The 576716-nt window shown below is 45.8% G+C and overlaps 1 protein-coding gene across 6 annotated transcripts; it reads right to left on the reverse strand.

Moving 5' to 3' along the window:
* Positions 1-86817: 86817 nt before the first annotated feature.
* Positions 86818-92236, reverse strand: LOC123443583 (probable magnesium transporter NIPA1). 6 transcript variants are annotated; one of them, XM_045120013.1, is made up of 4 exons: positions 91818-92195; positions 90056-91112; positions 89072-89192; positions 86818-86966 (listed from the first exon to the last, which is right to left on the reverse strand). In XM_045120013.1, exons 2-4 carry the CDS (start codon positions 90116-90118, stop codon positions 86926-86928), a joined length of 225 nt encoding a protein of 74 aa, XP_044975948.1. In that variant the 5' UTR covers positions 90119-91112; positions 91818-92195; the 3' UTR covers positions 86818-86925. The 6 variants fall into 6 exon arrangements, with proteins under 6 accessions (XP_044975948.1, XP_044975947.1, XP_044975946.1 ...); XM_045120012.1 differs by lacking the exon at positions 91818-92195 and having other exon boundaries at positions 90056-90211; positions 90946-91757; XM_045120011.1 differs by lacking the exon at positions 91818-92195 and having other exon boundaries at positions 90056-90216; positions 90946-91757.
* Between the last annotated feature and the right edge of the window lie 484480 nt (positions 92237-576716).

Raw genomic sequence — 576716 nt, forward strand, 5'->3', positions numbered from 1 at the left:
GTTTATTTTCTTTTTCTCGTTTTCTTTTCATCTATCTGTCTAGTTTGAGAAAACCAAAAATGATTTTCTTTTCTTCTTTTGCTTGTTGGGAGCTTTCCCTTGTAGATAGTTTTCTTTTTCTTTGGGTCAAGGTAGAAGATATTGGTTAAAATGTTTAGTGGCTCTTGCATCCATACCTGTTTAGCTTTCATAGAGCCATATTACTTTGTCTTGTCCTTTGTGTTTGCCTGCAGATTCCAACGTAGTCCAATGCACGAGCACGCTTATTATTGTTCACATCGTTCGGTCGTGCAAGTGAAAGGCAATAATGACGATATACGATGAAGTGACTGAGCCTGGAAAAGCTGGTATGAACTCGATCTATTTTGTTTTTATGAATATGACTAGCTCATCATGCCTTATTCAGCTTTGGTGTGAGAGAAACATGTTTTCGATGACAACTTAGAGATCATAGTTGCTTATGCCATTCTTACTTAGCTAGGAGCTTATAATGGTTTGTCTTGGTTGCCCACATGAATGTTGAGATGACTATGATGTAGTATGATAGGATGGTATCCTCCTTTGAATGTTTCAAGTGGCTTGATTTGGCGCATGTTCATGCATGTAGTTGAAACAAAATCAACCTAGCCTCTATGATGTTCATGTTCATGGTGATTTATATCCTACTCATGCTTGCACTCAATGTTAGGTACTCTCAATGCGTTTTGATGACTATTGTCGCTCTCTAGTTGGTCGCTTCCCAGTCTTTTGCTAGCCTTCACTTGTACTAAGTAGGAATACTGCTTCTGCATCCACTCCCATAAACCCAAAGTTGCGCCATATGAGTCCACCATACCTACCTATGTGCGGTATCTACCTGCCGTTCCAAGTAAATTTGCATGTGCCACTCTCTAAATCTTCAAGAAATATTCTGTTTTGCATGCCCGAACCGCTCATGTGGTGACAGGGGGCTATTGGTATCTTCCATGCTAGGCATGTTATCCTTGATATGTGTTTATTCACTATCATTCACGAGAAAGGGGCCGGTAATTGGAACTCCCAGTTCCATGCTGAAAATGAAAAGATAATAGCAAACAAAACTCCCACAGGATTGTTGTTAGTATGGACGGTACCCAAGGATTCGGCTAGCCGTGGAGTGTGATTGATTGGTGTTGGGGGAGTCAAAACTTTACTTTTCTGTTTGGAAACCGCCTATAGCATGTGTAGCATGGAAGATATTGAGAACTCTTAGTCATTGCATTGACAATGAAAGCATGCCACCCAAAATTATTATCTCTGTTTTCAAAGCTTGAGCTCTGGCACCTCTGCAAATCACTGCTTCCCTCTGCGAAGGGCCTGTCTATTTATGTTCCTGTTGAATCATCCTCCACTTACAAAATCACCAATTAGAGAGCACCTCTGTCATTTTTATGCTTTGCTTTTAACTGTGTTGAGTATGACTATGACTGGATCTTCATTGCCTTGAGTTAAAAAGTTTAGTCAGCCCTTGGTCATTGAAGGTGCCCTGCATTTATGTTTTGCGGTCTCACAAAGAGCTAGCGAGATACCATCTATTTGTACTGCTTCATGTTATTTTGCTTGAAGTGTTGACACTTGAGGCTTATAATTATTTGCTCACTAGTTGATTATGCCATTGATATGAGTTTATTGTGAGACCTAGATGTCATTTGCTTTTGTGGTTTCATTGTGATGTTGCTGAAATTCTGGTTGTGTGTTAGATATAGTTGCAACAACAAGTTCAAACAGAGTTCGTCAAAGTTTTTCTTTTGTCTCTCTTAGTTTATCAACTGAGTTGCTTGAGGACAAGCAAGGCTTTAAGCATGGGGGAGTTGATACGTCTCTGTCGTATCTACTTTTCCGAACTCTTTTGCCCTTGTTTTGGACTCTAATTTGCATGATTTGAATGGAACTAACCCGGACTGACGATGTTTTCAGCAGAATTGCCATGGTGTTGTTTTTGTGCAGAAATAAAAGTTCTAGGAATGTCCTGAAAATTTACGAAGATTTTTTCTAGAATAAAAGAAAAATACCTGCGCAAAGATCCACGTCAGGGGGTGTGCCAGTGGGCCACAAGCCCACACGACGCGACCACCCCCCCTAGGCCGCGCCATGCAGGCTTGTGGGGCCCACGTGGCACCACCGCCCCCAATCTCAGTTCTATATCTTCCGTTTCGCTTGGAAAAAAATCAGGCAGAAGGTTTCATTGCGTTTTGCGATACGGAGGCGCCACCACATCCTGTTCTTCATCTGGAGGGCAGATCTGGAGTCCGTTTCGGGCTCCGGAGAGGGGAAATCGTTGCCATCGTCATCATCAACCTTTCTCCATCGACAATTCCATGATGCTCTTCATCGTTCGTGAGTAATCTCATCGTAGGCTTGCTGGACCGTGATGAGTTGGATGAGATCTATCATGTAATGGAGTTAGTTCATGACGGGGATTGATCCCTAGTATCCACTATGTTCTAGATTGATGTTGCTACTACTTGGATATGCTTAATGCTTGTCACTAGGGCCCGAGTGCCATGATTTCAGATCTGAACCTATTATGTTGTCGCCAATATATGTGTGTTTTAGATCCTATCTTGCAAGTTGTAGTCACCTACTATGTGTTATGACCCGGCAACCCCGGAGTGACAATAGTCGGAACCACTCCCGGAGATGACCATAGTATGAGGAGTTCATGTATTCACCGCGTGTTAATGCGTTGGTCCGGTTCTTTATTAAAAGGAGAACCTTAATATCCCATAGTTTCCATTAGGACCCCGCTGCCACGGGAGGGATGGACAATAGATGTCATGCAAGTTCTTTTCCCTAAGCACGTATGACTACATACGGAATACATGCCTACATTAGATTGATGAACGGGAGAAGCCACATATCTCTCCGTGTTATAGCTGTTACATGATGAATCACATCCATCACACTCATCCATCACTGATCCATTACCTACGATTCTTTTACTACTGGTCCTCGCTACATTACTTTGCCTAGGCTTGTCCCTTGCTACAAGAGGGATTGGGCCACTTTGCTGCTGTCACTACTCATGTCACTTTGCTACTGCTGTTACTTGTTACTTTCCTGCTACTGCTACTAATGTTCCTTGCTACTGTGCTATTACTTGTTGCAAGAGTTTGTTGGCACTAACATCCCGTCAACAAGTCCTTTTCTAGCGCCGTTGTTGGGGACTGCCAAAGTTTTTTCTGGTGTCGTTGCTATCGTACTACCTTGCTACTGATACTTTGCAGGGAGGCACTAATCTTTCAGGTGTGGTTGAATTGACAACTCAGCTGCTAATACCTGAGAATATCCTTTAGCTTCCCCTTGTGAGCAAATCAATAAATTTGTGTTGAATACTCTACCCTTGAAAACTGCTGCGATCCCATAGGCTTGTTGGACATCAAGGCGGCATCTGGAGGCGTCTCCTGCGAGGATGGCTTGAAGATAGACTTTTTGCATTCCGCCTTAGGACGTTCCGGCTCCGGCAAATTAGGCAAGATCAAGTCATCATCTGCACGGTCATAGCCTGAGTCTTCGGCGTCCTGAGCCATCAATCCATCATAGGTAGTATTAAAATACTGGTTCGGGTCATCATCATCATCCTCCATGTCATCATCAACCTTTTCTTGTTCGACAGCAGGGGCGACATGATCTTGCACTAATGGAGGCTCTCCCTCGCGTCGTACGGTACCATCATCCTCCACGATAGGTGCAGGTAATGTGGTAGGTGGGGTGGTGTTCATACCTTCTTGAGAATTTGGCGTTGCAGTGATGATACTGGGCTCCTCGAGACAATGAAGAGACTTCGGCCAAGTCAAGAACCAGTTCTTGCATGCACCAATCGTCTTAGGGGTCTCGTCGTCATCGACTGGTATCGGAGGAGGCAAATCCTCGTAGCCCGCTAAGATACTGGCCACGATAACCTTGAAGACGCCATCGGGCATCTGTTGGTTGTGGAACATGCGGTCCTTCAACTTCACGATGGTTGCCTTTCCCACAGCCACCTCCTGGCCTTCGATGTCGTAGAGTAGGGTGCACGGGGTGTCGTCGGCCTACGAAGGAGACATGTTTGCGACATCAAACATCTGAAAGGCAACTGGAAGGGAAGACTATCGACATGCTGGTGAGAAGGGTATGACACTTAATTACCGTGAGGGTGTTGAGCTCAGCCAGTGAGGAAGGCCCACCGAGCATGCCAGAGACTGAGGTCGGGCTGCTATGAACAGGAACGGGACCTTTTGCCGTTGCTTGGGCAGGTGCTGGTGTTGTGGTGTTCGCCGAGTTGCTCCCGACAAAGCTGGGAACTGGAAAGTCCTCTGACCGTGCATTTGGATTGTTCTTCGTGTAATTGAAAATTTCCAGAATCAAGCAGGCCACTTCGTTAGTGACCAACCCACTGACTACCCCGATCAACTCTTCTTTGGTCTCAGCTTTGGTCTTATTGACCGCAATCGCGACCTTCTCGTCGATGCTCTCCAGAGTGACTACCAACCGTCTCTTCCTTCTCTCCTCTGGCTCCTCTAGGTAGCACGTCTTCCACGAGGCCCCATCTCCGATGCCTGCACACATCCATAGGACGGCGGCTTGTCCACCGGGACCTTTTTTAGTATGTTCAGGGCCCGGTTAAATGGGGTGTCCCACTTGGGCATCGCTGACGACTATGATGACTCATCGCTTTCTGCTTCCTTCCGGTGATGCTATTTCTGCAATTGAACGTGGATGGTTTACTAATGTGACAAAACTTGCAGTCAAATTGATTGGAAGCTAATTAATATGATAATTTCGTAATATAACAATGACTAGAAGTCTCATGAACTCCCTCGTGTTCGGGTCCGTGTAAAAGATCTTTCTCTCTTTGTCCCACTTGTACCGGGCCCTCATCTAGTCATGCTCCAGCGGGTCGCTGAACTCCACCAAGGGGTTTGGGATCCTGAGACTTTCACGTTCGGCGTCCTCCTCGGCCCATATGTGCCTCTTCCCCTCATAACCACGGCTGCCGAGGCGGTGGGGAGGCGTGTTCCTGGCATCGAGCGCCTTCATTTTCTCCGACTTTGCCTTGACTTCTTCTTTTTCGCAATTCTCTAGGAATTTTGCAAAGTCCTCTTCCGTTATTGTCGGATTATCAACATGAATCTTGAACCACGGTTCATTCTTCCCAACCGCTTTTTTCACCCAAACTCTCCAGGACGACAAGTCGTTGGTGAACGTCACCATCGCGTTCTCGTTTATTTTTGTCATGACGGGATCATCCCACGGCTCTTTCTTATTTTTATTTTCTTTTTATTATTTTTCTTTCATTTTCTTTTTTACTTTTCTTTTATTTTTATTAATTGTTTTTCTCCCGACGACGACGACGTCTCCCTGTCCCCCCTATGCGCGAATATTACCGGAACCATGCATCTGGTAACATATCAGTTGACCGATAACGGTTACTTAAGTGTGTACACAAAATATATAGAAATATATAAATGTAAGTTTCTGATCAGCTGCGTCGATGATGTTTCACATTGAGATTCTTCTTCCCTTTCTTGTTTGTTTCCGACTAATTGATCCCCTCCTTGTGACTTTTCCGGAGCCATGGAGTACGATCTTTCCGCTGCCATGTAGTTTTGAATCTTCTTTTCACGTATGCTACATCGTCTTCTTCATCTTCCCTCATCGGGTTGCCGTATTGGTCGTAGTCTTCCTAGTTGGCGACTCCATCCATTCCGACGATGCTCCTTGTGGATGTCCTCACAACAACACGGCTGGGATTGGCCGGGTTGGTTATGAAGAAGCATTGTGTCAAGTGCTTAGCGTGTAGCTTGCGTTGGTTTTTCCCTTGAAGAGGAAAGGGTGATGCAACAAAGTAGCGATAATTATTTCCCTCAGTTTGAGAACCAAGGTGCCAATCCAATAGGAGTATCAAGATGAGGCACCAATGTACTTGCGCAAAAACAAACAAACTTGCACCCAATGCTATAAAGTGGTTGTCAATCCCTTCTCGATTATTTGCAAGGTGAGATCTGAAGGTGAAAAGTGCAACAAAGTAATTTTGTAGATCCAAATATATGATGTGAAGTAGATCCGGGGGCCATAGTGTTCACTAGAGGATTCTCTCACAATAGCAAGTATTACGGTGGGTGAACGAATTACTGTCGAGCAATTGATAGAATCACGCAAAGTCATGACGATATCTAAGCAAATGATCATACATATAGGCATCACCTCCGAGACAAGTAGACCGATACTTTATGCATCTACTACTATTACTCCACACATCGACCGCTATCCAGCATGCATCTAGTGTATTAAGTTCATAACAAATAGAGTAAACCCCATCTAGTGTATTAAGCAAGATGACATGATGTAGAGGGATAAATTCATGCAATATGATATAAACCCCATCTTTTTACCCTTGATGGCAATAACATGATGCGTGCCTCGCTACCCCTTCTGTCACTAGGTGAGGACACCACATGGTATGAACACAAAACCAAGCACTTCTCCCATTGCAAGAATTCTAGATCAAGTTGGCCAAACGAAACCCATAACTGGAAGAGAATTACAAGGATACGAAATCATGCATATAAGAGATCAAAGGAGACTCAAATAATATTCATAGATAATCTCATCATCAATCCACAATTCATCGGATCTCGACGAGCACACCGCAAAAGAAAGTTACATCGGATAGATCTCCATGAAGATCATGGAGAACTTTGTATTGAAGATCCAAGAGAGAGAAGAAGCCATCTAGCTACTAGCTATGGACCCGAAGGTCTGTGGTGAACTACTCACGCATCATCGGAGAGTCAATGGTGTTGATGAAGAAGCCCTCCATGTCTAAATCCCCCTCCGGCAGGGCACCAAAACGTGCCCCAGATGGGATCTTGCGGAGACAGAAGCTAGCGGCGGCGGAAAAGAATTTTCGTGGCTCTCTTCTTTGGTTTCGGGATTTTAGAGAATTTATAGGCGAAAGTGGTAGGGCAAATGAGCCACGTGGGCCCCACAAGCCTGCCATGCGTGACCCATAGGGTGCGGCTAGGGGGCTTGTGATCTCCCCCGAGGTCTCCTGCCTTGGATCTAAAGTCCCCTGCTTATCTTCTGTTATGGAAAAAATCATCCCGTAGGTTTTATTCCGTTTGGACACGAAAAAACTGAAACTGGCACTTGGCACTGAGTTAATAGGTTAGTCCCAAAGATAGCATAATCATGCATATAAAACATCCAAAGTTGACATGATAATAGCTTGGAACCATCAAAAATTATAGATACGTTGGAGACGTATCGAGCATCCCCAAGCTTAACTCCTTCTCGTCCTCGAGTAGGGAAGTGATAAAGACCGAATTTTTGATGTGGAATGCTACCTAACATATTTGTTCTTTGTAACTTCTTTCTTGTGGCATGAATGTTCAAATCCGTAAGATTCAAAACAATAGTTTACTATTGACATGAAAACAATAATACTTCAAGCATACTAGCAAAGTAATCATGACCTTTTGAAATAACAAGGCCAAAGAAAGTTATCCCTACAAAATCATATAGTCTGGCTATGCTCCATCATCCACACACAACGAATTTAAGTCATGCACAACCCCGGTATTGGCCAAGCAACTGTTTTCACAGTCTTACTTTCTCAAACTTGTTCAACTCTCATGCAATACATGAGCGTGAGCCATGGATATAGCACTATAGGTGGAATAGAGTGTGGTGGAGGTTGTGAGGCAAAAAAGGAGGAGATGGTCACATCGACTCGGCGTATCAATGGGCTATGTAGATGCCCATCAATAGATATTAATGTGAATGAGTAGGGATTGCCATGCAACAGATGCACTAGAGCTATAAGTGTGTGAAAGCTCAAAAAGAAAACTAGTGGGTGTGCACCCAACTTGCTTGCTCACGAAGACCTAGGGAAATTTTGAGGAAGCCTATCATTGGAATATACAAGCCAAGTTATATAATGAAAATTCCCACGAGTATATGAAAGTGACAAAACAAGAGACTCACTATCATGAAGAACGTGGTGCTATTTTAAAGCACAAGTGTGGAAAAGGATAGTAGCATTGTCCCTTCTGTCTTTTTCTCTCATTTTTTGTTGTTTGGGATCTTTGGGCTCTTTTTTTTCATTTTTTGGTTGGCATCTTTGGCCTCCTTTTTTTATTTCCTCACATGGGACAATGCTCTAATAATGATGATCATCACACTTTTATTTACTTACAACTCAATACTTAGAACAATGATGACTCTATAGGAAATGCCTCCGGCAGTGTACCGGGATCTGTAATGATCTAGCTTAGCGTATGACATAGAAACATCTCGCTAACTATCTTACTATCATGCAATGGCAATATGGAAGTGACGGCACATGTCATGTGACGAAACGGTGGGAGTTGCATGGCAATATATCTCAGAATGGCTATGAAAATGCCACAATACGTAGGTATGGTCGCTATTTTGAGGAAGGTATATGGTGGGTTTGTGCACCGGTGAAAGTTACACGATACTAGAGAGGCTAGCAATGGTGGAAGGGTGAGAGTGCGTATAATCCATGGACTCACATTAGTCATGAAGAAGTCATATACTTATTGCGAAAGTTTTATTAGTAATCGAACCAAAGCACTAAACGCCTACTCCTAGGGGAAGGGTTGGTAGGTGTTAACCATCGCGCGATCCCGACCGCCACACAAAGGACAATCAATAAATCAATTATGCTCCGACTTCCTAACATAGCGGTTCACCATACGTGCATGCTACGGGAATCACTAACCGCAACACAAGTATTTATAGATTCACAACACCCTACTAACATGACTCTAATATTACCATATCCATATCTCAAAACTAATTGTGAGGAATCAAGCTTCTCTTACTAATCATTGCACTTGAATATGGAAGTTTTTATTATATCCTCTTTGGATGCCTATCATATTTAGGACTAATTTCATAGCACACGCCAATTACCAAGTTACTTAGAGAGAGCACTCTCAAAAAGATATAAGTGAAGATCGAGAGTTTTTATTTCTTCAAATTATGACACCGCCGTGCTCTACATAGATTTAAGTGAAGCACTATAGCAAAATTATCTAGCTCAAAAGATATAACTGAAGCACATGCGAGCTGAATTGCCTAACTCAAAAGATATAAGTGAAGCTCATTGAGTATTCTAGAAAATTCACGATGAGTGCATCTCCCTCTCAAAAAGGTGTGCAGCAAGGATGAGGGTGACAAAATAAAAATCAAAGACTCCTATAATACACGCCGCTCCAAGCAAAACACATATCATGTGGTGAATAAAAATATAGCTCCAAGTAACGTTACCCATGGATTGAAGGCGAAAGAGGGGATGCCTTCCCGAGGCACCCCCAAGCTTAAGCGTTTTGGTGTCCTTGAATTTGGATTGGGATGACATGGGCATCCACAAGCTTAAGATCTTTCCACTCTTTACTCCATTGTCCACAAGAACATCACCCAAAACTTGAAAACTTCACAACACAAAACTTAAACAAAAACTCGTGATATCATTAGCATAAGAAAACAAACTACCAACTCTTTAGGTACTTTAGTAAACTTGATTTATATTTAGATTGATGTTATATTACTGTATTCTCACTTTTCCATGGCTAGTACCCCCCGATACTAACCATAGTTTCATCAAAATAAACAATCAGCACAAGAAAAACAGAATCTGTCAAAAACAGACCAGTCTGTGGCAATCTGTATACTTCGTATAACTCTGGTATCCCAAAACTTCTGAAAACTTATGTCAATTAGGGAAATCTGGATATCAATCAGCAGCGAAAAGAAACAACTCAAAAGCTCTTTCTGTATAGGAATTAAAAATAATTTCGTGAGCACAAAGTTGCTGTCTTTTTCAGCATGATCAAACAACTAACACAAAAACTAATCATAAAGGTTCTACTTGGCACAAACACAAAAAAATACAAAAAAAACACAATCATAACAGAATTATGATGGTTTGGACAGAACAAAACAGAAAGCAAAAAGCAAAATAAATTTATTCATTGGGTTGCCTCCCAACAAGGGCTGTCGTTTAATGCCCTTAGCTAGGCATTGATAATTCATTGATGCTCACACAAAAGACAATAATTGAAGCACAACGAGAGCAACATAAAGCATGTGAAAATCACATCTAAGTCTAACATACTTCCTATGCATAGGCATTTTATAGGAAAACAAACTTTCAAGACAAGCAATAACCACCATATGCAAGGAATAAGAAAGAGACAATATCAATCTCAACATAACGAGAGGTAAGTTAGTAACATGAAAATTTCTACCACAATATTTTCCTATCTCATAACAATTACATGCGGGATCATCTTCAAATTCAACAATATAGCTATCACATAAGATATTCTTTTCATGAGCCACATGCATGCAAAGTTGACGCTCTTAAAAAATAGTGGGATTATCATCAACTAAAGTCATGAATTCTCCAAACCCACTTTCAATATTATTGCAAATATCATATTCATCATGAGTCTTAAACAAATATAAAAGATCATAAGAAAAATCATCACCCCAATCATGATTTGCAACAAGTAGTGGACATAGAAAAACTAGCATCCCCAAGCTTAGGGTTTTGCATATTTTTAGCATGATTGACATTAATAGAATTCATAGTGAAACCATTGCAATAATGCTTTTCATTCAAGGAGCCCTCGTGAATCACTTCATAAATTTCTTCATCACAATTTTTAGATTCACGCATCTCAAGCAAAACTACATAAAGATTAGCTAGTGTACAAAACTCAGTAGCAATTGGTTCAACATAATTGGATCTCTGAAAGAGATTAGCAAGTGGGTGAGGATCCATATCAATAGATTTTTAGCAAGCAAAGATGCAAGCAAATAGAAGGCACATGGCAACACAAGCAAACATAGCAACAAAAGGCGAACGGAAGAAGAGGGAATAAAAAGGAAAATCTTTTTGGTATTTTTGGAAAATCATTTTAAAAGTGGGGGAGAGGAAAACGAGAGGCAAAAGGCTAATAATGTCAATGCAAGAGATGAGTTTGCGATAGTTACTTAGTAGATATGCTTCACTTGAATACTCCCCGGCAATGGCGACAGAAATCCTTCTTGCTACCTCTTGATCTTGCGTTGGTTTTTGCCTTGAAGAGGAAAGGGTGATGCAGCAAAGTAGCGATAAGTATTTCCCTCAGTTTGAGAACCAAGGTATCAATCCAGTAGGAGTATCAAGATGAGGCACCAAAGTACCTACGCAAAAACAAACAAACTTGCACCCAATGCTACAAAGGGGTTATCAATCCCTTCACGATTATTTGGAAGGTGAGATGTGAAGGTGAAAATTGCAGCAAAGTAATTTTTTAGATCCGAATATATGATGTGAAGTAGACCCGGGGGCCATAGTGTTCACTAGAGGCTTCTCTCATAATAGCCAGTATTACGGTGGGTGAACGAATTACTGTCGAGCAATTGATAGAATCGCGCAAAGTCATGACGATATCTAAGGCAATGATCATACATATAGGCATCATGTCCGAGACAAGTAGACCGATACTTTCTGCATCTACTACTATTACTCCACACATCAACCGCTATCCAGCATGCATCTAGTGTATTGAGTTCATAACAAACAGAGTAACGCCTTAAACAAGATGACATGATGTAGAGGGATAAATTCATGCAATATGATATAAACCCCATCTTTTTACCATTGATGGAAACAACACGATGCGTGCCTTGCTACCCCTTCTGTCACTAGGTGAGGACACCGCACGGTATGAGCCGAAAACCAAGCACTTCTCCCATTGCAAGAATTACAGATCAAGTTGGCCAAACGAAACACATAACTCGAAGAGAATTACAAGCGTACGAAATCATGCATATAAGAGATCATAGGAGACTCAAATAATATTCATCGTTAATCTGATCATAAATCCACAATTCATTGGATCTCAACAAACACACCGCAAAAGAAAGTTCCATCGGATAGATCTCCATGAAGATCATGGAGAACTTTGTATTGAAGATCCAAGAGAGAGAAGAAGCCATCTAGCTACTAGCTATGGACCCGAAGGTCTATGGTGAACTACTCACGCATCATCGGAGAGGCAATGGTGTTGATGAAGAAGCCCTCCATGTCCCCCTCCGGCAGGGCACTAGAACGTGGCCCAGATGGGATCTTGCGGAGACAGAAGCTTGCGGCGGCGGAAAAGTATTTTCGGGGCTCTCTTCTTTTGTTTTGGGATTTTAGAGAATTTATAGGAGAAAGAGGTAGGGAAAAGGAGCCACGTGGGGCCCACAAGCCTGCTAGGCGCAGCCTCCCAGGCCGCGGCTAGGGGGCTTGTGATCTCCCCCGAGGTCTCCTGCCTTGGTTCTCAAGTCCCCTGCGTATCTTCTCTTATGGAAAAACCATCCCGCAGGTTTTATTCCGTTTGGACTCTGTTTAATATTCTTATCTGAAAATGGTCCAAAACACGGAAAAACAGAAACTGGCACTTGGCACTGAGTTAATAGGTTAGTCACAAAAATAGCATAATCATGCATATAAAACATCCAACGTTGACATGATAATAGTATGGAACCATCAAAAATTATAGATACGTTGGAGACGTATCAGTACCCATGGCTCATTTTTGGCGATGATGTTAACGTTTGTGGGAGTGCTCTTCGCGTTGGGTATAGACATGGTGGTGAAATACTTGTTTTCTCTTAAGACGTCCTTGGCCCATCTGACATGGAACATAGTCGCATAGTCAAGCTCCCACATCACTTCGACCCTTCCATAGGTTCTTTCAGTTGTGTCGTTGGCATCGGTCACGCATTGAATTGTCACCCCAGAGTTCTGGTAATCACTGTCCATGTCTTTGGCCTCCATGTAGAACGTGTACCCATAGATAGCGTAGGACTGATAGGTCGCAAGCTTGGGCACAGGGCCATGTGCTAAGGCGTGTATGAGCAATCCGTCCGAACTGCCCTCTTCCGGGGGATTTTCAAGAACTTTCTCTTTGAACCAACGCAAGAAAGTAGCATTGTGTTGTACAGTAATTTCGTCGTCCTCTTGAGCATCCCCTTATCATGGTACTTCTTTGCGATGCTTTCTTTGTGTCGTGCCACATAATCATCTACCACATCTAGGTGTTGTAGCACTTCTATGTTAGCCCTGTCAAAGCCGTTCCATCGATCCGAGTAGTCTACGTGCAATTCCCTCCAGCTGTTGCTGTGACCATCTCCTTCAAGATTCCCATCGGGCTTCTTGACGAGCAAACCAACAACAGGGTCACCAACGCTTATATAATTCTTGCCAAAGGAGACACACTCATGCGTCAGATACCCCTGAACGATGCTCCCTTCGGGACATGCATTGTTACGAACGAATCCTTTGATGACCGCATTCATCCTCTCGAACGGCATCATGCTGTGCAGGAATGTCGGCCCGAGGTCGACGATGTCATCCACGATGTGGACACACAGATGCACCATGACTTCAAAGAACGCAGGCGGGAAGTACATCTCAAGCACACATAGTATGACAACGATCTCTTCATGTAGCCTTCGGAGCTGCTTCACACTTATGGAATTTCGAGAGATAATGTCGAAGAAGTTGAAGAGACCAGTAAGTTTCTCAGGGACGTGCTTTTCCATTATCCTGCTAACGGCAACCGGGAGTATCTGTGTCATCATCACGTGACAGTCATGAGACTTCATCCCACTGAACCTTTTCTTGTTGGGGTCTAGAAATCTGCTTATCTTCCCACAGTAACCGGAACTGACTTTGATTCCCATAAGGCACTTGATGAATTGTTCAATGTCCTTCGGACTTAAAGTGAAGAAAGAAGGGGGGCAATAATTCTCCTCCTTCTTGTTGACTTTTATGCCCCTTTCCGCCACCATTGTCTTCGTCTCCGTCTCCTCCAACAACTTTTTACGGTGGAGGTCTTTCATGATCTTCAAAACATCCAAGTCTTTCCTTGCCTTCGGCCCATCCTTGGTCTTCTCCGCCATGTTCATCAGTGTGCCAAGTAAGCTCTCGAGGACATTCTTCGTAATATGCATTTGATCAAGGCAATGAGGCGTGTCGTGATTGGTCCAGTACTCCAAGTCCCAGAAAATAGACCTCATTTTCCATACCTTGAGCAGCGGCTCTGGCACCTTTTTGATCTTTCCCGGCTTGGGGCATTGTTCCCAGTTTCTCAACAGCGTGGAGATTTCGGCATCGCTCCTCTTACGTGGAGGTCCTCGAAGCTCAGCCCACCCATTGAATAGTTCTCCACGCTTTCTCCATGGGTCATCCTTCTTGAGCCATCTACGATGCCCCATGTACACGATTTTCCCAGACCCGCCATCTTTCGTTGACATGTATGTACTTTGTCTTCATGCACTTCCATGGGGGGAGGTTGTACATACATACAAACATGGGCCATGTGTTGTGGTTGGTGTTCTGGTTTCCAAACGGATTCATGCCATCGGTACTCAAACCAAGCACGATGTTCCTTAGATCTTCTTTAGCAAATCCATATACGGCATTGAATGCTCTCCACTGGCTACCATCTACGAGGTGTCTCAGCCTCGGATCATCTCCATTGTCGGGCTTCTTCCTCTCCACGTGCCACCGCATGAGCTTTGCATCCTTAGGATCTACGAAATACCGCTGCAGAAGGGGAGTGATCAGAAAGTACCATACAACTTTATGAAGAGCTTTTTTCCTTCCTTCTTGTATCGAGAAGCATTGCACACTGGACAGTTGGTTTTTTCCGCGTGCCCCCCCTGATAAATGATGCAATCGTTGATGCATGCGTGGTACCTAATGTGCGGAAAATCAAAAGGGAAAACGATTTTCTTGGCCTCCTGGACACTACTAGGACACAGGTTCCCCACTGGAAGAACTTTATTATGTAGATCCTTCAAATGCTCATCGAGGCTTTTCTCTGTCCATTTGTTTTTGGCCTTCGTCTTTAGAAGTCCGAGTGTGAAACTCAAGCGGGTCACCTCGGGATCGCAACCGTCGTACAATGGAGTCTTCGAGTCCACTTCAAGTTGAGCCACCTTGGCCTCCTCTCTAGAAGCAGCTCTCTCGCTAGTCGTACTCTTGCGAAGGAGGTCTTGAACATGAGGGTCTTGCACGACTGCACTTAGTAGCATCGAAGACTGCGTCATGACCACCGCCTCTTCTCCCCCATGTCTGGACCCTTCTTCGCTGTGTCCAGAATCTTCTCCGCCGCCTTCATTTCCAGACTCTTCCACGCCTCAAAGTCCGGCACCATCATCTTCGTGTCGATGGGTCATCTCTTCGTCTAGACCCATGTCGTTATTCCCTGCCATTTGGACGTCCTCATAATCATCATCTTCTTCACTTATCCACCTAGTATAGCCATCCATGAAACTAGTCATCAGCAGGTGCGCCTTCAAAGTGCCACAACCAAAAGGGTCCAAAAGGACTCCTTCCTTGCATCTTGCACACAGACATCTAATCCTAGTCCGATTATTTGCATGCATGTCCATCACTGCGGATTGCATGTACCGCTCCACCTTCCATCCACTCACCTTCATGACCGACTACACGGTATATAACAAGAAAAAGGGTTATAAAATAAATAATGCATGCATGCTTCAAAGTCATATAAAATTTTGGCATGACCTTGCCTAAAAATAGGACATATTGAGTTTGCTCGAAATTAACCGAAACGGAAATAAATCAACATTTTGGCAAAACATAAGCAACTGGAGGGCATGTCACACTCGCACAAATCTCTCCATATATAGATATATCCCAAACACACATATTCTCATTCACAGAAATATTCCCATTCTTCAAATGAACAACATTTTTTACTCACCTATATATCTCCTGACCCGAGAGAGATGATGAGAGAGTGAACGATCGGAAGAGCACGTGTGGATGGCTAAATAGATAGGTAGATCTAGTTGTTGGGGAGGAGAGGTAAATCTAATTATCTAACTAATGAAGAGGGAGTTATGGTGGAGGGGGCATTAATGGGGAGAGGAAGAGAGGTAGCTAGCTAGGACCAAGAGAGATGTGAGAGAGTCCATTTATGAAGGAGTGTTATGGTGGAGAGGGACATTAATGAGGAGAGAATAAAGGTAGGAGGAAGAGAGAAGAAGAGCAACAATGGTGTGGATAGTGGAGAGTGGAGAGGGGAAAGGAGGGGGAGGTAGGTCAAAGTGGGGGAGAGAAGGGGGAGATGGGTAGAAAGGTGGCACCAGCCGCAACTAGCAGTAGCACTGCACACCAGAACGCACTGCTGCTATTATTGTAGTAGTAGCGCTTGTTACACAAGCGCGCTACTACTAATTGTGGCCCACTAGCAGCAGCGGTGGTGCAAAACAAAGCGCTAACTTAGCAGTAGCGCTGGCTTATGGACAACGCTGCTACTAAAGCTACCGTCGATGGCGTCGTCTGGTCCCACATAGTAGTAGCGCTTTCCTAACAAGCAACGCTACCGCTAAGCTCTTAGTAGTAGTGCTCAAATGGATCAGCGCTACTGCTAATTAGCAGTAGCGTGTTATTTTTTTCCAGCGCTACTACTTAGGTACTGTGTATAGGCTTTTCCCTAGTAGTGAGTCATGTGTGGACGTAAGCCTTGGTGAAAGAGATAAGGCCGCTTCTTTGTGGACCCCTTGTGGGTGGAGCCCTCCATGGACTCTCGCAGCTGTTACCCTCCGTGGTTGAAGTCTTCACTAACGTGGACTTACGATAGCACCGTCTTTTGTAACCACGCCAAAAATTGTGCTGTCAACCTTTGCGTTTGATCTCCCTACCTTACCCTCTACTTTAGGTTTGCATGTCTTTACATTTCGCTGCTATACTCTTAGATATTCATGTGTAGGGTGAAGTTGACTAGTCATAATTGCTAAAACTAGCCCACAACTGAAATTGTGGAAAGGACAAGTTTTATTTTGTCAAGTAGATTAATCACCCCGCTCTAGACATACTTCGGATCTTACAGCCACTTGGATTGCTGATTCCATTCAGTTGGGTGATTCTACGGCTGGAGAGGACGTTCGGCAGATCCAGACTATGCTGAAGACCACCCTGCAACAAAACTCTACAGTATCACAATCACGATATCACATCCACAACAGGTTCGTCCAGGGGTACATGGTGCAATCGGCACACAACCCTCATGCATATGGAAGACACTAAAGATCTCCTCCTTTTCCGAGAGGCCTGTATGGGGATCAAAGTCATGATTATTAGGTTTGTAGCAGGACACCTCTCTCGAGGAATGGTTCACTCGGACATCGACCCCACAACCACACGCCAAGCCCCAATCAGCACAGGGGTTATGGAGACGTTGGCTACCGTGCTCCCTAGTTTAATGTGACGTCCATAATCACGCAAAACATGGTTGTCCAGTCGCGGACAGGCCAGGGGGTCTCTGGCCTTGAGTGTTTCGGCACAAACATCCGTGAAGCGGAGATCCCCTCCAAATATTGATTGGCTATGGGATCGGCAAGTTCAATGGTGTGTCCAAACCGGAAACTTGGCTCGAAGATAACCGAGTGGCCATCTAGATAAGCGGCGGTGATGGCTTCGTCGCGATGAAGCACCTACCCCTCATGTTGGAGGGGTCAGCGAGGGCCTGGCTCAATTAGCTACCCTCCAGTAGCATCCAGAGCTGGGGGGGGGGCTCACCCTAGTGTTCATCAAAACATTCAATGGCACTTACAAGCGCCCTGATGGCCTGACGAAGTTGCAACACTGAGTTTAGAAGAGCAACGAGACTCTCCGAGAGTACATCCAACAATGGACCAGGCTGCACAACACCATGGAGAACATCATAGAGCATCAGGCCTTGTGCAACTTCAAGGCAGGCACTCCATACAGGGAGCTCATTCTCAAGTATGGTCGATCGGGGGACCAGTCGTGCCATGGAAATCACTAATCAGTATGCGAACAGCGAAGAAGAAGACCACCTCCATAGCAGCAGAGGTCGAGCTGGTGATGCCCCTCAATTGGGGGGTAACACGGGAAATAAGTAGAAGTGAAAGGCCGATGCATCTAACAAGGCCGAAGTGGCTTCTGTCCTAGGGCAAGGCCAGAAAAAGTACAAGCAGAAGAAGAAATATTGGGCAGGCTAAGAAGAAAATAGAGTCCAAGAGCAACCTCTTGGAACATCCATGCCCGGTTGACACTAGGAAGGATGATGACAGGGTGCCAATCCTCCCCAAGAATACGGCTAGAGACTATCGCCTGCTCGAGCAGGAGATGGGCAGAGAACCCTCTGGTGAAAAGGACGATTAGGACGATCAGGAGGTTATTCCTGGGTATCTTGATATCGAAAAAATCCTCATGATCTTCACTGACGTTGAGAATAAGAGTCGATTGAAGGTCATCAATTGGGAGGTGAACATGGCAGTTCCGACTGTCATGAAGTATCTCGATTGGTTAAAGATGCATTTCACATTCTTACAGTCGGACCACCCAGCCCACATGCCACCCCGTGGGAGGTTGGCCCTGGTGGTCGATCGGACTATCAATGGGGTCCGACTGAGTAGGACCCTCATGGACGGTGGTAGTGGCACGAACATCATCTACACCGACACGCCCAAGTTCATGGACATCCCGTTGTCCCAACTGAGCAAGAGCAACATGCATTTCCAATAGGTCATCCACTGGAAAAAGGCTGAGTCACTCGGCCAGATCGCCCTGAACATCATATTCAGGAGTGATTTTTTTACAGGAAAGAGCGACTGACCTATGAGGTGGTTGACTTCCGAAGGGCTTATCACGCCATCGTGGGTAGGCATGCCTGCGTATGTTTTATGGCCCGATCATGCTATATGTATCTTAAACATAAGATGTCAGGGCTTAATAAACAGGGACTCGCAATCAAAAGATCGCTGAGGAGTGCCTCCAACAGGATCGTCAATGAACAAGTCCTCGTGGAAAAATCCAGGGATACAAGAAGATAGTTGACATTTCTTACTTGCTCATGTTGAAAAGGCCATCTAGTGAGTCCACCTTTTAGTTGGCCAGTGAGACCAAGCAGGTTCACATCCACCCCAACGATCCGAGTGCCTCCGCCACAAGCATCTCTACCTCACTCGGCGGCAAATAGGAACCCGAGCTTATCCAGTTCCTCCATGAGAACTGTGACATCTTTGCATGCAAGCCATCTCACATGCTGGGTGTTCCCAGGGAACTAGCTAAGCACTGCCTCTGAGTGGACTCCGAGGTCAAGCCCGTCAAGGAACACTTGCACCGTTCCTCCATGGAAAAACACAAGGTGGTAGGTGGGGAGATCGCTCGGCTCCTAGCCGTCGAGTTTATTGATGACCCACAAGTATAGGGGATCTATCGTAGTCCTTTCGATAAGTAAGAGTGTCAAACCCAACAAGGAGCAGAAGAAAATGAGAAGTAATTTTCAGCAAGGTGTTCCCTGCAAGCACTGAAATTATCGGTAACAGATAGTTGCGGGTTAAGGTAGTTCTTAACGGGTAACAAGTAACAATAGTAAAAAAGGTGCAGCAAGATGGCCCAATCCCTTTTGTATCAACGGAATCCTGGAAGAACTCTTATATAAGGTAAAGAGCTCCCGAGGACACATTGGAATTTCTCTCAAACTAGTTTTCATCATGTTCATATGATTCGTGTTCGCTACTTTGATATTTTGATATGTGGGTGGACCGGTGCTTGGGTGTTGTCCTTACTTGGAAAAACATCCCACTTATGATTACCCCCTCTCGCAAGCATCCGCAACTACGAAAGAAGAATTATGACAAAGTCTAACCATAGCATTAAACTGGTGGATGCAAATCAGCCCCTTGCGAAGCAACGCACATACTAGGGTTTAAGCTTGTGTCACTCTAGCAACCCATCATCTACTTATTACTTCCCAATGTCTTCCTCTAGGCCCAAATAATGGTGAAGTGTAATGTAGTCGACGTTCACATAAGACCACTATAGGAAAGACAACATACAACGCATCAAAATATCAAACGAATACCAAATTCACATGACTACTTAAAGCAAGACTTATCCCATGTCCTCAGGAACAAACATAACTACTCACAAAGGATAATTATGTTCATGATCAGAGAGGTATTGAATAGCATTAAGGATCTGAACATATGATCTTCCACCAACTAATCCAACTAGCATCAACTACAAGGAGTAATTAACACTACTGGCAACCTTACAAGTACCAATCAGACTCGCGAGATGGAGATTGGGTACAAGAGATGAACTAGGGTTTGGAGATGAGATGGTGATGATGAAGATGTTGATGGATATGAGTCCCCTCCGATAAGAGGAGTGTTGGTGATAACGATGGCGATGATTTCCCCCTCCGGGAGGGAAGTTTCCCCGGCATGACGGCCCTGCCGGAGCTCTAGATTGGTTCTGCTCAAGTTCCGCCTCGTGGCAGCGGCGTTTCTTCCCGAAAGCTCTCTCTTGATTTTTTTTGGGACGAAACCCTCTATATAGCAGAAGATGGGAGCCGGAGGGGTAACAGGGGGCCCACGAGCCCCAGGCGTGCCTGGGGGTGGGGCACGCCTGGCAGGCTTGTGACCTCCTGGTGGCTCCCCTCCAGTATTTCTTCCGCCCAGTATTTTTTATATATTCCAAAATAATTCCTCGCTGATTTTCACGGCTTTTGGAGTTTTGCAGAATAGGTATCTCAAACTTGCTCCTTTTCCAGCCCAGAATTCCTGCTGCCGGCATTCTCCCTCTTCATGTCAACCTTATAAAATAAGAGAGAAAAGGCATAAGTATTGTACCATAATGTGTAATAACAGCCCATAATGCATGATGCAAAATGGACGTATCAACTCCCTCGAGCTTAGACCTCACTTGTCCTCAAGCGGAAGCCGAGATCAATAAATATGCCCACATGTTTAGAGATAGAGTTGTCGATAAAATAAAATACAGACATGCAGGCATCATGATCATATTTAGAACAACAATATCGTCATATAATCTCTTATGCTAAAGTGACAATTCCTTCACAATGTAGAGTATGGATCAAGAACCTTATTGAGAATTAACAACCAATAGTCTTTAGTCATTGAAGCAATTGCAATTTATCATAACATCAGAAAGAGTCAAATAAGAGCTTGTAAAGCAAATCCACATACCCAATCATCTTTTAATCCTCTATAATTGCTAAAACTGACGCGGTACTCATGAGATCAAAGTTTCAGTTGGACACAGAGAAAGATAGGGGCTTATAGTTTTGCCTCCCAACTATTTACCTCAAGGGTAATGTCAATAACAATAATTCATGACTACTTACTTCCAAGTTGACATATGAATATAGATATTTCCCTAGCACATGACGCTTGCTATGATAACAGTGAAATAAGGTATTGGTGTCGATCACCATGACTCTTTTAAAGATAAAAAGTAAAGGTACAAGATAGGCCCTTCGTAGAGGGAAGCAGAGGTTGTCATGCGCTTTTGAGGTTTGGATGTGTGATTTCTTAGTGTGAAGGAACGTCACTTTATATTGGCACCTGTGATAAAGAACTTTATTATGCAGCCTGTCGCTTTTATTTCTTCCTCATCACAGGTTTGCACAAAGCTTATTTTCCACACACTAATAGATCATACATATTTAGGGAGCAATTTTTACTGTCTGCACCGATTACAACTTACTTGAGGGATCTTATTCAATCCATTGGTAGGTATCGTGGACTCTCATGGCAAAACTGGGTTGAGGGTTTATGGATGCACAAGAAGTATCTCTACTTAGTGCGGAAGTTTTGGCTGATATGAGGTGGAAGCAAGCGTCACATGCTAAGGGATCTCTAGTCATATAACATTGTTCGGAACCAAGCAAATATAATTCATTATGTTGTCTTCCTTATCCAACATCTACTTCTTAGCATGTAATAGTTTAATGAGTGTTCACAATCATAGACGGTGTCAAAGATGATATATTTATATGTGAACCTCTCTTTCTTTATTACTTCCTATTAATTGCAACAATGACCGAGGTCTACGTTTTTCCAGCCACAATAAGTTTCAATCAACATTCTTTTGATATGTGAAGCCACCACTTCCCATAGGATCATCACATGATCTCTAATGCTTTTGTTCTATTATTATTCTTATCTTTAGATCATGGCATGAAGCAAAGCCCTTAACTAAAACACTCTTTATTATATAACTCACGAACTCGATTACGTTGGGGGTAACACAAAGAAAAACTCAAGCCTCGATCATACTAAGAACTTTATTCTACTAGGTAAAGATATTACCAAAAAGGATCGAACTAAGATAAAGGTAAAGGCAAAAGATGTGATGGTGATACGATACCGGGGCAAATCCCCCAAGCTTGGCACAAGACAAGGGGAGTGCCCATACCCATGTGTTTAATTGTCTTCCGGTCCTCTTGCCCCCCTCAACATCACGGATGTGCAGCACTCCCTCATGCATCTCGTTAGATTGAGGGTGTTGCAGCACCTCCGCGAGGTAGGCATTGATGACCTTCTCGAAGAACTTGTCCTTCGGAACTTTTGGGGACGCCATAGCGATCTGGATCTGTCTGCATAGCAGCTCGAAATGAAAACAGAGGATATTTGTGTGATACGAGGGTCAGACCTTTCGGGAGATTATATAATGAATTTTTACCGACCATAAGGAGTATTCCACAAGAAAACGGAGTCCGGGAGACACACGAGGTGCTCACGAGACCCCCACGCGCGCTCAGGGGGTGGGGTGTGCCTGGCAGGCTTGTCACCTCCTCGTGCGCTTTCCAGACTACTTTAAATTTTTCTATTTTTCCAAATATTCCAAAACGGAGAAAAATTGCTATTGGAAAAGTTTTGGAGTCGGTTTACTTACTGTATCACATACCTCTTCCTTTTTGGAGTTTGAAACAAGCTGGTAAATATCCATTATGTACTCCTACGGAGTTATGGTATTAATGATATTGGTTTCAACATTTATGGTAAATATCCATTATATACTCCTCCGGAGGTGGTAAATATGCTTGATTCTTTGCCAATTTACAACTCGGAAAATTACCTTCCGCGTTGTTCATTTTTATGGCACCGGAACGATATACTTCCTCAAAATGTAAGGTCCTTCCCATTTAGAGAGAAGTTTGTCTGCAAAAAATCTTAAACGAGAATTGTATAGCAAGACAAAATCACCTATATTGAACTCATGTTTTTGTATCCTTTTATCATGCCACCTCTTAACTTTTTCCTTAAACAACTTGGCATTATCATATGCCTAAGTTCTCCATTCATCAAGTGAGCTAATATCAAATAACCTCTTCTCACCAGCAAGTTTGAAATGAAAGTTGAGCTCTTTGATTGCCCAATAAGCTTTTGCTCTAGCTCAAGAGGTAAATGTCATGCTTTACAGTAAACCATTTTATACGGAGACATTCCAATGGGATTCTTATAAGCAGTTCTATAAGCCCACAGTGCATCATCAAGTTTCTTAGACCAATTCTTTCTAGACCTATTTACAGTCTTTTGCAAAATTAATTTAATTTATCTATTACTTAACTCTACTTGACCACTAGACTGAGGATGATAAGGAGATGCAATTCTATGGTTGACATCATACTTAGCAAGCATTTTACGAAAAGCACCATGAATAAAATGTGAACCACCATCAGTCATTAAATATCAAGGGAGTCCAAATCTAGGAAAAAATAACTTCTTTAAGCATCTTAATAGAGGTGTTATGATCAACACTACTAGTTGGAATAGCTTCTACACACTTAGTAAAGTAATCAACAACAACTAGAATATGAGTATACCCGTTGGACTTTGGAAAAGGTCCCATATAATCAAATCCCCAAACATCAAATGGTTCAATAACGAGTGAATAATTCATAGGCATTTCCTGACGTTTACTGATATTACCTATTATTTGACATTCATCACAAGACAAGACAAACTTATGAGCATCCTTGAAAAGAGTAGGCCAATAAAAACAGTATTGCAATACCTTGTGTGCAGTTCTATCTCACGCATGGTGTCCTCCGTAAGCCTCAGAGTGACACTTCTGTAGGATCTGTCCCTGTTCATGCTCAGGTACACAACGTCTAATAATACCATCTACTCCTTATTTATAAAGTTGAGGATCATCCAAAAAGTAATGTCTCAAAACATAAAAGAACCTTTTCTTTTGTTGGTATATGAAACCAGGTGGTATATATTTAGCAACGATATAATTAGCGTAATCACCATACCATGGTGTACTGCGTGAAGCATTGATGACATTCAATTGTTCATCAGGAAAGCTATCATCAATAGGTTGTGGGTCATCAAGAACATTCTCTAACCTAGACAAGTTATCTGCTACGGGGTTCTCAGCACCCTTCCTATCAACAATATGCAAATCAAATTCTTGTAGAAAGAGAACCCATCTATTAAGTCTAGGTTTAGCATCTTTCTTTTCCATGAGATATTTAATAGCAGCATGATCGGTGTGAATAGTAACTTTGGAATCAACAATATAAGATCTGAACTTATCACATGCAAACACAACTGCTAAAAATTCTTTTTCGGTAGTAGCATAGTTTCTTTGGGCACTGTCTAGAGTTTTACTAGCATAATGAATAACATTTAATTTCTTATCAACTCTTTGTCCTATAACAGCACCAACAACATCAAAAGCTAGGTTCAAAAGCTAGGTTCCAATCAGGTGGTTGAAAAATAGGTGCAGTTATCAAATGCTTCTTCATAATCATTATCAAAAACCAATATAATATCTTTTTGCAAGAGATTGGTGAGAGGCCTAGAAATCTTAGAGAAGTCTTGAATAAACCTTCTATATAAACCAGCATGACCAAGGAAACTTCTTATACCTTTAATGTCTGTAGGGCATGGCATTTTCTCCATCGCATCAACTTTAGCCTTATCGACTTCAATGCCTCTTTCAGAAATTTTATGTCCCAAGACATTGCCTTCATTAACCATAAACGGAGAAATCAAAAGAAGATCCGTAAACGGAGAAATCATCCATGAAAACCTCAACAATCTTTTCACAAAAGTCAGAGAATATTGCCATCATACATCTTTGAAAGGTAGTAGGTGCATTACATAAACCAAAATGCATACATCTATGAGCAAAGGTACCGAAAGGGCAAGTAAAAGTGGTTTTCTCCTGATCAGATTGTGCAACGGGTATTTGGGAGAAATCAGAATAACCATCTCGAAAGCAAAAGTGTGTATGTTTAGACAATCTTTCTAGCATTTGATCAATAAAAGGTAAAGGGTAATGATCTTTCTTAGTAGCTTTATTTAATTTCCTAAAATCAATTACCATCCTATAGCCAGTAAAAATTCTTTGTGGGATCAATTCATCTTTATCATTAGGGACAACAGTAATACCTCCCTTCTTAGGGACACAATACACCGAACTTACCCAATCACTATGAGCAACAGGATAAGTAATACCTGCTTCCAGGACCTTTAGTATTTCTTTTCTTACCACCTCTTTCATCTTAGGATTTAATCTTCATTGGTGATCGCCAACTGGTTTGGAATCAGGATTAGTTTTAATTTTATGCTGGCATAGAGTGGGACTAATGCCCTTAAGATCATCAAGAGTATATCCAAAAGCAGCACGCTGCTTCCTCAGAGTTTCAATAATTTCTTTTCTTAATGCTCTGAAAGGTTTGCACTAGTAATAACAGGATATATCACTTTTTCATCAAGATAAGCATACTTAAGAGTATGAGGTAATTGTTTAAGCTCAAACACAGGATCACCCTTTGGTGGAGGTGGATCTCCAAGTAATTCAATAGGCAAATTATTCTTAAGCATAGGACGTTGTTCAAAGATAACTCTATCTATCTCATTCCTTTCATCCATATCCATATCATTTTCATGTTCAAGCATGTATTGCTCTAAAGGATCAGTAGGACGAAGAGCAATAGAAGCAAGAGCAATAATTTCATCCTTACTAGACAATTCTTTTTCATGAGGTTGTCTACAAAACTTAGAAAAATTAAATTCATGTGACACACCTCCAAAGCCAACAGTAACACTTTGTTTCTCACAGTCAGTTTGGGTGTTAATAGTATTGAGGAAAGGTCTACGAAATATGATGGGACAAAAGCTATCTTATGTGGTAGCAAGAAGGAGAAAATCAGTAGGATACTTAGTTTTACCACACAAGACTTCAACATCTCTAACAATTCCCACAGGGCAGATAGTATCTCTATTAGCAAGTTTAATAGTAACATCAATAAATTCCATCTCGACAGGTGCAATCTCATCTTTAATTTCATTATATAAAGATTAAGGTATTGCACTAACACTAGCACCCATGTCACATAAACCATGATAACAATAATCTCCTATCTTAAAAGAAACAACACGCATGCCAACAATAGGTTTATGTTTGTCTCTAGCATGAGGTTTAGCAATTCTAGCAGCAGCTTTACATAATTGAATAACATGCCCATCAACATTATCGGCCAAGAGATCTTTAAAAATAGCAATATGATACGTCCATTTTGCATCATGCTTTCATGTTGATATTTATTGCTTTTTGGGCTGTTATATTACTTGTGGTACCATATTTATGCCTTTTCTCTCTTATTTTGCAAGGATTATTTGAAGAGGGAGAATTCAGGCAGCTGGAATTCTGGACTAGAAGAGGAGAAAATCCTAGTCCACTATTCTGCACATCTCCAAATGCCCTGAAAAGTTACGTGGATTTTTTCTGGATAATATAAAAATATTGGGCGAAAGAACTACCGGAGAGGGGCCACCAGGGCCCCACAAGCCCCCACTCCGCCACCACCCCCCTGGTGGCGGTGGGCAAGCTTGTGGGCTGCCTGAAGGCCCACTAGCCCCCCTCTTTTGCTATATGAAGAGTCCTGGTCTGGAAAAAATCAAGAGGGAGCTTTTTCGTGGTTTCGCCGCCGCCACGAGGCGGAACTTGAGCAGGTCCAATCTAGAGCTCCGGCAGGACAATCCTGCCGGGGAAACTTCCCTCCCGGAGGGGGAAATCATCGCCATCGTCATCACCAACACTGCTCTCATCGGAGGGGAGTTATCTTCCTCAACATCTTCATCAGCACAATCTCCTCTCCAATCCCTAGTTCGTCTCTTGTATCCAATCTTTGTCTTGCAACTCCGATTGCTACTTGTAAGGTTGCTAGTAGTGTTGATTACTATTTGTAGTTGATGCTAGTTGGATTACTTGGTGGAAGAGTTTATGTTCAGATCCTTGATGCTATTCATTACACCTCTGGTCATGATTATCATTATGTCTTGTGAGTAGTTACTTTTGTTCCTAAGGACATGGGATAAGTCATGCTGATAATAGTCATGTGAATTTGATATTCGTTCGGTATTTTGATATGATGTATGTTGTCTTTTCCTCTAGTGGTGTTATGTGAACGTCGAATACATAACACTTCACCATATTTGGGCCTAGAGGAAGGCATTGGGAAGTAGTAAGTAGATGATGGGTTGCTGGAGCGACAGAAGCTTAAACCCCAGTCTATGCGTTGCTTCGTGAGGGGCTGATTTGGATCCACTAGTTTAATGCTATGGTTAGACTTTGTCTTAATTCTTCTTTTGTAGTTGCGGATGCTTGCGAGAGATGTTAATGATTAGTGGGATGCTTGTCGAAGTAAGGGTTGTACCCAAGCGCCGGTCCACCGACATATCAAACTATCAAAGTAACGAACGTGAATCATATGAACATGACGGAACTAGCATGACAGAAATTCCCGTGTGTCCTCGGGAGCGTTTTTCCTCCCATAAGACTTTGTCCAGGTTTGTACCTTGCTACAAAAGGGATTGGGCCACTTGCTGCACCGTTGCTACTACTTGTTACTTGTTACTCTTTGCTTGCTACGTTTCATCTCGCTACACAATCACTTGTTACCGCTACATTCAGTGCTTGTAGTTATTACCTTGCTGAAATCCGTTTATCAGAGCCTTCTGCTCCTCGTTGGGTTCGACACTCTTACTTATCGGAAGGACTAAGATTGATCCCCTATACTTGTGGGTCATCACAATACTAGGTTCAACTTTAATTTTATCAGGGGGTGTGGGTGTTCTAATGTAGCCCTTACATATCACAGTTGAAGCTTTAGCATGATCCTTTATTCTAACAGGGAAAGGTGGTTTGTCAATGTAAGCACTAGGGACAATAGAATCATTATAAGCAATAACTTTCTCTTCAACTGGATTGGGTTTTACTACATTAACTTCTATGTTGGGATGATATTTAAACCACTTATCCTTAGGGATATTAATATGAGCAGCAAATGATTCACATAAAGAAGCTACTATCTGAGAATCAAGTCCATGATTAGCACTAAAATCACGAAAAGTATTTGTTTCAACGAAGGATATAGCAAAATCGAACTTAAGATTCATACCTGACTCCTTACCTTCATCAAACTCCCAATCTTCAGAGTTGAGTTTAATTCTTTCCATTAAATCCCATTTGAAATCAATATATCTCTTCATAAAAGAACCGGTACAAGAAGTGTCAAGCATGGTGCGATTGTCATGAGAAAGACGAGGATAAAAGTTCATAATAATAATTTCTCTAGGGAGCTCATAGTTGGCGCATGAATATAACATTGACTTAAGCCTCCCCCAAGGTTGAGTAATACTTTCTCTATCACGAGGCAAAAAATTATAGATATAATTCCGATCATGATGTACCAAATGCATACGATAAAACTTTTGATGAAATTCCAATTTCAATCGGTTGTAGTTCCATGATCCAGTATGATCACATAGCCTATACCATGTCAATGCTTTATCCCTCAAATAGAAGGGAAATACCTTCTTCTTGAGCTCATCCTCGGGCAAACCTGCAAGCTTAAATAAACCACAAACTTCATCCACATAGATTAGATGCAAGTCGGGATGTGATGTTCCATCTCCTATAAAAGGATTAGCCAACAGTTTCTCTAGCATACCCGAAGGAATTTCATAATAAGTTTTTTAAGTACGTGCAGTAGGTTGAGGAGCAACTCTTTTTTCTTCTGGTCGAGGTGAAGATAACTCGAACAAGCCCCTCAAAGGATTAGTTTCCATAGTGACAAGTGACAATTAATTTCAGCACACTATATAAATGTTTCCTTACCAAATTCCACTCACCAAAGGCGCTTCACTCCGCGGCAACGGCGCTAGAAAAGAGTCTTCATGACCCACAAGTATAGGTGATCTATCGTAGTACTTTTTATAAGTAAGAGTGTCGAACCCAACGAGGAGCAGAAGGAAATGACAAGTGGTTTTCAGCAATGTATTCTCTGGAAGCATTGAAATTATCGGTAACAGATAGTTGCGGGATAAGATAATTCGTAATGGGTAACAAGTAACAATAGTAACAAATGTGAAGAAAGATGGCCCAATAACTTTTGTTGCAAGGGACAAGCCTGGACGAACTGTTATATAAGGTAAAGCGCTCCCGAGGACACATGGGAATTTCTGTCAAGCTAGTTTTCATCATGTTCATATGATTCGCGTTCGCTACTTTGATAGTTTGATATGTGGGTGGAACGGTGCTTGGGTGCTGTCCTTACTTCTACAAACATCCCACTTATGATTAACCCCTCTCGCAAGAATCCGCAACAACTAAAGAAGAATTAAGACAAAGTCTAACCATAGCATTAAACTGGTGGATCCAAATCAGCCCCTTGCGAAGCAACCCATAAAATAGGGGTTTAAGCTTATGTCACTCTAGCAACCCATCATCTACTTATTACTTCCCAATGCCTTCCTCTAGGCGCAAATAATGGAGAAGTGTCATGTAGTCGACGTTCACATAACAGCACTAGAGGAAAGACAACATACAACACATCAAAATATCGAACGAATACCAAATTCACATGACTACTTATAGCAATACTTATCCCATGTCCTCAGGAACAAATAACTTCTCAAGAATCATAATTATGTTCATGATCAGAGAGGTATTGAATAGCATTAAGGATCTGAACATATGATCTTGCACCAAGTAATCTAACTAGCATCAACTACAAGAAGTAATTAACACTAGTGACAACCTTACAAGTACCAATCGGAGTCGCGAGACGGAGATTGGGTACAAGAGATGAACTAGGGTTTGGAGATGAGATGGCGATGATGAAGATGTTGATGGAGATGAGTCCCCTCTGATGAGAGGATTGTTGGTGATGACGATGACGACGATTTCCCCCATCGGGAGGGAAGTTTCCCCGGCAAGACGGCCCTGCCGGAGCTCTTGATTGGTTCTGCTCAAGTTCTGCCTCGTGGCGGCGGCGTTTCTTCCCGAAAGCTCTCTATTGATTTTTTTTCTGGGACGAAACCCTATATATAGAAGAAGATGGGAGCTGGAGGAGTAACAGGGGGCCCACGAGCCCCGAGGCGCGCCCAGGGGGGTGGGGCGCGCTTGGGAGGCTGGTGACCTCCTGGTCGTTCCCCTGCAGTATTTCTTCCCCCCGGTATTTTTTGTATATTCCAAAATAATTCCTTGCTGATTTTCACGGCTTTTGGAGTTGTGCAGAATAGGTATCTCAAACTTGCTCCTTTTCCAGCCCAGCATTCCAGCTGCCTGCATTCTCCCTCTTCATGTAAACCTTATAAAATAAGAGAGAAAAGGCATAAGTATTGTACCGTAATGTGTAATAACATCCCATAATGCGATAAATATCAATATAAAAGCGTGATGCAAAATGGACGTATCATTTATCCTGACGTTAACCACTCCGAGTTGCTCACGAATGTAGTCATGGTGCCCAAGAAGAGAAATTCATTTCTAATGTGTATTGACTTCAAGCAGCTCAATCGGGCCTGCCCAAAGGTCCATTTCCCCTTACCTCGCGTAGATCTGATTGTAGACTCTACTACTGAACATGAACACGTGTCTTTTAGGTATGCATACTCCGGGTACAAATGTATGGACCCGAGGAAATAAAAACATCCTTCATGACCCCATTCGGGTGTTTTTACTACATCACAAATTTCCTACGTACGATGCAGAAGTGTTTGCAGGAACAGATCAACCAGAATGTGGAGGCTTATGTAGATGACATCGTGGTCATATCCAACAAACGTTTCGACCTCGTGACTCACCTTGCTGAAACCTTTGCAAACCTACAACCTTCGGTGTGCCAGCTGGCAAACTACTTGTATTTCTCGTTTCTGAATGAGGCATCAATGCCAACCCCGATAAAATTTGCGCTATAGTCCAAACGAGATGACTAGAATGCATTCATGATCTGGAGAGGCTTACAGATTCCCTCGCGGATCTGAGTAGCTTTATCCCAACACTCGGTGAAAAGGCTTTTCCTCTTTACCGAGTGAAGAAAAACTTTGACAGATTCGAGTGGACCAATGAAGCACAAATCGCATTCGACCAGCTCAAGGATTTACCTTCCACCTAGCCAGTGTTATATGCTCTAGGCAGCCAGTAGCCCTTGCTGATGTACATCGCTGCCACTAGCCAAGTGGTTAGCATGGCTCTCACCGTGGATCGCGAGGAAGCTGGAAAAGCATTCAAGGTACAAAGGCCCATCTACTACATCTCAGAGGAACTGACTCCCTCCAAGCAAAGTTATCCGCATTACGAGAAGCTAGTTTATGGTATCTATTTGACCATAAATAAGGTAGTCTATTAATTCCAAGATCAGTCGGTCACTCTCATCAATGATGCTCCCTTGGCGAAAATCCTGCACAATAGGGATGCCACTGGCCGACTGGCTAAATGTACGATTGAACTCCTTCCACTGGAGATCAAGTTTGAAGCTAAAAAAGCAATCAACTCCCGCGCCCTGGTGGACATCCTAGGGGTACGAACGAGGGGGCAATGTCTAACTAGGTGCAGGGAAGGCCCTCGGATGTACAACTTCAGGCCCCACTCGGAAGTGGTAACAACCCTATGTCATGATCCCTAAGGCTGATGTTTTTCTTATGGGGTATGAAAGATTACAAAGTGTTGAACCCTTGAGCTGGAGCTCGGGAGTGGCTTAAATAGTTGCTACCACGACCGGTCAAGCTCCATTATAAGGTGATTAATGCTAATAAAAAGGAAAGTTACTAGAAACTGTAGTTATAACTCTCGGCGTTACTGGTAACATGAGTCTCCACTGCACTTCATGTGATGGGTTAAGTCCTTAGCCGTTGCAGCCTGTTCGGTGCCTTCTCCTTGGTGTAGTCTGAGTGCCAAGATGCGTCCGACTGACACATGGTGATCTGAGTGACTCCAAGCAGGCCGAGTGACGGTTGCTGAACCGAGTAAGGTCGATGCTGCATTAGTGCCTTTAAGGACACTGGTGTCCATAAGGGGTCCTACATGGGCCTAGGGAAGCAGGTCAGTAGGCCTACCCCTAATGTACAACCCCATCAGTAGCCCACGAATCGGTTGAGGTTTTCCATACCGAGTGAGTGACTTCCTTCAATGTCTCAAGTGTTTGGAGATTCTTGGGCTGTAGATCGGCTGCGTCATTCAGACTGTCGGCAAACCTCCATGGATTCAAGAGTGACGAATTCCGACTGTCCAGTAATACGAGTATGTCCGCAGTCGGTAGTGATCGACTATCTTTCCGGAAGATAGGTTCCATGAGTTGGGGAAACGAGAGCTCTAAACTCCACGTTCTCAATTGGTAAGTAGGGATGGATCCCCACACGCATTGATGCAAGGACGATTGGGCCATCCTCACTGATTTCCCGAATGATCAGGGTCCCACGGAGGGACAGGCGAAATGAACATTCGGGTCGCCTTGTAACACGCCATGGATACGGAATCCATTCGGGGTATGAGGCAGGACAATTTTCACAACTTTTTGAATTGAGGGAGCATGCGCGGGGGCGTCGGTTTCGGTGGAGACACTGGTACCGGAAGTAGTGTGGTGATGCCCCGATTTCCGTGCCTATGATGTCGCCATCATGCTATAGTGTGCGCGATCCTCATGATACTACAGATCTTCCTCAGGCTGGTGATGTGCTAGTTGGGGAATATTGCCGTTGGGTATTTAAGGCGTGACGCGGAAGAGAGAGGATACCGCGCCCTAGAACTGACTTCTTTCCCTGTCCGCTCCCTCCTCTTACCACCAAAAACAAGAACCGCCGGCTGCCTCCGTCGATTCCCGGCCCCGACCTCTCCGCCCTGCACCATGGTGAAGGGGGCGACGATGAAGGCCGAACGGGCTAAGGAGAGGTCGCGTGGATCTTCCATGAGCGCCATAGTGGTCCCGTGATGATGGATCTAGGGTGACTAGAGTCCATCTCGAGTCTCACAGGGGCGGTTGTTGGAGCTCATGGGAGCTGGCAACGGCCTGGGGATGGCGAGATTGAGTCGGCGTCCGAGAACGACGAGCAATTGCTCATGGTAACCCACATCGAGAGAGGTTTTTCTCTGCTTACACACCCCTTTTTCTGGGCATGTCTTGCTTTCTTCGGGGCGTAGCTCCATCAGCTGCCCCTAATCATGTCCCGTATCTATCCACAATCGTGTGTGTGTGTGTGAGAACTTCCTCGGGTGTCACCCACATTGGGGCTTGTTCAAGCGCCTGTTCGCATGTCGAGTGATGACCGTGAATAATTCTTCCTCCTCGGGGGGGGGGGGGGCAATGTGGTGAAGCTTTATGGTGGCTTAGGCATTCAGCTCAGGGGCAAAAGTAGATTTCTCCAAATGAGTTTCCCTGACTCAATGAAGAACTCGCATCACTCTTGGTTTTATTGCCGAGACGTCTGAGTTAGAGAGGGTCAGTTGGGCCTCCCGCCCTATACTGTTGATAGGATCCACCCGGCCCTACCTTGACCTTGTCAACGGGGGAGAAAACCGATGCAGAGATCTTGATGGTAGAAGTGGTTTCCTGGACCAGAAGGGCGTGAAAGGGTTGGACCTCTTGGAGGTATTCTTCCAGCATCGGATCGAGCTTCTTCAGGCTGGAGTGCATCCAATGTCGAAATACAAGGGTCAGATGATCTGACTCGATTACATCTTGAGGAGCTCTTTGAAGTGACAGCAGAGAATAACATCAAGGAATGGAGAGTGTGTCGCCGTTCAAGGAATGGGGGTACCCATACTTGACTGCCTGCTGCCCAGGGTTGGCCCACTTCATCGAGTAAGACGATGGGCCCAGAACCACCCAAGACAAGGCCCTCACGAGGGGCCAAGCCTCGCAAGGAGGAACAACATCAAGACCCACAGGGGGCCTCCTCAGGACCCTCCGGAGCAGCGGATATTATGAGGCGATGACCGGCCTCAGGAGTCAAGGATGACGCGGAAAAGGACATGCGAGCTGCGGACAGCTGGACGGAGCAGTTTGCCCTTTAGTGCAAAGGGGGAAGGAGGTACGCGGGTTCAAAAGGCATCTCCCAAAGGTTTCCACTCTGGTGCAACAAGGCCATCGCCGCCCGCCGACAGGACGGACGTCACCCCTGGGCCCGTCCACGCTGCGCTGACAGCCACTTTTGCAGGCGAAGACCACCTTTTGATCAGGGGAGCATGTTCCCCTATTCCCCTTCAAAGATTGGCCATTGTGGGATCCCTTCCTGCCCTTGCGATAAGGGAAGAGGACCCAGGCCGCCGCTATATATAGAGGGTAGGTTACTTAGTACAGGGGGATCCGATCCCGATCCGATCTCAACCACCTCGATCCACCCATTCATTCACACACCCATGCCACACAATGGCCACTAGCCTCCGGAGGCCCTCGAACACTGTACTAGTTCATCCACCAACCTTCACGAGAGGCAATCCACCAAAGTAGGAGTAGGGTATTAAGCTTCCAGCGGTCCGAACCTGGGTAAACTGTCGTGTTCTATGTCATCCTCACCATAGAGTGAGTTCTTTGCCATCCCGTGCGAGTAGTGACCTATGAGTGGCGAACCTCGAGACATCTTAGTACAAGCCCCTGTGTTCAAATCTTTATGGGTTTTGCAGATCCCGAAATCCAACATTTGGCGGGCCACGTAGGGCGTGTCAAGGTCTTCTCCGAGCTTTATCTTCCCTAAGCCTCGCTGCTCCGATGGCCGGTGCCCAAAAAGCTTCTTTGAGCCTCGTCGAGCTACTTTCCATCCTTCATACCACAGCGGCCAGAAGTACGTGTACCGATGTTATGGTACCAAGAGGCTCGTACCAGATCGTCAACATCATCTCCACCGCCGCAACCACCAGTGCCGCCCAGGCGCAATGTGGCTGGGAGCCGCTCCCGGCATCCACGACGCGTCTCATCAACCTGGGCACCCCGGTGCGCACAACGCGCTGCAGATGGCGAGCGAGATGCTCCGTCATCGATCGACGCAAGGGGGATTCGACGCATGGGTGGACCACAACATGGAGTTGATCGCCATCTCCCAGAAGTCCATCTGACCCCACTCCTCTCTAGGGCCACAGGAGCCAGACACTGGGGGTTCGCACTCCCTGCAAGCCCTCAGGTCTGCGGGCGACGGGGACCCTCAGTCACTGGACGGGGCCGAGAAACACGCGTGCATGATGCCCTCCTCCTCCTCCAGATTCCGGTGGGCGGCCTGGAGGCACAGAATGCCGACAACCGCCAGAGGCGCGATGAGAATGGCAGGACGTTCGATCTACACACCGTCGTGCATCTTCATAACCAGGTCGGCCCTCGACATCCCGGGGCGGCCAGGCATGAGTGCTCCCGTAGGCTCAGCCAGCAGCGGGCGGCGGAGGCGCCGGTGCGGGCGAACCACGGTGATGGAGATACGCCAGGGTACCAAGGGAGGAGTCTACACCGAGCAATGCCAGGGCCACCCAACGGCGGCAACAGGAACAAGCAACTTTGTGCGGACGCCCATCTTAGGAAGAACTCTAAGCAACGCGACCGGGGGGACCTCCCCCCGCCGCCGAGAGGGACCGCCATGGGTCGCGCTGCTGAACGGCTTTGGAGGTCAATCGAATACCTACGCGGAGCCTTACATACCGTATTATGTAACACTACTTGACCCTCCTAACGAGGAGGAGCCTCACGCATCGACTCCAGATGCCAGTCCTCCTCAGGCGTAAGGGACGCCTTGGGGGTCCCCCTGAGCCGGACCCCAGGGCTCCTGATGGCACAACACTGGGCCCAAGTAGCCCGGGCAGGGAGGCGCCCCCTAGCCGCGGGGCACGACGCCAGCCACTGCCCTGGCGGAGGAACTGCGAAGAACCTGGCCCCCGTCCTTAGGGGGATGAGTCAGAGAAAGCAACGAGACACAAGTGGCGTGGGTCACCCCAGGCAACTACGGTGCTGTTGTGGTCACCAAGGGTCGGGCCCCTCAGGCACCCCTCACGCGCGAAGAAGCTATGCAAGGTAATTTTTTGGTTCACTACTCTAGGGGCGTCTGCCGGCCGTATGAACTTCGAGTGTTTAAGGCACGCCTCTGCCCATCTTATCATTTACGTGGGCTTCCATAACTTTTGCGCCATCCATACGGCGATCTGACATCTTGCCTTGCTTGCATCTTTGGGCGATCGACCCCCCCCCCCACTAGGAGGCGACAGCCGATGCGCGTCGCCCCGTCACGGGACATGGGGAGGACCCGTGACTCCCAGAGCCACAATAAACAGGATGAAATGGGGGCCGCTTGCGCGTCAAACGTGGGCTCCTGAGCATCGAGCCTCAGAGGCCTTATCGGTCATAAGGTCACCTTCCACCCTTCATATCGTCCACGGACATTTGATCATTATCAGGGGTGGCAGGGCTAGACCCAGTAGCTGCGATCGTCCATTCGATCGCAAGAAACGGCGGTTGTGAAATGTGCGGGACCGAGTCTTGGAGACGCAGAGTCACTCGAACATCAAAGGGGGCTCCTGAGCATCGCGCCTCAGGAGCCTTACCGGTCACAAATCCACTCGACCACCCTGGTATCGTCCATGCTCATTCGGTCGGTATCGGGGGTGTCGGGGCCTTGCCCCGTGGGACACCTCATGGCGGAAGGGAAATGTGCGGGACTGGGACCTGCCGACGTAGAGTAGTAGAAAAGCTCTCAACTAGTTTCAGGAGAAGGAGGAAACATCGCGAGTCGGAGCGCCCTCGCGTTTGCCCTATAATCCCGACGGGACCTGCACCAACTCACGGCACCTCTGCATCGTCCTTCAATCCTTCAGAACATAATTCATCACGTGACACTCTCACATAATAACGAGCCGAGGTTGTATATGCCCAGGGCCGTCGAGGACGCGGAAGGGGTCCATCCCATGCCTAATGGAAAATTGATGCTCCGCGCTCGGTATAGACGGAGGCAATAAACACAGTCCACCAATGACTTATGAAATCAGGTGCCTATGCCTCGGGGGTCGGGACACTCGCGAAGCCAAAGCGTTCTCGCGACCTCCCAGATACACCCCCATCGTGACATTCTCACGTAATAACGAGTCGAAGCTATATACGCCCAGCCCCCCCCCCTCGAGGATGCGGAAGGGGTCCGTCCCACGCCCAGTCGAAGCCCCACGCTCCACGCTGGTGATAAGACAGAGACAATCAACTCAGTCCACCAATGACTATGCCAGCCTAGGTGCCGGACGTGGCGTTTTCTTGGTTCTTCCTGAATTTTGAACTATCTTCTGCCGGACTTAAAAGTCGATGTTTGAAAAACTAAAAAGGGGAAGGTGTCTTTCTCTTGCGCTTTCTCATTTCGCCGGTTTTGAAGCTTCTTTTTCTGGATGACATTTTCTGATGAGCCGAACGCTCCGCACCGCGCCTAGGGGCCAAGGAGAGAAAGCAAAGACTTGTTGTTCTAGGGGAAAACATTTTCAGTGATCAACCCCCGCTCGGGGGTCTGGATCGAAGCATGATATCTCCACAAAGAGTCTCGGGAGGCCCCATGGCGTCCTGGGGTGATGACCAAAGGAATAGGAAGAGGAATGATTCGAGCGCCAAAGGGGGCTCCTGAGCATAGAGATTCAGGTGCCTTACCAGTCATAATCGGGGCCTGTCAACATAGAGCGGGTTGAGTGTCAAGGGGCGCTCCTGAGCAGCACGCCTCAAGGGCCTTACTGGTTGCAAAGCCACTCGGCCACCCAGGTGTCGCCCTTGTCGGCACCCAGGTCATCGGGGCCTTGCCCCGTGAGGAACAACCTTGGTAACGGCTTACGCCTCACGGCGGCAGGGAAATGTGCGGAGCCAGGACCTGTAGACACAGAGTGCCAAAAGGTTCTCCACCCCATCTCATCTACAAAGAAGAAGCTACACAAGAGGAGTTATGGAAGGGATCGGCGCAAACCCATGAGCTAAGTACCCCGCTATCTCGGACGGAGACCATCTGGTTTTGTGTCGAACCAAGAACGAATTAAAAGAACGTGTACTACTGAGAAAATGCAGTGCCTAAGGACTCAGTTGCGGCAAAGAACGAGGCCACCGACGAAGCGCCAAGCTTGGGCTTCTTGGCGGCGGGCGCAGTAGAGAGAAGGGAAGGTTGACCACCAGGCAGCGGACGGTACGACAAGTGTAGTGCAAGACATGAACTTACTCGTCTGCCAGCGTCCAACGGCGGCGGACGCGCGATGGCCCTCAGGGTCCTCCGCCCCTGCTCCCGGGGGCGGATGACGGCGCGGATGGAGCCGCGCGTTTTCCCCTGATGAAATCGCCTCCTGGAGACACCATGGAAAACGAAGAAGCGAAGGGGAGAAGAGGTTTTTCTCGACTGAGCAGAGGAAACAAGGAGGAATCTCAAGATCGCAGTGCCTCCCTCATGTTTGCTGTGTATCCCTGGCAAGGTGCCAGGAATGCTTCTCATGTCCGTTATGCTACTGCACCAAAGACCTTCCAGTGGCGCCAGAAATGGGCACGTTGACGGCACCAGGAATCCTTCAGCGTTGGTGTTCCCTCGAAGCGGAGAGGATGATGTAGCACAGCGGAGGTAAGTATTTCCCTCAGTTTTGAGAACCAAGGTATCAATCCGGCGGAGTAGTATCTCAAGATCCTGCACAAACACAAAAACTTGCACCCAACACTATGAAGGGGTTGTCAATCCCTTGTAGATTGTTTGCCAAGTGAGAAATGAAAGCAAGAAAGTAACAAAGCAAAGTAAAAGCGGAGTTGTAAACGATCGATGTGAATAGACCCGGGGGCCGTAGTGTTTACTAGTGGCTTCTCTCATGAAAGCAAGTAGACGGTGGGTGAACAAATTACTGTCGAGCAATTGATAGAACTGTGCAGAGTCGTGACAATATCTATGCAATGATTATTTCTATAGGCATCACGTCCGAAACAAGTAGATCGATACTGTCTGCATCTACTACTATTACTCCACACGTCGACCGCTATCCAGCATGCATCTAGTGTATTAAGTCCATAAGAACAGAGTAACGCCTTAATCAAGATGACATGATGTAGAGGGATAATCTCAAACCAATGATAAAACCCCCATGTTTTTACCCTTGATGGCAACTGCTTGATGTGTGCCTTGCTGCCCCTACTGTCACTGGGAAAGGTCACCACATGGCAGAATCCAAAACCAAGCACTTCTCCCATTGCAAGAGTCATAGATCTAGTTGGCCAAACAAAACCCAAGACTCGGAGAGACTTACAAGGATATCAAATCATGCATATAATAAATCAGCAAAGGCTCAAATATATATCATAGATAATCTGATCACATGTCCACAATTCATCGGATCTCGACAAACACACCGCCAAAGAAGATTACATCGGATAGATTTCCACGAAGATCATGGAGAACTTTTTATTGAAGATCCAAGTGAGAGAAGAAGCCATCTAGATACTAACTACGGACCCGTAGGTCTGAAGTGAACTACTCACGAGTCATTGGAGGGGCGATGATGATGATGAAGAAGCCCTACAACTCCAAAGTCCCCTCCGACAGGGCGCCGGGAAGGGTCTCCAGATGAGATCTCGCGGAAAAGGAAGCTTGCGGCTGCGGAAAAGTATTTTCGACGATCCCCTGATTTTTTGCGGAATATTTGGGAACTTGTAGGCCAAAGATCTAGGTCAAGGGGTGGCCAGGGAGGCCACAAGCCTGACCATCGCCGCCTCCGCGCCTGGTGGCGGAGTGGGGGCTTGTGGGCTCCCTGGAGCCCACCTGGCTTGGCCCAAAAGCCCCCTGGACTTCTTCCGTTCGGGAAAAAATCATTTTGGGGTTTTTCTTCCGTTTGGACTCCGTTCAAAAATCAGATCTGAAAAGAGTCAAAAACACGGAAAAAACAGGAACTGACACTTGGCACTGAATTAATAAGTTAGTCCCAAAAAGATATAAAAAGGTACATAAAACATACAAAGAAGGCAAGATAACAGCGTGAAATCATCAAAAATTATAGATACTTTTGAGACGTATCAAGCATCCCCAAGCTTAACTCCTGCTCGTCCTCGAGTAGGGAAGTGATAAGAATCAATTTTTGATGCTTTCATGCTACCTATCATAGGTGTCCTTTGTAATTCCTCTTATGTGACGTGAATGTTCAGATCCATTAGATTCAAAACAATAGTTTGCTATTGACGTGGAAACAATAATAATTCAAGCAAACTAGCAAAGTAATCATGAACTTTGAAAATAATAATGCCAAAAGAAGTTATCCCTACAAAAGCATATAGTCTGGCTATGCTCTATCGTCATTGCACAACGAATTTAAATCATGCACAACCCCGGTATTGGCCAAGTAATTGTTTCACACCTTTACTTTCTCAAACATTTTCAACTCTCACGCAATACATGAGCGTGAGCCATGGTTATAGCACTATAGATGGTGTGGAATGTGGTGGAGGTTGCAAGACAAAAAAGGAGAAGATAGTCACATTAACTAGGCATATTAATGAGCTGTGGAGATGCTCATCAATAGATATCAATGTGAATGAGTAGGGATTGCCATACTAATGATGCACTAGATCTACAAGTATGTGAAAGTTGTTAAAGAAAACAAGTGGGTGTGCATCCAACTTGCTTGCTCACGAAGACCTAAGGCAATTTTTAGGAAGCCTATCATTGGAATATACAAGACAAGTTATATAATGAAAAATTCCCACTAGCTATATGGTGGTGACAAAACGAGAGACTCTCAATCATGAAGATCATGGTGCTCAATATGCACAAGTGTGGAATAAGTGGTAGCATTGTCCCGTCTCTCTTTTTCTCTTTTTTTATTTTGGTGAGCTCTTTGGCCTCTTTTTTTTAATGGGCTTCTTTGGTATCTTTTATTTCCTTACATGGGACAATGCTCCAATAATGATGATTATCACACTTTCAACCCAAACTTAGAGCAACTATGACTCTATATGGAATGCCTTCGGTAGTGTACCGTGGCAATGATGTAGCATGGCATAGACATCAATGGAAACATCATGCTAGCTATCTTACGATCGTGCAAAGGCAATGTAGACGTGGTGGCACATGTCATGGTGGTAGTTGCATGGCAATATATCTCGGAATGACTTTGCAAAAGCCATAGTAGGTAGGTATGGTGGCTGTTTTGAGGGAGGCTAATGGTGGGTTTTGTGCACCAGCAAAAGTTGCACGGCACTAAGAAGATAGTGATGGTGGAAGGTGAAAGTGCATCTAAACCATGGACCCAACATTAGTCATGAAGAAATCATATACTTGTTGAAAAAGTTTTATTAGTAATCGAAACAAAGCATTCAACGCATACTCCTAGGGGAAGGGTTGGTAGGTATAAACCATCGCGCGGTCCCGACCGCCACGCAAAGGATGACAATCAATATACTAATCATGCTCAGATTTCATCACATAGCGGTTCACCATACGTGCATGCTATGGGAATCACTAACTTCAACACAAGTATTTCTAGATCCACAACACCTTACTAGCATGACTTCAATATTACCATAACCACAACTCAAAACTAATTGAGATGAATCAAACTTCTCTAACTATTCAATGCACATGAAGGTGGAAGTTTTCGTATCCCTTTGGATAACTACCCCTTTTGATACTACTTTCAAATCATAGATCAACTACCAAGCCAAGCACCGTTGCGCTCTAAAAGATATAAGTAAAGCACATGTGAGCTGAATTGTCTACCAAAAGATATAAGTGAAGCTCGACAAAATCACGGTCTGTGCATGTCTCTCTTTCTAGGTGTGCAGAAAGGATGACTGTGACACAAAAAAAAAGACTCCTACGATACAAGACGCTCCAAGCAAAAACACATAACATGTGGTGAATAAAAATATAGCCCCAAGTAACGTTACCGATGGATTTAAGACGAGAGAGGGGATGCCTTCTCGGGGCATCCCCAAGCTTAGGCTTTTACGGCATCCTTGAATCTCTTGGGGTGCCTTGGGCATCCCCAAGCTTGAGCTATTGCCACTCGTGCCTTGGGCGATGATGATGATGAAGAAGCCCTAAAACTCCAAAGTCCCCTCTGGCAGGGCGCCGGGAAGGGTCTCCAGATGAGATCTCGCGGAAACGGAAGCTTGCGGCTGCGGAAAAGGATTTTCGAGGCTCCCCCGAATTTTTGCGGAATATTTGGGAATTTATAGGCCATAGATCTAGGTCAGGGGGCGGCCAGGGAGGCCACAAGCCTGCCCACCGCCGCCTCCCCCTGGTGGCGGAGTGGGGGCTTGTGGGCTCCCTAGAGCCCACCTAGCTTGGCCAAAAAGCCCCGTGGACTTCTTCCGTTCGGGAAAAAATCATTTCGGGGTTTTTCTTCCGTTTGGACTCCGTTCCAAAATCAGATCTGAAAAGAGTCAAAAACATGGAAAAATAGGAACTAGCACTTGGCACTGAATTAATAAGTTAGTCCCAAAAATATATAAAAAGGTACATAAAACATACAAAGAAGGAGAGATAACAGAGTGAGATCATAAAAAATTATGGATACGTTTGAGACGTATCACTCCCCCTTTCCAGGGGCGGGGCAGATTTATAGGCGAACCGTGACCATCAAGCGTCATCAGAATGTGAGCGCCGCGCACCCCTCAAATGTCGCGAGGTGGGTCAGCGGGAGCGTTGCCACCCACATCGTTTCACCTGTCAATCGAGCGATCACGTTCGTGTGGGACCTTGGGTGTGGTCAGGACGCACTGATGCCATTCAATGAGAACAATGATGGCTGATGCGTCTCTTGGAAATCGTGCCATCGTGGTCTGCTGCACCCCAAACACCTTGGGCAACGAGCGCGTCGCCGCATTGCGGATGGACAAGTGTGCCGCCTGGACCGCAGGCAATTAGGGCCCGTGACGCTTCAGGCCGTCCCTGAGGCTTCGCCTAGAAACCGGCCCGAGCGTGTCGTGTGCCCGGGGGCTACTGTCGGTGTTCTGGGAATGTGGGTACCCAGACTTTCTTGACTGCAACCCAAGGTTGGCCCACTTCATCGAGTAAGACGACGGGCCTAGCACCACCCAAGACAAGGCCCTCACGAGGGTCCAAGCCTCTCGAGGAGCAACAACATCAAGTCCCACAAGGGGCCTCCTTAGGACCCCTCCAGAGAGGCGGATATTCCGAGGCGAGGCCCGGCCTCAGGAGTCAAGGATGTCGTGGGAAAGGACAGGCGAGCAGCGGATGACTCGAGTGAGAAAATTCCCTTTTAGTGGCAAGGGGCAAGGACGTACGCGGGTTCCGAAGGCATCTCCCAAAGATTTATACTTTGGTGCAACAAGGCCATCGCCGCCCGCCGGCAGGACGGACAGCACCCGTGGATCCGTCCCTGCTGCGCTAAGAACCACTTTTGCATGCGAAGACTACCTTTTGGGCATGGGTGCATGTTCCCCTATTCCCCTTCAAAGATTGGCCGTTGTGGGATCCCTTCCCGCCCTTGCGATAAGGGAAGAGGACCCGGGCCGCTGCTATATATGGAGGCTAGGTTCCTTCATAGAGGGGGATGTGATCCCGATCTGATCTGAACCACATCGATCCACCCATTCATTCACACACCCGTGCCACACAAAGGCCACTAGCCTCCGGAGGCCCACGAACATTGTACTAGTTCATCCACCAACTTCCACGAGAGGCAATCCACCAAAGCAGGAGCAGGGTATTACGCTTCCCAGCAGCCGGAACTTGGGTAAACTGTCGTGTTTTGTGTCATCCTCACCATCGAGTGCATTCTTTGCCTTCGCCTCCGAGTAACGAGCTAGGAGTGGCGAGCCTCGAGAGATATTAGTACACGTTGACGGCTTTCTGGGTAGCCAGACCTGCCTGCCTGCGGCCTAGGGCTGGCCCACTTCATCAACCTAAAACCAATGGGCCCGGCATCACTCAGGACAAGGCCCTCCCGAGGGGCCAAGCCTCGTGAGGAGGAGCAGCATCAAGATCCGCAGGGGCCTCCTCAGGACCCCTCCTGAGCAGCAGATATTCCGAGGCGAGGGTCAACCTTAGGAGTCAAGGGTGCCGCAAGGGAAGAACAACTGAGCAACACACAACAGAGCAGAGAAGTTTCCCCTTTGGTGCAAAGGGGGCAAGGAGGAACGCACGTTCCCAAGGCATCTTCTAAAGGTTTCCATTCCGGTGCAACGAGACTCTGGCCGCCCACTGGCAGGATGGATGTCATCCCTGAGCCAGCCCCTGCAGTGCTGGCAGCTACTTTGCAGGCGAAGACCACTTTTGGACAAGGGAAGCACGTTCACCTGCCCCCCTCCGAAATTGGCCGTTGTGGGATCCCTCCCCGTGGAAATGATAACGGAAGAGGACCCGAGCCACCACTACAAATAGAGTTTAGGTTGCTTCGTAGAAGAGGATCCGGTCCTCCAACCATTCATTCACCTACTAGCACCACGCAAGGTCACCCAGCCTCCGGAGGCGCCCAAGAACTGTACTAGTTCATCCACTAACCTCCGTGAGAGGTAATCGACCAAAGGAGGAGTAGGGTTTTACGCCTCACGGTGGCCCGAACCTGGGTAAACTGTTGTGTCCTGTGTTTCCCTCACCATGGAGCGACTTTCTTGTCATCCGAAGTGAGTAGCAAGCTAGGTGAGGCGAATCAGTGAGAGATCTTCGTACAAGCCCCTGAGTTCGAATCTTCAGATTTTTGCGGATCCCGAAATCCGACATTTGGTCCATGAGGCGGGGCGTGTGTCGAAATCTCTCCCAGAACTCGGCTCGTTGAAACTGATCACACCCATGGCGGGGAAACGGCAAATCCACACGGAAAGGCGAGTCGCCTGCGTGTCGCGGACAACACGGGCAAGCCAAGACGCCCAACGATGCCCCGGCACACCGACGCCCGTCGTCCATGCTGGACAGGCTTCCAACGGGTGCCGGGGGCTGCTGCCTTCACCGACTACATGGCGTCCCCTCGTTGCCTTTGCCCCTCCACACGTCCAGGCAGCTTTGTCTCCCATGTGAGTCTGTCAGCACCCGACGCACAGGCATGTCGCGCTCCTGGTGGCACACGAGCTCAAGCGCCAACGCACCACTCCCCGCCGTCGCGTCGAAAGCCGCGGGCGCAATCTCGGGCGCAATGCTGCTGGTGAAACCCGAGCGCGCCCCCATCCGAGCCTCGCTCGTCTGCCTTCACCGCCAGGGGTGACAACAGGAGGACTGCGCGGGCGCGCCCCGAACATCCACTCAAGCCCGCCCTTACCGGAGATTCGGCGGGAGCGGATGGAGGCACGGGATTTGACCATGCTGGGAAGGCGTCATCCAGCGTTCCCCAGTGTACTTCACGGAGCGAGTAGGGAGTACTGTAGGTATGACTACATCAACCCCTGGAGGTAAGAACGGTCCAACGACAGCCGCATCGACACCCCTTTGGGCCACGAAGGAAGCAGCATAGGCCGTCACTATCGCAGGAGGCACGCACGCGACCTCGCAGGCAAACCCCACACGTACAGGTAAGAACAACACCATGGGGGTGGCTTCGCGGGGACGCCCAGCCCGGATGTTCTCGCAGGGCACACCTGCTGGTCAGGAGCTGCTTCGGGCGGATGTCTGGGTCTGGGGACCGGGGACCTCTTGCCCTAGACAGAGTGGACGCACCCTCATGTCCAGGTCGATGGGCCCCGGCCTGGGGACTGAGGGTGGAACATAAGCCCATGTTCCCTATCCAGAAGATCCCAACCACGGGGTTGGGGGTGGTGTATCTGCCCCTGCCCCAGGGCGCTCGATGCCCGCCTGGGGACTCAGGGTGGAACATACTCCCATGTCAACCGTGCGGGCTTCGTTCGGTTACCAGCAGGTGTTCGGGTACCCGCCGTTGCCCTGAGGCATGGCCCAGGGTACCAGCGTGGGAACCTGGGGTGCCCCGGCGAGGCACGTTGGGGCAGCGCCCTAGTGACCCAAGATCTACCGTCCGGGCGAGCCTTCCGGCCAATGTGCGTTGGAGGCTCCTCCTATACTTGAGGGCTCGCTTAGGACGGACCACGCCATGCCACTACGAGCGCGGAGACTACGAGCAGGGCACGCACCTTTGAGGCATGGGGCTCCCGAAGCGTCCCCGAGACCTGCATCAACACAGTCCACCATTGCCTCGGGGGTAGGGACACTCGCAAGGCCAAAGTATCCTCGCGACCTCCCAGATACACCCCCACCGTGACACTCTCACGTAATAACGAGACGAGGCTGTACACGCCCAGGGCCCCTCGAGGACGCGGAAGAGGTCCACCCCACGCCTAGTGGAAGCCCTATGCTCAGCACTGGGGGGAGACGGAGGCCGTGAATATCTAGGGTGGCGGACGCGGCCGTTTTCTCGTTCCTTCCCTGCGTTTTAAGTTGTGGCCCACCAAGGCCTCACCTTTCTTGTATTTTGAGCTATCGAAGGCTCGACGGCTTCTTCGCTTAATGTTTTGAAAAGAAAAGAAGGGTGGGAATCTCTTCTTCGTGTTCTCTTGATTTACCGAACTTGCGTTCTCTTTCCCCCTTTGTTCTGATCTGTTTTTTGTGGAAACCTCGGGAGACCCCCTCCTCCCTCGATCCAACCGCAAAAAAGAGGCCGAGTGGGGAATCGCTCGAGTGTCAAAGGAGGCTCCTGGGCATCGAGCCTCAGGAGTCCTACCGGTTGTAAGGCCACCCTCCACCAGTGGTGTCGTCCTAAGGCTCAGGTCGCCGCCAGGAGCGACGGGGCCCCGCCCCGCGAAGTTCGTCGAATCTAGCGGCGGTGGGGAAATGTGCGGGACCGGGACCTGTCAATGCAGAGCGGTTTGAGTGTCAAGGGGGACTCCTGAGCAAAATGCCTCAGGAGCCTAACTAGTCACAAGGCCACTCGGCCACCCAGGTGCCACCCATGTTGGTACCAGGGCGTACGGGCTATGCCCGGCGGAGGACAACCTTGGTAATGGGTTGCGCCTCACGGCGCCAGGTTAATGTGCGGGACCGGGACCTGCACACACATAGTGCCAAAACGGTCCTCAAACCACCGCACAAGCAGGGAGGAGGTGACATTCACGAAGCCACGCTCACGGGCTAGGTCGTCGGCGTTGCGACAATAGGGTTTGGTGATAACCCACAAGTATAGGGGATCAATTGTAGCATTTCTCGATAAGTAAGAGTGTCGAACCAAACGAGCAGCTAAAGGTAGGACAAGTATTCCCTCAAGTTCTATCGACCACGGATACAATTCTACACACACTTTACGTTCGCTTTACCTAGAACAAGTATGAAATTCGAAGTACTTTGGAGGTGTGATAGGATAGGTTTGCAAGATAATAAAGAACACGTAAATAAAAACTAGGGGCTGTTTAGATAAAGAAACAATTACGTTAGTTTAACGAGTGTGGAAAAGTGGTGGTAGCAGTTACGGAATTATCCCTAAACAATTGACTACGTTACTAGACCGATAGCAAGTTTTATGTGGGAGAGGCCACTTCTAGCATGACATCCCTTACATGGAATTCTATGCACTAATGATTGGAACTATTAGCAAGCATCCGCAACTACTAACGTTCATTAAGGTAAAACCCAACCATAGCAATAAGATATATTGGTCCCCCTTCAATCCCGTATGCATCAATTTCTATGCTAGGCTGAAGATTATGTCACCCTTGCCCTCCAATACATAGTCCTATCAACATACTACTAACCCTATGGTGTGATCCACGCGCGCGCTCATATGATGGGCACCAAAGGACAACAACATAACCACAAGCAAATTAAACCAATCATAGCAATTCATCAATCACCGATAGGACAACGAAAATCTACTAAGACATCATAGGATGGCAACACATCATTGGATAATAATATGACGCATAAGGCACCATGTTCAAGTAGAGGGTACAACTAGTTGGGGGGAGTGGACCGCTGAATATAGATGGGGGAAGGTGATGGAGGTGTTGGTCAAGATGACGGAGGTATTGGTGTAGATCGCCGTCACACGATGAAGTCCCGGGCGGCGTACCGGCGCCGCCGGGAGAGAGGGGGAGAGAGCCCCCCTTCTTCTTCTTATTCCTTGACCTCCTCCCTAGATGGGAGAAGGGTTTCCCCTCTGGTCCATGGTCTCCATGGCAGCGGAGGGGCGAGAGCCCCTCCGATATTGGATCTCTCTCTCTGTGTCCTTCTGTTTCTGTGCTCCCAGATTCTGGCCTTTCACCGTTGCTTAAATTCCCAGAGATCCCTAACTCCAACTGAGGTGTCCTTTTAACACGATTTTATTCCGGATATTATCTTTCTTGCGGCGAAAGAAGGGCCCAAAACGCCTTAGGGATTGGTCACAAGCCTGCCACGCGCGCCTGGGGGGTAGGGTGCGCCTCCTGGGCTTGTGACTACCTCGGGCATCGTTTCGTGTTGATTTTGGTACGGATATTTTGCGAAACAAAAAATATGCAACAAACAAGAAGTGGCACTGGGCACTGGATCAATATGTTAGTCCCAAAAATAGTATAAAAAGTTGCCAAAAGTATAGGAAAGTTCTAGAATATTGGCATGAAACAATCAAAAAATATAGATACGACAGAGACGTATCAGCTGGCAGCAGCTACGGCCAGGAGGGAAGCATCATGCGCAGCTCGTCTTCATGAAACGTGTTTAAAGGTACCCACCGAATACATCAAAGTTTTTGTTAAACTTAATACATGACCCAATCAGGGGAACAAAGTGGCGAATCAAGGGGACGCATCATCGCCGCAATCCATGCCGGGGCCTTCAGGACCAAGCCTTGCCACCAGGTATTCCACGTGGACCTCGACCCATTCGCCTAGGGCGGCGCGGACCATCTCCGGCACTGGATCCAGAACTTCAGCGAATTCTAAGTCTGAGTTGAGGTGAAGGAGGTGGCAGAAGACGTCCAAGGCTGCTTGACTCAGGTGGTCAGGACTCTTTTCCTCGGCGAGCGCGAGGGCCTTCGTGGAGCCCACCTCAAGACACTCCACGACGTGGAGGAAGAAGCCCAAGTACCCAGCGTCGTTAGGGACCAGGGGGCCGGAGGCACTCTCTCCACAGGTGACGCTCAAGGCGCATGAGGCTCTCCTCTTGAGGGACTGGAACATCCGGGAGCGTTCAATCTGGAGGCCGCGAGTATGGGCCACGTCCCCGGAAGCCTCTCCCACCAGGAAAGCTGCGTCTTTCACCTATTTGCAAACTTGAGATAGTTTACCCTCGGCAGTGGCCTGTGCGTCCAACGCGACCTTTTAATGCTTCACCTCATGATCCAACCTCCTCCGGAGGCCATTAACCTCGTTTTGCAGGTGACCGCGGTGCTCCAGGAAGTGGGACTCTTAGAGCCTCAACTTCGCACGGTAGTCGAGGAGAAGGGAGTGCTAAGCCTCCACCACCCCTCTGTCTATCACCTCCTGGAGCTTCTCTTCACGATAGGTGAGGGATTCCTCAGCAAGCGACACCTGGCGCTTCCTCATCTCCAGACGCTCCTGCTCCAGGCTCTGCTCCACCTCTACAAGCGCCAGCAAATCGGCGGACGCTCGAGAACCCGCTCCGGTGAGGAAGGACTCCGCCGGCGGACCCCCTAGGGTGCCCCTTCGCGGGGCTTGCTTTTCGAGATCGACATTGAGGACGTAGAACACCCAGTGGCGATCTTCGGAGGCCCTGCGTCGACTATCCGCCTCCCGAGGCTTGAAGAGAGCGCGCTCGCGGGCTTCTAGCACCGCAGCAAGGGACGCCTCTGTCTCTGCGTGGGTTTCTCTGCGTGGGCAAGCTCCCGCTTCAGACGGCCAAGGTTCACAGTGACTTCAAGCTGGCGCCACCCTGACTCCAGGTGCCGGCATTCGATTTCCCAGCGGTCTTCGTTACAGGCAAGCCCCACCCCCAGACGTTGAAGCACACCCGCCGAGGTACTAAGAATGCACCACGGTGCGGCCTACGAATCCATGACATGCTCCAGCAGCCCACAAGAGTCCTCACCTTCCGCATGATGAGAGGGAAAGGCGCGCGGAGAGCCCCTCGACCCTATTCCATGATCGGTGGCTGGGGCCTCACGCGTGGACGCTTTGCCGGGAGTAAGCGCCCCCTAAGGCCCCGCACCGCCGAGTAGAGGGGGTCCAGAGGGGCCACAGGCGAGGAGAGAGTCACCCCATCGGAGAGTCGGAGGCCTCCGGCAAGGAAGACCGCAGAAGGCCCGCACGCGAGAGACTCGGAAGGTTGAATCCCTCGGGATGCAAGGGAAGAGACCGTAGGGAGCTAGGTGATCTCAGGAGCAGGCAGTACAGACCCTCCCCGACCCCACCGTCGCCGGTGGGAAGCCTCCGAAGCAAAGGCTCAGAAGAAAGATGCGGAACGAAAGGATGAAGGAAAATACGAACGCTTACTCATTTATGGCGATCCACCTCTTCTTCAATGGAGCCCACCGAGTTTGGGGGCGGCCGCCCCCGGGCGACATCCTTTTCCGCCAGCGTGGGCAGCCTGGCAAGGGGGCTCGGCGTCCCTCGACCGAAGCCCGAGGGCAGGGGCGACAATCTCCACCATCGACCGGCTATCACCATAGACCCCGGCTCGACCTGGAGCAAGGGACGGGGGTTCAAGCGGCGATGCATTGCCCGTTCCAACTACGGGAGGGGCAACACGACCAGAGTTCGCATGGGCCTAAACCCCAAGGGACGAAACCCCACAGGGGGCCACCTCCTTCCTAGGGAGGAACCCCAATCATGGAAGAGCGGCATCTCCGTGACGAGGGATTCCGGGGCCTTGAAGTTATACAACGGGAGGCCATTACAAGGAAGGTCGTTGGGGTTACCACCAGTCAGCCGACGGAGTATCACACACAAGACATCGGAGGAAAGAGGCATCATCTGGATCCTCATTGGGTCTTGCGGTTCGGTATAGGTCCATATTGGACGGGAGTGGCGCTGGAGAGGAGCAATCCACCGACAGATAAACTCGCGCACCACCATCGCCATCTTCACCCCCGCCCGCTCAAGTCTCTCCAGCCAGGTCAGGACTAGCATGAGTCGGGGATCATCAAGCTCCTCGCGCATCCACCCTCGATTTGGTGTTGCATGGATCGATGGGGGCTAGAACAGGGCCCCAGCCTCGACAGTCTCGACCTGCATCCACTGCCGCAGGAACCCCTCTGCTTTGGGGAGGAGCTCGGCACCAAGGGCCGCCCAGAACGATGTGCCAGCCACTTTCAAGGACACGCATCCAGAGCACTGCTCCGAGGATATTGATTCGAGGGAGAGAAAGTGGCGGAGCAATGCCACAGAAGGGGCGACGCCCACAAAGGCATCGCACAAGAACGTGAAGGCCGAAAGGAGAACCAAAGACCTGGGGTCAATATGGAGCGCATGGATCTGGTAATGTGAATGCATTGCACCAAGGAATCTCGAGAACGGCGACAGTACCCCGGACAGGAGGGTGTGGATATGAAGAGGAACCGTGGGCGAGACCATCTCGCCCCGAGGCCACGAACCAGGCAAGATCCGGGTGGCTCCTCACTCATTGGAGCCGGCCGCGACCACCAGTCGGACCTTCTCCAACCCCTCGAAGTTCACCATTGTTGACCGGCCCAACGCGGGCCGAAGCGCACCTTTCGGAGACATGGCGAGCAAAATGAGGGTAGGGCGATGCGACATGCGGGAGATGAGAGGAAGCACTGGCGGAGGAATCAACAAGAGGAGAAGGCGGCGTGCAGGCACGGATCAGCAGTTCCTGCGCAACGAAGACGGGTCTGCCATTTAAAGGCCTGGCCCGCAGGCGTTTAGGGCCGACGACACTTCAGGCCGCCCTCAAGGCTTCGCCAAGAAGCCAACCATGGCGCGCTTTGGGACCGGGGGCTACTGTTGGCATTCTAGGAATGGGGGTACCCAGACCTGCCTGTCTGCGGCCTAGGGATGGACAACTTCCTCGACCTAAAACCAATGGGCCCAGCATCACTCAGGACAAGGACCTCGCCCGGGGCCAAGCCTCGCAAGGAGGAGCAGCATCAAGACCTGCAGGGGCATCCTCGGGACCCCTCTGGAGCAGCGGAAATTCCGAGGCGAGGCGCAGCCTCAAGAGTCAAGGGTGACGCAAGGGAAGGACATGCGAGCTACAGACAGTAGAGCAGAGCAGTTTCCCCTTTGGTGCAAAGGGGGCAACGAGACCCTGGTCACATGCCGGCAGGACGGACATCATCCCTGAGCCAATCCCTGCACCGCTGGCAGCTACATTGCAGGCGAAGACCACTTTTGAACAGGGGAAGCACATTCCCCTGCCCCCCTTCGAAATTAGCCTTTGTGGGATCCCTCCCCGTGGAAACGATAAGGGAAGAGGACCTGGGCCACCACCACAAATAGAGGATAGGTTGCTTCGTAGAAGGGGATCCGATCCTCAAACCATTCATTCACCCACTAGCAGCACGCAAGGTCACCCAGCCTCCGGAGGCGCCCAAGCATTGTACTAGTTCATCCACTAACGTCCATGAGAGTTAATCCACCAAAGTGGGAGTAGGGTTTTACGCCTCACGGCGGCCCGAACCTAGGTAAACTGTTGTGTCCTGTGTTTCCTTCACCATCGATTGAGTTTCTTACCATCCGAAGTGAGTAGTGAGCTAGGTGAGGCGAATCAGTGCGAGATCTTCGTACACTCCCCTTAGTTCAAATCGTTAAGGGTTTTGCGGGCCCGAAATCCGACACACGCCGCTGTGTTCGAATCTTTAAGGGTTTTGCGGCCCCGAAGTCCGACAGAGTGACATAGAAAATCTAGACGACGAGCACCCGGAGGGCTCGAAGGACGACGAGGACTATGAAGGCGACGATGAGGAGACGAAGGAGAGCGAGGATGAGCATGGATACGAGGCAGAATCTTCTCTATCCGACAAAGTCCACAACTAAACTCATTCCATGGTGCGCGAGGACCCTGGAGTCTGCACACGTGCCCAGAGACTCCGTCGACGGTGAAGCTGAGTGTATCAGCCATGCCGACTCGCAGCTCCAAGCGGGGTCGGAGGGAGCCCGAAGGACTACTGGAGCAGGCGGCCAAGTAACCCAATATCTCAAGCTCCAAGCATCATAAGACCGTCCTGCCGCGCTTCAAGGTGAACATGCTCGTGGCTTCGGCCTAAGTATCTTTACCGAGTGATTTGTCTCAGTTTGAACAATGTGTTCCGAGTGATGATCGGGCTTTGCTATTTCTGTTGTAGGTCGGACACTTCGACTGCTTCACTGGATCCCAAGACTTCAAACAAAGGTAGAGCTGATGTTGAGGTCACTTCATTGAGAGGTAACCCTTGAGCTTTTCCAGCAATCCATTCAAAATTCGGGCTTTGGATGTTCGAGTGGTCTTTGAACTGTCTTGTGGACATGTGTAGAGCCGCAGGACGTGATCGAACTCGACGTTGATGTCCCTTCTATAGCTGGAGAAGTGCTGAAGCACGCTCCGACTCCTAGTCGAGTCAACATCAAGGCCAAGGCTCCTATGGTGCAGGAAGTCGCTTCGTTTGGAGCGTCCTCTGACCCCAAGGATCACAGCATCTTCCAGCTCCACCTTACCCCAGAGGACCAGGAGGGGCGCGCAAGGCGGCCTTGTCTCAGCTGGACATGATGGTTGGGCGATTGAAGGAGGCGTACTACACGAGTGAAGCAGTGGCAAAGACCCTACGGGTAAGTCCTTTACGCACGTGCTTATTTTTGAATCTGGTACCTAGTAGGAATCCCAAGTGGGCATGCCCAGGGGCACACTTGCTGGGTGTTAGTGGGGGCGTGCTGAGCGTACCCGCTGGGTGTAGTCCCCGAGGCTACCATCGAATGTGTCAATCGATGGTAGTATTTTTTATTTGTATGTTTGACAGAGTCCAGTAGGGTGTGGAGGCCTTTCCTTTCTTCCATCCATCCAGTAGGGGCGCGCTGAGTACACTCACTGGGTATAGTCCCAAAGGCTACTATCGACTGAAGCAGTCGGCAGTAGTCTTAGTTTCTTTGTTTTTATTGATAGAGGTCGATCGGGTACGGATCCCTTTTCCTCTATCATTCCAGTAGGGGCACGCTGAGCGCACCCATTGGGTGTAGTCCCCGAGGCTACCGTCGACTGTGGTAGTCAACGGTAGTCTTAGAGCCGCGACATAATTTTATGCCTTTCTTATATTTGTTGATTGGAGACTGCTTGTGGGCCCGTGGGCTATGACAACTTCATGGGAAAAGAGTTGCAAGAAATCCGACTGAGCCTTCAGGAGGAGAAAGCCAAGAGCAAGCGACTGGAGCCGAAAAAGCGAACAGCTGAAGGTATGTACTCGCCATCCGACTGATACTCGATTAGGTTGTCTTTTCTTACCCGACGGAGGCTGTCTTGTGAGATCACCTTGCTGAGAGGATGAAGAATTCCATATCTCTAGTGAGAATGAAGGAAGCTGTCGAGAAGAGGGATGAAGAAATCACATGCGCTTGAAAGGATATCAAGAAAAAAAACCTCGCAGCTGAGGCCAAACTCAAATTGGTTGGCACTTTGGAGGAGGAGAATCGGCTTCTAAATATCGGTGCAAAGAAGACCACGACGGAGCTTGCTAAGTTGAAGAAACATTATGGCAAGTGGGAAGCTAACCTCGAGAAGGACACTACAAAGAAAGCTAAGCTTGAGATGTTCGTCGAGGACTTTGGCGTAGAGCTCTGTGAGAAGCTCAAACATACATTCAGTGTCAGAATACTTCCCCATGATAATTCTAAAATCTGCGACTGACGTTTCACATCCTCCGTTTTCCGTTGAGTGTAGCTTTTGCTGTCCAAGATGAAGAATACACGACGCGAATAGGGAAGGAGCTCGATCCCAAGAGAGGGCTTCCGAAGGACGGTGCTGCCTTGTGTCTCCTTAGGATGGAGGATCGCATCGATTATGTAGTGGCTTTTTCCAAGCTACTTCAGTCGACCGTTGGAGAGATTGACCAAGAGAAAGTGCCTCAAGATGCTCCTGCGAAGGATGCGCAAGGCGTCATGAACCGAGTGAACACCATTCCTAGTGAAATCAAGTTGTGGAAGAAGTTGTAAGCAAGGTCTGGAGTTGACATTGCCCTTTTGCTCGTATGCATACATTGTAAGGGACTAGAACAAGAGAATATGAAGAATCTTTGGGTCATCAACCGCAAAAGTGCCAAGTTGGAAGACTTCAGGATGATGTTCATTGCGACGGCTAGACGAATCGCAGAGGGAATTGATCTTGACACCTTCGTTGAAGCAGTGGAGTTTTCAGCCTCCGAGTGATGCTTGGAGGAAAACCATTAAGCTTTAGTTTTCCTCGAGATGTCGAATGATTTTATGTAACCCCAAACTTCGAGTGGGCTATGGGCCCTCTCTTTTAGTTACCATTAGCTGAACCCGATCCCGTTAATCCGCAATTGATTTTTGGTCTTATTCGTTTGGTTGTCTTTGTTTGGGGTTGTTTATATTCGACCGAATGTTGGTTCGTCTCCGAGTCCCTGAATGTGGAAGTTGTCCTCACTCGGGATCGTTTGTGACTAAGGAGAAAGCTTATTCACAGCTAAGCCCCCCAAGTGTCGAGGTTGTCCTCACTCAAGTTCGTTTCTCCATAGGAAAAAGCGGAATCACCTCTTGGGATGATTGTCATGTGCATGTTGGCGTCCGAATGAAGATGTTGCTTTCATTTGTAACAAGTTTAACTTAGGCGAAGGTTGGTTCGCAGCTAGGCCCCCAATTGTGGATGTTTCCATGATCACTCGGGGAAAGGTCTACCTTAGGCGAAACAGCTCGTGTCGTGGGTATAAGTCTGACAGTAGAAGTACGGGGTACGAAAGTATATGGGCAGAGCCTTAGCTATGGCGAGGATGTATGAGTTCAGGCCCCTCTACGATGGAGGTAAAAGACCTACGTCTTAGTGCTCTTGGGAGCTTTGTGTCGAGTGTATTAAGGGATAATAGCAAGTGCCAACCCCTGTACCAGTGGTGAAGGGCGGCTTATATAAAGTGCACTACCCTTCATAATGGTCCGGTGGACAGGTGTAGAGTAGTCGCGAGTAAATGCTGGCGTTACGGGTAACGTAAGCCTTAAATGCTAGTTATGGTGTATGAAAATGTATGACCGTTACCCTCCTAGGAGGTTACGATGTACAGAGTGGATTCTAGTCGGGACGTTAGATATGCTCCTAGTGGACCGTCGCCGAATGGATGGTGGGGGCGTCCTTAGTTCAGCTGGAACTGTCTAAGGGCCTTGTTCCCTATGAAGGGTAGTCCTTGGGTAGGACCTATAGGGCAGACCTATGACCCTACCCTGGGACTATAACCCCTTCATTACTCCCCGAATGGATCGGGGCTGGAACGATGAAGTGATGTTCGGAGTTTGGAGCCGACTGGTATTGAGGTGATCTTAGCGTTGTCAGCCTCGATCCATTTTATCTTTGCGGTTAGTGATCCGAGTGAATATGCAAGCGAAACGAACTATGAGGGACCGATTGCTTCTGCGGAATCTTTCGACAAGACTGGTCATACTGACAACGCCGGATTTTCCGGGATTCTCAAATTTCGGCTGCCGCGCGCTCAACAGGGATGACGTCATCGCCATCGAGTAGATTTCGCCTCCTCGATTACCGCGCCACGATCTTGTCCACTAATCTTGCAGTAGCCGGTTGGGATGATAAGATCTTGGGCCCACCTATAGGTGACTCAGTCGGAGGCCTTTTAAAGCCTTCCTGGGGGACCTTCCTGTTGCGCTGCTGGTCTTCCTCCCATTGATCTCGCCTCCCCGCAACTCCGTGCACCCCTCTAGCTACCTCCTTCCCCTCCTCCTCTGCGGATCCGTCGCCCTCGCCGTGACGAAGGGGGAGACCAGCAAGCTTGAGGCGAAGAAGAAGAAAAAGGGCGGCCTCCACTCAGCGGCGGAAGCGGGCGTTGCCGGCGGGCTGGATCCAGGGGGACTTCCTCCCCTCCACGATGAGGGAGACCGATGTGCTGGAGCTGGTGGAGCACGGCATGGTCATCGATAAGTCTTGGAGGCTGCCGGAAGGCGAGATGGAGGCGGCGCCGAGGGAGGGGGAGCGCTTCCTGCTGCTCAGCCACGTGGCCAGAGGTTTCTCCCTGCATCCCCATCCTTTCTTCTAAGGTATTATGAACTACTTCGGGGCGCAGCTCCATAACTTTCCGCCGAATGCGATAGCTCATCTTTCCGCATTCATCACCCTCTGCGAGTGTTTCATAGGATGTCCTCCCCACTGGGGGCTCTTCAAATATGTTTTCTCCGCTAGATCTCAAACGGTTAAGAAACTTAGCCAGTCTGATGATAAGACACACATCCTCCAGCTCTGCGGGGGTTTAGGATTTCAGAAGAAAACAAAAAGTAGTTATCCCTCCCTTCAGCTATCCGAGTCGGTTAGGAACTGGCAATCATCCTGGTTCTATTGCCAGGACATTGCCTGCCCGAATGCTGCAAGTGGGTTACCACCCTTTAGTTTAGACCGTCCGGGCCCTCCCAGGAAGCTAGCGCTCTCTAAGGGAGAAAAAACCGAAATCCAGCCTTTGATCGACGCGTTGTTAACCGTCGTCCGGAAGGGAGTCACCGGCATGGACCTGTTGGAGAATTTTCTGGGTCGACGCATCCAGCTGCTCTTGGCCCGAGACCATGCAATGTGGCATTACACGGGTCCTTCGAATACCACTCGGTCCCATTCTGAAGACGTGAGCGAGGAGACTGTGGGTGCGTGGGTCCGCAGCATCACGGGCACATGTGATAACCCCGTGGGAGCTCGGCGGGTGAAGGCCTTCCGCGCCCAAAATCCTCCTCCGAATGAGGTGAGTACATGTTGTGGAGTGCTTTTAACCTTCTCGGTTTTATTGCTTTTCTTGTCTCGACGACTGTGTTTTGTGCAGGAGTGGACGAACTGGCATTCTGCAGTCTCAAATGGGGATCCGGTCGAGGAAGAAGAAGGCAACATGGAGGGTAGCGCGGGTAGTGCCGTGTACGTCTCTGACGGTAGGGAGACGGAGGAGGAAACAGAAGAGGAGCAGGAGGAGGATGAAGAGCAGAGCTCGTCACCCTCACCAGCAGATCACCGAACCAAGCACTGTCATGACCCTGCTGTTCCGCCGGCTCCTCCCGTGCCCCCGAGTGCTCGGAGTGTAAAGAGAACCAGGGGTTCTTCTGCCGAGCCCGTGGATCAGCCGTCCAAGGTGGCTAAACCCAGCGGGTCTAAACCTCAGAAAGCTTTGCCCCAGATGAGGATCGCTGTTCCGGTCGCCTTAGTGTAATTATCTTTGCTCTTCCATCTTCCTTCAGTATCCGATTGGACTCTGCTTTTTGGGAGTTCATGTTTACTCGTCGAATGCATTTCACTCAACAGAGCTGCTACCTCCGCCACCTCTCTGCCGCGTCAGGGTGACGATCCCATGGACACTGATGACGCCGCCACGTCCCAGCAAGGTACGTTGTCACGACTACGAGAGTTGTATTACCGTTTCGCGAGTGCTGTCTTTGATCTTGATCTTTTTCTGTATTTTTATTTGGTTCAGTCGGGCTTCCTTCGGAGGTGATCCATCTGGACGACGACGACCAAAGGATGTCGGAACCAGCTTTGGCGCCTGTCCCTGGGGTTATCCAACCTGCTGCCAGCCCCGCCATGAGCGTGCCGCTGACTGAGACGGTGGCCTTCACGGCGGAACCGACTGGAGCAGAGCTCGGGATGCCCAGGGAGCTTGGGATGCCTAGGGCGCCTTCTGCCACGCCGGGTCCGTCGACTGTTCACTATGATGCCCGACGCCTCCTGGAAGATCAAGTAGGAGCTGCCAAAGACGCCATGGTACAAGTGGAGCTGATGGTGGGAGAAGCCAAGGGAGCATACGACTCCGTTGCGTCCCTGTACAAGAAGAGCTTGGAGCTTCGGGATGATATCCGAGTAAGTGCGCTAGTAAGTGTTTACATTCCTCTTGGTGCCCGCTTGGGGTTTTGGCGAGACACTCGGATACAGTAGGTTTATTTTCCAGTGGGTTCACTCCGAGTGAACCCAGTGGGTGTAGTCCCCGAGACTTCTGCCGGTTGTTTGCAACGGCAGTTGTCTTTATATGTATTTTCCATAATCTCTATAGATCAGAGCTGATCTGCCCGAATGGTACCAGTGGGGGCACGCCGAGTGCACCCACTGGGTGTAGTCCCCGAGAGTAGTTTTACTCGGGTCGAGTAATAGTAGTCTCATAGTGTTGTAGGTTTGCTATGGAGCTCAATGGGACCGACCTGTTCGAGCTTCATACCAGTGGGGTCACTCTCAGTGAACCCACTGGGTGTAGTCCCCGAGACCGTTGTTGATTGCTTGCATCGGCAGGGGTCTGAAGAATCTTAAGTGTTGATTGTTTTATCATATCTGTCGAGACTTTTTCCTTGTTGAATTTGGCTGATCTCCCCTTTTTGTCTCTTTGACAGAAGACTTGTGAAGTGGGATCGGACTATACTGCTCTGATGGCTGGGAAGACTCAACTTGCTGCCGACTTGGTGGTAGCTGCGAATGATATGGCTGCCTTGAAGAAGGCTCTCGCTGAACGAGAAATATCTTTGGAGAAATCTCGGAGACTAACAAGGCACTGCTAGCCGGGTTAGAAAATATGAAGAAGGAGAGATCTGAATGGGTGAGCCAGCTAAAGTCAATGAATGCTCGGTGCAAATCGCAGGAGAAATACGTCGGCGACTGGGCGAAGAAGATGGTCGCACTGCTTGGTGGTAAGCTGCTTGCCGAGCGCTCTTTGACTTTGGAGTTCAGTCCACGCTTATTTTCTCCCTGTCTTTTCTTTGCAGATTTATGTCGGGACATTGAAGCCAAGACCGCCGAAATTGAACTGGCGCTTGGGCAACCGAATGTTCCACTCGGTGATGAAGCTAACCGGGACATGTTCCGACTCAATTCCCGCCTTAACAAGGTGGGTCCTTTCGTTGGTCGCCTGAGAGAAGTTGTCGGCCAAATTGACAAAGAGCTGTGGCCTGAAGATGACTCCCGAAATGAGATAGAGGGGTTGATGACTCGACTGGAGGATGTTCCAAGCAGAGTGCAGGCATGGAAGAAGTCTACCGCTCGGTGTGGCACGGACGTGGCGCTGTCTCTGGTCCGAGTGCATTGTAAGGAAGCCCGTGAAGACCAGCTGAAGATGTTGCAGGTCGCCAACACCAAGAAGCTTCGATTTGAAGACTTCATGGAGACCTTCCTCGACACGGCCACTCGGATTGTAGATGGAATCGACCTCGACACCTTCGTGGAGCCTGCCAGCCCCGGCGATGCTTGATTGACTTTATGCCGAACACGCATTTACCTCGGTATGCCGAGTGGAGTTTGTATTAAACTTTGGCCACTGCTATTGGCCGGTACATTCATGGCTTAGTGTAGATAAACTTGATTCACACCGAGCCGACTGATGGTTGAGTCAATTTGAATTCGAACCGGACCTTTTGCTCTTCTTTCGCTGATTTTTTTTGACACGATTTTGGCTCGTGGTTTTTGTTTAAGCGACTCAGCTAAGCCTCCGAGTGTAACTTGTGTGCCCACTCGGACGAACCTCTTTACTTAGGCAACTCTGGTTCGCTGCTAAGTCCTCGAGAGTGACTTGAAATGCACACTCGGAGCAAGTTGTTTGCTTAGGCGATGCTGGGTCGTAGTTAAGTCCCCGAGTATGACTTTTGGTGCACACTCGGAGCAAGTTGTTTACTTAGGCGACTCTGGGTCACAGCTAAGTCCCCGAGTGTGACTTTTGGTGCACACTCGGAGCCAGTTGTTTACTTAGGCTACTCTGGGTCGCAGCTAAGTCCCCGAGTGTGACTTTTGCTGAACAGTCGGAGCAAGTTGTTTACTTAGGCGACTCTGGGTCGCAACTAAGTCCCCGAGTGTGACTTTCGGTGCACATTGGGAGCGAGTTGTTTACTTAGGCGACTCTGGGTCGCAAATAAGTCCACGAGTGTGACTTTTGGTGCACACTCGGAGCAATTTGTTTACCTAGGCGACTCTGGGTCGCAGCTAAGTCCCTGAGTTTGACTTTGGGTGCACACTCGGAGCTAGTTTTTTACTTAGGCGACTCTGGGTCGCAGCTAAGTCCCCGAGTGTGACTTTTGGAGCACACTCGGAGCAATTTGTTTACTAAGGCGACTCTGGGTCGTAGCTAAGTCCCCGAGTGTAACTTTTGGTGCACACTCAGAGCGAGTTGTTTACTTAGGCGACTCTGGGTCGCAGCTAAGTCCCCGAGTGTGACTTTTGGTGCACACTCGGAGCGAGTTGTTTACTTAGGCGACTCTGGGTCGCAGCTAAGTCCCCGAGTGTGACTTTTGGTGCACACTCGGAGCGAGTTGTTTACTTAGGCGACTCTGGGTCGCTGCTAAGTCCCCGAGTGTGACTTTTGGTGCACACTCGGAGCGACTTGTTTACTTAGGCGACTCTAGATCGCAGCTACGTCCCCGAGTGTGACTTTTCGTGCACACTTGAAGAGAGTTGTTTACTTAGGCGACTCTGGGTCGCAGCTAAGTCCCCGAGTGTGACTTTTGGTGCACACTCGGAGCGAGTTGTTTACTTAGGTGACTCTGGGTCGCAGCAAAGTCCCCGAGTGTGACTTTTGGTGCACACTCGGAGCGAGTAGTCTCCTTAGGCAACTCTGGGTCGCAGCTAAGTCTCCGAGTGTGAGTTTTGGTGCACACTCGGAGTTAGTTTTTTAGTCCGGAGTCTGCGAACGCGGAAGATTTTTGAATCGGCATGAAATTAATCCGCTTTCTATTACTTCGATGACATTTGTTCTTTACATTGTCTCTGTCGGCGGTTATGTGTAGAAGCGCTTCAGTAGATCTCCATTCCATGCTCGCGGCTCGTCCGTCTCTATGTCGAGGTTGTAGAGTCGATACGCTCCGTTGTTCAGCACCTTAGAAATGATGAATGGTCCTTCCCAGGCGGGAGCCAACTTGTGTGGTCTCTGTTGATCCACTCGGAGCACCAGGTTGCCTGCTTGGAACGTGTGGCTCCTGACGTGCCGCACATGAAATCGCTGCAGATCTTGCTGATAAATTGTTGAACGAATCAATGCCATCTCGCTCTCCTCTTCTAAAAGGTCTACTCCATCTTGCCTGGCTTGCTCTGCTTCGGCTTCGGAGAAGAGTTCGACTCGTGGAGAGTTGTGAAGAAAGTCACTCGGAAGGACTGCCTCTGCTCCATAAACGAGGAAAAACGGGGATCGTCCTGTCGATCTATTCAGAGTTCTCCAGAGGCCCGATAGCACCGAAGGCAGCTCGGTGACCCATGCGCCGGCGGCATGTCCAACTTCCCGCAGGAGTCGAGGCTTCAACCCTTGAAGAATGAGTCCATTCGCCCGCTCCGCTTGTCCATTTGTTTGGGGGTGCGCAACGGATGCAAAATCCACTCGGATACCTTGGCCTGCGCAAAAACCTTTGAACTCATCCAAGTCAAAGTTTGTGCCATTGTCGGTGATTATGTTGTGTGGAACCCCGTATCTGGCGATGATATCTCTGATAAATTTGATGGCCGTAAGGGCATCAAGCTTCTTGATTGGCTTGGCTTCAATCCACTTAGTAAACTTGTCGACTCCTACCAGCAGATAGGTGAATCCTCCTTGGCCTGTTCTGAAGGGTCAGACTGTATCTAATCCCCACATGACGAATGGCCAAGAAAGGGGAATTGTCTTCACCGCGGACGTTGGCTTGTGGGACTTGTTTGAATACAACTGACAACCTTCGCAATGGTCGACTATTTCTTTTGCCATTTCATTCGCCTGCAACCATAAGAAACCAGCTCTGAATGCTTTGGCGACGATTACCCTTGAGGAGGCATGATGGCCGCAGGTTCCCGAGTGAATTTCTTCAAAAATTAACCGACCCTCCTCAGGAGAGATACACCGCTGAAGGACGCCTGAAACACTTTCTCTGTATAACTGGTTATCAACGACGGTGAAGGACTTCGACCTGTGAATGATCTGCCTAGCTTGGACCTCGTCTTCCGGTAACTCTTGCCTCAGGATGTACGCAATGAATGGCATAGTCCATTCGGGAATGATAGCTAGAATCTCCATGACCAGGTCAACCACAGCGGGAACCTCGACTTCAGTCTGATCTGTTGAGCTCTTCGGCTGCACAGGTTCCTTTGTAAAAGAATCTTCTTTTACCGAGGGGAGGTTTAGGTGCTCGAGGCAGACATCACTCGGGACAGGTCTCCGTGTGGATCCTAGTTTTGCCAATTCATCTGCTGCTTGGTTTTTCAGTCGGGGAACATGGTGCATTTCCAGACCTTCGAACTTCTTTTTGAGCTTTCTTATTGCGTTGCAGTATGCAGTCATGGTGGGGTTCCTTACATCCCACTCCTTCATTACTTGATTAACCACTAGAGCTGAGTCGCCATAGACCATTAGGCGACAGACGCCGAGTGTGATGGCCATGCGCAACCCGTAAAGGAGAGCTTCATACTCTGCTTCGTTGTTGGAAGAATCAAAATGGATCTGCAACACAAACTTGAGTTTATCACCTTTCGAGGATATGAGCACTACGCCGGCGCCGGAGCCATTCAACATCTTGGACCTATCGAAGAACATGGTCAAATGAGCCGAGTAGATGTGAGTCGGATGCTGTTGTTCTACCCATTCTGCTATGAAGTCAGCAAGAGCTTGAGACTTTATAGCTTTCTTGGCATCGAACTTGATGTCGCAGTATAGCATCTCCATTGCCCACTTTGCCACTCGGCCTAATGCGTCCCAATTGTGGAGAATTTCCGACAACGGAGCATCAGATATGACTGATACCGAGTGGTCTGGGAAATAATGAGCCACCTTCTTTGCAGTCATGTAGATCCCATAAATAAGCTTCTGATGATGGGGATACCTCTACTTGGAAGGAGTCAGGACTTCAGAAACATAATATACTGGCCACTGAACCTTGTACGCTTTGCCTTCTTCTTCGCGTTCGTCTGTCAGAACGGTTCTAACGACTTGATTTGTAGCCGCGATGTATAGAAGAAGGGGTTCTTTACTGAGCGGGGCAGTAAGAACCGGTTGGGTGGAAAGCAGGGCTTTGAGGTCGTCGAATGCGGTTTGGGCTTCGTCTGTCCACTCGAAGGTATCCGACTTCTTCATGAGTCGGTACAGAGGTAACGCCTTCTCGCCGAGTCAAGCGATAAACCTGCTCAAAGCCGCTAGGCAACCTGTGAGCTTTTGTACGTCATGTACTCTTACCGGCCGTTCCATTCGAACAATGGTCCCGATCATTTTTGGGGTTGACATCGATCCCTCGTTCGAAAACGAAGAAACTGAGTAACTTCCCATTGGGAACGCCGAATGAACACTTGGCTCGGTTGAGCTTGATATCGTACCTTTGAGTGACTTGACTACGACATCGTCCATATATGCCTCCATATTTCGACCAATCTGGTCTAGGAGGCATTTTTGGATCATTCGCATAGAAGTTGCTCCTGCATTTTTCAAACCGAGTGGCATAGTGATGTAACAGAAGCACCCGAATGGGGTGATGAAAGATGTTTTTAATTCATCTGGACCATACAGACGGATCTGATGATAGCCCGAATAGGCATCAAGGAAGGATAAGCGCTCGCAACCCGCAGTCGAATCAACGATTTGATCAATGCGGGGGAGCGGGAAGTGATCTTTCGGACAGACCTTATTAAGGTGCTTGAAGTCGATGCACATACGGAGATACTTGTCCTTCTTGGGCACCATGACAACATTAGCGAGCCACTCGGAGTGGTGTACCTCACGAATGAAGTTGGCTGCCAGAAGTTTAGCTACACCCTCTCGGATTGCTTTTCTCTTGTGCGTGGCGGTCCGACGCAGGCGTTCTCGGATGGGCCGAGCGGCAGGATCCACATGCAGTCGGTGCTCAGCCAACTCCCAGGGTACAGCTGGCATGTCAGCAGGTTTCCATGCAAAAATGTCCCAGTTCACACGGAGGAATTGGATGAGCTCGGATTCCTATTTTGGATCAAGGGTGGTGGAGATGTTTGTTGGGGCGGCATTGGCATCCGTCGGGTGGATGCTTACTTTCTTTGTGTCTCCCGCCGACTTGAATGCGGACTCGGAAGCTGGCTTCTTTGAACGCATCAGGTCGGCGGGGTCGGCAATCTTCTTGTACTCATCCAACTCGAGTACAGCCATCTGATGGTCTGCAATTCTCAACCCCTGCTGCAGACACTCCTCGGCCCGCTGCCGATTGCCTGTGACAGTAATCACGCCTTTGGGAGCAGGCATCTTCAGCTTCAAATATACATAACATGGACGGGCCATGAAACGTACTTATGCCTGACGGCCCAGAATGGCATGGTATGCACTCTGGAAGCCTACCACCTCGAATGTTAACTTCTCTTTGCGGAAGTTCTTGTCAGAGCCGAAAAGGACATCCAACGCAATCTGGCCGAGTGATTTGGCCTTTCTTCCTGGGACGACTCCATGGAATTGCATACTACTCTCGCTAAGTCTGGACATCAGGGTCCCATTCCCTTGAGAGTATCGGCGTACATGATATTCAAGCCGCTGCCGCCGTCCATGAGGACTTTGCGCAGCCTAACTCCTTCCACCACCGGGTCGACGACCAGAGCTTGCCTCCCTGGGGTGGGTACGTGTGCTGGGTGGTCTGACTGATCAAAAGTGATTGCAGTCTGTGACCACTTGAGGAACGTGGGAGTGGATGCGGTTGCCATGTTTACCTCCCTTTTGAGCAGCTTCAGTCGACTTTTGCTTTCTACATCAGCAAAAATCATTAACGTTGCATGGACTTGAGGGAACGGTTCCCCCTTGTCCTCATCATCTTGCTTGGTGTCTTTCTCACTCAGCTGTCCTTCACCAAATCCTTGGATTAGGAGGCGACACTGCCGAGTGGTATGTTTCTGCAATATGACATTGCCTTCTTCATCCGTCTTTGTGTGGTTTGGACACGGTTGATCTTGGATGGAATTTCCTGACTGTTTCTTCTTGGGGGTGTACTGTGGTTTCCCCTTGCCTTTGGACTTAGCGATTGTAACGACTGCCGCCTCTGTTTGCGGAGTGGATTGGGCTTTCTGTTTCTGCTTCCGACTGCTGCTCCCATCTCCGTCGGCGACTGACTTATGCTTGCCGCTACGTATGCGGTCCTCCTCTTCGCCATTTGCATAGAGCGCGGCTATCTCCATCATCTTGCTCATGGAGATGTCGCCTGTCCGACCAAATTTCAGGTATAGATCTCTGTATCGAACGCCTGCCTTGAAGGTGCAGACTTCTTGGTGTTCTGTAACATTCTCCACCGTGTGGTAGAGGTTTGTCCAGCGCTGGATGAAATCGCGCAAGGGCTCGTTTTGCTTCTGCACACAGTGCTGAAGCTCTGTGAGACCAGCAGGGCGTTTGCATGTACCCTCCAAGGTCCTGATGAAGACTCGGGACAGATCTGCCCAACTGTAAATGCTTGATGGAGCTAACTGGTTTAGGCAAGCTCGAGCCGAACTGTAGAGCATCAGTGGGAGATGTTTCATGGTGACATGGTCATCTCCGCCACCGATCTGGACCGCCACTCTATAGTCGTCTAACCAAGTTTCTGGTTTCGACTCTCTTGTGAATTTGCTCATTCCCATCGCCAGTCGGAAGTTGGGAGGGATGTCAGCCGAGCGAATGGCCCGACTGAAACACTCGGGACCAGAAACAACGGTCCTGCTTCCACTCGGATGATCTCTATCGTGACCATCACGGTGGGCTCGGCTTCTATCAACCTTCTTCTGAGTGATATACCCTATTGCATCAGGCCTTTGATCATTCGCGTCACCGCCCAAACGATGATCATCGTAATGCCGGCGTCCGTAAGGCCCACTCCATGGAGGAGTACGCAAACGGCGACAATCTTCGGGATGAGATCGAATGGAAAGCGGATTCCAACTCTGGTCCCTGGGACGCTGATGAGAGCCCGGACTGAAAACCGACCGATGTGTGTTCGCTTGAACGTAACTGTTGTGGATCTTGTTGTGCGACTCGGAGACCGCCGAGTTTTGCTGCTGCGCCATATGCAACAAGGCACGGATCTGCTCGATTTCTCTACCAGGCTCCGAATCAGTCGGCTGGAGAGAATCAGCGATCCTGGCAGCTGCAACCAAGTTGAGGATGGGTGTGCGAAACATCTCGACGTTGCTCTGGCGAGCGGGTCGACTGGAAGAACGAGGGTGCTGACGACGAGCACCAGATGATTCTCCGGTATCACGCTTGTTCCGACCAGTCCCAGAGGGACTTTCGTGGGAATCGGCCATGAGTACTTCGGCTGCAGGCCCGTGATCCTGATACTCGGAAGGTAGTTTAGTCGGAACTGACTCCAAGCACTGGGATGACCGCGGGACCACAACTGATTCGAGCATCGCCACTTGAGAGGACATGTTTGTTCGCGCTAGGGCGTGTCGCACCCAACGCTGGAGCCGCGAATGACCGGATCGCTTGTTGCGGCGCGTGACGGGGGCGAAGATCGACACCGGGGTCGATGGCTGGAGAAGAAGAACGCCGCAGGATCTGGCACGGAAGTGCGTAGCCCCGCGACTCGGAAGCGTCTCGATGTCGAGGGGCGCATCCTGAAGCCATGCCGAATCACCGACGATGAAGGAGAGTGCACCGAAAAGGATCTCATGACCCATGCACAGATCTCCGCCAGATGACATGACGAAAAGATGAATTCGCAAACTCGCCGGAAGTCGCTTAGACGCCTGCCCCACGGTGGGCGCCAGCTGTCGTGGGTATAAGTCTGACAGTAGAAGTACGGGGTACGGAAGTATATGGGCAGAGCCTTAGCTAGGGCGAGGATGTATGAGTTCAGGCCCCTCTACGGTGGAGGTAAAAGCCCTACGTCTCCGTGCTCTTGGGAGCTTTGTGTCGAGTGTATTAAAGGATTACAGCAAGTGCCAACCCCTGTACGAGTGGTGAAGGGCGGCTTATATAGAGTGCGCTACCCTTCATAATGGTCCGGTGGACAGGGGTGGAGTAGTGGTGAGTAAATGCTGGCGTTACTGGTAACGTAAGCCTTAAATGCTAGTTATGGTGTATGAAAACGTATGACCGTTGCCCTACTGGGAGGTTACGATGTACAGAGTGGATTCCCGTCGTCACGTTAGATATGCTCCGAGTGGACCGTCGCCGACTGGATGATGGGGGCATCCTTAGTTCAGTCGGAACTATCTAACGGCCTTGTCCCCTATGAAGGGTAGTCCTTGGGTAGGACCTATAGGGCAGACCTATGACCCTACCCTGGGACTATAACCCCATCAGCTCGCTACCAAGAGATGTTTGTTTTGTTCCTCTTGGCGTCCGAATGAAGATCTTGCCTTCATTCAGAACCACTTTAACTTAGGCGAAAGCTGGTTCGCAGCTAAGCCCCCGAGTGTGGAGGTTTCCACGATCACTCGGAGAAGGGTCTACCTTAGGCGAAAGAGTTTCGCTACCAAGAACATAGTTCTTGCAAACTCGTTGATGGTCATGTCCATCAAGGTATCGGAATTACAATCGTGCCCTCATTCTCAACCGTTTTGACTTAGGCAAAATCTAGTCCGTAGCTAAGCCCCCGAGCGTGGACGTTATCTGTACTCAGGGTAGGATTAACCCTAGGTGAAAGCAGGTTCGTTGCTAAGCAATGCTTGTCCTATTGATCTTGGAGTCTGGATGAAGATCTTGCCTTCAGTCGGAACCAATTTAACTTAGGCGAAGGCTGGTTCGCAGCTAAGCTCCCGAGTGTAGAGGTTTCCACGATCACTTGAGGAAAGGTCTGCCTTAGGCGAAATAGGTTTGCTACCAATATGGTTTAGTTCTTGCGAGCATGACTTGGGCGAAAAATGGATCGCAGCTAAACCCTGAAGTGAGGAGATTGTCCACACTCGATGTAGGTTTTGTCGTAAGATAAAATAGGTTCGCAATTAAGGATTTCCACCCACTGGGGATGTATTTCACTCGATTTAAGTGTCTGAAGAGAGTTGAAGAAACTAAGCACTTTATTCTTCTATTCATTCGGATTCAGTACATGTATGAAAAAGGGGAAATTCTATGTGTAGAACTTCTGGAGCTGGTCCGCGTTCCAGGTTCTTGGTTCCTCCTTATTGTTATCGATGTTGTAAAGTCGATAAGCTCCATTCTACAGGACTTTGGAGATGGTGAATGGCCCTTGCCACGTGGGTGCCAACTTTTGGGGTTTGTGTTGATCCAGTCGGAAGACTAGATCCCCCCCTTGAAATACTCGGCCCCTGACTTGCTTGTCATGGTTGCGTCAAAGGTCTTGTTGCTACCCCATGGAACGAATAAGGGCTAGTTCCCTGTCTTTTTCCAGAAGATCCAAATTGTCTCGGCGTGCTGCTTCAGCTTTGGCTTCGTTGTACTGCTCCACTCGGGGAGAATTGTGATGTAAGTCACTCGTCAAGACGGCTTGTGACCAATACACCATGAAGAATGGGGTACGCCTGGTTGAACAATTCAGAGTCGTCCGCATACCCGATAGGATGGATGGCAATTCTTCGACCAAGAAGAAGCGGCATATTTGAGGTCTCTCATCACGCGGAGCTTCAATCCTTGAAGTATCATGCACTCGCCCGTTCCTCTTGCCCATTCGACTATGGGTATGCAACCGAGGCATAGTTAACCCGAGTGCCCTAGGAGTGGCGGAACTTGAGGAACCCATCTGAGTCAAAGTTGGTTCCATTGTCGGTGTTGATGTCATGAGGGACTTCGAATCTGAAGATAATCTGCCGAATGAAGTTGATGGTAGGCGTCGCGTCCATGTTTTTGATGGGTTTAGATTTCACCCACTTGGTGAACATATCCACCATGACCAGTAGGTGGGTGAATCTGCTCGACCCAGTGTGTAGAGAGCCGACCATGTCGAGGCCCCATACGGCGAATGGCCAAGTGAGCGGAATCATCTTCAGTGCGGATGCAGGTTTGTGCCACTTATTGTTGTAGAACTAGCACCCGACACACAGGTCTACCAAGTCCCTTTCTGCCTCATTGGCTCGGGGCCACTAAAACCTGCTCGGAAGGCCTTGGCCAACAAGGTCCGATTGGATCAAGTACAGGATTTGTAGTCCTTGCTTCGAAGAGATGCACTTCTGGCTGACTCCTGTAATGCTCTTCTTGTATAGTTTGTCTCCGAGTACTTTGAAAGCTTTAGACCACCGAACGATCGAGCGGGATTCCTCTTCGTCCTTGGGAAGATCTTGCCAGAGCAAGTAAGCTAGATAAGGTTGTGTCCATTGAGGAGTGATTACCAGCATCTCATGAACGAGGTCAGTCATGGCCGGGACGTCGATCTCAATCGGATTAGACGGACCGAAGTCTTGTGGGGGCTCTTTAGTGAAGAGATCATCCTTGACCGAGGGGTAACATAGGTTCTCGAGGAACACGCCCTTTGGAACAATCTTCAGAGTGGACCCTATCTTTGCCAAGTCGTTAGTCGCTTGGTTATTGGCTCGGGGTACATGAGTTCGAACCCTTCGAAATTCTTCTCCATCTTTCTTACCGCATTGTAGTTGACTATCATTGGTTGGCTTCGGATGTCCCATTCGTTCATGACTTGGTTAACAACGGGATCCGAGTCGCCAAAACCCATCAATCGGTGGATGCCGAGTTAGATGGCCATGCGAGCCCATACAGGAGCACCTCGTACTCGGCCTCATTGTTGGATGAATCAAAGGGAATCTAGAGCACGTAGCTCAATCGATCTCCCCTAGGAGGAATGAGAACCACTCCATCCCCTGAGTTGTGGAGCATCTTGGATCCATCTAAGAACATGGTCTAATTCTCGGGTATGACTGGAGCCGGTGTTCTTGCTCTACCCACTCGGCAAGGAAATCTGCGAGGGCTTGAGACTTGTTTGCTTTCTTGTCTTCAAACTTGATCTCCAGTCGTAGGAGCTCAATCACCCATTTGGTTACTCGGCCAGTTGCATCCCGATTGTGCAGAATTTCCGCAAGGGGAGCGCCGCTCATGATGGTGAAAGAGTGATCTTGAAAATAGTGGACCACCTTCTTCACAGTCAGGCAGATACCATAGACCAGCTTCTGGTAGTGTGGATACCTCACTTTGGAAATGTAGTAGATTGGCGATTGTACAACGGGAGACTAAGCTACGTGCTCCACAACTCGGGGGGTGGGGTGGTTCACGTTTCTCATAGGGAGATCGATTGAGCTGCGTGCTCTAGATTCACTTTCATTCATCCAACAATGAGGCCGAGCACGAGTCCCTCCTGTATGGGCTCGCATGGCCATCTCACTCGGCATCCATCGTTTGATGGTTTATGGCGACTCAGATCTCGTTGTCGACCAAGTCATGAAGGAATGTGACATCTGAAGCCAACCAATGACAGTCTACTGCAATGCGGTCAGAAAGCTGCAGAAGAATTTTGAAGGGTTGGAACTACACCATGTGCCCTGAGCCAAAAACCAAGTGGAAGATGACTTGACAAAGATCGGGTCTACTCAGAAGATCGTTCCAAAGGGCGTGTTCCTCGAGCACCTACGCGCCCTCTCGGTCAAGGAGGATCCCTACACTAAAGATCCCCCACAAGCAATCGGTCCGTCTGATCCGACTGAGATCGACGTCTCGGCCATGGTTGACCTTGTCGACGAGATGATGGTCATCACTCCCAAATGGACACAAAAATATCTAGCTTACTAGCTCTGGCAAGTTCTTGCCAAGGATGAAGAGGAATCCCGCTAGATCATTCGGTGGTCTAAAGCTTTCGAGGTACTCGGAGACAAACTGTACAAGAAGAGCGTTACAGGAGGTAGCCCGTAAGCCTCTGCACATCGTGGATGCACTTTGGCTGTGTCATCTGGACGATGGCTCCGATCTTGTCGGGATTGGCATCGATGCCTTGTTCAAAAAACAAGGAAGCCGAATAGCTTACCAGCCGGTACACCGACAGTGCATTTGGCCATATTGAGCTTAATCCTGGAGCATCGAAGGTTTATGAAGGTTTCGGCAAGGTCGTCTAGGAGGTCGAAACCTTTACCAGACTTCACCACGATGTATTCCATGTACACATCAGCATTCCCACTGATCTGTTCCTGCAAGCATTTTTGAATCATATGCTGGAAGGTAGCTCCATCATTTTTTAGACCGAATGGCATCGTCATGTAACAAAAAAACCCGAATGGGGTTATGAAGGCTGTCTTTATTTCTTCAGGTCCACACATTCGAATCTGGTGGTACCCATAGTACGCATCCGGGAATGAGAGGCATTCACATCCGGAAGTGGACTCTACGATTTGATCTATGCGAGGTAGAGGGAAGTGGTCCTTTGGGCAGACCCGATTGAGGTGCTTGAAGTTATTACACATTTGGAGTGAATTGTTCTTCTTTGGCACGAGGACCACCTTCGTCAACCACTCGGAGTGGTAGACCACATAGATGAACTTAGCAACTAGGAGCCGAGCAATCTCATCGTCGATTGCCCTATGCTCCTCCACGGAGGAGCGGCACAGGTGTTCCTTCGCGGGCTTGATCTTCATGTCCACTTGGAGGCGATGCTCAGCCAGCTCACTCAGAACGCCCGGCATGTCAAATGGCTTCCATGCGAAGATATCCCAGTTCTCATGGAGTAACTGGATGGGCTCGGCTTCCTAGTTCTCTCCGAGTCAGGTGGAGATGTTAGTCGCAGAAGCACTCGGATCAGTGGGGTGGACGTTTACCTTATTCATCTCACCAGCCGACTGAAATGCGGATTCAGTAGCTGGCCGCTTTGACTTGATAAGATCTGTGGCATCCACTACCTTCTTATACCCATGAAGCTCGGTTGCGAGGACCTGCTCGTTGGCGATCCGAAAGCCTTGCCAGAGGCACTCTTTGGCAACCTTCCGATTGCTAGTGACATTGATCACACCATTCGGCCCTTGCATATTTAGATTAAGATATACGTAACATGGGAGGGACATGAAACGTATGTAGGCAGGCCTAACCAGGATGGTGTGGTAGGCCCTACGAAAGTCGACCACTTCGAAGGTCAAACTCTCCTTGGACAAAAACTCTCACTGTCGAATACGACACTTGAAGTGATCTGGCCGAGTGATCCAGCCTTCTTCGCGGGGATGACCCCGTGGAACTGCATGTCGCTCTTGCTCAGCCCGGACAACGGGATGTCCATGGCTTTGAGAGTGTAAATGTATATGATGTTGAGGCCGTTGCCTCCATCCATGAGGACTTTTGGTAGTCGGAATCCATTAGCTGCATGATCGACCACTATCGCCTGCCTCCCGGGGGTGACTATGTTGGCGGGGTGGTGCGACTGGTCAAAAGTGACGGGTGTCTTTGCCTAGTCACGTTACTTTGTGACAGCCGGGGCTGCCGTGTTCATGAGGGTCGCCTGAATGTTCGAGTAACCGGAGGCTCTTGCTCTCACCGTACGCGATGATCATGAGGGTCGCCTGAATGTTCGAGTAACCAGAGGCGTCCGTAGGGTCGTCCTCATATTCCTTGTCCTCGGAGGGCTCCCCGCCCATCTCTGTCCGGAGCAGATGGATAGTCTCCCCATCCTCGTCCTTGTGAGAATGAATCGGACACGACTGTTCCAACAGACTCCTCTTTGACTCTGCTTTCTTCTTGCCAGCCAAGTCCTTTTTCTTTTTGGATTTATTTTAGCTCTGCCATGGGACAACAGCTACTTCGGCTTTTCCCGATGGGTAGCCTTTTCGCTTCTGCTTCTTCCCAGTGTTGCCCGACCGAGGGGCTTCGTTGGCAGGGCCTTTGCCGCTGCGGTGACGGTCTTCTTCTTTGCCATTCGCGTGTGGATTGGTGATCTCCATGACCCGACCCTTGGACAAGTCCCCTGATCGGCCAAACTCGAGAATGAGCTCCCAATACTGAGTTCGTGCTTTGAAAGAACACACAGCCTGGTGCTCGGTGACATTGTCAACGGTGTTGTGAAGTGTGGTCCATCGCTAGATGTACTCCTTAAGAGTCTCGTTGCTCTACTATACACAATGTTGCAACTCCGTCACACTGCCTAGGCGCTTGTATGTGCCCTCGAAGGTCTTGAGGAACACTCGGATGAGAATGCCCCTTCTGTGGATGCTACTAGAGGGTAGCAAGTTGAGCTACGCTCTCATGGACCCATCCAACATGAAGGGCATATTTTTCCTAGTGACTTACTCGTCGTCGCTGCCAATTTAGATGACCAGTTTGTAGTTTTATAGCTAGGTCTCTGGGTTCGACTCGTCGTTGACCTTACCAATTCCTATGGCCAACTGGAAGTTGTAGGGGATTTTGGCATCTCGGATGTGTCGGCCGAAGCACCCGAGGTCGGACACTCCCTGGCCAGCTCACGATCGATCAACCACATGTTGCGTGATTATGGACCAAGCGTTGAACTCGGGGGCCCGATTGTCGTCGCCCTCATTACCACGGACCCGATTGGGGCTTGTCCTGCGAGCATGACAACGGCGATCGAGTGAGCCACTCCCCTGGGGGTTTTACCTGCTTCAGTCTTGATGACCTTGCCTCCAGTCTCCACGTGGGCCTCTCAGAAGAGGAGGAGACCTTTGGCGCTATCTGCGCACATGCGGGCTATGAGCCGACTGCCCGGTGTCCGCCTGGACTTACAGGCTATGAACGTGGTGCCGTGATTGCGACACTGCGAAATCCTATTGCATGGAAGTCTTCACCAGAGCGTGAATCTGTCAAGTGCCTTCCCAGGCCGCGCTATCACTCGGCTGTATTGAATCAGCAATCTCGATGTGCCGCAAGCGGTCGTTTTGAAACAACTGCCTGCGATTGTGGCCTCAGCTCGTCTTGTCTCTCGCAGCCTGAGTGTTGAGCAAACGCTCGAGTCGCTTGAGGAGCTCACGCTCGTCTAGATTGGCCAGGCGCGCGTTCTCCAACACAATATCCACTGTGGTGTTCCCGGTAATGGGGGTGTGAAGAACTTGATCGCGTCTCCGCTGACGTTCCTCAAGCTCCTGCTCAGTGGGCGTCCACGGAACGTCGTGGCTTCCATCGTCGTGGCAACGCTCTCCGCCGTCATGCTCGGGAGAATTCTCCACGACGTAACCTGTGTTTCCTCCCTTGTTGGTGTCGGCCATGAGGATGTCAGCGGCACCCATGCTGCTATCGCACTTGGAGTCGCTGAGTGACTCCTCGCTCGATGAAGGGAAGAGGCTAACGGTGGGCTCATTAGAGCTAAGCATGGCCACCTTCCCGGAAATGGTGAAGTTGGCCATGGCATGCTTGTTCTACCGCTGCATCCATGAGCGCCCAGAGGTCTTGCAGTGAATATCAGCGGGACGCGGGAGTGCCGAATGATACGATACCGATGGCTGCTGGATCAGAACTCAAGGCGCGATTGCGCTGAAATGCGACATACCTCATGCATGCAAGGTGTCGGTGTCCAGTAGCGCATCCTGCAGCAATGCCGAGTCGTCTACGATGAAGCTGAGGGAATCAAAGAGGATCTCTCCGCCGAGTGTCATCATGTTGACAAAAATGAGATAAATCTCCATCTGTGCTGGATTTGCTAGACGCGCAGCCCAACGGTGGGCGCGAACTGTCGCGGGAATGACCATGACAATAATGCCTAGGGGTACGAACAAGGGGGCGAATTATAACTAGGCGCAGCGCATGCACTCGAATGTACGAGTTTAGGCCCCACTCAGAAGTGGTAACAGCCCCACGTCTCGAGCCGTGAGGCTGAGGTTTTTCTTATGGTGTATGAAAGATTACAAAGTGTTAAACCCTTGAGTTGGAGCTCGGGAGTAGTTTATATAGTTGCTGCCACGACCGATCAAGCTTTATTACAAGGTAATTAATGCTAATAAATAGGGAAGTTACTATAAATGGTAGCTATAACTCTCGGCATTACTGGTAACGGGAGTCTTCACTACACTTCATGTGGGGACCCCGACTTACGAGTCGAGATCGCTGAATGAACATGCTCAGTGATCCCAGAGATCAATGCTCACCGAACACACAGAAACTGAATAACAAGAGTCTTACATCCATATGTACCGTTTGATACAATAAATGACCATTGCGGTCAAGTCTTACATATATTGGGCCTTGACACAACTAGAAAAACGGCTATAGCTACTATGGACATTAATGGCGCACCATGTATGTAGTGCGCCACTGCTATATAGCAGTGGCGCACCAGATATAGGTGCGCCATTAATGGCCATATTACTAATGGCGCTCCTCACGTGTGGTGTGCCATTACTAATTTTGTCCTGGCCCCACACCCTTCCCAGACTTAGCAGTGGCGCACTAGGGGAAAGTGCGCCATTACTAGTTTTAACTAGTAATGGAGCACCACACCCATGGTGCGCCACAACTAACAATTTTTTTTCAATTTTTTTGAAACTAGTAATGGCGCACCACACACCAGGTGCGCCATTAGTAACCCTGGTTACCAATGCCGCATTCTTAGGAGGTGCGCCATTGGTAACCTGAGAGCAGCTAGATATTTTTGACAGCCACCTACCACACTCACTTTCCCCAGTTCATTCTCTCCACCTCTACCAAGATTGGTCTCGGCTGCCTCCTCCTCCTCACCTCATTTGCACCATAGATTCACCCAAATTAAGTGGTTAAATTTCCTTTTTTTGATAGGTAAGTAAGGGGAAATCTTGCTTTATGTTCTAGATCTACTTTTTTCTCCCTCCAACGTACACACTTTTTATGGCCTAGATCTACGTATGTTTGTGGTGTTGTATATGTTTGTGTTTGCAGGTACCGGTATTTGAAATGCGATAGCTGCCAATATTTTGCCGAAATGTTGATTCATTTCCGTTTCGGCGAGAATTTGGCACTATGCATTCTTTTTGGTCCTATTTCTAGGCAAAGTCATGCCAAAAAAAAATTGTTCTAAAATATCGTTTTGCTCTACCCCGCAGGCGACCATGGTCCGCACGATGACCTAAGGCATCGTGAATAAGTTTTTTAGCTCCGCAAAGGCCGAGATCGAAAGAACGAGACAGAGATAAGATGTGCGTGTCGATGATGCAAGCGGAAGAGCCTTATGGACCCGGATTCAACAGAGCTGCGGGACCACCTGCTCGTGCGTGGTTTTCATGGGTGGCTATCGATGGGAAGGTGATGAAGATGATTATGAAGTCTTCCATGGGGCCGGACAAGAAATAAGGAAGGGCAGCAAGACAATAGCGGCGAGGGCGGGCGAGAAGACGAAGAATCTCCAGGACATGATCACGATGTAGATGCAGAACACAGTCATCATGTAGAAGATGCCGGACATGATGATGAGGAAGATCAAGACGAAGGGCATGATCATGAAGATGAAGATGCCGGAGCAGACGACGATGGACCATCGATGGGCTGGGTGCAGGAACCTCATATTCAAGAGCTGCTTCTCAAGCAGACTGGTAACGCAAGAGTTGTCGCCCGGGAGAAAGCCAAGATGGATCAACTCGAGATAGACGCGGTTACTCCATTGTATGAAGGATGCAGGCCCGAGGACACCCGCCTGAAAGTAACGCTCATGGATCTGGAGATGAAGGTAAAACACAAAATGACCGGTCATGCTTCGACGAGAACATGTCATTATGGCATGAACGTCTTCCCAAGGGGAACAAGTGTCGGACCAGTTTCGAGGAGGCGAAGAAAATCGTGTGTCCTCTGGATTTACCGCACGTGAAATACCATGTGTGCATGAAAGATTCATCATTTATCGGGATGAGCACGCGGAGTCTACCATATGTCCGGTGTGCGGCGTCACTCGATACAAGAAGAGGAAGAAAGATCCTCGAAAAGTGATGTGGTACTTTCCGATCACTCCTCGTCTGCAGCGGTATTTTGCGGACCCTAAGCAAGTAGAGCTCCTACTATGGCACGTGGAGAGGGAGGAGAAGAAGCGAGAAGATGACGGAAATGATTTGGAGATAAATAAAAAAGACAAGATGCTGAGTCACCCTAAGGATGCGAGACAGTGGCAAGCGTTGAACTTCGAACACCCAGAATTTGGGGACGATCCAAGGAACATCATGCTGGGCGCGAGCACCTATGGAGTCAATCCGTTTGGCAGCCAGAGAAGCACACATAACACCTTGCCTCTGTTTGTGTGGATGTACAACCTTCCCCCCTGGATGTGCATGAAGAGGAAGTACATTCACATGACTATGCTAATTGAAGGGCCGAAACAACCAGGGAACGACATAAATCTATATCTAGGACTGCTGAAAGAGGAGCTAGACACGCTGTGGAAAATGATAGCCAATACGTGGGATGCCGCAGCGAAACAATATTTCCCTATGAGAGCCGCATTGCTCACGATGGTGCACGACTATCTCGGTTACGGATATGTCACGGGGCAGGTGGTCCACGGATTTTGTGCATGCGTCAGGTGCATGGATGACACAACGTATCACCAGCTAGATAGGGATCCCGGGTCTTCGAAAACCGTGTTCATGGGACATCGAAGGTGGCTTCGTGACAATGACGCATGGAGAAAACTCAAGGATCTGTTCGAAGGTGTAACCGAGCCCCGAAGACCCTCACGTATGAGGAGCGGCGAGGAAATAGACGAGTTGTTCAAAAATTGGAAAGAGTGCCCACAGCCGGGAAAGAAGCAAAAGGCGCCAGAGCCGTTGCTGAAGGTATGGAAAACGAGGTCTGTTTTCCGGGACTTTCCGTACTGGAAGATCCTTTGTGTGCCTCACAGCCTTGATGTCATGCATATCACGAAGAACGTGTGCGAGAGTCTGCTTGGTACCCTGCTCAATATGCCAGAGAGGACCAAAGATGGGCCGAAAGCAAGGGCACACTTGCAATCAATGGGCATCAGGTAGTAGCTTCACGCAAAGCGCCCTAACGATGATGATGATGATGATGATGAGGCGAAGGACATGGAAAGTCGTTGCAAAGGCAAAAAGGGTAAGAAGATCGAATATGATTGCCCTCCCGCATGCTTCACTCTAAGTCAGAAGGAGATCGAGCTGTTTTTCACCTACCTCATAGGAGTAAAACTTCCTTACGGTTACATGGGGAAGATAAGCAGATACCTAGACTCAGCGAATCAGAAGTTCACCGGGATGAAGTCTCACGACTGTCACGTGCTGATGACGCCGATACTTCCAGTTGCAATCCGTGGGATCATGGACGTGCACGTCCGTGAAACGCTATTTGGCATATGCAACTTTTTCGACGTCATCTCTCGGAACTCGGTTGGCGTGAGGCAACTCACAAGGCTACAGGAAGAGATCGTGGTGCTACTATGCGAGCTAGAGATGTACTTCCCGCCCGCATTCTTTGACGTTATGGTGCATTTGCTGGTCCATATCATGGAGGATATCATCCAACTCGGGTCGACGTTCCTGCACAACATGATGTCGTTCGAAAGGATGAATGGTGTCATCAAAGGATACGTTCGCAACAGGGAACGTCCAGATGGAAGCATAGCCAAGGGCTTTCTGACCGAAGAGTGCATCTCCTTCTGCATGAATTATCTAGGCATCGAGAACCCCGTTGGTCTGCCCGTCAACAGGCACCTCGGCAGGCTCGCTGGATGGGGTCACCACGAGGGTCACCGCGAAATGCATGTCGACTTCAAGGGTCGACTCGCCGACTTTGAAAGAGCAAACCTAGTCGCGCTAGAACACATAGACGTGATCGATCCTTGGGTGGTAGAGCACAAAACATTTATTGAGAAGACGTACAATGACCGAGGCCAACAGAGGATGGACGGAGATATAATCAAAGAGCACAACTCATGTTTGGTTCAAGGACAAGCTTCTGTCGTACCCTTTACATTAGGATTCTTCTGCGGAAGAAAAACTCAAATTCGCCTTGTCACAGGGCGCCGAGCACAACCTGATGACCTATGAGGCATACGATATCAATGGCTACACATTCTACACCGAGGAAAAGGATATGAAGAGCGATTATCAGAACTCCGGGGTAACAATGGAATCCTACACCGGTAACGAGAAGGACAGATACTGCGGAAGGATCGAGTAGATCTGGGAGCTGAGCTACGCTAGAGAGAAGGTCCCGATGTTCCGTGTCAGATGGGCCAAGAGCGTCCTAAAAGAAGCCAGGTATTTCACCACCATGGTTATACCCGAAGCCAAATCCAAGACCGCGGGTGCAAACGTCACCGCGAAAAATGAGCTATGGGTACTGGCTTGCCAAGTGGACCAATGCTTCTTCATTACCAACCCATCAAAGCCCATTCGTGTTGTCATGAGGAGAGGAAAAAGGAACATCATCAGAATGGATGGAGTCGCCAATGAGCAAGACTTCGACAAGTACGACGACCCGAAGATGGAAGATGACGACCCTACCTAAAGGATGTCCGTTCAAGAGAAGAATTCAAGGGGTTCCGGGGCTAAATTATTCAACCGCGAGTAAGAAGGGCAAGAAGATTATGAAAAGATAGCTAAGATCGAATCACGACGTGTCGGCCGCGTGTGTGTGTCAGTGGCAAGCTCAAACTTTGATGACTGTTATTTCATGTCACTTGATGTCAACCATGTCATCTAATTCTAAATCTTTGCACAATGGTTTTATCACTCCATTTGCATTTTCCTTTTCTTTTATCTAAAATCTTAAATTATTACATGCAACTAAAAATCCAAAAAAATTAAAAAAAATTAGTAATGGCGCACCAGGAGAAGGTGCGCCATCGCTATCACGCTGTTTATGGCGCACCCCTAAAAGGTGCGCCAATGATATACCAATTTTTATGGCGCACCCCTAAAAGGTGCGCCATTGCTAACCCTCCCCCCACTATGGCATTATCCTACTCCTTCCCCTTCTTTCATTCCCTCCCCTCACTTGTCTCTCCTTTGCCGGCCACCGCCGCTAGTCGGCTCGTCCCGCCTCGCCGCCACCCACCTCGCTGCCTGCACCTCGCCGCCACCCAGATCAAACTCCGCCGACGAGCCCAACCACCTCCGCCTCCGTGTCCGCCTCCAGATCGACTCCGTTGTTTGCATCAGCGCCTTCATTGTGCAGCGAGGCTCACCGACGACCCTGTCATCCTCCGCCTCCAGCGCGTCCCGCCACCCCTAATCCTCTGGTGGCGTTGGTGGCGCGCCTGGGATCCTGCATCACCCGAGGTAAACCTGTGCATGGCCTCCCCCCCTCCCGTTCCGCTGGTTGTTAGCTACCATTAGATTGGATCTTGGTGCTCTGACTTTTCGTCTTTTCTCTGTTTCTTCTTCTTGTTGAATTGAGCAAAAATACTGCCAAAAATCTGCCCACAATATAGTTCTTCCGTGCCATCCCACGAATACAATCATGGCCACAATGACCCACTTTTACAGGAAACAAACTAACTGAAAACTATCCTATGACACGGACTAAGACGCAACGTGAACTAGAGCATGTTTCTGAGTATATTACATGAGTTTACCCTGAAACTAAAGAGACATGTTCAGGACTGTCAGGTTTAACATAACAACAGGTTCAGCAGTATGTAGGGACACAAGCAGCACCTGTGGAACGAAGATGATGGACCAACACCTATGGAGCAGCAATAGTATTGCGAAGGGATGTCCTTCCGTATACCTCCCATTCATATCATCTAGCACCAGTCGAACCCATTCTAGTTGTTAGTTTCCTCTTTTTCGCACCGAGTCTTATGCATGCTATGATGTAGGAGACTACGAGAAGTATCTTCCAAACTTCAGAGGCAGGGTGCCTTTTATAAGCACAAATCATGCATATTTAAGAAAAGGTAGGTGGAGCAATTAGCTATATATTATCCCAATATCTAAATTAGTACACTAAGACGTTTTGGTTAATTGGTCACCACCTTTTTAAAGAGGAGAAAATATATGTTCAGAATGATATTGTGAGGCGAGAAAACAGTTGACTGGACTCTATTGCGAAGTTATGGGGAGACCTGCCATAACGAACTGTATCTATCTCTAACGTATTCTCAAATTGATTTCCCTAGCACTACACATTGGATATATGTAGGCCTTTTTTCGTGCATGGACACATAGTTTCCCCATTCTCTTGAAATGTTGATTAATTTCTATTTCGGTTGAGAATGGGGCACTCCTAGGTCAAGAAAATTAGCAAAGGTCATGCCCAATTTTCTTGACCTAGAAGGTGCCCGATTCTCAACCGAAACAAAAATTGATCAACATTTAGAGACAATGTTATTTCTAAAAAGCAAATATTCCTAAGTGTCTTTTATAGTTTTCCCTTAAGTTGAAATGCAAACTATTTTTTCTTCCATACATATTCCACGCTAACGAAAGCTCAACCATAAGGCTCTAGCAATAACTCATTTTTAATTGTTTATTTGTTTGATATATATGTTGTTTTCCTTGGTTATTTATCATGAAAAATGCTTTGTTTGTATGCTTGGTAATCAGAATGCAGGGATAGCAAGTTTTTCTGAGGACTTGTATGAATCACATGCAAAGTAAAATAAACCAAGAAAAGGAGATCTTACGTATGGGTGTGCATCAATTTGGATGTTTTATTCTCAGTTTTCCTCTAACTGTGAGAAGAATAGATACTACCCTGATCTCATCCAATAACTCTAGTAGCCTTTTGTCCTATTTAGAGCGAACATGGCCGACAACGATGAGGCGGGCGGTTCGTTCAAGCCATTCTGGGAGCTGTCCCAGGAGATGGAGGAAGAACCTCACCGCTCTGAGGTCGCCGGGGAAGACACCGATCCCGACTACACAACCCCTAGTGGAGTCGGGGATGCCACCACTAATGGTGCCGTCGGGGATGCCACCACTGATGATGGTAGCAAACGCACATATGGCAGCCAACCGAAGAGGCAACGGAAGGACCGGTGCCCGAACGTGCTCAACACCGTCAAGGAGGAATTTACTGAACTGTCCTCCAGTGGGCATCAAACGGCACCCAAAGAATTAGTCGGTGGGTACGCGGGACAACTCAGGTGCATTCTTCGGAGCACTGTCTCGATCAACACCGAGAACCTAAGGCATCGTGACTGAGGGAATTTGCGCAACCTCCTCTTCACGAAGCTGCATGAACAATACGAGTTCCCCGTTGACATCGCAAACACATACCTCTCAGGGAATAAAGTGAACAGTGCCGCCCTCACGAAGATGAGCACGGCCCTGGCTACTTGGATAGCCGCGGTGAAGAGAAGGATTCTAAGAGGTGATAGTTATGAGAAGATCAATGAGACAAATCCCTCGATCAACGAAGCTGACTGCCTGGAGTTCAAGATCAACTTTGAGAGCAACGCATCCGCGGAATCAAGTCAGTGGGGGAAAGATATGCGGGACTTGAACTTAGAGGTCCACAAACACGGTCCCGGCGGTTACAGAGTGGCGTAACCTAAATGGGACAAGGAGAACGCGGAGCGTGCCGAGCAAGGTCTACCGCCCCTCTTCGATAAATACCATGAAAAGCAGACCAGGAACTATGCCAGGGCCCGGTACAAGGTGGACACGGTAACAAAGGAGATTACCACAGATCCGAAGGTGAAGGAGCTTGAGCGTGTTCTGGTAAGGAATACACCCCCGCGTAATTAGCTCCATATGCTTCCATATTAATGAAGCCAATTTCTAAATGGTTCACGTTCCTTCCACATGAAACTGAAAGTTGTAGCGTGGGGTCTCAGAGCTCCCCGTCTGCCCCTTGGGACACCACTTTAAATAGGGCGTTGAACATAATGAAACACAAGGATAAGTTCAGTAAGCCGTCGTCAGCTGGTCGTGTGGCCAGCGAAGGCTTGTCCATGAAATGGTCGGAATACTATAAGGCTGGGCGAAAGGAGAGAAATACTAGCTCGGAAAGACATGAGCGGGAGGTTAAAGAACTCAAGGCACAAGTTGCGCTGATTCCGGAGATAGTCCAAGAGCAAGTGCAAGACCACCTAGGAGCGACAATCACTGCCATGATGCCTTCCTTGCTTGAGGGGCTGCGGGGGTTGATTGCGGGCGGCCAATAGGGGCCGCCCCCGATTCCCAGCTTCACGGGCAGCAACTCGCACAACGAGCTGGCATTGGTGTCTCCGGCGGAGGCGGCATTGGTGTCTCCAGCGTTAGCGCCAGTATTGGAGCTTAATGCACCTAGGTGCAGGAAGAATACGCTGGCCGACTCCTCGGCAACAAGTGGCCCCTCCGTCACTTGCACGCCCGCCGTTGGCATTGCCTTGACATTAACAGAGCTCGACGCCATCACGGTAACTAAGCCTCGGCCGATGACTTCATCTCCGTGCCTTTGACTGGGCATCCCTGAAGCCCTACATGTTTTCGCAGGGCACTGCCAACGTTCCATGCAGTATCCTGCACTTCATGGACGGTGAGTTCATCGACGCCGCCAAGGCTAAAATCGTGGAACAAGGCAACCGCGTGTTCCACGGTAATCCGATGACACCCACCGCGTATAGGGTTCAATTGATTCGGGTGCTGCAGGGCTGCGAGGACTTGTTACCTCCGTTACGACCCCCTGGGCCGACGAAGGTGATGTGATGACCCTCAGCGCCTTCTTAAACTGTTCCATGCTTTGGCCGAAGAGCCAGATTCGTTTGGGAGCGGTGGACACCACCCCAGAGACAACATCGCCAATCGTGCCGATGCCAAGCCATGGCAAGACAAAGCATGACAACACCGTCAGCTGACGGTGTTGCCGATCGTGTCCATGCTGAGGACGGGCCACCAATATCTAAGGATATCTCGAGGAGGGTGCAAGTGGCGGGTAGGCCGATGCTACCGACTAATCTGCTCAATGTTGTAACCGGTGCTATGCGCAGTCTGCATGACGGTGTTCTTTCTGTGGAGAAGCGGCGTCTCTCTAAGAATTATGTGTCATACCCTCTTTTCGTGGCCAAGGTGCCACAGGGCAAGGGATTTGTCGATAGCACCATCGGGCGTATGATCGTCCTGCGGTTTGATGACATCTTCGCTATGTTTAACCTTTATCCGCTGCACTACACCTTCATTCGGCTATTTTCGCTCAGTATGGAGATGCGGATCATTAGAGACGAGACCCCGGACATCGTGATAGTCGACCTCTTCTACATGCGTGCCATGATCTTGGGCAGCGCTGGGGACCGGCAAGTCGCAAGTTCATACTTACATGCGTGCCATGATAAGCATAACTTCCTCGTGCCTTACTTTTCTGAGTAAGCCATCCCCTCACCGCCCCGTAACATATGATTTCTTAGATTTCGATCGTTCTTTTCTTTCTAACATTGAGTGTTTTGTGCAGTGACACACATTGCACACTCATCCTCTTAAGCCCGAAATATTCCATGGCCACGTATTTCGACTCGGACCGTCAGTCAAAGAAAGACTACACAAATATCCAGAAATTTCTTGATGATGCTCTCGCCGGCTACGCCAAATCTGGAGGCACCTTCAGGATGCCAATTTGTAGGTACGGCAAGCACGTGTTCACCCACGTAATGACGTTCCCCTGCGTCAAGGAGCCGCTTGGCAGTCAGAAGGATGCCTACTATGCCCTCCATCACATGCGAGCGATCGTATGGAACAATCATCACCTTATGCTACCAAATAGTCTCAAAGAATGGGACGCACACTTGTCGGCAATCCAGGACGAGGACATGAGACAAGAATTCTTTCCCATCCAGTCAGAGTTTGCGGAAATCATCTAGCAAGATGTCCTTCGTAGCTCGGGGCAGTTCTACCTCAACTATCAACCATCCAACAGTGAAAGAGAAACAACGCAACAAATGCAGGCTGACAACGACCGCACATTCATGACCATCACGAAAGACGACAGCTTCATCCACGCTCCGGTCCCTGAGTCGAGTCAAAAGTATTGATGCTATGTAGTTCTGAAATATCGATTGGCTCATGTTGTAAGTAAACTTTAATGAACTTGTATGTCCGTTTAGTTTGGACAATCGTTCAAGTTATATGTAATCGATGCTATTTATTAGTAGGACCATGAATCGTGCTATTAATGTGTTGCTTTTCTCTTCCGATCCATTTGTTGCGTACTTATATATTGCTTATACACTACAGGAATCGGACATTTTGCCGTCAGGACTCTACGGACGGCAAAGAGGTTATTACAGACGGCAAATATTTTGCCGTCAGCCCATGAGGGCAAAAAAAGTCGGTGTCCCCCGTGCCCGCAAAGGGTATCTTTGCCGTCAGCGCCCGGCAAAGCGGACGGCAAAATGTTTACCGTCAGTGAAATTATTTTGCCGTCAACTTGTGTGGTAGACGGCAAAAAAATGGTCAGAAGACGGAACGGCCTAACTAACGGTCGACGTTAGCCTTTTTGTCGTCTTCCTCACTCGTGCATGACATTAAAATATGGCATATTTGTTTGCCGTCTGTCTAACCTATACATGACAGCAAAATATGACACATTTTTTGCCGTCTGCGGAACCCGTACATGACAGCAAAATATGCCAAACTTTTGTCGTCTTCTGAAGTTACACAAGACAACAAACCACATGTTGGGGGCGACAAATTTATTTGCCGTCATGAACATGATAGCAAAGAGCATAAATATACAATGTATGTATATATATATATAACGTAATCCATACATCATATATATATAACATAATCCATACAACATAAATATATGTAACATAATCCATACAACATATATATACATATATAACATAACACATCCATAATCCATACAACATATATATAAATATATAACATAATCCATACAACATATATATAAATATAACATAATCCATTGAGCATATATATAACATCCGTAATCCATACATATAACACATCCATAATCCATACATCGTATATATAACATCCTTAATCCATACATCATATATATAACGTCCTTAATCCATACAACATATAACACATCCATAATCCATACAATATATAGCACATCCATGTATATATAGCATAATCCATAGCACATCCATGTATATATAGGATAATCCATAGCACATCCATGTCATAATATTTCGCATTACTACATAAAATTTGGCATTACGATAAATGTCTTCATGTCAATATCGTAGTCCAAAGAACATCTGTACGACAACCTACAAAATGAAGTCATGCACATATATCAGATTTTGGCACACAATAAATAAAGGTTTTCATTTCCATAACAACAAAATAAGGTGCGCTAAATCATTTGTACCTAAATGAAATTTGTCTTCAGTCAATAGTTATAGATTCACACAAAGAGTTATGATTTTTTTCACTAGCTAGATGCCTGATGAAATCCCCATTGGAGCCACTACCAAAGCTACGAGGTAAAGTATAAGGACCTGATTATCATGTCTGAGAGTTATAGCCATAGTATATGGTACGTACAGATCTACAAGCACCAATAAAACACGTGACTCTTTATATCTAGCATGAAAATACTTTAGGACAGGCCCGGCCCCTTGAACGCAAGGGGCCCCCAGCCTGCATGTTCATTTGTATTGGGCTGGAACAAAGTAGCGATTACAATGCTATACCGCTGAGATCGTCCCTCGCTTTTCCAAACCATTGCCCCCAGAGCTGTATATAGCTCCGCCACTGCTGCAAGTAGTCATCCATGTAAGGACGTGATAAACATGCTCCAAAGCTCATGCGTATGAGGCTATTACAAGTTAACAACTCGCGTAGATGGTGGTTGGAAGGTTTCTTCATTTGGGGAAGAGCTCAGGCTGGTTACATGGGTATAACTCGAGTCTCGGATGATATGTGATGGATCTGACTCTGGCATGCAATTATTATGTGTATTTCATAGGATGTCATTGTCCTGCTTCTTTTGTGGTGATGTGACTTGTATGTCTGATAGATTCTGGAGTTGATCCGGCTGCAGCTGGGTTGCAGAAAACTTCTGACGGGAAGGCCAAGATCCTTGATGTTATTGATTAGTACTTAAGACTCTTCTATAATTTCGAAACTGCACTATTTCGAGACTCATCAGATTGGTCCAAGTCTCACAGTCTGGTTATGCCTATAGAAATACTACAGACTTGTAGAACCAAGGGAAAATGATTTCGTCAAAAGACAAGTTTTTGTCTGCTATCTGTCTAACTTAAATATAAAAATGGAAAAGGCATAAGATAGGATACCACCATTCTTCTTTACATCAATTTCAATCACCAGCTAAAATCATATACCTATTATTTGCTACATCTGACGCCTATGTGTGATGTTGCTGGATTAATACATCTATTTTAGTTTAGCAGCATGTGAAGCATATATCATATTATCAAAGCTGTACGGTTCATATTATGGTTCAGATTAAGTAATACAAGTTGGGAAAAAATGAGTTGTACGGTTCAGATTAACTATTATCAAAGTTGTACGGTTCAGAAACGAGCCGTACATCTAATGATGGGACCAAGTTTATACGGTTCAGATTAACTAATACAAGTTGCGAAAAAAATTAAAAGAGATGACTATATATATCTCCAGCATTTCTTTCTTTCCTAGTTAAAAAAACGACCTGAAGCAATCATATTCTCTCCCGCATCTCCCTCCTTCGATCCATGTTTGTCCTCATATTCTATTCAGAAAGAGATCCTTGTCTCTCTCGAATTGGAGCAAGTAATTTCGGCATGTATGCCTCTATGGATCTCTTAGGTTTCTCTCCCTCCCTCTCTCTCTCTCTCTCAAACTCTCATCTTTTTCTCAAACTCTCCATATGAAAACAGATTCGTGTCTCTCCCAATTTTCAACCTGGAAGAGGGGAGTGGGGATAGGGATTTCCAGCGCTCAGTCTATCACATTAATATTATTTTTCGCATCTACATCAGGTTCATGTTCTAGCACTGATGTATTCTAAATTTATTTTTGCAGGTTCGGGACTTCAGATTTAGATTTAGTTGTTCCAATCGTGCCTGCTACCTAAGCATATGATAGCGATGGAAAAGTAAAATCAGTGTTCCCTACCCCGCCAAAAACAATGACATGATATTAACAATTAGAGCATATTAACAATTCTGCTATGTCATTCTATGGGTTCAAATGGGTCAAATACATAGCTTCAAGTGGTCTCTAAATCATGAAGATCTCAAGTGGTCTCTACTTGTAAATGAGATATGGAGGCACTAACCATAGCAGATCTCAAAGATGCGTAGAACCATCAATTCATATGTATGGAAGTATACTTGAGTTGATCGAATATGACGGGAAAGCTTACCTTGTTTAAATAATTCAGTTGCACTAAACAACATATAATCACAAGTTTGGATGTAGATAAATTGGTTCACTCCATTAAATGAGAGCTTTAAGGCAATGTCCACTACCTTAACACTGATAACCTGTTCCAAATATAGTACTTCATCAGGGCATTATAAATCAATTTGAACAACTCATGTCCTGGTATGATGTATTGCAACATATTGCAACATATGCGAGAATTTTCCTTTGTTCGGTATGGTGAACAACCCAGAACATTAAAACAAGTGCAAGAGCTACAGCCAAGCAAGAATAGACTATGAAACCCGCCAGCACAGATTATAGTTGCATGTCAAAAATGGATTTGATAACATCAATATTTTATTGAAAAAGTGGATAGAAAACATAACAACAAATATAAAGAATCTTGCACAAAGGAAACAACTTCCCTCAGATACTTCCTTGGTGGTGTAACACCATATACTTTTTATGGAAGTATCACACAGATATAGTGCATATAAACATAGATGGTATTAACTCTAGTAGAATGATACAACATGTCTTGTCCACAAAACAAGCAAAGAAATTGAACTATTAACTTTGGAACTGATTCCTGTATGTAGCATTTTATGTTTTTAAAGCCAAATCAGTAGCACGGCAGCACTGTCATCCATTAAAAGAATGAACAATAGCAAACACTATAAGGGAACAAGCACAAAAGGAGCGGCCAACAGAAGGATATAATTTTTGTCGAATACTGTAGCCAAGATATTTCTGAGCCCTACTTGGGAAAAATATGAAACTAACTGGAAAACTATGGTGAGAATTAGAAAATATTACTGCATCTATTGTTTACCGAACAATGCGTTTCAAACAACCACTGATGGTAAATTGGTTATAAAGCAAAGTATATTATTAAGGACACATGGTCACAATGAACATTCGTTCAAAGGGAAAAATATGAGAAATGGCAGCAAGAACTATTTAAGGACTTGAAAAGAGATACCTGGTTTAGTTGCGAGTTGCCATATTTCGCTAACTGAATCAATCTTTCTTTCCATTGGGGCATGCAACACTATATCAACTGAACCAACAACACACAATGCACAACCAACCACGCCAAACATATGCAACCTCTCATTCAAAATGAAGTGTGCTAGCACTGCGCTGCATGAACGAAAGAGAATTAAGGAAACATTCTGTTATCAGTTCACTAGAATTATGGCTTAGGAAGGATGGCATGTGGAAAACCTAAATATGATGATCAATGCTCGAAGAGGAGTAACAAGTATTGCTGGAGCAAATGCATATGCTGCAAAGTTGGCCACCTCATCGAAAATCACTTCGAGAAATAATAAAGAGCGATAAACATTACTTCAAGCCTACATCATATCATTGGAAAATGTTGTTCATTCCAAATAAAACTATAGTGAAACTAGGCTCCTGTGTTCTAGTATTGTAAGGAGGTGATCCATCCTTCTTCTCCTCAATGGTACAAGCACGGACACTATACTCACCTGACATCTAATGCCCGATGTAAAAACTACAAAAATATACATCTATTCCAAGATATTTGTGTGGCAAAAAAACTCAGTTTTTTTGTGGGGTGTTGCCCCAAAAAGAAAAGAAAATTGGGTTAGTATCTCTACTAAGTGCCTTTGCTGTAATGCCACCACATAAAGAAACAACTCAGTGTAAGTGATAATTACTAGTTACCATTCCTATCCACTATAACGGTTCATATAAGTATGAGTAGCCTCGAGAACCTATAAATCATGAGGGTAAAAAGCGTAGATTAATCATTAATGGATTAAAGCAGTAGAAATATTAAAAATTTATCTTTAACCTTGTCTGCGATGAAAAAACATTGAAATAGATATAGGAGAGAGGCACAACCTGCTCTTACCACAATGTCCCCAGCTTTCTTCAGGCCAATCTTCTTGATCACAAAGCTAGATGCAATAAAAGCACTCGGTGACGTGGCTACGACGAAGACCCTTAAATTGTCCAGAAACATCACCATGTTTGGCAGTCTATTGGCAATCAACTACAAAATTCAAGTCCTATCCTACATAAGAAATAAGTTTACATTTGGTACACCATTTATAAATGTTCAAATTCAACATATTCAATGGAACACCAGGACCTTGGGTTGCTTTTAATTGGGCTTTTCAGGAACAGGTCCCTATGGGAATGTAGAAGAACATGATGATATATTATGAGAATTAAAATAGTATGCGCCTAAGAAGTCTTAAAATTATAAGTGAAATAATCAGAAACTAGACTATCACAAATATCGCAACACTACGACGGCAATACAACAAAAATACGCAACCTCCTACTCATAGAGAACCTGTCATCCTCATAGTAAGTAGTTTTACTTTTTCACTATTTCAGAAATGTATTGGGATAAATGGCAGCTCAAGGTCACGTATATAGCCTAGAAGAGAAACTCGTACATGCAAATAGAAACTTCCAGACATAAAAAAAAACTCCTACAGATAAAGATAAATGAAATGACTCTTTGTACAATGATGTAAGCTATCCAGAGGAAGCAGACTACCATTCACCCCAAATGTCTTCTGCGAACATTGTAAAAAGAAGTGAAGACTAAAAGACATACACAATGTGGTATAGGCGCGGCAAACCATCCTAATCACTCAAAGGAACAAGGACAAGAAAAGTAAAGGTACTCCACTAATTTGCTGAACCTTAGTTTGTACCATCTGCTCATGTAAGGGAGGTGGGTGGTCAAGTCTGAGCGTTACCAATGGAAGGCGGGCGCTGGTGGCGACCGGAGACAGGCAGAGAGGCCCGACCGGCGGTGGGCGAGAATGGAGCGGTGGGGTGGCCTACCCTCCCGACCGGCGGTGGGGCGAGAATGGAGCGGTGGGGTCGCCATGTCGTGCAGAGGGATGACGGCGGCTTTGCACTAGTTGCGTCAGCCGGGGAGGGCACTGGCGGTAGCGGAGGGAGTCCCGACCGGTTAGAATGGAGCGGCTCTGGGCACCGGTGAGAATGGAGCGGCGGTGAGACGGACGACGGCGGCCGGGGAGGGCACTGGCAGGCAGCGTGTGTGACACCTGTGGCGGCGGCGGCCGGTGAGGGAACCCTAGCTATTGTTTTCACCAGAGGAGCCAGTCGCGAGAGGGAGGGCTTTGTTTTTTGGCCAGTTTGTTTTTTTATCCGGTGCGCCACTTGGGTTTTTTGCCATCTTCTGTACCCATACCTCATGGCAACGTTAAGTTTTGCCGTCTGCCCTTGCTAATTCTAGATGGCAAAACTATCTGCCGTTTAGGCCGGTTAGCCGTAGTCATGGACATCTATTTTGCCGTCATCCGTAGCGTAAGTGGACGGCAGAACTGCCTGCCGTTTAGGCCGGTTAGCCACAGTCATGGACATCTATTTTGCCGTCATCCGTAGCGTAAGTAGACGGCAAAAATCGTCTCTTTGCCGTCATCTGCCCATATAGTTGACGACATAATTATTTTTTGCCGTGTGGTTTTTTTTGCCATCTGCTTTTCGTGATTTTGGGCAATAGTATCGCTTTGCCGTCTGCCCATGACGGCAAACTTCTTGTTTGCCATCTGCCCCGACAATTTGCTGACGACAAAGATTATACCTTTCATCAAAATAGCAGATTCCTCTAGTGATATATTATCTGTGAATTGCTACTAACATTTTGTTTGTCTAGTGCAAAGAGATGCCGTTGTTTGTCGTGTACAAAGGTGAGGTTCCCAGAGTCTAAGACGACTGGGAGTAGTGTCGGAGACAGGTTCACCGTTTCGGCGGTAACAATTACAAAGGGTACACCACTATGGCGGAGGCTGAAGCCAGATACGCGCGCTATCTAGCGGGATAGAGGAGGGAGCGAAGGAGGAACCGGATGAAGATCAGTTTCATCGCGATGATGCTCATCGTGACCGCAACCCACTTCTATGTGATGGTAGTTTAGATATCGACTTGTAATGTGAAGACAAACTCGCTACTCGAGGTCTCGAGACTTGTAATGTTCTAACTTTGTTCGGTATTTTGAATTCGGAGACTAATATGATGAAGTTTGTAACCTATGCAAATATCAAAAAAGGAAAACAAATTCCTAATATTCATACTAGCGACACACCATATTGCACTTTAGTGGCGCACATAAATAAACACCCTAGTGGCGCATTATCTAAAAGTGTGCCATTAGTAACCCAGAGCACAAGGTACACATGGCCCCTTGGAGTAACAGTAGTGACGCACTTCTAGGCCTAGTAATGGCGCACTTTAGCTGCGCCATTAGTGTTATGTAGATTAACAGTGGCGCACCACGCGTGCACCATTACTATTTATTAGTAGTGGCATGATAATAGTGGCGCACCTATAGTGCGCCATTAATAGCCGAAATAGGTGCGCCACTAACAACCTTTTTTCTAGTAGTGTGAAGGCCGGCACACCAAACTTGACCAATAGCGGAGATATTGGTCGAAAGCGTGAACCCATGCCACCAGCCTTAACCTACACGCATTTTGACTAGGAAGTGTCCTAGCTCGCAGGAACGTCCCCAAGTTACTCTTCACCATTTCTTGTTCTCTCATTCCTGCTCAATGAAATAACTAGTGGCAAGCCAATGAGTACTTTGAATGTACTCGAAAGCATCCCATGAAGTGGAACAAGGTAATAAAGGAACATGAACTAGCATAAGAATGCAGCATTTGCGAAAAGCAGGTTTTTCTTTAATTGAAGTAACATGGTTAAGTGATGGTATAATCATGCATCATAATGTAGATGATAATCATAAGAACATGTTACAGATATCAACATGTCTGCTTAGGGCTGAACACCTCAGGGTCACCCTATATGCCAAGTCACCGGAGTTGACAATATCATCTTTCTCAACCACACACACACACACACAATTGGTTTACCCAGAAACGAGTGGACATAGTTTAAGAAGCACCACCCAACTGTCCTTAACCGTGGGCACGGCTATTTGAATTGTTTTACACTCTGCGGAGGATGTACACTGTTGTCGGATTTCGAGCTCCACAAAACCCTGAGGATTCGAACACTGGGCGTGTGTGAAGATCTCTCCCTACTGAACCCTACCTATCCCACTACTCGATGGCAACGTTGAAGGACTCACTCGATGGCCAGGGTAGCATAGAACACAATAGTTTACCCATTTTGGGCCGCTACGAATTGTAAAACCCTACTCCTTCTTTTGTGGATTGCCTCGCATAGTGGTGGTGTATGAACTAGTATAGTGCTCTCTAGCCTCCGGAGGCAAAGAAGCTAGGTGTATCGCTATACAGTCGGAATGAACTCTCTTTGGTACGAATCTCGTCTGAATGCACCTCTCCTCTCAGATATCCTACTCGCTCTATTTATAGCGGAGACCGGCTCCTCTTCCTTCATAGATTCGACGGGAACGGATCCCACAACGGCCTGTTTTGATAGGGGACAAGGGAACATGCTTCCCTTGTCAAAAGTTTTCTTCGCCTCCAAAGTAGCTGCCCCCGCCACAGAGGTGGGCGCAGGGATGACGCTCGTTCTGCCGGAGGGCGGCTGTGGTCTTGTTGTACCGGAAGGGAAGCCTTTAGAAGATGCCTTTGGAGCCTTGGTACGCTCCCACCCCCTTTACACTAAAGGGGAAACTGTCCCGTCCTGCCACCTTCTGCTCGCCCGTCCTTCCGTGACGTCACCCTTGACTCCTCAGGCCCGACATTGCCTCGAAATATCCGTCGCTCCGAAGGAGTCTTGAGGAGGCTCCCTGCGGGTCTTGATGTCGCACTTCCTCGTGAGGCTTGGCCCCTTGCGAGGGCCTTTTCCGAGGAGTTGTCGTTCCAGTCGTCCCTGTGTTGATGAAGTGGGCCCGCCCTGGGCCACACGCAGGTAACCCGTTCCCAGAACACCGATAGTAGCCCCCGCGCCCAAGACCTGCCTGGGTTGGCTTCTTGGCGAAGCGTTGAAGGTGTCCTGAAGTGTCGCGGTCCCATTTACCTGCGGGTCCCGCGAACCACGTGTCTCGTAGTTGCACGGCGAGTCTCTCGCTCTTCGAGGCGCCTGGGTGGAGCCAGCCCATGATGGCGCGATCCCCAAGCGTCGCGCAGGCCATCATGTTGCTCATTGAATGACATGGATGTGGCCTGACCACACCCAACGGCCCTTGCGGATGTGACCGATCGATGGATATGTGAGGCGACGTGTGCGGCAGCGCTTCCGTCGGCCCACCTTGCGGCCCTCGTGGGGCGTGCGACGCCCACGCTCCCGCGATGGTTGGTGGCTAGGGATCACCTATAAATTCACCCAATCCTCTTCACGGGGGGGCACCGCAACTTCGAGCTCCTCCTCGGCTTCATCCATCTGCCATGAGAAAACTTCTTCTCTTCCTTCTCTCTTCGTCTTCATGGCGTCCCCCGGAGATGGCTCAGGTCGGGGAAAGTGTGCGGCGCCTCCTGCGCCTTCGTACGCCCCTGGAGGCAGTGGCGGAGGGCCATCAGGGCCTACACATGTCCGCAAGTGTTGGGTAATGGCTGACGAGTAAGTCCTTCACTGTGTCTCCTTTGCTTGTTGCACCATCTATTTTCCTTGGGTTGATCTTCCTTCTTCTTAAGCGCGCCCTCCTCCAAGAATCCAATGCTCGGCGAGATCCAAGAGGATGTGGTGGGGCTAAGGGCCCAGCTTGAGAGCGCCCATGTCGCCCTCCGTGCCGCCCGCCAAGGCGAGGCAGAGGCCAAGGAGGAGATAGCATTGCTACAGCAGCAGGTCCGGGAGGCGGTAGACATCGTGCAAGCCGCTCAACACGGGGCGTTGTACACCCGGCTGATGGCATCCCAGCGCGCCTTGCAATTTCTGGACATCCCCGACCGGGCGACCACCGTGACGCACCGCTTTGCGGGGAAGGCCCTCGCGCTGCCTAACGTGAGGAGCAACGGGGGCTACCTCGTCTTCTTATAGTAGGTCGTGCAGGCGTTGGAGGCTGGCGGCCACCGCGTGGAGGAGGGAAGTGTGTCCACCACGCGTGAGCTTATGGGCCTTGCCCTGATGCTTGTCTTCTCCCACTTGCGCTGCCTTGCTCCGGAGCTCGACCTCCGGCGCGTCGTCGAACCGGCGCCTGTTGAGTCCCGCCGTCTTCTCTGGGACGAGGTCCGCCCGCATGTTGACGTCTTGGTGGGACGGTATGTCTAGGTGCCCACCTCAAGCGAGGAGGTTGGTCCCAACGACGGTCCAACCGGCACCATGGGTGACGTCAGTAGCCCCTCCCCTTAGTGCCTCTAGCTCCCGTTTGCTTGCCCCTGTAACGGTGAATCAGGAACTCTGCCCTGCCAGGTGATAAGCTTTTGCCATTATTACCTTTGTTGTTCTCCTTTTTCCTTTTTGCTCCTAAGCTGATGGCTTGCATGTTGTTGGTTGTTTGCGGCCGGGCTGCAAAGCTTAGGGCCCGTCGCTGCGCCTGCCGTGGCTCGTGGCGACGTGGGAAGAGCGGCCTTGTGGATGTCCTGCCCTCCCGAGGGACCTCTCATGTCACCACACGCTTGGGCGTTGGACTCGCTCCTTGCTGTCGTTGAGTCCTTAGGCCCTGCATCCCTTCGTTAGTGCGCTTGCTTTTAATTCACCAATATTTTGTCGTAAAGAGAGAGGGTCCAGGTCAGAGCCTGTGAGGCACTTAGCTTGTTGGTTTGTGTCGGTCCCTCCCGTAGTTCCTTGTGTGTCATTCCTGCTTCGTAAGTGGGACGAGGTGAATATCCTTTCGGTACTCTATGTCTGCAGGTCCCAGCCCAAATGGTCGGTAAGGCTCCCGAGGCACACTACTCAGGTGCCCCCATTGACACTGAAGCGGCTCTGCATCGTCAGGCCCCGGCCCCAATGGCCGGTACGGCTCCTGAGGCGCGCCTAGGGACCCCCTTTCTGGCGCCCGAGCGATTCCGCACCTCATTCCTTTGGTCATCGCCCACGGGGCCATAAGGCCTCCCGAGACTCTTTGTGGTAGTATCATGTTTTGGTCAAGACCCCCGAGCGGGGGTTGACCACTGAAAGTCATTGGCCCTGGGGTGGCAAGTCCTTGCAATTATGCTCCTTGACTCCTTTGGTTGGCGCGGAGCAGTTGTCTCCAAACACGTGCTCCGGACGGGATGTTTCAAAGCCAGTGAACTAAGAAACGCCATAAAAAGTTTTCCCCCCTTTTTATTTTTCAAACGTCGGGCATTAAGACTGGAAATAGCTAACTTAAGGAATTAGCCAATTCAAGCTCAGTAGAAGATAGTTAGATTTCAAGAAAAAGCAAGACAGGGCCGCGTCCGGGATTGTTGTCTTGTTGCACTAGAAGGGAAACCCTTAGAAGATGCCTTTGGATCCCTGGTAGGCTCCCACCCCCTTTGCACTAAAGGGAAATTCTCCCGTCCTGCCACCTTCTGCTCACCTATCCTTCCCTGGTGCCACCCTTGATTCCTGAGGCCCGGACTTGCCTCGAAATATTCGCCGCTCAGGAGGGGTCCTGAGGAGGCCCCCTGCGGGTCTTGATGTCGCTCTTCCTCGTGTGGATTGGCCCCTATCAAGGGCCTTGTCTCGGGAGGTGTCGTTCCAGTCGTCCGTGTGTTGATGAAGTGGGACCGCCCTGGGCCAAAGGCAGGCAGGTCTGGGTACCCCCATTCCCAGAACGCCGACAGTTGTACCCATGAGATCCGGGATACTTCCGTGTCAACCGTGACTCTCGGTATATAACATACACGAGGTAAGTACCCGATCAATGCCTTTCCCCTGACAACACTAGACAAAGAATCCACTCGATTTGTTCCCATCCCACATGATGTGCGTCTTACGAGCAGCAACTTTGGACCATATCATCCATGCAGGGACCAATGGTGTGCCCGAAACACGTAAAAACGGCATAGTCGTCCTACCTGGCACGACCCCGTCATGAGAGTGAACATATCACTCCCACCACTTGTAATGGGGACTCTTTTCTAGCACCGACCAAAGTAATCAACAAAGCTCCATCCCATAAAGGGGTATCATCGTCGGACATGCAAGGTTGGGACGGTCGACACATCATAAATCCAATCCCATTTCCCAAACCACTCACATAAATCCTTTCCGTTACACCACTTGTTTCTCAAGTGTTCATCCAGCTCAACACCATCACCCTCGGGCATTAGTGGCACCCGACGAGCTTCTTGAAAAACCATTGATTTCATCTTTGTGTTACCATCACCATGCATGTGCTCATCCTATGCGCAACACTACTACTACTTCTCAACATTTATCAGCGTGACCCTCATAGGTGGTAGGGTCATGCTCAATGCAAGTGCTCCACATGAGCTATCGGAAATACCCTATCGAGGGCTTACAGACTAATTCATGAGCATATCCATTGGAGTGAAGTATTCAACATGGCATGCATAAAAATATTTTCTTAGTCATGGTCAAAGGGTTGCTTGCCTTTGCTCACGTAAGTCCTCGGGGTCTTCGAGGTCTTCCGGTCCAACTCCGAGTACTCTGTCTACTCCTTCAATTATCGTCGGAAACAATCATAGTAAGCCACACAAAAAGCAGAAAAATGCTATATAAATAGGAGTTCTATTTTTCTTGGACCTCTCTCGTCATAAGAAAAATACCTGAAGTTTGCTCTAGGAGATTTGGACCATCAGGGATTTTTGGATGGATGAAAGGAGGAATAGGTGATCCTTTAATAAACCTACAGAAAACATTCTGCTAAAAATGAGTGGAGGCACTCATTTAACAGAGCATGATTTTTGAAACATTTAGGAAGTTGTTTCACAGGATTTGGAGTGGATATCAATATTTTGGGGACTTTCTAAATTTGGATAAATAGAAAATAGGAGCTATTTATTTAATGCAAGATAACATGCGAGATAAAAATTTTGACCAATGCTTCAAAAATAGTGCATGATATTAGAAGACTCTGGAAATTGGAATTACTCCATTTGGAGTTGATTTGAATGCTCTAGGATTTTTGTAAGGTGGTGTGTAAAATATTCTAATGGGCTTTTGAATATTAACCCCACAGAAAAGTCTTTTGGAAAAATGTGCAATGCACATATCTGGATAGATCTTGAATTTAGGAACCTGTAAAAATTTGAATCTTTAGATTTGGAGTCCAAATGGATTTATTGTGCATTCTTGAAGTTCCTATAAATCAAAAAGAACAAAGGGCTATACTGGAGGGGCTATCCTGCGCTCACTAGCACTTGGGAGGAGGTGGGCCACCCCAGTGGCTTGGCCTGGCGGCAGCAGCTGGGGAGGGAGGCGCCTTCCCTAAGGTGTTCCTTATGCATGGGGACGCTTACTGCGTTGATGGCGCCTCCGCTTAACCGAGGGGGCCCAGTCGGTGGGAGGCTGACGCGGTGGCTCCACCTGTTGGTTCCATCCCCTTCCTCCCGCACGTGCAGGAACACAAAGGGAGGCGCCCATCGCCATTGGCCATGCTGTTGGCCACAATCCCCTACGGTCCGGCCGCCGAAGGGGTCAGGGGACTCACCGCGCCCTGCTGGGTGGCCCTTGCCATCGAGGGAGGCCACCGCACCGTCGACTCAGGGGCAATGGAGGAGGCTGCAGCTACCTCTGGTCCCCAGCGCATGGCACCCTAAGAAGCACCAGGGTGAGGGGAAAGGTCTCACGCTAGCTAGGGGCGGTCGGAGGAGAGGCTAGGGGCAAGGGGAAGCTCTGGGGCGCGCTAGCCCGAGCGAAGGACGAGGCACCACCCCGCGGCTATGTGGGAGGGGAGAGAGCTCGAGAGAAGGAGAGGGGAGGTCTTGGAGGTAGCTAGGACGGAGGAGGGAGTGCAGGAGAGCAGGAGTGGGTGCAGGGGTGGGACGTATAGCAGAGGGGCTACGAGGGGAGCATGGATCCGCCTCTTGTGCCAACTGGCACGACTGGCACATGCGGCCTGAGCAGCTTGGAGTGTTGCTGGCGTCGTGGATTGGTCAAAGGACGCTTTGCGGCGCTCTGGGACATGCTCCCCTTGCCGGACCCAGCTGCAACAAGAGGCCAAGGTGTAGAGCACCGTTTCTGCATGCCAGTGGTGTAGTCACCACGGGCACTCATGCCTACAGTGGCCTTACGACCAGTCAAACATGTCCTACACGCAAGGCACACATGCAGGAAGGTGACTCAGGAGTTTGGTTGCATTGGTTTTGACTGTAATTATGTTTGCAGCAGCAACCTTAGGGCTAGCAATGAGGGTCCTTACTAGGAGAATCTGGAAATCAAAACATGTCTTCTAGTACTTGGTACGGAATGACTACAATACTACAAAGTTTCGGATCAAGAGGAGGTGTCTCGCTAGTTGTTGTAGTTCAAACCTACATTTCAACCAGAAATCAAGGTTCAAATGTGCTTATCATTTTTCCTACATGAGCATGCCATACTTGTTTTTAAATGATGCATTAGAATGCTAGGGACTCTCTGGAAATATATGGGGGCTTTAGCTTAAGCAGAAGTATATCAAGAGGGCTAAAATAGTGCTCCCAAGGTGAAAATGAGAGGTAGATACATGGAGTCACCCTCCAATAATTCACCAAAGGCCATGACAAGGTAATTGGAGGTAAAAGGGGACTTGAGAGAGTTGTGGTAATAATTTATGCCCAAGGTAAATAGTGGAAGGTGCTAAAGTAGCAACTTTTGTAAATGGACAGAAGGTGTTTGACGGTTGTTAGGGCTAGCAAATGTACTCCATTTGCTATGAAACTTAACAAGATCACATAATAGATTAATATAAGCTTGGACACCAAATTTGGGATTTGGTGGAAAAAGTTTCCAATGTAGATTTGAAAACCCCATGAAATAGGCAGAAATGCCTTTCTGGTTATGAAACCATGCAAATCAATTCCCACAAATCCACAACTTGGCAATATAGAGTTGCTCAATTCCCATTTAAATGATGCACTATTTGAGCATTAAAGCATGCCCAAAAAGTTTGGGATCAATTGCAGAAACTCTTATATATGAAATATATATATATGTATATATGTATATATATATATATCCATTGAGCTTCCCTAAAATTTATCAAATATTTTGAAAGCAATAAAAATAACTTTCTTCATAAGGGACCATTTCTGGCCTCAGAGAAAGGTATTTAAATAAAATAGTAAAATAACTTTGGAAATAATAATATTGTGGTTTTGGGAAACAATTTTGATAATGGGATTTAAATAAAAAAATTGGTGCACAATAAGTTCCCTAATTTGAGGACTTGTAGTACAAATCCCAACTTAGGGGTTTTTTAAAGCTTAAATCAAGGAATTGATTTTTGGTCAAATAGTTTCTGGTCCTATACACATGGCATAATCACTAGGCAAGGTTTTTTGTATGGGGAGTGAGTCTGGAGAGTAGCAGGAACATTGGGTTTAAACATAAGCAAACAAGCAAGAAAACAACAGTCATATCAAGGATCACAATGAGTCATAAATTTTTTGATTGGTCCTTAGTTTTGAGAAAAGTTAATTAGTCCGGAGAGTTAAAACACAGGGTGTTACAGACCTTACCCCCTTAAGAAAATCTTGTCCTCGAGATTTCTAGGCTAGGTGTTGGAGAGATACTAAATTTTAAGTTGGAGGCAGTCTTCACGTCCCCATGTTGCTGTTGTGGGTCTTGAGGCGCTTGATGATACAACTTCGAATGCTCCGCGCGTCCTTGCCTGACCGTGAGGGGGTTCAGGCAATAAGTTAGGCTTGACTGAGGGTCAAGCACTTGGTGAACTAAGTTCCTCAAGGTTCTGTCTTGCGCGTGTACGCCGAGGTCGGAGTACGTGGCAAGGTTGCGTGTCTGGGTGCTGGTCCTGGGGCAGCTCATGCCGGTTAGTGACATCTTGATGTCTGGTGTTAGAACATAAGGGTCAAGGTCTTCATGTAGCTCCCTGCTCACGGGGAAGTCCTTGACTCCCTTAAGGCAGGCGAGCTATGGTCGCAGGTGGTCTTCATCCTTGAGGGTGTTGCAGTTGGTCTTCGAAGACTTCTCGTGAAAGGGTGTGGGTTGGGTCTCGCCCATGAGTCTAAGCTCGGAGACTGAGTCTTCCGAACAGGTTCCTCCACCTAAGAAGGTTTGAGAGGTGTACTGGGCTCGACAGGCGGGTGAATCGCCTTTAGCAAGTTTTTACCATGATCAACTCAGGACTGTCGTCCTTAATTTCGACCAAGAAAAGGCCTTCTCATTTGTCTCGCTGTCCAAAGGATTCATCGGCTTGAATCATCGAGGATTCTTGTCATTGTTGATGTAGCCGGCGCATGAGCGGTGGTTGACTTCTATAGCTTCTTCTTCTTCTTCGTGGTTTCCCAACCATGGCGGTTCTTCGTCTTGTCTTGGGTAGGATAGACTTCCGCTGCCTTGAGGTTGCTTCGAGAATCCCACCTTCTCGAGGTAACACCTTACTCTCGAGGGGAATAGCGATCGGCGTCCCTCGGGCTCGTCCAAACAGGACTAATGGGCTCTTCCTCCTGTTGGATGAATAAGTATGTCATCCCTGAGGATAACAACATACTTCCCCAAGCATCACATAAGCAACGTGCTCATGAGACCGGTGACTAGAGCAGGAACTTGCTATGTGTGGTCACTGGCTGAGGGGTTCGTGGTCCAACATGATCTAGTACCTCATGCCCATGTTTGTCATAGGCTTGATGGGTGGCGGTCAGGGCGGAGTGCTGGTCGTATTCCAACGACTTAGAGCCATTTCCTATGGTCGTAATCAGACAATCTTATGGCTCGGTGAAGCTTTGTGGTTTCAAGGAACTTAGGATGTGAGTGAACATGTATCATCTTATACTTAAGCACATTCCTTAGATGCCAATAGTTTGACCTCTATCTCCGGGCAATATCGCCCTATATCATGAAAAATACAATCTCACATAGGTTATCTCCACATCACTCATGCTAGTCAAATCCTAGGTCTGAGGGAAGAACTTAACCTAAATCTCATAGGTATATTATAACTATGTTACACAAGCACCCTATGTAAAAATCCTCGGGAGAGCATACAAGCTTCTATGCTTGATTTAAGACACCACAAATCCAAGTTCTCAACTAGATCACTCGATGGACAGGGTACTGCATTCCTATATTAAGGAAACACGTAGTATACCAATCCAAGGTCTTGTTTCCTTCCTACGAATCAAATCAAGTGGTTAATCATTCAACCAATATTCACTTGACCCGTTGTGTCCGCGTCCTAGGAACGGGGGTACCCAGACTTGCCTGTCCGTGGACCAGGGTCGGCCCACTCCATCGATCAAGCACTAGCAGGCTCGGCAAGGAACTCGTGAGGGGCCAAGCCTCACGAGGAGGGATGTAATCAAGAGCCGCAGGGGCCTCCACAGGACCCCTCTGGAGCGGCGGACATTCCGAGGCAAGGCCCATCCTCAGGAGTCGAGGATGACGCATAAGGTGGATAGGCGACCCACAGACGGCAGAGGAGTGTAGTTCCCCCTTTGGTTCAAAGAGGGCAGCAGCGTACATGGTCCCCAAAGGTATCTCTCAAAGGTTTCCCTTCTCGTGCAACAAAGCCGTCGTCGCATGTCAGTAGGGCAGACGTTACCGTGGGCTTTTCCATGCAGTGCAGACAGTTACTTTGGAGGTGAAGACCACTTTTGATCGGGGAAGCATGTTCCCGTGTCTCCCACTGAAACTGGCCGTTGTGGGCTTCCTTCCCGCCAACGATAAGGGAAGAGGACCTAGGCCTCCAATATAAATAGAGAGGGTAGGATACGTGAGAGAGGGATCGGATCATCGTAACCCTAGAGCAACACACCAAGCGACTGGGCCTCCGGAGGCTCAAGAACACTGTACTATCATGGTCATCAACCTCCATGAGTCGCAATCCACCACAAGCAGGAGTTGGGTTTTATGCTTCATAGCGGCCCGAAGCTGGGTAAACTATTGTGTCTGAATTTCTCCTCACTATCGCGTGAGTCCTAGCCTTGCCCGACGTGTAGTGAGTCGGGAAAAACAAATCTGTTGAGTGGTCTCTGTGTGCGTCCCTGGGTTCGAATCCCTAGGGTTTCGCGGAGCCCGAAATCCGACATTTGGTGTGCCACATAGAGGGCGCATGTACGAGCCTCCACGCCAACAACAGGAACCAGATCTCAGCTCGGCAACACCATGGCAAGTGCAACCATCGACAACCGCCGGTAAACGGCGGCGGACGGTGTCCGAGAAGACACGGTCGCCCATGTGGTTGCATGCGTTCTCAATGAACCGCATGTGCCACCCTCCAGCCACCACTTCAAGCATTTCCTGCATCGTGGGAGGACAGCCTGCCTGAGGCCCGAGCCCTCGGAACACCGTGTGTGGCCAGAGGTTGACATCACCTTCGGCCCAAACAACCACCCTAAAGCCACGACGGCTACCGGGGCATTTCCCATGCTGTGCACGCCAACCATCTCCGGCGTGGACATCTCCAAGACCATCATCGATGGTGGCGCAGTCCTGAACGTCATCTCAATGGAAGCCTTCGATGCATTGTGGTTGCCCCGAGAGTAGCTCACGCACTCGAAGCCCTTTTCCGGGGTCGTGGTGGGATCCGTCGTCCCCGTCAGACGGATTCGTCTCCCTGTTACGTTCGGCACCCTCTCCAACTTCTGCACCGAGTGGATCGACTTCAACGTTGCTCACATGCACCTTCCGTACAATGCTATACTTGGCTAACCCGCCCTCGCGCAGTTCATGGCAGCGACGCACCCGACCTACAACGTTGTAAAGATGCAAGGGAGCTGCGGCATGGTTACCGTCATGGACATCAAGGATGCCTCGGGGGTGCTCGGGTTATCCCGTAAGGCTGCGGCCACGGAGCGTGCCAACTCCAGGGGCGAGGCGCGCGTCGTGAGTGACCCAGGAGACGACCTCGACATCACACCCGTGAAGAAGAAGCAGTTGTTTTGACAAGACTGGGCGGAGATGAAGCACGTGCCGGTGGACGAAGGGAGCCTGACTCCCGCCGTCACCATCGACGCGAATATCCCCCAAGACCAGGAGAAGGCATTGGTGGATTTCCTCATGGCGAACAAGAGCGCATTTTCCTGGAGTTCCTCCGACCTTGTTTGGGTCCGCAGGGACGTCATCGAGCACCACCTCATGGTATGTCCGAACGCGCGTCCGGTGAAGTAGAAGGCAAGGAGGTAGGCTCCGGAGAAGCAAGCCTTTATAGCTCAGGAGGTGCGTAAGCTTAAGGAAGCAAGGGTCGTAAGGGAGGTGCGCTACCCGTAGTGGGTGGAAAACGCGGTGGTTGTCCCAAAGAAGTGTAGGAACGAGCGCATGTGCGTAGACTTCACAAACCTCAACAAGGCCTGCCCTCAGGACCCGTTCCCACTACCGTGCATCGACCATATCGTGGACTCCACCACAGAGTGCAACCTTCTGTGCTTCTTGGACGCCTTCTGGGGCTACCACCCCATCAAGATGGTGGTGGAGGACGTTGAGAAGATTGCCTGCCTCTCTCCGTGCGGGGTGTACTGCTACGAGTGTATGCTTTTCGGTCTGCAGAACGCTGGGGGGACCTTCCAGTGGTTGATAGATATTGCCTTGGGGCCCCAGTTTGGAAGGAATGCAGAAGCCTACGTCGACGACATCATGGTCAAGTCAAGGCAAGCCAAAACCCTAGTGGAGGATCTGGAAGAAACCTTCGCCAGCTTGCGGGAGGTGAACCCGAATCTCAATCCCGAGAACTGTGTCTTCGAAGTCCCATCAGGCAAGCTATTTGGTTTCCTGGTGTCGCACCGGTGGATTGAGGCTAACCTAGTAAAGGTAAATGCCATAGACAAGATGAGCGCGTCCACAACCCTCAAGGAAATGCAGAAGCTGGCAGGGTGTGTCACCTCCTTTGGTCGTTTCATCTCCAAGATTGCCGAGAGGGCACTGCCCTTCTTCAAGATCATGAAAAGGTAGGGTCTCTCCAAGTGGACCCGGCCGACACTGCCTTCGATGATCTCAAGCGTTACCTCACGTGCCCGCCGGTCATGGTGGCGCCTCACCCTCGGGAGCCCCTACTTCTATACCTCACTGCCACCCCACACTTTGGTGGCACTAAGGGAGGAGCGAGCCGGCAAGGGTGCTACTTTGGGCAGCCTTAGTGGGTCCTCGCCCGATGCTCTAGAGGGCTCACGCGACCCGCAAGCTCAAAATCCCCTCCGACTAGAGGGACCCGAGGTCCAGACTAACAAAGCACTTCTTGAAGAGCCTTGTCCTCCCGACGCCCCGGACTTCCCTCGGGACGACGAAGCATCCCAGCCTCCTGACCACCAAGGATCACGATGACCAGTGTGGTTGCGTCCTCGTCGAGCACCCCGTGTACTTCGTCAGCACGGTACTGTGGGACGCCCACTCGTGCTACCCCGTGTAGAAGAAACTCCTTCTGGTGCTCCTCGTCCCCTCGCGCAAGCTGCGTCACTACTTCCAAGGACTCCCGATCAAGGTCATCTCCGCTTACCCCTTGGAGAAGATCTTGCACAACCTGAATGCGGAAAGAAGAGTTGATGAATGGAACATCGAGCTTCAGGCCATCAACATCAAATTCAGCACTACGACGGTCATCAAAGGAGCCGCCTTGGCCGACTTCAAGGCGGAATGGATGGACATGCCTGACCAGGGGCAGGAAGGGAACCAATCCCTTGCCCCCGGAGCGGAGGCACCCGATGGATGGACAATGCACTTCGATGGAGCCTTCGCGCGAATGGGAGCAGGGCTGGCTTCCTCCTCACTTCCCCGATGGGAGATAAGCTTCGCTACGCCGTGCAACTCTGATTCCAAAGGGGGGAGAAGGTCTCCATCAACATAGCGGAGTACAAGGGCCTCATCACCGGCCTCAAGGCATCGGCGGCCTTGGGGATCCAGCGCCTCACCGTCATGGACGACTCTCAGCTCCTCGTCAACTTCTCCAAAAAGGAGTACACGCTCAAAGACGAGCATATGGAGGCATACCTGCAAGAGGTGCGTAAGATCGAGCAACATTATCAGGGCGTGGAGTTGCAGCATATCCCGCGATGCGAAAACAACGAGGCGGACAACATCGCCAAAAGAGCTTCGCGTTGCGAGGCTCATGAGATTGGCGTCTTTGAGGAGCTACTCTTCAAGCCTTCTGTGACACTGTCACCCGTGGACCCGGCACCGCATGGAAAGGAGCTCGCTCCAGCACCACTCTCGGGGGCTCCGGACTGTGGTAAAGCCTTGGGGGCTCGACTGCTCCTGGCCCTCAAGTGTCAAGACAACGACTGGATGCATGAACTCGGAGCATATCTGCTCCATGGCACGTTGCCGGAGAAGGAGAAGGATGCGGAACGCGTAGTACGACAAGCCTCGGTTTACTGCATGCGAGACGGCGTCTTGTACCGCAGGCGCCCGGATGATGTTGCGCTACGGTGCATTTCCAGGGAGCAGGGGCAAGACCTACTGGCCGACATTCATGGAGGGGACTGCGGGCATCATTCTTCCTTACGCACGCTCACAGGTAAGGCGTTCAGGTCCGATTTTTATTGGCCCACAGCTCTGGACAACGTTACCGAGTTGGTCAGGTCTTGCAAGGCCTGCCAGTTCCATACCAAGCAGATCCACCAGCCCACGTAGGGCCTCCAAACCATCCCACACACCTGGCCCTTTGCGGTCTGGGGCTGGACATATTGGGGCCTTTTCCGTGGGCCGCATGGGGCTTCCATTACCTCTACGCCGCCATCGACAAATTCACCAAGCGCCCGTGCATACCATCTCGGCCGGGTCCGCCGTCAAGTTCATCAAGGGCCTCATGAGCCGCTTCGGCGTCCCAAACAACATCATCACGGATAACGGTTCGTAGTTCACCAGTTAGCTCTTCAAGATTTACTGTACTAACCTCGGTTCACAGATATCCTACGCATCGGTGGGCCATCCACGGAGAAGTGGCCACCGAGTGCGCGCCAACGCGGAGGTCTTGCGGGGTCTCAAAGTGAGGAGTTTCAAGAAGAAGCTCGAGGCTTGCGGGCGAGGTTGGGTTGATGAGGTCCCGTCGGTACTGTGGTTCATCCGCACCACTGAACGATGCCCAATGGCGAGACCCCGTTCTTCCTCATCTACGGAGCAGAGGCGGTTCATCCCCACAAAATCAAGCACCGCTCCCACGGGTCCGGGCGTTCGATGAGGAGAGTGGGGAGGCTACGCGGGGGACGAACATCGTACTCGGAGAGGAGGTGCGCTGCCGGGCCTCTCTCGGGCCGCGAGGTACCAGCAGGCCTTGCGGCGCTACCCCTGCTGCAACATCCGCTCTAGGACCCTCGAAGTCGGCGACTTCATCCTGAGCCGGGTCCAATCCAGGGAAGGCTTGCATAAGCTTTCGCCCATGTGGGAAGGCCCTTTCAAGGTCGTCCACGTATCCATGCCTGGCTCCGTGCGTCTGGAAACTCAGGATGGAGTCTCCATCCAGAATGCCAGGAACATCCAACACCTCCGCAAGTTCTACCCATGACGACTCTGCACCACCCCTACACTGCCTCCGTGTCGCCTCTGCATCGACCCGTCATCGTCCTTCAATTCTTCCGGAACCTACTTCATCCCATGTGTCGGGAAACCGACACTTATGGGAAACTCGAGGAGTCCCTTGATCGTTCGGCGGGGAGAGAGTGGTATGGCATCGAGACCGGAGCGAGCGATCAACACCGGCAAGGTCTTTTACCCAGGTTCGGTCTGCTTGGTGCTTAAACCCCTACTCCTTCTTAGTTTGTATTATGTGCTTACTGTAGGATGATTTGGTATAGTAACTTAGTAGGTCATTAGGGAGTCTCGATCCCAAAAAGTCCAACCCATAAGAATGAGCCTTGGGCCTCCTTTTATAGGCAAAGGGGTCACCCACAGTGTGATCACGAGGTGCATAGTGAACAATGTTCACCACTCTTTTTCTTCAGTGGTGTCAGGGGCAGTAAATTCCTTGTCAGACCCCTGACCTGCCGCAAGGTGGTCGCGACACGTACCCAGGTGAATCGACACCTAAGTCTAGTGCTGGCACATGAGGGATGTGTTGGAGCGGTCGGATTTTTGTAGAAATGGGAGAGGACACCTGACGAGCGGAAGAGACTTGCCGGCCTGGAGTCTATGTCGGACGACTTGGTCACCTTCCCGGTAAGGAGGGCTTGCCGGGGGCTTGAACACTTTCCCGGAAAGGAGGGCTTTTCAAGGGCCTCGCCAATCTGTGCGGACTTTCCCGGCAAGGGAGGCTTGCCGGGGTCTTGCTAATCTTCGGGAGTCTTCCCGGTGAAGTGTGCTTGCCGGGGCCTTGGGGATCTTCCCGGCAAAGGGGGCTTGCCGGGGCCTTGTGTCTGGAGCCCTTTTACTCCGCGCCCCTAGAGAGAGGGAACGGCGTGTCCTTGGTGGGTCTTGAATTGCCTTCTTGTTGTCCTTCCCTCTGCACTGCTGTCAGGGGCGTCACCGATGCCCGTTCACAAGTCTGGGGCACAAGGGACCCAGTCTCTAGTGCATCGACACCATGACACTCTCACGTAATAAGGAGCTGAGGTTGTATATGCCCAGGCCCCCCCGAGGACGTGGAAGGGGTCCATCCCACGCCTAGTGGGGAAGACGAAGGAAATCAACACAGTCCACCTATTATTTCCAGAATAACATGCCTAATGCCTCGGGGGTAGGGACACTCGCGAGGCCAAAGCATCCTCGCGACCTCCAAGATACATCCCCACTTTGACACTCTCATTTAATAATGAGCCGAGGATGTATATGCCTAGGGCCCCCCCGAGGACGTGGAAGGGGTCCACCCCACACATAGTGGAAGACCTTAGCTCCGCGCTGGGTGGCGGTGGAGGCGGAGAATAGAGTAGGTGCCGGACGCGGCTTGCATTTGATTTTTTTTGTCTTGGATTTACTCGTATTTATAAAGTCAAAACTCGGGGCCTTTCCAAATGAAGCTTTTCGCAAAAACTTATTTTCCCCACATTCTTCGCAGCATGCTCTTTTCCTCTAAGTCGTGCATCCGTCTGCCCTCACCCGCTCGTACCTCACGTGCAGGGGCTAGGGGCACGGTGCCGACACCTTGCCAAGGCCCTAGCGCCCGAATACGCGTGTGGTACTCACTGACGAGTCGACAGACTCATGCCAACTAGCACTCGTTCACGAGGCCTAATCATGGCTCGGCGCACCACCCTGGAGAGGGAAGAACTTTTGGTTTTTCCTCAAAATAGTTGTTTATGTTGGGATAGTTTGAGCGCCTAAGGGCGATTCCTGAACATAACGTCTCAGGAGCCTTACCGGTCACAAAGCCAGTTGGCACCCCGGTGCCAGGGCCGGGCCCCGTGAGGAACCACCTTGGTAATGGGTTGCACCTCACGACGGTTGGGAAATGTGCGGGACTGGGACTTACCGACGCAGAGCTTCCTCAGTGCAGATTAGGGACCACCAAAAACAGAACTCGCGAGGTCGTCTTCAACGTCTAAGGGGGTTCCTAAGCATCGCGCCTAAGGAACCTTACCAGTCGCAAAGCGACCTTGTACCCGGGTGCCAGCGCATTGTTCCACGAGGGGCGACCTTCAAGTCGCGCCTCACGGCAGGGAATTAGGACCTGTAGACGTAGAGCCGCTGGAATGTCTAAGGGAGCTCCTGAGCACAGCGCATCAAGAGCCTTATCGGTCACAAAGCCACTTGGCACCCCAGTGTGAGGGCTTTTCCTCATGAGGAACGACCTTGGTAATGAGTCGTACTCCACGACTGCAGGGAAATGTGCAGGGCTGGGGCCAGCTGACATAGAGCATTGACCCACATCACCTGCATGCATACCAAGCTAAGTATCGAAACTAGTAGAGAAACAACATCACTAACAAAAGGGGCGGCCGCCAAAATCCATTACATGCCCGAAGGGCCTACCCCTGTTCCTGTGGATGCAGGGTCGCGAGAAAGGAGAAGACAGCTAGCAATGGAGATCCTGGATGAGGGTTGCCGCCCGCAACGCCGGACACCTGCACACCGACACTCAGTTCGTGTCCTCCTCCTCCTTCACAGGCGCCGCAGGGGCAGACGGGCGACGCCTCGCTTGGGGGCTTCCCCCCGAGGCTGGGGCACTGCAGCGAGGCAGCTCGTCGTAGCTGATATCGCTGTTGTCACTCACGCTCCTCCGGAAGGGGGTGTCACTGCTGCTGGAGGCGTGGAGCCCATCACCAGAGACGACCTCATCCACGGGACCACCACGACCGGCGTCCTCCAGGAAGCAACCCACACGATATCCCTCGACACCGAAGATCTTGACAAAGAGCGTCGCCTCCCAGTCAAAATTGATGCGGATGTAGCATCACCCCTTCATGCCTCGGGCGCCAGCGATTGCCTGCCACCCACGGTTCAGATTCACCTAACCGCGGGGGGTGACCTCGACCTCGACCTAGGACGCCCCACCATAGCAGCTGTTGGCTAGAAGGCAGAGGCCCGAGAGCCCACCGGCCGGCAGCGCTTGGTAGTTGGAGCCAGGCGATCTCTGACATGTCCACCCACGTCATGAACTCCATCGCCGTATCGGCCGAGTTGAGCCGCGGGCGAGGCGGCTGGGTGGCCATCACCAACCTCCCATTCCGGCCTCCACGGGAACCCGCACCGGTCGACGCCCCACCATGGCTACCGATGGTGATCCCCGGGCAAGCGGAACCACTGCCGCGCGCGCTGGAGGCTGCTGTCGACGCTGCTGCATACTTCTGAGTGCGGCCTCGTCCCCTCTTTGTAGTTGGAGTAGCAAGACCTTGTCCTCGGGCTTTCCCCTTTTCAGCAGCATATAATCACCTCTCTGGCGCCATGCTGTGAGAGTGGAGGGATGAAGGTGGAAGGCGAAGAATACTCAGGCGACGCAAGCCTTATCGCCCTCGTCGGGTTAAATAGGTAGCCTAGAGAAGGCAGGCGTCCCTTCACGTCCCTGAGCTCACACAATTCATGCGGGGATGCGACCACGTGGCATGTGTATAGGCGCCGCCCCCAAGGAGCAATTATGGTGGGCGAAACATCCAGGCGTGACATCAATTTGACCAGGTGCACCTCCGTGTGCTTCGGGAACTGGAGTATTGCCGGTGGGCTGCGCGGCGCATGTGAAGCCTGGCCCGCACATATTTAGGGCCTGCAACACTTCAGGCTGCCTCCAAGGCTTCGCGAGGAAGCCAGCCCTTGCACGTCTTCGGCCCCGGGGAACGGGGGTACCCAGACTTGCCTGTCCGCAGACTATAGGCCAGCCCACTCCATCGATCTAGTACTAGCAGGCTGGACAAGGCCCTCGTGAGGGGCCAAGCCTCACGAGGAGGAATGGAATCTAGACCCGTAGGGGCCTCCTGAGGACCCCTCCTGACCGGCGGATATTCTGAGGCAAGGCCAGCCTCAGGAGTGAAGGATAACACATAAGGTGGACAGGCGACCCGCAGATGGCAGAGCAGTGCAGTTCCCCCATTGGTGCAAATAAGGCGGGAGCGTACATGGGCCCCAAAGGAATCTCCCAAAGGTTTCCCTTTTGGTGCAACGAAGCCGCTGCCGCCCGTCGTAGGGCAAACATCAAAACCGGCTTTTCCCTATAGCGCGGATAGTTACTTTGCATGCGAAGATCAATTTTGACAGGGGAAGCATGTTCCCGTGTCTCCCATTGAAACTGGCCGTTGGGGGTTTCCTTCCTGCCTACGATAAGGGAAGAGGGCCCGGGCCTCCAATATAAATAGAGAGGGTAAGATACCTGAGAGAGGGATCGGATCATCGGAACCCTAGAGCAACACACCAAGCAACGGGGCCTCTGGAGGCTCAAGAACACTGTACTATCCCGTTCATCAACTTTCGTGAGAGACAATCCACCAAAAGCAGGAGTAGGGTTTTACGCTTCGCAGCTGGCCGAATCTGGGTATACTACTATGTCGTGATTTCTCCTCACCATCACGTGAGTTCTAGCCTTGCCCAACGTGTAGTGAGTTCGAAAAACCGAATCTATTGAGTGGTCTGTGTGCGCGCCTCTGGGTTCGAATCCCTAGGGTTTTGCGGATCCCGAAATCCGACACATTGCTCCTACAAATCCAGTATTGATGGGATTCTACATAATCACTCAGAGTCCTCATAATTCACATATTTCTGCAAGGATTACGTCACAGTATATCCACCAACTTCCAATATCATGGCCAACTAATCTCCAAGGCCATGCTTATACACGTGCATAAGTTATTTCTACAACTCCAAACACAAGTCCAATAAGAACTCTTACTTGCTACTCCAAGTCATTATGGTAACATCATCAAACCATGACTACTAATCAATGTTGTGTTACAATATCAGCTTGTTTCACCAAGATAGTCTAGCTATCGATGGGGAATGTAGTAATAATTCAAACAAATCCTACGTGTCACCAGGATCAATCTAGGAGATGCCAGCAACAAGAGACGAAGAGCATCTTCATACTACTGAAGATCGCTAAGCGGAAGCGCTACTATGAACGCGGTCGATGGAATCGTACTCCCGAAGATCCGATCCAAGAACCTAATGATCGTTGCCTCCGCGTTCAACACACCTACAACGCAGGGACGCCTCCTCCATCTTGATCTAGCAAGGGTGAAGGATAAGTTGAGGGAGAACTCCGGCAGCACGATGGCATGGTGGCGGTGGAGCTTGTGGTTCTTCGGTAGGGCTTCGCCAAGCACCATAGAGGAGGAGAAGTGGATAGGTAGGGATGTGCAAAGGGGAGAGGTTCAAGGGTATGCGCAGCCCTCCCAGACCCCCACTATTCATAGGACGGAGGGAGAGGGGCCGGCCACCCTAGGAAACCCTAGGAGGGGCAGCGGCAGCCCTAGGAGGAGGGGGAGGCGACGACCCTACAGTACTAGGGAAAACCCTACTAGTAGCGTTGGAAATATGCGTAGGAGTAGCGCTGGGTCGAGTGCTACTGCTATCGCGCTAAAGCTAAACCCTAGTAGTAGCGTAGGTATGGGCCGCGCTACAAGTAAGTAGTATTAGCAGTAGCGATTGCCTGCCCAGCGCTACTGCTAACTATAGTAGTAGTGTTTTCCCATAGTAAGCGCTGCTACTAAGCAGCACTACTGTTAACTTTTACCAGCGCTACTGCTTCTAGAGATTTGTATTTGTGATGTATTTATTCATATTTACATCATATTAAACATACACCATTCTCACATATCATAGACATACAACAGTCTCGTCATACCATCATCATCATCATCATTAAACACAAATATCATCACATAATCTCGAAAATAGCGATAAATAAGTGCGATCATGGCATGTCTCGAATAAGTGCAACTGCATGGTCATGGCACACCCACAAGTTTCATCATCTTTATCTACAACATGATGTACAACAAAAGAGCGATCAGCATGAGGAAGGGCGCGACTATGTAGTACCGACGGTCCCGCCCCTGCTCATGCTGGAGTGTCCACCTGAAGTAACTATTTTCTGCTTCGGCTCTGGTGTCGAACCCTGTGTGGGTAGCACCCGGGTATGTGTGCACCTCGGCCTAAGCGGTTGGCCAGTGGTCGTAGACTCCTTGAACCCTCCCAACGTACACGACATAGTAGTCCTTCGCCATCTCTGATCTAGGTGTCTGCATCGTGAGTTGTTGATTTGAACGATAATATGCAACATAATGTACTTATGAAAACAAAGAGGCATGATTAGCAAAATAAAAGCAACCCATAGTAAACATAAATGACGAAGTTCCCCATACCCAAACTAATTAACTAGAACAATCTACGCTAGTTCATGACCACGGTTTAGTTAAATAACATAGTTTCGCCGTGCATAATTTCAAAGTTTTGCCATAGAAAGATAGTAGTGATAAGGCACGCTAGTTCTAGACCACGGTTTAGTTACATCACATTGTCATTGACAATCAGTCGTTCAGGTCCTCATCCCAATCATCATAGTCAGCGAGGACTCACCCGAGCTACGTGAAAGGGTTCATGTCCACACGATGAGCGACTAGCAGTGCTCGGACATCAACCCGCGTGATTGCCCCATTGTAGAACATCCCCGTTGGTTCGAGGACTTGCTTCATGACCACTTGGGCTAGTTCACACTGTATGTGATAAAACTCAGCTCGGATTCGATGATCCAGTGTCGTTCCTATGCTTGTGGCCCAGCTGACAATCTCGGCATCTTCGGTAGTAGCAACCGAACTGTTGTTCGGTTGCTGGATGCAGCAAAAGTCGGTCTTATGGGCGAAAGCCGGTGCTTTATGCTTGTTCTTTTTCACCTTGATATATCCACCGGTCAGGCTGAAGGTACACAGGGCAGAGTCGAGAATACTCTTTACGTGCGTGTGATCCTTTTTCTTGAGGTTCTTCCACGAGTCCAAGTAGATAGCATGGGAGTATTCACGTATAGAATGATGAGGACGGTGCCGCCCCCGCTGCGCAAATTAAGTACACCTCAAATTAGCCTCCATGCTTGCAAAGGAATGAAACATGTACGAAAGGATATGCGTGGAGGACTTACGAGGGATGATAAGGCAAGAGAATCGCTTCCTTGTCCTTATTAGCGATCATGAAATCGTTGAGGTACTTTCTCGCATAGTCACGGTGCTCTTTGCAAACTCCCAAGAAGTCCTAGTGCATATACTATGGGTCCACGATGCAGATATATTTGATGCTCTCCATATTGATGATGGAGTTGAGATACAACGCATACATGCGTATGAACTGGAAATCCAGCTTGGTCATGTGGAACATGTTGTAGATGTAGTCAAATCGCGGGAGGAACTGATTCATGGGCCAGGTATCCTGGATGTTTCGCGACGAGAAGGTTTTCTCTCTGGCCACCACATCTTCATGGAGTTTCTTTAGATCATTGTTCAGTATGTGATCTAGCACTTTGGCAGGTAGGATCGGCTCGCTGGCGATGTGGACACACGGCTTACCTTCGACACGTATTCTGTCTACCACCAGGGGTTTCAGAGGCGGCTGGCTGCTTGAAGCACCTATGGCGCCATTAGGTCTCTTGGTCGGTCTCTTCCTTTGCTTCTTGGGGGGTGGCGGTAGTGAGCCCACCATAACTTCCCTAATCACCACCCCAAGTGTCCTCGGGCAAAACAGTGGACGGGCCTCACGGGGTTGCTGGGTAGAGGCGGCATTTGGAGGCGTCTCCTGCGAGGATGGCTTGAAGAGAGACTCATTGCATTCCGTTTAGGACGTTCCCGCTCCAGCAAATCAGGCATCATCAAGTCATCATCTCCACGGTCATAGCCTGATTCTTCGGCGTCTTGAGCCATCAACCCATCATAGGCGGTATTGAAATACCGGTTCGGGTCCTCATCATCATCCTCCGTGTCATCATCAACATTTGCTTATTTGACAGCGGCGCTGACATGATCTGGCACTAATGGAGGCTCTCCCTCGCGCCATACGCTACCATCATCCACCACGACACGTGTAGGTAATTTGGTAGGTGGGGTGGTGTTCATACCTTCTTGACAACTTGGCGTTGGCATGATCCTGGGATCCTCGAGACGAATAAGAGACTTTGGCCAAGTCAAGAACCAGTTCTTGCATCCGCCAATAAGCGTAGGGGTCTCGTCGTGACCGGCTGGTATCGGAGGAGGAAAATTCTCGAAGCCCGCTTAGACATTGGCCACGTTAACCTTGAAGGCGCCATCGGGCATCTGTCGGTTGTGGAACATGCGGTCCTTCGGCTTCATGAAGGTTGCCTTTCCCACAGCCACCTTCTAGCCCTTGATGTCGTAGAGTAGGGTGCATGGGGTGTCGTCTGCGACATCAAACATCTGAAAGGCAACTGAAACGGAAGACTATAGACATGCTGGTGCAAAGGGTATGACGCGTAATTACCATGAGGGCGTCGAGCTCTGCCAGCGAGGAAGGCCCGCCGAGCATGCCAGGGATGGAGGTCGGCCTATTATGAACAGGAACGGGACCTGTTGCTTTTGCTGGGGCAGGTGTTGGTGCTGTGGTGTTGGCCGAGTTGCTCACGCCAAAGCTGGGAATTGGGTAGTCCTACGGCCGTGCATTTGGATTGCTCTTTGACTGATTGAAAATTGCCGGAATCAAGATGCGCACCGCGTCAATGACCAACCCACTTACTACATCGACCAACTCTTCTTTGGTCTCAACTTTAGTCTTATTGACCGCAATCGCGACATTCTCATCGTTGCTCTCCTGACTGATGACCAACCGTCTCTTCCTTCTATCCTTTGGCCCCTCGGGGTAGCACGTCTTCCACGAGGCGCCATCTCCAACGCCGTGCACACGTCCATAGGACTACGATTTGTCAACCGCGACATTTTTCAGTATGATTAGGGCCCAGTTGAATGGGGTGTCCCACTTGAGCCTCGCTGACGACCATGACGACTCGTCGCTTTCGGCTACCTTTCGATGCTGCTCTTTCTGCAAAAGGAATGTGGATGGTTTACTAATGTGACAAAACTTGCAGTCAAATTGATTGGAAGCTAATATAATAATGTGGTAATATAACAATTACCATAAGTCTCATGAACTCCCTCGTTTTCGGGTCCGTGTAAAAGATCTTTTTGACTTTGTCCAACTTGTAACGGGCCCTGATCCAGTCATGCTCCAGCGGGTCGGTGAACTCTGCCAAGGGGTCTGTGATCTCGAGACTTTGGCGTTCGTTGTCCTCCTTGGCCCATATGTGCCTCTTCCCCTCGTAACCACGGCTTCTAAGGCGGTGGTGAGGCATGGAGCACCTTCATTTTCTCCGACTTTGCCTTGACCTCTTCTTTTTTGTAATTCAAAAGGAATTTTGCAAAGTCCTCTTCCGTTATTGTCGGATTATCAGCATGAATCTTGGACCACGGTTCATTCTTCCCAACCGCTTTTTTCACCCGAACTTTCCAGGATGACAAGTCGTTGGTGAACGTCACCATCGCCTTCTCGTTTATCTTTGTCATGACGTGGTTGTCCCACGGTTCTTTATATTCCTTTTCATTCCGTCCGGGAAACATGAACCTGTTGTTCAACTGCTTTAGGAGCATGTGCTCCATATGTGGTATCTGCTTCAACCTCTCGTCGTTGATGTTGGCGGTTTCCCTACGGATGCATCCAAGTTGATTGCCCCAGCAATTGCACGCTTTTTCTGGCGCCGTTGGTTCTAACTTCAAGGGGTGAATCTCCGTGACCACAATTTGTTCGATGCCAAGCTCATTTGGTTTTCGTGTCCTCTTCTTCTTTTGTGCTTTACCGGCTACGACATCATTGTTGCCAGTCTCGGGAGCGGTGTCGTTGCTGGTCCCAGTGTTGGTGCCGGGGTCGCTGTTTGGCCCACTGCCGCCACCATGCAACCCCATATGCTGCTCGTCCAAGTAATCAACATACTGATTTGCTGCCTCCATGGGGTATGCAGAGTGAGCAGAACCACCGACGACTTTGGCGTCGGTAGAAATGTTTCCTATGCAACAATTGTAAATAAAAGATATAATGAAGCGAAAAAAGGGGCCTATATTCAGTCGAAATGTTGATTTATTCCCCTTCCGGAAAATCCCGGGTACTCCATATGTCCTAGATTCTCGCACAAGTCATGCCGAAAATTTTGGAATGACCTTTGCTAAAAAGTGGATATATGGAGCGCCTGAAATTTGCCGGAACGGAAAAGAATCAACATTCTGGCAGAACATAGGCCACTCGGACCAATGAGGATAATAAATGGAATTCTCTTGACACCATCACAAGATTAATTATACAAATATAAACAGAAAATAATAAATGGAATTCTCTCGACACCATCACGAGTACTAGCAAAGGGATGCAATGACCTACGCTGAATCTACAATAGTTCAAAACAATATCTACACTAGTTCAAAACACTATCTACACTAGTGCAAAACACTATCTACACTAGTTAAAAAAATCCATCAAGCACTATCTACACTAGTTAAAAAAATTCACTAGTTAAAACAATTCCATCAAACACTATCTACACATCAGCCATATGCATGCATACCTAGGAAAAACATTTCATGTTCAGCAAGCTTTGGACCTTGCCGGGTGTGGGGGGTGGGGGCGGGTCGGGTACCTGCTACCGAAGAGCACCTTGCCGGGGGGTCGGGTACCTGCCGCCGAAGAGCACTGTCAGAGAGAGAGAGAGAGAGAGAGAGAGAGAGAGAGAGAGAGAGAGAGAGGTGGGGGGTCGGGTACCTGCCGGGGCCTCACCTCAACCCTAGTCGACAGGGAGGGGCGACGCTGGGTGCAGTCAGGCCGGCGGCGTGGGGAGGAGCCAGGGGCGGCGCAGGGAAGAGTCAAGGCGGCGCAGGGAGGAGTCAGGGGCGACCCTGGCGGTGACGACGACGCTGGATGGACACAGGCGGCGGGGGGAGGAATTGGGAAAGAAACAGGGGCGACAGGGAGGAATTGGGGACTTAGCGAGCGCGGCGGTTAACTCAAACTAGCGGTAGCGCTTTTTTAGTTCCACAGCTACTGCTATAGCAGTTAGCAGTTGCGCTGGTTTAGAACCAGCACTACTCCTAAGTAGCAGTAGCGCTTGTACCGACCTAGCGCTACTGCTAACTTTCTTTCCTTTATTTTAATTATTAATTTCTTTTTATTATGTTTCTTTATTACTTTCTTCTTATTAAATTTATTTTCTTTTTATTATTTTTCTTTCCTTTTCTTTTTATTGTTTGTTTTTGTCCCGACGACGACGGCGTCTCCCTCTCCCCCAATGCACGAATATCACCGGAACCATGCGTGTGGTAACATATGAGTTGACCCATAACGGTTACTTAAGTGCGTACACAAAATAGATACAAATATATAAATGTAGGTTTCTGATAAGGTGCATCGATGACGTTTCACATTCAGCTTCTTCCCTTTCTTGTTGGTTGCCGAGTAATTGAGCCCCTCCTTGTGACTTTTCCGGAACCATGGAGTACGATCTTTCCGCCGCCACGTAGTCATGATACTTCTTTTCACGAATGCTTCATCGTCATCGTCATCTTGCCTCACTGGGTTGCCATATTGGTCGTAGTCTTCCTCGTTAGCGACTCCATCCATTCCGACGATGCTCCTTCTGGATCTCCTCACGACAACACGAATGGGATTCGTGGGGTCGGTTTTGAAGAAGCATTGTGTTACGTGCTTAGCGTGCACTTATGGCTCATTTTTGGCGATGATGTTAACGTTCACGGGAGTGCTCTTCGCGTCGGGTATAGACATGGTGGAGAAATACTTGTTTTCTCTTACTACGTCCTTGGCCCGTCTAACACGGAACATGGTCGCATCGTGCATTCGAGCATAGTCAAGCTCCTAGATCTCTTCGACCCTTCTGTAGAATCTTTGAGTTGTGCCATTGGCGTCGATCATGCATTGGATTGTCAACCCGGAGTTCTGGTAATCACTGTCCATGGCTTTGGCCTCCATGTAGAACGTGTACCCATTGATATTGTAGGACTGATAGGTCACAAGCTTGGGCGCAGGGCCATGTGCTATGCCGTGTATGAGCAATCCGTCCGAACTGCCCTCTTCTGGGGGATTTTCAAGAACTTGATCTTTGAACCAATGCAGGAAAGCATCGTTGTGCTCTACAGTAACTTCGTTGTCCGTCTTGAGCTTCCCCTTATCACAGTACTTCTTCGCGATGCTTTATTTGTGTCCTGCCACATAATCATCTACCACATCTAGGTGTTGTAGCACTACTAAGTTAGCCCTGTCAAAGTCGTTCCGTCGATCCGAGTAGTCCACGTGCAATTCCCTCCGGACGTTGTTGTGACCATCTCCTTCGATCTTGCCATCGTGCTTCTTGACCGACAAACCAACAAAAGGGTCTCTGACGCTTATATAATTCTCGCAAAAGGAGACGCACTCATGCGTCAGATACCCCTGGATGATGCTCCCTTCGGGACGGGACTTGTTACGAACGAATCCTTTGATGACCCCATTCATCCTCTCGAATGGCATCATGCTGTGAAGCAATGTCGTCCTGAGGTCGATGATTTCTTCCACGATGTGGACACATAGATGCACCATCACGTCAAAGAACGCGGGCGGGTAGTACATATCAAGCTCATATAGTCTGACAACGATCTCTTCCTATAGCCTTTGGAGCTGCTTCACACGTATGGACTTTCGAGAGATAACGTCGAAGAAGTTGCAGAGACCAATAAGCGTGTCATGGACGAGCTTGTTCATTATCCCTCTAATGGCAACCGGGAGTATCTGCATCATCATCCCGTGACAGTCATGAGACTTCATCCTGCTGAACCTTTTCTTCCTGGGGTCTAGAAATCTGCTTATCTTCCCACAGTAACCGGAACTGACTTTGATTCCCATAAGGCACTTGATGAATTGATCGATCTCCTTCGGACTTAAGGTGAAGCAAGAAGGGGGCAATAATTGTCCTCCTTCTGGTTGACTTTTCTGCCCCTTTCCCACTCCCCTGTCTCGGTCTCCGTCTCCTCCATCAACATGTTACGGTGGATGTCTTTCTTGATCTTCAAGTCTTCCAAGTCTTTCCTTCCCTTCGGCCCATCCTTCGTCTTCTCCGACATGTTCATCAGTGTGCCAAGCAAGCTCTCGAGGACATTCTTCGTGATATGCATTTGATCAAGGCAATGAGGCGTGTCCTGATTGGTCTAGTACTCCAAGTCCTAGAAAACAGACCTCGTTTTCCATACCTTCAGAAGCGGCTCTGGCGCCTTTTGATCTTTCCCGACGCAGGGCATTGTTCCCAGTTTCTCAATAGCTCGTCAATTTGGGCGCCAATCTTACGTGGAGGTCCTCGAAGCTCAGCCAACCCATTGAATAGATCTCCACGCTTTCTCCACGGGTCATCCTTCTCGAGCCATCGACGATGCCCCATGTACACAATTTTCCTATACCCACCATCTCTCGTTGACGTAAGCTGCGGAAACATTGTATCATCCATGCACCTCATGCATCCGCAGTATCCGTGGCACACCTGGCCTGAGGTGTACCCGTAACTGAGATAGTCGTGCACCGTCGTCATCAGCACGACTCTCATATGGAAATACTCTCCTTTATTGGCGTCCCATGTCCATGCCGATTATTTCCATAACATGTCTAACTCCTCTTGCAGAAGCCCCATATACAGGTTAATACTATTTCCCGGTTGTTTCAGCCCTTGATTCAGCATGCACATGTGTATGTACTTTGTCTTCATGCACTTCCATGGGGGGAGGTTGTACATCCATACAAACACGAACCATGTGTTGTGGTTGGTGTTCTGGTTTCCCAATGGATTCATGCCATGGATAGTTGCACCAAGCACGATGTTCCTTGGATCTTATTTAGCAAATCCATATATGGTGTTGAATGCTCTCCACTGGCTACCATCTACGAGGTCTCTGCATCGTTTTGCTTCTTCCTCTCCGCGTGCCAGCGCATGAGCTTTGCTTCCTTAGGATCTACGAAATACCGCTACAGACGGGAAGCGATCGGAAAGTACCATATAACTTTCCGAGGAGCTTTATTTCCTGCCTTCTTGTATCGAGAAGCATTGCGCACTGGACAGTTGGTTTTTTTCTGCGTGCTCCCTCCGATAAATGATGCAATCGTTGATGCATGCATTGTACCTAATGTGCAGAAAATCAAAAGGGCAAACGCTTTTCTTGGCCTCCTCGACACAACTAGGACACACGTTCCCCGCGCTAAGAACTCTATTATGTAGATACTTCAAATGCTCATCGAGGCTTTTGTCTGTCCATTTGTTTTTGGCCTTCGTCTTTAGAAGATTGAGTGTGAAACTCAAGCGGGTCACCTCGGGATCGCAACCGTCATACAATGGAGTCCTTGAGTACACTTCAAGCTGAGTCAGCTTGGCCTCCTCTCTAGAAGCAGCTCTCTCACTAGTCGTACTCTTACGAAGGAGGTCTTGAACATGAAGGTCTTGCACGACTCCACTCAGTAGCGTCAAATACTGCGGCGTGACCACCGCCTCTTCTTCTCCATGTCTGGACTCTTCTTCGCCATGTCCGGAATCTTCTCTGCCGTCGTCATTTCTGGAATCTTCCCCACTGCCATGTCCGGCACCATCGTCTTCGTGTCGATCGATAATCTCTTCATCTAGCCCCATGTCATTATTCCCTGCCATTTGGACATCCTCATGATCATCATCTTCTTCACTTATCCACCGAGTATAGCTATCCATGAAACCATTCATCAGCAGGTGCGCCTTCAAAGTGCCACGATCAAAAGGGTCAAAAAGGACTCCTTCCTTGCATCTTGCACACGGACATCTAATCCTAGTCCGATTATTTGCATGCATGTCCATCACCGCGGATTGCATGTAGCGCTCTACCTTCCATATACTCACCTTCATGACCGAGTGCACTGTATAACAAGAAAAAGTGTTATAAAATAAATAATGCATGCATTCTTCAAAGTCATATAAAATTTTGGCATCACCTTGCCTAAAAATAGGACATATTGAGTTCGCTCGAAATTCACCGAAACAGAAATAAATCAACATTTCGGCAAAACATAAGCAACTCGATCGGAGGGCATGTCACACTCGCACAAATCTCTCCATATATATATATATATATCCCAAACACACATATTCTCATTCACACACATATTCCCATTCTTTAAGTGAACAAGTTTTTACTCACCCATATATCTCCCGAGAGTGAATGATCGAGTGAGATGATGAGAGAGAACGATCGAAAGAGATGTGAATCTAGCTATCTAACTAATGGAGAGGGAGTTATGGTGGAGGGGAGAATTAATATAATGGGGAGATGAAGAGAGGTGGGACAAAGAGAGATGTGAGAGAAGTCATTTATGAAGGAGCACTAGAGGAATTATGGTGGAGGGGGACATTAATGAGGAGAGAAGCGAGGTAGAAGGAAGAGAGAAGAAGAGCAACAATGGTGTGGAGAGTGTGGAGAGGGGAGAGGAGGGGGAGAGAGGTGAAAATGGGGAGGGGAGGGGGGTAAAAATGTGGCAGCCGCAACTAGCAGTAGCGCTGGGTAAAAGGGAGTGCTGCTGCTATTCTGTTAGTAGTAGCGCTACACACCAGCGAGCGCTAGTACTAAGTGGGGACAACTAGCAGCAGCGATGCTGCAAAACAATGCGCTACCGCTAAACACTTAGTTGTAGCGCTGGATTTTGGGCGACGCTCCTACTACAACTACCGTCGGTGGCATCGTGTGGTTCCACATAGTGGTAGCGCCTTTCCAATTAGCAGCGCTACTGCTAAGGTGTTATTAGCAGCGCTTTACTGGATCAGCGTTGCTGCTAATTATCAGTAGCGTTTTTTTATTCTAGCGCTACTACTGAGGTCCTGCCTATAAGGTTTTTCCTAGTAGTGCTAGGGGTGGCTTGCCTCCCAAATTGGAGGGAGGTAGCCCCACGCCCTAGGCTTTTGCCCTAGGGGCTTTGGGCCCCACTTGGTGGCTTGCACCAGCCCACCAGGGGCTAGTCCCTCCCACTTTCGGCCCATGTGGCCCTCCGGGATATGTGGACCCTCCTAGTGGATCCTCGGTACCCTTTCAGTGGTCCCGGTACAATACCGATAAACCCCAAAACATTTCCGGTGACCGAAACTGGACTTCCCATATATAAATCTTCACCTCGCGACTATTACGTAACTTCTCATGACGTCTGGGATCTCATCCGGGACTCCGAACAACCTTAAGTTACCACATATACAATTTCCATTACAACTCTAGCGTCACCTAACCTTAAGTGTGTAGACCCTACGGGTTCGGGAACCATGCACACATGACCGAGACAACACTCCGGGCAATAACAAATAGTGGGATCTGGATACCCATATTGGCTCCCACATATTCCATGATGATATCATCGGATGAACCACAATTTCACGGATTCACTCAATCCCGTACGCAATTCCCTTTATTTACCGGTATGATACTTGACCGAGATTCGATAGTCGGTATCCCTATACCTTGTTCAATCTCGTTACCCGCAAGTCTCTTTACTCGTTCCATAACATATGATCCCATGGCTAACTCCTTAGTCACATTGAGCTCATTATGATGATGTATTACCGAGTGGGCCCAGAGATACCTCTCCATCACACAGAGTGACAAATCCCAGTCTCGATTCGTACCAACCGAACAAACACTTATGGATATACCTGTAGTGCACCTTTACAATCACCCAGTTACGTTGTGACGTTTGATACACCAAAAGAATTCCTACGGTATCCAGGAGTTTCACAATCTCATGGTCTATGGAAATGATACTTGACATTATAAAAGCTCCAGCACACAAACTACACGATCTTGTGCTATGCTTACGATTGGGTCTTGTCCATCACATCGTTCTCCTAATGATGTGATCCTGTTATCAATAACATCCAATGTCCATGGCCAGGAAACCATGAACATCTATTGAACAATGAGCTAGCCAACTAGAGACTCACTAGGGACATATTGTGGTCTATGTATTCACACATGTATTACGGTTTTTGGTTAATACAATTATAGCATGAACAATAGACAATTATCATGAACAAGGAAATATAATAATAACCATTTTATTATTGCCTCTAGGGCATATTTCCAACAGTCTCCGACTTGCACTAGAGTCAATTATCTAGTCACATTGTGATGAATAGAACACCCATAGAGTTCTGGTGCTGATCATGTTTCGCTCGTGGAAGAGGTTTAGTCAATGGATCTACGACATTCAGATCCGTATGTACTTTGGAAATATTTATATCTCCATCCTGAATGTATCCACAAATGGAGTTGAAGCGGCGCTTGATGTGCTTGGTCTTCTTGTGAAACCTGGGCTCCTTCGCAATGGCAATAGCTCAAGTGTTGTCACACAAGAGTGTCATCATGCCCACCGCACCGGGATTACTCCTAGATCGTGGATGAACTCCTTCATCCAGAATCCTTCCTACTCTGCTTTCGAAGCAGCTATGTACTCCGCTTCACATGTAGATGCCGTCATGACGCTTTGCCTGCAACTGCACCAGCTGACTGCCCCACCATTCAAAATATACATGTATCCGGTTTGTGACTTGGAGTCATCAGGATCTATGTCGAAGCTAGCAGCGACGTAACCCTTTACGGCGAGCTCTTCGACACCTCCATAAGCGAGAAACATATCTTTAGTTCTTTTTAGGTACTTAAGGATATTCTTGACCGTTGTCTAGTGATCCACTCCGGGATCACTTTGGTACCTCCCTGCAAAACTTATGGAAAGGTTCACATCAGGTCTGGTACATAGCATGGCATACATAATAGATCCTATGGTTGAAGCATAGGGGACGATACTCCTCTTTTCTCTATCTTCTGCCATGGTTGGGCATTGAGCTCTCCTCAATCTTGCACCTTGCAATACAGGCAAGAACCCCTTCTTGGAATTATTCATATTGAACTTCTTCAATATCATGTCAAGGTGTGTGCTTTGTGAAAGACAAATGAGGCGTCTCGATCTATCTCTATAGATCTTGATGCCTAATATGTAAGCAGGTTCTCCAAGGTCCTTCATTGAAAAACACTTATACAAATAGGCCTTTATGCTTTCCAATAGTTCTATATCATTCCCCATCAATAATATGTCATCCACATATAATATGGGAAACGCTACAGAGCTCCCACTCACTTTCTTGTAAATACAGGCTTCTCCATAAGTCTGTACAAACCCAAATTCTTCGATCACCTGATCAAAGCGAATGTTCCAACTCCGAGATGCTTGCACCAGCCCATAGATGAAGCGCTTGATCTTGCATACTTTGTCAGCATTTTTAGGATCAAGAAAACCCTCCGGATGTATCATATTTAATTCGTCATTAAGAAAGCCGTTAAGGAATGCCGTTTTAATGTCCATTTGCCACATCTCATAATCATAAAATGCGGCAACTACTAACATGATTCAGACGGACTTCAGCATCGCTATAGGTGAGGAAGTCTCATCGTAGTCAACTCCTTGAACTTGTCTTTAACCCTTAGCGACAAGTCGAGCCTTATAGATGGTCACATTACCACCCGCATCAGTCTTTTTCTTAAAGATCCATTTATTTTCTATGGCTCGCGGATCATCGGGAAAGTCCAGGAAAGTCCATACTTTGCTCTCGTACATAGATCATATCTCGTATTTCATTGCTTGAACCTATTTGTTGCAATTTGGGCCCGCCATTGCTTCTTTATAGTTCGAAGGTTCACTTTGTGTAACAACATGATTTTCAGGACAAGGTTGTCATACCATTCTGGAGTGGAACGTGTCCTCGTGGACCTACGATGTTCAGTAGTAACTTGATCTGAAGTTTCATGATCATTATCATTAACTTCCTCTCTAGCCGGTGCAGGCACCCCAGAAATATTTTCCTGTGCTAAGATACTCTCCGGTTCGAGAGGGGGTACACTTACCTAAGCAAGTTCTACTTTTCTCCCACTGACTTCTTTCGAGAAAAACTCTTTCTCTAGAAAGGATCCATTGTTGGCAACAAAGATGTTGCCTCCGGATCTTAGATAGAAGATATACCCAATAGTTTCCTTAGGGTATCCTATGAAAACACACTTTTTAGATTTGGGTACTTGCTTTTCAGGTTGAAGTTTCTTGACATAAGCACCGCATTCCCAAACTTTCAGAAACGACAGCTTAGTTTTCTTCCCAAACCATAATTCATACTGTGTCGTCTCAATGGATTTAGACGGTGCCCTATTTAAAGTGAATGCGACAGTCTCCAATGCATACTCCCAAAATGATAATGGCAAGTCAGTAAGTGACATCCTAGATCACACCATATACAATAGAGTGCGATTACGATGGCATGAGTTGTGAAACAACTCCACATTTCCTTAAGTGCATGCCAAACTCGTGACTCAGATATTATCCTCCACGATCAGATCGTAAGAACTTGATTTCCTAGTCATATTGATACTCTACCTCACTCTAAAATTCGTTAAACCTTTCAAAAGTCTCAGACTTGTGTTTCATTAAGTAGACATACCAATATCTGCGTAAGTCATCAGTGAGGGTGACAACATAACTATAGCCACCGCGAGCCTCAACGCTCATTGGACCGCATACATCGGTATGTATTATTTCCAACAAGTTGGTTGCTTGCTTCATTGTTCCGTAGAACAGAGTCTTAGTGATCTTGCCATGAGGCACGGTTCGCACGTGTCAAATGATTCAAAATCAAGAGACTCCAAAAGTCCATCCGTATGGAGTTTCTTCATGCGTTTGACACCGATATGACCAAGGCGACAGTGCCACAAGTATGTGGGACTATCATTATCAACTTTACATCTTTTGGTACTCTCACTATGAATATGTGTAACATCATGTTTGAGATTTATTAAGAATAAACAATTGACCAGCGGGCATGACCATAAAACATATCTCTCATATAAATAGAACAACCATTATTCTCAGATTTAAATGAGTAGACATCTCGCATCAAATGAGATCCTGATACGATGTTCATGCTGAAAGCTGGTACTAAATAACTATTATTAAGGTTTAAAACTAATACCGAAGGTAGATGTAGAGGTAGCGTGCCCACGGCGATCACATCAACCTTGGAACCATTCCTGAAAGCGCATCGTCACCTCATCCTTCGCCAGTCTCCGCTTATTCTGTAGCTCCTGTTTTGAGTTACAAATGTGAGCAACTGCACCGGTATCAAATACACAGGAGCTACTACGTGCGCTGGTAAGGTACACATCAATAACATGTATATCACATATACCTTTGACGTTGATATCCTTCTTATCCGCTAAGTACTTGGAGTAGCTCTGCTTCCACTGACTGTCTCCCTTGCAATAATAACACTCAGTCTCAGGCTTGGGTACATTCTTGGACTTCTTCCAGATAACTGGTTTATTGGGCGCGGCAACTGCTTTGCCGTCCTTCTTGCAGTTCTTCTTACGTTTGCCTTACTTGAAACTAGTTGTCTTATTCACCATCAACACTTCATGTTCCTTTTTCATTTCCACCTCCGCTGATTTCAGCATTGAATACAACTTGGGAATGGTCTTCTCCATCCCTTGCATGTTGTAGTTCATCACAAAGCTCTTGTACCTGGGTGGAAGTGACTGGAGGATTCTTTCAATAACCGAGTCATCCGGAAGATTGACTCCCAGCTGAGACAAGCGGTTGTGCAACCTTAACATTTTGAGTATGTGCTCACTGACAGAACCATCTTCCTCCATCTTACAACTAAGGAACTTGTTGGAGACTTCATATCTCTCGACCCGGGCATGAGCTTGGAAAACTGGTTTGAGCTCTTGGAACATCTCATATGCACCATGTTTCTCAAAACGCTTTTGGAGCCCCGGTTCTAAACTGTAAAGCAGGCTGCACTGAACCAGGGAGTAATCATCAGTAGGCGATCGTGAGGCGTTCATAACGTCTTGATCCGCTGGTAAAAGTAGTGCGTCACCTAGCAGTGCATCAAGGACAAATATTTTCTTGGAAGCTATGAGGATAAGCCTCAAGTTACGAATCCAGTTTGTATAGTTGCTTCCATAGTATTTTAGCTTGGTTTTCTCTAGGAACGCGTTTAAGTTTAGTACGACATTTGCGTGGGCCATTGGATCTACAATATAGATTGTAAAGACAATTTTAGACTAAGTTTATGATAATTAAGTTCATCTAATCAAATTATTTAATGAACTTCCACTCGGATAGACATCCCTCCAGTCATCTAAGTGATACATGATCCACATCGACTAGGCCGTGTCCGATCATCACGAGAGACGGACTAGTCATCAATGGTGAACATCTCCATGTTGATCGATCTACCATACGACTCATGTTCAACCTTTCGGTCTCTCATGTTCCGAGGCCATGTTTGTACAAGCTAGGCTCGTCAAGTAAACCTAAGTGTTTTGTGTGTGTAAATCTGGCTTACACCCGTTGTATGCGAATGCTAGAATCTATCACACCCGATCATCACTGGTGCTTCGAAACAACGATCCTTCGCAACGGTGCACACTTAGCGGGAACAATTGTCTTGAAATTTTAGTGAGGGATCATCTTATTTACTATCGTCATTCTAAGCAAATAAGATATAGAAACATGATAAACATCACATGCAAATCATAAAGTGACATGATATGCCAATATCATCTTGTGCCTTTGATCTCCATCTTTGGGGCGCGGCATGATCACCATTGTCACCGGCATGACACCATGATCTCCATCATCATGATCTCCATCATTGTGTCTTCATGAAGTCGTCTCACCAACTATTACTTCTACTACTATGGCTAGCGGTTAGCAATAAAGTAAAGTAATCACATGGCTTCATACAATAAATTAAGAAAACTCCTATGGCTCCTGCTGGTTGTCATACTCATCGACATGCAAGTCGTGAATCCTATTACAAGAACATTATCAATCTCATACATCACATATATTTCATCACATCCTTTTGTCCATATCACATCACATAGAATACCCTGCAAAAACAAGTTAGACGTCTTCTAATTGTTGTTGCAAGTTTTACGTGGCTGTTGTGGGTTTCTAGCAAGCACGTTTCTTACCTACGTCACAACCACAGCAATGATATGCCAATTGTTGTTTACCCTTCATAAGGACCCTCTTCATCGAATCCGATCCGACTGAAGTGGGAGAGAGAGACACCCGCTAGACACCTTATGCAACAAGTGCATGTCGGGCGCTGGAACCAGTCTCAAGTAAGAGTACGTGTAAACTCGGTTCGGGCCGCGTCATCCCACAATGCCGATGAATCAAGATAAGACTAGTAACGGTAAGCAAATTGACCAAATCATCGCCCACAACTTACTTGTGTTCTACTCGTGCATAGAATCTACCACTAGTACAAAAGAGTGCTTTGGTCCACTTGACGAAATCCCATTAGTCCCGGGTCACTCACGAACCGGGACCCATGTGGGCATTGGACCCAGTTCGTGAGGCCAGGGCGCCGGCCAGGCTTCGTGGGCCATTTGTTCTCGTTCGTTTGTCACCTTCGGTCCCGGTTCCAGACATGAACTAGGACCAATGTGCCTTGCTCCTAGCCCAGAACCAGTAGTCCCGGTTTGTGGCTGGAACCGGGACCTCAGTTGTCCTTTCGTCTCGGTTCCAGCCACAAACTAGGACCAACGGTTGGCCTACATATACCCCCGCGAGCAGAGTAGTGCACTGCTCTGTTTTTTCGGCCGGATGAGGGAGAGTTTTGTGGTGCTCTAGCTCACTTCCTATGCACATGAGGTTTTCGTTGAAATGCCCTAGCCTAACTTAAGGTTTCTCCTTTAGAAGCTCCTTGTCGAAGCTCAATTCCCATCAAGATTTGTTTAGTTTTTAATACACTTTGTTATATAACGCTCGCAGATGAATAGTAAATGGATGTACGCTGACCGACGCACCTTCGAGTATATTAATGGCCTGCATAATTTTCTTGAAGCGGCTAAGGCAAACAAGCAGAATGGTTTTATGCATTGTCCATGTACTGTCTGTGGGAATATGAAGGAACTCGTCGACTATAAAACCCTTCACTTCCACCTACTTCAGAAGAGTTTTATGCCACACTATAATGTTTGGACCAAGCATGGAGAAAGAGGGGTTATAATGGAATACAACGTAGAAGAAGAGGATGATGACAACTACTCGCCCCTTCAATACGACGATGTTGCAATGGGGGAAGCTGAAGATCAAGAGGAATCAGATGACGTGGCCGATGATGATCTTCGTCTGGTCATTTTTGATGCACATAGAGAACGCGAAAGAGAAACGGAGAAGTTGAAGTTCGATCTCATGTTAAAGGATCCCAAAAAATGGAAGGCAGACAATGGTGTATCTAACAAGGCATTTAGTTCTCTAATGAAATTAATGAAGAAGAAGCTTCCAAAGGATAACACATTTCCCGACAATACGTATGAAGCGAAGAAGGTTCTATGCCCTCTAGGATTGGAGGTGTAGAAGATACATGCATGCCCTAATGACTGCATCCTCTACCACGGTGCGTACGAGGATTTGAACGCATGCCCGGTGTGCGGAGCATTGCGGTATGAGATCAGAAGAGATCACCCTGATGATGTTGAGGGCCAGCGCACCGGGAAGATGGTTCCTGCCAAGGTGATGTGGTATGCTCCTATAATACCACGGTTGAAATGTCTGTTCAAAAACAAAAAGCATGCCGAGTTGATGCAATGGCACATAATAGACCATAAGAAAGACGGGAAGTTGAGAGCACCCACTGACGGGTCACTGTGTAGAAAGATTGAGATAAAGTGGAGCGACTTTACACGTGACCCAAGGAACGTATGGTTTGGTTTAAGTGTAGATGGAGTTAATCCTTTTGGGGAGCAGAGCAGCAAGCATAGCACATGGCCTGTGACTCTATGTATGTATAACCTTCCTCCTTGATTGTGCATGAAGAGGAAGTTCATTATGATGCTAGTGCTCATCCAAGGCCCTAGGCAACCCGTCAATAACATTGATGTGTACCTAAGGCCATTAGTTGATGAACTTTTACAGCTATGGAATGGAAATGGTGTACGTGTGTGGGATGAGAACGAACAGGAGGAATTTGACCTACATGTGTTGTTGTTTCTAACCATCAACGATTGGACTGCTCTTAGTAACCTTTTAGGACAGACAAACAAGGTATACAACACATGTGTACATGGGGCATCGTCGATTACTTCCGACCAACCATCAATGTCGAAAGGAAGGAAAGCATTTCAAAAGTGAGGCATATCACTGGATGAAGCCTTCCCTCCGTACTGGTGATCACATACTTGATATGGTCAATGATTTACAAGTAATCTTTGGGAAGGGTCCTGGTGGACTATCTATTCTGAATGACAATGCGGGACACGCACCCATGTGGAAGAAGAAATCTATATTTTGGGACCTACCCTATTGGAAAGACCTAGAGGTCCGCTCTGCAATCGACATGATGCACGTGACGAAGAAATCTTTGTGTGAACCTGTTAGGCTTCTTGGGAGTGTATGGGAAGACAAAATATAACCACAGGCATGGGAGGAACATCAACGTGTGCATGAAAAAGACGGCATGCATCCAAAGCAGTATGAAGGTCCTGCCAGCTACGCTCTTACCAAAGAAGAGAAGGAAATCTTCTTTGAATTCCTTCTCAGTATGAAGGTCCCGTCTGGCTTCTCGTCAAATATAAAGGGAATAATAAATATGGCAGAGAAAAAGTTCCACAACCTAAAGTCTCATGGCAGCCACGGGATTATGACACAACTGCTTCCGGATGCATTGAGGGTGCTTCTACCGGAAAACTTTCTATTAGCCATTGAGAAGCTATGTGCATTCCTCAATGCGATCTCTCAGAAGGTGATCGATCCAGCAATCCTGCCAAGGTTAAGGAATGATTTGGTGCAATGTCTTGTTAGTTTCGAGCTGGTGTTCCCACCATCCTCCTTCAATATCATGACGCACATCCTAGTTCATCTAGTCAAGAAGATTGTCGATCTGGGCCCTGTAATTCAACACAATATCTTCCCCATTGAGATGTTCATGGGAGTCTTAAAGAAATATGTTCGTAACCGCGCTAAGCCAGAAGGAAGCATCTCCATGGGCCATCAAACAAAGAATATCATTGGATTTTATGTTGACTTCATTCCTGACCTTAAGAAGATTGGTCTCCCTCAATCGCGGTATGAGGGGAGACTCACTCGAAAAGGCACACTAGGGGCGGAGTCAATAATTTGTACGGACGGGCATTCTTGGTCTCAAGCACACTACACAGTTCTATAGAATTCTACCTTGGTGACCCCGTATATCTATGAACACAAGAATATTCTGAGCTCCATACACCCGGAGCAGTGTGACGACTTGATTACATTTGAACATATTAGGACTTTCAGCAGTTCATTGCATAAACGTCTCATGTGTGACAACTTTGTTTCTGATGAGTTGTACTCGTTGGCCAGGGGACCACCTTTGACTGTATTGACTTACCAAGGGTACGAGATAAATGGGAATACATTTTACACAATCACCCAAGATCAAAACAGCACTAACCAAAACTGCAGTGTCCGCTTTGATGCAGCAACCGAGAGGGGAAAGGACACATATTATGGTTACATAGTGGACATACAGGAACTTGACAATGGACATGGTTTGAAGGTCCCTTTGTTTCATTGCAAATGGATCAATCTGTTAGGAGGCGGGTATAGATAGACCCACAGTACGGAATGACAACAGTGGATTTGAACAATCTTGCGCACTCGGAGGAACAATTCATCCTAGCCAATGATGTCGCGCAGGTTTTCTATATGAAGGACATTTCTACCAAACGGAGAAAAATAAAATATGAGGAAGCGAATACAACATACGATGAGCCAAAACGCCACATACTTCTTTCAGGAAAAAGAGACATCATGGGATAGGAGGGCAAGACAGACATGTCTAAAGATTATGAAAAGTTTCATGAAATTCCTCCCTTCAAAGTCAAGGCTGACCCAAGCACCCTGCTAAACGATTAAGATTATCCATGGTTACGGTGCAATAAGCAAGGTACAAAAGAGAAGAAATGAAATGCCCTTTGTAACACATGAGTTTTTGTATGAAATCCTCATACTTCGAAAGAGATTGTCCCTTTCGTACACGAAGTTTATCCATTTTTTGCCGCAACCCTCTCAACTTTTTAGCACATGTTATGTGGATGAAATGATGGTACCATGACAACTTTCAACCTTTTTGGAGTTCATTTGTAGTGCTTTTCAATTAAAGGGTCATTTAGCTCAAAAAATTACTAAATGCATGAAAAATACCAAATGAAGTCATAAATAGTTAAAAATTGATGACGTGTATTTGAATGGTGCATTTTGAACACACAAAAAGTCTGGAGTTCTAATAAGTTCAAAAAATGAAATCCCTTTGTAAGAGTTGAGTTTTCGTATGAAACCCTCATACTTCGAAAGAGATTGTCTGTTTTGTACACGAAGTGCATCCAGTTTTTGCCGCAACCCTCTCAACTGTTTAGCACATGTTATGTGGGTGTAATGATGATACCATGCCAACTTTCAACCTTTTCAGTGTTCATTTGGAGTGCTTTTCAATTTAAGGGTCATTCAGCTCAAATAAATCACTAAATGCCTGAAAAAAATACCAAATGAAGTCAGAAATAGTTAAAAATTGATGATGTCTTTGAATGGTGCATTTTGAACACACAAAAAGTCTCGAGTTCAAATAAGTTCAAAAAACTGAAATCCCTTCGTAACAGATGAGTTTTCGTATGAAACCCTCATACTTCGAAAGAGATTGTCCGTTTTGTACACGAAGTGCATCCAATTTTTGCCGCAACCCTCTCAACTTTTTAGCACATGCTATGTGGGTGAAATGATGATACCATGCCAACTTTCAACATTTTCAGAGTTCATTTGTACTGCTTTTCAATTTAAGGGTCATTTAGCTCAAAAAAATCAGTAAATGCATGAAAAATACCAAATGAAGTCAGAAATAGTTGAAAATTGATGATGTGTCATTGAGTGGTGAATTCTGAACACAGAAAAAGTTTGGTTTTCAAATAAGTTCAAAAAAATGAAATCCCTTTGTAACACATCAGTTTTCGTATGAAACCGTGATACTTCGAAAGAGATTGTCCGTTTTGTACACGAAGTGCATCCAGTTTTTGCCGCAACCCTCTCAACTTTTTAGCACATGGTATGTGGGTGAAATGATGATACCATGGCAACTTTCGACCTTTTCAGAGTTCACTTGGAGTGCTTTTAAATTTAAGGGTCATTTAGGTCAAAAAATCACTAAATGCATGAAACATACCAAATGAAGTTAGAAATAGTTAAAAATTGATGATGTGTTTTTGAATGCTGCATTTTGAACACACAAAAAGTCTCGAGTTCAAATAAGTTCAAAAAAATAAAATCCCTTTGTAACAGATGAGTTTTCGTAAGAAACTCTGATACTTCGAAAGAGATTGTCCGTTTTGTACACGAAGTGGATCCAGTTTTTGCCGCAACCCTCTCAACTTTTTAGCACATGCTATGTGGGTGAAATGATGATACCATGCCAACTTTCAACATTTTTAGAGTTCATTTGTAGTGCTTTTCAATTTAAGGCTCATTTAGCTCAAAAAATATCAGTAAATGCATTTAAAATACCAAATGATGTCTGAAATACTTGAAAATTGATGATGTGTCTTTCAATGGTGCATTTTGAACACACAAAAAGTATGGAGTTCAAATAAGTTCAAACAAATGAAATCCCTTTGTAACAGATGAGTTTTCGTATGAAACTGTGATACTTCGAAAGACATTGTCCGTTTTGTACACGAAATGCATCCAGTTTTTGCCGCAACCCTCTCAACGTTTTAGCACATGCTATGTGGGTGAAAGTATGATACCATGCCAACTTTCAATATTTTCGGAGTTCATTAGTAGTGCTTTTCTATGTAAGGGTCATTTAGCTCAAAATTATCAGTAAATGCATGAAAAATACCAAATGAAGTCAGAAATAATTGAAAATTGATGATGTGTCTTTGAATGGTGTATTTTGAACACACAAAAAGTCTGGAGTTTAAATAAGTTCAAAAATGAAATCCCTTTGTAACACATGAGTTTTCGTATGAAACCCTAATATGTCGAAAGAGATTGTCTGTTTTGTACACGATGTGCATCCAGTTTTTGTTGCAACCCTCTCAACTTTTTAGCACATGTTATATGCGTGAAATGATTATACCATGCCAACTTTCAACATTTTCAGAGTTCATTTGTATTACTTTTCAATTTAAGGGTCATTTAGCTCAAAACAAAAATAAGTAAATGTATGAAAAATATAAAATGGGCCGACGGACCTTTTGTCCCGGTTCTAGCCAGCAACTGGTACGAAAGTACTCTTCTTCCCGCCCTTTTGGGCCAGCGGAAGTGTGGCTTTGGTCCCGGTTCGTGCCACAAACCGAAACCAAAGGTTTCGCATATAGTGCGGGATTTGTCAAAATTGACCTTTAGTCCCGGTTGGTGTAACAACCCGGGACTAAAGGTGTGATTTGGTCCCGGTTTGAGCAACCAACCGGAACAAAGGTGTTCGTATGTTGCTGGAGTTGTCGAAATTTCCACCAACTTCCATTCCCCCCGTTCTCTCTTCGTCGTTGTCGCACCCGAGCCCGTCGCCGCCGGCCCGCGCCTCCTCCATGAGCCCGTCATCACCGTCGCCGTCGCCCATGAGCCCATCGTCGCCCCGAGCCCATCGCCATCGTCGTCGCTCCCGAGCCCGTTGTCGTCGCTGTCACCGTCGCCGTCGCCCCCGAGGCCATCGTTGTCGCCGTCGTCCCCGAGCCCATCATCGTCGCTGGCGTCCCTGAGGTCATCATCGTCGTCGTCGCCCCCGAGCCCATCACCGTCGTCGTCGCCGCCCGTCGTCGCCGTCTCCGTCGTGTCCATAGCCCCTGAGCCCATCGAGGTCGTCTTGTCGCCCGTCGCCCGTCGTCGTTCTGACGCCCGCCGTCGTCGCCCATCGATGCATCGGTAGCATGTCCATCGATCTCTCCATCTCCCTATTTGCTAATCCATGTGTGTGAGAAGACGTAGTCTAATTGCGAATCCATGTGTGTGTATTACAGTCATATTAGAATATGTTGAGTACATTTTTGAACTCCTTAATGTGACACAAGTTATAAAAATTATAAAAATATTTAGACTAGATTCAGTTTCAATAGCAAATAAAGTTCGAAAAATTATAAAAATAATTAGATTAGATTAATTTAGAAAATAAGTTTTCATGTTAATATTTGGGATTATGTATAAAGGGCTTCCTCCACTTTGTAATATTTGCAAAAACAATGGATATTCCAAGAGACATGGAAAAAGATGAAATTTTGGGGGATATAATCCACGACAACGGTAGTAGTGTCGAATTATTGCTCAGCGAACTCGGTGACTACCGAATCCCGGAGGAACAACATTATCATGATGGCTTCGGTGATCGAAGAATGGAGGAGGAAGGATATTATCATGATGGCTTCGGTGACTACCGAATCCCGGATGAAGGACACTGATGACCCACGAGTATAGGGGATCTATCATAGTCCTTTCGATAAGTAAGAGTGTCGAGCCCAATGAGGAGCAGAAGGATCTGACAAATGGTTTTCAGCAAGGTAACAAGTAGTTGTGTGGCAAGATGATTCATAGCAAGTAGCAAGCAAAAAAAGTAACAACGGTGCAGAAAAGTGGCTCAATCCCTTTTGTAGCAAGGGACAAGCCTGGACAAAGTCTTATAGGAGGTAAAACGCTCCCGAGGACACATGGGAATTTTTCTCAAGCTAGTTTTCATCTTGTTCATATGTTTCGCGTTCGTTAATTTCATAGTTTGATATGTAGGTGGACCGGCTCTTGGGTACTGCCCTTACTTGGACAAGCATCCAACTTACGATTAACCCCTCTCGCAAGCATCCGCAACTACGAAAGAAGAATTAAGACAAAGTCTAAACATAGCATTAAAATAGTGGATCCAAATCAGCACCTTACGAAGCAACGCATAAACTAGGGTTTAAGCTTGTGTCACTCTAGCAACCCATCATCTACTTACTACTTCCCTATGCATTCCTCTAGGCCCAAATAATGGTGAAGTGTTATGTAGTCGACGTTCACATAATACCACTAGAGGAAAAACAACATACAACACATCAAATTATCGAACGAATACCAAATTCACATGACTACTTATAGCAAGACTTATCCCATGCCCTCAGGAACAATAGTAACTACTCACAAAGCATAATCATATTCATGAACAAAGAGGTAATGAGTACCATCAAAGATCTAAACATATAATCTTCCACCAAGTAATCCAACTAGCATCAACTACAAAGAGTATTTAACACTACTAGCAACCTTACAAGTACCAATCGGAGTCGCGAGATGGAGATTGGTTACAAGAGATGAACTAGGGTTTGGAGATGAGACGGTGCTGATGAAGATGTTGATGGTGATGAGCTCCATCCGATGAGAGGAGTGTTGGTGATGACGATGGTGACGATTTCTCCCTCCGGGAGGGAAGTTTCCCCGGGAGGATCGTCCTGCCGGAGCTATAGATTGGTTCTTCTCAAGTTCCGCCTCGTAGCGGCCGCGAATCCTCCGAAAAGCCTCCTCCTATTTTTTCTGGAAAGAAACCCTTCTTGTAGCAAAAGAGGGGAGCCAAAGGGCCAAGTGGGATCCCACAAGCCCCCTAGGCGCGGCCAAGGGGGGACGCTGCCCCTAGCAGGCTTGTGGCCTCCTGCTGGCGCCCCTCTGGTACTTCTTCGGGCCAGTATTTTTTATAAATCCCAAAAAAATCCTCGTTGATTTTCACGGCTTTTGGAGTTGCGCAGAATAGGTATCTCAAACTTGCTCCTTTTTCAGGCCAGAATTCCAGCTGTCGGCATTCTCCCTCTTCATGTAAACCTTGCAAAATAAGAGAGAAAAGGCATAAGTATTGTACCTTGAAGTGTAATAACAACCCAAAAAGCGATAAATATCAACATGAAAGCATGATGCAAAATGGATGTACCAACTCCCCCAAGCTTAGACCTCGCTTGTCCTCAAGCGAAAGCCGAGATCAATAAATATGCCTACATGTTTAGAGAGAGAGGTGTCGACAAAACAAGATACGAACATGCAGGCATCATGATCATAATCATAACAACAATACTAACATATGATCTCTTATGCCAAAGTGACAATTCCTTCACAAAGTAAAGCATGGATCAAGAACCTTACCGAGAATTTACAACCGATAGACTTTAGTCATTGAAGCAATTGCAATTTATCACAACATCAGAAAGAGTCAAATAAGAGCTTGTAAAGAAAATACACATACTCAATCATCCTTTCGTCTTCTACAATTGCTACAACTCACATGGTACTCATGAGATCAAAGTTTCAGTCGGACACAGAGAAAGATAGGGGCTTATAGTTTCGCCACCCAACCATTTACCTCAACGATAATGTCAACAATAATAATTCATGAATACTTACTTCCAAGTTGACATATGAATATAGATCTTTCCCAAGCATATGACGTTAGCCAAGATAAAGGTGAAATAAGGAATTGGTGTAGACCACCATGACTCTTTCAAGGGCAAAAAGTAAAGGTACAAGATAGGCCCTTCACCGAGGGAAGCAGAGGTTGTCATGCGCTTTTGAGGTTTGGATGTGTGTCCTCTTAGTGTGGAGGAACGTCACTTTATATTGCCTCCTGTGATAAAGAACTTGATTATGCAGTCTGTCGCTTTTATGTCTTCTGCATCACAAGTTCGTATCAAGCTTATTTTCCACACACTAATAGATCATACATATTAGGGAGAAATTTTTATTGCTTGCACCGATGACTACTTACTTGAGGGATCTTATTCAATCCATAGGTACGTATGGTGGACTCTCACGGCAAAACTCGGTTGAAGCAATCGTCACATGCTAAGGGATCTCTAGTCATATAACCTTGTTCGGAACCAAGCAAACACAATTCATTATGTTGTCGTCCTTGTCCAACATCGACTTCTAAGCATGTAATACTGTAGTGAGTGTTCACAATCATAGATGGTGTCAAAGATGACATATTTATATGTGAACCTCTCCTTCCTTATCACTTCCTATTAGTTGCAACAATGACCAAGGTCTACGTTTGTCTACTGTAAGTCCTTCTAGTGCCCCTTAGTGATTTTGGTGGTTTGAAGACTTATAGGTTAAGTATCTAATCTGTTTATGAGTGTACACAGGATCTATAAGTCATTGAGGAGTTTGAGATATTTGAAGAACATCGACCCCTAAAAATATATATCTTCGGTTGAAGAAATTGGTCTGAAGCTGAAGAAATGAATCGCGAGGAATCTACGATGAAATTGATATTCCTCATGAAGATACTGAAATTGAGGAATTCGGTGTGTCCTGAAGAAAATCATTTTGAAGACTTTGAAGCATGAAGATTTGAAGATACTGTTAAAGGGGGTTGAAGTTACACTTTGGAATGAATTTCCTCATGATGGTCAACCCAAGCTTAATCCGACCAAAAGCCTCAAGTGAGGAATACGAGTGACATGAGGACTCTCACAGTTGAGGGTTCCGAACGTTTCGATAGCCACGCCAAGTCATTGGTCTTATCCACTCCAACGGTCATATTATTTAAGGGCATTAGTGTCAAATCATGTCGGGATGCTCCCAGGCTATAAATATCCACCCCCCACAACCATTAGCTGGTTGGCTGCTCCATTAGAAACTAACACTTGTTATAAGAGCAACCCAATCCCTCAGTGTCTTCAAGAGTAATTCATCGGTGAGGAAATACCCCATACACCGAAACCACAAACCAAACCTAGTGATTGAGCATCACTGAAGAAGTTGTTCCTGCGTGGGACTGAAGCCTTTTACCTTTGAGGACTGTGCATCCTCCAGACGGTTAGGCGTCATGGTCAAGAGCTTTCCAGCAGTCAATTGTGGATCGCCGGGTGAGAAAGTTTGTGAGGGTTTGGAAGTCTGCCCTGAAGACTTACCACGAGTGTTGGGCGAGGACTGTGTGTTCTTAGCCCAAGGAGAACACGGTAGGGACTGTGTGTCCTTTGGTTTCAATACCAAGCCGCTCCAAACCAGATGTACGATTGTCATAGCAGTTAGAACTGGGTCATCAACGACGGTCTTCACTGAGAAACGGGTTCTTATTCCTCAACTCCTTACTTTCCTCGAATTATGTGTTGATGACTTTTACTGCTACTGTTTGAAGAATTTGCTGAAGACTTTCTCTGAATTTCGTCAACCCCAAATTATTCACGTCAGTTAATCCTCATCTATATTATGTTTGCCTGCTCATAGTGCAATCTGCTTTCACATTCCTCACTCTGAAAAACTGCTGTTGTGAATCTTTGCACTCCTGATCCTTTACTGTTTCCGCTGTAAGTTAGTCATCAGTGAGGAATTTCCTGAAAAGGAATTTCCTCAGTGATGAAATTCTAAAAATATCCTATTCACCCCCCTCTAGTCGATATAACGCACTTTCAATTGGTATCAGAGCAAGGTACTCCCTTGTTCTGTGTGATTTTGGTTTAACCACCTGGAGTTTTAGTTATGTCGACTGCAGGCATGTTTAAGGTGACTGCATCATGTCCTACCTTCGAAGGAAAGAACTTTCCCTTCTGGAAGAACAAAATGCAAATGCATCTACAAGCTATTGATAATGATCTCTGGTAAATTGTGGAACATGGCGTCCCCATCATCTCAGCTAGTGTCTGTGCTACTGATGTGAAGAAATTCAAGCAACTCGATTCTCAAGCGAAGAATATCATCTGTGGCCATCTGAGCCCAGGCCAGTTTGGAAGAGTAAGTGCTTTGGGCTCTGCAACACTTATCTGGGAGAGACTGTGCAAAGTAAATGAAGGAGTATCAACCCAGCGTGACTCTCGTGTTGATATTCTTCGCAATCTCTTCAATCGCTTCAAGAAACATGACAATGAGAGCTGCCAAGACACCTTTGATTGCCTCACTGACATATCAAATGAACTGCAAGCACTGGGAGCTCGAGACATCACTGATCACGAACTTGTGAAGAAAGTGCTGAGATCTTTGGATTCTTCATTTGATACTTTAGTTCTAATGATTCAAGAAAGACCAAACTACAAGATGCTTGATCCAGCTGATATACTCGAAAGGCTAAATACTCATGAATTCCAGCTAGACGAAAAGAAAGATCTATATGGACCAAGCTATTCCAGACCACGTGCACTGAAGGCTAGAGAAATTTCCTCATCTGAAGAAGAAGACACAGATGACAGCATTGGTGACCCTGAAGAATTTGCACAGGAGCTTGCAATGCTCGTGAGGAAGTTCCAGAGATTTACACGACATGGCCAGTTCGGTAAATCTTCAAGAAGAGACATGAGGAAATCAGAATCTTCATCTGAGGACTACAAGAAACGAACCTGTCACAAGTGCAAGAAATCAGGTCATTACATTGCTGATTGTCCCCGTTGGGGAAAGGAATCAAAGAAGAAGATATACAAGGATGACAGTTCTGATGACTCGAAGAAAAAGAAGAAATCTTCAAAATCCTCATCTTCAAAGCCCTCATCGCACAAGAAGACTAGTTTCAGAAAGGCTCGGGCACTTATTGGCAAGGAAATGGACTCAGAGGCAGAATCAGAGGAAGGTGATGAAGAAGATGGTTCTGATGAAGACTCAGAATTGGGACAGGCTAGTCTTGCACTTGCAACCACTTTCGTCAGCAAGTCAATCTTCAATCTTGAAGAAAATGATTGCACCATCCACACTGATGACTATGCTGATGACTTCGCTCCAACCTATTGCTTCATGGCAAAAGGTTCAAAGGATGACAAACACAAGAATACTGAGTGGGTTCTTGATAGTGGCTGCACACATCACATGACTGGTGATAAAAGCTTACTGATGAATATGCCACTAACTCCATCACCTCTGAAGCAAATCACATATGCTGACAAAGGTAAAAGCAAGGTATTGGGACTTGGCAAAGTGGCTATTTCCAAGGATAGGCATATGGACAAAGTGAAGCTTGTTGAATCCCTTGGTTTTAACCTCATGTCAGTCTTGATGCTTTTTGATCTTGATATAATTGTTATCTTTGGTAGATATAGATGTGTAGTCATCACGGAATCTGACAGATCCAAAGTCTTCGAAGGTGTAAGAAGAGGGGATTTGTACATTGTTGATTTTTCTACAGGTCCGCAACCAGCCACTTGCTTACTAGCAAAAACCTCAGAAGGATGGTTGTGGCACCGAAGACTAGGTCATGCAGGCATGAGGAATTTGCACACGCTCGCGAAGAAGAAGCATGTCATCGGCATCGAATCAGTCAAATTCCTCAAGGATCATCTCTGCGGTGCTTGTGAATCTGGGAAAATGACCAAATCCAAGCATCCCTCGAAGACTATCATGACCACTACACGTCCATTCGAATTGCTTCGTATGGATCTATTTGGACCTACTCACTATGCCACACTAACCAATGCAGCATATTTATATGGCTTCGTCATAGTTGATGATTATTCCAGATATACATGGGTGCATATCATAGTGTATAAAACTGAAGTGTAGGAAATCTTCAAACGATTTTCTTCAAGGGCCTCGACGAACTTTGGCATCAAGATCAAACATATCAGGAGTGATAATGGAACCGAGTTCAAAAACACTAGTATTGATGATTATCTTGATGAACTTGGTATTACTCATGAATTATCTGCTCCTTATACTCCTCAGCAGAATGGTGTCGTCGAAAGGAAGAACAGGACTCTGGTTGAAATGGCAAGAACTATGCTTGAAGAATATCAGACTCCTCGTCGCTTTTGTCCTGAAGCAATCAACACTGCATGCCATATCATCAATAGGGTATATCTTCACAAATTCCTCAAGAAAACCTCATATGAACTCCTCACTGACAAGAAACCCAATGTAAGTTATTTCAAAGTCTTCGGTGCAAATGTTGGATTAGAGATCCTCACCATAGCTCAAAATTTGCACCTAAGGCACATGAAGGTTTTATGCTAGGTTATGGAAAGGACTCGCACACTTACAGAGTCTTCAACAACTATCACAACAAAGTTGTTGAGACTGTGGGTGTGCGGTTCGATGAAACTAATTGCTCGCAAAGAGAGCAATTGCCTTCTGATCCATATAAGTTGTCTCCTGAGAAAGCAATAAAGCTCAAACCTACTGAAGACATTGTCCCCACAGAGGAAATTGGTGAAGAAACGATCCCCATCACTGATGAAAATCAAGAACATGCTCCTGAGGAAATTGCACCAGAATCACTTCCTCAGCCTCGACGAAATCCTCAACCAGCTCATCCGAGGATTGCAAATGAAGTAGAACTTGACAAAATCCTCAACGACATTAACGCGCCAGGTCCTCTCACTCGCTCAAAAGCTTCACACTTAGTTAACTTTTGTGGGCATTTTTCCTTTGTATCCATCACAGAACCCTCAAAAGTTGCTGAGGCTTTTCTGGAACCGGAGTGGATCCAAGCTATGCAAGACGAACTTCTTCAATTCAAGCTGAATGACGTATGGGAGATCGTCAAATGACCGGATCCTCGCAAGCACAACATCATCGGCACCAAGTGGATTTTCCAAAACAAGCAAGATGAGGACGGTCAAGTGGTGAGGAACAAGGCACGACTTGTAGCCCAAGGCTACACCCAGGTTGAAAGAATAGATTTTGATGAAACTTTTGCACCTGTTGCTAGACTTGAAGATATTCGAATACTAATTGCTTATGCTAATCATCATAACATCATCTTATATCAAATGGATGTGAAAAATGCATTCCTCAATGGTAAGCTTGAGGAAGAAGTATATGTTGCTCAGCCCCCAGGTTTTGAGGATACAAAGAATCCAGACAAAGTCTTCAGACTCAAAAAGGCTCTCTATGGTCTCAAGCAAGCCCCCTCGGGCATGGTATGATACATTGAAGGAATTCCTCATGAAGAAAGGCTTCAAACCTGGTTCACTCGATCCAACTCTTTTCACTAAATCCTATGACAATGAGCTATTTGTGTGTCAAATATGTGTCGATGATATCATATTTGGCTGTACTGACAAACGATACAGTGATGAATTTGCTTACATGATGAGTGAAGAATATCAGATGTCCATGATGGGGGAGCTGAAATTCTTCTTAAGTCTTCAAATTCGTCAACAAAGCAATGAATTCTTCATATCACAGGAGAAATACCTCAAGGATGTTCTGAGGAAATTCGACATGCATGAATGCAAAGGTGCCAAGACTCCAATGCCTACCAACGGCCACCTCGGCACTGATGAAAATGGTAAAGATTTCGATCAGCAGGTATATCGTTCTATGATTGGCTCTTTATTGTATCTATGTGCATCTAGGCCAGATATAATGCTTAGTGTTTGCATGTGTGCACGTTTTCAAGCAAAACCGAAGGAATCACACCATAAGGCTGTGAAGCATATTCTTCGATACTTAGCTCACACACCAAAACTAGGATTATGGTATCCCAAAGGCTCAAATCTTCATCTAGTAGGGTATTCTGATTCTGACTATGCTGGTGACCGTGTGGATCGCAAGTCAACTTCTGGCACATGCCATTTCCTCGGAAGATCACTAGTTTGCTGGTCCTCAAAGAAGGAGAACTGCGTATCACTCTCCACTGCCGAAGCTGAGTACATTGCTGCTGGTTCATGCTGTGCTCAATTACTATGGATGAAGCAAACCCTCAAGGACTACGGCATCAACATGAAGAATGTGCCTCTCTACTGCGACAATGAGAGTGCAATCAAGATTACATACAACCCAGTACAACACTCGAAGACCAAGCACATCCAGATTCGTCATCATTTTCTTCAGGACCATGTCCTCAAGGGCAATATCCTCATTGACCATGTGAAGACTGATGATCAACTGGCAGATATCTTCACTAAGCCCTTGGATGAGAAAAGGTTTTGCAAGTTGCGGTGTGAGCTAAATACCTTAGAATCTTCAAATGTTTTGTAAAAACATGTACACATCCTAACACTTATGCAAAATTGATGACTTAGATGTGCAACACATGATGAATCGATTTTCTTCAACTGATGAAGAATGTCACTCTGATTGTGCAGAAATCAACGAAGAAATTGATTCTCAGGGCCCTACGACAATTGTACGCGGCGTCCCCAATGTGAAATTCCTCAAGTTGATTTTCTTCAAATGTTCCATTTCCTCAAAATGTGTTTTTCTTCAAAACAGCTATTCTTCATTGTGACGATTTATCACAAAATCTTCAAAAACACTTGATGACTTTCATTTGACTAGATAGACTGTGATTTCAAGTCCTCAACAGCATTCACTTGTAGCTATTTCTTCAAGTTGATATTTCTGCTAAGTGAATGTGATGGGACCCTACTTTCCCTCTATGCTATACTCACCCAGTCTATTCAATTCTTCATATGCGTTCTACTTGAAACTTTGTTCAAAATCCTCACTGCGTCCTTGTCAGCTGATGATTTTGTAACGAAAATCCTCAAATCTTCAAAAATTGTTTCTTTAATGCACAGTAACTGAACCCCACTTCCCACGTTCGGATAACCACGATCTCCACTATCTCCACCGCCTTGTTCGGGAACTACACGTGTCCTGCGGAGACATAGAGGCAGGGGCTGTTTGGTCCGAAATCTTCGTGCCAACAGTAACTGTCTGGCTATAAATATGTTCCTATCCCCCTCGGCAAACTCTTCTTCGCCCCATCGCTCTCTTGCTACAGCAAAAAGCACCGAACCCTAGCGCCACCGCTGGAAGTTTCGTCGTCGGTGAGGAAGAGCTTCACTGCCTCGACTTCTCCGTCGCCGGAACCACGCCGGAGTCGGACCATCTTTGTCTGCCGCCGCCGTAGACGTCCTCTGTCGCCGGGTTAGGGCCCATTGGACATGCGACCGAAGAGCCTCTCTACACAACTTCTCTGTGTTCTTCGTGTGCTCCTTCAAGGGTAAATAAAATCCCATTTTTATCGGAAGTTAGATCTACAATTTTACATCTTCTATGTGAAATCTGTTTTTCCTCAAGAATCGATAAGCACTTGATTCCTCAAACACTGTCTATCACCACATCATTGATGAACTATACTAAGCATCTACGATTTTCACGAGATTCCTCAATTGTGAAAATTTTCGGATCTGTAGAACTCTGGAACCCAAGAACAATATGCTTAGGCTAATTCCTCAACCACTGGTTAAATTCCTCAACTGTCAAACTTTTAAATTTTCTTCAAATCTGAGAACACATATGACCTCTCCAAATTCCTCGCAACGATACTCTGTTCACAGGTACACACATGTCAGCTGATGAATCTCTCGGTTCTCAGCACATTAACTTATTTGCAGCGTTTCTTGAATAAAATCTTCAAGTCTCATCAGAATCCTCAAGAGTTCAATCTCATCAGCAAAATCCTCAGCTGAAGAAAATGGAGGATGACAGAAAACAGAAGGGAGGAAAGAAACTTGAGCAAAACACAGCTGCGGATATCCCTAGGATATTTACTTGGACTATTGCACACCTGATGAAAATGAGACAATGGCAAGAGAAAGATCCAGCTACAGAAGATAGAACGCCGATGGGCGAAGGAATGGAAAGAATACAGGTTCGAAACTGCCAAGTATACGAAGAAATTCGCTCTAAAGCCCCCTGGCAAACGGGCCCCACTTGCGGCTCATCAAGTAGCACATCCCTCAAGCCTCAAGACCCTTGATGACTATCCAGATGAGAAAGAAAAGCATCAGGCTAAGCTCAAGAAGCAGACATATGCTGTAGTGAGGAAATTCAATGAATCCTCAGTTGCAGCTACTTCCTGTGCCACTGAGACCTCTGGTTCAGCAATTCCTCAACCGCAGTCTGTGCCATCAAAGTCAAGGGCTCCAAAGCCTCAAGAGAAGTCTGCTCAGGCATCAGTTACAAAACCCTCAGCTCCAAAACCCTCAGCTCCAAAACCGTTAGCAGAACCATCAAAGCCTCAAGAAACACCAGTACCGAAGCCAGTCATGAAGCCAATGACCGCGACCTCCAGCTCCTCACTCCCGGCTGCAACCTGCTCGAAGACAAAGTCCTCACCACCTCCGGTGAAGACTCAGGTGTCTGCTAAAAGAGCAACTCTGCCGAGCCCCAGCAAAATCATCACCGTCCCGTCCGCATCAGAGGGCAGTGATGAGTATGATGATCAAACCCTGCAAGCCATAATCAGAAACAAGCAGGAGAGAGTAGCTCAAGCATCAGGCAGCACCATTCCTCTGGCCATGGACCCCAAGGTCCTCGGAGACTACATCAACATCTGGTATGAGGACCCAAACACTTCGCTTGATGATTTGAAACTTCCCCCTGGAATCAGCCACATGGTGGCCACTTTCATCAATGAAGCCAAGTGGAAAGAACAGCAGGCCAAGCAGGCCAAGGTTGCAATGTCTCAAGCAGAACCTCCTCAGCTTGACGCCTGATGCACTGGTGTCAACACAGGCAGAGCTGAAGAATTTGACTGACATGTACTCCAAGCTGTCAGATCGTAAGAGTCTCAAGAGCAATTTTGTCAAGCTAGCCACTAAAGCTATTGATGACTACAACAAGAAGGTTGCAGCTCCAGCACCAACTTCCCAGCCCTTGATTGAGGAGCCAACAGATGAATCTCCTCATGCTGAGGAAACTCCTCAAGCTGAGGAAATACACCAAGAAAGCTGTGTAGATGTACCGGCTATTGAAGAAATCATCATGGAAGCTCCAGCTGATGAACCTGCTGCAGCTGATAAGACTGCCCCTGACCCAGCTGCTTCATCAAAGCAAGTTGATGACTCTGCTCCAGCTGGTTCCTCAAAGCCAGCTGAAGAATTTGTCGAGAGAACCCCTTCACCAAAAGCTTCAAAGGTGAAGAAGATGACTCCGTCTGCATCAGACGTGAAGAAGACCAGGGCTGCTGAGAAGGAAGCCAAAAAGAGAAAGGCTTCCTCAACAGAAGAAGAAACAGAGGCCAAGCGCCTCAAAGCCCTTGAAGAAACTGCCCCTCTAGACCCTGTGCCCCTAAATGTCGCTCCTTCTTATGAAATGGTCATCCTTGATGATCAAGCAAAAGGGGAAGATGAGGAAATGAAGGATGATGCCGCTGAGGAACACACCGACGAAGAAATTCGTATTGACGACAGTCCTGAGCCCTTCATTCCTCAGAAAGACAATGCTCAAGGATCAGCTTCACCAGCTGAAGAAACTGTCTCTGCCACCAAGCCAGCTAAGGAAGAACAAACTGAAAATCCTCAAGCTGATGAAATTCAAAGCTCTGTGCAAAATCTTCATGATGAGGAACAGGCTGACCCAACTCCTCCACCTGAGCAAGATGAAACTATTCCTCAGCCTGATGCACAGCCAGAGCAAGCCCCTCAGCCTGACGCCCAGCCAGAGCCATCCCCTCAGCCTGAAGTCCCAACTGCTGAAATTCCTCACCCTGAGGAAAATGCTGAGGAAAATGCACCTGACCAAGACAATGCATTCGTCGTGCTTAACCCCGTGACTGCAATTGTTGTCTCCCCTCCAGTTCCTCACCAAAATCTTCAACCAGTTCAGCGTCAACCATTCTCCAAGCGTCCAAAGTTTCAAAAGGAGAATTTCTTTGAAGAACGCATGTACTTCATTGGAGGAAACCCCTATGACAAGCCTCAAATGAGGCATCTGAAGTTTTGGACTAGGACACAGATGAATTACTATGCCTCTGTGCTGTGCGGAAGAAACAAGATATTCCAGCACAGGCATATTCCTCACGTTGAACTTGAAGCTATACCGTGCCTAGAGCCAGTCCTCAATGTACTCCATGATGTTGGTTACTGCCAATGTGCTCCAACATCTCTGACTGGAACATCGATATCATTCTTCAGTTCTATGCCACTCTTCACATCTCTGGCAACCCTAAAGACATTAACACTTGGGTGTTTGACTAGATGACACAAAACACTCACTACAAGGCTCCTGCTACTGAGCTCCTCCGTGAACTGCCTGTACCAATTCCCTCAGAGGAGGCTGAGAAGCTTTATGGTGAGCGTGAGCTGCCCAATGGGATGATGGAAGTCCTCATGAAGCCTTTGGCTGAAGGAAAATCACCGAGAAAAACATTCCTCGTTCACGAGCTCAAGTATACACCCAGGCCTGTCTACAGAATCCTCTGCAGTGTGCTCACGCCGATCAAATGCCATGATGATGAAGAAGATGTGGTAGGCCTCATGAAGAATATCCTCTTCAACATCATTCATGGTATTCCTAACAACATCCATGATTTATTCTTGAGGACTTTGGCCGACAATGCTATGTGTCCTTTTGATCACAAGATATATTCCCCATGGATCATGAGATTCATCAGGACAAGGACAGGCATCAACTTCCACGCTGATTTCCAAAACCATGTTGGTTATATGCCTCCTATCCGAGTCAACAAGAAAAATTTCGAGCCCATTGAAGGAAAAGGCAAGTCAGTGATTGAAGAAGGCAGTAGGCCCCTTGATGGCTAGTTCAGAGAGCCAGAAGCTTATTCTTCATGGGATGATACTGAGACTCGCCCGGCAAGCCCCGTTCCTCCTCAAGTGATGAATAAAAGAGAGCTCCTCCTCAGTCTTCACCAGAAGGTGGATCACAATCACAAGTGGGTCAAATGCCAGTTTGGCGCCATTGTGAAAACCCTCACTGAAACAAAGAACTCTGTGAAGCTCAACCATCACTATTTGCATCAGGTTTTTGATCGCACCTGGGCTACACTTGCACATCTGAAGACTCAGACTAAGCTTGAAGAAATGGAATTTGAGCGAGACTTTGACTGGTCGTGGCCTCCCAAGAAGAAGTTCAGGCCCATTCCAGGTCTAGATCTTGAAGACAGCTCCTTTTCTTCATTCCGCACTACTGAAACTGATGAAGAACAGCTCGACACTGCTACCGGTCCAAGGAAGAAGACTACTCCCAAGAAGTGTCGCGGCTCTTCCTCAACCGCCAAGAAGTGAAGTCTTCACAGGCGTTAGTCCTCAGTTTGTCCCTTTTGTCACTTGATGACAAAGGGGGAGAAACTTGAGAGTTAGTCTTCAAACGGGATATTTTTGGGGCTTATGAACTATATTTAAGTTACAAACTCTTGGCTCTTCTGAAGTTTTTATGTAATGAGTTGTAACTTAAGCCCGATGGTACTCTAACGCTGTTGAACGTTTTTCTTCGCATGCTTATTCCTCAATTTTTAATGCACGCATGCTGGAATTCGTCAGATACCATTTGTCATCATGCATTTTCATTTTCTTCATATGATATGTTACATGTATGCATGATTTACAAGACTCAGGGGGAGATCTCCATGATATAAATCATCAATGTGCATTTGCTGTGAAAAGCAAAATCCTCACGATATGCACATCTTCAGGGGGAGTCTCTCTGAATCTTGATTTCAAATTCCTCAAGTGAGTATTTACACTTCATATTTTTGATCCCTGTTGAAGACCTAACCTAATTGTCATCAACCACCAAAAAGGGGGAGATTGTAAGTGCATCTAGTGCCCCTTAGTGATTTTGGTGGTTTGAAGACTTATAGGTTAAGTATCTAATGTGTTTATGAGTGTACACAGGATCTATAAGTAATTGAGGAGTTTGAGATATTTGAAGAATATCCACCCCTAAAAATATATATCTTCGGTTGAAGAAATTGGTCTGAAGCTGAAGAAATGAATCGCGAGGAATCTGCGATGAAATTGATATTCCTCATGAAGATACTGAAATCGAGGAATTCGGTGTGTCCTGAATAAAATCATTTTGAAGACTTTGAAGCATGAAGATTTACTCTTTCTGTGTTATTTTCTTCGCATTTGAGTAATAGGAACACCGTACTGTTAAAGGGGGTCGAAGTTACACTTTGGAATGAATTTCCTCATGATGCTCAACCCAAGCCGAATCGTACCAAAAGCCTCAACTGAAGAATACGAGTGACACGAGGACTCTCACAGTTGTGGGTTCCGACCATTTCGATATCCACGCCAAGTCATTGGTCTTATCCACTCCAACGGTCATATTATTTAAGGGCATTAGTGTCAAATCACTTAGGGATGCTCCCAGGCTATAAATAGCCACCCCCACAACCATTAGCTGGTTGGCTGCTCCGTTAGAAACTGACACTTGTCATAAGAGCAACCCAATTCCTCAGACTCTTCGAGAGTAATTCATCATTGAGGTAATACCCCATACACCGAAACCACAAACCAAACCTAGTGATTGAGCATCACTGAAGAAGTTGTTACTGTGCGGGACTGAAGCCTTTTACCTTTGAGGACTGTGCATCCTAGAGACGGTTAGGCGTCATGGTCTAGAGCTTTCCAGCAGTCAATTGGGGATCGCCGGGTGACCAAGTTTGTGAGCGTTTGGAAGTATGCCCTGAAGACTTACCACGAGTGTTGGGCGAGGACTGTGTGTTCTTAGCCCAAGGAGAACACGGTAGGGACTGTGTGTCCCGGGACTGTGTGTCCTTTGGTTTCAATACCAAGCCGCTCCAAACCAGATGTACGACTGTCACAGCAGTTGGTACTGGGTCATCAACGAGTGTCTTCATTGAGAAACGGGTTCTTATTCCTCAACACCTTACTTTCCTCAAATTATGTGTTGATGACTTTCACTGCTACTGTTTGAAGAATTTGCTGAAGATTTTCTCTAATTTCGACATCCCCAAATTCTTCACGTCAGTTAATCCTCATCTGTATTCTGCGTGCCTACTCACAGTGCAATCTGCTTTCACATTCCTCACTCTGAAAAACTGCTGTTATGAAACATTGCACTTCTGATCCTTTACTGTTTCCGCTGTAAGTTAGTCATCGGTGAGGAATTTCCTCAAAAGGAATTTCCTCAGTGATGAAATTCTAAAAATCTCCTATTCACACCCCTCTAGTCGATATAACGCACTTTCATCTACCCAAAACAAGTTTCAATCATCATTCTTTTTATATGTGAAGCCATCACTGCCCATAAGATCATTGCATGATCTTTTCATGCTTTTGTTCTTTTCTCATTCTTTTGATCATGGCATGAGGCAAGGCCCTTGACTAAGACACTGTTTAGTATATGGCTCATGAGCTCTAATACATCGAGGGTGACACAATGCAAAAGTCAAGCCTAAAACACTAAGACCTTTATTCTACTAGAGAAAGAGAAAACTGAAGAGGAATAATCTAAAACAAAGGTAAAGTCAAAAGATGTGATGGTGATACGTTACCGGGGCAACTCCCCCAAGCTTGGCACAAGCCAAGGGGATTGCCCATACCCATGCTCAGTGGTCTTCCTTTGGAGGTGATGGTGGTGGAGTTGTTTTGCCTTTCATTCCAAAAGGGCCATCAGTCTTTGATTTATACCTTGGAGATCTGTGATATGTTTCTCCAACAAAAAAACTTCACGAGTTAGATAAGTATTGTGAGCATGAGTTGTTTCAAAAAACCTCAAGAGTTCAATCAAGGATGGAGACAGTAGGTGGAGGTAGGGTTGGAGGAAATCCACTTCTTCAACTTCTTCCTTGTTGAAAACAAATTGTACTTCGTCCCACGCCTCATTCCTCTCCATAGTTCTGCCCTTGGCTTCCGTGACTTCCACTCTTTTCAGATCAGCATCTACTTCTTCATAGACTTGAGGGAAATTGTTGTCCCCGACAGATTCTTGATATGGCATCCTTGCTCTAAATTTGCGGCAGAAAACAGGCTCGAAACGAAAATAGAAGAAATTTGCGTGATACGAGGGTCACACCTTACGAGAGGATATATAATGATTTTTTTCCGAACAGAAGGAGTACCCCGCAAGAAAACGGAGTTCAGGAGGCACACGAGGTGGCCACAAGCCTCCCAGGAGCGGCCAGGGGGTGGCCCGCGCCTGGCAGGCTTGTCGCCTCCTCGTGCGCTTTCCGGACTACATCAATTTTTTCTATTTTTCCAAAATTCCGAAAAGGAGAAAAATTCCTACTGGAAAAGTTTTGGAGTCTGTTTACTTACTAAATCACATACCTCTTCATTTTCGGAGTCTGAAACAGGCTGATAAATATCCCTTAGGTACTCCTCCGGAGTTATGGTATTGATAATATTGCTTTCAACATTTATGGGAGTACATGAGATATAATGCTTGATTCTCTGCCCATTTACCACTCTCGGACAATTACCTTCCGTGTTGTTGATCTTGATCGCACCAGAACGATATACTTCCTCAAGAATGTAAGGACCTTCCCATTTAGAGAGAAGCTTGGCTGCAAAAAGTCTTAAACGAGAATTATATAGCAAGACATAATCACGTACATTGAACTCGCGCTTTTGTATCCTTTTATCATGCCACCTCTTAACCTTTTCTTTGAACAACTTGGCATTCTCATATGCCTGAGTTCTCCATTCATCAAGCGAGCTAATGTCAAATAACCTCTTCTCACCAGCAAGTTTGAAATCAAAGTTGAGCTCTTTGATTGCCGAATAAGCCTTATGCTCTAGTTTAAGAGGTAAATGACATGCTTTGTCGTAAACCATTTCGTACGGGGACATGCCCATGGGATTCTTATAGGCAGTTCTATAAGCCCACAGTGCATCATCGAGCTTCTTAGACCAATTATTTCTAAACCAGTTGTCAGTCTTTTGCAGAATTAGTTAAATCTCTCTATTGCTTAGTTCTACTTGACCATTGGACTCCGGGTGATAGGGAGACGCAATTCTATGGTTGACATCGTACTTAGCAAGCGTTTTACGGACACTACCATGAATGAAATGTGAACCACCGTCGGTCATTAGATATCTAGGGACTCCAAATCTAGGGAAAATGACTTCTTTAAGCATCCTGATAGAGGTGTTGTGATCAACACTACTAGTTTGGATATCTTCTACCCACTTAGTGACATAATCAACCGCAACTAGGATATGAGTATACCCGTTGGATTTTGGAAAAGGTCCCATCTAATCAAAGCCCCAAACATCAAATGGTTCAATGACAAGTGAATAATTCATAGGCATTTCCTGACGTTTACTGATATTGCCTATTCTTTGACATTCGTCACAAGACAAGACAAACTTACGGGAATCCTTGAAGAGAGTGGGCCAATAGATCCTGATTGCAATACCTTGTGTGCAGTTCTATCTCCCGCATGGTGTCCCCCATAGGCATCGGAGTGACACTTCTGTAGGATCTGTCCCTGTTCATATTCAGGTACACAACATTTAATAACACCATCCACTCCTTCCTTATAAAGATGAGGATCATCCCAAAAGTAATGTCTCAAATCAAAGTTGAATTTCTTATTTTGCTGGTACGTGAAACTAGGTGGTATATATTTGGCAACGATATAATTTGCGTAATCAGCATACCACGGTGCACAACGTGAAGTATTGATGACATTCAATTGCTCATCACGAAAGCTATCGTCAATAGGTTGTGCGTCATCAGGAACATTCTCCAACCTAGACAAGTTATCTGCTACGGGGTTATCAGCACCCTTCGAGTCGACAACTTGCAAATCAAATTCTTGTAGCAAGAGAATCCATCTGATAAGTCTTGGTTCAGCGTCTTTCTTCTCCATGAGGTACTTAATAGCAGTGTGATCAGTGTGAATAGTGACTTTGGAATCAACTATGTAAGATCTGAACTTTTCAGATGCAAACACGACGGCTAAAAGTTCCTTTTCCGTAGTAGCATATTTTCTTTGGGAACTGTCTAGAGTTTTACTAGCATAGTGAATAACATTCAACTTCTTATCAACTCTTTGCCCTAGGACAACACCAATAGCATAATCACTAGCATCACACATGATTTCAAAAGGTAAGTTCCAATCAGGTGGTTGAACAATAGGTGTAGTTATCAAGGCCTTCTTAAGTATTTCGAAGGCTTCCTCACAATCATTGTCAAAAACAAAAGGAACATCCTTTCGCAAGAGATTGGTAAGAGGCCTAGAAATCTTAGAGAAGTCTTTAATGAACGTCCTATAAAAACCAACATGACCAAGGAAACTTCTTATACCTTTGATATCTATGGGGTATGGGATTTTCTCGATTGCATCAACCTTAGCCTTATCGACTTAAATACCTATTTCACAAATTTATGTCCTAAGATGATGCCTTCATTAACCATATAGTGGCACTTCTCCCAATTCAAGACAAGATTGGTGTCTTTACATCTCTGCAAGACTCCATCAAGGTTGCCGAGTCAATCATCAAAAGAAGACCCGTAAACAGAGAAATCATCCATGAAAACCTCAACAATCTTTTCACAAAAGTCAGAGAATATAGCCATCATACATCTTTGAAAGGTGGGAGGTGCATTACATAAGCCAAAAGGCATACATTTGTAACCAATTGTAACGAAAGGGCAGGTGAAAGTGGTTTTCTCCTGATCAGCTTGTGCAACTGGTATTTGGTAGAAACCAGAATAACCGTCTACAAAGCAGAAGTGTGTGTGTTTAGACAGTCTTTCGAGCATTTGGTCGATAAAAGACAAAGGGTAATGATCTTTCCTAGTGGCCTCATTCAATTTCCTAAAATCGATCACCATCCTATAGCCAGTAATAATCCTCTGTGGGGTGAATTCATCCTTAGCATTAGGGACAAGGGTACTACCTCCCTTCTTAGGGACGCAATGCACCGTACTTACCCAATCACTATGAGCAACAGGATAGATAATACCTGCTTCCAGGAGCTTTAGTATTTCTTTTCTTACTACCTCTTCAATCTGAGTATTTAATCTCCTTTGATGATCAACAACTGGTTTCGAATCAGGATAGGTTTTAATCTTGTGCTGGCATAGAGTTGGACTAATGCCCTTAAGATCATCAAGAGTATATCCAATAGCAGCAAGGTGCTTCCTCAGAGTTCTTAGTAACTTCTTTTCTTCATGCTCTGAGAGGCTAGCACTAATTATAACATGATATACCTCTTTTTATCAAGATAAGCATACTTAAGAGTATGAGGCAACTGTTTAAGCTCGAACACAGGATCACCGTTTGGTGGGGGTGGATCTCCAAGCAGTTCAACAGGCAAGTTATTCTTAAGGATTGGATATTGTTCTATGACAACTCTATCTATCTCATCCTTTTCATCCATATGCATATCATTTTCATGCTCAAGCAAGTATTGTTCTAAAGGATCAGTAGGAGGCACATCAATAGAAGCTAGGGAAATAGTTTCATCCTTACTAGGCAACTCTTTTTCATGAGGTTGTCTACCAAACATGGAGAAATTGAACTCATGTGACACACCTTCAAAGCCAACAGTAACAGTTTGCTTCTCACAGTCAATATGAGCATTGATGGTATTGAGGAAGGGTCCGCCAAATAAGACTGGACAAAAGCTATCTTGGGTGGTAGCAAGAACGAGGAAATCAGTAGAATAATTCGTTTTACCACACAAGACTTCAACATCCCTAACAATTCCCACAGGGAAGATAGTACTCTATTGGCAAGCTGAATAGTGACATCAATGGGCTCTATCTCAATAGGTGCAATCTCATCTTTAATTTCATAATACAAGGATTGACGTATTGCACTAACATTAGCACCCACATCACATAAACAATGATAACAATGATCTCCTATGTTAACAAAAACAACAGGCGTGCAAACAATAGGCCTATGTTTGTCTCTAGCGTGTGGTTTAGCAATTCTAGCAACATCTTCATGGAAGTGAATATCATGTCCATCAACATTGTCGAACAGGAGATCTTTGATAATAGCAATGCTAGGTTCAACTATAATTTTCTCAGGGGGTGTAGGTGTTCTAATGTAGCCCCTACGTATCACAGTTGAAGCTTTAGGATGATCCTTTATCCTAACTGGGAAAGGTGGTTTCTCAATGTAAGCACTGGGAACAATAGGATCATTATAGGCAATGACTCTCTCTTAAACTGCATTGGCTTTAACTAATTGACTTCTAAGGGAGGATGATATTTAAGCCACTTCTCTTTGAGGATATCAATATGAGCAGCAAAGGATTCACAAAGTGAAGCTACTATCTCAGAGTCAAGTCCGTACATAGCGCTAAAATCACAAAAGGTATTTGTTTCAACAAAGGATTTAACGCAATCAAACTTGAAATTCATACCTGAGTCCTTACCTTCATCAAGCTACCAATCTTAGAGTTGCTTTTGAAGTCAATATCTCTCTTCATAAAAGAACTAGTACAAGAAGTGTCAAGCATGGTGCGATCATCATGAGAAAGCCGAGCATAGAAGTTCTGAATGATAATTTCTCCCGAGAGCTCATGGTTGGGGCATGAATATAACATTTATTTAAGCCTCCCCCAAGCTTGAGCGATGCTTTCTCTGTCACGAGGCCAAAAATTATAAATATAATTCCGATCACGATGTACTAGATGCATAGGATAAAACTTTTGATGAAATTCCAATTTCAACGGATTGTAGTTCCATGATCCAGTATCATCATATAGCCTATACCATGTCAACACCTTATCTCTCAAAGATAAGGGAAATACCTTCTTCTTGACCTCATCCTCGGGCTAACCTGCAAGCTTAGATAAACCACAAACTTCATCTACATTGATTAGATGCAAGTCGGGATGTGATGTTCCATCTCCTGTAAAAGGATTAGCCAGCAGTTTCTCAAGCATACCCTAAGGAAATTCATAGAAAATATTTTCGGTAGGTGCAGCAGGTTGAGGAGCAACTCTTTGTGCTTCCGTTCAAGGTGAAGATACCCCTAACAAGCCCCTCAAAGGATTAGTTTCCATAGTGACAAGTGACAATAAATTTCAGCACACTATATGAATATTTCCTTACCAAGTTCCACTTACCAAAGGCGCTTCACTCCCCAACGAGTCTTGACGACCCACAAGTATAGGGGATCTATTGTAGTCCTTTTAATAAGTAAGAGTGTCGAACCCAACGAGGAGCAGAAGGATCTGACAAGTGGTTTTCAGCAAGGTAATATGTGCAAGCACTGAAATTATCGGTAACAAGTAGTTGTGTGGCAAGATGATTCGTCGCAAGTAGCAAGCAACAAAAGTAACAACGGTGCAACAAAGTGGCTCAATCCCTTTTGTAGCAAGGGACAAGCCTGGACAAAGTCTTATAGGAGGTAAAACGCTACCGAGGAGACATGGGAATTTCTGTCAAGCTAGTTTTCATCATGTTCATATGATTCGCGTTCGTTTCTTTGATAGTTTGATATGTGGGTGGACCGGCGCTTGGGTACTTCCCTTACTTAGACAAGCATCACACTTATGATTAACTCCTCTCGCAAGCATACGCAACTACGAAAGAAGAATTAAGACAAAGTCTAACCATAGCATTAAACTAGTGGATCCAAATTAGCCCCTAACGAAGGAACGCATAAACTAGGGTTTAAGCTTCTGTCACTCTAGAAACCCACATCTACTTACTACTTTCCAATGCCTTCCTCTAGGCCGAAATAATGGTGAAGTGTTATGTAGTCGACATTCACATAACACCACTAGAGGAAAAACAACATACAACACATCAAACTATCGAATGAATACCAAATTCACATGACTACTTATACCAAGACTTATCCCATGTCCCCAGGAACAAAAGTAACTACTCACAAAGCATAATCATTTTCATGACCAGAGAGGTAATGAGTAGTATCAAAGATCTGAACATATTATCTTCCACCAAGTAATCCAACTAGCATCAACTACAAAGAGTAATTAACACTACTAGCAACCTTACAAGTACCAATTGGAGTGGCGAGACGAAGATTGGTTACAAGAGATGCACTAGGGTTTGGAGATGAGATGATGCTGATGAAGATGTTGATGGTGATGAGTCCCCTCCGATGAGAGGAGTCTTGGTGATGACGATGGTGACGATTTCCCCCTTCGGGAGGGAAGTCTCCCCGGGAGGATCGTCCTGCCGGAGCTCTAGATTGGTTCTGCTCAAGTTCCGCCTTGTGGCGGAGGCGAATCCTCCGAAAAGCCTCCTCCTGATTTTTTCTGGAACGAAACCCTTGTTTTAGCAAAAGAGGGGAGCCAGAGGGCCAGGTGGGAGCCCACAAGCCCCCTAGGCGCGGCCAAGGGGGGAGGCCGCGCCTAGCAGGCTTGTGGCCTCCTGCTGGCGCCCCTCTGGTAATTATTCGGCCCAGTATTTTTTATAAATCCCAAAAAAATCCTCGTTGATTTTGACGGCTTTTGGAGTTGCGCAGAATAAGTATCTCAAACTTGCTCCTTTTTCAGGCCAGAATTCTAGCTGTCGACATTCTACCTCTTCATGTAAACCTTGCAAAATAATAGAGAAAAGGCATAAGTATTGTACCTTGAAGTGTAATAACAGCCCAAAAAGCGATAAATATCAACATGAAAGCATGATGCAAAATGGACGTATCAGAGACCATGATGACGGCTCCGGTGACCCTATATATCGCTAAACACAAGAATATTCTGATCTCCATACACCTGGAGCAGTGTGATAACTGGATTACATTTGAACACATCAGGACTTCCAGAAGTTGGTTGCATAAACGTGTCATGTGTGACAACACTGTTTCTGATGAGTTGTACTCGTTGGCCAGGGTACCATCTTTGACTATTGACTTACCAGGGGTACGAGATAAATGGGAATACATTTTACACGATCACCCAAGATCAAAAGAGCACCAACCAAAACAGCGGTGTCCGCTTTGATGCAGCAACCGAGAGGGGAAAGGACACATATTATGGTTACATAGTGGACATATGGGAACTTGAATATGGACATGATTTGAAGTACCCATTGTTTCATTGCAAATGGGTCAATCTGTCAGGAGGTGGGGTACAGATAAACCCACAGTATGGAATGACAATAGTGGATCTTAACAATCTTGTGCACGCGGAGGAACCATTCGTCCTAGCCAATGATGTGGCGCAGCTTTTCTATATGAAGGATATGTAAACCAAACCGAGAAAAAGAAAATATAAGTAAGCGAATACATCATACGATGAGCCAAAGCGCCACATAGTTCTTTCAGGAAAAGGAGACATCATGGGATTGGAGGGCGAGACAGACATGTCTGAAGATTATGAAAAGTTTCATGAAATTAATCCCTTCAAAGTCAAGGCTGACCCAAGCACCTTGTTAAACGATGAAGATTATCCATGGTTATGGTTCAATAAGCAAGGAACACAAGCGAAGAAATAGTGAAGAACTGAAATGCCCTTTGTAGCAGATGAGTTTTCGTACGAAATCCTCATACTTCGAAAGAGATTGTCCGTTTTGTACACGAAGAGCATCCAGTTTTTCCCGAAACCCTCTCAACTTTTAGCACATGTTATGTGGGTGAATTTATGATACCATTCCAACTTTCAACCTTTTCAGAATTCATGTGTAGTCCTTTTCATTTAAAGGGTCATTTAGCTAAAACAAGTCACTAAATACATGAAAAATACCAAATGAAGTCAGAAATAGTTAAAAATTGATGATGTGTCTTTGAATGGTGCATTTTGAACACACAAAAAGTCTAGAGTTCAAATAAGTTCAAAAAATGAAATCCCTTTGTAATAGATGAGTTTTCATATGAAACCTTGATACTTCGAAAGAGATTGTCCGTTTTGTACACGACGTGCATCCAGTTTTTGCCGCAACCCTCTCAACTTTTTAGCACATGCTATGTGGATGCAATGATGATACCATGCCAAATTTCAACCCTTTCAGAGTTCATTTGTAGTGCTTTTCAATTTAAGGGTCATTTAGCTCAATATTTTTACTAAATGCATGCAAAATAGCAAACGAAGTCAGAAATAGTTAAAAATTGATGATGTGTCTTTGAATGGTGCATTTTGAACACTCAAAAAGTCTCGAGTTCAAATAAGTTCAACAAATGAAATCCCTTTGTAACAGATGAGTTTTCGTATGAAACCCTCATACTTCGAAAGAGATTGTTCGTTTTGTACACGAAGTGCATTCAGTTTTTGCCCTAACCCTCTCAACATTTTAGCACATGCTATGTGGGTGAAATGATGATACCTTGCCAACTTTCAAAATTTTCAGAGTTCATTTGTAGTGCTTTTCAATTTAAGGGTCATTTAGCTAAAAAAATCAGTAAATGCATGAAAAATACCAAATGAAGTCAGAGATAGTTGAAAATTGATGATGTGTCTTTGAATGGTGCACTTTGAACACAGAAAAAGTCTGGAGTTCTAATAAGTTCAAAAAAAAGAAATCCCTTTGTAACAGATGAGTTTTCGTATGAAACCGTGATACTTCGAAAGAGATTGTCTGTTTTGAACACGAAGTACATCCAGTTTTTGCTGCAACCCTTTCAACTTTTAGCACATGTTATGTGGGTGAAATTATGATACCATTCCAACTTTCAACCTTTTCAGAATTCATTTGTAGTCCTTTTCATTTAAAGGGTCATTTAGCTAAAACAAATCACTAAATACATGAAAAATACCAAATGAAGTCAGAAATAGTTAAAAATTGATGATGTGTCTTTGAATGGTGCATTTTGAACACTTAAAAAGTCTAGAGTTCAAATAAGTTCAAAAAAATGAGATCCCTTTGTAATAGATGAGTTTTCATATGAAACCTTGATACTTCGAAAGAGATTGTCCGTTTTGTACACGACGTGCATCCAGTTTTTTCCGCAACCCTCTCAACTTTTTAGCACATGCTATGTGGATGCAATGGTGATACCATGCCAAATTTCAACCCTTTCAGAGTTCATTTGTAGTGCTTTTCAATTTAAGGGTCATTTAGCTCAATATTTTTACTAAATGCATGCAAAATAGCAAACGAAGTCAGAAATAGTTAAAAATTGATGATGTGTCTTTCAATGGTGCATTTTGAACACACAAAAAGTCTCGAGTTCAAATAAGTTCAACAAATGAAATCCCTTTGTAACAGATGACTTTTCGTATGAAACCCTCATACTTCGAAAGAAATTGTCCGTTTTGTACACGAAGTGCATTCAGTTTTTGCCCTAACCCTCTCAACATCTTAGCACATGCTATGAGGGTGAAATGATGATACCTTGCCAACTTTCAAAATTTTCAGAGTTCATTTGTAGTGCTTTTCAATTTAAGGGTCATTTAGCTAAAAAAATCAGTAAATGCATGAAAAATACCAAATGAAGTCAGAGATAGTTGAAAATTGATGATGTGTCTTTGAATGGTGCACTTTGAACATAGAAAAAGTCTGGAGTTCTAATAAGTTCAAAAAAAAGAAATCCCTTTGTAACAGATGGGTTTTCGTATGAAACCGTGATACTTCGAAAGAGATTGTCTGTTTTGAACACGAAGTACATCCAGTTTTTGCTGCAACCCTTTCAACTTCTTAGCACATGCTATGTGGGTGAAATGATGACACCATGCCAACTTTCAAAATTTTCAGAGTTCAGTAATAGTGCTTTTCAATTTAAGGCTCATTTAGCTCAAAAGAATCAGTAAATGCATGAAAAATACCAAACGAAGTTAGAATAGTTGAAAATTGATTATGTGTCTTTGAATGGTGCATTTTGATAAGAAAAAAAGTCTGGAGTTCAAATAAGTTCAAAAAAATGAAATCCCTTTGTAACAGATGAGTTTTCGTATGAAACCCTAATACGTCGAAAGAGATTGTGTGTTTTGAACACGAGGTGCATCCAGTTTTTACCTCAACCCTCTCAACTTTTTAGCACATGCTATGTGCGTGAGATGATTATACTATGCCAACTTTCAACATTTTGAGAGTTCATTTGTAGTGCTTTTCGATTTAAGGGTCATTTAGCTGAAACAAACAATTAGTAAATGTATGAAAAATAACAAATGGGCCGACGGACCTTTTATCCCGGTTCTAGCCTCCAACCGGTACGAAAGGACTCTTCTTCCCGCCCTTTTAGGCCAGCGGAAGTGTGGCTTTCGTCCCGGTTGGTGCCACAAACCGAAACCAAAGGTTTCGCACATAGTGTAGGAGTTGTCGAAATAGACCTTTAGTCCCGGTTGGTGTAACAACCCGGGACTAAAGGTGTGCTTTGGTCCTGGTTTGAGCCACCAACCGGAACAAAGGTGTTCGTATGTTGCGGGAGTTGTCGAAATTTCCACCAACTTCCATTCCCCCCATTCTCTCTTCGTCGCCGTCGCACCCGAGCCCATTGCCGCCGGTCCGCGCCTCCTCCACGAGCTCGTCGTCTCCGTCGCCGTCGCCGTCGCTCATGAGCCCGTGCTCGCCCCGAGCCCATCACCGTTGTCGTCGCTCCCGAGCCCGTCGTTGTCATAGTCGCCGTCACCGTTGTCCCCAATCCCATCATTGTTGCTGTCGTCCTCGAGCCCATCGTCGTCGCCGGCGTCCCCGAGCCCATCGCCGTAACTGTCGCCCCCAAGCTCATCACTGTCGTTTGTCATCGCTCGTCGTCGCCGTTGCCGTAGCCCTCAAGCCCATCACCGTTGTTGTGGTCGCCCGTGGCCCGTCGTTGTTCCGAAGCCCGCCGTCGTTTCCCGTCGGGGCACCGGTAGCACGTCCATGTATCTCTCCATCTCCCAATTTGCGAATCCATGTGTTTGAGAAGACGTAGTCTAATTGCGAATCCATGTGTGTGTATTACAGTCATATTAGAATATGTTGGGTACATTTTTTTAACTCCCCAAAGTGACAAGTTATGTAAATTATAAAAATATTTAGATTAGATTCAGTTTCAATAGCAAATAAAGTTATAAAAATTAAGAAAATATTTAGATTATATTAAGTTAAAAATTAAGTTTTTATGTTAATATTTGGGATTATGTATAAAGTGCTTCCCAAACTTTGTAATATTTGCAGAAACAAGGGATATTCCAAGAGACATGGAAATAAAAGAAATTTTGGGGGATATAATTCAGGACGACGGTAGTAATGTCGATTTTTTGCTCAGTGAACTCGGTGACTACCGAATTATGGAGGAAGGACATTATCATGATGGCTTCGGTGATCGAACAATGGAGGAGGAGGGACATTATCATGATGGCTTCGGTTATTACTGAATCCCGGAGGAAGGAGACCATCATGACGGCTCCGGTGACCACGTATGTCGATGAACACAAGAATATTCTGAGCTCCATACACCCGGAGCAGTGTGACGACTGGATCACATTTGAACACATCAGGACGTTCAGCACTTGGTTGCAAAAATGTCTCATGTGTGACAACACTTTTTCTGATGAGTTGTACTCGTTGGCAGGGGACCATCTTTGACTGTATTGACTTACCAAGGGTACGACATAAATGGGAATACATTTTAGAAGATCACCCAAGATCAAATGATATTCCAAGAGACATGGAAAAAAAGAAACTTTGGGGGATATAATCCACGGCGACGGTAGTAATGTCAAATTTTTGCTCAACGAACTCGGTGACTACCGAATCCCGAAGGAAGGAGATTATCACGATGGCTTCGGTGATCGAACAATGGAGGAGGAAGGACATTATCATGATGGCTTTGGTGACTACCGAATCCCGGAGGAAGGAGACCATGATGATGGCTCCGGCGACCGAACAGAGGAGGGAGCTATTGAAAATTCCGGATTGAGCCAAACTTTCGGTAACGAGACGAGGCCCGACGAGAATGTTGGGCAAGGATCAAAAGTTCACGATCACAGAACTATCGAACGATGGCCGACCGATTGAACCGAAGTGGACCAGGGACGCATTTTTTGCTCAGTGCGGAGCTATTGTCAGGGACAACATCCCGATCAGCATCAAGCAATGGAATAAGCCTAAGGGCGACAACGTCCTTGAAGGTGATTATTTCACCGATAGGCTGAAAGATGATTTTTGGACCTCGTTGAAGGAAAATTTCACCCTACCACTAGAGGAGGATTCAAATAAGCTAGTTATAGACCACTGGTCAAGGCGTGCACTCTGAATAAGATGGGAGAACTATTCAGGAGGTGGAATAAAGAGTTGAAATCAAAGTATATCGACCAAGGGAAGACTCTAGAATTCGCCGGCCGATTTGAGAAGATTAGAGATCACTGGCCCACGTTTGTGGCCTACAAGTCATCGGACAAGATTAAGGAAATGTCAGAGAGAAACAAGAACAATGCTGCAAAGAAGCAATATGACCATCACACGGGGTCAGGTGGCTACCTCAAAGACCGTCCGTTGTGGGACAAAGCTGAGAATGACCTAATTGCTAAAGGGGTCCAACCACAAACATTGAACTGGCCCGACCATTCAAGGAATTGGTTCTTCGGAGTTGGGGGAACTATGGACCCTGCAACAGGGGAGTGTCGTTGGACGGAAGAGCAACTTGCAAGCCCCATCATCAAGCTTCAGCGGTGTATCACCCCAGCGCAGGAAGGGGCGTTCTTTCTAGAAAGAGAGCAGGACGAGCTGACTGAGGCCCTAGGAAATGTTGAGCACCCTGGATGAACACGAGGCACATAAGGCTCCGTTCCGTGGAAGGTTGGGTTTCCCGACGCAGCCGGTTACAGAAGCCGAGAGAGAAAGAGGAAAGCTAAGCTGAGCGACATGCAAAAGATCAATGCAAGACTATAAATTCTAGAGGAACTTCAGAGCCAGCGAGCTGTCGACCAACCATCTCAACGACACGAAACTACCCCAGAATTTACCCCGCCATGTGAGCGGAAAAGCAACGTGGCTTCCACGGAGCTCGTTCAGCCTGACTACACGGCTCTTAGCTACCCCGTGGATACTATCACGGAGTCTCAACCTTGCGAGCTTTAGACAAAATGCCAGAACCTCACTTTCAAGGCTGCTATTGGCGTTGTTGCACCTCCTCACTCCAAAGGAACTTTTCACTGTCGTCCGATTCCACGTGGGTATGCTATTGTGATGGTGGACGAAGTCAAGAAGGATTTTGAGCAGCTCGAGCTTGACCACCCTACAGGTGAAAATGAGAATAAGTTGGTTCATGCTTTGAGGAGTACATGTCTATGGCCGAAGGACGACATCAATCTTCCAAACTGGACGCCTCCTCCTCCTCCTCCGGTGAGTGATCAGGGCACTCCTCATCCTCCTCCGACCAATGATCAGGGCACTTCGGCTCCTCTGAGGCGTGAGGGCACTCTGCCTTCTTCTTCGGCTCCTCCTCCGACACGTGAGGGCACTCCGCCTCCTTCTTCGACTCCTCCTCCGGCGCGTCGGAGCAGTCTACCTCCTTCGTTGGCTCCTCCTTCGAAGCATCGGAGTACTCTGCCTCCTCCTTCAGCTCCTCCTCCAGCGCGTCGGAGCAGTCCTCCTCCTTCGGCTCCTCCTCCGGCGCGTCGAAGCAGTCCGCCTCCTTCTTCGGCTCCTCCTCCGGCGCATCGGAGTAGTCCGCCTCATTCTTTAGCTCCACCTGCGACGCGTCGGAGCACTCTACCTACTTCTTCGGCTCCTCCTTTAGCGCATCGGAGCATTCCTCCTCCTTTGGCTCCTCCTCAGGCGCGTCGGAGTAGTCTGCCTCCTCCACAACAGCGGAAGACAGGCGTCGTCGTCGCTCTACCGAAAATTACACAAGTAAGAAAGATGCTGCCTCCTCCTCCTTCTCTCAAGCGGAAGATAGACTCCGCCGCCGCTCTTGCGGCTAGCAGTTATGCAATGTTAGTAAAATGAAGAAGTGGGAAAACAATTGCCCAGCTCGGTCAAAATAAGAAGCAAACGTGCCCCCTGGTCAAGGTGTCTAGCGATATCATCGTCGCTAACAATTCGGGGTTGCTGTCGAGTACCAATCCTGGTGATTACGTGAACGATTCAGTAATTTTTGAGATGGCTGAGGTAACAAAGGAAGAAAAATATAAATAGATTCTCGGGAAGCCTCTCGTCAAACCTGGTCATCCTCCTCTGACATCGAGGATGCATGAATTGCATGAGCGGTACATGAACATCTTTAGGGAGAAAACGTCTGTGTGTATGAGAGTGAAAAAAGATCACAAATTCATTGGAGCTGCAGTGCTACTTGTTGAATTTGAGTAGTTATTTCAGTTATACAATGACCTGGCCCTCGACAAACAACTCCTGACTTCCTACTGTTTGTAAGTATTACTTGTATAGTTAAGTATCTAGCTCGGCTTTTTCATTGCATGTATCTATAATAAACCTCACTATATATATTATGCAGATTGAAGGTCGTCGAATTAAAAAAAAGCAGGAATCTTCGACGTTGGATTCATTAGCCCAGAATCGGTAAACGTATTGTCGGTACGAAATGAAACCAAAGAGGCCGAGGTTAAGTTGCTAAATTCTTTGCTTGTAAATGAAAACAAAAGGGAAATACTCTTTCCTTACAACTTCAAGTGAGTGTTGTTGTCTTCTCTGTATACTCGGTTTCGCGTACTCAAGATTAATTAGTAAATGTAATTGATGAGTTATATATGCGTGCGCAGTTACCACTGGATTCTGCTCTTCGTTAAGCTTGACGCGGCAAAAGTAAGTGTCTTAGACTCGAGACGTAAAGATCCCGAGGATTATGCGGACATGACTGCAATGCTCAAGAAGAAAGTTCACTCAATAATGGGACCATACCGGCATGCAACTTTTATTAATTTGCTGATATCAAGTAATCATTTTCTTTGCCTAGTAGGATTTGGAAGAAGTTCATAAATAAGGTTCGCGGTATACCCAAAGAGTTGCAATTTACGCACCACCTAGTAAGTAGTACTAGCTAGTTCCGCGCATCTCTAATTGATTCAAGTTTTCATCAATATATCATTACCATGCCTGCTTATCAGTTTGATTGGACTCTATAAATTATCATAAAGTGCTTGTACTAGGTAGTTGGGACTGAAAATGTGCATACTACGTATGCGAATTCATTTGCCTCTCGACCTCTAGGCGGGGCATCTCCGACAAACAATTTGAAGTACGTTAATAATATTCACAATTTTATTTTATATATTACCATCAGTTGTGTTGAGTTTTATCCATATATATGCATGTATTGACCCCCTTCTTTAAATTAGATCTGGAAGAAGCGGGATGAACCCCTATCAGATGATGGCATACGAGCAATTAAAGAGGAATTGGCGGGATTTTTTCTTGACCATGTCATACCTAATGACGGAGCTTACCATGTGAGCTATTTGTGATTGGATCTTAGGTAGATGATGTTAGTCATTGTAAAAGATGTTATATTGTAAAAGATGTTAAGTATTGTAAATGGTACGTGGAGACCATTCGGTCCCGGTTCGTAAGAGAACCGGGACTAATGGTTTTGGGCTTTAGTCCCGGTTCAAGAACCGGGTATAATGGGCCTCTGGAACCGGGACAAATCGGCCATTTTCTACTAGTGTACGCATAGACCTAGCTCATGATGCCACTGATGGGGAATGTAGTAATAATTCAAACAAATTCCTACATGTCACCAAGATCGATCCAGGAGATACCAGCAATGAGAGAGGGAGAGCATCTTCATACCGTTGAAGATTGCTAAGTGGAAGCGTTACTATGAAGGCGGTCGATGGAGTCGTACTCGCTGCGATCCGATCCAAGCACCGAACGAACGGCGCCTCCGCGTTCAACATACCTAAATCCCGGGGACGTCTCCTCCTTCTTGATCCAGCAAGGGTGAAGGATAAGTTGTGGGAGAACTCCGGCAACATGACGGCATGGTGGCGGTGGAGCTTGTGGTTCTCCGGCAGGGCTTCGCCAAGCACCGCGGAGGAGGAGAAGTGGAGAGGTAGGGCTTCGCCAAGGGGAGAGGTTCAAGGGCGTGTGCAAACCGCTGAAACCACCACTATTTATGGGAGGGAGGGGAGAGGGGCCCGCCACCCTAGGAAAATCTAGGAGGTGCGGCCGTAGCCCTAGGAGGAGGGGGCGGCGGCAGCCTTAGGGGTGGCTTGCCTCCCAAGTCGGAGGGAGGCAGCCCCACGCCCTTGGGTTTAGCCCTAGGGGCCTTGGGCCCCACTTGGTGGCTCGCACCAGCCCACCAGGGGAAGGTTCCCTTCCACTTTCAGCCCTTGTGGACCTCCGGGACAGGTGGACCCTTCCGTTGGACCCCCGATACCCTTTCGGTGGTACCGGTACAATACCGATAAACACCGAAACCTTTGCAGTGATCGAAACTGGACTTCCCATATATAAATCTTCACCTCGCTACTATTCCGTAACTCCTCGTGACGTCCGGGATCTCATCCGGGACTCCGAACAACCTTCGGTAACCACATATACAATTCCCATTACAACTCTAGCATCACCAAACCTTAAGTGTGTAGACCTTATGGGTTCGTGAACCATGCAGACATGAATGAGACACCTCTCCGACCAATAAACAATAGAGGGATCTGGATACCCGTATTGGCTCCCACATATTCCATGATGATCTGATCGGATGAACCACAATGTCAGGGATTCACTCAATCCCGTACGCAATTCCCTTTTTCTTCCGGTATGATACTTGCCCAAGATTCGATCGTCGGTATCCCTAAACCTTTTTCAATCTCGTTATCGGCAAGTCTCTTTACTCGTTCCATAACACATGATCCCGTGGCTAAATCATTAGTCGCAATGAGCTCATTATGAAGATGTATTACCGAGTGGGCCTAGAGTTAACTCTCCGTCACACGGAGTGACAAATCCCAGTCTCGATTCATACCAACCCAAGAGACACTTTCGGAGATACCTATAGTGCACCTTTATGATCACTCAATTACGTTGTGACATTTGATACACCCAAAGCATTCATACGGTATCTGGGAGTTGCAAAATCTCATCGTCTAAGGAGATGATACTTGACATTATAAAAGCTCTAGCAGACGAACTACACGATCTTGTGCTATGCTTAGGATTGGGTCTTCTCCATCACATCATTCTCCTAATGATGTGATCCCGTTATCAGCAACATCCAATGTCCATGGCCAGGAAACCATGACCATCTATTGATCAACGACATAGCTAAGTAAAGGCTCACTAGGGACATGTTGTGAGCTATATATTCACACAATTATTAAGGTTTTCGGTTAATACAATATAGCATGAACACTAGACATTTATCATGAACAAGGAAATATAATAATAACCAATTTATTATTGCCTCTTGGGCATATTTTCAATAGCTATATCCCTGAGAGACCTATCATCATGACAACAAACCATAGTCTGCAGTTCATATATCCAAGAACGACCCTTCCTGTGGCATCAGGGTTATGGTGCCAGCTTAAGAATGAAGGATACTCGTTCACTGTGATCAATCGTTTCATAAAGAAGCCAGTGCTGAACAGGGTTTATAGGAGCTCAATGGGTGCTGTGGCAAATCCGTGCGTTAGACACGCGACTTGAAGTTTGATGTTGGGAAGCTTGTGAGGGTTAGCTTGGTCTAGGGAGGGCTTTCCAATCTTGAGGGAAAGCATCACTTCTACACATCACATCTGGTGGAGCACGTCATATTTAGCGTCTTCATTGTCAGTTGCTCGTCGAAGTGGATCTTTGGTGCATCTTGTCTTCCTGGTCCCGAGTTGTCGAGAAAGGTGGGGGAGAGGAATTAACATAGAGGGTAGTGCCTAAGGGGGGGGTGCTATGGTGCAAGTGCAATCAAACAAGTGCCGAAAGGCCAACTCAACATCAAGATAGGAGAGATGATATATTCGTGTACTCGATGTCTGAGGAAAAAGTGCAACTTATATCAAGACACAAACAATAAAAACAAGCAACACACAACATGGTTCCATCCGAACCATTTCACGGACTCAACTTCGCATAGGGGATTCATGACTCATCCTACCCTAGGGGAATTAACATGGACTCAATGGTTGTGCTTGCTCCGTGTCCCGAGAGGGTCCACTAAGTCTTCTAGGTCTTCTCATGGTGTTGCCATGTCTCTTGTGGTTGTTTGCCGAAACGACTCGGGTTGAGGTGGAAAGAATTGTTGATGACTTCTCGCCTGGTGAGCTGCCGGCGAATGTCGTTCCACATGGATGTCACTGACAGGGTCTTCTGTTATCTTTGCAATCTTATCATTGTCTTCTTGTCTTCCAAGGTGTCAAGAGTTCCAAGTGGACAACTTTTATGCAATCAGATCAGCAAGCCATGATAGAGTTCTTGTGTGTTTGTCACGTTGATCACAATATCAACACCTAGAGCGGGGGATGAATAGAACCATTTTCCTACTCACTAAGGTGAGGTGGACCAAATGGCGAGGTTCTCATCCACCGGTGGTGGTCGACACAACCTTCATATTGACAGGGTCCCTCTATTAGCGATGCAGATCATGGTCTTGCACATATTACGTCCTGATCATCGTAGGTGAAGGTAGCATCACTCCGGAACAGTTTCGACGGTGTCACCATCTTGTGGGTCTCGATATCCTTGTTCCTCACGGAGGTACTTCTGTTGTTGTCGTCTGGTCGTAGCATTGCCAACCTTGTCCTCCAAGCACATGGCTGGTCACTTGGAAAGGTTGCTTCCTTCCGAGTTACCCACGAGGATTTTAGCAATCCCGTGGTCAGGCATAAGGGTGCTAGCGGCCATTTGAAACTTTCCAAGAATCATACGAGGAGTATTAAGAGAATAAGCGTGGAAGTGCTAAGCCAAAAACCTTGCTCCCATTGAAATTTAGGATAGGTGAGGAAGATACATGTTTTGCAAGTACTTTTGCAAGGTCTGGAAAACAGTTTGTCCTAACTAATGTCCGTGCTAACTAAGGGCTTCCTATAGTTAACCTGGCTCTAATACCAGCTCTATGGGGACCCCGACTTACGAGTCGGGATCACCGAATGAATGTGCTCGATGATCCGAGAGATAAATGCTCACCGAACACACAAAAACTGAATAACAGGAGTCTTACATCCATACATACCGTTTGATACAATAAATGACCTTTGCGGTCAAGTCTTACACATATAGGGCCTTGAAATCTAGCACACCAAACTTGACCAATAGCGGAGATATTGGTTGAAAGCGTGAACCCATGCCATCAGCCTTAACCTACACACATTCTGACTGGGAAGCGTGCTAGTTCACAGGAATGTCACCAAGTTACTCGTCACCATTTCCTGCTCTCTCATTCCTATTCAATGAAATAACCAGTGGCAAGCCAGTGAGTACTTTGAATGTACTGGCAAACAGCCCATGAAGTGGAACAAGGTAATAAAGGAACATGAGCTAGGATAAGAATGCGACCTTTGCAGAAAGCAATTTTTCTTTAATTGCAGTAACATGGTCAAGTGTAGGTATAATCATGCATCATAAGGTAGATGTTAATCATAAGAATAGGTTACAGATATCAACATATCTGCTGAGAGCTGAACACCTCAGGTTCACCCTATATGCCAAGTCACCGGATTTGAAAACATATCTGGTCTGGGCTGAACACCTCAGGTTCACACACAGACAAACACGCTTGGTTTATGCCGAAATGATTGGACGTAGTTTAAGCAGCACAACCCAACTGTCTTTGACCGTGGACACAGCTATTCAAATAGTTTTACACTCTGTAGAGATTGTATGTTGTATCCATGAGATCCGGGGTACTTCAGTGTCAAACACGACTCGCGGTATATAACATACCCGAGGTAAGTACCCGATCAATGCCTTTCCCCTAACGACACTAGGAAAAGAGTCCACTCTATTGGTACCCGACCCACATGATGTATGTCTTATGAGCACAAACTCTGGACCGTATCATCTATGTAGGGACCAACGGTGTGCCCGGAACATGTAAAAACGGCATACTCATCCGACCTGGCACGACCCCCTCAGGAGAGTGAACATATCACTCCCCCCACTAGTAATGCAGGCTCTTTGCTAGCACCGAGCGAAGTAATCAACAAAGCCTCCTACCATAAAGGGGTATCGTGGGTGCACATGTAAGGTTGATACGGTCGACACAACATAAATCTAATCCCATTTCCGAAACAACTCACACAATACCTTTCCGATACACCACTTCTTTATCAAGTGGTCATCTAGCTCAACACCATCACCATCGGGCATTAGTGGCACCCGATGGGGTTTTCAAAAAACCTTTGCTTTCATGTTTGTATTATCATCACCATGCACATGATCATCATATGCGTAGCACTACTACTACTTGTCAACATTTATCATCATGAACCTCATAGGTGGTAGGGTCATGCTTAATGCAAGCGCTCTAGAGGAGCTATCGGAAACACCCTATCGAGGGGTTTCCGACTAATTCATGATCATATGCATCGGAGTAAAGTATTCAACATGGCATGCATAAAAACGTTTTCTCAAACATGGTCAAAGTGCTGCTTGCCTTTGCTCACAAAAGTCCTCGGGGTCTGCGAGGTCTTCCGGTCCAACTCCAGGTACTCTGTCTACTATCGTCGAAAACAACCACACTAAGCCACACAGCAAGCAGAAACAAAACTGCTATATAAATAGGAGTTTTATTTTTCTTGGACCTCTGTGGTCATAAGAAAAATACCTGAAGCTTTCTCCAGGAGATTTGGACTATCAGGGATTTTTGAATGGATGAAAGAAAGAATATATGATCCTTTAAGAAACCTACAGAAAACATTCTGCTAAAAATGAGTGGAAGCACTCATTTAACATAACCTGATTTGAGAAACATTTAGGAAGTTGTTTCACTGGATTTGGAGTGGATATGAATATTCTAGGGAATTTCTAACATTGGATAAATAGGAAAAAGGAGCTATTTATTAAATGCAACATAAACATGCCAGATAATAATGTTGACCTATCCTTCAAAAATAGTGCATGATCTTAGAGGACTCTTGAAATTGGAATCACTCCATTTGGAGTTGATTTGAATCTTCTAGGATTTTTGTAAGGTGGTGTTTAAAATATTGAAATGGGCATTTGGATATTCTCTCGACGGAAAAGTATTTTGGAATAATGTGCAATCCACATATCTGGAATTTAGGAACCTGTAGAAACTGGAATCACAATATTTGGAGTCCAAATGGATTTATTGTGTATTATTGAAGTTTCTAAAACAATAATAAAAACAAAGGGCTATACCGGAGGGCTATCCTGCACCCACTGGTGCTGGGGAGGAGGTGGGTCGACCCAGTGGCTCCGCTTGGCGGCAACAACTAGGGAATGAGACGCCTTCCCTGAAGTGTGCCTTTGGCATGGGGAGGCGTACTGTGGAGATGGCGCCTCCACTTACCGAGGGGGCCCGGTCGGTGGGAGGATGACGCGGGGTCTCCACCTATCTGGTCCATCCCTTTCCCCCTGCTCATGCAGGAAGATAGAGGGAGGCGCCCGTCACCTTTGGCCATGTTGCCGGCCACAATCCTCCGCGGTACGGCCACCGGAGGGCTCAGGGGATTCACTGCGCCCTACTGGGTGGCCCTTGCTGTCGAAGGAGGCCACCATAGTGCCGACTCAGGGATCATGGAGGATGCCGGAGCTACCTTTGGCCTCGAGCACATGGCGCCCTTAGGACGACCAGGGTGAGGGGAAAGGGCTCGCACTGGCCAGGCTTTGGCAAGGGGAAGCTTTGTGGCGCGCTAGCCCGAACGGAGGATGAGGCACCACCCCGCAGCCATGGGGGAGGGGAGAAAGCTCGGCAGAAGGAGAGGGGAGGTCCTGGAGGTTGCTAAGAGGGAGGAGGGAGTGCGGGAGAGCAAGAGCAGGTGCTGGGGTGAGGTATAGCAAAGGGGCTACGAGGGGAGCTTGGATCCGCCTATGGTGCCCACTGGCACGGCCGACACACGTGGCCTGAGCAACTTGGAGTCTTGCTCGCTTCGTGGAGAGGTCAAAGGAGGCTCTGCGGCGCTTTGGGACTTGCTCCCCTTGCTGGATCTGAACTACAACAAGCGGCCAAGGTGCATAGCATGGTTTCTCCGTGCCAGTGGTGTGGTCACCATGGGCACTCATGCCTAGAGTGGCCTTACGACCAGTCAAACATGCCCTACAACAAGGCACACATGCAGGAAGGTGACTCGGGCATTTGGTTGCATATGGGGCCTATTTGAATTGGTTTTGATTGTAGTTTAGTTTGCATCAGCAATGTTAGGGCTAGCAATGAGGGTGCTTACTGGGGGAATCTGGAAATCAAAACACGTCTGGTAGAATTTGGTATGGAAGGATTACACTACTGCAAAGTTTTAGATCAAGAGGAGGTGTCCAGCTAGCAGTTGTAGTTGAAAGCTACATTTCAGCCAGAAATCAAGTTTCAGATGTGTTGCTCATTTTTCCTACATGAGCATGACATATCTCGTTTTGAGATGATACATTAGAATGCTAGGGGATCTCTGGAAATATGTGGGGACTTTAGCTTAAGTAGAAGTATTTCAGGAGGGGTAAAATAGTGTTGCTGTGGTGAAAATTAGAGGTAGTTACATGGACTCACCATCCAATAATTGACTAGAGGCCATGGCAAGGTTACTAGAGGTAAAAGGGGACTAGAGAGAGTTGTGGTAATAATCTAAGCTTAAGGGAAATAGTGGAAGGCGCCAAAGCAACAACTTTTGTAAATGGACAGAAGGTGTTTGACAGATGTTAGGGCTAGCAAATGGACTCCATTTTCTATGAAACTAAATAGGATCACATAATAGGTTAAAATAAGCTTGGACACCAAATTTGGGATTTGGTGGAGGAGATTTCCAATGTAGACTTGAAAAATCCCATGAAATAGGCAGAAATGCCTTTCTGCTTATGAAACCATGCAAATCAATTCCCAGAAATCCACAACTTGGTGTGCGGGCATTATTTGAGCATTGAAGCATGCCCAAAAAGTTTGGGATCAATTGGAGGATCTTTATAATGTATAGTTTCCCAAAGATAGAAATCAACAGAGAAGGTTTTGAGGGGTTTGGGAAAAGTTATTCTATTCTCCTTGATGCACCACTTGGTGTGGATGTATTATTGGAGTATCAGAATATGTCCACCAAATTTTGAGTACAATTGGAGACAGTTGGCAATATAGAGTTGCTCAAATTTGGATCTGGACAGATAGGGTTTTAGAATAATTAAGTGAATCAAATCAACTTGTATTGAAATGAATATATCATATGTGACATGCTAGAATTTTACAGGAATTTATTGTGGATATTTCTTATAGATATTCCAAAAGTTTGAAATAGGCAAGAAGGGTTTTGAAGGGTTTTGCCTAATATTTTGAACATGACCATGTGTTGAAACTCTTACATATGAGATATATATATCCACAAAGTTTCCCTAAATTTTCTCAAATATTTTGAAAGCAATTTCTAGCCTTAGAGAAAGGTATTAAAATAAAATAGTAAAATAACTTTTAAAATAATAATATTGTGGTTTTAGGAAGTAATTTTGATATTGGGTTTTAAATAAAACATTTGGTGCAAAATAACTTCCCTAATTTGAGGACTTGTAGTATAAATCCCTACTCACGGGTTTTGGAAAGCCTAAATCAAGGAAATGTTTTTTGGTGAAAATAATATTTGGTAAAATAGTTTCTGGTCCTATACACATGGCATGATCATTAGTCAAGGTTTTGGGTCTGGGAGTGAGTGTGGAGACTAGCAGGAACATTAGGATTAAACATAAATAAACAAGCAACCAAGCAGCAGTCATATCAAGCATCACAATCATTCATAAAAAATTAATTGGTCCTAATTTTTGAGAAAATTTTATTAGTCAAGAGAGCTAAAACACTAGGTGTTTCACCTCATGTGATGGGTTAAGTCCTTAGCCGTTGCACGCTCTTCGATGCCTTCCCCTTGCTGTATTCCGACTGCCAGGATGCATCTGACTAACACAAGGTGATCCGATTGACTCCAGGGAGGCTAAGTGACGGTTGCTGAACCGAGCGAGGTCAATGTTGCACTGGTGCCCTTCAGGACACTTATGTCCATAAGGCGTCCTAGGTGGGCCTAGGGAAGCAGGTACGTAGGCCTGCCCCTAATGTCAAACCCCATCACAAGGCATACAAGGTTTTAAGGCCCATCTATTACATCTCAGGAGTGTTGACACCATCCAAACAAAAGTACCCGCATTACCAAAAACTTGCCTATGGTATCTACCTGACCATGACGAAGGTGGTCCACTACTTCGACGATCACTCGTTCACAGTTATCAGTGATGCCCCTTGTCATAAATCCAACACAATAGAGACACCATTGGTCGAGTGGCAAAATGGGCAATTGAACTCCTCCAGTTGGAGATCAAGTTTGAAGCCAAAAAAGTGATCAGATCTCACGCCCTGATGGACTTACTGGCGGAATGGATAGAACAAGGGAAGTCGAAGCCTAGTGTCCCCGAGCATTGGGCTATGTTCTTAGACGGATCCAAGATGCTCCATGGCTCAGGGGATGGAGTGGTTCTCCTGTCCCCCACGAGAGACCAATTGAGCTACATGCTCTGTCGGAATCAGGGCTCTGTGGACCCAAGAAAAGGTTCGAACACTAGGGTGCGCTTGTTCTCCTGCCCTGTTCTACCTTATGGCTTCATGGCCGCCTAGTGGTGGGGCGAGCTATGAAGACAAACAGAAAAAACATGGTAGTTACCGAGGTTCGGGCCACCTCGCGGTGTAAAACCCTACTCCTGCTTGTGCTGGCATTGCTTGAGGTGGAAGACAAGTATAAAGGTGGGTTCTTGCCCGAACCCAGGGATGAGTTCGGATCCCCTCTACGGATGTCGGGCCTCTCTTATATATTGGCCTCGGTCCTCTTCCCCTAAAAACATTGGCGGGAACGGTTGCCACAACAACCATTTTCGAAAGGGCATATGACCGCAGTCCACCATGATAAAGGTGGCCTTCGCCTGCGAAAGCTTCTCTTCATGATGTGCTCGTGGGCTCAGGGATGAACTCAATCATGTGGAGCCTCCAGCTTCAGTCTCCTTGCACCAAACGGGAAACCCTTGGGGTTGGTTGGGGATGCGTGCCAGCTGTCTCACCATACTTAGCATGGAAGGGGAAATCCTCCCTGTCTGTGCCTACTAGCACCGCTCTTGCACCCCATGCATAGCCTGACTTGTCCATGTGAAGGAACCAGGTCATGGGACCCTACCAAGGCATCCTCGGTAGGTCCACTCCTTAATAGCATTCGAGGAAGAGATCTCACAACGGACGCCTTCCCGAGGCCCTTGACGTCGATCTTCAAGCGGGACCCCGCCAAGGCATCCTCGGTAGGTCCACTCCTTGATGGCCTTAGAGGAAAGGATCTCGCGACGGACGCCTTCCCGAGGCCCTTGACGTCGATCTTCAAGCGCTCGCCTTGTGAGGTAAAGGCCCTCACACGGACCCACCTCGCCAAACTCGCCGATGGGCCGAACTAGGTACCTCCTGCTGCATTGACCCCAGGCCCGCAGGCCGACGGGCCTAGGTACGCCCGGTTGCATGGGCCCAACATGCTCCAAATCCACTTCGTCTAATCTAACAAGGAGGTTGAGTACAAGGCCCTCCTGTACGGGCTCCGTATGGACATCTCACTCGATATCCTAAGTTTGATGGTATACTGTGACTCATATCTCGTCGTCAGTCAGGTGATGAAGAAATGGGACATTCGGATCCCGGCCATGATAGTTTATCTCAATGCAGTCATGAAGCTAGAGAAGAATTTCAAAGGGTTGGGGTTGCACCATGTGCCCCGAGTCTAGAATCATGCGGGCGACGACTTGGACATAATCGGTTCCACTCGGCGAGCCGTACCAAAAGGCGTGTTCCTTGAACAGTTAATCGCCCCTTGGTTAAAGAAGATCCTTTTACAAAGGAGCCCCCACAGGGAGTCGCTCCTACAAATCCAACTAATGTCAACCTCCCGGCCATGGTCGACGTCGTCCACGATATGTTGGTCATCATGCCCTAATGGACTTGGCCTTATCTGAGTTACTTGCTCCGGCAAGAACTCCCTAAAGAGAAACTGGAAGCCTGCCAAATCATTGTTCAGACTAAAGCTATTGAAGTTCTAGGAGACAAACTATACAAGAAACTTGTTACAGAAGTCACTCATAAATGCATTTCCCCATAGGAAGGACTGCAAATCATTCACTCGGGAACCTATGGTCATCAAGCGTCCTCTCAGACAGTTGTCGCCAAGGCCTTCTAAACGTGTTTTTATTGGCCTCAAGCCAACGAGGCAGGAAGAGACCTAGTTGAGCTATGCATTAGATGCTAGTACTACAAAAATGAGTAACACAAGCTTGCATTCAAACTAAAAGTGATTCTGCTCACCTGGCCAGTCGTCGTGTGGGGTCTTGACATTGTCGGCCCTTTAAAAACTGGGTCATGTGGGTTCCCCCACCTGCTAGTAGCGGTGGATAAGTTGACCAAGTGGGTCAAAGAAAATCCCATCAAAATACTGGATTCATCGACTGCTATCTGCTTCATTCAGCAAATTATCTTCAGATTCAGCGTACCTCATGATATTCTCACCGACAAGGGGTCCAATTTCGATTCTGATGAGTTCCATTAGTTCTTCTACTCCCAAGGCATTCGGGTTAATTACGTTTCCGTGGCTCACTAGTAGTTGAATGGACAGGCAAAGCGCGTGAATGGTATTGATACTACAAGGGTTGAAGCCATGATTGAAGAGGGATCTCAACTATGTTGTAGGCGCATGGGTAGAAGGACTTCCATCCGTCATGTGGGGTATGCTCACGACTCTGAATCGCTCCACTAGGCGTATCCCTTTCTTCATGGTGTATGGATCTGAAGTTGTTCTGTCGAGTGACTTACATCACAACTCCCCCGAGTGTAGAAATACAATGAAAATTGAAGCTGAGGCAGCACGTCAAGAGAGTTTGGATCTCTTGGAAGGATAGAGATAACTAGCCCTCATTCGGTCCATGCTATATCAACAAGATCTGAAGCGCTACCATGATTAACAACTAGAGGGCGAGACTTCCAGGAGGATGACCTGGTCATCCGGTTGGACTAGCAAAAGCGCCATAAGTTGGGGCCTCCATAGCAAGGTCCCTTCGCAATCTCCAAGGTCATGCACAATGGAGCTTATCGGATTTACATCTTCAAAAATGAGATGGAAGAGCCCATAACGTGGAACAGGGACCTGCTTCCCAAGTTCTATACATAGAATATGTATCTTTGTTCGTGTAACGGTTCCGAATGATTTGATGAATAAAGTGTTTTCCTTCTTCACCTTTTTCTCAAGCTTCTCACTCAGGTGAAAGTTGCTTCCCTATATCCCCCAAAACCTGCCCCGAGTGAGGACGATCTCCACACTCGGGGTCTTAGCAGCGAACCTGTTTTGCCTAAGTATAAACACTTCTGAGTACAGGCATGACCCACGTTTGGATACCACGATGGACAGGACCATCGTTTAGTCCGCAAGGACTACCTTCACTTCTTGGTTGCCAATCATAATTCTCCTAAGTTAAAAAGGACCCCGAGTGAGGACAACATCCATTCTTGGGGGCTTACTAGTGAACCTATTTTTTCCTTCACTCGTGTGTGGGCATGACCTTCACTCGGCTACCAAAATGAACAGGACAATTATTCCTTAGCTGTGAAACTGTTTTTTCCTAAGCCAAAACCTTCCCCGAGTGAGGACGATCTCTGCACTTGAGGGCTTAGCAACAAAACTGCTTTCGCCTAAGTACAAACGGTTCCGACTGTGGGCATGACCCACATTCGTATACCAATATGGACATAACCATCGTTTAGTCCGCATGGACTCCTTCACTTCCTCGTTGCTAATCATAATTCACTTAAGATAAAACCGACCCAAAGTGAGATCAACATTCATGCTAGGGGGCTTAGCAGTGAACTTGTTTTCTCCTAAGTTCAAAGAGTTCCAAGTGTGGGAATGACCTTCACTCGGCTAACAAGATCAATAGGACAATCATTCCTTAGCTGCGAACCAATTTTTTCATAAGTCCTAACCCATTCCTAGTGAGGACGACCCCCATGCTCGAGGGCTTTGTTGTGAACCCACTTTTGCCTAAGTAAGAATGGTTCCTTGTGTGAGCACGACCCTCACTTAGATGCCAAGATGAACAGGACAATCATTCCTTGGACGCAAAACTGTTTTCGCCTAAGGCACATCCTGCCCCGGGCAAGGAAAACATCCACGCTCGGGGACGTGCCTACGAACCCGCTTTCGCTCAAGTAGAAACGAATCCAAATGAATGAATAATCCACACTCGGACGTCATGATGGACTGATCCATCTACAGTTCGAAGACCCAAATTCGAATGAAGACATAGAAAATAAGAATGCGTTCTGATTCAAGCGAAATGTTTTTTTGATCATCACATGGATGACAAAGACACCATAGCTTCCACGAAAGTGTCAAGGTCGATATCATTAGTGATCTGAGTGATAGTCGCCCTGAACATCTCCATGAAGTCCTCAAACTTAGTGCTATTCCTCTTAACGACCTTGATATTCTTCACCTTCTCTTTGTCCACTCCTTTGCAATGGATGGGGATGTGTGAGAGGGCAATGTCAGCTCCGGCCCGTGCCGCTAATTTCTTCCAAGATTGTAATCGGGCAGTGACTGCCTTCACTCGGTCCACGATGGGTTGAGCGTCCTTGGGGAGCTGTTCACCAGGAGTAACCTCTTGATGAATCTTCGAGACAGCTGACTAGAGCCAGTTGAAGCAGCCCAAGATGTACTTGATATGATCCTCTAGTCTGAGAAGGGCGTGGGTAGCGATGTCCCTTAAGAGCCCTCACTTTGGATCCAACTCCTTCTCAATCATCCCGGTCTCCTCATTGTTGTCAATATAGAAAGCTGGATGGAGACGAAAAGCAAAGGATGTGGAACATCACTCAGAAATCATAAAGTTACAGCGAGCGATCATTCAGATTCACACCATACCTTTAAGTTCCTTGCTCATCTCTTTGTCGTAGTCTTCTACAAACTGCTCCAACTCAACCCTCTTGGCGGTGATCTGCTCGAACTTGGTCTCCCACTCAGCATAATGCTTCTTTAGGTCGGCAAGTGCTTCAGCGGATTTCTTGGCTACAATCTTCAAGAGCTGGTTTTCGTCTTCAAGATTTTTAACAGTCTTGAGCTTGGCTTTAGCTGCTTAGGTTTTTTGGTTGGCCTCCTTCCAGGACGATTATAGTTCTTCATCCCTCTTCCCGAGGAGCTCCTTCGTAGTAACTAAAGAAATAGAAGTCTTCAGTATCTCAGCAAGGCGATCTCGTAAAATAACCTTCGTCTAATTAGGAGAAAGATCAAACTATAACATAGCCGGACGGGAATTTTTTTAACTTTGGATGCATGTTTCTCCTGTTCCAGGTGTTCACTCTTAGCCTTTTCAGCACCAAGACTGAGACGCACGTCCTGCACCTCCTGCTCCATGGCGTCATAACGACTCCCGAGTCCACGGGGAGTCTGCCATCAACAAAAAAAATATGAAGTACAAAAGTGATAACTCTAAGACCACCGCCGACTGACACAGTCGACAACAGTCCCAGGGACTACACAAGTGGGTGCGCTCAGTGCGCCCCTACTAGAAAGATAAGAAGAGGGACAAGGGGCCTCGTACCCCATCAACCTCTCTCGGGTCAACATAGGAACTAAGAATATTGTTGACTGCTTCAGTCGACGGCAGTCTCGAGGACTACACCTACTGGGTGCGCTCAACGCGCCCCCACTAAAAGTAAACACCCAGTGGGTGTGCCCCAGCGCAAACTCACTCGGGATCAAGGAAAAATGTATACAAAGGAAAAATTCTAATTCTCGATTAGAGGCTATGTCTAAAAACACTTACCCGGATGTTCTTCTCCACAGCCTCGCTCGCATAATATGACACCTTCAGTCGTCCGACCATTAGCTCCAGATTGGCCACGACCTCCTTACGTGCGCCTTCTTGGTCATTTGGTACATGGTGCAGCTAGAAAATACTGGCCATGAGTGTGGCAGTCGGACCAATTCTGATTGATGCCGCAGTTGAGGTAGTCCCCTGAACCGTGGAAGTCACAGCCTTGGCAACCGAGGACTGATCCACTCAGCTAGGATTTGCGTCTTGCTTTCGCGCTTCATCAACGACCGGAGGACTAGCCGGGTCAACTCGATCATGTCTTGCAGCCTACAAATGTCGAAAGGCATTCAGAGGATCATTTCAAGGAAAAATCTCAAGTCCCAAATGAAACACAACTGACTTCAAGAATTTCCTTTGGAGGAAGGGACGGTTATGTTAGCATGTCGTTTATATGAAGTCTTGGTCTCGAGCGAAGCGGTCGATGCATCAGGCCTGCAACAAAATACCCAAGAAATCAACCATCATTCAAAATACCTTTCTCGATAAAAACAAATCACTCAGCAAAAACACTTACGCCGAAGCCAGTGGCATATCAACCTTGATGCTTGGTAGGACGGCCTTCCGAGGCTTGGAGACCATGTTCTTAGGCTGCTTAGTGGACTTCTCCAGCGACACCTCACGCTCAATCCCACACCATTTGGAACTGCAGGTCGGCACGACTGACACAATCAGTTTTGTCACCCTCGGGGTCCTAGCGCGCCTTGGTGCGAGCCTCAATTGGGACTTTATCGGACGGAGAAGATTCCACCTCGTCCCCGAGTTCATCGTCGTAGTCACTCTCCTTGGTCTCTTCCTCGTCGTCGTCATCTTCATCACCGTTTGAGCCCTCTGGGCGTTCGATGTCACTCACCACAACAATCGGCGTGCGATCGACCGCCGACATGAAACTGACCAATGCCATAAAGGCCTGTGTAATGGGGAAAACCGATTCAGAAACAAAGAAAGAATAAAACAACAATGAAGTTCGCTCAGAACAAACATATGAATGTTTACCTTATTCAGCGGATTCTCCTACGAAAAGGGGGAACCAGCTTGGTACCCCTAGGATTGTCATGAACGGGGGTTATGGGTTTAAGCTTGTTCTCCAAATCCTCCTCACTGATCTCCTCTTGGTGAACATGGGTTGGGTCTTTCTGTCTTCCGTACCTCCAAATGGGGCGGGCTCTGGACTAGAGGGGTTGGATCCTCCGCTGAAAGAATACTTCTAGTAGATCCATCCCGTTGACACCATTTCGTAGCAGCACAACCAGCACGATCACCAGGATGTCTACATCCACCTTCTCTTGTTTATAGACGGTTATCAGAGGAGCCGGCTGGACTCGCTGAGCCGAGTAAGGTGGAAGATCCAACTGACACTTACTGACTAGGACGTCTTGGGAGTAAAACTCAGAGTCCTGCCAACCCTTCACAAAATCAAAGGAAGGACATCTGGGGAAACTACTCTTCCCTTTAAGCTATATTCCTAACCCCCGCAGAGTCACACTATGTGGGTCCTCCCCCTTGATTGAGAATACTTCTTCACCGTCATCACTCGGGAGGTGAATAGCTGCTTGAACAATCCCCAGTGTGGAAAGCATCCGAGGAATTTCCCACAATATACACAAAAGCGGCTAAATACGAGACATCATTGGGGGGAGATGATGAAGCTACTCATCAAAGAAATCAAGGAATGCTTGGAATAATGGATGCGGGGGCATAGAAAAACATGTCTCCACATGGGCGACGAGGAGCGCTCGCTCCTCCCCTCTTGGTGTGACCTCCCACTCGACCTCCTCCGGTAGTCGCCAGCTCCCTAGGACCACAAGCACCTCACTCTCCAGCTCGAGCAAATGTTCCTTGGAGACGTAGGACGTCATTTAGTCACTCCGGATCCAGCCCAGCGGGAGCACTCTAGCACTCGACAAAGACCCGTGCTATCTGTAACAACCTGAAATCGAAGCTCTAGAAGATTCCCCTTTTATTTCGTTATCATCGTGTGATTTATCTGGCTTTTGCTATCATCATGCACATCATATGCATAGCATCAGCACTCCGTTGTCGTCATTTTTAAATTTTTTTCATCCTTCATTAGTTGTCGGTTCTTCCTGTTCTTGTCTTCGATTGTTTCGGGACCAACCACACATCATTAAAATATTTGTATTTAAAAGTGTGTATAAGTTTTCGTTGGATTCGGTTGAAATTTAGCATGTGGTCTAATTTTATTGTAGATAAACCGCGTGCGAAATTTAGTCACAATCGGAGTCCGTTAGATACTCAAAGGTTAAATGTATAACGACACTATAGCCCGTCAAAAGTAGATGTTTTCGGTGCTTATAAAACCTATGTCGGTCTGCAAACCTCACTCTCTTCTTAGCCCATACCCTCCTACACAAGCCACTAAGCCATCCTTGCCAAACCCTACGACCGGGGCCGTCCAATTGCGATCGAATGGTCAAAATCGGAGCAAAAACCACATCCCTAGACCACCCCCTTTCGTAAGTAAACAACCGACCTCTGCCATTTTCGACCGAACCCTAGCTCCCTCCTCGATTTTGGCACCCCACCAACCCCCAGCCGTCGCACAATCAACGCCTCCACCTTCCTCTCTCTCCTCCCAGTCGCGCGGGCCCATGAAACCCAGATGTGGCCGGCTAGGCCCAGATTGTCACCGCCTCGCTCGACCGGAGTCTATGACCCTGTCAGACAACTGTCGCCCCAGGGCGGAGCTTCGTTGCCCCCTCTCCTCCATTCTATCTTCTCCTCTCTTCCCATCTCACTTCGTGCTCTCTCCCCGCTCCCTGCAGGAGCCGTCATGGTTAGCGCCCGCCGGAGCTCCCATGTGGCCGCCCTCCACTAGCATTGGATCCCCCTTTGTCGGATCCAGCCACCCTTGTCGGTTCGCCTTCATCCCACACCCCTCGCCATCGCCATGCCAAGTGTCGCCGACTCCAACCCTAGCTCTTGTGTGGGAGGAGGAAGAGGACATTGGGCGCCTCCTGGCGTGCACCAGCGCCTCCCATTCGCCGGCCCATACCGCCTCCAGCCGGCCTTGCCTGGCCTAGCGCAAGCCAAGTTCAAGCCACACCACCGACCCAGTGGCCATGTGGTGAATTTAAACATTATATTGTATTTTTTTTATTATATTGTGAATTTAAACATTATATTGTGCATTACATATTTTCAGAAAAAACGTGATTTAAAAATGCTAATATATACTTGACCATGCATCGAATGAAGACATTTTATGTATTAAAAACTTGTAGAATTTCATATGGATTCGCAAAATCCCTCTTCAGCAAATGTTAAAAGTGTTTACATGCCATTTTGTGTTAACTTGCATTAGTGTCATGTTTTGCATTGCATATAATTATTTAACCGTGTATGGAAATTAAACATAACCATATATGTAAAATTTGTAGATTGATTATATCACATTTTCATGCATGTTAAAAATATTTAACTTCCTATTTGCATTGTTTTGCGTGGTACCATATTAAAAAGATTTATTTCATAGAAAATTAACTGTGCATCGGATTTAAAATATTGGACATGAAAACTGTTTAGAATTTTATGTACTTCACAATATCCAACTTTCAATCATGTTTAAAATGTTTTAATTTGTGGTCTGCATTGATTTGCCTAAATGTCATGTTAGAACGGTTTGTCTCATAACTAATTGACCCTATTTAAAATTTCCACATATGTCACTAGGCTAGAAAAATGCATAGAAGACGACATTTATTTTGCTGTTTCACAACTCTAAAATTGTGTTATAGGTAGAACAGTACTGAAATCTTAATTTGCATGTGAGGACTTTCCGAAATTGTTATTCGTTGTTCCCAACACATTTAAACTTGCTTAGAACCTCATGTAGTTCAATAATATCTTGTTGCATCCATTTTTAACATGCTGGTGGTTATTATTTGTATACATGCCATATCATCTTCTGGTGATCACATCATTTGGACCATAGCTCCATTTTAGATGAACTATATATTCAATTTGATTAGAATGACGTGTAGAATCACAGGGTCCACATTATTTTGCTATTTAATACTTATAAAACATGTTTAGTTCAGATCTGGACCAATCTCAGATTAAACATATGGGGTCATTTTGAAAAATGATATATGTTATATCCGACCTTATTTAAAATGCCTAGATAGGTAGTATATTTATGCTTCACCTCTTGGCATGTTTAGCAACATTTAATATTGTCGTGTACCTAAATGGGAGGGAACTAAGTAATTAAATGTAGAGTCTCATCAATATGCAACTCCTTGCGCATTGAGCTTCACTTAATTTGTAGAAGTTGATTGTTGGGCTTTGTCGGGTCATGCCTTGCATAATTAAACCGGACATGCATCATATGTGTTTGTGTGTCATGTCATTCATATGTTTTGGTGTATATCGTGTGTTGATTATTGTTTTTGGACTGTTCCTTCTCGATAGAGTTTCGAATCGCTTCAGGGTGTGAGGATCCATTCGACTACGTTGGTACGTCTGCTTCATGGATTAGTCCTTCTTCCAAGCAGGGTCACAGGCAAGATGATCATTTCTCTAGATAACATTACTTTCATTACCATGCTAGTTGTCTCGTTTCTATCGCTATGCCTCGCTTCCTATCACCTATTATGTTAAGCCTCCCAACATTGCCATGAAAAAGGCTCTAACCCCTTCATATCCTAGCAAACCACTGTTTTGCTATGTTACCGCTTGCTCAACCTTCTTACAGCGTTGCTAGTTGAAGGTGAAGTTGCTTCCATGTGACAACATGGGTTCCTTGCTATATCACCATATTATTTTTATTTAATTTATTGCGCCTATATGCTTGGTAACATGTGGAAGGCTTGGCCTTGTAGCTCGATGTTTTGTTCCACCTTTGCCACCCTAGTTACATGTGTACCGGTGTTATGTTCCATAACTGAGCGCTAGTAAAATGCTCGGGGTTGTTATGGCGACCCCATTGGTTTTCATTTTGGGATAAAACTGATTTCGCAAGGACAAACGTTGTTACTACATTTTCCTAATAACTAAGAAAAACATAGGGACCCACTAGCACCCGCGGAGAATTAATCAACCCCAGAAATAGTGCTTCTCATGAGTATTGGTCCAAAAAGGGCAGATTGCGTGACCACCGCGGGGAAACTCGTGGTTTGTTTTACTTGTAGGCTTTCCGATCCAGTCGTGTCCTGAGAACCAGATACACAGCTCCTATCGAGTTTGTCGACACGTCGGTCGACCTTGCTGGATTTGTTTTAGAATTCTCAAACGTCTTGTGCGAGGGATTTTGAGGATACTTTGGGCTATCTGGAGGATGAGGTTTTCCAACAGGAATTAAGGGATATCATGGGTTTTCCGTGGTCGAGGTTTTTGACGCAGCATGTGGTTGTTTGTGATTGACTAGTTGGAGCACCCTTGTAGGGTTAAATCTTTCTAAGAGCCATGCCTGCGATTATCTGGCAACTTGGTAACTTTGTTTAACAACCGGTCATAGCAAACCTAAACTAAATTCATTTATAATATGCCAAATGGGTGTGTAACCATGATTGTCTCTTCTCGTGAGTTCTGTATATGAGAGAGAACATGGTGGGGTTATGTTTGACCTAAGTAGGTGTTCAGGATCACTTCATCATCATTAGTAGTACACGTACATTATGCGTAGATCACCCGCCCTCTTATTCTTGTACTCGTAAGTTATCCACTTAAATAAATTCTTAATGCTTGGTGCAGCGTCACCACTTAACCATACCTCACCCATTAAGCTTTGCAAGTCTTCATACCATAGGAAATGAGATTGCCGAGTCCTTGCGTCTCACAGACTACTACAACAACAATTGCAGGTATAGGTAAAGCTATACATTGACGTGAGCACGATGATTATTCTATTTGGAGTTTCTTCTTCTTCTTCTTCGAACTAGGAGGGTTTCGAGGCCCGCAACTTGGGTAGCAAGGATGGACGTCGTTCTTTTATCGTTTGATTTCTTCCGTAGTCGGACCCAACTCTTCTAAATGGCGATTGAGTATATTGTTGTATTATGTTCTCCAAGTTGGAGCTTGTGGCTTGTGTAAGACAATTCCATATACTCATCTTGTCTATACATGTACCTGTAATGATATCCATTCTTGCAAAATGACGAGATGCGCTTTTATCAGTGTCAAGGCCCTCGAGCCAAAATAAGGATAGGATTGCATCTTGGGCGTTACAAGTTGGTATCGGAGTAGTACCGACCTAGGAGCCCCCTTGATTGATCAAACTTTGCTGAGTCGAGTCTAGTGAAAAAACTACTTCTTTATAGTTATATATGGGAGAGTAGGATTCTTTTTACTCTTCTTATATGCTGTGTGGAGAAATCTTGATGTGGGAATTTTCATTCCATCCCTCTTCTCACTCAATTTTTAAGGATAACGCAGGTATTTTGGAGCCTCTATGATGTCGATGTGGTGGAATTTTTACTTGGTGGCTCCTCCCTGATTTGATTTCTTCCAAGGAAATGAGCTCCGAGGGATTCTTGACATATCGCTATCGTTCGGTTTCCTTAGTATCTCGGGACAAAGGATGATTGAAATTGCTTCAATACTCTTTCTGGCAAGAGGAGTTTGGCATCACCTAGTACTAGGGCGAGCGTCCAGATGTATTGCCATAATTGGTATCATTGTGATTACGAGGGTCTAGTACTAGGGAAACCAGTCTCTCGTAAGCGTACGACTAATGCCGGTCCGAGCCGCTTCGATCCAACAATACTGCGGAATCAAGAAAAGACTAAGGAGGGAAGCAGAACGCACATCACCGCCCACAAAAACTTTTGTGTTCTACTCGAGAATACATCTACGCATGAACCTAGCTCATGATGCCACTGTTGGGGAACGTCGCATGGGAAACAAAAGATTTCCTACGCGCACGAAGACCTATCATGGTGGTGTCCATCTATGAGAGGGGATGTGTGATCTACGTACCCTTGTAGACCGTACAGCAGAAGCGTTAGTGAACGCGGTTGATGTAGTGGAAGGTCCTCACGTCCCTCGATCGGCCCCGCGAACCGTCCCGCGATCAGTCCCACGATCTAGTGCCGAACGGACGGCACCTCCTCGTTCAGCACACGTACAGCTCGACGATGATCTCGGCCTTCTTGATCCAGCAAGAGAGATGGAGAGGTAGAAGAGTTCTCCGTCAGCGTCACGGCGCTCCGGAGGTTGGTGATGATCTCGTCTCAGCAGGGCTCCGCCCGAGCTCCACAGAAACGCGATCTAGAGGCAAAACCGTGGAGATATGTGGTCGGGCTGCCGTGGCAAAGTTGTGTCAAATCAGACCTAAGACCTCCGTATATATAGGGGGAAGAGGGGGAGCCTTGCCTTGGGGTCCAAGGACCCCTAAGGGTTTCGGCCGAGCCAAGGGGAGCATCCCTAACCTTCCAAACCGAGTCCAACTAGGTTTGGAAGGAGGAGTCCTTCCCCCTTCTCCCGCCTCCTCTTTTTTTTTCTTTTCTCTTTGATTTTTCTTCCTATGGCGCATAGGGCTCTTTTGGGCTGTCCCACCAGCCCACTATGGGCTGGTGCGCCACCCCAATGCCTATGGGCTTCCCCGGGGTGGGTTGCCCCCCCCCCCCCGGTGAACTCCCGGAACCCATTCGTCATTCCCGGTAACTCCGAAAACCTTCCGGTAATCAAATGAGGTCATCCTATATATCAATCTTCGTTTCCGGACCATTCCGGAAACCCTCGTGACTTCCGTGATCTCATCTGGGACTCCGAACAACATTGGGTAACCAACAATATAACTCAAATACGCATAAAACAACGTCGAACCTTAAGTGTGCAGACCCTGCGGGTTCGAGAACTATGTAGACATGACCCGAGAGAATCCTCGGTCAATATCCAATAGCGGGACCTGGATGCCCATATTGGATCCTACATATTCTACGAAGATCTTATCGTTTGAACCTCAGTGCCAAGGATTCATATAATCCAGTATGTCATTCCCTTTGTCCTTCGGTATGTTACTTGCCCGAGATTCCATCGTCACTATCTGTATACCTATTTCAATCTCGTTTACCGGCAAGTCTCTTTACTCGTTCCGTAATACAAGATCCCGCAACTTACACTAAGTCACATTGCTTGCAAGTCTTGTGTGTGATGTTGTATTACCGAGTGGGCCCCGAGATACCTCTCCTTCACACGGAGTGACAAATCCCAGTCTTGATCCATACTAACTCAACGAACACCTTCGGAGATACCTGTAGAGCATCTTTATAGTCACCCAGTTACATTGCGACGTTTGATACACACAAAGTATTCCTCCGGTGTTAGTGAGTTATATGATCTCATGGTCACACGAACAAATACTTGACACGAAGAAAACAGTAGCAACAAGATGACACGATCAACATGCTACGTCTATTAGTTTGGGTCTAGTCCATCACGTGATTCTCCTAATGACGTGATCCAGTTATCAAGCAACAACACCTTGTTCATAATAAGAAGACACTGACTATCTTTGATCAACTGGCTAGCCAACTAGAGGCTTGCTAGGGACAGTGTTTTGTCTATGTATCCACACATGTAAATGAGTCTTCATTCAATACAATTATAGCATGGATAATAAACGATTATCTTCATACAGGAATTATAATAATAACTATGTTTATTATTGCCTCTAGGGCATAATTCCAACACTTTCGTGGCGTCAGCTTTGACTCCTGAGGCTGGGCCTTGCCTCGGAATGTCCGCCGCTTCGTCGGGGTCATGAGGAGACCTCATGTGGGTCTTGATGTCGTTCCTCCTTGTGAGGTTTGGCCCCTCACAAGGGCCTTGCTAAGCCTGCTGATGCTTGGTCGGTGGAGTGGGCCAGCCCTGGGCCGCAAACAGGAGAGTCTAGGTACCCCTGTTCCCAGAACGCCGACAGTAGCCCCCGGGACTGAGGCGCGCCCAGGCTGGCTTCCTGGCAAAGCCTTGGAGGCAGTCCAAAGTTTCACGGGCCCCAAATGTTTGCGGGTCAGGATCCATGCGGGCCACGCACCCTGGTGGATCCAGACTTGTTCCCGAGGCGCCGGAGGCACGTTTGTCAAATTGATGTGACGCCTGGGTGCAACGCCGGCCATCATTGCTCCTTGGGGCGATGCTTGGGCGCCCGCCATGCGGGCGCGTCCCCTTGTGAATTGTTCGGGCCCGGGGACGTGAGGGGACGCCAGCCCGCTTTGGGCCGCCTATTTAAACCAGCGAGGGTGATAAGGCTTGCGTCGCCCAGCCTTCTCTACTTCCCACCTTGAGCCCTTCGTTCCCTTAGAATGGCGCCGATGAGGAGATTCACTGCCACCGACAAGGGGAATGCCCTTGGCGAAGGTCCTGCTGCTCCACCTGCCAAGAGGGGGCAAGGCCGCCCCCGTAAGTATGCGGCAGGGCCGTCAGTGTCCTCCGACAGGTGCGGTCATGGTTCCGCCCTCCCGGGGATCTCCATCGGCGGCAATGACATGGCGTCGACTGGAGCGGGTGCCCGCAGCGGCAGGAGTGGGAGGTCGATGGTGTCCACCCGACCACCTCGCCCGCGGCTCCACGCAACCGATAGAGCGATGGAGTTCATGACGTGGGTGGAGAGGTTGGAAATCTCTTGGCTCCAGCCTTTGAACTTGTTCGTGAAGGCGCTGCCGGCCGGTGAGCCTCGGTGCCTCTTGTTCCAGGCCGATGGCTGCTGTGGCGTGGCATCCCCGGTGAAGGTTGAGGTCACCCACATGGTTACGTTTATCTGTACGGCGGGTGGCAGGCTTTCGCCCGCGACCGAGGCCTGAATGGGAGGCGCTACCTCCTCTTCAAGTATAACGGGGAGATAAAGCTCTTCATCAAGATCTTCGGAGTCGTGGGCGATCGCCTGGGTTGCTGCCCGGACCACGCGGACTGTTGCGGTCCAGTGGACGAGCCTGCCTCCGATAGCGTCCGCCGATCCCCCAACGACGTAGATACCTCCTCCGGAAGGAGCCCCAGCGACAGCAGCGACAACAGCTACGATGAGCCGCCTTGTCGCCATGCCCGAGCCTCGAGGAGGAGCCCCCAGGCGCTACGCTGCCTGTCTGCTCCTGCAACGTCTGTGAAGGAGGAGGAGGACACGGACTGAGTGTCGTCGTACGGGTGTCAGATGCCGGCGGCAACGACCCTCCTCCGGGATCTCCATCGCTAGTTGTCTCCTCCTTGCTTTTGACCCTGCATGCATAGAAGCTGGGATAGGCCCTTCGGGCGTGTAACGGACTTGGGCGGCTACCTCCTTTTGTTAGTGATGTTTCTTCTCTGTTGGTTTAGATACTTAGCTTGGTACGCTTGCGGGGAATTCCTTGGTTGTGACGCATGATTGGGGTGCTCACGGGGTGGGCCCGTTAGTTGGTTGGTCTTTTCCATGCTGGAGGTGAAGTGGGTCGATGCTCTATGTCTGCCGGACCCGGTACAGCACATGTCCCTGCCGCCGTGAGGTACGACTCGTTACCAAGTTCGTTCCTCACGGGGAAAAGCCCTGGCACCATGGTGCCAGGTGGCTTTGTGACCGGTAAGGATCCTGAGTCGATGTGCTCAGGTGCCCCCTTAGGCATTCAAGCGGCTCTACATCGATAGGTCTCAGCCCCACACATTTCCTTGTCGCGAGGCACGACTTGTCAAGGTCGCCCCTTGCAGAACAAGGTCCTGGCTCCCGGGTACCTAGTGGCTTTGCGACCAGTAAGGTTCCTGAGGCGCGATGCCCAGGTGCCCCCTTAGATGTTGAAGAGGACCTCGCGAGTTCTGTTTTTGGAGGTCCCTAACCTGCATTGAGGAAGCTCTGCGTCGGCAGTTCCCGGTCCCACACATTTCCTCGCCGTTGTGAGGCGCGACCCGTTACCAAGGTGGTTCCTCACGGGGTCAGGCCCTGGCACCGGGGCGCCAGGTGGCTATATGACCGGTAAGGCTCCCCAGGCGTTGTGCTCAGGAGCCCCCTTAAACTATCCTAAGATAAACAATTGTTGTGAGGAAAAACTAAATGATGTTCCCTCTCTAGGGAGGGCCGTGCTTGCTCGAACGCTGTCCACCACCGTGGATCGGCGGTTGTCGATGGTTGCACTTGCCATGGTGCCACCAAGTCGAGATTTGGTTCCAGCTGTTGGCGTGGAGGCTCTGACACACGCCCCCTACCTGACGCGGCAAATTTCGGATTTCGGCTCCCCAAAACCCTAAGGATATGAACTGAGGGGCGCACACAGAGGCCACTCAACAGATTCGGTTTACCAAACTTTCTACACGTTGGGTAAGGCTAAGAACTCACGCGATGGTGAGGAGAGCACAAAATACAACAGTTTACCCAGGTTCGGTGCGCTACGAAGCGTAAAACCCTACTCCTGCTTTTGGTGGATTGCCTCTCACGGAGGTTTGGGATGAACTAGTATAGTGCTCTTGAGCCTCCATAGGCCAAGTGGTTAGGCGTCTTGCTTTGGGGTTTCAATGATCCAATCCCAGTGCCAAATATCCTACCCTCTGTATTTATAGTGGAGGCCAGGGTCCTCTTCCCTTATCGTAGGCGGGAAAGGATCACAGAATGGCAATCGGCGAGAGACAAGGGAACATGCTTCCCATGTCAAAAGTGGTTTTCGCCTACAAAGTAACTTTCCTCGCCATCAGGGATGGGCTCGAGGATGACGTTTGCCCAACTAGCGGGCGACTGCGGCTTCATTGCTCTAGAAGAGAAATCTTTGGAACCCTGTATGCTCTTGTCTACTTTGCACCAATGGGGAAACTGCCCCGCTCTCCCATCTGCTACTCGCTTGTCCTTTCTTGGCGTCACCTTTGACTCCTGAGGTTGGGCCTTGCCTCGGAATGTCCGCCGCTTCGTCGGGGTCATGAGGAGGCCTCGTCTGGGTCTTCATGTCCTTCCTCCTCGTGAGGCTTGGCCCCTCACGAGGGCCTTGCCGAGCCTGCCGATGCTTGGTCGGTGGATTGGGCCATCCCTAGGTTGCAGATAGGCGATCCTGGGTACCCCCGTTCCCAGAACGCCAACATACACAACTAGGACCATCTAGGGTGCGTCCTTGGCGAACTTCGAGATGGAATGGATGGACCTGCACCAGGACAAGCCTGAGGAGGAGTCGCCCTTGCCCAAGGAATCCGACTCCAGAGGCTCGAGCATGCACTTCGATGGGGCATTCGTGTGCAATGGCGCGGGGGCTGGGGTGGTTCTCACTACTCTCACAGGTGACAAGCTTTACTATGAAATAGAACTCTGTTTCAGGGACACTCATAAGTCTCCAACAACATCGCCAAATACGAGGGACTCATCGTTGGGACAAAGGCCGCCATCGTGCTTGGAGTTAGGCGCATCGTAATCAAGGGGGACTCACAACTCCTCGTTAACTACTCCAACAAGAACTACAAGCTGAAGTATGAGCACATGGAGGCCTACATGGAGGAGGTGCACAAGCTTGGGAAACGCTTCATGGGCATGGAGCTCCGACACATCCCTCGTGGGGATAACAGCAAGGAAGATGAGATCGCCTAGTGTTCTTCTTGCCGCGAGCCTGAGAGCCCCGACATCTTCGAGGAGCTACTCGTGAACATGTTGGGAGCGCCTCCGTCCATCAGAGCCACTACACCTCATGATGAACTCCCTCATTCATCACCCCTGGGTGCACCAGGTTGTGCCCAATCTTCAGGAGCCCGCGTGCTGCTGGTGCTCGAGCCACAGGCTGAGAGCTGGACCATAGATATCAAGGCCTACCTAGAGGGTGGCATCCTCCAAGGGATCGACCCAGAACTGGAACTTGTGGTCCATGAATTTGCGCTCTACCACCAGAATGTACGCAATCTCTACCGCCACAGCCGAATGGAGTCTAACTGCGGTGCCTCTCCAAGGAGCAAGGGTGCGAGCTACTTGCCGACATCCATGGAGGATACTGTAGCCACCACTCGTCCTCGTGCACTCTCGTAGGAAACTCGTTTGGCAACGCCTTCTACTCGTCGAAAACGCTCGAGGATGCCATAGAGGTGGCCCAACCATGATAGGCTTTCCAATTCCATGACAATCAGATTAATCAGCCAACACATGGGCTCAAGACCATTCCCCTCTCATGGACCTTCGGGGTCTGGGAGCTGGATATCCTCGGGCCCTTCCCTCACGTGGCTCGCGGCTATTGATTCATCTACGTTTCCATCGACAAGTTTACCAAGTTTGAGGAGGTGGTGCCTTTCAGGGTCATACCGGCAAGGTCCAAAGATAAGTTCATCAAGGTCTTGGTATGTTGCTTCACCATCCCCACCGCATCATCATGAACAACAGCTCACAGTTCACACCGGCCTCTTCCAGACCTACTACGCCTCCATTGGCACGCAGATCTTCTTCGCCTCCATAGCATATCCTTGAAGAAGTGGCTATGACAAGCGAGCCAATGTAGATGTCCTCAAAGGCCTCAAGACAAGGACGTTCAAGAAACAACTCACGATCGGCGGCGAGGGATGCGTGGATGAGCTCCCGTCGGTGCGATGTTCCATCTGCACCACGGCGACCAAGCCCACTAGCGAGATGACTTTCTTCCGTGTCTACGAGGCAAAAGCAGTCCTCCAAGCCGAGGTCAAGCACTGGTTCCTGTGGGTTTTGGCCTTCAATGAATCTAGTCAGGGCGGCCTGCGGGAAGATGACTTGTTGTTCCTCCAAGGAGCCTGTCTCCAGGCCGCCCTCAACGCGAGAAGTTACGAGCATGCATTGTGTTGCTATCAACGCCGCCACATACACTACCACACCCTCAAGGCGAGGGACCTGTTACTGCACTGAATTCTCTCCAGAGAGGGACTCCACAAACTATCACCCATCTGGGAGGGCCCCTTTAGGTTCACAAACATCTCGAGGACCGGTGCGGCATGACTCAAAACAACGGAGGGTTTCTGGAACAAAACACATGGAACATCCAACATCTCCACAAGTTCTATCTATGACCCCACGGATACAAGCGAGATGGATCTATACACGCTTCGGAGCTCACTTTACCAGTGTTGCTTTCGTCATATGGGAGCTCCCTCACAGTCTCGTGGAAGCGCCATGCTCCATGCTGGCACACGCTCCTACCCACTCTCGTGGAAGCCCCATGCTCAGCGCTGGCGGATGCCCCATGCTCAACACCAGCTGCTTACTTTATTGAGGGCCCCTTAGCCATCTAATCCTTAGGCTGACCCGTGCAAACACGACAAGCAATATATTTTTCCTATGTAATCAACCTACTTCATGCATCAGTAAAACTTACCTCCCTCAGAAATTGTGTGTTCTAGCAGCTCACCAAGCCTTAGGAGGGGCGCGCCTTCGTGATCTCCCCCGCTTCTATCAAGCGAGCGAGTGCTATCCATGGCGTGTGTGCTTGGGCTAGTCCTTGCAGAATTCCAAAACCCAATTGGTTGAGCTCTCGCTCGCGAGCCTTCTCCTATGTATGTAACCTAACCCGGTCCTTTGGAGCTCTTGCCTCCTTGTTGAACACCAAGAGGAGACATTGCAATCACGCCCAACAACATTACTTGCAAGAACTCAGATGTTTCCCTGGTGCAGCACATCAAAGGCCTTGGATACCCCCCTCGAAAGGCATCACGAGTGGCACCTCATGACTAGAAGGTCTCACGAGGGACTGCGCCTCGCGAACCACTCGCTACAGAGGACTCGCCCTAGGCGGCACACTTCAAAGGAGTTACATCTAAAAACACCACGCAGGTTTACTTTCCTTTTGTTACCTTCTCAAAGCATCTCTATTTCCCTGGAGCGAGCCGCCTAAGTGTCAAGGGGGAACCCTAAGCCTGGTGCCTTAGGGATCATACCAGCCCCAAGATCCCTAAACCCTGTGGCCTCGCTGAGCACACACTCCAGGCATACTACCGACCGTCGTAGACTGCCTCTGGGGTTGGGACCCACGACACGAAAGCTATGCAAAGGGGGAAGAAGGCCTTAGGAGGAAAACGGATACGTGTAAAGATATCGAGTCCTTCAAGCATAACAGTGTCACACAAGATATTTTTATGCCCCACCGAGATACATCGATAGTGCAAAAGCAAAAGGAAGGGATTGTCCTCCAGCAGGGGGCGCCACCCGCACCTAGTTGGAATCCTCTTCTTTTCTCTTGATGCTCTGGGGACTCCCATCTCTTCCGCTCCTGATGGAAGAGTCGAAGCCGCTTCCTCTCTTGCTCTCCGGGCAGAACTCCATGCATCCAACGCCGACCTCGAGGAACTTCACGAATAGCACCACAACTCTGTCGTACCTGAACTACAAGACTTTCCCGATCTTCAAATCATGGGAGTGGGAGAATGACTTCCACCCCGGTCCAAGAACATGAACCTAGTGGGTGAAAACTTTACTGCGACACGGGAGGGACTGTTGAAGAAACCATCCACCTGCAGCCACGGGGCCAAGGGCATGTCATCCTGAATCGCCCTTGCAATGGAGTCCAAAAGCAAGAGCCAACTGTGAGGCCGATGGTGCATCCTCACGATGAACTTGTGTGTGACTTCGACCTCCGTCCCATGGACGTCTCCCTGTGGAGAGGGCGCATGCTTCGTTGCACCTCCGCGACCACAGACACCGTGTTGCCCGCAACCTCGAGCTGGGGATGTGAAGTGGATGATGGGGATGGACTTCACTGCGGCGGCTGCCGAGTGTGTCCAACCCACAGGGATCAACCCTTGGTGCAACGACCGAGGCGCTGCCATGGCCTCTACCCCTCGGTGATGCCGACATCCGCAGATCTAGCCTCTCCATCACTTCCTTCTGCTTCTCACCTGCGGCAGACTTCCTATTGGGAGCCATGGCTGCGATGGCGGCTGACAAAGGCCAAGGAGTTTTTCACAAGGTGGTGGGGCGGAGAAAGGGGCTAATGTTGTCCCTCCGCCCCGCACGCATCGGCTTTATAGCCGAGGTGGAGGTTATCAATGCATCATGGAGAGTGGAGGTGACGTGCCCGCAAAGATCGTCATGTATCGCCCCTAAGGCCGGTCGCTCGATGGGCCCCGTGTTGCTTTGTCCCAAATAGGCGGGACATATGGGCCATGGGCCCAGGGCTACTTTCGGTCTAGTGGGAACCAGGGTACCATGACTCATCTACCTCTATCCTAGTATGCGCCACTTGGGTTGGCCCGAGGAAGATTACCCTGTTCCGGCCACTCCAAAGGGAGCCACTCACAAGGTACGAGCCTCTTGAGTCGCGTTGCCATCATGCCACGCCTAAATAAGGTCGCCAAGGGCCATGTACGTAGTGTCGCGTTATTCCTCCCCGAGGTGGCCTCGTGAGGACTGGTATATGGCGCCAGCCCCAGGGACCCATGCCCATCACATGGGTGACACAACGCGTAGAAAAGGACTGTAGAGGCTATGCTAGGCAACATGGACAGGGAGGATTTTCCCTTTGTGATTAAGGTGCAATGCCCACTGGCGCGCTGAAAGAAGGTTACCAAAGCTCGCCATTCCGGTGAAAGGAGATTAGGACGTATCGGCGTGCCAGGACGAACTTCATCACCAAGCACGCAAGCGCGTAATGAAGACCACTTCATCAGGCGAAGACCGCCTAGTGTCAGGATTATCCTGTGCGTTTGTCCCCTTTGAACTGCCACCAAGTGGCCACCATTACCCTCTCATATTTTTGGGGAAGAGGACCAAGGCACTACAAGAGGGGATGGGCTGCTTTCATGTAATGGGATCGAGCCATTCTCTGCCCCACACCTCGTGTACTTGAGCTACAAGCTCTCCTTCATAGAGCAATTCAACACATGCAGGAGTTGTGTTTTACACCACCCAGTGGCCCAAACCCGGGTAGCTCGCGTGTCTCCATAGTCCCCGGTGAGAAGGGGTGAGTTCATCACCATTCTTGATGTGTTTTCCACCATGTTGTAGGTTGCCAAGCGAAGTCCCCCAATGTTCGAACCATGGCTCTTGGAGAAGTTCTTGGACGCAGATCACGAAGTCCGACAGAAGACCTTGTCGGAGAGCTCGTCTCCGAGGTTGAGCGCTCGGGAGTTGCCTTTGGGCACTCCATACCCTCATGTAGAGGAATGGAGGTAGTGGCACTAGTGTCCATGCCCATACTTGCCATCGGGTACTGGACGGGACCTCCTGCTACGGGCTGGTCGAAGGGCTGATGTCGATGACTTCCCGCTCCGACAGGGCACTTATCGTGCTCTCCATGGTGGTGACATGTTGCCAATGTATCAATAATTTATGAAATATTCCTGCCATATTTTCCTATGTTTACAATAATTTTATACGGTTTTGATGCACTTTATATGATCTAATTAGAACTAACCCAGACTGATGTTGTTTTCAGCACAATTACCGTGGTGTTGTTTTTTGTGCAAAAAATGGAAGTTCTAAGTTTCGTCAAAAATTTCTTGGTGATCTTTTCTGTAACATATGAACAAAGTTGGAGTGAATAACCACCAAATGAGAGACACACGTGGGCCATGAGGCAACAAGGCGCCGCCACCCCCCTGGTCATGCCGTGTTGTGTGGTGGGGCCCATGTGGCTCCATTTGGCGTGTTTCCAACACTGAAATATTCTATACATTAAAACCCTCAGAAATTAGGAGAGAACTTTCTCTCTTTCGCTGCAACTCTTTGTATCAAAGAAAAACCCATCTGGAGACTTTCAAGTACCATGCCGGAGAGGGTAAAATATCACCGGTGGCCATCTTCATCATCTCTATGGACGCCATGACGAGGGGGGAGTAGTCACCCTCGGAGGTGAGGGTATGTACAACTAGCTTTGTAATTGATCCCTCTCTCTCACTCATCTTCTGGAGATGTCACGATCTTGATGTATCATGGGCTTTGTTAATATAGTTGGATCATATGTTGTTCTTCCCTTGCTATCTTGTTGTGATGAATTGAATCTTTCCCTTTGAGATTTTGGTATGTCGGATTCAATATTGGATTTAATAACACTTGATGTATGTCTTGCATGCGGATTCTCGTAGTGATATTGGGATATTCTATTGATTCACATGATATATGTTATGGCATCAATTTGCGGATTCCGGTGACCTTGGGGATCTATGCATATGGGTTTATTGCATGTTTTCATCCTATGTTCCCCAGATGGAAATACTGGGGATCTCTTTGAAGTTCTTTGTTTTGGATCAAATATTACGAATATGAATTTTTTTGATGCATGTCGAATAATTAACCCACGAATACTTGAGGGGACATTGGAGTATCTAGGTGACATTAGGCTTGATTGATATGTATTATAGGTGTCATTCCAGTTTGAACTTTAAGGATGTTTGTGACAACTATAGAAATATCCCAAAATATTGATCGAAAAGAATAATTTTGAGGTGTTTTGCTACCTACAACAACTTCTTATTATGTTCTCCGCTAGTAGGTACTTTGGAGTGATTCTTTGTTGCATGTTCAGGGATGACCATATGATTCTACTATGTTAGCATAGTTAAGAGATTGCAACGAGAATACTTATATTTCGAATTACACAGAGTCGAGAAAACCAATAGAATATAAAAGGAATACTAATGACAGGGTAAATGTATCCCACTACCCTCCTATTTTCTCCCATAATGAATTAGGTTGCAAGGAGGAGCTTCCCATCGAACCAGTCTCTTCAATAATAAGCTCAAACAATTTACTTAAACCCGCACAAAATGTGGTAAAGAAGAAGAAGAAGAGAAGAAAATGTAAAGGTAAAAAGTTATCCTTCTCAAATAATGTTGATCCTATCATTGTTGAGAATGAATACAAAAGTAGTGTGGACGATGACACACTTGATAACTACTTTGTTATGACTACTACTTGTTGTGATGAGGATGATTGGGAATATCATGGTACTACTTATAATATTGAAAATCCTTCTGGCACCAACTTGGAAAATTATGATGATAACAATTGTTACACTATTGGTGCGACCCTTACTATTGATCATAAGAGTGATTACGCTAATAATTACGAAACCACAAGATTGGGTATTTTATGATTGATGAGCATGACATATTTATGAATATATTTGCTGCAAGTAGTGTGTGTCCCAAGCTGGGGAATGCTATGCATAATGAAGATGAGCTTTTTAGCCCCCTACTTCCAGTTATCAAATTTATTATGATGATTACATGCCTCCTCTTTATGATGATTGCACTTCTTATGAAAGTGGGTTTGGAAGAGTGTTAACTCTAGGAAGTATTGATCCCACATTTTTGAAGTGTTTTGAATCTTTTCATATTTAGTGACGACTCCACTATTTTGGAAGAGGTTTCAATTGACTATGACAACAAAGTTGCTATCTATGATGATTCCTGTGATGACATGTATTCTATAAAGAATAATGATAACCATGAAACTTGTCATCATGATTTTAATTTTCATTGAGATTATATCAATCAAGTATCTCATGATAGTTCTTTGGTTGAGTTTGCTCCCACTACTTTGAATGATTTTTTTACTTGTGTCGGTAGTAAAAAAATCTATGCTTTTGTATCATGAAAATAATGCTTAATGTGATAGTTATTTTGTTGAATGCCTCCATGATGCTAATGAAAATTATTATGAGGGAGGAACATAGGCTTATATGTATTGCAATAATCTCAAGTTTCCTCTCTATGTGTTCAAAGTTTTGAAGTTGCACTCTTTTGCCTTCCTATGCAAGTTTATTGTTGCTACATTAAATTGTTTTCTCGCAAAATACCTATGTATCGGAAGTCGATTAGACTTAAATGTGCTTCCCATGTGATTCATGATGCTCTCTTGCATGTTTCAATTACTACTCTTTATGTGAGCATAATTGAAATTATCAGCGCTAGCTCAAAGGTATTAAAGAAAAGTCGTAAGTGCATCAAGTGCCCCTTTGTGAGTTTGGTGTACTGAAGACATATAGATTAAGAGACTAATGTGTTTGTGAGTGTATACAGGCTCTAAAAGTCGTTGAGGAGTTTGAGTTATTCGAAGAATATCTACCCCTAAAAATGTATGTCTTCGGCTGAAGCATCAATGTTTTTGTTTTCGTATTCATTACATTTATTTTGAGTCATAGGACCACCGTAATATTAAAGGGGGTTGACGTCAAACTAGGGAAAAGTTTCCAAGTGATGCTCATCTCAAAGCCTACACATACCCAATCCTTTGAGTGAAGCCTTTGGAAATCTTCCATAGTCTAGTCAGATTCTTCAATGGAAGAGACGAGGATCTTATGGTGTGTGAGGAATTTTCTCTAACTAATGAGTTAGGTTTTGGCCAGTGTGAATTACCTACAAGTAAGGAACAGGCGATACATGAGGACTTTAAGAGTTGTAACGATTCGATAATTTATGTGCCGCGCGCCAACTGTCCCCAACCTTATCCACATAATGGTCATATCACTAGGGCATTTGTGACAAATCATATCGGGATTGCTCCCAGGCTATAAATAGTTGCCCCCATAAGCACTAGATGGTTGGCTGCTCCGCGAGATAAACTAACACTTGTAATTTGAGAGCGACCCATTCTTTGAAGACTTTGAGAGAAAACCATTTGTCAGGAAAAACCCCAAACACCCAAACCAAAACCCAAAACCCCAAAGTAATTGAGCATCACTTAAGAGATTTTTCCTGTGTGGAACCGACTCTTGTTACCTTTGAGGATTGTGCAACCCCCAAATGGTTAGGTGTCATAGTCTAGAGCATCCAGCAATCCCTAGTGGATCGCATGGTGACCGAGCTTGTGAGAGTTTGGAAGTGTGCCTTGAAGACATAGCACGAGTGTTGGGTGAGGACTATGTGTCCTTAGCTCCAGGAGAATATGGTAAGGACTATGTGTCACGCCCAAGATGTGACCCTATTCTCAATTTGGCACGAGGGCCTCATTGGGGATAGAAGCACATCTCGTCGTGTCGCAAGAATGGATATATTTACAAGTACATGTATTGAAAAGAAGAGATATATAAATAGAATTGGCTTACACTCGCCACAAGCTACATCAGAGTCACGGCAGTACAATACATAATCATCATGAAGAAGAGTAGGGTCCGACTACGGACGAAAACTAACGAGAAAAGAAGAACGACGTCCATCCTTGCTATCCCAGGCTGCCGGCCTGGAACCCATCCTAGATCGATGAAGAAGAAGAAGAAGAAGCAACTCCAAATGAACAATCAACGCGCTCGGGTCAAGTAACCTTTACCTTCACCTACAACTGGTGTTGTAGTAATCTCTGAGCCACAGGGGACTCAGCAATCTCATTTCCAAAGGTATCAAGACTAGCAAAGCTTAATGGGTGAGGCATGGTTAAGTGGTGAGGTTGCAGCAGCGGCTAAGCATATATTTGGTGGCTAACTTATGAGTACAAGAAATAAGAGGGGGGAGATCTACGCATAACGGACGTGAACTACTGATGATCAAATGAATGATCCTGAACACCTACCTACGTCAGACATAACCCCACCGAGTCCTCGATCGCAGAAGGAACTCACGAAAGAGACAGTCACTGTTACACACATAGTTGGCATATTTTAATTAAGTTAACTTCAAGTTATCTAGAACCAGTGTTAAACAAAGTTTCCACGTTGCCACATAACCGCGGGCACGGCTTTCCGAAAGATTTAACCCTTCAGGGGTGCTCGAACTAGTACATCACAAATTACCACAAGACGCATAGAAATCCTCAATCACGATACTCGCGATCTCGTCGGATTCCTTAGTGGAAAACCTCAACTTTGAGATTACCCAAAGCATCACCGGAATCCCCATGCACAAGATATCTCGTCAAAGGTAAAACTAATCCAGCAAGGCCGCCCGACGTGTCGACGATCCCGATAGGAGCCGCGTATCTCGTTCTCAGGACATGACGGAAAACCACAGCGTACGGTGGCCTGATAGAAATCTCCCGAGTTGCCTCGGGTTGGCCCCGCAAACGGCTCTAGTGTTGGACCAGCACCATCAGCACTGGCCCCCCTGTATTATGTGAAATTACTCCTCGGGTTCATGACTCTCTATGCTTTCAGTATTACAGAATTATTATGTTGGGCAAATGTAGTACCAATGTTGGGCCTTGACAGACCAGCTTTAATCTAAAACGAATTATCAAGGGGGTCCCCATAACAACCCCAATCGTGTTAGGAGCGCTCGTTTATGGAACAACTCGGTGAAGCACACGAACCAATGTAGTCGAACGGGTCCTCACAATCCGACACGCTTGCGGAACTCTATCGAGACGAAGGGAACCGGAAACAAGCATCAACAAACATATTCACCACACGACATGCACAACTGGATGCACTACCTAATATGATGCATGGATGCTCAACCCCTATTGATGCACTTAACCCATCCTCCATCGGTAAACAAGTGCCACCTCATCACAAAGTGACACTTCTGCAGAACTTCTCGGAACTAGAAACTAGTGTCTCCATTGGATTCGTTGGGTTCTGCTACCCCAAATCCATATATTACAGTGCTATATATGCATGAAGAAAAACACCACAAACAGCAAAGGGAAAACTACACAAGATCAAACTCCGATATTAATCAGAACAGGGGGCTGTTCTTATATGCCAAATTTTGCATATTCCTCTTCTAGAATATTCCAGATTTGGAAATACCTCATAAATACTACAGAAAACAATATACGTATCATCGCCAGGGGGTCCCACTGGGCATGCACACCAGGGCCCCTAGTTGGTGTATGCAAGTGGGCCTAGAACGCACAACATACACACAAAATAAAAGAAAAAAATGTGCAGGTGGGGGATCGAACCCTGCACCTCTCCTACAGACACGCACACACACAGCCACTGGGCTAGCCCATGCTAGTTGATCTAGTAGAGGCATCAGGCAAGGAAGCTATGACTCGAACCAAGTTAACACACGAGGAAAACAGAAGGGCACATCGGGGACTCGAAACCAGGACCTCACGGTCGCAATACAATAGGCTAACTAGTTGGCTACACAGGAATTATGCTAATAGAAGCAGTATTGCGCTAGCTGGCAAAATAAATATGGCGCTACTGGGATTCGAACCCAGATCTCTGGGATGGAACCGGTTGTCACAAGCCAGTTGACCTATGCATGCTCGAGTGATATATTGCAGGGTTTGTGCCAGATGAACCATACCGTGGGGGGAGTCTGACGAAACTGAATCACGAAACAGAGATATCTCTGTTGCCAGGACGGGATGTAGGCTGGGGCGGCTAGCTGGGCTGCGGTCTGGAGGCGCGGGAACGGCGAGGTTCGAGGCCGATGCTTGGGGATGGGGCGCCAGGTCGCAGATCCGTCTGCAGGGCAACGGATCGAGACGGGGTTGGGGTGGGATCCATGGCAGGGATCTCTATCAACGCCATGAGCGCACCTGTCGCTTCTTCTCTCCCTGGTCTCTTCGGAAAAGAGACATAGCTGCAGATATAAGATGGAGCAGAGGGAAAACGGAGGGAGGAGAAGAGAGGGCAAGGGAGAGGCTAGGACCTACTGCTCCTGGTCCCTGGTAGCGGCGCCGGTCGCCGACAGCACGAGGAGGCGCACGGGAGACTCGGGAAGAGGTTGCGGGCATCAGGCGTTGATTGCATGGATGGATCGGCTGATTTGGGAAGGTGGATCAGGGAAGATCCCAAGGGAGAAGAGATGCCAGGAGTGGGTTGCGGCGGCTGAACACGGGAGGTTTTGATGGATGGGACAGGGTCCTAGGTTCTAGGGCTTTGTCTGCTATATATATATAACTGGGTTAGGGCTAGGTTTATTTGGACCCTCCGATTTAGATCAGATGGTCGAGATAATTAGGTTCGGGAGTGCAATGGACAAACCAATTATGGTTTGCGGTAAAACGGGGTAGATCCAGACACAACGGATACAATCAACCGGTTCAGGTCCGGGGAAAGTTCTGGGACTAGGTTGCGCGTAGGGTCGAAGCACTATGCAGAGGGGCTAGGCGAAGATGAGAGGGAAAAAATGGGCAACCCAACGACACAGTTAAACGATGTCACGGGCGCGTGCGAGTGAGGTCGGGCTCAGAACGGACTATGACGAGAACTCGCAACTAACAACCGATGCAAGTTTTGAAAACTGGCGGCAACAGAGATGCCGATGCAATGCAGATGATGCGCATGATGCGATGATGATGCGACAAAAGAAAATAGACACCCCACGAAAACGGAATAAAGGGGGAATCTTCTAGAACGTCGGTCTCGGGCTGTCACACTATGTGTCCTGGCTCTGTGTGTCCTGGGACTGTGTGTCCTTTGGTTTAAATACCAAGCCGGTCGAAACCACACGTACGACTACCACAATAGTTGGAACTGGGTCATCAAATCAATGTCTTCACCAAGTACCTGGTTATATTTCCTCAATCCTTTCATTTCCTCTGTTGTATGTTGAAGAAATTGATCCTTACTGTTTGAAGAATTCGACTGAAGACTTTCACAATTTCCTGACCCAATATTCTACACTTCACCTGTTCTTCACGTGCATATCCTGAACACGCTACCTTTGCAAACCGTGTATTTCATTTCATCATGAAGACTATGCTACTGTTGTGTTGCATGCTTCACTGAGTACTTAATGTGTTGCTCGTTGTTCGTGACTTAGGAATTTCCTCACAAGGAATTTCTCACTCATGAATTCATAAAAAATCTCCTATTCACCCCCTCTAGTCAATATAATGTACTTTCAATTTGTATCAGAGCAAGGTAATCCCTTGTTCCGTGTGATTTTGGTTTAACCACGTGGATCTTTAGTTATGTCGACCACAAGTATGATCAAGGTCACTGCAGGGTGTCCTACCTTTAAAGGGATGGACTACCCCTACTAGAAGAACAAGATGTGCATGCACCTTGAAGCAGTTGATAATGATCTCTGGTTTATTGTGGAAAATGGTGTTCCCTTTGTCACAACAACTAACACCACTGATAATGTAAGAGATTCAGACAACTCTACTCTCAAGCAAAGAATATCATCTGTGGACATCTGAGCAATGGTTAGTATGGCAGAGTGAGTGCATTGGCCTCTACAAACCTTATCTAGGAAAGGTTGTCCAAGGTCAATGAAGGAGTGTCTTCTCAACATGACTCTCAGGTTGATGTTCTTCGCAATATCTTCAAGCGCTTCAAAAGACTCAATAATGAGAGATGTGAGCAAACCTTCGATCGCCTCACTGATATCTCCAATGAGTTACATGCTCTTGGAGCCAGAGATATCACTGACCATGAGGTGGTTAAGAAACTGCTCAGCTCTCTTGATTTTACATTCGATACACTAGTTCTTATGATTCAAGAATGAAGAGACTACAAGTTACTAGATCATGGTGATATTCTTGAGAGGCTCAATACTAACGAATTCCAACAGGTTGAGAAGAGAGACCTCTATGGACCTAGCTATGGAAGACCTTGTTGTTGGAGCATATATCTCCATATGTCGCTTTGGTACTTGATGACAATTCCTATGGACTAATGGTTTCCTTAAGTTACATTTATAGGATTTGTCCATAGGCACTTCTTGAAGTCCATCTGTTGGGTTCAAGGAGTTAATATGATGACCAAGATGGTATTCAAGGTATTATCCAAAGAATGGTCATAGAGACACATGGTTGATCAAGATCTCAGACAAAGAGTAAATCAAGATGATCAACACACAAAGTGTACAAAATGTACCGAGAGGGATCAAGTGATCCCATGGTATGGTAAGCATTGTCCATTACGTGTTTGTGTACTAACCCATGGTCTTCGTGAGAGCTCTATGTGGGGGTTAGGTGTGTTTCCATGGGCTTGCGTCAAAGGGAAGATCTCATACAACCCATGGAGTATGACGTCAAGTTGTGATCGTCATCAAGATTGCGATGTGCAAGTTCAAGTGGATCAGCATGAAGATAGCATGCTTGAAGCTTGCCGTCCATTGTGGTGGCAATGAACTTGTGAAGATATGCTGAAGAGTGGCTCACCCATAGTGAGTATGGGGAGCAATCAACTAGTCTTCATCAAGCCAACACAATCAAGAAAGGTGGTCCATCTTGAGGAAGCCAAGATCATCATCATCTAGCTCAAGAGGATGAGGTGCAAGGTATAGGTTTGCCCTTGATAGGTTTTCTGGTTAGGATAGATTGCTGTTCTATCAAGGGGGGCTCTCAAGTGAGTAGCTTGATCGTATCGTTCGTTGAGATCTCAAACCATTTGCATCCTTGCATCATACTTCTTGGTTCTTGTTTGGTGTTTCTCTTTGTGAGTTTTAGAGCTTATGTTCATCTTCGTGACAAGCTCGAGTTCATCGAAAACGGAGTCCATATGCATCTACTATGATGTTTTCGATGTTGGAGTTTTTGCCGGTTCTTCATTCATAGAGATCTCACATCTCTATATCTTTGGCATATTCATAACCGCATGGTCTTAAGATTTCCAACAAGCTTGGGTTTGCTCGATTCGGAACTCGTATGCGAAAGTTATGGCTGTTTCAGTGGCGAGCGGTAGTACCGCTGGACCTAGCGGTAGTACCGCTGGAGTTGGCGGTAGTACCGCTGGCCCTAGCGGTAGTACCGCTGAATCGCGGTAGTACCGCCCCTGGTCAGCGGTAGTACCGCTCCAGGAGCTTAGTACCGCCTGCCTAGCGGTTGTTCGTGGACGGACCTTTTTGCGAAGACTTTCTTGGCGGTGGTAGTGCCTTTGCACTACCAGGGGCCCAGCGGTCGTACTGCTGGGGCCAGCAGTAGTACCGCTGGAGTGCCAGCGGTAGTACCGCTGCAGCCAGCAGTAGTACCGCTGGAGTGATAGCGATAGTACCGCTAGAGCTCGGGCAGAGAGTGGGGGTAACGGTCTGATTCTTTCCCCCACTATATAAAGGGGGTCTTCTTCCCCCTTGGCCTCATCTATCCGTTGAGCTCTTGTTCTACCTCCATTGTTGACATTCTTAGAGCTTGATTACTCTCTATCCCTCCAATGATTCTTGCTTGTTCTTGAGGGAAAAGAGAGAGGAGATCTAGATCCACATCTCCACCAATCACTTTCTCCTCTATGTGAGGGGAACCCCTTGGATCTTGATCTTGGAGTTCTTTGTGAGCTCCTTGTTCTTCCTCTCATATTTCTCCATAGCTTTGTTGTTGTGGAGGGATTTGAGTGTGAGGGACTTGACCACTTCGTCTGTTCTTGCCATTGCATTAGTTGCATCGGTTTGAGTTCTCCACGGTGATACGTGGAAGTGAGAAGTTGAGAAGCTTACTACCTTTGGTACTTAGTACCCTTGATATTGTTCTTTGTGGGTGCTTTGGCGTCCTAGAAGCTTGGTGGTGTCTCGGAGCTCAATAATTGTGGTGTGAAGCTCCGGGAAGCGTCGGGTCTCCAATTAGGTTGTGGAGATTGCCCCGAGCAATTTGTACGGGTACCGGTAACCGCCCCAAGGGTTGCCACGTGTACGGGTTCGGTGACCGCCCCCAAGGGTTGCCATTTGTACTGGTTCGGTGACCGCCCTCAAGGGTCCCTTAGTGGAATCACGGCATCCTGCATTGTGCGAGGGCGTGAGGAGATTACGGTGGCCTTAGTGGCATCTTGGGGAGCATTGTGCCTCCACACCGCTCTAACGGAGATTAGCATCCGCAAGGGTGTGAACTTCGGGATACATCATCGTCTCCCCGTGCCTCGGTTATCTCTTACCCGAACCCTTTACTTATGCACTTTACTTTGTGATAGACATATTGTTTATTGTAATATATCTTGCTATCACTTAGTTGTTTATCTTTCTTAGCATAAGTTGTTGGTGCACATAGGTGAGCCTAGTTGTTTGTAGGTTTTGTGCTTGACATATTAAACGTTAGTTTTATTCCGCATTTGTTCAAGCCTAAACCTTAACTATTTTAAAGCGCCTATTCACCCCCCCTCTAGGCGACATCCACGTCCTTTTCACTTGTGCGCTGAAGGCAAAGGATGTTTCCTCATCTGAAGAAGAAGAATCTGATCATAGTCTTGGTGACCATGAAGAACTCGGTAAGGAACTTGCTATGCTCGTGAGGAAATTGCAGAAGTTCTAATGAAGAGGCGAGTCTGGAAATTTCTGAAGAAGAGATATGAGAAAATCAGAATCTTCTTGTGAAGACTACAACAAAATAACCTGCCATTAATGCAAGAAGTCTGGTCATTATATTGCTGATTGTCCTCGCCGGGTGAAGGAAACAAATAAGAATATATACAAGAATGAAAGTTCTGATGACTAAAAGAAAAAGAATAAATCTTCAAAATTCTCATCTTCAAAGGCCTCATCATATGAGACGAATATTTTCAGAAAGGCTCGGGCTCTTATTGGCAAAGAAATGGATTCTGAAGATGAATCTAAAGAAGGTGATGAAGCGGAACAATCTAAAGAGGTGTCAGAGTGTGGTGTGGCAAGCCTAGCTGAAAGAACATATGCCACCTTGGTGATTTTGATAATTCATGACAACTTACATTGTCTCTTGGACTAAAACTTTTACCTAGATATGTCGGGAAAAGTCCATGAAGAGCTATGGCTTAAGGTTTATGTGGAGATGCCCCTGGATACAAGAAAGTAACAATATTGGCTCAAGCTTCAAGCTAGAAGACTCTTCATTTTACATTTGTGAGAAATCACTTTTGAGTCCATAGGAAAGCCAATACTATGAAAAGGGGATCCGGTAGTAAAGTGAACAGATTTCTCAAATGCTAAAAGTTAGCCCCAAAACACTTAGTCATTTCTCCCACATATCCACTCTGTCAAGATCCACATTCACAAATTCGGTGTCACCAATATTTCCATATTGGACCCACCAAGTTTAACCTCACACAGAAACCATAGCCATTCAAAACAAATCGGTGCAACCGAAACCATGTTGGTGCTACCGAGTTCAGTGTGACCTGCTGCCAAGATACACAAAATCGGAATTTCCGAGTTCGAGTATCGGTGCCACCAAGTTTGGCCATCTGACCGTTAGTCACCTTTTCGGTGCCACCGAGTTTCATATATCGGTCTCACCGAGATTAAAAAGTTCATATCTTTAGTGCTAATCGGTACCACCGAGTTGTCAACTTCAGTGTCACCAAGTTTGCCTTTTTGTGTGTAACGCTTGGATTTTGGTTGCTGCCAATATATACCCCTTCACCCACCTCTCATTCGTGGGAGAAGCACTCAGAACATACACTTCACTGCCAGATCCATTTTCTGAGAGAGAACCACCCACTTATGTGTTGAGACCAAGATATTCCAGTCCTATCATTTGAAACTTGATCTCTAGCCTCCCCAAATGGCTTTCCACCAAATCAAGCTCTTCTACCCATGCTTATTCTCTGAGAGAGTGATTTGTGTTGATGATACTATCTTTAGAAGCACAAGAGCAAGGAGTTCATTGATCTACCACATCTATTACGTCTTGGAGGGTGGTGCCTCCTAGATTGATTTGGTGTCGCTCGGGAGCCTCCTAGTTCGTGTTGTGTAGTTGAACCAAGATGTTTGTAGGGGTAAGGAGATCACCTACTTCGTGAAGATCTACCGTGACTAAGGCTAGTCCTCCATGGACGGAAGCCATGGTGGAATAAACAAGGACTCTTCTTTGTGGACCCTCCGTGGGTGCATCCCTCCATGGACTCTCACAGTCGTTACCCTCCGTGGGTTGAAGTCTCCACTAACATGGACGTACGATAGTGCCACCTATCGGAAACATGCCAAAAATCACTTTATCAACCTCATGTGTTTGATCCCCCTACCTTACTCCTCTACATTACACTTGCATGTTATACATACCGCTGGTATACTCTTAGAACTTCATGTGTAGGGTGTACTTCACTTGCTATAACTGCTGGATTTCTGCCCTCCTTGAAATTGGGTTAGGCTAGAAATTTTATCTTGACAAGTAGTCTATTCACCCCCCTCTAGACACATCTTCTATCGATCCCTCAATTGACATCATAGAAATGTCTCCAAAACCTTGGTTTAACCGCCATTGGAGGAAGATGAATGTGACTAGTTCCCAGATTTTTAGTTGTCGAGTGCCTATTCTAGATGGGGAGTACTTTAGACAATGGAAAGATGAAATGCTTGTCATGATGATGATGTTAATATGCTTGGTAAGCTTAACACCGTCAATCTTATCATAAGAGGTTTGCCAAGAAATGTGCTTAATCAGTTGCAAAACTTTGAGTGTGCTCATACCTTGTAGAAAGACTTAGAGAAAAGATATCCAGACTATTCCTTGAGAAATCTTGATATCATTTTCCACAAATGCATTGCTTTTCACAAAATGAAGCCAAACTATCCTAACTTTGATAAATGCCTATTCGAGCTTCGTGACATCATGCATGCAAAAGTAGATGTCATTACTATTAACAATATCATTGTTGAAGCCATTCGACTGCAAAAACATGAACATTGTCATAGTAAAATTTCTGATGAAATTCTTGTTTCTTATGATGAGGGAACATCATCCGACGATGACAATGTGGAGCATGGCTACTACAATGAAGATGAAGAGCTTGAAATCGAATATGAGAAGACCATGAGGAACCTCAGTCTTATCGCTAACCTTAAAGACTACATGGCCGGTGGAAAGGAGTGTGTTTTCGACAGTGGATGCACCAATCACATGACCGGAGAAAAAATACATGTTCCATGAGATTACACCAAACCGTGGACCTCAGAAGTATGTGACTTTTGGACACAAGTCAAAAGGTAAGGTACTTGGTCTTGGTAAGATGGTTGTATGTCATGACAGGTCCATTCAGAATGTCATGCTTGTTGAATCCATTGGCTACAATCTTCATTCCATATCTAGAGTAGCACACTTTGGTTTCGATGTGCTATTTACGAAATTGAACGCCGGGTGTTTCCTAGAGATAATCATAACATCGTCTTTAATAATTTACATAGACATGATCTATACATTGTTGATTTCCCTAAGATATCCAAATCCGATACATGTCTCATCGCAAAATCTTCTAAAGGTTGGTTATAACATAGAAGGCTTGGACATGTTGGTATGGGTAATCCTGACAAACTTATCAAAGGTGATCATATTGTTGGTGTTAAAGATGTTATATTTGACAAAGATTGATTGTTTAGTGCTTGTCAAGTAGGAAAGCAAGTTGTTCGAAGTCATCCCGTGAAGAACATCATAACCACAGAAGACCCCTCGAGTTGCTTCACATAGATCTTTTTGGTCCCAATGCTTACAAGAGTCTCGGCGGAAATTCTTATAGTTTAGTCATTGTAGATGATTTTTCCAGATTCACGTGGGTGTTCTTTCTCAATGAAAAATCGCAAGTACAAATGATTTGCAAGAAATTTGCTCGGAAAGCTCAAAACCAATTTGAAGCAAATATCAAGAAGGTTCGGAACGATAACGGAACAAAGTTCAAGAAAACAAATGTGGATACTATTCTTGACGAAGAAGGTATCTCACATCAGTTCTCAGTAACGTACACACCTCAACAAAATGTAGTTGTTGAGAGGAAGAACCGGACTCTCATAGTAATGGCGAGAATGATGGTTGATGAATACAAGACTCCAAGACACATTTGGGCAGAAGCCATGGAAATAGCTTGCCATGCAATAAACCGACTCTACCTGCACAAACTTCTCCATGAAACGGCATATGAGCTACTCACTGGTAACAAACCCCAAGTTGGATACTTTCGGGTATTCAACTCTAAGTATTATATTCTTGATAAGTATCCTCTGTCTAAATTTGCACCTAAATCTTATGAAGGTTTCCTTCTTGGTTACGGATCAAACTGTTATGCTTACCGTGTGTACAACAACTTCCCCAGAAAATTTCAAGAGAGTGTAGATGTGAAGTTTGATGAGACTAATGGTTCGCAAGTCGAACAATTGCCAATTGATGTAGGAGATAAGGAACGTTGAGAAGCTATCCAAGATTTGTCTATTGGAAAGATTCGTCCCATGGAGATGAATGAAAGTACTTCATCAACTCAAGTGGAAGCTCCCACTTCACGTCAAGGCGAACCGCAAAATGACATGGAAGCATCCACAAGCTATACACGACAAATTGAAGAAGAGGAAGAAGTAAATCGTGATAATCCACCTAAACCTTCCTCACCACCGCCCCAAGGAGATGATGACGTCAAAGACTACACTCAAGAAGATGAAGATGATGAAGAAGAAGGTCCTCCATACAACAAGAAGAAGCTATCAAGAATTAGAGCAAGAGTGGACAGAGATCATCTATTGAAACAAATGTACGGTGACATAAAAAGGGAGAATCAATCGCTCTAAATCTCGTTTAGCTAAGTTTTGTGAGCATTATTCTTCCATCTCTAGTATTGAACCCTTGAAGGTAGAACAAGCTCTTCAAGATCCGGATTGGGTAAACACTATGCACGAAGAGCTACACAACTTCGAGAGGAACCTAATATGGACACTTATTGAAAAAGCTGAAGGCGAGCAGAATATCATTGGTACAAGATGGGTGTTTCGGAACAAGCAAGATGAAGACGGACAAGCTGTATGTAACAAAGCAGGTCATGTAGCCCAAGGGTACACACAAGCCGAAGGTATGGACTATGGTGAGACTTATGCTCCTGTTTCTAGACTTGAATCCATTCATATTCTTCTAGCTTATGCCAATCACCATGATATAACTCTTTACCAAATGGATATTAAAAGTGCCATTCTCAATGGATAAATTGAAGAGGAAGTTTATGTTAAACAACCTCCTGGTTTTGTGAGCCATAAGAAACCTGATCATCTTTACAAACTTCGTAAAGCTTTATATGGTCTAAAACAAGCACCCAGAGCTTCGTACAAATGCCTAACAAAGTTTCTCGTTGAAAAGGGTTTTGACATTGGTAAAATTGATGCAACCTTATTCACTAAAAGAGTTAATGGCGAACTATTTATTTCTCAAATATATGTGGATGATATTATGTTTGGTTCCACTAACCAACATATTAGTGAAAAGTTTGGAAAGAAGATGTGAGAGAAGTATGATATGTCTATGCTGAGTGAACTGAAGTTCTTGCTTGGACCGCGAATCAAACAATCGAGAGAAGGTATGTTTATCTCTCAAACCAAGTACACCAAGGACTTGATGAGGAAGTTCAACATGCAAGATTGCAAAGGTATGAGAACCCCCATGCCTACTAGTGGACATCTTGACCTCACTAAGGAGTACAAACCCGTTGGTCAGAAGGTTTATCGATCAATGATAAGTTCACTGTTATATCTGTGTACGTCCCGCCCTGACATCATACTGAGTGTTTGCATGTGGGCCCACTATCAAGCAGCACCTAAAGAGTGTCATCTATTGGATATGAAAAGGATATTGATATACCTTACACATACACCAAACTTTGGCATATGGTATCCCATGGGATATTGTTTTAATCTTGTTGGCTATTCCGACTCGGACTATGTTGGAGACAAGGTTGAAAGAAAATGCACCTCGGGTACATGTCAATTTCTTGGGAGATCTCTTTTCTCTTGGACATCCAAGAAACAAAACTCGGTATCCTTATCCACTACCGAAGTTGAATACATTGTCGTTGGATCATGATGTGCTCAATTAGTATGGATGACTCAAATGCTTAAGGATTATGGAATTCATGTTAGAAAATTTCCATTGTTGTTTGACAATGAAAGTGCTACTGAGATTGCCTATAATCCACTGCAACATTCTAGAACAAAACATGTTGCTAAAGGAGATATCGATGTCAAGCATGTTCGTACTGACGAACAACTAGCTGATATTTTTACCAAACCACTTGATGAGAAAGTGTTCTGTCATTGGAGGAGTGAGTTAAACATCATTGATGCTTTGAACTTGAGCTACACTCAATCGGAAGCATGCAAGGGCATGAGCTTGATTGACTATCCCTTGATGTCATTGATTTGATTATCTTATATCTTGGAAACTATGTTCCCTTGTATTGCATCTAACTTTTTGTAGGTACTTGTAAGAAATACACACCACGAGATTGCCAGCAACTCCAATCAAAAGCAATCTTGACATGGCCAAGTATCAACAACCCCTCTTCGAGGATGAAGGAAGAAGAGAAAAAAATCATATCCTTGACTATCATTTGATGAAGTTATTCACTCTTGTCATTTGGATATATTATGGTCTTCCTTGCATGACTAACCATTGTATGTGAAAAATGAACCAAAATGACATGGGTTGCAACCAACTCAAGATGATCTTCATCAACTTTGAGCATCCACAACAAGTTCACCTACAAGCCACGTCATGAACATCACTCAAAGGTATGTACTCTTATCCTTGATAAAGCTCCACACCAATTCTTGGAGTAAAGAAACTCAAGAGATGTGAAGACATTGAAAAGCTTAATCCAAAAATGGAAACCCCATTTCACGCTGAACGATGAGTATGACCTATGATCAAGCAACCTTGCTTGACCTCTCAAGTCAAATACTCTAATATAGGCGACCTTGTCACCGCCGCACATCTAGATGGACATCATTGTATGGTTCACATTTGACCTTTCACACTCTTAGAAGCATTCAACTCTAATCTACTTGTATGTATATATCTCATGTTTCCAAAAAAAATTGTTTCTATTTCTCAGTTAGTACCTTCTTTTACAATTGGAATCTTCAAAAAAAAATCTTCCAACCAGCATATTCTTCTGTTAAAGAGTTGACTATCATTGCAACATAGTTTCACCGAATTGGGAAACTCGGTCCAACCGATTCCACCCAAGAGGCCTGAATAGCATTATCGGTTCTACCGAACCATATAGCCTCGGTGACTCTGATTTTTATAACAAACATTATTTCTTAGAAAATTTCTTCTAAACATAAATTTTAGGGGGAGAAAACTTCTCTAGGCTGAGAAACACCCTAGTGATCCCATGTTACATAAGAGGGAGAATCATCTAGGATCCCTAACATAGGAGGAGATAATTCAAGGAACTCTTATTCACTCCCAAGGGGGAGAAAAGACAAATTCAAGGAGCTCTTAAAAAAGTGAGAAATATTCAGGATCCCTTTCTCTCAATGAGCCCATACCCTATGACCTTCGTTTTGATAATTTATGCCAAAGGGGGAGAAATATCAAATATCAAAGCTTCCATTCAATGAACCTATTATAAGGGAGAAATATCACCAAGAAGCTTCTACAAAAGAGTGAGAAAGAACACTAAGCGGAGATATTTGTTCCTAAAGGGAGATGTATCAAACCTTACACATTAAGGGGGAGAGAGATAAATATGGCTTTATTGGTTTGAACTTATTTTCCCTGCCTACTCCCAATATCTACATGCTATGATTCAAGGGGAGAGGAATCCTGACATATCCTTTTATCAAAGCCTTTCTTCAATATGTCTTCATTTTCTTGGTATTTTTTAGGCTCTTTGCATCTTTACAACAAGGTACTCTTGTGTTATCTAACATTTGTTTTCCCAAGTGTACTCCTATGTCAAAATTCTCAAGATCCTCAAGGTAAGTATATACATCATATCCTTGCTCATGATGACCTCTTGTTTCTCGCACAAACTCTTTGCAAGATGGGGTATTGAACATGGAACTTCTTCATTTACATATGTTTGATGCATATAGCGAGGATGTCTATGACTTTTATTATCCTTCTACCTTGTGTGTGCTCATGCATTCCAAAGCAACTATCCTTTAAAAGGGATTGCACACATTTAGGGGGAGCTTGTACTAGTCATATTTTTTTCAAAGCTGTTATATCCCTATGATTATCATTATTTAAAGCTTTGATTGTATGTTATCATCAATTACCAAAAAGGGGGAGATTGAAAGCACATGTGCTCCCTTGGTGATTTTTGTAACTCCTGACAACATACATTGTCTCTTGGACTAACACTTTTACCTAGATATTTCAGGAAATTCTATGCAGAGCTATGGCTTACGGTTTATGTGGAGATGCCCTTGGATGCAAGAAAGGAACAATATTGGCTCAAACTTAAGGCTAGAAGACTCTTCATTTTATATTTGTGAGAAATCACTTTTGAGTCCATAGGAAAGCAAATACTATTAAAAGGGGATGAGGTACTAAAATGAAGCGATTGATCAAATGCTCAAAGTTAACCACCAAAACACTCAGTGATTTTTCCCACATATCCACTTTGTCAAGATCAACATTCACAAATTCGGTGTCACCAACCAAAACACTCAGTGATTTTTCCCACATATCCACTCTGTCAAGATCAACATTCACAAATTCGGTGTCACCAACATTTCCATATCGGACCCTTCGAGTTTAACCTCAGACAGAAACCGTGGCCATTCCCACCAAATCGGTGCAACTGAAACCATGTCGGTGCTATTGAGTTCAGTGTGACCAACATTCTGCCGCCAAGATACACAAAATCGGAATTTCCAAGTTTGAGTATCGATGCCACCGAGTATGGCCATCTGACTTTTAGACACCTTTTCGATGCCACCGAGTTTCATATATCGGTCTCACCGAGATTCAAACCTTCACACCTTTAGTTCTAATTGGTACCACCGAGTTGTCGACTGTAGTGTCACTGATTTTGGCTTCTGCCTATATATACCCCTTCACCCACGTCTCATTCGAGGGAGAAGCAGTCAGAACACACACTGCGCTGCCACATCCATTTTCTAAGAGAGAACCACCTACTCATGTGTTGAGACCAAGATATTCCAATCCTGTCATTTGAAACTTGATCTATAGCCTCCCCAAACTTCTTTCCACCAAATCAACCTCTTATACCCATGCATATTCTGTGAGAGAGTGATTTGTGTTGAGGAGACTATCTTTAGAAGCACAAGAGCAAGGAGTTCATTGATCTAACATATCTATTACCTTTTCAGGGTGGTGCCTCCTAGATCTGTTAGGTGTCGCTTGGGATCCTCATACTTTGTGTGTGTAGTTGAACCAAGATGTTTGTAAGTGCAAGGAGATCGCCTACTTCATGAAGATCTATGGTGAGTAAGGCTAGTCCTCCGTGGACGTAAGCCGTGCTGGAATAGACAAAGCCGCTTCTTTGTGGACCCTTCGTGGGTAGAGCCCTTTGTGGACTCTCGTAGCTGTTACCCTCCGTGGGTTGAAGTCTCTACTAACATGGAGGTACGATAGCTCTATCTATCGGAACCATGCCAAAAATAGCGGTTTCATGATGATCTTCAAAGTGAAAATGATAGTTTGCTTGCTTAACAGACCAGTACCGCTAAGGTAGAATTCATTCCACCATGCTTAAAATGCATCGAACACGAATCTTCTAATTCTTCACCTGAAAGTTCAAATGCTTCTATTGCTAGAAATTCTTCAACTGTATCTATGGTTACAAATTCCTCGCTCGAGGAAACCAGAAATGTCACTGACGAAAATGCAGGGTTGAAGTAATTGTATGTGACAGGCATTTACAAAACCCTCAAAGGACATCAAACCCTGTGCGATGTACTCAAAAAGCAGATTCTAGAGAAAACCGCTAGGAAAGAGGGTATTGCATTTGAGAGAACTTGAATGCTGATGGAAGATACTAGAAACCTCAGAAGTATCCCAAAACCTCATGGGTTGTTGCGAAAGGACCTCATGTTGATCCATTTACTTTATCAGTCTGTGCATGTGAAACTTCATATTAGTCACGCCCAAGATGCGTTCCTATCTTTATTTTGGCACGAGGACCTCTAAAGGGATAGAAGCGCATCTCCTCATTTTTATATCGTTTTTTTTGTCCGTAGTCGGACCCTGCTCTTCTAGATGATGACTATATATTGTTGTATTGATGTGATCTTGATGTAGCTTCTGGCGAGTGTAATCCAACTCCTTATACTCATCTTTTCAGTACATGTACTTGTAACGATATCCATTCTTGTGGAACGACGAGATGCGTTTCTATCCCTGTCGAGGCTCTCGCGCCAAAATAAGGATAGGATCGCATCTTGGGCATTACAATATTCCTATGATGAGTTAGTTGACTCCAACTATAAACTGTTCAAAAATCAAAATGGTGAAGTATTTGCTAGATATGTTGGAACTAACTTGAGGAACGGACCACCCTTCAGTAAATTTGGGTTCCCAAAAGCATCTTGGAAAGTCTTCGAGTGAGTGTCCTCATGACACAAATAGTGAAGAATAGGAACCAAAAATCAAATTTCTCATGTGGACCAAAGTCTTCAAGTGAGTGTCCTCATGACGCCAAGAGTGAAGAATAGGAACCAAGAATCAAATTTCTCTTGTGGACAAGAGTCTTCAAGAGGATCAAATTCCTCATTTGGTCAAAACTCTACTTGTACTCGAACTAATGCTTCTGAGAAAGGACATGCTTCGTGTACCAGTCAGACAAAATACTTCATGTACATGAGATGCCCTATGAGAAGATACATGCCTTGAGAAAGGATGTGCCTTATTAAGGAACGAGTATGCACACTTGGAATATTGTCCCATTTGCAAGTCTTACAGGTACCGTGTGGTAGACAACGATATGGGTGAGAAGAGGCAGACCGAAAACCCAGTTAATGTTCTTCAGTATATGCCAATCACACCAAGACTTCAACATCTTTTCATGGTCTAAGATACATCTAAACAAATGACATGGCACAAATTGGGCAAAAGAACCGAACTAGATGCGGATGGGAATAAGATGGCGGTACACACATTCAATGGGGAAGCGTGGAAATATTTCGATGGATTACATCAGGATAAAGAGGAAGATCCAAGGTATCCTCGAGTCTGCGTCGCTACAGATGGGTTCAATCCCTTCGGTATGACGACAACCCAATACAGTTGGTAGCCTGTATTTGTCATTCCACACAATATCCCCCAGGCAAATTATGCAAAGAAATAACATAATCCTGACACTGATAATCCCAGGGCCAAACTATCCGGGGAAGAATAATAATGTGTATATGCAGCCGCTTAAGGATGAATTGCAAGAAGCTTGGGATAATGGGGTCAAGACATATGATGCTTCTAGAAAAGAAAACTTCAAAATGAATGTGTGGTACATGTATTCGATGCATGACTTGCCGGCGTATGCGCTATTCTCTGGATGGTGTGTGCATGGAAAGTTCCCGTGCCCCACGTGCAAGGCAGCTCTGCAGTTTCATTGGTTGCAGGCGGGTGAGAAGTATTCTTGTTTTGACTTGCATACATTGTTCCTGGATCCTCACCATCAGTTCAGAAAACACAAGAACAACTTTACCAAAGGTAAAGTTGTCAAAACCTTGGCACCACCTGTGTTGATAGGCCAACAGATCCTGGATCAGTTAAACACCCTCGAGCCTGATCGAGAGTGTCCAGGGTATTTTAAGGGGTATAATTCAGAACACGCCTAGACTCACAAGCCATGCTTGTGCGAGCTACCTTACTTCAAAGACCTCCTTCTTCCACACAACATCGACATGATGCACACTGAAAAGAATATTAGAGAGGCCATTTTTGGTACATTGTTTAGCATAGATGGGAAGTCAAACGATAATACTAAGGCTAGAGTCGGTCAAGAGACACTATGTCATAGACCGTTATAAAACATGCGAGAATCGAAAGGAAAGCAGAAGTGGTCGAAGCCAAGGACCTTCTTCAATCTTGGAAGGCCAGCTATGAAGGAAATTATCTTGTGGGTCAAAATGCACTTGATGCAGCAACTACTAACATAATTCTAACTGACTTTTAGCATCGCTACGAGTGAGAAAGTCTCATCATAGTCAACTGTTTGATCTTGTCGGAAACATCTTGCGACAAGTCGAGCTTTTCTTAATAGTGACTTATCACCATCATCGTCTGTGTTCCTTTTAAAGATCCATCGTTACTCAATAGTCCTATGACCATCAAGTAGTTCTTCCAAAGTCTACACTTTGTTTTCATACATGGATCCTCTCTCGGATTTCATGGCCTCCAGCCATTTTTCGGAATTCGGGCCCACCATTGCTTTCTTCATAATTTGTAGGTTCACTGTTGCTCAACAACATGACCTCCAAGATAGGATTACCGTACCACTCTGCAGTAGTACGCGACCTTGTCAACCTACGAGGTTTGTAGTAACTTGATCCGATGCTCGATGATCACGATCATCAGCTTTAACTTCAATTGGTGTAGGCGCCACAGGAACAACTTCCTGCGCCCTGCTACACACTGGTTGAAGTGATGGTTCAATAACCTCATCAAGTTCTACCACCCTCCCACTCAATTCTTTCGAGAGAAACCTTTCCTCGAGAAAGGATCCGTTTCTAGAAACAAACACTTTGCTTTCGGATCTGAGATAGGAGATGTACCCAACTGTTTTGGATATCCTATGAAGATGCATTTATCCGCTTTGGGTTTCAGCTTATCAGACTGAAACTTTTTCACATAAGTGTCTAAGCCCCAAACTTTCAAGAAACGACAGTTTAGATTTCTCTAAACCTCAGTCTATACTGTGTCATCTCAACAGAAATACGCGGTGCCCTATTTAAAGTGAATGCGGTTGTCTCTAATGCATAACCCATAAATGATATTGCTAATTCGATAAGAGACATCATAGCATGCACCATACCAAATAGTGTGTGGCTATGACGTTCAGACACATCATCACACTATGATGTTCCAGGTGGCATGAACTGCAAAAACAATTTCCACATTGTCTTAACTGCGTACCAAAACTCGTAACTCAGATATTCATTTCTATGATCATATCGTAGACAGTTTATCCTCTTGTTACGACGAACTTCACTCCTGAAACAGAATTGAACCTTTCAATATTTCAGACTTGTGATTCATTAAGTAAATACTCTTGTATCTGCTCAAATCGTCGTTGAAGTAAGAACATAATGATATCCACTGCGTGCCTCAGCACCCATTGGATTACATACATCAAAATGTATCACTTCCAACAAGTTACTATCTTGTTTCATCTCAATGAAAACAAGGCCTTGCTCATGTGGTATGATTTGCACGTCACTAGTGATTCAAAATCAAGTGAGTATAAAGATCCATTAGCATGGAGCCTCTTCATGCAATTTATTCCAACATAACTCAAGCGGCAGTTCCACAATTAAGTGGTACTATCATCATTACCTCGTATCTTTTGGCACCAATATCACGAACATGTGTAACACTACGATCGAGATTCAATAAACCATTGAAGGTGATTATTCAAGCAAATAGAGTAACCATTATTCTGTTTAAATGAATAATCATATTGCAATAAACACGATCCAATCATGTTCATGCTTAACGCAAGCACCAAATAACAATTATTGAGGTTTAACACCAATCCCGATGGTAGAGGGAGTGTGCGACGTTTGATCATATCAACCTTGGAAACACTTCCAACACGTATCGTCACCTCGCCTTTAGCTAGTCTCCGTTTATGCCGTAGCTTTCATTTCGTGTTACTAATCACTTAGCAACCGAACCAATATCCAATACCCTAATGCTACTAGGAGTACTAGCAAAGTACACATCAACATCATGTATATCAAATATACTTCTTTCTACTTTTGCCAACCTTCTTATCTACCAAGTATCTAGAGTTGCTCCGCCTCAGTGACCGTTCCCCTCATAACAGAAGCACTTAGTCTCGGGTTTGGATTTAATCTTGGGTCTCTTCATTAGTGCAGGAACTGTTTTGCCGTTTCACGAAGTATCCCTTCTAGCCCTTGCCTTTCTTGAAACTTAGTGGTTTTACTAAGCATCAACTATTGATGCTCCTTCTTGATTTCTACTTTCGCAGTGTCAAACATCGCGAATCGCTCAAGGATCATTGTATCTATACTTGATATGTTATAGTTTATCACGAAGCTCTCACAGCTTGGTGGCAGTGACTTTGGAGAACCATCACTATCTCATCTGGAAGATTAACTCCCACTTGATTCAAGCGATTGTCGTACTCAGACAATCTGAGCACACGCTCAACGATTGAGCTTTTCTCCTTTACTTTGTGGACAAAGAATCTTGTCGGAGGTCTCGTACCTCTTAACAAGGGCACAAACATGAAATCACAATTTCATCTCTATAGAACATCACTTATGTTCCGTGACGTTTCAAAACTTCTATGGCGCCTTGCTTCTAAGCCATTAAGTATTTTGCACTGAACTATCGTGTAGTCATCAGAAACGTGTATGTCGGATGTTCACAGCATCAACAGACGACGCTCGAGGTGCAGAACACCGAGTGGTGCATTAAGGACATAAGCCTTCTACGCAGCAACGATGACAATCCTCTGCAAAGTTTGCTACTATGAACTTTCAACTAAATTTTCTCTAGGAACATATAAAAAACAGTAGAGCTATAGCGCAAGCTACATCGTAATTCGCAAAGACCATTATACTATGTTCATGACAATTAGTTCAATTAATCATATTACTTAAGAACTCCCACTCAAAAAGTACATCTCTCTAGTCATTTGAGTGGTACATGATCCAAATCCACTATCTCAAGTCCGATCATCACGTGAGTCGATTATAGTTTCAGTGGTAAGCATCTCTATGCTAATCATATCAACTATACGATTCATGCTCGACCTTTCGGTCTCATGTGTTCCGAGGCCATGTCTATACATGCTAGGCTCGTCAAGCTTAACCCGAGTGTTCCGCGTGTGCAACTGTTTTGCACCCGTTGTATGTGAACGCTGAGTGTATCACACCCGATCATCACGTGGTGTCTCGAAACGAAGAACTGTCGCAATGGTGTACAGTCGGGGAGAACACAATTTCGTCTTGAAATTTTAGTGAGAGATCACCTCATAATGCTACCGTCGTTCTAAGCAAGATAAGGTGCATAAAGGATTAACATCACATGCAATTCATAAGTGACATGATATGGCCATCATCATGTGCTTCTTGATCTACATCACCAAAGCACCGGCATGATCTTCTTGTCACCGGCGTCACACCATGATCTTCATCATCATGATCTTCATCAACGTGTGGCCATCGGGGTTGTCGTGCTACTCATGCTATTACTACTAAAGCTACATCCTAGCAATATAGTAAACGCATCTGCAAGCACAAACGTTAGTTTAAAGACAACCCTATGGCTCCAGCCGGTTGCCGTACCATCGACGTGCAAGTCGATATTAACTATTACAACATGATCATCTCATACATCCAATATATCACATCACATCGTTGGCCATATCACATCACAAGCATACCCTGCAAAAACAAGTTAGACGTCCTCTAATCGTTGTTGCATGTTTTACGTGGTGACCATGGGTATCTAGTAGGATCGTATCTTACTTACGCAAACACCACAACGTAGATATATGAATTGCTATTTAACCTTATACAAGGACCTCCTCGGTGAAATCCGATTCAACTAAAGTTGGAGAAACAGACACTTGCCAGTCATCTTTGAGCAAAGGGGGTTACTTGTAGCGATGAAACCAGTCTCTCAATCCAACAATCCCGCGGAATCAAGAAAAGACTAAGGAGGGCAGCAAAACGCACATCACCGCCCACAAAAACTTTTGTGTTCTACTCGAGAAGACATCTACGCATGAACCTAGCTCATGATGCCATTGTTGGGGAACGTCGCATGGGAAACAAAAAATTTCCTATGCGCACGAAGACCTATCATGGTGATGTCCATCTACGTGAGGGGATTTCCGATCTACGTACCCTTGTAGATCGCACAGCAGAAGCGTTAAGAAACGCGGTTGATGTAGTGGAACGTCCTCACGTCCCTCGATCCGCCCCGCGAACCGTCCCACGAACCGTCCCGCGATCCGTCCCAAGATCCGCTCCGATCTAGTGCCGAACGGACGGCACCTCCGCGTTCAGCACACATACAGCTCGACGATGATCTCGGCCTTCTTGATCCAGCAAGAGAGACGGAGAGGTAAATGAGTTCTCCGGTAGCGTGACGGCGCTCCAGAGGTTGGTGGTGATCTAATCTAAGCAGGGCTCCGCCCGAGCTCCGCAGAAACGCGATCTAGAGGTAAAACCGTGGAGATATGTGGTCGGGCTGCCGTGGCAAAGTTGTCTCAAATCAGCCCTAAAACCTGTGTATATATAGGGGGAAGAGGGGGAGCCTTGCCTTGGGGTCCAAGGACCCCCAAGGGGGTCGGCCGAGCCAAAGGGAGGAGTCCTCCCCTTCCAAACCGAATCCAACTAGGTTTGGAAGGAGGAGTCCTTCCCCTTTTTCCCACCTCCTTTTTTTTCCTTTTCTCTTTGATTTTCTTCCTATGGCGCATAGGGCCTTCTTGGGCTGTCCCACCAGCCCACTAAGGGTTGGTGCGCCACCCCCAAGGCCTATGGGCTTCCTCGGGGTGGGTTGCCCCCCCGGTAAACACCCGGAACCCATTCGTCATTCCCGGTACATTCCCGGTAACTCCGAAAACCTTCCGGTAATCAAATGAGGTCATCCTATATATCAATCTTTTGTTTTCGGACCATTCCGGAAACCCTCGTGACGTACGTGATCTCATCCGGGACTCGGAACAACATTCGGTAACCACCCATATAACTCAAATACGCATAAAACAACGTTGAACCTTAAGTGTGCAGACCCTGCGGTTCGAGAACTATGTAGACATGACCCGAGTGACTCCTCGGTCAATATCCAATAGCGGGACCTGGATGCCCATATTGGATCCCACATATTCTACGAAGATCTTATCGTTTGAACCTCAGTGCCAAGGATTCATATAATCCCGTATGTCATTCCCTTTGTCCTTCGGTATGTTACTTGCCCGAGATTCGATCGTCAGTATCCGCATACCTATTTCAATCTCGTTTACCGGCAAGTCTCTTTACTCGTTCTGTAATACAGGATCCTGCAACTTACACTAAGTCACATTGCTTGCAAGGCTTGTGTGTGATGTTGTAGTACCAAGTGGGCCCCGAGATACCTCTCCGTCACACGGAGTGACAAATCCGAGTCTCGATCCATACTAACTCAACGAACACCTTCGGAGATACCTATAGAGCATCTTTATAGTCACCCAGTTACATTGTGACGTTTGATACACACAAAGCATTCCTCTGGTGTCAGTGAGTTATATGATCTCATGGTCATAGGAACAAATACTTGACACGCAGAAAACAGTAGCAACAAAATGACACGATCAACATGCTACGTCTATTAGTTTGGGTCTAGTCCATCACATGATTCTCCTAATGATGTGATCCCGTTATCAAGTGACAACACTTGTCTATGGTCAGGAAACCTTGACCATCTTTGATCAACGAGCTAGTCAACTAGAGGCTTACTAGGGACAGTGTTTTGTCTATGTATCCACACATGCACTGTGTTTCCAATCAATACAATTATAGCATGGATAATAAACGATTATCATGAACAAAGAAATATAATAATAACTGATTTATTATTGTCTCTTGGGCATATTTCCAACAGTAAAAATAAACATAAATTGAAGCATCGATGGCAAGGCATTCATTATTGAGGAGGTGGCTAACTTTGTGACAACACACTACTAATTAAAAAATCGTCATTTGCATAATCCTAAACATCGGTACAATGATGCCAACCCTAAAAAAGGTGGATACAACCTCAGCCTATTCAAGTGGAAGCTCGCACTAGCCGGTGCTTCGAAACCAATAACGTTGGATGTCGAAGAATGGCGGAACATTTTGTTGTATATCTTCAACAACCTAACAGAAGTCTGGTCGTACATCGAGTAAGTTCTTTGTATATTTTTCCGCAACTTCTAATTCCTTTGAACTCCTCTCCTGGATATTTGATACAGTCAATACCTCGCCAAATTCTTGGATCGAGCGGTGATCCAAAATGATTCCGTCGAAGAGTATGAGCTTTTGGCAAAGCATGGAGGCGGGTATCCCGGTTTCATCTCTTGGTTCAAAAAAACGGTAATTATGAATAATGGACCATTTCATTTATTGGTCTAACTTGCGGCTAATGCAACAATCGCTTCTTATTAAACTTGTAGGCTAATTCAGAATCTATGGACGCCGTATTGAGACAAGCCGCTAATGGTTTTGACTATAAGGTCCTTTCATTTGAGAAATACAACATCAACTGGTATCACTTTCATACCTTCGGCAAAGAACTATCTATGCCCGACCGTAAATCTACAAATTGTTGTGTCTCTACTATCGTCGAAGGTGGTATCGAGTATTATGGAAGAGTTGAAGCAATTTATGAACTTCAATTCTATGGAGAAAACCCATCGAACGTCGTAGTGTTCAAATGTTATTGGTTCCAGCCGAAGGATACTAGAAGGAATCATGGACATATAGGGCTAGTTTAAATCAATCCAAGCACCCATTTAGATGTTACCTATGTCTATATTATGGCTCAACATGCGACCCAGGTTTTCTATCTACCGTGGGCATGCCAAAGTGATAAGAATCTGAATGCTTGGCACGTTGTTTATGAAGTGTCGCCGCATGTTAGACAACCTCCCCAAGTGAAGAGGATTATGAACCTCACATTAACACAAACAAATATGACGGAGATTTCCTCCAAGAAACACGTCTTTCCAAGAAACGTTTCAAGAACAACAGTACTTCACCCCAGAACAAGGAAGTAGACAGCGACCGTGAATCCGACTTCACCCCTGAGCCAGAACCAGCAGAGCCAGAACTAGAAGAGGTTATTGCTACGGATGGCCTGTTAATGCTTGACAGATTACATAAAGGGCTTCCACAAGTTAATCCCGTTGAACCCGATGAGCACGTCATTCGTGAAGACACGTGTGATAGTGATGATGATGATGGATTTATTGATCTAAACTATTATTAGTTTGTATGCATGCCAACTTAAATTATATATGTACATATTATTATTCATGTTGGGTATTCAACTTTTTTTGTACTAATTAGTTTGTACTAATTTCTTTTACTCTTTATCATGGCAGGTGTTGAAAGATGGTGGGCGCGGGTCCATACCGCTCGGCGGGTTCTTCTTCGTTGGCGGCCCGTGCGAGGGGTGGTACTTCCATTCAACCTCTATCTCTCCGTAGAGCCTTGGCGAATAGTCTGACGACACCACCCGCGGGGTGCTTCTTTGTCGGCGACGTTGCCCGCTAGGAGAGGAGGTCGGGCATGGAAAAGGGGGAAGGGTACAGGACGTGGCCACGAGAGAGGTCGGCAGACTGCTACGCCGTCCTGGCCACAACCACGAGCTGATTCACCCGAGCACAGGACTACTATTGTGGACCCGTTTCCGATGGAGGCTAGAGGGACACTGGTCTAGGAGCCTCGGGTCGATGGGCATTCGTCCCATGAGACTCCGGTCTAGGAACCTTGGGTCAGCGGGCATTCAGCCCATGAGAACAGGGTTCCTGAGGCTACGTCCGAGGAGACTCCCACCACACAGGCTTCAGCCAACGTGGAGACGTCCGAATAGGGTGCCTCGCCGGATCAGACTAAGGGGATGAGTCTATAGATAGTGAGGGAGACGTGGTGGACGGGGTCACCATGTACAAGCGTGTCGGATTTAGGGCTCTGCAAAACCTCTAAGATTCGAACTCAGGGGCGTGCGCGGAGGCCACTCAACAGATTTGATTTACCAGGCTCGTTACTCGGTGGGAAACACTAAGAACTCACGCGATGGTGAGGGAGACGAGGAACATGAGACCAGGAACACAGCAGTCTACCCAGGTTCTGGCCGCTGCGAAGCGTAAAACCCTACTCCGGTTTTCGTTGGATTGCCTCTCGTGGAGGTGGTAGATGAACTAGTACAGTGTGCTCGAGCCTCTGAAGGCCAAGTGGCTAGGTATGTTGCCCTACGGTTCGAATGAACCCCCCTACCGACTATTCTACTCTCTCTATTAGACCAGAGGCCCGGGTCCTCTTCCCTCATAGCTTCGGTGGCAAGGGATCCCACAGCGGCAAATTTTCAAGGGGAATAGGGGAACATGCTCCCCTGCCCAAAGGTGGTCTTCGCCTGCAATGTAGCTGTCCGCTCTTGAGAGGCGGGCCCGAGGATGGAATTTTCCCTACAGGCGGGCAGCGGTGGCTTCATTGCACCAGAAGGGAAACCTTTGGAAGATGCCTTTTGAGCCCGTGTACGCTCCTGCCTCCTTTGAACCAAAGAGGAAACTGCCCCATCCTGCCATCTGCTGCTCGTCTGTCCTTTCTTGGCGTCACCCTTGACTCCTGAGGCTAGGCCTTGCCTTGGAATGTCCGCCACTCCAGATGGGTCCTGAGGAGGCCCCGTGCGGGTCTTGATGCCATTCCTCCTCATGAGACCTGGCCCCTCAGGAGGGCCTTGTCGAGCCTGCCGATGCTTGGTCGATGGAGTGAGCCAGCCCTGGGCCGCAGACAGGCGAGTCTGGGTACCCCCCGTTCCCAGAACGCCGACAAAGCTTGGTAGTACATGTATCCTGGTTGTACCAGCGACCCGCGAGCAGAGGCTGATGATTACGCGTGAAGGGGAGAGGTAAGAGCATTTACTCTTTTTTTACCTTTTGCCTTCAAGTTTCTTCAAATATCTAATGCGTCGACCTTTTCATACTTCATGGGTTGGAAACACCCCGTTGGAGTCCGCAAGCCAAACACCGTCCTTGGTTTGCTTTGCCGGACAAACTTCCCGGGGTTTTTCACGTTGCCCGGTGAGGGCCAGGTTCCTACACTAGGATTTACCTGGGAGCACTACGAGGCTGCGCAGGCCCCGCCGAAGGAGATTATAGATCGTGTCTTGTGCCACACGAGGGCCAAGATTGTGATCAACACCTTTTGGGTAAATTAGCCTTTTACACAATCTATAATTAACAATATAGGTAATTATTGTATTAATTGGTGTTGTCTCGTTTGCTTCCACACCTTCTACTGGTGTGAGGAGGGATATGAGGAAGCGGCGACCAAGGTTCTCGGGGCCGAGTGCAGGCGGCTATTACAGAACTTAGGCCACAAGGCGCGGTTGTAGGCTATTCGAGACTACTACGCCACGCGTGGTCTTAAGAAGTAGAAGAAAGAGTGTCGCGTAAAGTATCTGAAGAAGGAGCAGTACATGAAGGTAATTACCTATTGTTAAGGCCTTGTACGTAGTTTTCTTGATTTGATTTGTAGGCATAGTGCTCAAAATTCTTTTTACTAACTTATAGGTGCCCCCGAGATGGTGTGCGGATAATATGGATTGTTGGGAGGTGTTTGTGGATGAGTGGTGCAAAGGCAACTCGCGATCCGTCCACGACAATGCAAAGGATCGGCGTGCCCAAATGGTTTGTGCGCTACACCATCAAGGCATCGCGAACTTAATTCAGTTTGCACGGAACTGGGTATGTGGTTTTCTTCATGATTCATGCAATTCATTATTCATGATAGCTTGAGCCCTTTTCTAATCCTTTGTTCCTCTCTTTTAGGCGCATCGCAATAAGACGGAGGTGGCAAAGTTGTACAACCTTTATGGCATGGCACGTACTGCCTCCTACAAGAAGGCCAAGGCATTCTCTGAGTCTGACCTCGATCATCCAGAGAAGTTCACCAACATCCCCCCCCAAGCTCGTGAAATACAGGGACGTGGGGAAGGCTACGAAAGGTGTTGGGGATATTATCTGCGGTGTGACCCGCCCTAGTTGTGCAGGGTCACCAAGTGGGCGACTTATACCTTGACGATTTAACCTTAGGCCGAATAGGCCCGGGAGCTGGATGGAGGTTCAAGATCGTCATGGAGAACCAATTCTCAGGGACTACTCCAGTCTTGGGAATCATGGCGATTTAGAAATAGAAGGAATCATGACTTGCGTGATGGCAAGGACTCTTGGAAACCCTAAGGGCTCGACCTATATATAAAGGCGAGTCCCAGGGAAGGAGGGGTTGGTTAGAAATCATTGAGTACTAGGTCTGGCGACTTACGCCCTCCTTGTAATTGAAACACCATCAATACAACACAAAGCAGGACGTAGGCTTTTACCTCCTCACGAGGGGCCGAACCTGGGTAAATCTCTATCTCGCTCCCGTTCAACCCCTTTGAGTCGCCACCAAGGTGCGATGGCTCCAACACTAAGTCCTTTCACGAGGATATCTGCCGTGACAAAACCACGACAGTTGGCGCCCACCGTGGGGCCTACGCACGGTGGAGTTGAGTTCTCAAAGGGAGCCCTACCAAGGTCAAGGAGCTACGCAGCGGGGCTCATGACTCGGAGCCGCCGCGGGAAGTACTACATCAATAACTTGCTGTGGGGGCCCGAGGCCGATTCAATCAAATCCGCCTACAGAATCCCCTTCGGCAAGATCAACATCTTTGTCGGCCTGGTTGGATCGCCTATGCCTGAGTCGGACATCTTCACCGACATCGTCGAGCCGGCCAGGTATGTCCGCCCTGTCGCGACGCCAAATCTAACCCGCCCTGTCTTTGTTGGTCTCACAAAGGGATCCGAGGAACCAGAACGATCGGCGAATCAGGAGACCACGGCGATCAATACTGATGACGAATCATCCATGGGCGACTCAGATTCAATTCATTCTCTACATGGGGGCTGCATTGGAGGCCTATCATTAGCAATGGACGCCGAAGTTCTCGACCAGACCCGCCGTCAGATTGCCGTTTAGATGGCAGGGGCGACTAAGCCCCCGCCAAACCTGGCAGGTAACGACGGGACTGGTGAAATATCTAGAAGCCCAGCTGCAATCTTGGTGGATTTGGCGGCAGAGATAACAAGGCTCATGGCGACCGCTGTAACAGCAGAAAACCAGGACACAATAAATGCCGTGTTGACAAAGCTGAGAGATGGGCTGGCAAAGGCTCAGCGAGACACTGAAATAGAAGCCGGCAGGATCGAGACCCGGCAAGCTCAAATCACTGTTGAGGCAGCCTGCTTGAACACCGAAAACTGGCGGCTCGAGAGGCATCAGCGTGCATCTGACGCTGTCCATCAGCGGAGGCACCAGGGGCGTTTACCACCTGATCTCAACTCGACCAGCCTATTCGACACTCCACGTACTCCCGGGGCACGAGACGCTCTGGGAGGAGGGCCGGGCCGGCCGCCAAACCCGCCGCTTCAGCCAGCTGTTGATCGCCTCCCTCGATTCCAGACACCTCGAGGTCACTTTTCTAACCCGGTGGACAACGTGCTCGCCGTAACTCGCCATCTAGAATCCCTTCCGATTCATGGCCGAAATAGAAGCAAGGAACGCCATTGAGTTGTTGAAGACGGCGGTGATTCAAAACGCCCAGTTCTCACACAGCCTCGATCGGCTGCACTCCACCCCCCAGGCAAGCCGCACCAGGAGCCGGTCAGAGGACCAGCCCGCCATAACTAGCGGACCGCGACCCCCTCCCCAGGTTAACCCGCCTAATCATCAGGACCTGCCGGGTCGGGATCACCCGGACACCCAAACTGGTCCAGCACCGCTTGTTGGAGGCGGTAGGCAGGTAGGGGTGCCATGCTTGGCCCCGCCCTTTGCAATGAGCGAATGCCGAAGGATTTTAAGGGACCAAGAAAGGTGCCTTACTACACCCCGGACCTTGAGGCGGCGACATGGGTTGAGAGTTACGAAATCTCCATGGACATGCTCGATGTAAGTGAAGCAATCTGCGAGAGGTACGTCACAATGATGCTCGAGGGAACGACGCGTACTTGGTTGAAAAACCTGCCCCCCAACTCCATCTAAACTTGGGCTGAATTGAACGAGTGTTTCATCAAAAACATCCGAGGAACTTGCAAGCGCCGAATGACAATAGTTGATTTACAACACTGCGTTTAGCGCCCAGATGAGTCGGCTCACCAGTGGACGCAGCAGGTCGCGGAAATCATTCACTCATCGGACGGTATCACGGCGGCTCAGGCTGTGCTGATCTTGGAGCAAAATTGCCACTATGAGCCCTTGGTACAGAAGTTGGGGCGACTCAAGCGAAAGGTCCGGGATATGGGGGAACTAATGGACACCCTCACTAGGTACGCCGAGGCAGATGATACCAAAGATCCAGTAGAGGATGGCGGCAAGGCCAACTCGCCGAGGAAAGGCGAGTCATCCAAAAATCATACCCGGTTTGACGGACGCTCCCGCCATAATGACGGAGGGAACAACAAGAAAAGGCAGCAGGAAGAATCCACGGAATTCGTCGCCAACACCAATGCCAACAACGGCAACCAGCGCCAGAAGAAGAGGGGTTACAGTGGCAAGAAGCCGCGCAATTATAACGAGATACTCAAGGGCCCCTGCTTGCACCACGCCATGGCGGACAGATCGGCGACTCACTCCTGGGAGGACTGCTACGTGATGCGTGAATTTTGGGCGGAGGCGATCAAAAAAGGGCAAAACGGTGACCCGGACCAACGGTAGGAATAGTTTGGTGCACCTAATCAACGCCATAACCCGTTCGGCGGCTTCCCTGAACAAGGGGCTCAGGGCGGCTCGCAGCCAAGCAGCGGCCAGTATCCAGTGCATAACCAACGGCGGCATACCCCGCCCGGGGTTTTTCAACAGCCACCCCCACAGGGGGCTCCACGGGGGCAAGATGATCATGGCGGGTTCCGCAACAATCCCAAACAATTAAGCAACGGGAAATACCACTCTTCGCCACCAATGCCTGTAGGCGTGATAAAAAGGTGAATCACCGAGCGTACATCGTATCTGAGCCGGCACTCCCTAGGCACCTCCACTAGTCCGAGCAGATTATATCGTGGAGTAGGGAAGATCACCCGCCCAGAGTTGACAACCCCGACGACTTAGCATTGGTCATGGCTCCTCAAGTCAGGGGATATACCTAATCAAAGGTATTGATGGATGGTGGTAGCAGCATCAACATACTATACTTCAACACTTTTCGAAGGATGAACCTGCTGGAGAAAGATTTAATGCCGTCAACCACTGTATTCCACGGAATTGTCCCAGGTAAATCTGCATACCCCATAGGCCGGGTTAAACTCACGATTGTGTTTGGAACAACATCCAATTACAGGAGTGAGTTGCTTATGTTTGAGGTGGTCAAGTTGAAGAGACCCTATCATGCGTTGTTTGGGTGACCGGCTTACGCCTGCTTCATGGCTCGCCCTTGCTAAGTTTACCTTAAACTCAAGATGCCCGGTCCTAAGGGGACCATCACGGTTGATGGTGACAGGAGGATAGCAAGAGAGTATGAGGAAGGGGATGCGGCTTACGCAGAAGTTGCCTGCGCTGCACAAGAGCTCAAATATCGCCAGGCCAATGTTGATCCAGCAGATATGTCACCTCTAAAGAAGCCAGCAACAGACGCTGAGCCGCCCCTCAAGTTCAAACCAACAGATGACACTAAAATAGTGGATTTCGTCCCTCGCGACTCAACAAAGCAGTTCACTATCGGGGCGGGTCTGGACCCCAAATAGGAAAGCGCACTCATCGAATTCATCCGTGAGAATTGGGACATCTTTGCATGGAAACCTTCTGACATGCCTGGTGTACCTAGAGAATTCGCTGAGCACCATCTTAATGTTGACCTGAAAGCGAAGCCGATTTGACAATATCTTCGCAGGTTCAATGAGGAACGACACAAGGCAATCGGGGTAGAAGTCGCCCGTCTTTTGGCCGTCGGATTCATCGTAGAGGTCTTCCACCCCAAATGGTTGGCCAACCCGGTCCTGGTGCTCAAGAAGAACGACACTTTCCGCATGTGTATTGATTACACAGATCTTAATAGAGCTTGTCCAAAGGACCCTTTCGCCCTTCCCCGCATCGACCAAATCATTGATTTAGTGGCGGGTTGCGAGCGTTTATGTTTCATGGACGCTTATTCAGGAGAAGACAGCTTTTATAACCCCCTTCGGGGCTTTTTGCTATGTGTCCATGCCGTTTGGGCTCAAAAGCGCTTGGGCGGCATACCAGCGCTGCATCCAAAATTGTCTCCATGGCCAAATCGGACGCAACGTCCACGCTTACGTTGACGACATTGTGGTCAAAACTCATAGGAAGGAGACGCTCTTGGAAGATATAAGGGAAACTTTTGACAATCTGTGGGTATACCAGATGAAACTTAATCCAACCAAGTGTGTCTTTGGCGTTCCCGCAGGAAAGTTGTTGGGTTTCCTGGTGTCTGAGCACGGCATTGAAGCCAACCCGGACAAAATTGAGGCGATTACTTCGCTTGGGAAACCAGTAAATATCAATGAAGTTCAACGGATGGCGGGTCGTATCGCGGCTTTAAGTCGCTTCATAAGCCGCCTGGGAGAAAAGGCTATTCCCCTTTATCAGTTGCTTTAGAAATCTGACCGTTTTGTTTGGACAGATGAAGCCAATGAAGCTTTTGAAGCCTTGAAGCAGTAGCTGGTCAACCCACCAGTTTTGGCCGCCCGACTGAAAAAGAGCCTATGCTTCTGTACGTTGCGGCAAAATCTAAGGCGGTGAGAATGGCAGTGGTCGCTGAAAGGAAGGAAGAAGGGAAGGAATATCCGGTGCAACGCCCGGTGTACTTCGTCAGTGAGGTGTTAACGCTCTCCAAGCAACGATACCGGCACTGTCAGAAGCTGGTCTATGGGGTCTTTATGGCGAGTCGAAAGCTCAAACACTATTTCCAAGAGCATCCTATCACGGTGGTTAGCTCCGCTCCTCTCGGGGACATCATCCAAAACCGAGAAGCTACAGGGCGAATCGCCAAATGGGCGATCGAACCTGGGCCGCACCACGTACGATACACCCCCTGCACGGCTATCAAGTCTCAGGCCTTGGTTGATTTCGTCAACGATTGGACCGAACTACAGATTCCGGAACACAGGTCCGACCTCACCTACTGGACTATTAACTTTGACGGGTCTAGGCAATTGGAAGGCTCGGGGGCTCATGTGGTGTTGGTTTCGCCCCAGGGGGACAAATTCTGTTATGTTCTCCGACTCATGTTTCCATGCACCAACAATGCCGCAGAGTACGAAGCCTTGCTTCATGGTTTGCGACTCGCCAAGGAGATGAACCTCACGTGGGTCAGATGTCTCGGCGACTCTGATCTGGTGGCTCAGCAAGTTTCAGGTACTTCGGATTCTCGGGACCCCCTGATGGTGGCTTACAGAAGGGATGTGTTTGATGTGGCGGGTCACTTCCATGACTATCAAGTTGATCATATCGACCGACGCCTTAACGAAGCAGCTGATGCCCTTTCACGTCTCGGCTCACAGCGTAAGCCGGTTCCTCCCAATGTCTTTCTGGATATTTTGCATAATCCTTCCGTAAGGTTGCCCTCAGAAGAGGAGTTGGCAATACCAGACCCTGAGTCCCAGTTCGTGGTGGCTCTTCGTGTTACGCCGTATTGCGTTCTTCCGTATCTGGCATATCTCGCCCGAGGCGAGTTACCTTCGGATGAGGTGTTGGCTCGCCAAGTTGTTCGTCAAAGCAAATCCGTGGTCATCATAAATGGCGAATTGTACAAACGAAGCACTTCTAGGGTATTCCAACGATGCGTTTCTTTCGAAGAAGGATGCGTGATTCTGAACGATATCCATGCCGGAGATTGTGGGCATCATGCCGGGTCACGCTCCCTGGTTTCAAAGGCGTTCCGTCACGGTTTCTTTTGGTTGACGGCTCATGCAGATGCAGAAGAGATAGTTCGTCGATGTGATGGTTGCCAGCGTTACGGACGACAAGCTCATGTGCCGGCTCAAGAACTAAGGAAGATACCTATTACTTGGCCTTTCGCGGTCTAGGGGCTAGACATGGTTGGCCCCTTTAAGATGTCGTCCAACAAAAAAACTCATCTGCTGGTGGCGGTTGATAAATTTACCATGTGGGTCGAAGCAGAACCTGTTGGTACTTGTGACGCGGGGACAACAGTCAAGTTCTTGAAAAAACTGATCTTACGGTTCGGATATCCACACAGCATTATTACTGATAATGGTACTAATCTATCACAAGGTGCGATGCAGGAGTTTTGCCATGATGAGCACATCCGGCTGGATGTCTCTGCAGTGGCTCATCCAAAATCTAATGGGCAGGCCGAACGAGCGAATCAAGAAGTATTGCGAGGAATCAAACCCCAACTTATGGTTCCCCTGGAACTCACCCTAGGGTGTTGGGTTGAGGAGTTGCCTTCAGTACTATGGAGCATCCGGACCACCCCAAACCATTCTACGGGTTTTACTCCCTTTTTCCTGGTATACGGAGCAGAAGCTGTTCTTCCCACTGACATTAGGCATGACTCGCCCAGAGTTGCTGCTTATGTGGAACAGTACAACGAGTTGGCGCATCAAGATTCTTTGGATGCTTTGGAGGAAGCACGCGACTTGGCTGCCGCCCGATCGGCTATTTATATGCAGGACTTGCGGCGTTACCACAGGCGCCGGGTCAAGAGCCGAACTTTTCACGAGGGTGACTTAGTGCTTCGATTGATCCAATATCGCACTGGCATGCATAAGTTATCACCACCATGGGAAGGACCATTCGTCGTCAGCAGGAGCCTTCTCAACGGGTCGTACTATCTGGTGGATCTTCGGCCTGATCGGCCAACCACGGAGGCTGAGTCAACTCGCCCCTGGAACATAGCCCACTTGTGGCCTTATTACACTTGAGCTATTAGCTCTGCTTTTTTGTAAGTTTTTCATTTTTACGAAGCAATAAAATTGATGCCCACCAGCTTGGGGGCTTTCCTGTTGTTTCATCTTATTGAAAGTATGGATCTTTTATTTTGCTCCTCAACAAGTCGCCCAAGCATGGACGCTATCCATACCAGAGAGCATAAGTCGCCATGATGCACTTATTACAACACTGGGTATCGATAAGCCAAAGAGGGTCAAGTCGCTACAAGCGCCTGATTCAAAAATAGGCGCCTTATATGATTCTCTGGATTAGGCCGGCTTACTTGGGGGCTATTTGTTCCCAAGTAGTTTTGTGGTAATAGCGTATACGCTTCTACAATCCTATGACCGGTCTTTCCCCTAATCATAGGTCACTTGGGGGCTTCCTCTCACTGAGATCAGCCTTACTACCCATTTGGCCTGCGAAAAATTACCGCATTACAAATGGTTATACTGGACTGTCTGTTGGCCGAATCGCCATATGGACCCATGAACTCTTGGCGAGTTACTCCGCTTTACGGACCCTGAACCCGCCTTGGTTAAAACATGACTAGTACCGGCTAGCGCGCCACATGGAAAATAGAGAAACCATTGGTTCACTAAACCTGCTTCATTGAAGCTTGACTTGTGCCTGGTCCGCCGGTCTAAATACAAGAGTTTTTTTATACAAAAATTCTCCCTCGGGTAGCACTTGAGTTTATATAACTTGTCCTATCCTGTCACGACTTGAATGAGCCGACGAAATTTTTATTTTTGACCTTCACTGGCACTGCCACAAGGTTTTTCAAATTTTTTCTGACTCACCCTAACATCTTGAGTCGGTTATTATTTATTATCATCCATTATTCACTCAGGTGGTTTGATGTATGTTTTTAAGCTTAACAGGTTGATGATCAAAATCATTATTGCCATGGCCGGTCAAGCATCATAAGACGCCCTGAGGGCGACACGAGGGTTTTAAGGAAATCACAGTACAAGGTTATTTTCTATGTATGACCTATTACATGTCTCTAATGGCCAAATCCATGAAGAACTACTCTGCTGATGTCCCCGGGTCAGCCTGCTTTGAGCTCTGACTGACTTCAATTTGCAAGTCGCCCAATACCAATTACACTTGGATAAGGCGACAAATTCATCTTCATCATTCAGAAATGATGAGAGATCCGTCTCCAAATCATAAGGGTTCTTGGCTCGACGCGGAGTCAAGCTGGTTGTCACAAAGGTTCGCCGATTTACTTTCTTATTCTTGTCATCATAAGCAGCTTGATACTTTGATAAATCCAAGCTTGCTGCAAGCTGAGTCGCCGCCAAGCGGGATTCTTTGACAACGTGTTGGTAATCCTCTTGTGTGAATTCTGACCCATCGTCCTTGAGCAGGGGAAAGCCTGCTGCTACTTCTTCGGGTTTTAACTCTGGAGCGTACGCCAAGCACCGACTCAACGTAGTCAGTACCCCATTTCGGGCAGCTGACCGGGTTAGCTCACCGATCTGAGGAGGAAGGGTAGATAAGCAGCCAAGCATCTTTTTGATTGATGTTATGGGTTCCTTGGCACCCATCACTGCCTTCACGGTCAGCACGCTTCCGATATACAATTGCTCTGTTCACGTGTAAATCGCCTTCAGCATCAGGACGCAATCATTCTGAAGGTTGGCGGCTCTCGGACCTATATATGGGATAATGATGGTCAGTAAACTTCATACTAAGTTATTTATTTACAAAGTGCAAGATCCGAGTTTTGTTTCTTACCAAAGATAGCCTCTGCCATGTTGGAGATATGTTGATTTAAGCCGGCCAGCTCTTGTTGCACGGTTTCCAATTTGGCTTCAGCTTTCTCCGCTCGCTTTACCACGACGTATTGATCGGCTTGAGCCTTTTTGAGGGCGGCTTCAACTTCTCCATCTCAGATAAGATTGTTTGATATTTTTCTTCTGATTTTGCCCGTGCATCTTGCTGATCGGCTAAATTTTTCTTTAAGTCTCCAAATGCCGACTCAGCTTGGGCAAGAGATTCCTGTCAAAATATATTATCAAGCGCAAGTCTCAGAATTATTGCAAGCAACATCTCTGACACTTGGGGGATAATGTATAATTTTTTAGACAAAATTATACAGTATCAAGACCCGGCTCATCTTTCAACAAGATGACCTGGCCCTTGGGGGTTACAGGTCGAAAGATTTTTCTACTATCAAGACCCGGTTCATCTTTTAACAGATGACCCGTCCCTTGGGGGTTACAGGTCGAAAGATTTTTCCACTATCAAGACCCAGTTCACCTTTTCACAGATGACCCGGCCCTTGGGGGTTACAGGTTGAAAGATTTTTCAATTATCAAGACCCAGTCATCTTTTAACAGATGACCCGGCCCTTGGGGGTTACAGCTCGAAAGATTTTTCTACTATCAAGACCCGGCTCATCTTTTAACAGATGACCCGGCCCTTGGGGGTTAATGAGGATAATATAGTATGCAGCAAGGCGTACCTCATGTATGTTCTTCATCATAAGGAGCAGACTCTTTTCCATTTCATAACTCACCTCCACGCGACTTACAAAGCCGGAGCAGAGTTCTTTAAATTCAAGATTTTCATATTGGGATATCTTAGCCTTGGAAATTTCATGTTCAATAGAAGGCTGAGATGGTGATGATACGTGCTTCGACAAGACTGCCGAAGCCGGCTTAGAAAAGCGAGTACCAGTGATGATCACAGCATCTGGATCCTTTGTCGTTCCTAACGGACTCGGCGGATTGGGCGTTTCCAACTTTCCTTGGGCGAATTCGGGAGATCCGCTTGATCTTCAGATTTATCCTTGGTCGTGTTATCCGGAGTCGGCGTAGGTTTTTAAATAGGCTCGGGAGATGTAGTCAAAGTTGACCCGCCAGTTTTCGCTTGTGCCCTAAAAGAGAAGGGGGTGCTCTTAAAAACAGATCATCATCATCATCAGGACAATGTAACTATTATAAGATCTTACCCTGGAACGCGGATCATCGGCGGAAGGGCTGACATCACTGAGTCGCCTGACAAAGGAGGAGAATTCTGCAAAAGTAATACCTCAAGATGTGACCGAGTTATGAATATGATCCAAAAGGAAACGAAAGGGGACGCTGGTAAAAGGATACCTCATTCTGCCTCTTCTTGGTAGGAGTTTTTGTCGGTAACCCGGACACCAAGTCTCCAGAATGACTCCGAGTCTTCCGATTGGAAGCATATTGCATTTTCTTCAAAAGGAAATGAGGATCCAAACAAGCATTTGGGTGAGACATGGGAACCTTCCCACAAATCCGCCTGGCCGGCTTAGGCGGAGGAGAAGATGAGTCGGAGGAAACAGAAATTACCTCTACAGAGTCTTCTTGGCTGTCGTTGCCCTCATTCTACGCAAGAGATACGGAAGTGTAAACACAAAACTACAACAATAAACGGCGAGTCAAAGAAGATAGAGTTTTACCTCTGAAAGTACATCACCGACTTGGGATTCGTCTGCGTCAGACGGCTCAGTAACGGCGGCTTTGCCTTTGCCCTTTGATTTCTTCTTTGGGGGCGGCCTGGCTTGCTTCAGGGCCATCTTTTTCGGCCTCTTGGACCATAATTTGTCACCTTTCTGTAGTGGAATTTTTATTATGAGAATCATAATTCTTGTAAGTCAGAAGGAATAAAGTAAAGGCGGTTTAAGTTATTTACCTTTGGCGCCGAGTTGATCTTGCAGAATGGCTTAAGACTTATTTGGCCACACTTGGCCAAGGGCTCGCCGGTTAGCTTCTTGATGATGGATAGGATGTCCTTTCTGTTAGTGCTGTATGGAAGTAGCACTGGGGATGGTCCAAGGTGCCATCGAACTCACACATTAAGCCGTCTCGATGACTTAAGGGGAGGATGCGCCATTCAACCCAGCAGCGGATCAAATTGATCCCAGTAAGACCGTTGTTTGTCAGAGATCTTACCTCGGATAGCACTGGGATAAAATCTGAATCCTCTTCTTCAGTAAGCTTGTCTGGAAGTTTGAAGTTTGTCCGAAGGCGTTCCTCCCTATAGCCAAGGAGCTTCTTTTCACCCACAGGAGAAGTTTCCTGGCAATAAAACCAAGACTCGCCCCAGCCTTTGGGATGGCTTGGCATGGCGATTGATGGGAATGGGTTGTCCCTACGGCGTTGAACGTTGACGCCTCCAAGTTCCAAGCTAGGGCCATTGGAAAATTCTGTGTGGCGATTCAAATGAAAGAAATACCAGAACAAAGGAACTGAAGGTTCCATCCGCAAGTAGGCTTCACAGAACACTTGGAACTGACATAAGTTGCTAATCGAGTTAGGTCCTAAGTCTTGGAGGCGGATGTTCATGAAAGTCATGGCATCTCTGAGGAATTTTGATCCTGGCGTCTTAAACCCCCGTTCGAAGTGCTCGGTGAAGACGACTATTTCCCCTTCCTTCGGGTTGGGAATTTCTTCTCCAAACCCGGATCACCATCCGATAACTTCTTGCAGGTCAAGATTTCCGGTCTTCACACAGTCGTTGAGAAAAGCTTCATCAACTTTGGTCGGGAGCCAATCGGCTTTGAAAACGATACCCATGCTACAAAGGGAGAGATTACGGGTAAATTAACTCGCCGAGCGCTTACTGAGTGGTTAAAAGATCAATTAACTTGCCGAACATTTGTCAGGTGACTAAGGGAGTTTGTTGACTCACCAACAAGGGGCCTGGTCAGAATACCAGGGCGATTTATGAATTTCCTACTGCTTAAGAGAGATGGCTCAGAGCTTGAGAGATGTTCGCTAAAATTGTCAAGTATGAATCTACAAACAGGTTTTATACAACAGGCAGTAACATATAGATCTACAGAGCAGGCAAAAATGAAGAAGAAAGCCTGGATAAAGAAGAACAGCCTATGGCTAGGGTAAGAACAGTGAAACTGCTTTGACGAAAGCCTTTCTAGATCTTCAAACCGAAGCTAGTCAACTAAGGATATGGTCGATGCTACTGTGCCTACTGTTATCATCATGAACTAATCAGCGATTGTGGAGGCATTCAAGGTGTTCTGAGAAACGGCAGGCAATGAACCTCGAGTGCTAAAATCTACCTCTAGTGGTGGAAGACTAACTTGGTGATGGCGACCGGAGGCGACCGAGGAAGATCCGTGGCAAGTGCTACGCGTTCAGCTGGCGTCGGGATGCGTCGTATGCGGCGGCCGGAGACGGAGGTCTTTGGGCGGTGACGGAGCTCTCGGTACAGTCGCAAGGAAGAAGGGGACGACAAGATGGGTAGGTGGAAATGTTCCCTGTCCCTTCCCCCAGCCTATTTATTAGGTCGGGCACTGGAATCAAGGCGCCTCACGCGGGAACTGCCGATGGGATAAAGATTCGCTATAATAGCGACAAAATTTTCGGGATATCTGTGCTGAAGGATCCGTTGGGGATTGCGTCATTATCTCTTCCGAGATTGAAGGAATAAGATGATGCCAACAAGAAGTGGTTTGGTGACTTGGGTATCTCCACAACAAATGGCGGTTTAAGAGTATGATGCATAAAAGGAGCAGAATGAGTCGCCCCTAACTAGGTAAGAGTATTGGCATGATTAGGTTCAAGTCAATCTAGGTCCTAATGTTGGGGATATTATCTGTGGTGTGACCCGCCCTAGCTGGGCCGGGTCACCAAGTGGGCGACTTATCCCTTGATGATTTAAGCTTTCGCCCAATAGGCCCGGGAGCTGGATGGCGGTTCAAGATCCTCGTGGAGAACCAATTATCAGGGAGTACTCCAGTCTTGGGAAGGACGACGATTTAGAAATAGAAGGAATCATGACTTGCGTGATGGCAAGGACTCTTGTAAACCCTAAGGGCTGGACCTATATATAAAGGCGAGTCCCAGGGAAGGAGGGGTAGGTTAGAAATCATCGAGTACTAGGTCTGGCGAGTTACGCCTTCTTTGTAATCGAAACACCATCAATACAACACAAAGCAGGACGTAGGCTTTTACCTCCTCACGAGGGGCCGAACCTGGGTAAATCTCTATCTCGCTCCCGTTCAACCCCTTTGAGTCGCCACCAAGGTGCGATGGCTCCAACACTAAGTCCTTTCACGAGGACATCTGCCGTGACAAAACCACGACAGAAGGGGAGGACTTTAACCCGAGACAAGAACCTTTGGATCCAGAGCTGGTCATGATATTTACTGGTGGGAGGCCCCATGTCTCGACAACCATTGGAGATGGGATAATACGTTCTCCACTCACTCTCTCGGAGATCCAGGCGTGCCATTCGAGCTCCTGTCCTGAGATAATACCTCGTCCACGGCTAGTCGATCTCGCTAACGAGGTTAGTTGTATAGACTTAGAAAACTTCCATCCATTTCATTGTGTGTGTAGCCATTGATCAGTACAATGGTAACGAGGAGTGGTGTTGTAGGCTGCTCTTCATAAAGAGAGAGCGGCAAACCAGACTGCACTTCAGAAAGAGAGAGCGGCAAACTAGCCTACTCTTTAGGTGATTCTGGAGGAGAGGGACCGGACCACGACTCGGTCGTTGGAGGAGGAGAGGGCCCGGAATGAGGCGAGTCATCTGGCCATGTAGGAGCTTTTTGTGGTAAATTTATTTTTCACATTAGCCAAATCATGCGTGTGATGTCTATTTCATAACTAACTAATACGACTAACTCTTCAAACCAAATGTGCAGTCCATGTGCGAGAAGACCAGTCATCCCCCTCCGCCAATGTCGGTCTTTTTTGCGATTGGCATGGTGAGTTTCATTTAAATGGTCATTATAAACTAGAATTAACATCTGAGTGTCATCATGCTAACGATACATTGCAAAATATATTTTCTGCAGAATAACTCCCGAGCCGCATCGCACGACCCTTCTACAGGGCAACCGTCTCCAAATGCACCCGCCCCGAGCAATCCTCGTGCTTCTCCTCCTTGATGACCACGACGGTAAGTTTTCTCTAGTTCATTTTTGACATAATTAACTTATTTAGTTCAATTATGACATAATTAGATCATTTCGTACATTTATGACATAATTAGCTTAGTTAGGTGAAAAACATCACAAGAACCTTGGTTAGCTCATAACTTAGCGTATCTTCCTCCTAAATGACATAATAAGCTCAAAATAAGAAAAATATTGTAATCATCGTCTTCCTCTTCTTCTCCGTTTTATTGTTCTTGTTATTCTTCTCCTCCTCCTCCATATCCTTCTTCTCCTCCTCCTCCTCCTCCTCCTCCTTCTTCTTCTTCTTCTCCTCTTTCTTCTTCTCCTCTTTCTTCTCCTCCTTAGCTTATTTTCCCCAAGAAAGACATACTTAGCTAATTATCCTCCAAAATGACATAATTAGCTAATTTAGTTCATTTATGACATAATTCTCTTAGTTAGCTAAAAACATCACAAGAACCTTGGTTAGCTCATAACTTAGCGTATCTTCCTCCTAAATGACATAATAAGCTCAAAATAACAAAAGTATTGTAATCATCCTCTTCTTCTTCTCTTTCTTCTTCTTCTTCTTCTCCTTCTTCTTCTCCTCCTCCTTCTTCTCCTTCTTCTTCTTCTTCTCCTCCTACTTCTTCTTCTTCTACTTCTTCTCCTTCTGCTTCTCCTCTTTCTTCCCCTCTTTCTTATTCTCCGAGCATATTTTCCCTAAGGAAGACATACTTAGCTAATTATCCTACAAAATGACATAATTAGCTAATTTAGTCCATTTATGACATAATTAACTTAATTAGGTAAAAACATCACAAGAACCTTCGTTATCTCATAACTTAGCTTATCTTCCTCCTAAATGACATAACAAGCTCAAAATAATAAAAGTATTGTAATCATCCTCTTCCTCTTCTTCTCCTTCTTCTCCTCCTCCTCCTCCTCCTCCTTCTCCTTTTTATTCTTCTCCTCCTCCTCCTCCTTCTTCTTCTTCTTCTTCTTATCCTTCTTCTTCTTCTCCGTAGCTTATTTACCCCAAGAAATACAGACTTGGCCAATTATCCTCCAAAAAGACATAATTAGCTAATTTAGTTCATTTCTGACATAATTACCTTATTTTGGTACAAACATCACAAGAACCTTGGTAAGATCATAACTTAGCGTATCTTCCTCCTAAATGACATAATAAGCTCAAAATAAGAAAAGTATTGTAAGCATCCTCTTCCCCTTCTTCTTATTTTCTTCTTCTCCTCCAACTTCTTCTACTTCTTGTTCTTCTTCTCCTCCTCCTTTTTCTTATTCTTATTCTTCTTCTCCGTCTTGTTCACCTCTTTCTTCTCCTCTTTCTTCTTCTCTTATGTTATTTTCCCCAAGAAAGACATACTTAGCTAATTATCCTCCAACATGACATAATTATCTAATTTAGTTCATTTATGACATAATTAGCTTAGTTAGGTAAAAAAACATCAGAAGAACCTTGGTTTTCTCATAACTTAGCGTATCTTCCTCCTAAATGACGTAATAAGCTCAAAATAAGAAAATTATTGTAATCATCCTCTTCCTCTTCCTATCATTCTTCTTCTTCTCCTCCTCCTTGTTCTTCTCCTTCTTCTTCTCCTCCTCCCCCCTCCTGCTTCGTCTTCTTCTTCTTCTTCTTCTTCTCCTTCTCCTCCTTCTTCTCCTCTTTATTCTCCTCTTTCTTCTTCTCCTTAGCTCATTTTCCCCCAAGAAAGTCATACTTAGCTAATTATCCTCCAAAATGAAATAATTAGCTAATTTAGTTCATTTATGACATAATTATCTTAGTTAGGTAAAAAACATCACAAGAACCTTGGTTAGCTCATAAGTTAGTGTATCTTCCTCCTAAATGACATAATAAGCTCAAAATAAGAAAACTATTGTAATCATCCTCTTCCTCTTCTTCTCCTTCTTCTTCTCCTCCTTATTCTCCTTCTTCTACTTCTTCTCCTTCTTCTCCTCCTCCTCCTTCCTCTTCTTCTTCTTCTTCTTCTCCTTCTCCTCCTTCGTCTTCTCCTTCTTCTCATTCTTCTTCTCCTCCTCGTCCTTCTCCTCCTCCTCCTTCTTCTTCTTATCCTTCTCCTTCTCCTCCTCCTTCTTCTTCTTCTTCTTATTCTTCTTCTTCTTCTCCTTATTCTTCTTCTTCTTCTTCTTCTCCTCCTCCTCCTTCTTCTTCTCCTCTTTCTTCTCGATCTTCTAGTCTTCTTCTACTTAGCTAATTATCCTCCAAAATGACCCAAGTTTCTTATATAGTTAATTTATGACATAATTTGCTTAGTTAGGTCAAAAATGTCATAAAAACCTTTGTTAGCTCAAAAATGTTATATACTTAGCTTGTTTTCCTTTAAAATTACATAATTAGCTTAGTTATGTAAAAAATGGCATAATAACCTTGGTTACCTCATAAATGTTAGATACTTAGCTTATTTTCGTCCAAAATGACATAAATAGCTTAGTTAGGTCAAAAATGGCATAATAACCTTGGTTAGCTAAAAAAGGTCATATACTTAGCTTATTTTCCTCCAAAATGGGAAAATAAGCTAAAAAATATCATATATTGTTCTTCTTATTCTAACTTTCTTATTCCCATTTTCCAGATTAGATTTACTACATGGAAGCTGGCATTGATGGAGTGCTTTAGTTTTTATTTTGATTTGTGTTGATGAACAATGTAGAACTATATGTATGTATATATGGATGTGTAAAAATTTATATGTTGGTTCTTTCGATCTATGTGGTGTGATTGATGAACAGCTGGCATTGATGAACTTTATATGTATATCATATATGTGTTGTGAACTATATATATATATATATATATATATATATGTGTGTGTGTTCTGAACTAGATGTACGTGTTGTGAACTATATATCATATATTTGTAAAACTTAAGAGATAAATAACATTAAATAAAAAATAGTGACAATTTGGGCACTTTGTCGTGTGCCAACTAATGACAAAGGCCTTTGCCGTCTGCCAACCAACGACAACGGTGCCACGTGGACGCCAGCTGTGCAACGTCGGGCAACTGGCGGCTAACCCATATTGTCACTTTGCCGTCTACTGCCCCCGCAAGAAGACGACAAAGGGCCTCCGTGGCAAACGACAAAGGCCTTCACGAGGCAGATGGCAAAAAGCCGCCACCTGGCGCCAGCAGGTGGCTGCCCATGTTGACAGCCAGTAGGCGACAAAGTCACACCAAAACAGATGGCAAAGGAACATCACGGAAGGTAGATCACAAGTACTCCGTTAGCCAACTAACGGGGTAGTTGCCTGTCGGCTATCGTCTAAAGGGCTTTTCCATCTGCTTGCCACGGCAGGCTGACTCCAAAGCCCTTTGTCGTCCTCGTTCCACTTGCAAATGGCAAAGAAGGGCCTTTATCGACAAAAGTAGTCATAGAAGTTTTGCCGAGAGGAGGGTGACGACAAAGGCCTTTGTTGTCCGCTATGGCAGATGGCAAAGAAGCTGATTCCTGTAGTGTATACAGGGAAACTGCAAGGGAGATGAATATGTGCACTATTCCTCAAATCAAAATGTTCATAAGTCCTCAAAGAATTTCTCCACATATTCATTTGAGTACTCTAACCCCCTGCCATGAAGCGAAGTGCATTAGCTTCAATGGCAAAATTATATTATGGTGCTCGGAAGATGATGAACTCTTTGCCACCCCTTCAGATGTGGGTGATGAAGAAATTGAACTAATCTCTTCTGCATGTCAGGTCTCCAGATGAATATGATCATCTGAAGAATTTGCTAGAGACCTGACGAATTCCGTGAACAAACGCAACATAATCATGATGAAATGTTTATAATTTCACACATCCTCATATTATCTTAACTCTACTCTATCTGATGAAATTGAAGTCTGATGAATTTGATATCATATTCTTCACTCTGAAGCATATGAGATGGTAAGAAGTACTAAGCCATGTGCAGGATGACAACCCCAAAACCACAGAGTGGGTTCCTGATAGTGGATGTACAAATCACGTGACTGGTGGCAAGATTCAATTGATGATTATCCCACTTACTCCATCACCACTAAAGCATATCACCAACATAGACACAGTAAAAAACCAAGGTATTGGGCCTCAGTAAGGTTTCTATATCTAAGGACCGACACATGGACAAAGGCATGCTTGTCGAATACCTTAGGTTTGACCACATGTGTGTCTCAATGCTTTGTGATCTTTGTATGATTGTCATCTCTGGCAAATATCGATGCGTAGTAATCATGGAATATGACAAATCCATAGTCTTCGAAGGCTTTAGAAGAGGAGACTTGTACATTGTTGGTTTCTCTTCATGTCCACAGCCGGCCACAGGTCTACTTGCAAAAGCCTCAGAGGGATGACTATGGCAACGACGACTTGCTCAAGCAGGCATGAGGAATCTGCACACACTCATCAAGAATAAGCATGTCATTGGCATCGAAGGTGTCAAATTCCTCAAGGATCGTTTGTGTGGGGCTTGTGATTCTGGAAAGATGACTAGAGCCAAGCACCCCTCGAGGACTATCATGACCACTACTTGTCCTTTTGAATTGCTTCACATGGACCTCTTTGGACCTACTCATTCGGATACTCTAACAAAATCAACATCACTATATGGCTTTGTCATCGTTGATGATTATTCTTGTTACACTTGGGTGCATATTATCCTTTACAAAACTGAAGTGCAGGATGTATTCAAACGATTTTCCTCAAGGGAATCGACGAACTTCAGTGTCAAGATCAAGCACATCAGCAGTGACAATGGGATAGAGTTAAAGAACACTGGTCTTGATGACTATCTTGATGAACTTGGTATTACTCATGACTTGTCTACTCCTTATACTCCTCAATAGAATGGTATCGTGGAGCGCAAGAACAAGACTGTTGTTGATATGGCATGCACTATGCTTGAAGTATATCACACTCCTCGTCAGATCTGGCCTGAGGCAAGCAACACTGCTTGCCATATCATCAACACGATATATTTTCATAAATTCCTCAAGAAGACCTCATATGAACTCCTAAGTGACAAGAAACCACATGTATGTTATTTCAAAGTCTTTGGTGTAAGATGCTGGATTAGAGGTCGTCGCCATAGTCCAGAATTTGATCCAAAAGCACATGAGGGTTTTAAGCTTGGTTACGGAAAGGACTCGCACACCTAAAGATTCTTCAACAACTACCACAACAAAGTTGTTGAAACTGTTGATGTGCGGTTCGATTAAACTAACGGCTCGCAAAGAGAGCACCTGCCTCCCATGCTAGATGAATTGCCTCCTGGGGAATAAATTAGGTTCAAGGCTACTGAAGATATAATTCCCACTAAAGAACAACTACTTGTTAAATAAGTCATCCAAACAACGAAGAAATTTGGGCTGGTGCACCTGATGAAATTGCTCCTGATCAAATTCCTCAACCCGATCAAAGTCTTCAACCCGTGTATCCAAGGATTGCAAATGAAGAGAAAATTGACAAAATCATTGATGACATCGATGCACCCACTCAAAAGCTTCACATTTTATTAACTTTTATGGGAACTTTTCCTTTGTGTCTATGACAGAAACCTCAAAAGTTGATGAAGCCTTCATGGAACCCGAGTGGATACAAGCAGTGCAAGAAGAACATCATCAATTCAATCTTAACAATGTGTGGGAACTTGTCAAGCGGCCTGATCCTTGCAAGCAAAATATCATCGGTACCAAGTGGATGTATCAAAACAAGCAAGACGAAGATAGTAAGGTACTGAGCAAAAAGGCATGACTTATATCACAAGGCTACACACAGGTTGAAGGAATTGACTTTGATGAAACATTTGCACCTGTTGCTCGACTTGAATCTATTCGTATATTGCTTGCTTATCCTAACCATCACAATATCAGCTTGTAACAAATGGATGTGAAAAGTGCATTCCTTAATGGTAAGCTTGAGGAAAAGTATATGTTGTTGAGCCCCCACGTTTTGAAGACGCAAAGCAGCCGATCAAAGTCTTCAGACTTAACAAGCCTCTCTATGCCTCAAGCAAGCCCCTCGGGCATGGTATGGCACATTGGCGGAATTCCTCATGAAGAAAGGCTTCAAACCCAGATCACTTGATCCTATTTTTTGCACAAAATTGTATGACAATGAACTATTTGTGTGCGAGATATATGTAGATGATATTATCGTTTGTTGTACTAACAAACGTTAGAGTGACAAATTTGCCTACAAGATGGGTGAACAATATCAAATGTCCATGATGGGCGATCTTAAATTCTTCCAAGGACTACAAATTCATCAACAACGCCATGGCATATTCATCTCTCAAGAGAAATACCTCAAGGATGTCCGGAAGAATTTTGGCATGCATGAATGCAAAGGCGTCAAAATTCCCATGCCTACCAACGGCTACTCTGCACTGACGAAAATGGTAAAGATTTTGATCAATAGGTATATCGCTCTATGATTGACTCTTTATTGTACCTATGATCATCTAGGCCAGATATAATTCTTAGTGTTTCCATCTGTGCCCATTTCCAAGCAACATTGGATGAATCACAACATAAGGTTGTGAAGCATATTCTTTGATATCTAGCTCACACAACAACTCTTGGATTATGGTACCCCAAGGGTTCAAATCTTAATCTCGTTGGATATTCCGACTCTGACTACGTTGGTGACCGTGTGGATCGCAAGTCAACATTAGGCACGTGCCATTTCCTTGGACAATCCTTAGTTTGTTGGTCCTCGGAGAAGCAGAACTGCGTGTCACTTTCTGCTGCTGAAGCTGAGTATATTGCTGCTGGTTCGTGTTATTCTCAACTGGTGTGGATGAAGCAAACCCTCAACGTCTACTAAAGCAAAGTGAAGAATGTGCCACTCTACAGCGACAATGATAGTGCAATCAAGATTGCTAACAACCTAGTGGAGCACTAGAAGACCAAGCACATCCAGATTCATCATCATTTTATTCGTGACCAAGGCTGAAGAACAACTGGCTGATATCTTCACTAAGCCCTTGGATGAAAAGAGATTTTTCAAGTTGCGGTGTGAGATAAATATCTTAGAATCTTCGAATGTTCTATGAAAGACACACATCCTAGCACTTATGCAAAACTGATGACTTGGATGTGCAACACACGAAGTAATGTTTTTCTTCAATAGATGAAGAATAACACTCCAAATATGAAGAAATTAATTAAGAATTTGATTCTCAGGACCCTACGAGAATTGTACGCGGTGTCGGAAATCATCATTCTTATATGGAGGGTTACGCCACCATCCAAATTTGAAATTCTTCAAGTTGAAATCTTCAAAGTTTAGATTTTTGAAAATTCTTCAAATCTTCAAATTCTTCAAATTTTTAGATTCCTCAAGTTTGCAAATTACTCAAAAGTTCAAATTCTTCGAACTTTTCAAAATGTGTTCTTCATTAGCTATATACTTATTTGAGAGCTTTCAAAGTCCTCAATAGCATTCATTTATTGCTAAGTCTTCATATTGGTTTTTCTTCTAAGTGAATGTGATCGGACATGTTCCCCATCTATGCTAAGGTCAACCCAGTCTGTTCTCAAATTCTTCGTATGCGTTCTATTTGGAACTCGTTCAAAGTATTCACCGAGTCCTTGTCAACTGAAAAATATGCGAACAAAGTCCTATTTTTTTCAAAATTTCTAGCCAAATCCGCTCAAACTGCTCCCACAACCCACAATTGGATAAGCATGATCTCCACTAACTCCACCACTTAATGCATGGGTTGCACATGTCGAGCGGAGGGGAAAGGTCAAGGGAAGTTTGGTCCAAAAACTTCGGGCCGAATCATTTTCACCTGGCTATAAATACCCCACTCTCACCCCTTAGTCACTTTCTTCCTCTCGTTTCCACTTCTCACCACCCGAAGCCCAGACCTAGCACCAACACTTGAAATCATCGTTGCCGGTGTGGAAGAGCTTCATTACCTCAACCTCGTTATTGCCGTACTCACGCTGGCCACGAATATCGTCCCTCTGGTGCCAGTTTAGGGTACTGAACATCTGAACCAATGAGCCTCACCTTCACCTTTTCCTGTTCATCATAATTCTTTGTGTTCTTCGGCAAGGGTAATTAAAATCTAATTTTATTGCCCTTCTAGATATTTGTCTTTCCACAAAATCTTCAAAAAGTGTTACTACTCAGCAAATTCATCAGATGAACACTTCAATGTCTAGACACTTGATAAACTTCACTAAGTTACACTATTCTTCAAGTGATTTCTGAATTGTGTGAATTTTCGATTCTTCACAACTCTTGAACCCAAGACAAGAACACTTAGGAAATTCTTCAAAACAATGTTTGTCAATTTCCACAACTTGAGTCACTTTGCAAAATAGTCTGAGAACGCATATGACCTCTTCAATCTTTTTGCACATATACTCTGTTCATAGGTAAAAAATGTGTGTTGACGAATCACGAGGTTCTCATAAAATTAACTCATTTGTAGCATTTCCTGAAGAAAATTTGCAGACCTCATTAGATTCCTCAGAAGTTCAAATTCCTCGAGTAAGGAAAATCGTTGATGAGAAGAAACATCAGAAAGGTGGAAAGAAGCTTGAGACCAACATTGCCTTTGAGATACATGAAGACATCTATGATGAATATTGCACCCGTGATGAAGAAATATATGGGAAGGAGACAAAATAAAAGCTTAAGATGCGCTTCCAGAAAATAGAGAGGAGATGGGCCAGGGAATGGAGGGAGTACATGTATGTGAATATCAAGTACATGAAGAAATTCGCTTCCAAGCCTCGAGGCCAAAGGCCTCTTGACTACCACAAGCCTGGCCACTCATGAAGAGTATCCTGAAGAATGGGCAAAGCAATAGGCAAACTTGCAGAAAGTTGAAAATAGGCAATGAGGAGATTCAATGAGGAATCGGTTACCGCAGATGCTGCTTCCTCCTCCTCTGCTCCTCAGGTCTTTGGTACTGAAACTGTTAGGAAGCGAGTTTTGTTGAACAAATCAGCTATCCAGCCAAAGTCCTCAACTATATATACCTCACCACAAATTCCTCATACAGCTCCAAATGTGGCTGCAAGGTCCTCATCAGCTGCCACAAAATCCTCAATGCCACTGCATCTGGAGACAAGTTAGCGTCCAATAGGAACTTCAATTACCTCGGGACCCTTTGCTTCTTCCTATGAACATACTTCTTTAGGTGTAACCATGAAGAAAAAGATGACCGCTTGCCGAGGAAAAAGGCCTAGCGCAAACAAGGTGGTCCACAATATTCCCTCTGGATCAGAGGAAGAAGAAGAAGATGATGATCAAGCACTTCCTGCAACATTAGAAACAAGCAAGAAAGGGTTGCACATGCCAAAGGTGTTGGGGAACGTTTGCTACATCGACAGAAACCTTCTGTCATCTCTTGAGCTTATGTTGGTTTCCCTTGAAGAGGAAAGGGTGATGCAGCATAGGAGCAGTAAGTACTTTCCTCAGTTTGAGAACCAAGGTATCAATCCAGTAGGAGAATCTCGTCAAGTCTAGAGTACCTGCACAAACACAAAGATCTTGCACCCAACGCTAAAAGGGGTTGTCAATCCGTTCAAGATTGATTGAAAAGTGAGATCTGAAGGAGAAAAGTGAAAAGAAGAAAAAGTGTAAGGCTGAAAATATGGTGTGGAGTAGACCCGGGGGCCATAGTGTTCACTAGAGGCTTCTCTCAAGATAGCAAATATTATGATGGGTGAAAAAATTAATGTCGAGCAATTGATAGAACCGCGCAAAGTCATGTCGATATCTAAGGCAATAATCATACATATAGGCATCACGTCCGAGACAAGTACATCGATACTTTCTGCATCTACAACTATTACTCCACACATCGACCGTTATCCAGCATGCATCTAGTGTACTGAGTTCATGACTAACATAGGAACGCCTTAAGCAAGATGACATGATGTAGAGGGATAAACTCAAACCAATAATGAAAATCCCATCTTTTTACCCTTGATGGCAACAACATGATGCGTGCCTCGCTACACCTTCTGTCACTGGGTGAGGTCACCTCATGGTATGAACCCAAAACCAAGCACTTCTCCCATTGCAAGAATCATAGATCTAGTTGGCCAAACAAAACCCACAACTCGAAGAGAATTACAAGGATATGAAATCATGCATAAGAGAGATCAAAAGATAATCAAATAAGATTCATAGATAATGTGATCATAAATCGACAATTCATCAGATCTCGACAAACACACCGCAAAAGAGGATTACATCGGATAGATCTCCATGAAGATCATGGAGAACTTTGTGTTGAAGATCCAAGAGAGAGAAGAAGCCATATAGCTACTAGCTATGGACCCATAGTTCTACGGTGAACTACTCACGCATCATCGGTGAGGTCATGGTGTTGATGAAGAAGCCCTCCGTATCCGAATCCCCCTCCAGCAAGGCACCAGAACGTGCCCAGATGGGATATTGCGGAGACAGAAGCTTGTTGCGGCAAAAAAAGTACTTTCGATGATCTCTTGATTTTTTCTATGATTTTAGGGAATTTATAGGTGAAATAGCTAGGGCAGAGAAGGCCCACGGAGCCCACAAGCCTGGGAGGCGCGGGCCCCACTGGCCGCGGCTAGGGGGCTTGTGGGGTCCCTAGTGGCCCCGTGCCCTGATTCTCAGGCTTCCCGATTTTTTTCTGTTTCGGAAAAATCTTTTTGGCAGTTTCGTTACATTTGGACTCCGTTTAAAATCGTCCTCTGAAAGGTGTCAAAAACATGGAAAAACAGGAACTGGCACTTGGCACTGAGTTGATAGGTTAGTCCCAAAAATATATAAAAGGCATACAAAACATCCAAAGTTTGACAAGATAATAGCATGAAACCATCAAAAATTATAGATACGTTGGAGACGTATCAAGCATCCCCAAGCTTAACTCCTGCTCCTCCTCGAGTAGGGAAGTGATAAAGAATGAATTTTTTATGTGGAATCCTACCTAGCATAGTTGTCCTTTGCAACTTCTTTCATGTGACATGAATGTTCAGATCCGTAAGATTCAAAACAATAGTTTGCTATTGACATGAAAACAATAATACCTCAAGCAAACTAGCAAGGTAATCATGAACTTTCAAATTAACAAGGCCAAAGAAAGTTATCCCTACAAAATAATATAGTCTAGCTATGCTCCATCGTCCTCACACAACTAATGTAAATCATGCACAACCGCGGTATTGGCCAAGTAATTGTTTTCGCACTCTTACTTTCTCAAACATTTTATAACTATCAACCAATACATGGGCGTGAGCCATGGATATAGCACTATAGGTGGAATAGAGTGTGGTGGTGGTTGTGAGACAAGAAGGAGGAGATGGTCACATTGTCTCGGCATATCAAAGGTATCACATCCCTAACCCTTAAGCAAGATAGCATTGTGCTCATGTCTTCTTTGCATTTGCATCTAAGAAGTTTCAACAAAAGCAACAAAGTGGCAAACGAAAAACTCAAAACCCTAGCCACCATTTCAATTAAAGGAAATCTCAAACTAGTTCAAAATCAATGAACCCAAAATGGCCTCAAGAAATGTTCAAACTTTATGATAAATCATGAAAGTAAATGAACATTGGAGAAAACTATTTTCTTGACACCTTAAGCTTTTTGAATAAATGAAAAAGGCTACTGGTTTCAAATTTTAAATTTGAAATCAGAAACTATAAATTTCCAAAAATGTTGAAAAGCTTGGAAATGGTTGGGGATATTATAACAAATATTTCAGGAGGTCTGAAATAGTTTTTACTTTTTGTTTTGGAGCTAAATTAATTAGCAAAACAATAATTAGCAAAACAGAAAAACAAAAACAGAAAAACAAAAACAGAAAAAAATGGAAAAAACCTTACCTGTCGCCTAAGCCTGGCCCGGCCCATCCCTGGCTCGTCCCCTCCCTCGCGCAAGTAGGCAGCAGGAGGTGGCCGCCGCCCCCTCCGGCGCGGCCACGCACCTGCGTGCCTGCCTGGCCGCCGCCTCGCGCTGGCGATGACGGGGATAAGCACCCCAGAGCCTCCCCTATCCATTCCCCGCCTCGGTTCTCTTCCTCCTTCCGGATCTCCTCCTCCTCCTTGCTGCCGCCATTAGAGCCGAGCTCGAGCTCGAGCTGCCCGTGCCCCTGGCCATAGGATTCCCTCCCAGAGCACACCATTACCTCCGCCTCGTCGCCCTGGTCATCTCTGCAGAAGCCGAAGCTTCCTCGAGCCCTGCAACGCCCACAACACCGTCGTCTTCCACCTCCGACCGTCGGACCTCTCCCGTCGATTCGCTTCCTCGGGCGCATCCCCGAGCCCCTCATCAGCGCCATCGGAACCGCCGTGAGCTCGTCGTCATTTTCCCTCTCGCCCCACGCTCTCCCGTGCATCGTATCCTAGTTCCCCATCAAGGCCGAGAGCTTCTCGCCGCCGGCCATGTCGCTGTCGTCGCTGTGATGACCGATCCACGTGCCCGAGCTAGGATTCGAGCTCCTGGAGCCTCCAGGAGCGTGTCGAGCCCTCCAGTTGCCCTCCCCGTGCCCTAGAAGCGCCCCTCATAGAAGGCCGAGCTTCGGCCACCGCTCCGGCTCGTCGCCGACGCCTCTTCCGGCGACCCTAGCCTCCCCAGATGGTCCTGCCAGATCGGCCACTTCGCGAGCATGCTGTAGCTGCAAACCGCATGAGTTTTGGTGCTGTGCAGCGCCATCTAGGTCGCATCCGGCGAGCCCTCCGCCGTGGGCCTGGTCGCCGGCGACCACCCTCCGGTGGGGGTTGACGTGGCAAGCTAACCCAGCAGCTTAGTGACCTAATCACTCGCTGACAAGTGGGCCCATGGCCAAGTCAAACCTCAGTTAGGGCTGGTCAGCGCGGGATTAGTCCCAGAGAGGCTGACCAGAGGGCCCCCCCTGTCAGGTTTGACCTGAACAGGTCGGCTGACCTGCTGACGTCAGTTTGATGCAATAATTAGAATTTCCAGTATAAAACTAATTCAGGAAATTGCTAAAAAATGTAAAAATCATAGAAATTAATCTGTAACTCCCATGCAAATAATTTATATATGAAAAAGTATCAGAAAAATTCAAGGATTCTGATTATGCTATTTTCAACTATGTTTGAAAAAGTTACAGAACCCTAAATTGTGGAATAAGGAATAATCCAATTCTTATAATTACTTTTAAAATGGAATTTGGAAAATTATTCAAATTTCATTATGATTACAATGATCACACACTGTCCTACTTACAAATCAGTACCATAACATGACATTTCATGCATGCTAACATCAAGTTGATCTGAGCATGAGGTCGAATCAATTAAAACGGTATCCGAGAATACCCCGTTTGAATTGCTATTCGAATGTGATTCAAATCAACTCTAAACCTAATACATGTTGAAAATAATAAATTATCACCTTGCATTCTCATGCCATGCTCATGCATCATTTTGATCGCATATGATTGTCATTGAATGTTGCCATTCATTTCGATAGGCTCCGCAACCCCGGATTCCACCGAATATCCGTCTGACGGATATCATTCCTCCTCTGAGCAACAAGGCAAGCAACCCTTTTGATCATCCCGATAACTCCTATGTTCTTGCTCCTGCACCTATTTATTGCATTTAGGATCAAATGCTTCAACTGCTTTTGCCACGATAGTTGAACCCACTTCCTTTGCATGACTTAACCTTGTCACAGTAAATAGCCGAACCTTGCAACCTAGCATACCTGGTAGTTGCTTGAGCTATGATGTGCCTTATCCTGCTATGCATGCTATGCTTAGGGTTGTGTATGGTCTGTCATCTGGGAGATGAACAGAAATGTGGAATGTGTTCGGTGAGCAAAGGTTGTGTGTTGAACTTGATTTGGTAAAGGTACCGGTAAAAGGCTATGTAGGAGTACATGGCGGGTTGTTTCATTGGAACCGTCCATAGGAACTGAGTTCCGTGTATGTAATCCAAGACTAGATACTACCACACGCTGGGCCCTGAAATATGACCCCGCTCGGCCTATTAATCGCGTAATACTCGGTCCAGGAGTTGCAAGTAGTTTCTGGTGTTTATAGAAATGCTGGAGGCCGTGCATGGTGCTGACCTGAGAGGTGGACCGTGATGCGGTAGGCAGTGCCACGGTGTACCAAGTGGCACCCGGATGGTGGGCTTGGGAACCCTGCGCACATCGTTTGAGGCCGTGGCGGAAACCTCGGGCCGGACTTCCCTACGGGTTACTCTCAGATAGGCGATAAACCTGGACTAGGTACTAGTGTGGTTAACGGTAGTGGCCGACTCCCTCGCTGGGCTTCCGCTTGAAGGTTGCCGAGGTGCATGACGTGCACATGGCGATAAGTGGCGAAAGCGTGTGTGACGAAGTACACCCCTGCAGGGTTATGATCTATTCGAATAGCCGCGTCCGCGGATATGGACTACTTGGAGACATATGTTGTTCATAGATAACTTCAATGGCTACTCATAAAATTGTCAAGATAAGCGTGAGTGTCGTGGACGGCGTTTCCGTATGGAGACGGAATGATTCCACGATAGTCTATTGTTGTGGTGTTAGTGGACTCGTGTGCGAGAAATCAAGTTGTCAAAACTAATTTCAAAATGCAAGTTGTCTAGCCACGAGTCAAATGCTGGCTTTTCCGCATGAAAACCCACAATACCTTTTGATACCTTGCATGAGTAGTTAGTTCTCCTAAAGTCTTGCTGAGTACCTTCGTACTCATGTTTGCTTAATAAATGTTGCAGAGGTTGCTATTGACCCTAATGGAGTGTTCTTCGTAGACATCGACGACGACGAGTAGCTGGTGTCCCAGCTACGATCTGGCCCTACGTCGGCTTTGTAGTATAGTCAGGCCATGTGCCTTCTAGTTGCCCTGTCTGTACCCAGACAGTTTATAACTCTTCCGTTGGCTTGTAATTGAATGACTGCTATCATGGGTCGTGAGACCCTTGATGTGTAATATTATGTGTGTGCTCTTCCGAGCCTCTTAAATAAAGTTTGTATGTTTATGGTTATGTTGTGATGCCATCGATGTATCTATACATATCGGTATGCCATGCGTACGTGTGTCGTACTTGATATGTATGGGGTTCGATTACCTAGTCGTGAACTTTAGTAGCACTCCTTACAAGGAAATGCCCCTTTGTGATCCAACGAGCCTTGGTAGTTCGCTAATGCTCTGGACACATTGGTTGACCGGCGTGTGTCCTTCTTAGCTGCACTGTCTGTCCCCTTTGGGGAAATGTCACGTGATGTAATGGAGTCCTTCTAGCTCGCTACGACTCGTCTACATTCGCAGATGACCGACACCTGCTTTGTTGGGTCATGTATGCCTGTCCTTGTGCGGTATAGCCACTTTGGTTTATGACTAGACATGTCGATCCGGGTTCTTTGACATTGGATTGCTACCGACACTATCGCATACGTGAGTCAAAAGACGCAAACGGTCCCGGCTAAGGTAAGGCTGCAGCCGTGGAGTTAACCGTGCGTGAGACCACAAAGCGATGCGATGTGTTACAGGTTGGATTGCTATGGCTTAGGATCGGGGTCCGGACAGCGTTGTTATCAGAGCCTGACTGACTGTAGGATTACTAAGCCAAACTGGTCGAAGTTGAGTCTAGAATTTTTTAGTTATATATAAGGGAATTGTTTGTGGAAGGGAACGTAACACTCTTGTTCTCTTCTCAAGATATTCTATTCTGGTCATCCTCGTCTTTTCTGCGGGAATTAAGGACTAGGTTACTCATCTTCTCCTAGGCTCGTGTTTCTGGTCGGTAGATTATTTGACTACGGGTCGAGAGATATTGGGTTTCTTTTATTCCTAGGAAGCAGGAAGTAAGTTTGATGATCAGAGAGTTGAACTTGATAGTTGAGTGGTTACGCTATTCCATTTTGGGTTGTCTCAAATTTGTTTTGAGCATTTACAGCCGTTATGCTGCCCAATTTTGCATTCAGAGCCCTAATGCTTTTGCATTACTCTCTATTTATAGATGCCTGGCCGTCCTTCTCGTCAGGTGGTACGTATGACCAGGTGCACTGATGTACCGGGTCATACGGCCATGCTGGTCAGGGTGATGTCGGTGTGCGGTTACCGCTGGTACCCCGAGTACACAGTGGAGGAACAGTACCGAGACTTCAACCAGAGCCAGTACATCTGGACTTTTAGGGTATTTCCAGACTACCCTGGAGCTGAGAAGCCAATCCATTGGTCCTATGGGTTGGGGGTCACCGTTGACATGGCAGTACAGGATGCTGCCTATTCAATGCTGACTATTATGAGAGCGAGACATGCACTGCTGCAGAATTCAGAGTTCTGCTATGTTCCGGCCTCTCAGTCTAGTGAAGAGGGATACCTCAGTGGAGTCTATTTTGATTCTTCTATGGAGGATCCACTTCTGCAGTCCACGGTTGAGATGCTAGTGAACAAGGACAGGGATGCTCATGCTCTCCGTATGGAGCTTTATGCTACCCGTGCCCGTCTATGGACGGCTTTGACGTAGCTGGCACCGGTAGTCCAGACAGGGTATGGAGAGATGGAGATGCTGAACCCTGTTAGGAACCATCTTCCAGCCCACGTTGACTGGCCAGCTATAGGAGGAGTCACACCTCTTCGGTGACCCCTCTTACCACCAGTCAGGGGACCAAGGCCACATCCATGTCCTTATGGATCCCACGGATCTCAGGCTAGAGTGTTTCCTGATCCGCAGGTTGAGCTTCCAGGTCATGGGGGTAATCTCTACGAGATGTTCTATGCGGATGCCTGAGCTGTGAGCGGAAGGATAGTATGGTAGTAGCCGTACGTTCACAGTCCTGTGTGACTTGTGAAGTATGTTGTAATGTGAAATGATTTCCGGAGGCCTAGATAAATAATGTATAGGTAGCTTGTAAGCCTCTCATGAGTAGTTTCACAATTTCAGTAGTTTGCTCTTCGGTTAAGGGTGTACTGAGCTATGCAAGGGTGTGTATGAACCATGGTGTATATATAGCGGTTGCTTGTTACCATGCTGTTCGGATATTCATTTCCGCATTCCGTGTGTTCAGTACATTCTTAATCCATAGCTGTTATTGATATGATATTGGTCTAAGCTATGAGTTTGTTTGTCAGGATGGTGTTCACCAGGTTGAACCGTGCCCCTGCTCCTGAGCAAGGTGAGGGTAGCCAAGCATCGCAGGAAGACCTGCCTCACCCACCTTCTCTGGTAGAAGTGATGCTTGAGGCAGAAAGAAACAAAAGGGAGACGAACCGACTGCTAGAGCGTATTGAGCAAAATACGGCTCGACATCCTAGGAATGCTGCAGTGTCCCTCAATGACTTTGTGAAGTTGAATCCTCCAAAGTTTCATCATTCCGTCGATCCCCTCGACGCTGATGACTGGTTGTGCAGCATCTCACGCAAGATTCGCTCTGCGAATGTGTCTGAGGCCGACAAGGTGACCTTCGTGGTGTAGTTCCTGGAGGGACCCGCCAATCTGTGTTGGGAGAATTTTGAAGCTATGCGTCCCGCTGAACCAGTGGCCACGTGGGTAGACTTCAGTGCAGCTTTTCGTGTGCACCATATTCCAGAGGGCTTGATGGACGGAAAGAGAGAGGAGTTATGTGCCTTCACTCAGGGCAAGTTGTCTGTGGATGCCTATAGCCGCGAGTTCGGTAACCTCGCCCGCTATGCAACAGAGGTGGTGTCTACTGACGCCAAGAAGCAAGCAAGGTTTCGTAAGGGTCTGAGCCCTGAGCTCCGTCATGACCTGCGCCTCCATGAGTGTGCAAGTTTTCAAGCCCTGGTCAACAAAGCGATCAGTGCGGAGACTGGTCATACTGACTTCGAAGCCACAAGGAAGAACTCCCGTGACTTTGGCTCATCTTCTGGTTCCACGTTTCCAAAACGCAGGCTGTGGGTTCCAAACAGTTCTCTGCCGCCAAGATACACTCCGAGGCCATCCTACGTGGCGCCTGAGACGAATCAAGCCAACCCCCCAGCAAAAGCTTATGGTGGACCAGCTAGCAATGCTGCACCACGTGCCAACCAGGTGATATGCTACAAGTGTGGAGAACTAGGGCATTATTCCCGTGAGTGTCCTCAGAATGTGGGTGCCAAGCAACCCGGAAAGTCCGTCGGGCAGGTCATGTCGGGCAAAGCTTATTATGTGAAGCCAAATCCTGCACGTGGCCGTGTGAACTATGTGTCAGCAGAAGAAGCTGCAGAGGATCCCGACGTCTTGCTGGGTACGCTTCTTGTTAATCATCACCCAGCGTCTGTTCTCTTTGACACTGGGTCTTCTCATTCCTTCATTTCAGAAAGTTATGCACAGTTGCATAACATGTCATTTTGTGATATGCCAATCCCATTGGTTGTCCAAACCCCTGGTAGTAAATGGCAAACCTCTAGGATAACCTATGACAATGAAATTCTAGTAGACATGCTAGTTTTTCTAGCCTCATTGATAGCCTTGAAATCTTCGGATATTAATATCATCTTGGGCATGGACTGGATGTCAGCTCACTATGCCAAGATTGATACTCACTCTAGAAATGTCCAGCTTACCCATTCCTCGGGTGAGATAGTAAATGTCTCTACTCGAGTTGCCAAATGCCAGCTCTATTCCCTAAATGCCAACCCTCTTCCGGAACTTGAAGACATTCCGGTAGTCCGTGACTTCCCGGATGTTTTCCCAGAGGAACTGCCAGGAATTCCACCTGACAGAGATGTAGAGTTTGTGATAGATCTTGTTCCGGGAACTGTCCCAATAGCCAGAAGACCTTATAAGATGGCACCCCTAGAGCTAGCCGAACTTAAGAAGCAACTAGATGAGGCTTTGAACAAAGGTTTGATTCGTCCTAGCTCTTCTCCTTGGGCTTGTCCCGTCCTCTTCGTCAAGAAGAAAGAAAGAACGGATCGGATGGTTGTAGATTACCGACCAGTTAACCTGGTCACCATAAAGAACAAGTATCCGCTCCCCAGGATCAACGATCTGTATGATCAGCTCGCTGGATCCTCAGTCTTCTCTAAAATGGATTTGAGGTTGGGATACCATCAAATCAAGATTAAGAACGGGGACATTCCAAAAACGGCTTTTGTTACCGGTTATGGCCAATATGAGTACACCGTTATGTCCTTCGGTTTAACCAATGCCCCAGCCACCTTCTCTCATCTGATGAATTCAATCTTCCTGGAGTATTTGGATAAATTCGTCGTGGTATACCTCGATGATATTCTCATCTACTCGAAGAATGAACAAGAACATGCCGAGCATCTAAGGCTGGTATTGATGAAACTTCGAGAGCATCGCCTTTATGCCAAATTTTCAAAATGTGAATTCTGGTTACCAGAAGTGACCTATCTAGGCCACGTAATCTCTGGTAAGGGTATTGCTGTCAATCCCGAGAGAGTTCAAGCTGTCCTTGATTGGACTCAACCTGAATCGGTTAAGCAAGTTAGGAGTTTTCTTGGTCTAGCGAGCTATTGTCGCCGCTGCGTCGAGAATTTCTCCAAGGTTGCAAAGCCTCTAACTGAACTCCACAGTGTGAGCATAGTTTTCAGGAACTGAAAAGACGCCTGACCTCCGCACCTGTGTTGCTACCACCAGATTTTTCTAAGGACTTTGTTATCTATTGCGACGCCTCGCGACAAGGATTAGGTTGCATTCTCATGCAAGATCGTCATGTGATCGCATACGCATCTCGACAGTTGCGTCCACATGAGGATAATTATCCCACACATGACCTTGAGCTTGCAGCTGTGGTCCATGCACTAAAAACCTGGCGACATTACCTTCTAGGTAATCGTTGCGAAATATTCACTGATCACCAAAGTCTGAAGTATATCTTCACCCAGCCGGATTTGAATCTCAGGCAAAGACGGTGGGTTGAGTTGATCTCGGATTACGACTTAGGGATAACTTACACCCCGGGGAAGGCCAATGTTATGGCCGATGCACTAAGTCGCAAATCTTATTGTAACAATTTGATGCTACATCAAGGTCAACCACATCTCCATGAGGACTTTCGGAAGTTGAATCTTCATATTGTTCCTGAAGGATTCCTTTCTACACTGGTGGCGAAGCCCACTCTTAAGGATCAAATTATAGCTGGCCAAAAGCGTGACAAGGGAATATCACGGATCAAGGAGAATATTTTTAGCGGCGATGCTAAAGAATTTTCCATGAATGATCAAGGTGTTGTGTTCTTCCAGAATAGTTTAGTGGTTCCTAAGAACCCACATCTAAGGCAGTTAATCCTTAAGGAGGCTCATGATTCTCCTCTCACCATTCATCCCGGTAGTACTAAGATGTATCAGGACCTACGCCAGAGGTTCTGGTGGACTAGGATGAAGAGAGAAATTGCTGAGTTCGTTGCTAACTGCGACATTTGTTGTCGAGTTAAGGCAGAACATAAAAGGCCTGCTGGCACCCTTCAACCTCTAGCTATTCCTGAATGGAAATAGGATGAAGTTAGCATGGATTTCGTTACCGGATTTCCCAAGACCAAGAAAGGAAATAATGCTATCTTTGTGGTCATTGACCGTCTTTGCAAAGTGGCTCATTTTCTTCCTGTTCGTGAGAGTATAACAGCTAGCCAGCTAGCAGAGTTATATATCTCTCGAATAGTGTCTCTTCATGGTGTTCCCCTGGAAATTAACTCGGACCGTGGAAGTATCTTTACTTCTCGCTTCTGGGAAAGTTTTCAGAATGCCATGGGGACTCACTTATCTTTTAGCACTGCTTTCCATCCTCAATCAAGTGGTCAAGTAGAAAGAGTGAATCAAATCCTAGAAGATATGCTCCGAGCTTGTGTTATTTCGTTCGGTATGATTTGGGAGAAGTGCCTTCCATTCGCCGAATTCGCTTATAACAATAGTTATCAATCAAGCTTGGGCAAAGCCCCTTTTGAAGTTCTCTATGGACGAAGATGTCGAACCCCTCTTAATTGGTCAGAAACCGGAGAGAGGCAACTCTTTGGCCCGGATATGATCCAGGATGCAGAAGAGCAGGTTCGCATTATTCGTGAAAAGTTGAAAACAGCCCAGTCTCGTCAAAAGAGCCAATATGATCGTCATCATAAGGCTGTGACCTTTGAAGTTGACGAGAAGCCTTACCTTCGGGTTACACCTTTGAAGGGTACCCATCGTTTCGGTATCAAGGGCAAGTTGGCTCCTCGTTACATTGGTCCTTTTCACATTCTTGCCAAACGAGGAGAAGTTGCCTACCAGTTGGAACTTCCTCCGCATCTTTCCAAGGTTCATGATGTTTTCCACGTCTCGCAACTCAGGCGTTGCTTTTCGGATCCTATCCGTGAAGTGGACCACGAAACGCTTGATCTCCAAGATAACCTTTCATACCGAGAATACCCCATGCGTATTCTTGATCAAGCTGAGCGTACCACTCGACGTCGAAACCTCAAGTTTCTTAAAGTTCAATTGTCAAATCATTCTGAAAAGGAGGCAACTTGGGAAAGAGAGGATCGTCTCCGACTTGAGTATCCTGCGTTATTTCCGACGACTTCTAAATCTCTGGACGAGATTCTTTTGAGTGGGGGTGAGTTGTCACATCCCTAACCCTTAAGAAAGATAGCATTGTCCTCATGTCTTCTTTGCATTTGCATCTAAGAAGTTTCAACAAAAGCAACAAAGTGGCAAAGGAAAAACTCAAAACCCTAGCCACCATTTCAATTAAAGGAAATCTCAAACTAGTTCAAAATCAATGAACCCAAAATGGCCTCAAGATATGTTCAAACTTTCTGATAAATCATGAAAGTAAATGAGCACTGGAGAAAACTATTTTCTTGACACCTTAAGCTTTTTGAATAAATGAAAAAGGCTACTGGTTTCAAATTTTAAATTTGAAATCAGAAACTATAAATTTCCAAAAATGTTGAAAAGCTTGGAAATGGTTGGGGATATTATAACAAATATTTCAGGAGGTCTCAAATAGTTTTTACTTTTTGTTTTGGAGCTGAATTAATTAGCAAAACAATAATTAGCAAAACAGAAAAACAAAAACAGAAAAAAATGGAAAAAACCTTACCTGTCGCCTAAGCCTGGCCCGGCCCATCCCTAGCTCGTCCCCTCCCTCGCGCCAGTAGGCAGCAGGAGGTGGCCGCCGCCCCCTCCTGCGCGGCCACGCACCTGCCTGCCTGCCTGGAAGCCGCCTCGCGCTGGCGACAACGGGGATAAGCTCCCTAGAGCCTCCCCTATCTATTCCCCGCCTCGGTTCTCTTCCTCCTTCCGGATCTCCTCCTCCTCCTTGCTGCCGCCATTAGAGCCGAGCTCGAGCTCGAGCTCCCCGTGCCCCTGGCCATAGGATTCCCTCCCAGAGCACGCCATTAGCTCTGCCTCGTCGCCCTGGTCATCTCTGCAGAAGCCGAAGCTTCCTCGAGCCCTGCAACGCCCGCAACGTCGTCGTCTTCCACCTCCGGCCGCCGGACCTCTCCCGTCGATTCGCTTCCTCCGGCGCATCCCCGAGCCCCTCTTCAGCGCCATCGGAACCGCCGTGAGCTCGTCGTCGTTTTCCCTCTCGCCCCACGCTCTCCCGTGCATCGTATTCTAGTTCCCCACCAAGGCCGAGACCTTCTCGCCGCCGGCCATGTCGCTGCCGGTGCTGCGATGACCGATCCACGCGCCCGAGCTAGGATTCGAGCTCCTGGAGCCTCCAGGAGCGTGTCGAGCCCTCTAGCTGCCCTCCCCGTGCCCTAGAACCGCCCCTCATAGAAGGCCGAGCTTCGGCCGCCGCTCCGGCTGGTCGCCGACGCCTCTTCCGGCGACCCTAGCCTTCCTAGATGGTCCTGCCAGATCGGCCACTTCGCGAGCATGCTATGGCTGCAAACCGCGTGCGTTTTGGTGCTGTGCAGCGCCGTCTAGGTCGCCTCCGGCGAGCCCTCCGCCGCGGGCCTGGTCGTCGGCGACCACCCTCTGGTGGGGGTCGACGTGGCAAGCTAACCCAGCAGCTTAGTGACCTAATCACTCGCTGACAAGTGGGCCCAAGGCCAAGTCAAACCTCAGTTAGGGCTGGTCAGTGCGGGATTAGTCCCAGAGTGGCTGACCAGTGGGGCCCCCCTGTCAAGTTTGACCTGAACAGGTCGGCTGACCTGCTGACGTCAGTCTAATTCAATAATTAGAATTTCCAGTATAAAACTAATTCAGGAAATTGCTAAAATTTTTAAAAATCATAGAAATTAATCTGTAACTCCAATGAAAATAATTTATATATGAAAAAGTATCAGAAAAAATCAAGGATTCTGATTATGCTATTTTCAACTATGTTTGAAAAAGTTACAGAACCCTAAATTGTGGAATACGGAATAATTCAATTCTTATAATTACTTTTAAAATGGAATTTGGAAAATTATTCAAATTTCATTATGATTACAATGATCACACACTGTCCTACTTACAAATCATTACCATAACATGACATTTCATGCATGCTAACATCAAGTTGATCTAAGCATCAGGTCGAATCAATTAAAACGGTATCCGAGAATACCCCGTTTGAATTGCTATTCGAATGTGATTCAAATCAACTCTAAACCAAATACATGTTGAAAATAATAACTTATCACCTTGCATTCTCATGCCATGCTCATGCATCATTTTGATTGCATATGATTGTTATTGAATGTTGCCATTCAGTTCGGTAGGCTCCGCAACCCCGGATTCCACCGAATATCCGTCTGACGGATATCGTTCCTCCTGTGAGCAACAAGGCAAGCAACCCTTTTGATCATCCCGATAACTCCTATGTTCTTGCTCCTGCACCTATTTATTGCATTTAGGATCAAATGCTTCAACTGCTTTTGCCATGATAGTTGAACCCACTTCCTTTGCATGACTTAACCTTGTCACAGTAAATAGCCGAACCTTGCAACCTAGCATACCTGGTAGTTGCTTGAGCTATGATGTGCCTTATCCTGCTATGCATGCTATGCTTAGAGTTGTGTATGGTCTGTCATCTAGGAGATGAACAGAAATGTGGAATGTGTTCGGTGAGCAAAGGTTGTGTGTTGAACTTGATTTGGTAAAGGTACCGGTGAAAGGCTGTGTAGGAGTACATGGCGGGTTGTTTCATTGGAACCGTCCATAGGAACTGAGTTCCGTGTATGTAATCCAAGACTAGATACTACCACATGCTGGGCCCTGAAATATGACCCCGCTCGGCCTATTAATCGCGTAGTACTCGGTCCAGGAGTTGCAAGTAGTTTCTGGTGTTTATAGAAATGCTGGAGGCCGTGCATGGTGCTGACCTGAGAGGTGGACCGTGATGCGGTAGGCAGTGCCACGGTGTACCAAGTGGCACCCGGATGGTGGGCTTGGGAACCCTGCGAACATCGATTGAGGCCATGGCGGAAACCTCGGCTGGACTTCCGTACGGGTTACTCTCAGATAAGCAATAAACCTGGACTAGGTACTAGTGTGGTTAACGGTCGTGGCCGACTCCCTCGCTGGGCTTCCGCTTGAAGGTTGCCGATATGCATGACGTGCACATGGCGATAAGTGGCGAAAGCGTGTGTGACGAAGTACACCCCTGCAGGGTTATGATCTATTCGAATAGCCGCGTCCGCGGATATGGACTACTTGGAGACATATGTTGTTCATAGATAACTTCAATGGCTACTCATAAAATTGCCAAGATAAGTGTGAGTGTCGTGGACGGCATTTCCGTATGGAGACGTAATGATTCCACGACAGTGTATTGTTGTGGTGTTAGTGGACTCGTGTGCGAGAAATCAAGTTGTCAAAATTATTTAAAAATGCAAGTTGTCTAGCCACGAGTCAAATGCTGGCTTTCCGCATGAAACCCCACAGTACCTTTTGATACCTTGCATGAGTAGATAGTTATCCTAAAGTCTTGCTGAGTACCTTCGTACTCATGTTTGCTTAATAAATGTTGCAGAGGTTGCTAATGACCCTAATGAAGGGTTCTTCGTAGACATCGACGACGACGAGTAGCTGGTGTCCCAGCTAGGATCTGGCCCTACGTCGGATCTGTAGTATGGTCAGGCCATGTGCCTTCTAGTTGACCTGTCTGTACCCAGATAGTTTATAACTCTTCCGCTGGCTTGTAATTGAATGACTGCTATCATGGGTCGTGAGACCCTTGATGTGTAATATTATGTGTGTGGCTCTTCCGAGCCTCTTAAATAAAGTTTGTATGTTTATGGTTATGTTGTGATGCCATCGATGTATCTGTACATATCCGTATGCCATGCGTACGTGTGTCGTATTTGATATGTATGGGGTTCGATTACCCAGTCGTGAACTTTAGTAGCACTCCTTACAAGGAAATGCCCCTTTGCGATCCAACGAGCCTTGGTAGTTCGCTACTGCTCCGGACACATTGGTTGACCGGCATGTGTCCTTCTTAGCTGCTGTGTCTGTCCCCTTTGGGGAAATGTCACGCGATGTAATGGAGTCCTTGTAGCTTGCTACGAGTCGTCTACATTCGCTGATGACCGACACCTGCTTTGTTGGGTCATGTATGCCTGTCCTTGTGCGGTACTGCCACTTTGGTTTATGACTAGACATGTCGATCCGGGTTCTTTGACATTGGATTGCTAGCGACACTATCGCATACGTGAGTCAAAAGACGCAAACGGTCCCGGCTAAGGTAAGGCTGCAGCCGTGGAGTTAACCATGCGTGAGACCACAAAGCGATGCGATGTGTTACAGGCTGGATTCCTATGGCTTAGGATCGGGGTCCCGACAAAAGGGCTATGCAGATGCCCATTAATAGATATCAATGTGAAAGAGTATGGATTGCCATACAAAGGATGCAGTAGAGCTATAAGTATGTGAAAGCTCAAAAGGAGAACTAGTGGGTGTGCATCCAAATTGCTTGCTCATGAAGACCTAGGGCAATTTTGAGGAAGCCCATCATTGGAATATACAAGCCAAGTTACATAATGAAGATACCCACTAGCATATGGTGATGACGAAATGAGCGGCTCTCAATCATGAAGAACATGGTGCTATCACGAAGCACAAGTGTGGAAAAAGATAGCAGCATCTTTCCTTCTCTCTTTTTTTATTTTTTATTTGGGCTCTTAGGCCTCTTTTTTATCTTTTTTTTATTTGGGCTCTTTGGCATCTTCCCCTTTTTTTATTTCCTCACATGGGACAATGCTCTAATAATGATGATCACCAAACTTTTATTTACTCACAGCTCAAAGCTTAGAAATGACTCTATAGGAAATGCCTCCGGTAGTGTACCGGGATGTGCAACGATCTAGATTGGCTTATGACGTGGAAACATCTCGCTAGCTATCTTACGATCATGCAATGGAAATATGAGAGTGACGGCGCAAGTCATGAGACGGAACGATGGGAGTTGCATGGCAATCTATCTCGGAATGGCTATGAAAATGCCATAGTAGGTAGGTATGGTGGCTGTTTTGAGTAAGGCATATGGTGGGTTTGTGCACCGACGAGAATTGCGCGGCACTAGAGAGGCCCGAAATGGTGGAAGGTGAAAGTGCATCTATACCATGGACTCACATTAGTCATGAAGAAGTCAGATACTTGTTGTGAAAGTTTTTATTAGTAATCGAAAGAAAGTGCTAGACGCATACTCCAAGGGAAAGGGTTGGTAGGTGTTAACCATCGCGCGATTCCGACCTCAACACAAAGGATGACAATCAATAAATACATTATGCTCCGACTTCCTAACATAGCGGTTCACCGTACGTGCATGCTGCGGGAATCACTAATTTCTACACAAGTATTTCTAGATTCACAACACCCTACTAACATAACTCTTAATATTACCAAATCCACATCTCAAAACTAATTGACAGGAATCAAAACTTCTCTTTCTACTCAATGCACATGAAGATGGAGGTTTTTATATCCTCTTTGGGTACCTATCAGCTTTGGGACTACTTTCATAGCATAAGCCAACTACCAAGTCACGCACCGCCGTGCTCTAAAAGATCTAAGTGAAGCACAAATAGCAAAACTATCTAGCTCAAAAGATATAAGTGAAGCACTATGAGCATTCTAGCAATATCACGATGAGTGCATGTCTCTCTCTAAAGGTGTGCAGAAAGGATGATTGTGACACAACAAAAAGATAAGACTCCTAAGATACAAGACGCTCCAAGAAAAACATATATCATGTGGTGAATAAAAATATAGCTCCAAGTAACGTTACCGATGGATTGAAGACGAAAGAGGGGATGCCTTGCCGGGGAATCCCCAAGCTTAGGCTTTTTGGTGTCCTTAATTTGGCTTGGGATGCCTTGGGCATCACAAATATTGAGCTCTTTCCACTCCTCATCTCTTTATCCATGAGAACATCACCCAAAACTTCAAAACTTCACAACACAAAACTTAAACAGAAACACGTGATAACATTAGCACAAGAAAACAAACTACCACCTCTTTAGTTACTGTAGCAATCTTTATTTCTATTTATATTTGTGTTGGGATACTGTATTCTCACTTCTCCATGGCTAGTACCCCCTGATACTAACCATAGTTTCATCAAAACAAGCAACCTACTCAACAAAAACAGACCAGTTTGTAGAAATCTGTATACTTTGTATACTTATGATATCTCAAAAATTCTGAAACATTACGAATGCCTGGGCAAAAGGCATATCAATCAGGAGCAAAAATAATCAACTCAAAAGCTCTTTCTGAATAAAAATGAAAAATCATCTCGTGAGGGAAAAGTTTCTGTCTTTTTCCAGCAGGATCAAACAACCATCACCAAGACTAGTCATAAAGGTTTTACTTGGCTCAAACACAAAAAGAAACACAAAATACACAATCATAATAGAATTATGATGGTGTGGACGCAAAAAAAACAGAAAGAAAAAGAAATAAATTCATTGGGTTGCCTCCCAACAAGCGCTATTGTTTAACGCCCTTAGCTAGGCATAAGGCGATAGAATCACATATCGTCGTCTTTGGTGCTCAAACCATAAGTGGCCCTCATCATTGATTCATAGGGAAATCTTATTTTATTTCTAGGAAAGTGCTCCATGCCCTTCTTTAAAGGAAATTGAAATCTAATATTCCCTTCCTTCGTATCGATGATGGCACCGATAGTCCTTAGGAAAGGTCTACCAAGAATAATAGGGCATGTAGGATTGCAATCAATGTCAAGCACAATGAAATCCACGGGTACATAGTTCCTATTTGCAATAATAAGAACATCATTGATCCTTCCCATGGGTTTCTTGACAGTAGAATCCGCAAGATGCAAATTAAGAGAACACTCTTAAATCTCAGTAAAACCCAGAACATCACATAAAGACTTTGGAATCGCGGAAACACTAGCACCCAAATCACACAAAGAATTGCATTCATAGTTTTTGATTTTGATTTTGATAGTAGGTTCCCACTCATCATGAAGCTTTCTAGGAACAGACACTTCCAATTCAAGGTTCTCTTCAAGAGATTTTATCATAGCTTTGACGATATGATCGGTAAAGGCATTGTTTTGGCTATAAGCGTGTGGATAGTTTAGCATGGATTGCATCAAGGAAATGCATTCAATAAAGGAGCAACTATCATAATTGCATCAAGGAAATCCAAAGTAGTCATTTCATTACTACTCAAAGTTTTAATATCTTCTACTCCACTTTTAATGCTTTTAGCATCAAGATAGATGTACTCTGAATCATTGGGGAGCTTTTCAACCAAAGTGGATTCATATCCAGCCCCATCATCATTGGGTTTGACACAATAAAACAAAGATTCAATGGGAGTCACACCAAGCACTTTAAGATCTTCACGATTCTTATCACGAGAACACGCCTTTTTGAGCCATTCATGTCTAGCATGAATTTGGGCGGTTCTTTCTTTGCTCTCAATCATGGAAACACGCATAGCTTTCAAAGTTTCATCCATATTGATCTTGGGAGGAGCACGTCTAACTTTCAAAGCATAAATATCACTAGACATTCTATCAACGCTCTTAGCCAAATCGTCAATTTTGAGTAGTTTTTCCTCTATGGACGCATTGAAGATTTTTTTAGAGGTTGATAAACTCTTTGATATTACTCTCTAGATTAGAGGGTAATCTATTGTAATTTCCATGAGTATTGTTGTAGGAGTTGCCAAAGTTATTAGAGGAGTTACTAGGAAAAAGCCTAGGAACATAGTTTCTTCTAAAAGCATTGTTGTTGCCAAAATTATTCCTACCAGCAAAATTAACGTCCAAGCTAGCGTTGCTACTCTCAATCAAGGAAGACAAGGGCATATCATTAGGATCTAAAGGAGCACTTCTACTAGCAACCAAATTCATTAACTCATCCATATTAGCACTCAACGAGTTAATTTCTTCTATAGCATGTACCTTCTTACTAGTAGGTGACCTTTCAGTGTGCCACTGAGAGTAGTTCGTCATGATATTGTCTAGGTGTTTCGTGGCTTATCCTAACGTGATTTCCATGAACGTTCCACCTGAGGCGGAGTCCAAAAAATTTCTAGAAGCGAAATTCAAGCCAGCGTAGAAGATTTGTATAATCATCCAAAGACACAAGCCCTGAGCGGGACAATTTCTAATCATCAATTTCATTCTCTCCCAAGATTGTGCAACATGTTCATGATCAAGTTGCTTAAAATTCATGATATCATTACGGAGAGAAATAATCTTAGCCGGCGGAAAATACTTGGATATATAAGCATCTTTGCACTTATCCCAAGAATCGATACTATTTTTGGGCGAAGACAAAAACCAAGTTTTTGCACGATCTCGCAATGAGAAAGGAAAAAGCTTCAATTTAATCACATCATTATCCACATCTTTCTTCTTTTGCATATCGCAAATCTCTATGAAGGTATTAAGATGTGATGCGGCATCTTCACTAGGAAGGCCGGAAAATTGCTCTTTCATAACAAGATTCAGCGAAGCGGCATTGATTTCGTATGACTCCACACTAGTGGCGGGAGCAATCGGAGTACTAATAAAACCATTATTATTAGTATTCGAGAAGTCACAAAGTTTGGTGTTTTCAGTCATGGTGACTTCGGCAAGAAAGCAAGCACACAAGCAAACAAAGAGCAAGCGAGAAAAAGGGCGAACGAAAAGGGCAAACAAAAAAGGCAAAGTGGTGAAGTGGGGGAGAGGAAAACGAGAGGCAACTGCCAAACAAAGTAAATGCAAGATATGAGTTTGCGACACGTACTTGCATGAGTTCTTTGCTTGATCCTCCCCGGCAACGGCGCCAGAAATCCTTCTGCTACGTCGACAGAAACCTTGTGTCGTGTCTTGAGCTTGCGTTGGTTTTCTCTTGAAGAGGAAAGGGTGATGCAACACAGGACTAGTAAGTATTTCCCTGAGTATGAGAACCATGGTATCAATCTAGTAGAAGAATCTCGTCAAGTCCAGAGTACCTGCATAAACACAGAGAGCTTACACCCAACGCTAAAAGGGGTTGTCAATCCCTTCAAGATTGATTGCAAAGTGAGATCTGAAGGCGGAAAGTGAAACGAAGAAAAAGTGTAAGGCTGAAAATATTGTGTGGAGTAGACCCGGGGGACATAGTGTTCACTAGAGGCTTCTATCAAGATAGAAAATATTACGGTGGGTGAACAAATTACTGTCGAGCAATTGATAGAACCGCGCAAAGTCATGACGATATCTAAGGCAATGATCATACATATAGGCATCACGTCCGAGACAAGTAGACAAATACTTTATGCATCTACCGCTATCCACCATGCATCTAGTGTATTGAGTTCATGACGAACAGAGTAATGCCTTAAGCAAGATGACATGATGTAGAGTGATAAACTCAAACCAATGCTGAAAACCCCATCTTTTTACCCTTGATGGCAACAACATGATGCGTGCCTCGCTACCCCTTCTTTCACCGGGTGAGGTCACCGCACGGTATGAACCCAAAACCAAGCACTTCTCCTATTGCAAGAATCATAGATCTAGTTGGCCAAACAAAACCCACAACTCGAAGAGAATTACAAGGATATGAAATCATGCATAAGAGATATCAGAAGAAACTCAAATAAGATTCATAGATAATCTGATCATAAATCCACATTTCATCGGATCTCGACAAACACACTGCAAAAGAAGATTACATCGGATAGATCTCCATGAAGATCATGGAGAACTTTGTATTGAAGATCCAATAGAGAGAAGAAGCCATCTAGCTACTAGATATGGACCCGTAGGTCTATGGTGTACTACTCACGCATCATGAGAGAGGTCATGGTGTTGATGAAGAAGTCCTCCGTATCCGAATCCCCTCAGGCAGGGCAGCAGAACGTGCCCCAGATGGGATCTTGCGGAGACAGAAGCTTGCGGCAGCGGAAAAGTACTTTCGATGGTCTCTTGAATTTTTTTGGGATTTTAGGGAATTTATAGGCCAAAGACCTAGGGCATAGGAGGCCCAGGGAGCCCACAAGAATGGGAGGAACGGCCCCCCCTGGCCGCGGCTGGGGGGCTTGTGGGGTCCCTGGTGCCCCCTGCCCTGATTCTCAGGCTTCCCAATCTTTTTCTGTTTCGGAAAAAATCTTTTTGGCAGTTTCGTTCCGTTTGGACTCCATTTAATATCCTCCTCTGAAAGGGGTCAAAAACATGGAAAAAACAGGAACTCGCACTTGTCACTCAGTTAATAAGTTAGTCCCAACAAATATATAAAAGGCATACAAAACATCCAAAGTTTGACAATATAATAGCATGAAACCATCAAAAATTATAGATACGTTGGAGACGTATCAACGTTGCAAGGGAAACAAAAAAAATCATACGCACGCGCAAGACCTATCCATGGTGATGATCATCTACGAGAGAGGAGAGTGCATCTACATACCCTTGTAGATCGCTAAGCGGAAGCGTATATAATGAGGTTGATGTAGTCGAACCTCTCCACGATCCAAATCGCAGTCCTCCTGCGATCCCATTATGATCCATCCGATATAGTGTTGAACCGATGGCACCTCCGCGTTTAGGACACGTACAGCTCGATGATGATCTACGCCTTCTTCATATGGCAAGAGGGGCGAAGAGGTAGCTGAATTCTCCAGCAGCATGATGACGTGGTGGTGATGGTGGTGGTGGTGGAGACAGTTGTGCCTTGGCTTGAGGTGCCAAAAGCCTCTCTCACCTCCACTATATATAGGAGGGAGGGGAGGGGTGGCGCCCAAGGGAAAGGCCCTAGGGTTCGGCCGAGCCAAGAGGTGGAGGAGGAGTCCTCCTCCAATACAACTTGGAAGGAGTCCTCCTTCCCAATTCAGTTTTGGACCGTCCTCCTTTCCCTTTTCTCCCTTGGCTGAAATAGCCTCATTGGGCTAGCCACCAGCACACTACGGGATGGTGCGCCACCCTTGGGACTCTTTGGTTCTCTCCCGGGAGGGTGTCCCCTCCAGGTAGAACTCCGGAACCAATTCGTCACTCCCAGTATTGTACCGGTAATGCCTGAAAACCTTTTAGAAGACAAATGGATACTTACTATATATAAATATTTGTCTCCGGACCATTCCGAAACTCTCATGACATCCGAGATCTCATCCCGGACTTCAAACATCCTTCGGTTACCAGCATCAGTAATTCAACTATACCGAAACGTCACCGAATCTTAAGTGTGCAGAACATGTGGGTTCGAGAACTATGTAGACATGACCAGAGACACTCTTTGGTCAATAAACAATAACAGGACCTGTATTCCCATATTGGATCCTACATATTCTATGAAGATCTTCATCGGTTGAACCTTTATGTGAAGGATTCAGTTAATCCCATATGCTATTCCCTTTGTCCATCGGTATGTTACTTGCTCGAGATTCGATGGTCGGTATCTCCATACCTAGTTCACTCTCATTACCGGCAAGTATCTTTACTCGTTTTGTAATCCAAGATCATGTGACTAACTTCTTAGTCACATTGCTTGCAAGTCTTATTGTGATGTTTTATTACTGAGTGGGCCCTGAGATACCTCTCCCTCATACGGAGTGACAAATCCCAGTCTTGATTCACGCCAGCCCAACAGACACCTTCGAAGATACCTATAGAGCACCTTTATTGTCACCTAGTGATGTTGCGACGTTTGATACACACAAGGTATTCCTCCGGTGTCCGGGAGTTGCATGATCGTATTGTTATTAGTATAGATACATTGACATGCATAAAACAGTCGCAATCGTATTGTCATTAGTATGGGCAATCCCCTTGGCTTTTGCCAAGCTTGGGGGAGCTGCCCTGGTATCGTATCACCTTTTTATATTTTGCTTTTACCTTTGTTTCTAGTTCTTTCCTTTTCAGTTTTTATTTCTTCTCTTAGTGGAATAAGTCTTTATTGTTTTAGTTTGAATCTTTTGCCTTGTGTCTCCCCCGATTTATTCAAGCTTGCGAGCTATATAATAAAGAGTATCTTAGTCAAGGGCTTTGTTTTGTGCCGTGATCAAAAGTATGAAAAGAACGATAGCATGAAAGATCATGAGATGATCCTATGGAAAGTGATAGCTTCACATATAACAAGTATGATGATTGAAACTTGTTGAGAGTAGACCAACATAGACCTCAGTCATTGTTGCAATTAATAAGAAGTAATAAGGAAAGAGAGGTTCACATATAAATATATCATCTTAGACACTTTCTATAATTGTGAGCACTCACCAAACTATTATATGCTTAGAACTAGATGTTGGACAACGAAGACAACATAATGAATTTTATTTGCTTAGTTCCAAAAAATATTATATGATTCAAGATCCCTTGGCATCTGACGATTGCTTCCACCTCATATTAGCCAAAACTCCCGCACCAAGTAGAGATACTACTTGTGCATCCATAAACCTTCAACCCAGTTTTGCCATGAGTGTCCACCATACCTACCTATGGATTGAATAAGATCCCCCAAGTAAGTTGTCATCGGTGCAAGCAATAAAAATTGCTCTCTAATATGTATGATCTATCAGTGTGTGGAAACTAAGCTTTGTACGAACCAGTGATGAGGAAGACACAAAAGCGACAGACTGCATAATAAAGTTCTTTATCACATGAGGCAATATAAAGTGACGTTCCTCCTCACTAAGAGGACACGCATCCAAACCTCAAAAGTGCATGACAACCTTTGCTTCCCTCTGCGAAGGGCCTATCTTGTACCTTTACTTTTTGCCCTTGTAAGAGTCATGGTGATCTTCACCAATTACTTATTTAGCCTTTTTTCTTGGTGAACGTCATATGCTTGGGAAAGATCTATATTCATATATAAACTTGGATCTGAGTACTTATGCTTTATTATTGTTGACTTTACCCTTGAGGTAAATGGTTGGGAGGCAAACAATAAGCCCCTATCTTTCTCTGTGTCCAACTGAAACTTTGATACCATGAGTACCACGTGAATTGTAACAATTGTGGAAAACAAAAGAGATGATTGAGTATGTGGATTTGCTTTGCAAGCTCTTATTTGACTCTTTCTGATAATATGATAAATTGCAATTCCTTCAATGACTATGGACTGTTGTTGGCCACTTCTCTATAAGGTTTTTGTTTCATACTTTGCTTTGTGAAGGAATTGTTACTTTCCCATAAGAATCTCTATGATGTATTGTTGTTCTATGTGTGATCATGATTCCCTCATGTCCGTGTTATGTTTAATCGACACGTTCATCCCTAAACATGTGGACATGTTTTGGGTCTTGGTGTTCGCTTGAGGACAAGCGAGGTCTAAGCTTGGGGAAGTTGATACGTCCATTTTGCGTCATGCTTTCATGTTGATATTTATCGCTTTATGGACTGTTATTATACTTTGTGGAACCTTACTTATGCCTTTTCTCTCTTATTTTGCAAGGTTTATTTGAAGAGGGAGAATACCGGCAGCTGGAATTCTGGACAGGAAAAGAAGATAGTCTGAGTCCTCTATTCTGCGCAACTCCAAATGCGTTGAAAATCAACGTGTATTTTTTTGGATTTGATAAAAAAATACTAGGCGAAAGAAGTGTCAGAGGGGAGCAACCAGGGGCCCACAAGCCTGGTTGCCGCGGCCTACCCCCTGGCCGCGGCAACAGGGCTTGTGGGCACCCTGGCGGCCCACTGCCCCCCCTCTTCTCCTATATGAAGGGTTTCGTTCGGAAAAAATCAGGGTGGAGCTTTTTCGTGGATTTTCCGTCACCACGAGGCGGAACTTGAGCAGATCCAATCTAGAGCTCCGACAGGACGATCCTGCCGGGGAAACTTCCCTCCCGGAGGTGGAAATCATCGGCTTCATCATCACCAACACTCCTCTCGTCGGAGGGGAGGCATTTCCATCAACAACTTCATCAGCACCATCTCCTCTCCAAACCCTAGTTCATCTCTTGTAACCAATCTCCGTCTCGCGACTCCGATTGGTATTTGTAAGGTTGCTAGTAGTGTTGATTACTGGTCCACCCACATATCAAACTATCAAAGTAACGAACGCGGATCATATGAACATGATGAAACTGGCATGACAGAAATTCCCGTGTGTCCTCGGGAGCGTTTTTCCTCTTATAAGACTTTGTTCAGGCTTGTCCCTTGCTACAAAAGGGATTCGGCCACTTGCTGCACTGTTGCTACTACTTGTTACTTGTTACTTTTCTCTTGCTACGTTTCACCTCACTACACCATCACTTGTTACCACTACTTTCAGTGCTTGCAGTTATTACCTTGCTGAAAACCATTTATCAGAGCCTTCTCCTCCTCGTTGGGTTCGACACTCTTACTTATCAAAGGGACTACGATTGATCCCCTATACTTGTGGGTCATCATGCAACACAATATATGTAAGTATTTCCCTTAGTAGAAAACCATGGTTTATAGAACCAATAGGAGTATCAACGAGCCCCCGTCTTCAGGGACTGCACACAAAAGAAACATATACTTGCACCCAACACGGGTAAGAGGCTGACAATCCCCTTGTCTCATTATTTGCAAGCAAGTTAAGTTTTTAGATATAAGTATTAAAGGGAAAAGTAAATAAACGAAGTGAGGAATTGTAGAGTTTGTAAACTTCTAAGTGAATAAACCCGGGGGGCGTAGTTTTCCCTAATGCCATCTATGATGTAGTAGGCATACGGTGGTAAACAAATTACTGTTGGGCAATTGATAGAAAAGTGCATAGTTATGTGATATTCATGGCAAATCATATGTATCTAGGCTTCACAACCATAAGCAAATAGGTCGACTCTTGCTTGCACCTACTACTATTACTCCACTTCAAGAGCGCTTCTATACTTGCCTCTCTATGTTTTAAGATCATGACAAACATAGTAATGCTTGGAGAGTGATGACACAATGTAGAACAAGGGAACCGAATAAAAATGAATTAACCACCTTGTTTTATCCTTAGCGGAAACAATGCAAAGACGTAAATTGTCCCCTTTTGTCACTCGGATATAGAAATCCGATAGATTGAATCCACTATAACGCACCCCTCTCGCTGAAGAATTATCAATCTAGTTGGCCAAACTATTTCAATAGACCAGATAGATTTACGAAACTATTATAATCACGAAAAAAAGAATCATAATTGGAACTCAAAGAAGACTCAAATCTTTAATATGAATAATATGAATATAAACTCACAGTTGATTGGATCCCACAAAATGCACCGCACAGTAGGATTACATCAGATAGATCAAAGTGAAGATGTGATGTTCATTGTATTGAACATCAAGAGAGAAAGAGAGATAGCCATCTAGGTAATATCTACGGACCCATAGGTCTATAGTAGACTACTCACACATCACCGTGTGAGCATCAAGGTTGATGTAGATGTCCTCCGTGATTGATCGCCCCTCCGACAGGGCATGGGAAAAGGGCTCCAGTTGGCCTAATGGTGGAACAGACACTTGCAGCGGCAGAAAAAGTGTTTTGGGTGGCTCCCAGGTTTTTTGGGGTAATTTATAATTTATAGGATGAAGAGGTATGATAGGAGACGGATAGGGGGGCATCACACATCATGGCACGACCACCCCCTGGGAATGCCCTGTTGTGTACTGCCTCCCTCGTGTGTCGTCTGGTCTCCTCCAAATGCTCGCAAGTCTTATTTTGGTGAAGCAAAAATCATAAAAAAGTTTCGGGGCAATTGGACTTCTTTTGGTACTGTAAACCTGAAAAGCCAAAAACATGCAGAAAACAACAAATGGAACCGGGCACTCGGCCAATTGTTTACTGCTCAAAAATAATATTAATTGGTATATAAACACCAAAAAAACATCCTAGAATGATAAACTACTGGAATCTGCTGTTTTGCCGACAGCCAGAGCTGACGGCAACGGCCTGTTTAACGGACGGCAAAGGCTTTGCCGTCAGTGTGCGGCCGGCAAAGGAGCCGGCCACGATTTTATCGGCAATCACCTTCTTTGCCGTCAGCTGCAAATCGACCGACGACAAATCCTTTGCCATCAGCTTTTTGGCACGGGCTGACGGCACAGAGCAATGGCGGCAACGATGCAAGCCGAGCCCCGTTAGAGGGTAAACGGCAGGCTTTGCCGTCAGCTGGACACTGGCGGACGGCAAAGTTCTGGTGGGCCATACGTTTTAGGGATGCTAGCAGCACTCACATGTGGGTCCCCTCTTTGCCCACAACCAGAGCACAGCTCATGGCAAAGCCGAAAACCTGGGTCCCCTGGGTCCCCTCTTTGCCCACAGCCGAGGCACAGCTGACGGCAAAGCCGAAAATCTGGGAAAATTTGGTGTTCTCACAGTTGCCAGGTTACACAAGCTGTCGCCACGTGTCCTTCTTTGCCATCAGCCCACCGACGGCATAGGCTTTGCCATTAGTAAGCTGTAAGCAAAGACCCTCTCTGCTTTTTTTATATTTGTTTTCTGTTAAATCCATGCATTTGCAAAACATAGTTACAAACAGCAATATATATATATATTTGTCCAAGCCCTGAACATCACCACAAGTGCATCAAAAAGAGCAAACAACACCACAAGTGCATCACAAAGTGCAAACAGCACCAATATATGTAATTAAAGTTCAAACAAGATCACAAAGTATTAGAAAGCATCACAAGTGCATCCGCAAATACAAGTGCATTACAAAGTTCATCTAAGACAACATGAGTAAAGTCCCTAGAGCATCCATCCATATGCCATGCTGCTTTATCAAAATGTGCATAATGAGAAAGAAGTTAGAAGAAGCATACAATAAGAAAGAAGTTAAATTAAGCTAAGCAATTAGAAGAAGAAGTGGAAGAAGAAGAAGAACAAGAAGAAGAAGAAGAAGAAGAAGAAGAAGAAGAAGATGGAGAAAAATACAGTAGAGAAAAAAAGAAGAATAAGAAGATTTGTTCTTCTTATTATATCTTTTTCTCCTCTTTCTTCTTCTCTTATTTCTTCATATCTTATTTGTTCTTCTCTTCTAGTTTCTTTTTAAACTTTCTAAACTAATTATGTCATTTTTGAGCTCTAATATCAACTAATTATGCTATTTTTTGTGTTATCAAGTAATTATGTCATTTTTGAGTAAGTAAGCTAATTATGTAATTTTTTAGGTAAGTAAGCTAATTATCAACTAGAATTTACTAAGCTAACTAAAGCATGGCTAATATGAACTAGAATTTACTAAGCTAACTAAAGCATGGGATAATCTAAGTTGATCTAAACAATAAGAAGAAAAAGAAGGAGAGGAATAACTTACCGAATGCCAAGAACGGAGGAGAAGCACCATCTCGGTTGGTCACTGGGTTCCTAGGGCTCTCACCAGGAGAAGTAAAGGGATCGTGGGATTCAACTCTAGAATGATGCTGCAACAAGGCAAGAGTTAAAATATGTGGTTAGCATGGCGACACACAATGGTATAAGACCGTGCAAGGTTGGTCATTGAAAGGGAATTCACCGTTCCCACCGGAGAAGGCATCGGCGGAGGGGGCGGCAAACTTTGCTTCTCACACATAGCCTGCAAATTAGTTTTTGAGGAGTCAAAGAAATAGCCTTATTGCTTCTCACACATAGCCTTGCTTCTCACACAACTGACTTACCGCAACGAAGTCATGCATGGCCTTCGCATGGGCATTATTGCGTGCCCTCTCCTCCTCAAGCAACCTCTGCGCATTTCGGTCCCTCTCCTCCAACAAGAGCTTGGTGGCCTCCCTCTCCTTCTCAAGTGCCGCCTGCAACCACTCCTCAAAAGTAATTTTCATCATCCATCTAGGGACAAATGAACGAAAGAAATAATGAAGAAAACTAACATCGATGGCAAGATCAACTGGCCTTGCGCATTGCCGTATTACACGAGCGGAGCTCGTTTGATTCGCCTTGTTCTGAGATAGAGTCTCGGTGATAGGGACGAAGCCATCACACAAGGCCAGCGTGACATGACTCTTACCGCCACCAGAGATCATCAAGGCCTCTGGATCGATAGGATTCTGGCTCGGGTCAAAGTCAGGCCCGCGGAGCTGAATGACCACCTCAGAATAAGACGTCATCTTGCTGTAGGCGGACAGGCTTGTGTACGCTGACGTCCCGTCCCCCTTAGAGTATGCCTTCGACGTCTTGTACGAGCCCTTATGGGCCATACTAAACGCAATGTATCCATGAGGCTCGGGCTGGTTATTGTGTTTGGCCTGCACGAAAAGACAAAGAATTAGTACAACAAAAATCATGAATGAATGAATTATTGATGAAACAAAACAAGGCACACATACCCATTCTTTGGCATATTTCTTGATGTTGGCATTGCCTTGGTGGTGTGGCACACCAACCAATTCGGCACGACGGTCCTTGGCCATAGTGTGGGTGCTCAACCAAGCCTTCGTGAACCACCTTTCCACTCTCATCTCCCAAGAATCCATCTTATCGGCCAACCATCTCGGGGGCACCTATGAATGTAACTTAATGAAGAATGAAACTAAGGATTATAACTAAATAGACCTAACTAGCCCTTACAAAACTATTAAAGAATTGATCTTTGGAATGTACATACCTCCATGTACTCGGTCTTATCAAGGTAAATCTTTCGACATTTAGTCTTTGTCTTCGGCTCCCCTTGCTTGGCGTACCAATCTCGAACAGCCTGAACACGCAGCTCGTGCCTCGTGTTATTCAATAAACTCTTGCACTCTTTCACAAGGTTATTCTTGGCCGCCTCCTCTGTACCCTTCGCGACCCTAAAGTAACTCTGCAATTATGCCATATAGATGCACATATGAATAGTGAAATGATTTGTAAGGAAATAACAATATAGAACATTATATACTTTTTATTGGCTAAAATAATAGTTACCCAAAAATCAGCCAACACCTTGTCGGCCACGCTCAGGCAAACAACACCATCCCGGGTCCTGGCTAGGGAACCATACCCTCACTGGGCAACTTCACTATCCCAGGGAAGTGCTCCCTAAGTAAAGCACCAAGGAGGCAGTTTGGACTCCGGGTATTCTTCAGGTAATCCCACCACCTACATAATGATAAGGCAAAGACATTAGTTACTTGGTGAAATATAATGATATAAGGTACACAATATATATCTACTTACTTCTCGCCATCTGGCTCAATGAACGCCCTGTGTTGCAACTCCAATCGGTCTAGAACTAGTGTCATACCACGTTCGTAGACGGACTTGCTGGCAGACGGGCTCCGCCTCTCTCCCTCAGCCTCCACCTCAGCCCCCTCAGACTCCGCCTCAACCTCCTCCTCAACCTCCGCCTCAGCTTCTGCCTCCTCCTCAGCTCCCTCCATCGGTGTCTGCTCCTGGACGGGAGGATCCCGCACCGGTGACACCCTCGTCTGCAAGCGTGAAGTGGCTGAGACCGAAGCCGCCAAGGATGGTGGCGACTAGCTCCTATCAGGCTACCTCCCTCTCCCACGACCACGTCCTCTGCCTCTCTTCTTTCCTCCGCCTCTCCCATGGGGCTCCTCGGCAAAGCTCCGCAACAAAGTTCTCCATAGCTGCCCAGGTGCTATCCTCAACTTATCCCCGCCTGCCATGTCTCAACACCTGGAACGATAAATAGTTAAATAATTAGTACAAATTCAAGGACAATAATTAAATGAACAATAATAAATACATGAATAATTCAACTAATAATTGAATAATTAAACAACAATGTCTGGATTCATACAAAGTACTAATAGTCAGGATCATTTGTCTCTTCTCCATAGTTAGTTGAAGCAAAATCATCATTAGTATCACACGTGTCGTCATGACTGATAACGTCATCGGGTTCAGGGACATCATGAGGAAGGCCTTTTTGTAACCGATCAAGCATTGATAGCTCATCCGCATTGGTAACCTCTTCTACTTCCACATCTTCCTCATCATCACATGGTTCTTGTTCCTCAGTGTTTAGGGTGGACGTAGAGCAGTTTCGGGTACGACGTCTCACACCACGTCATTCTTGGAAGAATTCTCCATCATATGTTATTGGGTCAATTTGAGGTTCATGATCGTCTTCATTTGGGGGAGCTGGTCTAAGATGCGGCGGCACATCGAACACGACATACCAACCTTCCAGGTTCTTAACACTTTGACGATAGTACGGCAGATAGAAAACTTGGGTGGCCTGTTAAGCCACAATATAGACATCGACACTGCTTAACTGCCTGTCTTGTCGAATTTCAAATAGCCCATGCCTCGTGTCTTTTTGAGAAGTTCATACTCAATAATGGATTCTTTTTCTATAGCAACACCTTTCGAGAATTGTTCGACGTATCGACTGTATCAATTAATAATAGTTGTTAGACACAAAACTTGTTAAAAGTTGCGAAACAATGTACAGAGCACTTACTCGATGTATGGCTGAACTTCTGTTAAGTTGTTCAATATATACATCGTTAGTGTGCACCAGTCCTCGACGCACAACCAATTTTGTTTTCTCACAGCAAAAGGTGCGAGCTTCCCTTCGAAGAGGGTGAGAACGTCTCGCCATCGATGCTTCAATTCTACGTTATTTTTTACATTTTCCTCGAAGTGTCTTCTGCAATCTTTCAGTTATGTAGCACCAACGATTTTGCACAGGGCCACCCAATCTTGCCTCGGTTGGGAGATGCAAAATCATGTGTTGCATCGGATTAAAGAAGCCCTGTGGAAAAATCCTCTCTAACTTGCAGAGCAACTTAGGCGCCAACTCTTCCATGTCATTATCACGACACGCGACAACTCTTTAGCACAAAGAACACGGAAGAAATAGCTCAACTCGGCCAATACTAGCCATTCAGCCTCTGGGATATAGCCGCGCTACATCACCGGCATTATCTGCTCAAGCCATATGTTCCAATCATGACTCTTGAGCCCAAAAAAAAAATCATTTTTTCAATGCTCGCGCCCCTCGCTAGATTTGCAGCATACCAATCGGGGAACAACAACTTTTTTTGCACCCACAAGAGGATTTCCCTTATTTCTCCCTTCTCAAGATTGTACCAGGCAGGTTGTTTGGACCAATTTTTTCTTCCTTTCGGTTCTCGCATGTTTAGTGATGGCCTATGACACAGAGTCTCCTGGTCAACTCTAGCCTTTGTATTATCTTTTCCCTTATCAGTGCCGAAAAATGTGCCAAGAAGGGCCTCGGAGATATTCTTTTCAGTGTGCATCATGTCAATGTTGTGTGAAAGTAAGAGGTCTTCGAAGTAGGGGAGATCCCAGATGCATGGCACGTCGGTCCATGCGTGTTCCTCATTAAATCCAAAGAAATACCCTGGACGGTTTGGATCAGGCTCCATAGATTTTAACTGTTCATTAATTTGTGCCCCCGTCAATGGAGGTGGTGCTGAGTGTTTGACAACTACCTTTCATGAAATTCTTCTTGTCTTTTCTGAATAGATGGTCCATAGGCAAGAACTGTCTATGCAAGTCAAAGCAGGAATACGTCCCACCCGCCGTAAACCAAAGAAACTTAAGAGCTGCCTTGCATTGTGGGCATGGGAACCTTCCATGCACACACCAGGCAACGAAAAGCGCAAATGCCGATAGATCATGCAACGAGTATTGGTACCAAACATACATTTGAATGTTCCCGTTCTTAGCTGCATCGTATGTGTTGACCCCATTCACCCAAGCTTCTTTCAAGTCATCCATCAGCGGTTGCATGTACACACTCATATTCTTCCCCGGGTAGTTTGGCCATGGAACTATCAACGTCAGAAATATGTGCTTTCTTTGCATAATGGATGATGGTGGAAGATTGAGGTGAATGACAAATACAGGCCAGCAACTATATTGGGTAGCCCCCATACCAAAAGGATTAAACACATCGAGGCTGATGTCGATTCGATAATTCCTTGGTTCTTTAGCTTTTTCCTTATGTATACTATCAAATGCCTTCCATGCGTCACCATCTGAAGGGTGTACCAACATCGGAACTCTGTGTTCATCTAATTCTTTCCTAATTCCATGTTTGTGCCTTGTCATCTGTTTTTCTGTTTCTTCGAGCATGTAAAGTCGTTGAAGTCTTGGTAGGATCGGCAGATACCGTAGGACACTCACGGGGATTTTGCTCTGCTTCTTCTCACCTTCACCGTTTTCTACCTCAACATATCTGGAGGACTTGCAAAATGGACAATATGTACTCTTTCCTAAATAAGGCACATCCTTTCTCACAAGCATGTATCTGCTCATACGGCATCTTGAGTGCACTAAGGATTTTGTTTTACTCATATAGGTTTGAAGGCAAAATATGACCTTCGGGTAGAAAGCGCCCAAATAGGGTCATCACTGAGTCAAACAGGTCTCTTCCAATGTTGAATAGGGCTTTCAGTGCCATTTCTTGTGCGATGGCATCTAGCTGAGAAATCTTAGTGTGCTCGTGAAGAGGACGTTTTGAAGACTCCAACATGGCATAGAAGGCTTTCGCGGATTCCTCAATCTCTTCGTCCTTGGCCGAGCATCATCAAAGTCATTCACCATGTCTTCAATCCCTGTACCATAATCATCGGTGCGCAGACGCAACACCTCATCTCTGTTACGTTGGGCCGACTCACCATGAAATGTCCACAAGGTATAGCCGGGAGTAAAACCACGCATCTGCAGGAGTTTACCCATTACATCCTTTGTTTGTCGCGAATAATTCTTGCACTTAGCGCAGGGGCACCATGTTTTGGCTGGCCTTTAGAAAATGCCGTTTCCATGAATTCATAGGTTTTGCTCAACCATTCATCGGTCATCTCTCTCTGACTATGGTGACCAGTGTACATCCATTCATGATCAGTCATTCTGGCAAGCTAGCTATATAGTATCCACATATAAACAATATAAATTATCAGTTCATCAAGTATGTTAAATTAATTATGGCCAGTTTTTAATCATGGTTAATACATTGGGATGCACGACATGCAGACCTACCAGCTAGAAGGTAAAGATGGGTCCTAATCCCACCAGAGTATGTGTAGATTGGGTCATTTCCCCATGCTCTGCTCCTGATCCAACGCAAAATTTCGGCAGCACCTCCCCACTATTCTCCTGATACACGTCTCAGCAACTAACCGAGAGGATGTGTACCCTAAAAACAACAAGGAGACGCTGTCGAAACTCTACAGGGGATCCGGAGCAAAGCGTGGGAAACGACCCAATCTACACATACCCGGGCTGTCCATGGATAACGTTGGACAATTCGTAAGAATCACCGTTATAAATATGCAAATGCATGCATATTTATAACAGGAACCCTTTCGAACGGGAGATGCATATTGGTTACGCAACAACTTTGCATTTTAATAGTAAAAATACCTAGGTAGATAGTGTCATCAGAATGAAGGCCGGAATAGAGCAAAATAAAGGGGGTGGAGGAGGAGTTAACAAATGTGCTCTCTTTCGAATGCAGGGGAGGTCGTCGAAAACCAAACACTACTGGAATTTAGAAATTTGTCGTCTGGCTTTCCTTTGCCGTCTGCTGACACATGGCAAAGAGCTTCTTTGCTGTCAGCTAGCACCAAGCTCACGGGAAAGACAAGACCTAAGGCAAAAGTTTTCTTTGCCGTCGGCCTTCCCTTTGCCGTCGACCAGCGGATGGCAAAGGAACCACAGGCGGACGGCAAAGGGAAGGCAGACGGCAAAGGGGGTCACACCGTAGCGGCCGGAGCCCACCCCACCCCACCCACCCCTTTGCCGTCTGCCACCTAGTCTTTGCAGACGGCAAAGGGGGCTCCCTCTCTAATGGCGCATAGCCCCCCACCCCCTCCGCTAACGGCTCTCACACCCACTGCCCGCTCTCTCTCTGTCTTGCCCTACCCTCTCTCTCTCGCCTGGCCACCTCCCGCCACCGCCGTCGTCGGAGCCGCCCGGCCCCCTGCCGCTCGCCCCCTGAAGCCCCGTGCCACGCGCCCCCTGCCCCCCCTGCCGCACGCCCCCTGTCGCCCCCTGCTGCGTGCCCCCGGCCGCGCGCCCCCTGCCCCCTCTGCCGTCGTCGACCGCAGCCGCCGCCGCCGCCGCCCCCGGCCGTCGTCCACCGCCGCCCACACCACTTCTTCCTTTTCTTTTTTAATAAGTTAACTACTTTAGTTAGTTTATTAGGTTAGTTTTTTTTATTATATATAGGGTAATTTAGTTAGTTTATTTGGTTAGATTATTAGATAATTAGGTTAGTTAGTTAGGTTAGAAGAAAAAAAGAGGAAAAGCAGAAGGAAAAAATGAAAAAGAAAAAGGAAAAGAAGAAAATAATTAGAAGAAGAACGAAAAGAAGAAGGAGATGAAGAAGAAGAGGAGGAGGACGAGGAGGAGGAGAAAAAAGAAGAAGAAGAAGAAGAAGAAGAAGAAGAAGAAGAAGAAGAGGAGGAGGAGGAGGAGGAGGAGGAGGACAAGGAGGAGGAGAAAGAAGAAGAAGAAGAAGAAGAAGAAGAAGAAGAAGAGGAGGAAGAGGAAGAGGAGAGAAAAGAAGAAGAAGAAGAAGAAGAAGAAGAAGAAGAAGAGGAGGAGAAAGAAGAAGAAGAAGAAGAAGAAGAAGAAGAAGAAGAAGAAGAAGAAGAAGAAGAAGAAGAAGAAAAAGAAGAAGAAGAAGAAAAAGAGGAGAGAGGAGAAGAAGAAAGAAAAGGACCCCAACCCTCGACCCCCCGCCCATGACCCCCAACGCCCGACGCCACCAACCCCTGAGGCCCAACGCCACCAACCCCGGACCCTCGACCCCCGACCCCCGACGCCACTGATACCCGACTCCCGACCCCCAACACCCGACACCACTGACCCCCGACACCCGACTCCCGACCCCCGACGCCCGACGCCACCAAACCTCGACGCCCGACGGCACCAACCCCCGACCCTGGACCCCCGACCCCGAGGCCACTGATACCCGACTCCCGACCACCGACCCCCGACGCCCGACACCACTGACCCCCGACCCCCAACACCCGACGCCCGACACCACTGACCCCCGACCCCCGACCCCCTACGCCCAACACCACTGACCCCAACTCCCGACGCCCGACACCACTGACCCCCGACCCCCGACCCCCGACCCCCGACTCCCGACCCCCTACGCCCAAGACCACTGACCCCCGTCCCTCGACCCCCGACGCCACTGACCCTCGACCCCCGACCCCCGACCCCCTACCCCAGACCCCCGACGCCCTAACCCCCAACCCCGGCCCCCAACACCTCTTTGGTCTCTTGTTGATCGAAAAGAGCCCAACCCCCGATGCTAGTGACCCTCCACCCCCGACGACACTGACCCCCGACCATCGACGCATTTAACCCGACTCCCGACCACCGACACCCGACACCACCGACCCTCGACGGCACTGACTCCCGACACCACTAAACCCCGACGCTCGACACCTCTTCTGCCTTCTTTTGAACGAGAAGGTGCTTTTCGGCCTTCCAGAGGCCCACGGGGTCATAGTTTTGTAAATTATTAGTTAGGTCACATATTTTCCGATCATGTTAATTAACAAAACATCGTATTTGTGTTGATCGGGTGAATTTCAATGTGCAGTTGTTCGACGACCTCCACGTGCGTTGGACGAGCTGCGCCTTTGCGTTTGTTGGTGAGCACAAATGACTTCTCCTCCTACCCCCTTAATTTGCTCTGTCCCGGTCTTCGTGCCGATGAAACTTGCTAGCTATAGGTTTCTTCAATCATGAGTATGCGTGACCAGTATGCGTCTCCCATTCGAAAGGGCGACATCTATAACTATTCATCTCTTTGCATATTTATAACCGCCATCCTTTCGAATTGTCCAACAATATTCACGGACAGCCGGAGTATGTGTAGATTGGGTTTGTTTTCCTGTATGCTGTGCTCCGGATCCAATGTGGAATTTCGTCAGTGCCTTCCCTGTTGTTCTCCGGGTACACATCCTCTCTGTTATTGCCGAAACGTGTATCAGGAGAACAACGGGGAGGTGCTGCAGAAATTCCGCGTCGCATCTAGAGCAGAGCATGGGAAAACGAACCCAGTCTACACATACTCGGGTGGGATTAGGACCTATCTTTACCTATTAGCATGTAGGTTGCATGGACGTAATAAAACTGACAAACTTGATTAGCGTATGAATATAGATGATGAATTATATATTTATTTCTTGTGCCCCCATAGGTAGCTAGGCAACATGAGTGATCGTGCTTGGATGTACACTGGTCACCCTAGTCAGAAAGACATGACCCATGAATGGTTAACAAAAACTAGGGGGTTTGTGAGAGCCGCATTTGCAAATGGCCAGCAAAAAACATGGTTCCCCTGTCCCAACTGCGACAACTGGAAAAAGCAGACAGAGTTTGAAATGGGTAAACACCTGCAGAAGTGGGGTTTTACGCCTATTTATACGGTGTGGACTTTTCATGGTGAGTCTGACCAACGTGCCAGAGCTGAGGTGATTCGTCGATGCACAGACGAGCATGGTACCGGGATTGAAGACTTGGTGCAAAACTTTGATGATGCTCGGGATTCGGCGATGAGATGGAGGAATCTGCAAAGGCCTTCCATGAAATGTTGGAGTCTTCAAAACGTCCTCTCCACGAGCAGACTGAGCTTTGTCAGCTAGATGCCATCGCGCAAGTAATGGCTTTGAAGGCTCAATTCAACCTAGGCAGAGAATGCTACGACGCGATGATGCGGATATTTGGACGCTTTCTACCCAAAGGCCATGTACTGCTTGCAAACCTGTACCAGTCAGAGAAAATCCTCCGTGTACTTAAGATGCCCTATGAGAAGATACATGCCTGTGAGAATGGATGTGCCTTATTTAGGCTTGAGTATGCGGCCTTGAACTATTGCCCCATTTGCAATTCTTCCAGGTATATTGTGGTAGACAACGGCATGGGTGAGAAGAATCAGACCAAAATCCCAATTAGTGTTCTTCAGTATCTGCCAATCGTGCCAAAACTTCAACGTCTTTTCATGGTCGAAGAGACGGCCAGACAGATGACATGGCACAAATTGAGCAAAAGAGCCGAACTAGATGCGGATGGGAACAAGATGCTGGTACACACTTCAGATGGTTTTGCGTGGAGGCACTTCGATGCATTACATAGGGATAAATCGGAAGATCCAAGGCAACCTAGAGTTGCCATCAGCACGGATGGGTTCAATGTGTATGGTATGACGGCAGCACAATACAGTTGTTGGCTTGTATTTGTCATTCCACTAAATTTGCCACCCGGAGAGATTATGAAAAGAAAGAACATTTTCCTGACGTTGATAATTCCAGGGCCCAACTATCCGGGGAAGAATATGAATGTTTACATGCAGCCGCTTAAGGATGAGTTGCAAGAAGGCTGGGATAATGGGATCAAGACCTACGACGCGGCTCAAAAGAAATTTCAAAATGCGTGTGTGGTACATGTACTCGACGCATGATTATCCGGCGTTTGCGCTATTCGCTGGCTGGTGTGTGCATGGAAGGTTCCCGTGCACCACATGCAAGGCGGCTCCTCAGTTCCGTTGGCTGCAGGCTGGTCGCAAGTATTCTTGCTTCGACATGCATAGACAATTCCTGGATCCTGACCATAAGTTCAGAAAAGACAAGAAGAATTTCATCAAAGGTAGAGTTATCAAAAACACTGCACCAGCTGCGTTGACAGGCCAACACACCCTTGATCAGTTAAACGCTCTCGAGCCTGATCCTTTGCATCCAGGATACTTCAAAGGGTATAATACGGAACACGCCTGGACTCACAAGTCTTGCTTATGGGATCTGCCTTACTTCAAAGACCTCCTTTGCCCACACAACGTTGACGTGATGCACACTGAAAACAATATTGCGGAGGCCATTTTTGGTACATTGTTCGGCATAGAGGGGAAGTCAAAAGATAATCCTAAGGCTAGAATCGACCTGGAGGCTCTATGTGATAGACCTTTCCAAAACTTGCGACAACGGAAAGGAAAGCAAAGCATAGCGAAGCCAAAGGCATGGTTCAATCTTGAAAGGCCAGCTATGAGGGAAATGCTATTGTGGGTGAAAATGCGGTTGATGTTCCCCGATGGGTATTCTGCGAATCTAAAGAGGGGAGCGAGTCTTGAGAAATTGAAAATATTTGGGCTCAAGAGTCATGATTGGCACATATGGATTGAGCGGGTAATGCCGGTGATGTTGCGTGGCTTTATCCCTGAGGATGAATGGCTAGTACTGGCAGAGCGGAGCTATTTCTTCCATTCTCTTTGTGCGAAAGAACTATAGCGTGGCATGCTAGATGAAATGGAAGAGTTGGCGCCGGAGTTGATCTGCAAATTAGGAAAGATCTTTCCACCGGGCTTCTTTAATCCAATGCAACATTTGATTTGGCATCTCCCGACCGATTCAAGAATGTGGAGGGGGGGCGTTCAAAATCGATGGTGCTACTCAACTGGGAGGACGCAGAAGACGCTTCGAGCTAAGTGTAAAAATAAACATAGAATTGAAGCATCAATGGCCGAGGCATTCATTACTGAGGAGGCGGCAAACTTCGTGACAGCACACTACGAAGCCAAAAATCATCATTTGCATAACCCGAAGCCTCGGTACAATGATGGTGCTCGAAAAAAGTTCGATCCAACCTCAGCCTATTCAAAGGAAAGCTCGCACCATCCGGTGCGTCGAAAGGGAAATCGTTGGATGTCAAAGAATGGCGGACCATTTCATTGTATATCTTCACCAACCTAACAGAAGTGCGGCCGTACATCGAGTAAGTTCTCGGTAATTTATTGTTCCGCTACTTCTAATTGCTTTGAACTACTCTCATTCCCAGATATTTGATATAGTCGATACGTCGTGAATTCTCGGATGGAGCGGTCATTGAAAAGGATTTCGTCGAAGAGTATGAGCTTCTCGCAAAGCATGGAGGCGACTGTCCCGGTTTCATCTCTTCGTTCAAACAAAGAGTAATTAATTACCATTAAGGGCCCATTTGATTTCTTGGTCTAAGTTGCGGCTAATGCATCCGTTCTTTTGTATTAAATTTGTAGGCTGATGCAGTGTCTATGGACGCCGAGTTGAGACAAGTCGCTAATGGTTTTGACTATAAGGTCCGTTCATTTGACAAATACAACATCAACGGGTATCACTTTCGTACCTTTGTCAAAGAGCTATCTATGCCCGACCTAATGTCTACAAATTGTTCTGTCTCTGCTATCGGTGAAGGAGACACCGAGTAGTATGGAAGAGTTGAAGCAATTTATGAACTTCTATTCTATGGTGAAAACCCACCGACCGTCATAGTCTTCAAATGTTATTGGTTTGAGCCGAGGGAGACTAGAAGGACTCATGAACATATAGGACTAGTCGAAATCAATCAAAACACCCACTTAGATGTTCCCGATGTCTATATTACAGCTCAACAGGCGACACAAGTTTTCTATCTACCATGGGCCTGCCAAACTGATCCAAATCTCAAAGGTTGGGATGTCGTTTATGAAGGGCCACCACATTTTAGACCACCTACCCTCAATGAAGAGGATTACGAACCTCACATTAACCCAGACACATATGAAGGAGAATTCTTCCAAGAAAGACGTATGTCCAAGAAACGTTTCAAGAACCGCTCCACTTCACCCCAGAACATTGAAGTAGATAGCGACAATGAATCCGTCTTAACCCCTAAGCCCGAACAGGAAGAGCTAGAAGAAGAAGAGGTTACTGCTGCGGATGACCTGTCACTTCTTGACCGATTACATAATGGTGGCGTTCCACATGTTCTTCGTGGTAGTGATGATGATGATGAATTTATTGATGATAGTGATGATCATGATGCATTTATTGACCCCGAAGCATATATAGACGAGCACGATTGTTATTAGTTCATGTCAGGTATTCAACTATTATACTATATATAAATTTTGAGTTCATGTTAGGTGTTCAATTTTTATTAGTCATGTTGGTATTTATGACGATGATACACTTAAATTATGTACATTTTATCAATCCTGTTGGTATTTATGTTGTACTAATTTCGTTTACTCTTTGTCATGACAGGTGTTGAAAGATGGTGGGAAAGGGTCGAAAGCACTCCATGGCTCCTTCTTCGTCGGCGGGTGATGGGATGGGTACTTCCATTCCTGCCTCGCCTCTTCGGAGAGTGTTGCTCTCTACTATACAAGGAGCACCCCCCGTGAGAGGAGGTCGCCCCCCCGCGAAGCCGAGAGGCACTAAAGTTACACGTTGTATTCATGTTGGTATTTATGTTGTACTCATGTTGTATGCATATTGGTATTTATATACATTTTATTACTCATATTGGTATTTATGTTGTACTAAAGGTACACGTGGCCGCGGGAGAGGTAGGGCGGTGGCTGCCACGACTTCTGAGGTGGCGGCTACACGGTCTCCGCCACCACCCCAAGCTGATTCACCTGAGCACATGACTGCTAGGGTGGATTCGTGTGAGGTGGAGGCTACACGGTCTCTGGTTCACGAGCCTCGGGTCGACTAGCCTTCGACCCACGAGACTCGTGTCCCAGAGGCTTCTTTCCAGGCGCCTCCGGAGCAAAGCAGGGATGAGGGTACATCCGAAGAGACCCAGTGGAATACCTGGGCTGAGCCAAGTGGCCATGCTGGTAGCGACGAGGAGCTGGGTGAGGGGGATACCGTCCACCAGCGTGGTAGTTCGGGGCTCCCGCTCGTGGCAGCGACCCCCGAGCAGAGGTGGTCGATTAGGGAAAATGGGGACAAGTAAGTTAATCTACTCTTATTTAACCTTTTGCCTTCGCGTTTTCTCAAATATCTAATGTTTTGGCTTTAATTTGTCATACTGTAGGGGTTGGATTGTTGCCCAGGGTTTGTTACGTTGCCCGGACGGGAGCGAGAGTTAGGAATGCCCTGGGAGCACTACTTGGGTGCCCCGGCCCCGCCGGAGGTGGAGATCGACGGTGTTTTGTGCGACACGAAGGCGGACATGGTGATCCGAAAGTTCTGGGTAATTTCTCCTTCACACAATTATAAATCGTACATAGCTATTTATTGTACTAATCGGTGTTGTCTCGTTTGAAGACCTACTACAGGCGTGAGGAGGGATACGAGGACGACGCGGCAAAGGTTATCGAAACCGAATGTCGCCGACTACTTCAAAACATTCGGCACGAGGCTCGGGTGCAGGCTGTTCGAGACTACTATGCCACGCGGCGTATTAGGCTTCACAAGGCGAAGTGTCGTGATGCTAAGATGGAGAAGGAGCATTACATGAAGGTAATTACATATTATTAAAGCTTTGTAGTTAGTTTCCTTGATTTGGTTCTTACGTGCTCAAATTTCTCTTAATTAACTTAGGTGCCCCCGAGATGGTGTGTGGATAAGATGGATTGTTGGGAGGCCTTGGTGGATCAGTGGTGCTCCGAAACGTGGGAGGCCAGCCACAACAACGCCAAGGAGAGGCGTGGCAAAACGGTTGGCGTACCACACCATCAAGGGAGCGTCAACTTAATCCAATTTGGCGAGAACTGGGTATGTGGTTTGCTTCATCCCTCATGCAATTCATTCTTAATGCTATCTTGAGCCCTTTACTAATACAATTTTCCTCTCTATCTCTTTTAGGCGCGTCACAATAAGACGAAGGCGCCACAGATGTACGACCTGTATGCGATGGCCCATACTGCCTCGTACAAGAAGGTCAAGGCATTCTATGAGTCTGACCTCGAGCATCTAGAAAACTTCACCAACATCTCCTCCCACCACAAGCTCGTGAAGTACAGATATCACGGGAAGGCGAGGAAAGGGGAGGACTTTAACCCGAGCGAGGGGCCTATTGATCCAGAGCTGGTGATGATAGATGGCAACGGGAGGCCCCATGGCTCGATCGCCATTGGAGACGGCCTTATACGTTGTCCTAGCACTCTCCGACAGATAAAGGCACGCCAAACGAGCTCTTGTCCGGAGATAACACGTCGTCCACGACCAGTCGAGCTCGCCATCGAGGTTAGTTTAATGGACTCAACTATCTTTCCGCATTATGTTGTGCGTTGGAACCAATATGATTACATTGCTAACAATGAGTTGTGTTGCAGGCTGCTATTCAGAAAGAGAGAGAGGCAATGCAGGCGGCTATGGTGGAGAAGGATAAGGAAATTAGGGAGCTGGAGGAGAGGACGGCTGCATTGGTGGAGGAGGAGAGGGCACGGTATGATGCATCTAACAGGGCCATATACGAGCTCTTCGTGGTAAGTTTCTTCTTCATGTTATTTCAAATCTTGCATTTGAATGTACGTTTCATTAATAAATAAAAAGTTTGACTTGTCGAAACCAAATGTACAGTCATTGTGCGAGAAGAACGGCCAAGTCCCTCCACCGATATCAGTCACTAACGTGGCGGGGACGGTGAGTTTCATTTCATTGCAGTGATCTTAATAGTGTCCTCATGCTAACTACACATTGCAAACGATGTTTGGTGCAGAATATCTCCCGAAATGCATCGCACGACACTTCTACAGTCGAGCCTTCTCCAGGTGAAACAAGCCAGAGCCACCGTGCTTCACCGCTGTCATGACGATAATGGTATGTTATTTCTAGTGTTTTAATAAAAAATAGCTAGACTTCCATCTAAATGACATAATTAGCTTAGTTAGCTCCAAGAATGGCTAAATTGGCTAATTATCCTACGAAATGACATAATTAGCTTAGTTAGCTCCAAAATGACCTATTTAACTTACGTAGCTGCAAGATGACCTATTCCCCTAACTTAGCTAATTATCCTCGAAATGACATAATTAGCTCCAAAAAGGCATTCTTAGCCAATTTAGCCCGAAGAAGGGGACAAGAGGAGAAGAAAGAGGAAAAATGAAAGGAAGGAAGAAGAAGAAGAAGAAGAGAAGAAGAAGAAGGAGAAGGAGGAGGATAAGGAGAAGGGGAAAAAGGAGGAGAAGAAGGAGAAGGAGCTCCTCCTTCTCCTTCTTCTTCTTACTTCTTCCTCCTTCTCCTTCTCCTTCTTCTTTTCTTCTTCTTCTCCTCTTCCTTCTCCTTCTCCTCCTCCTCCTCCTCCTCCTTCTTTTACTTCTTCTTCTCTTTCTCTTCTTCTATGTAGCTTAGACTCATCCAAGAAAGGCTAAATTGGCTAATTATCCTACGAAATGACATAATTAGCTAAGTTAGCTCCAAAATGACCTATTTAATAAAAAATGACCTACAGTTAGCTAAGTTCTCTCCTAAATGACATAATAAGGCTTACGTAGCTGCAAGATGACCTATTCCCCCTAACTTAGGTATTAAGTGGCCTATAATTAGCCTAGCTAGATCCAAAATGGCTTAATAAGCATAGTTTGCTCCGGAATGACCTATTATACCCAAGTTAGCTCTGAAATGACCTATAGTTAGCAAGGGTTCCACCTAGATGACATAATTAGCTTAGTTAGCTCCTAAATGGTCTATTTAATGAAACACGACCTATACTTTGCTAATTATCCTCGAAATGACATAATTAGCTCCAAAAAGGCATTCTTAGCCAATTTAGCCCGAAGAAGGGGACAAGAGTAGAAGAAAGAGGAAAAATGAAAGGAAGGAAGAAGAAAAAGAAGAGAAGAAGAAGGAGGAGAAGGAGGAGGATAAGGAGAACGAGAAGAAGGAGGAGAAGAAGGAGAAGGAGCTCCTCCTTCTCCTTCGTCTTCCTCCTTCTTCCTCCTTCTCCTTATCCTTCTTCTTTTCTTCTTCTTCTCCTCTTCCTTCTCCTCCTCCTCCTCCTCCTCCTCCTCCTCCTTCTTCTTTTACTTCTTCTTCTATTTCTCTTCTTCTGCGTAGCTTAGACTCATCCAAGAAAGGCTAAATTGGTTAATTATCCTACAAAATGATATAATTAGCTTAGTTAGCTCCAAAATGACCTATTTAATAAAAAATGACCTACAGTTAGCTAAGTTCTCTCCTAAATGACATAATAAGGCTTACGTAGCTGCAAGATGACCTATTCCCCCTAACTTAGGTATTAAATGGCCTATAATTAGCCTAGCTAGATCCAAAATGGTTTAATAAGCATAGTTTGCTCCGGAATGACCTATTTTACCCAAGTTAGCTCCTAAACGACCTATAGTTAGCTAGGGTTCCACCTAGATGACATACTTAGCTTAGTTAGCTCCTAAATGGTCTATTTAATAAAACATGACCTATACTTAGCTAATTATCCTTGAAATGACATAATTAGCTCCAAAAAGGCATTCTTAGACAATTTAGCCCGAAGAAGGGGACAAGAGGAGAAGAAAGAGGAAAAATGAAAGGAAGGAAGAAGAAGAAGAAGACAAGAAGGAGAAGGAGAAGGAGGAGGATAAGGAGAAGAAGGAGAAGGAGAAGGAGCTCCTCCTTCTCCTTCTTCTTCCTCCTTCTTCCTCATTCTCCTTCTCCTTCTCCTTCTTGTTTTCTTCTTGTTCTCCTCTTCCTTCTCCTTCTCCTCCTCCTCCTTCTTTTACTTCTTCTTCTCTTTCTCTTCTTCTACGTAGCTTAGACTCATCCAAGAAAGGCTAAATTTGCTAATTATCCTACGAAATGACATAATTAGCTTAGTTAACTCCAAAATGAGCTATTTAATAAAAAATGACCTACAGTTAGCTAAGTTTTCTCCTAAATGACATAATAAGGCTTACGTAGCTGCAAGATGACCTATTCCCCGAACTTATGTATTAAATGGCCTATAATTAGCCTAGCTAGATCCAAAATGGCTTAATAAGCATAGTTTGCTCCGGAATGACCTGTTTTACCCAAGTTAGCTCCGAAACAACCTATAGTTAGCTAGGTGTTCCACCTAGATGACATAATTAGCTTAGTTAGCTCCTAAATGGTCTATTTGATAAAACAAGACCTATACTTAGCTAATTATCCTCGAAATGACATAATTAGCTCCAAAAAGGCATTCTTAGACAATTTAGCCCGAAGAAGGGGACAAGAGTAGAAGAAAGAGGGAAAATGAAAGGAAGGAAGAAGAAGAAGAAGAGAAGAAGAAGAAGGAGAAGGAGGAGGATAAGGAGAAGGAGAAGAAGGAGAAGGAGCGCCTCCTTCTCCTTTTTCTTCCTCCTTCTTCCTCATTCTCCTTCTCCTTCTTCTTTTCTTCTTCTTCTTCTCCTCTTCCTTCTCCTTCTCCTCCTCCTCCTTCTTTTACTTCTTCTTCTCTTTCTTTTCTTCTACGTAGCTTAGACTCATCCAAGAAAGGCAAAATTTGCTAATTATCCTACGAAATGACATAATTAGCTTAGTTAACTCCAAAATGAGCTATTTAATAAAAAATGACCTACATTTAGCTAAGTTTTCTCCTAAATGACATAATAAGGCTTACGTAGCTGCAAGATAACCTATTCCCCGAACTTATGTATTAAATGGCCTATAATTAGCCTAGCTAGATCCAAAATGGCTTAATAAGCATAGTTTGCTCCGGAATGACCTGGTTTACCCAAGTTAGCTCCGAAACGACCTATAGTTAGCTAGGAGTTCCACCTAGATGACATAATTAGCTTAGTTAGATCCTAAATGGTCTATTTAATAAAACATGACCTATACTTAGCTAATTATCCTCGAAATGACATAATTAGCTTCAAAAAGGCATTTTTAGCCAATTTAGCCCGAAGAAGGGGACAAGAGGAGAAGAAAGAGGAAAAATGAAAGGAAGGAAGAATAAGAAGAAGAAGAGAAGAAGAAGAAGGAGAAGGAGGAGGATAAGGAGAAGGAGAAGAAGGAGGAGAAGATGGAGAAGGAGCTCCTCCTTCTCCTTCTTCTTCCTCCTTCTTCCTCCTTCTCCTTCTCCTTCTTCTTTTCTTCTTCTTCTCCTCTTCCTTCTCCTTCTCCTCCTCCTCCTCCTTCTTTTACTTTTTCTTCTCTTTCTCTTCTTCTACGTAGCTTAGACTCATCCAAGAAAGGCTAAATTGGTTAATTATCCTATGAAATGACATAATTAGCTTAGTTAGCTCCAAAATGACCTACAGTTAGCTAAGTTTTCTCCTAAATGACATAATAAGGCTTACGTAGCTGCAAGATGACCAATTCCTCCTAACTTAGGTATTAAATGGCCTATAATAAGCCTAGCTAGATCCAAAAAGGCTTAATAAGCATAGTTTGCTCCGGAATGACCTATTTTACCCAAGTTAGCTCCGAAACGACCTATAGTTAGCTAGGGTTCCACCTAGATGACATAATTAGCTTAGTTAGCTCCTAAATGGTCTATTTAGTAAAACATGACCTATACTTTGTTAATTATCCTCGAAATGACATAATTAGCTCCAAAAAGGCATTCTTAGACAATTTAGCCCGAAGAAGGGGACAAGAGGAGAAGAAATAGGAAAAATGAAAGGAAGGAATAAGAAGAAGAAGAGAAGAAGAAGAAGGAGAGAAGGAAGAGGATAAGGAGAAGGAGAAGAAGGAGAAGGACCTCCTCCTTCTCCTTCTTCTTCCTCCTTGTTCCTCCTTCTCCTTCTCCTTCTTGTTTTCTTCTTGTTCTCCTCTTCCTTCTCCTTCTCCTCCTCCTCCTTCTTTTACTTCTTCTTCCCTTTCTCTTCTTCTACGTAGCTTAGAATCATCCAAGAAAGGCTAAATTTGCTAATTATCCTACAAAATGACATAATTAGCTTAGTTAGCTCCAAAATGACCAATTTAATAAAAAAATGACCTACAGTTAGCTAAGTTCTCTCCTAAATGACATAATAAGGCTTACGTAGCTGCAAGATGACCTATTCCCCCTAACTTAGGTATTAAATGGCCCATAATTAGCCTAGCTAGATCCAAAATGGCTTAATAAGCATAGTTTGCTCTAGAATGACCTATTTTACCCAAGTTAGCTCCGAAACGACCTATACTTAGCTAGGGTTCCACCTAAATGACATAATTATCTTAGTTAGCTCCTAAATGGTCTATACTTAGCTTATTTATCTCCGAAATAACCTATATATTCACTTCTTAATCTAGTATTATACTTCTAACTTTCTTATTTGTCATTTTGCAGATTACCTTCACTTCAAGGGAAGCTTGGATAATATTGATGGAATGCTTGAAGATGATTTCTTATACCATGGCTTGTATTGAAACTATTGTAGTATATGGATATATATGAAACTTTGTATGCATGTGGACGAAACTGGTGTAATATATGGTTTGGTATGGATGCAACTTGCATAATATGTATGCACTATGGATGAGAGTTATCTTAATATGGTTATGAGTACGGAAAGAAATTTATTTATGTCAAATATATATATATATATACATATATATATATATCATGATTATTGTTAAAAATGCTGGATATAAAAAAAATAAATTAAAATGGGGCAGGTTCCCCTCTTTGCTGTCTACCCCCACATGGCAAAGGGGGGTGGGCAGACGACAAAGGGGGGAATTTGCCCCCTCTGTTCCCCTCTTTGCCGACTACCCCCACATGGAAAAGGGGGGTGGGCAGACAGCAAAGGGGTGAATCACCCCCCTCCTCTCTACCCTCTTTGCCGTCTGCCCCCACATGGCAAAGGGGGGGATGGCAGACGGCAAAGAGAAGACGCCTGCCGTTAACACTTAACGGGGATGTTGCAGTATATGTCGTCCCAGTTAATTTTCCGTCTGCCCCCTCATGGCAAAGAATCTTTGCCGTACGCTTTACAAAAGTAGACGGAAAAGAACCTCTTCACCGGATTTTTTTTACCGTCTAGTTTGCCGTCAGCTGACCGACGACAAAGCCTTTGCCGTCTGTGGTTGCCGCCTTTGCCGTATGCCATGGCTCACGGCAAATTTCTGAAGTTCAGTAGTGAAACCCTCACGGAGAAGCTACCGCACATTTAAATGCACTCAATCAACACAAATACGCACTCGCGGTAATTATAAACTAACTAATACTAACATCTATTATTAATAATTGATTATTCAAGTTTTGTTACTCTTCTCTTCTTCTATTTCTTTTCTTCTTATTATTTTCTTTCTATTGCTAACAGCTAGCTAACTAATACTAACAGCAAGCTAACTAATACTAACATCTACTAACATCTATTGCTAACTAAATCTACCTAAAAATCTACTACCAAGTAATTGCTAACTAAATTTAACTAAAAATCTACTACTAACAGATTTAACTAACATAGAAAAAATAAACTAAAAACAAATAAAAAAAGGAAGGAGGAGCTCACCGGCGAGTCAGGGGAGGGCTGGCGTGGGGCGGCGGCGGGGGGGGGGGGGGCTGCCGTGGTGCAGAGGCGAGTAGGGGCGGCGTGGGGCAGAGGCGAGTAGGGGAGGGCTTGGGACAGCACAGGGGCCGATGCCTCGGGGCGGGGCGATGGCAGAGGCGAGTAGGGGCGGCGAGAGGCAGAGGCGAGTAGGGGCGGCGTCGGGCATAGGCGAGTAGGGGCGGGCGCGGCGCAGAGGCGAGTAGGGGCGTGCGCAGGGTAGAGGCGAATGGGGGCGGCGCCGGCTAGTAGGGGCGGGCGCAGGGCGGCACGGGGGCCGATGCCTCGGGGCGGGGCGATGGCGAGGCTGGCGCGGGGCGGGCGCTGGTCGACGACGGCGGCGGGTCGAGAGAGAAGATGGGTGGGAGAGGTGAGAGACAAGAGGGTCAGTTAGGTCGTGTCCTGCTCGGGGGGATAACCACCGGGCTATGCCGTTAGCCGAATGTCGGCAAAGACAGCCGTTAGGCTTTGCCGTCACCTGGTTGTCGGCATAGACGACTCCCGTTAAGCCCTGGTCGAACGTGGGACCGGGAAGCTCCCTATGCCGTTAGCCGCCCTATGCCGTTAGTATTTTGCTCCTTCGCCGTTAGCTGGCTCAAGTCTTAGATAAAGCGTACGGCATAGTTTTTCTATGTCGTCAGCTGCGCCTATGCCGTCAGCATTATTTTTGGCTGAGGGCAAAGCCTCTATGCCGCCAGCCCTGTGAAATTGCTGACGGAAAAGCTAAAAGCTAATATAGCATGGAACAATAAAAAATCATTGATACACAGGAGATGTATCAGCCGCGTGCTTCCCGATGGTTTTCATTATCCATCACAGGCGACTAACGTTGGCAATGGGGTTCTTCTCCACGTCTTCCTTAGCCTTTGGTGGAGGGGAAGGACGAACAGGATCTACGATGATGGCATGGATAGGGAATTCTTCAAATTTCTGGTCCATGGCGGTGTTGGGCCCATCAGCCCGTGTAGCCTTGGGTTCCTCAACATCGACAGGCTCCTTCAACAAGTCGGGTGCCGGTGATTGATATGTCTCCAATGTATGTATATTGTTTTACTGTTAGATGCTGATATGTTATCATTCTAAAATACTTTTGGGGTTTTATTTACCATTTTTTATTATCTTTTAGCACTAACCTATTGACCCAGTGCAAAGTGCTACTTGGTATTTTTTGTGTGTTTTTCACTTTTCAGGTTTTCCATAAAAAACGAATTCCAATTGATCTGAAAATTTTTGGTGATAATTTTGGACCAAACGAAGACCAACGAGCATCGTAGGACGATTGTAGGGATCACAAGGGGCCCACAAGACAATAGGGTGCGGCCTGGGAGCATCCTCATGTCTTGTGCATCTCTCGTGGCCTTCCAGACTCTGTTCTTTGGCATATAAATTCTCATCTACCCTAAAAACTCCATAGGGTGTCCCGAAACACTTATTACAGCGCCGCAAGTCCTTATTCTGACGGGTGGCCATATGGAGCTCCGTTCCGACACCCTATCGGAGGGGTAATGATGCCGGAAGGCCTCTTCATCAACCTTGCTGCCCTCACGATTATGTGTGAGTAGTTCACAATAGACCTACGGGTCCATAGTAAGTGCCTAGATAGAAATCTCTCTCTCTCTCTCTTTGATCTTTAATATAATGATCATCGCATCTTCGCTTTGATCCATATAATGTAATTGCTTTTGTGTAGTGCGTTTGTTGGGATCAGATGAATTGTGGGTATTCACGATAAATATTTCAGGTTCCTCTGAATACTTATATGATTCTTATGTTCATGATTATGATAGCCCCATAATTCTCTCCGATCTATTGAAATAGTTTGGCCCACTAGATCGATATTTCTTTGATGAGAGAGGTGCGTTGTGGTAGGTTCAAGCTAATGAATTTCTATATCCGAGGGATGGAAGGGGACAAGATGCATCTTTGTGGTGCTGCTATAAGGATAAAACAATGGGTTTTATTCATTTTGCTTGATGTTACTTTGTCTACATCATGTCATTATTCTCCATGCATTACTTTGTCTTACTTAATACTCCAAATCCATGCTCGATAGCGGTCGTTGACTGGAGTAATAGTAATAGGTGCAGGCAGGAGTCGATCTATTTGCTTATGGACGTGATGCTTATATACACATGATCATTGCCATGCAAATCGCATAACTATCTGCTTTTCTATCAATTGCCCAACAGTAAGTTTTTACAAACCGTATGCTATTTTTCACGAGAAATGCCCTTAGGGAAAGCTATGGCCCCCGTGTCTATTCACAACATATTGATAAAACCTTCATTACCTTGCTGCCATTTACTTGTTTTTATTTGATCTTGCTATCTACAATTATGTACACACCTCACCTGCTTGCAAATAACAAGACAAGAGGATTGACAACCCTCTTGCCCGGGTTGGGTGCAAGTTGTTTGTTCTTTTTTGTGAAGCCACTGAAGAAGGTTGTGGTTGATATTCCTATTGGTTTGATAAGAGAGGGCAATACTTACCCATATTGATATGCGATAACCCATTCCTCTTAATGGAAAATGTAACGTAGATCACAAGTATTAGGAAGGATTTTTTGCAACGTTGCTGAGGAATTTCATCACTGGCATTTCAATCACTTGTTCCAGTTTTCAATCGCTTGTTCCACTTTTTATTTGTTAGTATATTTAGTTTATATCATAAAAAATACAAAAATATTTATATTTGCTTCCTTAGCATGTCACTAGATTGCATCTTTGCTCTTTAGATTGCTTGAAAGTTGTTATCATGTGTAAGCTTCAAATTTGTGATGCATCTGCCTCTAGTGCAGAAACCCTTGATTTGCTAACTCCACCTTTCTATGATGAAGTTGCTAATTCAAAACTTCATAATATTGCGAATGACGATCCTCCTAAGTGTTGGAATTATGGCCTAGAGGCAATAATAAATGTATAGTTATTATTATAATTCCTGTATCAAGATAATGGTTTATTATCCATGCGATAATTGTATTGAATGAAGACTCTTTTACATGTGTGAATACATAGACAAAACACCGTCCCTAGCATGCCTCTAGTTGGCTAGCCAGTTGATCGATGATAGTCAGTGTCTTCTGATTATGAACAAAGTGTTGTTGCTTGATAACTGGATCACGTCATTAGGAGAATCACGTGATGGACTAGACCCAAACTAATAGACGTAGCATGTTGATCGTGTCATTTTGTTGCTACTGTTTTCTGCGTGTCAAGTATTTATTCCTATGACCATGAGATCATATAACTCACTGACACCGGAGGAATACTTTGTGTGTATCAAACGTCGCAACGTAACTGGGTGACTATAAAGATGCTCTACAGGTATCTCCGAAGGTGTTAGTTGAGTTAGTATGGATCAAGACTCCGATTTGTCACTCCGTGTGACGGGAGGTATCTCGGGGCCCACTCGGTAATACAACATCACACACAAGCCTTGCAAGCAATGTGACTTAGTGTAAGTTACGGGATCTTGTATTACGGAACGAGTAAAGAGACTTGCCGGTAAACGAGATTGAAATAGGTATGCGGATACCGACGATCGAATCTCGGGCAAGTAACATACCGAAGGACAAAGGGAATGACATACGGGATTATACGAATCCTTGGCACTGAGGTTGAAACGATAAGGATCTTTGTAGAATATGTAGGATCCAATATGGGCATCCAGGTCCCGCTGTTGGATATTGACCGAGGAGTCTCTCGGGTCATGTCTACATAGTTCTCGAACCCGCAGGGTCTGCACACTTAAGGTTTGACGTTGTTTTATGCGTATTTGAGTTATATGGTTGGTTACCGAATGTTGTTCGGAGTCCCGGATGAGATCACGGATGTCACGAGGGTTTCCGGAATGGTCCGGAAACGAAGATTGATATATAGGATGACCTCATTTGATTACCGGAAGGTTTTCGGAGTTACCGGGAATGTACCGGGAATGACGAATGGGTTCCGGGAGTTCACCGGAGGGGGGCAACCCACTCCGGGGAAGCCCATAGGCTTTTGGGGGACACACCAGCCCTTAGTGGGCTGGTGAGACAGCCCCAAGGAGGCCTATGCGCCAAGATAAGAAAATCAAAGGAAAAGAAAAAAAAAGAGGGAAGAAGTGGGAAGGAGGGGGACTCCTCCCACCAAACCAAGTCCAACTCGGTTTGGGGGGGGAGTCCTCCCCCCTAGGCTCGGCCGACCCGTTGGGAGTCCCTTGGACCCCAAGGCAAGGTCCCCCTCCCTCCTCCTATATATATGGGGCTTTTAGGGCAGATTTGAGACGAGTTTCTCACGGTTGCCCGACCACATACCTCCATAGTTTTTCCTCTAGATCGTGTTTCTGCGGAGCTCGGGCGGAGCCCTGCTGAGACAAGATCATCACCAACCTCCGGAGCGCCGTCACGCTGCCGGAGAACTCTTCTACCTCTCCGTCTCTCTTGCTAGATCAAGAAGGCCGAGATCATCGTCGAGCTGTACGTGTGCTGAACGCGGAGGTGCCGTCTGTTCGGTACTAGATCGTGGGACTGATCGCGGGATTGTTCGCGGGGCGGATCGAGGGACGTGAGGACGTTCCACTACATCAACCGCGTTCTCTAACGCTTCTTCTGTACGATCTACAAGGGTATGTAGATCACTCATCCCATCTCGTAGATGGCATCACCATGATAGGTCTTCGTGCGCGTAGGAAATTTTTTGTTTCCCATGCGACGTTCCCCAACAGTGGCATCATGAGCTAGGTTCATGCGTAGATGTCTTTTCGAGTAGAACACAAAAGGTTTTGTGGGCGGTGATGTGCGTTTTGCTGCCCTCCTTAGTCTTTTCTTGATTCCGCGGTATTGTTGGATTGAAGCGGCTTGGACCGACATTACTCGTACGCTTACGAGAGACTGGTTTCATCGTTACGAGTAACCCCCTTTGCTCAAAGATGACTGGCAAGTGACGGTTTCTCCAACTTTAGTTGAATCGGATTTGACCGAGGAGGTCCTTGGATGAGGTTAAATAGCAATTCATATATCTCCGTTGTGGTGTTTGCGTAAGTAAGATGCGATCCTACTAGATACCCTTGGTCACCACGTAAAACTTGCAACAACAAAATTAGAGGACGTCTAACTTGTTTTTGCAGGGTATGATTGTGATGTGATATGGCCAATGATGTGATGTGATATATTGGATGTATGAGATGATCATGTTGTAATAGAAATATCGACTTGCACGTCGATGGTACGGCAACCGGCAGGAGCCATAGGGTTGTCTTTATACTAACATATTTGTGCTTGCAGATGCGTTTACTATTTTGCTAGGATGTAGCTTTAGTAGTAATAGCATAAGTAGCACGACAACCCCGATGGCAACATGTTGATGGATGATCATGGTGTGGCGCCGGTGACAAGAAGATCGTGTCGGTGCTTTGGTGATGGAGATCAAGAAGCACGTGATGATGGCCATATCATGTCACTTATGAATTGCATGTGATGTTAATCCTTTTATGCACCTTATTTTGCTTAGAACGACGGTAGCATTATGAGGTGATCTCTCACTAAAATTTCAAGACTAAATTGTGTTCTCCCCGACTGTGCACCGTTTCTACAGTTCGTCGTTTCGAGACACCACGTGATGATCGGGTGTGGTAGACTCAACGTTCACATACAACGGGTGCAAAACAGTTGCGCACGCGGAACACTCGGGTTAAGCTTGACGAGCCTAGCATGTGCAGACATGGCCTCGGAACACATGAGACCGAAAGGTCGATCATGAATCATATAGTTGATATGATTAGCATAGGGATGCTTACCACTGAAACTACTCTCGACTCACGTGATGATCGGACTTGGGATAGTGTAAGTGGATCATGAACCACTCAACTGACTAGAGAGATGTACTTTTTGAGTGGGAGCTTAGCATATAATCTGATTAAGTTGAACTCTAATTATCTTGAACATAGTCTAAGTCCACTTTGAATATATTTGTGCTGTAGATCATGGCTCACGCAAGTGTCATCCTGAATTTTAATACGTTCCTAGAGAAAGCTAAGTTGAAAGATGATGGAAGCAACTTTGTAGACTGGGCTCGTAATCTTAAGCTAATCTTACAAGCTGGAAAGAAGGATTATGTCCTTAATGCTGCGCTAGGAGATGAACCACCCGCTACGGCTGATCAGGATGTGAAGAACGCTTGGTTAGCACGTACGGAGGACTACTCAATAGTTCAATGTGCAGTCTTGTATGGCTTAGAGCCGAGACTTCAACGTCGCTTTGAGCGTCATGGAGCATTTGAGATGTTCCAGGAGTTGAAGTTTATCTTTCAGAAGAACGCCCGGATCGAGAGGTATGAGACCTCCGATAAATTCTATGCTTGCAAGATGGAGGAAAACTCGTCTGTCAGTGAACATGTGCTCAAAATGTCTGGGTACTCAAACCGTCTAGCTGTACTGGGGATTGAACTCCCGCAAGAAGCTATCACTGACAGAATCCTCCAATCACTGCCGCCAAGCTATAAAGGCTTTGTGTTGAACTACAACATGCAAGGGATGAACAAGTCTCCCGGCAAGTTGTTTGCGATGCTGAAAGTCGCAGAGTCTGAACTCCGTAAAGAGCATCAAGTGTTGATGGTGAGCAAGACCACTAGTTTCAAGAGAAACGGCAAAGGCAAGAAGGGCAATTCGAAGAAGAGCGGCAAGCCTGTTGCCAATCCGCCGAAGAAACCCAAGGCTGGACCTAAGCCTGAAACAGAGTGCTTCTATTGCAAGGGTATGGGTCACTGGAAGCGCAATTGCCCCAAGTATCTGGCAGATAAGAAGGCGGGCAAAGAAAAATCAGGTATATTTGATATACATGTTATTGATGTGTACTTAACCGGCTCTCGTAGTAGTGCCTGGGTATTCGATACCGGTTCTGTTGCTCACATTTGCAACTCGAAGGAGGAACTGCGGAATAGACGAAGGCTGGCGAAAGACGAAGTGACGATGCGCGTAGGAAACGGTTCCAAGGTTGATGCAATCGCCGTCGGCACCGTGTCACTTCAACTACCATCGGGATTAGTGATGAACTTAAATCATTGTTATTTAGTGCCTGTGTTGAGCATGAACATTATATCTGGATCTTGTTTATTGCGAGACGGTTACTCTTTTAAGTCCGAGAATAATGGTCGTTCTATTTCTATGAGTAATATCTTTTATGGTCATGCACCGAATGTGAGAGGATTGTTCATATTGAATCTCGATAGCGATACGCATATACATAACATTGAGACCAAAAGAGTTAGAGTAGACAATGATAGCGCCATGTTTTTGTGGCACTGCCGCTTGGATCATATTGGTGTAAAGCGCATGAAGAAACTCCATGCTGATGGACTTTTGGAGTCACTTGACTTTGATTCACTTGACACGTGCGAACCATGCCTCATGGGCAAGATGACTAAAACTCCGTTCTCCGGAACAATGGAGCGTGCAAGTGACTTGTTGGAAATCATACATACCGATGTGTGTGGTCCGATGAGCGTGGAGGCACGCGGCGGATATCGTTATTTTCTCACCTTCACTGACGATTTAAGTAGATATGGTTATGTCTACTTGATGAAGCACAAGTCTGAAACATTTGAAAAGTTCAAGCAATTTCAGAGTGAAATAGAAAATCATCGTAACAAGATGATCAAGTTCCTACGGTCTGATCGTGGGGGTGAATATCTGAGTTTCGAGTTTGGTGCTCACTTAAGACAATGTGGAATTGTTTCGCAGTTAACACCGCCTGGAACACCACAGCGTAATGGTGTGTCCGAACGTCTTAATCATACTTTGTTAGAGATGGTGCGATCTATGATGTCTCTTACTGATTTGCCGTTATCATTTTGGGGTTATGCATTAGAAACAGCTGCATTCACATTAAGTAGGGCACCATCAAAATCCGTTGAGACGACACCATACGAACTGTGGTATGGCAAAAGACCAAAGTTGTCGTTTCTTAAAGTTTGGGGATGTGATGCTTATGTCAAAAAGCTTCAGCCTGAAAAGCTGGAACCCAAAGCGGAAAAGTGTGTCTTCATAGGTTACCCAAAGGAGACAGTTGGGTACACCTTCTATCTCAAATCCGAGGGCAAAGTGTTTGTGGCTAAAAACGGAACTTTTCTCGAGAAGGAGTTTCTCTCGAGAGAATTGAGTGGGAGGAAGATAGAACTTGACGAGGTTGTCGAACCTCTCATCCCTCTGGATGGTGGCGCAGGGCAAGGGGAAACCTCTGTCGTTGCGACGCCGGTTGAGGAGGAAGTTAATGATGATGATCATGAAACTCCAGTTCAAGTTTCTGTTGAACCACGCAGGTCGACGAGATCACGCGCTGCTCCAGAGTGGTACGGTAATCCCGTCTTGTCAATCATGTTAGACAACAATGAACCTGCAAATTATGAAGAAGCAATGGTGGGCCCAGATTCCAACAAATGGCTAGAAGCCATGAAATCCGAGATAGGATCCATGTATGAGAACAAAGTGTGGACTTTGGAGATACTACCTCAAGGCCGCAAGGCTATTCAGAACAAATGGATCTTTAAGAAGAAGACGGACGCTGACGGTAATGTGACCGTTTATAAAGCTCGACTTGTGGCAAAGGGTTTTTCACAAGTTCCAGGAGTTGACTACGATGAGACCTTCTCACCGTAGCGATGCTTAAGTCCGTCAGAATCATGTTAGCAATAGCTGCATTTTTCGATTATGAAATCTGGCAGATGGATGTCAAAACGGCGTTCCTTAACGGTTTCCTTAAGGAAGAGTTGTATATGATGCAACCCGAAGGTTTTGTCGATCCTAAAAATGCTGACAAGGTGTGCAAGCTCCAGCGATCCATTTATGGACTGGTGCAAGCATCTCGGAGTTGGAACAAGCGCTTTGATGAGGTGATCAAAGCATTTGGGTTTATACAAGTGGTTGGAGAATCTTGTATTTACAAGAAAGTGAGTGGGAGCTCTGTGGCGTTTCTAATATTATATGCGGATGACATATTACTGATTGGAAACAACGTAGAGCTTTTGGAGAGCATAAAAGGTTACTTGAATAAAAGTTTCTCTATGAAGGACCTAGGAGAAGCTGCTTACATTCTAGGCATTAAGATCTATAGGGATAGATCAAAACGCCTGATAGGACTTTCACAAAGCACATACCTTGATAAAGTTTTGAAGAGGTTCAAAATGGAACAGTCCAAGAAAGGGTTCTTGCCAGTGTTACAAGGTACGAGATTGAGTAAGACTCAGTGCCCAGCAACTGATGAAGATAGAGAGCATATGCGCTCCGTCCCCTATGCTTCAGCCATAGGCTCTATCATGTATGCGATTCTGTGCACTAGACCGGATGTTAGCCTGGCCATAAGTATGGCAGGTAGGTTCCAGAGTAATCCAGGAGTGGATCACTGGACGGCGGTCAAGAATATCCTGAAGTACCTGAAAAGGACTAAGGAGATGTTTCTCGTGTATGGAGGTGACGAAGAGCTCGCCGTAAAAGGTTACGTCGATGCAAGCTTTGACACAGATCCGGACGACTCTAAGTCGCAAACCGGATACGTATTTATTCTTAATGGGGGTGCAGTAAGCTGGTGCAGTTCCAAGCAAAGCGTCGTAGCAGATTCTACATGTGAAGCGGAGTACATGGCTGCCTCGGAGGCGGCTAAGGAGGGTGTCTGGATGAAGCAGTTCATGACGGATCTTGGAGTAGTGCCAAGTGCACTGGATCCAATAACCTTGTTCTGTGACAACACTGGTGCCATTGCCTTAGCAAAGGAACCAAGGTTTCACAAGAAGACCAGACACATCAAACGACGCTTCAACCTCATCCGCGACTACGTCGAGGAGGAGGACGTAAATATATGCACAGTGCACACGGATCTGAATGTAGCAGACCCGCTGACTAAACCTCTTCCACGGCCAAAACATGATCGACACCAGAACTGTATGGGTGTTAGATTTATTACAATGTAATTCACATGGTGATGTGAGGGCTAGATTATTGACTCTAGTGCAAGTGGCAGAGTGTTGGAATTATGCCCTAGAGGCAATAATAAATGTATAGTTATTATTATAATTCCTGTATCAAGATAATGGTTTATTATCCATGCTATAATTGTATTGAATGAAGACTCTTTTACATGTGTGGATACATAGACAAAACACCGTCCCTAGCATGACTCTAGTTGGCTAGCCAGTTGATCGATGATAATCAGTGTCTTCTTATTATGAACAAAGTGTTGTTGCTTGATAACTGGATCACGTCATTAGGAGAATCACGTGATGGACTAGACCCAAACTAATAGACGTAGCATGTTGATCGTTTCATTTTGTTGCTACTGTTTTCTGCGTGTCAAGTATTTATTCCTATGACCATGAGATCATATAACTCACTGACACCGGAGGAATACTTTGTGTGTATCAAACGTCGCAACGTAACTGGGTGACTATAAAGATGCTCTACAGGTTTCTCCGAAGGTGTTAGTTGAGTTAGTATGGATCAAGACTGGGATTTGTCACTCCGTGTGACGGAGAGGTATCTCGGGGCCCACTCGGTAATACAACATCACACACAAGCCTTGCAAGCAATGTGACTTAGTGTAAGTTACGGGATCTTGTATTACGGAACGAGTAAAGAGACTTGCCGGTAAACGAGATTGAAATAGGTATGCGGATACCGACGATCGAATCTCGGCCAAGTAACATACCGAAGGACAAAGGGAATGACATACGGGATTATACGAATCCTTGGCACTGAGGTTCAAACGATAAGGATCTTCGTAGAATATGTAGGATCCAATATGGGCATCCAGGTCCCACTGTTGGATATTGACCGAGGAGTCTCTCGGGTCATGTCTACATAGTTCTCGAACCCGCAGGGTCTGCACACTTAAGGTTTGACGTTGTTTTATGCGTATTTGAGTTATATGGTTGGTTACCGAATGTTGTCCGGAGTCCCGGATGAGATCACGGACGTCACGAGGGTTTCCGGAATGGTCCGGAAACGAAGATTGATATATAGGATGACCTCATTTGTTTACCGGAAGGTTTTCGGAGTTACTGGGAATGTACCGGGAATGACGAATGGGTTCCGGGAGTTCACCGGAGGGGGGCAACCCACTCCGGGGAAGCCCATAGGCTTTTGGGGGACACACCAACCCTTAGTGGGCTGGTGAGACAGCCCCAAGGAGGCCTATGCGCCAAGATAAGAAAATCAAAGGAAAAGAAAAAAAAGAGGGAAGAAGTGGGAAGGGAGGGGGACTCCTCCCACCAAACCAAGTCCAACTCAGTTTGGGGGGGGAGTCCTCCCCCCCTTGGCTCGGCCGACCACTTGGGAGTCCCTTGGACCCCAAGGCAAGGTCCCCCTCCCTCCTCCTATATATATGGGGCTTTTAGGGCAGATTTGAGACGACTTTCTCACGGCTGCCCGACCACATACCTCCATAGTTTTTCCTCTAGATCGTGTTTCTGCGAAGCTCGGGCGGAGCCCTGCTGAGACAAGATCATCACCAACCTCCGGAGCGCCGTCACGCTGCCGGAGAACTCTTCTACCTCTCCGTCTCTCTTGCTGGATCAAGAAGGCCGAGATCATCGTCAAGCTGTACGTGTGCTGAACGCGGAGGTGCCGTCCGTTCGGTACTAGATCGTGGGACTGATCGCAGGATTGTTCGCGGGGCGGATCGAGGGACGTGAGGACGTTCCACTACATCAACCGCGTTCTCTAACGCTTCTAATGTACGATCTACAAGGGTACGTAGATCACTCATCCCCTCTCGTAGATGGACATCACCATGATAGGTCTTCGTGCGCGTAGGAAATTTTTTGTTTCCCATGCAACGTTCCCCAACACTAAGTTGGAACCTATTATGCAAACTAAGACACTCCGCATAGGAAGTGGTAATATTATTGGAACGATTGTGATCGAAGATTTTTTCACTTGTGTAGGATCATTAACTTTGATTGGAGGTTCTATTGTTGCTAGAACTACAAGTTATGCGGATGGAATATCTTTGCTTATAACACAATTGAAGAGACAATTTGTGCACATGAATCCTTTTATACAATGGTTGTTCCTAGAATTCCCTAATAGCCATGAAGCTTCCACTAAACATCTAGCTACTATATTCCTTTGTTAAGAATTTTTTAATACCGTACAAGATGCTAGGGATATATTTTCTCATTATAGGGTTAATAGTGAGTGCCCACCCATGGACGGAATTCTTTATGAGTTAGAAGAAATAAGAAAAATAAGATCCATGGAATATATTGCTCATGATGAGAATGTTAGAAAAAAGGTACCGCTTAATGTCCTAGTTGTTAAGATTCTGGAACACAATGATCAATTTTCCAAACCAAAACTTGGATTGGATTATGATCTTCAAAAAAAAGGGAAGTACCTCCATAGGAATTTATAAAATGAAAAACTAAGTATGACTTATGAGAAACCCAAGGAAGAGACCCATGTTCCTCCCAAAGTAGACCTTTTGGATACTAATGTTGTGCTATTTAGTCCCTTCTATTATTTTTGTTTACCTATCCGAAATCTTGATTCTGAAAGAAGAGAATACGATTACAGCATGATGGGTCATTCTTACGAAGATGACCACACTCGAAGCTTTGGAATATGCCTAGATAGGGGCGTAAAACAATGGCGCTTGTTGGGAGGCCACTCAATAATATGTTTATTTTTATTTTGTTATTTTTTGTTAGTTTGTGATAACATAATATTTCATGTGTAATTATTGTGTTTTTACGTTTTAATTAGTGTCTGTGACAAGTAAAGCCTTTAGGATGATTTGAATGATGCGTAGAATTGATACGGTGCAAAAAACAAAAACTATGATGTCCAATACAGAATTTCTCTGATTTTACTAGATAAATTATAATATTTTACATAGTATTTATGTAGAAATTCCTCAGGTCTTCCTAATTGTTCATATTTTTTGGATTTACAGAAGTATAGGTTCATTACAGATTACTACAAACTCTTCTCTTTCATTTAGATTCTGTTTATTTCATGCGTAGTTTTCTTGTTTTGATGATGCCATGGATTTTATCGGGGGGTATAAGCCATGGATGAGTTAATATACTGTACCCTATACTAAAATCTAATAAGTATATACATGTAACAACACATGAAAGTATTTGATATGTTGCTTATACTAACACATCGCACAAAGTATTATTGAGTTTTCATGTTTTGGGTATTGTCCCAGTGGATAAAGGATTGAGAAGAAACAAAAGACTAAGCTTGGGGATTCCAAAGGCATCACAAGGTAATATTCTGGAAGGCATCCCCAGTTTTCATCTCTATCCATTAGTATGTTACTAGGAGCTATATTTTTATTCATCACATGATATGAGCTTCACTTCAAGCGTCATTTTATTTTTTCTTTTACTTTTAGTTTACCACAATCATTGTTTGCTGAACACACCTATTTGAGAGAGATACCACATCATCACAATTTGTTATAGTACTATATGTGCTTCATTTATATCTTTTTAGATTAGAAGTTGTTGTAGTACTTCACTTATATCTTTTTGAGCCACCTGGCATGTAGCTTTTATCAAAATTTTATGCTCTCGTTCTTCACTTATATTTCTTTGAGAGATGAGCAAATAGTGACAGTAATGTGCATGGGTCATTGTCACATCCCTGACACCTTAAGCAAGTTAGTCTTGTGCTCATGTATTCTTTGCATTTGCATCTAAGAATTTTCAACAAGAACAAGAAAGTGGCAAAGGAAAAACTCAAAACCCTAGCCACTACTTTAAATAAAGGAAATCTCAAACTAATTAAAATCAATGAATCCAAAATGGCCTCAAGAAAAGTTCAAACTTTCTGATAAATCATGAAAGTAAATGAGCAATGAAGAAAACATTTTTCTTGACACTTTAAGCATTTTAAATTAATGCAAAAAGCTAGTGGTTTCAAATTTTAAATTTGAAAACAGAAACTTTAAACTTTCAAAAATGTTGCAAACTTTAGGAATGGTTGGAATTATTCCAAAAAATATTATAGGGTGCTCAACTTAGTTTTTAAAATTTATTTGGGAGTTGAAATAAATAGAAAAGCAGTGAAATAGCAAAACAGAAACAAAAACAGAAAGAAAATGGAAAACTCTTACCTGTCGCCTAGCCGGCCCAGCCCATCTTCCTTAGTCGTCTCCTTCCCCACGCTAGTAGGAGCAGGAGGTGGCCGCCGCGTTCTCCGGCGCGGCCACACACCTGTGGGCCTGCTGGGCGGCCGCCTCGTGCTGGCAAGGCCGGGGATAAGCTCCCCGAGGCCGCCCCTATCCATTCCCAGCGCCAGTTCTCCCCCTCCTCTTGGATCTCTCCTCCCCCCTTCTGCCGCCATTGGAGCCCGAGCAGAGCTCGAGCTCGTCGTCGTTCTAGCCGACCTCCCTTCCTTCTGAGCCGCGCATTAGCTCCACCGCAACCCCCTGAAGCTTCCTAGCCACGAGCCCGACGCCCAGATGCAGTGAATCGACGAGCAGCTATCGTCTTCTTCCTCGAGTCACCGAAGATCGCCGCCGACTTTCTCCCTCTCCAAGCCGTCCCCGAGCAGACTAGCGCCACCACTGCACTCCCCGTGAGCATGCGGTCATTTCCCCTAAGCTCTCCCCATCGATCCCCTCCTCAAGGCTTAGTTCCATCGGAGCCCGACGAGGACCGCCGTTGCAGCTCGTCGCCGGCAGCCCTCCGGTGATGGGTTGGTCAGTCTGAGGACACCAACAGCCTCAGGACATCATGTAGATGCGTTCAGTGCCCAGCCCCGCGCGTTTTGCCCCTGTATTTGATGGCTTCGGTGATGGCCGAACTTGGTGGCTGCCAAGCTCGTCGCCGGCATTGATCCCGGCCACCCCAGCCCCTGGGGCTTGTCCCATCGTGCGCGCCATCGAGTGGCCGTTCCTCCCATGGTCTCAGTCGTGCGTTTGGCCCTCTGTGCGTCATTTCCGAGCCCCCCCGACGTTCTGGTGCTCGCCGGAAGCTCCCCGCCGGCGAGGACGACCTCACCACCGGTGGATCTCGGCTGGCCTGAGCCCCTGACTGGTGGGGCCAGCCTCTCGCAAGATTAGAGATAATAAAAATAAATCAGATAAGTTAATAAGTCACTGACATGTGGGGCCAGTAAGATTAATCAGCTAATTAAGTCTAATCTTAATCTAAAACTGACCAGAGACACTGACCAATGGGTCCCACTGGTCAGGTTTAACTTTCAATGGCCAGATGGACCTTCTGATGTCATGCTGATGCAGTAAAAGTATTTTCCAGTATAAAAATAATTCCAGAAATGTTTAAAACTTCAAAAAATCATAGAAATTAATCTGTAACTCCAATGAAAATAATTTATATATGAAAAAGTATCAAAAAAATTCAAGGAATCTGAATATGCTATTTTCAATCATGTTCGAAAAAGTTACAGAACCCAAACATGTCGATTAATGAATAAGCCAATTCTTATAAATACTTTATAAATGGAATTTGGAAAATATTCAAATTTCATTATGAATGACATGATCACACACTGTCCTAATTACAAAATAGTACCTTAACATGACATTTCATGCATGTTAACATCAAGTTGTTCTGAGCATCAGGTCGAATCAATTAAATAGGTATCCGGAAATACCTCGTTTGAATTGATATCCGAATATGATTCCAATCAATTTCAAACCTAATACATGTTGCCTATAATAGTTTTTCACCTTGCATTCTCATGCCATGCTCATGCATCATCTTGTTTGCATATGATTGTTATTGATTGTTGCCATTCATTTCGGTAGGCTCCGCACCCCCGGATTCCACCGAATATCCGTGTGACGGATATTGTCCCTCCTCTGAGCAACAAGGCAAGCAACCCTTTTGATCATCCCGATAATTCCCATGTTCTTGCTCCTGCACTTATTTATTGCATTAGGATCAAATGCTTCAACTGCTTTTGCCACGTTAGTTGAACCCACTTCCTTTGCATGACCTAACCTTGTCACAGTAAATAGTCGAACCTTGCAACCTAGCATACCTGGTAGTTGCTTGAGCCATGATGTGTATTATCCTGCTATGCATGCTATGCTTAGAGTTGTGTATGATCTGTCATCTGGGAGATGAACAGAATTGTGAGAATGTGTTCGGTAAGCAAAGGTTGTGTGTTGAACCTGACTTGGTAAAGGTACCGGTGAAAGGCTGTGTAGGAGTACATGGCGGGTTTTTTCATTGGAACTGTCCATAGGAACTGAGTTCCGTGTATGTAATCCAAGACTAGATACTACCAAATGCTCGGCCCTGAAATATGACCCTGCTCGGCCTATTAATCGCTTAGTACTCGGTCCAGGAGTTGCAAGTAGTTTCTGGTGTTTATAGTCATGCTGGAGGCCGTGCATGGTGCTGACCTGGGAGGTGGGCCGTGATGCGGTAGGCAGTGGCACGATGTACCAAGTGGCACCCGGATGGTGGGATTGGGAACCCTGCGCACATCGTTTGAGGCCGTGGCGGAAACCTCGGCCGGACTTCCGTACGGGTTACTCTCTGATATGCGATAAACCTGGACTATGTACTAGTGTGGTTAACGGTCGTGGCCGACTCCCTCGCTAGGCTTCCGCTTGAAGGTTGCCTAGGTGCATGACATGCACATGGCGATAAGTGGCGAGAGCGTGTGTGACGAAGTACGCCCCTGCAAGGTTATGATCTATTCGAATAGCCACGTCCGCGGATATGGACTACTTGGAGACATATGTTGTTCATAGATAACTTCAATGGCTACTCATAAAATTGCCAAGATAAGTGTGAGTGTCGTGGACGGCATTTCCGTATGGAGACAGAATGATTCCACGATAGTGTATTGTTGTAGTGTTAGTGGACTCGTGTGCGAGAAATCAAGTTGTCAAAATTATTTAAAAATGCAAGTTGTCTAGCCACGAGTCAAATGCTGGCTTTCCGCATGAAACCCCACAATACCTTATTGATACTTTGCATGAGTAGATAGTTATCCTAAAGTATTGCTGAGTACCCCGTACTCATGTTTGCTTAATAAATGTTGCAGAGGTTGCTAATGACCCTAATGGAGGGTTCTTCGTAGACATCAACGACGACGAGTAGCTGGTGTCCCAGCTAGGATCTGGCCCTACATTGGATCTGTAGTATGGTCAGGCCATGTGCCTTCTAGTTGACCTGTCTGTACTCAGACAGTTTAAACTCTTCCGTTGGCTTGTAAATGAATGACTGCTATTATGGGCTGTGAGACCCTTAATGTGTAATATTATGTGTGTGGCTCTTCCGAGCCTCTTAAATAAAGCTTGTATGTTTATGGTTATGTTGTGCTGCCATCGATGTATCTATACATATCGGTACGTCATGCGTACGTCTGTCGTACTTGATATGTATGGGGTTCGATTACCTAATCGTGAACTTTAGTAGCACTCCTTACAAGGAAATGGCCCTTTGTGATCCAACGAGCCTTGGTAGTTCGCTACTGCTCCGGACACATTGGTTGACCGGCATGTGTCCTTCTTAGCTGTTGTGTCTGTCCCCTTTGGGGAAATGTCACGCTATGTAATGGAGTCCTTGTAGCTTGCTACGACTCGTCTAGATTCGCTGATGACCGACACCTGCTTTGTTGGCTCATGTATGCCTGTCCTTGTGTGGTACTGCCACTTTGGTTTATGACTAGACATGTCGATCTGGGTTCTTTGACATTGGATTGCCAGCGACACTATCGCATACATGAGTCAAAAGACGCAAATGGTCCCGGCTAAGGTAAGGCTGCAACCGTGCAATTAACCGTGCATGAGACCGCAAAGGGATGCGATGTGTTACAGGCTGGATTCCTATGGCTTAGGATCGGGGTCCCGACAGTCATAAGACTAGATAAAAAATAATGAGTATTCAAAGAGTGATAATAAAAACCATCACGTAGCACATATAGAGATATTGTGGATTAATGATATTGATGTGGTGATATGAAAAAGGTGTGAGTGCATCATTATTAATTTAGATAGGTGTCGATATTAAGAGATGCTAAACTTCTTGTTCATCTAACAAATAAAAAAGCCGTGGTAGTGATGTGTGAGCATTTCTATTCCTCGTTGAAATCTTAGTGTTGTTCTCGGTCGGAGTCGCGCGATGGTTAATTCCTACCAAACCTCTCCCTCGGGGCATGTGAGTAGTACTTTGATTTGTGATAAAACTCAAAAAAAATTGTAATAAGTATGTGACATCTTTACGAATAATGTGACACCATGTACATATGCAATCTCACCTCCTCATATTTGCTAGCCTCTTGGGTACCGTGCATCACCAGTTCTCACCTTGAGGATTGGTGCAACTCTCATTGGTGCATCCAAACACCGTGCCATAACTTACTCTATTGCAAATAAAACTTTTTATATACTTATCAAAATAGCCACCATACCTACCTATCATGGCATTTGCATAGCCATCCCGAGATATATGGCAATGCAAATGCCAACATCACTTCACACGACTGTTTCGTTCATGATCATAATCAAAGTTGTGAAAATCGAGATTCTGAATCGGATTGGAGCTCCATTGTTAGGATCGTGAATCGTAAAATCATAAATATCCGGATTGTAGAAACTAAGATTCTATAAGAAAACTCAAAGAATGGAATGGCTAGTTTGGAACGTAAGGTCATATGATTCTAAGACTTGAGTCACCATTCTCGCAACTTTGATCATAGTGCTTTGCATGACCATATAGAACTGACATAGAATTTGTGGCAAAGCCTCCGTTCATTATATTTTTTATAAATTTCATGCTAGATCTTTGCACATCCTAGTACACTTTGAGAGGTATTCATTCAGAGTCATATCATCCTATCAGTTTTCATATTGAGTTGCATGTAAAAAAGGGTGAGGATCATCATTATTAGACCATTGTCCCACTTAGAAAATAAAAATGGGGGAGGACAAATGAGCCCACCAAATAAATGAATGAAAGAAAAAGAGAGAAGCCACTTTGCTACTACCGTTTGCCATACTTGTGCCTCAAAGTGGCACCTTATTCTTCATATAGAGAGTCTCATGTTATATCATTCATATGCTATTAGGAATCACTTTTTCATAAATTTGGCTTGTATATTCTGATGAAGGGCTTCCTCAAATTCCCAAGGTCTTCATGAGCAAGCAAGTTGGATGCACACCCCACTTAGCTTGAGCTGAGGTTTCATACACTTATAGCTCTTGTGCCCCATTTCATGGCAATCCCTACTCCTTGCATCGATATCTATTGATGGGCATCTCCATAGCTCGTTGGTATGCCTAGTTGATGTGAGGCTATCTTCTCCACTTTGAAACCTTTGAAACCTTCCACCATATTCTATTGCACCTTTATGCTATGTCCAATGGTTCACGCCCATTCGTTGCATGCACAATAATAAGTTGAAGCATATTGAAAAAGTATGATCCGATTGTCCGACTTGGACACCGTGCTGCTTGACATTTGTATTAATGTGGTGAACATGGAGCCATGCCTTGCTAATACGATAAAGATGGATGGGGGTCAAACAATCTTTGAGGATCGTATACTTTGAAAAATTAATATGTTAATATTTATTTCTTATACCTATAAGTATTAATATGTTAATATTTGTTAATTCATCATTTCTAAGTGAGCACACACGCATAAGGTAACATCATGGATAGCATGTCACATAAAAAAATCTGTTCTTATCTTTTACCTACTCGAGGACAAGCAGGAATTACGCTTGGGGATGCTTGATACGCCTCCAACGCATCTATAATTTTTTATTGTTCCATGTTAACATTTTATCATTCTAGAATACATTTGGGATATTTGTTCACCAATTTATGTTATTTTGAGCACTAACCTATTGACCAAGCGCCCAGTGCCAGTTGTTGTTTTCTACGTGTTCTTCACTTTCCAGGTTTTCCATACCAAACGAAGTCCAATTGCCCTCGGACTTTTGGTTGATTTTTCTGGACCAAAAGAAGACCAACTATCATCGAAAGAAGCCTCGAGGCATCACGAGGGGCCCACAAACCAATACGGCGCATCCTGGGGGTGCGCCTTGATGGCTTGTGCCTCCCTCATGGCCCTCCCGACTCTGTTCTTTGGCTTATAAATTCTCATCTACCCTAAAAACACCACACAGAGTCCTGAAAGACTTTTTACGCCGCCGATGTCTTTGTTCTGACGGGAGACCATCTCGAGCTCCATCCCGGCACCCTGCTGGAGGGGGAATTGATCCCAGAGAGCATCTTCATCAATGTTGCTTCCCTCACTATAATGTGTGAGCAGTTCACCATAGACCTACGGGTCCATAGTCAATAGTTAGATGTCAATCTCTCTCTTTTTGATCTTTAATACAATGGTCATTGCATCTTTGCTTTGATCCACATGATATAATTCCTTTTGTGTGGTGCTTATGTCGGGATTGGATGAATTGTGGTTGTATGTTCCGATTATTCATGATAAATCTTTGAGTCTCCTGTGAAAACTTATATGATTATTATGTGCAACATTATGAAAGCTTCGTAATTCTCTCTAATCTATTAAAATAGTTTGGCCGACTAGATCGATATTCTTGAGTGAGAGAGTTGCGTTGTGGTAGGTTCAAGCTGGTGAATCTCTATATCCCAGTGACAGAAGGGGACAAAATGTGTATCTATGTTTCTGTTATAAGGATTAAATGATGGGGTTTATTCATATTGCTTTAGTTTACTTTGTCTACATCATGGAATCGTTCTCCACGCATAACTCTGTTTTACTTAATGCTCTACATGCATGCTGGATAGCATTCGATGAGTTGCGTAATAGTAATAGGTCCACACAAAAGTTGGCCTATTTCTTTATGGATGTGATGCCTATATACACATGATCATTGTCGTCAATATTTCTTAACTATCTACGTTTCTATCAATTGCCCAACAGTAATTTGTTTACCCACCTTATGTTATTTTTCACGAGAGATGCGATAAGGGAAAGCTATGGCCCCCGGGTTTATTCACAAAATATTAATAAAACCTTCATTACCTTTCTGACATGTACTTGTTTCTATTTGATCTTGCTATCTATGATTATCTACACACCTCACTTGCTTGTAAATAAAAAGACAAGAGGATTGACAACCCTCTTGCCCACGTTGGGTGCAATTTGTTTGTTCTTTTGTGCGGAGCCGCTGAAGATGCTTGTGGTTGATATTCCTATTGGTTTGATAAAACTTGGTTTGATAACTATGGGAAATACTTACCCAAATTACGCTATGATAACTTTTTCCTCTTCACGGAAAACCCAACGCATATGACAAGTATCTGGAAGTATTTCTGGCGTAGTTGCCGGGGAATATCTCCAACTACCAAGTAAGTCCACACAAAATTTCATTCACTTTTTCCTGTTTTTATTTTCTAATATATTTAGTTTGTCTCATAAAAAATAAAAATAAATAATATTTATCTTTGCTTTCTTAGCTTGTCAATTGACTACATATATGCCGTCTAGTTTGCTTGAAAGTTGCTATCATGTCTCAGTTTCAAATTAGTGATGCTTCCGCCTCTAGTGCACAAACCCTTGATTTGGAAAGTCAACCTTGATATGAGAATGCTTTTTTTTTTGATGAAGTTGCTAATGAAAAGCTTGAGAATCTTGACAATACTGACCCTCCTAAGGTGGAACCTATTATGCAAACTGACACACTCCGGATAGGAAGTAATAATATTATTGGAAAGAGTGTGATCCAAGATATTTTCACTTGTGCGAGATCATTACCTTTGATAGGAGGTTCTATAGTTTCTAGAACTACAAGTTATGTGAATGCAATATCTTTACTTATAGCACAATTGGAGAGACAATTTGTGCACATGCATCCTTTTATACAATGGTTGTCCCTTGAATTCTCTAATCTCCATGGAGCTTCCACTAAACATCTAGCTACTATGTTTCTTAGTTAAGAATTTAGTAATATAATACAAGAAACTAGGGATATTTTATCATTACAGGGTTAATAAATAGTTCCCACCAATATAGGGAATTCTTTATGAGTTATAAGAAATAAGAAAATAAAGATCCACGAACTATGTTGCTTATGATGACAATCTTAGAAAGAAGGTACTCCTTAATGTCATAGCTGATAAAATTTCTAAACACAGTAATCAATTTGCTATACCAAAACTTGGATTTGATTATTACCTTCAATCAAAATTAAGGAATTAACTATCACTAATGAAAAACCCAAGGAAGAGCCTCATGTTCTTCCCGAAGTATACCATTTGGATCCAAATGTTGTGCTATTTAGTCCATTCAGTTATTTTTTTCATAGCTGTCAGAAAGCTTGCTGCTGAAAAAATTTGAATATGACTATAGCATGATGGTTAATTCTTACAAAGATGACCACACTTGAAACTATGCAATATGCCTAGCAAAGGGCATAAAACAATACCGCTTGCTGGGAGGCAACCCAATAGTATGTTTATTTTTGCTTTTTACATTCTGTTAGTTTATGATGACTTTATTACTGCATCTGTAATGATTTTGGTTTTATGTTTTAATTAGTGTTTGTGCTACGTAAGACCTTTAGGATAATTTGCATGATGAGTAGAATTCATATGGTGCAAAAACAAAAACTTTGACATCTACTGCAGAATTTCTCTGATTTTACTAGAATGTATTTTCAATATGGATATTTCACAAATATTGCTATACAAATTACTCAGGTCATCCTAGTTTTTCAGAAATTTTCGAGTTAGAGAAGTATAGGTTCATTATGGAATGCTACATGATGTTCTGTTTCAATCAGATTCTGTTTTTGCATGTGTAGTTTGCTTGTTTTGATGATGCTATGGATTGTACTGGGGGGAATAAGCAATGGAGGAGTTAATATATAGTACCCTATGCTAAATTAAAATAATAATCAACTTGTAACAGAACCTGAAAGTATTTGATATGTTGCTTATACTCACGGATCCCATGAAGTTTTGTTGAGTTTTATATGGTTCAAGCTTTCAAGTTTTGGGGTTTGTTCAGATAGATAGTAGATTCAGGAGCAGAAAATACTAAGCTTGGGGATTACCAAGGCACCCCGAGGTAATATTCTAGGAATACTCAAGCATCTAAGCTTAGGGGTTCCCGAGAAGGATTCCCCTCTCTTCGTGTCAATCTATCGATATGTTACTTGGAGCTATATTTTTATTCATCACATGATATGAGTTTTTCTTGGATTGTCGTTTGGTTTTGTTTTCTTTCACTTTAAGTTTACCACAATTATTGTTTGCTGGACACATGTTTGAGAGAGATACAAAATCATCACAATTTGTTAGAATTCTCACTGTGTTGCACTAATATTTTCCGAGGTTAGAAGATGCTCTAGTACTTCACTTATATATTTTTGAGAACGGTGGCATGTAGATTTTATAAAAATATTATGACGGTAATTTGCATGGCTCATAAAACTAGATAATAAATAATGAGTGTTCAATGAGTGATAATAAAAACCATCATGTAGCACACATAGAGAAATTATGGGTTAATGATATTGATGTGGGGATAAGAAAAATGTGTGAGTGCATTATTATTAATTCAGATAGGTGTCAATATTAAGAGATGTTAAACTTCTTGTTCATCTAAAGAAATAAAAAGTCATGCTCACTATGTGTGAGTATTTCTATTCCCCGTTCATATCCTAGTGAGGTTTTGAGTCAGAGTTGTGCGATGGTTAATTCCTAGCAACCCTTTCCCTCAGGGCATGCGAGTGGTACTTTCATTTGTGATTAAAGTAATAAAACTTTGCAATAAGTGTATGAATTTTTCATGACTAATCTGACAACATGGACATACGCAATCTCACCTCCTCATATTTTTTATCCTGTTTGGTACCGTGCATCGCATGTTCTCACCTTGAGAATCAGTGCAACTCTCGCCGGTGCATCCAAACCCCGTGACATGACACGTTCTATTGCACATAAACCTTTTTATATCCTCCTCAAAATAGCCACCATAGCTACCTATATTGGCATTTCCGTAGCCATGCCGAGAAATATTCCCAAGCAAATGCCATAATCACTTCACATGACTAGTTCATTTATCATCATAATGCTTTGCATGATCATATAGAGATGACATAGTATTTGCATTAAAGCCACAGTTCATCATATTTTTTATACTTGTCATGCTAGATCTTTGCATATCCTGGTACACTGACATAGGCATTCAGTCATAGTCATATCGACCTATCCGTTTTCATATTGAGTTGCAAGTAAATAAAAGTGTGATGATGATCATTATTAGAGCATTGTGCTAGTGAGGAAATAAAAACGGGGGAGGACAAATGAGCCCACCATAAAGAAATGAATGAGAGAAAATAGAGAAGGGACTTTGCTACTATCCTTTACCAGACTTGTGCCTCAAAGTGGCACCTTATTCTTCATATAGAGAGTCTCATGGTATATCATTCATATGCTAGTGGGAATCACTAACTTAGCTTGTATATTCTATTGACGGGCTTCCTCAAATGCCCAAGATCTTCATGAACAAGCAAGTTGGATGCACACCCCACTTAGGATCAGCAGAGCTTTCATACACCTATAGCTCTTGTGCGTCATTTGCATGGCAATCCCTACTCCTGCGTCGATATCCACTAACGGACATCTCCATAGCTCCTTGGTAGGCCTAGTTCATATGAGACTATCTTCTCCACTGTTACCCCTTTAAAAACCTACCACCATATACTATTACACCTTTATGCTATGTCCAATGGTTCACGCAAAAATTTGATGCATATTGAAAAAAATACGATACAATTGCCTGACTTGGACACCGTGGTGCTTGACATTTGTATTAATATGGTGAAGATGGAGCCATTCCTTGCTAATATAATAAAGATGGATGGGGGTAAAACAATCTTTGAGGATCTTATACTTCGAAAAATTAATGATTTACTTCTTATACCTGTATGTATTGTCGTGTTAATATTTGTTAATTCGTCGTTTCTCAATGAGCATACAAGCATAATGTTACATCATGGATAACATGTCACATAAAAAATTCTGTTTTTATCATTGACCAACTCGACGACTAGTTGGAATTACGTGTGGGGATGCTTGATACGTGTCCAACATATCCATAATTTTTTATTGTTCCTTGTTGATATATTATCATTGTATAATACTTTTTGGGGTATTTATTTAACAATTTATATTATTTTTTAGCACTATCCTATTGACCTAGTGCCTAGTGCAAGTTGTTGTTTTCCGCATGTTTTTTACTTTTCAGGTTTTCCATAAAAATGAAGTCCAATTCCCCGGAAATTTGTTGGTGATTTTTATGGACGAAAAGAAGACGTACGAGCATCGGAAGAAGGCTGGAGGACTCACGAGGGGCCAACAAGCCAACACGACACGGACTGAGGGGCGACTAGATGGTTTCTGCCTCCCTCGTGGCCCTCCCAACTCCGTTCTTTGTCTTATAAATTCTCATCTATCATAAAAAACCTTAGGAAGTCCCGAAACAGTTTTTACACTGCCACAAGTCTTTGTTTCAATGGGAGGACATCTGGAGCTTTATTCTAGCAGTCTGTCGGAGGGGGATCGATCCCGGAGGGCCTCTTCATCAACCTTGCTTCCCTCACGATGATGTGTGAGTAGTTCACCATGGACCTATGGGTCCATAGCAATACCTAGATGGAAATTTCTCTCTATATCTCTTTGATCTTCAATAGAATGATCATTACATCTTCGCTTTGATCCATATGATGTAATTCATTTTGTGCGGTGCATTTGTTGGGATCCGATGAATTGTGGGTTTATGTTCAGCTTATTCACGATAAATATTTGAGTCTCCTCTGAATGCTTATGATTCCTGTGTGCATTATAATGATAGCTTCGTAATTTATCACTAATCTATTGAAATAGTTTGGCCAACTAGATCAATATTTCATCAGTCAGAGAGCTGCGTTGTGGTAGGTTCAACCTGGCGAGATTCTCTATTCCAGTGATAGAAGGGACAAGGTGCATCTTTGTATTGCTGCTACTGAGGATAAAACGATGGGTTTATTCATATCGCTTCAGTTTACTTTGTCAACGTCATGTCATTGTTCTACATGCATTACTCTGTTTTACTTTATCATCTAGATGCATGCTGGATATAGGTCGGCGAGTGGAGTAATACTAATAGGTGCAGGCAGGAGTCGGCTAATTCTTTTATAGACGTGATGCCTATATACACCTTATCATTGCCATGAATATCACATAACTATCTGATTTTCTATCAATTGCCCAACAGTAATTTGTTTACCCACCGTATGCTATTCTTAATGAGAGTTGTCATTATGGAAAGCTTTCTCCCCCGGGTCTATTCACAACGTATTGATAAAACCTTCATTACCTTGCCGCCATTTTTTTTATATTGCTATCTACGATTATCTACGCACCTCACTTGCTTGCAAATAACAGGACAAGAGGATTCACAGCAATCTTGCCCACGTTGGGTGCAAGTTGTTTGTTCTTTTGTGGGCAGCCACTGAACACGGTTGTGGTTGATATTCCTACTGGTTCGATAAAGCTTGGTTTCATAACTCAGGGAAATACTTACACTACTGGAATCGAGAAATTTGCCGTCAGCCAGTTCTTTACCGTCTGCTGGCTGACGGCAAAGAACCTCTTTGCCATTAGTTGACACAATACAGACGGCAAAGAACTGACACATGGAAAAAATACTATTTGCCATGTGTGGGTCCTTTGCCGTCTGCCAGCAGACGGCAAACAGCGCCAGGGCAGACGGCAAAGGGGACGCGTGGGTCCCATGCCTGCCGTGTCCGAAATCCGGGGGCCTTTGCCGTCCGCGGGCCTTTGCCGTCTGCCATACGGCCCTTTGCCGTCGGGGGGCGGACGGCAAAGGGGCAGCCCTATAATGGACGTTACCCCCCCCTCGCTCACTGTCTCTCTATCTCTCTCACCCCGACCACTCTCTCTCTCCACGGCGGCGACCCCCTCCCCGCGAGATCCCCTCCCGGCGGCGAGCGCACCCCCCCCCCCCCGGCGAGCCCACCCCCCCCCCCCCCGGCGACCCCCTCCCCGTGGGATCCCCTCCCCGCGAGGGCACCTCCCCGCGGCGACCCACCCCCATGTGAGCACCTCCCCTGGGCGCGCCCCCTGCCGCCGCCGCCCCTTGTCGCCGCCCCTGCCGCGCGCCCGCGCCACCTGCATTGCGCCCCCTGCCGTCGCCGCCCCCTGCTGCGCGCCACCTGCATTGCGCCCCCTGCCGTCGCCGCCCCCTGCCGCCGACGCCCCCTGTGGCGAGCCCCCAGCCGCGCGCCCCCTGCCGCCGCCGCCCCCTGCCGCCGCCCCCTGCCGGTGAGTTTTTCCTGTTTTTCTTTTTAAAAAAGTTAATTACTTTAGTTAGTTTATTAGGTTAGTTTTTTATTATATATAGGGTAATTTAGTTAGTTTATTTGGTTAGATTATTAGGCTAATTAGGTTAGTTAGTTAGGTTAGAAGAAAAAAAGCAGAAGGAAAAAAAGCAGGAGAAGAAGAAGAAGAAGAAGAAGAAGAAGAAGAGGAGGAGGAGGAGGAGAAAAAAGAAGAAGAAGAAGAAGAAGAAGAATAAGAAGAACAAGAACAGGAGAGGAGGAGGAGGAGAAAGAGGAGGAGAAAGAAGAAGAAGAAGAAGAAGAAGAAGAAGAAGAATAGAAGGAGAAAAAGAGGTGGGGGAGTAGGAGGAGAAAAAAGAAGAAGAAGAAGAAGAAGAAGAAGAAGAAGAAGAAGAAGAAGAAGAAGAAGAAGAAGAGAGAGGAGAAGAAGAAAGAAGAGGAAAAGGGAACCCCGGCACCCCGAAACTGACCCTCGACCCCCGACCCCTGACCCCCGACCATCGACCTCCGACGCCACTGACCCCCGACCCCCGACCCCCGACGCCACTGACCCCCGACGCCACTAACCCTCGACCCCCGACGCCACTGCCCCCGACCCAGACCCTCGGCCCACGACTCCCGACCCCCGACGCTCGACGCCACCAACCCCCGACCCCCGACGCCACTGACACCCGATGTCACTGACCCTGGACCCCCGACGCAACTGACCGTGGACCCCTGACACCACTGACCACCCACAACCGACGCCACTAACCCCCCGACCCCCGATGCCACCAACCCTCGATGGCACTGACTCCCGACGCCACTAAGCCCCGACCCCCGACACCTCTTCTGCCTTCTTTTGAACGAGAAGGTGCTTTTCGGCCTTCCAGAGGCCCACGGGGTCATAGTTTTGTAAATTATTAGTTAGGTCACATATTTTCCGATCATGTTAATTATAAAAACATCGTATTTGTGTTGATCGGGTGAATTTCAATGTGCAGTTGTTCGACGACCTCCACGTGCGTTGGACGAGCTCCGCCTTTGCGTTTGTTGGTGAGCACAAATGACTTCTCCTCCTACCCCCTTAATTTGCTCTGTCCCGGTCTTCGTGCCGATGAAACTTGCTAGCTATAGGTTTCTTCAATCATGAGTATGCGTGACCAGTATGCGTCTCCCGTTCGAAAGGGCGACATCTATAAATATGCATTTCTTTGCATATTTATAACCGCCATCCTTTCGAATTGTCCAACATTATCCATGGACAGCCCGAGTATGTGTAGATTGGGTTTGTTTTCCCGTATGCTGTGCTCCGGATCCGATGCGGAATTTCGTCAGTGCCTCCCCTGTTGTTCTCCGGGTACACATCCTCTCTGCTTATTGCCGAGACGTGTATCAGGAGAACAGCGGGGAGGTGCTGCCAAAATTCTGCGTCGCATCTGGAGCAGAGCATGGGAAAACGAACCCAGTCTACACATACTCGGGTGGGATTAGGACCTATCTTTACCTATTAGCGTGTAGGTTGCATGGACGTAATAAAACTGACAAACTTGATTAGCGTATGAATATAGATGATGAATTATGTATTTATTTCTTGTGCCCCCATAGGTAGCTAGGCAACATGAGTGATCGTGCTTGGATGTACACTGGTCACCCTAGTCAGAAAGACATGACCCATGAATGGTTAACAAAAACCAGGGGGTTTGTGAGAGCCGCATTTGCAAATGGCCAGCAAAAAACATGGTGCCCCTGTCCCAACTGCAACAACTGGAAAAAGCAGACAGAGTTTGAAATGGGTAAACACTTGCAGAAGTGGCGTTTTACACCTAATTATACGGTGTGGACTTTTCATGGTGAGTCTGACCAACGTGCCAGAGCTGAGGTGATTCGTCGTCGCACCGACGAGCATGGTATCGGGATTGAAGACATGGTGCAAGACTTTGATGATGCTCGGGATTCGGACGATGAGATGGAGGAATCTGCAAAGGCCTTCTATGAAATGCTGGACTCTTCAAAACGTCCTCTTCACGAGCAGACTGAGCTTTGTCAGCTGGATGCCATCGCGCAAGTAATGGCTCTGAAGGCTCAATTCAACCTAGGCAGAGAATGCTACGACGCGATGATGACGATATTTGGACGCTTTCTACCCAAAGGCCATGTACTGCCTGCAAACCTGTACCAGTCAGAGAAAATCCTCCGTGTACTTAAGATGCCCTATGAGAAGATACATGCCTGTGAGAATGGATGTGCCTTATTTAGGCTTGAGTATGCGGCCTTGAACTATTGCCCCATTTGCAATTCTTCCAGATATATTGTGGTAGACAACGGCATGGGTGAGAAGAATCAGACCAAAATCCCCATTAGTGTTCTTCGATATCTGCCAATCGTACCAAGACTTCAACGTCTTTTCATGGTCGAAGAGACGGCCAGACAGATGACATGGCACAAATTGGGAAAAAGAACCGAACTAGATGCGGATGGTACAATGATGGCGATCGAGAAAAAGTTCGATCCAACCTCAGCCTATTAAAAGGTAAGCTCGCACCATCCGGTGCTTCGAAAGGGAAATCGTTGGATGTCGAAGAATGGCGGACCATTTCATTGTACATCTTCACCAACCTAACAGAAGTGCGGTCGTACATCGAGTAAGTTCTCGGTAATTTATTGTTCCGCAACTTCTAATTGCTTTGAACCACTCTTATTCCCGGATATTTGATATAGTCGATACGTCGCCGAATTCTCGGATGGAGCGGTCATCGAAAAGGATTCCGTCGAAGAGTATGAGCTTCTCGCAAAGCATGGAGGCGACTATCCTGGTTTCATCTCTTGGTTCAAACAAAGGGTAATTAATTACCATTAAGGGCCCATTTGACTTATTGGTCTAATTTGCGGCTAATGCATCCATTCTTTCGTATTAAACTTGTAGGCTGATGCAGAGTCTATGGACGCCGAGTTGAGACAAGTCGCTAATGGTTTTGACTATAAGGTCCGTTCATTTGACAAATACAACATCAACGGGTATCACTTTCGTACCTTTGGCAAAGAGCTATCTATGCCCGACCTAAAGACTACAAATTGTTCTGTCTCTGCTATCGGCGAAGGAGACACCGAGTATTATGGAAGGGTTGAAGCAATTTATGAACTTCTATTCTATGGTGAAAACCCACCGACCGTCGTAGTCTTCAAATGTTATTGGTTTGAGCCGAGGGAGACTAGAAGGACTCATGAACATATAGGACTAGTCGAAATCAACCAAAACACCCACTTAGATGTTCCCGATGTCTATAGTACGGCTCAACAGGCGACACAAGTTTTCTATCTACCGTGGGCCTGCCAAACTGATCCAAATCTCAAAGGTTGGGATGTCGTTTATGAAGTGCCACCACATTTTAGACCACCTACCCTCAATGAAGAGGATTACGAACCTCACATTAACCCAGACACATATGAAGGAGAATTCTTCCAAGAAACACGTATGTCCAAGAAACGTTTCAAGAACCGCTCTACTTCACCCCAGAACATTGAAGTAGACAGCGACAGTGAATCCGTCTTAACCCCTGAGCCTGAAGAGGAAGAGCTGGAAGAAGAAGAGGTTACTGCTGCGGATGACCTGTCACTTCTTGACCGATTACATAATGGTGGCCTTCCACATGTTCTTCTAGATAGTGATGATGATGATGCATTTATTGATGATAGTGATGATCATGATGCATTTATTGACCCCGAAGCATATATAGACGAGGACGATTGTTATTAGTTCATGTCAGGTATTCAACTATTATACTATATATAAATTTTGAGTTCATGTTAGGTATTCAATTTTTATTAGTCATGTTGGTATTTATGTTGTACTAATTTCATTTACTCTTTGTCATGACAGGTGTTGAAAGATGGTGGGAAAGGGTCGAAAGCATGCCGCGGCTGCTTCTTCGTCGACGGGTGATGGGATGGGTACTTCCATTCCTGCCTCGCCTCTTCGGAGAGTGTTGCTCTCTACTATGCAAGGAGCGGCCCCCGTGAGAGGAGGTCGACCACCCGCGAAGCCGAGAGGCACTAAAGGTACACGTTGTATTCATGTTGGTATTTATGTTGTACTCATGTTGTACGCATATTGGTATTTATATACATTTTATTACTCATGTTGGTATTTATGTTGTACTAAAGGTACACGTGGCCGCGGGAGAGGTAGGGCTACACGGTCTCCGCCACCACCCCAAGCTGATTCACCTGAGCACAGGAGGACTTCTAGGGTGGATTCGTCTGAGGTGGAGGCTACAAGGTCTCCGGTTCACGAGCCTCGGGTCGACGAGCCTCAGGTCGACGAGCCTTTGACCCACGAGACTCGTTCCCCAGAGGCTTCCTTCCACACGACTGCGGAGCACAGCAGGGATGAGGGTACGTCCCAAGAGAGCCAGCGGGATCCCTCGCCAGAGCCAACTGGCCATGCTGGTAGCGACGAGGAGCTGGGTGAGGGGGATACCATCTACCAGCGTGGTAGTTCGGGGCTCCCGCTCGTGCCAGCGACCCCCGAGCAGAGGTGCTCGATTAGGCCAAATGGGGACAAGTAAGTTAATTTACTCTTATTTAACCTTTTGCCTTCGCGTTTTCTCAAATATCTAATGTTTTGGCTTTAATTTGTCATACTGTAGGGGTTGGATTGTTGCCAAGGGTGTCCGCAAGCCCAACAGCGTCCTCGGTGTTCTTTGCCGTCAAAACTTCCCAGGGTTTGTTACGTTGCCTGGTCGGGAGCGAGAGGTAGGGATGACCTGGGAGCACTACTTGGGTGCCCCGGCCCCGCCGGAGGTGGAGATCGACGGTGTTTTGTGTGACACGAGGGCGGACATGGTGATCCGAAAGTTCTGGGTAATTTCTCTTTCACACAATTATAAATTAACCATAGCTATTTATTGTACTAATCGGTGTTGTCTCGTTTGCAGACCTTCTACAGGTGTGAGGAGGGATACGAGGACGACGCGACAAAGGTTATCGAAACCGAATGTCGCCGCCTACTTAAAAACTTTCGGCACGAGGCTCGGATGCAGGCTGTTCGAGACTACTATGCCACGCGGCGTATTAGGATTGATATGGCGAAGTGCCGTGATGCTAAGATGGAGAAGGAGCATTACATGAAGGTAATTACATATTATTAAGGCTTTGTAGTTAGTTTCCTTGATTTGGTTCTTACGCACTGAAATTTCTCTTTATTAACATAGGTGCCCCCTAGATGGTGTGTGGATAAGATGGATTGTTGGGAGGCCTTGGTGGACCAGTGGTGCTCCGAAACGTGGGAGACCAGCCACAACAACGCCAAGGAGAGGCGTGGCAAAATGGTTGGCGTGCCACAACATCAAGGGAGCGTCAACTTAATCCAATTTGGCGAGAACTGGGTATGTGGTTTGCTTCATGCCTCATGCAATTCATTCTTAATGCTATCTTGAGCCCTTTACCAATACAATTTTCTGCTCTCTCTCTTTTAGGCGCGTCACAATAAGACGGAGGCGCCACAGATGTACGACCTGTATGCGATGGCCCATACTGCCTCGTACAAGAAGGTCAAGGCATTCTGTGAGTCTGACCTCAAGCATCCAGAAAACTTCACCAACATCTCCTCCCACGACAAGCTCGTGAAGTACAGAGATCACGGGAAGGCGAGGAAAGGGGAGGACTTTAACCCGAGCGAGGGGCCTATTGATCCAGAGCTAGTGATGATAGCTGGCAACGGGAGGCCCCATGGCTCGATCGCCATTGGAGACGGCCTTATACGTTGTCCTAGCACTCTCCGGCAGATAAAGGCACGCCAAACGAGCTCTTGTCCGGAGATAACACGTCGTCCACGGCCAGTCGAGCTCGCCATCGAGGTTAGTTTAATGGACTCAACTATCTTTCCGCATTATGTTGTGCGTTGGAACCAATATGATTACATTGCTAACAATGAGTTGTGTTGCAGGCTGCTATTCAGAAAGAGAGAGCGGCAATGCAGGCGGCTATGGCGGAGAAGGATAAGGAAATTAGGGAGCTGGAGGAGAGGACGACTGCATTGGTGGAGGCGGAGAGGGCACGGAATGAAGCGTCTACCAGGGCCATATACGAGCTCTTCGTGGTAAGTTTCTTCTTCATGTTATTTCAAATCTTGCATTTGAATGTCCGTTTCATTAATAAATAAAAAGTTTGACTTGTCGAAACCAAATGTACGTCTATGTGCGAGAAGAACGGCCAAGTCCCTCCGCCGATGCCAGTCATTAACATGGCGGGGACGTTGAGTTTCATTTCAGTGGAGTGATCTTAAGAGTGTCCTCGTGCTAACTACACATTGCAAACGATGTTTGGTGCAGAATATGTCCCGAAACGCATCGCACGACCCTTCTACAGTCGAGCCTTCTCCAGGGCAGCCTTCTCCAGGTAAAACAAGCCAGAGCCACCGTGCTTCACCCTAACTTAGGTATGTTATTTCTAGTGTTTTAATAAAAAATAGCTAGACTTCCATCTAATGACATAATTAGCTTAGTTAGCTCCAAAATAGCTAGACTTCCATCTAATGACATAATTAGCTTAGTTAGCTCCAAAATGGCCTATTTAATAAAAAATGACCTATACTTAGCTAATTATCCTCGAAATGACATAATTAGCTCCAAAAAGGCATTCTTAGCCAATTTAGCCCGAAGAAGGGGACAAGAAGAGAAAAAGAGGAAAAATGAAAGGAGGGAAGAGGAAAAATGAGGAGAAGAAGGAGGAGAGGGAGGAGGAGAAGAAGAAGGAGAAGAAGGAGAAGAAGGAGGAGAAGGAGAAGGAGCTCCTCCTACTCCTTCTTCTTCCTCCTTCTCCTTCTCCTTCTTCTTTTCTTCTTTTTCTCCTCTTCCTTCTTCTTCTCCTCCTCCTCCTCCTCCTTATTTTACTTCTTCTTCTCTATCTCTTCTTCTACGTAGCTTAGACTTATCCAAGAAAGGCTAAATTGGCTAATTATCCTACGAAATGACATAATTAGCTTAGTTAGCTCCAAAATGGCCTATTTAATAAAAAATGACCTATACTTAGCTAATTATCCTCGAAATGACATAATTAGCTCCAAAAAGGCATTCTTAGCCAATTTAGCCCGAAGAAGGGGACAAGAAGAGAAAAAGAGGAAAATGAAAGGAAGGAAGAGGAAAAAGGAGAAGAAGAAGGAGGAGAGGGAGGAGGAGAAGAAGAAGGAGAAGAAGGAGGAGAAGGAGAAGGAGCTCCTCCTTCCCCTTCTTCTTCCTCCTTCTTCCTCCTTCTCCTTCTCCTTCTTTTTCTCCTTCTCCTTCTTCTTTTCTTCTTCTTCTCCTCTTCCTTCTTCTTCTCCTCCTCCTCCTCCTTATTTTACTTCTTCTTCTCTATCTCTTCTTCTACGTAGCTTAGACTTATCCAAGAAAGGCTAAATTGGCTAATTATCCTACGAAATGACATAATTAGCTTAGTTAGCTCCAAAATGGCCTATTTAATAAAAAATGACCTATACTTAGCTAATTATCCTCGAAATGACATAATTAGCTCCAAAAAGGCATTCTTAGCCAATTTAGCCCGAAGAAGGGGACAAGAAGAGAAAAAGAGGAAAATGAAAGGAAGGAAGAGGAAAAAGGAGAAGAAGAAGGAGGAGAGGGAGGAGGAGAAGAAGAAGGAGAAGAAGGAGGAGAAGGAGAAGGAGCTCCTCCTTCCCCTTCTTCTTCCTCCTTCTTCCTCCTTCTCCTTCTCCTTCTTCTTCTCCTTCTCCTTCTTCTTTTCTTCTTCTTCTCCTCTTCCTTCTTCTTCTCCTCCTCCTCCTCCTCCTCCTTATTTTACTTCTTCTTCTCTATCTCTTCTTCTACGTAGCTTAGACTTATCCAAGAAAGGCTAAATTGGCTAATTATCCTATGAAATGACATAATTATCTTAGTTAGCTCAAAAATGGCCAATTTAATAAAAAATGACCTATACTTAGCTAATTATCCTCGAAATGACATAATTAGCTCCAAAAAGGCATTCTTAGCCAATTTAGCCCGAAGAAGGGGACAAGAAGAGAAAAAGAGGAAAATGAAAGGAAGGAAGAGGAAAAAGGAGAAGAAGAAGGAGGAGAGGGAGGAGGAGAAGAAGAAGGAGAAGAAGGAGGAGAAGGAGAAGGAGCTCCTCCTTCCCCTTCTTCTTCCTCCGTCTTCCTCCTTCTCCTTCTCCTTCTTCTTCTCCTTGTCCTTCCTCTTTTCTTCTTCTTCTCCTCTTCCTTCTTCTTCTCCTCCTCCTCCTCCTCCTCCTCCTTATTTTACTTCTTCTTCACTATCTCTTCTTCTACGTAGCTTAGACTTATCCAAGAAAGGCTAAATTGGCTAATTATCCTACGAAATGACATAATTAGCTTAGTTAGCTCCAAAATGGCCTATTTAATAAAAAATGACCTATACTTAGCTAATTATCCTCGAAATGACATAATTAGCACCAAAAAGGCATTCTTAGCCAATTTAGCCCGAAGAAGGGGACAAGAAGAGAAAAAGAGGAAAATGAAAGGAAGGAAGAGGAAAAAGGAGAAGAAGGAGGAGAGGGAGGAGGAGAAGAAGAAGGAGAAGAAGGAGGAGAAGGAGAAGGAGCTCCTCCTTCCCCTTCTTCTTCCTCCTTCTTCCTCCTCCTCCTTCTCCTTCTTCTTCTCCTTCTCCTTCTTCTTTTCTTCTTCTTCTCCTCTTCCTTCTTCTTCTCCTCCTCCTCCTCCTCCTCCTTATTTTACTTCTTCTTCTCTCTCTCTTCTTCTACGTAGCTTAGACTTATCCAAGAAAGGCTAAATTGGCTAATTATCCTACGAAATGACATAATTATCTTAGTTAGCTCCAAAATGGCCTATTTAATAAAAAATGACCTATACTTAGCTAATTATCCTCGAAATGACATAATTAGCTCCAAAAAGGCATTCTTAGCCAATTTAGCCCGAAGAAGGGGACAAGAAGAGAAAAAGAGGAAAATGAAAGGAAGGAAGAGGAAAAAGGAGAAGAAGAAGGAGGAGAGGGAGGAGGAGAAGAAGAAGGAGAAGAAGGAGGAGAAGGAGAAGGAGCTCCTCCTTCCCCTTCTTCTTCCTCCGTCTTCCTCCTTCTCCTTCTCCTTCTTCTTCTCCTTGTCCTTCCTCTTTTCTTCTTCTTCTCCTCTTCCTTCTTCTTCTCCTCCTCCTCCTCCTCCTCCTCCTTATTTTACTTCTTCTTCTCTATCTCTTCTTCTACGTAGCTTAGACTTATCCAAGAAAGGCTAAATTGGCTAATTATCCTACGAAATGACATAATTAGCTTAGTTAGCTCCAAAATGGCCTATTTAATAAAAAATGACCTATACTTAGCTAATTATCCTCGAAATGACATAATTAGCACCAAAAAGGCATTCTTAGCCAATTTAGCCCGAAGAAGGGGACAAGAAGAGAAAAAGAGGAAAATGAAAGGAAGGAAGAGGAAAAAGGAGAAGAAGGAGGAGAGGGAGGAGGAGAAGAAGAAGGAGAAGAAGGAGGAGAAGGAGAAGGAGCTCCTCCTTCCCCTTCTTCTTCCTCCTTCTTCCTCCTCCTCCTTCTCCTTCTTCTTCTCCTTCTCCTTCTTCTTTTCTTCTTCTTCTCCTCTTCCTTCTTCTTCTCCTCCTCCTCCTCCTCCTCCTTATTTTACTTCTTCTTCTCTCTCTCTTCTTCTACGTAGCTTAGACTTATCCAAGAAAGGCTAAATTGGCTAATTATCCTACGAAATGACATAATTATCTTAGTTAGCTCCAAAATGGCCTATTTAATAAAAAATGACCTATACTTAGCTAATTATCCTCGAAATGACATAATTAGCTCCAAAAAGGCATTCTTAGCCAATTTAGCCCGAAGAAGGGGACAAGAAGAGAAAAAGAGGAAAATGAAAGGAAGGAAGAGGAAAAAGGAGAAGAAGAAGGAGGAGAGGGAGGAGGAGAAGAAGAAGGAGAAGAAGGAGGAGAAGGAGAAGGAGCTCCTCCTTCCCCTTCTTCTTCCTCCTTCTTCCTCCTCCTCCTTCTCCTTCTTCTTCTCCTTCTCCTTCTTCTTTTCTTCTTCTTCTCCTCTTCCTTCTTCTCCTCCTCCTCCTCCTCCTCCTTTTACTTCTTCTTCTCTTTCTCTTCTCCTATAGTTAGCTAGGGTTCCACCTAAATGACATAATTATCTTAGTTAGCTCCTAAATAGTCTATACTTGGCTAATTTCTCTCCGAAATAACCTATATATACACTACTTCATCTAGTATTATTTTTCTAACTTTCTTATTTGTCATTTTGAAGATTACCTTCACTTCACGGGAAGCTTGGTTGATGGAATGCTTGAAGATGATTTCTTGTACCATGGGTTGTATTGAAACTATTGTAGTATATGAATATATGAAACTTTGTATGCATGTGGATGAAACTGGTGTAATATATGGTTTGGTACGGATGTAACTTCCATAATATGTATGCACTATGGATGAGAGTTATTTTAATATGGTTATGAGTACGGAAAGAAATTTATTTATGTCAAATATATGTATATATATATATATCCTGATTATTGTTAAAAATGCTGGATATAACAAAAAATAAATAAAAAAGGGGCTGGATCCCCTCTTTGCCGTCTGCCAACACATGGCAAAGGGGTGGAGGCAGACGACAAAGGGGGAATATGCCCCCTCTCTCTCCCCTCTTTGCCGTCTGCCCCCACATGGCAAAGGGGGGGAGGCAGACGGCAAAGAGTGAATCTGCCCCCTCTCTCTCCCCTCTTTGCCGTCTGCCCCCACATGGCAAAGGGGGGGAGGCAGACGGCAAAGAGAGAATCTGCCCCCTCTCTCTCCCCTCTTTGCCGTCTGCCCCCACATGGCAAAGGGGGGAGGCAGACGGCAAAGAGAGAACCTGCCCCCTCTCTCTCCCCTCTTTGCCGTCTGCCCCCACATGGCAAAGGGGGGGAGGCAGACGGCAAAGAGAGGAGGCCTGCCGTTAACACTTAATGGGGACGTTGCAATATATGCCGTCCCACTTATTTTGCCGTCTGCCCCCTCATGGCAAAGATTCTTTGCCGTCCGCTTTGTGAAAGCAGACGGCAAAGAGCCTCTTCACCGGATTTTTTTTACCGTCTACTTTGCCATGAGGGGGCAAACGACAAAGCCTTTGCCGTCCGTGGTTGCCCCCTTTGCCGTCCGCCTTGGCAGACGGCAAATTTCTGAATTTCAGTAGTGTTACCCACATTGTGCTGCGACAACCCATTCATCTTCATGGAAAACACAACGTTGATCACAAGTATTAGTGCTTCTTCGTCGTCCTCCTCCTCACTGCTGGTCTCCTCTTCATCCTCATCAAGCATGGCAGCACCAGAACTGCTGCTGCCCACATCAAAACCTGCTTCCATGACCCACATGTCAATGAATTCAATCTCTTCCTTGATGGTGTCGCGGATCAGTGATCCTGCATCCTTGATACCCACTTCCATCAGCTTGTCGAACCACGCTTGCGCCATCTCTTTTGTCGGTGGCTCCCATGTCGAGTCTACCCCGTGTGAGTTGCACACCGGCATCATCGCCAAGACCGAATCCTTGGCAGAGCTGTTACAGAGTGGGATCTAGGTCACCAGGATCTTGAACTTACCGTCACGACGGAAGGGCTAGGGGATCAAGGTGGAGAGCTTCAGTAATGTCAAATTGCTGTCGAGCCTTGGGAGCAACGGCATCATATCGGTAGTGCCGCAGTACTCCGAGGCAACACTTCCCGATCCTACATAGGGCTGATGTGCCTAGCACGGAGATCTTCAACTTTCATCCAAAGTGTCTAGCTTCTTATCGTCAAGGGCCAGAGCGGTCTAGACCACTGCCTGTTCTGGATGGGCTTGGACTTCAAGACCTTGCAGAAGACCGGAGGGTCCTTGTCGACGATATAACACCATTTGCAGCACCATTCCTCCCACTTCTTGTGCAGATTTCCCAAAGGGTATACCTCCTTGTAGGTGGCACGAGGGATCCACGTGATGCTGCCGGAGCGAGCATCGCCCTCTATGCGTGGATAGTAGAAATGGGGGAAGAGGGATCCACATTCTAACAACTTGAAGCCGTAAGTCAGCATCAGATCTACGAAGAATCCGGAGATAGGGGAACCAACTCGTAGTAGAAGTATGCCTTGAAAAACTGGTAATTCTCTACATTAGGCTGGGAGTTTCCAAGAATCACCACTGACGCTGGATGCACCTTGGTCTACGTTCCCCACGTCAAAGCATACCTCGAGATGAGGTCACTCCCCACTAGCATGGAGGGGAAGAAGATGATGCCTTTCATCCATGCCACCGCCAGCGCCTCCTTCCTCGCTTGTGAATCGGGGTGGGTTGCCTTCTTGGCCCTCTTCTCCATCCAGAGGCAGCAACGGGTTCTTCTCTCTTGGGCACCGTGATTAGCTTGATGGGAGATGGCGATGAAGACGAGGGAGTAGCCCAGGGGCACTACATTGCTGCATGAGGAAACAGTTGGATGGATGATCAACAAATGTGTGAATCGCCCTCATATAAGGGTGGAATGCGTAGAGACTGCCTCTCCCTGTCCAGTGTTGATGCGTATTTTTAGGGGCGCCCCCTAAAAATGCGTTCTGCTCCACCACTCCCACATCCCGCGTCTAATGCTTGTCTGGGAAAATAGTAAAAGCACCATTGCAACCGCAGTGATGTTTGACCAAGTGTTTGTGCACTGCTTTAGGCTGGGACCAACACCTTCATTGACCCTAGTGTGTCCCAGCCCCGGGAGCTCATGTCGGTGTACTAAAGAAAGGGTCCTTTAGCACCCTGACTTGTGCACACATGAGAGCAGCCTTTGGTCTGGCAAGCCTTGTCGGAAGAAACTAAGACCAAAACAACAACGGACGACAAGGCCAAGCTACCAGCAAGCCTCCTTGCCAGTGAATAAGACCCGACAAGATCCGCCCTCAGCAAAAATCCCACTACCTCTCCACCACTCCACCTCATTAAGCTGTGTCGCCATCAATGAGGTGTCCAACGAGCAAGCAGTTAGGTACATCTTGTTGGGGCACGTTGCACCTCGGTAGAATTACATGAGCTTTAATGACACCCCTCCTAATAGGACGGCGGACTAATAAGAGGTAGCTGGGCGAACAACATAGAAAGAGAAGCCATCCTAGCCAGGGAGCAATGCCAGCGCAAGATCTCATGACTCATTTAATGCATGTGTCCTAATCCATCAGGGTTAGGTAGCCTCCACTGTAGCATGTCAGTAGTATGACCACTTCAACATCTATTGTACACTCTTGTGAATTTACAATTTTAGCCACCGTAGTAACCCCTTTGACCTATAAAAGGAGGTCAAAGGCTACCTTTGCAAATGTCTAAACTCTCCTCAATTGCATATATAGTAGCACTCTCGAGCTTCTTGCCGGGCAGCCGCACTCCTTGTATCTTCGGCAATACGATGCACTCCAAAACACAGGAAGTAGGGTTTTATGCCTCTAAGCAGCCCGAACCTGTCTAAACCCTAGGGTGCGCACTGGCTAGTGGTGCTCTTGGCATATGTCGATCTTCATATTCGAACCGCAAAGGGGACTCGCTGGTCCCATTGATTATCGTACTCCAATAGTAAAACATAGGCCATTTGTAGAGGGAAGCAGAGTTTGTTATGCGCTTTTCAGTTTTGAAGGTGCAAACTCTTAATATAAATGAACTTCACTTTATATTGCCCCCTTATGATAGCAACCTTTAATATGCAGTCCGTCGCTTTGATTTCGTTTCCATCACAAGATCATACAAAGTTTATTATCCCTTACAATAAAAGATTATACATATTTGAGGCAACTTTGATTGCTTTTTGCACCGATTAAAACTTACTTGAAGGATCTTATTCAATCCATAGGTAGTTATGGTGGATTCTCATGGCAGGAAACTAGGTTTAAGTGTTATGGATTCACAAGTACTATATCTACTAAGTGCGAATTTTTGTGCTACCAAAGGATCCTAAGCTAGCTCCACATGTTAGAGGATCCATGACAATATATCTTCTATGTGAATGTAAACAAACGTAACAGATTACACCGTCTTCCTTGTGACACATCAACACTTGGATCATTATATAATATTTAGTGAGGGCTCACAATCATAAAAGATCTCCAAGATAGTGTATTTGTATGTGAATCTCCTCTCCTTTATCATAATTTTGCATGGATTTTATCAATGACTAATGCTATGTTTGCATGGATTTTATCTATCATACGTTTTCTATGTGAAGTATTTACTTCCCACGGGATTAGCATATAATTTTCCATTTCTTTTACTTCATTGCTATGATTGATGCGTGAGTATAAAACAAGCAAACTCAAAGTAATCTTTATTATCTAACTCTCAAACTAGATTACAAAGTATAGATAGATCTTAAATCAAACACTCTAACCAATGCAATACTGAAAATTTATTTCTCTAAATCATGATGTAAATAAGGATCGAACTAAGATAGATGATAACGGTATAAGTGATGGTGATAAGTTACAGGGGCACCTAAGGGTGGTGTGCATACCCATGTACTAAAGAATCTTTCTTGGGTGATGGTGGTGATGATGTAATCCTCTTAGCAATGATGCTCCTTGGGACACGAATTTCCTCATGAAGCATGCTGACTTCTCGCTTAAGGTCAAAATTCACCTTGCGAAGCTTGTTGGTGACGATCATGGCTCCTTCGATAAAAGGATGGGTTTTTTCTGGAGGAGGAAATGGTAGTATCTACATGCGTGTGATGATAAGGGGTAAATCGTGTATTGGAAGGTGTAACCTTGTTTGGTAAGCTTAACTTTTTGAACTGCACATGCATATCTCCAGGTTAAGGTAGAGGTACTTCCTCTTCTTCCTCATCACGTGAAGGCTCAATCCTTTTTAGGTTAGCACCCACCTCTTCCTCTGGTGACCACCCATGAGGATCCAAATCCCCGTAAACTTGGGGATTGGCAATAAGATTTGAAATTTAGCTTTCTTTCTCTGAATCTTGTGATGACATACTGCCTCAGAATGTGTTAGGAAAATAGCTCGAAACAAGAACGGAGGAAAAAAATTGCGATGCGGTGTTCAAAACAGACAAGATTATATGTAATGAAATTTTCTAGGTCAGAATATGTGTCCAGGAAGAAAACGGACTCGGGGAGGTACACGAGGTGCTCCCAAGCCATTGGGGTGCGGCCAGGGGGGTGGCCGCACCTTGTTAGCTTGGGACTCATTCATGGGCCCCACTTGCTAGTTTTTATTTTTGTAATTTTCTAAAATACCAAAACCAACACAAAATATATTTATGGAATTTTTGAAGTCCATTTACTTACCGTATCACATACCTAACCCTCTTCAGGTTTAAGGAGTGTTCTAGAAGGTCGTCCTTATGTGTTCTTATAGTGATATCACTCAAATAATATTTGTTTCCAAATTAATTGTCTTACCTAAGATGTAATATTTAATTCTTTTCCCATTTACCACTCTCGGTTTTGTGCCCTCTGAGTTCTTAATCTTGATAGCATCAGAGTGGTAAACTTCTTCGACAATATAAGGTCCATCCCATTTGGAGAGGAGCTTACGTGCAAAAAATTTGAAACAAGAATTGTACAAAAGAACAAGCTCTCCTACATTTAATTCTTGTTTTTGTATTTTCTTGGCATGCCATGTTTTAACATTTTTCTTTAAACAACTTGGCATTTTCATAATCTTATGTCCACCATTCATCTAATGAGCTAATATCAAATAACCTCTTTTCACAAGAAAGTTTGAAATCATATATAATTAAGTTCTTTGATTGCCCAATAAGCTTTATGTTCTAACTTGAGAGCTAAGTGACATGCTTTTCCATAGACCGTCTCTATGGATACATTCCCATACGATTTTTATAAGCAGTTCTATAAGACCATGAAGCACCATCAAGTTTCTTAGACCAATTCTTTGTAGATCTATTAATAGTATTTTGCAAGATCAATTTTATTTCTTGGTTACTCAACCAACTTGACTGCTAGAATGGGGATGATAAGTTGATGTAATTCCATGGTTAAACTCATATTTTGCTAGAACAAATACCGAAAGCATGATGAATAAATGTGAACCACCATCGGTCATTAAATATCTAGAGACTCCAAACCTCGGGAAAATAACATATTTAAGCATTTTAATAGAAGTTTTGTGATGAGCACTAATAGCTAGAGTAGATTCTACCCACTTAGTAACGTAATCAACAACAACAAACATATGAGTATACCCATTAGAGGAACAAAAAGGTCTCATATAATCAATACCCCAAACATCAAATCATTCAATAGAAAGTGAGTAGTTCATATGCATTTCCCGACGTCTACCAATGTTACCAATTCTTTCACATTCATCACAAGAAAGGAAATGCTTACAATCATCTTTGTAAAGAGGAGGCCAATAAAAACCAAACTACAATACCTTGTGTGAAGTTGAGTCACCAGCATGGTGCCCTTCGTACGCCTTACAATGACACTCCGTAGGATCTTTACTTGTTCATGCTTAGGCACAAAACTTCTAATAACACCATCTACTCTTTCTTTTGTTGGTATGTAAGGCAAGGTGGTATATATTTAGCAACAATGTAATTAGCATAATCTGCAAACCAAGGAGTTCTATGGGAAGCATTTATGATAGCTAATTTGTCATCAAGAAAATTATCATCAATAGGTAGTGGGTCGTCAAGAACATTTTCCATCCTAGACAAATTATCTTCAACTGGGTTTTCAGCTCCCTTTCTATGTACAATATGAAAACCAAACTCTTGAAGTCAAAGCACCCACCTAATCAGTCTAGGCTTAACATCTTTATTTTCCATAAGTTATTTAATAGAAGCATGCTCAGTGTGAATAGTAACTTCAAAATCAATAATATAAGGTCTACACATATCACATGCAAGCAGAAGTGCTAAATATTCCTTCTCAGTAGTAACATAATTTATTTGGGCACTGTCTATAGTTTTACTAGCATAATGGATAACATTCAATTTCTTGTCCACTCTTTCTCCTAGAACAACTCCAATATCATAATCACTAGCATCACAAATAATTTCAAATGGTAAATTCCAATCAGGTGGTTGAACAATAGGTGCCGAAATTAAGGCATTCCTAAGTATTTCAAAGACTTCAACACCATCATCATAAAAAAAATATGTAATATCCTTTTGAAGAAGAATAGTTAATGGCCTAGAATTTTTTGAGAAATCTTCACTCAAATGCCCATAGAAACCAACATTACCGAAAATCTTATTATATCATTAACATCTTTAGTACATGCCATTTTCTCTATTGCATCAACTTTAGCTTTGTCTAGCTCAATACCTCATTCAGAAATTTTATGCCCAAGTACTATACCTTCGATCACCAGAAAGTGCCACTTCTCCTAGTTCAAGACAATATTAGTTTCTTGACATCTCTGCAAAACTCGGTCAAGGTTGCTTAAGCAATCGTCATAATATGTACCATAAATGGAAAAATATTCCATGAATACGTCAACTATCTCTTCAGATAAGTGAGAGAATATAGCATTCATACATCTTTCAAATATAGCAGGTGCATTGTGTAAACCAAAAGGCAAACGTCTATAAGCATAAGTTCCAAATAGGCATGTGATAGTAGTTTTCTCTTGGTCTTCCTTAAGCAAAGGTATTTGAGAAAACTATACTATCCATCAAGGAAACTAAAGTCTGGGTGCTTATATAATCTTTCTAACGTTTGATCAATAAATGGCAAGGGGGTAGGGGTAATGAACTTTTCTAGTAGTTTTATTTCATTTCCTGAAGTCAATTACCATGTTATAACAAGTTACAATTATTTGTGGGATAAGTTCATATTTATCATTAGGAACAACAGTTATGCCTCGTTTATTTGGAACACAATGAACATGACTTACCCGTATACTATCAGCAATAGGATAAATTATACTGCCTCGTGAAGCTTGAATATTTCAATTGTTACCACTTCCCTCATCTTAGGAGTCAATCGGCATTGATGTTCAACAACAGGTTTAGCATCCGGTTCCGTATTAATCTTGTATTGATACAAAGTGGTACTAATGCCCTTAAGATCGACAAGAATATATCCAATAGCAGCTTTCTTCTTCTTCAGAGTTCTAGGTAATCTCTTTTCTTGATGCTCTGAAAGGTTAGCACTGATAATAACAACAAATATCCTATGATTATCAAGATAATCATATTTTAAAGTATCAAGCAATTTCTTTAGCTTAAACACGGGATCTCTATAGGTGAAGGAGGATCCCCTAAAATATCAACACACAAGTTGTGTTTAAGGATAGGTGTTTGTCTAAACAAAATCTCATCTATTTCATTTCTCTCATTCATATGCATAACATTCCCATGGTCTAGCAAATAATGTTATAATGGATTAGTGTGAAGCACGGCAATAGAAGTAAGAGAGATAATTTCATATTTAATAGATAAATATTTCTCATGTGTTTGTCTACCAAACATAGAGAAATTAAATTCCTAATACACATCATCAAAGCTTACTTTAACCTTCTCGGTAACACAATTAATTTTAGCATTAGAAGTATTCAACTACCAAATATGATGGGACAAAAACTATCTTGATGTGAACCAAGTACCAAGAAATCAGTAGGGTACTTAACTTTTTCACATATGAATTTGACATCTCTAGCAATCTAAAATGGTAAAATAATATCCCTGTTTGCAAGTTTAATAGTGAAATCGATATCTTCAATTTCAGAGGGTGCTATGTCATTCATAATTTCTTCATATAAGGTAAGAGGTATAGCACTAAGACTAGCACCCATGTCACACAAGCCATGATAATAATGATCTCCAATCTTAACAGAAACAATATGCATGCCAACAACTAGTATATTTTTATCTAACTCATCCTCCTCATTTCTAAACGGTTTTGCAATTCTAGTAGCTTCATCACAGAAAGAAATAACATGTCCATCAACATTATAAACTAGGAGATCTTTAAGCATAGGAATGTTTGTTTCCACTTTTATTTGTTCAAAAGGTCTGGGTGTGCTACTATGACTTTCTTAACCATATTTACAACTTTAGCATGTTCTTTAATCCTAAGAGGAGAAGGTGGTTTCTGAATATAAGCATTAGGCACAACTAGATCAAAATGGTAAACAGTTGTTCGTTCTTTAGCTTGATGGATTCCTCTTATAGTTTTTAAATAGGTGGATGAAATTTAAACCACTTCTCCTTAAGGAGTGGTTTAAATTTAAACAACTAGATCAACATGAGTAGAAAATGATTCATAGAAAGAAGCTACTATCTTAGAGTCAAGTCCATACTTATTTCTAAAGTTATGAAAAGAATGAGTTTCCATAAAAGATTTAACACAACCAAATTTTAGCTTTATACCTCACTCTTTACCTTCGTCGAGTTTCGAATCTTGAGAGTTCAATTTAATTCTTTTGAGAACATGCCATTCGAATTCAATAGTCCTCTTCATGTAGGAGACAATTGAGGAAGAATCGAGTATTAATTAATCATCATGATAAAGCCAAGCATATTTTTTTGTATAATCACTTATCTTGAGAATTCATGGTCGGGGAAAGTGTGCATCATTGATGTAAGCCTCCCCAAGCATAAAATAAATATATAGTTTGGATCATGATGAACTAGATGCATAGGATAAAACTTCTGATGAAATTCCAGCTTCGAGCGATCCCAGTCCCATGATCCAATATCATCTAATAGCTTGTACCACATCAATGGTTTTTGGTCCAAATATAAAGGGAAAACCTTCGTCTTGACATTATCCTCAGATAAACCTATAATCTTAAACAATCCAAAAATATAATCAGGATGAGTTGTATCATCTCCGGCATAAGGATTAGCTAGCAGTTTCTCTAACATAGCCAAAGGAATCTCGTAATAAATATTTTCAGGAAGTTCACTAGGTTGAAGTGCAACTTTTTCCACTTCTGTTCAGAGAGAAGATACCCCAAACATGCCCTTCAAAGGATTACTATCCACAGTAACAGAAATAGTAAATTTTAGGACATACCAAAAATGTTTCCTTACCAAATTCCACTTACCAAAGGAGCTTCACTCCTCCGCAACGACACCGGAAAAGAGGCTTGATGACCCACAAGCATAGTGGATCACTCGTATTACTTCTGATAAGTAAGAGTGTCGAACCCAACGAGGAGCAGAAAGAAATCACAAGCAATTTTCACTAAGCTATTCTTTGTAAGTCCTATAAGTAACAGTGATAGATAGTTTTGCAGTAAGATAATTCATAACAATTGACAATTAAGAATAGTATCAAGTATGCATAAAGATAGACGAATCCTTTTTGTAGCAAAGGACGGGCCTAAAAGTACTCTTATATGAAGAAAAGCGCTTCCGAGGACACATGGGAATTTACGTCTACTCATGTTCATCATGTTGAGTCGATTCGTGTTCGTTACTTTGATAATTTAATATGTGGGTGGACCAGTGCTAATGTTCCTTTCTTAATTCAACTAGAAACCCACTTATGATTTATGCAACTATGAAAGAAGAATTATGACAAATCGAACAATAGCTTGAAACATGTCGATCCAAATCAGCGCCTAATAAAATAACTCATAAACTAGGGTTTAAGCTTCAATCACTCAAGAAATCCGTAATCCTCATATCAATCCAAAATTCCCTCCCTTAGGCCCATTACGTGGTGCAGTAACATGTAGTCAATATTCATGTGGCACCATGACAAGAAGCACCAACATTCATATCATCAAAATATTGAATGAGTACCAACTTTATATTGTTACTTATAACAATACTTATCCCATGTCGCCAAGAATAAAAGTAATTACTAAAAAATCATCACCATGTTCAAGATCATAGGTATAATAATTTTGATTAAGGATCTGAACATATTACCTTCCACCAAAAAACCCAACTAACATCAACTACAAGGTGTAATCAACACTACTAGTAACCCACATACCAATCTTAGGTTTTGAGACAAAGATTGAATACAAGAGACGAACTAGGGTTTGAGATGAGATGGTGCTGGTGAAGATGTTGATGCACATTGGTCCTACAAGGAGGAGAAAGCATTGGTGATGACGGTGGCTTTGGTTTCCCCCAACCGGAGGGAAGTTTCCCCGACAGAAATGCTCTACCAAAGAGCAAAAGGGCCTCTGCCTAGGTTTTCTCCTCCAGACGGTGGCCCTTAATCCCGAAAGTAAATTCTTTTTTTCTATGTAAAAATCCATCTTATAGCAGAAGAGAGAGGCTAGGGCATCTAGGAGGTGGTCCGAAGCCATCATGGCGCGCCTTGTTGTCTTGGAACAAACAGGTGCCCCCCCATTGCTATAGTTGTTCTCCACAAATTCCCATATATATATTCCACATAATTTCTCCGTGAATTTTCAGGTCATTTTGGTCAATTGAATTTTCAACCTTTTTCTTGGTTTTCTGGTCCAGAATTCTAATTTCCATCAATCTCCCTCTTTGTGGTGTACCTTGTAAACTCAAAGTGAAAAGACATAAGAATTGTATTATAATTTCGCATAATGATCAATGATTATATAAATATCATTAGGAAATGATGATGCAAAATCTTTGTATCAGGGTTAGGGACAACATCGGGGTCGGGGCGGCGACAGCAGTTTCAACGCTGAGATTTGAGGTCGGCGGCGGCATAGGAGGCACTCGGTCAAAGAGGGAGCATCGATAGTGAGGTAGAGGAGTGGGGAACGACGCATGAGTGGCTATAGCCAACTTAGATATAGCACGGTTTAGTAATACTGCTATTCTTTTACATTTTTTCTTCTTTCTTTTTTCTCTTTCTTTTATATTTATATTTTTCCTTTTACTCTATCTTTTTATTTTTTTATTTTTCTCCCTCTTCTATTTCTTTTTTCCATTTCCTTGTTATAAGTTCTACCAGGGGTTAGGGCTAGGGTTGTTTAATTATGTAGTAATAACAACCCCGGCCCGCCATATGATCACCTAGCACTACGAGCACCTCGACATAATAATTAGTGCATAATATATAGTACATCATTTGATCGATAATGGTGATAAGTACTAATACAAAATTAGTACTCAAAAATTTTGATAGTTTGCTAGCGTGGGCGACGATGCTAGAGACCGATCCTCCTCTTTCTTTTTTGTTCATTGTCGAATAATTGAGCCCCTCATCGTGACTTTCATTTTCCAAGGAGTATTATCTTTCTTCTGTTAACATATGGTTCATCACCATCATTATCGTCCCTCACTGAGACAACATACTAGTCATAGTCTTCCTCGTTGGTGACTCCAGACATTCTGACGATGCTCCTTTCTCCTATCCTCAAGACAACATGGTTGGGATTGCGTGGGTCAGTTAGAAAGAAGCATTGTATCACGTGCTTAACGTATACCCATGGCTCATTTTTGGTGATGGATTTCATGGTAGCGCTATTGGCGTCGGGTAAACACATTATAGTAAAACGTTGGTTTTCTCTTTGTACATTCTTAGCCCATCTGTCATGAAACATCCTCGCGCTATGCACTCCAGATAGTCAAGATCCGAAATCTCTTTGACCTGTCCGTAGTATATTTTAGTTACATAGCCGGTCATGGCTTCCATCATCACCCCTGAGTTCGGGTCTTCATTTGTTATATCTTTGCACTTCGTGTATAACATGTATCCATTGATATCGTATGCCTGATAAGCCATGATGTTCATCGACGTGTCATGTGCTAAGGCGTATATGAACGTTCCATTTGGACAAGCATTTGATACATCTCCAACGTATCTATTTTTTTATTGTTCCATGCTATAACATTATCATCCACGGATACTTTTTCGGTGTTAATATATCAATTAGTATTATTTTCGAGCACTAACCTATGAACCCATCGTCGAGTGCCAGTTGCTGCTATTAGCATGTTTTTTTCCTTTTTAGTTTAAGAGTACCAAACAAAGCCCAATTGTCGTGAAACTTTTTGTAATTTTTTCTAGACCAAAAGAAGACGTGGAAGATTTTGAAGGAGGCGAAAGAACACACGAAGGGTCCACCATCCATCAGGGCATGCCTAGGAGGTGGTCACACCATGTTGTGTGGTGGGTCCCCCTGGCGCCTCCTGGCGTCCCTCTTCATCCAACAAATTCACAAATATCCCAAACACCCTAAGGAGCAACCCACAACAGTTTTTCCTCCATCGCAAGTCTTTGTTACGTCGTGAGGCCATCTGGAGCCTTGTTCCGATGCCCTGTCTGAGGGGGTCGGTCATGGAGGACCTCTACATCAACGTTGCTGCTCCCATGGTGTTGTGTGGGTAGTTTATCACATACCTACGGGTATGTAGTTAGTACCTAGATGGTTTTCTTGATCTTCAATACAATGATCATCTGTAGCGACCCGACTCAAAATGAGTCAAGCCTTTGTGTATCTATGCCATCCCTGGATCAGTATGCTGACACACAGTACATCAATGTATATATCAAAGTGCAATCACATGTAGATAATGTAAAATAGATATATACCTCAAAATCTCAGCGGAAACTGTCAAAAGTGAGTGGATTCCCAATAAACACCAACGGCAGGTTCAGTGCAGATCGTAACCCTGAATCGTACTCTTACTCGTCGTAGAAAGTATATTCAACATCAGACGTTGCAGCCGTGTAGGTCAGCATATTGAATATGCCGGTAAGTCACAAAATAGAGGGGTGAAAATATCACCTATACTATATGCATATATGGCAGGTGGGGCTGAAGTTAAGTTTACCGTAAAAACAATTTTTTTCTACAACAAGAGAGTGGCTAAAAGAAAAATTTACTACATTGTTGGTTGTTAGTGTGAAGGTTCCACCAACCATTTCTCATACCCAATTTATCAATAACACCCACATCAATAATATTATTTGTGTTGAGAAATTCCTGATAGTTTCAGTTCCTTTGGCTCAAGTTGTCCATTACCTTGGACACGGCTAATTGATTAAGTTTGAGTACTCTGCAGAGTTTTGCACACGCTCCCCATAATATTTGATCGCCTCCGTTCAAGTACTCGCATTTCAGGGTGTTTGAGAACAGGATGATCAAAACATGGTCTTTCAAAGGGTTCCTCTGAGACACTGTCGGTGCCCATCCAATCCTACCGTTCTTCTACATCTCATAGCACCGCCCGTCTAGAATCACCACCGTGTCCAACCAAGCCAGAGCCCATAATGACTTGTGGCTGTGCAGGTAAGCCTTGGGTCTTGAAGTATCCATCCATATTTTCGTGCCTAGGTGAAGCTTTCTGCAAGATGTCATGGCGCTTCCCCATGCATCCCGGGTCATCCACTGGCTACCCTAGGGTGCCCATCTAAATCGTCCTTCACGCATAGGTATATTGCATCATGAGGTCTTGAAAGTATTGAAGTCTTCAGGTCTTGATTATTAAGTTCTCACAAGACTCATGATAAACACTCATCTAAACCCCATCAACTAGAAGCATAGCAAAATAACATCCCGGACAAAGTAACAAGGATTTAGGGGTGTGTCGGTGCACTAAAGACTAGGGTCCCTAGTGCCCTAGACTTGTGCACGCGCGCGAAGAGCCCCTGCCGGCAAGGCATGGCAGGACCCAGTCAAGATGCAACCCCCCAGATTATCAAGGCCTCGGCAAGCCTCCCTTGCCGGGAAGATGACCAAGGCCGCACCCATTTGGTGGGCGTTATGAACTCACCAAGTAGAAGACCCCGGCAAGCTCCCTTGCCGGGATGATGACTAAATCCCCCGACAAGCTCCCTTGCCAGGACGATGACTCAAGGCCCCGGCAAGCTCATTGCTGAGATGACGGGCCTGGCCGCTGGTGGGCAACCGCCCTTGCCATAGTGCCACCGCCCCCAATAGCCAGCGCAATCCGCATGCGCCAGCGCAGCGTCCAAGTGTCGAAACACCTGGATACGTTTCACGTTGATTCCCATAGGTGTTGACCTTGCATAGCCGACATCTTCGGCGCGCCAGGTAGGGGGTGCGGAGTTTTGTGCAAATCTGAGCAAACTCAGCACCAGATTCTTGGAACTTTGGGCGCTGCGCCGCAGTTCCCCAAGAAATGGGGTACCACGGACGATGCTCTGTTCTGCTATGGCTTCCCAAGGCCTTGGCGAGCACGTTGCTGCGCAAGAGCGATGCAGGGAGGCGGAGGCTCCAAGGGCGGTGCCATAAGGCTGATGCGTTGCTCGTGGCCAACGCGTAGCTATCGAGTGCGTACCTGGGAACTTCACACAGGCCTCGGTGCATACTCCAGCGGACTCACATCTACAGAATGATGCATCGTTGTTGAGGATGCGCCAATTGGTCCCGGAGCCCCGGCGCGGACTCCAATGTAAGTGTTCTGCCGCTCAGAGCGTTGTATTGTTTCCCAAGATGCGCTCGGGAGCTCCGCAAGCACAACCTAGCAAGAGAAAAGTAAAGGGGTTGCAGCCTGGCCAACTTTTTCTCCAAACGATGGTCGCGGACTGTTGGCAAGAAGTCTTTGCCAGAGAAAAAGCTCCCGGGAGCGGTAATTTCCTGCTTGCCGGCGATACCGATGCCCCGGCAAAAGATTCAAGTGCCATGCAACCACGGCATGAGCAGATAAGTTTCTAAGTTTAAGATTCAGATCTGAAGTAGATAGATTCTCTATTTTCCCCTTAAAAGTTTCCAATCTTTGTGTGTGGAGTCTTCGCATACTGGGACCTTTCCAAAGACCAGTGCACCTTGTCTTTGTTTCCAACTCGTCCAAACGACCTGAACGTCCACAGAGCGCCTTCCAACTGTTTCGAACCTGATCAACATAGAGAGCGGATACGTAGTGCCTGATTTTGTCTCAAGCCGCGCTTTCCAATTTCTATGGATGCACTGAACGCGGCAAGGAGTGTTCCCGGTAGTTGCCGGTGAGCTCCCAGATAATACAAAGGAAAATCATACATAAAATAGAATCAGAAAAAGGGAAACAGTCTTTTCATTCATTTGTTTGGGATACTCTCAAACATATTACAAGGAATGTATGATCTACTCTAACCTACAACTTTTGTCTTTGGCGAGGAACGACGCTCGCCAAAGTGAAGTTCAAGAAGACAAAAAGGCGGAGCCCGTGGCACGGCCGACGAGAAAGGGATCGTCCCAGCAAGCGCCACCAACAGACAGAAGAAGAATCTGAAGACCAAGGCTGAGAAGTTGGTGGATTCAGAGGGAGTTGGGTGAGCAAAACCCCACGCAAACCCTCCCAATTTATAGTACTGGGCGCGGGGGCTAGCCTCCCTTGCTCCAGAAGCCACCACCCCTCTCGCCCAATCGCTCGTTCTCACGGGCAAACAGGGAACCGCCCTGCTGCACCATTGCATGCACGGGCGGGCCAGCCACTACTACGCCTTTTAAGGCCACGTCGGCCACCTGGCCATACATAACTGCACATGGCAGGCGCGTGGCAGAGGTGTTTCAGGAGGTGGAAAGGCCACTCCGTGCATGACCTGCCACTTCACGTGTCCAAGATTCAACGCGGGGAAAAGCAACTGCCACCGGATCCAACCACGAAAGCTCGTGCACCTCTTTGGTCCTGGCCCAACAAGACTTTGCACGCGTGTGTGGCCCAGGCCCAAGGGCTCCTGTCGGTGCACTAAAGACTGGTACCGACCGTGCCGGCAGGTCAAGGCAGGACCCAGTCAAGATGCAACCCCCATGATTATCAAGGCCTCGGCAAGCATGCCTTGCCGGGAAGATGACCAAGGCCGCGCCATTTGGTGGGCGTGATGAACTCACCAAGTACAAGACCCCGGCAAGCTCCCTTGCCGGGATGACGACTGAAGCCCCCGACAAGCTCACTTGCCAGGATGAAGACTCAAGGCCCCGGCAAGCTCCTTGCCGGGATGACGGGCCTGGCCACTAGTGCGCAACCACCCTTTCCACAATGCCACCGCCCCCAAGTGCCATCGCATTCCGCATGCGCCAGCGCAGCGTCCAGGTGTGGAAACACCTGGATACGTGTCTTCTCCAGCACATCACTAACAAGGACAAGACGTGCATTAAATGCACCTAACAGCGATCGATGGATAAGCACTACACTAGGTTCACTGTAACTCCTCGTGAACCTACCACCGAGTAGTGTAGGCGACCCCTTTGCCTATAAAAGGAGGCCCTTAGCTCATTTCGAAGGGGTTGAACTTTTTGTACATCTACCCATAAGATGGTCCTCAACGGTCACTGTAACAATCAACAACAAAATGCTTAATACAACCAGACAAGCAAGACGTAGGGTTTTACGCGTAAGTGTCCCGAACCTGGGTAAAAAGGCTTGTCGGGTGCTAATTGTTAGCTCTGCTCTTCATGCCACCTCTCCCCGCCCTATGATCACAAGGGTTTCACGTTTATTCCCATAGGTATCAACCTTGCATCGCTGACAGGGTGCCTATCACAGTATACTACTCAATAATCAAAATTTCCAAGTACCTACTTTTCATGCAATGGGTGGAGAAGGTTGATCTAATGCAATAAAACCATAAGTAAATTATGATCAATGTGAACTTGCATGGTAAGGTTTATGAAGATAGATATCGCTCACAAAAAATAGCTTGATAGAACTATTCGTCACTCTCCGATGAAATCTATATAATCAAACATAGTATTAATATATGCAATAATACTAGAAATCATCCTAACAATTCAATAAAAAACAACAATTAAAATTGATACAATGAAATCAATAAGAAAGGTCAAATAAAAATCCAAAAGAAACTTTAAGGAAAACTATGGAGTCTTGTACTACAACAATCACAAAATAGTTTTTGTCCTAATTAAACTTAACAGCAAATAAAACTCTAAAATTTTAAAATAACACAAAATAAAATATAAAATAACTAAGATAACAGAAAGTATTTTTCATAAAGCTTTTATTAGCAAGAATAAGTAATTGAAAAGTTTTTGTTAAACTCTACTTATGATGAAAACAATGTTAACATTGAATTAAATCAAAAAAGTTCAACATCAATACAAATTGTTGCGGATCTGAACAAAATTTAACAAAGAGTAAAACTCATAAAACAATATATGTAAAGAATTTTCAAATTGGAATCAAACTAGCAATGAAATCGATTTGCAAGTTATTATAGGACTAGAATTGATTTCATGCTATCAAATAACAATAAATAAAATAAAATATTGTTGTTGTTGAAAAGATATTGTTAACTAACATAAAAAACACAACTTGTCACAATTACAAAAGAAAACAAATTAAAACAATTAATACAAAACAAAAAGCAAAACCTGAAAAGAACTAAAACATAATATGTTTTTGCTTAAAATCTAAATTTCAAATATTCTAAAAATTTTGAAGTTATACCAAATGATAAATAAGACCACTAGTGATCAGTTGCAAAAAGGATCAACTAAACACCTATTTTTAAACTCAAGATATTGAGAAAACATGATCTGACTCAAATCTGTTTGAATTCAAATTTAAACTATTCAAACATGATCAAATTTTATATCTACAGAAATTACATAAAATTTGGCACATGATGCAGAAAGAATCACTCAAAAACAAGTTAAACATAAAAGTTATAGCCAAACTAATAATAGAATTATTTCTGTTGAAAGAACTAAAATCAAAAACAAAAAAACTACTGTAACCAACACGGGCTACGTGGCATCTACTGATTGGCTAACAGGCGTGCACGTGGTAGCTAAAACAGCGAATGTCCGCATGGTAGGAGAAAACAGTTCGCTGAGTAAGTGATCTAATATCGTACATCGATATAGGATCAGACGACCGAGGGGAGGGAGAGAGCTCACATTGCAGGGAGTCGCCAGTGATAGAGGACTCCGATGAGGCACAAGCGCGGTGGTGTTCGTTGAGGGGGGGTTCCGATGGTCGGGGATAGCAATGGAGGCGACCTGGTGACGGCAGCGGAGGTCCGAAGAAGGTTCGCGTCTTCGATGGGGAAAGGGGAGATCGAGGGCGAGCTCCTCAAGCTCCTGGATGTTCGACTCCTGGCCGATTCCGGCGAAGTGTGGCAGGGCGCTGCGGCGAGGTGAGTGCAGGGCTTGTGGCAAACGGAGAGAGGGTAGGCTCCTCTATTTATAAGCGGCCTCGGGAGGGTCGGGGAAGGAAAGGGGAGGGAGATCCGGCGTGGATCCGGCGAGCTCCGACGAGGTAGGAAAGAGAGAGAGGAAAGGAAGGAGAAGACCGTGGCGGATTTCGGTCGGGCGTGGGGTCCACACGCTAGCGAGAGAGAGAGAAGAAGGAAAAGGATCTGTGGCCGATCTTGATCTCGCGAGGGATCTACGCCCGATTCGTCCAGTGGGCCGCAGGGCAAAAAAATTCCTTTTAAACATTTGTTTTCCTTTTATACGTAAAATAGAAAAGGAACCTAAATAAAATAAAGTATATAATACTTTTATATAGGCATATTATATTTCAAAGTTTGCAGAATTTCTTTTTCCTACGAGAGAAACATATTTTCATAGCCAAACAAAAATCTCACAAATTTTAATAATTCAAACAATGCTACTGTTTTAAATAAAATGCAAATAAAACAATTTGAAAATACGAATATGGATTCAAATTAATTTCTCTTTGTTTTTTTACTGAAGGGAATCATTTTACCCTATTTTCCTTGTATTCTAGTTTTGTAGAAAAATAAATTTGAAAACCACTTCAAAATTTTCTTTTGAAACATAATATGAAATATTTTCAAAATAGTCTTGTGAGTTTCATAAGTTCAAATATAATTCAAAGGGCCCCAGGTTAGGAGTGTGATATTGCTCCTCTCACGATTTTGAATTAGGGCAGGGGGATTTGATTTCATTTAATCTTTTAAATAGAACCAATTACGAAATAGATTGCAGAAAAGATTATTTTCACAAACCACCTTTTTTCCAAGTCCTTTGTTTTGAAGAAGTCATGTTAGCTTCTCTTAGTGGTTTGGATTGGAGCAAATTTGAAAATTCAAAAAGAAAAAGGGAAAGTCATTTTATTACCTCTCTGTTTTAAAGTTTCAAAAGTTTCAAATTTCTCTCTATTTCAAACAAGCATTCACACAATCAGTCATTCTAGTAATTATTAGAACATACCAAAATTTGGGATGTTACAAACCTACCACACTTAAAATGAATCTCGTCCTCAAGATTCGAAGAGGCTAGAAAGAAAAGGTTAGGGTTTGGGGTCTTCTAACAAATCCATTCTCCTCGAAAGTGGGGTGCTACCACAGTTAAAAATGAGAGCTACCCGCCCCTCAAATTTTTAATAATCCTCTCGGGTCTTGGCATCAGACTCCTGACATTCTTCATACTAACTCCTTTGATGATGCTCATTCTGTTATATTTATAACGTTTCCCTCAAAATCCGGTGTTTTTTCGTTGATATAAGCTTCTTTTGTCAGTCGGTCTTCTTAACTGACAATTCTCGTGACCATTCTAAATAACCTATCGATGATTCTCATGGTGGACTACCATTTGTGGTCATCCCACAGTGAGAAGGGTCTTGGCTTCATCCTCACCGTAAAATTTTCTACGTGTGACAACAATTGCCATGTACATGGGCTTTCATCATACCATACTAAGGCTTAAACAAAAGTTTCAAACAACGCCGTCTCTCTCTATGTGTAAGTCTCTCAGATTTACCATTCCGAATAGCAAGAGAATGATAAGAGTAAGTCTTCATGGTGATCAATCCATTCCACACCCAAATCATTACTCGGTATATGGTTTAGCAAATCTCGCATTCTAACACTCGGGCATCCTCACAAACATTGCAGAATTTCTCTTGTTCACCAACGAAGTTTGGATAAATCCATTGTGTGACGCCCTCGGCTTACTCGTACGCTAATCATATACGCAAACGCGTACGATCAAACCCAAGGACTCACGGGGAGATATCACAACACAACTCTAGACACAAATAAAATAACATCAGCTTCGTATTACAAGCCAGGGGCCTCGAGGGCTAGAATACGAAAGCTCGATAAGCACACGAGTCAGCGGAAGCAACAAATATCTGAGTACAGACATAAAACATGGGGTGCCTTAGAGAAGGCTAGCACAAAAGATACAACGATCGAACGAGGCGAGGCCTCCTGCCTGGGAACCTCCTAACTACTCCTGATCAGCAGCGGCCTCCACGTAGTAGTAGGCACCGTCGGGGTAGCAGTCGTCGGCAGCGGGGACCTCCATCTCCTGGGCTTCATCATCTGGTCGCAGCAAACGGATCAAGGGGACAAGGGGGGGGGGAGCAAAGCAGCGGTGAGTACTCATCCAAAGTACTCGCAAGTCTTACATCAGAACTATTCTAATTATGCACCAGTATCAAAGAAGGGGGTTATATGTGGACTGACTGCAGCAATGCGAGAATAGAGAGAGGGTCTTGCAGCAATAGACGAGAGTAGAACATGGGTAACACATTAATAGTCATATTGTTGCAGCAATATTAAAGTGAGGTCACGCCTAAAGATCCTCCCTCGACTCCCTGCGAGGAAGCAATCCCGAGGCAAACTAAATCCAGTTAAGTAACAATTGTAGTTGTATAAGATCGGGGCACAACTCCAAGTCGTCCTGTAACCGTGGACACGGCTATCCGAATAGTTAATTTTCATCCCTGCAGGGGTGCACCACATGTCCCGTCACGCTCGATAACACTCTGGCCGGAAATACTTTTCTGGGTCCTGCCCAGCCTCGGAATATCGACACGTCGCAGCCCCACCTAAGACTAATCAGAGAGGCCAGCCCGCCGGTCTAAATCCTAAGCACAAAGGGTTCATGGGCCCAGTTCCCCTTCACGCTCCTGCACGTGGCGTGGGCGGCCGACGTCAGTCCTAGCATCCCTTAATCACAAGCGCGATGCATCTCGGGACCACTCGGGCGCGCGCCGCTACAATGCTGGCGTCTGAAAAGCTTCGGCTGATGCCGCGACGCCGAGTACCCATAATTCTTCCCGCGTAGCCGGTTAGTGCGAAAAGGTCTCCGACCAACCCAGATCAAATACCCAAATTCATTAGCATTTTAATTAGGCCAACAACACAGTCTCGCGGGAATCCACCCGTCTTACAACTAATCACCAATGATCCCAGTAACATGGTCGAGTAACTGTGTGGTTGTAACATCGGGGGGAATCCGAGGTATCACCCTCGTTGGATCCCGAACGATGTACCCGTCAAGGTGGGCTTAGAGGAATCACCCTCGGGGGTCCCACACTCGCGGGGTTGCGCGACAGAGGCGTCATCGGGAATGGTGAAAGAGGAATCACCCTCGGTAACCACGACCGACTAGCTATACTACAGAGATATCAACAGGAGTACTTAGCGAGGTGTCACCCTCGGTACCCGATAGTATCGATGTAGCGTCGTACAACGAAGGGGGTGAATGTGCTGTGTCGGGTCTGGCTCGTCGATCAGAGATCGAGATTCGAAAACAAGCGGGGCAACTAAACTACGGGGTCAGAGGGGATGACTGCTCCACCTATACTAAGCATATTAGAAGTACAGGACTGAAAGTAGCAGTTCATCGAAAACAGGCTATGCATCAGATATAGGAGCTAACTACAACAGTAGCAAAATACTAATGCAAGCAGTAGGAAGAAAGACATAGGCGATATAGGAATGATCAAGGGGGGTTTGCTTGCCTTGCTGCTCTGCGGCAAAGGACTGATCGGCAGGGTCGTAGATGTACCCGGCAGCAGCGTCAGTGTCGGGGTCTACCGATAAGAAGAGGGGGAAGAAACAATAAATAATAGCACCGATGCAACACAAAGCATGACATGGAAAGATGCAGGCTAGACATGAGCTAACGCAGCAACATCCGTCATAGACGGGTCGGAAGAATATCTGACGATATTTTCCGGGTCTCGGGCTACTACCGGTTACACTGGAAAGATGGAAAAGTTCCATGTTTGCTATGCTAGGGACGCGTGACAGACGAACGGACCGTGTATCCGGGTTCGTCTCGCTTTGCTGATCAACTTTCATGTTGAAATTATTTTGATCTGACTTACGGATTATTTAATATTAATTTTCAAAGTTTTATTAATTATTTAGGAATTAAAAACAGATTAAAATGATTTAATAAAATCCTATTATGACATCATCACGATGTCATGCTGACATCACATTTGACTGGTCATCTGACCATCGGGTCCCGAACGTCATAGGCACAAGTTTTATTTAAGATTAAATATTTATTAATCAGATTAATTCAACGAGGGACCCACGTGTCATACTCTAATTATGTTAATTAATTATTTTAACTAAATATCTATTTATTTATTTATTTTAAGAAAACATTATTTTTATTTATCGCGTGGGGCCTCCCTGTCATAGACAGCGGTTGCATTGGCCCCACCGGTAAGTGGCCTAAGGTTATTTTCTCATTTATTTTTATTAGATACCTAACCGTGCAAATACCGTATTCCTCTAAATATCCATATACGCAAATACATACATCACATCTCATACATACATACATACATACGCATTTAATACATCATTTATTTTTATTTTATTTTCTTTTCTCAACACTCATCTCTCTCTGTTAACAGAGAGAGAACTCTCTCTCCTAACACAACCTAGAGGAACCAAATACTCAAATCCTCCTACAGGAGTCCACCATCGACGGATCGAGGTCCCGTTTGCCGGAACGGAACCGGGACGGCGAGGAGATCGACACGGTGGGAGGAGCCCGAAGAGGGGCTCACCGATGGTGACGTGACGGCCCGGTGAAGCCGGAGTTCGCACGAAGGTGACGGTGGAGACGGCGTGGAGGCGGTGACGGTGACGGTGACGACGGTGGTGACGCGCTGGGGAGGGGGGCCGGTCGGATCCGGTCGGATCCGGTGAGTTGGTGATGCCTCCCTGCCCGGTCCCTCCCGGACCGAGCGGGAGATGGCCGACGGGGGCCGGGGCTCGCCGCGGGGAGGAGGAGGCCGAGGGGCGGCCGGGGCTCGCCGCAGGAGGAGGTGGCCGAGGGGCGGCCGGGGAGGAGGATGAGGGGAGGGTCGCCGCGGGAGGGAGGGGGCCGTGGGGTGGGGCGGCTCGGTGGAGGAGGTGGCCGTGGGGGGGGGGGGGAAGGAGGCCGCCGGCGGGAGGAGGAGTGGCCGCCGGGGCGCTTCCGGCGGGAGGAGGAGTGGTCGCCGGCTGGGGAGGGAGAGGGGCGAGGTGGAGCCGACGTGGGAGGGAGATGGGGGGCTCGGCAGGGAAGGAGGGGTCGTGGGGGAGGGATCTCGGGGGGTGGGGGGGCTCTCGTGAGGTGGGGGGCCGAGAGAGAGAGGGAGTTTGCTGCCGGTGGGTGGGGTGGGGCCCCCCCACGAGGGGGGTGGCTGGCGGCGGCGTGGGAAAGGGAGGGAGTAGCGAGGGGAGGGGGTCTGGTCGCCAGGGGGGGGGTTAGCGTTTGGCCGGTTGGGCCCTTTTTGGCCCAGCTGGGCCGGTTGGGGGGGGGTTGTTCCTCTTTTTTTTTGATTTGTTTTGTTTTGTTTTACCTTTTACCTTTTTATTATTTCTTTCGTTCAGTTTTCTTTCTTTCTTTTATCATTATTATTTCTTTAATACTTTCCTTTTATATATATATCCTTTTAATACTTGTAATGAACCGATAAAGTGCTTCCCTTTGCTTTCAAATCATCGATCCGGACAGACGCGAATCCACGCTGGTCTGTGATGGGAATTCGATGACGTGGCATCATTAGCGGTTGATCACTGTAGCTTAATTACAATCACTACTGTAGCAAAAGTCGAGGATGTCACAATTCTCCCCTACTAACAAGAATTCTCGTCCCGAGAATTAAGAGGTAGAAGGAAAGAGCCCGGGGTATTCATCACGAAGATGATCCTCGCGTTCCCAAGTGGCTTCATCTTCAGAGTGATTTGACCACTGCACCTTAAGGAACTTAGTGACCTTGCGACGAGTCTTACGTTCAGCTTGGTCGAGAATGCGGACCGGATGCTCTTTATAAGAGAGGTCTTGTTGTAGCTCAAGCATATCGTGATCCACTGCTCGAATAGGGTCCTTGAAGCAGCGACGGAGCTGAGAAACATGGAAGACATCGTGAACCTGAGAAAGGTTCGCCGGCAGTTCCAATTGATAAGCCACTCTTCCACGCCTTTCGAGAACAGTGAAAGGACCAATATAACGAGGAGCTAACTTGCCCTTGATTCCGAATCGGTGTGCGCCTCTCATTGGTGTGACACGGAGATAAGCCTTTTCGCCAGGTTGATAGACCATATCTTGATGATGACGGTCATACTGACTCTTCTGACGAGACTGAGCAGCCTTCAGATTCTCATGAATAATGCGGACTTGATCTTCGGCATGTTGAATAATATCCGGACCGAAGAGTGATCGTTCCCCAGTTTCTGACCAATTCAGAGGAGTCCGACACCTTCGCCCATACAATACTTCGAAAGGGGCCATCTTCAGACTAGCTTGATAGCTATTGTTGTAAGAGAACTCGGCATACGGGAGAGATTCCTCTCATTTCTTACCGAAAGAAATGACACAAGCTCGAAGCATGTCCTCGAGAATTTGATTGACTCGTTCAACTTGTCCCTGGGATTGAGGATGAAATGCAGTGCTGAAGGACAGATGAGTCCCCATAGCCTTCTGAAAACTTTCCCAGAATTTTGAAGTGAGCAAGCTGCCACGGTCCGAACTGATTACCAACGGAATACCGTGAAGTGAAACAACTCTTGACATATAAAGATCTGCCAGCTGACTAGCATTAATCGTTTCTTTGACGGCCAGGAAATGTGCAAATTTGGATAGTCGATCAATGACGACAAGAATAGCATCATTACCTTTCTGAGATCTGGGAAAACCAGTGACGAAGTCCATTTCAGCGTGATCCCATTTCCACTCGGGAATAGAGATAGGTTGCAGAGTTCCAGCAGGCTTTTGGTGTTCTGCTTTGATACGCCGGCATATATCACATTCTGCCACATAGCGTGCAATGTCTTGTTTCATATTGGGCCACCAGAATCTTTGCCGGATGTCTTGGTACATCTTGGTACTACCCGGGTGAATAGACAATGGTGTGTCATGAGCTTCTTCCATCACCTTCCCAGTCATCCTGAGATTTTCCTTCTTATTTGGGACGAATAGGCGACCCTTGAAATACAAGGCGCCACCTTCATCAACAGTGAAAAAGGAGGGTTTACCCTTTGCAATATAGCTCTTAATCCTGTCGACATCATCGTCAAAGTTTTGTATATTCTTTATGGAGCTCACAAGATCTGGTTCAACCACTAGGTTACCGAGGGATCCCTGATTAACAACACGAAGGTTCATCTTTTGATACTCTTCAGGAGGCGGAACAAGGTAACCCTAAGGAACAATGTGGAGGTTCAGCTTACGGAATTCCTCTTGCAAACGATCGTGAACCTGATGAACCTGGAGGTGGTTGCAGTATGACTTGCGACTCAAAGCATCAGCCATTACGTTAGCCTTGCCAGGGGTATATGATATACTACAGTCAAAATCTGCTATACGCTCAATCCATCTTTGTTGACGCAGGTTCAGCTCTGGTTGAGTGAACAAGTACTTCAGACTTTGATGGTCGGTGTAGATTTCACAGCGATTACCGACAAGGTATTGTCGCCATTCCTTCAATGCATGAATGACTGCGGCAAGCTCGAGATCATGAACTGGGTAGTTCTCTTCATGAGCACGCAGTTGACGTGAAGCATAAGCGATCACCTTGCGATCCTGCATTAGGACACAACCTATTCCTTGACGAGAAGCATCACAGTATATGACGAAATTCCTTTTCGTATCTGGAGGAGCAAGTACTGGAGCGGACGTCAGTTTGTCCTTGAGCGCCTGGAAACTTTCCTGACATTTATCAGTCCATTCATACTTAACACCTTTGTGAAGTAGGTTGGTTAAGGGCTTCGCAATCTTGGAGAAGTTCTTGACGAATCGACGGCAATAGCTGGCGAGTCCGAGAAAACTTCTGACTTGTTTGACATTCTTCGGGGCAGTCCAGTCAAGAATAGCTTGAATTTGTTCGGGGTTGACCGCAATACCATCCTTGGAAATCACATGACCAAGGTAAGTCACTTCGTCTAGCCAAAACTCACATTTGGAATATTTCGCATAGAGTTTATGCTCCCGAAGCTTATCCAGTACAAGACGAAGATGTTCAACATGCTCTTCTTTGTTCTTCGAAAACACCAGAATATCATCCAGATATACCACTACAAATTTGTCGAGGTAGTCCATGAATATATAATTCATCAATCGAGAGAAAGTTGCCGGTGCATTGGTTAAGCCGAAGGACATGACGGTGTACTCGTATGATCCATATCGAGTAACAAAGGCGGTCTTTGGAATATCCTCCTTGCGAACACGGATCTGGTGGTATCCCAATCTCAAGTCGAGCTTAGAGAAAACGATGGAACCAGCAAGTTGATCATACAAATCATTTATCCGAGGGAGAGTATATTTGTTCTGAATAGTGGCCTGGTTGATAGGACGATAGTCTTGAACCAATCGATTTGTCCCATCCTTCTTCTTAACAAAGAGAGAAGGTGCTCCCCAAGCAGAGGAACTCGGACGGATGAAACCCAGACGGAGCGAGTTGTCAATTTCTTGCTTAAGTTCAAGGAGTTGATGTGGTGGCATTTTATAAGGACGCTTGGCAATAGGAGTGGTACCGGGTACCAAGTCAATGACAAACTCGACAGCTCGAGCAGGGGGAATCCCCGGAAGTTCTTCTGGAAAGACATCTCGGAACTCTCGGACCACTGGAATGTTTTCAATCCCTTCAAGAGGCGACGCATTTAATGCATTCAAAGCATACAGTCGTGCCTCAGCATTACGGACGAGATGAGCATGGTAGCTTACTAGTTCATCTGAAGGGTGTAGGAGGTGGACGGTTTTGGTGGCACAAACGATCGACGCCGTATGAGCTTTCAACCAGTCCATCCCCAATATGAGATCAATGTTGGATGACTTTAGTAGGATGGGGTTGGCAAGGAATTCTAATCCTTCAATTTCAACTGGAACATGGGGGCAAACCACAGAGGTTCGGCATTCGCCCCAGGGGTGTTTACCACTATCGGGATGTTCATCTCTTCGCTCCTAATGTCATGCATGTATGCAAAATTTTCCGACATGAAGGAATGCGATGCTCCTGTATCAAACAATACAGAAGCAGGTACTGAGTTAACGAGAAGTGTACCCATCACGGTAGCAGGCTGGTCTTCAGCTTGACCCATATCGATGTTGTTGGCCTGACCACGAACATAAGCAGGCTTAGCGTTGAAGTTGTGGTTCTGATTGTTGCCACGGCCAGTTGCGGGAAGTGCCAGCTGATTCTGATTCTGCCTGCAGTCTGTAGCACGGTGACCTGGACGGCCACACTTGAAGCACAGCTCGTCCTCAGGACGGGAAGGAGGAACTCGAGGCGGTGGAGCTGGAAGCCTCGGCTGCCTAGGTGGTGGAGGAGGCAGGCGAGGTGCAGCATAGGACGGCCTCGGAGTAGGAGCAGGTGCATGGTACATGTTGTTGGGAATCCAGATCTTCCGCTTCTGTGCAGATGAGCCCGGAGATGAGCCCATGTCACGGTTGCGCTTGCTGCTATCTTTGTATTCCTGCAGACCAGTCTCAACCTGAATAGCCTTGTTCACGAGGGTGGCGATATCAGCATAGTCCTGAACGAGGAGTGTCTGCTTGATATCAGGGTGGAGGCCTTCACGAAACTTCTCCTGCCTACGTGCATCAGTCGCAATGTCTTCTTCAGCATAGCGAGATAATTCCAGAAATTCCCGCTGATAAGCATCCACAGTCTTGTTGCCCTGGACCAAGTTGCGGAACTCACGCTTCTTCCGGTCCATGATTCCCTGGGGAATGTATCGAGCACGGAAAGCAGCCTTGAACTCTGCCCAAGTGATGATAGTCCCATCGGGCTGAGAGCGCCTATGGCTGTCCCACCATTGAGCAGCGGGACCCTTCAGAAAGTAGGCGGCAAAGTTGACATAGCTCGCCAGGGGCACATTAGCAGACTCTAGCTCATAAGAAATGTCACGGAGCCAGTCATCAGCATCTAGAGGCTGAGTTGAGCTGCGGTAGATCGCAAGGTTGAGGCGGCAGAAGTCTTGCAGTGTCACGCCTTGTGGTTGGTTCATGTTCGGCCTTTGGAATTGATCCATGAGCCCTTGCATAAATTGGCGGTTCAGCTCAAACTGTTGGATCATCCCCGCCATATACTCAGGAGGCGGGGGTGGTGCATCGTTGGCAGGGCCACGCGGGCGGCCAGCTGGTCTAACCATCCTGTTAAATATTTAGCGGGGTAGTTCAGCTTAAGGTAATTGAAAGGCATCGCACGCATTCATGAAGTAATCAAGCATAATGAAAGGGAAATGCGATAGATACTCCATAGTAGTTGAGTTCGACATACAGACCCATACATAAGTTCGATTACAGACTAACGATTAAAAACTCGAAATTGGGCGATAGCCCGGACGCATTTGACGATACCCTGGACTCACTAGGCGGCGCGCAGGCACGCGGTGGAAGAGTACCACAACGAGATGTAGCGATAAGGCTACATCAACGTCGGAGAGGACGATCTAATCCTGGTAGCTGGCGGTGATAGAAGGTAGGGACAGGACCCTGTGTCCCTTTGTGACTCTGGTGAGGGTACCGCATCCAGTCGAGCAGCTGAGGTCCAAGTGCAGGGGTTCTACCCCCAACATCAGTCCACTCGAGAGCTGATGGTAGCTCTGTCCTGCTCGGCTCGCAGATGCGCATAGGTGGAACCCTCGGACAGTGTGATGGCTGCAGCTCTGTCAACGCGTCGTAAAGATGAGCGGGCGTAGCATACAACTCCACAGTCAGAGCTCGGAAAGCACGATCCATTGCCTCAGTGTACTGCACCAGAATCCGCGCGTCGTAGCGACGCGTCACGTAGGGGGCGCAGACAGCGACGTAGGAACGATCGCTGCGCTCCCGAACGTCAGAAGCGTAGGCAGTGAGATCAGACCCAGTCTCATCCCCAGCAGGAGCATGCGGGATGTATGTGAAAGGGCTCTCCTCCAGGTGAGGGTACGCTCCACGGAGACGGGTGATGGCGATGTAGGCCGCATCATGGACGGCCATCTCGACCGACACTCCAATACCACAGAACACGTGGCGCTCGAGGGTCTCACCGCCCCTCTGGTCGAAGATGCGAACCTCAGCCTGGTACTGGTGCTGGTTGTACTCGCGGAAATCCTCGAACACAGTGTACTCGGGGTACCAGCGATATCCCAGCCTGGTCAGGAGATCGACCAAAATGGCCGGGAACCCAGTCGTCTCAGTGGCCTGGGTCAGGCGCACGTGCTGCCTTGCGGGACGCATCTGAAAATAAGATTGACGGATGTCAATGACAGTGTGTGTAATACATATTCAGGAGAAAAAGAGTAGATAGTCCAGCGCTCCGGATTGATGTGATTCGAGAACCTAATGTTAGAGTTAGTAAAATCTTTGACCCGAAAGAGAAGAGAAAGTAGAGCCCAGAGTATAGGAAAGGAGTAAAAGATACTAATACCACCCAATTGAGATGTGGGCCCGTAACCCACAACATCAGTGTTAGTAAAGTTTTTCAAAACACTAGACTCAACTTCGGCCAAGGAGTTGGATAGGGGGCTACTTACAGGCAGTTGGCTCTGATACCAACTTGTGACGCCCTCGGCTTAATCGTACGCTAATCATACACGCAAACGTGTACGATCAAACCCAAGGACTCACGGGGAGATATCACAACACAACTCTAGACACAAATAAAATAACATCAGCTTCATATTACAAGCCAGGGGCCTCGAGGGCTAGAATACGAAAGCTCGATAAGCACACGAGTCAGCAGAAGCAACAAATATCTGAGTACAGACATAAAACATGGGGTGCCTTAGAGAAGGCTAGAACAAAAGATACAACGATCGAATGAGGCGAGGCCTCCTGCCTGGGAACCTCCTAACTACTCCTGATCAGCAGCGGCCTCCACGTAGTAGTAGGCACCGTCGGGGTAGCAGTCGTCGGCGGCGGGGACCTCCATCTCCTGGGCTTCATCATCTGGTCGCAGCAAACGGATCAAGGGGACAAGGGGGGGGGGAGCAAAGCAGCGGTGAGTACTCATCCAAAGTACTCGCAAGTCTTACATCAGAACTATTCTAATTATGCACCAGTATCAAAGAAGGGGGTTATATGTGGACTGACTGCAGCAATGCGAGAATAGAGAGAGAAGGCCTAGTCCTATCGAAGACTAGCATCTTCAGGGTCTTGCAGCAATAGACGAGAGTAGAACAGGGGTAACACATTAATAGTCATATTGTTGCAGCAATATTAAAGTGAGGTCACGCCTAAAGATCCTCCCTCGACTCCCTGCGAGGAAGCAATCCCGAGGCAAACTAAATCCAGTTAAGTAACAATTGTAGTTGTATAAGATCGGGGCACAACTCCAAGTCGTCCTGTAACCGTGGACATGGCTATCCGAATAGTTAATTTTCATCCCTGCAGGGGTGCACCACATGTCCCGTCACGCTCGATAACACTCTGGCCGGACATACTTTTCTGGGTCCTGCCCGGCCTCGAAATATCGACACGTCGCAGCCCCACCTAAGACTAATCAGAGAGGCCAGCCCGCCGGTCTAAATCCTAAGCACAAAGTGTTCATGGGCCCAGTTCCCCTTCACGCTCCTGCACGTGGCGTGGGCGGCCGACCTCAGTCCTAGCATCCCTTAATCACAAGCGCGATGCATCTCGGGACCACTCGGGCGCGCGCCGCTACACTGCTGGCATCTGAAAAGCTTCGGCTGATACCGCGACGCCGAGTACCCATAATTCTTCCCGTGTAGCCGGTTAGTGCGAAAAGGTCTCCGACCAACCCAGATCAAATACCCAAATTCATTAGCATTTTAATTAGGCCAACAACACAGTCTTGGGGGAATCCACCCGTCTTACAACTAATCACCAATGATCCCAGTAACATGGTCGAGTAACTGTGTGGTTGTAACATCGGGGGGAATCCGAGGTATCACCCTCGTTGGATCCCGAACGATGTACCCGTCAAGGTGGGCTTAGAGGAATCACCCTCGGGGGTCCCACACTCGCGGGGTTGCGCGACAGAGGCGTCATCGGGAATGGTGAAAGAGGAATCACCCTCGGTAACCACGACCGACTAGCTATACTACAGAGATATCAGCAGGAGTACTTAGCGAGGTGTCACCCTCGGTACCCGATAGTATCGATGTAGCTCGTACAACGAAGGGGGTGAATGTGCTGTGTCGGGTCTGGCTCGTCGATCAGAGATCGAGATTCGAAAACAAGCGGGGCAACTGAACTACGGGGTCAGAGGGGATGACTGCTCCACCTATACTAAGCATATTAGAAGTACAGGACTGAAAGTAGCAGTTCATCAAAAACAGGCTATGCATCAGATATAGGAGCTAACTACAACAGTAGCAAAATACTAATGCAAGCAGTAGGAAGAAAGACATAGGCGATATAGGAATGATCAAGGGGGGTTTGCTTGCCTTGCTGCTCTGCGGCAAAGGACTGATCGGCAGGGTCGTAGATGTACCCGGCAGCAGCGTCAGTCTCGGGGTCTACCGATAAGAAGAGGGGGAAGAAACAATAAATAATAGCACCGATGCAACACAAAGCATGACATGGAAAGATGGAGGCTAGACATGAGCTAACGCAGCAACATCCGTCATAGATGGGTCGGAAGAATATCTGACGATATTTTCCGGGTCTCGGGCTACTACCGGTTACACTGGAAAGATGGAAAAGTTCCATGTTTGCTATGCTAGGGACGCGTGACAGACGAACGGACCGTGTATCCGGGTTCGTCTCGCTTTGCTGATCAACTTTCATGTTGAAATTATTTTGATCTGACTTACGGATTATTTAATATTAATTTTCAAAGTTTTATTAATTATTTAGGAATTAAAAACAGATTTAAATGATTTAATAAAATCCTATTATGACATCATCACGATGTCATGCTGACATCACATTTGACTGGTCATCTGACCAGCGGGTCCCGAACGTCATAGGCACAAGTTTTATTTACGATTAAATATTTATTAATCAGATTAATTCAACGAGGGACCCACGTGTCATACTCTAATTATGTTAATTAATTATTTTAACTAAATATCTATTTATTTATTTATTTTAAGAAAACATTATTTTTATTTATCGCATGGGGCCTCCCTGTCATAGACAGCGGTTGCATTGGCCCCACCGGTAAGTGGCCTAAGGTTATTTTCTCATTTATTTTTATTAGATACCTAACTGTGCAAATACCGTATTCCTCTAAATATCCATATACGCAAATACATACATCACATCTCATACATACATACATACATACGCATTTAATACATCATTTATTTTTATTTTATTTTCTTTTCTCAACACTCATCTCTCTCTGTTAACAGAGAGAGAACTCTCTCTGCTAAGACCACCTAGAGGAACCAAATACTCAAATCCTCCTACCGGAGTCCACCGTCAACGGATCGAGGTCCCGTTTGCCGGAACGGAACCGGGACGGCGAGGAGATCGACACGGTGGGAGGAGCCCGAAGAGGGGCTCACCGACGGTGACGTGACGGCCCGGTGAAGCCGGAGTTCGCACGAAGGTGACGGTGGAGACGGCGTGGAGGCGGTGACGGTGACGGTGACGACGGTGGTGACGCGCCGGCGAGGGGGGGGCCGGTCGGATCCGGTGAGTTGGTGATGCCTCCCTGCCCGGTCCCTCCCGGACCGAGCGGGAGATGGCCGACGGGGGCCGGGGCTCGCCGCGGGGAGGAGGAGGCCGAGAGGTGGCCGGGGCTCGCCGCGGGAGGAGGTGGCCGAGGTGCGGCCGGGGAGGAGGATGAGGGGAGGGTCGCCGCGGGAGGGAGGGGGCCGTGGGGTGGGGCGGCTCGGTGGAGGAGGTGGCCGTGGGGGGGGGCGGAAGGAGGCCGCCGGCGGGAGGAGGAGTGGCCGCCGGGGGGCTGCCGGCGGGAGGAGGAGTGGTCGCCGGCTGGGGAGGGAGAGGGGCGAGGTGGAGGCGACGTGGGAGGGAGATGGGGGGCTCGGCAGGGAAGGAGGGGTCGTGGGGGAGGGATCTCGGGGGGTGGGGGGGCTCGCGTGAGGTGGGGGGTCGAGAGAGAGAGGGAGTGTGCTGCCGGTGGGTGGGGTGGGGCCCCCCCACGAGGGGGGTGGCTGGCGGCGGCGTGGGAAAGGGAGGGAGTAGCGAGGGGAGGGGGTCTGGTTGCCAGGGGGGGGTTAGGGTTTGGCCGGTTGGGCCCTTTTTGGCCCAGCTGGGCGGGTGGGGGGGGGTTGTTCCTTTTTTTTTTGATTTGTTTTGTTTTATTTTAAATTTTTCCTTTTTATTATTTCTTTCTTTCAGTTTTCTTTCTTTCTTTTATCATTATTACTTCTTTAATACTTTCCTTTTATATATATATCCTTTTAATACTTGTAATGAACCGATAAAGTGCTTCCCTTTGCTTTCAAATCATCGATCCGGACAAACGCGAATCCACGCTGGTCTGTGATGGGAATTCGATGACGTGGCATCATTAGCGGTTGATCACTGTAGCTTAATTACAATCACTACTGTAGCAAAAGTCGAGGATGTCACACATTGATTCTGCAAGCTGAACAAACATCTATCGTTTCTTCACAACTCTCGGGTTTTTCGTATCCACCTAACAAAACGTTTGCTGATCCATCATAGCTTATTCCTTCCTATTCTTGAGGCAACCTTCATGGAACTCTTGGGATGAATCCTTGGTACCGGTTGAATTCCTTGAACTCATTTTTCTTGCCATTGGTTTGTTTACCCTTAGGTATTGGTTCCTCATAATCATTCCTTCATTTCATCCTCATTCTTAAAATCCCAACTTCATAAGTACTATGTTACAATGTTGACACCCACATAGTTTGATATGCTCCGACATTCCCTTCAATTGTATTTAGTGGATTTGGCTCCTTGGTATGCATGGTACATTCCTACTCCTTTGATCCTGTGGGTTTTCTCGATTACTACCACACTTCAAATATACTCATGCCTGCATAGACCATATTTTCTCATATCCTCAAAAATGGCCAGAGATCTTTGTTCATAGCGAAACAACTCATACAATTTCAACATAGGAAATCGTGACACAATAAATTCCATTGATTCATGAAGTTATTACAAGCTCTGAGTCTTACATTACAAAACTAAACTCAATAATCTCATGAAAACAAGAGTGCTTCATGTCACACTTATTGCCATTGTCAAAACTTAACTACTCCATTTTAGCTTTCTTCCCCTATGGATATTTAGTAGCATAATGTCCTACTTCGTTGCAATGAAAACAAATTACTTCCGACCTGTCTCGACTCTTCTTGGTGTGCATTTTTTCTCCTTGGGTTTCCTGCTTCCTTGCTAGGCACATATTGGCATAGTGACCTAAGGTCTTGCATTTAAAACATGGGATATGACTCAAGTCCTTATCTGCACAGATTTGGCTCTTCCTGGTGTACTTTTTGTTCTTTCTGGCCTTCTTTGTTTCGGCCAATTCTTCTATTTCAAGTGGATCAAACTCTACTTTTTCTGTCGGGAAGTTCCTAAGACACTCTTGGCTTTCCCTCGTGCAATCTTGTGAAAGGTGTCCTTCTTCTCCACATGAGTAGCAAGCATTGTAGAAAAATCTGGTTAGGCTTTCTCCATCAGGGACACCAATTTCTTCCTTCATCACTGGTACTTGTAGAATCCTCTTCTTGCGTGTTTCCTTCATTGCTTTGTTCTGTTGTTTGACAATTTGTTGCAACTTGGGGTAATTGTGACACTTCCTTCACACAGGAAACAAGTCACCTGATTAGTTGGGCATTCCATGCGTGTGTGACTTTCTTCACAATGAGGGCATCCATCCTTGTGTTCTTACTGGGTGTGTCCTATTTCTCCACAGATCTTGCATGCACAAAGATTCTTCATCGGGTTATCATAGCACTTTTGAATGAGACGGGATCTTAACAGAGTCTTCTTGAATTCGTCCCAAGTTTCTGCTCCACTAAATCCCTGTATGGCATGATGCATTTTCCTCAGTATAGCAACACTTTGGGTAAAGTACTGAAGAGCGTGTGCCACTTCATATTTCCTTGAAATCAAATTGCTCCCGAAGTGGTTCTCCATGTTCTGAATCCATATTTCAGCTTCCAGCTGGGTCATAGGTCTAGAGATTACAAATCCAACTTCATACGCTATCTATTTGGTCCAGGATTTTTGGGGAGGAGATGGGTACGAGAGATAGGGAAAAGATATAAACAAAAGACACAAAATATATAAACTCAAATCCACACATTCATAAAGTTCAATCAATAATATAGTATCGCCACCCACATAAGGTTGATATGGTCGATCACACAATACGCAATAACATTCATCTTTATTTCTCTCATGGTGGGGCTACTACTACTAAGCTAGCTCATATCATGTCTTCATCATCAATGGAGTTCTTCTGGTTACTCTTGATCTTCTCAAGTTCTTCCGCCAGATATTCCCTGTTGATGCGGAGTAATGCATGGAGAACAATGACACGACCTAGACAAAGTAAACAAAGGCTATATTAATAAACCCCATCGTTTTATCAATAGTAGAAGCTACACAAAGAATCATCTTGTCCCCTCCTGTCACTGGGATATAGAAAATGGCCAGGTTGAACCTACTACAACGCACCTCTCCCACCGAAGAATTATAAATCTAGTTGGCCAAACTATTTCAATAAATCAGAGAGACTTACGAAGATATCATAATCATGCACATAAGAATCATATAAGTATTTAGAGGAGACTCAAACATTTATCATTAATAATTCAAACATCAACCCACAATTCATTGAATTCCATAAAACACACCGCACAAAAGGAATTGCATCATGTGGATCAAAGTGAAGATGCGATGATCATTGTATTGAAGATCAAGAGAGAGAGATTGCCATCTAGGTACTGTATATGGACCCGTAGGTCTGTATTGAACTACTCACACATCATCGTGAGGGCAACCAAGTTGATGAAGTGGCCCTCCATGATTGACCCCCCTCCTGCAGGGTGCCGGAATGGAGCTCCAGATGACCTCCCATTGAAATAGAGACTTGCAGCAGCGTAAAAAGTGTTTCCGGACTACTTCTGGTGTTTCTAGGGTATTTGAGAATTTATATTCCACAGAACGGAGTCTGGAGGGCCGCGAGGGGCCCACAAGCCAACGTGGCATGCCTCCCATGCCGCACTGGGATGCCTTGTGGGGCCCTAACGTACCCCAGCATTCCTCTGATGCTTGTTGCTCTTCTGTTAGTCCAGAAGAAATCACCAAAATTTTTGAGGTCAATTGTACTTCATTTGGTATGGAAAACCTAAACATTGAAAAGCACATAGAAAACAACAACTGGCAGTAGGCATTGGTTCAATAGGTTAGTGCTCATAAATAATATAAATTTGTAAATAAATAACCCATAAGTATTCTAGAATGATAATATATCACCATGGAACAATCAAAAAATACAAATACATTGGAGACGTATCAAACTTCCCCAATCTTAATTCCGGCGCGTCCTCGAGTAGGTAAATGAAAAAAACAAAAAACATTATGTGACATGCTATACATGATGTAACCTTATGCACGTATGCTCATTAAGAAATGAGGAATTAACAAATATTAACAAAACAATACTTATAGGTATAAGGAGCCAAATCATTAATCTTTCAAAGTATACGTTCCTCAAAGATTGTTTTAGCCCATTCATCTTATTACATTAGCAAGGCATGTATCCATCTTCACCACATTAATACAATCGTCAAGCACCGTGGTGTCCACGTCACGCAATTGGTTCATACTTTTTCAATATGCATCAACATTTTATTCTTATGCAATACATGAGCGTGAACTACTAGACGTAGCATAAAGGTGCAATAGAATATGGTGATAGGTTTCGAAGGGGTAAAAAGTGGAGAAGGTAATCTCACATCAACTAGGCGTACCAATGGGCTATCGATGTGCAAGGAGTAGGGATGCCATGCAAATGATGTAGTAGAGCTATAGCTGTATGAAAGCTCCCCTGAAGCTAAGTCGGGTGTGCATGTAACTTGCTTGCTCATGAAGATCTCGGTTATTTGAGGAAGCCCGTCATTGAAATATATAGGAATATGAATAATATAACATGAGAATCTCTATATGGAGAACGAGGTGCCACTTTCACGCACAAGTGTGGTAAATGATAGTAGCAAAGTCCCTTCTCTCTTTTTCTCTCACTCATTTTTTATGGTGGGCTCATTTGGCCTCGCCCATTTTTATTTCCTCACAGGGACAATGCTCTAATAATTATGATCATCACACGTTTATGTTCTTACAATTCAATACGAAATCTGATAGGATTATATGACTCTGTATGAATGCCTCTAGCAATGTACGAGGATGTGCAAAGATCTAGTGTGACATGTATCAAAAATATGATGAACGGTGGCTTTGCCACAAATAGTATGTGAGCTCTATATGCTCATGCATAGCATTATGATGAACAAACTAGTCATGTGAAGTGACGATGGCATTTGCATGGAAATATATGTCGGAATGGCTATCAAAATGCGATGACAGGTAGGTATAGTGGCTATTTTGAGGTGGATATAAAAAGGCTTATGTGTAAAAGAGCGTGTCATGTCACGGGGTTTGGATGCACTCGTGAAAGTTGCAAGAATCCTCAAGGTGAGAGAGGGTGTGACATGGTACCGAAGACACTAGCAAATACCGGGAGATGAGATTGTGTATGCCCACTGTGTCACATTGTTAATGAAGAACTCATGTACTTATTGAAAAGTTTTATTAGGTTTATCAATAATCAAAGTACTACTAATTCCGTGAGGGAGAGGGTTGAATTAATCATCGCGCGACTCCGACTCGAAACAATATGAGGATTTCGACAAGGAACATAAATGCTCACACATCATCACCGTGCCTTTCTATTTTTTAGATGAACTAGAAGTTTAACATCTCTTAATATCGACACCTCTGTGAATTAATAGTAATGCACTCACACATTTTTCATATCACCACATCAATTTCATTAACCCATAATTTCTCTAGATGTGCTACATGATGGTTGTAATTACCTTGGGTCCCTTGGGCATCCCCAAGCTTAGGATTTTTCTGCTTCTCATTCCTTTGTCCATCGGGATAATACCCAAAACTTGAAATCTTCAATCATATAAAACTCAACAAAACTTCGTGAGATCCATTAGTATAAGCGACATATCAATATTTTCAGGTGTTTTTATAAGTTGATTCTTATTTTCTTGTATCATACGGTACTGTATTATAACTTCAACATGGCTTATGCCCCCCGATACAATCCATACCATCAGCAAAACCAGCAAACTATGCTAGCAAAAACAGAATCTGATAGAAAATTTGTAGTAATCTATAGTGAACCTATATTTATGTAATTCCGAAGAATATGATCAATTTGTATGACCTGAGAATTTTTTATAGCAATTTTGTGTACAAACATCAGCTTAAAAAGTCGTTCGAGTAATATCACAGAAATTTTTCCCTCGAAGTCAAATTTCAATTTTTGCACCGTATCAGTTCTACTTATCATATAAATCATCCCAAATGCTTTACTTGTAACAAACACTAATGAAAATAATAAAACCCAATCATTATAGAGGAAATAATCATTTTATCACAAACAAAGAGAAAGTGAAATAAAAAAATAAAGATAACTATTGGGGCCTCCCAAGCAACGCTATTATTTTAAGCCCCTAGCTAGGCATCTTGCATAGTTTCAAGTGTTGTCATCCTTGACATTCTCTTGAGAAGAAGGTTTTTAAAATATAATATTGAACACATCATCAAGTAGTATCTTGGCATCTTTAATGGTGCTCGCCTTAAGCCCTTCCCTATTCTCTCTTACTATCCATGAGTATTTTTTGTTAATGGTATTGAAAACTTGTTGGATAATATGGATAGGAGGAACCTCTTTAGATTTGTTTTCATCATAAGTATGTTTATACTTGAACGTGTATCTCATCATATAATATTTTTGGTATGAACTCTCATCTGTCATGGGATGCTCACAACTCATATCATAGTGCTCAAGGATCTCTCACGCTTCATGTACTATATAGTCAAATTCTTGCAGGAGGATAAGCGTGGCTATTTTCTTAACTCTAGGTTCTTTTATGACTGGAAACTCATACAAAAGCCTTTTCAAAGTAGGGTGAGTATGCATAAATCTTATTTCAAGTTTTAAAACAAAACCGGAAATAGCATCGGCATAACCCTTGGTTCTTTTAAGGATTGGAGTATACTTGCAATTTAAAGCACCCATACAATTGAAAAATTATTTGATAACACTTATCCCCATGATATTCCCATTTCCTACAACAAAAAACTTCACGTAGCGATGTCGGGGAGTTTCTTCAATGGGGGACATACTCCGATCATCCTTTCCTGTGATAAAGTCAGGCATGGTAGTAACTTTTAAGGAAACTAGAGAGCCAAGATGAAATTTAGTGACAAGATAAATAAGCAATGGTAAATATTTTTGTATTTTTGTTATGACACGAACAAAATATACCAGAAAATAAGAAGGATAACAAGTGAATGAAAAATTGGGGTGAGTTACTTGGTAGTTCGTGATGATATTCCTCTGCAACGGCGCCAGAAATCCTTCCTCATAGTTGTGATCTACGTTGGGTTTTCTGCGAAGAGGAACGGGTTATCGCAGCACAATGTTGGTAAGTATTTCCCTCAGTTATGAAACCAAGGTTTATCGAACCAATAGAAATACCAACCAAAAATGTCTTCAGAGGGGATGCCATCCAGGAAAAGGAATATCAACCACAATAGAAATATCAGCCAAAACACATATCATGTGACGAATAAAAATATAGCTCCAAGTTCGATATACCGATAATGTGGGGGACGTAAGTGGGGATGCCTTCCGGGGCATCCCCAAGCTTACACACTTGAATCTTCCTTGGATATTACCTTGGGGTACCTTGGCCATCCCCAAGCTTAGGTTCTAACTGCTCCTTATTCTCCTCATATTGGCGTCTCACCCAAAATTTGAAAACTTCAACCACACAAAACTTTACTGATAATCCTAAGATTGGTTAGTATGATAAATATAGATCATTCTATTAGAAACTGTCAAGACAAGATTCATAGTTTTTATCATATTATGCCTTCTATATTGTATCATTTCCATAATTTATATTACTCAATATAAGCTATGGAAACACTAAAACAAGAAAACTATGCATGCAAAGTAGAATTTTTCAAAAACAGAACAGACTGTGAAGATCTGAATGAAACTCTTACTTCCCTCACTCTAAAAATTCCGAACAATTAGGACAATGCAGTGAATTTGCATACAAAAAACTACGCACAAATTTCAGAATTTGTCGATGCACTAGTCAACTCACATATATTCTGCCCTGGACGTAAAAGTTTCTATTTTGGCACATAATCAAACAAGCAAGTATCCACACTATCTCAAAGGATTTACTTGGCACTTTATTTAAATAAAAATTATAAAACATGATTAATACAGTAGATTAATCATGTTAACACTAAAAATATGAAGTATAAATATTGGGTTCTCTCCCAACAAGAGCTTTCCTTCAATGCCATTTAGCTAGACATGATGATTTCAATGATGCACACATAGAAAAAGTAATAATGGAAACATGCAAGCGGGCATCATAAAGCACATGACAAGCACATGTAATTCTAACCCACTTCCTATGCATAAGGATTTTTCAATCAAACAATTTATTATAGAAAGAATGGACTTGCATAGGAAGAGAAAACAAGCATGACTTCAAAACTTTGAACACATAGGGAGGAAACTTGATATTATTGCAATTCCTACAAGCATATGTTCCTGCCTCATAATAATTTTCAATACCATCATTGTCGCTGCACTAGAGAATGGGGTCCCATGTGCCCCAGACTTGTGCATGGGCATCGACAACACCCCTGGAAGCATTGCACAGGGAAGAACAACAAGAAGGCAATCCAAGACCCACCAAGGCCACAATCTTCCCTCTCTCCAAGGGCATGGAGTACAAGGCCACAATCCACCTAGGTGTCGATTCACCTGGGTACATGTCACGACCACCTTGCAGCAGGTTAGTGGTTAGACAAGGAATTTACTGCCCCTGACACCACTGAAGAAGAAGAGCGGTGAACACTGTTCACTATGCACCCCATGAGCACACTGTTGGTGACCCCTTTGCCTATAAAAGGAGGCCTAAGGCTCATTCTTAACGGTTGGACTTTTTGGGATCGGAGACTCCCTAATCACCTACTAAGTTACTGTAGCAGATCACCCTATAGTAAGCACACAATACAAACTAAACATGAGTAGGGTTTTACGCTCCAAGGGGCCCGAACCTCGGTAAAACACCTTGCCAGTGTTGATCTCTAGCTCCGCTCTCGACGCCGTACCTCTCTCTCCCCGCCGAATGATCAAGGGATTCATTGAGTTTCCCATAGGTGTCGGTTTCCCCGACATCTTTGGCACGCCAGGTAGGGGGCAGAAGGTTGCGTTGATCCGACCTAGCCGTCACCACACTAGTTCCCCTTCACCACCATGGCCCCCAAGAGAAGGGGTGCTCCAGCGATAGACACGCCCGCGCCCAATGCTCCTACCTCGACACAGACTGGCGAGGGTGCGGGCGCAGGACAAGGAGGCAGAGGTCACGAACTTCCGCAACACTCTGGAGAGAAGACACGGGCGAGTTGTATCGTCCGCGACCACGACGACCATCCACGCTCCGGGACGTCGCAAGATGCAGTTGTGGAGCCCACGGGTGGTGCCGATAACCCAAAGGATGTGAGGACATCTTCGAGGACAAAGACACGGACGGACCCACCACGGCCTTCCCAGGGTGCACACGGCGGACCACGCCGGAGCGGCGGCGGGTCGTCGCCCCTGTGAAGGACTCCGGGACCTTGCTCCCAAGATTCACAGGGCTGACACGCACGCTCCGCGACCGGCCAGGGCGTCACGCCACCAGGGCACCAAGGGGCTGCTCCTTTTAACATATTCAGAAGTAGGATCCCCGTGTGGTCTATGCACATATCGTCGCTGCCCACGCTAGCGGAAACCCTGAAGCAAGCTCAACTACTCTTGGACTTCTCACCGACAGCGGACAGCCTCGCGGAGTGGAGGGATACCATCCAGGGTCGCGTCGCCCTCCCCAATGTGGACGGGTCCCAGCAGGCGGGGACGTCGAAACGACACTCCAGCAATTGCGCCCACGACCGCAGTGAGAAGAGTGGAGCTGCCACCGCCATGGTCCACTCCCGCCCACGGCGACGGCAAAGGGTTAACGTCTCTGACGATTCGATTGGGTCCTCCGACTTGTGGACCCGCCACGATCAACGTGATGTCCTTCACGAGCAGCGCAAGGAGGCCACGCGTACTCTCATCGAGTGATGACGAGAGACGCGCCGCCACTCAGACAAATGAGCATGGGCTGCTGCGGACGCTCTCGCATCGGGGTATCCTGGCGACCTACCTTACAAGGTGGGCCTCCCGGCATTCACCCGCGAGTTGTGGCAGGTCTTGTGGCCCATCTCACGTACCTTCAAGCAGGAAATCCCGGAGAAGTATGATGGCAAGACCCACCCATCTGAGTTCCTAAGAATCTACACCGTCGTGACGCATGCTGCTGGTGGTCGGTATGACAAGAGACTGGCCAACTACTTCTCGTTGGTGCTCAAGCCCAACGTCAGGTCGCGGTTGATATACCTACCCAAGAACTCCATTTCCTCCTGGAAGGAGTTGTGTCAGGACTGCGTTGGCACCTTCATCGGAAGCCATGGGGATCCCGGCCAGGAGAGAGACTTGCACATCACCCCCCAGAATGAGGGTGAGACTTTATGCAAGTACATCCAGAGATTCATCTGCATACAACACAACATCCTGGACGCTCACCCAGCCGTAGTCATCAGTGCGTTCCATCAGAACGTGCGGAACCAGAAGATGCGCGGGGAGTTTGCGATGAACAAGGTCCGCAATGTTGCCGAGGTTTACTCCCTGGTCGAAAAGTGTGCTTGAGCGAAAGAGGGGACAGGCTTCCCTGTGAAGACGCCGGTGCAGACGCCGACTCCAAAGGTGAAGATACCGACGCCCTCGCGAAGAGGGGGAAGCGGCACAACAAGAAACAGAAGGGGAAAGCCGTGTTCACCGTCGAAACATCCAGCAGCGGCGATGCCTCCAAGAAGGCGATGGCAGAGGCTTCCGGCAAAGATGCTGATGTATGCGGCTCTTGCCAAGCCTTGGCGGTCGCCGACAAGCCGAGGGACTCCGACGCCCAGTACTACAACCTCCACCACACCAAGGGTCACGACCTCCAACACTGCCGTCAAGTCTAGTAACTTGCCGAGAAGCACATGGCAGAGTACCAGAGACATGACAAAGAGAAGGCCCGAGATGGTGGCGAAGGATCAGGCAGGTAGAAGGGCGCCCAAGCCCCCCCCCCCCCCCCCCGCCCCCGACAAGTTCACAAGATGGTGAAGCCTGCGCCGGCGCCGGAAAAAAGGAGGAAGATGAGGATGAAGACTGCCCAGACGACGACTCTAGTGACCACAAGTTCCAGAAGGCCACAAACATGATGTGCCTCGATGGAGGGGCATCCTTTCACTCTTCCCACCGCCAACTGAGAAGTGGGCACGTGAGATGAGTGCAGTGGAGACCTCCATCATCACTCATAGGCCTTTGAAGTGGTCACACACACCGATCATCTTTGATTCGGAGGATCACAAACACCACGTTACGGCGGTCGGATGCTTGTCGTTCTTGGTCTCGCCAAAGATCTGCAACCTCAAGGTGACGAAGATGTTGGTAGATGGCGGGTTAGGCCTAAACCTCATCTCCCCTGACGTGATCCGGAGGTTACAGATCCCCGACGGAAATCGCGAGGAAACGGGAGCATTCCAAGGGATCAACCCAGGGATGATTCAACCAAAGGGGAAGATCACGCTGCTGGTGACTTTCGACAGCGACCAGAACTATCGAATGGAAAAGATTGTCTTCGACGTTGCTGACAATCCGTTCGCATACAACGGGATCCTCGGGCGCCCTACACTGGCTCAGTTCATGGAGCCTTCCCACTACACCTACAACACCCTGAAGATGCCTGGGCCGGTCGGCGTCATCGTCATCAATGCTGACAAGAAGAACGTGCTCGTGTGCACCAACCTCCTCTACCGGGAGGCAGTGGCGGCGCCTGCCACCAAGGAACTGTCCCTCGGAGAGATTAATCCCGACAAGAGGGCTTCCCGTGCTGATCCGGGCAAGCACGTTTATCTGGAGTACCTTGCTGCCGCTGAAGACGCACCGGAAACCTCTATTGCCCGGAAGAAGAAGTCCAAGGCTGCCACACCAGAGACCAAGAAGGTACCTGCGTGAGTGTTACATCCCTAACCCTTAAGCAAGTTAGTCTTGTGCTCATGTCTTCTTTGCATTTGCATCTAAGAAGATTCAACAAAAACAACAAAGTGGCAAAGGAAAAAACTCAAAACCCTAGCCACTATTTCAATTAAAGAAAATCTCAAACTAGTTGAAATCAATGAACCCAAAATGGCCTCAAGAAATGTTCAAACTTTCTGATAAATCATGAAAGTAAGTGAGCATTGGAGAAAAGTATTTTTTGACATTTAAGCATTTTAAATAAATGCAAAAGGCTACTGGTTTCAAGTTTTAAATTTGAAATCAGAATCTATAAATTTCCAAAAATGTTTGAAACTTTGGAAATGGTTGGGAATGTTATAACAATATTTCAGGAGGTCTAAAATAGTTTTTAATTTTTGTTTTGGAGCTGAAATAATTAGCTAAATAATAGTTAGCAAAACAGAAAAACAAAAACAGAAAAAAATGGGAAATCCTTACCTGTCGCCCAAGCCTGGCCCGGCCCATCCCTCGCTCGTCCCCTCCCTCGCGCCAGTAGGCAGCAGGAGGTGGCCGCCGCCTCCTCCGGCGCGGCCACGCACCTGTGCGCCTGCCTGGCCGCCGCTTCGCGCTGGCAAGGCCGGGGATAAGCCCCCTGAGGCCTCCCCTATCCATTCCCCGCATCGGCTCTCTCCCTCCTCCCGGATCTCTCGCTCCTCCTTGCTGCCGCCATTGGAGCCGAGCTCGAGCTCGAGCCACAGCACCTCTAGCCATGGGATCCCGCCTCCGAGTAGTCTGTTAGCTCCGCCTCGTCGCCCTGGTCATCTCTGCAGAAGCTGACGTCTCCCCAAGCTCTGCATCGCCCCCAACGCCGTCGTCTTCCACCTCCGGCCACCGGACCTCTCCCGTCGATTCGTCGCCCCGAGGCCTTCCCCGAGCCGTCTAAGCCCTGCTCTGCACTCCCCGTGAGCATGCGGTCGTTTCCCCTTAGTTTTTCCCGTCGATCCCCTCCTCTAGCTCAAGTTTCACCGGAGCCCGACGAGGCCCGCCGCTGCCGCTCGTCGCCGGTAGCCCTCCGATGATCAGCTAGTCCTTCCGAGGGCACCAGCAGCTTCAGGTCGACGCGTAGATGTTGTAGCAGCTAAGAACCGAGCGTAGTTTCCTCTGGATCAAAGACCCCGATGACGCCCGAGCCTTGGCCGCCGCCAAGCTCTTCGCCGGCGTCATCTCCGGCCAGACCAGCCCCGGCTAAGTGCAGAAATGAAGCTGCGGGAGATGTGCCATTCCTCTGGTGTTCTCCGTGTAGCATTTGGCCCCCTGTGCGCCGTTTCCGAGCCCCTTCGCCGTGCTGGTGGTCGCCGGAGGCTCCCCGCCGGATAGGACGACCTCGCCGCCGGTGGATCTCGGCTGGCCTGAGCCACTGACTGGTGGGGCCAGCCTCTGGCAAGTTTAAAACTAATAAAAATAAATCAAATAAGTTAATCAATCACTGGCATGTGGGTCCAGCAAGGTTAATCAATTAATTAAGTTTAATCTTAATCTAAAGTTGACCAGAGAGACTGACCAGTGGGTCCCACTGGTCAAGCTTGACTTTCAACGGCCAGATGGACCTGCTGATGTCATGCAGATGCAATAAAAGTATTTCCAGTATAGAAATAATTCCAGGAAATTGCTAAAATTGTAAAATTCATAGAAATTAATCTGTAACTCCAATGAAAATAATTTATATATGAAAAAGTATCAGAAAAATTCAAGGATTCTGATTATGCTATTTTTAACGATGTTTGAAAAAGTTACAGAACCCTAAAATGTGGAATAAGGAATAATTCAATTCTTATAATTACTTTTTAAATGGAATTTGGAAAATTATTCAAATTTCATTATGAATACAATGATCACCACTGTCCTAATTACAAATCAGTACCATAACATGACATTTCATGCATGTTAACATTAAGTTGATCTGAGCATCAGGTCGAATCAATTAAAACGGTAACCGTGAATACCCCGTTTGGAATTGATATTCGAATGTGATTCAAATCAACTCTAAACCTAATACATATTGATTATAATAACTTATCACCTTGCATTCTCATGCCATGCTCATGCATCAATTTGAGTGCATATGATTGTTATTGAATGTTCCATTCATTTCGGTAGGCTCCGCACCCCCGGATTCCACCGAATATCCGTCTGACGGATATCGTTCCTCCTCTGAGCAACAAGGCAAGCAACCCTTTTGATCATCCCGATAATTCCCATGTTCTTGCTCCTGCACTTATTTATTGCATTAGGATCAAATGCTTCAACTGCTTTTGCCACGTTAGTTGAACCCACTTCCTTTGCATGACCTAACTTTGTCACAGTAAATAGCCGAACCTTGCAACCTAGCATACCTGATAGTTGCTTGAGCTGTGATGTGCCTTATCCTGCTATGCATGTTATGCTTAGAGTTGTGTATGGTCTGTCATCTGGGAGATGAACAGAATTGTGGAATGTGTTTGGTGAGCAAAGGTTGTGTGTTGAACTTGAGTTGGTAAAGGTACCGGTGAAAGGACGTGTAGGAATACATGGTGGGTTTTTTCATTGGAACCGCCCTTAAGAACTGAGTTCCGTGTATGTATTCCAAGACTAGATACTACCACATGCTAGGCCCTGAAATATGACCCCGCTCGGCCTATTAATCGCGTAGTGCTCGGTCCAGGAGTTGCAAGTAGTTTCTGGTGTTTATAGTAATGCTGGAGGCCGTGCATGGTGCTGACCTGAGAGGTGGGCCGTGATGCGGTAGGCAGTGGCACGGTGTACCAAGTGGCACCCGGATGGTGGGCTTGGGAACCCTGCGCACATCGTTTGAGGTCGTGTCGGAAACAGCGGCCGGACTTTCGTACGGGTTACTCTCAGGTAGGCGATAAACCTGGACTAGGTACTAGTGTGGTTAACGGTCGTGGCCGACTCCCTCGCTGGGCTTCCGCTTGAAGGTTGCCGAGGTGCATGACGTGCACATGGCGATAAGTGGCGAGAGTGTGTGTCAGAAAGTACACCCCTGCAGGGTTATGATCTATTCGAATAGCCGCGTCCGCGGATATGGACTACTTGGGGACATATGTTGTTCATAGATAATTTCAACGGCTACTCATAAAATTGCCAAGATAAGCGTGAGTGTCGTGGACGGCATTTCCGTACGGCGACGGAATGATTCCACGATAGTGTATTGTGGTGGTGTTAGTGGACTCGTGTGCGAGAAATCAAGTTATCAAAATTATTAAAGATGTAAGTGTCTAGCCACGAGTCATATGCTGGCCTTCCGCATGAAACCCCACAATACCTTTTGATACCTTGCATGAGTAGTTAGTTCTCCTAAAGTCTTGCTGAGTACCTTCATACTCATGTTTGCTTAATAAATGTTGCAGAGGTTGCTAATGACCCTAATGGAGGGTTCTTCGTAGACATCGACGACGACGAGTAGCTGGTGTCCCAGCTACGATCTGGCCCTACGTCGGCTCTGTAGTATAGTCAGGCCATGTGCCTTCTAGTTGCCCTGTCTGTACCCAGACAGTTTTTAACTCTTCCGCTGGCTTCTAATTGTATGACTCCTATTATGGGTCGTGAGACCCTTAATGTGTAATATTATGTGTGTGGCTCTTCCGAGCCTCTTAAATAAAGCTTGTATGTTTATGGTTATGTTGTGATGCCATCGATGTATCTATACATATCGGTATGCCATGCGTACGTGTGTATTACTTGATATGTATGGGGTTCGAATACCTAGTCGTGAACTTTAGTAGCACTCCTTACAAGGAAATGCCCCTTTGTGATCCAACGAGCCTTGGTAGTTCGCTACTGGTCCGGACACATTGGTTGACCGGCATGTGTCCTTCTTAGCTACTGTGTCTGTCCCCTTTGTGGAAATGTCACGCGACGTAATGGAGTCCTTGTAGCTTGCTACGACTCATCTACGTTCGCTGATGACCGACACCTGCTTTGTTGGGTCATGTATGTCTGTCCTTGTGAGGTACTGCCACTTTGGTTTATGACTAGACATGTCGATCCGGGTTCTTTGACATTGGATTGCCAGCGACACTATATATAAGGGAATTGTTTGTGGAAGGGAACGTAAGACTCTTGTTCTCTTCTCAAGTTATTCTATTCTGGACATCCTCGTCTTTTCTGCGGGAATTAAGGACTAGGTTACTCATATTCTCCTTGGCTCGTGTTTCTGATCGGTAGATTATAGGACTACGGGTCGAGAGATATTGGGTTTCTTTTATTCCTAGGAAGCAGGAAGTAAGTTTGATGACCAGAGAGTTGAACTTGATAGTTGAGTGGTTACGCTATTCCATTTTTGGGTTGTCTCAAAATTTGTTTTTGAGCATTTACAACCGTTATGCTGCCCAATTTTGCATTCGGGGCTCCAATGCTTTTGCATTACTCTCTATTTACAGATGCCTGGTCGTCCTTCTCGTCAGGTGGTACGTCTGACCAGGTGCATTGATGTACCGGGTCATACGGCCATGCTGGTCAGGGTGATGTCGGTGTGCGGTTACCGCTGGTACCCCGAGTACACAGTGGAGGAACAGTACCGCGACTTCAACCAGAGCCAGTACATCTGCACTGTTAGGGTATTTCCAGACTACCCTGGAGCTGAGAAGCCAATCCATTGGTCCTATGGGTTGGGGGTCACCGTTGACATGGCAGTACAGGATGCTGCCTATTCAATGCTGACCATTATGAGAGCGAGACATGCACTGCTGCAGAATTCAAAGTTCTGCTATGTTCCGGCCTCTCAGTCTGGTGAAGAGGGATCCCTCAGTGGAGTCTATTTTGATTCTTCTATGGAGGATCCACTTCTGCAGTCCACTGTTGAGATGCTAGAGAACAGAGACAGGGATGCTCGTGCTCTCCGCATGGAGCTTTATGCTACCCGTGCCCGTCTGTGGACAGCTTTGACGCAAGTGGCACCGGTAGTCCAGACAGGGTATGGAGAGATGGAGATGCTGAACCCTGTTAGGACCCATCTTCCGGCCCACGTTGATTGGCCAGCTATAGGAGGAGTCACACCTCTTCGGGGACCCCTCTTACCACCAGTCAGGGGACTAAGGCCACATCCGTGTCCTTATGGATCCCAGGGATCTCAGGCTAGAGTGTTTCCTCATCCGCAGGTTGAGCTTCCAGGTCATGGAGGTAATCTCTATGAGATGTTCTATGCGGATGCCTGAGCTGTGAGCGGAAGGATAGTATGGTAGTAGCCGTACATTCACAGTCCTGCATGACTTGTGAAGTGTGGTTGTATTGTGAAATAAATTCCGGAGGCCTAGATAAATAATGTATAGGAAGCTTGTAAGCTTCTGATGAGTAGTTTCACAATTTCAGTAGTTTGCTCGTCGATTAAGGGTGTACTGAACTATGTAAGGCTGTGTATGAACCATGGTGTATATATGGCAGTTGCTTGTTACCATGCTGTTCGGATATTCATTTCCGCATTCCGTGTGTTCAGTACATTCTTAATCCATAGTTAGTATTGATATGATATTGGTCTAAGCTATGAGTTTGTTTGTCAGGATGGTGTTCACCAGGTTGAACCGTTCCCCTGCTCATGAGCAAGGTGAGGGTAGTCAAGCGTCGCAGGAAGACCTGCCTCACCCACCTTCTCTCGTAGAAGTGATGCTTGAGGCAGAAAGAAACAAACGGGAGACCAACCGACTGCTAGAGCGTATTGAGCAGAATACGGCTCGACAGCCTAGGAATGCTGAAGTGTCCCTCAATGAATTTGTGAAGCTGAATCCTCCAAAGTTTCATCATTCCGTGGATCCCCTCGACGCTGATGACTGGCTGTGCAGCATCTCACGCAAGATTCGCTCTGCGAATGTGTCTGAGGCCAACAAGGTGACCTTTGCGGCGTATTTCCTGGAGGGACCCGCCAATCTGTGGTGGGAGAATTTTCAAGCCATGCGTCCCGCTGAACCAGTGGCCACATGGGCAGATTTCAGTGCAGCTTTCCGTCTGCACCATATTCCAGAGGGCCTGATGGACAGAAAGAGAGAGGAGTTCTGTGCCTTAACTCAGGGCAAGTTGTCTGTGGATGCCTATAGCCACGAGTTTGGTAACCTCGCCCGCTATGCAACAGAGGAGGTGTCTACTGACGCCAAGAAGCAAGCAAGATTCCGTAAGGGTGTGAGCCCTGAGCTCCGTCATGACCTGCGCCTCCATGAGTGTGCAAGTTTTCAAGCCCTAGTCAACAAGGCGATCAGTGCGGAGACTGGTCATACTGACTTCGAAGCCACAAGGAAGCACTCCCGTGACTTTGGCTTGTCTTCTGGTTCCGCGTTTCCAAAACGCAGGCTGTGGGTTCCAAACAGTTCTCTGCCGCCAAGATGCACTCCGAGGCCATCCTACGTGGCGCCTCAGACGAATCAGGGCAACCCTCCAGCAAAAGCTTATGGTGGTCCAGCTAGCAATGCCGCACCACGTGCCAACCAGGTGATATGCTACAAGTGTGGAGAACCAGGGCACTATTCCCATGAGTGTCCTCAGAATGTGGGTGTCAAGCAACCCGGAAAGTCCGTCGGGCAGGCCAAGTCGGGCAAAGCTTATTATGTGAAGCCAACTCCTGCACGTGGCTGTGTTAACTATGTGTCAGCAGAAGAAGCTGCAGAGGATTCCGACGTCATGCTGGGTACGCTTCTTGTTAATCATCACCCAGCGTCCGTACTTTTTGACACTGGGTCTTCTCATTCCTTCATTTCAGAAAGTTATGCACAGTTGCATAACATGTCTTTTTGTGATATGACAATTCCATTGGTTGTCCAAACCCCTGGTAGTAAATGGCAAACCTCTAGGATAACCTATGACAATGAAATTCTAGTAGACAGGCTAGTTTTCCTACCCTCATTGATAGCATTGAAATCTTTGGATATTAATATCATCTTGCGCATGGACTGGATGTCGGCTCACTGTGCCAAGATTGATACTCACTCTAGAAATGTCCAGCTTACCCATCCCTCGGGTGAGATAGTAAATGTCTCCACTCGAGTTGCCAAATGCCAACTCTATTCCCTAAATGCCAACCCTCTTCCGGAACTTGAAGACATTCCGGTAGTCTGTGACTTTCCGGATGTTTTTCCAGAGGAACTGCCAGGAATTCCACCTGACAGAGATGTAGAGTTTGTAATAGATCTTGTTTTGAGAACTGTCCCAATAGCCAGAAGACCATATAAGATAGCACCCCTGGAGCTAGCCGAACTTAAGAAGCAATTAGATGAGGCCTTGAACAAAGGTTTCATTCGTCCTAGCTCTTCTCCTTGGGCTTGTCCCGTCCTCTTCGTCAAGAAGAAAGACAGAACGGATCGGATGGTTGTAGATTACCGACCAGTTAATGTGGTCACCATTAAGAACAAGTATCCGCTCCCCAGGATCAACGATCTGTACGATCAGCTCGCTGGATCCTCAGTCTTCTCCAAAATGGATTTGAGGTTGGGATACCATCAAATCAAGATTAAGAACGGGGACATTCCAAAAACGTCTTTTGTTACTCGTTATGGCCAATATGAGTACACCTGTCGGGACCCCGATCATAAGCCATAGGAATCCAGCCTGTAACACATCACATCGCTTTGTGGTCTCACGCACGGTTAACTCCACGGCTGCAGCCTTACCTTAGCCGGGACCGTTTGCGTCTTTTGACTCACGTATGCGATAGTGGCGCTAGCAATCTAATGTCAAAGAACACGGATCGACATGTCTAGTCATAAACCAAAGTGGCAGTACCGCACAAGGACAGGCATACATGAACCAACAAAGCAGGTGTCGGTCATCAGCGAATGTAGACGAGTCGTAGCAAGCTACAAGGACTCCATTACATCGCGTGACATTTCCCCAAAGGGGACAGACACAGCATCTAAGAAGGACACATGCAAGTCAACCAATGTGTCCGGAGCAGTAGCGAACTACCAAGGCTCGTTGGATCACAAAGGGGCATTTCCTTGTAAGGAGTGCTACTAAAGTTCACGACTAGGTAATCGAACCCCATACATATCAAGTACGACACACGTACGCATGGCATACCGATATGTATAGATACATCGATGGCATCACAACATAACCATAAACATACAAACTTTATTTAAGAGGCTCAGAAGAGCCACGCACATAATATTACACATCAAGGGTCTCACGACCCATGATTGCAGTCATTCGATTACAAGCCAGCGGAAGAGTTATAAACTGTCTGGGTACAGACAGGGCAACTAGAAGGCACATGGCCTGACTATACTACAGAGCCGACGTAGGGCCAGATCGTAGCTGGGACACCAGCTACTCGTCGTCGTCGATGTCTACGAAGAACCCTCCATTAGGGTCATTAGCAACCTCTGCAACATTTATTAAGCAAACATGAGTACGAAGGTACTCAGCAAGACTTTAGGAGAACTAACTCCTCATGCAAGGTATCAAAAGGTATTGTGGGGTTTCATGCGGAAAAGCCAGCATTTGACTCGTGGCTAGACAACTTGCATTTTGAAATTAGTTTTGACAACAATACACTGTCGTGGAATCATTCCGTACGGAAATGGCGTCCACGACACTCACGCTTATCTTGACAATTGTATGAGTAGCCATTGAAGTTATCTATGAACAACATATGTCTCCAAGTAGTCCATATCCGCAGACACGGCTATTCGAACAGATCATAACCCTGCAGGGGTGTACTTCGTCACAAACGCTTTCGCCACTTATCGCCATGTGCAAGTCATGCACCTCGGCAACCTTCAAGCGGAAGCCCAGCGAGGGAGTCGGCCACGATCGTTAACCACACTAGTACCTAGTCCAGGTTTATCGCCTATGTGAGAGTAACCCGTACGGATGTCCGGCCGAGGTTTCCGCCACGGCCTCAAATGATGTGCGCAGGGTTCCCAAGCGCACCATCCGGGTGCCACTTGGTACACCGTGGCACTGCCTACCGCATCACGGTCCACCTCTCAGGTCAGCACCATGCACGGCCTCCAGCATTTCTATAAACACCAGAAACTACTTGCAACTCCTGGACCGAGTACTACGCGATTAATAGGCCGAGCGGGGTCATATTTCAGGGCCCAGCATGTGGTAGTATCTAGTCTTGGATTACATACACGGAACTCAGTTCCTATGTACGGTTCCAATGAAACAACCCGCCATGTACTCCTACACAGCCTTTCACCGGTACCTTTACCAAATCAAGTTCAACACACAACCTTTGCTCACCAAACACATTCCACATTTCTGTTCATCTCCCAGATGACAGACCATACACAACTCTAAGCATGGCATGCATAGTAGGATAAGGCACATCATAGCTCAAGCAACTACCAGATATGCTAGGTTGCAAGGTTCGGCTATTTACTGTGACAAGGTTAAGTCATGCAAAGGAAGTGGGTTCAACTATCGTGGCAAAAGCAGTTGAAGCATTTGATCCTAATGCAATAAATAGGTGCAGGAGCAAGAACATAGGAGTTATCGGGATGATCAAAAGGGTTGCTTGCCTTGTTGCTCAGAGGAGGAACGATATCCGTCAGACGGATATTCGGTGGAATCCGGGGTTGCGGAGCCTACCGAAATGAATGGCAACATTCAATAACAATCATATGCTATCAAAATGATGCATGAGCATGGCATGAGAATGCAAGGTGATAAGTTATTATTTTCAACATGTATTAGGTTTAGAGTTGATTTGAATCACATTCGAATAGCAATTCAAACGGGGTATTCTCGGATACTGTTTTAATTGATTCGACCTGATGCTCAGATCAACTTGATGTTAGCATGCATGAAATGTCATGTTATGGTACTGATTTGTAAGTAGGACAGTGTGTGATCATTGTAATCATAATGAAATTTGAATAATTTTCCAAATTCCATTTAAAAGTAATTATAAGAATTGAGTTATTCCTTATTCCACAATTTAGGGTTCTGTAACTTTTTCAAACATAGTTGAAAATAGCATAATCAGAATCCTTGAATTTTTCTGATACTTTTTCATATATAAATTATTTTCATTGGAGTTACAGATTAATTTCTATGATTTTTACAATTTTTAGCAATTTCCTGAATTAGTTTTATACTGGAAATTCTAATTATTGTATCAGACTGACGTCAGCAGGTCAGCCGACCTGTTCAGGTCAAACCTGACAGGGGGCCCCACTAGTCAGCCTCTCTGGGACTACTCCCGCGCTGACCAGCCCTAACTGAGGTTTGACTTGGCCTTGGGCCCACTTGTCAGCGAGTGATTAGGTCACTAAGCTGCTGGGTTAGCTTGCCACGTCGACCCCCACCGGAGGGTGGTCGCCGGCGACCAGGCCCGCGGCGGAGGGCTCGCCGGAGGCGACCTAGACGGCGCTGCACAGCACCAAAACGCACGCGGTTTGCAGCTACAGCATGCTCGCGAAGTGGACGATCTGGCAGGACCATCTGGGGAGGCGTCGGCGACGAGCCGGAGCAGCGTCCGAAGCTCGGCCTTCTATGAGGGGCGGTTCTAGGGCATGGGGAGGGCAGCTGGAGGGCTCGACACGCTCCTGGAGGCTCCAGGAGCTCGAATCCTAGCTTGGGCGCGTGGATCGGTCATCACAGCGACGACAGCGACATGGCCGGCGGCGAGAAGCTCTCGGCCTTGGTGGGGAACTAGGATACGATGCACAGGAGAGCGTGGGGCGAGAGGGAAAACGACGACGAGCTCACGGCGGTTCCGATGGCGCTGAAGAGGGGCTCGGGGATGCGCCGGAGGAAGCGAATCGACTGGAGAGGTCCGGCGGCCGGAGGTGGAAGACGACGGCGTTGCGGGCGTTGCAGGGCTCGAGGAAGCTTCGGCTTCTGCAGAGATGACCAGGGCGACGAGGCGGAGCTAATGGCGTGCTCTGGGAGGGAATCCTATGGCCAGGGGCACTGGCAGCTCGAGCTCGAGCTCGGCTCTAATGGCGGCAGCAAGGAGGAGGAGGAGATCCAGAAGGAGGAAGAGAACCGAGGCGGGGAATGGATAGGGGAGGCTCTGGGGAGCTTATCCCCGGCGTCGCCAGCGCGAGGCGGCGGCCAGGCAGGCACTCAGGTGCGTGGCCGCGCCGGAGGGGGTGGCGGCCACCTCCTGCTGCCTACTGGCGCGAGGGAGGGGACGAGCCAGGGATGGGCCGGGCCAGGCTTAGGCGACAGGTAAGGTTTTTTCCATTTTTTTCTGTTTTTGTTTTCTGTTTTGCTAATTATTGTTTTGCTAATTAAGTCAGCTCCAAAACAAAAAGTAAAAACTATTTTAGACCTCCTGAAATATTTGTTATAATATCCCCAAGCATTTCCAAGCTTTTCAACATTTTTGGAAATTTATAGTTTCAGATTTCAAATTTAAAATTTTAAACCAGTAGCCTTTTTCATTTATTCAAAAAGCTTAAGGTGTCAAGAAAATAGTTTTCTCCAATGCTCATTTACTTTCATGATTTATCAGAAAGTTTGAACATTTCTTGAGGCCATTTTGGGTTCATTGATTTTGAACTAGTTTGAGATTTCCTTTAATTGAAATGGTGGCTAGGGTTTTGAGTTTTTCCTTTGCCACTTTGTTGCTTTTGTTGAAACTTTCTAGATGCAAATGCAAAGAAGACATGAGCACAATGCTATCTTGCTTAAGGGTTAGGGATGTGACAACTCACCCCCACTCTAAAGAATCTTGTCCCGAGATTTAGAAGTCGTCGGAAATAATGCAGGATACTCAAGTCGGAGACGATCCTCTCTTTCCCAAGTTGCCTCCTTTTCAGAATGATTTGACCATTGAACTTTAAGAAACTTGAGGTTTCGACGTCGAGTGGTACGCTCAGCTTGATCAAGAATACGCACGGGGTATTCTCGGTATGAAAGGTTATCTTGGAGATCAAGCGTTTCGTGGTCCACTTCACGGATAGGATCCGAAAAGCAACGCCTGAGTTGCGAGACGTGGAAAACATCATGAACCTTGGAAACATGCGGAGGAAGTTCCAACTGGTAGGCAACTTCTCCTCGTTTGGCAAGAATGCGAAAAGGACCAATGTAACGAGGAGCCAACTTGCCCTTGATACCGAAACGATGGGTACCCTTCAAAGGTGTAACCCGAAGGTAAGCCTTCTCGTCAACTTCAAAGGTCACAGCCTTATGACGACGATCATATTGGCTCTTTTGACGAGACTGGGCTGTTTTCAACTTTTCACGAATAATGCGAACCTGCTCTTCTGCATCATGGATCATATCCGGGCCAAAGATTTGCCTCTCTCCGGTTTCTGACCAATTAAGAGGGGTTCGACATCTTCGTCCATAGAGAACTTCAAAAGGGGCTTTGCCCAAGCTTGATTGATAACTATTGTTATAAGCGAATTCGGCGAATGGAAGGCACTTCTCCCAATTCATACCGAACGAAATAACACAAGCTCGGAGCATATCTTCTAGGATTTGATTCACTCTTTCTACTTGACCACTTGATTAAGGATGGAAAGTAGTGCTAAAAGATAAGTGAGTCCCCATGGCATTCTGAAAACTTTCCCAGAAGTGAGAAGTAAAGATACTTCCACGGTCCGAGTTAATTTCCAGTGGAACACCATGAAGAGACACTATTCGAGAGATATATAACTCTGCTAGCTGGCTAGCTGTTATACTCTCACGAACAGGAAGAAAATGAGCCACTTTGGAAAGACGGTCAATGACCACAAAGATAGCATTATTTCCTTTCTTGGTCTTGGGAAATCCGGTAATGAAATCCATGCTAACTTTATCCCATTTCCATTCAGGAATAGCTAGAGGTTGAAGGGTGCCAGCAGGCCTTTGATGTTCTGCCTTAACTCGACGACAAACGTCGCAGTTAGGAACGAACTCAGCAATTTCTCTCTTCATCCTAGTCCACCAGAACCTCTGGCGTAGGTCCTGATACATCTTAGTACTACCGGGATGAATGGTGAGAGGAGAATCATGAGCCTCCTTAAGGATTAACTGCCTTAGATGTGGGTTCTTAGGAACCACTAAACGATTCTCGGAGAACACAACACCTTGATCATTCATGGAAAATTCTTTAGCGTCACCGCTAAAAATATTCTCCTTGATCCATGATATTCGCTTGTCACGCTTTTGGCCAGCTATAATTTGATCCTTAAGAGTGGGCTTCGCCACCAGGGTAGAAACAAATCCTTGAGGAACAATATGAAGATTCAACTTCCGAAAGTCCTCATGGAGATGTGGTTGACCTTCCTGTAGCATCAAATTGTTACAATAAGATTTGCGACTTAGTGCATCGGCCATAACATTGGCCTTCCCCGGGGTGTAAGTTATCCCTAAGTCGTAATCCGAGATCAACTCAACCCACCGTCTTTGCCTGAGATTCAAATCCGGCTGGGTGAAGATATACTTCAGACTTTGGTGATCAGTGAATATTTCGCAACGATTACCTAGAAGGTAATGTCTCCAGGTCTTTAGTGCATGGACCACAGCTGCAAGCTCAAGGTCATGTGTGGGATAATTATCCTCATGTGGACGCAACTGTCGAGATGCGTATGCGATCACATGACGATCTTGCATAAGAATGCAACCTAATCCTTGTCGCGAGGCGTCGCAATAGATAACAAAGTCCTTAGAAAAATCTGGTGGTAGCAACACAGGTGCGGAGGTCAGGCGTCTTTTCAGTTCCTGAAAACTATGCTCACACTGTGGTGTCCACTCGAACTTTTTATCCTTCTTGAGGAGTTCAGTTAGAGGCTTTGCAACCTTGGAGAAATTCTCAATGAAGCGGCGACAATAGCTCGCTAGACCAAGAAAACTCCTAACTTGCTTAACCGATTCAGGTTGAGTCCAATCAAGGAGAGCTTGAACTCTCTCGGGATTGACAGCAATACCCTTACCAGAGATTACGTGGCCTAGATAGGTCACTTCTGGTAACCAGAATTCACATTTTGAAAATTTGGCATAAAGGCGATGCTCTCGAAGTTTCATCAATACCAGCCTTAGATGCTCGGCATGTTCTTGTTCATTCTTCGAGTAGATGAGAATATCATCGAGGTATACCACGACGAATTTATCCAAATACTCCATGAAGATTGAATTCATCAGACGAGAGAAGGTGGCTGGGGCATTGGTTAAACCGAAGGACATAACGGTGTACTCATATTGGCCATAACGGGTAACAAAAGCCGTTTTTGGAATGTCCCCGTTCTTAATCTTGATTTGATGGTATCCCAACCTCAAATCCATTTTAGACAAGACAGAGGATCCAGCGAGCTGATCATACAGATCGTCGATCCTGGGGAGCAGATACTTGTTCTTTATGGTGACCAGGTTAACTGGTCGGTAATCTACAACCATCCGATCCGTTCCGTCTTTCTTCTTGACGAAGAGGACGGGACAAGCCCAAGGAGAAGAGCTAGGACGAATGAAACCTTTGTTCAAAGCCTCATCTAGTTGCTTCTTAAGTTCGGCTAGCTCTAGGGGTGCCATCTTATAAGGTCTTCTGGCTATTGGGACAGTTCCCGGAACAAGATCTATCACAAACTCTACATCTCTGTCAGGTGGAATTCCTGGCAGTTCCTCTGGGAAAACATCCGGGAAGTCACGGACTACCGGAATGTCTTCAAGTTCCGGAAGAGGGTTGGCATTTAGGGAATAGAGTTGGCATTTGGCAACTTGAGTAGAGACATTTACTATCTCACCCGAGGAATGGGTAAGCTGGACATTTCTAGAGTGAGTATCAATCTTGGCATAGTGAGCTGACATCCAGTCCATGCCCAAGATGATATTAATATCCAAAGATTTCAAGGCTATCAATGAGGCTAGAAAAACTAGCCTGTCTACTAGAATTTCATTGTCATAGGTTATCCTAGAGGTTTGCCATTTACTACCAGGGGTTTGGACAACCAATGGGATTGGCATATCACAAAATGACATGTTATGCAACTGTGCATAACTCTCTGAAATGAAGGAATGAGAAGACCCAGTGTCAAAGAGAACGGACGCTGGGTGATGATTAACAAGAAGCGTACCCAGCATGATGTCGGGATCCTCTACAGCTTCTTCTGCTGACACATAGTTAACACGGCCACGTGCAGGAGTTGGCTTCACATAATAAGCTTTGCCCGACTTGGCCTGCCCGACGGACTTTCCGGGTTGCTTGGCACCCACATTCTGAGGACACTCACGGGAATAATGCCCTGGTTCTCCACACTTGTAGCATATCACCTGGTTGGCACGTGGTGCAGCATTGCTAGCTGGACCACCATAAGCTTTTGCTGGGGGGTTGGCTTGATTCGTCTGAGGCGCCACGTAGGATGGCCTCGGAGTGTATCTTGGCGGCAGAGAACTGTTTTGAACCGACAGCCTGCATTTTGGAAATGCGGAACCACAAGATGAGCCAAAGTCACGGGAGTGCTTCCTTGTGGCTTCGAAGTTAGTATGACCAGTCTCCGCACTAATCGCTTTGTTGACCAGGGCTTGAAAACTTGCACACTCATGGAGGCGCAGGTCACGACGGAGCTCAGGGCTCAGACCCTTACGAAACCTTGCTTGCTTCTTGGCGTTAATAGACACCTCCTCTGTTGCATAGCGGGCGAGGTTACCGAACTCGCGGCTATAGGCATCCACAGACAACTTGCCCTGAGTGAAGGCACAGAACTCCTCTCTGTTTCTGTCCATCAGGCCCTCTGGAATATGGTGCAGACGAAAAGTTGCACTGAAGTCTGCCTACGTGGCCACTGGTTCAGCGGGACGCATAGCTTCAAAATTCTCCCACCACAAATTGGCGGGTCCCTCCAGGAAATACGCCGCGAAGGTCACCTTGTCGGCCTCAGACACATTCGCAGAGCGAATCTTGCGTGAGATGTTGCACAGCCAGTCATCAGCATCGAGGGGATCGACGGAATGATGGAACTTTGGAGGATTCAACTTCACAAAGTCATTGAGGGACACTACAGCATTCCTAGGCTGTCGAGCCGTATTCTGCTCAATACGCTCTAGCAGTCGGTTGGTCTCCCTTTTGTTTCTTTCTGCCTCAAGCATCACTTCTAACAGAGAAGGTGGGTGAGGCAGGTCTTCCTGCGACGCTTGGCTACCCTCACCTTGCTCATGAGCAGGGGCACGGTTCAACCTGGTGAACACCATCCTAACAAACAAACTCATAGCTTAGACCAATATCATATCAATACTAGCTATGGATTAAGAATGTACTGAACACACGGAATGCGGAAATGAATATCCGAACAACATGGTAACAAGCCACCGCTATATATACACCATGGTTCATACACACCCTTGCATAGCTCAGTACACCCTTAACCGAAGAGCAAACTACTGAAATTGTGAAACTACTCATCAGAGGCTTACAAGCTGCCTATACATTATTTATCTAGGCCTCCGGAATTCATTTCACATTACAACCATACTTCACAACTCACACAGGACTTTGAACGTACGGCTACTACCATACTATCCTTCCGCTCACAGCTCAGGCATCCGCATAGAACATCTCGTAGAGATTACCTCCATGACCTGGAAGCTCAACCCGCGGATCAGGAAACACTCTAGCCTGAGATCCCTGGGATCCATAAGGACATGGATGTGGCCTTGGTCCCCTGACTGGTGGTAAGAGGGGTCCCCGAAGAGGTGTGACTCCTCCTATAGCTGGCCAGTCAACGTGGGCCGGAAGATGGTTCCTACCAGGGTTCAGCATCTCCATCTCTCCGTACCATGTCTGGACTACCGGTGCCAGCTGCGTCAAAGCCGTGCACAGACAGGCACGGGTAGCATAAAGCTCCATACGGAGAGCACGAGCATCCCTGTCTCTGCTCACTAGCATCTCAACCGTGGACTGCACAAGTGGATCCTCCATAGAAGAATCAAAATAGACTCCACTGAGGTATCCCTCTTCACCAGACTGAGAGGCCGGAACATAGCAGAACTCTGAATTCTGCAGCAGTGCATGTCTCGCTCTCATAATACTCAGCATTGAATAGGCAGCATCCTGTACTGCCATGTCAACGGTGACCCCCAACCCATAGGACCAATGGAAGTCTGGAAATACCCTAACAGTGCAGATGTACTGGCTCTGGTTGAAGTCTCGGTACTGTTCCTCCACTGTGTACTCGGGGTACCAGCGGTAACCGCACACCGACATCACCCTGACCAGCATGGCCGTATGACCCGGTACATCAATGCACCTGGTCAGACGTACCACCTGACGAGAAGGACGGCCAGGCATCTGTAAATAGAGAGTAATGCAAAAGCATTAGGGCTCTGAATGCAAAATTGGGCAGCATAACGGCTATAAATGCTCAAAACAAATTTGAGACAACCCAAAATGGAATAGCGTAACCACTCAACTATCAAGTTCAACTCTCTGATCATCAAACTTACTTCCTGCTTCCTAGGAATAAAAGAAACCCAATATCTCTCGACCCGTAGTCCTATAATCTACCGATCAGAAACACGAGCCTAGGATAAGATGAGTAACCTAGTCCTTAATTCCCGCAGAAAAGACGAGGATGACCAGAATAGAATATCTTGAGAAGAGAACAAGAGTGTTACGTTCCCTTCCACAAACAATTCCCTTATATATAACTACGAAATTCTAGACTCAACTTCGACCAGTTTGGCTTAGTAATCCTACAGTCAGTCAGGCTCTGATACCAACGCTGTCGGGACCCCGATCCTAAGCCATAGGAATCCAGCCTGTAACACATCGCATCGCTTTGTGGTCTCACGCACGGTTAACTCCACGGCTGCAGCCTTACCTTAGTCGGGACCGTTTGTATCTTTTGACTCACGTATGCGATAGTGTCGCTAGCAATCCAATGTCAAAGAACCCGGATCGACATGTCTAGTCATAAACCAAAGTGGCAATACCGCACAAGGACAGGCATACATGACCCAACAAAGCAGGTGTCGGTCATCAGCGAATGTAGACAAGTCGTAGCAAGCTACAAGGACTCCATTACATCACGTGACATTTCCCCAAAGGGGATAGACACAACAGCTAAGAAGGACACATGCCGGTCAATCAATGTGTCCGGAGCAGTAGCGAACTACCAAGGCTCGTTGGATCACAAAGGGGCATTTCCTTGTAAGGACTGCTACTAAAGTTCACGACTAGGTAATCGAACCCCATACATATCAAGTACGACACACGTATGCATGGCATACCGATATGTATAGATACATCGATGGCATCACAACATAACCATAAACATACAAACTTTATTTAAGAGGCTCGGAAGAGCCACACACATAATATTACACATCAAGGGTCTCACGACCCATGATAGCAGTCATTCAATTACATGCCAGCGGAAGAGTTATAAACTGTTTGGGTACAGACAGGGCAACTAGAAAGCACATGGCCCGACTATACTACAGAGCCGACGTAGGGCCAGATCGTAGCTGGGACACCAGCTACTCGTCGTCGTCGATGTCTACAAAGAACCCTCCATTAGGGTCATTAGCAACCTCTGCAACATTTATTAAGCAAACATGAGTACGAAGGTGCTCAGCAAGACTTTAGGAGAACTAACTACTCATGCAAGGTATCAAAAGGTACTGTGGGGTTTCATGCGGAAAAGCCAGCATTTGACTCGTGGCTAGACAACTTGCATTTTGAAATTAGTTTTGACAACTTGATTTCTCGCACACGAGTCCACTAACACCACAACAATACACTATCATGGAATCATTCCGTCTCCATATGGAAATGCCGTCCACGACACTCACGCTTATCTTGACAATTTTATGAGTAGCCATTGAAGTTATCTATGAACAACATATGTCTCCAAGTAGTCCATATCCGCGGACGCGGCTATTCGAATAGATCATAACCCTGCAGGGGTGTACTTCGTCACACACGCTTTCGCCACTTATCGCCATGTGCACGTCATGCACCTCGGCAACCTTCAAGCGGAAGCCCAGCGAGGGAGTCGGCCACGACCGTTAACCACACTAGTACCTAGTCCAGGTTTATCGCCTATCTGAGAGTAACCCATACGGAAGTCCGGCCGAGGTTTCCGCCACGGCCTCAAACGATGTGCGCAGGGTTCCCAAGCCCACCATCAGGGTGCCACTTGGTACACCGTGCCACTGCCTACCGCATCACGGTCCACCTCTCAGGTCAGCACCATGCACGGCCTCCAGCATTTCTATAAACACCAGAAACTACTTGCAACTCCTAGACCGAGTACTACGTGATTAATAGGCCGAGCGGGGTCATATTTCAGGGCCCAGCATGTGGTAGTATCAAGTCTTGGATTACATACACGGAACTCAGTTCCTATGGACGGTTCCAATGAAACAACCCGCCATGTACTCCTACACAGCCTTTCACCGGTACCTTTACAAAATCAAGTTCAACACACAACCTTTGCTCACCGAACACATTCCACATTTCTGTTCATCTCCCAGATGACAGACCATACACAACTCTAAGCATAGCATGCATAGCAGGATAAGGCACATCATAGCTCAAGGAACTACCAGGTATGCTAGGTTGCAAGGTTCGGCTATTTACTGTGACAAGGTTAAGTCATGCAAAGGAAGTGGGTTCAACTATCGTGGCAAAAGCAGTTGAAGCATTTGATCCTAGTGCAATAAATAGGTGCAGGAGCAAGAACATAGGAATTATCGGGATGATCAAAAGGGTTGCTTGCCTTGTTGCTCAGAGGAGGAATAATATCCGTCAGACGGAGATTCGGTGGAATCCGGGGTTGCGGAGCCTACCAAAATGAATGGCAACATTCAATAACAATCATATGCGATCAAAATGATGCATGAGCATGGCATGAGAATGCAAGGTGATAAGTTATTATTTTCAACATGTATTAGGATTAGAGTTGATTTGAATCACATTCGAATAGCAATTCAAACGGGGTATTCTCGGATACCGTTTTAATTGATTCGACCTGATGCTCAGATCAACTTGATGTTAGCATGCATGAAATGTCATGTTATGGTACTGATTTGTAAGTAGGACAGTGTGTGATCATTATAATCATAATGAAATTTGAATAATTTTCCAAATGCCATTTAAAAGTAATTATAAGAATTGAATTATTCCTTATTCCACAATTTAGGGTTCTGTAACTTTTTCGAACATCGTTGAAAATAGCATAATCAGAATCCTTGAATTTTTCTGATACTTTTTCATATATAAATTATTTTCATTGGAGTTAGATATTAATTTCTATGATTTTTACAATTTTTAGCAATTTCCTGAATTAGTTTTATACTGGAAATTCTAATTATTGCATCTGACTGACGTCAGCAGGTCAGCCGACCTGTTCAGGTCAAACCTGACAGGGGGGCCCCACTGATCAGCCTCTCTGGGACTAATCCCGCGCTGACCAGCCCTAACTGAGGTTTGACTTGGCCTTGGGCCCACTTGTCAGCGAGTGATTAGGTCACTAAGCTGTTGGGTTAGCTTGCCACGTCGACCCCCACCGGAGGGTGGTCACCGGCGACCAGGCCCGCGGCGGAGGGCTCGCCGGAGGCGACCTAGACGGCGCTGCACAGCACCAAAACGCACGCGGTTTGCAGCTACAGCATGCTCGCGAAGTGGCCGATCTGGCAGGACCATCTGGGGAGTCTAGGGTCGCCGGAAGAGGCATCGGCGACGAGCCGTAGCGGCGGCCGAAGCTCGGCCTTCTATGAGGGGCGGTTCTAGGGCACAGGGAGGGCAGCTGGAGGGCTCGACACGCTCCTAGAGGCTCCAGGAGCTCGAATCCTAGATCGGGCGCGTGGATCGGTCATCACAGCGACGGCAGCGACATGGCCGGCGGCGAGAAGCTCTCGGCCTTGGTGGGTAACTAGGATACGATGCACGGGAGAGCGTGGGGCGAGAGGGAAAACGACGACGAGCTCACGGCGGTTCCGATGGCGCTGAAGTGGGGCTCGGGGATGCGCAGGAGGAAGCGAATCGACGGGAGAGGTCCGGCGGCCGGAGGTGGAAGACGACGGCGTTGCGGGCATTGCAGGGCTCGAGGAAGCTTCGACTTCTGCAGAGATGACCAGGGCGACGAGGCGGAGCTAATGGCGTGCTCTGGGAGGGAATCCTATGGCCAGGGTCACGGGCAGCTCGAGCTCGAGCTCGGCTCTAATGGCGGCAGCAAGGAGGAGGAGGAGATCCGGAAGGAGGAAGAGAACCGAGGCGGGGAATGGATAGGATAGGCTCTGGGGAGCTTATCCCCGTCGTCGCCAGCGCGAGGCGGCGGCCAGGCAGGCACGCAGGTGCGTGGCCGCGCCGGAGGGGGCGGCGGCCACCTCCTGCTGCCTACTGGCGCGAGGGAGGGGAAGAGCTAGGGATGGGCCGGGCCAGGCTTAGGCGACAGGTAAGGTTTTTTCCTTTTTTTCTGTTTTTGTTTTTCTGTTTTGCTAATTATTGTTTTGCTAATTAATTCATCTCCAAAACAAAAAGGAAAAACTATTTTAGACCTCCTGAAATATTTGTTATAATATCCCCAACCATTTCCAAGCTTTTCAACATTTTTGGAAATTTTAAGTTTCTGATTTCAAATTTAAAATTTGAAACCAGTAGCCTTTTTCATTTATTGAAAAATCTTAAGGTGTCAAGAAAATAGTTTTCTCCAATGCTCATTTACTTTCGTGATTTATCAGAAAGTTTGAACATTTCTTGAGGCCATTTTGGGTTCATTGATTTTGAACTAGTTTGAGATTTCCTTTAATTGAAATGGTGGCTAGGGTTTTGAGTTTTTCCTTTGCCACTTTGTTGCTTTTGTTGAAACTTCTTAGATGCAAATGCAAAGAAGAGATGAGCACAATGCTATCTTGCTTAAGGGTTAGGGATGTGACAACACCGTTATGTCCTTCGGTTTAACCAATGCCCCAGCCACCTTCTCTCGGCTGATGAACTCAATCTTCATGGAGTATTTGGATAAATTCGTCGTGGTATACCTCGATGATATTCTCATCTACTCGAAGAATGAACAAGAACATGCCGAGCATCTAAGGCTGGTATTGATGAAACTTCGAGAGCATCGCCTTTATGCCAAATTTTCAAAATGTGAATTCTGGTTACCAGAAGTGACCTATCTAGGCCACGTAATCTCTGGTAAGGGTATTGCTCTCAATCCCGAGAGAGTTCAAGCTGTCCTGGATTGGACTCAACCTGAATCGGTTAAGCAAGTTAGGAGTTTTCTTGGTTTACTGAGCTATTGTCGCCGCTTCGACGAGAATTTCTCCAAGGTTGCAAAGCCTCTAACTGAACTCCTCAAGAAAGATAAAAAGTTCGAGTGGACACCACACTGCGAGCATAGTTTTCAGGAACTGAAAAGACGCCTGACTTCCGCACCTATGTTGCTACCACCAGATTTTTCGAAGGACTTTGTTATCTATTGCGACGCCTCGCAACAAGGATTAGGTTGCATTCTCATGCAAGATCGTCATGTGATCGCATACGCATCTGGAAAGTTGCGTCCACATGAGGATAATTATCCCACACATGACCTTGAGCTTGCAGCTGTGGTCCATGCACTAAAAACCTGGCGACATTACCTTCTAGGTAATCGTTGCGAAATATTCACTGATCACCAAAGTCTGAAATATATCTTCACCCAGCCGGATTTGTATCTCAGGCAAAGACGGTGGGTTGAGTTGATCTCGGATTATGACTTAGGGATAACTTACACCCTGGGGAAGGCCAATGTTATGGCCGATGCGCTAAGTCGTAAATCTTATTGTAACAATTTGATGCTACAACAAGGTCAACCACATCTCCATGAGGACTTTCGGAAGTTGAATCTTCATATTGTTCCTCAAGGATTCCTTTCTACCCTGGTGGCGAAGCCTACTCTTAAGGATCAAATTATAGCTAGCCAAAAGCGTGACAAGGGTATATCACGGATCATGGAGAATATTTTTAGCGGATACGCTAAAGAATTTTCCATGAATGATCAAGGTGTTGTGTTCTTCCAGAATCGTTTAGTGGTTCCTAAGAACCCACATCTAAGGCAGTTAATCCTTAAGGAGGCTCATGATTCTCCTCTCACCATTCATCCCGGTAGTACTAAGATGTATCAGGACCTACGCCAGAGGTTCCGGTGGACTAGGATGAAGAGAGAAATTGCTGATTTCGTTGCTAACTGCGACGTTTGTTGTCGAGTTAAGGCAGAACATCAAAGGCCTGCTGGCACCCTTCAACCTCTAGCTATTCCTGAATGGAAATAGGATGAAGTTGACATGGATTTCGTTACCGGATTTCCCAAGACCAAGAAAGGAAATAATGCTATCTTTGTGGTCATTGACCGTCTTTGCAAAGTGGCTCATTTTCTTCCTGTTCGTGAGAGTATAACAGCTAGCCAGCTAGCATAGCTATATATCTCTCGAATAGTGTCTCTTCATGGTGTTCCCCTGGAAATTAATTCGGACCGTGGAAGTATCTTTACTTCTCGCTTCTGGGAAAGTTTTCAGAATGCCATGGGGACTCACTTATCTTTTAGCACTGCTTTCCATCCTCAATCAAGTGGTCAAGTAGAAAGAGTGAATCAAATCCTAGAAGATATGCTCCGAGCTTGTGTTATTTCGTTCGGTATGAATTGGGAGAAGTGCCTTCCATTCGCCGAATTCGCTTATAACAATAGTTATCAATCAAGTTTGGGCAAAGCCCCTTTTGAAGTCCTCTATGGACGAAGATGTCGAACACCTCTTAATTGGTCAGAAACCGGAGAGAGGCAACTCTTTGGTCAGGATATGATCCAGGATGCAGAAGAGCAGGTTCGCATTATTCGTGAAAAGTTGAAAACAGCCCATTCTCGTCAAAAGAGCCAATATGATCGTCCTCATAAGGCTGTGACCTTTGAAGTTGACGAGAAGGCTTACCTTCGGGTTACACCTTTGAAGGGTACCCATCGATTCGGTATCAAGGGCAAATTGGCTCCTCGTTACATTGGTCCTTTTCGCATTCTTGCCAAACGAGGAGAAGTTGCCTACCAGTTGGAACTTCCTCCGCATCTTTCCAAGGTTCATGATGTTTTCCACGTCTCGCAACTCAGGTGTTGCTCTTCGGATCCTATCCGTGAACTGGACCACGAAACGCTTGATCTACAAGATAACCTTTCATACCGAGAATACCCCGTGCGTATTCTTGATCAAGCTGAGCGTACCACTCGACGTCGAAACGTCAAGTTTCTTAATGTTCAATGGTCAAATCATTCTGAAAAGGAGGCAACTTGGGAAAGAGAGGATCGTCTCCGACTTGAATACCCTGCGTTATTCCCGACGACTTCTAAATTTCGGGACGAGATTCTTTTGAGTGGGGGTGAGTTGTCACATCCCTAACCCTTAAGAAAGTTAGTATTGTGCTCATGTCTTCTTTGCATGTGCATCTAAGAAGTTTCAACAAAAACAACAAAGTGGCAAAGGAAAAACTCAAAACCCTAGCCACTATTTCAATTAAAGAAAATCTCAAACTAGTTGAAATCAATGAACCCAAAATGGCCTCAAGAAATGTTCAAACTTTTTGATAAATCATGAAAGTAAGTGAGCATTGGAGAAAACTATTTTTTGACACTTTAAGCATTTTAAATAAATGCAAAAGGCTATTGGTTTCAAGTTTTAAATTTGAAATCAGAATCTATAAATTTCCAAAAATGTTGAAAACTTTGGAAATGGTTGGGAATGCTATAACAATATTTCAGGAGGTCTAAAATAGTTTTTACTTTTTGTTTTGGAGCTGAAATAATTAGCAAAACAATAGTTAGCAAAACAGAAAAACAAAAACAGAAAAAAATGGGAAATCCTTACCTGTCCCCTAAGCCTGGCCCGGCCCATCCCTGGCTCGTCCCCTCCCTCGCGCCAGTAGGCAGCAGGAAGTGGCCGCCGCCTCCTCCGGCGTGGCCACGCACCTGTGCGCCTGCCTGGCCGCCGCTTCGCGCTGGCAAGGCCGGGGATAAGCCCCCTGAGGCCTCCCCTATCCATTCCCCACATCGGCTCTCTCCCTCCTCCCTGATCTCTTCCTCCTCCTTGCTGCCGCCATTGGAGCCGAGCTCGAGCTCGAGCCACAGCACCTCTAGCCATGGGATCCCGCCTCCGAGTAGTCTGTTAGCTCCGCCTCGTCCCCCTGGTCATCTCTGCAGAAGCTGACGTCTCCCCAAGCTCTGCATCGCCCCCAACGCCCTCGTCTTCCACCTCCGGCCGTCGGACCTCTCCCGTCGATTCGTCGCCCCCAGGCCTTCCCCGAGCCGTCTAAGCCCTGCTCTGCACTGCCCGTGAGCATGCGATCGTTTCCCCTAAGTTTTTCCCGTCGATCCCCTCCTCTAGCTCTAGTTTCACCGGAGCCCGACGAGGACCACCGTTGCCGCTCGTCGCCGGTAGCCCTCCGATGATCAGCTCGTCCTTCCGAGGGCACCAGCAGCTTCAGGTCGACGCGTAGATGCTGTAGCAGCTAAGAACCGAGCGTAGTTTCCTCTGGATCAAAGACCCCGATGACGCCGGAGCCTTGGCCGCCGCCAAGCTCGTCGCCGGCGTCATCTCCGGCCAGATCAGCCCCGGCTAAGTGCAGAAATGAAGCTGCGGGAGATGTGTCGTTCCTCTAGTGTTCTCCGCGCAGCATTTGGCCCCCTGTGCGCCGTTTCCGAGCCCCTCCGCCGTGCTGGTGGTCGCCGGAGGCTCCCCACCGGCGAGGACGACCTCGCCGCCGGTGGATCTCGGCTGGTCTGAGCCACTGACTGGTGGGGCCAGCCTCTGGCAAGTTTAAAACTAATAAAAATAAATCAAATAAGATAATCAGTCACTGACATGTGGGTCCAGCAAGGTTAATCAGTTAATTAAGTTTAATCTTAATCTAAAATTGACCAGAGAGACTGACCAGTGGGTCCCACTGGTCAGGTTTGACTTTCAACGGCCAGATGGACCTGCTGATGTCATGCTGATGCAATAAAAGTATTTCCAGTATAGAAATAATTCCAGGAAATTATTAAAACTTGTAAAATTCATAGAAATTAATATATAACTCCAATGAAAATAATTTATATATGAAAAAGTATCAGAAAAATTCAAGGATTCTGATTATGCTATTTTCAACTATGTTTGAAAAAGTTACAGAACCCTAAAATGTGGAATAACGAATAATTCAATTCTTATAATTACTTTTTAAATGGAATTTGGAAAATTATTCAAATTTCATTATGAATACAATGATCACCACTGTCCTAATTAGAAATCAGTATCATAACATGACATTTCATGCATGTTAACATTAAGTTGATCTGAGCATCAGGTCGAATCAATTAAAACGGTAACCGTGAATACCCCGTTTGGAATTGATATTCGAATGTGATTCAAATCAACTCTAAACCTAATACATATTGATTATAATAACTTATCACCTTGCATTTTCATGCCATGCTCATGCATCATTTTGAGTGCATATGATTGTTATTGAATGTTGCCATTCATTTTGGTAGGCTCCGCACCCCCGGATTCCACCGAATATCCGTCTGATGGATATCGTTCCTCCTCTGTCTAACAAGGCAAGCAACCCTTTTGATCATCCCGATAATTCCCATGATCTTGCTCCTGCACTTATTTATTGCATTAGGATCAAATGCTTCAACTGCTTTTGCCACGTTAGATGAACCCACTTCCTTTGCATGACCTAACTTTGTCACAGTAAATAGCCGAACCTTGCAACCTAGCATACCTGATAGTTGCTTGAGTTGTGATGTGCCTTATCCTGCTATGCATGCTATGCTTAGAGTTGTGTATGGTCTGTCATCTGGGAGATGAACAGAATTGTGGAATGTGTTTGGTGAGCAAAGGTTGTGTGTTGAACTTGAGTTGGTAAAGGTACCGGTGAAAGGCCGTGTAGGAGTACATGGTCGGTTGTTTCATTGGAAACGCCCTTAAGAACTGAGTTCCGTGTATGTATTCCAAGACTAGATACTACCACATGCTGGGCCCTGAAATATGACCCCGCTCGGCCTATTAATCGCGTAGTGCTCGGTCCAGGAGTTGCAAGTAGTTTCTGGTGTTTATAGTAATGCTGGAGGCCGTGCATGGTGCTGACCTGAGAGGTGGGCCGTGATGCGGTAGGCAGTGGCACGGTGTACCAAGTGGCACCCGGATGGTGGGCTTGGGAACCCTGCGCACATCGTTTGAGGCCGTGTCGGAAACCGTGGCCGGACTTCCGTACGGGTTACCCTCAGATAGGCGATAAACCTGGACTAGGTACTAGTGTGGTTAACGGTCGTGGCCGACTCCCTCGCTGGGCTTCCGCTTGAAGGTTGCCGAGGTGCATGACGTGCACATGGCGATAAGTGGCGAGAGCATGTGTGACGAAGTACACCCCTGCAGGGTTATGATCTATTCGAATAACCGCGTCCGCAGATATGGACTACTTGGGGACATATGTTGTTCATAGGTAACTTCAACGGCTACTCATAAAATTGCCAAGATAAGCGTGAGTGTCGTGGACGGCATTTCCGTACGGCGACGGAATGATTCCACGATAGTGTATTGTTGTGGTGTTAGTGGACTCGTGTGTGAGAAATCAAGTTATCAAAATTATTAAAAATGTAAGTGTCTAGCCACGAGTCATCTGCTGGCCTTCCGCATGAAACCCCACAATACCTTTTGATACCTTGCATGAGTAGTTAGTTCTCCTAAAGTCTTGCTGAGTACCTTCGTACTCATGTTTGCTTAATAAATGTTGCAGAGGTTGGTAATGACCCTAATGGAGGGTTCTTCGTAGACATCGACAACGACGAGTAGCTGGTGTCCCAGCTACGATCTGGCCCTACGTCGGCTCTGTAGTATAGTCAGGCCAGGTGCCTTCTAGTTGCCCTGTCTGTACCCAGACAGTTTATAACTCTTCCGCTGGCTTGTAATTGTATGACTGCTATTATGGGTCGTGAGACCCTTAATCTGTAATATTATGTGTGTGGCTCTTCCGAGCCTCTTAAATAAAGCTTGTATGTTTATGGTTATGTTGTGATGCCATCGATGTATCTATACATATCGGTATGCCATGCGTACGTGTGTCTTGCTTGATATGTATGCGGTTCGAATACCTAGTCGTGAACTTTAGTAGCACTCCTTACAAGGAAATGCCCCTTTGTGATCCAACGAGCCTTGGTAGTTCGCTACTGCTCCGGACACATGGGTTGACCGGCATGTGTCCTTCTTAGCTGCTGTGTCTGTCCCCTTTGGGGAAATGTCACGCGGCGTAATGGAGTCCTTGTAGCTTGCTACGACTCGTCTACGTTCGCTGATGACCGACACCTGCTTTGTTGGGTCATGTATGCCTGTCCTTGTGCGGTACTGCCACTTTCGTTTATGACTAGACATGTCGATCTGGGTTCTTTGACATTGGATTGCTAGCGACACTATCGCATACGTGAGTCAAAAGACGCAAACGGTCCCGGCTAAGGTAAGGCTGTAGCCATGGAGTTAACCGTGTGTGAGACCACAAAGGGATGCGATGTGTTACAGGCTGGATTCCTATGGCTTAGGATCGGGGTCCCGACAGTGAGAGGACGACACGAGTGGAACTATCACCATAAGTTCCTCCATTGACAGCAAATAGGAAAGCACGCTCATCGCCTTCCTGTGGGTGAATCACAATGCTTTTGCATGGCAACCATCAGATGACCCTCGCCGGCGGTAGAGGCGGTATCAAGCTGCTTCGTCACGCCAAGGAGATTTTGATCCAAGACCTCCTCGTGGGCCTTGCTCTTTTTAAGAGCCCCCTCCAGAGGACCTAGTTTATCCTGCAAGCTGGCAAGGGAGGCGTTGGTGGAGTAGAGTTGAGCACTCTTGTCGGAAACGACAGCTCGTGCCTCTGTCAAGTTAGAGAGAGCATGTTCTCTCTCTATCGTGAGGGAGGAGATGTTCTTGCCGAGGCCTTCAAGATCCTCTTCCAGCTTCTTTAATTTTTCGGCAAGCTGCTCCTTGGAAGCTTCAGCACTGGCAGCCTTGTCGGCAACCTCCTGTAACACGCCGGCGTGCTCCAAGGCCTGGTTGGCAAAGGCGTCCTTATGCTGATCCACGAGCTCTTGGGTACGCCGCGACAGGAGCTTCTCAACTTCTTCGTCCTTGGCACGGAGGCTGCCATCAAGCTCTTTCTCGCGATCGGCGAGTTCCTCCTCATGGGACTCGAGGCTGATCCGATGCGTGTTAAGGCGAGCGTCTTCATTGGAGATACGTTGCCGAGCCTCTTCCTCTTCCTTTCGGATGTCAGAGGACTTCAGGAGGAGCTCAACCCGCTTAGCCCTCAGCTTTTCGTGATCCACCTTTAGCCCCTTGTGAGCCTCAGTGAAGTGGGCATGCATCTCCTCGAAGCCCTTCTTGAAGGCCTCCTCCGCTGCCTCGAGAACGCCACCCACGAGTCCAGTTTCTCCTTTCGGGCCTGGTAAAGGGCCTGGAGCTGGCTCACGTTGTCCCTCATGGACTGGAAGAGCTGCTCTTTGCTGAGCTTCCCGCCGCGTCCCCGATCCGTCCACAATCTCAAGCCCGGCATAGATGGAGACTTCAGCATCAAAGCTCTCCCCCTCTACGGTTATCCTGGTACGGCACACCCTTGGCGGATACATGTACCGACCCTCGCCAGCAGCATTTTCACTGGCTGGCGGAGGCCCTGGCGTGGGAGGTTGGTCGCCACCAACATCCTCGCCGGCAAGAGGGGGACCCTCATCCAGCGCTGCCCCAAACCTTCAGCGACGGGAGGATCACCGGTGTGTGCCCCGAGGCTCTCAGTGAACTCCTCTATTGCTTCCTGGGTGGCTCGATCCTGCACCTTCGCAGCAGACTCGCTCGCGACAACCTCATCGGCCTCAACGGTCGCATCCCGTGCGGTCTCCTTGATGACGAAGTCGACATTCATCTCCTCCGCCAAGGAGAAGCCTGGGTACAAGATAAATAAAAGGACGATTAGAACGAGGCAAACATCCGAGAAAATAGGAGGAGAAACTTTCAGACGTCCTTTGCCAAGACACTCACCGTCGTCAAGCTGGTGAGGGGCAGTTGTCCCCTCTCGGACTAGATCGGTTGCCATGTGCTCATCCTCAGGCGTCGCAGGCCTCGGCGACTCCCGCTAGGGGCTCTGCCGTGGGATGGACACCGGAAAGGTGGAAGCTGCCGGTTGTGGCTCTGAGGCGCTCGTTGAAGGACTGCCGCCTGCCGACACCTTGGCCCCGTTCGCCATCCTCTGGGCCAACGTCTTCGTGTCCGTGAGAAGAACAACCGACACGTGATGAGTAAGAGAACAAGGCGTAGGGTTCGAAGGGGGTAAAAGTCAAACACTTACTCCTCCACCTCCCCGAGCTAAAGGCCGAGAAATCAAAATGCACGTTCTCCTCGTCATCCGCGGGGGGAGAGACGGCTCTGGGATCCTTGGCGGGAGCGGCAGGCGGAGTTTGCCAGACGAGGATGTTGGAGACGGCATGCCGAAGCACTCGCTTGGGCCTTTGATGGGCTAGAGGCTCCTGCTCTTCCTCCTCCTCCTCCTCTGCGTTGGGCGCCCGTCCCACCGAAGGGCCCCCGATCGCCGAGCTTCTGGGCTCTCCGGCGAGCTCCTACTCCTATAGCGCCTGCTCATCGGGCTCTCCCTCATCATAGAAGCCGACGCTCCCTGCCGCCTCGGCAAGGGACCGCTCCTCGGCCCGGCTGGCGATGTACGCCACCTCCTCGTCGGTGGTCTCGCGGACGAGGCCGGTCCCTTCTTTGATGGGCTTCTCCGACAAGCAGTCAAAGAAGGACAAGACATCCTCCTCCTTGGGCTCGATCCAAGTCGCGACCACGCCATGAGCATTACACTCTAGCATCATTGCCACGAGTGAGCTAAAGGCAGAATTGTTGCACAAGGGTACGACGCCATGCGGCAGCTGAGGCCTCGTGTCTGACATGAAGAGCTTCTCGCAAATGAAGGCATGCCCCATCACCGTAAGATAGTTGTTGTAACTAGTCCGTAGTCGCATGATGTCTGCGACACGCACAAAGGCTGAGGTTGGCCTTCCTCCCCTATTCTGGAGGGGGTGATGTGCCTGCGGATAAAGTCGGCATGCACCATCTCTATCGTCAGGCCTGCGGCCATGAGGCGCGGGATCCTGTTGACGGCAACAGTCAGTTCATTATCATGAGGGTCGAGGTCCCTCCAATGCTTGTCGTGAGAGTCGATCTTGGCGGTCCTAGGCTCGCAGAAGGGCAGATACTTCTCCTCGTGGATCCAGCACCACCTCCTATGCCATTCTTCCCACTTCTCCTGAAGAGCCCCATACAGATATATCTCCTTGCATCCGGTCCGCAGAATCCAAGTGATGGAGCCCGAAAGAGCATCCCCTCACTGAATGCAGGGAATAAATTAGTGGCGGAAGAGGGCGGTGTTGGGGGTGATACCAACAAAATTCAGAGAGATGCGCGAATAGACATGCATGTCACCGCATTCAGCGTGAAATCGAGATGGTGGAAGCCGTAGGTGCGCATGATTTTTATGAATAACTCGGACAAGGGAGGACAGAGCCCGCAATAAAAGTAATCGACGAGGAAGGGATACTTGTCTGGAGCACCACTAGCTTCTCCTAGGGTCACTTGGGTCGCCGGATGCACCTTCGTCTTGGCCGTTCACATCTGCTGATAGCGCTCCTTTAGGAAGAATGCGTTGGGCCCAGTGGAAAATAGGCGAGCTCCTTCCGCATCTTCGCCAACTCGTTCTCTGCGAAGACAGGTTTCCCCTTCTTCCCTTTTGCTCCCTTAGGCGCCATGGCAACGGCGGAAGTTGCGGCCATCGGGAGCACGGCCTCGGGAGCAAAGGTAGAGGTGGGGAGGGAACTTCAGCTGGAGGAGGGAGGAGGCGTTGTTTTCGAGATTGGAAAGAACTCGGAAGGGACGAAGGGCTTGTGCGCCCGTGTTTTACATTCTTATGAGAGGAAAGGTGGACCCACCAGCCGACCCTGGCGTACCCAACCAACGGCTCAGCGCACGCGTGGCCACCTTGGCCACTATGCACACGCCTCCCCACTTCGTGCGTCTAATGCACGACGTGGGGAACAGCTATCTACAACGGCTCCAAACCTAGAGAGTCCCCTGCCAAAAAGCAAGTGCACTACTTTGGGCCTGGCCCTGCAACGCCCTGCGCGCGTGCGTGGCCCAGGACCGGGGGCTCCAGTTGGTGCACTAGAGACTGGTGTCCCTTCTGCCCCAGACATGTGCACGGGCATCGGCGACGCCCCTTGACAGCAGTGCACAGGGAAGAACAATAGGAAGGCAATCCAGGACCCACCAAGGCCACGCCCTTCCCTCTCTCCAGGGGTGTGGAGTACAAGGGCTCCAGATGCAATGCCCGGGCAAGCCCTCCTTGTCGGGAAGATTCCCAAGTCCCCGGCAAGCCCATTTCCCCGGGAAGACTCGCAAAGATCAGCAAGCCCCGGCAAGCCTCCCTTGCCAGGAAGGCTCGCACAGACTGGCGAAGCCCTCGGCAAGCCCTCCTTGCCGAGAAAGTGTTCAAGCCCACGGCAAGTCCTCCTTGCCGGGAAGGTGACCAAGTCGTCCGATAAAGACTCCAGGCCAGCAAGCCCCTTCTGCTCGCCAGGTCTCCTCCCCCGTTTCTACCACAATCCGACCGCTCCAACACATCCCTCATGTGCCAGCATAAGACCTAGGTGTTGATTCACCTGGGTACGTGTCGCGACCACCTTGCGGCAGGTCAGGAGTCAGACAAGGCATTTACTGCCCCTGACACCACCAAAGAAGAAGAGCGGTGAACACTGTTCACTATGCACCCTGTGAGCACACTGTTGGTGACCGCTTTGCCTATAAAAGGAGGCCCTAGGCTCATCTTTAAGGTTGGAATTTTTGGGTTTAGAGACTCGCTAATCACCTACTAAGTTACTGTATCAAATCACCCTACAGTAAGCACACAATGCAAACTAAGAAGGAGTAGGGTTTTACGCGCCAAGCGGCCCGAACCTGGGTAAAAGACCTTGTCGGTGTTGATCCCTACCTCCGCTCTCGACGCAGTAGCTCTCTCTCCCTGCCGAACGATCAAGGGACTCCTCGAGTTTCCCATAGGTGTTGGTTTCCCCGACAATCATGAAGGAATTCAACAGTATAACTATCGCATAAAGTATTCTTTTCATGATGCATGATCATAGAATTCTTATTACTACCCACACATGCAAAATTGTTATCATTCATAGTAGTGGGAGAAAACTCAAAAATATAACTATCATGAGATACTTGATTGATAAAGTCCATGTGAAAATTAAAATCATGATGACAAGTTTCATGGTTATCCTTATTCTTTATTGCATAAATGACATCACAATAATCATCATAATAAATTGTCTCATGAAAACTTGGGGGGCTAAAAATAGCGTCTTCATCAAACATAGAATCCCCAAGCTCGTGGCTTTGCCTATCATTAGCGTCATTGATATTCAGAGAATTCATACCAACAATATTGATATCATGCTCATCATTCAAGGATTTCACATTAAGCATTTTCACAAATTATTCCTCTAGCAATTGAGCACAATTTTCCGAACCATCATTTTCACGAAACACGTTATAGAGATGAAGGAAATGAGGCAACCTGAATTCCGTTTTTGCAGTTTTCTTGTACAAATCCAAACTAGTGAAAAAACAAGAAAGTAAAAGATTTAATTGAAAGATCTAAAGATAGACCCTCAAGTACTCACGTCCTCTCCAACGACACCAGAAAAGAGCTTGATATATACTACACAACTTTATTCTTGTAGACTATGTTGGGCCTCCAAGCGCAGAGTTTTGTAGGACAGTAACAATTTTCCCTCAAGTGGATGACCTAGGGTTTATCTATCCATGGGAGGTATTGGAGGAAGATGGTATCTTTGAAACAAACCTGCAATAAAATATAAGAAATCTCTTGTGTTCTCAAGACACCCCATACAATGGCAAATTGTATATATAGCTTTTTGTAATATGAAAATATAAAAACAGCAAGGTAAAAAGTGTAAAACAGCGAGAAAAACATTGTATTATCCTTGGTAATAAGGTCTAGGGTTCATACTTTCACAAGTGCAATCTCTCAACAGTGCTAACATAATAAAATCCTATGATCATCCCTGAACGTGAAATAAAGAATCACTCCAATGTTCGTATCTAGTGGAGAACAACAAAATGAAATTGGTGTATGTAGTAGAATCACCTCAAAGTTATTCTTTATGGTAAATCTTTGAGCTATTCATATAAGTGTCACAAAAAACCATAGAGTTCGTACTAGAATAACACACATGATATATATTCAATGTCACCTCAAGTATCCGTGGGCTAGTTATACGACATGCATCAAATAATTTCAGATTCTTCATATTCCATCCAACAAAAATAAATTCAAGGAGCACCCCAAGATTTCTATGAGAGAACATAGTAATGAAACGTGCAATCAACCCCTATGCGTAGATCTCCTAGGTCACGGGAATCCGCAAGTTGATGCCATAACATATATCAAGTAAATCACATGAATACCCCAATGTCACTACGGGTATCCGCATACAAGACATACATCTAGTGTTCTCAAACCTAAATATTCAATCCAACATTACGAGATCTTAAAGTGAAAGATTCAAGTTTTCACAACAATAGCAAGGGATAGACACCATATGATCCAACTATATTAACACAACCCGTGATACATCAAGATCATGACATCTCAAGAACACGAGAGATAGAGAGATTAAACACATTTCTACTAGGTAAACTAGTCCCTCCTCATCATGGCCTCCACCGGGATGATGAAGATGGTCACGGGAGATGATTTACCCTCTCCATGAGGGTACTAGAACGTCTCCAGATTGGTATTTCTTTGATACACAAAGTTGCGGTGGCAAAGAGGAAGTATATAAAGGTTTTTTCAGCATTGGAATCATGCCAAATGGACGAATGTGGGCCCCACAAGCCATCACACCACGACCTTATGGGGGGTCATGGCATGTTGGATTGTGTCCCACTACTGGCTCCTCTCTAGTGTTTCCTTGCTCCAATATTGCTTATTTCCTCGAGAACAAATATATAAAATTTTTGGACTATTATGAGAACTTCCATTTTCTACACAAAAAACAACACCATGATAGTTCTGCTGAAAACAACAAGAATCTGGGTTAGTTCTAAATAAATCATATGAAGTGCATCAAAACCATATAAAAGTGATGTAAATATAGATAATCTTGGGATGAATACTACATAAATTATCCATACGTTGGAGACGTAGCATGGACCGATTAATACTTTTTGTGTGCGTGTGATGTTCGAATTGATTACTATTTTCTTGAGTGCTTGTGTGTGTTTTAGTTCACAAAAATTGTCCTACTCTCAAAACTCTTCCCCTTGATCCAAGAACTTTGCACAATGACCATACCATGTGCATAGGACTTAAAACTATTTTCATAAATATTATTTTGACCGAAGAGCATTTACTTAATTTATGTTTTTAAAACCCCTTAATAGAGGTTTGTACTGCAAGTCCTCAAATTAGGGAAGATGTTTACCCCAACTATTTTATTTGGATCCTATTATCAAAAAGACTTCCCAAAACCACAAATTTTTATTTTAAAGTTTTTTTTGTATTTTATTTAAATACCTTTTTGTGAGGCCAGAAATGGTCTTTTATAGGGGGGATATTTTTATGCTTCCAAAATATTTGAGAAAATTTAGGGAAACTCACTGGAAAAATATTTCCATATATAAAAGTTTGAACACATGGTCATGTTCAACATATTGGACAAAGCACTCAAATACCCTTTTTGCCTGTTTCAACTGTTCAAAATATTTCTATAAGAAATATTCTCAAGTAAATCCAAGTAAATTCTAACAAGTCACACATGCTATATGTGATGATATTGCCAAGTTTCATCTCGATCCCAATAATTTTAGTTCATCAAAATATCCTAAATCACTCTTTGCCTAGATCAAAATTTGAGTAACATTACATTGCAAAGTTTCTCCAATTGGTCCAAAACATTGTGGGCATGATCTAAGCCCCAAATAATGCCACCACACCAAATAATTCAATAACGGGTTCAGTTACGCATGAATAGATCTAAGAAAATCATTTTCTGCTAATTTATAGGGTTTACCAAGTTTGCATTAGCAACTTCCTTGAAAAGTGCTGAATATAGGTGATCAATATTATTTGTGATCACCATTTGATCCTGCTAAGTTTCATGGTGAGAAGATGACCATAGATAACCCAAACACCTATCTTAAAACCTACCAAAAACCTTAGTTTTTCTACCGCCCGGCTACATGATTGTATGGTTGCATGGTTGCAAACCTCTCTTTCTTTCCCTGGACAACCCATTTCTCATCATTCTCTCTACTCTCTCTCACTCCTGACCATTTCCAAAGCATCATGACCATTTCTAGAGCATCCGAAGCCCATTCCCATTGTTTAATCCCCCACTCGAGAACATGGACCTAAGTGGCCGCACCGGACCATGTTAGGGGCCTACCCATGTCGGCGGAAAATCCGCTTCGGAGCATGCAACCACTCTCTAGAGGATTGACCTCTCGTCTCTACTCTCCTCGAGTCTTCTCCTCCCGCCTGTCGAGGTGGCTTGTGATCCACAAAACACTGGACTGTCGGATCCCTCCTCTCTCTCCCTCTAACAGCTCCTCGCACGTGCATGATGGTCGCCCCACTCGGCCAACTAGCGGCCTCGCACACGCGAGTGCTAGAGCCTCCCCCTATCCATTTCAAACCTCCCCTGGTTGTAGACCACTTTCTCCACAGCCCCTTACTCAAAACCAAGCCCCCCGTGACCTCGAGTGCCTCTCCACTGCACTCCTGCAGACCTCTCCCATGGTGCACTGGCGCGTGGCTATAAACTGCCACCCCGAGACCATCTCTCCACTTTGGTGGTTCTCACTCTTTTACAATCGAACCCCTGCACTACCATCTCCTCCCCTAAACCACCTGATCTCAAGATCGAGCCTGAGCTCCACCACAAAAGCTCACTAGAGATTTTTGGGTACAACCCCTCCCAGACTTTGTTTCCTCCTCCTAGGAGCCTTTATCACCACTCTCACGCGTTCCCCTCCCTCTCCCACATAGATTGCTGCAGGAAACAATTGCCTTTGACCTCACCCAGAGCAGCTCAGGGGGGGGCTCTCGTTGCCGGTGACCCAAGCCACCTCGGCGATCACCTCGACCTCTACCCGAATGGCGACGGTCCCCTGAGTTGTTTCCTGCCCGCAACTACCCTCTTCATGGACGTAGTCGACACTTGTGATCTTGACGCCCCTCTAGTCGGAGGTTCACGATGGCCTACCCTTGGGCCCCTTTCATCAGCATCTGTCTTCTCTCCTGCCTCCTCTCTCTCACTACCGCTGGGCCCTGCGCATCAGGTTTAAACATGGTGGCGCGCAAGCATGGACTCGACTCGGGCTACCTCGCCTCTACCTCGCCTCTATTCCACCACAACTGTTGGTCATGTGGCGTGTGACCAAGAGTAGCTTTTTGTTTTTATTTTCTTTCTAGATTTTGTAAAAATTCCCCTCGATTAAATAATTATCCAAATCTAGTGAATCCGATTCCTAAAATATAATAATATTCTAAGCTATATAATGATGCAACTTGACCGTCATTTGGATTATTTTTCCGTACTATTTGTGTTTAAAACCTTATTTTGGAAATTTTAAATATGTGTTAAAAGGACTTTCACCATTTTTAACAATTAAACACCAAAACATAATAATTTTAGCAATGATAGTTTTCACCCTAGTATTTTACAAAAAATATTTGGTATTTTTAGGAGTGAAATATTTTCTGTGTTTTCTGTCATTGCCTTATTTGTGCCCTTTATTTTGCAATGATAGATTACTTTGTTGAGAAAAAGGTGGTACCTGAAGGATTTGGAGACCCTGAAGAAATTGTTGAGCCAGGCAAGCATCCCTTTGACCTTGTCTCTGGAAACCTTATTGCATGCCATATAGCACTTAATTTGTTGCATCTAATCATGAATGAAATAGTGACCATCGTGGTGGGCTACCTCCGTTACTTTCTTCATTGATACTTTCATTGTGCATGACCCTACCTTCCTATGAGGGTTTGCGGGTGGTAAGTAGATAGGATGCTAGTGGTTTCTATGCAAACGGGTTGGGAATTTGAACGATGCCAGAGACAAAAATGTAACAAAGATTTATCGGAAACCCCATGGGTGCCACTAATTTCCGAGGGAGATGATGATGAGCTAGGTAACCACTTGAAAAAGAAGCGGTCTACCGAGACAAGTGAGTGTGTTGTTTTCGAAAATGGATTGGTTTAAGTTGCGACCATTACTCCAACCTTACATGTACAAGCATGATACCCTTTATGGGACAGGGCTATGTTAATTACTTTGATTGATGCTAGCAGAGATCCCATATTACTAGTGGCGGTAGTGACTGGGTCACTCTCGATAAAGGTTCATGCTAGATAGGGCGACCATGGGCTGCTTTTACAGACATCGATCACACCATTGGTCCCTTCATGGATTGTATGTTCAAGAGCGAACCTCGTATGATGTACATCATGAGAGTTCTGTACCAATCGAGCAGAGTCTTGGATTAGTGTCACCAAGGGAAAGGCATTGGTCGGGTGCTTACCTCGGGTATGTAATATACCGCGAGTCGTGGCTGACACCGAAGTTCCTCGAGTCTTTTGGGAAAAGTGTGCAATTTCTACAAAGTGAAAATTATTCGTATAGTTGTGTCCACGGTCAAGGATAGTTGGATGACTAATTTTGGGCTAGATCCATTGTTAACAAAACTTGGTGTGTGTGTGTGTGTGGGTGCGTGCGTGCGTGTGTGTGTGTGTGTGTGAAAGAAGATACTTGAGCTAAGTCATATGACTTTACATGATGAATGAACATGAGATGTTCAACCCCTAATTATATTCATATATGTAACTTGTTCATCAGGATATCTGGAACCTCATGATCCATGCTTTTGCAGGATGATTGAGCATGTCATTGCACTCAAAATTAGCTTTCTGCAACTTACCTACTTAGTGATATATCATGCAATGTTATACCATGTTCCCAAACATGGTTGCTTGCGAGTACATTCAAAGTACTCATTGTCTTTCCACTGGTTATCAATTCGGCCAGGCATGGAAGAGGAGGATTGTGGTGAATATTACGTTTGTGGCGAACTAGGACGCTTCCCAATCATAATACATGTAGGGTTAAGGCAGTTGTCATGGCTTTACGCCTTCATTTAAGATTTGTGCTACTAGATGTGTTTAGTGTTTGGCCTTCCTGTCCCTATATATGTAATACTTGGCCATAATGGTTATGAATTTGGGTAAGACGGTATGTACGGATGTAAGACTCTTGTTATACAACTTCTGTGTATTCAGTGAGCATTGATCCCTAGGATCACTTTACACGTGCATTTGTTGATCACCACAGATAAACCTCAAGTGTACGGCATCATTTGTAGCCTTTTTGGATAAGTAAGAGTGTCGAACCCAACGATGAGCTAAAGGTAGAATTAATATTCTCTCAAGTTCTATGAACCACCGATACAACTCTACGCAGGCCAACGCTTATTTTACCTAGAACAAGTATGAGACTATTTTGCAGAAAGGAAAGTAGAATTACTTAGTAGGTGTAATAGATACGTTTGCAAGGCAATAAGAACATGGTAATAAAAGTTAGGTGTTTTTAATAAAATAACAATAAAGAAAATATAGCAAGTGTCAAAAATTGGTGATAGGATTTGCGAGATTGTCCAAGGCAATTGATAAGTAGATAGGTAATCTCTATTGTAGTTTTACTAGCAAAAGGGCCCGTGCATTGCAACGGGAGAAAAAATACCACACGCTTTTAATCTTTTTATAATCATTTGGATTTATTAAAATAATGATGGAGCGCGGGTTGAATAAAAAAATTATAGGGGCTTTTTTATAAAAATACCGCGGTGGGTTTTCCGATGGAAGCAATAGCCGCTTTATTATTAGGTATAGATATGAGGGAGAGGCATACACGAATACTTACCGTAATTGGATCATATGCACTTATGATTGCATATCTAGCAAGAATCCGCAACTAGTAAAGATCATTAAGGTAAAACCCAACCATAGCATTAGACATCAATTCCCATTTACTCCGATACGCAAACAACTCCCTTACTCGGGTGTAAGCTTTTGTCACTCTAGCCGCCCACTATAAGAGAATCATGCACATATAGAAAACCCTCCAATGTGATTCTTTCACATGTGCATCTCACAGAAATCACCTTAGGACAGCACTAATATAAACCACGCAACTCAAATCATTGAAGATCATCAATCAACCCATATGACAACAAGGAACTTGTCAAACATCATAGGATAGCCACACATCATAGGATAATAATATATAGCATTAAGAACCATGTTCAAGTAGGGGGTACAGCGGGATGTAGGACAGTGGAGTGTTGTAGATAGATGAGGGAAGGTGATGGTGGTGGTGATGACAGTGGCGAAGTTGTTAGTGTAGACCACCGTCACGATGGTTGGGGGAGAGATCCCCCATCCTTATTATTCCCTGGCCTCCTCGCTAGGTGGGAGGAGGGTTTCTCCTCTGGTCCATCGCCGCCAAGGATCCCAGAGGGAGGCACCCCCTCCAAGATTCGATCTCTCTCTCCTGTTTTCGCGACTATTTTGTGATGACTTCATTGTTTCTTAAATATCCGGAGATCCATAAATCTGATAGGGCTGAAATTTTTTGGGGATTTTTATCACGAAATTTTGTTTTTTCCGACCAAAGGAGAGCTCCAACCGACTTAGGGTTTGGCCAAAAGCCATCAGGGCATGACCCCCAGGTCACGCCATGTTGTCTTGTGGGCCCCTCGGGCAGCGTATTGCGTTTATTCCGACTCCCTAAATTAACTTATATTCCAAGAAAACTCGGTAAATTTTTATCCCATTTGGAGTCCGTTTGATATGGATTTACTGCAAAACAAAAATAGGAACTGGCAGTAGGCACTAGGTAAGTAAGTTAGTCCCAAAAATAATTTAAAATGTTGCCAAAAGCATATTATCATAATCTTGAACAAATGTCTAATCATGGCATGAATATTAAGATACAAGTTATTCAAGGAAATAGTCTATTATTTGACAAAAATACATCCATACATATGTTTATTACCAAACAATTATGTCCTTGCAAAATAACAATGCTTGAAGAATGCCATCCCTACAAAATCATTTCGCCTGTCATTCTTCGTTTTCCTAGCATAAAGTATAAATCATGAGCACCCTTTTGTCAGACCAAGAAAATGGATCATAATTCTTAAAGCGCTACAGTTTTTTGTTGCTCATGCAATACATGATCGTGAACCATGGATATAGCATAAAGGTGGAATAGAATATGGTGGCAGGTATCAAAGGGGTAAAAGTGGAGAAGAAAGTATCGCATCAACTCGGCGTATCAACGGGCTATGGAGATGACCATCAATAAATATCAATGCAAGGAGTAGGGATTGCCATGCGATGGATGCACTGGAGCTATGAGTGTATGAAAGATTGACTGAAGCTAAGTGGGTGTAAATCCAACTTTCTTGCTCATGATGACCTCGAGCATTTGAGGATGCCCGTCATCGGAATATACAAGCCAAGTTCTATATATAATGAAAAATTCCCAGTATCATATGGAAGTGACAAAACAAGAGACTGTCTATGTGAAGAATATGGTGCCACTTTGAGGCACAAGTGTGGTAAAGTATAGTAGCAAAGTCCCTTCTCTCTTTTTCAACCAAATATTAATTTCTTTTTTTATTATTTCTTTCTTGGTGGGCTCTTCTTTTTTTGCCTCCCCCATTTTTGGTGGGCTTATTTGGCATCCCCCATTTTTCATTTTTCGTCCCGAGTCTCATCCCGATTTTTGGTGGAATCATTGTCTCCATCATTCATTCCTCACTAGGACAATGGTCTAATAATGATTATCATCACACTTTTATTTACTTAAAACTTGATATGAAAATCTGATAGGATGATATGACTCTATATGAATGCCTCTAGAAGTGTACCAGGATGTGCAATGATCTAGCGTAGCAAAAGATATCAAAAATATCACAAACCTTGTAAATATCATGTTATTTATCTTACGATCGTGCAAAGAAAGATGACATTGGAAGTACAAGTCATATGAAGTGACGATGGAAGTTGCATGGAAATATATCTCGGAACGGCTATGGAAATGCCATGATAGGTAGGGATGGTGGCTGTTTCGAGGAAGACGTAATGAGGGTTATGTGCAACAAAGTGCATCATGTCACGGGGTTTGGATGCAACGATGAAATTTGCATCGATCCTCGAAGTAAGAATAGGCAATGCACGATACAGAAGAAGCTAGCAAATATGTGGAGGTGAGAGCCCGTATATCCATGGATTCACATTAGTCATAAAGAACTCACATACTTATTGCAAGGTTTTATTATCTCTCTCGAAGAAAAGTACTACTTGCATGCTCTGAGGGAGAAGGTTGGGAGGAGTTAACCATTGCGTGACTCTGATTATAATAGCTCAAAGAATTTCAATCAAGGATAAATTATACTCCAATCTTCAGCACATAACTACAGACTAGATGTGCATGTTTTGGGAATCACAAACACAAACATCAATATTCTTACTAATCCACAGTCATCAACTAGTGCACCCACATATTACTATCTTAATGTCGCAAAACTATTGCAGCAAATCAAACATATCATATTCTGTGATTGACAAGTTTTATGTAGGATTTTATGATTAACCATGTAAATGGCCAATTCCTGTTGACTCTCTAAATAGGTATAAGTGAAGCATGAGAGTTAATTATTTCAAAAAATACATGGACATGCTATAATAAATATAAGTGAAGCAAAATAGCATACAACAAGTAACGGTTTTATTTATGTAGAGAAACAAATATCCAACTTCAAATGATATAAGTGAAGGACATGAAGTATCCTATAAATCAACCATGGACCTGCCCATACCAGCATGGTGTATTGCAAAAAAGAAAATAAAAGGCACACGCTGCTCCAAGAATTTACGCATATCATGTAAACAAAATGAAAACCTAAACATATCCATAATTGTCGAAGAAGAAAGATGGGATGCCCTCCGGGCCATTGATACGTCTCCATGGTATCTACTTTTCCAAACTCTTTTGCCCTTGTTCTGGACTCTAATTTGCATGATTTGAATGGAACTAACCCGGACTGACGCTGTTTTCAGTAGAATTGCCATGGTGTTGTTTTTGTGCAGAACTAAAAGTTCTCGGAACTTCGTGAAAATGTACGGAGAATATTTATGGAAAATATGAAAAATACATGCGCAAAGATCCACCGGAGGGAGTGAGCCAGTGGGCCACAAGCCCTGTGGCCGCGGCCACCCCCCACGCCACGCCGTCAGGGCTTGTGGGGCCCACGTGGCTCCACCGCCTCCAAACTCAGCTCGATATATTCCCTTTCGTCCCGAAAAAAATCAAGAGAGAAGATTTCATCGCGTTTCACGATCCAGAGGCGCCGCCACATCCCATTCTTCATCTGGAGGGCTGATCTGGAGTCCGTTTTGGGCTCCGGATCAAGGAGATCATCACCATCGTCATCATCAACCTTCTTCCCTCTCCAATTGCATGAAGCTCTTCATCGTTCGTGAGTAATCTATTCGTAGGCTCGCTGGGCGGTGATGAGTAGGATGAGATCTATCATGTAATCGAGTTAGTTTTGAAGGGGATTGATCCCTAGTATCCACTATGTTCTGAGATTGATGTTGCTAGTACTTTGCCATGCTTAATGCTTGTCACTAGGGCCGAGTGCCATGATTTCAGATCTGAAATAATTATGTTTTCACCAATATATGTGTATTTTAGATCCGATCTTGCAAGTTGTAGTTACCTACTATGTGTTATGATCCGGCAACCCCGGAGTAAAAATAACCGGAACCACTCCCGGTGATGACCATAGTTTGAGGAGTTCATGTGTTCACCAAGTGCTAATGCGTTGGTCCGGTTCGTTATTAAAAGGAGAACCTTAATATCCCATAGTGTCCATTTGGACCCCGCTGCCACGGGAGGGATGGACAATAGATGTCATGCAAGTTATTTTCCCTAAGCACGTATGACTACACACGGAATGCATGCCTACATCACATCGACGAACGGGAGCTAGCCACATATCTCTCCGTGTTATAACTGTTGCATGATGAATGTCATCCAACCAATCACCGATCCATTGCCTGCGAGTTTGTCCCACTACTGTTGTTACTTGCTTTGTCCTGCTGCTGTTGTTACTACTGTTGCTCCTACTGTTATAATACAATGGATTTGTACAAGGGGGTAATTATTTTTGCTGAAAAGTTTCTATAATAAAGAGTCACAAACTTTCCATGGATTTGTACAAATTTCAAGGCTAGCCCCCACTTCAATGGTGCTCATCTTTCTCACTTTCACCTTTCTTTTTGAAAACATTTTAGTTTCCCCCTTTATTTTTTATTTTTAATTATCTTAAAGTAACACAATAGAAATAAATGACTCTCAAAAAGTTCCGGGTTGTCTTCCTGCAGCACTTCCTTTAAAGGCATTAAGCTAGGCATATAGTGCTCAAATAATTGATCCACCGGATCCTAAGGTATATCAAAGCCAATTCTAATTAACAATGATTTGTAATTAAGTAGTGAACACAAAGTGATATATATCATGTGTCAAGAAAGCCTAACTTTCATCCTATGCATTGGCATGTCATAAAATAATTCATTCACAAAAAGTAAAGGCCAATACCTAGCATAATTATTTATTGTAATTTTATCGCTTTAGAAACATAGAGAGGGGAAGATTGGGTTCCTGTCTCATAATAATTGCAAGTAGGAGCAGCAAGAACATGCATATTATATCCATCAAAATCATCATGTGTAGTGGTAAAACGCAACCCATCAATATAATCCTTAATAAGTGCAAACTCCTCCGATATGGTGTAGTTGGGAGAATTCAAAAAGATAATAGAGCTATCATGTGTGGGTGCAATAGCAATAAATTCATGCTTAACATAAGAAACTATAGCAAGTTCATCTTAATAAGCATAATTCATATTGGCAACATGGCCACAAGCATGGCAATCATCAAGTTCATCAAAAAGGGATATTTCAAATGAATCCAAGGGATCATAGAAATGATCATAGTATTCATCCTTCGGTATGTGCGAAGGGAAATTAAAAAATGTGTAAGATGAAGAGTTACTATCATTCGAAAGAGGGCACAGGCAGAGTATTCGCTCTTCCTCCTTTTGTTGTTTGCTCTCATCCTCATCTTTTTCATCTAATTAGCTCATGGTTTCAGCAATTTCTTCTTCCATAGATTCCTAAAAAATATTAGTATCTTCCAAGGGAACAGACATTCTTTCAATATATTCATAAATACTTGCATTGTATTAACAATTCTCATAGCAATATTTAAGTATGACAAAATTTTAAGATTTGCAAGGAATATCGTCATACTTTTCAATCAAAGAAGCAATTTCATATGCACCGTTAAAAGCAACAAATTCTTATATTTGTTCCACATCATATTAATCATGTATACCATTGGCATAAGCAGCCCAGGTTTTATTATCAATAAATTCACATTGAAAGGGAGGGTGTGAGTCTCCATCTTAGAGCAACAAGTATAATCACATCTCAAGCATAAATTCCAAGCATACAAATGCAACAATTTAATTTGATCCGATAAGTGTTTCCCTTTTTGAGTCAAGCAATAATCCCTAAAATAATCACATTGATCCAATGTGTATCCCATTATAAAGTTCAATGGGGAATTCTCAGGGTTATCAAGGGTTCATCCCAAAGTAGTACGTAATCGCTAAAATACTCACGTTGATCCCAAAGTAGTACGTAATGTTTTCCGTATAGCCAACATCGAGGGTTTTAGAAGGTTGTCCATCTCCATGAGTAACAAGTACAACTAATTTTCTTGGTGTTTCGTGTTCCATATTCATAACTGAAGATATAAAACAACTAAGAACAGAAAAAAACTTACTTAGTGATAAAGCAAACAAGCACGGACGAGAATATCAACCAGTACGCTATTGCTCCCTCGCAACAGCGTAAGAAAAAGGTATTGATAACCCACAAGTGTAGGGGATCATTCGTAGCCTTTTTCGATAAGTAAGAGCCAAAGTTAGAATTAATATTCTCTCCAGTTCTATCGACCACGGATACAACTCTATGCATGCTAACGCTTACTTTACCTAGAAAAAGTATGAAACAATTTTGCGGGAAGGAAATTAGAATTACTTAGTAGGTGTAATAGATAGGTTTGTAAGGTAATAAAGAACATGGAAATAAAATTTAGGTGATTTTCTAATAAAAGAATGGTAAAGTAAATATAGCGAGTGTGTAAAAGTGGTGATATGATTTGCACGATTGTCTTAGGCATTTCATAACTAGAGCGGTGATTGTAATTTTATATGAGGGAGAGGCATACGCTAACACACTTTCCATACTTGGATCATATACACTTATGATTGGAACTCTGGCAAGAATCCGCAACTACTAAAGATCATTAAGGTCAAATCTAACCATAATATTAAACACAGAGTCCCCTTTACTCCGAGACGTAAACAACTCCCTCACTCGGGTGTAAGCTTGTGTAACTCTAACCACCCACTATAAGCGAATCGTGCACATATTGAAACCCTCCAACGTGAATCTTTCACGTGTGTGCCTCATGGAAAGCACCTTAGGACAACACCAATATAAACCACACAACTCAAATCAATCAAGATCATCAATCAACCCATAGGACAAAAAAGAACTACTCAAACATCATAGGATAGCCACACATCATAGGATAATAATATATAGCATTTAGCACCATTTGCATGTATGGGGTATAAAGGGATGCGGGAGAGTGGACAACTTTACATACATGATGGAAGGTGATGGTGGTGGTGATGACAGCCGTGAAGTTGTTGATGTAAATTGTTGTCATGATGGTTGCCGAGGCGGTGGTTCGACACCACCTAGAGAGAGGGGGAGAGAGACCATATCCTTCATTTTCTTCCTTGGCCTCCTCCCGAGGTGGGAGGAGGGTTTCTCCTCTTGTCCAAGGCCACCATGTGTCGGGGCATGTGTGTGCTCTATCACCTATGAGACCATTGGCCCCTTTGTGGTTCGATGGGGAGATCACATTGCACAAAGAGCTGAAACTACAAGGCAGCTCGACGAGGATACTCGAAGCGTTTACCCAGGTTCAAGCCACTGAGACGCGTCAAACCCTGCTCCTGCTTTGGTGGATTGATTGGGGAAGACGAAGCTTGCACGATGTTCTGCCCCGGCAAGGTTTGCCACAGAGAGCTACTACGTGTGTACATATATTCTTGGGTCCTATTACCCTGGCTCCGAATCCTGTGGTAGGTTACCTTGGATCTCCTTTTATACCTCAAGGGACATGCATAGTGGCAAACAAATATGATAAGATAACTAATAGTGCTATCATACCTAACTCTTGCACTCAATACGAAATGCCATAAATGCAGCCTTAGGTGGTGTGCGGGGGTGCATCCTCGACAATCTCCTGCCACCGCTTAGCTGGCTGTTGCATGGTGTCTTGACACGCCTCTGGACGGGTGTAAACTGGACGTAATCTGTCTTCCGTTGTGTCACCACATGTCTAGCGAGAACAACTTAGCCATACGGGAGCTTGACACCTCATGGAGTGGTGGTAGATTGGCTCGCTCTTGCCGGGGATAGCTTGTCGGGTCTTGTTGTGGATGCATGTGCCTTCATCCCCGTTAGGTGCCGGGGGTTCTTGTCGCATCTTGGGCCCGTACTAGGTTGCTCATGAAAGTCTTGCCGGTGTCTGCTTTCGGCTATTTGCTTGGGCTGCTGGTTTCCTTTGAGAGGTTATGCTCTTAATGTTTGTGCAAAAGTCAGGGGCACTGGGTACCCCATTACTAGTGGATTGACAAGAGCTCCCGGGTCTAGCCCATATGCGCTCGCACAGGGTTGCTGGGTCAGGCCCAAAGTTCATGCACGGGCGTGAAATTGCAAAGGGGTAACCGTCAACCCGCTGTTCTGGACTGTCCCACCACCCTTAGGCCGTTTCTGCCACGCACGCTGCATGCACTGCGAGAATCTCACAATGGGTTCACATGGCTTAAACGCATTGTCGTGGTAGAAGCCGCAACATCATGGATTGGGTTGATGGGGGGGTTACCTGTTCGTCTATGGTGGTGGGCAACGACATAGGTGGAGATGGGCAGGGTCCCTTGAAACGTAGGAGAGCCAGCCCCCCGCATCCTCCCTATAAAACCGGGAGGGGTGGGGTAGGAGATGCTCATCCATCCTTCTCCTCTCCCCCAACCTAGGGTTGCCCAGCTTGCTCTCGTCCTCTTGTGCATTCATGCTTCTTCGACTTTCGCTATGACGAGAGGGCGAGGGCATCCTCCATCATCTGGGGGCGGCAAGAGCCTCCCTTCGGGATCATGCAACCACTTTAGTTGTGGCGACGGAGGGCGGCACTAGGACTCGAGGTGGGGGAGCCGGAAGGGCTCCGGGTCTCCAAGGAGCCCATGGTTGAAGGGGATAGTGCGTCGTTCCCGACCCTCCTACGATGACGCCCTCGCTGCCATTGCTGCGGCATACCAAAAGTACGGCATTGGAGTTTGTCGTTAGGCTGCACGGTCCTCCCTGCAGTCGTTCGAGCCTCCCTCGCCCTTTTTATAGGGTGATGGAGGTTGGTAGACCACAGGGAATATGGCCCTTGTGCCCCATTTCCCAGGTGATGGAGGAAAAACGTCGGCAAGGTGCCCGGTTGCGTGCAGGTGAACGCAGCGGCGATTCTCTGGGTATCCCTGTAGAGTCACCAGCCCATGGCGTCATATTTAGCGCATATGGGTGGAAGACTTTCTCCCGCGTGTTCTTCTCAAGGACAAAGTAATTTCACACCTTTGTCCAATACGGGTGACCATGCTCTCTATGAATGGTCCTGAAGAGCATGGCATCTTCCTTGGTTGTGCCGAGGGGCCCGATGGCGGCAGAGGCGCCCGCTCGAGCGATGGTAATGATGGAGGTTGTGAAGGCAGTGACCCTCAATGCTCTTGGGACGGGGGCGGCGACTCCGACACGTCGTGATCACCGTCAGCATCATCGTTAATAGATGGCTTCGGCAGCGCCATCATCTACACCTGCCTTCTGCCCGCTTCTCCTCTGCCATCTTCGTTCTGGCAGGGAGGCGCGATATCCTAGCGAGTCACTCCTTTTTCCCCCTTTTTGCTCCTCCATCTAATCCCTAAGAGCAGAGGGACAAGAAAGGCATTATGAGGCACTTATATTTTTACAAACTAAAAGATTGTAGTGTCTTGCCAAATTTTTACTAGTGAAAATGTAATTTATTTTATCCATTTTTACTAAAGAATGAATAAAATAAGTGCCATTCATCTCTCTTCAGTACTATCCTTCTTCCCCTTCTACTTGTATTGTGTTGTATGTATTTTCTTTCCATACAGGACTCCTTGCCGGCTTGATCCTATGTGTGACCCACATACGCCTCCGTGAATCTATGCCAATAGATCTAGTCCTTCATCCTGGCAGATGCACCTGAATTTCACGCCGTTAGGTCTCTTTCTGCATAGAGTATATCATCAACAAACCGGTACATAATAGATCGACAAGCTACCTTTTCGGCCTCTTCTTGCTCTTCGAGAAGTTCTCCTATTTCAAGGAATCGAACAATATGTTATGCCTAAGATAGACCCTATGGCTCGATAGCAAGGACCAAAGGCATCTGGTCATTCGTGGGAGCTCTTACCTCTACTGCGAGAACCTAGGGTTCTGTGGGAGGGAGCAGCTAAAGAGGCGAAACTGAACCGCCCCCGACAACTTATCTACTGGAGGATTCAGGAAGCTCTGCCGGGAAATGTCTGTCGTAGTTCAGCTTTCCTCATTTTCTGGTCATCGTTGAAGGGGATACAGACTGTTGAGTGAGGTGAAGGACCAAAATTCCTGGTTCCATAGGAAGTTTCTGTCCAGCACACTTTGATAGGTGATTGGCAACGATGTTCTATGCAAGTGGCACATGTTCTGCCTGCAATCTATCAAAGAATCCCTCCAACTTCCTTACTTCCTCTATGTAGGCATCCATCAACAGACTCTGATAATCTTTGCTGATGTGCTTCACAACGAGCTAAGAGTCTCTGCTAATGATTAGCTTCTTGATTCCCAACTCTATCGCGATTCTGAGTCCTGCAAGGTGTCCTTCATATTCGGCGGTGTTGTTGGTAGCCTCCCCCCAGGGAAAGTGCATTTGGACCACGTAGTTTAGGTGCTCTTCGGTGGGGGCGAGGAGGAGCTCACCTGCCCCGGCACCCTGGAGGTAGAAGGCACCGTGAAAATACATGACCCATTCCTTGGGTGCTTCCCGCCGGGGAGAATTGTTTCTTGGACTTCCTCGTCTGGTGTGGGGGTCCGTTCGGAGATGAATTCTGCTAGCGCTCTTCTTTGAATGGTGGAAGTACTTTTGTACTTCAATCCATATTTGATAGATCTAGCGCCCACTCAACTATCCTACCACTGGCTTCGTGGTTTCTCTGCATACGTTGTAATGGAAAATGGATGACAACCCTGATCTCATGGGCTTGGAAGTAGTGGCGCAACTTCCTCGAGGGCATGATGAGGCCGAAGATTATCTTTTTCACTCGAGAGTACCTTGACCTAGCTCCTTGTAATAAGGAGATGACAAATTACACCGGCCACTGTACCACTTTCTTCTTTGCCATCTCTTTGGTATTCCCTCTGCTAGAGTGTTGGGGTTCTTCTGAGTCTGTGTTGGGCATCTCCGCGTATATCTTCACTTCATCCCCGGTAGCATCTGCCGTGGTGGCTGCATCTTCATCTACCAACCGTTGCGGCACCAGGGCTTCGCTAACCACTTGATTTGTTGCCGCCAAGTATAGCAGGAACGACTCTTGTGGCTTAGGAGCGACAAAGGTGGGAGCGGAAGAAAGATATATTTCCAGATCTTGCTGCGGTACATCCGCTTCTGGGGTCTACTTCATCGGGCCAGCCTTCTTCAGTATTTTGAAGAACGGTAGGGCGCACTCAGTGGATTTGGAGTCAAATTTGCTCTACGCGACAACACATCCGATCAGACGTCTCATGTCCTTGACTGTCTTGGATGCTTGTATGTGCTCGATAGCTTTGATCTTCTTGGGGTTGGCTTCTATTCCTCGCTGAAGCACAAAGAACCCAAGTAGGATGCCGAACGGAACACCAAACACACATTTCACAGGGTTGAGCTTTTGGTTGATCTTGCGCTGGTTTGCAAAGGTCTCTTCCAGGTGTTGCACAAGGGTAGCCTCGTCCCTGGTTTTGACCTTTATGTCATCAATGTAAGCTTCCGAATTTGTGTACAACTAGGGTCCAAATCCAATCTACATGGCCCTACCAAAGGTAGAACCAACGCTCTTTAACCAAAAGGGCATTTCTACAAAGCAGTACGTGCCGCATGGATTTATGAATGCGTTCTTTTCCACATCCTATTTGACCATGAATATCTGATGGTATCGAGAATATGTCTCTAGGAAGGAAAGTCGATCGCATCTAGAAGTGGCATCAACTATGTGATCAATGTACATCAAAGGAAATGGGTCCTTCGGGCATGCTTTGTTTAAGTCAGTGAAATCAATGCAAAGCGTCCATTTTCCATTTGCCTTGCACACCAATACCGGGTTAGCTAACCACGTTGGATGCAGTACTCCTCTGACCAAACTAGCTTCTTCTAGCTTCTTGATTTATTCAACAATGAATTGTTGTCCCTCCAAGGGCTATTTCCTAAATTTCTGCTTGATATGTGTGGCGTGGGAGCAGACGACAAGGTGGTGCTCAATTACCTCTCTCAGAACACTAGAGATGTCAGAATGTTGCCACGCAAACACATCGATATTCGCCCGCAGAAGGGCAATGAGCGCGCTTTCCTATTTGTCATTAAGGGTGGCACTGATGGTAAACGTACCGTCAGAGCCATCCTCCCTTGCCAGGACTTTCTTTGTCGTGGGGTAGGAGACCTTGGATTTCCTGCTTGTGGAACTCTTTGGAAGGTCATCGACAGGTGCCGCGCACTCCGTGAACGCGCGCTTCCCAAAGTCCTTGCCGGTGTTGCTGCTAGATTTCTTTTCCTTATTTATGCTTCTAGAAAGAGCGCGTCCTTCTGCAGCCACAGCTGCTACTCCATCTCAATACATCTGGTCTATGCAAGTGACTGCATCTTTCTTGTGAGACAGGGATGGAGATTATTCCCATGGGGCCTAGCATCTTCAAAACGTTGTAAGCATAGTGGGACGCAACCATTAATTTTGCCAAGGCTGGGCGATCAAGAATTCCATTGTACGTCACTCAGAGTTCGATCACGTTAAATATGACTTTCTCGGTCCGGTAGTTGAACTCTCCGCCAAATGTAACAGGCACAATTATCTTCCCCTTGGGCTGGCCTCTGCTGGGGTTAATTACATGGAATGAACCCGTAGCCTCTTAACCACCTCGGGGGAAATCAGGTTCAAGACAGGACCGCCATCAACTAACAAATTACTAACTTTGAGGTTGCCGACTCTCGGAGAAACCAACAGCGACAAACACATTATAAAAATAATGCGATCAAGGTTATCCTCTCCGTCAAAGATGATAGGTGTGCGGGACCATTCGAGCGGCCTTCGAAACTCTATCGCTGGCTCCATGGTGTTAACTTTGCGCACCCACTATTGGAGATGGCCGTGAGAGGAGTGTAGGGACGCACCCCCGTCAACACACATGGCATCGGTTGCCCTCTGGAATTCTTCATCACTAGAATCCTCTACATCGTCTTCATAATTACTCACTTCATCTCCTTGTTTATTCTTACGGCCTCTAGCAGGCTTTTCCTTTTGCTGCGGGCCTTCCCGACGCAACCTCCTCTACCACCGCGGCCCTTCCCGACAACACCATCTTGGCCCTTCTCCTAGCCGCGCTTCTCGTACTTTGCTTTTTGCTTTTTAGCAAGCTACTCAACTTGGCGGCATTCATGGAGATCGTGGTCCTTGGCGCGATGGATCTTGCAATATGTCCCAAAAGTCTTCTCGGTTTCCTATACCTCTGCGGCCTCCCGGCAATCAACGCACGAGGTAGCTCCCTGATATGTCTCAAACGTATCTATAATTTTTGATGGTTTCATGTTGTTATCTTGTCAACTTTGGATGTTTTACATACCTTTTATATCTTTTTTGGGACTAACTTATTAATTCAGTGCCAACTGTCCAAACGGAAGAAAATACCCGAAATATTTTTTTCCAGAACAGAAGAAGATCGGGGGACTTGAGGACCAAGGCAGGAGAGCCACAGGGGGCCCACAAGCCCTGTAGCCGCCACCAGGGGGGCCGGCGGCTACCAAGATTGTGGCCCCCATGGAGCTCCCCTGTCCTAGCTCTTTCACCTATATATTCCCTAAAGTCCCAGAAAAATCAGGGCATCCACGAAAACACTTTTCCGCCGCCGAAAGCTTCCGTTTCTGCGAGATCTCATCTGGAGACCCTTCCAGGTGCCCTGTCGGAGGGGAGTTCGGAGTTGGAGGGCTTCTACATCAACATCATCGCCTCTCCAATGACTCATGAGTAGTCCACTTTAGACCTATGGGTCCGTAGTTAGTAGCTAGATGGCTTCTTCACTCTCTTGGATCTTCAATATAATGTTCTCCATGATCTTCATGGAGATCTATCCGAAGTAATCCTCTTTGGCGGTGTGTTTGTCGAGATCCGATGGATTGTGGATTTGTGATCAGATTATCTATGAATTATATTTGAGTCTTTGCTGATTTCTTATATGCATGATTTGATATCCTTGTAAGTCGCTCCGAGTCTTGTGTTTTGTTTGGCCAACTAGATCTATGATTCTTGCAATGGGAGAAGTGCTTGCTTTTGGGTTCATACCGTGCGGTGACCTTTCCTAGTGACAGAAGGGGCAGCAAGGCATGCATCATGTTGTTGCCATCAAGGGTAACAAGATGGGCCTTTATCATAGATATGAGATTGTCCATCTACATCATGTCATCTTGCTTAAGGCGTTACTCTGTTCTTATGAACTTAATACACTAGATGCATGCTGGATAGCGGTCGACGTGTGGAGTAGTAGTAGTAGATGCAGAAAGTATCACTCTACTTGTTTTGGACGTGATGCCTATAGATATACTCATTGCCATAGATAACTTCACAACTTTGCGTGGTTCTATCAATTGCTCGACAGTAATTCGTTCACCCACCGTCTACTTGCTTTCATGAGAGAAGCCACTAGTGAACATTACGGCCCCCTGGTCTATTCACAACTATTGTCTCCACTTTCACTTTTACTTTGCTTTGTTTACGTTTTGCTTTCATTTCTCACTTTGCAAAGTATCTATAAGGGATAGACAAGCCCTTCATAGCGTTGGGTGCAAGCTCTTTGTGTGTTGTGCAGGTACTTGTGACTTGACGCGATCCTCCGACTGGATCGATACCTTGGTTCTAAAACTGAGGGAAATTATTACCGCCGCTGCCCTACATCACCCTTTCCTATTCAAGGGAACACCAATGCAAGGATCCAAGGCCGCGGGGAAATCCTTTGCATATTTTCCAAGGAAGTCCCTATAGGCGTAGCCCGTAGTAAAAGGATTCCTGGCGACGTTGCCAGGGAGGGTCTGTTGACGCAGTAGCAGAAAGATTTCTGGCTCCGTTGCCGGGGAGGAGGATCGCTTGCCGAGGAAGATCAAGACAAGAATAATCTCCCGTGAACACGCCTATTTTTGGCGCCGTTGCCGGGGACAGATCAAGTCAAGATCTATCCAAGTAATTGTCACAAAGTCATCTCTTGCATTTACCTTTTTTGCCAGTTCTCTCTCGTTTTCCTCTCCCCCACTTCACATTTGTCGTTTTCATTTGCCTTTTTCGTTTGCCTTTTTCGTTCGCCCTTTTCTCTCGCTTGCTTTCTGTTCGCTTGTGTGCCATGTGCGTTCAATATGCTTGCATCTTCGCTTGCTGAAAATCTAGTGATATGGATCCTCATCCACTTGCTAATATCTTTAAGAGATCCGCTTATGTGGAACCAATTGCTAGTGAGTTGAGTTCACTTGACTTTCTCTATGGAGTTTTCCTTGAGATGCGTGAATCTGAAAATCATGATGAAGAAATTCATGAAGTGATTCACGAGGGCTCCTTGAATGAAAATCATGATTGCAATGGTTTCACTATAAATTCTATTAGTGACAATCATGCTAAAATTATGCAAAACCCTAAGCTTGGGGATGCTAGTTTTGCTATGACCACTACTTGTTGCAATAATCATGATTGGGGTGATGATCTTTCTTATGATCTTGAAAAAAAATTTAAACCTCATGATGAATATGATATTTGCAATATTATTGAAAGTGGGTTTGGAGAAGTCATGACTTTAGGTGATGATAATCCCACTATTTTCTAAGAGCGTCAACTTTGCATGCATGTGGATCATGGAAAGAATATCATATGTGATAGTTACATTGTTGAATTCGAATATGATCCCACATGTAGTTATTATGAGAGAGGAAAATATGGTGGTAGAAACTTTCATATCACTAAATCACCTCTTGTTATGTTGAGATTGCTATTATCTCTTTCTTCTTCCTTGCATATGGAAACTATTGGTTGTCTTGACAATCTGTTTTCCTATAAAATGTCTATGCATAGGAAGTATTTTAGACTTAGATGTGATTTTCACATGTTTCATGATGCTCTCTTCGTGTCCGATTGCTATCTTTTATGTGAGCATCATTAAAATCGTCATGCCTAGCTAAGGGCGTTAAATAATAGCGCTTGTTGGGAGGCAACCCAACGAATCTATCCTTTTTCTTTCTGTTTAATGTTTTCCACACTTTCACAATTCAGTTATGATTGTGTTTTTTTGTGTGTTTATTTTTGCAGTTGTGCCAAGTAAAACCATTATGATTAGTATTGGGGATGATCGTTTGGTCATCCTGGAAAAGACAGAAACTTTCTGCTCACGAAACGAATTTTCATTTTTTTCTGTAAGAGATTTTGAGTTGATTCTTCTTTATGCTGATTTCTACGAAAATGCTCCAGATTGTCGTAATTTTTCAGAATTTTTGATGTGCCAGAAGTACACGAAGTATACAGATTGCTACAGACTGGTCTGCTGTTACCAGATTTTGTTTTTGTTGAGTTGGTTGCTTATTTTGATGAAACTATGGATAGTATCGGGGGGTATTAGCCATGGAAGATTAAAAATACAGTAACCCAACATCAACATAAGGAGAATTAAGTTTGCTACAGTACCTAAGGAAGTGGTGGTTTGCTTTCTTATACTAATGTTATCACGAGTTTCTGTTTAAGTTTTGCATTGTGAAGTTCTTATGGACAAAGAGATAAAGAGTGGCAAGAGCTCAAGCTTGGGGATGCCTAAGGCACGCCAAGTTGATTCAAGGATGCTGTAAAAGCCAAAGCTTGGGGATACCCCGGGAAGGCATTGTCACGCCCAAGATGCGACCCTATTCTAAATTTAGCATGAAGGCCTCGTCAGGGATAGAAGCGCATCTCGTCGTGTCGCAAGAATGGATATCGTTACAAGTACATGTACTGAAAAGATGATATATATATATAGAATTGGCTTACACTCGCCACAAGCTACATCACAGTCAGATCAGTACATTACATAATAATCAAGAGTAAGAGCAGAGTCCGACTAGGGACGAAAACAAACGAGAAAGAAGAAAGACGTCCATCCTTGCTATCCCAGGCTGCCGGCCTGGAACCCATCCTAGATCGATGAAGAAGAATGAGAAGAAGCAACTCCAAATGAACAATCAACGCGCTCGTGTCAAGTAACCTTTACCTGTACCTGCAACTGGTGTTGTAGTAATCTGTGAGCCACAGGGGACTTAGCAATCTCATTTCCAAAAGTATCATAACTATCAAAGCTTAATGGGCGAGGCAAGGTTAAGTGGTGAGGTTGCAGCAATGGCTAAGGAAATACATATGGTGGCTAACTTACGAGTACAAGAATATAGAGAGGGACGATCTACGCATAACGGACGTGAAGTACTGATGATCACATGAATGATCCTGAACACCTACCTACGTCAGACATAACCCCACCGTGTCCTCGATCGGAGAAGTCACTCACGAAAGAGACAGTCACGGTTATGCACACAGTTGGCAAGTTTTTTAATTAAGTTAACTTCAAGTTATCTAGAACCAGTGTTAAACAAAGTTTCCAAGTTGTCACATAACCGCTGGCACGGCTTTCCAAAAAGATTTAACCCTGCAGGGGTGCTCCAACCAGTCCGTCACAAATTACCACAAGCCACATAGAAATCCTCAATCACGAAGCTCGCGATATCGTCGGATTCCCTAGTGGAAAACCTCAACTCTGAGATTACCCAAAGCATCACCGAAATCTCGATGCACAAGATATATCGTCAAAGGTAAAACTAATCCAGCAAGGCCTCCCGACGTGTCGACGATCCCGATAGGAGTCGCGTACCTCGTTCTCAGGACACGACGGATAGGCTAGACGCCGGGCTCGCTAAACCTCTGGGTGACCATAGGGGCCCGGGACATCGCTCATGTGGGACCAACACTCATGAGGAGCACTGTCCCGGGGGTTGATTAAAATAGTCCACGGGTGCCGGCGGGTCCCTATGCATTATTACTAGGTTATTAGGAAAATTTAGTACCAAAGTTGGGCCTTGCCAGACTAGTCTTAATCTAAAACGAATTATCAAGGGGGTCCCCATAACAACCCCGAGCGTGTTAGGAGCGCTCATTTATGGAACATAACACCGGTAGTCGGAAACTAAGGGGGCAAAGGTGGAACAAAACACCAGCCTAGAAAGGTCGAGCCTTCCACCTTTTACCAAGTATATAGGTTCATTAAATTAAATAGCATTTAATATGGTGATATAACAAGGAACCCATGCTTTCACATGGAAGCAATGCACCTGCAACTAGCAACACTAACAACAGGGTTATGCAAGCAGTAACATGGCCAATCAGTGGTTTGCTAGGTTGAATAGGTTGAGGGTTTTCATGTCATTGTTGAGAGGCTAATATTTAACATGTGGTAGGCAACGAGACATAATCGATAGAAGCGATAAAACTAGCATGGCAATGATAGTAATGGTATCTGGGGAAATGGTCATCTTGCCTGAGATCCCACATGGAATAAGAATGCCTCCGTGAAGCAGACGAACCGATGTAGTTGAACGGGTCCTCACATCCGACACGCTGCGGAACTCTATCGAGACGAAGCAAACCAGAAACACAAATCAACACAAATTCACCACACGATGCACAACACAAATGATGCATGAGCAGCTAAAAACATGCAAGTCACGGCATGACAATCCACACAATCAAACACTACACATTAAGTGAAGTTCAATATGCAACGAGTTGCATATTGACGAAACTCCACGCTTAATCATTTAGTTCTATCCCGATTAAATACATGGCAATATAAAATGTGGTTAAACATGGCAAGAGGTCAAGCGTAATTAATCTACCTATCTACACTTTTTTTAAATGAGGTCGGAAATGACATATAGCACCTCTGAGACGACCTCACATGTTAATTTTCAATTCTGTCCAGATCTGAACTAATGCATTTAATTAGTTGATAAACAGCAAAAAAAGTAGGTTCACATGATTCTACGCGTCATTTCAAGCAATCTACACATAAAGAACTTCTCCAACGGAGCTACGGTTCAAAAGATACAACCACCGCAAGTTATGATGGCATGAATGCAATATGTGTGCAACGACGGTCACGAGCAATTCAAAACATGCAACCAACAAGGGAAAATGAAACTACACGAGATTCTAAGCAAGTTTCATGTAGGACACGATCCAATCGGAGCTACGGTTCAACAACTACGAGCAAAACAAGAAATCACGACAATCAGCCAAAAACAGTCACATAGCATTTTCTACACCCCACAACTACTTGCTACACAAATCCGATATGCTCAAGCAAGGCATGGAACAAAAGAGGGCAAGAAGCACTACTACAAACAACTAACAACAACTAGCATGGCATCATGGATCAATAGGGAAAGAAGTCACAAAATGCCATCTCACACACTATTTCAGACTTAGTGAAAATTACACCTCATGAAAGTGCAGTTTTCGATCTGAAGCTATATTGACAGCAGAAAAAACTATAGCTACAGGACTCCAAAAGGCATGAAAATTTAAAGCATGCTAGAGAAACACAAGGGGTACAACCAACTCCATTGGACCAACCTCAAAAGAGCTACACATCACAAGATACAAGCAAGACAAGACAACAACAAAATAATAACAGATTCCAGATTTAGAAATATTTCAGCACGTCCAAATCAGCACTATTTCCAGCAACTTGAGAGCAATCAAACCACACCTAAACTTGCATTTTCATTGCAACCAAAAATACCAGGGGCTAGACAAAACATCCAAGATCAACTCTCTAGTTGACAACTCCGTCAAACGAAGCATGGAATAAATCCTACGAATTAAACAAAAGGGCAACATGGCAAAATATCACGCGAACTAACTTACTCAAAAGCTAAAACTAATTGCACAGAAAAATCCAATGGATTTTTCTACCCCGAAAACATATAAAATATGTGGGGTTTCACAAAAATAATAATGCCACACATAAATGCAAGAAAATAACCTATACACGGGAAGATAAACTACCGGCAAACCCTACACGCAAAAATACCAATGACTACTCTAAAATACATGGAAAAGGTGTCCCTAAAACATGGACATTTAAACTACGGTATACGGGCAATCCGGACACGCATGAGAAATAACTACGGAACGGATCCTATGGAAACATCATGCAAAACGATGCATTTGACACGTTAAACTACGTCAAATAGTTATGCAAGTTGTAAATTACGGGTAATCTACGCGAGAAGTTACACAAGATACATATGCTACACGTCGCGATCCGACACACGAGTTGAAAACTACGGACTTTTAAATATCGTCATTTTTATGGAATTTATTAATTCCGAAAAATTAACTAATTATCCTAATGGGCCGAACAGATGGGCATAGCTAACTAACAAGCGCTTAGGGCGGGGGATAGTTCTCACCTTGGGCCCGAGGAGGCAGTGGGCCGGAGGAGGAGGTAGGTCCACGCGGGGGCGAGGAAGGCCATCGGGCCTCTGGTGGCGCTCGATCCTCTGCTCGACCCCATGCAACGGGGAGCCGACGTCTGGCTGCACCGGGCAAGGGGCAAGGGCGGAGGCGGTGCCTAGCAATTCGGCGGCAGGGTCGGGGAGACGAGGGCGGCGCGGTGGTAGCGCATCTGACGACCAGTCCCGGACGGAGGCAGGGCAGGTACCGCACGGGGCGCCGGTGGTCTCGGGAGGTGCTCCCTCGCAAGAAGGATGAAGGATGGCGGCGCGGTTGGGGCTCCAGCAAGGAGGAGCGGTGCTATAGATCGGGGCGGCGTAGGAGGGGGCCCCGACGGCCAAGGCGGTCGGCGGCGGCACGACAACCAGTGGGAGGCGCTCGGGCACACAGGGCGTGCTCTTGCGGGAGGAGCTCGGGGAGAGGGAGAATCCCCTGTGGTCGCCCGGACATTGTCCACTAGAGTGGACATTGTCCGGTAGATTGGATTTTTGGGAAAATCTGGGCCTTTGGATGGATATCCAATGGTGCAGATCTCACCTGAGATTTGATTTCGGGGAGAGAGGAGGTGGAGCTAGCAGGTGGTGTTTTTCTAGGGGGTGGCTGCAAAAATGACTAGGGGGAACCTTAGTGGAGTGAGAGAGGTCTCTCCATGGGGGTGGAGCTTATATAGGGTTGGTCTAAGGTGCGGTGGACCTCATCCGTCCGATCGCGATCCGAAGACCACGAACGGAGGAAGTGGCTAGGTGGCACTACTGACCTGTGTAGAAGGGCTATGTCTGGTTGAGAGGGGAAACGGGCGGCACGGCAACGAGTTTTAAAACACAGGAAATGTCCGACAAATAACCGAAGACGGTGCCGCTACGGTCGACCGTTCGGGTACCAGATGGACTCCGATTGCGACGAAATTTGGCAGGCGGCCTACCTATATCTAAATAAGACCGAACTCCAAGTTTCACCCCAATCAGAGAAATTTTTACACACACTTTTAAAAACAGGGTTTTGACGATGCCGTGGGCGCGTGCATGTGCGGTTGGGCTCAGAACGGAGAACAACGTGAACCGGCAACTAAGAACGGATGCAAGTTTTGAAAACTGACGGCAATGGAGATGCCGATGCAATGCTGATGATGTGCATGATGCGATGATGATGCGACAAAAGAAAATACCCAGACCACGAAAACGGAAAAGAAGGGGAATCTTCTGGAACGTCGGCATCAAGCTGTCACAACTCTCCTACACTACAAGAGCATCTCGCCCCGAGATCCAAGAATGAAAGGGGGAGAGGATGAGAAAGAACAAGAGGTAAAAACTTAGTCGCTTCTATGACAAACGAGTGAAACCAACGATCCTTGAAGGTTGCAAGGCGATGAGGAATGAAATGAGAAAGGAGCAAGAATTCACAGAAAATTTCGGCAGCACTTCGGTAGGAAAATGGGATAATCAATTTGATAAGATGGTAGAAATAGACAATATACATAACAAACAACTAAATAGAACAAGGGAACACCATTATCTTGATAGAACAACATGATAGACCCAAAAGAGCAACATAACAAAGCCTTCGGAACAAGAGAATATGAACTAGCCCATGCAGAAGAAGAGAATAAAGAGAGAATGACAACTACTAACTCTAATGAACTTGGCAAGCATCCTTGCAAGAAGAATTGGACGGAGTTGTTGGGAAAACAACAACGAAAAGAACAAGATAGTCGTGGGCTTATGGAAATCATCACAACATTTATGAGGTGACAACCAACCACTAAAATAAACAAGGGTTGATTGGGAGAAACAAGATATGAACAATTTCTTACACCAGGAGGATACATTGAGAACTTGGATTAATGACAAGCACCATGATAGCACAATCCATAGGAAAAGCTTTAGGTGAAATCCAAACCAAGATAGCTCAATGAAGAAATCATGGGTTGAAAATATTCCATGATCATAGAATTGGTGGGTTTAATTACCTCATACTTGAAAGGAAAACTCTTTGAGTCTCCTACACTAACAAGAATGCTATAATACCACCTCAAAGGATAAAGGAATAACAAATGCACTGAAATGCAAGAGAAAAATACTTGAGGTTCTCCAACTAGAAACTTGAAGAACACTTGAGAATGAATAGATATCATGAGCCGCTCCTGAAGAATAATTCAAATTACTATGAACAAGAATAGGAATTATGTTATGCTTATCCTTCATCAAGTTAAATTGATGTCAAGCAACAGATTTAGCATACAACTTATTTTTCTTGAAATGATCTTGAAGTGACAGAGATATAAGCACCACTTGAGGCAAAATTGAAGGAAGCACCGGTAAGAATCCACAATTGAATGGGAAAACCAAGAATTAATGGAGATACAAGAGAATGAAGAGCTCATGAACCACCTGAGAGAAAACTTGAACAAGGCACCGGATAATCGAGAGACGAACGAAGAGGCAACAATTGAGAAGAATTTGAGAATGAAAGCTGCAAGCTGAGAATGAAGAAGTCTTCTGAAATGATGGCCTTTGGAGGAACGAGAAATGAACACAACACATAAATGCACCGGATAGAAAGAAAGGAATTACTCATGAATGACAACAATTAAGATGATGGCCCCAAGCTGAAATGACGAATCTCCAAGAGAATAGACCAAGATTCGAGTAAAACACTCCTTCGAATAATGGAGAGAATGACGAGAAGAACATCACCAAGAATAACTAATACACTCTGGAATAAAGAAGAATGCAAGGTTGAGCCAAATATGAGAATAAATTCCGACAGATCTTGGAGAAGGGATATGACTGATGAAATTCATACTTACGTCATAGTTGAAAAGAATTGAAGATCTCCGGAAGATTACAAGAGCTATAACAGATCCTCGGAAAACCTGTGGGTTATGGGCTCACTCAAAGAAACCACCATTAGCAAAGATTGCTTAGAAGAGAGATATTGCACCGGTATGAAGAGAACTAGATGAGATTAGCACCTCGAATAATTAAAAGAATTGAAAATAAGAAACTTCTGGGATAACTTGAACGCTCCGGGTAGAATAGAGAGAAATGACAACAAGAAAGGCTGATAAGAATCTCCAACATGGGGAAGAATTTACAAGGATGAAAAGGATATGATGAACACAGACGACTGAATTAAATTCACCGGTGAGGATGACAAGAATGAATAAAGATGAACAGGAATCTCGTGAGAAGCTTCACGATGAATCACCGGGTAAGAGAGAAAAGAACAAACAGCGGAAGCACAATTCAATGAATGCACTTGGATGAAAATTGAATCACTCAAGAAAAGGGTGGGAGGGCGGGGAAAAACAAAGACAACTCGGGACAGATGAGATGAACTCCGGAATAAATGAGAGAAATATCTGCAAGAATTGGAGAGGATTGAATCCACTTGGAGAGAAACACACCGGTTGGAAAAGAATTAACATGACGACTCCGGTTGACAAGAATTGACATGACAATTGAATGAACAAAAGAATTTGCATTCTCATATAAAAATATGAGAACACATCTTAGGAAAGATCTGAAATCACCACTTGACATCGAAGCAACTTGAATTACCATATTGAACAAAACAAAGGATGCGGCTTACAGTTAACCAGAAGAAACTCATGAGAAAGATTTCGTCCGATATTTTCGTGGACAGGAATCCACTAGATGTCGAACCCCAACCTAACATCATGCATTTGTTGGAAGATTGTCCTATAAGCAACTACTTGAATTCCCACCTATGAATTCCCGAAATATCTGGTCATGCAATCCGGTACACGGATACAAGGAGTAATAATCACACAACTCCTATACTAACCCGTCACTTGTATCACATCCGTCAACAAACGACCAGAATCAAGGACCTTCATCTACAACAGACCCTCGCGATCACAACGATACAAAGTATGGCAGTACTCCCGAACAATCTGCACCAGTAATGGGGACATCAGGGTTATCTCGCCACTACTAGTATTGAAGAAATTACGAACATCCGTCGTTCTTAGATACTAAGAAATCTGAATGATAACGATGTGCTCAAGAATCCCGTGGAGCTCAACTCCCCTAAAACTCAAAGCAGATAGAGGCACCAAGACAGAACTCCGTCACATCGGCATCATATAGATTCCAAAAATATCCGCGTGATCCTAAAAAATTTTGAGTGAGAAGAGGAGTTGAATAAATTATTACGTCAAGATTCCTCACCAGAGCATAGAAGAGGAGAAAAAAGAATCCTACTCTCCGATATATAACTAGACTCAAATAATTTTTCACTAGACTCGACTCAGCCATGTTCGATCAATCAAGGGGGCTCCTAGGTCGGTACTGCACTGATACCAACTTGTCACGCCTAAGATGCGACCCTATCCTCAATTTGGCACGAATGCCTCGTCAGGGATAGAAGCGCATCTCGTCGTGTCGCAAGAATGGATATCGTTACAAGTACATGTACTGCAAAGATGAGATATATATATAGAATTGGCTTACACTCGCCACAAGCTACATCAGAGTCATATCAGCACATTACATAATCATCAAGAGTAAGAGCAGGGTTCGATTACGGACGAAAACAAACGAGAAAAGAAGAACGACGTCCATCCTTGCTATCCCTGGCTGCCGGCCTGGAACCCATGCTAGATCGATGAAGAAGAAGGACAAGAAGCAACACCAAATGAACAATCAACGCGCTCGCTCAAGTAACCTTTACCTGTACCTGCAACTGGTGTTGTAGTAATCTGTGAGCTACAGGGGACTCAGCAATCTCATTTCCAAAGGTATCAAGACTATCAAAGCTTAATGGGTGAGGCAAGGTTAAGTGGTGAGGTTGCAGCAGCGGCTAAGCAAATACATATGGTGGCTAACTTACGAGTACATGAATATAGAGAGGGATGATCTACGCATAACGGACATGAACTACTGATGATCACATAAATGATCCTGAACACCTACCTATGTCAGACATAACCCCACCGTGTCCTCGATCGGAGAAGGGACTCACGAAAAAGACAGTCAAGGTTACGCACACAGTTGGCAAGTTTTTTAATTAAGTTAACTTCAAGTTATCTAGAACCAGTGTTAAACAAAGTTTCCACGTTGCCACATAACCACGGGCACGGCTTTCCGAAAAGATTTAACCCTATAGGGGTGCTCCAACTAGTCCTTCACAAATTACCACAAGCCGCATAGAAATCATCAATCACGAAGCTCGCGATCTTGTCGGACTCCCTAGTGGAAAACCTCAACTCTGAGATTATCCAAAGCATCACCGGAATCCCGATGCACAAGATATCTCGTCAAAGGTAAAATTAATCCAGCAAGGCCGCCCGACGTGCCGACGATCCCGATAGGAGTCGCGTACCTCGTTCTCAGGACACGACGGATGAGCTAGACGTCGGGATCGCTAAACCTCCGGGTGACCAGAGGGGCGCCGGACATCGCTCAGGTGGGACCAACACTCATGAGGAGCACTGGCCCAGGGGTTGATTAAAATAGTCCGCGGGTGCCGGCGGTTCCCTATGCATTATTATTAGGTTATTAGGCAAATGTAGTACCAAAATTGGGCCTTCCCAGACCAGTCTTAATCTAAAACGAATTATCAAGGGGGTCCCCATAACAACCCGGATCATGTTAGGAGCGCTCATTTATGGAACGTAACACCGGTAGTCGGAAACTAAGGGGGCAAAGGTGGAACAAAACACGAGGCTAGAAAGGCCGAGCCTTCCACCTTTTACCAAGTATATAGGTGCATTAAATTAAATAGCATTTAATATGGTGATATAACAAGGAACCCATGCTTTCACATGGAAGAAATGCACCTGCAACTAGCAACACTAACAACAGGGTTAAGCAAGCAGTAACATGGCCAATCAGTGGTTTGCTAGGTTGAACAGGTTGAGGGTTTTCATGGCATTGTTGAGAGGCTAATATTTAACATGTGGTAGGCAACGAGACATAATCGATAGGAGCGCTAAAACTAGCATGGCAATGATAGTAATGGTATCTGGGGAAATGGTCATCTTGCCTGAGATCCCGCTTGGAAGAAGAATGCCTCCGTGAAGCAGACGAACCGATGTAGTCGAATGGGTCCTCACATCCGATACGCTGCGGAACTCTATCGAGACGAAGCAAACCAGAATCACAAATCAACACACGGAATTCACCACACGATGCACAACACAAATGATGCATGAGCAGCTGAAAACATGCAAGTCACGGCATGACAATCCACACAATCAAACACTACACATTAAGTGAAGTTCAATATGCAACGAGTTGCATATTGACAAAACTCCACGCTTAATTATTTAGTTCTATCCCGATTAGATACACGGCAATATAAAATGTGGTTAAACATGGCAAGAGGTGAAGCGTAATTAATCTTCCTATCTAGGATTTTTTTAAATGAGGTCGGAAATGACATATAGCACCTCCGAGACGACCTCACATGTTAATTTTCAATTCTGTCCAGATCTGAACTAATACATTGAATTAGTAGTTAAATAGCAAAACAAATAAACTTGCCATGTTATTAAATAAGCGTAATTATTTTCTACACCCCACAACTACGAGCTACACAACTCCGATATGCTCAAGCAAGGCATGACAAGAAATAGGGCAAGAAGCACTACTACAAACAACTAACAACAACTAGCATGGCATCATGGATCACTAGGGAAAGAAGTCACAAAATGGCATCTCACAAACTATTTAGACTTAGTGAAAATTACACCTCATGAAACTGCTGTTTTCAATCTGAAGCTATATTGACCGAAGAAAAACCTATAGCTACAGGACTCCAGAAGTCATGAAAATTTACAGAATGCTAGAGAAACACAAGGGGTACAACTAACTCCATTGGACCAACCTCAAAAAGCTACAAATCACAAGATACAAGCAAGACAAGACTGCAACAAAATAATAACAGATTCCAGACTTAGAAATATTTCAGCACGTCCAAATCAGCACTATTTCTAGCAACTTGAGAGCAATCAAACCACACCTAAACATGCATTTCTAATGCAACCAAAAATACCAGGGGCTAGACAAAACATCCAAGATCAACTCTCTAGTTGACAACTCCGTCAAATGAAGCACGGAATAAATCGTACGAATTAAACAAAAGGGCAACATGGCAAAATATTGCGCGAACTAACTTACTCAAAAGCTAAAACTAATTGCACAGAAAAATCCAATGGATTTTTCTACCCCGAAAACATATAAAATATGTGGGGTTGCACAACAAAAATAATGCCACACATAAATGCGAGAAAATAACCTATACACGGGAAAATAAACTACCGGCAAACCCTACATGCAAAAATACCAATGACTACTCTAAAATACATCGAAAAGGTGTCCCTAAAACATGGACATTTAAACTATGGTATACGGGCAATCCGGACACGCACGAGAAATAACTACGGAACGGATCCTATTGAAACAGCACGCAAAACAATGCATTTGGCACGTTAAACTACGTCAATTAGTTATGCAAGTTGTAAATTCGTAATGTACACGAAAAGTTACACAAGATACATATGCTACACGTCGCGATCCGACACACGAGTTGAAAACTACTGAGTTTTAAATATCGTCATTTTTCTGGAATTTATTAATTCCGAAAAATTAACTAATTACCCTAATGGGCCGAACAGATGGGCGCAGCTAACTAACAGGCGCTTAGGGCGGGGGATAGTTCTCACCTTGGGCCCGAGGAGGCAGTGGGCCGGAGGAGGAGGCAGGCCCACGCGGGGGCGAGGAAGGCCATCGGGCCTCTGGTGGCGTGTTGGGCCGGGACGATGGCCACCTGGCCGCGGTCAACGCGCCCGAGCGGCGCTCGTTCCTCTGCTCGACCCCAAGCAACGGGGAGCTGGCTGGCTGCACCGGGCAAGTGGCGAGGGCGGAGGCGGCGCATAGCAGCTCGGCGGCAGGGTCGGGGCGACGAGGGCGGCGCGGTGGCGGCGCATCCAACGACCAGTCCCGGACGGAGGCAGGGCAGGTAACGCATGGGGCGCCGGTGGTCTCCGGAGCTGCTGTCTGGCAGGAAGGATGAAGGATGGCGGCGCGGTTGGGGCTCTAGCAGGGAGGAGCGGCGCTGTAGATCGGGGCGGCGTAGGAGGGGGCCCCGACGGCAAAGGCGGTCGGCGGCGGCACGGCGACCAGTGGGAGGCGCTCGGGCAGGCAGGGTGTGCTCCTGCGGGAGGAGCTCGGGGAGAGGGAGAATCCCCTGTGGTCGCCGGAACATTGTCCACTAGAGTGGACATTGTCCAGTAGGTGGGATTTTTGGGCAAATCTAGGCCTTTGGATGGATATACAATGGTCCAAATCTGACCTGAGATTGGATTTCGGGGAGAGAAGAGGTGGAGCTAGCAGGTGGGGTTTTTCTAGGGGGTGGCTACCAAAATGACTAGGGGAACCCTAGTGGAGTGAGAGAGGTCTCTCCATGGGTGGAGCTTATATAGGGTTGGTCTAAGGTGGGGTGGACCTCATCCGTCCGATCGCGATCCGACGACAACGAACGGAGGAAGTGGCTAGGTGGCACAACTAACCTGTGTAGAAGGGCTATGTAGGGTTGAGAGTGAAAATGGGCGGCATGGCAACGAGTTTTAAAACACCAGCAAATGTCCGACGAATAACCGAAGACGGTGCCGCTACGGTCGACCGTTCGGGTACCAGACGAACTCCGATTACGACGAAATTTGGCAGGCGGCCTACCTATATCTAAATAAGACCGCAAGCCAAGTTTCACCCCAATCAGAGAAAGTTTTACGCTCACTTTTAAAACCTGGGTTTTGACGATGCCGCGGGCGCGTGCATGTGCGGTCGGGCTCAGAACGGACAACAACGTGAACCGGCAACTAACAACGGATGCAAGTTTTGAAAACTGGCGGCAATGGAGATGTCGGTGCAATGCTGATGATGCACATGATGCAAGGATGATGCGTCAAAACAAAATACCAAGACGTCGAAAACGGAAAAGAAGGGGAATCTTCTGGAACGTCGGCATCGGGCTGTGACAGGCATCCCCTCTTTCGTTTTCAATCCATCGGTAACATTACTTGGGGCTATACTTTTATTCACCACATGTTATGTGTTTTGTTGGGAGCGTCTTGTATCGTAGGAGTCTTTTATTTTTGTTGTGTCACAATCTTCCTTGCTGCACACCTAGAGAGATACATGCACTCACCGTGATGTTGTCGAGCTTCACTTATATCCTTTTGTTAGACAATTCAGCTCACATGTGCTTCACTTATATCTTTTGAGCTAGTTGATTTTGCTCTTTGTGCTTCACTTATATCTTTTAGAGCACGGAAGCGCATGACTTGATAGTTGATCTATGCTATGAAAGTAGTCTCAAAAGGGGTAGTTATCCAAATGGATATGAAAACTTCCATCTCCATGTGCATTGAATAGTTAGAGATATTTGATTCCTCTCAATTAGTTTTGAGATGTGGTTGTGGTAATACTGAAGTCATATTAGTAAGGTGTTGGGGATCTAGAAATACTTGTGTTGAAGTTAGTGATTCCCGTAGCATGCACGTATGGTGAACCGCTATGTGATGAAGTCTGAGCATGATTAGTATATTGATTGTCATCCTTTGTGTGGCGGTCGGGATCGCGCGATGGTTTATACCTACCAACCCTTCCCCTAGGAGTATGCGTTGAATGTTTGTTTCAATTACTACTAAAACTTTTGCAACAAGTATATGAGTTCTTCATGACTAATGTTGAGTCCATGGTTTAGATGCACTTTCACCTTCCACCATCACTATCTTCTTTAGTGTCGTGCAACTTTCTTCGGTGCACAAAACCCACCATTAGCCTCCCTCAAAACAGCCACCATACCTACCTTCTGAGATATATTGCCATGCAAGTACCACCATGACATGTGCCACCACTTCTACATTGCCATTGCATGATCATAAGATAGCTAGCATTATGTTCCCATTGATGTCTACGCCATGCTAGATCATTGTCACGGTACACTATCGAAGGCATTCCATATAGTGTCATCATTGCTCTAAGTTTTGAGTTGAAAGTGTGATGATCATCATTGATGGACCATTGTCCCATGTGAGGAAATAAAAGAGGCCAGCGAAGCCCATTTACAAAAAGAGGCCAAAGATGCCCACCAAAAAAAATTAAAAAAATAGGACAAAGAGCCCAGAAAAAAATGAGAGAAAAAGAGAGAAGGGACAATGCTACTATCTCCTTTCCACACTTGTGCTTCATATTATGCACCATGATCTTCATGATTGAGAGTCTCTCGTTTTTTCAGTACCTTATAGCTAGTGGGAATTTTCATTATATAACTTGGCTTGTATATTCCAATGATATGCTTCCTCAAAATTGCCTTAGGTCTTCGTGAGCAAGCAAGTTGGATGCACACCCACTAGTTTTCCTTAAGAGCTTTCACATACTCTTAGCTGTAGTGCATCATTTGTATGGCAATCCCTACTCATTCAAATTGATATCTATTGATGAGCATCTCCATAGATCATTCATATGCCTAGTTAATGTGACCATCTTCTCCTTGTTTGTCTTGCAACCTCCACCACACTCCAGTCCACTTATAGTGCTAAAACCATGGGTCACCCTCATGTATTGCGTGAGAGTTGAAAAAGTTTGAGAAACTAAAGGTGTGAAAACAATTACTTGGCCAATACCGAGGTTGTGCATGATTTAAATTCATTGTGCAAGGATGATAGAGCATAGCCAAAGAATTATGAATTGTATAATTCGAAATTCACAAGCAGTTGTATATATATATATAGAAGACTACATAGCAGAGGTTTACACAAAGTTGTGTATGACTAGCTTGATGTTCCTATAAGCGCCCTGCTGCACGTCTACGCCTTTACTTGTTGGAGAATATTCTTTGGACAGGAGAGAACTTCGACGAACAACCCTTGTGGTCAACGGTGGTCTTGAGAAGCCGCCGATGTTTACGTGTGCTTGAAGAAGAGATCGGTCCTTAATGGTACATGTATATGTCCAAATACTAAACTGTCCATGGTTTGGTTTATCCGAACAGTAAGCCTTATATTATTTATCTTCATAGCTTCTCATGGTATCTTTAGCACAAAGTTGTGTCTTCTAGGTACATACTTTGCTGGAGGCAAGGTGACTCGATGAAGACAGTATCCCTATTTACCTGCCATGGTATGTGACCGTGGCGGGGCACGAGCCCGTTTATGCTTCTTGACGGATACCTATGGCATGGGAATCATGTCACCGGCCTGTACTTCGGTTGCTAAGCCTGTAGTATGTTCCTCGGTCCAAAAGGATCTCTTAGTGTTTCCATTGATTGTAATAACACCACTAGGTCCTAGCATCTTCAGCTTGAGGTATGCATAATGGGGGACAGAATTAAAGCGACCGAATGACGTACGACCAAGGAGTGCATGGTACCCGTTGCGAAAAGGGATGATGTCAAAGATCAAATTTTAGCTACGAATTTTTGTGGTGAGCCAAACAATACCTCAAGGGTTATCATGCCTGAAGAACGAGCTTCGACGCCAAGAATTACTCCTTGAATGTGGTCTTACTGGGTTTGATTCACGATGGATCAATACCCATTTTTCGCATTGTATCCACATAAATAAGATTAAGGCTGCTACCCCCATCCATGAGGACTAGTGTGAGGTGGTACCCGTTAATAATGGGAAACATTACCAAGGCCCCTGACCCCCCATGCCGAATACTAGTGGGGTGGTCCGTGCGATCATATACATTCAGAAGCGCGCGCTTCCTCTCCTCTTTGGGAAAGTGGGTGATACAGATCATGTTCACAGTTTTTACATTAGGGGAAAATTCCTGTTGGCCCCTGTTGTTCCGGCGATGAGGCTCTTCTTGATTCTTTCTACGCGGGCTTATGGCCTGATCTTTGGCCATGCTCTTACCTGCCGCTTTGAACACCCAACAGTTGTGGTTGGTGTGCGTAGCAGGTTTATTTTGAGTCCCATGAATCAGATAGGGCCTCTTGAGTATTTTGTCCAGGGTGGTCAGCCCGTCCAGATTTCCCTCGAAAGGTGTCTTCTTGGGTCTAGGCGTGAAATTGCTAAAATCGACATTGATCATCGTGTCATCGGCTTCACTGTTGTTGTGCCGACACTTATTCTTTTTGTGCCATGGCTTTCCATTGTTGTCCCAGACTATAGAAGTATCGGGGTTTGAGGGAGGGTGTCGGGTGATGACCCACAAGTATAGGGGATATATCATTGTCCTTTCGATAAGTAAGAGTGTCAAACCCAATGAGGAGCCGAAGGATGTGACAACTTGTTTTCAGCAAGGTAATATCTGCAAGCACTGAAATTATCGGTAACAAGTGGTTGTGTGGTGAGATGATTCGTAGCAAGCAACACGTAACAAAAGTAGCAACGGTGCAGCAAAGTGGACCAATCCCTTTTGTAGCAAGGGACAAGGCTGGACAAAGTCTTAGAGGAGGAAAAACACTCCCGAGGACACATGGGAATTTTTGTCATGCTAGTTTTCATCATGTTCATATGATTCACGTTTGTTTCTTTGATAGTTTGATATGTGGGTGGACCGATGCTTGGGTACTGCCCTTACTTGGACAAGCATCCCACTTATTATTAACCCCTCTCGCAAGCATCCGCAACTACGAAAGAAGAATTGAGACAAAGTCTAACCATAGCATTAAACTAGTGGATCCAAATCAGCCCCTTATGAAGCAACGCATAAACTAGGGTTTAAGCTTATGTCACTCTAGCAACCCATCATCTACTTACTACTTCCCAATGCCTTCCTCTAGGCCCAAGTAATGGTGAAGTGTGATGTAGTGGATGTTCACATAACACCACTAGAGGAAAAATAACATACAACACATCAAAATATCGAACGAATACCAAATTCACATTACTACTATTAGCATGAGTTATCCCATGTCCTTAGGAACAAAAGTACTACTCACAAAGAATAATCATATTCATGACCAAAGAGGTAATGAGTAGCATCAAGGATCTGAACATAAACTCTTCCACCAAATAATCCAACTAGCATCAACTACAAAGAGTAATTAACACTACTAGCAACCTTACAACTAACAATCGGAGTCGCGAGACGGAGATTGGTTACAAGAGATGAACTAGGGTATGGAGATGAGATGGTGCTGATGAAGATGTTGATGGTGATAAGTCCCCTCCGATGAGAGGAGTGTTGGTGATGACGATGGCGAAGATTTCCCCCTCCGGGAGGGAAGTTTCCCCGGCAGGATCGTCCTGCCGGAGCTCTAGATTGGTTCTGCTCAAGTTCCGTCTCGTGGCGGCGGCAAAACTTCGAAAAAACGTCCTCCTAATTTGTTTCGGAACGAAACCCTTCATATAGCAGAAGAGGGGGGCCAGTGGGCCAGTAGGGAGCCCACAAGCCCCCAAGGCGCGGCCAGGGGGGGTGGCCGCGCCTACCAGGCTTGTGGCCCCTCGTAGCGCTCCTCCGGCACATCTTCGGCCGAGTATTTTTTTTATATATTCCCAAAAAATCCACGTTGATTTTATGGCTTTTGGAGTTGCGCAGAATAGGCATCTCAAATGACGAAGAAGACGGGCTGCCTCGCGAGGACTCACGCAAGAAGAAGTAGGGACTCCTCCCCACGGAGCGCCTCGGGGCTTCGGTATCCGTGCTGGGGGACGGGGCCATGCTCCCCATCACATAGGAAGGCGCGCTCTGCGCCCCCCTTGGGTCAGGGCTGCGGGCTCCCACCGGGGAGGTCCCTGGCCTGACCAATGAGACGGGGGTGGCGTTTGAGCACATCCCGAGGGTGCACTCTAGAGCGCGTCCATCCAGCTCCCGTGAGTCTGTCATCAGAGCAATCCAAGAACTTCGAGGGGCCCAATCCGTGCAATGTGTGGACTGCCCCTGCGCCACCTATCTCAGTCGCCGTCGTCAGCATGGTTGACTGGCCCCACATCTGCATCAACACGCTCGCAACCAACATAGCTACGGCTCACGGCCCCTTCTGGCCTATGTTGGCTAACTATCGGCGGGTGCACCCGAACATCGGTGCATTCATGCCCTTCGGGGTGTGGAATGCGGCTGCCACCTACCATAGGCTTCGGCGGGCCATGCTCGCGCCCTGCCTGCTGGGGCGCCGCGAGGAAGAGGAGGAGATCCTCGGGCCAAGCAAGGGCCCCGAGCCTGGGGAGACGGTGGACCCATGAGGGTTGCGACCGTGGAGACAGGAGATCGAGCAACGTTGGCACCTTTGGTACTTAAGTGGCATGGCCACTAGGTGACTTTTTGTCGGCTGCTGCCAGGTAACTTTTTGGCTCACCAATCCGAGGGCCTCCCCGGGGCCACGCGGCCTTCCCGATCTTAGGACACTCCCCCATCTTCTACTTTCATCTACGCATCTTTTAGTTGTTTCGGTCTCACCTATTTTCAGCCCTAACGTCCCACCTTGCTTGCACCGTCGGGCTGTCCCCCCCCCCGGCTTGGGGGCTCCGGCCGAAGTTTATCCTTGTAGGCCTCCCGAGGCAGAAGATACGCAGCCTCACTCCCAAAGCAGAAGAAGTCAGTCGGGTTTGCCAATGATCCGAACAAAATCAACTCAGTCCACCAATGACTCGGGGGTAGGGAGACTTCCAAGGCCAAAGCGTCTTGCGACCTCCAAGATATAGCCCAACCGTGACACTCTCACATAATAACAAGCCGAGGCTTTATACGCCCAGGGCCCCCCGAGGACGCGAAGGGGTCCATCCGACGCATAGTGGGAGCCCTATGCTCCGCGGTGGGGAGAAGATCAGCCCACCAATGACTCGGGGGTAGGGAGACTCGCAAGGCCAAAGCGTCCTCGCGACCTCCTATATACACCCCCACAATGACACTCTCACATAAAAACGAGCCCAGGCTGTATACGCCAAGGGCCCCCCGAGGACGCAGAGGGGTCCATCCCACTCCTAGTGGCAGCCCTATGCTTCGTGTTGGGGAGAAGACGGCGGCAACCAACAAAGTCTGCCAATGACTGCGCCTGCAGCTGCCACCAAATTAGTCCGCCTATGACTATGCCCGCAGTTGACATCAACATAGCCAGCCAATGGGTGAGCCCTCAGCTGACTAGGAAGCCCACTCAGTCCACCTACGACTACACCCACGCCCAGTGCGAGGGGCCCATAAGTGAAGGTATGGAGCCGCTCGCACGTCAAGGGGGACCGTGAGCATCGCAACTCAGGGGCCAAACTGTGCTCGTAGCCCCTTCGTGTAACACCTTGGATTTTGCCCATTTTTTCTTTTGATTTTGGTCTGGTTCTGCTTTTCTGTGGCTTAATAGTTTTGAAAACTAAAGGGATCACCCTTGATTCCTCTTCCTTAGTGGCTTTCCAACCTTCAAAACCATCCCAAGACCTTGCCAACTTCATCTTGAGCCAATCCCAATATTCTTTTCCCTGAGAATATTCCTTCTTCTTTTAAAGGAATAATCCTATTTGTTCTGGGTTGAGAAGCCACCCACATTTCTATCATTCCAAAAATTCCCAAATAATTCTCATAAATCTTTTGGGTCATATCTTCCTCAGATAAGACAAAATCCTTCCTTTCCATATTCAAAAATATTCCTCATTTATTACTTTTCCGATTCTCCCCTCTGTGTCAAGTTGTTAAGGAAGTACCCTTTATATGTGCTTGCTTGCTCTTAAAATTTGCGGGCACTCTTTCCTATCCATATCATTGTCTCATGCCCAAAATTTAACCTCATTTGGCTAGTAAATATTTCTTGACAAATTTCCAAATTTCTGCTCCAGAGGAAGCTTCGTGAAGCAAGTGCTAGCTAGGAGTATTCAAATGAGTTGAAACTTTTCCATGACTTCAATATTCTCAAATCTGGCCTCTCTACCAAATTTGAGCATGACTCCTTCAACCATGTTACCACATCATCAAATCTTTGTCTCTGGTCAATATTTTGGATTGTGGAGCAACTACACTTTATGCTGCTCCCTAATTTCTGAAATTTTACTATCTATAAAATATCTCTCAAACCAAATTTGAGCTCATTTTATCTGGCCATTTTCCCCCTGTAATATTCCTAAGATTCTGTCCAGTGGGATACTGTGTGAAGGAATTACCACTTTGGTTTATCCAGATCGTATGAAATTTATACAGTGTGTTCATAATCCTAAATAAATCATGTCCTCCAAGTTTCAGCTCCATCCAAGTAAGTATGTGAGTGCCACATCAAAATCCTTGTTCTTCAAAATCTTGGTCCTCTCCTTCTCCAACTTCCCAGGATCGTAGTCATTCCTACCCTAAACCTCCCAGACATCTTATTTGGCCCTTATAACTTCACTGCTGATCACAGTAATAGGCCCAAGTCTGTTGTAGGAAACTTCCAGTGAAGTCTCCCATCTCCTCTTTGTTTGTCTTGCCGATCTATCACCTCGGTAGGACCCCTCTTTGGAAGCACTATCTGCTAGACATGGTGTTGCATGCCAGGGTGCACCGCGTGCACCAGTTCACGCGGTAACCACACCTTTGGCATGCCATTCGCGCGCTCTATGCATTGGGGCCCTCAGCCTCGTCGGTTTCTTCCCCCCTCGACCCCTAGGCATCTCCAGCATCTTCCTCGCGTCGTCTTCTTCCTCATGGATCCCTCTCCCCCTCCAGATTCTTCCTCGCCGCACCGCGACGAGCCCCACCCTGTTCTTCTCGGGACCTCCGTTGTCGTCTTCTTCCTCGAGTTCTTCTGACGCCTCCCCAAGCTCCCCCGTCTGCCCTAGACCTATCCCGTCGCTGCAAGAGGCCAACCAGGTCACCTTGAAGCAGAAGTGCGTTGCTAAGGATGCCACAGCGGCCGTGCTGATCTGCACGCCTCGGACGAATGTAAATAGCCATGGACGAGCCCTCCACGAGCACCCACAGCATCTCCATCCTCCTCTCCTCCACCCATGCATCCTCCCAGACCAGTTAAATGAGCTCTCGGAGCTCCAGTGTCCTCTAATTGCCGCCATGGCCGCCGTCGGCCTCCGCCAAAAATTCCAGGAAGCGGGAGCCCCTATCGCCCTCCTTTCTTCACCAGAAGAGGCATCGAAGCCCAGCAAGGTCCCCGTATCCTCGGTTCATCCTTAGTATGCTAGTAAGCTCGAGGCCAGACCTAGCCGATGGCCTCCGTCATAGGTGCCAGTGACGTCGCCGCCTCGGTCCTCCCCGATGTCCACGCTCGGCCGGAACGGATGCGGCGCTCCTCCCCGAGCCCGTTGATACCTGTAGCTCTGTCCGAGTTGGCCCGAGTCGCTGGAACGTACGTCGGCACCGGAGGCCCTCCTCTGCTTTGCGTGCAACGTCGGTAGGAAGAAGAAGAAGGAGCGGAGTAGAGAGAAGAGGGACCCGTCAGGTGGGCCCCGACCCCACCTGTCGGTGAGAGAGGGCCTGCAATCGTGGATAAGTGGAGGCGCCAGCCGACCGGTATGCTTCCACCTCTGGGATAAGATCCTTAGTTGGTTGATCGAGAGTCACCTGTCGGGGCTTATCCATACAACCACATTTTCCAGTATGGGACGGACTTAACTTGGTATGATCGTATGCTCTTTCATCGGTACCTCCAAAGAGGAAGGGTTATGCATGCGCGCTACCCTGATCAGGTAGGCGGTGATAACCGTGTGAGCCAGTTGAGTTGTTTTGGGGTACGCATCGCCGTTTGGGACAGTTTTGTTTGTCCACGACGATGGCAGGTGTCATGAGGACGCAGGGGCCACCCAAGGCAGGACTCAGGGGGAGGATGAATGCCGGTGGTACGTTTCGTTGGAGCAATGCTGGTCCACCCGAATGGGATCACGAGGTCAGTGCTCCATGATGTGGGTAAAGTGTGCAACCTCTGCAGAGTGTCAAACCTATTCGAATACCCGTGTCCACAGTATTGGACAGCCCGTCCAGACCTCGATAGGTGGTCAACCATAACTATGATATTAATGATGGAAGAACTCATCTGAGTATGGTAGTAGTTGGCCAGCATGACGATGACAAGTCTTGGTATCCGTCTTGAGGATATTCGCTAAAGGTTCTCGGTAAGATGACAAGAGTTGGTATCACCGGAGTACGATGAGAGTAGCCTAGTATAGTTATTTTTCAAGTGCCCCTTTAGTGATAACAAATCTTTATCTAATCTTGATTGCTATGATGTTGTCTTGCCTTAATGCCAATGTTTGTTGTGAGCTTGCGAGTACATTCAAAGTACTCACCTGGCGTGTCATGCCAGTTTGCAGGTCATGCCATGATTGCTTGATTGTCGAGAAATCCGAATTGTGAGCTAGGATACGCGTTCCAGCCAGAGTCCCTGCGGAGTGGAGTTCATCACATCCTCGTTGTTCCGCTACTAGCGTAGAAATTACCATAGGCAGGTGTAGTATCGCCATGGCGATGTAATCCAAGTTCCCTTGTAAACTTTTCCATAGTAATAAAAAGCTGATTTGGCCTATGCCAACGGTGTCTTATTCCAGAAGACTTGTCCCTAGGCTGGAATACGGTGTGTTCCGGTTTCCTTTGAGTTGGGGTTCCACAAGAGTTGGTATGAGAGCAGGTCTGGCTGTAGGACGCCCTAGACCGCACAAATGTTAGTAACCGGTACTATACGATCTAGTTGGATTGTTGCACTTGTTTGTTGCATTTGTTTGTGCATAACAAGCATATAGATTAGATATTTTATCACTAACGATGGATCTCGCAAGTGTAGGTGGCATTGGTTCCGATGCACTACATGCGCTCTCTAGCTTGCCTACTTGTTCCTTGGTGAGGTCTTAGCTCCATCCCGGTGGAGTGATGCCAAGGTGCCCGGTGATGTTGATCCCTTGTCGAATTGATGCAGCAGTACCACACCAACTCATTCTCTTCAACCGCCCTATTGTTTCGGTGATAGGCATGCTTTTATCACGGATCTTGCCCATCCCTCTAGCCGCTTTGGTAACCCTTACTAATCTTGCTTATAAGAAAAGGGCAATGTCCACAAGCCCTTCTTTCCGTCGCCATCTTTCTCTGCCATCCATCCTTTGGAAGAGTATTGTTCTCTTCCTACGCTTGATCATAACGTGGTCGACACCCCTGTGTTCCGACCCACGATCACCAAGTTCGTCCTTGCCACCGTGTCCATCCAAACGGAACCGGTGTAAGCCTCTGATTGGTGTAGCTTTGTTTACACCAACTTCCTTCCACACATTGATTCACATTCGTGCACACCGCCACAGCATGTTAGACCGTAGTACCGAAGTCCTTGCGAGATTTGTGTGCTTAACTAGGAATGCATATTATTGTTGTGAATAGCTGTAGAATATAATATTGTCGGTGTGTGATCTTGCTGCTTTGTGTGTTTTTCGTTTGCCTTTTTCGTTTGGGCCCTTGGTGTTACCTTATTTTCCCCTTATGCAAGTTGCTCACTGACATTGGACTCAAAGAATCCATGAAGAGATAGTCATTTGGAAGCTCAGTTCAGCAATATAGAATTTTCAGCAGACTGCATTATATCAGGAATATCAGGCGTGAATATAAATGATATCCTCGGAAGATGGATTATCAGCATCAAGTATACATCAGTGCAACCTTCGCAGCAGCAATCATCGAATCAGCAAGAATGCAAGGATGTGTACATTTTGAGTCAAAGGTGTGATTCACATACGCGGTTGAGTCTGTTATTAATACAATTTGAAACCTGCTATACTACGAAAGGAAGTCGGAATGTGCTATGAACTTAGTGTTCAGCAAGAAGGATAGCCGAACACCCTGTTGCATATATCAAGTAACCGACAGCTGGAACGTTAAGGATATATATATGCACTTAGCTTGCATATGGCAAAAGAAAGCTTCCGCTATAAGCAACCCAGTCATTCCCCGCAAGCTACCAGAAAAGCTTACGACGCAAGGTTTCTGTGACTTCCTCAATACGATACACAGATATTTGCCCATACAAGACACCCATGCTTCTCAAGTGAGTTATCACAACAAGTTTCTGTCATAAGGTACCGAGTCTTACCCAGCAAGTCTATAAGGAAGGAGAATATTTGAGATATGTTACCCCATGCTTCTTCAAGAAGCTACCACGATAAAAGCATCCAGCCCAAGTTACCCAGTCTTCCTTGACACGATACTCTGGATGACTTACAAGACGAATAAAGTAACCATTGTTGGGAAGGCATGGCATTCTCACTAGTACAGGTTATTCCACCGACAGTTGATAGCATATGACCATACATTCCAAGGATCAGATCCGCAACAGTTGGTCGGAAGGGAAAAAGTCAGTAAGAACACAAGCTTGCTTTAGGAATCAAGTGCTCAGCCGCATATACTCGATAGATATGGTGGACATGCTACCAACTCCATATAAGTCAATCGTACAATGATACGAGTCCGTCGAGAATCCGACTATTGCATGAGCTATACAAGAAGGACAAGAACGCGAGTTATACACTTCAGTGAGATGACCAACAACCTATGGATAAGATGTATGGGACACGTATGAACCCTTGCCCGTCTTTGTTTGGTGACGGCACCACGCATGTGTTCTGATCTATTTTCGATCGTCCGGGGTGGATGCCGAGTTTTATTTCTCTTATCAGCAACTGGCCCGTGTTTTGAGCTGCTTTTCGGCCGTCTCGGGCAGCTGTTGAATTTCTTTCCGTAGAAGTGACCCTATGCTCTGAGATGTTTCTCGGCTGTCTTAGGGAACGTCTACTTTCTTCTTATCGACACTGTCTCATGCTCTGAGCTACTTTTCAACCATCTTGAGTCGGGGTTGAGTTACTCTAATAATGTCCCAGATCTGAGTTCTAAAGACCGTTCTGGTGGCTACTTGTTTATTTTCCAGTTTTATCGACGGGTTCAAACGGTTGTTACCCGAAAGCTACAACTTGTTAAGTAATATGCCTACCAGAATATTACACGTGGCAGCAGACATGGTCATCCGAAGGATAAAGAATACATCAGGACAAGCTCTTTCAGCTAAGGATCCAGTCAAGAGAACCATAATGAAGGGGCAAGATTATCCATATAGGTATGATAATGGTTGCAAGATCAACATGGTGCATATACTCAAGACAGTCTGTATGGATACCAATCACCACGGGTACACACCCAATGGGTCTATTCGAATCTGTGAGGATTGCTCAGCTGTTAGATTGCAACAATAATATTACAATGTTACACGGCCTACTGTTCATTTAAAGGATGTCGACTGATGGAACGACCAGAACATTGGACAACAACCTCGCAGCATGTATGGGAATCAGTCAAAGGATAGCCTACCGTAAACAAGATATTTCTGCCAGTACCTCCGTCAAGTCAAGTGAATATACATAAACGGATGGAAGTTAGTGTAACATATGAGGGTCCAGTGAAACAAACCACCTCGAAGCCACATAGTTAGTCAGTTGATATTTACCGGGAGCATCATACCAAGGCAAAAAGGAAACCCGAGTTGGAAACGGTTTCCTCAAGTGGGGATATTTATGTTTAACTCCTGAACAACAAATCTCGAGGACAATATTTCTTTAAGGGGGGTAGGTTTGTATCACCCTGGGTTTTGCCCATTTCTTTTTTTTTTGCTTTTGATTTTGGTCTGGTTCTGCTTTTCTGTGGATACCCTGGATTTTGCCCATTTCTTTTTTTCTTTTGATTTTGGTTTGGTTCTCCTTTTCCGTGGATTAACAGTTTTGAAACCTAAAGGGATCACCCTTGATTCCTCTTCCCTAGTAGCTTGCCAACCTCCAAAACCATCCCAAGACTTTACGAATTTCATCTTGAGCCAATCCGAATATTCTTTTCCTTGGGAATATTCCTTTTTCTTTTAAAGGAGTAATCCTGTTTTCTGTGGGTTGTGAAGCAACGCACATTTCTAACATTCCAAAAATTCCCAAATAAGTCACATAAATCTCTTGGGTCATATATTCCTCATATATGACAAAATCCTTCCTTGCCATATTCAAAAATATTCCTCAGATATTCCTTTGCTGATTCTGCCCAATTTGTCAAGTTGTGAAGCAAGTACCCTTTATATGTGCTTGCTTGATCTCATAATTTGTGGGCACTCTTTCCTATCCATGTCATTGCCTCATGCCAAAAATTCAACCTCATTTGGCTAGTAAATATTTCTTGGCAAATTTCCAAAGTTTCTGATCCGGAGGAAGCTTTGTGAAGCAAGTACTATCTAGGAGTGTTCAAATGAGTTGAAACTTTTCCATGACCTCAATATTCTCAAATCCGGCCTCTCCAACAAATTTGAGCATCACTCCTTCAACCATGCGACCATAGCATCAAATCTTGATCTCCGGTGATTATATTGGATTGTGAAGCAACTATGCTTTATGCTGCTCCATAATTTCTGAAATGTTTCCAGGATATTCTCCTATCTATAATACATCTCTCAACCAAATTTGAGCTCATTTTCTCTAGCCATTTGTCTATAGTAATTTTCTTAAGATTCTGTCCAGTGGGATACTGTGTGACGGAAGTACCACTTTGGTTTGTCCGGATGGTATGAAATTTATACCGTGTCTTCATAATCCTAAATGAATCATTTCCTCCAAGTTTCAGGTCCATACATGTAAGTATGTGAGTGCCACATCAAAATCCTTGTTCTGGACTGGATTTGGTAGTTGCAAAGCAACTATACTAAACCTTGGTCCTTTTCTTCTCCAACTTCCCAGGATCGTAGTCCTTCCTACCCTAAACCTCCGAGACATCTTATTTGGCCCTTATCACTGCCCTGTTGATCACAGTAGTAGGGCCAAGTCTGCTGCAGGAAACTTCTAGTGAAGTCTCCCATCTCCTCTTTGTTTGTTTTGCCGATCTATCAACTCAGTAGGACCCCTCTTTGGAAGGACTATCTGCAACACATGGTGATGTATGCCAGGGTGCACCGCGTGCACCAGTTCACGCGGTGACAATGCCTTTGGCATGCCATTTGCGTGCTCTGAGCATTGGGGCCCTCGGCCTCGTCGGTTTCTTCTCCCCCTCGACCCCTAGGCATGTCCAGCAGCTTCCCTGCGTCGTCTTCTTCCTCATGGACCCCTCTCCACCTCCAGATTCGTCCTTGCCGCGCCGCGCCGAGCCCCGCCCTGTTCTGCTCGGGACCTCCATTGTCGTCTTCTTCCTCGAGCTCTCCCGAAGCATCCCCGAGCTCCCTCGTCTGCCCTAGACGTTTCCCGTTACTGCAAGAGGCCAGTCACGTCGCACTCTTCCGGTGCGTGGCTAAGGATGCCACGGCCGTGCTGATCTGCTCGCCTCGGCCGGCTATAAATAGCCATGACCGAGCCCTCCCCGAGCACCCACAACACCTCCATCCTCCTCTCCTCCACCCCTGCATCCTCCCAGACCAGTTAAATGAGCTCCCAGAGCTCCCCTATCCTCTAATTGCCGCCATGGCCGCCGTCCGCCTCTGCCTAAATTCTAGCATGCCGGAGCTCCTATCGCCCTCCTTTCTTCACCAAAAGAGGCATCGAAGCCCAGCAAAGCTACCAATTGATACGTCCATTTTGCATCATGCTTTTATGTTGATATTTATCGCTTTGTGGGCTGTTATTACACTTGACGGTACAATACTTATGCCTTTTCTCTCTTAGTTTGCAAGGTTTACATGAAGAGAGAGAATGCCGGCAGCTGGAATTCTGGCCTGAAAAAGGAGCAAGTTTGAGATACCTATTCTGCGCAACTCCAAAACCCGTGAAAATCAACGAGGATTTATTTTGGAATTTATAAAAAATACTGGGTGGAAAAAGTACCAGAGGGGAGCCACCAGGAGGCCACAAGCCTGCTAGGCGCGGCCTACCCCCCTGGCCACGCCTAGGGGGCTTGTGGGCTCCCAGTTGGCCCTCTGGCCCCCTCATTTGCTATAAGGTTGGTTTCGTTCCAGAAAAAACAGGAGGAGGCTTTCGGGAGGAATCGCCGTCGCCACGAGGCGGAACTTGAGCAGAACCAATCTAGAGCTCCGGCAGGGTCGTCCTGCCGAGGAAACTTCCCTCCTGGAGGGGGAAATCGTCGCCATCGTCATCACCAACACTCCTCTCACCGAAGGGGACTCATCACCATCAACATCTTCATCAGCACCATCTCATCTCCAAACCCTAGTTCATCTCTTGTAACCAATCTCGATCTCCTGACTCCGATTGGTACTTGTAAGGTTGCTAGTAGTGTTAATTACTCTTTGTAGTTGATGCTAGTTGGATTACTCGGTGGAAGATTATATGTTCATATCCTTGATACTATTCAATAACTCTCTGGTCATGAACATAATTATACTTTGTGAGTAGTTACTTTTGTTCCTGAGGACATGGGATAAGTCATGCTATAAGTAGTCATGTGAATTTGGTATTCGTTCGATATTTTGAGGCGTTGTATGTTGTTTTTCCTCTAGTGGTATTATGTGATCGTCAACTACATAACACTTCACCTTTATTTGGGACTAGAGGAAGGCATTGGGAAGTAGTAAGTAGATGATGGGTTGCTAGAGTGACAGAAGCTTAAACCCTAGTTTATGCGTTGCTTCGAAAGGGGCTAATTTGGATCCACTAGTTTAATGCTACGGTTAGACTTTGTCTTAAATCTTCTTTCGTAGTTGTGGATGCTTGTGAGAGGGGTTAATCATAAGTGGGATGTTTTTCCAAGCAAGGGAAGCACCCAAGCACCGGTCCACCCACATATCAAACTATCAAAGTAGCGAACGCGAATCATATGAACATGATGAAAACTAGCTTCAGAGAAATTCCCATGTGTCCTCGGGAGCGCTTTACCTCCTATAAGAGTTTGTCCAGGCTTGTCCCATGCTATAAAAGGGATTGGGCCACTTTTCCGCACCTTTGTTACCGTTGTTACTTGCTACTTGTTAAGAATCATCTTATCACACAACTATTTGTTACCGATAATTTCAGTGCTTGCAGAGATTACCTTGATGAAAACCACTTGTCAGATCCTTCTGCTCCTCGTTGGGTTCGACACTCTTACTTATCGAAAGTACTATGATAGATCCCCTACACTTGTGGGTCATCAAGACTCTTTTTGGCACCATTGCCGGGGAGTGAAGCGCCTTTGGTAAGTGGAATTTGGTAACGAAACATTTATATATTGTGCTATAATTTATTGTCACTTGTTACTATGAAAACTAATCCTTTGAGGAGCTTGTTCGGGGTATCTTCACCTAGAATGGAACCACAAGGAGTTGGTCCTCAACCTGATGCACCTACTGAAAATATTTGCTATGATTTTCCTTCGTAAATGCTTGAGAAACTGTTGGCTAATCCTTTTACATGAAATGGAACATCACATCCCGACTTGCATCTAATCTATGTAGATGAAGTTTGTTGTTTGTTTAAGCTTGCAGGTTTTCCCGAGGATGAGGTCAATAAGAAGGTCTTTCCCTTATCTTTGAGGGATTGAGCATTGACATGGTATAGGCTATGTGATGATACTGGATCATGGAACTACAACCGATTGCAATTTTAATTTCATCAAAGGTTTTATCCTATGCATTTGGTACATCGTGATCGGAATTATATCTATAATTTTGGCCTCGTGATAGAGAAAACATCGCTCAAGCTTGCGGGAGGCTTAAATCAATGCTATATTAATGCCCCAACCATGAGCTCTCGATAGAAATTATCATTCAGAACTTCTATGCTCGACTTTCTCATGGTAATCTCACCATGCTTGACACTTCTTGTACCGGTTCTTTTATGAAGAGAGATATTGACTTCAAATGGAATTTATTGGAAAGAATTAAATGCAACTCTAAAGATTTGGAGTTTGATGAAGTTAAGGAGTCAGTTATGAATCTCAAGTTTGATTGCGTTAAATCCTCTGTTGAAACAAATACCTTTTGTGATTTTAGCGCTAAATATGGACATTACTCTGAGATAGTAGCTTTATTGTGTGAATCTTTTGCTGCTCATATTGATCTCCCTAAAGGGAAGTCGTTTAAATATCATCCTCCCTTAGAAGTCAATGTAGTTAAACCCAATCCAGTTGAAGAGAAAGTCATCGCTTATAATGATCCTATTGTTCCTAGTGCTTACATTGAGAAACCACCTTTCCCTGTTAGGATAAAGGATCATTCTAAAGTTTCAACTGTGATACATAGGGGCTGCATTAGAATACCTACACCCCCTGAGAAAATTAGATTTGAATCTAGCATTGCTATTATCAAAGGTCTTCTATCCGATAATGTTGATGGCCATGATATTCACTTCTGTGAACATGCTGGTAGAATTGCTAAACCACATGCTATAGACGAACATAGGCCTGTTGTTGGCACGCCTGTTGTTTCTGTTAAGATAGGAGACCATTGTTATCATGGTTTATGTGACGTGGGTGCTAGTGTTAGTGCAATACCTCAATCCTTATATGATCAGATTAAAGACGAGATTGCACCCATTGAGATGGAACCTATTGATGTCACTATCCAACATGCCAATAGAGATACTATCTGCCCTTTGGGAATTGTTAGAGATGTTGAAGTCTTGTGTGGTAAAACGAAGTATCCTGCTGATTTTCTCGTTCCTGCTACCACACAAGATAGCTTTTGTCCCATCATATTTGGCAGACCATTCCTCAATACTATCAATGCTCATATTGACTGTGAGAAGCAAACTGTCACTTTTGGCTTTGAAGGTGTGTCACTTGAGTTCAGTTTCTCCAAGTTTGGTAGACAACCTAATGAAAAAGAGTTGCCTTGTAAGGATGAAATTATTGCCCTAGCTTCTATTTCCGTGCCTCCTGCTGATCCTTTAGAGCAATACTTGCTTGAGCATGAAAATGATATCCATATGGATGAAAGGAATGAGATAGATAGAGTTATCTTCGAACAACATCCTATCCTTAAGAATAATTTTCCTGTTGAACTGCTTGGAGATCCACCTCCACCAAAGGGTGATCTTGTGTTCGAGCTTAAACAGTTGCCTCATACTCTGTAATTATGCTTATCTCGATGAAAAAGAGATATATCCTCTTATTATTAGTGCTAGCCTCTCAGAGCATGAAGAAAAGAAGTTACTAAAAACTCTAAGGAAGCACCGTGCTGCTATTGGATATACTCTTGATGATCTTAAGGGCATTAGTGTCGGGACCCCGATCCTAAGTCATAGGAATCTAGCCTGTAACACAACGCATCTCTTTGCGGTCTCACGCACGGTTAACTCCATGGCTGCAGCCTTACCTTAGCCGGGACCGTTTGCGTCTTTTGACTCACGTATGCAATAGTGTCGCTAGCATTCCAATGTCAAAGAACCCGGATCGGCAAGTCCAGTCACAAACCAAAGTGGCAGTACCGCACAAGGACAGGCATACATGACCCAACGAAGCAGGTGTCGGTCACCAGCGAGTGTAGACGAGTCGTAGCAAGCTACAAGGACTCCATTACATCGCGTGACATTTCCCCAAAGGGGACAGACACAGCAGCTAAGAAGGACACATGCCGGTCAACCAATGTGTTCGGAGCAGTAGCGAACTACCAAGGTTTGAACACCCGAGAATATTTTTTGGAAAGTATCGAATCATTCCTAAAGTTTTCAATATTTTTGAAAACTTAAAGTTTCTGATTTCGAATTTAAAACTTGAGGACACTAGCTTTTTGCATTAATTTAAAATGCTTAAAGTGTCAAGAAAAAGGTTTTCTTCATTGCTTATAAACTTTCATGATTTATTAGAAAGTTTGAACTTTTCTCGAGGCCATTTTGGGTTCATTGATTTTAACTAGTTTGTATTTTCCTTATTTTGAGAAGTGGCTAGGGTTTTAGCATTTTCCTTCACCACTTGCTTTGTTCTTGTTGAAAATTTCTTAAATGCAATTCAAAGAAAACATGAGCACAAAGCTAACTTGCTTAAGGTATCATGGATGTGACAATTAGTCCCACTCTATCCCAGCACAAAATTAAAACCGATCCTGATTCCAAACCAGTTGCCAATCATCAACGGAGATTAAATCCTAAGATGAAAGAGGTAGTAAGAAAAGAAATACTAAAGCTGCTGGAAGCAGGTATTATCTATCATGTTGCTCATAGTGATTGGTTGAGTCCGGTGCATTGCGTCCCTAAGAAGGGAGGTATTACCGTTGTCCCTAATGATAAAGATGAAATGATCCCACCGAGGATTATTACTGGCTATAGGATTGTGATTGATTATAGGAAATTGAATAAGGCCACTAGGAAAGAACATTACCCTTTGCCTTTTATCGACCAAATGCTAGAAATACTGTCTAAACACACACACTTCTTCTTTTTAGATGGTTATTCTGGTTTCTCCCAACTACCTGTTGCACAATCTGATCAGGCGAAAACCACTTTCACCTGCCCTTTCGGTACCTTTGCTTATAGACGTATGCCTTTTGGCTTATGTAATGGACCTACTACCTTTCAAAGATGTATGATGTCTATATTCTTTCTCTTTTGTGAAAAGACTGTTGAGGTTTTCATGGATGACTTCTCCGTTTACGTGTCTTCTTTTGATGATTGCCTTAGCAACCTTGATCGAGTCCTGCAGAGATGTAAAGATACCAAACTTGTCTTGAATTAGGAGAAGTGCCACTTTATGGTTAATGAAGGCATCGTCTTAGGACATAAAATATATGAAAGAGGTATTGAAGTTGATAAGGCTAAGGTTGATGCAATCAAGAAAATGCCATGCCCTACAGATATCAAAGGTATAAGAAGTTTCCTTGGTCATGCTGGTTTCTATAGAAGGTTCATTAAGGACTTTTCTAAGATTTCTAGGCCTCTTACCAATCTCCTGCAAAAGGATACTTCTTTTGTTTTTGACGATGATTGTGAGGAAGCCTTCGAAATACTTAAAAAGGCCTTGATAAGTGCGCCTATTGTTCAACCACCTGATTGGAACTTACCTTTTGAAATCATGTGTGATGCTAGTAATTATGTTGTTGGCGCTGTTCTAGGACAAAGAGTTGATAAGAATTTGAATGTTATTCACTATGCTAGTAAAACTCTAGATAGTGCCCAAAGAAACTATGCTACTACGGAAAAGGAATTTTTAGCAGTCGTGTTTGCATGTGAAAAGTTCAGATCTTACATTGTAGATTCCAAGGTTACTATTCACACTGATCATGCTCCTATTAAGTACCTCATGGAAAAGAATGATGCTAAACCTAGACTTATCATATGGGTTCTCTTGCTACAAGAATTTGATTTACAGGTTGTTGATAGGAAGGGTGCTGAGAACCCCGTAGAAGATAACTTGTCTAGGTTGGAGAATGTTCTTGATGACCCACAACCTATTGATGACAGCTTTCCTGATGAGAAATTGAATGTCATCACTACTTCACGTTGTACACCGTGGTATGCTAATTATGCAAATTATATCGTTGCCAAATATATACCACATAGTTTCACATACCAGCAAAAGAAGAAATTCTTCTTTGATTTGAGACATTAGTTTTGGGATGATCCTCACCTTTATAAGGAAAGGAGTAGATGGTGTTATTAGACGTTGTGTACCTGAACATGAACAGGGACAGATCCTACAGAAGTGTCATTCCTAGGCTTACGGAGGACACCATGCGGGAGATAGAACTGCACACAAGGTATTGCAATCAGGTTTCTATTGGCCCACTCTCTTCAAGGATGCCCGTAAGTTTGTTTTGTCTTGTGAGAATGTCAAAGAATAGGTAATATCGGTAAACGTGAGGAAATGCCTATGAACTATTCACTTGTCATTGAACCATTTGATGTTTGGGGCTTCGATTATATGTGACCTTTTCCAAAATCCAACGGGTATACTCATATCCTAGTTGCTGTTGATTACGTTACTAAGTGGGTAGAAGCTATCCCAACTAGTAGTGCTGATCACAACACTTCTATCAGGAATCTTAAAGAAGTTATTTTCCATTGATTTGGAGTCCCTAGATATCTAATTACTGTTGAGGTTCACATTTTATTCTTGGTGATTTCCATAAAATGCTTGCTAAGTATGATGTCAACCATAGAGTTGCGTCTCCCTATCATCCTCAGTCCAGTGGTGAAGTAGAGCTAAGTAATAGAGAATTTAAACTAATTCTGCAAAAGAATGTCAATAGGTCTAGAAAGAATTGTTCTAAGAAGCTCGATGATGCACTGTGGGCTTATAGAACTCCTTATAAGAATTCCGTGGGTATGTCTCCGTACAAAATGGTTTACGATAAAGCATGTCATTTACCTCTTGAGCTAGAGCATAAGGCTTATTGGGCAATCAAAGAGCTTAACTTTGATTTCAAACTTGCTGATGAGAAGAGGTTATTTGATATTAGCTCGCTTGATGAATATGGAGAGCTCAGGCATATGAAAATGCCAAGTTGTTTAAAGAAAAGGTTAATAGTACAATGTAGGTGATTATGTCTTGCTATATAATTCTCGTTTAAGATTTTTTTGCAGGCAAGCTTCTCTCTAAATGGGAAGGTCCTTACATTGTTGAGGAAGTATATCGTTCCGGTGCCATCAAGATCAACAACACGGAAGTTAATTTTCTGATAGTGGTAAATGGGCAAAGAATCAAGCATTATATCCCAAGTACTCCCATAAATGTTGAAAGCAATATTATCAATACCATAACTCCGGAGGAGTACATAAGTTATATTTATCAGCCTGTTTCACACTCCGAAAACGAAGAGGTATATGATTCGGTAAGTAAACCGACTCCAAAACTGTTCTAGTATGAATTTTTCTCCGTTTTGGAATTTTTAGAAAAATAGAAAAATTTAAAGTAGTCCAAAAAGCGCACGAGGAGGCGACAAGCCTGGCAGGCGCGGACAACCCCCCTGCCGCGCCTGGGGGCTTGTGACCACTTCCTGTGCCTCCCGGACTTTGTTTTCTTGCGGAGTACTCCTTCTGGTCAAAAAAAAATCATTATATATTCTCCCAAAAGGTTTGACCCTCGTATCACAAAAATTTCCTCTGTTTTCGTTTTGAGCTGTTGTGCAGAGAAATCTAGATCACTATGGCGTCCCCTAAAGCTCTGAAGGACAAGTTCTTCCAGAAGGTCATCAATCCCTACCTCACGGGAATGGTGCAACACCCTCAAAATATCGAGATGCGTGAGGGGGTGCTACACATCCATGATGTTGAGGGGCCCAAGAAGACCGGAAGCATGGAGGCGAGGCTCGAAGCAATGGAGCAGCAAGTCTTCAGGTGCCAAGGGATGGTGGAACGCGGACTCAACACCAACCACATGATGATCACGGAGATCACCAACAAGCACAAGATCAATGCCAATGACATCGGGAAGCACCTCTCTAGGCTCTATGACAGAATTGATCACCTCCAAGCCCAGATCTATGACCTGGAGAACCAAAACTGTGAGTATGAGTATAGATTTAAATCAATATGGTTGGCTGCAGATTTGAGGATTCCAGAGACTCGATCATCTTTCCATGATGGAGCACCTATGCCTTGGAAGACGCAGGATCAAACCCAGGTTGCAACAACTCCACCACCATCACCTCCAAAGGAAGACAACTAAGCACGGGTATGGGCAATCCCCTTGGCTTGTGCCAAGCTTGGGGGAGTTGCCCCGGTATCGTATCACCATCACATCTTTTGCCTTTACCTTTTCTTAGTTCGATCCTTTTTGGTTTTATCTTTCTCTAGTAGAATAAAGTTCTTAGTGTTTTAGGATTGAGTTTTGCTTTGTGTCACACCCGATGTATTCGAGTTCGTGAGTCATATAATAAAGAGTGTTTTAGTTAAGGTCCTTGCTTAGTGGCATTATGTAATGATCTTATGGGCAGTGATGGCTTCACATATGAAAAGAATGTTGATTGAAACTTATTGTGGGTGGACAAACGTAGACCTTGGTCATTGTTGCAATTAGTAGGAAGTAATAAAGGAGAGGTTCACATATAAATATATCATGTTGGACACCATCTATGATTATGAACACTCATTAAACTATCACTACAGGAATCACCTTCTTTGCCGTCTGCCATTACAGACGGCAAAGACAAAATCCCGGACGGCAAAAAAAAAAACAGACGGCAAAGAATCTCACGGCCGGCATAATTTCTGCGTCAGCCTACGACGGCATAGGACCTTCTTTGCCGTCTGTCCCCCCAAAGCGGACGGCAAAGCTCTTTGCCGTCAGCTTTCCTTAGGACCAGTCGGCAAAGTGCTCGAGACGGTAGCCGACAAGCGTTGCCTCCTTTAGGGGTTAACGGGGGCTTTGCCGTCTGCCTCCCCCTTAATCTTTGCCATCTGCCTCCCCCTTTTATCTTTTCCGTCTTCCTCCTCCTCCTACCCCCCCTCCACTCTTTGTCGTCTGCCTCCCCCTTTGTCTTTGCCTTCTGCCTCCTCCTCCTCCCCCCTCCACTCTTTGCCGTCTGCCTCCTCCTCCCCCCGTCCTCTGTGCCCTCTTCTTTGCTGTCTGCCCACCCTGGAGGGAAACGACAAATAGCCTAGATAGACACCCTAGGATGCACAGCTGGGTGCCATGTGGCACCTTTGCCATCTGCCAGCTGATGGCACAGGTCTTTGCCATCAGCTGGCAGACGGCAAAGAGCCCATATAGTACCTGTTTTTTTGTTTTATATTATTTCACAGCACATATATATATATATATTTGATATCACATTTATATAATTCACCACACACATATGATATATAGTTCACCACACATATACTTGCCAACACATATATATAATTCACCACACATATATGATATACATATAAATCAATGTACATCCCCATATATCGAAAGAAAGAACATACAAAGTATTGCATTCTTTATCCATATATACATATACATATAGTTCGACATTGTTCATCAACTCAAATTAAAACTAGATGATATACATATAAAGTTCATCCATCGACATTGTTCCAGCTTCCATGCATGTAGTATATCCAATCTACAAAAATGTGAATAAGAAAGTCAGAAGAAGAACAAAATATGATGTTTTTCATCTAATTAAGTCATTTTTAGCGGAAAACAAGCTAAGAATATAATATTAATGAGCTAACCAAGGTTCTTATGCCATTTTTAGCTTATTATGGAATTTTGGAGGTAAATGGGTTAATTAAAGAAAGGATAATATGAAAGAGGAGAAGAAAGAGGAGGAGGAGGAGAAGAAGAAGAAATCAAGAAGAAGGAGGAGAAGGAGGAGAAGGACTAGAAGGTCCTTGGCCTTCTCCTCCTCCTCCTCCTTCTCCTTCTTATCTTCTTCTTCTTCTTCTTCTTTCTTTTCATTTTGCCTATTTCTTCTCCTCTTCTCCTCCTGTTGGAGCTAAATTACCTAATTATGTCTTTTTGGAGCTAGATGGGCTAATTATCCCATTTCAAAGGAAAACAAGCTAAGTATATAATATTCATGAGCTAACCATGGTTCTTATGCCATTTTGAGCTTATTATGCTATTTTGGAGGTAAATGGGCTAATTATGTCATTGTTGGGGAAATTAAAGCAAGGATAATATGAAAGAGGAGAAGAAAGAGGAGGAGGAGGAGAAGAAGAAGAAATCAAGAAGAAGGAGGAGAAGGAGGAGGAGGAGAAGGACCAGATGGTCCTTGGCCTTCTCCTTCTCCTCCTCCTCCTCCTCCTTCTCCTTCTTCTCTTCTTCTTCTTCTTCTTCTTCTATTTCTTTCTTTTCATTTTCCTATTTCTTCTCCTCTTCTCCTCTTGTTGGAGCTAAATTACCTAATTATGTCTTTTTGTAGCTAAATGGGATAATTATCCCATTTTAGAGGAAAACAAGCTAAGTATATAATATTCATGAGCTAACCAAGGTTGTTATGCCATTTTGAGCTTATTATGGTATTCTGAAGCTAAATGGGCTAATTATGTCATCGTTGGGGAAATTAAAGCAAGGATCATACGAAAGAGGAGAAGAAAGAGGAGGAGGAGGAGAAGATGAAGAAATCAAGAAGGAGGAGAAGGAGGAGAAGGAGGAGGAGGAGAAGGACTAGAAGGTCCTTGGCCTTCTCCTTCTCCTCCTCCTCCTCCTCCTTCTCCTTCTTCTCTTCTTCTTCTTCTTCTTCTTCTTTCTTTTCATTTTGCCTATTTCTTCTCCTCTTCTCCTCTTGTTGGAGCTAAATTACCTAATTATGTCTTTTTGGAGCTAAATGGGCTAATTATCCCATTTTAGAGGAAAACAAGTTAAGTATACAATATTCATGAGCTAACCAAGGTTCTTATGCCATTTTGAGCTTATTATGGCATTTTGGAGCTAAATGGGCTAATTATGTCATTGTTGGGGAAATTAAAGCAAGGATAATATGAAAGAGGAGAAGAAAGAGGAGGAGGAGGAGAAGAAGAAGAAATGAAGAAGAAGCAGGAGAAGGAGGAAAAGGAGGAGGAGGAGAAGGACTAGAAGGTCCTTGGCCTTCTCCTCCTTCTCCTCCTCCTCCTCCTCCTCCTCCATCTCCTCCTTCTCCTTCTTCTCTTCCTCTTCTTCTTCTTTCGTTTCATTTTTCCTATTTCTTCTCCTCTTCTTGGAGCTAAATTACCTAATTATGACTTTTTGGAGCTAAATGGGCTAATTATCTCATTTTAGAGGAAAACAAGCTAACTATATAATATTCATGAGCTAACCAAGGTTCTTATGCCATTTTGAGGTTATTATGGCAATTTGGAGCTAAATGGGCTAATTATGTCTTTTTGGGGAAATTAAAGCAAGGATAATATGAAAGAGGAGAAGAGAAACTTACCGTAGTGGTCATCAAGGAGGAGAAACACCACGGTTGCTCGCGGCGGCTTCATTTGGAGACGGTTGTCCTGGAGAAGGGTCGTGCGATGCCGCACGGGAGTTATTCTGCAGAAAAGATATTTTGCAATGTCTCAGTTAGCATGATGACACTCAATTATTAATACTAGTTTATAATGAAACTCACCGTGCCAATCGAAGAGAAGATGGGCATCGGTGGAGGGACTTGACCGCTCTTCTCGCACAGACCCTGAAGAGTGGGTCATATTAGTTAGTAAGGAAACAGACATTACACACATGATTTGGCTAATGTGAAAAAAAACATACCACAAAAAGCTCGTACAGGGCCCGTTGACCCGTCTCATTCCGGGCCCTCTCCTCCTCAATCACTCGTGCCGTGGTATGGTCCCTCTCATCAAGAGCAGCCTGAAGAGCAGCCTGGCTTGCCAATCTCTCTTTCTCAAGAGCAGCCTGGTTTGCCGCTCTCTTTTTCTGAAGAGCAGCCAGAAACACCATTCCTCGTTACCACAGTAATGATGTATGGTGACACACATACTGAAATAGATGAAAATGTTCTTAGTCCGTACAACTAACCTCGATGGCAAGTTCGACTGGCCGTGGACAACGAGTTATCTTAGGATAGCTGCTCGACTGGCGCGCCTTGATCTCCGGAAGAGTGAGTGGACAACATATAATCCCATCTCCAATGGCTATCGAGCCATGGGGCCTCCCGCCACCAGATATCATCACCAGATCTGGATCCAAAGGTTCCTGGCTAGGGTTAAAGTCATCCCCTTTCGTAGCCTTCCCCGCGTCCCTATATGCCACGAGCTTCTGGTGGGATGATATGTTGGTGAAGTTATTGGGATCATCCAGGTCAGACTCAGAGAATGCCTTCGCATTCTTGTACGAGGCAGTATGGGCCATGCCATAAAGGTCGTACAAGTGTGGCATCTCCGTCTTATTGTGATGCGCCTAAAAGAGAGGAACAAAATATTAGCATCAAGAATGAATTGCATGAATCATGAAGCAAATCACATACCTAGTTTCGTCCAAACTGAAGTAAGTTGCGCTGCCTTGATGATGTGGCACGCCAACCATTTGGCTACGCCGATCCTTCGCATTCTTGTGGACGGCTCGCCAACTGCCTGTGCACCACTCATCAACCAACGCCTCCCAACAATCCATCTTATCCGCACACCATCTCGGGGGCACCTATAAGTTATTAGAAAGAATTTTCAGCGCTACGCCTATGAATGAAATCAAGAAAACTACGTCGAAGGACTTAAGAATAGGTAATTACCTTCATGTATTGCTCCTTCTTCAGAAACTTTCTGTGGCAATCCTTCTTCTGCTTCTTAATAACACGCATGGCGTAGTAATCTCGAATAGCCTGCGTCCGAGCCTCGTGGCGCAAGTTCTATAGTAACTGCCTACACTCGGCCTCGAGAACCCTGGCCGCCTCCTCCTCATATCCATCCTCACACCTATAGAAGGTCTGCAATCAAACGTGAAAACACCGATTAGTAGAATAATTAGCTATATTGTTAATTTTAGATTCTGTAAAAGGATAATTTACCCAAAAGCTCTTGATCACCATCTCGGCCCTCGTGTGGCACAAGACACCATCTATAATCTCCTCTGTCGGGGCCTACGCACCCTGGTAGTGCTCCCAGGAAAATCCTAGTGTAGGAACCTGACCCTCACCAGGAAACGTGACAAACCTCGGGAAATTTGTCCGACAAAGCACACCAAGGACGGAGTTCGGCCTGCGGACCCTCACAAGACTCTTTGTCGTCTGCCTCCGGACTCTTTGCCATCTGCTAGCAGACGGCAAAGGTCCGACTCTAGTTTGACCTAGCCACCCCGCGGTCAGGTGGGCCTATCTATTTCTTTGTCGTCTGCCTCTGGACTCTTTGTCGTCCGCTAGCAGACGACAAATATGTGACAGATGGCAAAAAGGCTTTATGCCATCAACCTGTGTTTTGCCGTCTGTTTTGCTGAAGCTGACGGCAAAGACACTCTTTGCCATCAGCTAGCAGACGGCAAAGACTAGGCAGATGGCAAAAAACTGTTTTCAAGTAGTGTATTGCATGCTTAGAAGTAGATGTTGGACAAGGAAGACAACATAATGAATTATGTTTGCTTGGTTCCGAAAAATGTTATATGACTAGAGATCCCTTAGCATGTGACGATTGCTTCCACCTCATATCAGCCAAAACTTTCGCACTAAGTATAGATACCACTTGTGCATCCACAAATCTTCAACCGCAATTTTGCCATGAGAATCAACCATACGTACTTATGGATTGAATAAGATCCCTCAAGTAAGTTGTCATCGGTGCAAGCAATAAAAATTGCTCCCTTAATATGTATGATCTATTAGTGTGTGGAAAATAAGATTTGTACGAACCTGTGATGAGGAAGACATAAAAGCAACAGACTCCATAATAGAGTTCTTTATCACAGGAGGCAATATAAAGTGATGTTCCTTCACACTAAGAGGACACACATCCAAACCTCAAAAGCGCATGACAACTTCTGCTTCCCTCTACGAAGGGCCTATCTTGTACCTTTACTTTTTGCCCTTGAAAGAGTCATGGTGATCTACACCAATTACTTTTTTCGCCTTTATCTTGGCTAACGTCATATGCTAGGGAAAGATCTATATTCATATGTCAACCTAGAAGTAAGTATTCATGAATTATTATTGTTGACATTACCCTTGAGGTAAATAGTTGGGAGGCGAAACTATAAGCCCCTATCTTTCCCTGTGTTCGACTGAAACTTTGATCTCATGAGTACCACGTGAGTTGTAGCAATTGTAGAAGACGAAAGGATGATTGAGTATGTGGATTTGCTTTACAAGCTCTTATTTGACTCTTTCCGATGTTATGATAAATTGCAATTGCTTTAATGACTAAAAGCTATTGGTTGTTAATTCTCAATAAGGTTCTTGATCCATACTTTACTTTGTGAACGAATTATTACTTTAGCATAAGAGATTATATGATGATATTGCTGTTCTAATTATGAACATGATGCGTGCATGTCCGTATTTTGTTTTGTCGACGCCTCTCTCTCTAAACATGTGGGCATATTTATTGATCTCGGTTTCCGCTTGAGGACAAGCGAAGTCTAAGCTTGAGGGAGTTGATACGTCCATTTTGCATCATGCTTTTATGTTGATATTTATTGCTTGATGGGCTGTTATTACACTTCACGGTACAATACTTATGCCTTTTCTCTCTTATTTCGCAAGGTTTACATGAAGAGGGAGAATGCCGGCAGCTAGAATTCTGGCCTGAAAAAGGAGCAAGTTTGAGATACCTATTACGCGAAACTCCAAAAGCCGTGAAAATCAACGAGGATTTATTTTGGAATTTATGAATAATACTGGGCGGAAGAAGTGCCAGAGGGGAGCCACCAGGAGGCCACAACCTGCTAGGAGCGGCCTACCCCCTAGTCTTGCCTAGGGGGCTTGTGGGCTCCCAGTTGGCCCTCTGGGCCCCCTATTTTCTATAAGGAGGGTTTCGTTCCAGAAAAAATCAGGAGGAGGCTTTCGGGAGGTATCGCCGACGCCACGAGACGGAACTTGAGCAGAACCCATCTAGAACTCCGGCAGGGTCGTCCTGCCGGGGAAACTTTCCTCCCAGAGGGGGAAATCATTGCCATCGTCATCACCAACACTCCTCTCATCGGAGGGGACTCATCACCATCAACATCTTCATCGGCACCATCTCATCTCCAAACCCTAGTTTATCTCTTGTAACCAATCTCCGTCTCGCGACTCCGGTTGGTACTTGTAAGGTTGCTAGTAGTGTTAATTACTCTTTGTAGTTAATGCTAGTTGGATTACTCGGTGGAAGATTATTTGTTGAGATCCTTGATGCTATTCAATACCTCTCTGGTCATGAACATAATTATGTTTTGTGAGTAGTTACTGTTGTTCCTGAGGACATGGGATAAGTCACGCTATAAGTAGTCATGTGAATTTGATATTCGTTCGATATTTTGATGCGTTGTATGTTGTTTTTCCTCTAGTGGTGTTATGTGAACATCGACTTCATAACACTTCACCATTATTTGGGCCTAGAGGAAGGCATTGGGAAGTAGTAAGTAGATGATGGGTTGGTAGAGTGACAGAAGCTTAGACCCTAGTTTATGCGTTGCTTCGTAAGGGGCTGATTTGGATCCGCTAGTTTATTGCTATGGTTAGACTTTGTCTTAATTCTTCTTTCATAGTTGCGGATGCTTGCGAGAGGGGTTAATCATAAGTGGGATGTTTCTCCAAGTAAGGGCAGCACCCAAGCACTGGTCCACCCACATATCAAACTATCAATGTAGCGAACGAGAATCATATGAAGATGATGAAAACTAGCTTGACAGAAATTCCCATGTGTCCTCGGGATCTCTTTACGTCCTATAAGAGTTTGTCCAGGCTTGTCCCTTGCTACAAAAGGGATTGGTCCACTTTGCTGCACCTTTTCTACCGTTGTTACTTGCTACTTGCTATGAATCATCTTATCACACGACTATCTGTTACCGATAATTTCAGTGCTTGCAGAGATTACCTTGCTAAAAACCACTTGTCAAATCCTTGTGCTCCTCGTTGGGTTCGACACTCTTACTTATCGAAAGGACTACGATAAATCCCCTAAACTTGTGGGTCATCACCCATCTCCTCGGTTCATCCTTAGTACGCTGGTATGCTCGAGGCCAGGCCTGGCCGATGGCCTCCCCCCCGGGTGCCAGTGTCGTTGCCGCCTGGGCCCTCCCCGGTGTCCGCGCTCGGCCGAAACGGACGCGGCACTCTCCCCGAGCCTGTTGGTACCTGAAGCTTTGTCGGAGGTGGCCCGAGTCTCCGAAATGACCATCGGCACCGGCGGCCCTCCTCTGATGTGCGTGCCGCGTCGGGAGGAAGAAGAAGGAGGAGCAGAGGAGAGAGAAGAGGGACCCAACAGGTAGGCCCCGACCCTAACGATCGGTGAGAGAGGGCCTGCCACCGTGGATAAGTGGTGGCGCCAGCCGACCGGAACGCTTCCCCCTCTGGGAAACGTATTTCTCAGTGGGCGCTAGCGGCTGTGTTCTCAGGGACCCGTTTGCAAATATTTTAATTGCAGACTGGTCCCTAAACTTGATCTAGCCATATCTTTGCATTCGTGACTCTGATTTTGGTAATTCCAAAGCCCACGTATTCATCTCTTCGAGCCCGTCATGTTGGTAGCATTTTAACTATGTTATCACACAATGGAATGACCATGTGGCCCTTGCCCGTAAACAGGTCGTCCAAGAGAGAATTGTTTCCGACAATCAATTCCGCGGACTCTCCGCACCTCTCCCCGATGGTTCCTTCATCCTCACGCAACAGACAACTCTCATTTGCATAATTACAATGCAATATCATAGTTTAACCGATTACTCTAATCACTATTATAATTATTCTAATATGGATTAGGTTATGCAATGTTTGGATAAGTTCTTGAATAGGTGACTACTATGTTGAGTACGGGATTGTTAGTGACTAGTGTCTGACACACGAGTCGATGCCATGATTTTGATATTACTGTCTATGATTACTTTGGGTTTCATACGGAAGTTTGTGGATATGAATCGAAGTAGTGGCTTGAGCTAATGGGTTATTGGATTACTATGATATCAGAGTGTTAGCTATGACCAAAATATTATTCAGGGATAAGATCCTTAGTTGTTTGATCGAGAGTCACCTGTCTGGGCTTATCCGTACAACCACATTTGCCTGTATGGGACGGCCTTAACTTGGTCTGATCGCGTCCTCTGTCATCGGTACCTCCGAAGAGGGAGGGTAATGCACAAGCGCTACCCTGATCAGATAGGCGGTGATAACCCTATGAGCTAGCTGAGTTATTTTGTGGTACTCGTCCCCGTTTGGTATAGTTTTGTTTGTCCACGACAGTGGAAGGTGTCATGAGGACATAGGGGCCACCCATGGCAGGACTCCGGGGGAGGATGAATGTTGGTGGTACGATGAGAGTGTAACGGGTTAGGCAAGTTTCGTTGGAGCAATGCTGGTCCACCCAAATGGGATCAGAAGGTCAGTGCTCCATGATGTGCGTAAAGTATGCAACCTCAGGAGGGTGCCAAACCTATTCGAATAGCCGTGTCCACGGTATTGGACAACCCGTCCAGACCTCAGTAGGTGGTCAACCGTAACTATGATAATAATGATGGAAGGTCTCGTCTCATTATGATAGCAGTTGGGCAGCATGCCAATGACAAGTCTTGGTATCTGTCTTGAGGATATTCGCTGAAGGTTCTGAGTAAGATCACAAGAGTTGGTATCTCTAGAGTACGGTGAGAGTATCCTGGTATAGTTATTTTTCAACTGCCCCTTTAGTGATAACAAATCTTTTTCTAATCTTGATTGCTATGATGTTGTCTTGCCTTAATGCTAATGTTTGTTGTGAGCTTGTGAGTACATTCAAAGTACTCACCTGGCGTGAAATGATAGTTTGCAGGTCATGCCATGATTGCTTGATTGTCGAGGATTCCGAGATGCAATCTAGGATACGCGTTCCAGCTAGTGTCCGTGCGGAGTGGAGTTCATCACATACGTCGTTGTTACGTTGCTAGCGTAGAAATTATCGTACGCGGGTGTAGTATCGCCGTGGCGATGTAATCCAAGTATCCTTGTAATCTTTTTCGTAGTAATAAAAAGCTGGTTTGTTCTATGCCAACGGTGCCGTATTCCAGAAGACTTGTCCCTGGGCTAGAATACGGGGCGTTCCGGTTTCCTCTGAGCCAGGGTGCCACACTTCCGCTTTGGGTCGTCCTTGGTTTCCGGTCTGTTGAATAGCGGGGAGGTCCACGCGGGCCGGCCCTGCCGACGTAGAGCCTGGTTGGCTCGACAAGCAACTTCAAATCCCTTAGGAAGAACACTCGAGTCACTCAGGGGCCTAACTGTGCCCGTAGCCCCTTCCCCCTTTTTGGCCGTCCTTGGTTTCCAGTCGGTTCAATCGCAGGGAGGTACATGCGGGGCGGGCCCTACCAACGCTGAATGCAGAAGGTGTTTTGAAGTTTTGAAATCATCGCCACGTTCTCCTCATGAGGGCAGCTCACGCGTCAAGAGGGACTCCTGAGCATCGCTACTCAGTAGCCTAACTATGCTCGTAGCCCCTTCCACTTTTGGGTCATCCTTGGTTTCCGATCGGCTCAACTGTGGGAAGGTACGCGTGGGGCAGGCCCTGCAGACGAAGAGCAACACAGCAAACATGACAGGAACAAGGCGAAGAAAACATTCAAGCATTCAGTTATGACAAACCTTGACCAAGTTCATGAAGATGCACATGAGTTTAACGCCTCCATGAGGCATGATGTGCATTGCAGGAAAAAGACAAGGATAAGAAATCAGGTGGAGCCGCCGCCGGTCGACCCCTCCGCGGGGGGTTGGTCGCCGACATCAGAAGAATCGTCTTCCCTGTCATCGGCTTCGGTGACACCTAGAGACAAAGGAGATGCGACGCGGTCGAACCTCCTCACAAACGCCTCCACGGGGCCCTTCACTGCCTCCGCGGCGCAGTCGCGGTCCTCTGCAGGGACCGGCAGGATCACATAGCTGAAATCAAGTCCCGGCTCGCTGAAGACGCGAATCGCAACTGCAAAGAAGAGGTCGCGGCACTCGCCGTCGAAGATCTTGTCCACCTGCACGACGACACCCTCGAGCTCTGCGACGAACCCTTCGCGAGCGCAGAAAAGCAGTCCTCCGGAGTGGCCAGAGGCTCGTCGAACCCGTCCCGGCAGAGGGAGCGGAGCGCCATGCAAAGATTGAGCTCGATGTCAGGGAAGAATGCCTGCTCCACGACCTTCTTCTCCTTGCCCGCGGCTAGGGCTTTCTCCTGGGCATCAAGGAGGGCCTTCCTCGAGGCGGCCTCCTTCTCCTGCTCTCCCAAGCGTGCTTGCTTCGTGCCCAGGCGACTCGCCTCCTTGGACAGCTCTTCCTCCTGAGCGGCGAGCTTGACCTTGCGGACCTTAAGTCCCTCCTCCTACATGCGACACTACTCGGCTAGCTTGGCATGTTCCCCTCGAGGGGACTGCAGGCGGGCCTCCACCTCTTCGCTGCGTTCGACAGCCGCCTTGGCTTCCTCCAGGGCCTCCTGACACGCGGTGTGGGCGGCCTCGACCTCCCTCTCGTCCTACCCCATCTCGTCTGCGACACTACCCAGGGCAGTGAAGGCCGCACTCAGGACGCCTTGGGTGGACACCGAGGACTTCTGGACCTAATCTTGAAGAGTCTCCAGTGCAAACACGAGGAGTGCCATCAGGAAGGCAGCGCCATAAGGAACAGGGGCTCCGAGGGCAGCTCGGCGGTCCCTAGCATCGGCTCATCGAAGATAGAGGGCCCTCTAGAGCCTGTCCCTCAGGCAACAGCGTCTCCACGATCGCTTCTGGATGCTTCGGGGGCTCGGGGGGCTCGACAACCAAGGTCTTGGAGATCGCCCCGCGAGCCTCCCCATCCCCATTGACATTTGGCGATGCGATAGAGAGGGCCGACAGTGCGTCATGAGTCGCCTTCGGCTTGATGCACATCTTCTTCTTCTTCTTCGCCCCCGGCAAAACGACGTCCCTGAATACCAGACATAAAGGGAATCAGTCGAGCATGGACGACAGGCGCGTGAGGCGTGCCAAGACGAGTAACTTACTCTACGACATCACGAGACCTCTTCCTCCTTTCCGCCCCCACGACGGCACAGGAGACTGGGCCCCCACGGAGGGCAGAGAGCTTGGTGCCTCGGATTTCCTACCACCAGAGGTGGGATGCGTTGGGGACGGTTCAGCCCCGAGGTTTTGGGAGGCGAGCACGCACGCAGACCGCGTGGCACGCGGAGTCGACGCGGCCCCCCCTGGAAGTCCTAGTTGGGCGTGAGGAGGCCCAGCAGGGGCCGCGCCGGTGGCATCATTATCTTCCAGCTCACGCAGAAGGACGGTTTCAGACGGTAGAGGCGCATTCTTCGGGCAGTCCTCGACGGTCTTCTCTTAGGTCCCTTCACAGGAAGTGTCGCCGAACGACACCTCTACTTGACCGGAGCCCTCAACCGGGAGGAGCTTCCGCTCGTTAAAAACAGGCATTGCGGCGACTAGGTTGGCCCGATCGTCGTGACGGTACAACGGACCTAGGCCCCCAGGAAGGTAACCAAAGTCACCATCCAGCAAGATCAGCATTACCCTGCTCAGATCCTCAACAGGGAAGTCACGGGACCGGAGCCGGAGCTCATCATCACCGACCCAATACTCCCACAAGGGCTTGGAGTGTGCCTGGAGAGGCACTAGGCGCTGCGCAAAGAACTCCTTCACTATCATTCCCCCGGTCAGCCTCTTGGCGCTGATGTCGCGGGAAAAGCGCTCCAGCACGGACGCAACCCGAGGGTCCGCCGAGCTCCACGTAGAAGTCTTCTCCATCAACCCCTTTGGCTCCTCCAACCTAGGTTTGGCGTCCTTGAGGCTCATGAATACCCTGCGGAGGCTAAAGTTCTCCACCTTCTTCCCGACCGTCAAGAGCACATTGTCGCTCTGGGCCGCCACGAAGGAGCACACGCCGATAAATGAGCACCGTCGTGCCGGCGCAGGCTAAAGAAATGGTGGAGGAGGGCAACCGAATTTTGCACGCCAACGAAAGCCTCACAGTAGAAAGCAAAGACGGAGTTGGGCTGCAGATGAAGGGCTTGGATCCCATAGTGGACCAAGATGGCGGTGAAGAACCGGGAGAAAGGCGGCACCAGCCCGACGTAGATAACGTGGAGGAAGAAGGGTTATACCGTCTTCAACGCGGGCCGCTACTCTATAGTGCCAGGCCAGATCAGGGTTCGCCTGTGCTCATTGGACTCGTTCGTGGTCCATAGAAGCATGGGGACGAGATCCACGTCCATAGAAAGGGCACACTCCAGCAGCAGGGAAGCCGGGGGCGGACCTTGCACCTCTGGCTTCTGCTTGCCAGCGGGCGCCATTGCTGGACTGGCAGGGGAGCGATGCGGCGCTGGATCTGGGGACGCCGGTTGGAGTTGAAGACCAAGGAGGAAGAGCAAGTGGGGAAGAAGGAAAGCAATGAGGCACCGACACAACGAGCAGGGAACCTAATAACTTGGCACAGATAGAAGATAAGGAGGACTAGACACCAGCCGTGTGACGCACGCCGGACTGGCCCATAGGCATTTGGGGCTTGCGGTGCAACAGGCTGCCCCCGAGGCTCCGCCCAGAAGCCAACCCGAGCAGGCCGCAGGCCAGGGAGCTATTGTTGGCGTTCTAGGAATGGGGGTACCTAGGCCTTCCTGCCTGTGGCCCAGGGCTGGCCCGCCTCGTGAAGCATACCAATGGGACCGGCACCACTCAAGGCAAGGCCCTCATGAGGGGCCAATCCTCACGAGGAGGAACAACGTCAAGACCCGTAGGGGCCTCCTCAGGACCCTTCCGGAGCGGCGGATATTCCAATTCGAGGTCCGGCCTCAGGAGTCAAGGGTGACGGAAGGGAAGGACAGGAGAACGATACACGGCATGGAGGAGCAGATTCCCCTTTAGTGCAAAGGGGCAAGGACGTACCGGGTCCCAAAGGCACCTTCCAAAGGTTTCCCTTGTGGTGCAACAAAGCCACCGCCACTCGCCAGCAGGGCAGACGTCACCCTCGGGCCTGTCCCTGCAACGCGGGCAAAGACCACCTTTCGGTACGGGAGCATGTTCCGCTGTTCCCCTTCAAAATTGCCCACTGTGGGATCCCTTCCCGCCTAAACAATGATGGAAGAGGACCCGGGCCTCCACTATAAATAGAGAGGGTAGGATATTTTGTAGGGGGATGAGTTCATTATCACCCTTGAACAACACCCAATGCCACCCAGCCTCCGGAGGCTCGAGAGCACTGTACTAGTTCATCCGGCAACCTCCCCGAGAGGGAATACACCAAAGCAGGAGTAGGGTTTTACGCTTCGCACCGTCCCGAACTTGGGTAAACTGTTGTGTTCTGTGTTCCTCTCATCGCCACGTGAGTCCTTCATCGTCCCCATCGAGTTGCGAGCTAGGCGAGGTTAGGCCGAGAGAGATCTTCATACACACCCCTAAGTTCGAACCCTTAGGGTTTCGCGGAGCCCGAAATCCAACAGTATATGTATCTGGTTTGTCCTCCTTTGGACTTAATTTTCAGCTACATATCATATCGGTCTTTGGGTTGAACTAGTTCCTTTTGCTTCTCCCGTCCGCAAGGAGGACATTCCGGTTCATCATCTTGTGCGAATCTGGGTGGTGTGGGATCCAAGGCCTCGTCTTTGAATTCTGGTAACAGGCGTCGTCGTGGGTAACTCATGTTTTGCCCTTGTCATTCTTGACCGTACCCTTCTTTAGCAGCCAAGACTTTAGTCCATCTTTCATTAATAGAGTCTTGTTTGGCTTTGAGTAGTCTCTGATTTAGCTTAAGGCTTCGGGTAGTGGCAATGAGTTGTTTCCTAAACTCTTGCTAATCCAATGACGTCTTCGGGGACAAAAAAATCTTCGGCTCCTAGGCTATCATCTTCCTCGATCGGAGCACATAATTATTGTCTTCGAAGTTGTCGAGATCTTGATGCTGGTCTTTATCCTTGTATCCTGGTAAGTGGGGGTTATAAGCGAGCTCTGAAAGGTTTTGGGTATTCAGCAACATTTTCCGTATACTCGGAATCTAGGTCTTCCCCTGTGCCTGCATTGCGTTCCATGCCCTTACGAGCTTTAGGCTTTTTGCACTGGCAGTGGCGTTTGATGGGTTCGTCACCATTGTTTTTTGGGTGGGGTGTCATCATTGCTTTTCCCCGCATGAGCGTCGTCCCTGGGGGTGTCCACCATGTAGCCATCGTCCGTGGAGTTGGCGGTCCATCGTCGCATTATGGGAGGGTCTGGTGATTGAATAGTCGCATCCATATCTTTGGATTCAACCAAATTGAAGTCTAATAGTCAGCTAGATCTTTTATGGTGCGGATGAAGTGGGTGGTGGGTGGGCAATACGGTTCCTTGCACCTAGCTATAGGGCCGGAAAGGTCCTGGGTCGGAGACCGCTCGTTTGAATAGTCATGTGTTTGGTCTTGGGTCTTTGTCTCATTCGACCATGAGAGATTTGTCGTACTGGCAGTCAGTGTCCTCACGGAACTGTATTCTGAGGTTTCGACGTAGGAGGTGTGTTCGGGAGGGATGACCCTCGTGCCCTCAAATTCCATAGCTGATCTTGGCTCAAGGCAGAATCAAGGTTAAAATCTATTCCAGACACGATGCCTAGAATAGGGCCCAAAGTTAAATCTTTGAATTCTTCGAGGTTTTCGGGCACAACCGTAACCTCGAAGAAGATCAGGTCGCCCCAGGTGTTGGCAACAAATTCCAACATGCCGAACTTAAATTCCTGACCCGGGTGACCCTACTGGTGTGATAATGAGAAACCTTCACGTTTGTGGTACTACTTAAAGCAGAGGATTTACCGAGGACAAAGATATATCCAGACTTAATGCTGTCACTGGTGACCAGTCGAGACCGAGCCTTTTTGTGATCTCACAACGGAGCTCTCAATGAAAGTACCAATGTCAGTGTCAAAACCAGCCTATCTCGAGTAGGGGGTCCGAACTGTGTATCTAAGGTCGATGGGTAACAAGAGATGATGACGACGATGTTTTACCCAGGTACGAGCCCTCTTGATGGAGGTACACCCTACATGATGCTTTTGTTGTTATGGATGGGGTTGTATACTGTACAAAGTTGATCAACTATGAGATTGATGTTGTGGTCTAAACCCTTATCGTGATGAGCTTGATGGGTCCTACGAGATATGACCCCCTTGCTTATATTGTCACGAGGGGTACTAGGGTTTACACAAGGTCGGTTACAACACAGAAGGATTATGCCGATTATTACATCTCCTTTGATTTGACGCTGAGTCTTCGGAAGAGTCCATCTCGAGTCCAATAATTCTAACGATCGTCGAATAGGCGAGAGGGTCCGGCACATGAGGATAGGTAGGAGGCCCAAGGACCCCCTGACCACGGACTCCCTCAAAGTATATAAAAATGTTTATGTGCAATAGAGCATGTCATGTCATGGGGTTCGGATGCACCGGCGAGAGTTCCACAGATCCTCAAGGTGAGAATGGGTGGTGCACGATACCGAAGAGGCTAGCAAAGTTTAGGAGGTCAGATTGCGTATATCCATGGGTTAACGTTATTCATGAAGAACTCATATACTTATTCCAAAGTATATTAGTTATATCCCAAATCAAAGTACTACTCGCATGCCCCCAGGGAGAGGGTTGGTAGGAATTAACCACCTCGCGTCTCCGACTCAAAACAACACTAGGATTTCAATGAGGAAAAGAAATGCTCACACATCATCACCATGCCTTTTAATTTTTTATATGAATAATAACTTTAACATTTCTTAATATTGACACCTATCTGAATTAATAATAATTCACACACACCTTTTTCATATTACCACATCAATATCATTAACCTAGAATTTCTCTATATGTGCTACATGATGGTTTTTATTATCATTCATTGAATACTCATTATTTTTTATCTTGTCTTATGACCCATGCAAATTACCGTCACTATTTGTCCATCTCTCAAACAAATATAAGTGAAGAACGAGAGAATAATATTTCTATAAAATCTACATGCCACCGTGCTCAAACAGATATAAGTGAAGTACTAGAGCAACTGCTAAGCTTAAAAGATATAAGTGAAGCACATAGAGTATTCTAAGAAATTGTGATAACGTGGTATCACTTTGAAATTAATGTCTTTGGCAAACAATTATTGTGGTAAACTTCAAGTAAAATCAAAGAAAAGCAAATGATGCTCCAAGCAAAGCTCGTATCATGTGATGAATAAAAATATAGCTGCAAGTAACATACCGATGGATTGAGACAAAAAGAGGGAATGCCTTCCTAGGCATCCCAAAGCATAGATGCTTGAGTCTTCCTAGAATATTACCTTGGGGTGTCTTGGGCATGCCCAAGCTTAGTATTTTGCTTCTCCTGAATCCTTTGTCCATCGGGACAATCCCCAAACCTTGAAAACTTCAATCACATAAAACTCAACAAAACTTCGTGAGATCCGTTAGTATATGCAACATATCAAATACTTTGAGGTGTTGTTACAAGTTGATTATTATTATATTTTAGCATAGGGTATTGTATGTTAACTCCTCAATGGCTAATACCCCCTGATACAATCCATAGCATCATCAAAAGAAGCAAACTACACATGCAAAAACAGAATTTGACTGAAACTGAACAGTCTGTAGTAATCTGTAATGAACCTATACTTATGTAACTCCAAAAGTTCTAAAAAACGAGGATGACTTGAGGAATTTGTATAGAAATAATGTCTAAAAATCCATCTTAAAAATATGTTCCAGTAAAATCAGAAATATTCTGCACTGGACGTCAAAGTTTCTATTTTTCCAACGTATCAATTCTACTCATGATGCAAATCATCCCAAAGGCTTTACTAGGCACAAAAACTAACTGAAACATAAAAACAAAATCATTAAAAAGTAAATAATAATTTTATCACAAAATAATAGAAAGTAAAAAGAAAAAATAAAGATAACAATTGGGTTGCCTCCCAACAAGCGCAATTGGATAATTTCAAGTGTGGTCATTTTTGTCATCAAGATTCTTAATAATACAACCATGGATAGTCTAAACATGGGGAGGCTTGAGAATGGGATCCTTTATCATGTCTATGAAGTTGGGGTGAACACTAGTCGTTTTGAGATCTTCGTTTCTTTTGGTGGGATCTGTACTAATGCTCTTAGGAACGTATATGAAGTTGGGACTTCTGTCTCGAGAAGTACTAGCATTAGCTTAGATGGTGTAAGGGAGGAACCTACTTTGTCAATCTCCGCCTCCATTTTATCAATTCTCCTCAAACCTTGTTCTACCGTATCATCAAAAATGGTGTCCTTTTCCTTTAAGGTTTTCAAATTCATACCTACATGTGACCAAAGTTGATTGATATGATTATGCGTTTTTTTTAGCGAACTCCTCGATTGGTTCGTAATTAACCATTTTCCTTTCGATAGCACCAAGTCTTGGCATAACATATTACAAATTTAAATTGTGTTCCTTAATGATAATGGGTGGTGTCCCAACAAGATTTATGTCATTATAGGCATTCAAAGTGTAACACATAAGGAAATTCCCACCGTTGATGGTGTCAAGGACAAACCTATACCAAGTTGTCACACCAACATAAAAATTATGGAGCAAGGTAGTAGAGGATAGATTATCAGTTGCTTTATTTTGATATTAGTAAATCCTCTACCAAGCATATTTCAAAGTTTCTCCTACCCTTTGTTTAAAATTAACAACATCATTATTAGGACTAACGAAAACAAAGAAAGAACTAGCCATGACTTCAAACAAAAAGTCTTGTGACAAGCGAAGACAAATATTTTTCTACTTTTATTTTTTATAAGACAAACTAAATACACCGGAAATTAAAAAGAGGAACAAGTGAATGAAATTTCGTGTGGAGTTACTTGGTCGGTGGTGATGATATTCCAACGCAACGACGCCGAAAAGCCTTCCTCATACTTGGGATATGCGACAGGGTTTTCCGTGAAGAGGAACGGGTTATCGCAGCACAATGTGGGTAAGTATTTCCCTCTGTTCTGAAACCAAGGTTTACCGAACCAGTAGTACTATCAACCACAATCGTCTTTAGCGGCTGCAGAAAAAATAACAAACAACTTCCACCCAACGCCGGCAAGTGGGTTGTCAATCCTCTTGTCTTGTTATTTGCAAGCAAATGAGGTGTGTGGAAATTGTAGATATCAATATAAAATAAAAACATGTAAATAATAGCAAGGTAATGCAGGTTTTATCAATATTTTGTGAATAGATAGGGGGGCCGTAGCATTCCCTAATGGCATCTGTCATGAAAAATAACATACGGTGGGTAAACAAATTACTGTTTGGTAATTGACAGAAAAGCGGATAGTTATGCGATATTCACGGCAATCATCATGTGTATATATGCATTGCTTCCATAAACAAATAGGACGACTCCTATGTACACCTATTACTATTACTCTACTCATCAACCACTATCCAACATGCATCTAGAGTATTATGTAAAACAGAGTAATACATGAAAAACAATTACATGATGTAGACAAAGTAAATTCAAGCAATATGAATACACCCATCAGTTTATACTTAGTAGTAGCAACACAAAGACACATCTTTTCCCCTTCTATCACTGGGATATAGTAATTCACCAGGTTGAACCTACCACAACTCACCTCTCTCACTGAAGAAATATGGATCTAGTTGACCAAACTATTTCAATTTATCTGATAGAATTTTGAAGCTATCATAATCATGAACACAAGAATCATATAAGTATTCAAAGGATACTGAAATAATTATCATCAATAATTTGAACATAAGCCAACAATTCATCGTGTCCCAACAAACGCACCGCTCAAAACGAAATACATCATATAGATCAAAGTGAAGATGTGATGATCATTGTACTAAAGATCAAAGAGAGAGAGATTGCCATATAGGTACTGAATATTTAGCTGTAGGTCTATGGTCAACTGCTCACACATAATTGTGAGGGCACAAAGGCTGATGAAGAGGCCCTCCATGATCGATCCCTCTTCGGCAGGGTGCTGGAATGGAGTTCGAAATGGCCTTCCGTCGGAACAGAGACTTGTGGTAGCATAAAAAGTGTTTCGGGACTCCCTTTGGTGTTTTTAGGGTAGATGAGAATTTCTAAGCCAAAGAACGGAGGCGGGAGGGCCATGAGGGAGGCACAAGCCATCAGCCGCCCGCCCCACCCAAGTCGCACCCTCTTGGATTGTGGGCCCCTCTTGAGGCCTCTGGCCTTCTTTCTATGCTTGTTGGTCCTCTTTTGGTCTAGAAAAAATCACCAAAAAGTGTTACGGAAATTGGACTACGTCTGGTATGGAAAACCTGAGAAGTGAAAAACATGCACAAAACAACAAGTGGCACTAGGCACTTGGTGAATAGGTTAGTGCTCGAAATAATATAAATGTGTAAATAAATACCCCAAAAGTATTCTAGAATATTAATATATCAACATGGAACAATAAAAAATTATAGATACATTGGATACGTATCACACACATTGTGCTCGTCTCACGAAATTTGCATGATTTCGTTCGTGGTTGAGGGAGTCCTGGATTAAGGGTATGGGATGGACTGGGAGTCATCAGGGCGAAGAACTCCAGAGGAATTATGATGAAACATGGATACTCTAGATTCTACCAAGTCTTGCCGTGCACTCCAGGGAAAGGATGATTCGTTCAGCATGTAATCCATTGATGGTAAGCAACATTAATGTAACCATAGATACCTTGATGTATATATTAACCATGGGGTTTAGCCTGTAGAACACACATATACACAACATCATAATACATATGGTTTTATCGCACAATCTCATGATCTCGAGGTAGATGAACTCTGTAATTGCTACAACATTAATACAACAAAAGCTAGGCATATGGTTTTACCTCCATCTCGAGAGGGTTTGAACTTGGGTATTAGCCTTGTATTCTTTGTATCCTATTACCCTCTATCCCATCTCACAGCTCGCCCCCCTACCACGGTTCTGGGGGTTTTGACATCAACATTGGTCATTTTATTGAGAGTCCGTTGTGCGATTATTAGGATTGTTGGCTTCCCCACTTGGCGACCTGAATCCCTTTGAGGCTTTCTCCATTGCCAATACCTATTGTCGACGGGTCACCTGAAGAAACGATGAACCCAGAGGCACACTCCCTCGTAGAGATGGCAAGACACGATCTGGAGTCTAGCCTGGAGCTTCTCGCCTCTTAGAATTATCCGACCAATGTTTCCCCCTTAAACGAAACCATGAATATGGACTCCCCTTTAGGGAACAAAGACCGGATTAATCGGTCTAGGAGGATGGATGTTCTAGACGTTGACCCGAACCCCATGCATCTGCCCTAAAAGAAACATGGGAGAGTGATAGAGCCATCCACGATTGGATTGAAAAAATTGATCCCACCAACCCCCACATCGGGTATTTCCCGGATAATTAAAGACCTACCGTTGTGTAGGATCTTATGTACATAAAACAACAAGTTGGGGAGACGGTCCAACAGTTCTGGTCAAGAATTTTGTCTATTAGATATAAAATATCCAAGTGCCAGGATGGTGAACTACTTACTACCTTCTACCATAACTATGGCAACGTAGGTCTATCAACTGCTCTTGCTCGACGTCGATTGCAAATGTTTACAAACTCTATGACCTGCCAGAGACATTATGCATCATGGAAGACACTTGGTTGGTCGAACAACCTACTAGATCTGAGCAGCCCAATACTCAGCCCAACAAAAGACTACTTCCACGTGCTCTGCCCATATCGTACTATCGCCAAAGAGGAACAAAACATGGGCGTGGACACCATGTCATATATATATTCAACACCGCATAACCCAAACCTAGGGGTTACCTTTTAGGGGGTCGACACCCTGTTCAATTGCACGCGTAGTTGCACCTCTCGAGCATCCTTGCCAGGTTGTTGCACTCCTGTACTTGAACCCACATAATCAACGAGACACAAATAGGATGTAGGGTTTTACACTCCCGAGCGGACCGAACCTATATTAATCCCATGCGTAATCTGATCGACTGATGCTCTTTGTGGACTCGGAGGCCCCTGGAGAACCACAATGGGACCCCGTAGATCCCATAGATCTTTGTTCCTTGACATCTTTGGCGCGCCACGTAGGGGTTCTTCCAGTGGACGAATCTCCACTGACATTTCTGCGTGCCCTCATCGAAGCCCATGGTACCCAAGAGAGCAAGGAGAGGCGCAGCGGCCGACCCGTCGACATCCAAGATGCCCATGTCGGCTGCAATGGGCGATGAAGACAGGGGGCGAACGCCATGCGCATCACACTAGCGAGCACAGCCACAACACCTCGCGGAGATCCGTGAGCTACAACCCGGAATCCGCGGTTCTGATAGTGCAAAACACGCTGACAACATCCAGGTGACATCACATCCCCCACCACGGCGGCATCGGCGATGGCTGCAATCGGACCATCACAGGGCCCTTCCCCAGACAACCATGACCCACGCCCGCGAGATGACGAGTCGGGGAGGCACGCGCACAAGACCCTTGCGCAATGAGTGCAAGGCCACGCTCAACCCCCTCCCCCTAGTGAGTGATCACGCCGGTCGATGGCGCGGGAAAGTGCTCCTTCTAACACTGCTAGAAGTAAGAATGCTACCCATGCCTCGCCCCATCTAATCGCTAGAACCACGGGGGAAGCTTTGGCACAGGACGAACAACTGCTGAACTTTTTGCGTCCACTAGAGATGATGGAGGAGCGGAGCGTGACCATAGAAAGCTTGCTAAGCTTCACCAGCAATAACAAGCCGTGGCACGCAGCTCCCGCACGACCTACTGCACGCGCATGGCGTCGAGCTCCCGCAGAACCGACCGCCGGGAGCGATGATGGCGGAACACACACAATGCAGTCGCCCCCACGATAGCAGTAAACTTCCCGCGGGACCAACATACAAGACGAGGTATCTCAAGCCTCGACAGACCCATGGCTCAAGCGAGGCCAGCGCCATGTCTTGAAGGACAGACGCAAGGAGGACGTGTGCACCACAATCCATAGGCGACAGGAAACACGTCGCTAATCCGATGGTCGCATGGATCCAACCATCGATGAGACTGCGCCAGGGGCACCTGGTAGCCTACCTTACGAGGTCGGAGGCCCGGCGTTCACTGATGAGCTGCGACAAGTATACTATCCCTCAAGTAGGGCGTTCAAGCCGGAGTTTCCAGACAAATACAATGGCAATAGAAGTCCATCAGAGTTCTTGGGCATCTACACCATTTTTGGCGAAGGCTGCCGGGGGACGGGACGAGAAGGTCCTCGCTAGCTGCTTCCCGATAGCACTCAAGCCCAAGGTGAGGAGTAGTCTGATGAACTTGGCAGAAGGCTCCATCTCCTCTTGGGCTGATCTGTGCAACAAGTTCATCTGGGCTTACCACGGGGGCCACAAGCTCCCGAGGCAGCCTAGCGATCAACACATGCTCGACCAGCGAGACGGTGAAACCCTCTGCAAGTACATCCAGAGATTCACCTACGTCTAGCACAACATCCCAGACATCCACCCTATCGTGGTGATCACTATGTTCCTCAAGAATGTACGCAATCGCCGCATGCGCGAGGAGATGACCATCAACAAGTTGCGGAACGTCACCAAGCTCTACGCTCTGGCCAACAAGTGCATGCGGAGTGAAGAAGGATGATGGCTCACAAGGGATGACACTATCATGGAGGTCGACTTTGATGATGACGAGAATGCACGTGTCTCCTCGAAGAAGGGACGCAAGTGCAATAGGAAGCGCAAGGGAAAGGCAGTGACAACTATCGAGAGCTGTGGCAAGCCTAATGCAGGTAGGAATGCCAAATCAGAGGAGTCTGACAAGGATGTTGTTGTTTGCTCCAGAGAGGATGAAGCAGCCGAAGGCGAGAAGACCGACATGTCGTACTACAAGATCCACATCACCAAGGGCCATGACATCATCGAATGCCGCCAAGTAGAACAACTTACTAAGAAGCACAAGCAAGAGTACGAAAGGCTTCACAAGGAGAAGGGCCTATAAGGTGCCGGTGGATCCGAAAAGAAGAGCCGCAACGACCAGGGTGGCCGATCTGGCAAGGCAAAATAGTAGAAAGAGAAGCCTGCCAGAGGCCGAGTCGCCAAATCTGAAGGTGATGACGACAATGACAAGGTGTAAGAGGAATTCGACATGCAATAATTCTAGATGGCCAGAGGTGCTATGTGCATTGACGGAGGAGAATATTTCCACTCCTCCCATAGGAACGTCAACCAATGGGCATGTGAAGTCTACACGGCAAAACACTCGGCAGAAGCAAGGAAGCTCCTCAAGTGATCCAACACTACGATCATCTTCGATGTTGAGGACCACCCTGAGCTCATCATCGCACTCGGTTGTGTGATATTGTTGGTCTCACGAACAATTCGCAACCTTAGAGTCACCAAAATGTTGGTTGATAATGGGTTCGGCCTGAACCTAATTTCGCCCGATGTGATCAAGCGGCTGCAAATCCCAGATTCATCCCTTCCACTCACATTTGGTAGCGAGCTCAATTTTACGCCAGAAAGGGTCATCTTCGACGTTGCCAAGATGTCGCTGCTGTATAATGGAATCCTAGGCCGCCCAGCACTGGTAAAGTCATGGGGGCGTCCCATCCCGCCTACAACACACTTAAGATGCTAGGGCCGACGAGCATCATCACCATCCATGCCGATAGGAAGGACGCAGTCCTCTGCGACGACAATATCTACAGGGAGATAGTTGCAGCATTCGCCGATGAGGCACCCACTACTGCTCGCAAAACGCTGGCGGGAAGAGCAAGCTCGATACTTCCGGCAAGACTCGTGACGAATCCGAGAACCATGTTGTTGAGCGCAGCATGCTCGTCGAAGAGTCACCTCAGAGTTCTACCGCTCGATAAAAGAAAAGTGAAGTGACCGTACCCAAGACGAAGACAGTGGTTACACGACAGGACGGCGAGGGCGGTACATTCACCATAATTTCCACCCTTGACAGCAAAGAGGAAAGCACACTCGTCTCCTTACTATGGGTGAATGTCGATGTGTTTGTGTGGCAAGTGTTTGACATCCCAGTGTTCCCAGGGAGGTGATCTAGCACCACCTTGCTTTCTATCCTCATGCATGCCCCGTCAAGAAGAAGGTCCGAAAAGAAGCACAAAAGCGGCAATAATTTACTATCGAAGAGATTAAAAAGTTGTAAGTAGCAGGGCTAGTCAGGGGTGTGCTCAACCCAACATGGGTGGCAAATATGGTGGTGGTGTGCAAGGAATGCGGGAAGTGGAGGCTCTGCATCGACTTCACAGATGTCAAAAAGCTTGTCCAAAAGACCCCTTTCCATTGTCGCGCTCGACCAAGTAGTGGACTAAACTATTGGCTGCGACCTGTTATCGTTCCTGGATTCTTACTCTGGTTATCATCAAATCTTCATGGCCGAGGAGGACGAAGAGAAAACATCATTCATCATGCACTATGACACATAATGCTTTAGGCACATGCCTTTTGGCGTAAAAAGTACGGATCCAATGTTTACGAGGTCCGTCCAGATTGGTCTTGGGCCATAGCTGCACAGAAATATGGAGGCCTACATGGACGAGAGTGTAGTCAAGACTAAGGAAAAACCACACTGGTCCAGGATCCAGAAGAGACCTTTGCAAATTTGCACAAAATCAACTTGAAGCTCAAGCCCAAGAAATGTGTGTTCAGGGTACCATCCGACAAGATCCTCGGTTTCTTCATATCCTAGAGCGGGATAGAAGCCAACCCCGCCAAGATTGAGTCAGTCGAGCAACTCGAAACACCAAGGCGCGTCAAGGATATATGCCGAATGGCGGGCAGTGTCACTACCCTTAGTTGGTTCATCTCCAAATCCGCAAAGCGTGACCTTCCCATATTTAAGATCCTTAAGAAGGCAAGCCCAATGACGTGGACTCGATAAGTAGAGGCTGCGTTGCAAGACCTCAAGAAGTACATGTCCTCGGCCATGGTCCTAGTCAGTCCCAAGCCTGAGGAACCATTACTGCTATATTTGACAGCAACGAACGAGGTGATTAGCGCTACACTAGTGGCATAAAGGGAATCTAAGGACGGTGAAACAATGGCCCATGAACCGATAGCCAACAATCCCAGGCCATCCTCGATGAGCCAAGAAATCAACACAGAAGTAGCTTTGGGAGCGGAACATCGAGCAGTGCACAAGAAGAAGGTGGTCCAACGACCGGTGTACCTTGTCAGCTCTGTCCTGTTGGGTGCTCGGTCAAGGTACTCTAGGGTTAAAAAACTTCTCTTTGGCCTCCTCACGGCCACCCGCAAGCTGCACCACTACTTCCAAGTGCACCACATCATAGTCTTCACCCGCTTCCCACTACAGTAGAATCTAAGGAATCCGGAGGTAACCACACGGATTGTTGATTGGGCCTTGGAACTAGCTAGTTTTGATGTGAACTTTCAAAGCACGGTGACCAGCAAGAGCCAAGCACTAGCAGAGTTCATTGTCGAATGGACGGCAACAACAGATGAAGAAATCCTAGAAACAACCCTTTACGGCAAGGAAACACCTTAGGCAAGGGTCATGTACTTTGATGGAGCTTTCTTGCTTCAAGGCACCGGTGCTGGAGTGCTTCTCATAGAACCCACCAGAGAGCACCTCAAGTAGGTGATCCAAATGCACTTCCCTTGGGAGGTGTTAACCAACAACACAACTGAGTACGAGGGTTTGCTTGTTGAGCTACGGATAGCAGCAGAGTTGGGGACTCATAGTTGGTTGTGTCCGAGGTCAATAATGATTTCCAAAGCCCCCTGATGGAAGCATATGTAGATGAAGTGAGGAAGTTGGAGGAGCATTTTGACGGTGCACAGATGGGACACGTCCCCATGACAGAGAATGATATCGCCGACGACCCGTCGAAACGAGCAGCTCAGAAGTCGCATGTGGGACCAGCCACCTTCGTGCTCCGACTCACTCAGCCTTCAGTTACACAATCACGATGGCAAGCTAAGAAGAGAAAATTCAGCTCCAGCGACTATTTCTCGACAGAGTCACCTGTGGCCACCAAGTAGGTTGCCGGTGGTGATGAAGTGCTTGACGTGAGAACCAAGCTCTGGCAGGATAGGCGGTCCTTGCCGCCAAAGCTAGCGCTCCCGCGGTAGAAGAGACGCCTTTAGTCCCTGTCATCGAGCCATGGGCTACGACATGGGTGCAACGGATTGTCCAATCCTTCCAGAAAGGAGACCTCCTCAATGAGGAAGAAGAAGCCGAAAGAGTAGCCCAATGATCGAGCATGTATTAGTAAATGGACAACACTCCGTACAGGAGGACACACAACGGGGTGAAATTAAGGTGCATCACTGGGGAGGAACGACAACGGCTGCTGGTGGAGATACATGCTAGGGAGGAAATTTGTGTCTCCCATGTAGGGTCACGATCCCTTGTCGGGAAGGTGTTCTCGTAGCGCTTATGCTGGCCCACAACCCTTCAAAACTCCTTGGCAGTGTTGTTGAGATTTGAAGCATGTGAGTACCGTGCCAAGCAGATACACCAAACAGCACATGTCCTTCAAATCATACCGATCTCGTGACCATTTTTGGTCTGGGGGCTCGACATCGTCCATACCCTCCCCCGTACTACCGAGGGCTTCGAGCTCGTCTTCCTCACCATCGAAGAGTTCACGAAGTGGACCGAGGTTGAGCCAGTGAGAAGGGTGATGGCGCACGCAGCAGTTAAGTTCCTCAAAGGGATTGTTTGCCGTTTCACGGTCCCAAGTAGGATCATCACCGATAAAGGCACACAGTTCACCAGCAACACTTTCATGCCATACTGCCAAGATATCGGCACCAAGGTCTACTTCTCCTTAGTTGCTCATGTCAGGAGCAACGCACAAGTAGAGAAGCATAATGTTGAAGTGTTGCGGAGCCTCAAGAGCAGTACTTTCGACAAGCTCTACAAGCATGGAAGGCGTTGGATTGATGAACTACTGGTGGTTATTTGGTCGATCAAAATGACGCCAAAATCGAGCCACCAGTGAGAACCATTCGCCCAAGTTTATGGGGCGGAGGTAGTTCTCCACAAGGAACTCCTGTACGGGTCATCGAGAGTGCAGGCCTTTGACGAAGACCAGCAAGAGCGGCTACGGCATGATGATGCCACGCTCCTCGAGGAAGATTGTCCATAGGCCGCACTGCGTGCTGCTAGGTACCTGCAGTCCTTGTGTCGTTACCATGGCCGCACAGTAAATGCCAAGATTGTTGAGGAAGGCGACCTTGTCCTTCGACGGATTTATTACATGAAGGGATCAAACAAGTTGACGCCGTAGTAGGAAGGCCCTTACCGGGTAGTACGAGTCACCAGGCCTGGCGTAGTTTTCCTCTTAACTTAGGATGGCACCCCGGTGCAAAACTCATGGAATATCAGGAATCTTCGCTAGTTCTACCCGTGAGGCGCGGTTGTCAAGCTTCTCCGCAACCACTTTTGTACAAGTCTCACAACAATGTGTATAATGTTTTGTACAAAGCCAAGTGATGACCCTGTCCGCAGTTAATAAAACTAGATAGCCCGCAACTTTTTCTTCCGCCCAAGTACATATTTAAATTATGTTCATTGTGTGAATTATTGTGGTCGTTCATTGTCGATATAAGGTCATTGCCGAAACACTAAAAGCCCTAGCGGATCCCATTTTTCTCTTCTTTATTTTTCTCAAAAGAAAGGACGATTCTTCCGGAAGGGTGCTCACCGCACACAAGTCATCCAGGGCGAAGGATGAGCAACAAGGTCGGATGTGTTCGAAGGAGCCACCTCGACGCAAGAAGGTCGGGAGAGGAAGGAAAAGATAAGTAAATTCTTTCCCTGCTACATAGTTACCCCCTGTATGAGAGGACCTGTGCAAGGTGGGGCCCTTGTCTGAATCCTTGCGCACTGGGGATGAGAAGCATGCCCAACTCCCAGGGTGGTTGCGGCGAGTATAACAAGCTAACATTGTTGGTCGTAGCACCACCAAAAGTGTGCACGTGAATTATCCCTAGAAGCACCCCGCGGCAAGATAGTGGATACCCGCGAGCATTCTTGTTGAGCGTTGAGGCGAGAAGGGTGCCCTGGCACAACCTTTGCATTCTGAAATAAGTCAACACACATAGATGCAAAGAAGCAAGGAAAATCCATGACTTACTAGTGGTACCCAACGTTTATCTTTGATTTTGTTTCAAAATTACATTGGGTACTATTGAAGTACAAAAGGAGAACTCCAAGGTCAGGGGCGACGGTGATGAGGTCAAGTCGGAGTACGATTTCCTCTAACGTCACCGATGGCGTCTAGGAGGACATCTGCCACTATGATGTGGTGATCGATCTAGAAACCTCCGCATAGGCGAGGACTCGCTTTTCGGATCCCTCCATGATAACGGTCATGCTACTCAGAATCGTCGCCCTCCAGATTGACGCCACAGAAAATATTTTCATTGTAACTATTGCTGGAGGAGTCCAAGTCGCTGTTGCTTGAGCTTTTGGGGCGACACTCCAGGGGGATGCTAGTAGCTCTGAAGAACTTAATGGAGAGGTCGGCGAAGCTGTCGAACCTGAAGTGCAGAAGGTGCTTGGGAGCGAGAGAATGACTTCCACACCCACATCAAGAACATGGCATTTCCCGGGAAGAAGTCAGCCGCCGCCCACACGGGCCCATAGGAGCAGCCGTCCGCGCGAAGCCACAATCTTCGGCGTTGGCTGGCTTCCATGCCCCCCCCCCCCCGCGCAAAATGGTGAGGAAGTCGCTGCCAGCTACGGTGCCGCCGACGGGGCACCAGGATGAACTCCTGCACCCTTGCCCCTGCATGGGTCCCCGCATGGGGCTGTGGGAGAGGAGCACCGCCACGACTGTCGTGATTCAATGGGGCCGTCCCCGCAGGTCCTCTGGACACTATCGTTCCATGAGAGTTGGAGCGGGCACACGCCACCGTCACCACAATGTGCATCAGGCTCTCGGGGCTACCCCACCTGGCAGCCCTTGAACCTCGAGAGCGTCTGTGACAGCTCGCCATCACAAAGGGGGCGCCCTAGGAGAAGTGGTCAAAAAACAAAACGGAAGCACTGGGTAGCGAAGTGGAGCAAGAGACCACGGATGAGCGCGCACATGTATGGCCACGTTTCCCTGCAGTTATGATGACTTTTGCTGACCTTTCCCGTGACAGAGGGGGCGCGCGCATGTATGGCCCAGACCCAGGGGCTAATGTTGGTGCACTAATAAATGGGGTCATTAGCACCCAGACTGAGGCACAAGCAACCGCGGCCCCCAGGCCGGCAAGTCCTTGTCGATCTCTCACCAATCCCCGAAGCAAGCTAAAGACAAGACCAAAATGCGATGGCAAGACTCTCAACGGTCAGTAAAGTCGCCCACAACCAATGTCCAACAAGATTCCAACCCTGCAACCCACCGCTCCACCTCATTAGGGGGCTGATTTTCTAAATGAGCTGAGGTGTCGAGCGAGCAGGTGGGCTTGTAGGGCTGGCAGGGGCACGTGGCCATAGAGGCGGCCCTCTTGAAGCTTTAGTGACACCCGTCCCATAGCTTTGCATAAGAATAGGAGGTAGCTAGGCAGATGACATATAGGGAGAGGCAATCCTTGCCGGGAAACGTTGCCAGCGAGCAACCTCATGGCGCAATCAGTGCGCCTATCCTAGTCCATCAGAGTTAGTTGTTTCATACTATCAATCCCGACAAGCAGTCTCTATAGCTGTAGTACGCACTGTTCACACGAGAAAAGACCATTATATCCATTATGTTGACCCATTGTACTATAAAAGGAGGGTCGAGGCTATCTTTTAGGGGGTCGACACTCTGTTCAATTGCACGGGTAGCCGCACCTCTAGAGTATCCTTGCCGGGTAGTTGTGCTCCTGTACTTAACCCACATAATCAGTCAAACACAAACAGGATGTAGGGTCTTATGCTCTGGAGTGTCCCGAAGTTGTATAAATCCAGTGCGAAGTCTGATCAACTCATGCTCTTTGTGAACTCAAAGCCCCTGTAGAACTGTAAAGGGACCTCGTAGGTCCCATAGATCAATGTTCCCCGACAGTAAGCGTATCTTCTGTTGGAGGGAGAGTGCTTCAAGGAGTCCAACTTCTTCAAGGTAAAACCTCATGCTTCAGAAACTTGGCATTCAGTGTTCCTCCAGCTTATCTAAATAGGTCTAAGGTGTTCTTTACCCTACTTGGATAAATAAGTATTTCATACACGGGAACAACAACATATTTCTCCAAGTATCACATAATCACTTTTTTCATGGGATGTGAGAGAAGCGGGCATTTCTTTTGGATGTTCACTTGTTTAGGGGTTTGTGGTCCATCATAATCTAGTTCTTTGCGTCCACTTTCGTCATGGACATGGCTGGTAGTGGCCAAGGTGGAGTATTTGTCATAGTCTCATGACTTAGAGCCAAGGCGTATGGTCATAATTCGACCATGTTTTGGTTTGGTAAAGCTTTGGGGCTTGAAGGTGCTTAGGATGTAAGTAAACGTCTATCACATTATGCTTGAGCACAGTTCTTAGATGTCAATAGTTCTATCTATTTCTCCAACAAAATTATCCCATATCCTTGAATGTATCATCTCAAATAAGTCAACCCAACTTCACTAATGCTATTCATAACCCCATGGTTTGAGAGAAAGAATAAACCAAAATCTCATATGTACACTATAGCTAGCTCATATGTATCACTAGGTAAAATCCTCGGGTGAGGCATACAAGCTCTTGTGCTTGAATAAGACACTACAAATCCAAGTGCTCAGCTAAGTTATACAAGGTCTAAGGTGATGTACCCATTTCCTAAGGAAACATGTAATATATCAATCCGAGGTCTGGTTTCCTTCTTATGAATCCAAACAAGTGTCCCATCAATCCCATCAATCATTACTTGACCCATTACTCCTATAAATTCAATAGCGATGGGGTTCTACATAGTTTCTAGAGTTTCCATAATCCAGAAATCATCGGAAGGACTATCATCGCACTATATCCATGAACTCCAAGTATCAAGGCCAAGTAAACTCTAGTGCCAAGCTTATATAGATCCTTGAATCATCCATATGATCCTCCAACTTCTTCTACTTATCATCCACCGAGAAACATGGTACCATGATCAAGATCATTAGACTAAATCCAAATTACTCCGAACCATGTAGACTTAATTAACACGAACACTCCATTAGGATTACCTATTTAAATCAAAATCTCATGTCTAAATAGGCAATTCATACTAGTCAGCCCAAGTCGTTATTGCAACATCATCAATCCATGACCATTATTTAGAAGTCAATTATCCTACCGCCAAGAATTTAGACTAGTGATCCCAATTGTCCTACTAAATCCAATTTACCCAACGGATATGTAAGTTATGCTACTTTTTCAACTCGTTCCACTAAGTTCACCTATCATCATGAAAATCGAGTAATCCACAGAAGGGGCTTACTTATATCCTCGAGATATCTATTATGGCTAAATCAAGTCATTACCTACAAACTATATATCCTTAGAACGATCTTCCTATGGAATCTTAGTTCAAGTGATATATCATGGATGTAATGTGTTTGTTCACTGGTTATATAGCAAACCCAATGCTAAGAAAACGTTGTTGAAGCTTAATTGGTGTCCTTGGAAACCCGTATGTTAAGGATGTGGTTATGTTGTGAGGTGGGCTAACTGTTGAGGTCTAGGTCAATATAGGGAAGGGTATCCAATCTTATGAAAAAGAGTTTTACTATGGGGTTGTGCCTGCTTGAGTAGGGTGTCGCAAAAAGTCTTCAGTGATAATTGTTGGTCAAGGTGGATCTTAGGTGCATTTTATCTTGCGGGTCTTCAATTGACGAGAAAGCTGAGAGGGAAAAGTAGCATAGAGGGGAGTGCTTAAGGGGGTGGTATAGGACAAGTGTAATCAAACAAGTGCTTAAAAGGCTAACACATTCATTAAGATAAGATAGGCGTTATTGCGTCGTACATGTTGCCTAGGGCATAAGTGCGACTTATACCAAAACAAAAATAGATAAGAACAAGTATCACAAAACATGGTTTCATATCAACCTTCACAAGGACTCGACTTCGCATAGGCGATACACGACTCATCCTACCCTAGGGGTCGTCATACTCAAGTAGTCGTGCGTTGCTTCATGTCTCGGTAGAAGGGACGCTCAGTCTTCAGGTTCTAGGTCTTCCTGCGGCTGCAGTGTGTATGCCACAGTCGGCTGCTTGTTGTAACACCATTTAACAATATGCCCATATTCTCCACATTTGTGGCATGTGACAGGAGCAAAAACGTTATTATCCATCCTCGGGTTATGGCGTTGGTGTTCCGAATATGTCCCTCCATGTCACACCCCGTGTTTTGCCCTACTTTGCTAATTTAACATAGCTCAAGAATTAGGACCAACTAAAATTTCTGCGTGCTTATGACGAAACTGTGTGTATCGAGCCTACTTGATCTTGACTTGATTGACATGATTGTTGCCTGCTTGCTCTTGCTTGTGTGTTTGTTTGTGATTTTAGAAATTCACAAAAAATCGTTATACTCTCCAGACACACCTACTTGATCCAAATGTATGCCCAAGGACCAAACCGTGTGTATCGAGCCTAAAACTATTTTTTACCAAAAAGCACTTATTTGGTTTAAGCTTTCAAAAACCCTAAATTGAGGTTTGTGCTACAAGTCCTCAAACGAGGAGAATTGTTTTGCCCCAAATATTATATTTGGATCCTATTATCAAGAAGACTTCCCAAAATCCCGAAATTATTTTTTTAAAGGCTATTTTCCTAAATTATATAAATACCTTTTTCTAAGACAAGAAAGGACCTGTTGTGAAGAAAAAATATTTTCTTGCATCCAAAATATTTGAATTTTTTTAGGGAAACTAAGTGGACATATATTTTCCACATATAAGAGTTTCAAGACATATTCATGCTTAGAATATCGGACAAAACCATCCAAAATCCTTTTTGTCTATTCCACGAATTTGAAATATTTCTATAAGAAATATTCACAAATAATTCCAGTAAAATTCTAGCATGTCACACATGATATATTTGATGATATTGCCAAGTTTCCTCTCAATCCAAATTAATTTTACTCACCAAAATATTCCAAAATCCTCTTTGTCGAGAACCAAACTTTAACAACTTTACGTTGGAAAGTTTCTCCTTTTGTTCTCAAGTTGTGGAGATCTTCTAATACTCTAATAATGCATCCACACCAGGTGGTGCATCAAGGAGAAGAGATCAACTTGTCCAAAACCCCTCTAAACCAATTCTACTGATTTCTAGGATTGGGGATATTTGCATTGTCATGTTTCTCCAATTGGACCCAAACTTTTTCAGCAGCTCTAATCCTCAAATAATTCCAGCACACCAAGTGGTGCATTAGGGGGAATTAATTTGCATGGATTTATCTAGAGAAAACCATTTCTAGCAATTTGTAGGGTTTACAAGTTTACATTGTCAACTTTCACCATATAATGTGAAAATTGATGATTAGGACCATTTGGTACTACCATTTACCCCTGGTACGTATCAGGTCCATTGGATACCCCTAGATGCCCTAGGATAGCATCAACCACCTTCATCCACAAGCTAGTGGACAAACAAAGTTGACCCGAAAAGGTTGCCCTTTCCTCCAACTTTTACCAATGTATTGCCTAGCCCTGTTTTACCCTCGGTAACTTTTCTACAACCTCAGCTCAATTATTGGGGGGGGGGGGGTAACTCCCTCACTTTCCCCCTCTTTTAACCATGGCAACACCTCCTTTACCCCTCTACTTCCATTGTGCTCATGCAACTGCCCCAAAGTTTACCACAACACCTATTGTATTCTAATTCATCAAACCAAGCCCAAATATGGTAGGCTTATATGGAAAATATGAGTAGTTCATCCAAGACTAATTTTGGCCGCAGGTATGGCCTTGAACTACAAGTATGTACCCTAATTACTTGTCTCCCCTAAGCTGAAAATTTGTGGGCAAGTGGTCCTTCCATACTCATGACCACTAAAAAGGTTTTATCCCATATGTCCACCATTATAAACCCCTTACAAGAGCCTCCAGTTTTTTTCTGTAAACTTTCCCTCTAAGAACACCCACCGAGACCTACACCACATGGGTCCAAACTCCACCAGTGCCCTCTTGCGTGCATGCCTTGCATGCTAGACATGTTTCGTTGACCAAAAGATCGCCCTGGACACAAGTTGGCATGGTGACCATGCTGCTGACTTGCAGCAACGGTGTGCTGCCGATGAACATTGTCTTGTAGCTTTTGTCCAGCAGCAGCAAAGCGTCCTTCAGGGCATCCCTGCTTGCCTCCCACGCCCCTCCACGATACCAACAAAGTTCCAAGTCACCTCTCGCATGTGTGCCCACAGTGCCGAGAGCATCCGAGGCACGCTTGAGGACATCTCATCACCCCGCTTGCCTTAAGCTTCCCCCTGAGCACCCAGGTGTTGGAAATATGCCCTAGTGTAATAGTGACTTCCGTAATACAACATCACACACAAGCCTTGCAAACAATGTAACTTAGTGTAAGTTGCGGGATCTTGTATTACGGAACGAGTAAAGAGACTTGCCGGTAAACGAGATTGAAATAGGTATGCGGATACTGACGATTGAATCTCGGGTAAGTAACATACCAAAGGACAAAGGGAATGAGATACGGGATTATATGAATCCTTGGCACTGAGGTTCAAACGATAAGATCTTCGTAGAATATGTAGGATCCAATATGGGCATCCAGGTCCCGCTATTGGATATTGACCGAGGAGTCTCTCGGGTCATGTCTACAGAGTTCTCGAACCCGCAGGGTCTGCACACTTAAGGTTCGACGTTGTTTTATGCGTATTTGAGTTATATGGTTGGTTACCGAATGTTGTTCGGTGTCCCGGATGAGATCATGGACGTCACGAGGGTTTCCGGAATGGTTCGAAAACAAAGATTGATATATAGGATGACCTCATTTGATTACCGGATGGTTTTCGGAGTTACCGGGAATATATCGGGAATGACGAATGGGTTCCGGGTGTTCACCGGGGGGGGGGGGGGGACCCACCCCGGGGAAGCCCATAGGCCTTGGGGGTGGCGCACCAGCCCTTAGTAGGCTGGTGGGACAACCCAAGAAGGCCCTATGCGCCATAGGAAGAAAATCAAAGAGAAAAAAAGGAGGAGGTGGGAAAGGGAAGAAGCACTCCACCTTCCAAACCAAGTTGGATTCGGTTTGGAAGGGGAGACCTTCCCCCCTTGGCTCGGCCGACCCCCTTGGGGCCTCTTGAGCCCCAAGGCAAGGCCCCCCCTCTCCCACATATATATACGGAGGTTTTAGGGCTGATTTGACACAACTTTGCCACGGCAGCCCGACAACATATCTCCACGGTTTCACCTCTAGATCGTGTTTCTGCGGAGCTCGGGCGGAGCCCTGCCGAGACGAGATCATCACCAGCCTCCGGAGCACCGTCACACTGCCGGAGAACTCTTCTACCTCTCCGTCTCTCTTGCTGGATCAAGAAGGCCGAGATCATCGTCGAGCCGTACGTGTGCTTAACGCGGAGGGGCCGTCCGTTCGGCACTAGATCGTGGGACTGATCGCGGGACGGTTCGTGGGGCGGATCGAGGGACGTGAGGACGTTCCACTACATCAACCGCGTTCACTAACGTTCTGCTGTACGGTCTACAAGGGTATGTAGATCACACATCCCCTCTCGTAGATGGACATCACCATGATAGGTCTTCGTGCGCGTAGGAAATTTTTTGTTTCCCATGCGACGTTCCCCAGCAGTGGCATCATGAGCTAGGTTCATGCGTAGATGTCTTCTCGAGTAGAACACAAAAGTTTTTGTGGGCGGTGATGTGCGTTTTGCTGCCCTCCTTAGTCTTTTCTTGATTCCGCGGTATTGTTGGATCGAAGCGGCTCAGACCGACATTACTCGTACGCTTACGAGAGACTCGTTTCATCGCTATGTGATGTGATATGGCCAACGATGTGATGTGATATATTGGATGTATGATATGATCATGTTGTAATAGTTAATATCGACTTGCACGTCGATGGTACGGCAACCGGCAGGAGCCATAGGGTTGTCTTTAAACTAACGTTTGTGCTTGCAGATGCGTTTACTATATTGCTAGGACGTAGCTTTAGTAGTAATAGCATGAGTAGCACGACAACCCCGATGGCGACACGTTGATGGAGATCACGATGATGGAGATCATGGTGTGACGCCGGTGACAAGAAGATCGTGCCGGTGCTTTGGTGATGGAGATCAAGAAGCGCATGATGATGGCCATATCATGTCACTTATGAATTGCATGTGATGTTAATCCTTTTTGCACCTTATCTTGCTTAGAACGACGGTAGCATTATGAGGTGATCTCTCACTAAAATTTCAAGACGAAATTGTGTTCTCCCCGATTGTGCACCGTTGCAACAGTTCTTCGTTTCGAGACACCACGTGATGATCGGGTGTGAAAGACTCAACATTCACATACAACGGGTGCAAAAGAGTTGCACACGCAGAACACTCGGGTTAAGCTTGACGAGCCTAGCATGTCCAGACATGGCCTCGGAACACATGAGACCGAAAGGTCGAGCATGAATCGTATAGTTGATATGATTGGCATAGAGATGCTTACCACTAAAACTATTATCGACTCACGTGATGATCGGACTTGAGATAGTGGATTTGCATCATGTACCACTCAAATGACTAGAGAGATGTACTTTTTGAGTGGGAGTTCTTAAGTAATATGATTAATTGAACTAATTGTCAGGAACATAGTCTAACGGTCTTTGCGAATTATGATGTAGCTTGCGCTATAGCTCTACTATTTTTATATGTTCCTAGAGAAAATTTAGTTGAAAGTTGATAGTAGCAAACTTTGAAGAGGATTGTCCTCATTGCTGCGCAGAAGGCTTATGTCCTTAATGCACCACTCGGTGTGCTGCACCTCGAGTGTCGTGTGTGGATGCTGTGAACATCCGACATACACGTTTCTGATGACTACACGATAGTTCAGTGCAAAATACTTAATGGCTTAGAAGCAAGGCGCCGAAGACGTTTTGAAACGTCACGGAACATAAGTGATGTTCTAAAGAGATGAAATTGTGATTTCATGCTCGTGCCCTTGTTGAGAGGTACGAGACCTCCGACAAGATTCTTTGTCCACAAAGTAAAGGAGAAAAGCTCAATCGTTGAGCATGTGCTCAGATTGTCTGAGTACGACAATCACTTGAATCAAGTGGGAGTTAATCTTCCAGATGAGATAGTGATGGTTCTACAAAGTCACTGCCGCCAAGCTGTGAGAGCTTCGTGATGAACTATAACATATCAAGGATAGATACAATGATCCTTGAGCGATTCGCGATGTTTGACACTGCGAAAGTAGAAATCAAGAAGGAGCATCAATAGTTGATGGTTTGTAAAACCACTAAGTTACAAGAAAGGCAAGGGCTAGAAGGCATACTTCATGAAACGACAAAACAGTTGCTGCACTAATGAAGAGACCCAAGACTAAACCCAAACCCGAGACTAAGTGCTTCTGTCATGAGGGGAACAGTCACTGAGGCGGAGCAACTCTAGATACTTGGTAGATAAGAAGGCTGGCAAAAGTCGAAAGAAGTATATTTGATATACATGATGTTGATGTGTACTTTACTAGTACTCCTAGTAGCATGAGGGTATTGGATACCGGTTCGGTTGCGAAGTGATTAGTAACACGAAATGAAAGCTACGGCATAAACGGAGACTAGCTAAAGGCGAGGTGACGATACGTGTTCGAAGTGTTTCCAAGGTTGATATGATCAAACGTCGCACGCTCCCTCTACCATCGGGATTGGTGTTAAACCTAAATAATTTTTATTTGGTGCTTGCATTAAGCATGAACATGATTGGATCATGTTTATTGCAATACGATTATTCATTTAAAGAGAATAATGGTTACTCTATTTTCTTGAATAATCACCTTCAATGGTTTATTGAATCTCGATCGTAGTGTTACACATGTTCATGATATTGGTGCCAAAAGATACGAGGTAATGATGATAGTACCACTTACTTGTGGCACTGCCGCTTGAGTCATGTCGGTATAAATTGCATGAAGAGGCTCCATGCTGATGGATCTTTATACTAACTTGATTTTGAATCACTAGTGACATGCAAATCATACCACATGAGCAAGGCCTTGTTTTCATTGAGATTAAATAAGATAGTAACTTGTTGGAAGTGATACATTTTAATGTATGCAGTCCAATGGGTGCTGAGGCACGCAGTGGATATCATTATGTTCTTACTTCAATGACGATTTGAGTAGATACTAGAGTATTTGCTTAATGAATCACAGGTCTGAAATATTGAAAAGTTCAATTCTGTTTCGGAGTGAAGTTCGTCGTAACAAGAGGATAAACTATCTACGATATGATCATAGAAATGAATATCTGAGTTACGAGTTTTGGTACGCAGTTAAGACAATGTGGAAATTGTTTCGCGGTTCATGCCACCTAGAACATCATAGTGTGATGATGTGTCTGAACGTCATAGCCACACACCATTTGGTATGGTGCATGCTATGATGTCTCTTATCGAATTACCACTATCGTTTATGGGTTAAGCATTAGAGACAACCGCATTCACTTTAAATAGGGCACCACGTATTTACGTTGAGATGACACAGTATAGACTGAGGTTTAGAGAAATCTAAACTATCGTTTCTTGAAAGTTTGGGGTTTCGACACTTATGTGAAAAAGTTTCAGTCTGATAAGCTCGAACCCAAAGCGGATAAATGCATCTTCATAGGATATCCAAAACAGTTGGGTACACCTCCTATCTCAGATCCGAATGCAAAGTGTTTGTTTCTAGAAACGGATCCTTTCTCGAGGAAAGGTTTCTCTCGAAAGAATTGAGTGGGAGGGTGGTAGATCTTGATGAGGTTATTGAACCATCACTTCGACCAGTGTGTAGCAGGGTGCAGGAAGTTGTTCCTGTGGCGCCTACACCAATTGAAGTGAAAGCTGATGATGGCGATCATCGAGCATCGGATCAAGTTACTACAAGCCTTGTACGTTGACAAGGTCGCGTACTACTACAGAGTGGTACGGTAACCCTGTCTTGGAGGTCATGTTGTTGAGCAACAGTGAACCTACGAGTTATGGAGAAAGCAATGGTGGGCCCAGATTCCAACAAATGGCTGGAAGCCATGAAATCCGAGAGAGGATCCATGTATGAAAACAAGGTGTAGACTTTGGAAGAACAACTTGATGGTCATAGGACTATTGAGTAAAGATGGATCTTTAAAAGGAAGACAGACGATGATAGTGATAAGTCACTATTAAGAAAAGCTCGACTTGTCGCAAAGATGTTTCCGACAAGATCAAACAGTTGACTATCTTGAGACTTTCTCACTTGTAGCGATGCTAAAAGTCTATTAGAATTATGTTAGTAGTTGCTGCATTATTTATGAAATATTGCATGTAGGATGTCAAAACATTGTTTCCTCGACGGTTTCCTTGAGCAACCATTGTATGAGATACAACCATGAGGTTTTGTCGATCCTAAAGATACTAGCAAGTATGCAAGCTCCAGCGATCCTTAAATGGACTGGTGCAAGCATCTCGCAGTTGGAATATACACTTTGATGAGATGATCAAGGATTTTGGGTTTGTACAAGGTTTATGAGAAACTTGTATTTCCAAAGAAGTGAGTGGGAGCACTATAGAATTTCTGATAAGTTTACGTGGTTGACATATTGTGGATCAGAAGTAATGTAGAATTTCTGTAAAGCATACAAGGTTATTTGAAAGGAGTTTTCAAAGGAATACCTGGATTGAGCTACTTGAACGTTGAGCATCAAAGATCTATGGAGATAGATCGAAAGCGCTTAATGGAAGTTTCAGCAAGATGCTTTCCTTGATAAGTTTTGAAGGAGTTCAAAATAGATCAGCAAAGAAGGAGTTCTTGTTTCCGTTGCAAGGTGTGAATTTGAGTAAGACTCAAAACCCGACCACGACAGAATAAAGAGAATAGACGAAGGTCGTCTTCTCTGCCTTAGCCGTAGACTCTAAAGTATGCCATGCTGAGTACGGCACCTGATGTGTGCCTTGCAGCAAGTCTGTTGAGAGGTACAAAGAGTGATCCATGATTGAATCACTAGCAGCGGTCAAAATTTATCCTTAGTAATTGATGGACTAAGGAATTTTTCTCGATTATGGAGGTGGTTAAAGAGTTCGTCGTAAAGGGTTACGTCGATGTAAGCTTTGACACTAATCCGAATAACTATGAGTAGTGAAACGGATTCATATAGTAGAGTAGATATTTGGAGTATTTCCGAATAGCACATAGTAGCAGCATCTATAAGATGACATAAAGATTTGTAAAGAACACACGGATCTGAAAATTTCAAAACCGTTGACTAAAACCTCTCTGATGAGCAAGACGTGATCAGACCCCATAACTATATGGGTGTTGGATTCGTTGGAATCACATGGTGATGTGAACTAGATTATTGACTCTAGTGCAAGTGGGAGACTGTTGGAAATATGCCCTAGAGGCAATAATAAATTAGTTATTATTATATTTCTTAGTTCATGATAATCGTTTATCATCCTTGGTATAATTGTATTGAATGAAGACTTATATACATGTGTGGATACATAGACAAAACACTATCCCTAGCAAGCCTCTAGTTGGCTAGCCAGTTAATCAAAGATAGTCAGGGTCTTCTGATTATGAACAAGGTGTTGTTGCTTGATAACTGGATCACGTCATTAGGAGAATCACGTGATGGACTAGACCCAAACTAATAGATGTAGCATGTTGATCGTGTCATTTTGTTGCTACTGTTTTCTGCGTGTCAAGTATTTGTTCCTATGACCATGAGACCATATAACTCACTGACACCAGAGGAATGCTTTATGTGTATCAAACGTCACAACGTAACTGGGTGAATATAAAGATGCTCTACAGGTATCTTCGAAGGTGTTAGTTGAGTTAGTATGGATCGAGACTGGGATTTCTCACTCCGTGTGGCGGAGAGGTATCTCGGGGCCCACTCGGTAATACAACATCACACACAAGCCTTGCAAGCAATGTGACTTAGTGTAAGTTGCGGGATCTTGTATTACGGAACGAGTAAAGAGACTTGCCGGTAAACGAGATTGAAATAGGTATGCGGATACTGACGATCGAATCTTGGGTAAGTAACATACCAAAGGACAAAGGGAATGACATACGGGATTATATGAATCCTTGGCACTGAGGTTCAAACGATAAGATCTTCGTAGAATATGTAGGATCCAATATGGGCATCCAAGTCCGCTATTGGATATTGACCGAGGAGTCTGTCGGGTCATGTCTACATAGTTCTCGAACCCGAAGGGTCTGCACACTTAAGGTTCGACGTTGTTGTATGCGTATTTGAGTTATATGGTTGGTTACCGAATGTTGTTCGGAGCCCCGGATGAGATCACGGACGTCATGAGGGTTTCCGAAATGGTCTGGAAATGAAGATTGATATATAGGATGATCTCATTTGATTACGGAAGGTTTTCGGAATTACCGGGAATGACGAATGGGTTCCGGGTGTTCACCGGGGGGGGGGGGGCAACCCACCCCGAGGAAGCCCATAGGAGTTGGGGGTGGCGCACCAGCCCTTAGTGGGCTGGTGGGACAGCCCAAGGAGGCCCTATGCGCCATAGGAAGAAAATCAAAGAGAAAAGAAAAAAAGGAGGAGGTGGGAAAGGGAAGAAGGACTCCACCTTCCAAACCAAGTTGGCTTCGGTTTGGAAGGGGAGACCTTCCCCCCTTGGCTCGGCCGACCCCCTTGGGGCCTGTTGAGCCCCAAGGCAAGGCCCCCCTGTCCCACCTATATATACGGAGGTTTTAGGGCTGATTTGGCACAACTTTGCCACGGCAGCCGGACCACATATCTCCACGGTTTTACCTCTAGATCGTGTTTCTGCGGAGCTCGGGCGGAGCCGTGCCGAGACGAGATCATCACCAGCCTCTGGAGCGCCGTCACGCTGCCGGAGAACTCTTCTACCTCTCCGTCTATCTTGCTGGATCAAGAAGGCCGAGATCATCGTCGAGCCGTACATATGCTGAACGAGGAGGTGCCGTCCTTTTGGCACTAGATCGTGGGACTGATCGCGGGACGGTTCGCGGGGCAGATCGAGGGACGTGAGGACGTTCCACTACATCAACCGCGTTCACTAACGCTTCTGCTGTACGGTCTACAAGGGTACGTAGATCACACATCCCCTCTTGTAGATGGACATCACCAGGATAGGTCTTCGTGCGCGTAGGAAATTTTTTGTTTCCCATGCGACGTTCCTGCCCAAGCCATTGGAGCCCTAGATCTCAAAAGGTCCTCCCATGGCCGCCAAGGCGCCGCCTCCGCGACCCTCGAATTCGAGCTCCCTAGTCACTTCCTCCCTCTCTAAGTCTCACCAAAGAACCCCACAGCGGTCAAATCTTCCCCCGGTAACCCAATCATCGCCCTTGTCGCAATGTCACGCTCGCCAGCTATGGCCCACACCATCGTCCGCCTCCCCGTCGTCCTCCTTGCTCTCGTCCACCCCTGCGACCAATCGGGACTGCCCTAGGCACGGAGTGCAGTGGGGCCCCCCTTTTCATGGAGCCAAATCCCGGGACCCTCGTTGTTAAGTGTAGGCGCCTCCCCTCTATTCTACCTTCGTCGCTTGGAAGCATATTCCTTTCAATATGCTTCCGCCGTGGCCCCTTCACTGGCTATATCGTATGGCTAGGCCGGCCCAGCAGGCTGTGACGCTAAGCTGCACCCATGCATAGCTTAGGCCCATTGTGGTAATACTATTTTATCTTTTTCTTTTCTAGAAACACTTCCATAAATAATTCATATGGACACCAAATTTGATGATTCAAATTCCTACAGATTCCTAAAATCATGTGCTATCCAAATATGTGGATTGCACGTTTTTCCAGAGATAATTTGTTTAGTATTAATATTCAAATTCAATTTTGAATACCTTATGGAGTGATTCAAATTTCTAGAGACTTCTAAAATCATACCTTATTTTCCTAGCCAAGGTGAACATTTTGCTCATGTATTGTTTTTGCTAGCTCTAATAAATGACCCCAATCTCTATACACCTCATTTTAAGAAATTCATAGGAAAATCGTCCCAACTCCAAATCTAGTGAAACCAATTCTTAAATGTTTCTAAAGTCATGCCCAATTTAATGGGTGCCTCCACACATTTTTAGGAAAATATTCCCTCGAGACATCTTGTGGGGCCAGTGATACCTCCATTTCGACCATTCAGAATTCTCTAGTGATCCAAATCCATTAGAACAAACTTTAGGAATTTTTATTATGACCAGAGATGTCCAAGAAAAATAAAACTCTTCTTTACATAGAACTTTTGTTTCTCTGGTTGTGGTGTTGGTTATTGCGGATGATTCCAACGATAGTTGACGAAGTAGACGAAGTACTCAGAGTTTGACTAGAAGCCCGTGAAGACCTCAAAGACTTTATAGGACGAGGCAAGCAGCCCCTTGACCATGAATTGAAACCATTTTTTCATGGCATATATCACTTACTTTCTTGCATTGAATCATGGTGACTATGGTAACCACATTTATTGCTTCCCTCCGTTAATTCCTCATCGATACGTGCATGAGATGACTCTACTTGTGCTTAGAGTTGTGTGGGTGGGTAGTAGACAGGTTGCTGAGTAGTTGCCACACAATTGGGATGGCAAAATGCATGGTGACGATAAAGGAATAATTTTAAAGACATTTCGAAAACTACATCGTGTGCCAGTAATGACCGATGGAGATGATGTATCGGAGAAAGTTGTGAGTGTGTGTCTTTGAAAATGAAGAAAGTGACCACTTGAGAAAGAAGTGGTGTACCGGAGCTAGTTATGAGTGTGTGTCTTCGAAAACGGATTATATTTAAGACTTTCTGACCGTCCCAACCTTACATGTGCGACCGCGATACCCCTTTATGGGGACGGGGCTTTGTTGATTACCTTGGACGATGCTAGCAGAGAGCCCGCATTATGAGTGGCGGGAGGGCCAAATTTAACCTCTCGATAAGGGGTTATGCCACGTAGGGCGACCATGGACTATTTTAACAAATATCGGGCACACCGTTGGTTCCTTCATGGATGGTATGATCTAGAGCGAGCGTCGTATGGTTTACATTAGGAGGGCTGGGTAACAATCAAGTGGACTATTTGTTTAGTATTGCCAGGAAAGGCATTGTTTGGGGTGCTTACCTGAGGTATGTAATGTACCGCAAGTCGTGGATGACATGGAAGTTCCCCGAGTCTTGTGGGTACAGTGCTCAACCTATGGAGAGGGTAAAACTATTTAAATAGCCGTGTCCACGGTCAAGCACTGTTGGGTGGTGTTCCTTAAACTACATCCATATTTTTTCACATAAACCAAGCGTGTGTGTGTGTGAGAAAGCTGATAGCGTGATAAATATGATACTTGAGCTAAGTCAGACGACATGACATGAGGAATGAACATGATCGGTTCAATCCCTGCTTGTGAGGATATCTATAACTTTTTTGTATGGATATCTGCAACATTGTTGATGCATGCTTTTACATGGTTAATTTATCATGACGTTGCACTAAAAACTAGCTTTCTCCAATTTACCCATTACTGCTATATCATGTATTTTTACTACTTTGTACCAAACATGGTTAGCTTGCGAGTACATTCAAAGTACTCATTGGCTTGCCACTGGCATGAGAGATCAGAATATGTTAAAGAATACCTTGGTGGAGTTCATGCGAGCTAGGACGTCTCCTAGCCATAATGCTTCTAGGGTTAAGGTAGATGCATGGGTTCATGCTATTATTGAAAATTTACACTTCAGTATATATAAAAACTTGGCCATGAAGGCTATATTCGGGTAAATGGGTACGTAATGGATGTAAGACTCTTGTTATTCAGTTTTTGAGTGTTCAGTGAGCATTGATCTCTGGGGTCACTATGCACATACATTCAGTGATCATGACTTATGAGTCGGAGTCCCCACACTCCACGTGGTTGATATGTAAATATGTTCCTATGCCTTTTGCGTGGTGCTCGATTGCATGCTCCATGAAGTTCCTCAAATTGTTGCTTTTTGTTGGTGATGAAGACTTGTAGGGCAGCAATATGTTACTCTCGCTCGACCACGCCTTTTTCTTCTCTAAGCAGTGGAGGTGTAGGAGTGAAGGGATGTCCTGGAGGAACTTCAGGAATTCTTGCATAATATAACGCAAAAGGTGATCTGCCGCATTGGTGAAGCGGATTTAGGTCTTGAGAGTTGGGCCTTCATCTTCTGGGATCACTTCACCACAGGCTCCTAATCCACTCTTCAACGAGGACAGAAGGAAATGACAAGCGGTTTTCACCAAGATATTCTCTATAAGTGTTGTAAGTAACAATAGTAGATAGTTTTGTACCAAGATAATTCATGACAACTAACATGTGGCAATAGTAACAAAGGTGCAGCAAGATAGCCCAATCCTTTTGTAGCAAAATACAAGCCGGAAAGTACTCTTATATTAAGCAAGTGCTCTCGTGGACACTGGGAATACTGTCTAGTCATGTTCATCATGTTGAGTTGATTCGCATTCGTTATTTTGATAATTTGATATGTGGGTGGACCAGTGCTAAGGTGTTGTTATTACTTGCACTAGGAACCTACTTCCGATTACCCCATCTCGCAAGCATCCACAACTATGAAAGAAGAATTAAGATAAATCTAATCATAGCATGAAACATGTGGATCCAAATCAGCCCCTTATGAAGTAACACATAAACTTGGGTTTATGCTTCTGTCACTCTCGCAACCCATGATCTACTTGTTACTCCACCATGACTTCCCTTTGGCCTAGAGCATGGTGAAGTGTCATGTATTCGATGTTCACATAACACCACTAAAGGAAGTAACGCCATACATATCATCAAAATATCGAACAAATACCAACATCACAAGATTACTTATAACAAGATCCCACCCATGTCCTCGAGAATAATATTATGTATTCGAACATGTTCAAGATCATATGTGTAATAACAATGATTAAGGATGTGAACATAATATCTTCCACCAAGTAATCCAACAAGCATCAACTACAAGATTTAATCAACAACTAGTAAACTACGCGTACCAATGTGAGGTTTTGGGACAAAGACTGAATACAAGAGATGCATTAGGGTTGGAGATGAGATGCTACTGGTGAATATGTTGATGAAGATTGGTCCTCTCATGAAGGAGGAAGCGTTGGAGATGACGATGGCTTCAATATCCCCCTCCCGGAGAGGAATTTCCCATCAAAATCTTTGTGCCGAAGTGCAAAAGGGCCTCTGCCCAGGTTTCCGCCTCGAGACAGCGACGCTTCCTCCCAAAAGATTGCTTATGATTTTTTCTACGGCGAAACACACTATATAGGGGAAGAGAGGGGTCAGGAAACCTACAGGGGCCCCACAAGCCATTACGGCGCGACGTGGGGGGCCATGTTGGCTTATGGCTAGAAGGTGGGCCCCTTGTAGTATATTGTTGGCCCAAAAATTCTTCAATATTCCATAAACATTTTGTGTGAAGTTTAAGGTCATTTGAAGTCTCGTGATTATTATACCTTTTTCTCGGTTTTCGGGACCCGAATTCAAGTTTCTTTATATTTCCCTCTTTATGATGTATCTTGCATATTCATAGAGAAAGAGCATAAGAATCATATTATATTGGGGAATAATGGAGAAGCATAACATGGATATTAGTAAGAAATCATGATGCAAAACGGGCGTATGAGTTGTCCAACAAAGAACCAACTGTAGGGTGGGGTCTTGACAAGTACAACCACTTTGGCATAGAACTCGGTTCCGAACTCGCCATTGTTCAGCAGATGTTGGGTGTAATTGGCTCCGAATGATAGTGTCATAGCTGGAGGCAGTATCTTAGGAGAGGTGGGAATCCAGTAACGAGGAGTCTCATGGGAGCGATAGAAATCTACAGGATGGTTAGAGGAGGGTTAATATGACAAGAGAGGATGAGGTGAGTATAAATGGTTATATAGTTGGTAGATTTAGAAAAGGGGATAAGTACAATAGGTTTTGCAAGTTATTTTGGGGGTCTGAGGGCTTGTTCTTGTCCTAACTTACGTCCATACTATCTAAGGGTTCCTATCGTGAGGATTGCTCTGATACCAGCTCACTAGGATCCCAAATCATAAGTCTTGATCACTGAATGTACACGCAGTGATCCCAGAGATCAATGCTCACTTAAGACACAGAAACTGAATAAAAAGAGCTTTACATCCATTACATACCGTTTTACTCAAGTATGGCCTTTATAGCCAAGTCTTCATATAGTCGCAGCAGAAATCTCGGACGATTGCGTGGACCCATGCCATCTGCCTTGACTCTACATGCATTTTGACTGGGAAGCATCCTAGATCGCACGTACATCACTATCGGCATTCTGGGAATGGTGGTACCTATACTTGCCTGCGTGCGGCCCTGGGCTGGCCCACTTCATCAAGTAAACCGACGGGCCCGATACCACCCAAGACAAGGCCCTCGCGACGGGCCAATCCCCGTGAGGAGGAACAACATCAAGACCCGTAGGGGGCCTCCTCAAGACCCCTCCGGAGCAGTGGATATTCCGAGGCAAGGCCCAGTCTCAGGAGTCAAGGATGACGCAGAGGAAGGACAGGCAAGCAGCGAACAGTGGGGAGACGCAGTTTCCCCTTTAGTGCAAAGGGGACAAGGACGTACGAGGGGTTCCCAAGGCATATCCTAAAGGTTTCCATTTTGGTGCAACAAGACCATGGCCGCCCGCTGGCTGGACGGTCATCATCCTTGAGCCCGTCCCTGCAGCGCTGGCAGCCACTTTGCACGCGAACACCACCTTTGGGCAGGGGAGCATGTTCCCATGTTCCCTTTGAAATTGGCCATTGTGAGATCCCTTCCTACCAAAACGATAAGGGAAGAGGACCAGGGCCGCCACTATATATACATGATAGGTTACCTCGTAGAAGGGGATCCCCGATTCGTTCATTCGCCCACCGGTATCGGATCGGACCCCATCCATTCATTCGCCCATTGGCACCACACAAAGTCCATCCAGCCTCCGGAGGGACTGGAACACTATACCAGTTCATCCACCAACCTCCACGATAGGCAATCCAGCAAAGCAGAAGTAGCGTATTATGCTTCCCAGTGGCCTGAACCTGTGTAAACTACCGTGTTCTATGTCTTCCTCACCATCGAGTGAGTTCTTTGCCATCTCCGACGAGTAGCGAGCTAGGTGAGGCGAATCCACGAGAGATGTTCGTATGCGCACCAGAGTTCGAATCTTTAGGGTTTTGCGGAGCCCGAAATCACACAATCACCAAGGTACTCTTTAATATATCCTGGTCTTTCATGCCTGGATAATTAAAATAACCAGTGGAAAGTTAATGAGTAATATGAATGTACTCGCCAGCAACCCATGTTTGGAACAAGGTATAACAATGCATGATATAGCACTACGTAGGTAAGTTGTAGAAAGCTAAGTTTTAAGTGCAATGACATATTTAATCGACTTGTAAAAGCATGCATCATGAGGTTTAGAGATAACCATGTGAACAAGTTACAAATATCAATATAAGCAGGCGTTGAACATCAATCATCATGTCTAGTAATCTGACTTAGGTCAAGTGTCTCTCCCTCCCCTCCCCCCCCCCCCACGCACCAAGCTTGTAAACAATGGGCGTAGCCCAAGAGCAGTCATCCAACTGTCCCACTTTGCAGAGGTTGCACACTTTACCAACAAGACTCGGGAAACTCCATGTCAAACAACTACTCGCGGCATTTTTCATACGTCAGGTAAGTACCCGAACAGTGCCTTTCCCTTTACTATACTACTAAAGAGTCCACCCGTTGGCACACAACCCTCATGATGTGCCCGGTGTGCCCGGTGTGTGTGAAAATAACCCATGGTCATCCTTTTCGGCATCACCCCGTATCAATTGTGACCACGTCACTCCCTCCACTAGTAATGCGGGGATCTCTACTAATACCGTCCAAAGTAATCAACAAGGCCCTGTCCATAAGGGGTGTCGTGGTTGTACATGTAATGTTGGAGTAATAGTCGCAACTTAAACCAATCTGTTTTCGAAAACAACACACTCACTTGCCTCGGTACACCACTTCTTTCTCAGGTGGCTACCTAGCTCAACACCATGTCCCTCGGGCATTAGTGGCACCCAAAGTGTTTTTTGAAAAGTCTTTGAAATCAGTTGTTTCTCAACACCATGCATATTCCCATACCACTTGCGTAGCAATTACATTGCATCCTAACTACTTCACACCTAACCCTCTTAGGAAGGTAGGGTCACGCACAATGCAAGCATCAACAAGGAAAGTAACGTAGGCAACCCACCAAGGTAGTCAGCGGTTCATCATGATTTAGTGCAATGAAATAAAGTGCCACATGCCATGCATAAAATGGTTAATCAGGCATGGTCAAAGGGCTTCTTGCCTAGCTCAAGAAAGTCTTATAGGTCTTCGAATCCTTCTTGTCCAAGTTGTTCGTCAACAACGCAATCTGTCAGCGCTATATAACGGGCAAAAATTAAGGCAAGTGCAAAAACAAGAAAAATAAATCACTCAAAAAATGTCAACCCATTTTTGTAAAATACTAGTGAATACAAGATTTGTATAAATTATTATGTATTGGTTTTGAAGTACCAAAAATATTTTAAAGTATTTTAACAGAAACTTTAAATATTAAAACAAGGTTTTAATTATAAATAGTGCATAATCTTTTTTCGTCATGGATGAAAATCATACCATTAAATAGGAAGCCTCGTTATTAAATATGACGTGTGGGACGCCCATCAATGGAACAGAGGCAAGGGAGGTGATGAGAGGTGGGGACCACCTGTCATCACTAACCATTGGCTAGAGCGGGGGAGGAGCTTGTCGTTGGCGATGTGGGACACGACAGGGATGCTTGAGGGGTGGAGATGGCCGATGGAGTCAGGGGTTCACCGAATGTGAGGGATCCATGCGATCGGTCGAGGAGGTGAAGGTTATATTTCTCAATCATGCTTGCAATGCATAGAATTAGGTGGGGCGTTAGGTTCCTAAGATTCATTGGAAACCAAGGGAGGAAGAATGGAGGTCAATGGGCCTCTGTGTCGTTGGGTTATCAGCCACCCACCATGGCGGAGCTCCTACTGGGAGTCGGGCACAGAGGGGTTGGAGGACGAATGGGTGGTGCAGGCTTCTGATTCAGGGTGGTAGGGAGCGAACAGAGTCAAATGGAGGGCCGGGGAGTGGCTTTTATAGTCGGATGATGGTGCACCCTAAGAAGAGCACAGGGGTGTCCATGGCGATGGCCATAGGGGCTAAGGGAGGGGCAAGGATGGCTCGGGGGTGTTCTTGGGGGCGGTCCATGACCAGGAGAAGAGTGAGGGAGAGGAGAGCGAGCGAGAGGCCGAGCAGAGGTGCGAGCAGTTAGTGGCGCACACGGGCGGCACTCGAGCACGCACGATAGGGGTTGCCAGACAAAGAAGAAGGAGGGGGCCGATCGCCTGGCGTGTCACGGATGCTCAGGCAGCCTCGTGGGACATGAGGGGGAGGCCTAAGGTTGTCGGGGGCGCTGGGATGGGTGCCTCAATAGTGCGGCTAGGCAATATAGCACGCTCTAGTGCATCTAAATGGACGGCATGGACATTGGCGACATGCTCTCGGTCCCTGCATTCTGCAATACACTTGGGGGTATTCCAGATTCTCTAGATGCTAGGGGGGCTAAGTGAAGTAGGGGTAAGAAAGTGGGAGAGGTAGAAATATTGTTTGTCCTGGCTGTCCAAAGAAGTAAAAGTGGGTTTTCATCCCTCCATAATTGATCTGGTACCATGGGATTTTTGCCACGGGTAGAAGGTGCCTAAATGGAGTTGTGGTAAAAAGGATGGGGTGAAGGAGAATAGTGAAAGAGGTCAAAACATTGATTTTACCAATTTACTAGAAGGTGTTCGGTGCTGTTTTGGGTAAGATAAAATTTCACAACTAGTTGTGATATGGAGCAGGGTCAAATGGTGGTTAAAATAAGCTTGATCACAAGATTTGAGCTTATTTGAAGAAGGTTGCCAACGTAGACTTGGTAAACCCTAGAAATCAATAGAAATGGTTTTATTTAGATCTAGTCATGCAAAACTATTCCTCCTAATGAACCACTTGGTTTGGTGGACTTATTTAGTGATTGGAGCATGCCCACAAAGTTTGGGATCAATTGGAAAACTTGGCAATGTAGAATTACTCAAATTTCGTTCTTGATAGAGAGGATTTTGGAATATGTTGGTGAATCCAAACAATTAGGATTGAGATGAAACTTGGAAACATCATCACATATATTCTATGTGACTTGCCAGAATTTTCCTAGAAATATTTCAAATACTTGAAACAGAAAAAAAGGTTTTGAAGGATTTTGTCTAATATTTTGAACATGACCCTATGATAAAATTCTTATACATGAATAATATATGTCAACGAAGCTTCCCTAATTTTTCACAAATATTTTGGAAACATTAAAATAATTTTCAGCTGTAAAAGACCATTTCTAGCCTCAAAAAAGTGTAGTTTAATAAAATACAAACATTACTTTTAAAATATTGTTTTTGTGGTTTTGGGAAGTCTTTTTGGTAATAGGATCCAAATAGTATATTTGGGGCAAAACATCCTCCCTAATTTGAGGACTTGTTGTACAAACCTCAATTCAAGGGTTTTTGAAAAGCTAAATCAATTAAATGCTTTTTGGTAAAAATAATATTTTGTAAAAATATCTTTATGTCCTATACACATGTCTTGGTCATTGGGCAAGGATTTGAATCAAGGAGACGTGTTTTGAGAGAAAGAAGATTTTTATGAATTAAAACAGAGACAAACAAGCAAGCAAACACAACCAAGCAAACCCAACCAAGTCCTAAGCACAAAGAAAAGTTTTTGTTGGTTCTAATTTTTGAGCTATGTTAACTTAATAATCTAAGGCAAAACACAGGGTATGACACCCAACCTGTCTAAACCACCGTGCATGCAACTGTCAATGATGCTCTTTGCACATCCATAATGCCCGTAGAACCGTAGCAAAGCGGCCTTGTCGGTCCCATTGAGGCGCGAAGTACGGGGAATTTGGTGCACGAATGTTCTCCAACACTACGTGTCTTCCCCCAACATCTTCATCAACTCCCATGGCGCCCTAGAAGGCCAAGGGAGCATCAACATCCATCACGTCATCGTCGAGGGTTCTACGCCCACCGCTATGGGCGATGGAGGTGGGGACGGACATTGCGCACTCCGCACCGGAGAGCACATCCACAAGACCACTCAAAGCTCCATGAGGCGTGACCCAGACCCATGCCGTCATGACATCGGAGGATGCACCAGTGAGGTCCATGCGGTGATGGCGAATGCCACAACTAAAAGCATGGTGCATGCGGCAACACCTCCACCACGTGCTAAACAAGACGACCGCAATCAACTCCCTAGGGGAGGAAACCCCTATCGGCGTGCGGATAAGACCCCTGGACACCAATCTTAGGGCGAGAAGGGCCTACTTCTTCAGCAACCCCCTAGTGAGAGTGGACAGTGGGTGACGACACGGGGAGGCGCGCCTTCCAGCATTACTACGAGCCAAAGCGCCACCCATGCCTCACATAGCTCCATGTCCAAAACCATGGGAGAAGCCCTGGCTTAGGCCTAGGTGCTGCTGAATTTCTTGCTCATGCCAAACAACATGCAAGACTGGAGGTCGACCATCCAAAGCGTGTTGAGATTCACAAATCGCGACCGGCCATATGCAGATGAACCTTCACATGTGTGTGAGACGACCACGACGAGGCCCACCCTCGAACGCGGAGTAGGCGGAGCACCTATGATGTAGTCACACCCACAACAACAGCAACCTACCCACGGGACCGGGGCACATGACGAGATGTCCTGCGCCTCGACGGACCCTTGGCGGAAGAAATATCAAGGCTAGGTCTTGAAGGAAAGGCACAAGGAGGACACATGGTCGCATTGATCCAGTCATCGACAAGCCAACACCGGCAGCACCACACATCCTACATTACGAGTTTGGTTGCCTGGCGTTCACCCTCGTGCTACGACAAGTTCGATGGACTTCTAGCAAAGCCTTCAAGCTGTAGATGCTAGACAAATATGGCAGTAAGATTAGCCCGTCACGGTTCCTTGGCATCTACACCATAGTGTTGTAGGTTGCCGGGGGACGTGGCGATAAAGTGCTCACCAACTACACCCCTCATCCACTCAAGCCCAACATGAGGAGTTGGCAGATGAACATGCCGGAGTGGTCTATTTCCTCCTTGGCGGATCTATGCAATCAACTCATTGGTGTGTACCAAAGGGGTTAAAAAGTCCCATGACAACCTAGTGCTTTGCATCCGATTCCTCAGAGAAACAACGAGACCATCCGCAAGTACTATAATGCCCCAGATGCGGCCTATCCTTATTTTGGTTTGAGGGCCCCGCCAAAGATAGAGGTGCATCTCGTCCTTTTATAAGAATGGATCTCATTACAAGTACATATAAATTATAGATGAGTATATGGAATTGTCTTATGCTCTCCATAAGCTAATATTGATCATTTAATACAACACATACATTCTATCACCATTCTAAAGAGCAGGGTTCGACTACGGATGAAATAAAACGATAAAAAAAGTCCATCATTTCTATCCTAGGCCACCATCCTGAGGCCCAACCCAGATTGATGAAGAAGAAAGAAGAAGAACTCCAAAACAAACAAGCATCACTCTGACATCAAAGCATCTTTTACCTATACCTGCAACTGTTGTTGTAATAATATGTCAGCCATATGGGCTCAGTAATGTTATTTCCCAAGGTATCAAGACTAACAAAGCTTAATGGGTGAGGTATGGTTAGATGGTGAGGCTGCAGCAATCAGTAAGCATTTATTTGAGTGGCTAACTTACACGTACAAGAATAAGAAGGGTCATCGACGCATAATAGAATGTGAACTAATTATGATCAAGAAGTGATCCTGAACACCTACTTATGAGTCAAACATAACACAACCAAGTTCTCTCTCGGTTTCGAACTCACGAGTAGAGACAGTCACAGTTACGCACACGGTTGGTGTATTTTAGTTGAGTTTCTTCAAGTTTGCTATGACCGGGAGTTGAACAAATTTCCAAGTTGCTAAATAACCGCGAGAACAACTTTTTGAAAGATTCAAACCTGCAGGGGTGTTCCAACTAATCCATCACAAACTAACCACAAGTTGCATGGAAAACCTCAACCATGGAAAACCTTTATTCTCCTCGGTATCCAAGTGGAAGACCTCAACCTCGAGATAGACCAAAGTATCCTTGGAATCCCGGTGAACAAGGTGTTAAAAAAGGTAAAACAAATCTAGTTGGGCAGCCCGACGTGTCAACGAATCCAATAAGAGCCGCGTATCTCATTCTCAAGACACGACGAATTACAGATGGTTACCATGCCAATCACGGAGTTGCCCCGGGCGGCGTTAATAAGCTGCTCTAGGTTGTACCAGCAGTCATGAGGAGCACCGGTCGATTTGTTGATTATCCCATGGGGTGGTCAATGCCCTATGCAAATTTTATATTAGTTGTTAAGAAAATATAGTAAAAATGTTGGGCCTTGCCAGAATAGATTTATCCCAAAACAAAATTCAAGGTGATCCTCATAACAACCTCAAGCATGCTAGGAGCGCTTAATATGGAACAGAACACCGGTACACAAGTAACTAGGGCGGCAAAGACGAAACAAAACACCGACCCAAAGGACAATCCTTCCACCTTTTACCAAGTATATATGTGCATTAAATTAAATAGCAAGAATATTGTGATATCTCAAAAATATCCACGTTATCACATGGAAACAACCTGCATCTACACTAGCAACGTTATAAGAATGGTTGAGCAAGAGGTAACATAGCCAAACAATGGTTTGCTAGAAAGGTGGAGGGGCTAGAGGCTTTTCATGGCAATGTTGTGAGCCTTGACATTCAAGTGGTAGGTAACAATACAGAACGATAGAAGCGAGACAACTAGCATATCAATGATAAGAATGGTATCCAAGGAAAATGATCATCTTGTGTGTGATCTCGCTTGGAAGAAGAACGAATCCGTGAAGTAGACGAACTAATGTAGTCGAACGAGACCTCACACTCTAAATCGGTTTTGGAACTCTGTCAAGAAGAAACAATCCAGAAACAAACAATCAACATATGGTAAACACGAGAAAATATTCATGACATGATGCGCAATCAAGTATGATTCATGTCTGGTTTAAATATGGATGACATGGCAAAGCACAACAATCAACTTCTACACATTAAGTGAAGCTGAATATGCAACGAGTTGCATATTGATGAAACTCCACATTAGAATTATTTAGTTCACTCCCGTTTAGGTACACGATAATATTAAATGTTATCAAACATTGCAAGAGTTGAAGCATAAATAAACAATCTATCTAGGACTTTTCAATGAAGTCGGAAACAACTTATAGCATTTCCGACACGACCACATACACTAGTAGGAAAAACCTTATAGGTAGGATCCTATTAGTAGCCCTCGATTATAACACGCTCTGCTGCTACTTAGCACTAGCGCTAGCTCAGCTAAGTGCTACTGCTAAAGGCTTAGCAATAGCGCTGGAATTGAAAAAAGTGCTATAGCTAAACGGGACCCGACGAGCCCACCGACGGTAGTAGTAGTGCGCTTTTGTAAAAAGCGCTACTGCTAAGGATAATAGCAGTAGAGCTTGGAGGGATTCAGTGCAACAGCTAAGCATAATAGCAGTGGGCCCACTTAGCAGTAGTGCTTCCCTAGAAAAGTGCTACTACTAAGACCAATAGCAGTAGCGCTTGGTGGAAAGCATCACTACTGCTACGTGTGGCTGGTGGCAGATTTTTACCCACACCCCCTCTCTCCCCTTCCTCCCCTCTTTGCCCTATCCCCTCCTTACTACTCTCCTCTCTCTTATTTACTTCTCCACCATTGTTTCCCTTCTTCTTTCTTCCTTCTACCTCTCTTCTCTCTCCATTAATGCCTCCTCCATCCTAATTCTCCTCCATAAATGACCTCTTCTAACTCTATGTGTCACATTTATTTGGCCTTCCCTCCTTCCTTACATATAGATCTAGCTAGATCATCTCTCTCCCTCTCCACTAGTTAGCTAGAGTCATCTCTCCTCACAAGAACTAGATCTAGCTAGCTATTTGTTTAGTCGTGCACAATCTCTCTCGGGATATAGGTGATTAAAAAGTTGTGCATTTCAATGATGGGAATATGTGTGTTTGCAAGATGAAGGGATTTGTGTTAGTGACATGCCCCATGAGTTGCGTATGTTTTGCCAAAATGTCGATATATTTCCATTTCGGCGAATTTCGAGCAAATTCGATATGTCCTATTTTTAGGCAATGTCATGCCAAATTTTTATATGATCGACTTTGATGCATGCATGCATGCATTTTGTTTATCACATTTTTGCTTGTTATACCATGTAGTCATGAAGGTGAGTGGAGGGAAGGTGGAGCGATGCTTGCAATCTGAGGTGATGGACATGTATGCAATTAAACGGACTCGGATTGGATGTCCGTGTAAAGATGCAAAGAAGGAGTAATTTTGGACTCTTATGGTCGTGGAAGTTTGAAGGCCCACTTGTTGATCAATATTTTCATGGATGGCTATACTCGGTGGATAAGTGAATATGATGATGACGATGTCCACATGGCAGTGAATAAAATCATGGGACTAGACGAAGAGATGACCTATCGACACGAAGACGATGGCGCCGGACACAGCGGTGGGGAAGATTCCGGAGACGACAGCGGGGAAGTGTGTGGATATGGCGGCGGGGAAGAGTCCGAAGATGGCGGCGAGGAAGAGTCCAGACACGACGACGGGGCAGATTCGGACCATGGCGGAGAAGAGGCGACAGACATACCGCAGTCTTCAATGCTACTAAGTTCAGTCGTGCAAGACCCACATGTTCGAGACCTCCTTCGCAAGAGTATGACTAGGGATGGAGTTGCTTCTAGAGAGGAGGCCAAGATGGCGCAACTTGAAGTAGACTCGAAGACTCCATTATATGATGGTTGCGATTCCGAGGTGACCCTCTTGAGTTTCATGCTCGAAATTTTAAAGACGAAGGCCAAAAACAAATGGACTACCAAAAGCGTCGATCAACATTTGAAGTATCTACGTAATAAAGTTCTTCCTGCGGGGAACCTGTGTCCTACTAGTGTCTAGGAGGCCAGGAAAATCATTTGCCCTCTTGATCTGCCACACATTAGATACCACGCATGCATCAATGATTGCATCATTTATCGTGGGGAGCACGCGGAAAAAACCAGGTGTACACAATGCAATGCTTCTCAATACAAGAAGGCAGGAAAGAAAGCTCCTTAGAAAGTTGTATGGTACTTTCCGATCACTCCTCGTGTGCAGCGATATTACGTAGATCCTAAGGAAGCAAAGCTCATGCGCTCGCACGCACAGAGGAAGAAGCCTGATGATCGAGATGATCTGAAGCTGAGACACCTCGCAGATGCTAGCCAGTGGAGAGCACTCAACACAGAATATGAATTTTTCGGAGAAGATGCAAGGAACATCATGGTTGGTCTAAGTACCGATGGAATGAATCAGTTTGGAAACCAGAGAACCAACCACAACACATGTTCCGTCTTTGCATGGATATACGACCACCCCCATGGAAGTGAATAAATACAAAGTACATACACATGAGCATGCCGATTCAAAGTCCGAAACAACCGGGAAATAATATTAACCTGTATATGGGGCTTCTAAAATAGGAGCTAGACACTTTATGGAAATTGTTGGTCAAGACATGGGACGCCAGCACAAGAGAATATTTATATATGAGAGCTGCACTGATGAAGACAGTGCACGACTATATCGGTTATGGGTACACCTCAGGCCAGGTGTGCCACGGATACTACGGATGCCGAAGGTCCATGGATGATAGAATGTCTCAACAGCTTATGTCAACGAAAGATGGCGGGTCTGGGAAAATCGTGTACATGGGGCATCATAGATGGCTCGAAAAGTATGACCCGTGGAGAAAACATGGAGATCTATTCAATGGTTTGGCTGAGCATCGAGGACGTCCACGTAAGAGGAGCGACACCGAAATCAACGAGTTGTTGAATAACTGGGTACACTGCCCCGTGCCGGGAAAGATGGAAAGGCGTCGTCGCTGCTGCTAAAGGTATGAAAAAATAGGTATGTTTTCTAGGACTTGGAGTACTGGCCCAATCACGACACGCCTCATTGCCTTGATCAAATGCATATCACGAAGAATGTTCTCGAGAGCTTGCTTGGCACACTGATGAACATGCCGGAGAAGACCAAGGTTGGGCCGAAGGCAAGGAAAGACTTGCAGGATTTGGAGTTCATGGGGGATATCCACATGCCCCGTAAAAAGTCGACGGAGAAGACAGAGATGGAGACTGCGGCGGGGCCAAGGGAAAGAAAAGTCAACAAGAAGGAGGAGAATTGTTTCCCACTTTTTGCTTCACTTTAAATCTGAAGGAGATCGATCAATTCATCAAGTGACTTACGACAATCAAAGTTAGTTCCGGTTACTGTAGGGAGATTAGCTGATTTCTAGACACCAAGAAGAAAAGGTTCAGGGAAATGAAGTCTCATGACAGTCACGTGATGATGATGCGGATACTCTCGGTTGCCATTAGAAGGATAATGGACAAGCACGTCCGTGAGATGCTTACTGGTCTCTGCAACATCTCTGAGGTTATCTCTCGAAAGTCTATCAATGTGAAGCAGTTCCGAAGGCTACAGGAAGATATCGTTGTCATACTATGTGAGCTTGAGATGTACTTCACGCCCGCATTCTTTGACATCATGGTGCATCTGTGTGTCCACATCGTGGATGACATCATCGACCTCGGGCAGACATTCTTTCAGATCATGATGTCATTCGAGAGGATGAATGGAGTCATCAATGGATTCGTTCGTAGCATGTATCGTCCCGAGGGGAGCATCGTCCAAGGGTATCTGACCCAAGAGTGCATCTCATTTGCGATAATTATATAGGCAAAGAAGACCGTGTTGTTGGTTTGCCCGTCAACAAGCACCATGGGAGGCTCGGAGGAGAAGGTCATAACAAAGGTAGGGGGAATTGCACGTGGACTACTCGGATTGATGGGACAACTTTGACCGGGCTAACTTAGTAGTGCTACAACATCTAGATGTCGTAGATGATTATGTGACACTGCACAAAGAAATCATCGCAAAGAAGTACCTTGATCAGGGGATGCACAAGATGGATGACGAAGTTACTATTGAGCACAACACCACTTTCTTGCGTTGGTTCAAAGAGCAGGTCGTGCTTATCCCCCGGAAGAGGGCAGCATGGACGGGTTTCTCATACACGTCTTGGCACATGGCCCCGTGCCCAAACTCATGTCCTATGAGGAATACGATATCAACGGGTAGACATTCTACACAAAGGCCACGCACATGGACAATGATTGCCAGAACTCAGGTGTGACGATCGAATGCGTGACAGACTCAAATGGCATGACCAACTGCAATGGCACAACTGAAATATTCTACGGAAGGTTCGAAGTGATTTGGGAGCTTAACTATGCTGGAAGGGACGATGCGACGATGTTCCATATCAGGTGGGCTAAGGCTTTCGTAAGAGAAAATAGGTATTTCACTACCATGTTTATACCCGGCGCAAAGAGCTCTACCGTGAACTTTAACGTCATCGCCAGAACTGAGCCATGGTTACACGCTATGCACGTGACATAATGCTTCTTCGTAACCAAACCGACCAAACCTACTCGTGTTGTCATGAGGAGAGGCAAAAGGAACATTGTCAGAATCGATGGAGTCGCAAACGAGGAAGACTACGACCAATACGGCAATCCGATGAGGGAAGATGATGATGACGATGAAGCATACGTGAAAAGAAGAATCAAGACTACATTACCTAAGAAAGATCATACTGCATGGTGCCGCAAGAGAAGAATCAAGACAACGAACAAGAAAGGAAAGAAGCTCAATGTGAAACATCTTCGACGCAGCTCAGAAACAATAATTTATATGTATGTATGTACTTTGGTTACGAAGCAACACATGGTTCCAGTAATATTCGAGCAGTTTGGAAGGGAGACGTTCTCGTTGACGACTGCATGCGTGCGAGGCCGTCGGGAGAAGAACAAAAAAAGGGAGAAAGAAATACAAAAGAAAAGGAGAAGTAAACAAAAAGGAAAGGAAAATAATAAAAAGGAAAGAAAAAAAGTGAAAAGAAAAATAATAAAAAGAAAATAATAAAGAAAATGAAGTTAGCAGTAGCGTTGGATTGGTACATGCGCTACTCCTAAGTTAGTAGTCGTGTTGGTTATAATCCAACGCTACTGCTATATGTCGTAGGCCATTTAGTACTAGCGCTTGATTAGAACCAGCGCTACAACTATGATAGCAGTAGTGCTGGTTCCAATCCACCTCTACTACTATGTTTACTTAACCAGCTCCAAAATTTCCTTAACTCCCCCTCTCCCTCCACAACTGCCTCTCCCCTCTCCCCCCGCTTTTGTGTCGCCGTCGGCGCCCGTCCCTGCACGCCCCACTCTGTCGTCGCCATCATTGTCGTCGCCGGGTGCCTGCTTCTTCTTCCTAGACCTCACGTCGTCGTTGTCACGTGGCCTTTATCCCCCGACGTACACCGTCGCCTCCCCTCCACGCCCCTCTTTCTTGCCATCATCGTTGGCGTCGTCGTCGCGTGTCCGAACCCCTCTCCCTCCACTCCAGCCTCTCCCCCTCTCCCTCCTCTCCTGGATATCCCCCTCTCCCCTGCGTGCCATCGTCGTTCTGCAGGTGGGGTTTAGCTGATTTTCACTGGCAGTTCATAACCTAAAGCATATTGACAGCAACAAAATACTATGCTACAGCCAACCTCATGGCATAAAATTTAACACGGCGATAGGAGACAGCAAATACTACGTAACTATAGCACTGAGCTTGGGCCAAATCCCCACAGTATACTTGCTAGCATCAATTCAAGAGGGCATGAAAATAAACGCAGAATCTCACACTTAGCCAAAATCACAAATTTTCACTAGATGCAATTTTCATCAACATCGCAACTTTGACAGTGAATGATACTACGATGCAAGGTCCTATTGACAAACTTGTGGAACAAAGTTGTAGAGGAGTTCAAACACTACATATCATGCAATTGGAGCAACCACTAAGGATCAACATAGCCATGGGAACTATCAATACAAGAGGGGAAGAAAATAACAATCTCAACACTTAGTAAAATTCTAGCATGCGATTCTGCAACACTTTCTTAACTACTAAACAGCAAGAAACCCACTCATCTATAAGTTAATTATGGCAACCAAAATTACCAGGGCCTAGTACCCACAAAATGCTAGCACTTTCATGTTGTAACAAACTCCAAAGCAGGCCTAGAATAAATACTACAAAATGCAGAAAATGACACATCACCACAAAATAGAAGTTTTGCAAACTTGCTCAAAAGTTAAATCCAATGCCACCATTGGATTCCTTGGGGTTTTATACCCCAAAATCTTATATCACACCTATATGTTCCTATGGAGAAAACTACCACAAAACAGAAAAGAAAAAATACACCAAATTCCTATTGCACTTATCTGTCACATGAGGACCCAATTTGGCAAGTGCCAATTGTGGCATGTCCATATTTGGAAAGATCTAAATATGGTAATTTCTATAATCATAGAGTAACACAAAAAATATACAAGGTGTCCCTCTGGCAGTGAGCCAGGGCCCCGAGTGCATAGGACAATGCATAGAATAGCATGACACTTTTTGTATTAATCAGATCATGGTTGTTTTATTGTATGTAGTATGGCACTTTTATTAATTAAGACCATTACCATTTTTATGAAATACATCATGGTTATTTTATTGTAGGCAGCATGTCACTCTTTTGTGTGTGTTAGACTTATGTGTCATGTGAAAATTTCCGAGTGTCCTATGTTTTTACGAAATGTTGATTCATTTCCGTTCTCGCAAATTTCAGGTGCTCCATATCTCCACTTTTTACGGAATGCCAAAAATTTCCGTGAATTTTGGCATGACTTGTGCTATAAACTAGGACATATCGAGTGCCCGTGTCACGCCCTATTTTCACTACCACATTTTCTGTAATTCAAAAATGTGAGTTTATTAAAACTTTTTCAAAACTAATGTTGTGAGTGCCATGATTGATCATGTGATGATAAAACCACATTTCTCAAGATCAAATTATTTTCAAAACCGTTTTCTTATTTTATGATTAAAGTAAAACCCTGCTTTGAGTTGCACTACATGCCCTTGATGGCAAGGAGTGTTCTCACCCAAAGTTGGTGATCTGATTCTAGCACCATTTTAGTGCACCAAAACCACAAAATAATTATTTTATGAATTATTTGTCTAATTTATTTGCATGTCCATTTCTTAGGCCAGAAATGGTATTCCTATATGAAAATATACTTTTCTGCCTTAGAAAAATCTGATTAAATTTGGAGATGATCAGAAAGACATATATTTTCCATACATAAGATTTTAACCCCTATTTACATTATTATTATTTGAGTAAAACCGTGAAAACCATTTCTGTCTATTTTGACCTTCTGAAATATTTCCAAAGGAAATATTCTCAATAAATTCCTAGAAAATTCCTGTGGTATCCCTAAGCCATATTTGGTGTCCACATAAAGTTTCACCTTGATCCAAGGTGATTAAGAACACCAATTAACTGCAAAACCCCTTCTGTTCAGATTGAAGTTAAAGCAACTGTACATAGGAAAGTTTGTCCAATGGAGTTGAAACTTTGCAGGGGTGCCTAATACCTCAAATAAGGGTTCCACACAAACAAGGGGATTTGTGGGACTTAATTTACCACACTCTCTTTGGAAGGAATATATCTGGTCATCTGGTGAAGTTTTGAAGTTTACAAAGCTAAACTTGTCCAATGGAGCTCAAACTTGGTGAAACCCCATGTTTTAGCACCAAACCCAATCCTGTTAAGCTGTAGAACCAGTGGTGGGGTGTAACCACCCTAAACCACCGTCGAACACCTTTTGATAGATGGGTAAAAGCCCCTCTAACCTTAGCAAAACCCCAACCCTTTGCCCCAAACTCTCAGATTAGGTGGCCTGTATCAATGCCCAACCAAGTCAACGGGCCCCTCTCTGGTTCAAAGTAGAAATGAAAAAATCCCCATTCTAAGCTTCGGCTCAAGGCTGACAACACCTCTTTCTCTTGTCTCCCTTGACCAGCCGAAGCTCCCACAAGTCTTCAATGGCTAGCCACATCCCAGCCAGTGCCCAGGACATGCTAGACATGTTCAAGGCACCCCAGAGCGCGCCAGCATGCCATGGCATGCCAAAACTGTGCTCTAGGCGCCCTACAGAGAACACCAAGGTGGGAGCGACGCTCTCGGCCAGTTCCAGCCTCCCCCGAGATGTCTAACCTCTTCCCCCACAACCCCTCTACATCAGGCAACCATTAGGGCCCCTCCTCTCATGCGCTAAGAGCTTGTGCGATGCGTGCCCGCGCGCACCAGAACCGGCCAGAGATGAGCGGCCACAGATGCTCGTCTCCCCTCTCTCTCCCTTTCTCGCAGTAGGTCTTGGCAGTCCCAAACCACATCCTGAGACCGTGGTTTCGACCCCAGCTCCTCTCTGCACCCCTATGCGCGCCGCGGTGAGTCACCGGCGCTCCTGAATCCGCTCACCGTCGCGGGCCTATATATAGCCCCCCTCGCTCCTGCACCCCTCAAACCGCATCGCAGCAACCTGTAGCACCTCCCTAGCCACCCCAGCAAGCCAGCAGAGCCCCGGTGCTCAAGATCGACCGAGGCCGCTCAGCCTCGGACTTCCGGTCGATCTCTAGCAACACGCTGGCTCCTGCGTCCCTCTAGCCACCAAACCAATCCCCGTGAGACCACATATCTTTTCCACATCTTTCCTAAGATAATCCGTGCCCCTAGCTACCCCCTCCACCTTCGCCCGAAACTCCTCCGCCGCGGCTTCCTCGTCGCCGGTGAACCTGAGCCTCTCCGCCATTGTCTCGACCACCGTCAGGTAGGCGACGGTGATAGCCACGCGGTAGCCACGCTGGCGTGCTCCTCCTCCTCTCTGGCCAGAGGTAGGAGACGACCCCGACAGGTGTGTGATACGTCTCCATCGTATGCCATTGTGTTGTGGACTCTAATTTGCATGATTTGAATGGAACTAACCCGGACTAACGCTCTTTTCAGCAAAATTGCCATGGTGTTGTTTTTGCGCAGAAATAAAAGTTCTCGGAATGACCTGAAAATTTACGGAGAATTTTTCTGGAATTTATGAAAAATACTGGCGCAAGAATCAGCGGAGTATGTGGAGCCGTGAGCCCACAAGCCCACCAGGCGCGGGCCCCGTTGGCCGTGCCTGGCAGGCTTGTGGAGCCCACGACGCTCCAGCGCCTCCAAATCCAGCTCTAGTTAGTCCGTCTCGCCCGGAAAAAAATCAAGGAGAAGAGTTCATCGCGTTTTACGATATGGAGGCGCCACCAACTCCTGTTCTTCATCTGGAGGGCAGATCTGTTTTGGGCTCCGGAGAGGGGAGATCGTCGCCATCGTCATCATCAACCTTCCTTCATCACCAATTCCATGATAATCTTCACCGTTCGTGAGTATCTCATCGTAGGTTGCTGGACGGTGATGGGTTGGATGAGATCTATCATGTAATCGAGTTAGTTTTGACGGGGATTGATCCCTAATATCCACTATGTTCTCAGATTCATGTTGCTACTACTTTTCCATGCTTAATGCTTGTCACTAGGGCCTGAGTGCCATGATTTCAGATCTGAACCTATTATGTTGTCGCCAATATATGTGTGTTTTAGATCCTATCTTGCAAGTTGTAGTCACCTACTATAGCCGGAACCACTCCCGGAGATGACTATAGTATGAGGAGTTCATGTATTCACCAAGTGTTAATGCGTTGGTTCGGTTCTTTATTAAAAAGAGAACCTTAATATCCCGTAGTTTCCATTATTACCACGCTGCCACGGGAGGGATGGAAAATAGATGTCATGCAAGTTCTTTTCCCTAAGTAAGTATGACTACATACGGAATACATGCCTACATTAGATTGACGAAATGGAGCTAGTTACATATCTCTCCGTGTTATAACTGTTGCATGATGAATAACATCCGGCATAATCATCCATCACCAATCCAATGCCTAAGAGTCTTTTACTATAGGTCCTTTCTACGTTACTTTGCTACTGCTGTTGTTACTGTGTTGCTACTGTTGTCACTGCTGCTACTGATGTTGTTACTTTGCTGCAGATACTAAATCTTTCAGGTGTGGTTGAATTGACAACTCAATTGGTAATACTTGAGAATATTATTTGGCTTCCCCTTGAGTCGAATCAATAAATTTGGGTTGAATACTCTACCCTTGAAAACTGTTGCGATCCCCTATACTTGTGGATTATTAGTGTGCCCCACCTGTCGGTTGCCCATCTCTCTCTCACTCGCTGCCCGCAGCCACTGACCGTAGGCGCCCGCGCGTCAGGTTCAAACCTGACGGCACGCACGCCTGGGTAGGCTAGCTGGCTGGCCTTTGGGCCGGCCCAGTTCGAGGCCAAGCTTTTACCAGAGTAAAAATATTTTAAAACTTGATTTTCAATGATTTTTATAAAAAGATTTAACTAGTGTAAAAATTTAATTTTTCCACTGTTATTCTTCCAAAAATGTGTAGTATTTAATAGAACCATTGGTTGAATTTTTGCAGTAACTATTCTATTTTATAATAATAAAAAGGATTAATTTGGAATAGTTTTGCTTCTGTTAAGTTGATTTTAAAAATATTCCTTCATTAGAAACAGAGGCAAATGTTTTTAAAATAACAACCTAGATTTATCGGAAATAACCAACATTTTTAAAATGACTTTGTAATTTGTTTGAGAGTGAGCTACTTATTATTTTATCTTTAAACGACGATAGAAAACCCGTGTACGAAGGAGTCGGAGCAGAAGACTTCGAAGACCCCAGATACCTAGCTGACCAAGGCAAGCAATCCTTTGATTATGCTAGTGTAGAAAATATTTTCGTTGCATACGATCATAAGTGCCGGTAAATCATTGAAGTGATGTTACCGATGGCTCCTCCGGAGCACATGCATTGAGCTTGATCCTACCACCCATGAGGGTCATGCTACTATCATGTTGACAAGTAAAGCTAGAGTAATATTAGCATCCGCATGTTGTTGGTATAAATCAAAGGATTATCAAAATCCCGTCGGGTGCCACTAATGCCCGAGGGTAATGATGAGTTAGGTGGCCACTTTTGGTGAATTGGTGCACCGGGTATATGTGTGAGTATGGTTTTGGAAATGGGATTAGATTTATGATGTGTCGACCGTCCCAACCTTACATGTATGACCACGTTACCCCTTTATGGGGACATGGCTCTGTTGATTACTCTAGTCGGTGCTAGCAAAGAGCCACATTAGTAGTGGCAGGAGTGATGTGTGGTCACTCTCATGATGGGGTCATGCCAGGTAGGGCGACTATGCTGTTTTTACGTGCTCCAGGCACACCGTTGGTCCCTGCATGGTTGATACTATCTAGAATTGTTGCTCGTAAGGCGTACAACATGTGGGTTGCGTACCAATCGAGTTGACCTCTTTGTCTAGTATCGTCGGGGGAAAGGCATTGACCGCGTAATTAACTCGTGTATGTTATATACAGCGAGTCATGGTTGACATGAAAGTTTCCTGGATCTCGTGGGTCTAGCGTACTACCTCTATGGAGTGTAAAACTATTCGAATAGCCGTGTCCATGGTCAAGGACAGTTGGGCCATCCTGCTTAAACTACGTCCAGTCATTTTCCGCATAAACCAAGTGTGTGTGCATATGTGTTAAATGTTGTTATTATGAAAGAATTGATATGACCAAGTTTGGTGACTTGGCATATAGGGTGAACTCGGATGGTTCAGCCCGTGACAGTTATATTGATATTTGTAATCTTTTCTTCAAAAGTAGTTTTACTTATGGTGCATACATATGACCATGTTTATTACCACCAAGAAGATATCCACCAAAGAAGCATGTTATTGTTATCCTTCACTTGCATTGTTCATATCATGGGCGGTTTGCGAGTACATTCAAAAGTACTCATTGGCTTGCCACTCTATATATTATTTACCAGACATGGAAGGACCGGAGTTTGGAGATGAGTAAGTCTGCGGAGACGCCCCAACGAACTAGGCAGCTTCCTAGTCAGAATGCCTATTGGTGAAGGATAATGGCATGGGCACCCGCTTAGCCCTAAGAATTCCGCTACTAGTTTTATCAGTGTGATTTGGCCTTATAGGCCCCTACCTTGTGAACTTGACCATTCGGTCATGTGATGTAATAATTCGGTACTTGGATGTAAGAATCTTATATTAAGTATCTGTATGTTCGGTGAGCATTGATCTCTAGGATCACTGAGCACGTTCATTCGACTATCTCGACTCATAAGTCGGGGTCCGCACAGAGCTGGTATCAGAGCCATCCTGACTATAGGAAGCCTTAGGTAGCATGGACGATAACCATGATGACTAGTGCACTTAGACTTTAACCTAAGATTCTGCACCCACTAAAAATATTCTAACCTTCTCCCCTACATCTTGTAAATGGCCGCCGTACCCGAGATGCTTCTGGAGACGGGCTTTCCACTACTTTTGGGTGATATCCTCCAGAAGTGCCAAGTACACCGCACACCCATCTTCCTCTACCACGAGCATTGGGTCAACGCCGACACCAAGGAATATCACGTGGATGTGATAGTGAAGGCTAATGACTCCCCAAGTAGTTGGTTCTTTGAAGGACCACAGATGGAGGATCTGATGCTGGCAGTGGAGACAGCCGCATGAGAGGCCCTCGTACGTCTTCGTGATATCCTTCCCGGGATAGACGAGACTTGGACACAAAACCCATCTTCCGAGGATGGGATGCCACTATGGTTTCAGACCTACTTCGGCCTCTCCTCCGACACTTTGACGCACCTTTTGATCAAGGAGTCAAGAAAGATTCGCCAAGAACTGCATCAAGTCAAGGATCTACTCTGCATGGAAAAGATGAAGAACCGCAAGGTGAAGAAGGTAGGAGAACCCGAAGGACGATCAGGCGTTGCTTTCTGAGGAGGAGTACCACCGCTTCAGGCCACTCCTATCCAGAGTCGCCGCCTGACCGGGGAAGAGTACACTGAACTCTTCGCTGCCTCACCAACCAAGAGACGCCATGATGGACCGCTTCCTTCTCCCACCCTTCTGAAGGAGGGAAGTACCGATAAAGATGAAGATGAAGACGAAGATTTTGTAGAACCCTCCTATGAGACCGAACAGTCCGCCGCGTAGGATTACGATGTAGGCAATTAGGAGTTTCGTCCCCAAGCGTAGGAGTTCATGTATCGGTTCATGCGAACCATGAGTGTTGTGTAAGCATGTCTGGATGCAAGTCGCATTCTGCCTTAAGCAGCTTGTGAGCGACTACATCACTTATTTTAATCTAATGCATTAGCTTTTCCAAAAAAACTTTGGCTTTAAAATTTCACACTAGCACAACACCAGACCCCCTTTTTACTAGAACATCATCCCTTATGATTTTGGCTAGTTCAGCAAATTGACATATCTACTCCCGTGACAGGATGGTGATTGCAACTCGCACCAACACCTTCGGTAACCCCGGCTCTGCCTCTTCAGTTCAATAGCAGGGAACCAGAGGGGAAGCTGAAGCTGGAGATCACCACGGGCAGCAAGACGATGTTCCACCGCCACCACCTCCTCCTGAAAGCTTGACGATGGCTCAGTTCTTTCAAACCCTCCGAGAGGAACGTCAAGCCAGTAATGCTACTATTCAGCAGCTGGCTCAAGTCTTGGTGAACAACCCACCGTAGAACGGGAATGGCAATGGTCGCTCTACTCTATGTGAGTTCATGCAAACTACGCCACCCATATTCATGGAGACGACTGAACCATTGGACGCCGATGACTAGGATTCGTCCTATCGAAGACCTCCTCGCGCAGGTCAAATGCGCTGATGATCGTGAGAAAGTCCTCTATGCTTCTCACTATCTCTGAGGCACAGCCAGAGCTTGGAGGGATGGATTTCAGATCATGCAAGTCGGGCAAGTCATCACCTGGGCTATTTTCAAAGAGGGATTCTGCGCTGCTCACATTCCTCCCGGAATGATGAGCATTAAGAAGAGGGAATTCTGAGACTTAAGGCAAGGCAATGGATCCGTCAAGGAGTATTTGCAGAAGTTCAGCCTCCTGTCAAGATATGCACCAGAAGATGTCAACACTGAGGCCGCCAAAGTGGAACGCTTTATGGAAGGACTACAACAGTCACTCCAGTATTAGATGGTTGTATGTGAATATCGGACCTTCAGCGATCTGGTTAATAAGGCCCTTATGTTGGAGGATAAGCGTCGTGCAATGGATGACACCCGTAATCGCAAGCTGATGGGTAGTGGAGGACCTAGTAACCCGAAGCCTCGCCCATGGTAGTCAGCTCCAGCAACACCCAATTATCAACAACAGAAGTACAAGTATCCAACATTTTGCGAGAACTACCAGCCTCAGTAGGAAGTAAACACCAAGCAAGCATTCAACCCACCGAACAACAGTGGAGTCAAGACCAACCTTCCAGCACAAGTTACCTATTTTAGATGTGGATAGACTGGGCACTATTCCAGGCAGTGTCCCAACAAGAAGCCCGATGCACCGCGCCCCAATGGACCAAACCAAGGTCAAGGAGGACCAGGCAGGAACTAAGCTCCCCGCAACCAGTAGTATCACAGCAGGAGCGGATCAATCATATCTCCGCTGAAGAGGCACAGGAAGACTGGAACGGCATTCTGGGTATCTTCCTCGTCAACTCCACCCCAGCAACAATATTGTTTGATTGTGGTGCTTCATATTCTTTTGTTACACAAAGATTTGCGGAAAAATGCGGTTTAAAGCCTACTCTACTTAACGGGCAAATGGCAATTCAAACCCCAGGAGTAGTGTTAAGGACCAACCTAGGATGTAGGCAAGTCGGGATTGTTATCTATGGGATAAGCTTTTCAGCAAACCTCATTATCATTAAGTCGCAAGGCCTAGAAGTCATTCTCAGCATGGATTGGTTGGCCAAACATCAGAGCATCTTGGACTTTGACAACAGGATATTACCATGAAAAGCGACCAAGGGGTCAAATTCAAGTATGCCTCTGAGCCAGTAACCACTCGAGTACCGCAGGTTAACAGCCTGTCAAGAGAAGAGCTCGATCAAGTGCCAATAGTCTGTGAGTACCCGGACGTCTTTCTTGATGAGCTACCAGGGATGCCTTCCGATTGAGACATCGAGTTCATCATTGAGCTCATGCCCGGATCAAGGCCTATATATAAGAAGCCTTACAGGATGGGATCCGAAGAGCTAGTAGAGATGAAGAAGTAGCTAGATGAGAAACTCATAAAGGGTTTATTCGTCCGAGTGCGTCACCTTGGGGATCACCTGTTCTGTTCGTGTCCAAGAAGGATGGAACTATCAGACTCTACGACAATTACCGTTCCCTCAATGAAGTCACGATCAAGAACAAGTACCCACTCCTCAAGATTGAAGACTTCTTTGACCATTTAAATGGAGCTAAGGTATTCTCCAAGATCGATCTCCGATCTGGATATTACCAACTAAAGATCCGACTTCAGGACATACCCAAGACTGCGTTCATGACCCGGTACAGTCACTACGAATGCACTGTCATGTCCTTCGTATTGACAATTGCTCCACCTTACTTCATCTACCTCATGAACAAGGTCTTCATGGAATACTTGGATAAGTTTGTCGTCGTATTTATTGATGACATATTAATCTTTTCCAAGTCCGAAGAAGAACATGAGCAACAATTGAGGTTAGTGTTTCAAAAGCATCGAGAGGACCAACTTTATGCCAAATTCAGCAAATGTCAATTCTGGCTGAACGAAGTTCGATTCTTGGGTCAGGACATCAACTGGATTGGCAATTGATCCCTCCAAGGTTACTACAGTAACCAACTGGGAGTCGCCAATCGATGTGAAGGAAGTCAGGAGCTTCCTCAGGCTCGCGGGATACTACCGTAAGTTTGTAGACGGATTCTCCCGCATTGCTCGGCCCATGACTCCGCTCTTGAAGAAAGGCAAGAAGTTCGAATGGACGCCGGAGTGTGAAGCAAGCTTCCAGGAGTTGAAGAAGAGGTTAACTACCGCCCCGGTATTGGCCACTCCAGATATCAGTAAGGAGTTTGTGATATAATGTGATGTCTCCAGAACCGGGCTCGATGGACTTCTAATGCAACACGGCAGAGTCGTGGCATATCTGTCACGACAACTGCGTCCGCACGAGGAGAATTATGCCACCATGATCTCGACTTTGCAGCCGTAGTGCATGCTCTAAAGACATGACAACATTACCTTCTGGGGAAGCGATGTGAAATATACACGAACCACAAAAGTCTGAAGTATATGATCACTCAAAGGGAATTGAATATGATTCAACGAAGATGGTTGGAGTTAATGAAAGATTACGACCTCAGCATTCAATATCACCTCGGTAAGGCCAATGTGGTGGATGATGCCTTAAGTAGGAAGAACAGCACCTTCAACTTCATGCTCAAGGAAAGGCTACCCGCCTTATATGAAGAAATGGAAAACTTCGGATTGGAGCTAGTGGAATCAGGATTCCAAGATAACCTCGAAGTCAAACCAACGCTGGTTGATGATATCAAGGAGGTCAAGAAGTGGCACAAGAGCATTGATGGAATCAAGAAGAAGATTCGAGAAGGCAAGGCCCCAGAATTCTCAGTGGATGAACAAGGAGTAGTGTGGTTTGGGAAACGTTTGTTCGTACCCAACAAGGCAGAACTTAATGATTTGATCCTGCAGGAAGCACATGATACACCCTACTCTATTCACCCTGCTTGTACCAAAATGTATCAATATCTCCGAGAAAAATTCGGGTGGCATGGCATGAAGAGGGAAATAGCGTCCTATGTTTCCAAGTGCGATGTGTGTTAGTGGGTCAAGGTCGAGCATCAGCGACCTGCTGGATTGCTACAACCTCTCCAAGTGCCAAAATGGAAGTGCGACAAACTAGGCATGGATTTCGTTACCGGCTTACCAATTCTAGCAGAAGTCATGATTCTATATGGGTCATTGTCGACCACCTGACCAAGTTATCTCATTTCGTTCCGGTCAGCACCACATATAGTGGCAACAAGTTGGCTAGCCTCTATATTAAGCGTATTGTGAGCCTTCACGGAGTTCCCAAGGAGATTATATCTGACCGAGGAACGCAGTTCACCTCAAGATTCTGGAAGAAGTGCCAAGAAGCCCTCGGAACCAAACTCTCAGCACTGCTTTCCACTCGCAAACGGGCGGACAAACACAGAGAGTAAATTAGATACTCGAAGATATGCTCCGCGCTTGTGTCTTGGCACATGCTGCCAAATGGGAAGACACTCTGTCGTTCGCTGAGTTCTCATACAACAACAGCTACCAGTCGAGTCTCCAGATGGACCCATTTGAAGTATTGTACGGACGAAAGTGCTAGCAAAGAGACACATTACTAGTGGCAGGAGTGGTGTGTGGTCACTCTCTTGATGGGGTCGTGCCAGGTAGGGCGACTATGCCATTTTTACGTGTTCCAGGCACACAATTGGTCCCCGCATGGTTGATACTGTCCAGAGTCGGTGCTTGTAAGACATAGAACATGTGGGTTGGGTACCAATCCGGTGGACCTCTTTGTCTAGTATCGTCAGGAGAAAGGCATTGATCAGGTACTTACCTCGGGTATGTTATATACCGCGAGTCGTGGTTGACACGGAAGTTTCCCGGATCTCGTGGGTCCAGCGTACTACCTCTACAAAGTGTAAAACTATTCGAATAGCCGTGTCCACGGTCAAGTACAGTTGAGTAATCCTGCTTAAACTACGTCCAGTCGTTTCCGCATAAACCAAGTGTGTGTGCGTATGTGTTAATTGTGTTAATATGAAAAAATTGATATGACCAAGTTTGGTGACTTGGCATATAGGGTGAACCCGGATGGCTCAACCCATGATATATATATATATTGATATATGTAACATGTTCTTCAAAAGTAGTTTTACTTATGATGCATACCTATGATCATGATTATTACCACCAAGAAGATATCCACCAAAGAAGCATGTTATTGTTATCCTTCACTTGCATTGTTCATATCATGGGTTGTTTGCGAGTACACTCAAAAGTACTCATTGGCTTGCCACTGGATATATTATTGACCAGACATGGAAGGACCGGAGTTTGGAGATGAGTATGTCTTCGGAGACGCCCCTACGAACTAGGACGCTTCCCAGTCAGAATGCCTATTGGTGAAGGCTCATGGCATGGGCACCCGCTTAGCCCTAAGTATTCCGCTACTAGTTGTATCAGTGTGATTTGGCCTTATAGGCCCTACCTTGTGAACTTGACCATTCAGTTATGTGATGTAATAATTCGGTACTTGGACGTAAGACTCTTACATTCAGTATCTGTGTTTTCGATGAGCATTGATCTCTGGGATCACTGAGCACGTTCATTCAATGATCTGGACTCATAAGTGGGGGTCCCCACAGCCCGGGAATTGCCAGAAAGGGGAATGACTCAACATGCCGACCAAATATAGTCCCCTTCTTATTATTCATGTTATTCGACCTAGAATTAATCTATTATACTAAAATACTCATAGGAAATTAATATGTCTAGCGACGACAAAGTCGGGGGTCTTGTTGCCATGAAGAAGACCATTTTGAGGAAGCAAATCAATTTTTCTATTACCTGGACCAATGGGAGATGCGGAGGCAGGGTGGGAATGAGACCAACCCCGACATCGACACTGGCACCGGCAGCGACAGTGGGACCCACACCAAGACCGAGGATGATGTTGATGTACCCATCGAAGGAACAAAGTTGAAGAGGGCAAGAAAACCAAACGAGCTCGGCACCGGATAAATTGTGGTCACGACGATACACCCCACCAAATTATAACCAATGGCGCTGGAGGCAACACGCAAGTGCTATGGCAATCAACTAGGATGCATCCTCAGGAAAACTACCCACATGAACGACGAAAGGTTAAAGAAGATACCACATATGGAGCACACGCTCCTAACGAAGTTGCACAACAGGTTCTTGTTCCCCGGGCGGACTGAAAAGAAACTTCCATGGGATGACGAAGTCATGAAAAAGATAAACCGCAAGGGAATGGTGACGTTCACCAACACCTTCTCCACTTGGAAAGTAAGGGTGAAAACATAATTCTTAAGAATGAACCATGGTCCAAGATTCTTGCTCAAAATCATTCACTAACGGAAAAGGACTTCGAAAAATTCAACCAGACTTGCGCTACAGAAGAAGCGCAGAAAAAGTCGGAGAAAATGAAGGAGCTCTAGGACAGGAACAAGCCTGCCCACCGCCTCAAAAGACGAGGTTAAGATGGGAAGAGGCACGTATTGGCCGAGGAGGACACCTAACGTCAAAGTCACAGAATCCCAGACTCCTTGGCTGAGTTCACCGACCCGCGGGAGCGTGACTGGATAGGGGCCCAGCAAAAGTGGGACCCCGTCAATAAGGTATTTTACACGGACCCAAACATGAGGGAGTTCATGTGACTACTGGAAATTGTAATATTACCACCTTATATTAATTAGCTTCCAATCAATTCGAGAACAAGTTTTGTCACATTTATAAACCATCCATACTCCTTTTGCAGAAAGAGCAGCACCAAAAGTCAGCGAAATCGACGAGTTGTCTTAGTCTTTGGCGAGGACCAAGTAGGACAACCCGTTCAACCGGGCCCTGAACATACTGAAAAATGCATCGGTGGACAAACCTCTGTCGTATGGACGTGTGCACGGCGGCGTAGATGGCGCATCGTGGATGAAGTGCTACCATGAGTAGCCGGAGGAAAAAAAGCACAAACTGAAGCTTACTCAACACACCATCGATGAGAAGGTCACGCGGGCGCTCGATCAGACGAAATGTGAGACCAAAGGAGAGCTGGTGAAGGTACTCGATGATAAGGTCAATGCAGATGTGGCAGCTTCCTTGGGTCAATTGGTTCTAGAAGTTTTTGAGTTTATGAGTAGGAATCCTGAAAATGGCTAGAGGACTTTCCCCTTCTCAGCTTTGCCGGGAGCAATTCGGCTAACATTGCACCACCAGCACCTTCTCACACAACCACACATGCTCCCGTACCTGATCTCGCTCCGGTTCATAGAAGCCCGTCCTGTGTCTCTGGCATGCTCGGCGGGGCTTCGTCTTTGGCTGAGCTCGACGCCATGACGGTAATTAGACATCATACACTCTTCACCAAGATGTCTATATAGTCTTCTGTTTCAGTTGCGTTTTGGATGTCTAACATTGTAGTCATGTCTTCACAGGCCGACAAAACCCGGTGCACCCTACTGTCTGATGTCAACGGCCAGAAGGTGCACGTGATAAAGGCAACGATCATGAAGATAAATACTGCATGATCCACAACCGACAGATGTGCCATGGCGCCATCAAAGTTTGCGTGGCCAGTGTGAAAGCGGGCTTCAATGATTTGCCTCTTTTAGCACCAGTCGATGATGACGAAACCCCTAAACAGATTAGCGCATGAAAGAGCTGGATCTTGCCTTGGCCGAAGATTCACCTTCATGTCGAGCCGCCCGGTAGCACACCAACGACAACTCCTCAACAAGGTATGAACACCACCCCACCTACCCAATTACCTGCACCTGTCGTGGTGGTTGATAGGTGTCGATGAGGCGTGGGAGAGGCTCCATTAGTGCCAGCTGACGTCACCCTCGTCGAAGAAGAAAATGTCGATGATGTGATGGAGGAGGATGCTGATGACCCTAAACAGTATATCAATACTGGCTATGACGATTCTAGGGAGTATGACTCAGACCATGTTCAGGAGATGACTTGATGATGCATGTATTGCCGGAGCCGCGACGTCCTATGGCTGATTGCAGAAAGTATCTCTTCATGCAATCCTCGCAGGAGATGACGGGGATACAGCCCTAGGGTAGGGTCATAGGCCTGACCTGTAAGTCCTACCCAAGGGCACCTCATTATTAGTACTACAAGGGAAATTTTGGCTGGATCGCGACAACATCTAATCCACTCGGTACGGATCGAGTCGGACAATTACATTCCATCCACTCGGATGACAGTCAACCACTCGGCCGTATGACTCACTCGGGTATGCAAATACCAATAATCGGCAAGGCAGTCAAAGCATAGAGGAGGTTCTGTAGTGGGCTGACATTATGCCATCACTGCCCCATCTTGTAACATAAGAGTTGAGGGGTGGCGCACTCTATATAAGCCACCCCCTCCAGATAGCTAAGTGCTAGCTTCTTCTCCCCCTAGTCTCATTCTTTCCCTGGAGCTCTCGATCTCTCTCTATACAATGTAACTCATGTCCATGACAGATAAAACAAAGCCTCTCCGGAGCACGACACGTAGGGTTGTTATCTCCACTGTGAGAGGCCCGAAGGCGCTAAAACCACCGTGTCATCCATTTGCATCTCGATAGATTTATCCTACCCCCTTTATATTGTCGGAATCGTTACCACGAGAGGAGACGCCTCTAGATACCGCCTCTACCCAGCAAGAACAACACGGGGGTCGTCCACTGGTAATTAGCCCGAGGACAATGGGGTGGTGGCTAGGGAAGGTATGGTGGACTCACTACTGCCACCCACCAAGAAGCAAAGGAGGAGACCGGGGAAGAAAGGCTCTAAAGGCGCCAGAGCTGCTTCAAGCAGCCAACTGCCTTTGAAGCCCCAGAGGTAGACAGAATACGTGTCATAGGTGCGGATCGTTTCCATGTGTCCACATCTACATCTACACCGGCAACCCGCTCCTACCTCAGAAAGAGCTAGAGAACATACTGAACAATCATCTAAGGAGACTTCATGATGATGTGGTGGCCATAGAGAGAAGACTTCTCAGCACGGAAAAACCTGGATACCCGCTTTACACACCTCAGGTTCCGGGTGTGATGTCATACATCGACAAATGGCCCGTGGATAAGTTCATCCTGTGATTTGGCTACATCTACGACATGTTCCACATGACCAAGCTAGATTTTCAGTTCATCCGCCTGTATGTGTTGTATATCAACTACATCATCAGGTGCGAAAACATAGAATATATTTGCCTCGCGGACCCGTACTATATGCACGAGAGCTTCTTGGCAGTCTACAAAGAGAACCATAACTATGCGAGCAAGTACATCTACGATTTCATAATCGCAAAATGGACAAGGAAACGATTCTCCTCACTTATCATCCCACGTAAGTCATCCGTGGATATCCTTTAGTAAGTTTTGATCATTCCTTTGCAAGCATTGAGGCTAATTTGAGGTGTACCTATTTTGCGCAGCGGGGGGGGGGGGCACCGTCCTCATCTGTGTGTACCGACAATACTCCCATGCTCTGTACTTGGACTCATCGAATAACATCAAGAAAAAAGATTACATGCACATAAAGAGTGTTCTCGATAGTGCCATTTTAAACTTGAACCTAACTGGTGGATATATCCAGGTGAAGAAGTACAAGAATCAAGTGCCGGCATCGGCCATAAGACCGACTTCTGCTGCATCCAGCAACCGAACGGTAGTAAACCTAGTACAGAAGGGATATAAAATGCTTTCGCATGTCACCTTCTTCCAGCGATTCCGAGATTGTCAGCTGGGCCACAAGTATAGGAAGGAAACAGGATCATCAAATCTGATCTGAGTTTTATCACATATAGTGTGAACTTTCCCAAGTTATCATGAAGGAGGTCATCGAACAAATAGGGATGTTCTTCCCTGGGACAATGAGGCAGGAGAATGTCCGAGAACTTCTACAAGCTCAATGTCTGGACCTGAATCCTTTTACTAAGCTCGGGTCATTCATCCCTGACTATGAAGATTGGGGCGCCGACATGCAGGAGTGATTGACAATGACAATATGTGTTTATAATTAGTAATACCGGCTTTCTATGAACTAGCGCATACATCGCTCTACTTAATTAGCTTGTGTATGAGGAACTTCGTTATTTATCATTACTATAGGTTGCTCGTATATTGCTAACTATGCCTCTTTATGTTTCTCAAGTACATTATGTTGCATATTATCCTTCAATTCATGAACTTACGATGCAGGTACATAGATCGGAGATGGCGAAAGATTGTTACATCGTATTCATTAGGATAGTTCCAGGAGTGTACGACTAGTGGCGAGACTCTCAGGCCGAGGTGGACAGGTACCTGTGGGATAGCCAAAAAGGGTTCAACAGCAGAGCCGAAGCAGAAAATAGTTACTTTAGGTGGATGCTACGGCAAGAGAGAGAGCAAAACTGGTCCCTCAAGAAGTACTTCATAGTCACGCTCTTGCTCATGCCGATCGCTCTTCTCTTATACATCATGGTTTAGATAGGGATGCTGAAACTTGTGGGTGTGCCATAACTCGTGTATCGTTATTTTCGACATGTGATGATATTTGTGTTCGATAATGATGGTTATTATGATGATGGTTTGAGAGACTTCTGTATGTGTCTGATATGATGAGAATAATGTATGTTTACTATCTTATGATGTACCTACTGTACAGGGAATGCACAAATACGTGAGGAGGAATAAAAATATGAAATCAGGAAACCTTAGCAGTAGCGCTGGTTGGGGTTTAGTAGCAGCACTGGTTATCAATAGCGCTTTTTACAGAGCGGCGCTACAGGTAGTTAGGAGTAGTGCTGGGTGGAAAAGCGCTACTACTAACTACAGTTACCAGTAGCGATGGATTCAAAAGCGCTACTGCTATAAAATTAGTTGTACCGCGTTAGCAGTAGCGCTGCTACCAACGCTACTGGTAGGGGTAAAACCAGCGCTACTGGTAGAATTTCTCCTACTAGTGATATGTTAATTTAAAAATTGGTCCAGATCTCAACTAACCATATTTTATATTTATTATACAGGAAAATAAATTGCACCATGTGATTCTACACGTCATTCTAGGCGAATTGCATATATAGAACGTTTAGAATGGAGGTACGGTCTAAAAGATGTTACCAACACAAGATAAGATGTCATGAATGCAAAATGTATGGAAATAACAAACAAAAACACTCCAAGTCGTAAATATAATACCTCAACACAATAATTGGTGTGCTTTGTGTGGCCCGAACGATATCGGAAATAGAAGGAAGGAATTTGCAATTGCATCAAATTTTTATAAACCTTGGATAATTCGGACAACATAACGGTTGTTCGGGCATGAAATATGTGGCAACGTGCAAGACAAAAGAAAACATAACATTCAATTCTGATGGAGACACCAGTCCGAGAAAACATCACTTGTTATAAGTCTACAACATAGTAAGTCGTCGTCCTGATAGATAGATGAGAAGCCTAGTTCTTAATCCTCATAGAAGAGATGAGGGTGACTCGACATTAGAATGACACAAAGAAAGGAGTAAAAAGAAAATTATGTTCCCTTCCCCAATCAATTCTCGTATCTAACTAAAGCAGTTCTAGGATAAACATCAACTAGATTGGCTTGGTAGTCCTACATGTAGTCTGTCGGTGTACCAAGAAACGGGCCCCTTAGTACCCAAACTTGTACACATGCAACCGCGGCCTCTAGGGACGGCAAGACCTTGCCCAAGAAAACCAACCTCTAACAAGAAACAACAAGACAAAGCCTTGACAAGCCACCTTGTCGGGAAGGAGAAGGCTGAGCAGTTCTCGCACCCGACAAGACCCCTCCATATCTCTACCGCTACACCTCAACAAGCTGGTTGTCAATATCAGTGGGATGTCAAGCGGTCAGCTGGTTAGGTGAGTCTGGTCAGAGGCCATTGACAACAGTCAGAGCCATGCAAAAGCTTTAGTGACACCCGTCCCGAGGCATGTCAAGAGAATAAGAGGTAGCTAGGCGAACAACGTGGAAGGAGAGGCAATCCATGACAGGGGACGTTGCCAACGCGCCACCTCGTGGCGCATTTAATGCACATGTCCCAATCCATCAGAGTTAGGTATTTCCCACTCTAGCTCATGCGAGTAGTTTTGGCAGCTATCATGCGGACAATTTTAGCCACTTTGGTAACCCCTTGGCCTATAAAAGGAGAACCAAGTCTACCATTAGGGGGTGGATTCTCTACTCATTCCACATGTTTGGCAACTGCCCTCGAGCATCCTTGCCGGGTGAGCCCACCTGTTGAACACATACATAATCCACCACAACCAAGTCTACCATTACGCTTCCAAGCAGCCCGAACATGTCTAAACTATCATTAATGCAGCCATCAGCGATGATTTTTTTTCACCCAAATACCCCGTAGAACTGCAAAAAGGGGCCTTGCTGGTTCCATATATCGTCGAATCCCATGACATCTTTGGTGCACCAGGTAAGGAAATACTTGGTGCACGAATCCTCGCCAACACTGCCTGATTTGTTCAACATCTCCATCGACTCCCATGGCGCCCTGAAGGTCAAGGTAACGTTAGTAGGCATCCCATCTTCATCCAAGTTGCCCACACCGGTCGCAATGGGCGACGGGGTGGGGACGAACATCATGCACAACACGCTTGAGAGCGCAGCCACAACACTGCACGGAGCTTCACGAGCCACGACCTAGACCCAGTCATTGTTGTGTCCCAGGATGCACCAGCGAGGTCCGAAGCTGGCGCTGCAGCGGCAGTGATGATGAATGTCATGACTAACGCCACTGCGCACGCATCAGCGCCTCAACCGCATGATTCCCTAGATAACCACATTCAGTGCCCCGAGGGAGGCGACCCCGGCCGGTGTCTGTATAAGACACCTTCGCACCACACTTGGGACAAACATGACCAACATTGTGAGTAGCCCGATGGTGAAGATGGATAATGGGTGACAACTTGGGGAGACGCCCCTTCTGGAGTTGCTAGAAGTAAGAGCGCCACCCATGCGTCACATCACTACATTCACAAAACAATGTGGGAAGCCCTGGCGCAGGCCTAGCTACTGCTGAACTTCGCACCTGCGCTAGAGAACATGGAAGTAGAGCGTGCTAAGATTCGCAAACCACGACAGTGGGATCTTCGCACATGTGCCACGCGGCTGCAATGAGGAGCATCACTAGACGTGACGCATGCGGAGCACCTATAGTACAGTCACCCCCACAACCGCAACAACGTTCTTGCAAGACCGACGCGCAAGATGAGGTGTCCTATGCTTCAATGAACCTGCCAATGTAAGAGATACCAATTCCAAGTCTTGAAAGACACGCGCAAGGAGGACGCATGCACCACCACCGAGACGCAACACGAGATGCGTCGCCAATCGGATGGCCATGCGAATCCAACCGTCAACATGCTCGCACCGGGATCCCCCAGCAACATACCTTATGAGGTTGGTTTCCTGGTGTTGTGGGAATAATCCTGGCAATAATACCAGGGGTTGGAATGACGGGCGGAAGCCTATCCAAGACGTAGTGGATACACTCGGATATACGAGCTTGGGCCACACTCGGGAGTGGTAATGACCCTATGTCTCGAGCCTCTATGGCTGGTGTGTGCTTATAGAATATGTGATAGTACAAAATGATAAGCCCTTGCAGAGGATCCCAAGGGTATCTAATATAGAATGCACCACCACCGGCCGGACCTCATTACAAGGGCGAGTAAATGCTTATAACTATGGAAGTTACCAGCAACTGCATCTCTAACTCCCGGGTTACTAGTAAGGCACTTCTTCAGTGCACTTCATGTAATAGTTCAAGTCTGTAGCCATTTTAGTATATTCGATGCCCACGCCATGCTGCACTCCGAGTGGAAAGGTACGTCCGGCTAAGATGAGACAACCCAAGTGACATCATGTGAGCCAAGAGAAGATACACTTATCCGAGTGAGATCATGATTGCATCGATGACTTCTGCGATGCTGATTTCCATCTAGGGTCTTGGGTAGGCCCAGGGATGCAGGTCAGTAGGTTTACCCCTAATGTACAACCCTGTCGGTAGCCCCGAATCAGTTGAGGTTTTACTGGCTGAGTGGAAGGCACTCTCTTGTACCATCGGTATCTCAGGGACGCCGAGGTTGTAGCTCGGGGCTCTGAGTGAACCGCTACATATTCAAGAGTGAAAGATTTCGAGTGCTGGATCGCGTTGCCACCTCCGTCATTCCCCCACCTCGCTCACCTCGCTACACAGCATGGCAAAAGGCACGACTGTGAAAGCTGAGTGGTCCAAGAAGGGTTCACACAGTTCTTCCATGAGTCCCACGATGCTCCCACTAGGATGGATCCAGGACGACTAGATGCCGTCCCGGGTTACCAAGGAGCGAATGCTGGACCTGGAGGACGAAGTCCTGATGGTTGACCTGGAGGACGAAGTCCTGATGGTTACGTTATCTGGAGGTTGCCGAATGAAGGCAAGCTGGAACCTTCACCAAGGGGAGACGAGCGGGTGCTCCTGGTCACCCATGTTAAAAGAGGTTTCTCCTGTCCCTGCATCCCTTCTTCATTGATTTCCTCGACTTTTTTGGCATGCATCTTCAGCATCTTCAACCCAATGTCCTCTCGTACTTAGCTGATTTCTTATATCTATGCGAGAATTTCCTCGGGTGCTATCGGTACTAGGGATTATTCAAACAATTGTTCACATGACGAGTGATGACTGTGAAAAACTCTTCTCAGTTGGGGGGAAAGATGCATGTAGTGCAACTCTTTGGGGGTTTAGGAATACAACTCAGGGACAAGAGTAGTTTTCCTCAAATATCCTTTCCTGATTCGGTGAAGGGTTGGCAGGACTCATGGTTCTATTGCCAGGATGTCCCAGTCGATGAGGGTAAGTCGGGTCTTCCGCCTTATTCGCCCAAGAAAATTCAGTCATCTCCCTCATTAACCGAGTTAAAGGAAGAGAGGATGGATGTTGATATCCTGGTGATGCATTGGTTGCCTTCTTGTGAATGAAAATCAATGGGATGTACCTTCTAGAAGTTTGTTTTCTAGCGAAGGATCCAACCCCTGTAGGCCAGGGCTCATCCCATGTGGATGTATAGCTGTCTGGATGACCTAACACATGTTCATCTGGAGGAAGAGCTGAAGGACATAACACCTATGTGAGACAATCCCAGGGGCACTAGGTCAATTTTGAGTGCTTCAACCGAATGAACTTCCTTGTTGTTTGTTGTTGTCATTTGTAATTCTGACTCCACCACTCGGCAGGCTTTTACATGGCTGGTCACTTCAATCTCGGTGGTTCACCGTGCACCCATCGATGTGGCGAGTGACCCCGAGCACCAGGAGGACTTGGAAGATGAAGAGGATGAAGATGACGACGAGGAGACGGAGGAGACTGGCGATGAACAGGGGAATGAGGTGGAGTCTGATGAAGTCTCACCCGAGACTCGCTCAAAAGTGCGCCAGGACCCTGGGGTCCGTATCGGGGACGCTAAGACTCCGAAGGTGGCAAAGCCGACTATGTCGGCTATGCCAACCCAGCACTAGGTCGGAGTGAGCTAGAGGTATCACCGTAGAAGCCTGCCAAACATCCCAAGACCACGACCTCGAAACCTCGGAAGGTCATTCTGCCGTGCTTCAAGGTCGACGTGCTAGTGGCTTCGGCATAAGTACTTCTGCCGAATGACTCTCTTTTGTTTGTCAAGGTATTCTCAGTGATGTCCGATTTTCTTGTCTTCTTTGTTGCAGGCCTGATACGTCGACCGCTTCTCTGGAGCCGAAGACGTCTGACAAAGGGTAGGCTGATACCACCGTCTCTTCTTCCAAAGGTAATCCTTGGTCTTATTTATGTATCATTCAGAACTCGGCACCCATCCACAAAATGACGTTTTGAACATTTGTGGATGTGTGCACATCCACGAAATGTGATCGAACTAGACCCCGCCAGTCCTGCAGTGGTTTGTGACCCCTAGCCGAATGATTGTGTCCTCGGTTGCCCAGGTTCAGATTCTTGAGACTCGAGAGGCTGCTTTGGCTCCAGTGTCATTCGGAACTGCTTCATCTGTCACCTCGTCGCTCTCTCCTGTGGACCGCAACCTATTCCAGCTACACCATGTCAGGTAGGATCAGAAGGGGCACACAAGGCGGCCCTAGCCCAACTAGAAGTGATGGTTTGGGCGACTTAAAGAAATGGTACGATTCAAGTGAAGCCATGGAAAAGAACATTCGAGTGAGTCCTTTTCATGCACATATATATTGTTGTTTCTGAATCCTGTCCCGAGTGGGTTTGCTCTGAGGCACACCCGTTGGGTGTCAGTTTTCAGTGGGAGCATGCTGAGCGCACTCGCTGGGTGTAGTTCCCGAGAGTACCTTTGAGTGGAGCAGTCGGCGGTAGTCTTATTTCCTGTTTGGTTTCAAGGAAGGTAGATAGGGTACAAGGCCCTTTGTTCCTCCTCTTATCCTTCCAGTGGGGGAGCGCTGAGCGCACCCACTGGGTGTAGTCCCTAAGGATACCGTTGAATGGATCAGTCCGTAGTAGTCTTAGAGTTATTATTTCTGTCTTCTACTTGACTTGTGTTTGTTGATGGCAGACTGCCTACGGGCCTAGGGGCATGATGATGCTGTGGAGAAGGAGTTGCAAGCCCTTCGAATGAGCCTTCATGCTAAAAATACCAAGAGTACATGTCAGGAATAGGTGAAACGCGTAGTTGAAGGTAAGCCTTTGTTATCCAACTGGCTCGTAATTCGATTATCTTTCCCATCTGACATAGGCTATCTTGTTAGATAGCCTTTGTGAAAGTTCGAAGAATTTGATTTCTTTAATTACCGTGAAGGAGGACCTTGAGAAGAGGGACGAACATCTTGCATCAACGTGGAAGCAGGCGAAATAGGAAATCTAGGTGGCCGAAACCAAGCTCAAGGCCGCCAGGTCGCTTGAAAAAGAGAACCAGGTTCTGAAGGCTCATGCAGAGAAATCTACCGCGGAGCTCGATCAGCTGAAAAAACACTATGCCGAATGGGGGACCAAATTCGGAGAGGTCGTTGCAAAGAAAGCTGGACTGGAGGAGTTTGTTGCCTTGGAATTTCCGAGTGATATTTCGCATCCCTTTGTTTTAGGACTGGATCTAGCTTCTCCATTAATGTTGAAGAAGAGACGGTGTGAATAGAGAAAGAATTGACCCTAAGGCAGGGCTCCTTAAGGACAGTGCCGCCTTATCTCTTCTAAGGCTGGAAACTCGTGTCAACTATGTATTGAGTTGCTTCAAGTGGCTTCAAGAGGCCATCACAGAGATAGATCGAGATACCACCCCTGACAATGCACTTTGAAAGGATGCCTAGACCATCGTGAACCGAGTGAAGACGAGGTCCGGAGCCGACATCGCCATCTCACTCGTCCATATCCACTCTAAAGGAGTGGATCAGGAGAAATTGAAGAATCTTCGGGTCGTCAACAGGAAAAATGTCAAGTTCGAGGATTTCATGGACATGCTCATGCGATCCGCCATCCGGATTGCATATGGGATTAACCTCGACACCTTAATGGAAGCGGTGGAATCTTTAGCCTCTGAGCAATGCTCGGAGGAAAAACATTTAAGTTTCAATTTGCCTTCGGATGCTGAGTGGTTTTATGTAACCCCAAACTTTGAGCGAGCCTTGAGCTCCCTCCTATGCGCAACTTTTTTTGAACTTGGTTTTATTCATCCTCATTTGAATTTGGATCTTATTTTGGTGGTTATCCTTATTCGGGGTCAATTTTACTTGGTCGATAGCGGGTTCGCATCCGAGTCTCTGAGTGTGGTGGTTGCCCACATTCGAGGTTGATTTCAGCTCACGTGAAAGCTGGTTCAAAGCTAGGCCACTGAGTATGGAGGTTGTCCTCACTCGGGATTGTTTATAACTTAGGCGAAATCTGGTTCACGGAGAAGCCCCCGGGTGTGGAGGTTGTCCACACTCGGGATTGTTTTTAACTTAGGCGAAAGCTGGTTCGTGGCTAAGCCCCCGAGTATGGAGGTTATCCTCAGTGAGGATTTTTTTTAACTTAGGCGAAAGATGGTTTGCAGCTAAGCCCCGAGTGTGGAGGTTGTCCTCACTCGGGATAGTTTTTATGTTAGGCGATAGTTGGTTCGCGGCTAAGCCCTCGAGTGTGGAGGTGGTCCTCACTTGAGGTTGGTCTGTTCATCTTGGTGCCCGAATGAAGAGCTTGCTTCATTCTGAACCATTTTAACTTAGACGAAAGCTGGTTTGCAGCGAAGTCCCCGAGCGTGGAGGTTGTCCTCACTCGGGGGAGGTTTTTGTTCCTTAGGTGAAAACAGGTTCGCTACCAACAAATGATTGTTCTGTTCATCTTGGCGACCGAATGAAGATCTTGCTTCATTCTGAACCATTTTAGCTTAGGCGAAGTTTGGTTCACGGCTAAGTCCCCGAGCATGGAGGTTGTCCACACTCAGGGCCGGTTTTTGTTCCTTAGGCAAAAAGAGGTTCGCTACAAAGAAATTGTTATGTTCATCTAGGCGAGCGAATGAAGAGCTTGCTTCATTCGGAACCGTTTTAACTTAGGCGAAACCTAGTTCGCGTCTAAGTCCCTGAGCATGGAGGTTGTCCACAATCGGGGCCGATTTTTGTTCCTTTGGCGAAAACAGGTTCTACCAAGAAATGATTATTTTGTTCATCTTGGAAACCAAATGAAGAGCTTGCTTCATTCGGAAAAAATTTAACTTAGGAGAAACCTCGTTCGCGGCTAAGTCCCCGAGCGTGGAGGTTGTCCACACTCGGTGCCGATTTTTGTTCCTTAAGCGACAACAGGTTCCCTACCAAGAACTAATTTACACTGACTAGGGGTGTGTTTCACCGGAGTGAGTGGTTTGGCCATAGTTGAAGAAAGAAAATATGTTATTCTTCTAACCATTCGAATTCATTACATGCATGAAATGATATGTTTGAAGTATAGAACATGCAGAGCAGGTTCGCATTCTAGATTTGGGGCTCTTCCACTCCATTCTCGAGGTTGTATAATCGATAAGCTCTGTTGTGCAGGACTTCGGAGAGGGCCTATGGCCCTTGCCATGGAGGTTCCAACTTCTGGGGTTTTTGTTGGTCCAATCGGAGGACCAAGTCCCCTTCTTGAAATGGTCGGCCCCTGACTTGCTTGTCAAGGTAGCACGTTAGGTCGTGGTAGTACAGTGTGGACCGAATGAGGGCTAGCACTCTCTCTTCTTCCAAGAGATCCAAACTGCCTTGTTGTGCTGCTTCGGCTTCTGCTTCATTATATTGCTCCACTCAGGGGGAGTTGTGAAGTAAGTCACTCGGCAGAACAGCTTCCGGGCCATACAACATGAATCAAGGAGTACGCTTGGTTGAATGATTCGAAGTGCTTTGCATACCCCACAATCCCTGTAGTGTCGTACAATTCGCCCGTTCTGCTTGCGCATTCGACTGCGGGTGAGCCACGGAGGCGTAATTTGCCTGAGTTGAAGTTAGTTCCATTGTCGGTGATGATGTGGTGAGGAACTTCGAATCTCAAGATTATCCACCGAATGAAGCTCATGGTAGACGATTAATCCATGCTTTTGATGTGTTTTGCTTCGACCCACTTGGTAAACTTATTCACTGCAACTAGGTGGTGGGTGACCCCACTCGTCCCGGTCCACACAGGGCCGACCATGTCAAGACCCGACACGGGAAATGGCCAGGTGAGCGGAATAATTTTCAGCACGGATGCAGTCTTATGCGACTGTTTTTATAGAACTGGCATCCAACTCACGGTTCGACCAAGTCTCTTGAAGCCTCATTGGCTTGGGGCCAATAAAAAAACACTAGGAAGGCCTTGTCCACCAAGGTCCATGAGGACACGTGATGTCCACAGGTTACCAAGTGAATCTCGTGCAAAATTTGCAGTCCTTCCTCTGGGAAATGCACTTTTGAGTAACTCATGTAACGCTTTTCTTGTATAGTTTGTATTCGAGGACTTCGAAAGCTTTAGACTGCCAAACAATTTGGCGGGCTTCCTCTTCGTCTTTGGGGAGTTATTGCTGTAGCAAGTAAGCAAAATAAGGTTGATTCCATTATGGTGTGATGACCAGCATCTCGTGGATGAGGTCGACCATGGCCGGGACATCGATTCCAGTCGGATTTGTCGAGTCGATTTCTTGCGGAGGCTCTTCTATAATAGGATCATCTTTAACTAAGGGGATGCACAGGTATTCGAGGAATACGCCTTTCAAAATAACTTTCTGAGTGGATCCGATTTTTGCCAAGTCATCAACTGCTTGATTCTTTTCTTGGGGCACATGGTGCAAATCCAACCCTTTTAAGTTCTTCTCTAGGTTTCTAACTGCATTGCAATAGACTGTCATGGCCGAGCTTTGAAAGTCCCAATCCTTCATCACCTGATTCACGACGTGGTCCGAGTCACCGTAGATCATCAATCATCGCACCATGAGAGAGGTGTCAATGCGTAGTCCATACATGAGAGCTTAGTATTCGTCCGCATTGTTAGATGAGTCGAAGTGGATTCGGAGCACGTAGTTCAAATGGTCTCCCTGGGGGAAATCAGAACCACTGTAGCCCGTGAACCATGAAGCATCTTGGATCCGTCAAAGAACATGGCCCAATGTTTGGGGACGCTAGGAGCTTGCTGCTCTTGTTCTATCCATTCAACAAGGAATTCGACCAAGGCTGAGACTTGGTCGCCTTTTTTGCTTCAAACTTGATCTCCAGCGGGAGGAGTTCAATCGCCCATTTATCCACTCGGCTAGTAGCATCCCTGTTTTGCAGGATTTCCGCCAAGGGAGCATCCTTAATGACGGTGACCAAATCATCTTGAAAGTAATGGACTCCCGTCTTCACAGTTAGATAAATACCGTAAGCTAGTTTCTGGTAATGCAGATACCCCTGCTTGGAGCGATTCAGTACCTATGAGATGTAATAAATGGGTATTTGTACCTTGTACGACTTGCCCACTTATTCGCGTTCCACGGTGAGAACGGTAGTCACCACTTGGTGAGTGGCAGCAATGTACACGAGTAAGGGCTCCTAGCTTCTCGGAGCAGCTAACACCGGGTGGGTGGATACCAAAGCGTTGAGGTGGTCGAAAGCAACTTGCACTTCATTTGTCCACTCGAATCTGTCTGATTTCTTCATCAATCACTAAAGAGGCAGTGCCTTCTCACCGAGTCTTGACATGAAGCGGCTCACGGCAGCGAGGCAGCCCATGAGCCTGTGCACATCATGGATACGCTCTGGACGTCTTATTTGGACTATGGCGCAGATTTCATTAGGGATGGCCTCTATACCTCGTTCAGAAAAGAGGAAACCGAGTAACTTACCGGGAGGCACTCTGAAAGCGCACTTGGATGGATTGAGCTTCATGCCGAAGCGTCGGAGGTTTGCGAAAGTTTCAGCAAGGTCGTCGAGGAGGTCGGAACCTTTCCTAGACATGACCATGATGTCATTCATGTACACTTAAATGGTCTGGCTGATCTGTTCCTGCAGACATTTCTGGACCATGCATTGTAAGTAGTGAAAGTGCATTATATCAACTAGAGGGGGGTGAATAGGAGATTTTTAGAATTTCATCACTGAGGAATCTCCTTTTTGAGGAAATTCCTCACTGATGATTACTTACAGCGGAAACAGTAAAGGATCAGAAGTGCGAAGTTTCACAACAACAATTTTTCAGAGTGAAGAATGTGAAAACGGATTGCACTGTGAGCAGGCACGCAGAATACAGATGAGGATTAACTGACGTCAAGAATTTGTGGTTGAGGAAATTCAGAGAAAGTCTTCAGCAAATTCTTCAAACAGTTGCAGTGAAAGTCATCAACACATAATACGAGGAAAGTAAGGAGTTGAGGAATTAGAACCCGTTTCTCAGTGAAGAGAGTCGTTGATGACCCAGTTCCAACTGCTGTGACAGTCGTACATCTGGTTTGGAGCGGCTTGGTATTGAAACCAAAGGACACACAGTCCCGGGACACAAAGTCCCTACCATATTCTCCTTGAGATAAAGACACACATTCCTCGCCCAACACTCGTGGTAAGTCTTCAGGGCAGACTTCCAAACCCTCACAAACTTGGTCACCCGGCGATCCACAATTGACTGCTAGAAAGCTCTAGACCATGACGCCTAACCGTCTGGAGGATGCACAGTCCTCAAAGGTAAAAGGCTTCAGCTCCACATAGGGAGAACTTCTTCAGTGATGCTCAATCACTAGGTTTGGTTTGTGGTTTCGGTGTATGGTGTATTTCCTCACTCATGAATTACTCTGTAGACTCTTGAGGAATTGGGTTTCTCTTATGACAAGTGTCAGTTTCTAACGGAGCAGCAAACCAGCTAGTGGTTGTGGGGGGTGGCTATTTATAGCCTGGGAGCATCCCGACATGATTTGACACTAATGCCCGTAAATAATATGACCGTTGGAGTGGATAAGACCAGTGACTTGGCGTGGCTATCGAAATGGTCGGAACCCTCAAATGTGAGAGTCCTCATGTCACTCATATTCCTCACTTGAGGCTTTTGGTAGGATTAGGCTTGGGTTGAGCATCATGAGGAAATTCATTCCATAGTTTAACTTCGACCCCCTTTAACAGTACGGTGTTCCTATTACTCAAATGCGAAGAAAATAAAACAGAAAGTGTAAATCTTCATGCTTCAAATTCTTCAGAGTGATTTTCTTCAAGAACCACCGGACTTCTCAATATCAGTATCTTCAAATATCTCAAACTCCTCAATGACTTATAGATCCTGTGTACACTCACAAACACATTAGATACTTAACCTATAAGTCTTCGAACCACCAAAATCACTAAGGGGCACTAGATGCACTTACAATCTCCCCCTTTTTGGTGGTTGATGACAATTAGGTTAAGTCTTCAACAGGGATCAAAAATATGAAGTGTAAATACTCATTTGAGGAATTTGAAATCAAGATTCAGAGAGACTCCCCCTGAAGATGTGCATATCTTGAGGATTTTGCTTTTCACAGCAAATGCACATTGATGATTTATATCATGGAGATCTCCCCCTGAGTCTTGTAAATCATGCATACATATAACATATCATATGAAGAAAATGAAAATGCATGATGACAAATGGTATCTGACGAATTCCAGCATGCGTGCATTAAAACTTGAGGAATAAGCATGCGAAGAAAAACGTTTAAAAGCGTCAGAGTACCATCGGGCTTAAGTTACAACTCATTACATAAAAACTTCAGAAGAGCCAAGAGTTTGTAACTTAAATATAGTTCATAAGCCCCAAAAATATCCTGGTTGAAGACTAACTCTCAAGTTTCTCCCCCTTTGTCATCAAGTGACAAAAAAGGGACAAACTGAGGACTAACGGCTGTGAAGACTTCACTTCGTCGCGGTTGATGAAGAGTCGTGCTGCTTCTTGGGAGTGGTCTTCTTCCTTGGACCGGTAGAAGTGTCGAGCAGTTCTTCATCAGTTTCGGCAGTGCGGAATGAAGAAAAGGAGCTGTCTTCAAGGTCTGACACTGGAATAGGCTTGAACTTCTTCTTGGGAGGCCACGACCATTCAAAGTCTCGCTCAAAGTCCATTTCTTCAAGCTCGGTCTGAGTCTTCAGATGTGCAAGTGCAGCCCAGGTGCGATCAAAAACCTCATGCAGATAGTGATGGTTGAGCTTCACTGATTTCTGTGTTTCAGTGAGGGTTTTCACAATGGCACCAAACTGGCGTTTGACCCATTTGTGGTTGCAATCCAACTTCTGGTGAAGACTGAGGAGGAGCTCTTTGGTATTCATCACGCGAGGAGGAACGGGGCTTGCCAGACGAGTCTCAGTATCATCCCATGAAGAATAAGCTTCTGGCTCTCTGAACTGGCCATCAAGGGGCCTACTGCCTTCTTCAATCACAGATTTGCCTTTTCCTTCAATGGACTCGATAGTCTTCTTGTTGAACCGGATAGGAGGCATATAACCAACATGGTTCTGGAAATCAGCGTGAAAGTTGATGCATGTCCTTGTCCTGATGAATCTCATAATCCATGGGGCATATATCTTGTGATCAAAAGGACACATAGCATTGTCGGCCAAAGTCCTCAAGAATAAATCATGGATGTTGATAGGAATACCATGAATGATGTTGAAGAGGATATTCTTCATGAGGCCTACAACATCTTCTTCATCATCATGGGCTTTGATCGGCGCGAGCACACTGCATGGGATTCTGTAGACAGACCTGGGTGTGTACTTGAGCTCGTGGACGAGGAAGGTTGTTCTCGAAGATTTTCCTTCAGCCAAAGGCTTCATGAGGACTTCCATCATCCCATTTGGCAGCTCACGCTCACCATAAAGCTTCACAGCCTCTTCTGAGGGAATTGGTACAGCCAGTTCTCTGAGGAGTTCAGTAGCGGGAGCCTTGTAGTGAGTATTTTGGGTCATCCAATCAAAAACCCAAGTGTTAATGTCTTCAGGGTTGCCAGATATGTAAAGAGTGGCATAGAATAGAAGACTTAACTCGCTGTTCCAGTTAGAGATGTCGGAGCACATAGGGAGTAAACCAGCATCATGGAGTACACTGAGGACTGGCTGCAGGCACGGTATTGCTTCAAGTCAACATGAGGAATATGCCTGTGTTGCAATATATTGTTTCGTCCGCATAGCACAGAGGCATAGTAGTTCATGTGAGTCCTAGACCAAAATTTTAGATGCCTCATTTGAGGCTTGTCAGAAGGGTTCTCTCCAATGAAGTACATGCGTTCTTCAATGAAATTTTCCTGTTGAAACATGGGACGCTTGGAGAATGGCTGACGCTGAACTGGCTTCAGATTTTGCTGAGGAACAGGAGGGGAGACAACAATGGCAGTCTCTGGGTTGAGCACGACGAATGCATTTTCTTGGTTAGGTGCATTTTCCTCAACATTTTCCTCAGGGTGAGGAATTTCAGCAGCTGGCACCTCAGGCTGAGGAGATTGTGCTAGCTGGGCGTCAGGCTAAGGGGCTTGTTCTGGCTGTGCATCAGGCTGAGGAATAGCTTCTTCTTGCTTAGTTGGAGGAGTTGGGTCAGCCTGTTCCTCATCTTGAGGATTCTGCTCAGAGCGCTGAATTTCATCAGCTTGAGGATTTTCAGTTGGTTCTTCCTCAGCTGGCTTGGTGGCAGATGCAGTTTCATCAGCTAGTGCAGCTGATGCTTGAACAGTGTCTTTCTGAGGAATGAAAGGCTGAGGACTGTCGTCTATATGAATTTCCTTGTCAGTGTGTTCCTCAGAGGCGGCATCCTTCATTTCCTCATCAGCCTTTTTCGCTGGATCATCAATGATGACGATTTCATATGAAGGAGCGACATTCAGGGGCACAGGGTCCAGAGGAGCAGTTTCTTCAAGTGCTTTGAGGCGCTTGGCCTGAGTTTCTCCTTCTGCTGAGGATGCCCTTCTCTTTTTGGCTTCCTTCTCAGCAGCCCTGGTTTTCTTCACGTCCGATGCAGACGGAGTCATCTTCTTCACCGTTGAAGCTTTTGGTGAAGGGGTTCTCTTGACAGATTCTTCAGCTGGCATTGAGGAACCAGCTGGAACAGAGTTATGAGCTTGCTTTGGCGAAGCAGCTGGGTCAGGGGCAGTCTCATCAGCTGCAGCAAATTCATCAGCAGGAGTTTCCATGATGATTTATTCAATAGCGGGTTCATCCACACGGCGTTCTTGGTGTACTTCCTCAGGTTGAGGAGTTTCCTCATCATGAGGAGATACATCTGCTGGCTCCTCAATCAGGGGCTGAGAAGTTGGTGCTGGGGGTGCAGCCTTCTTATTGTAATCATCAACAACACTAGTGGCCAGCTTGATGAAATTGCTTTTGAGACTTTTACGATCTGACAGCTTGGAGTACTTGTCAGTCAATTTCTTCAGCTCTGCCTGTGTTGTCACCAGTGCATCAGGAGTCAATTTGAGGAGATTCTGCTTGAGGAATTTCTCCTTTTTAATCTTCGCAATTTTGGCCTGCCTGGCCTGCTGTTCTTTCGACTTGGCTTCATTAATGGAAGTGGTCACCATGTGGCTGATGCCAGGGGGAAGCTTCAAATCATCAACTCGAGTGTTTGGGTCCTCATACCAGATGTTGATGTAGTCAAGGAGGACCTTGGGGTCCACTGCCAGAGGAATAGCACTGCCTGATGCTTGAGCTACTCTTTCCTTCTTGTTTCTGATGATTGCTTGCAGGGTTTCATCATCATATTCATCACTTCCCTCTGATGCAGATGGGACGGTGATGATTTTTCTGGGGCTTGGCAAAGTTGCACGTTCAGCAGTTACCAGAGTCTTCGCAGGAGGTGTTGAAGACTTTGTCTCCGAGCTGGCTGCAACTGGGAGTGAGGAGCTGGAGCTAGCGGTCATAGGCTTCATGGCTTGCTTCTGTACTTGTTTATCTTGAGGCTTTGGAGGTGGAGCTGAGGATTTAGGAGCTGAGGAGATTGGTACTGATGGCTTTGGCGCTGATGGTTTTGGTGTTGAAGGTTTTGGTGCTGAGGGTTTTGGTGCTGAGGGTTTTGTGATTAAATCCTGAGCAGACTTCTCTAGAGGCTTTGGAGCCCTTGGCTTTGATGGCACAGACTGCATTTGAGGAATTTCTAAGCCAGAGGTTTCTGCGGCAGAGGAACTAGCAGCAGCTGAGGCAGCAACTGAGGATTCATTGAATTTCCTCACTGTAGCTTCTGCCTGCTTCTTGAGCTTAGCCAGATGCTTTTCCTTCTCATCTGGATAGTCATCAATAGTCATGAGGCTTGAGGGATGTGCTACTTGATGATCCTCAAGTGGGGCCCTTCTGCCAGGGGGCTTCAGAGCGAATTTCTTCGCATATTTGGGAGTCACAAACCTGTATTCCTTCCATTCCTTTGCCCATCGGCGTTCTATCTTCTGCAGCCGTATCTTTCTCTTGGCCATTGTCTCATTTTCATCAGGCGTGCAGTAGTCCAAGTAAATATCCTCAGGGATATCCACAGCTGTGTTTTTCTCAAGTTTCTTTCCTCCCTTCTGTTTTCTGTCATCCTTCATTTTCTTCAGTTGAGGATTTTGCTGATGAGATTGAACTCTTGAGGATTCTGATGAGACTTGAAGTTTTTCTTCCAGAAACGCTGCAAATGAGTTAATGTAATGAGAACCAAGAGATTCATCAGCTGACATGTGTGTACCTGTGAACAGAGTATAGTTGCGAGGAATTTGGAGAGGTCATATGCGTTCTCAGATTTGAACAAAATGAAAAAGTTTGACAGTTTGAGGAATATAACCAGTGGTTGAGGAATTTGCCTAAGCATACTGTTCTTGGGTTCCAGAGTTGTACAGATCCGAAAATTCGCAAAATTGAGGAATCTCATGAAAATCATAGATGCTTAGCATGGTTCATCAATGATGTGGTGATAGGCAGTGTTTGAGGAATCAAGTGCTTATCATTTCTTGAGGAAAAAGAGATTTCACATAGAAGATGTAAAATTTTAGATCTAACTTGCTGTAAAAATGAGATTTATTTA

The sequence above is a fragment of the Hordeum vulgare genome, chromosome 3H (genome assembly GCF_904849725.1).
Source record: "Hordeum vulgare subsp. vulgare chromosome 3H, MorexV3_pseudomolecules_assembly, whole genome shotgun sequence".
Classification (NCBI taxonomy): Eukaryota; Viridiplantae; Streptophyta; class Magnoliopsida; order Poales; family Poaceae; genus Hordeum; species Hordeum vulgare.

Bases quoted from the DNA above. Each gene is read 5' to 3' on its own strand.
- LOC123443583 (XM_045120009.1), bottom strand. From the start codon at position 91,951: ATGGCGACCCCACCGCTCCATTCTCGCCCCACCGCCGGTCGGGAGGGT. The intron at 91,047-91,817 runs GTAACGCTCAGA...GGACAATTTAAG, and splicing joins CCAGCGCCCGCCTTCCATTG to GGTCTTCGTCGTAGCCACGT. The intron at 90,212-90,945 runs GTTGTGCCTCTC...CATGCAGCGCAG, and splicing joins GGACATTGTGGTAAGAGCAG to TGCTAGCACACTTCATTTTG.